Raw genomic sequence first — 576,716 nt, forward strand, 5'->3', positions numbered from 1 at the left:
AATTTCCATTTATATATGTCATTTGTATGTACATTGTTGTCCCCAAAATGATGTACAATAACTATAACAGAGACAAAAATATACCATATTCAACTGGATTCTCACTGAAATTAACCACCTTCATTGCAGAATTCAGGTAGTAATTGGTAATTGACCAAAAAAGCACTTGAAACTTGTATATGGGAATTTCTTGTCAATCACACTAAACTTGAATATGTTAAAACATCTTAGAATGATTTTTATTAGCCCACCCTCAATCCCCTAATACCTGCGTTTACGGTTACCATTTCGACCCAAATCTTTTTTTCTTATTTCCCAGGTTCTAAAAATCGGTCTTGGCATGGTTTTCTGCAGACAAATTCCAGCATTGAAATTTTTCAGTATTTAAAACAATTTCAACCAGCATTATTTTCAAAAAACCTTACTCAGTAATTAAATATTTACACTTTACAGTATTTAAAAAGACATGAAGGCATTAGAATGCAAGTATCTGTGTACCCCAAACTCCTAAATGAATTTTTGATCGACAGCTCCTATTATTCAGAGTCAAGTAACCATAAACACAGCAATTATTGTTTTGGCCTCAACACAAACCTCAGTTAATCACAGGGTTTATAAGATTTTGATCTGTTTAACTCAACCATTTGTGCTTGTCATGCAAAATATCACAAATTGTAGATATGCCTATTTTTAAATTCCACTTTTCTCCAAAATATTCAACCATTTCTTTTAATGTGGCTTTAGGTCTCTCTTTCTTATAAAAACATATATCCCTCTTTTGTTGGCCTGTCAGTCTTGTCCGAACTTTTGAACAGAACTTTAATAATTCAAAACTGCTATTATCCATGGAAAAATCTGCAAGAGACTGAGAAAAAATTCTTTTTAAATATACATGTATTTAAATGCTGATCTGCAGATCATACGAAGATTTTCTCGATTTCCTTCATTGTGTTCCTAACCATTTAAAATTCTTGGAGAAATTGGCTGAATTTTGAATTTGGATTTTTTCTATGGATTTTGCAAATATTAATGGAAAATTGATGTTTAGCAGATAAAAAGAATCATACAGAATACATACTTATGATCAGACCAAAGAAATGGACTTTAATGTTTTATTTTTCTGCACTGACTGGGCTTATGAAGACGAGCATACGCCATGCTGTGTGCTAGGAGGGTAATTTTCTAGATAGTATATATCCCCTTATCATTTGAGCATGACAGGTACAGTGTCTAGTCGTTCAGAGAGGACAAAAACTGAGGTCCCATGTACACTGTACATGTAAAAGAACCCTTGACAGTTGGATAATGCCACAGTCTGGACAAAATTTCCCTAATAGCACACTGCATGGTGTATGCCTGTCTTCATTAGCCCGGTTGGTGCTGAAAAGTAATTTAATGTGGGCCTATAAGAGAGACACTGGACAATTTAAAACTATAATTTTAATTAAGGTAGAAATCTGTTTATGGAAGTCAGAGTAATATGTTGTCAACCAAACTTAAAGTTAAATATGCATATCTATATTTATTTAGAATTTGTAAAAGTTTCATTTCACATTATTCCACATACATACTTCAGATCACAATGAACATACACAATGGGAAATAAATCAGTTTTTAATCCACTGTTTAAAGTCGCAATTCCTGAATAAATAAAAACTCATCAAACACTAAAAAATATTCCTCTTCTCTGTTTAAATCTAGATAACCATCCACTCGTAGGATTGAAATTAATAATGCCAAGTTCTTCGGCCAAATTTGTAGCTTTTTCTAATAACAGAGCTCCACTAACGTAAATCTTTTGTTTTCGCGCATATTCAACCCACTCGCACAAAGCATCTTCCAACTTGGGATGCTTGGCCAAACGGAATTTTTTTCTATTAAGAGAGAATGAATTTGATTCATAAACGTTAAAAAGTTTTTGTCGATTCTTTAATATAGTACTTAAAGTATTAGGTGGTATTCCATATCTAGCGGCAATACATGATTTGGGAGCCTGGCCTTCATCTACTTCCTTCAAGATTTGAATTTTGGTTTCTAAATCTAGAATCTTCAGTTTTCTTTTCGGTGGTTTGGGGTTGGGAGAAGAATTCTTCAGCTTATCTTTCAATGCATTCTGAAGTATAGTAACAGAAAACAGAATAAGAAATTAGAATTCAAAAGAAATGCCAAATTTTTAATTGTTGGAATTTTAAGGAAGTAGAGGGCTGACAGACAAAAAATCAAGATTTGTAACACTATGAAATCAATTTTTAGGCAAAACATAATAAATGGTCATTAAGGAGACTTATATTGTCATTTGCATTTTTTGGAACTGCTTAATCCACACTAAATTGTACTCAGATGGATTATTCATAGAATTAGTATCATAGAATTAGTATTTAACTAAGATATTTTAAGAAAGCAGCTGTTTCATTGGCTAAGAACTTGAACTTTGTACTAGGATTTTAACCTCAACCAATGAAAAGGTAGCTTTAAAATATTTTAATTTAGATTTCAAAGAAAATAAGGACCCAGGACTTTGGAATTAAGTTCCAATTTAATAGGATGAGTGTAGGGTTTTGTATTGATATAGTTTTTTTCTTCTGTCATGAAATAATTTCACTAAAGAATATAACAATAGTCATTAGAATGAAGTTCCCATTTAATAGGATAAGTGTGGGGTTTTGTCTTGATATGGTTTCTTTCTTCTGTCATGAAATAATTCCATTGAAGAAATGAAATGAAATGAAATGGAGTTTAACGTCCTACTGTTCTGCTCCTAACCTGGGCTAATGAAGACGGGCATACGCCATACAGTGTGCTATGAGGGAAATTTTGCCAGGACAGCGGCACTACGGCCTACTCTTATATCGAATTCCAACTGCCAAGGGATCTTTTACGTGCACGCCAATGTGTACACGGGACCTCGGTTTTTCGTCCCATCCGAACGACTAGACAGCTTTCCTTGTCAGCCCCTCCGTCCTGCATCACTGACAAGGGAGAACCACGCCGGAAAATCTGGATGAACTTTCTCGGCCAATGCAGGGATCGAACACCCGACCTCCAGACTAGCGAGCTAGCGCTTTACCCTCTTAGCCACGTGATCCCCATTCCATTGAAGACTATAACAGTAGTCATCAAAGACCTCATAGTATAGGGAAGTTTCGGAGTGTATAGCTACTGAACTATGGCTGGGTGGCCTGTTAATATCACAGGTGAACTGGTAGAGTGTAGGGTTTTGTATTAATTTTGTTTGTTTCTTCTGTCATGGAACAACCCCAGTAAACAGATGAGAAAGAAAATAAAAATATGACAGATTACTGTTGAGGATGTTGTTTAAATGATACCTTTCATGACAAATATATTTATACTTTGTTCCTAAAACACAGAAACAAAAGAAAATCGTTTTTGAACAGTTTTATTAATGAATTCTTTTGAAGAGAAACCATTATGACAGAATGCAGAACGTAAAACTTAAAACCCAGAAAATAATGATTAACAATATAATTTACAGATTGAAAAATATAAAACCCAGAAGATCAACATATATTATTTATAGTAGTTCAAAGAAGGATGTGACCAGGGCCCTTATTCATGAAAACTTAAACTAAGATACAATCGAAATTTTAAGAAATACTGCAATTCGATTGGCTGACCAGTAAAATCAATTTGCATATATCCAATTTGCATATTGGTCAGCCAATCGAATTGCAGTATTTCTTAAAATTTCGATTGTATCTTAGTTTAAATTTTCGTGAATAAGGGCCCAGGAATCTTAATTGACTGATTATAGTCCGCTGCCACCATTTGATGTTTGAAAAAGTGGATTGATAAAACAATGAATCGGCCACTATGGTATCATAAATCAATCTACTTTTGGCTGAAGTATATTATTACATGTGACCATTTAAAATCTATATTTTCAAAAGTCAATATATTATGGAATTTTGAATATTATTCATCACATCTTGATGTCCGATTGGGCATATTCCTGGTCAGATGGTTAGAAATTCGAATAGGACATGTCTGGAAAATACGGGCGAAGTAGCATCCCTGGTATCAGCTGAACAAAAGTAAATCACACTTCAGCCCTTTATCAAATACCAGTTTGCATCATTTTATGATCCGCTAGATATTCAGATCTAATTGATTTGTTCAGTCATTTTAACTCAATAAATGGAGTGTTGCTGATCCAGTGCGTTTACATTCTATATGCCATTAAGTTTTGCATATATGATTGGCCAATGATTTATCTAACATTGGCAGAGGATCAAATCTCAAGGTGAGTTTTCTTTTCTACATACATCTAGCAGAAAAAAACCCCAAAAAACTCTAAAGCACTGAAAACTGTTTTGATCGATTTTACCAATAAAGTTTCGTTTTCTCTTTAAATTATGTCTGAGTTGCATATACTATTACAGTTTGAGGATGAAGGATGACAAATCTTCTCCCGATGATCATCTTGATACTACATAGAAATGAAATTAGATTTAACGTCCTATTTTTCTGTACCAACCAGACCAATGGAGTTATTACAATAGTCACAATAGAAATTAAATTGATTTGGGTTTAACGTCCTACTATTCTGCTCCATTCTGGCTAACAAAGACAGCAGTCATAGTTACATATATCAATAAGGATCATGGTAGGATCTAAAACAGACAATGCACAAATTTACCAAACAAATGTCACACTGATAATATGATTCTGCACGTTTTCTGAATTTGGCACACTGTTTACATCTGGTTTTTTTGGTCACTTTCATTGGATAATGGCCACCTATAGGTGCATCAACTCCAGCTTTAACACATTTTCTTTGTCTTCCCTTTTTGTGGTTTCTGATCATTTGCTTAAATAAGAAATGAAATGGAGTTGAATGGCATGTCAGCACCAACCTGGCTATATTGCACAAAACATCCGGTTAACGAAACCCAGAGCAGCTAAGTCATCCAACCAGTCCATATGTATTCATTTGTATGTAATGGGGGAACAACCATGAAGTAATTAAAATTTGATTGTCTTCTAGATTATACAATACATGTACCAGTAACTGATCAGACCAGGTTAGCATTGTGTATTCCTTGATGGTGAAACAGCTTACTGTTTCAGCTGCAGGGCATTCAAGTTAACAATCCTTCTGTGATCTATGCATTATTCTATATTCCACACTTTGCCATTTGTTAATAACATCTTTAATGTTTTGGTTTCAGATCTTTTGGCTTTTTATTTTGGTTCATCCTTTATGTTTCCAGAGCCAGTACCGGTACACCCTTTTCCAAGCCCACTGACTAAGCATCAGTTGTTCTAGTATAAGGGTCGTCCTTTTATCACTTTCCAGAGCTTTACTAAAAGATGCGAATTTAATATATCAACTGGTAAAAATCTTTCAAACTGCAGCTTAGAAATGAAATGAAATGGGGTTTAACGTCCTAACGTTCTGCTCTGAATAGGATAATGAAGAAGGGCATACCGTATGCTTTGAGAGAAATATTGCTGGGACAGTGGCATTACAGCCTAATCTTATATTGAATTCCAACTGCCAAGGGATCTTTTAGGTGCACGCCAATGTGTACATGAGACCTCAGGTTTTTTTTTGTCCCATCAGAACGAATATAGGTTGTCCCTTGTCAGACCCTCTGTCCTGCACCACTGACAAGGTGCTCTGACTTAAAATCACTTTCCATAGTGAAGAAATTAACTGTAGAATTTTACTAATACAAAGTTCACAACCTTATAACCCTTGAACTCTTGTTGTGACGTCTACATTTTTGTGATCATTCATTAGCTAAATCCGTATTGTGTTTGGATAATTACTTTTGGTTAGCCAATCAGATTTTATTTATCTTTCTTCATAAAACAACACAAGAAATAGCAAACTGATCGGCAGTAAATATTCGCTTTGCTGCTACTATCACTGAGAGGGATGACATCGTTGCAAGTTAATTAGTCCTCAATATTAAAGGGGAATTAGGTAAGATTAGATAAAGAGCTGACAGTTCTCCCTATAATAGTTAAAAAGTAGATAATGAAAACAGAATATGCTGAAAATTTCAGTCAAATTGCTTCACCCTGAACAGAGATATTAGCGATTCAGTTTTAGACTTGACTGTCATTACTAACTTTGGTGCAATAATAAACGAAGTCTCGATTATCCATTTTTACATTAAATCATCCATCACAAAATGTATTCAGATCCACTAAATATCGTGGGTTAATGATGGCATCGAGAGTTGATTATGGTCTGGATAAGTTACTAATTAATAAATTAGATAACATTTCAGGCCTAAAGAAAGACCTACAATAGGCAGATTTAGTTCTTGCTTGATGCATGTTTATCTTTTTTTCTTCTGTAAATCAAATTCTAAAAAAATTTTGTAAATGTGTACATAAAATAGTATGCGAAGTAGTAAAATGAATAAAGGGCTATAATTCTGTTAGTCATCTTGTACAGAGTTAAAAAGCGTCAAAAATTCAGACAGAAGAGTTTTTATTATTCTACAATACTGAACTACTCGCCATTATTATGCATCTGATCAAATTATGCACTTTTACTCGACAAGAAACAGCTTTGTCTTTTATAAAATCTGAACTCTTTCTAGAGAGAGAGAGAAAAAGAATAATCAGCTTTAAGGTCCACTTAACACAAACTAGGTCATTTCGGGACTAACAATTTTATTTTAATAATATGCTTGTGCGTAGGGGTCTTTATAGCAATGGGAGGAAACCGGAGAACCCAGAGGAAACCCACGAGAGAAAAATCAGGTTTAAGGTCCACTTAACACAAACTAGGTCATTTCGGGACTAACAATTTTATTTTAATAATTCGCTTGCGCGTAGGGGTCTTTATAGCAATGGGAGAAAACCGGAGAACCCGGAGGCAACCCACGAGGTTGGACAGAAACTCTTTCAAGATATAACTTATATAATTCTAAGTGCAGGGGGACTGCACTACACGCAAAGCAAAACCGACAAGACAAACCTGTAGACAAAACAAACTACATAGAAATTGCAAGAAATATACTACAAATATCAAATCAAGTGAATGGATCCGAGGACAAGCGGTAAGTGTCCACTGCTCTGTACAACCACGGACCTGTAATCAACATCAAGTAGATTTGTCACACTTATTTTGAAATTCAACTAATTTTTAAATTCAGTACTTCATATCTAAGAGTAAAAGTATTGAGAAAATTTATCCAACAAAAGTGTATTTATTGCATTTTGTTGACCTATCCAACAAATGTATATTGATTGCATTTTGTTAATCTACCCAGAAAATGTGTATCGATTGCATTTCATTAAACCCAACAAATGTGTATCGATTGCATTTTGTTAAACCCAACAAATGTGTATCAATTGCATTTTGTTAATCTACCCAACAAATGTGTATCAATTGCATTTTATTAAACCCAACAAATGTTTATCAATTGCATTTTGTTAATCTACCCAACAAATGTGTTATCAATTGCATTTTGTAAAACCCAACAAATGTGTTAATCTACCCAACAAATTTGTATCAATTGCATTTTGTTAATCTACCCAACAAATGTGTATTTATTTTGCAGTTTGTTAACCTACCCAATGAATGTGTGTTTATTGCATTTTTGTTATCTAATCCAACAAAATTAATGTGTATTTATTTCAATTTGTTAATCTACCCAACAAATGTATATTTATTGTATATTGTTAACCTACCCAATGAAAGTGTATTTATTGCACATTATTGTTAACCTACCCAATGAATGTGTATTTATTGCATTCTGTTACTACCCAACAAAATTAATGTGTATTTATTGTATTTTATTAACCAACCCATTTTGTTAATATACCTTTCGAAATGTGTATTTGTTAACGAAGTTTTTAAATAAAAGTCTGAATATTAGTAAAACCCTTCAGTTTATCTGCTGAGCAATCTCCCATTGAGAACCCTTTTCTGTATTTAACTCACAACCTTTACTAACTTAGTCAAAATTTGAACATAAAGGTAACTCCCTAAAATAGGGCCCTTCCTGATACCCTAATGAACCATCTCACCAAGTCTTAAAATATTATATTATAAACATTGCCATGCATCAAGTTCATAAGTTTGATTGTATATCTGAAGACAACCCTGAAAATTGCGATCAAAACTGAATGGACAATCCATGTGAATCTGAAAAAAAATCTGACAAGAAGCTGTAGTATGTATAGCGTTCCCAAGAAAAGTTAGGACCAATGGACACTATTGACGACAATAAGAGTTCAGATAAAATGTGAGCATATAAGACATGGGTTACCACAGAATAAAACTGAAGATTCTAGCTATAATGTGGGTACAAAATATGTATGATCACAGAATAAAATTGAAGATTCTAGTTATAATAAGGGCATAAGAAATATGGATTATTGCAGAATGAAATTACAAGATTCTAGCTATGAGGGCATACAAGACGTGGACTATGGCAGAATAAAACTGAACATTCTAGCTATAATATGGGTGTGCAAAACATGGTTTATTGCAGAATAAAATTCAAGAATCTAGCTATGTGGGCATACAAAACATGGATTATCGCAGAATTAAATTCAAGATTCTAGCTATAATGTGGGCGTACAAAATAAGGATTATCGCAGTACAAATGTGACTGAAATGTGAAGATTTAACCATTATGTATAGAAGACTAAGTGTGTGACTGAGTTTGAGTACCTGACATGATTTCACCCAAACTAACTATAATTTCATAGTTTTATTTTTATGGGACATGTGAAATCTACCTATACCTCCTTGGGTATTAATTTTCTTCAAAGCTGCTGATCGTCATTTGAGGCATTTTAAAATGAAATAGGGTTTAATGTCCTACATATCTACACCAAACAGTCTGTTGAAGACAGGAGGCATTGTTTAATCCCCTAAAAGGGATGCAAGTCCAGCAATGGCTCAGTTCTGTTCAGTATATACAAAAATATAATGAATTGAAAAATAGGCAATATTCAGTATCCTATGCAGACAATGTGAACAAGCCAGTGTTGGGTACAATTTTTTTATCTGCTTCTGTTGAATCAGATAGAATCCAAGCAGGGAGATAATCTACTGTTAATATTTTGTCTTTCTTTTCTTAATTAAATGTTAAATAATTAATTTGAGTACCTTGACAATCCGATTAAAATACAGATCTATATTTCGTTTTGTTTTTTATACTTTCGATGGCCTCCACTACTTGAAGATCTGACAAGTTGTAGCGGGAGGTCGCGTCAGGAGTCATACAAGCAACTATTGACCCTATGACATCAGACATTTAATTAACTAATCAGCGTTGATGTTTCAAATGGGTAGAAAGCAAGTTAAACGAAATCTCGAACTATAAAAAACGAAAGGAAATAGGATTTGTATTTTAATCAGATTGAGTACCTTGAGTTTAGTGACAGATACAAATGACGATCACCAACTTTAATAGTATGTTTAAATATATAATATAAACTTACTGGTTGACTTCCAGCAGAGGAACTACTTGTACCAGCTACAAAAAAAAAAAAATACACGTTTACATTTTATTAAGGGAATGAACGGATAAATGAACTGAAATTAAATGGGGTTTAACATCTTATTTTTCTGAATCAAACAGGCTAATGAAGACAGGTATATGCCATGCAGTGTTCTATAAGGGAAATTTTTCATGGACAGTGGCATTTCTGGCTACCCTTTATTGAACTCCAATGGTCGAGGGTTCTTTTACGTACACGCCATCTACATTTTTTGATAGTATCCTGGTGAGCATCAGGCAGAGTTAACCCACAAGCCTGAGCCACAGTGTTCTATAAGGGAAATTTTTCATGGACAGTGGCATTTCTGTCAAGGGTTCTTTTACGTACACACCATCTATGGTACATTCTTTGATAGTGAGAGGATTCCCATGAACATCATGCAGTTAACCCACAAGGTTGAGCCAAACTTGTTGTTTACTACAATTTTAATGTCCAATACATTATTTATGATATTATTATCAAAGAAGGTGGGCCAAGAGATCTTTTACAGGCATGCCAATGTGTACATGGGACCTTGTTTTTTTTTTTTATCCCATCCAAATGACTAGACAGTTGTCCTTGCCCTCAATCCAGCACTAATGACAAGGGGAAACCACGCCAGAAAAGTGGGTTAATAATGGACATGAGCCTCTGTGGCTCATTGAGTAAGCTTGTAGCTCACTGACCAGAGGTCTCAGTTTCGATCCCGGTAATGACCAAGAAAATACACCTGGATATACATGAGATATGGAAATGTATTAAATGCAATACTACAAAATAGAATCAGCCTGTATCTATTTCTTCTCAAATTGTTACACAAAGCATAAAAAAAACTAATTTTAAACAATTTTTTATTTAAATGTAATACAGTTTAAATAATAAAGAACAAATAAAACACTGTAAAACATAGTAAATTAATTATAAAGATTGTCCAGCAAGGATAACAAACATAGTTCAACTTAAAAAAGTAGCTAAATGTCTTAACATCAATACTATTCAGAACGTAAATGTACCTGGGGAAAAGGTCTAACAAAAAGGCTCAAGATGCATTATGTAAGATTTAGATAAACAGCCGACAATTTCTGTCAAATTACTTTATTCTGAGCAAAGTTATGACTGTTTGAAGTTTTGACAATTGCTTATTGATAGTTCTTATATATGATTGTCAAGTACCATTGTCACTGTGACAAAGACTTGATTTTTGGTTATTTCTATCGGCAGTCTCCACGATTGGAAGCCATATCATTAACACAGATTTGGTGGACATTGTCTAACCCACTCAATATCTAAGCCATCATATGTTCTAGAGAGTTGATTATGGGCTTGCCATTTGAATAAATGTCGAAATAATCATTTATATAACATTTGAAGCTTAAAACAAGACATGCAATAAGTAGATTTAGCTCTTGCATAATTCCTCTTGCTGTATTATATTAGGGTGATGTCATTGTAAAACTAATGAATTTGACACTTCTTGTGTTTGTACAAAGAACTTTGATACTTATAGACGTTTCCACATTCACAATTAAATTTTCTTTTCAAATGCTGTGATTGTTTATGTCTGCGAAGAGAAGTGCTATCTTTAAATGATGTCAAACATTCGTCACATTGATTTCAAATCAATTAGGCCACTACAGACTTTCTCATGGTCATTCTTTCTGTAACGACTACCAAACTTTTTAGCACACAACTCACATGAATAGGACTCAGCGTGGATGTGGATATTTAAATGGTCCTGGTACTTAGCAAGACGTGTAAATTTTTGTTTACATTTTTCAAAAGGACACACATAAACTCCTGGCGTGTCCTTCCCGCTATGTAATTTCATGTGTACATTTAAATTATGCTTTCTGCTAAATGTCTTCCCACAGGATGTACAGAGAAATCTGTCTGAATGTTTGTCTTTTTTTATGTTTTTCAAGTTCATCCTCAGACTGAAAATACTGCGTGCATGATGAACAAACTAGGTTTATGGGAATACTATGCACCCTTAAGTGCCGTCTCAAGTTATGCTTATACTTGAATGTTTTCAGGCAAGTGTCACATTCAAAGGTCTCCGTTTTGTGAACTGTTTCTGGAAACACCATTTTATCTGCAAATTGTTAAATAAAATAAAAGTCAAAGAGATATATCTTCAATTTGAATATATACAGTTATCAGTCTATATCAACTATGTTTTTGAAAATGTCTATGCTTGATTATCAAAGCTGGTTAAGTGTGATTTAACAACTACAGTAACAATTAAAACATTTAATTTCAAATATTTCCTTCTTTTTTTTTTTTTTAAAAAAAGAGTCTTTTTTGGTATTAACCCTGCGACGACAATATATATATATATCTATTTCAGTTTGGTATGTAACAGACGTTTCTATTGACTGAACATCCAAGGTATATCAGCTTACACAGCAACATCCTGGTTATATATTTTCATGACAGTGGATGACATAAAGTTATTTGAGTCTCAGATGGGCAATATAAATCACAAACCGTGAATATCACACTATATACCTTGTCTAAAACCTGAATAACATAGCATGCACCCTAGATATAATATATAGTGAAGAAATTTTAAACTCATTATTTATGACCTATTATTTCAACTGTTAGCAATAGTGATGTTGTGAGAGTGCAATAGAGTTATATTTAATATAATTCAATGATGATATAAATCTATAACCATGTAATATTATCTTTTGATAATCAAATCTACATTTGCATTTATTAAACCCCATTTCATACATTCCAATTAATATATTGCTAGTTAGTTTCTCTGAACCATGGCTAGAAATACAAATCGAATAGTAATATAGTAGCAAACATGACATCAATTTAAATCCAAGCAATGATGCAAATGGGGGAAAAACAAACAAAATAAGTACCTACCTATCATATAGAGATAAATTTTGTGCAATCTGTGTTCCAAAATGCCTTTGATGGCTAGGTATGCAAATTATTCTGCATGAGTAATTGCTTGTACTTATCTCACTCGCCTAAATCTTTCTTTTGGTACAGTATATATTGAATTGTGGATTTGGTAACAAATAACCGTAGATTTACTAAAATGTTAAACCAACCATACAGAAAATATGGCTGATGAGAAGAAACGGCAACAAAATTTAATCATTGTTTGCTGTATTACTTTTATTATATACATTGACTTCAAATAAGACAGGAAGCAGCAGCAGCTCATGAGTGGGTAAGGCACTGGCCAAGATAGTTTCTTGGATTTTTCTGGCATGGTTCCAAGTTCCACTTGTCAGTGGTACAGGACAGAGAGTCTGGCAAGGAACAACATCAAGTTATTTGGATGAAAAACCCGAGATCCTGAGTACAAGTAGGTGTGCATATGAAAGAATCCTTTACAGTTGGAATTTGAAATGAGAGAAGGGTGTAGCGTTGCTGTGCTATGAGGGAAATTATACCTAGACATCAGCTTTTTTTTTCAGGGGTTGTCAATTGCAAGCCAAACAGTACACAGGTGGACCTTGTTTCTTCAATCCCAAAAATCTTTCAAAACCAAAACAAGGGCCCAGTTTCATAAAACCATATCAGACTTAAGAATTTACTCAAAATTGGTTGCCTTATTTTAACTAAAATATATCCCTTTATAAAACGTTTGTTGTTTTAATGTATCAAATACATCAATAAGAAACTATGTGCAAAGTTTTGTGTTTCTGGATCAAAGATATTTCTCATAAACAGTGATTGAAAGTTGAGTAAATTCTTAAGTCTGAGAATGCTTTGTGAAACCAGGGCCAGGATGAAACCAGCACCATACACATTCTGATCCACAGACTCCCAAGTAACAACAATATAAATATTTTCTAGAATGGTAGAATGAACATTAAGGATAGTACAGGGATGAAGTTGAATGTCTCTTCAATACAATACTCCATGGTAATTTGTGAATAGGTGATTCGAATGTATTGTGTGTTATTTTGTGCATGGAAAATGCAAGAAGTTGTGTAACATGTGCTACAGATATGTTCTTAATTGCAAAAGTTTAGAATTTTTGAATATTCATATGCCATTAATATAATATTTTAGGTTTTTGTCTTAATATCAATCTAAAAAATAAAGACAAAACATATTCTCCAACAGATAACTGATTTATGAGCATTATTCATGTTGGAGCGCATGTTACATTTGGACGGAAAATTTTTACAATGCAATAGAACATAACTTACTTTACATAGAATTATGTAAACTAAAACTAACATTTCAAAAGTAAAAGTAACAGTGACCACAACATAAAGTTTGCATATAGCCTATAACTATCCACTGTTTACTACTAATGGGGGGGGGGGGGATTGCCGAATGGTTAGCACGTGCACGATGTATCATAAGGCCCGTCATTGAGTCAACTGGCGTGGTTTCGAATCCCCGGTTGTACGTGACAAGGAGTAGGGTTGCCTGTCCAACCTCTTGGGTTTTCTCCGGGTCCTTCGGTTTCCTCCCACTGCTAAAAAGACCCCTATGCGCAAGCGAATTATTGAAATAAAATTAAACCATATGTTAGTCCCGAAATGACCTAGTTTGTGTCGAGTGGACGTTAAACCCTGATTCTCTCTCTCTCTCTTACTACTAATGAAACAGAGATATTTTTAAGGTCAGTCTGAATTCTATGAACTATATATATATAACTACCCACTGTTTACTACTGAGTGACATTTCGAATGGACATTGCTTGATAAAGACTACAGAAACATCCCTCAATAATAAACAGTAATTGTTTTCCGCACAATTGTGTACTGTGTATATATTTATACAATTAAAATATTCACCTGATAAATTTCTAGTCTGACGTAATGAAACACCTGGTAGGTTGGGAATACTAGTGTCTAAATTTGAATTCTGAATATTTGATTCATTAGCGTGTAAACCAAGGGGATAAATTCCTACTGCTTGTTCTTGTAAACGTTTGAAAAACTCATCGTCATCATTTGTTTCTATTCCTACACCAGAATAACTTGCTTCACCTATAAAATAACAAAAAAAAAACAATATTGACAGGCCTGGAAATATGGATTTTAGTCGTAACCGATATTCTAAGATGGACAAACACCATGCACTGACAAATGAAATAAAATGAAATGGGGTTTGACATCCTACTGCTCTACTCCAACTGGGCTAATAAAGACGGGCATACGCCATACAGTGTGCCTTGAGGGAAATTTTGGCTGGGCAGCGGCACTATGGCCCAGTCTTATATCAAATTGCAACTGCCAAGGGATATTTTACATGCTCGCCAATATATACAAGGGACTTCGGTTTTCTGTCCCATCCGAATGACTAGACTGTTGTCCTTGTCAGGCCCTCCATCCTGTACCATTGACAAGGGGAAACCACGTCGGAAAACCCTGATGAACTTTGTCGGCCAATGCAGAGATCGACCACCAGGCTGGTGAGCCTGCGTCCTACCCACTTAGCCATCATGGTTCCCTCATGCACTGACAGCAGCACTTTACCTACTCTTCATAGAATTCCAACAGCCAAGGGTTTTTTAACATACATGCCAGCATGTACACAGGAGAAGACTTTGGGTAGATGCATTTCCTTGCAAGGCCCTTTATAAGTGTTCAGAGAGTGGGAGAGTGTTTTGGTGACAAAAATAGACGTGCATAGACTATGGATCAAGTTTAAGGACTTTTCAAGGCAGTGGTAAGAATGACACTAAAATTCAAGGTGTTTTCAATGTCGTATACATGACCGCTACCACAGTCTACATTTAAATGACATTTATGAATTTTTGTTTGATGCAAAGCTATTTAAGTGATCATTATTTAAATGAATACTTTCAAAGAAAATCATTACCATGATTAACTGAAGAGTCAAACATTGAATTTGATTCAGAATCCCCAAAGTCTCTGAACTCTTCTTTCACTTTAGTTAAATCTATTTCTATGACTTCATGTTCATTGGATTTTGGGGGGCTTCTATTTGGTGTGATTAGTTCCATTTCTTCTGTTGAAAGAGTTTCTGGAGGAGGATCTGATGCAGGTTTATCAGAGTCACTAGTTTCACTATTTTTACTTTCACTGTCTTTGTCTTTTTCAGTTTCAGGCACAAATGATAAATCATGACTAGTCACAGATTCTATTCTAAGTTCTTTTTCTTCTCCTTCTTGTGTCACTTTGTTTTCAATTTTGATTGACTTGGGATCCAACATACCACCAACAGCACTGTCAATGGTTTCTGGTTTGTCTGTACCAGGTAAAGATTCAATTGGTGTAGCTGATGGCGTGGCGGTTGGACGGGACGCAGCATTATTTATTGTTTCAACAGACACTGAAGTTGACGGAATAGTGGATGATGACCTTGAGGACATTTTACGGGGTAACTGAAAATTAACAGACTTTTGCTCATTTGGTGACAATCGTTGTCTTTTGCCCAGTGGAGGATATTGCACATCATTTTGACTTTTACGCCTCTGTGGCCCAAGGGATTGATTCTGTGAAATTACATACGGCACAGATTGTCTTTTGTCTGTTGATGCAAACTCATTGGTTAAATCAACAGTAATATCATATCGAGTTTTTCCTAATACATTTGGAGTTATGAGAGGAAGAGGCCTGTCTACATTTTTCTTTGGTGTTTTTTGTTGAAGATCAGTGGCATAAAAACTTTTACTGATAAAAGTAGTTGAAGATTCGTCACTTTTGGACACTTTTTCATTAACGATATAATTAAATTCTGAGTTACTGTCAACAGTTAAATATAAATGGCCCACTACTTTCACATTTTTATCAAATTCAACATGGCCGTGACACACAGCTTGTAAATTCTTCACCAGGGCAGAAATAAACTGGTTAGCAGATTTCTTATTGGTAGATGCCATCTTTTCACATGTAAACTACTTGCTGTAAAAATGAAACATTGAATTAAAGATACATTGGCCTGAAAGTATTTATTTGGTAGTTATTTCCAATAAAAGTATGGCAAATTTGGTACACTTTGTATATATAGAAAGTACAATCTTACTAGAAAAATACTGGATTCCCTGAAAAACACCCACGAGGCAAGCACTGGGCAAAAATGTCAGGGTGTTAAGAACTGGCAACCTGACTGTTGTCTGCCGGTTTATTGTATGCTAGCTTCACTGAGGGAGCGGTTGTTATTTCTTGATCAAACGGTTAGATGGTTTTGGGAACATTGAGGAGTGTCAACTTACAATAGACTCCGGCGGAAAAGGAAGTTGACAAAAAATAATCAAGAATTTACTTAGACCTGAAAAATCGACCCTCCCTCAATAAATTGAGGTGACAGACAAGGCGTGTAGCAACAGCTTATTATTTACTAGAAGAATGCCCGGCTTCGCTCGGGGGTCATAACCCCGAAACCGGAAGTGGTAGACTAACGCCACCTGGCCTATGTTACTCCCTGGTCCGAGCTACCCCTATACCCCAAATTTCAGACTCGGGGCAGACCTAGTGTAGCCGCCAACCCCGAACAGACAGACAAACAGACAGACAAACGACAGTCACAAATATTAGTATAGATAGCTTGAGCTTGAGGTAACTCCCCATGAAAGCAATTTTTTAAGAGGGATTTGAAGTAAATTTTTGACAGATTAATTAGTTTGAATATGTTTTTAGTCCAAATATATCATCAAATCACACAGTTTGTACATGGGAAAGTATCTTTAATTCAAAGAATGGAAATATATTTACACAGGATATTGAAACTATGGAATACAAATTACAATAATTAATAGGCTTCTGTTTATTACTTAGCTACATTTTGATAAAGACTAAATTTGGAATCAATGTCCAAACATCACTCAGTAATACACAGTAATTGTATTCCATTGAATTGTGTTCTAGTGTATTTCCAGTTCAATTACTGGAAACAATATCACAATGGAAGATTTTAGAGTGATCTAGCTCCGTCAGCATAGTAGTAATAAATAATTGTTTATCTTTTCTAGTACTAGTACTAGCCTCATGTGCACTGTTCCATCGGCAAGATTTACTAAAGTAACTACTTTAAGAGGTAAAGTAAAGCCTGCATAATACTGTTAACCGATGGGGCTACAGCTTATTAATTAGGTGCTACCTGTCGTGCCAATAGTAATAAGAGCTAAATGATAGTTGGGGCCTATTAATAGTAACTCGGGTTGGCCGTGTTGTAACCGAAACATCTAGGCTAGCAGTGCATGGAACAGCAGTGGCTGAAGCGTAGACCACATTGCTACTATTGCTTTAGTGTTATAAATTATAGCTTATCAGCAATGCCATTAACTAACCTATATTTAATTGAGAAGGAAATCAGTCAAGATTTCATGACAATACCATAAATGAAACGATTGCCCTAAATTAAAGCTTTCAACAATGTTTGTTCGCGGATCGAGACCTCCATTTCCGCAATCAATTTTGCGGATAGGTTATGGATTACAGACAGGTCTGAAAAGATTGTCACCAACCCAACGACCCACCGAAGCAATTCAATTGAATTACAGACGCAATTTTGTCAATAATTCATGACAAAAAAATCCATTTTGTTTATAAACACAGGGCTACGCCGTTAATTTTCTTGAAACTTTTATTTAAGAATTATTTTAAACGTCGACGTTTCCAACTTCTGTCTGATGTAATTAGGCAGGGCTCTGATATTATATCGACATCTTGCTAACGTGTCGTTTGTTAACGGTCTGGGGGGTTGGATGGCTGAATGGTTAGCGTGCGCGCGCTGTATCATACAGTCTGCCATTGAGTCGACTGGCGTGGTTTCGAATCCCAGGTTGTACGTGGCAAGGAGTAGGGTCGCCTGTCCAACCTCGTGGGTTTTCTCCGGGTCCTCCGGTTCCCTCCCACTGCTAAAGACCCCTACGCGCAAGCGAATTATGTAAATAAAATTAAACCATATGTTAGTCCCGAAATGACCTAGTTTGTGTCGAGTGGACGTTAAACCCCATTTCTCTCTCTCTCTGTTAACGGTCCGTTAAATTTCTGTTGCTGGGAAGTTATTTCATTACCCGTCAGCTAACGGAGATTAAAGTTAATCCAAGAGAAGACTGGTCAATGGCTGAATTTTAAATGTTATATCAGTGTATATGTATAACAACTTTATAGAAGTTAGTACCGGTATTGACAAGAACTGAAGAAAGTGGGACAACGTGCAGTCTGTTCACAAAACTTGATTAAAGACAAAAAGATACCTGTTGAATATTACCTATAGGAAACACTATAAAATAATATATAGAATACTATTGTAGTATTTTCCTATAGAAATTTTAGCATAAATCTGTAGGAAAAATTACAGGATTTGCACCCCATGACGAAACTGTAAAATATTTAGGGCCGTTATTTCCGAAAATCCCCCCAAATTCTGTAGAATACTATATAATTTTATTCTATAGAAAATGGGATAGCCCCCATCACCATCCCTCTAGAATGTTCTATAAAACTACACTGGTAATCTATGACTTTTTGCTAAGGATACTTCGACTGACAGCGGACTAAAGCTATCATTAAACAGATAACGGAGCCCAACACCTTCATTAAATATAACGGGGCTTCCAGCAACAGAAATTTTTACCGTTAAAGATAACGATCAGTTAACGGAGCTTTGAACAACCGACCCCTGATACGTGCAAAGCATTTAATTCCTTTGGGTATCTAAAGCTGTAAAACAAAAATACACATGTGCAAAAAAATCACCTCGATACGTCCATTTTTCTTCTTTTGCAGGGAACCTCAAATGTGTTCATCCGCCACGGTCGGTCATACATATTTTTTTTAAGTCCTAATCTTCTATCTTCTTATATATATATTTGTGACTGTCGTTTGTCTGTCTGTCTGCCTGTCTGTCTGTTCGGGGTTGGCGGCTACACTAGGTCTGCCCCGAGTCTGAAATTTGGGGTATAGGGGTAGCTCGGACCGGGGAGTAACATAGGCCAGGTGGCGTTAGTCTAGCACTTCCGGGCATTCTTCTAGTTAGATAATATTATATTTCTGAATTTGTTCGCAGTCCTGCAAATCGCCCTACACGAGTCAAGGTAAACAGTCCTACTTTTAATTTTGAGACTGCGTTACATATGTATGATATATGCAACCTGGACACCTTTATACAGGAAAACGGGATACTCGACACAAACTAGGTCATTTTGGGACTAACGTATTGTTCAATTTTATTTCAATAATTCGCTTTCGCATAGAGGTCTTCAGCACTGGGAGAAAACCGGAGGACCCGGAGAAAAACCACGAGGTTGGACAGGCGACCCTACTCCTTGTGACGTACAACCGGGAAATCGAAACCACGTCACTTGACTCAATAACAGACCGTCTAATCCAACGCCGCCCCAACCCCCGGTGCTAAATATGATGTTCTGGATGGCGTGAGATATTAGCCAGTGAAACCATCTGTTACGGCGACTTCTTCTTGGTGTGCCATGCACGGAACTGTGGGTAAACCTCTAGAAACGTCAACGCTGATTGATTAATCAATGTCTGACGTCATAGGGTCAAAAGCCGCTCGTACGACCCCTGACGCGACCTTTGAGTAAAACTTGTCAGATCTTCATGTGTAATACTACAGATAACAGAAGATCAGCATAATTGATAAGACCTTTATTAAGAACATGAAATAGACATAATTCGTGAGGAGCTCTATTCCAAGTCTTACTTACTGTCAGTAAACGCCTGCTTACATAGCGTTCAACAATTAGGGAAGATGAACAAGAGTGATCATGGTATTGTTTATTTATCAAATTATGGTGTCTGTAATTACACTGCATATTTCCTTTGATGTCATTGTCAGGTCATAGTATGATACACTGTCCACTACTACATTCTCTTTGAAGTTCTGCCGAGTGTTATATACAGATCATGTGTAGCTTGTAAAGGACATATTGAATTAATTAGATGTTTAATAAGATCGTAGGCAGTCTGTGCCTTGACAGAAGTCGCTGGGATGGGACGAAAAACCAAGGTCCCGTGTACACATTATAGCGTGCAGGTAAAAGAACCCTTGACAGTTGGAGTTCGATAGAAGAGTGAGTGGGCAGTAGTGCCGCTGTCCCTCATATGTATGGAGTATGCGCGTCTTCATTAGCTTAGTCAGTTCAGAACAGTAGGACGTTAAAGGAGCTAAGTCTCTTACTCAATATTTTCCATAATATTCGAAATTAAAAACACAAATTAGAATTCAATATTGGCCCAATCCAATCCATATTGATGTTGTTTTGTTGCCGTGAAAACGTGGGATCCTAATCTCCAATATTTAAGACACAATGAACATTTTAAAATCCGTACACGAGTCGTGTACTCTATCGTTTCGGGAGCAAAAGCAATGAACAAACAAAAACATATTTTAAATTACAATGCGGCAGTAAATAGTAATGGTTGATTCACAAATGATAAAATAATAATAAAAAAAAATGTGAAGAATGGGCTAATTTGGCGTAAAAGATTGTCATCCAGCTTGGACTGTTCGCGTATTTCACAGAACATAATTGATTAGAAATTACAATTTTTTTTATTTATTTTTTTTAAAAAATTGAATATAAATCACTTTATATACACCCATATTACATTAATATGTGCCTTAGACCCATTTATAGTTCCAAAAAAATGAAGCCATACGCCCTTTAAACCCCCATTTCATATCCCGCATATTGCACACTGCATCGTGCAGAAAAACAAAGAAGACGATAAACAACATCTCATTTTACTGTGTGTTGTTTGTCGTATGTCCAGGGGCTTGTTTCACGAAATTTTAACTAAGATAAAATCCAAATTTTAGTAATTTGATTGGATAATATTAGATTGATTTTAGTACTTAGCCAATCAAAATTGAAGTATCTACTAAAATTTGGATTTTATCTTTATATTTAAAATTTCGAGAAACAGGGCCCTGGTAATGTGTTTACGAATATCTAGAGGTTCACATGGTGCAGAAATATAAGACGATAAAACTCATTTAATTTTACTGTGTGTCGTACGCTTATAGGTATAAATGGTTAACGAATATCTGTAGGTTCCTGGCATTTATCAAGTTCATACCAAAATGCAATACCGTCATACATTTTCACGTTTTTAGACCAAAATTCTGCCTTCAAACACATTTCACATACGTATTGTTTAGTTAAGTTATGCGAGTCTATCCGTGTGACGTCATAATTCCACTTTCTTTCCAAAATCTCTCTATAAGCCGTTTCGTTTTTATCCAGATATAGAAGATAACTCGCCAATTCTTTCGCCGACTTGAAATCGTTTGTGTCAATGTAATTCTTTTCTGGTGACAGCCTTAAATAATCCGCTCCGCCCCGGACCACAGTCACTACATCCAAGGCTTCACTACGGTAGAACGTTTCGGATACATAGTCTTTACAGAAGGCGCTTTCAAAAGAAAGATAAAACTTGTAGTTTTTTTCTACTAAATCAAAGCAATTTCTGTCACTATTAGCAACCATACTACACGTCATATCTCCACAGCTTCCATAAAAATCCACTGGTATATAGTTTTGTAGTAATTTTACATAGTCCATGCGTTTACTGGGCACTCCACAATTGTTTGAGAAAATGGCGGCCAATTTTGTTTTCTGATCCATAATAGCAGCGAAATTTTTCATTGGTGGCTGGGACCTTTTTTCAAAGGTTCCGTAAGGTGTATACACATCTGAATCTAATCGATAGGACATCGTCCTATTAAACTTTCTTCTCCATGCTGCTCGTCGCCATGTTTTCGCTTTGGTAGAAGTAGGAGGGTCCATTTCATAGAAAACCCAAATTTGATTGGGGTTTGTTTTAGTTCTTCTTTTAAAGGGTGGGTTGCCGGATAAGGAACTTCCCTCAAATATAAGAATGTCACTGTTTGTGGCGTTTTTCGTATATTGACAGAGGTTTGAGCATTGGGATAGCCAGCCTGGTAGACTTTTCAAATCCACATAGGTTGGGGCATTAAACCAGTGAAATGTAAAGATTTTTGGTTTTTTCTTTATTACAGTTGACACATTCTTATAATGAATATTAGTTTTATCACTTTCATTAGGATGCACGCCATTTTCATTAATCGACTGATTCTTATACGGGATGCTAGTTTTAACACTTTCCCCATCATGTACGTCATTTTTATCATTCAATTTATTCTCATACGGAATATCAGTTTTAACACTTTTCTTAGGATGTACGTCATGTTTACTATTCAGCTGATTAATCAATACATTTACACGGTCTTTATATTTATCTGTCTTTGTAAGAGCTATTAATTGGGTCAGGGAGTTCTTTGAAGCTTTCGAAAGTAGGTAATAATATATTATAATGGCTGCCACAAGCATAAAAACACATTTAAATCTAGGTCTTCGCATCATCTGAATTTAAGACAAAAGAGAATGTACAATTTACTAAATAACTATTCATAATCCGAGATGTATAACTCTTTAACTGTTGGCTATGGGCGAATGAAATGAGGTTTGCCGTTCTTTGTGCACCAAACCGTGGACCATGACCAAACCGACACGGGTAATGAAGACAAGCATGCGCCATTCAGTGTGATACGAGGGAAATTTTTCCCGGACAGCGGCGTTTCCACCTACTCTTCGTCGAACTCCAACTTTCAATGTTCTTTTGTGTTCACGCCAACGTGGATGTAGAGTACCGGAATCTGCCGAGGTTTGCCGAGTGCCTCACAAGGGGACTAGGGGAGACGGATTTTTAGAAGTCGATCCTACAGAGTATATTCCTGAAATGGTCGGGGATATATCTTTGAAAAAGTAGATTATTCAGTGTATAATATAAAGAATGCCACGTTCGGAATCTCTTCCAGAATTTTCAAAATTGACATAACTGGGACTTTATCTTTCTAAAAAAGGCTAGGGGAAAGAATTAGACAAAGCTAGGTCTTGATTTGTCAGGACATGAACTCAGATTAAAACCTACTGGAGGTGCAGTTGTGGGGTGTGGGCATGTTCCCTAAATGTTTCGGCAAGGATGTATAGGAGTGGGGCGACTAGTTACTGATAGTTACGTTAACTCGATTGTCCCACTTAAGTTAAACTCTATTGGAATGTCCGACGAACAAATATTAGCATAAAACACATATACCTGACCTTATACACTATTACTGGAACTGCTTCCTTCCTGATAGATGGGGATATTGTATTGCATTACAATACATGTACGGTACCATCGAAATGTCAGAAGGCAAGACTCCCAGAAAGACTGTTAAATAAGGGACAATTATTTTACCAGCAGTCCTCAAATCAGGTTCTTTCAACAGTATTTGGAGTCTCGGAAAAGAAATCACTTCGGTCATAAACGTTTATCTCCGTTGCTATTACTCGAACCTGGAGATGAAATATTGCCTGACGAAGAAGCTGAGGCCACACAGCCTATTAAAGCTGCATAATATGATAAGTATATAGGCATAAGTAGGCATTGATCCTTCCAGTAGTGTGAATAAAAATAACAACTGAAGCAAGAGCAGTCGTTAGTTTAAAATAGATCGTTGGAAACTAGACTGTTAAAGCTGAAACTACCAAGGGGGTGGTCTACCCATAACATTGGAAAGGTGTTTTTTATACGTCAACTGCGGAAAAGGCACTATCAGAACCATTTGCAACACCACTGCAGGCTAACGACTAACTGTCAATAGCCAATTGTTATATCTACTAGTTCACTCACCCCAGTCCTGGATTAATAAGGAACATAGACATTTGCACTGCGACTCTGTTTTGAATGGCGTTTTTTTTTTTTGTTGTTTTTTTTATTTTTTTTTATTTTCTTGGACTCCATTATGTATATTATTGGCTAACTAACTAGTCTTTTTGTTACTCCTGCGTTCACTTTAAATTTAAGTTTAATTTATTTTCGTGCATTATATATTGATCATTTAAATCTATCGATTTATTGGACGTGTGAGGCAGGTGTAATATTGATCAGGTGATTTTAATATTAGACAGGTTATCGATAGACGTTTATTGCATTTTGGAGCAGTGAACAGAAAAAGAAATGAAATGAAATGGGGTTGCAGAACTCGAAGAAGAGATAAAACAGTAGGGCGAAAAATTTCTCAGAAAAATCATAGTCCTAAACACAGGATTATATTATCCGGATCAAGTGCCGGAATTAATCTTTGTCTTTTAAATATCAGATCTATTCATGATAAGAGTGAAGTTTTAACAGAATATATCAGAGATACAGATACAGGGGGTGGAGTAGGAATTCTATACAGTTTATGTTAAGCTCCAGCATAAATACCCAACATTCGAATACATTGAATTCACATTAAATTATGTCAAGTTATATTTATAGCAAGGCTTTCATGAGTTGTAGGCCGAGATATTAAACCTGTTAACGAATAAAGTGTGCTATAAATGACTTGTAACATTGACACCTGCTCAACATGCTTGTTGTTATTGCACAGAAAACCCACCCCACTTCTCTATATGATTTCTACTAAAACAGTGTAAACCAGCAAAAAAGTGCAATAACATTGAACATGTCTAGTTATTGCACAGTTAATCTCCACCCAATCTACTAGAGGGAAAACAATCTGCTTATTCAATGAAAAGAACAAAGGAAGATTTCTATTTAACGAGTTGTTGTCGTGTACCGTGTACCAAACAACACAATCTCACCAGCAGATTTTCTAAAGGATTTTTCTGAATTTTTCGAAATTCTGAACATAAAATGCGGTCAATTAGTCATTTGCTGAGATTTCAACATACATGTGAACGACCAAAAATATAATTTTTCAAACAGATTTAAAAGCCTTGTGCCCTAACACACAACAAAGGACATACCCTCGACTTAATACTAACGCCGCGATCGGTTGAACCGAACATGATATATAATATTTTTGTTCTAGATCCATGTATTAGTGATTATTTTGCTGTTCATCTCACTTCAACTGCACAAGAACCAGAGTTGAATGAAAAGGCATCATTAGTGTGCAGAAATACGGCCGTGTATCTGTTTTCCCTCGTCGCTTCAGTCAGTTATATAGAGGGATAACTGATCGTGTTTTCCTTTGGCGTTCGTCACTTCCGATTCATGACACCTGTATTACTGATCTATCGTAACAATGATCTCTGTGGTAAAATTATTATTGGGAATGTGTTTAACCGGTTCTATCACACATGTGATAATGACTGACACCAATATTGTCCTTTAAAATCCTATTGATGACATACAAAGCACTGAAAAATAGAGCCCCATGTTATATTATAGATTTAGTTACTCCCACACGTCTCATCGATATCTTAGATCCTCCGATAAGAGTCAACTTAGTAATCTAAAGTTTAATTTAGGAAGATGTGCCTTTTCTTTTTCTGTTAAATCATTGTGGAACGAAACACTAAAATATATTAAGGATCTGCAATCCATAAGTTAACAGGAACATTTAAAATAAATCAAAACCCTGCTTTTTCACGAAGCTTATTCACATTAATTTCAAAGCCCAATAGAAACTATTAAAGTGGTTTTGAGCTATAAATATCAAGGAAACCATAACTATGCCCGACGAGTGATTATTTTAGCCATTTGTACTTAATTGCAACTATGCATTTTGCATGTGCAAGGCATACTTATGTCGTCCACTGCCTTTGAAACCGTAAAGTATGGTACACGCTTTCACTTTCTAACGTCCTACTTTTCTTAACCGAATAGGCTAATGAAGTCGGATAACGATGTGAGCCATGCGGTATGCTGTGAGACAAAAAGTAAATGTCTAATCCACCAATTACAGCGATAGCAAAGCGTAGTAATTGGTCGTTAATGATAATGATATCGTGAATGAGAAAATAGAGCCCACAAAATGTTTGATATGCGACTCGCACCGGTGATGATTACAATAGAGACTTTTGGCAAGTGGAATTTTTCACATCCGTATCGCGTATCCGTATCATCGCGTGATACGTTGCGTCAATGTAGTTTTAGAGTTTTGGCAGATTTTCGCGTCGCGTACGTGTACCTCGATCAGCTGAGCTTAGTTCTATTACAGCATGATGACAGATATCTACCAAGATCACCATCAGTACTTGTCGCTGAGCAATTAAGAAAATTTAATGTCAAATCTTATTAAAAATCTTCGACTTCGACTCGATTGCAATTTTTGGTTTCACTAAGGTATCATTTCAGAAAGTTTATACCCCTTTACCACAGAATAAAATCATTTACAGATTTGCAAGGTTCCGCCTCCCTAAATTTAGCACGTAGATCAACCATCATGGTTAAAATCACATCAAATATACACGTTCGTGTTCTAGAATACACAAAGATTCATAAAAACGCCATGATACAACATTTCAGAGAGAGAGAGAGAGAGAGAGAGAGAGAGCGAGAGATGGGGTTTAACGTCCACTCGAACAACATTTCAGCGTCTAAAAGAAGCAAAAAAGACGGTAAAAGGACACGGCAATGTTATACGGCCCTTTTCCGTATGAAAGCTGTTCGATACATGCTGCCGTATCCGTGTGCCGTATCACGTATGAGAAATACACACACATTGATGACGCCACACGCAAAATCCATACGGATACGCGATACGGACTAGGAATTTACGCTTGCCAAAAGTCTCTAATGTATATATAGTAATCCCCGGTTGTACGTGACAAGGAGTAGGGTTGCCTGTCCAACCTCGTGGGTTTTCTCCGGGTACTCCGGTTTCTCCCCACTGCTAAAGACCCCTACGCGCAAACGAATTATTGAAATAAAATTAAACCATATGTTAGTCCCGAAATGACCTAGTTTGTGTTGAGTGGACGTTAAACCCCATCTCTCTCTCTCTCTCTCTCTCTCTCTTATTGCATAGAAACGGTCTACATGAAAGCAGCTTGCAATATACAAAGGTGAACAATAAAAGAACAGAAATTATACCCATGAATATATTATTAATATCAATTTATTGAACCATCTTCAACATTTATTGCTCATCGATTATGTTACAACTGCAGCATAACATTACATATAACAGCTTTACATGGCGACATATTCAAACGCCGGCATCAATAATAGCCCCAAGATACATTTTGAAATAAGACGGAAGACGTTAGTTGTAGAACCATTTCTACCTCATGTCCTTAAACACCTCATACACGGCGACATGGTCTTAGAAGCCTACGGCCCGAAATGAAAACTGAAAGAAAACGCGAAATCCGGGTTCTGTCGAGTTGTCCCTGAATAGGAAAAAAGGACCCCTTTGACTCTTGTGTAAGGGCCCCCCTGTCTGTGTCTAGTCGTAATGTAGCAATTTTATGGAACGTGTTACCACATAATGGGGCTGAAACTTCTAGCTCAATCGAATTGTTTAAATGAGAAAGGTGGGGGGGGGGGGCTCCACGGGACTAGCGCATGGCTCAATTGTATTTCAATAATTCTCTTGCGAGTAGGGGTCTTTAGCTATGGTTGGACATGCGACCCTACTCCTTGTCACGTACAAGCGGAGAATCGAAAATATACCACTTGACTCAATGACAGGTGATTTCAAGCGCACGCGTTAAACCACTAGACCACCCAAACACCTCTTCGTTTAAAAGAAGTTAGGGAACCCATTCATCTAATTTTTAATATGTAAACGATCAAGTTACGAAGCTTGGCAAAGGTAATGACGATATAATATCTAATAAAACGTTTTGGCAATGATAGTCTTACGGCAACTATACTGATCCAAAACGTCTATCAGTTCCTCTGATTGAACGCTGTCAAAATCTGTGAGAGCCTTCTTTAAAATATCCCTTTCTAGTGGGTCCACAAATGCAAGGAAACTGTTCATTAGATCACTGAATGATCTACCGTATATGACGTCCTGGCGCAATTGCGATCGAAATATTATTAAATTCACGCCAGCCAGTCAGGTATACTCGAGCGCCAGCGCAACATTCTTCGGCACCTTCCTCCATATAATCCTTGAGTGGCATTTAATGATTGAGCACAATACAATTTATATGGAAAACAATCACTTGTTTATACACATTTAGCACGACGTTTCGAGAAGTATTCTCTGAAGTACATGACCGTGTTTCCATATTATAGATAACCCTTAGTCAAGGATAGAACTGTCTGAAAATACCTTCATTACGTCCTTCAAACAACACGACCATCGTATTGCAATACCCCGCGAGGGTCTATCATACAATGTTTGCAGATAGGCTCTAACTCGATTTATCGTCGGACCAGTCGCCATTTCCTGGACTAGATGGTGCAGCCGGGGTAAAATTCGATGGTATGTCTGCAGCTGATGTGACGGATACCGATACTTGAGAGGTCATGTCTGCATCTGAAACTCGAGTGGTAAATGCAAAGACAACGATACCGTCTTCATAATATGTCAAGTTATTTTCCTCGTTATCATCTTCATTGATCTGAAAGTCGGGTAAAATGTCATCATCCGAGTGCCCATCAGCTGTGTCGGAAAAAGTTGTATTTATTATGTCTTCATCGTCACATTTATCACCAGAGGAACCCTCTTTCTTGCGTGTGGAGAGGTAAAATCGCAAAATACGCATGTTGGTCAACTTGTACCTTTCTCCCAGTGTTAAATTATAGTCTATTTCGCATTCTTTAAAGTCCTTCAGTTCTAACGAGACATCCTCCAAATGGCCCCTAATAGTTATTTGGGAAAAATAGTCCTTTTGCCGATTGTAAAATGCTATCTTTTTTCACGAATTTACTGACTGAGCTATTACGCGTACCGCCACCTTTTTTTTAGATCTTACTTGTTTGAATATTCCAACTGAATTATCGTTGTCAATCTAACCAGTTATTATTACATCAGTGGATTTTTGTCTTCCATTGTTTGATGTGGAGTCTGTCTTTTCTCCGCCATCATCTTTTAATTTTTCTTTGAATTTCGTCCGGAGATTTTGCAACAGACCACTGTTTTACCGACTGTCCCTGTATAATCCCCGTTTTCTTTAATCAGGTTTTTACATAACTGAAAGGCATCAAGTCTGTCTCTGTGCTTCGGTATATATAACACATTAACTGTTCATCATTCATCAACAGTACAGTTGTCACATCGACCTGAAACAATATTGAAAACTTAAGTTTAAGGCTTGACATTGACTACAAACAAAATAATATGGACATTGTGTATATCATGTGGATCCCGAGTGTGATTGCAATGTAAAGTAGTTCCCTCAAAGTTCCCCAATCATTTTATTCCTAAGAGACTATTAAATTGCATTGATTTGGCATTAATAGAGCAGGAGCCCAAGGGGTCAACCTAGCTGAAAAGTGTGAGGGCTGCGATCATGGGTATGAATTCTTCAGCTAGATTAGCTCGAAAGTGTACCACATGAAAATGGTATAGCAGTGTACCTTACATCTTCAAGTATTACAAAAACACTCTGACAGACATTTCTAGTGGTGGGGTACCTCCGACAGAGTTAATTAATTGCCAGGCCACAGCTAGGCTAGATTAGTGGAAATCTGTACCACTCAAAACTGCTTGGAAGTTGTTCAGTACCACCACAGGAACCAAGAATGATCACTGCCAGACAATTTGTGCGGTGGGTTACCCTGACAGACACGACGAAAATACCACGCCCCCCCCCCCCCAACTAGGCTAGATTAGCTGAAGTCCGTACCACCTAAAAGTGCTTGGAAGTTGTTCAGCACCACCACAGGGATCATGAATTACCACTGCCAGACAGATATTGCGGTCGGGTACCCCTGAAAGAAACTCCCAAAATGCCCCGTCCCGCAACTAGGCTAGATTAGCTGAAATATGTACCACTTATAACTGCTTTGGTTTTGTTCAGCACCACCACAAGAATCATGAATGATCACTGCCAAACCGATTGTAATACTTGAAGATGTAAGTTACACTGCTATACCATTTTCATGTGGTACACTTTTGAGCTAATCTAGCTCAAGAATTCATACCCAGAATCGCAGCCCTCACAGCCACACTCACCACCAGATACTCGGCAGACTTACATTCTGATGATACCAGATATGAATGCTTTGATACCATATATGTGAAAATTGGTACACTTTTCATCTAGGCTAACCGCCTGGTTCTCCCGGTCTATAAGGCCTTTACTGCCCTCGTATGTAAAAGGTGATCAAGGCTATGAACTCTGGCAGTAGCCCAACTATAGGGCTTTAAGATATTTTCGTTCCATTAAATTTAAACTATTCAGCACCTACAAGGCTCTTTAAAATCAACTTAATCAAGGACGATAACTCTGGCAGTAATTATCGAAAATTTCCCTTAAACTTTTTTCATGTAGAATAAACATATTACTACGAAATACCCAAGGGTTATTCTCTATAGCATCGCCTACGACAACCAGCCTAGACACAGACAAGGAGCCAATAGCCCACCACACTCCCCTTCCGGTCCCTATCCATTGGAGAGAGGAAGTGAAAGCAGGCCTTGACAGAGACGTCAATCTAGGTGTTATTGAACCCGTTCCCGTTGGCACGCCAGTTACCCATTGTCACCGAATGGTCATCTGTGCCAAACCCCCCAAAAAAACGACACACCACGACGCACAGTAGACATGTAAGCCCTAAATGACAAGCTTGGAATGGCTACCACAGCGTACCCTTACACGAAAAAGACCGCCACCTTAGAACATTCATTACTCCTTGGGGGCGATACCGTTACAAAGAGTGTCCACAGGGGTACATCGCATCTGGTGACGCTTATACACGAAGTTTTGATGAGATTACCGTCGACATACCCAACAAAGCTAAATGTGTCACCGACACACTGTTATGGTCCAATTCGATTGAAGAAAGCTTCCACCAAACGACCAAGTGGCTTGAGACATGCGCAAACGCTGGTATCACGCTAAACCTTGAGAAATTCCACTTGGCAGCTAACATGGTGGAAGTTGCAGGCTTCGAGATCTCCGACACCAAAGTTCGACCGAGTCCCAAATATTTAAGGGCCGTCCACAACTTTCCAACACCTACTTCTGTTACCGATGTTTGATCATGGTTCGGTCTTGTGAATCAAGTATCCTACGCGTTTTCAATGGCAACGACAAGAAATCCTTTCTACTGGGACGAGATCAATTATTTAAATCATCGAACTGCACATTATAGACGAGATTTGTAAAGGTGTTCAGATTTTTGACAAAACGAAACCAACAAGCCTCATCACGGACTGGTCTAAAACCGGTATTGGATTCTGACTACTTCAAAAGCATGGCAACTGTCCGGCCGTTGACACGAAGACACTTTCTGTTGCCCAGATGGTTGGAAAATCACTTTAGTGGGCACTCGTTCCACTCATCCCACTGAGTGAGGCACTGGCAGTCGCACTCGATCGTGCCAGATACTTTGCCCTTGGTTGCACCAATCTGTACGTAGCCGTAGACCATAAGCCCTTGTTGGGTATCTTCGGATCGCGAGCCTTGGACGATATTAGCAACCCCCGCCTCCGCAATCTCAAAGAAAAGACTCTGCGCTATTGCTTTCAACTGATACACATACCTGGAGTAAAAAAAACAGGGCCTGCGATCACCCAACAAGTATCACCTCATCGATTACATATGGACATACCGGATGTGAATCGCTTTCTATGCTACGTATCCACTCCCCCACCACACACATAGAATCTGAAATTGAAGGAGCAGCCTCTTCCTCATTGGAGGATTTTAATTCTATCATATGGGATCAAGTACGAGAGACCACCAGTAGTGATCAAGACCGTGTGGACCTAATTAACATCATCGAAGAAGGTAATATGAGGATTGACCATTAGCCCTTCGCAATTATCATCGATTCCGGGATGACGAGTACAAGGATAGAAACATCATCTCCGAATCCCTACGTGACCAGTGCATTCGCGCCCTCCACTCAATGATGACCAGGGCACCTCAATGATGACAGGAAGAGCAGAATCATCCATTTTCTGGCCAGGCATCACTAATGACATCGCTCAGGCTAGATCACAGTGTTACCACTGTAACGGAATCGCACCATCACACCCCAGTGCTCCACCTACTGCTTTAGTCGAACCACAATATCCGTTTCAGTAAATATGTGCCGATTATTTCGATTATTGCTCCGAGGGGGCAAATGGTTTAGTTAATTGCCTTCGCCAAACTTTCGCAACTTATGGTATCGCCGACGAATTATCATCCCACGGGGGACCTGAATGTACCTCCGCCGCGACAAGAAGTCTACTCAAACAATGGGGCGTAAATCATTGTCTATCGTCCGTTGCCTTTCCACACAGTAATTGTCGCGCAGAAATAGGAGTGAAAACCATAAAGCGTCTCATCGCTAACAACACAGGCCCTAGTGGTATCTTTGATATTAATACATTCCTACGGGCAATCATCCTATAGTATCGAAACGCTCCGGACCCTACAGCAAAGTTATCACCATCCCAATGTGTATTTGGCTGACCTACAAAGGACTTCATCCCCATACGTCCTGGTCGCTATCTCCCGCACCCAACGTTGCGCTCTGCTTTGGCGGCCCGCGAGGTAGCTTTGAGTAACCGACACATGCGCGATGCCGAACGTGGTCAGCGTATACTCATCGCCTCTCACCACTGAAAGTAGGTGATACAGTTCGAATTCAAAACCAAACAGGTCCGTATCCAACAAAATGGATTATAGAGGTCCGACAATTCGACTAATATCGTAAGGTTGAATTCGAATTTCGGGAAAATCGAAATGAAACTGCCCGACAAAACAGCCACTTTTTGTACGCAAATTTTGTAAAAGTATGTAATACTAAGGTTGTGGACCCTCTCGAGGTCACAATTTTTATCCGATTTTGATGAAACTTAAAACATATCTTTATATCCCAAAGATCCCAGCCCCTTTTGATATTTGTGACAATCTGTGTGGTATTTTTTCATTGAACTCGAAATTACGACCATCATTTCTCAGCTAAGCCGCCTTAATAATACCCGTTATTCTTGGGATTATGATGGGCATTTCATTATCTAACAGTTCACTGCATATCTGACAAACAGGCCTCAATAGGCATGACCAGCTTTCGCAGAGAGCTGAGAGTAACCCTATTCGACATGCACGCTACGCTTCTACCGAAGTGATCTGGGAGTGGCCCCAATCGTTGGCCAGATAGTACTGTACAAATGAAATTTGAATTTCATCGTATTAGTTCTAAGTAGGAGTATAATTAATGCGCAATCCTTAATTGGAAACCTAATCCCTAATTGTTATTCCTCCTATTTTGCCACATGGTAATGGAAATGGTTTCGGCTACCCCTAACACATACATTTTGATACCAAACTCAATGGTATTATGTTAATTGGGTGGAAATTGGAATTTACAAGCCAAAACCAGAGGCCATTTTGGATTTTGGCCAATTTAACCCATGAGTATGAAAACGAAAAACGTCATCTATTCGTGTGTACTTGTGACGTCAGCCCATACGTGAGTGTTCGGCCAGTGAAGCAGTTACGCGTGTGGAGCTGGATTCACGTAAATACGCAAACGGAAATATTTCTTGTCCAATATTGAATTGAATTTTCCACAATTTTCAAGGCCTTGCGTATATTGTTGATTGTGTAGAATGTGCTCAAATGCAATATTTTGCTTGATTTGGTGTACGTCTGCCAAAAAATAGATTGAAAACTTCGAAGCAGAAATTAACGTCATCTGGCAGAATCACGTCGGGTAGTGAAACCGCATGTTAGAGGATACGAAAACGTAAACGAACATATGCTCGTTTTGGTGTTCGTTTTCGTACCGATGCGAAAAGTCCCTCATAGGTCTAGACCGACCATATTATCGTTTATATTGTTTGGATTTATAATACATTAGTATTGTATACATTGTATTTATATTGTTTAGTATTGTATATATTTTAATTTAATAATACACCATTTTTTTTAACTCATCGCAGTTGCATAAAGTTTTTCTTTCCATATTCACAGTTTTTATTTTTGTTATACATTATTACGTTTGTTAAACTATTTAACATACATGTAACAGAGATAGAAAAGTAGGGTTTAACGGCCACTCGACATGAGCTAGGTCATTTCGAACCAAACGCATGGTTCTATAATATTTCAGCAATTTGCTTTTCTTTTTTCAATGGTTCAGTGATATAGAAAAACAGCTGCAGCTTCGTCAAAGAATCAAATTCACTAACTCGCTTGCCCTTAGGTGGAAACTGAAGCAATCGGAGAAAGTCCGCCAGGTTGGACAGACGACCCCACTTCTTGTCACATGCTGCACGTACTGTTCACCGGGACAAGCCCTATAAAATGCACCCCCCCCCCCCATATCTGTTTGAATCATTCACACTACAACGTCAGCAGCATGCCACGACTCACGACAGCTCAGAGGAACCAGGTGCTTGGAAGACTCAACGCTGGCCACACTGTCCAAGCCGTTGCCAACCACTTCCAGGTCAGTGTTCACACAGGCATCTGAGACAGCACGTCAGACACTGGGAACACATGGAAGACCCATCAGAACCGATACAGTGCGCCGACGTCTCACCAGAGAGAACATCCATTGCTGTAGACCTTACCGTGGACCGGTTTTGTTTTTGGCTGGTTAGTATATTAGATTGGTACTAGAAACAAACTTGTCATTAAATAAAGAATATAAATACATCATATCTTATTTGTCTGGTATCGTATCTTTATTACCTTAATAAATATTGTTTACAATCAGACAGTATTTAATTTCTGCTAACGTTTAATGTTTTTAATTTGCTTTATATGAAATAAATGAAACAAGATTTCATATTAAAAGAGAAATTTAATATTAAATCGAAAGTAGTGGAAAGTTATTGCAGATACGCGGCCATTTTCTGTGCCATTTTAATCAGAATAAATTCGGGTAAGCCAACTCTCTACCACACACATATTCATATTTTCTCTAGAATTTAATTTAGAACGCCTAAACACATTAGAATAACCTTATGGGAGTTTATTTACATATTTATACCCGCATATCACACTTTATATACAGGTTCCACAAATCAATAATAAATAGTTTAAAATCTGATTCCAGTCTGTTAAGCAGTATATCATGATCCACGTTGTCAAATGCCGCAGACAGATCAAGAAGTCCTAATATAAAACAATCATGGTTGACAGAATGGTGTTTATGTCATTATGGACACGACCTAGGGCTAGCAAAGGTTTGCGGTCTGTAATTATTACATGTCTGTAGGGGACCCCCAAAACACAATTCTGAATATTTACTTTTGGGACAACCACCAGGGCACGCTTTTCACATTACTGCCAAAACTGGTTTCGTAGCACTTCTCGAGTACATCCACGAAACTTAGGCAAACTTGGGCAACATACTGTACGCTTTGAGGGAATTTTTGCCCAGACAGTGGCCTACTCTTATATCGAATTCCAGCTGCCAAGGGATCTTTGCAAGTGCACGCCAATGTGTACACGGGAACTGTTTTTCGTCCCATCCGAACAACTAGACAGCTGTCATTGTCAGGCCTTCTGTCCTGCAGCACTGACATGGGGTAACCACACCAGAAATGCCCGAGGAACTTTCTCGGCCAAAACCGGGATGGAACCCGGGACCTCTAGGATAGTGAGCAAGCGTATTACTCACTGGGCCACGGTGGCTCCACCATGGGTATTAAACTACAGAATCTAATTACGAGTAGTTTATTTTAATCTATGCTTGCATGCTCTAGAATTATATCCATGTGGATTTGTTTATTTTCTATATATTTAACCACCGTTGGGACAACATCTAATCTTTTTCTATTTAATCTGGGAGCTACCAGAGACTTGTATTACCCATCGGGTACAAAAGGTTTGAGAGGTACACTCATTAGATGGTGGGACCATTCTTAAGTTTTCAAATTGGTGCAAAGTACACCCCAAAGTCAGTTTAAATTACATTTTGAGTACATCGATCAAACTGGTGAAAAAAGCTTCATTCTGGCACTGTGATTACAGATGTGCCATTCTTAAGTGATGAATTTGGTGCGAAACGCATTTAAGAACGGTCCAATGGGGGCGCCTTTTCACATTTAAATCACATTTTGAGTACATTAAGGAAACTTTGTTTGCTTACTCTTTGGGCTTTCCTGATGAAGGATCAGTAGTTCTTAAGTGTCGAATTCGGGGCAAAACCGATTTAAGAACGGCCTAAAGAGGGTGCTATTTTAGCACATTTAAAATACATCTCAAGTACATCATTTAAACTTTGTAGAAATTTTATTTTGACCTTCCTAATAAAGGATCGATACTTCTTAAGTGACCTTTTTTGTGCAAAGCAGGGTGGTATTGTTTATGCTTATGAGCCACAGTAATTGCTTATGATTCTGTACGTGTGGCTTATAACTACGAAAAACGACTCCTCAACCGAGCAGCTCTAATCTTGTGGAAGCAGCCGTTAAATGCTCCGAAAAAAGATGTACCAGAGAATCCAACATTGAATGATTTCAGAGACGGAGACACAAGTGTACATCAGCCTGTGATGGACTTTTTCAAAGTTCTGTACACAGACAACATATCTGACCTATGTGGAAAGCGGATTAAACGTCGCATTGATTCCAGAAGTCAGGATGCATTATTTGCAGTCCAAAGAGGTCACACAAAACCACAAAACCAGCACTAGCATTCAGCAGTTGGATGACACTAGTTATGAAGACAATGACAGGAGCAAAGAAAGCTGCCCAGAAGAGAAGGTGTCTTACTCTAACGGTCACTCCTCTTGCGCCCTATTTTGTTGTCCCTAAAATGACAGTCTTCAGTTACAAAAACACATCCGTATTTAGCCTACCTGATGCGGAAATTAGGGCAAGACATCTTGACCTCGTATTGATGACGGGACACGCGTTTGAGACTGAGGTTCTTCCCATGTGGGTTGGATTTAATGCTACCTTCTACAAGGATGAGCTCCCCAAACAGGAAGTGAGATAATTGCCAAATCTTAACGAGTCCCTCACCAGCTTGTCGGTAGTGTGACAAACCCTTCAAACAACCCAGAAATGTGCTGAAGAATACAATCAAGATTATGACCTTAATGCAGCAAAACCAACTATGGAGATCCAGGCCAGAGAACCTCCAACATCTGACAACATATTCATTCAAGGCACTTGGAAAGTTCGTAGCAGAATCACGAGGATCGGACGACCTTACAGAGACTGTAGTCCTCGACCGGGTTCTTTGTATGAGTTCCTCACGGGCAAACACTTTAACCAATGCATGCGACTCCATCCTATACTTGCCTTTGCCTTTGAAAGTCTGCATTTCAAGGCATTTCTGCTGATATGTGAGTTCGAAGAAGAGCTTCAGATTGTGATAAATACTATTCTGAATTTACCGATACTATACTATCGGGAGCTCCCGGTTACACTGCCCAGTTCTGGAAAATGTATTTTGAGTATATAAACGTATTTCACCGACTTGAAAGAGCTATCTTCACACTAACACCAATCACTGACCTGCTCTTTGCCATAGCCCATATAAATGACTACTCCGCTTGTCTCAGATGGATGGTAACAAAGGTTATGTAACGGTCATTTAGGTGCTTAGAACTTAGTGACCTCCAGCCATGCTTCTTGATAATATATATAACATTGACCTTTTAACTCTGTATGCATTGTTCTTAAGTCACGATTGTCTGTGTTGTATTAAACATGTAATTAATTCAATATGTCATTTACGGGCTGCACATAATCTGTGTGCAACTCTCGGCAGGACTTCAAAGGAATATGCACTGGTCAGTAAGCATGCCATGACGAAATAAAAGAGACAATTGCATTTATGGCCATGAGCTTATCTATGATCAGAAGGTATATAACTGAAGTCGAACAGAGACAGAACATTGAGAGACCGAACAGAAGAGACGCAGAGATCGGCGAATGGACTCGTCCGAGTTCAGCCGCTGCCTTGGCAGAAGGGCAGAATGGCGGACTTAATGTTGTTAGATGTGTTCCTGTCGTAGTCTAGTACCTGTATATTAGTTTAGTTCCAGCATAGTCTAGTTTCTGTAGTATTGATGTAATTATGTAACCTCTGTTCCCGGCTTGGCAGAATGGTAGACTTAATATTGTTAGATGTGTTCCTGTCGTAGTAATAGTTTCAGTATAGTCTAGTCCTCGATGTAGTCTAGTTCCGGTGTAGTTTAGTTCATGTTGTATGTATGTAACTGTAGTTGTTATATATACCTGATGTAAATAAACCATATATTTACTAAACTGGTCAACTGTTATCACTAAGATAGTGTTACAGCTAACCGGGCACCGTTCATTAGTCTGCTGCAAGAGATGACAGCAAAGAAGATGTCACTGCAGAAATTAGGCCAAAACGAGTTCAACGTGTCACTGAGGATCTTCAGAAAATCACCAAACAAATCTTGGACACAAACATCCCATGTGTAACTACAATGCTTCAGAGGTTGTGTGCAATTATAAGCACAGGATAAGGGACCGATCAAGAAATCCGGGAAAAGCCTCCTCAGTGTACCAAACAAGGGAAAAGGTAGACACAGGAAATTCATAGTCATGCGAGAATGGTCCTAACCATATTCCTGAAGCAATGGCCCGAGAAATCCCTCTCTGGCCATTGCTGGATTGGCTTCTGATAATTGAGCTTTTGAGGGAGTGTGTCTGTTAGGCGCAATCTTCACCCCTCGCGCAGATGCTTTCATTCTGTGCAGATTGCACTCCGCGCCCGCAGATTGCAATCTGCGCTTATGAAGCTGGCGCGCAGATTGCCAACTTTGCGCTGATTACCCCACGATGTTTTTAGAGATATTGTAGTGTGTCAGACGCAACTATATATTATATTATATATGACCTGCCTCCCGTGGTCTTTGTAGTGAAATAATTTTCAAAATCACTGCATAATTAGCGTGTGTGCTTAGAAAATAAGATTTTTATTCTAGTCAGCAGTATCTCATAATCGGTGCTGACCACGTGACTGAATGTCAAAAATATTTGCTGTAGTGTAATAATAGTTTGACCGATCGTAGTTACTTTAGTAACGAAGTCTTAGAGACCCGTAAGTAGGTTCACAAAGTATGTCATGTAGACCTCTCGACGGAAACTGCTTTATAACTCAAAAGCCCTTCTACTACTTCCTCTTTTCTGGTAGTCAAATGCGGTGATACTTTTCTTTCCGTATCGATTTGCTCCGATTTGCTCGACCAATTAACTGACGGTCACAAAATTCATTAAAATGTAATCATTAAAGTGACTAATACTAACGCACTGATCCATAGTGAATACCGAGTAAGATTAGGCGGATTATCATCGCGGTAATCCATTTTAGTCCGGACAAAGTTCACTTTGCGCGCGCAGATTACTCATCGGAAATTAGACGGAGATTCGCGCATGCGCGGGAGTAATCTGTCCGAGGAGGGTAATCTGCGCTCAACATGTCTATTCTTCCCGTTCAATCAAATCTATCCCAAGTACAGCAACATGACAGCCCTTCGTCTAATCTGCGGCTTTCCCTAAAAGTTTGGACAGTGATTTAATGTATTAAAAACGGTGAAAGTATTGTTCGTCTCCAAACAGTATTGTTTACATTATAGCCGTTTGATAGCTTCGTTTGTCACGCAATTATTTTTCTGCAATATTATGCTATGCACTGGTTAATTGGACATAATAAAATCGTGAGTCATGACGTAACGTTATGTAAACATATTTGGTCCAATTTGGAGCTCTGTTTAAAGCGTAATGGTATTGTTACGCAGTTAGCTATTGGTTGTTAATCGGACTATTGACCAGTCATAATTTGGAACAGAAATTTACTTCCTTTACAGCAGTGTTACGTGGGATTAGCTCTAATCAAACGAAACACTGCGAGGAGTATTGGTCCTAACAAGTTTGAAAAGCCCACCACATGCTGAAAAACTTTGAAGATCGATTTGCAACCAATCATCCTACCAAGAAAACGAAATTGCTACCCTTAAAATTCATTTGCTCTGATGGGCCGTTTCCTTGTGCTGACCACCAAGATGAGACTTGACATGCAGCATATTCTCCTGAATTATTGGCGGACAAGTAGGAAGTTAAACCCCATTTCATTTCATTACATTTCTTAAAACTGATTTAGTAATTAACTTAGACCCATTCGACAATTACGTCTATCAGACAATTAGCATTCGTCGGGGTTGTGGGGGGAGGGGGGGGTACTAAACACGCTACTTATATCAACATTTTACCTTTTTTACTTTACAGAATCAGTATAAACACCCGCAATAGGCAGATGTAGCTCTTACGTAATGCATCTTTAATGAGCAACGTTTCGAGTAGGCTTTTCTAGTCTTTATCAAGCAGTGATAAAATACAATTAGTTTTCCTTAAAGATAATTAGAGGACTGTCTCTAGTTGGTCAGCATTAATCAGGTATTGTTTTGTGCATGTATGTATTGTTTCGTTATATTCTGTTTTTGGCCATTTAAGATAAAGACTGGCTTATATTTACAGCTGACTACAGATGTGATTATGAAAGAAATTTTCTATACTATACACAACCAAAAAGAAGAAAGATTATCAGCATGGTTCAGGACAGTGATGATAAAAAAACATATCGGATAAAGGTAAATGTAATATTATTCTAATTTTATTAAATTGAATTATATTGCACCTGAGTGCAACAAGAAAACGTGTACCTTTGTTTTTGTGCTTGATACCCTCGACTAGAATGCCCGAAGCTTATTAATCTAATAGGTGTAGGCCTCTAATAGGTGGAGATCGAACCCGGGTGGGCTAAGACCACGCTACAATGATCAAAGGTCGAACTCGGGCGGGTTAAGACCACACTACAATGATCAGAGATCGAACCCGCGTGGATTAAGACCAGCCCCGTAGCCACCCCGAAGAAATGATTTGCCCCCCCCCCCCGAAAAACATTGCCGACCATAGTTCTAAGAATACCTACTGCTTGTAATAGACAGCAGTCAGGGATCATCATGTGGAATACTGATTTGGGGATGTGGCACCTTGCACCCAATTTCTCGTGGGGAGGACCCCCGGGCCCCTTAAACCCCAAGAGGGGAGCCCCCTTAGGGTGCCATCTTGTCACTTTGGCCCGGCAGCTAGTCTGCCTTAGAGCCCGGCGTCTCATGATCCGTACCCTCCATTCGTACGGGGCGAGGGAAGACGCCTTCGTACGGGGGGAGAGACCCCCCCCCCCCCAAAGAAAAACAAAAAAAAAAAAACGAAAAAAAGGTCACTGCCCCGACGCAGCCAGCAGGCTCGCTACGGGCCTCTGGTTAAGACCACGCTGCAATGGTAAAGATCTAACTACAATGATCAAAGATCAAACCCGGGTGGATTAAGACCTCACTGCAATGATCAAAGATCGAACCAGTGTGGGATAAGACCACACTACAATGATCAAAAATCGAAATCCGTTTCTATCTAAAAAAAAATTGTTTCTTACAAGGACGGGTTTATTATTAATTCAAACTAAACACAAACGGGTACCGGTACGTTAATCGGTGTGGGTTGCTTTTCCAAGTCTCAGATGATTGGTTTATATCATATTCGATCTATTTAAAATATCAGAAGCAAAGGAACAAGGTCTCGCGTATCGATTTAACTGAGACACATACACATACACGTGATAGTGGAATGTTGCTACTAATAATCCGAACGTTGACAATCGGAGAGCCAAGTCACCAAAATTATCGTATAATTTAAAACAAAGTTTATGGCAATTGTCAAAATCGAGACGCAGGCCCGGGTAAGAAGCACGGACCAGTTAGTATCTTAGACTGCTCAACGCCCTTAAACATGAAAGTAGATACTATATTAGTAGATAAATAAAATCTATCAAATAGAATAACACATTTTATTAAATGATGATATCAAGTAAAATAAAAATGAATTTCAAATATTCAATAAATAAATAAAACATGAATATAATGATGTATGTTGAATAAAAAAAACTTTAGCAAGTTTAGTCTGTTAATTGAGGTACAGCACGAATGTTGTTTGTGTTTTTGTATCGCACAATTCTACGCACAATTGGTGATCAAAGAAGAATCACGGTGAAAAATAGACGGTAAGGATTCCAAAATAGCCTTAGAACCGAGATTTGGAAAAATCGTATTTTCATACTAATTGTCATTAGAGCTCCCCAGTAACAAAGAGAGCAGGTAGGGCTCTCATATTTTCGTTACTAAAGTAACTAATACTATATATGATTAGAACAGTTCAAATATCTTTCTATGAGGTGGTAATGGAAGATTTGGTTATTAAAATTTCTTCATTAAATGTCAATCTTATCGGACGTTAATTAATATGTGTTTGAATTTAATAATAAATATATCACAGATTGGCATTTGAGGTCTAGGGATGAAGTGGTTTCGACGTTTTCTGATTTTCTGTATATTTAATGCAATCTTAGTAACAGGTAGGCAAAACGTTATATTATATTTTTGTACTGAAAACAAATTTGAAGCCGAGTAATGCATCAGTCACTTACATTGCATTTATGTTCTTTTGCCAAGCAATTTACTAATAATCTTAAAATTAACCTTGGGCTAAGGTGTCCTGCCATTGGGGACTGACTATACATCAGAGAACTTATATAGGCCTTTGCCTGTTGTTCAATCCATTTCAGTTTATTGAATAAAATATTGTTTAAACTAACACAGTCCCACCCTTGTATCAAATTCAAGTAACTGCCACATCACGCCTATTTTGCTCATTTGTCCAATATTTGTTTTTATATCTGCATTGGTGTGTGCCATATAGGATGTAATAGCCTCCACTGGCAACACAACGTTGCATTTCAAGCACCCTGTTAATGCATTAGTCCCATGGGAAACTTATCAGCCATGTACCATAATAAATGTATAATTTAAGTGAAGCATACCTTCACTACTGAACTTTATTTATAAATATATCAAATCTTATTTAAATTAAAGAACATATCATCCACTGACTCTACCCAATCCCATCCCATATACATCATCTTATCCTAACTAACACCTTAATATCTAACTTCAGGAGAAGAACTGTTCCTGTTAACTGACAATGAGAATATCTATCGGTATAACACAAAGACCAAAGAGACAAAGAAAATTGCGAAGAAAGGTACACGTTAGTGATTCTTATTGTTCTTTTACTCTCTTTCGTTTAATTTGGGACAACAGATATTTGTCACATCACAGAATATTTCATGCAGTATAATAAATAGTTTTATTATTAAAGACGAAAACATTAATAAATAAATTAATATCAGATTCGCCAATGTCTGGAAATAAATTATTTAGACTCGATTGAAAAGAATAGCTGGACACACGAGACATAGAAAAAATTCTATATCTAGCGGCCGTTCCAGTCTATCTAAATCTCTGCCATCGGATGGTCTGGATATTTGCTTGTTCATTTTCATAAATGTCTAAATAATAATTTATACATTTGAAGTCAAAATAAAGACCTGCTCTTACATAATGCATCTTTAATGAGCGACGTTTCGACTAGGCTTTTCTATTTTATTCATGTATATATTGTTTCGTCATATTCTATATTTTATCATTTTTTGATAAAGACTAGAGAAGCTTAGTCGAAACGTTGCTCGAAAATAAGCAGCAATAGTATTCCATAGCACTGTAACGTATGTTTTAAAGTTCATTTACTAAATGCCATTGAAACAATTTTCGTCCACATGGATTCATAAAAAAAGGCCAAGGTGTCTGTGGTCCATTACAATAATGAGATAAAATGTAGAAATAAATGTGTCGTAATCAGATAAATTCACCCAATTGACAATGATTGTCTTACATTTAAAGCTCTATACATGGCATGTGATTATGAAAGAAATTTATTATACTACGTACAACGAAAAAGAAATGAAATGTCTACCGAGCTCATCCGCATGGTTCAGGGCAGTGATGATATAAAAACCATTTTGGGTAATGATAAAGGTAATGTTATTTGATTTTTATTGAATTATGTTATATTGCACCTGAGTGCAACAAGAAAACGTGTACCTTTGTTTTTGTGCTTGATACCCTCGACTAGAATGCCCGAAGATTATTAGTCTAATAGGTGTAGACCAAGCCGACACTAGCTAGAATCAATGGAGATCGAAACCGGTTGGGTTAAGACCACACTACAATGATCAAAGATCGAACCCGGGTGGGATAAGACCATGCCGCTACAATGGTCAGAGATCGAACCCGGGTAGGTTAAGGCCACATTACACTGATCAGAGATCAAACCGGGTGGGCTAAGACCACAGTACAATAATCAGAGATCGAATCCGGGTAGGTTAAGACCACACTAAAATGATCAGAGACCAAGACCAAGACGATACTAGAATTACGGGAGATTGAATTCTGTTTTTCTTTGGAAAATTGTTTCTTACAAGGACGGGTTTATTATTAATTCAAACTAAACACAAAAGGGCACATTAATCTGTGTGGATTTCTTGTCCAAGTCTCAGATGATTGGTTTATAGCACATTTGAAGTACACTTGTGATACATTACATACTCTTATTGATTAGAGGGATATTTTAATACTGGATAACATATTTACAGGTACAATTCTACATATGAACGTCATTTGATTGGATATAGTAACGTCTATCTATAGCTGCTCCCCTAGGCCTCACAGGACCTAACCTCTCCGGGCCGAATTCCCTCTAGGTCTCTACAGGTCCCTCCCGTCTCTCTCCAGGTCTGCATGGGGCTGATTCTCAACCAGGCTTTTTATAAGGTGCAGCAATCTGTCGCGTCAGATAGGCACGCCATAGTTAATAGCATTAGTAATCAGAGCAATGAAAACCAATTATTAAGAATCACACAAAAGGTGTCGATACGTGTTAAGCCTAAATCTGATATCATATAGACACTCCGAGTATACAAGTTTGACAAAACCATTACATCTTACATAATATTATGTCAACACCCCACACCTGATATAGATTCAATCTTACAATTAATCTGTCACGTAATATGTCCAAAATGAGTTACCAATAAAATATGAATTCAGAATACAATATTAAAATTAAGATCCCAAATGATATTGTATTACACACTTCATTGATTTTATTTCGAACATTAAAATTACTTTTGTTTTTGTCTTTCATATAAGTTGACCCCACAATTATGTCTATTAGTGTCGACCAAGAAACTGGAAACGTCTACTATAGTTCATCAAAAGGAATTGAATTTCTTTCTTACACACAGAATTATAGAAAGACGATTACTTTTACTTATAGGCAAACTGATAATGATCCTGTATTTTATATCGGATTCCATGGCAAAGGGTCCAGTAAAAGGTAATCCTTTGTTATAAATGAAATGAAATGGAGTTTAACGCTCTAATTTACATATCTCAATAGAAATATAATGAGAGGAAATAGGTGCTTACCACCCCCCACACACGCCCTACGCTTATTTGGTATGATTATTACTGCAACTTGTAAAAAGTCATAGTATGCTTATTTAACCGATACCGAATAAAACCTTTTAAATCTCAATGCATCATAAGGCTAATATAAAGATTGTAGTTGATAGAAATGAAATATTGTTCAAAAGTCGGCTAGAGGCTCGGGATCCATCAAGATAGTGACCGAGATAATATCTCTGGATATCCCAGACAATGAAAAGGCTTCCAATCGGGTATTGTGGTGTAGGGCGGATACTAGGCAAGACAAATGCTTCCAGTTGTATGTGGGGGTATAGGGCGAGGGTCTGGCAAGAAGGCCGTCCACTCTGACGTGGTTGTGTAGGGCGGGTGACTTGCGAGAAAAAAGCGTCCAGTCTGAAGTGGATCAAGGGTTTTTACAAGGAAGAGGCGTCCAGTCTTTGAAGGTATTACGTTAAACATTGGCTCGTACACGTACAAGAACGCTTGTTGTCAGTTCGGGGACGGCCGCTTACTGATTGAAGTTTCACCAATGGCACATTTATTACTAAATATTTGAAGGAATGGATGCCATTTCAACAATGGGAAATGTATAATAGATTAGAATAGTGTGATAGTAAATACAGCTTATATTTATAATAGCATTAATTAAACTATTACATTATCAGATCAAAGTTTGGTCGTTATCGTGGCATTTCTATGTGGGTAGGTATGTAGGTTTGAGTGATTTTCCTTCGCGCATATGAAACTATTATCAATATGTACTGAGTAATCTCATGAATGACCTACATATGAAACTATTATCAATATGTATTTAGTAATCTTGTGCATGGCCTACATATGAAACAGTTAGCAATATGAATCGAGTAATTATTTCGCCAATCTCAAACTATTATCTTGTGAATGATTTACCCCTGCCGAGTAAGATTTAACGGGGGTATTATCTGTGTTTGGGACTCGACTGTATCTGACATTCATATCCTTTAAATAACTATAAAATACATTTTCATTTTATAATTACAGAGTGTACTTGTCTACATTGTATAATTTGTATAGGTCAGAAATTAATACCACCGATCTTATAAATCTTAGAGGAGAGTGTCAATTTTTTAGTATTTTCGGTAAGTTGTGAGTCTTTTCGGTAATTTGTGAGTCTTTTAGATAAGTTTTGAGTATTTGGGAACGTTTAGAGTGTAAGACGTTGGCTCGCTAACCTGGAGTTCCCTTTAAGGAAATGGGATTCAACGTATTTCAGTTCTGCTCCGACAGGGCATATGTAGACGGACATTCGCCATACAATGTGCTTTGAGGGAAATTTTACTCGGACATCTTTATCCAGCAGTTAATGAAATGAAATGAAATGGGGTTTAACGTCCCACTGGGCTAATGAAGATGGTTATACGCCATGGTTATGAGAGAATATTTTTTCCCGGACACCGGCCCTACGCCCTACTCTTATATCGAATTCCAACTACTAAGGGTTCTTTTAGATGTACGCCAATGTATACACGGCACCTCGGCTGTTCTTCCCACCGAACGTTGTGCCTTGCCAATCACTGTGTCCTGCACGACTGACTTTCTTGGCCAACACCAGGATCGAACACCGGATCTCCTGGTTAGCAAGCCAACGTCTTACTGACCACTACGGCTCCTTAATAGCAATGAGTTATTTGTGGGCTCCTCTTGACGACTAATTTAAAGTTGATCCCGTGTTCGATCCCTGTGATGACCTAGTCAGTGGTAGAGGACGGAGTACCTGGCCAGGGACAACGCATGGTCGTTCGAATGGGACAACAAACCGAGGTCGCGTGTACACAATAGAGTACAGTAAATAACCCGTGACACATGTCCGTCTTAATTAGCATAGTCGGTGCAGAACTGTAGGACGTTAAAACCCATTTCGGTCCGTTTTATCTAGGAATATATTATATTATGAAACTGTAGAGGTGCTTAGAATTTTTCTAATTTATTGATTGTTTAACTGGTTTTAATAACAGATAATGGTATGGTGTGTGGTTCACTTAAGGGGCTGTATCTAGCAAATCTGGATGGCGTGGAAATTGAATCGCCGCCGAACAGTGCAATCACACCATCTATACTAGGAGATATTGAATCCACATGTGTTGTACAAGATCCTGTAATAGTTTATGGAAATTTGTATATTCTCTGTTATAAGCAGTTAGTAGTTAATACATTTTTCTAATAGGGTGGTGTTGGGTTGAAACATAGCTGCTATGTGGGTGTATTTCTACACTTTGTGTTACTATTTCTTAAATGTGTATAACCCCTAAACTAAGTCTTGGTGGTCAAATTCTTGTATCTGACCAAAACTAAACTGTGACGGTTAGGTTTTGAGAGAGAGAGAGAGAGAGAGAGAGAGCGGTGGGCGCGCGCGCGAGTGTGTGTGTTGGGGGGCGGGGGTCGGTAACGTCCACTCGCTCAAATTAGGTGAGTTCGGGTCTAACGTTTGGGCTATTTAGCTGGGGAGGGGCACGTGGCTGGACACAAGACTCCAATGTTTATCACGTACAAGCTGGCATTCGAAACCACGCCACTTTATTCAATGACATACCTGCGTGTGAAAACGAACAGGGTCGTAATATGTGTTGATTGGTGACATAAATAAGAACCCGGTCATTGCATATATTTTATATTGATGACGTCATATATAAAAAAATCAATTTACATTACAGGGTTTTAAAATTGGATTTAAAAACCGGTATCCTTTATCATTTGATTCCAACGACGCCAATAATTCTACCAGGGGAAAAATGCATTTCTGTGTGTCCATTGACCCACCAGGACGATGCACCGATAGGTAAGCCGTTCCTTTTCCGGTCTGAATACAAGACTGTGCAATGGATTGTGTTAAGCTTGAACGTACATCACCAAATACAAATTTCAGCTCAACCTGTTATGTCACGTGGGAGCCACGGTGGCTCAGTCACTAAGACGGTGGCTCGCTAACCTGGAGGTCACGTGTTCGATCTATGTGTTGGCCGAGAAAGTTAATCTGGATTTTCCGGCGTAGTTCCCCCTTATCAGTGATGAAGGACAGAGGGCTTGACAAGGGACCACCTATATTCGTTCGGATGGGAAATGAAATGAAATGAAATGAAATGGGGTTTAACGTCCTACTGTTCTGCTCCTAACCTGGGCTAATGAAGACGGGCATACGCCATACAGTGTGCTATGAGGGAAATTTTGCCCGGACAGCGGCACTACGGCCTACTCTTATATCGAATTCCAACTGCCAAGGGATCTTTTACGTGCACGCCAATGTGTACACGGGACCTCGGTTTTTCGTCCCATCCGAACGACTAGACAGCTTACCTTGTCAGCCCCTCCGTCCTGCATCACTGACAAGGGAGAACCACGCCGGAAAATCTGGATGAACTTTCTCGGCCAATGCAGGGATCGAACACCCGACCTCCAGGCTAGCGAGCTAGCGTCTTACCCACTTAGCCACGTGATCCCCCCGTTCGGATGGGACGGAAACCCGAGGCCCTCTGTACACATTGGCATGCACGGAACAGAAGCCTTGCTTGTTGGAATTCGATATAAGAGCAGACCAAAACTTCCCTCATAGCTCACTGTGTGGGGTATGCCGTCCTCATTAGCCCAGTCAGAGCTCAGTAGGGCGGCAAACCACATTTCATTTCGTTATTTCACGTACTGGTTAAAAGACACATGCGCATCAAATTTCAATTCTGTATATCACGACATATACTAATAGAGTTTGTATTCTATTTTTAGTAACAATACTTCCGGTTTCTACAATTTTGATGGTAGTTACAGCTGTAGTTCTTGGTATTGTCCTGATTGTAAGCCCAGCAGTCACCATTCTAAAATGTACGAAGAAACATGACAATATGCCAAAAAGATCTAACCACAATCAAGGTGAAGAATCGATATATTTCAGTAGCCTTCATAACAGAGAGACGCATGTCACACCGATGTATACAGAATTAAACGCACCGTCATCACCCGCCTATGTCGAAATTTTGTAACTCTTTTTATGTAATTAATAGTACTGATGGATTTGAACGATTTGGCTTGATTTATGACCACACATAATTAATATCTGTCTACTAGTATAGGCTGTATTATACACCGGTATTATAGTACATCTGCATTGTATACATTATTTAGTTTTAGTATACTGGTATTGCACCCGATTAGATTTTATTACATACTTCGAGAAGGTATTTGTTGAGTAATAAAACCTTCTAGTAGTTTATCGAGGGCTGGCCGTCCTTACCGCACGGTACAAATATTATCACCACTAGAAGCAACAAATTCCAGAACAAGCCAGAACGAATACCACAAGGCATTGACCTAATCAACACATACACCAAGTTTGAACATTCTAGCCCAATTAGGAAGAGAGTTATCGTGTCCCAAAGCATCAACCAATCAAATTGCTTATCTCTGCTTACCCTAAGCGGAAAATGCTCATCTTCGAACTCCATCAAGGCATTGACCTAATAAACACATACACCAAGTTTGAACATTCTAGCTCAATTAGGAAGAGAGTTATTGTGTCCCAAAAAGTGTGACGGACAGACAGACGGACAGACAGACAGACGGACGAACCCATTTTAATAGTCCCCTGCTTTCTTCGAAAGGCGGGGGACAAAAAAGTGTGACGGACAGACAGACGGACAGACAGACAGACGGACGAACCCATTTTAATAGTCCCCTGCTTTCTTCGAAAGGCGGGGGACAAAAATGGCCGCTTTATACAAATGAGTATTTAGGGGAATACTAACCCGAACCCTAACCCTAACCCTTTTAAGAGAAGTAAAAACTAAATTAGACCCAAGTTCAGTCTTTTAAAAAGGGTTAGGGTTCGGGTTAGTTATCCCCAAAATTCTCATTTATATAAAGCGGGCAATTTGGACTCCGGAAGCACCCGAACCTCGATAAACTACTAGAAGGTTTTATTTGTACCGTGCGGTAAGGACGGCCAGCCCTCGATAAACTACTAGAAGGTTTTATTACTCAACAAATACCTTCTCGATGTATGTAATAAAATCTAATCGGGTGGGTAGTGTCTAGTAGTGTAGTTTTAGTATACCTGTATATATTGTTTAGTTTTATTTCACTTGTATAAATTGTTAAGTTTTTAGTATACTTGTAATGTGAATTAAACACACTGTCATCACCTGAGTATGCAGACATTTTGTAACTTATCTTTATAATAGTTTTCTTGGAGTTAATATCTGCGCACTATTTATAATAGTTTTCTTGGAGTTAATATCTGCGCACTAGTATACCAACCATGAAATCTGAGCCTAGATAGCCAAACCTATTGAAACACACGGCCCATTTATTTTAAAAATTGATTCAAATGATGAAACAGAGATGGATTCCCATATAACGTGATCCATTTTTGATAATTAACTGCCCACCTTCATTCCGAAAATAACGGAAAGATAACGAGTATTGGAGGGCGTAATAAGGCGGCTAAACTGGAAAATAATGACCGTTTTCGAGCTCGGTGATGAATACCATATTGAATGTCGCAAAAAGCTGCCAGCGAAAAAATATTGAAAAAGGTTGTAAAACTATGGAAGTGGACGGGCCGAATTCTAGAAGGTCCGTCGTGCTAAAGTTCGTTTTTTCAAACCTTTTATTTTTATATTGTCTGAAAGGGAAGAGTAGCAGGCGGTGGTGGCTGTTACAACAAAATGAGCCCGCGACAACTATTTCTAAAAGTATTTACATTTGTAATTCTCTTTTTTTTTTACCCCGCCGTCCGCTCGCCTTTCACTTTACCTGTCTGGATGGTATGTTTGCCACACTTTTGGGGACACAATAACACCTATTCTAATTTAGCTTGAATGTTCGAAATTGGCCCAGTTCGATAATGAGCGGGGCTATATAATCAGAGATAAGGAATTCCAATGGCAGATATGATTCTTGGTGTATAGTTTCATTACATCCATAACTTGACCGAGTTATATCAGATTCGTCGGTTCGCCAGAAGAGCGACGACTTGGCATCTATCGTGATGGCTATCTTCATACTGATGAATTGTTATTCCGTGTAAGACAGAAATGAAATAAAATGGAGTTTAACGTCTTACTGTTCTGCTCCGAACTGGGCTAATGAAGACGTGCATATGCCATACAGTGTGCTATGAAGAAAAGTTTGCCCGGACAGCGGCACTACGGCCTACTCTTATACTGAATTCCAACTTCCAAGGATCTTTCACGTGCACGCCAATGTGTACACGGGACTTTGGTTTTTCGTCTAAAATGGGGTTTGCCCCGAATTCTACATTTAAGAACTACTTAAGGCGCCCCCTTTGGACCGTTCTTGAATGCGTTTCGCAACAAATTCATCACTTAAGAATGGCACATTTGTAATCACAGTGCCAGAATGAAGCTTTTGGCACCAGTTTGAACGATGTACTTAAAATGTAATTTAAACTGACTTGGGGGGTTGCGGGGGGGGGGGAATACTTTGCATCAATTTGAAAACTTAAGAATGGTCCCACCATCTAATGAGTTTACCTCTCAAACCTTTTGTACCCGACGGGTAATACAAATCTCTGGTAGCTCCCAGTCTAAATAGAAAAAGATTAGACGTTGTGCCTACGGTGGTTAAATATATAGAAAATCAACAAACACATGGATATAATTCTAGAGCAAGCATAGATTAAAATAAACTACTCGTAATTAGATTCTGTAGTTTAATACCCATGGTGGAGCCACCGTGGCTCAGTGAGTAATACGCTTGCTCACTATCCTGGAGGTCCTGGGTTCGATACCGGTTTTCGCCGAGAAAGTTCCTCGGGCATAGCTGTCTAGTTGTTCGGATGGGACGAAAAACAGTTCTCGTGTACACATTGGCGTGCACTTAAAAGATCCCTTAGCAGTTGGAATTCGATATAAGAGTAGGCCGCTGTCTGGGCAAAACTTCCCCCATAGCACATTGCATGGCGTATGCTCATCTTCATTATCCCAGTCGGAGCAGAGCAGTAGGGCGTTACACCCCATTTCATTTAATTTCATTTCAATACCCATTGTATGCTTGTATCGAATAAGCGTGGCCGGCCATTTGTGAACCTGGACCTGCTTAGAAGCGGGTTAATCCCAAAATAGACCATTCAGAAGGATTCATGTTGCCCAAGTTTGACTATGTTTCGTAGATGTACTCGAGATGTGCTGTGAAAAGCGTGCCCTGGTGGTGGTCCCAGAAGTAAATATTCAGAATTTTGTTTTTGAGGGATCCCGTACAGACATTTAATGATTACAGACCGCAAACATTTGCTAGCCCTAGGTCGTGTCGATAATGACATAAACACCATACTGCCAACCATGATTGTTTTATATTAGGACTTCTTGATCTGTCTGCGGCATTTGACACCGTTGATCATGATATACTGCTTAACAGACTGGAATCAGATTTTAAACTATTTCTTATTGATTGGTGGAACATGTATAGATAAAGTGTGATGTATAAAGATGTAAATAAATAAACTCTCAAAGGTTACTTATGTGTTTAGGCGTTCTAAATCACAATACGCCCACTGTGATTGGAAATTAAATTCTAGAGAAAATATGAATATGTGTGTGATAGAGAGTTGGCTTACCCGAATTTATTCAGATTAAAAAATGGCACGGAAAATGGCCGCTTATCTGTAATAACTTTCCACTACTTTCGATTTAATATTAAACTTCGCTTTTAATATGAGATCTTGCCTCACTTATTTCATATCAAGCAAATTAATAACATTATACATCTCTGTTTAATATGACAAGTTTGTTTCTAGTACCAAACTAACATGTTGTAGCTATATTCACCATATGATATGATGTGTTCATATTCTCTATCTATTTGACAAGTCTTTTACACATTTAGAGAGTGGGGTGGGTGTGAGTTGTTGCTTTAGCATACGAAATTTACACTGTCTGTTTATAATTTTGTCATCTTGACAACAGACACGAAGGCAATTGACCGACATTTTAAATCCTACCTGGAAGTACTCATTCTGTTTCCATGTAATAAAATCGTAAATATTTATATTTGTAGTCTTTGTATGGAGATTGGCTCTGCAGATCATAAAGTCGCTCACTGAGTCAAGTGACTTCGATTCCCTAGCTTGTATGTGACGAGAAGTGGGGTCGCCTGTCCAACCTGGCGGGCTTTCTCCGATTGCTCCAATTTCCACCTAAGGACAAGCGAGTTAGTGAATTTGATTCTTTGACGAAGGCGCTGCTGTTTTTCTATATCACTGAATCATTGAAAAAAGAAAAGCAAATAGTTGAAATATTATAGAACCATGCGTTTGGCTCGAAATGACCTAGCTCATGTCGCGTGGACGTTAAACCCCACTTTTCTATCTGTTACATTTATGTTAAATAGTTTAACAAAAGTAATAATGTTTAACAAATATGAAAACTTGGAATATGGAAAGAAAAACTGTATGCAACTTGTTGTGAAATATTTATGTCATGTTCATGTTAAATAACTGATCCCTGTTAGAAAACAAGGAATTCTCCCCCTTTTGTTTACCCGCCATATTTTTGTTTACTTTCTGGTGTTCAGAGAGTCAGCTCTGTTATTTGTAGACTAAGACATAATCTAAAGCCCGAATCATCTACTCTTCAGAATTTTGTTGAAGTTTCCCATCTTTAAAGATCGAAATAAACTCCTTAGAAGCATTTCATGCAGCTTGTTGATTAGATGCCATGCCACAACTGCGATGAGTTAAAACCCCCCAAAAACCTGGTGTATTATTGAATTAAAATATATACAATACTAAACAATATATACAACATTACGAATTAACAATGTATACAACACTAATGTATTGTAAATCCAAACAATATAAACGATAATATGGTCGGTCTAGACCCATTAGGGACTTTTCGCATCGGTACGAAAACGAACACCAAAACGAGCATATGTTCGTTTACGTTTTGGCATCCTCTAACATGCGGTTTCACAAACGACGTGATTTTGCCAGTTGACGTTGATTTCCACTCCGAAGTGTTCAATCTATTGTGTGGCAGACGGACATCAAATCAAGCAAAATATTGCATTTGAGCACATTCTACACAATCAAAAATATACGCAAGGCCTTAAAAAATTGTGGAAAATTCTATATGAGACAAGAAACATTTTCGTTTGCATATCTACGTGAATCAATCCAGCTCAACACGCGTAACGTTCTTCACTGGCCGAACACTCATGTATGTGCTGACGTCACAAGTAGACACGAATGGATGACGTTTTTGTTTTCATATTCATTTTCGTGTTTGAGGTACATGTATCTTTATAAGTTACAATGGTATATTCTACAAAATCAATACAGCAACTATTCCATAGGTATTTTAACGTTACACACGAGTAAAAACCTGTGATGTCAACCGTGGTTATTTCGCCCAACCGTCCCCCGGTGAAAACGCGCTAGTTTAATATAAATAAAAAAAGTTTAGTGTCGTCAACTATCAGAGTGGATACTTGACCATATTTGGGTAAGTGTTTCATTAGAGCGGGCCGTTTGTGACAAAGTACTCTAGAACTTTCATCAAACTGAACGATCATTTAGGTGCTTAGAACTTTATGACCTCAGCTGGTTTTTGATAATATATGATATTGACGTTCAACTCTGTATAAACTTCGGTTAAGGCACGAACTGGCTATGATCTAATTAAACATGTAATTAATCCCATGTGTCATTTAGAAACTACATTATGATCTATGTACAAGCTCCACATGACTTCAAAGGAATATGCACTGATCAGTAAGCATACCATGAAGTGATAAAGAGACAACTGCATGTATGATCATGGGTTTTATCTATTCTCCGGCGCTATATAATCAGGAGCTTACTGACAGTTAGAGAGGCGAGCGGAGAGGAGGAGAGACGCAGGGACCGGCGTATGGACTCATCCGAGTTTAGCCGTTGCCTTGGCAGAGGGCAGAATGGTGGATTTAATATAGTTATATGTGTTCCTGTCGTAGTCTAGTTCCTGTATAGTTTAAGTTCCCGTATTGTTGTTGTATGTATGTAACTGTAGCTGTTTTGTATAGCTGATGTAAATAAATCCTATATTTACTAAACTGATCTCTGTTATCACTACGTTACGTCAACCCTATTTTTATGAAATTGGGCTAATATGTACTGTACCAAAGGTGCGGAGACCCCTGACCTGATGTTTGATCATTAGCGTAATAGGATATCATTTTTAACGAACCATGACACAACAGTAGCCCATTTCCAGAAATAAATGGTGACAGGAACTGTGAGTCAGTCTAAGAAAGTTGAAGGAATCCTGCATTGGTAGCCTGCATAGTATCACAATCTTTCTCCAAGGTGTTTTCCTTTTCTACATTGACGAACTTTATTTTATTAGAACAAAGGAGCATTTGAACGAAGAAGGGAGAACACGACAAGTCCACTCTTTTCATGACAGCGTATTTTAATACCATGTTTTGAAGTTACATTTATAGATACAATAACTTTAATGGTTTAACCATTTTATGCCTGCTTCATGTGCAAATAGGTAATGTCGGGACTAACATATGATTCAATTTTATTTCAATAATTCGCTTTATCCGTGGGAGGAAACCGGAGGACCCGGAGAAAACTCACGTGGTTGTACAGGCAACCCTACTCCTTGCCATGTACAACCGGGAAAACGAAACCTGACGGACCTTATCATACAAAGCCCACGCGCTAACCATTCGGCCATCCAACCCCCACTATATATGTTCAATCTGTCAAAATGTCGAGAAAACTATTATTAAAACGGAGTAACCTGTTTCAAATAATTTAAATTTTGTTTTATGTAGCAAAATTCCAAAGACAAAAACGCCAACCGTGCCTACTTAAAAGCGTTCAGAGGTGTTCAAAACTCAAGATGCTAATGTACTTCCAGTTATTCGGTAGATGGCATTGCCGTATGCACATTGCAATCTTTTTGTCTGTTGTCATAGCTACATGAATATCCCGGTTCTTCACTCTGATGGTAGTTAGATCTTGAATGCATCGTGGTATACACATTACATTCACGTGAACTGGATGGTTGTTCGCTTTTCTTTTTATATTTTAGAATGGTGACTGTTAGGATTACACTCAGGACAATACCAATAACTACAGCTGCAACTACCATCTCAGCTGTAGAAACCGGAAGTATGGTTACTAAAAATTGAATACAGAGTCCATTAATATTATATTAAACTGTGGTTACTAAAAATTGAATACAGAGTCCATTAATATTATATTAAACTGTTGCATATATTCATTCACACGTTCTTCGTGATTTACGTGTTCGGCGTGCGATATTCAATACAGATTATATCTGAAACTGGGGAACACCCCTTTCCATTGATTGAAATTTCAAGCGTCCGTGTCTTTTAACTAATACGTGATAAAATGAAATGAAATATGGTTTAATGTCCTACTGTTAGCGAGCCACCGTCTCAGTCACCGAGCCACCGTGGCTCTCACCAGACATAACATGTTGAGATGAAATAGACCGGGAGCCCAGGGGGTTAACCTAGCTGAAAAGTGTACCAATTTTCTCCTATATGGTATCAATGCATGTATATCTGGTATCATCAGACTGTTAGTCTACCGGGTTTCTCGTTGTGGGTGTGGTATTCCACGCCCAAAATACCATGCCCCCCAACTAGGCTAGATTAGCTCAAAAGTGCACCACATGAAAATTGTACAACAGTGTACCGTACATCTTCAGGTGTTACAAAAACGCTCTGACAGACATTTCTAGTGGTGGGTTACCAATGACAGAGCTATGTAATTGCCAGAAATTTGCAGTGGTGGAGTATCCCTGACAAGAGTTTTCTAATTTCCAGACCACAGCTAGGCTAGATTAGCTGAAATCTGTACCACCTAAAACAGCTTTGGAGTTGTTCAGTACCACTACAGGAATCATGAATGATCACTGCCAGACAGTTTGTGCGGTGGGGGCATGGCATTTTGAGCGTAGAATACCACACCCACCACCAGAAACCCGGCAGACTTACATTCTGATGATACCAGATATACATGCATTGATACCATATAGGAGCAAATTGGTACACTTTTCAGCTTGGTTAACCCTCTGGGCTCCTGGTCTATAACACAATCCATTGCACAGTCTTGTATTCAGACCAGAAACGGAACGGCTTACCTGTCGGTGCATCGTTCTGGTGGGTCAATGGACACACAGAAATGCATTTTTGGCATCGTAGGAATTGGCATCGTAGGAATCAAATGATTAAGGATACCGGTTTTTAAATCCAATTTTAAAACCCTGTAATATAAATTGATTTTTTTTATATATATGACGTCATCAATATAAAATCTATGCAATGACGAGTTCTTATTTATGTCACCAATCAACACATATTACGACCCTGTTCGTTTTCATACGTAGGTATGTCATTGAATAAAGTGGCGTGGTTTCGAATGCCAGCTTGTACGTAAGGCTGGGAATCGATATGAAATTTCAATATCGATTATCGGCAAGAATTTGTCAGCGATTATCGATAATAATCGATTATCATTCTTCCGGAAAAACCGAACTTTACCGACCTGTTATTTGTGTTGATCGAGTCACAGTAGTGTTATTATCCTAGTCTAATACTGTGCCGATGTACGTAAAAAAATCAATTAATGTAAAATAATTAGTTGCTAAATGTAGAATTAACTTGAGTATTATTCTAAGTTTTGTTCTTGATTCATTTGAACCTTTTTTTTATTCCAATATCTCCGATAAATACAAAGACAATACATGGTTTCTCTTTGCAAGTTACTGGCGATCACACAGTGTTACTAATAATAGAATAAAATATAATAGAAGGCGTCTATTGATTGGACAATAAAAAAATAATTACCGGCTTTCAAAGTAGAATTTTTATGATTGGTTAATTTTGACGAAAACCAAAGTAGATTTTTCCAAGAAATTACGAGAGATATAGTTATTTTCCCGGGAAGTCAAAAAAGTGTTTTGTATGGGCTGTATCTGACATGATTTAGTAATAAAAGCTGAGTTGATTATTAATAATACAATTAGTTTTATCGTGAAAGCAGACAATTTCTCTACAAATCAATCAAGAGCAAAGAAGGGAGATAATTCTAATTTTACTATATCACGTGCGATCGTCATTGTTCACAAAGTGTGTGACCTATTTTAGTTTCAACTAGTAATAACAACAAAAACAACGAAAATATTAAAATAATGTATTTAATCTTAAAGTTGAGTTTTTTTTACAATAATATATATTTAAAATGTGCCAGTTTGTAAGCAGAGGTGTAAAATAGTTGTTGTGTTGACGTTGTGTATTCGTTCATTCGTCTGCATGCCAGACTACGGCAAGTTCAGTCATGTGAAAGTGACCGTAACTTGCCGTCAGAAGGTAAATATACCGATAATCGATATTTGGATTTCAATATCGATTATCGTATCGCTAAATAACTTCTACCGATTATCGATTATATCGATATTTTTGCACAGCCTTACTTGTACGTGATAAACATTGGAGTCGTGTGTACAGCCATGTGCTTAGCGCCCCCCCCCCCAAACACACAAACACACACACACCCACACCCACACACACACCCACACACACCCACACACACACACACAGCACCCCAGCGCTCTATATCTCTCTTTCAAAACCTAACCGTCAGAGCTTAGTTTAGGCCAGATACAAGAATCTGACCACCAAGACTTAGTTTAGGGGTTATACACATTTAAGAAATAGTAACACAAAGTGTAGAAATGCACCCACATAGCAGCTATGTTTCAACCCAACACAACCCTACTAGAAAAATGTATTAACTACTAACTGCTTATAACAGAGGATATACAAATTTCCATAAGCTATTACAGGATCTTGTACAACACACGTGGATTCAATATCTCCTAGTATAGATGGTGTGATTGCAATATTCGGCAGCGATTCAATCTTCACGCCATCCAGATTTGCTAGATACAACCCCTTAAGTGAATCACACACCATACCATTATCTGTTATTAAAACCAATTAAACAATCAATAAATTAGAAATATACTAAGCGACAAAACTTAAACCGCCTTACCTCTTCTTTTGAAATTGAGAGTTAGGGGATTAAAAGTAACAGTGTGATTATTTCATCTGAAAACAGTGAACCCTGTCAACTCATAATATATTATAACACGCAAAAATGCACCTCTTCAGTTTCATAATATAAAATATTCCTAGAAAAAATGAACCTAATTGGGTTTTAACGTCCTACAGTTCTGCACCGATTATGCTAATTAAGACGGATATGTATGATACTGTGTGCTATGAAGAATATTTTGCCTCAAAAGGGGCACTACGGCCCACTCTTATATTGAATTCCAACTGTCACGGGTTCTTTTACTGTACTCTATTGTGTATACGCGGCCTCGGTTTGTTGTCCCATTCGAACGACCATACCTTGTTCCTGGTCAGGTACTCCGTCCCCTGCCACTGACTCAGGCCCGTATTTTGCCCCCCCCCCACTCCTGCAAAATGTTTCGCACCCCCTGTGAAAAAAATTTCGACCATAAAATATTAGATATACATTGTCCGTCAATATTACAGCACCCCTGAGAAAACTTCCGGACTCCCTTGTTGCTCTGAGCTAGTTACGGCCCTGCACTGACTCGGTCATCACAGGGATCGAACACGGGATCCACTCCAAATCAGTCGTTAAGAGGAGACCACAAATAACTCACTGCTATTTAGGAGCCGTAGTGGTCAGTAAGACGTTGCCTTGCTAACCAGGAGATCCGGTGTTCGATTCTGGTGTTGGCCAAGAAAGTCAGTTGTGCAGGACAGAGTGGCGGGGTGGGACGAACAGCCGAGGTGCCGTGTACACATTGACGTGCGTCTAAAAGAACCCTTAGTAGTTGGTATTCGATATAAGAGTAAGACGTAGGGCCGGTGTCCGGGAAAAAATATTCACTCATAACACACTGTATGGCGTATAACCATCTTCATTAGCCCAGTCGGAGCTGAACAGTAGGACGTTAAACCCCATTTCATTTCATTTACTGCTAGATAAAGATGTCCGAGTAAAATTTCCCTCATAGCACACTGTATGGCGAATGTCCGTCTCCATATGCCCTGTCGGAGCAGAACTGAAATACGTTGAATCCCATTTCCATTAAGAGAACTCCAGTTTAGCGAGCCAACGTCTTACTGAGCCCAATATTTTCGTCCAAACACTCTAAACGTTCCCAAATACTCAAAACGTATCTAAAATACTCACAAATTACCGAAAATACACACAACTTACCAAAAATACTAAAATATTGACACTCCCCTCTAAGATTTATAAGATCGGTGGTATTAATTTCTGACCTATACAAATTATACAATGTAGACAAGTACACTCTGTAATTATAAAATGAAAATATATTTTATAGTTATTTAAAGAAAATGAATGTCAGATACAGCCAAGCACAGATAATACCTCCGTTAAACCTTACTCGGCAGGGGTAAATCATTCACAAGATAATAGTTTGAGATGGGCGAAATAATTACTCGATTCATATTGCTAATTGTTTCATATGTAGGCCATGCACAAGATTACTCGATACATAATGATAATAGTTTCATATGTAGGTCATTCATGAGATTACTCAGTACATATTGATAATAGTTTCATATGTGCGAAGGAAAATCACTCAAACCTTCCTACCTACCCACATAGAAATGCCACGATAACGACCAAACGTTGATCTGATAATGTAATAGTTTAATTAATGTTATTATACATATAAGCTGTATTCACTATCACACTATTCTAATCTATTATACATATGCCATTGTTGAAATAGCATCCATTCCTACAAATATTTAGTAATAAATGTGCCATTGGTGAAACTTCAATCAGTAAGCGGCCGTCCCCGAACTGACAACGAGGGTTCTTATACGTGCACGAGCCTCTGTTTAACATAATACCTTCGAAGACTGGACGCCTCTTCCTTGTAAAACCCTTGCCCCACTTCAGACTGGACGCCTTTTTCTTGCAAGACCCTCGCCCTACACCACCACATCAGACTGGGAAGCATTTTTCTTGCAAGACACCCGCTCTACACAGCCACGTCAGAGTGGACGGCCTTCTTGTCAGACCCTCGCCCTATACCCCATATACAACTGGAAGCATTTGTCTTGTCCTTGCCCTACACCACAATACCCGATTGGACGCCTTTTCATTGTCTGGGATATCTAGAGAAATTATATCTCAGTCACTATCTTGATCGATCCCGCGCCTCTAGCCGACTTTTGAACAATATTTCATTTCTATCAACTACAATCTTTATATTGGCCTTATGATGCAAGATTTCCCCCGTAGTGTAGGCCAGTCTTCATTAGCCCAGTCTGTGCAGAACAGTAGGACGTTAAACCCTATTTCATCTCACTGTATTTCTATTGAGAAATGTAAATTAGGGCGTTAAACTCCATTTCATTTCATTTATAATAAAAGATATCACCTTTTACTGGACCCTTTGCCATGGAATCCTATATAAAATACAGGATAATTATCAGTTTGCCTATAAGTAAAAGTAATGGTCTTTCTATAATTCTGTGTGTAAGAAAGAAATTCAATTCCTTTTGATGAACCATAGTAGACGTTTCCAGTTTCTTGGTCGACGCTAATAGATACAACTGTGGGGTCAACTAATATGAAAGACAAAAACAAAAGTAATTTTAATGTTCGAAATAAATTCAATGAAGTGTCTACAAATATGATATAAACCAATCATCTGAGACTTGGACAAGAAACCCACAAAGATTAACGTACCGGTACCCGTTTGTGTTTAGTTTCAATTAATAATAAACCTGTCCTTGTAAGAAACAATTTTTCAAAGAGAAACAGAAATCAATCTCCCGTTATTCTAGTATCGTCTTGGTCTTGGTCTCTGGTTCGATCTCTGATCATTGTAGTGTGGTCTTAACCTACCCGGGTTCGATCTCTGATCATTGTAGTGTGGCCTTAGCCCACTCGGGTTCGATCTCTGATCAGTGTAGTGTGGTCTTAACCTACCCGGGTTCGATCTCTAATCAGTGTAATGTGGCCTTAACCTACCCGGGTTCGATCTCTGACCATTGTAGCGGCGTGGTCTTATCTCACCCGGGTTCGATCTCTGATCATGACAGTGTGGTCTTAGGCCAAACCGGTTCGATCTCTGGTCAGTGTAATGTGGTTTTACCACACCCGGGTTCGATCTCTGACCATTGTAGCAGGGTCTTATCCCACCCGGATTCGATCTCTGATCATTGTAGTGTGGTGTTAACCCACCCGGTTTCGATCTCCATCGACTCTAGCTAGTGTCGGCTTGGTCTACAGCTATTAGACTAATAATCTTCGGGCATTCTAGTCGAGGGTATCAAGCACAAAAACAAAGGTACATGTTTTCTTGTTGAACTCAGATGCAATAAAACATAATTCAATAAAAATCAAATAACATTACCTTTATCATTACCCAATATGGTTTTTATATCATCACTGCCCTGAACCATGCGGATGAATTTGGTAGACATATCATTTTTTTTTTTGTTGTACGTAGTATAATAAATTTCTTTCATAATCACATGCCATGAATAAAGCTGTAAATATAAGACAGTCATTGTCAATTGGGTGAATTTATCTGATTACGACACATTTATTTCTATATTTTATCTCATTATTGTAATGGACCACAGACACCTTGGCCTTGTTTTATGAATCCATGTGAACGAAAATTGTTTCAATGGCATTTATTAAATGAACTTTAAAACACAGGTTTTATTATTGCTTATTATTGAGCAACGTTTCGACTAGGCTTCTCTTGTCTTTATCAAACCAGCGGCTGCCAGGCAGGATACGCCCACATTTTCGAGAGATGGATAGAAAACAAGCTAAAACGAAAGTGATTTTTTCCTACAATCAAGGGCCATAATTCAGGAAATTACAATTGGACACAGATCACTAAAGATTTCCCCATTGACTCCAATGTTAATTCTCGTATCTTAGACCGGCTCTAACTTTTTCCCAAATTTTCTTGGGTAGAACGCTTTCTACCACAGATGGAGCAACATGTGGCAACCACTTGCCCAAAAGCACGTATGAGGTTCCTTATGAAAAACTTGAGATACACAAGCTGGAAGTAGAGACAAGTAAACATGCAATTTCAGGCCCTACATTTCAACGTAACCAACCTCTCAACTCTTGTATCCTTCCGCATCAAAATTATGAATATTCACCAAAACCTGGCAGAAAATGTATTTTCAAACCCTTTTCCTCATTTCTACACCAAAAAGTCAACAAAAATCGCCATGCAAAAGGGGGAAAAAGGAAAAGGGAGAGGAAGACTAAAAATAGCTTTGGCCCTTGTTTCGTGGGTGACGGCGTAGGAATATTTGGTGATCTGTGTCCAATTCGATATGCGCAAATATCGAAAAGAACCAAGATCTTTGGGTTATAAACTTACATTTCAAGTTTCAACAAAATCAGATAAAAATTGTGTACTCTGTAGGGTCCACAACCTTGATATACCATATTTTTACGCAATTTGAGAACGAGGGGCGGCCATTTTGTCTGTCAGTTTTGGGCGGATTTTCACGAAATCCTAACTCAGCCGTCCTTAGGGTGTAACGGTGATATAATAATACGGTTTTTTAAATCATATAAAAATTATGACCTCTATAGGGTCCACAAGCTAAAAACGTGATTTTTCGTACAATCAGGGGCCATAATTCAGGAAGTTACGGTACGATATGCGCGATTTATCGAAAGGAACCGAGATCTTTGGGTTATAAACTTACATTTAAAGTTTCAACAAAATCGGATAAAAATTGTGACCTCTATAGGGTCCACAACCTTGATATACCATATTTTAACGCTATTTGAGAACGAACGGCGGCCATTTTGTCTGTCAGTTTTGGGCCGATTTTCACGAAATTCGAACTCGACCATCCTTAGGGTTTAACGGTGATATATTAAAACGTTTTTTTAAATCGGATAAAAATTATGACCTTTATAGGGTCCACAAGCTAAAAACGCGATTTGTCATACAATAAGGGGCCATAATTCATGAAGTTACGGTCCGATATGCGCGAATATCGAAAGAAACCGAGATCTTTGTGTTATAAACTTACATTTCAAGTTTCAACAAAATCGGATAAAAATTGTGACCTCTACAGTGTTCACAAGCCAAAAACGTGATTTTTCCTACAATCAGGGGCCATAATCCATGAAGTTACGGTCCGATAGATGCCAAAGGAACCGAGATCTTAGAGTGATAAACCTATATTTCAAGTTTCATTGAAATCGGATAAAAATTGTGACCTGTAGACTGTTCACAAACAATTGTGGACGGATTGACGTCCGGACGGACGGACGGACGGACAGGGGCGACGACAATATACGTCCCCATGAAAATGTGGGCGTATAAAAATGATAAAATATAGAATATGACGAAACAATATATACATGAATAAAATAGAAAAGTCTAGTCGAAACGTCGCTCATTAAAGATGCATTATATAAGAGCTACATCTGCCTTTTGCAGGTCTTTATTTTGACTTCAAATGTCGTATAAATTATTATTTAGACATTTATGAAAATGAAAAAGCAAATATCTAGACTATCCGATGGCAGAGATTTAGATAGACTAGAACGGCTGCTAGATATAGAATTTTTTCTAAGTCTCGTGTGTCCAGTACAGTTATTCTTTTCGATCGATTCTCAATAATTTATTTCCAGACATTGGCGAACCTGATATTAATTTATTTATTAATGTTTTCGTCTTTAATAATAGAACTATTTATTATACTGCATGAAATATTCTGTGATGTGACAAATATCTATTTTCCCAAATTAAACGAAAGAGAGTAAAAGAACAATAAGAATCACTAACGTGTACCTTGCTTCGCAATTTTCTTTGTCTCTTTGGTCTTTGTGTTATACCGATATATATTCTCATTGTTAGTTAACAGGAACACTTCTTCTCCTGAAGTGAGATATTAAGGTGTTAGTTAGGATAAGATGATGTATATGGGATGGGATGGGGTTGAGTCAGTGGATGATATGTTCTTTAATTTAAATAAGATTTGATATATTTATAAATAAAGTTCAGTAGTGAAGGTATTCTTCACTTAAATTATACATTTATTATGGTACATGGCTGATAAGTTTCCCATGGGACTAATGCATTAACAGGGTGCTTGAAATGCAACGATGTGTTGCCAGTGAAGGCTATTACATCCTATATGGCACACACCAATGCAGATATAAAAACAAATATTGGAAAAATGAGCAAAATAGGCGTGATGCAAAATTTTGTAGAAGACCTCGAGATTCTGCGATCCTGTGATACTTTCTCGAGAACTCAATTTAAAGTAGCTAAGTCTCTAACTCAATATCATCCAAAATCTTCCACATTGAAAACACGATTGTCGGTTTAAATCAACATTGATGTTTTGATCTTACCGGGAAAAGATGGCCTTCTGATATCCAATATTTAAGACAAAATAAACATTTTACAATTGGTACACGAATCGTGTACCATAATGCGTTTCACTGATTCAGCGCTATTTGTAATAAGGGACTCTAAAAACGAGGCTAGGCATATTCCACAAGTCAAGCCAAACGGTGATGCTATATTCTTATCTGAAGAGCAAGCCCAATAAATAATATCGGCGTAGACTGGAATAACCAGACGCTAGAGATTGATATTCGATTGAGAATACTGGCGTATTTCGCCGAACCTAACTGAATAAAAATTAGAGTAAAAACAGAAACGATTGAATATAAATCAATTTATATACATTCATATTACATAACTGTATGGGTTGCGACCCATTTGTCAAAATTTCTAGGTCCCAAATATTAGCGACTTAGCTCCTTTAATGTTCTCGAAATCCCCTAATAATTTTCTCGAGAAACTCCCATCCTGTGTTAAGGATGTCGAGAATTCGAGTTTATGTTCTCGGGATCTTGCCATCCTGTGTAAATTTTCTCGACATCTCGGGTATTCTTATGTGTGCGCGTAGTTTTAACGTATTCTCAGCGCCCCACAACCTGTCGTTTCGGAGTTTACCCCCCACCCCCCCACACACACACACTTTCCCGAAAACCTTAATAGCATGATAGAGCCCTTGTCGTTCTGGAGTTATCTCCCTTTTCCGAAAAACTTGTTAACGCAATAGAGGTTACAGTTTTTAACTGATTTTGTTTTTCAAATGTAGTGTGAAGCACTAGGACCTTTCGATTTTCAGTACTCCGCAAACTTTTGTCCGTATTTTTTTTTCAAATATTATGTGACGATGAGAGAAACGAACCCTATCGATATTCAGCATTCTGTGGCCTTCTGTTCCTTAATATACCACCCCCCCCCCCACCTCCGCCTGCTCCCTTAAAGCCTTGTTCACGTCATAGAGGCTTCAGTTTTACCATTTTGTGTGAAGCTTTGGGGTCATGAACTTTATTGATTTTCAATGGTTAGCGATCTTCCGCTCCGGAGTTATACTCTCCATTCTTTGAAAGCCTTTTTTTTAACGGGTTTTCGATATTCAGTGTTCCACGACAAGGATGGCCCCTGTTAATTTTCAGCAATATAAGATTTATGTCCCAGAGATATAACAAGCACGTGAACACGAGAGAGATTGGATTTCTTGATGAATGCTTGATCCTTATTCAATTTATCAAACAACCAAGTTTTCCTTTAGAATAATCTGCTGTTGAGGCATAAATGCTGCGTGGGCGTATATCCACACTTTGCGTGGCTATCGTTCAGATTTCTTTTGAATCATTAGTGTCACAAGCAGAGGAATCCTATTTATTTCCGGCGGAACAATGAACCTTATTGATTTGCAGCGGTCCCTGGGGTTTTGTTATGGCGGTATTCCTATTTTCCGGTAAACCCTGTGCACGCGTTAGAGCCCAGAGTTTTTCAATATTTTTTTCTCGAGATCTCAATTTAATGTTCTCGAAATCCCCTAAAAAATTTCTCGAGAATCTCCCATCCTGTGTTAACGAACTCGAGAATTTGAGTTAATGTTCTTGGGATCTTGCCCTCCTGTGTAAATTTTATCGAGATTTAATGTATTCTCAGTGCCCCACAACCTGTCGTTTTCGGAGTTTACAGCCACCCCCACCCCCCAACACACACACTTTCCCGAAAAACTTAATAGCACGATAGAGCCAAACAGTTTTTAACGGATTTGTTTCAAATTTAGTCTAAAGCATTGGGGCCATGAGAGGACGGCCCCTGTCGCTTCTAGCGCCCCTTACCCTCCTGGAGTTATGCCCCTTATTCGAAAAACTTGTTAACGTAATAGAGGCTACAGTTTTTAACTGATTTTGTTTTTCAAATGTGGTGTGAAGCACTACGACCTTTCGATTGTCAGTACTCCGCAAACTTCTGTTTGAGAGTTACCCTCTTTGTCCGTATTTCTTTTAAATATGTGACGATGAGAGGACGAACCCTATCGATATTCAGCATTCTGTGACCTTCTGTTCCTTAATATAGTCCCCTCCCCGCCCGTTCCCTGAAAGCCTTGTTCACACCATAGAGGCTTTACTTTTAAAATTTTGTGTGAAGCTTTGGGGTCATGAAATTTATTGCTATTCAATGGTTAGCGATCCTCCGATCCGGAGTTATACCCTCCATTCTTTGAAAACCTTGTTTTTAACGGATTTTCGAAATTCCATGTTCCGCGACAAGGATGACCCCTGTTAATTTTCAGCAATATAAGGTTTTCTCTCCCAGAGATATAACAAGCACGTGAACACGATAGAGATTAGATTTCTTGAAGAATGTTCGATCAATTTATTAAACAACCAAGTTTTCCTTTCGAATAATCTGTTCTTGAGGCATAGATGCTGCGTGAGCGTATCTCCACACTTTGAGTGGCAATCGTTCAAATTTCCTTTGAATCATAAGTGCCATAAGCAGAGGAACCCAATTTATTTTCGGCGGAACAATGAACCTATTTTCCGGTAAACCTTGTGAACGTGTTAGAACCCAGAGTTTTTCAAGATTTTTGATATAAAATCTGCTCCGAAGCATTTGTGCCACAAGACAATAAACCCTGTGTCTAGCTTTATTCTAAAACAAAATAATATGGTCTGAAAACCATGCAAAAATTGACATTTTCTATTAAACGTCGCCCAAACATTAAATTGAAATAATTGAACAAGCATGTTTGTAATTCAAAGCTTCACATATTAAAGCTAACGTGGTAGGGTTTTGAATTTCATATTTGGTGTGAGGTATTTAAGCCATAAGACGATGAACCCTATCGATTTTAATCAAATTTAGTGTAAATCATGGGTACCCTATCGAGTGTCCGTTTATTCTTTCGTTAGTTAGCAGTTTTCCTTTGTAACAAATGTTAGAGTATTTTTTTTTTATCAAATTTGGTGCGAAGTATTGGGACAATGGTTGCATCACAACGTGGAGACACTATCATATAAGGTTTCATATTAACTCGGGATCTCGACAAAATTTACACAGGATGTCAATATCTCGAGAACATTAACCCGAATTCTCGAGAAAATGCACACAGGGTATCGATGTCCCCGGAAAATTATCAGGGGATTTCGAGAACATTAAATTGAGATCTCGAGAAAATTACCAGGTAATCACGGGATTTCGAGAAAGTATCACAGGATCGCAGGATCTCGAGACCTTCTACAAAATTTTGCATGACCCCTATACGCTTCCGTAACCCTCAATTTAAAGTTACAGTTTCATATGTTTAAGTTATATTTTTAAAATGTATTAAAATAAAGCCCTAAAATAGATGGTATCTATAGAGAGTCCTACCTTGTTAAAGAATAATCCTATTAATCCTATAATTCACTATTGCCAGTTGAGAAATTGGCAAAAATATCATTTTCAACTTCAAATTCAAACGTTTGAAGATAGCTATTCCATGGTGGGGATTAGGAAAACAAGGGAGGTGATTGGGAGGTAATTGTGTTATTATTTCCGCTGTGATGATTTCTAAGTGTGAGAAAGATAACCTATGATCGTATATAATAGTGAGTTGACAACCTATTGAGCAAAAGACATAGAGATAATTATGTTTTGACTTTCTTAGAAAATATGAAATTGTAACTTTAAGATTCGATCAAATATCTCACGGCTAAATACTCGCTAAAAAACAACTCAAATTGATTAGTTTACATTAAATTAGGAAAATTGAACACAATAACTAATAATGCGACAATGGTGGAGTAGGTATATACGTGCGCGCTGTATCATACGGTCTGTCATTGAGTCAACTGGCGTGATTTCGATTCCCCGGTTGTACGTGACAAGGAGAAGGGGCACCTGTCCAACCTCGTGGGTTTTCTCCAGGTCCTCCCACTGCTAAAGACCCCTACGCGCAAGCGAATTATTAAAATAAAATTGAACCATATGTTAGTCCCGAAATGACATAGTTTGTGTCGAGTGGACGTTAAACCCCCCTCTCTCTCTCCCCCCCCCCCCCCTCTCTCTCTCTCTTTTACATGTTCGCTAATATGTACACGGAAACTCGGTATCTGTATTGATCAATATCTTTGGTCAGCTGGTCAAAATCTTAATTCTTCAAGATGTGGCAACCAAACACTGATGTATAGTCAGTCCCCAGTGACAGGACACCTTAGCCCAAGGTTAATTTTAAGATTATTAGTAAATTGCTTGGCAAAAAAACATAAATGGAATGTAAGTGACTGATACATTACTCAGCTTCAAATTTGTTTTCAGTACAAAAATATAATATAACGCTTTGCCTACCTGTTACTAAGATTGCATTAAATATACAGAAAATCAGAAAACGTCGAAACCACTTCATCTCTAGACATCAAATGACAATCTGTGATATATTTATTATTAATTTCAAACAAATATTTATGAACATTTGATAAAAGTTACATTAAATGATGAGATTTTAATAACCAAATCTTTCATTATCACCTAATACTACTGAATTCGAACCACTTTCCCTTAAAATATATTTGAACTGTTCTAATCATATATAGTATCTACTTTCATGTTTAAGGGCGTTGCCATGTCTACCTATGGTTAACTTCGCAATTAATTTTATATTATTTTTCAAACTCTGTTCCACATACCTTTGGTACGATCTTTAAATAGACATCTGAAGCTGCGATTCAATTCATAGTTTGGGCACAAATCTCTTGTGGTTTTAAAGATATTAAATTTTGAAATCAGCTTAAAAATGATCAATTTTCGTCATAAATCGTGCGTTTGTGATGTTTTTCACTACACAAGAGTTCCACAAGATATTGGACTTTGAAAAAAAAATCATTTTTTTCCAAAATTTCCTCTCATAACTCTCTATAAGCCTGTGTGCTACCACAGGCCTCCCTATATGCCCGTGTGCTACCACATTCCACAAATGTATTTTGGGTCTGTGGTGTTTTTCTTCTCAGACCTCCTTCTATGCCTGTGTGTTAAAGATCTTTTCTTGTGTTGATTTATTTCCTCTTGATAACCAGCGGATACCAGGCAGGAAACGCCCACATTTTGCAAGATATGGACAGTGAACAAGCTAAACAAAAAGTGATTTTTCGTAAATCAAGGGCCATAATTAAGGAAGTAACGGTCCTATCTGTAGGTTATAAAGATATATTTCAAGTTTCATCAAAATCGGATCAAAATTGTGACTTCTAGAGGGTCCACAACCTTGATATACCATATATTTACACTATTTGCGTACGAGGGGCGGCCATATTGTCCGGCAGTTTTGGTCCGATTTTCACGAAATTATTTTAAGTCGAAAATTTTGTGGAATGTAGTACCACACAAGCACATCGGGAGGTCTGAGAAGAAATTTTGTAAAAATGTATCTTGTGGAATTCTTGTGGTGAAAAACACCACAGACCCAAAAAACTCTATAAAAATTATGTAGAATGTGGTACCACACAGGCATATAAGGGGTCTGGGGAGAAATTTTTGAAAAATTGATATTTTTTTATGTCCAATATCTTGTGGAACTCTTGTGGTAAAAACACCACAGACCCAAACACTTTATCAGAATTATTCTAAGTCAAAAATCGCGTAGAATGTGGTACCACAAAGGCATATAGGGGGTCTGAGAAGAAATTTTTGAAAGAAAAAAACGTGGTTTTTTTTTTCTAAGTCCAACTTGTGGAACTCTTGTGGTAGAAAACACCACATAATAAAATTTTGTAGAATATATTTTCCCCACATCTTACAAGATGAGAGGATAAAGTATTATTGTTCCAGCAAAATAAAAAGAAAATGTTTCATAATTTTTTCATGGTCCACTTTTCCAAACGCCCCAATTCTTGCCAAGTCTAAAGCCAGCATAGGAGGCTTCTGGAATTTTGCGGTCTTGTAGTTATTCATCCCTTGATTCTGTGAAATAAAAAAACATTTTGTCACCAAAGCTGGTTTCGGTGGCCGTACCCCTTTACTGCGTGCTCAGTTAGCCTAGTGTGCGAGATTTTGAAATTTTGATGTGATTTTTGCTATCACGAAAGAAAAGCTGACCATGACTCACCACTCATGTTATCCATGACGAGAACAATGCCAGTTATAATTATTATAAATGTAGAATGGGACGAAATAACGAATTGTTTTTTTGGGTTTTTTTTTTTGCAGCCCCCCCCCCCCTGTTCCGCGGCCCCTGACATATAATGTCTTAAAATGTTATTTTCTAATATAAAGGTAACAATTTTTTTCGTGATAATTATATAGGTTTTTATTGTTTGCTAACTTCTTTTAATATACCGTGTATGTTCATCTAATCTTTACAAATATAATATATTATACAGTTTCGGTACTCTGAAATGCGCAGTTTCCATATAGACCTATATTTAAATTATCAAAACCTTTCATTAATTGATGAGGGGTTGGTTGGCCGAATGATTTAGCAGGTGCGCACTAAGCTGTGTCATAAGGTCTGTCATTGAGTCAACTGGCGTGGTTTCGATTCCCCGGTTGTACGTGACAGGGAGTATGGTCGCGGTAGTCGCGTGTCCAGCTTCGTGGGTTTTCTCCGGACCCTCTGGTTTCCTCGTGGGTTTTCTCCGGACCCCCCCCCCCCCCGGTTTCCTCACACGAATGGCTAAGACGCCCCCACGCGCAAGACAATTATTGAAACAAAATCGAACCATGTGTTAGTCCCGAAATAACCTGGTTTGTGTCGAGTGGACGTTAAACACCATTTCTTCCCCTCTCCATTAATTGATAATAATAGGTATAGTAAATTCGTAAAGTCAAAATCCATACACTATAAGTCATAATAACCCTATGGAAGAGACGCCCACATTATAAATAGCAACTGGCGATTATTAATAGATGCAGCCAGCCACTTGATGCGTACTCGTCTTATGCGCATTGTTTTTTGCAATGGGATGTAGTCATAATGGCCCTATACCATAATGGCCAAAAACCGGTTTGGTCAAAACGGCCCTACTTTAGTCATAACGGCCAAATATTTTTGTCATAATGGCCAAAAGATTTAGTCGTAACTGCCAAACAGTTTTAATTAATGAAAAACAATATATTTAAACAAAATGTGTTGCTACAGTTATACAAACCATGTGTCCTGAAGAATTTATCAGTGGAAAAATTGCCCATAATAACCCAAGCCAACCCGGAAATAAAAGAGGTGAGTACTAATTTTATTAATCAACTGATTGGATAAAATCAAATTAGTTCAGCTCTGAACGTAGGTCTCATTACACTTGCCCTGTACGTTCAGGAACTGTCCTATTGAATCCTTGTCGAAAATCTTCCAACCTCGTGGGTTTTCTCTGGGTCCTCCGGTTTCCTCCCACTGCTAAAGACCCCTACGCGCAAGCGAATTATTGAAATAAAATTAAACCATATGCTAGTCCCGAAATGACCTAGTTTGTGTCGAGTGAGACGTTAAAACCCATTTCTCTCTGTGTCTCTCGCTCTCTTGCCGAAAATCTAATTGTTTCCAAGTCAATTTTACTGGGCAACTTTTTACTACTAAACGGTCGCTTGTCAGTCCCTGTGAACGCCTGAACAATATAAATGAATGAATGAATGAAATATGGTTTTATGGCACGTCAGCTCCAACCGGGCTATATTGCGCCAAACATATGGTGAATCTGAGACAAATTAAAACAATATCACATAAATGAATTTATATATGTAAATAAAAACAAATATCACAGAAAATATATTAATTAAAAATAAATGTAACAAATCTTTTACATATATAAATATTTAAAACGATATACATGATTAAATATATACAATTAAAATTGATTATAAAAGTTTGTCTCTTTTAAAAATGTTAGCACTTTGTCATATAGCTCCGGTTGAGCAAATAGCTGACGTACTGACTGGCAACGGTAATATTTAGATCTAATGTTCTTGAGATGTTTGCACTCAATCAAGATGTGTTTCACTGTCAAAGGAACATGACAGTGAACACATTCCGGTTGAGGCTCTCGCTTCAAAATGAAAATATGAGTTAAAAAAGTATGACCAATGCGAGAGCGACACAAAACAACTTCATCCCTCCTGTTGGTTCTATAGGAGTTGGGCCAATATCCTAGGAGAGGCTTAATGTGATGAAGTTTATTTGTGCCTGCAAAATCCCAAGACCGTTGCCAGCGGTCATAAATAAAATGATTTATACACGAATTAAAATCTTTATATGGTATTAAAAAGGGTGATTGGGGAAGATCTAAAGCAGCTTTGGCAGCAAAATCTGCTTGATCATTCCCCCTTATATCTACGTGACTGGGGAGCCAGCAAAAGACGACGTCTTTACTGTTGAACTCGTATGATAATAGCAGATGATAAACATCTGCTACTAATGGGTGTTCAAGCTGTTTGTTCAATATAAATGAACATTAGAAAATTTCTAAGTTATTTGTACGGCCGTTACGACCAATTTATTTGGTCGTTATGACCAATTATTTTGGCCGTTATAGTTTAGGGTCGTTATGTCTTTCTAACTCGGCCATGTTTAGTACATTGTGTCTGTAATGGTTGTGGTCGTAAATTTTCTGAAATATTTGAGCTGTTGCAGTTATCACTGAGGTATTTCACCAACCTTGAATGCATTTATAAATCTGTTTAAAGTCTTAGAGCATTCTTTTGTTCTCGGACATATTTTCAACTGAGCAACTATGTCCAAACGGTGCATAAATTATAAAATTAATCTTGGGATTTATCTCACTTCCTGTGTGTTCACCTACAACAATAATACACGTAGGCTATGTAGTTCCTTACCGAACAGAAGAAGTGCTCTGGCCATTCCTGTCCGTCCATATTAATTTGCAATATGAACTTAATGGAAATACCACTCTCTTCCCACCGTTTTGAAGTCCTTACCTTGTATTTTTGGCGCTAATTAATGCACTTTCGTACACCTAGTAGCCTACTTGCCGTGGTCCTCCTAATTCTTGTTTGTTCGCCAAAAAGGAAGCATTTTTCGCCATATCAAAAACGTAAACAAAATACTGTCTGTACCGTTAGTTTGGCCCTCCTCATAGACACTGAAACAAGTCACTTGGTTAAGAGTAAGAGGCATTGTTGGCTGATCTGACTACCGTACTACCCTAACCCTAACCCAAACCCAATCCACATACAAACCTAAGTAAAAGTAGTCAGATCAACCAACAGCACCTAGTAAGACTATCATATAAGAGGCAGTAATTGATGATAATCCTTGGTGAGTTGGAAAGGCGAATCTCTAAAAAAAGAAAATCAAACCAAATTCCATGGCATTACAAATACAATATGTTGTATTTACATGTATGATGATTTAAAAATTTGTCAGCTTTTAGTTTAGCATCCTCTGCTGACTATATTTAAATTATACAAACGTATAATACATGTACTTACAACTAATGGTATTGTCTTTTTTAGGAATGTTGATGATAGCAGAATGGACCTCAATGAGAAATCAGCTAACCAGTTTATTTCTGCCCTGGTGAAGAATTTACAAGCTGTGTGCCACGGCCATGTTGATTTTGATAAAAATGTGAAAGTTGTGGGCCATTTGTATTTAACTGTTGACAGTAACTCAGAATTTAATTATATCGTTAATGAAAAAGTGTCCAAAAGTGATGAATCTTCAACAACATTTATCAGTAAAAGTTTTTATGCCACTGATCCCCAACAAAAAACACTAAAGAAAAATGTAGATAGACCTCTTCCTCCTCCCACTCCAAATGTGTTGGGAAAAACTCGATATGATATCAGTGTTGACTTAACAGATGACCATCCGCAGGGCTCCATGAGTGGGGGACGATATAATCCACAGATATCACCTCAACGAAATCAGTTTACCAGACCTCAGGGTGGATATCCGATTCATCATAGATCACCTCAGATGAGGAGGAGGCCATTTGATCAGAGAATGTCACCACAGCAAATGGCTAAAATGCCTCGTTTATCATCCCCTCAGCGTCATCCCACCATATCACCTTCGACATCGCCTCGTAGAATGCCAATCCCTTTATCTCAAAGATTACAATCATCACCAAGCATAATTTCAACATCCACAACAAATACTTTATCTCCGTCGTCCATTCCACCTGAATCAGTTTCCGCCACCCCAGCTCAATCTCTTCCTGGAGCTGATAAACCAGAAACAGAATCCGGATATGTGGAAAAGGTTGGAGAAAAAACTGCAGAAAAACCTGACATTAAATTTGAAGTGATAAAAGTAGAAAATGGTAGTGTTGTAGCTAGTAATAAAGATGCAACAAGTGAAGGAGAAGAAAAAGAACTTAGAATAGAGTCTGTGACTAGTCATGATTTATCATTTGTGCCTGAAACTGAAAAAGACAAAGAAAGTGAAAGTAAAAATAGTGAAACTAGTGACTCTGATAAACCGGCATCAGATCCTCCTCCAGAAACTCTTCCGACAGAAATAACGGAACTAAGTAAAAGTCCTGATGAACCAGAAGTGATAGAAATTGATATTGATTTGACGAAAGTGAAAGATGAACTTGAAGGAGTTTTAGAAAATAGTGGTAGTTGTATGTTTAATACTGGTACCCAGCAATATCAAACACAACATGGTGCTGTTACAGATGATATTTCTTACACAAGTAGGTTCATCTATATCTACATTAAACTTATATGTGTGACTATCATATGTTTACATGAAACTGTTTGGAGTTTGCTGTATCAATGTTATTGTTTATTCCTTGCAATGTTTCGACAAGGGTTCTCCCACAAAGATAAAGACAAGGGAACAATTGTCAAAACATTGCCAATCTTGTATTCCATATAAGGGCTATATTTTCACAAAAACGTACAAATAACGGAAAAAAAACGGTTTACCCAATATATGATATAAAATTTTCGCAACCGTCAAATAATCTTATATATTGTACATGGAAGTCCCTTCTTTGGGAAAATATTGACATGGTTATTATTCAAAATGAAATCAGTATATCAATGCAATGTATAGCTGAATAAAATGCCCTATTAGCTACATGTATTTAAAGAAGAAATAGAAATCAGCTGTATAAAATATTGTTTTTGTCCAAATTTTTAGAACAATTTACATTAACTGTATGTCACTTCTGTTGGTCTGTTCCAAGAGATGAAATACTGACTTATGGAGAGGTTTTCATTCAGTAAATCAGGAAATAAGGTTTTCAAGGCACTCTGTTAATATCATGCATAGTTTATGCAATGTGAATGAGTTCAGACAGTCAAAGCATATTATAAATAATGATAACGGAAAAGACTTCTTGAAATGTATTTTGTTAAAATTATAATCTGTTGTAATTGCTTTTTTTAATTCTTTCTAATGGTATACAAATATTTATTTAGACAACTGGAGTCAAATTAATGACTTTGAATTTTTGTCTTTTCTGTTATGTCTTTACTGTTTACATGGTCTTTTACATAGTAATAACTGGAAAGAAATTCTTACAAATTTGATTTTTTCACATTTTTAAGAGTCCTGCATGGCTGTTGCATATATACCTCCTCTTCAGTTATAAAAAGAATACAGTGAAAATTTTCATAAAAATTCATAATTACTTTTCAAAATTTGTCTTTACTGTTATTTGTATGTTTTTGTGAAAATAGCCCATAATCGTTTCGGGTTTATCCTGATTCAGTTACTAAAAATGCTGCTTTAACAATTTATGATATAATCGGTTTCTTTAAATCTTCACAGTTTTAAAGTTGGACAAGCTAACAAGGTAAAACACCTCTGGGAAAATAATCATAAAGTTGATCAAAATATAGTCTGAATAATTGAAAGGTCTAATCAGATTTATAATAAAAAGGAACAAATTTCAAGGGGTACATTTTAGAAATATATATCCCTGATATATTACAGGGTCATCATCAGTATAAACAATTGAAGTCTGTTTTCATCTTTCAGGTCAAGGTGATAATAGTCTTTCTAGTTTCGGAGGTGAATCAAATGATGATGAATTTTTCGCTAGTTTACGTGAACAAAGTTTAGGACTTTATCCTGTTGGTTTACATGCTAATGAAACTGGCAATAACTCTGCTCAAAATTTACTTGGTTCTGACATTCCTAATTTACCTAGTTCTCAACATGGTGCTGGCTATTTACCAGGTAAGATTCCTAGAACTAAATGAAGAACAGCAACTAGGCCTATTGGCCTATACATTGTGCCAATATCTTTTCTGCGATTTAATTGCAAAGTCTATTATATGTTTACACCCCTCAATGCTCCCAAAACTGCCAAACCATTCAATCAAAATATAACAACCACTCCATAAGTAAAGCTGGCAGACAATAAACTATCGAGTTGCCAGTTAGTGATCCCTGACATTTTTGCTCAGTGCTTGCCCCATGGGTGTTTATTGGGTAATCCAGTATTTTTCTATTAAGATTGGGTGTCTGTACTTACCATATCCATGTATACTATAAAATTTGTCATACTTTTATTGGAAATAACCACCCGACAAATAATTTTTTCATTTGTGAGAATGTATCTTTAAATTCTTTAGAGTTTTGATTCTATGGCAGGTTAGTTCTCCAATTGATCAATTTCACTACCAGTCAGTAAATACTTGCAAATAGGACAGAAATGGGAGCTCTGCTTTACAGTCACCATTTAAAGATGCATTATTCAAGATCTAAATCTGCCTATTTGCAGGTCATTCTTCAGGCCTCAAATGTTTTTTACATGTAAATTATTAACATGACAAGACCATAATCAACTCTCTATGTCATCAGATGGCTCCGATTTTAAGTAGATTAGAACAGTTTGGCCATTTAATAATTTGACTTAAAATGGATAAGCAAAGCTAAGTCTTGAATAACCAGAGAGAGAGAGAGAAATGACGTTTAATGTCCACTTGACCCAGACTAGGTCATTTCAGGACTAACGTATGGTTTACATTTATTTCAATAATTCAGTTGCGTGTAGGGGTCTTTAGCAGTGGGAGGACCCAGAGAAAACTCACGAGGTTGGACAGGCAACCCTAGTCCTTGTCATGTACAACCGGGGATTCGAAACCACGCCAGTTGACTCAATGACAAGCCTTATGATACAGGCTTGAATAACTAGTACCATGGTTAAGATAATAAACAATCAAGGCACACATCTTGTCAGAACTACAAACAATTATAACCACGCTCAGAATAAAGTAATTTGAATTAAATTTGCAATATATTCATTTTGCATTATCTATTTTTGAACTATTATACATGTAGCAAGAACGACCACGTCCTTATCTAAATCTTACCTAATGCATCTTTAAAGGCAATTGATTTGGATAAAATTTTGTGGTTTGTGATTATTACTTGCAGTTTGTGTAGTAGTTAAAGCTCTAACGAGGAAATAAATTTAATTCTGTGACAAAATTCTGGCACTACTAAACTAAGATTTAGTAACTGACAATTTAAACTTTGTACTGGACATGTATTAAAAAATTTCAACAAATACACAGCTGGCACTTGATTGATTGTTCCTAACAAAGTCTGAATTTATATCTGACATTGTCTGTGACTGCATGCTGCAGATGTCCTTTGGGGTTGAATGGCCAAATGGTTAGCAAGTGCCTGGTACGTGACAAGGAGTAGGGTCGTCTGTTCTACCTCGTGGGTTTTCTCCGAGTCCCCCCACTGCTAAAGACACCTACCCGCATGCAAATTATTGAAATAAAATTCAACCATGTGTTAGTTTCAAAATGACCTAGTTTGTGTCGAGTGGACGTTAAACCCCATCTCTCTCTCTATCTCTCTGTCTCCCTTAACAACTAATTTCTTATTTTTTAGGATTTTCAATTATTATACCGTACTTATATTTTCAGTTGCTGGTACCAGCACCACTTCTGGTCAAAATAATCAGCAGGTACGTTATATTTCGTTATTATATAGAAAGATAAACATTGTCTTAAATAAATCAGAATTTTATTTCTAGTAAAACGTTAAAAGATTGCAGTTATATTATATAAACATTGATTGAACTAATATATTAAATGGAATAGGGTTTAATGCCACGTCAGTACACTACTTCAATCCAGTTATTGTTGTAGCTTGGTTTTTCATTCTGATGGAAATAATAAATTTGTTGCCCAAAATAAGTAGTAGCCTATTTGACATGATCTGGGATATTTCCCTCATCACACGGACTCTGATTGGTAATGAAAATTGCAAGTCGCAAACTTCGATGTAAATTCTCATTTTTACTTTTACATGATGTCAATACTTGAATTACTGTATCTTTTTAATACTAGATGCACTTGACTACAAAATTTTTCACATTACTCATATATAATATTCATAATAATTTTAGTAACTTTAAGGACAATAGAAAATTGATACAGTTAATCAGGACACAAGTTGTGCTTCATTGAGTTTGGATTAGCTGAAAACGATCTTTTGATTCTTGAACGGTTTTTATTTAATTTGTAAATTTTTACATTCAATACATCAATAGTGTGTATCAAAACTCAATCCTTTAAGCATCAATAAATTTGATTTTTAAGAGCAGTGGGGTGAGATAATAAAAGCTAGTTTTGAATGGTGGTGCATTTTCTCGCTTGAATAATATGCAAAGGAGATTTTACTTTTAGTTTGTGTTTTATCAGAGAAATTTATGTGACCTCCAGAAATTAAATTCTACTAATTTAAGACAATGTTTATTTTATAATGATTTTCCGGTCCTCTTAAATACAACTTATCTTGGCAAAATATTCTCGTTGTTGTTGGGCATATATATTTAACTTGTCTTACAAATGAACAAAAAGAATTACTTTTTTTAAATGAAATGAGATTTAACGCCCTACTGTTCTGCACCAACTGGGTGTAATGAAGACGGGCATATGCCATACATTGTGCTGTGATAGAAATTTTGCCTACTCTTCATTAAATTAAAACAGCCAAGAGTCCTTTTACATGCACACCTCAGTTTTTCAACCCATCCAATTGACTATACACTGTTCTTTGCCAAACTCTGACAAGGGGGAAACGACACTGAAAAATCCAGAGAACCCAGGACCTCCTGGTTGTTGAGACTGCCTTACTTACTGAGCCACTGTGGCTCTGACTTACTTTCTCTTTGATATTTAAATCACTTGAATAAAGAAAATTTAGAAGAAATGAAACAGGTTTATCATCCAACCTTTCTGTACCAAAAGACTAAAGAAAATGAGCAGTATGCTACGAGTGAAATTTTATTCGGACAGTGGCATTTAGCCTACTGTGATTTCATTTTCCAGGGGATCTTTAAAATGCTACCAATGGTAGACATGAGATCTCAGTTTTTCATCCCATCAAAACAACTTTTAAAGTGAGAAAGTGAGAAAAATTAAGATAAACCAATATAACAACCCCTTTCAATGAAATCTGTTGTATTTAACTGGACTGAAATATCATACTGTAATGTTACTCTTATTCTTAAGCTTGTACATGTAGTAGAAAACTAGGCCTTCACGTTTCCAAATTCCAGAAGAGGTAAGAAATCTCACAACAACTTGAGTTCCTTGGCTCAAAATCAATATCCCAATAAAAGCTTACTTAATTGCTCCAGTAAAACCTTTCAAAAAGCTATTTTATGGTTGACACTGTATCAAACCTAAATATCTTGGTGCCTTCTAATTCAATTTAGAATGAATAAATCACTGAAGTTTTTACCTCTGTGTTTCGGTTGATCGATTAAAAGCTCACCTCGAAAGGATTCTGTACGTGAGTGAACAATTTGTTCTCCTCTACCGTGAAGGCCTGAAAAACAATAGAGAGGCTTTATTCATGGAAAGCTGAACTATTAGATTAGGATTTAAGTTTCTAGCCAATGAATGAAAAGGCAGCATCCTAAAATATACGAGTTTCAATTTTTCATGAATAAGACCTCAGAATTATATTTTATAGTGCTTATTATTTGTTGCTGGCGGAAATATTTTACATAATGCCCAATTGTCCCCCACTTAAGGTAGTTCACCAAACACATTCAAATTAATTTCCATTGTGCAGGCAAAGTACATTGTAGTTGCCATGATCAGAATTTGGATCCCCTGGTCACTATCATTTATGCAAAAATGGAATTACAATTCACATTGTCTATATATTCACAAATTATTTTATTTGTTCTCCGCCTTTCGAAGAAAGCAGGGCGACTATTAAAAGGGATCTGTCCGTCTGTCTGCCCTTCACATTGTTTGGGACACAATAACCCTCCTTCTCATTGAGCTAGAATGATCAAACTGGTTCCTGGCACCCCGCCCCCTCACCTCATAATTAGAATTCCTGGCATTATAACCATCCAAACAAACATAATGTTTGAGGTCTTAGTCCCATGACACCCCCATAAGAACTCGTAGTTAGGGAAGGCTTGCAGCATCCTCCAGACTCCCAGCTCTTGTGACCTACAAGTTGGCACTACATGTACCTGGCCAATATCATGAAGGTCACAAGATGTGTCAGAAGAAGCCCCATACAATTAACAAATAACTATAAAATTGAAACTTCTGGAAGCCTTTCAAAACATAAAACAGCTTGCCACCAGCTCTAGCTAATAAAATTGTATCTTATGTGTGTGTTATATATCGGGTTATACATGTGCAGGTAAGTTTTATGATAAGTTTATTATTGATACATATAGAAATATACCCAATATTTTACTGTATCTATACTATACTAATAATATAGTCTATCTAATAACTGAAATTTCTAGTCCTTCAAATGATTCGTTTGTCCTTCAAGCAGGCATAGTTTGCCTTTAAAGGCAGAAATGGTTTGTCCTTAAAGGAAGAAATGTTTTGTCCATAATGGCAGATATGGTCTGTCCTTAATGGAAGATATGTGCTTAATTTAAAGTCTTTCAACTATCATTAGACTGCAGTAGAAACATTATGAATAATAAAATTTCATAGACTGATAGATGACATTGTTTAATGAAGATGACTGTATCTAATTTTAAATTTGTTTTACCTGATTTTTCATGTGGAATTATACAGAACTATCATTATGTTTGTTTTCATTAGCCAAGAGACCGTGTAGAAAAGTAGAACATTAAATCATTATTTTATACTTGTTTTGTTCTGATGTTGATCTATTTTACTTACACTTTGGATAAGAAAATTGTGACTGCAGTTGGCATTATTCTACATTTTATGACTCTGGTAATACCTGTACTCAGTATTGATTCCGATATGCTGAGGCATTAATTTATTAGAATCTAGTAATGACCTTATAAGGCCAGTCTTATGAAATTATTATATTTATATCTTATGTCTTTGTCCCCTCGTGATCGATGAGGACACAATTTTTCAGAAGGAAAGATGACATCGTTATTAAAAATAACATTGTAAACGTACTTAATCTATGTAGGTAAACAGAGAATACTTGGTTCATTAAAAAAAGTAAAAAATTACCACTAAATGCACTAATACTAGGGCTGATTAAGTTGTGAACTTTTGAAAGGATTTAATTATTTACATTGCTGTGCCTTACTGATATGCTTACAGGTACATTCTAGTGCTTACTGATTGGTTTACAACATTGTGCATTACTGATTGGTTTACAACATTGTGCATTACTGATTGGTTTACATTGTTGTGTTTCAGTGATTGGTTTACATTGTTGTGTTTCAGTGATTGGTTTACATTGAAGTACATGTACTTTACTGATTGGTTGACAATATTTTACTTTACTGATGATTGATTGACAACATTGTACTTTACTGATTGGTTGACAATATTGTACTTTACCGATTAGTTGACAGTATTGTATTTTACTGATTGGTTGACAATATTGTGCTTTACTGATTGGTTTACATTGATATTCTTTACTGATAGTTGACATTGATGGTCTTTATTGATTGCTGATATTGTTGTTTTTTACTGATGATTGATATTGTTGTGTTTTTGTTTTTCTGTTGTAATTTACTGATTCATAGACATTGTTGTGTTTTAACGATTTTTTTACACTTTTGTATTTTATTGATTTGTTCACATTATGGTGATTTACCGATTTCGTTGACATTTTTGTGTTTTACAGATTGGTTTACATTCTTGTAATTTAGTGATTGGTTCACGTTGTTGTGCTTTACAGATTAGTTTACAGATTTGGTTACATTGTTCTTTTTTACCCATTGGTTGACATTGCTGTGTTAACTGATTGGTTGACATTGTTTTGTGTGCAGCAATCCTTTATGAACACATTTTGTATTATGTATAAGTTTGATGTGGTGTTAAAGAACTTGGTATATAGAGATTTAATTTTCTTTATTGTTGTTGAAATGTCCTGTTATTTGTATTGTAATGATTACAGAGGACCGCAATGTGAGAATAGCTGATGTTAATTAATTACCCAATTTGGCTACTTAAGTGTGAAAAAGATAATCCTGCAAACAAGAATAGCTGATGTTACTGTTAGATATTCTGTAATTTTCCTTTGTTATTTGTAGGCACAGGAAGCCAAGATGTGTTCATTTTGTGGGAAGACATTTAAATTTCAATCTCATCTTGACAGACATATTAATGGTAAACATTTAAAACAGCGAGTTCAGTGTCCAGTTTGTCCAAAGTCTTTTACTCAGAAGGATAATTTAAAAGAACATATTCGACAAAATCATTCACAGTGGATGACAGCTTACAGAGCAGATCACTTTATGAATTAAAGCAAATAGTTGGAAGTGTTGACTGTGATGTGTAGAATAATCTTAAGAGAAAATTGTGTTCTGCATTATTAGGAATAGATCAGAGTTTTAGCATATCCAGGCCTGGAAATAACTTGATTCTAGTTATATCGGGCTGATGAAGTTTTACCTGACATTTTTAACTTTGTGCCAGACATGTCAACAAAATTACAAAAAATAGTCAGATATGTGAATGGCAGGCACTAAAGGATTTTTGTCTGACAATGTCTGTGACAGGTGGCTTATATCCAGAGTTGAACATATCAGATTAGAATTTAACATGAAATAGAAATTGTACTATAATTAAAATCTCTGATTGTCATTTGGGGGAATTTTGAATCTCTTGGAAACTACCATATTGTAAATGTTGAATCAATGAAATGAATATCAGTCCAAAAATGGTTCAGTTCCACTTAGTATTTACAAAGATAAAATGAATTATAAATTTGACAACATTCAACATCCGCTGTAGACAGTATTCACAAGCCAGTGCCATCTGTATGTGTTTGGTAAAATATTATGATGGGTGAATTAAACCCAGAAGATGATCTACTGGAACTGTTGATAGTTGAGTTTGTTTTCCTTGATTTAATGAAAAACAATCAATTTGAGAACATTTTTGTGTAATTTAATTGTAACCTCTCTGGAAATTCTTATTTGTGATTCATTTCATTATCCTAATTGTTCTCTGATAATGCCATCTTGTCATTGGCTCAGTCGGAACAGAACAGTAGGTTGTTAAACCGTATTTCCCTTTAACTGTAATGAACTAGATCTCATGGCAGACAATTAATCTTCCAGATCTTGATCTGAGTGTAAATCTGGTTTTGTCTTTCACTGATGGAAGTTTATTGATTTTTTGGTTTCTCATTTTCATTGACTAACAATGTTTTTGAAGGTTTTATTTAGTTTTTGAGATTTGTAGAATTTCTGATGTTGGTACAGAAGATAACGTGGTTATTAAATGGTCTTCTTTTGTTTTTATTATTTTGAGGATTTATTTGGGCTTAAATTCCACAAAAGACATATCTTGACTACATTCGATGATGAGCATTTTCTACTTAGGCTAAGCAAAGATAAGCAGTTTGATTTGCCTAGGCTTAAGAACACAGTAACTCTGACTCTAATTAAGTGAGACTGATGAAAATTGATTTATATTTTCATTATATCGATACCATGACTAAGTTCGCTAATGAACATTTTCTGCTAAGGTGATGTTGAGTAATAAACAATTTGATTGCTAAATTCTTTATACGAAAGACAAATGTGCAACTACATGTAATTAATGAGAGGCATTTAATTATATTGGGATAGAGGCGGGAGACATAAGGCACACTGTTGACTTGTTATATCTGTGTTACTCGCTGTTGGCCCTGTGTTGCATGGGTAGAGCACTACGATGCATCCTTATAGGAGTTTCGTGAAACGGGAAGTATAGGTATAACTCTGGAATAAAAATAAAATAAAACCAAGTACGAACAATCCAAACCATAAGACAGAATTCGAAGTCCTAAAAAACGTTATAGGCAAAATAGTGTATTCAAGCAAAATAGTGTAATCAGCAAATGGACTGCTCCTCGTGTACAAAATACACGACAAACAGTGGTAACAGGTGTCCGGAAGAGTAAGATTACCCTGCCTGGCGCCACACCCGCCATAGCTGCATCGAAACTATTAGGCGAAATGTCGGTAAAATAGCGTGATTGGCCAATGAACTATCGGTATGCAAAATGCATGCGATGAACTGTGTTAACGATGTAGTAGACATTATCAGGGAGATAGTAATAGTATATGTGTCAATTAAATATATCTAGAATAATAGCCGAGAGAGACACGTTATATTTACCAATCAAATCAACATGACGACCAGGCCTATGACACTCTCCAGCTTGGGCTGCCCCTATATCCTAAATTTCTGCCTCCAAGAATGCTCTAGTGTAGCTTCAAACAACGAACAAACAAATGACATTCACAAATATATATGCTTTATAGTCGTTATAAAAATATAATTCTTTGAGTACAATAAAATAAAAAGTTTTATAGGAGTTTGTGAAACAGGAAGTACAGGTAGAACTCTAGAAGTGGTAGTGCAACACTACCTGGCTCCAGCTGCCCTAATACTCTAAATTTCAGACAAACGACAGTCAAAAATATATTTATAGATACATGTATCATAAACATAGAATTCTTCGAGTAACATGAAATGGATGGTCTTAGATGTTATTTGATTTTCCTTTGTAATTGTAGGCACAGGATGCTAACTTGTGTAAATTATGTGGAAAGACTTTTCGATATCCATCCCAACTCCAGAGACATATTAATGGTAAACATTTAAAACAGCGAGTTCAGTGTCCAGTTTGTCCAAAGTCTTTTACTCAGAAGGATAATTTAAAAGAACATATTCGACAAAATCATTCACAGTGGATGACAACATTTATACCAAATTAATACTTTTGAAAATTGTAAATATAATTTTTCAGTTGTGTCGATAAGGTAAATGTAGGAAAGGGTACTTACTACTCAGGGCTTTCACTTCAAAATTTTGTCAATTGATCAATTTTGGACGTATTTTGTTTATTGAGACTAGCAAGATATATTATTTTTCAGAGAATATGACAAATTGTATTATCACAATTTTGAAGTGTTTTTACACATAACCGCTATAAATTTAACCGTAAATGTGATTATTGTGTATTAATGTTAAATTATTTGAAATTCTAATTTTATGAAATTCAAATTGATTTGAAAATGTTTTGTTACATGTAGCTTAATGTTATTCCATGCATTTCCTTTCTGGTTACTTTTGAGCGAATTGACTAAGTCACACATTTTGAAATCAAGAGATTAAAATAAAACCTTTGTATTCCTTTATTGGATTTAGCAGGATGGTGGACCAAGCAAGGTACAGTGCCAAGTCATTCCGATCTGGAGAAAATTCGAAGTCCCATGTAAATGATGGTGTGCACATAAAAGTTCCTTTGACATTTGGAAATTGAAATAATTGCTCTTATAGCACACTGCATGGCATATGCACAATTAATTAGCCAGGTTGGTGCAGAGTGGAATGTTAAAACACCATTTCATTCATTTGCAAAACTCGCATAAATAATGGCAGTTGTGTACTCAATTGTACAGTAATGAAAACACAAAATATTGAAGTGTTTACAAAAGAATACTTCTGACAGACAAAAATTTATTGGCTTACAGTATTGAAGCTATTTTATTTTTGTTTTCCTTTTTAGGCCATGGATGACAGGACCTGTCATATTTGCAGGAAGAATTTTCAATATCCATATCATCTGGCAAGACACATGAAAGGAAAACATTACAAACAACGTGCTCAGTGTCCATGGTGTCCTAAATCTTTCAGTCAGACAGATAATTTAAAGATGCACATTCGACAAAAACATGAAATCGTGGACATCGACTGATGACATTGCTACAATGAATTATACATTTAAATTGTTTTTATGACCCTTAGTAATTGGCATGGAAATACACAGGACAGAGAACTTGTATCATAAACTTACGATGAACGTACATCATAAGTTTACAGTGAATGTGTATCATGAGTTTATAGTGAACTTGTGTCATAAATTTAGGGTGGACGTGCATCATAAGTTTACAGTGAATGTGTATCATAAGTTTACAATGAACTTGTGTCATAAATTTAGGGTGGACGTGCATCATAAGTTTACAGTGAATGTGTATCATAAGTTTACAATGAACTTGTGTCATAAATTTAGAATGGACGTGCATCATATGTTTACAGTGAACATTTGTCATAATATTATAGTGAATGTGTTTCATAAGTTTACAGTGAATGTGTATCATAAGTTTACAGTGAACTTTTGTCATAAATTTAGGGTGAATGTGCTTCATAAGTTTATAGTTAATGTGTATAAAGAAATTTACAGTAAAGAGTGAACATGTAGTCATGTATCATAAATTTAGGGTTATCATAAATCATAAGTTTATAGTGAATTTTATTTCCATAACTTTCGATTTCATGATCTTATTGTTTGGATATTAAGTTTTGTACGATTTTCTTCCTCTCGATAAATTAAATGTCTAAATAATACAGTGACTGTGATGACTCTTCTTATACCAAGAAATCTTAAAAACACCTTGGATTGTTGTTTGTAATGAATCTTGTGATTATGGTAAAGGAATGAAATGGGGGTTTAATGTCCCAACAATACAATAGTTTGATGATTTTGAGACAGACCTGTAGTATTTTTATTCTTGTGGTAATGTTAGAGAATTTCGGCCAAGCGTTGCTGCCTACTTTTCTTCGATTGCCAGCTGTCAAAGGTTCTATTTTGTTTTGGTTAGTTAAGCTGAAATCATAAAGCTACCAGTAGAAATTTAAATTGAATAATGTGTCCGAGGTAAGAAGTTCCCCATGCCATATAAGACATTGCATACTACCCGAAGACATGCCGTAATATTAAGGTTAAATTTTGTGTGAAAATTCCGTACTTGATAATATATGGAAATCTGCTATGCATCCGTTTACCCCGATGGTCTAATTTTTTAAACAGAAACCCTTGTCGGAATATCATTATGTTAGAAAACTTTGGTCACAGATAGGAAGAAGGGGTCTTCGGGCGTAGTCGCTGTAAGTACGATGCAGACTTATTAACTAGGATGTCCTGAGTTCTATCCTGGTGTTGGCTGAGAAAGTTACAAGCAAGTAAAAAACAAAAAAACCAAGGTTTTGGGTACATGTTAGCCTGTACGTAAAGCGCCTCTTTCCAGGAAAAAACTTCCTCATATCACACTGCATGTCATGACGTATGTCTGTCTTCATTATCCCACTTGGTGCAGAAATACAGGAGGTTAAACCCCATTTCATTCAGAAGGGGTATTTGCCTTGTATAAATTTACTGAGAGAATTCTTTTTTTTATTATTTGTAGGTTGATGAGAGAAAGTACCAGTGTAAATGGTGTAATAAATTATTCCGTACAAAATCTAATTTAACACAACATGAACAGGGCATGCATTTAAATTGTAGTAGAACTTGCCCTGTATGTGGACAGATATTCAAGTTTAAGAGTAATATGAATAAACATATGAGAACATTACACAGTGACGCTCTACACCAATACCAAAATATTTTCTCTTTAAACTAGATTCTTCTGTTATTGATAAGTTGAAATAGTTATTTTATCTTATTAAAAAAAAATTTCATTTAAAGATGCATTATGTAAGATTTAGATCAAGAGCTGACAGTTCTCACTATAATAGTTCAAAAATAGATAGGGAGGTTGGATGGCCGAATGGTTAGCACGCGCGCGCTGTATCATACGCTCTGTCATTGAGTCAACTGCGGGGTTTCGATTCCCCGGTTGTACGTGGCAAGGAGTAGGGTCACCTGTCCAACCTTGTGGGTTTTTTCCGGGTCCTCTGGTTTCCTCCCGCTGCTAAAGACCCCTACGCGGAAGCGAATTATTGAAATAAAATTGAACCATGTGTTAGTCCCGAAATGACCTAGTTTGTGTCGAGTGGACGTTAAACCCCATTACTCTCTCTCTCTCTGAAAAATAGATAACGAAAATTGAATAATATAATAAAAATTTCAGACAAATTACTTCATTCTGAGCTGAGTTATGGTCGTTTAAAGAGCAGTGCAACTCCTTTAAAACAAGTATTATTTAAAAGTTTCAATCTGATACCCACACAATAATTGCTACAGTGTTTGCGCAATTTGAAGTTTCTTTATCAGGTTCAATAGATACAGTAGTTGAGTCGAAAGGTATAATATGGCAAATTATAAAGATCAATGAGTGAAAATGGCAAATTATAAAGATCAATGAGTGAAAATGGCAAATTAGAAAGATCAATGAGTGAAAATGGCAAATTAGAAAGATCAATGAGTGATAATGGCAATTTAGAAAGATCAATGAGTGAATATATATATTTGACGATTTTTTGCCGATACTGGCAATATTTGAATTGTTTGAAAATTATCTTGGTCTTCCCCACTACTGGTTTCGAAAATACCACACATGGGAATAGTAAATATATTATTAGTCAAATGAATGTAATTATGTGGACTGAAAATTTGTACCTTCTACTCTGGTGCTGTATAAAACATTTTAGAGAGATTTTATACTTTTATATGCAACAGTGGCGGTGGCTGTCTCATCAGGAGGTCCTGGGATTGATTCTGGTAATGGCTGAGAAAGTTTCTAAGGATTTTCCAGAGAGGTGTCACTTTATCAGTGGTGCAGGACAGTGAGCTAGGCAAGCAAAGATGTCTAGCCATTGTCAAAGGAACCAGAAAATGAGTTCCTTTGTATACCAAGGGCAGCATACTAAAGATTCCCTGACAGTTTGAAATTGAAATAAGAGTACGTTATTTTGCCACTGCCAGGGCAAAATTTCACTCATCATAGAAACCAAATGTTGTATACGCGTCTTTATTATCCTGGTTAAGAAATATCTTCTTATGTTAAACCACTTTATTAGAATAAAGATTTGTTGCATTTTTCTGTGTTTTTCTTTTGAGAAGTTGACTGAGAAGTTATCCTGGTTAAAGCATAATAAATTTTTACGTTAAACCACTTTATTAGAATAAAGATTCATGGCATTTTTATGTGTTTTTCTCTTGAGAAGTTGAGTGAGACGATTTTTTTTTATTACTTGTAGGTTGATGAGAGAAAGTACCAATGTGAATGGTGTCCTAAATTATTCCGTACTAAATCTAATTTAAGACAACATGAACAAGGCATGCATTTAAATGGTGGCAAATGTTGTCCTCTGTGTGGAAAAAAATTCAAATTTAAAAACAATATAATTAAGCATTTAAAAACAGTTCATGCTGAAAGATTTAAAGAATTTCAAAATTATTTTGACGGACAATGAAATATTGTAAATTAACATTCCCTATTGCTATTGAATTTAAAAATTAGAAGCAGCCATAACTTTGATTTAAGAAAGAGTAAGGTTTTAATGTTCTTGTAAATCTGTATGAACTGTTATTATTATTAGATTGCTCTGTTCTGGAATCAGTAAGATTCTCACATAATAAATATCAGATATATACTTGTCAGTAACACCAATCAGGAGCTGACATGGCTACTGTTTGTGTGTACTATCATCCAGGGTTTAATAGACGTGCTTATATATGTCCAACCTTCGATGATAGGTTGAATCTAGTTGGGGGTGTGAGATTGAACATAAAATAATTGAACAGCTCACTTCTTCTGGAATAGTTCTATATATTGGTAAAACACTTATAATAATAATATATATATACACTAAAGACCAACAGCTGTCTAGTCCTTCGGATGACACGAAAAACCGAGGTCCCATGTATACATTAGAATGCACGTAAAAGATCCCTTGGCAGTTGGAATTCGATATAAGAGTAGGCGATAGTGCCGCTGACCGGGCAAAATTTCCCTCATAGCACACTGTAGGACGTTAAACCCCATTTCATTTCATTTCATTTCCTTCAATATGTCTTCCTGCCTACCTGTGGTCAACAACCGAATTTTTTTCAATATACAATTTTCAGGACTTTAATACCTTTAGCTTTGTTTCTTAGTAATCCTAAGTTTATAATCTTTAATACATTAATGCCTACTGGATTAACTGGGCAATAGATAATAGTTTATGAAATAAATGTCCCTCTAATATAATTACAGAGTTGACTTTGATTACCTTTCAGGCTAATAAGCTGTAACATTTGGCTAGGACCTCAACTTAACTATGCTCTAATTCTACCTGTTCATAGTACTATAGTTATGCCTGGGGGGTTGGAGAGCTGAATCGTTAAACACATGCACTTTAGATCATACGATCTATCATTTAGTCAAGTGACATGGTTTTGATCCCACATTTAATGTGGAAAGATGTAGGATCACTTGTCTATAACCTGTTGGATTTTCTCTAAATTGTCCTGTTTCCTTCTATTGCTAAAGTCCCCCATGGGAATTGAATTATTTAAATAAAATTGAACAATATGTTAGTCCAGAAATGACCTAGTTTTGTTGAGGAGACATTAAATCCTGTCTCGCCTCCCCCACTCGTTGTCATATTTGGAAAATGGGAATGGGGAAAATATGCTGGTTTTATGGCATGTAAAATAACTCGTTCATCAAATTTATTCCATATTAACAGATTACAATCTTTCTTTCTCATTTGAGTGGGGTTGGATGGCCAAATGGTTAGCACATGCGCACTGTATCATAAGGTCTGTCATTGAGTCAACTGGCGGGATTTTGATTCCCCGGTTGTACGTGACAAGGAGTAGGGTTGCCTGTCCAGCCTCGTGGATTTTTATGGGGTCCTCCGGTTTCCTCCCACTGCTAAAGAACCCTACGCGCAAGCGAATTATTGAAATAAAGTTGAACCATGTGTTAGTCCCAAAATGACCTAGTTTGTGTCGAGTGGACGTTAAACCCCATTTCTCATTTGAGGATCTTTTAAATTTCCCAGTCTGTATACGATTTCAATCCAAGTAGAAATGTGGAAGGTATCATGCAGCATTAGCTAGCGTTGCTCTAGCTAAGACATACATGAAGTTGGAACATGTGTTCTAGATGATTGGTTTATTTTCTGATATAATTATCAAGTTATATTTAGGTATACATGTTTCACTGGGAGCCATAGAAAGGTGTGTCTAAACCATAAGATTTCTATTTTTCCGGAAACACCTCTGTAAACTCAGCCTGCACCTAATCTAACAAAAAATATGGCACTGTAAATACATGTATTCAATTGCTGGGAATGTTCCTTTGATTCAGTTTGTGTGAAGGTTCTCTGATGGACAAATAACAGAAATTGAAAGAACTAGATCATTGACTCAAGTTGTGTTCAGTGGAAATGTTACTCCAATTTTATACAATGTTTCTCAAGTTATACATGTACTGTTCTGCCATAGAGCTTGGAAGTCTAACTCAAATTATGTGACTGTTCTACCATAGAGCTTGGAAGTCTTACTCAAATTGTGTGACTATGTATTTAATTGGCAGGATGTTAAAGATCCCCTGGCAGTTGCAAATTAAAATAAGAATGGTTTTAGTGCTGCTGTCTGTGGAAAAGTGGGAGCCACGGTTGCCAAGTGAGTAGGACGCTGGCTCGCTAAAGTAGAGGTTGCGTGTTTGATCCCTGCATTGGTCGAGAAAGTTCATCTGGATTTTCAGATGTGGTTTCCCCATGTGCAGGATCGAGGGCCTGACAAGGACAGCTGTCCAGCCGTTCGGATGGGATGAAAAACTGAGGTCCTGTGTACACATTGCCGTGCATGTAAAAGATCCCTTGGCTGTTGAAGAGTAGGCCATAGTGCCGCTGCCCGGGCAAAATTTCCCTCATAGCACACTATATGGCATATGCCCGTCTTCATTAGCCCAGTTGGAGCAGAAAAGTAGGACGTTAAACCCCATTTCATTTTTATTTGTGTGGAAAAGTTCACTCATAGCACATTGTATACCCATTTGTGCAGAAAAGATGTTAAACTCCATTTGATTTGATATCATTTCACGTATAACACATGCGTTTATTAACGAGCATGTCTCCATTGAAATTGTATTTGTCATAAAATAAGATAAATATTGATGACTAATTTATTAAATGTAACAGTAAATAAAAATGTTCTGAAACTCTTCTAATTTGTTTTCCTTTGTAGACTACCTCGAGCTACGCCTGTCCGTATTGCAGTATAACAGTGTCCCATCCTAACAGTTTGTCTCGCCATGTGAAAACGAAACATCATAATAGCAGAGTATCTTGTCCAGTTTGTTACAAAATCTTGACACGCAAGGAACATCTACGACGCCATCTTCTCTCTGTACATAAAATTTTAATGGACAACCCGTCTCAGAATTAACCCTTTCGCTGCTGTACACTATGGATATTGACACACATGGAAGGAACATCTACAACACCATATTCTCTGTGTACATAAAGTTTAAATGGACAATACTACTCAAAAATAACCCTTTCGCTACTGGTCACTATCGATCATGACAGGCTAGGAACGTCTATGACGCCAATTTCTCTGTGTACATAAAGTTTAAATGGACAATACTACTCAAAATTAACCCTTTCTCTACTGGTCACTATCGATCATAACACGCAAGGAACATCTACGATGCCATATTTTCTGTGTACATAAAGTTTAAATGGACAATCCTACTAAAAATTAACCCTTTAACTACAGCTCTGCTCATTTCTAAAAACAAACTACTGAACAAAATCGGGTTCAGAAAAGTTACCATGGGTAAATGGGACAAAAAAGGTTGGGAACCCCCTGATTAAACTCCTCATCAAAGAATAAAAGTTGGCTATGGTAAATACAATTTAATCAGCTTGCTATTTCAGTTTTACTTGTGACAAAATTTGTGCTCTGACATGCAATTGTGAAATTTAGGCCTTAGCAGTATGGTGCCTCAGTATTGGTCAAATTTTCTTTAGTGGCATTTATTGATTGAACTAGAAGTACAGTTGTTATATGGAATACAATTATTGTTTATTGTTGAATGACAGTATGACTTGATCAAAAAAAAAGCTTAGTTAAATGTCGTTCAGTAATTGTATTCTGTAGAAAAATAACAGGAATATTTGCTTGTACTTTTGATGGATTCTGAATTAGGGTATTAAGAATTAGGATCAGTCTGAAATGGTGCTGTGATCATCCTTAGTTTGTGCTGTAATGACAGGACAGTGTCGATAACATTTTGTTGAAGTGTATATCACGTTATTGAAATGGTGAGGGGAGGGGGCTTATGTAATAACAATAATAACGATGTAATCCATCATGTTCTTGTACAATTGAATGATGCCATCATTTATTTTAATTAGAGTTTTCTGTTGTAATCATAATATAGCTTTGATCCATAGACACAAGGCAGAATGTAAGGTTTGTCTGTAAAGAGGTACTTGCACAGATCTTGCCAAGTTTGTTGCTTATACTTTTTTTTACATTTTATTTTGATCCCCAACCGTATCACTGAGATCCAATCTTGCCTGCATTGTAAAGGAATTATAGAACCCATCAGCTGTACTTATAGTAAGGTGATAATTCGTCATGGTTTAGGAGTTTGTTAGAATAACTGTTTGAGCCAACCACTGCCAGAACATATATATAGGAGGCACAAATTATGTAACCACTCTGCATAAACTTATTTTGATGATGTAATTTTTGGTCATATTAGACATATTGGATTTGCACTATATTATTATTTCTTACTATTAAAACCACTGATCATCATTTAATAGATTTTGAATCATCCCTTGCAAATTACAATATTGTGAATGTTGAATCTCTTAAAGGAATATCAATCCAAAGCTGGTTTAATTCTGATTAGAAATTAACATTTACCAGCATTCAGCATTCTTTCTAGACAACATAAACCAGAGCGTGCCTTTTGACCAAAATCTTTTGATGGGTATCTGTTTAATCTGATTGAATCCAATCGAGATTATCTACCATTTGAAATTACATTGGATTAAAAACAGGCCCATCAATTAGTTTCACGGTCAATAATTGTGGTGGCAGGCTTGTTACATTGTAAATATTGAATGGAATCAAACCATTTGATATTCCTATTATTAATGACTCAACTTTCACAATGTAGACTGATGTCCAAAAGAAAGTATACACACTAAAAGTATGACTAAGTTTTGTTTAGATTAAAAACATTTGATAAAGCATTACTGAGTTTGTCTCTTGCGTCCAAACTCAAGATTTCTAAGCAAAATAAAAATGTGAAACAAATTGACATTCTACCCAAATACTGTATACCATGGAAAAACGACTTTGGTTGATGCAGCACAAAATGCACAGTGTATACTTTCTTTTGGACATCAGTATAGTTTACAATAGCTCTAAAATCACACCCAGAGTTTTTAGGCCGTGCAAAAATTAGATATTGTCTGAAAAAAGTAAATAATGTCAAACATCCTTAAGCTAACGGTCCTAAAATTATGATATGTTTGATTGGTGCTTAGTTTTTCTGCATCTTGTATTTTGTAGGTTACTGCTGGTGCTGGAAGTAAAAAAGGACCATTTTTCTGTTATTGGTGTGATAAGAAATTTAATTGGAAAAGTGCTTTAACCCGTCACGCTCGTGGTGCACATCTTAACTACCGTGTTACTTGTGACATTTGTAAAAAAACTTTTGTGAGAGCCGATTATTTATCAGAACATAAGAAAAACATGCATCCATTTCATAATACCAGCCCCAAAAAGTGAACAACATAAATTTTTTATTTTAAATGATGCATATTAGAGAAACTGTATATGTAACATTGACCATTGAAATAAGCATTTACATACATACATTTAACTTTCATCAATGCACCTAGCACACCACATACAATAAGCTTATACATGTAGACATGGTTATTTAGTCACTACTAGGAGTATGTTTGGAAATGTTAAAATCCATGTACATTGTACACTAATTAATTTGTACAATATGTGCAAAACATTGTACACACTAGTTCAATGAAACATCTTGTAACTACACAGTAGTTCACAGATTTCTCCTAATTGCATAGAGTATTAAAGGGCGTATGGCTCTATTTTTTTAACCTTGAAATAGACAAAAATGGTTCTAAAAGCACACATTAATGTAATATGAATGTATGTGAAGTGATTAATATTCAATTTTTGAAAAATTCTAATCAATTATGTTCGGTGAAATATGTGAACTGTCAAATTGAATGGCAGTTGTTTACACCTGCTTAGTGCTTTCTACACATTTTTTAAATTATTATTTTGTCGTTTGTGATTCAGCCTTTATTAATTACTTCAACATTATGTTGTAGGATATGGTTTTTTTGTTTGTTTATTACAAAATGGCACTCGAAACCATAGGGTACATGACTCATGTACTGATTATAAAATGTTAGTTGTCTTAATTATTGGATAGTATTATCCTATAGTTTAATGGCAAGATAACAACATCAATATTGATTGAAATTTATCAATATTGAATTCTAATGCATGTTTTTAATTTCGAATATTATGGAAAATATTGAGTTAGAGACTTAGCTCCTTTAAACTAGAGCACATTTTTACAGGAGAATAATTACTAATTTATCTGAAATAAATTAATGCTTCCATAAGAATGTGTTATAGTTTATGACCCTCACCATCACAAAAAGTAAATTGCTGTATCAATCAAACTATGTTCGTTTCTGGTTAGTTATTTATAAAATTTTACAGGATTTAAAGTGATATTTTAATATATGTTAGGTGATAAATGTTATATGTATAATTTTTAAGCTGATACACAGTTAATAAGAGTTAACTGGTTAGGGTCAGATTTTGGGTTTAAATCTCTGTGACCGAAAGTCATACATTCCAATTTCATTGGTTATGCATATAGTTTAAAAAAAATATTAATTTATTTAAAGTACGGAACTGTTGAGAGTTCTTCAGCTTGTAGTTTTTTATGTAAAGTGTTATTGTTGTAAATTGTTGTTTGTTAAGTAAATTATTGAATGTGCATATTATGTTTGTGAATGAATTTTAGATGGTTTTGACGATTTTTTTTATTAAAGCCACTAATTGTCATTTGAGGGATTTTGAATCCTTTGCATACTACAAGGAGTCGCTGTGGCTAAGTGGGTAAGACGGAGGCTAGCTAGCCTAGAGGTGGCAGGTTCTCTCCTGAGGATTTTTTGGCGTGCTTTTTTGGTGCAAGACGGAGGACCTGACAGAGAGAGCTGTCTAATTGTTAGAATGGAACGGAAAAAAAGAGGTCCCTTGTACACATTGGCGTGTCTTGATTAGCCCAGTCGGTGCAGAACAGTATGAGGTTAAACCCCATTTCATTTCATGCAAACTACAACATTGTGAACGATGAATCCCTTAAATAAATCAGTCCATAAATGATTCAGTTTCCTTTTATAATTAAAAGATATGAAGAAATTAAATCTGTCTACTGTTGATACTGTGGTTTTGTTTTCTTAATCAAATGTTAATCTGAATATATTTAAACATGAATTAAGTGTGAAAGTTTACATATTGTTCGCAAAATGCAAATTAGGACGATCAGTGGCTTAAAAGTAAAATAAAATGTTGTAAATGAATTGTTTTAATCGCATATTTATAAAATTTTTTTTAACAAAACTGTCTGGTTTGATTTATTTAGTTTATTACCATTATTTAATAAGTTTAAGTGGCTCGGTGTCGGTGAATAAGGCATAACTTGCTAGATACGTGTTCCCGGGCTCGATGTGTTGGCTGAGAAAGTACATCAGGATTTTCCGACTAGGTTTCACATTGTTATGAGAGCAGAACAAAGGGCCTGGGAAGGAACAGTATCTAGTTGTTCAGATGAGACAAAAAACCATGCCAGGCAAAATTACCCTAATACTTATACTAATATATAGCAGACTGTATGGTGTAATCCGGTCGGTATATAAAACTAAGATGTTAACCCATTTCATTTTCATACTATGTCATACCCATCATCATTAGCCCAGTTGGTAAAGAAATGTAGGATGTTAAAGTCATTCATTTAAAATAAGTTTTAGAAGTATTTATGAGTGTTTTATTTGTTTAAGGGATAGATTATACAGGTCTAGAAATAGTAATTTTATATGTACAGAACAACTTGTCAGACACTATTTGATCTAGTACCTAAGATAGTACCTAAGATTTTTAACTTTGTACTGGACATGTATTAAAGATACATTATGTAAGATTTAGATAAAGAGCTAGCCATTCTTACTATAATAGTTCGAAAATAGATAATGTAAAATGAATAATTTGGAAATTACTTTATTGCGATCGAAGATATTAGCCTTTGAAGGTTTGACAAAACGTGTGCAATAATTTCAACCACCGTACTGGTTGTTCGAAGCTAAGTCTTGCTCCTCCATTTTTAGCTTAAATCAAAATATGGCTGAACTGTTCTGATCTATTTAATATCAGAGAAAACTGATGCCATCGAGAGTTGATTATGGCCTGAATAAGTTAATTAATGTCTAATTAATAATTAAGATAACATTTCAGACCTAAAGAAAGACCTGCAATAGGCAGATTTAGCTCTTGCACAATGTATGTATTAATCAAAACCCTGAAAATAGAGAAATCTGTGTAGGACAAAAATGAAGAATAGTGTCTGACAAAGACTGAATTTGTGCCTGACAATGTATGTGACTGACAGGTGCCTTATTTCCAGGCTTGACTTACATAGCTGTATTATCCATTTTGTTATAATATAACGTAAATTATTAAAGTTGTTATATTAATATCAGTTTTTGTTTCCTTTTATTGTAGGGATCAAGGGTAGTGCAAAGTGGCTGTGTTTCGTGCCCAAACTGTGGCAAACAATTTGCAAAAACCGGAAATCTAAAGAGACATATACTAAGTAGTCATTTAAATGTTCGACATGACTGTAAGATTTGTAGGAAGCAGTTCTCTCAGAAAGTCACCCTGAAAATACATTATCGAAATTTACATAATGTTGATATGGATGACTTTTTACAATCTACATATAATGATAATGATGACTTTTCACAATGTACATAATGTTGAGAAAGATGACTTTTCACAATTAATGTTGAGAAAGATGACTTTTCACAATTTACATAATGTTGATATCTATAAATGACTTTTCACAATTAATGTTGAGAAAATTGACTTTTCACAGTTTATATAATGTTGATATAGATGACTTGACGACTTTTCACAGTTTATATAATGTTGATAAAGATGAATTTTCACAATTTTCATAGTGTTGATATAGATGACTTTTCATAATTAATGTTGAGAAAGATGACTTTTCAGTTTACGTAATGTTGATAAAAATGACTTTTCACAGTTTACATGATGTAGATGCCATGTCTCACTTTTCATATAGGATTATCTCGCTGGTGTCAATAACAAATTTCCTATGCTTTATAGTAGGAAAAGGGGTTGAAAATTAGAGGAAGTTTATATACATGTGTGATGCGTCACAGACTGGTGAAATAAAACATATAAACTCCACTGTCAATATAATGTTTTATAGTCCCACCACTACAGTAAACTAAAAATCTTTAAGCAATGTGGACTAATGTTGCTTCTAAGTCCCCTCCAGTATTTGCCACTTATGCCAGGGATACAGTATCCAAATTTTATTCGGCATGCGCATAAAAGATCCCTTGGAAGTTGAAATGCAATATAAGAGTCGGCTGAACAGTAAGACATTAAACCCTATTTTATTTCATTTCATTGCTTTTGGCCACATAATATAGACTTAAATTTGACATGGGGTTGGATGGCCAAATGGTTACCACGTGCACGCTGTTCGTAAGGTCTGTTATTGAGTCAACTGGCATGGTTTCAATTCCCCGGTTGTTCGTGACAAGGAGTAGTGTCACCTGTCCAACCTCGTGGGTTTTCTGCTGGACCTCCGGTTTCCTCCCACAGCTAAAATAAAATTGAACCATGTGTTAGTGCTGAAATGACCTAGTTTGTGTGTGTGTGTCTTTCCCTCTCTCTCTCTCTCTCTCTCTCTCTCTCTCTCTCTCTCTTAAAGTAGCATGTGCAGTGTTTATTTTTCATGGATGAGGTGTAGTCAGTATTTAGATGTACCAGCTGATCTAGGGTTAAATGAATCATTTGAATTTATTGGGCGCTAGTTGTGTGCAACGACAGGAAGCTAAATAAGTATCATAGCTGTCCAGAGTCCAGGATTTGCTAATCAAATTTGGATCAAAATATTTATGTAAAGCAAAAAAAAAATGATAATGAATAAAAAGATTGAAGTTGCTGTGGTGTAAATGAAGTTTTCTCATTATAAATGGTAGAAAGACCTGAAAATGCTAGGCAGGCGTCCATATTTCTCCGCAAATTTAAGCATGCAGTATTCTGCACCCTGCATACTGCAATAAGTCTGGAAACTGTAATGTGGTTCATAGAGGGTCAGATATTCATTCAGTAAAGCATGTTATCCAGAGACACCCTTTCACAGCTTTTCTGTGGGCGTTTTAGCCAGCGAAAAAGTTGGTCTAATGCAAATGTTATCAGTCCGTTTCCATACAACCAATAAAAACACTTGTGGAAACGCCACGAAGATGAGCGCATGGAAAACAGGCCTAAATGTGATCACCTCGACAAACTCCAAACCATACACCGCATCTAACAGAAGTCATTTCACCTTGTATGACAAGTGATGCATGATTTAATACTTCCTTATAAAACATGCCTTATCCTTTTGCCTGTGTTCTCTATTTCTAGGGACAATTAAAAGATGAAAGGATTGTATGTAGCATTTGTGGATCCAGTTTTACAAAAAAGGCAAATTTGAAGCGGCATGTTCGAAGTGTTCACTTAGATATTCGAACAGAGTGTCCATATTGTTCTAAGACTTTCAATCGAAAGGAAAACATGAAAACACATATAAATTCTTTCCATGCACACAATCTAAACTAACTTCGTAAGTATTGTTAACAAGCATTGGGTCAATAGTTTTTATAATTTAACCCTTTCAACATGAGGTTCATCGGAATTTTCCGGCACGGTTTCTCCTTGTTAGTGCTGCATGACAAAGGACCTGACAAGGACATGTGTCTTGTTGTTTGGATGGCACAAAAAAAAAACGAGGTCCCGTGTACACAATTGGCGTGCACGTGAAAGTTCCCTTGGCAGTTGGAATTTGATATATAAGAGTAGGCTGTAGCACCGCTGTCAATGCAAAATTTCCCTCATAGCACACTGTATGGCATATGCCCGTCTTCATTAGCCCAGTTGGATTAGAACAGTAGGACGTTAAACCCCATTTCATTTAAACACAAGTGGCTGGATTATTGTTGTACGTAAAATGCACTACAAATATTTACAACATTATTAAAAGCTTGAGTAAAATATACCATGTTATATTTAATATAGCACGGCTTTGATGAGTTAACAGGTTTAACCAGAGGTTGAAGGCCGAGGGGTTAAACCTGTTAACGAATGAAGCATGCTATAAATGACTTGTAACATTGACAACTGCTCAACATGCTTGTTGTTATTGCACAGAAAACCCACCCCACTTCTCCATATGATTTCTACTAAAACTAGTGTAAACCAGCAAAAGTGTGCAATAACATTGAACAATTGCACGGTTAAGCTCCACCCAATCTACTAGAGGGAAAACAATCTGCTTATTTAACCAAAAAAAAAAACAAAGGAAGATTTCCCATCTGTGTTACAAGAATATTTATTTACTGTCATTTTAAAACAAGCATCAGTAATAAATAATTAACAGAAAATAATATTTTAATAGTATAAACATCACTGGAATATACTGTGAATATTTAGTTATCATTATTTTAAGCATCAATAAAAAAAATTTTGTTAAACTATTTTCTAAATTTCTTTTTTTCGTACCATCACCCTATTTGTCTGCTAGTTTCTTGTCACCATATATATGTTGGGGGATGCCGGTGTTGACCGAAATAGTTCATCAGGATTTTCCTACATGGTTCCCCCTTGTGCAGGATGGAGGACCTGACAAGGACAGCTGTCCAGTCGTTCGGATGGGACGAAAAGCTGAGATCCTGTGTACACATTGCCGTGCATGTAAAAGATCCCTTGGCAGGTGGGATTCAATAAGAGTAGGCCATAGTGCCACTGCCCTGGCAAAATTTCCCTCATAGCACACTGTATGGCATATGCCCTTTTTCATTAGCCCAGTCGGAGTAGGACAAGAGGGCCTGACAAGGGACAATGTGTATTTGTTTGGATGGGACGAAAAATTGAGGACCCGTGTACACAATGACATGCACTTAAAAGAAGCCTTTTGGAATAGAATTGAGGCTGTAGCATTGCTGTCCCTTATAGCACACTGTATGGTGTATGACCATCTTCATGAGCCCAGCCGTTGCATAAAATTAGGGCATTAACCTATTTCATTTCAGACAGGGCTGGGGTTTGTGTTAACATTAGACTAACTAGGCAGAAAGGGGGGTTGGGTGGCTGAATAGTCTAATGATATGTGCACTTCAGATCATAAGGTCTGCCATTGAGTCAAGTGGTGTGGTTTCACTTGCAAGGTTTCCTCCCACTGCTGAAGACCTCTATGTGCAAGTAAATTATTGAAATAGGATTATACCATATGTTAGTCCCAAAATGATGTAGTTTGTGTTGAGTGGATGTTAGACCTCATTTCTCTCGTTTATGACCACAGTGCCATGTATTAAGATTGTCATATACTAAGTTTAGCTGAGGGTCTTTCACCAAGAAAATTTTTGAAAGTTGGTGCAGAAACGATGAAATCTGACATGTTCTGGCAGGCTACCAGTTAAAATCTATCAGATCAAAATACAACTTAGATCACTAGAATCTATAACCATTTTGGTTCACTTCAACGTAGCATATGAACAAAAATCTTGAATCCTGTTTTTATAATTAACCAAAGTATGATCATGCTCAGCTAGCTCAAAGATCAAAACACCTCCTGGCTCCATTCACGAGGAAACCTGTACCCTAGTCTCCACTCACTAAACAGACAAGCATGAGATGAGATTTCCCGCTTACCTAAGCAACCAATGCTCGAACACATGTCAATTGTTAAAATCGGTGAAGAGTTAAAGCAAGAAGGATGGTCAGACAATCTCATTGCTGGTGTACTAAAAACATTTTGAAGGACAGTCAGCAAAAAAGTAAGGTCATTGGGGCACGGGGGGAGGGTCAATTTGCACCCATAGCCCTTCTATTCCGGCGCCCCTGTGTGTAATATTTGCAACACAACACAATCACTGGTTTATACACATATAGCACGACTCTTCAACAAGTATCCTCTTGTCATTATCGAGCACAAATGATAATTAGTAAACTAAGTAACGTAAATATTGCCTTTTAGTTTACTAATTATCATATGTTACATTATTATATGTTAGTCTCAAAATGACAAAGTATTGTGTTGGCAAAACCTTTAACCCTATGCCAGTTTAACTCATATTCAGTTTTTCAAAAAACAACTACCAGATTTATGTTCCTTTTGCTTTTTTAAGAGGTAAAGTTTGTTTCTGTTTCTAGTTGTTCGGTTGGGATTGAAAACCAAGGTCCCATGTAGACATTGGCGTGCTCGTAAAAGAACCCTTGGCAGTTCGAATTCGATATAAGAGTAGGCCATAGTGCCGCTGTCCGGGTAAAATTTCCCTCACAGCACACTGTATGGCCCATTCAGAGCAGAACACTAGGACCTTAAACCCCATTTCATTTCATTTCATTTTGTGTTTCTGTTTTGTTTTAGGGCCAATCAGACGAGACAGGTTATTTGTGTAAATGGTGTCAAAAGATTTTTACCCAACATGGAAGCTTAAACAGACATATTCGAAGCGTTCATTTGAACATTAAACTGACTTGTCCCTTTTGTAAAAAAGGTTTTACTCAAAGAGGAAGTTTACGTGATCATATTCGCAATATTCATTCTGCTCACGATTTGAAACAGTGAAGTTACAGGTACATTCATCCTTATCACATATTTGTATATATAAATGAAATGGAATGAAATGAAATTAAATGGGGTTTAACGTCCTACTGTTCTGCTTTGACTGGGCTATTGAAGACGGATTGTATATATAAATGTCTTACAGTGTGCTATGATGGTAATGTTGCCTACTCTTCATAGAATTTCAAATGTCTAGGGTTCTTTAACAACAAGAACACAAATTTTTTGTCCCAGGTACCTGCATTCTCTTCCTTTCTGGACTAACATATTGTTCAAATTTATTTCAATAAGTCCCCTGCGCGTAGGCGTTTTTAGCAGTAGGAGGAAACCAGAGGAACCTGAGAAAAGCAACAAGGTTGGAAAGGCGACCCTACTCCTTGTCACGTTTAAGCAGGGAATTGAAACCATGCCACTTGACTCAAGGACAGACCTTGTGATTTCACGTGCACGCGTTAAACTACTTGACCATCCTACCTCCCCATATTCTTCTGACATTTATAGATATAAGAAATGGCGGTTTATTGTCTTACTATTCTGCACCCATCAGGCTAATAAAGATGGCATACTCTATACAGTTTGTTATGAGGGAAAATCTGAGCAGACAACTGTGCTGCAGACTACTCTCATTTCAATTTCCAACTGACAGGGATCTTTAACGTACTGACGAATGGCATACTAGGGACCTTTTAATAGTATTTCAACACCACCACCCCTTTATTAGATTATTAATTCGGTCTCTCGCTGGTTTAGTTACGAATATCCTTTGTTGGGTAGATAGATCAAATAGATTTAAAAAATCAATATGATAGACAATCTGATATCAAAATATGGCTTAAACCATATAATGGAGTTTTATGTCCTACTGTTCTGTACCAACTGGGATAATGAAAACAGGTAGACAATCAGTGGAATATCTCCTTGTAGATTTAAAAAAAAAAATTAATTTCCATTTTTTTTTTGTACTGTATGTTATGGTTTTGTATTTGTTTTAATACCTTGAGTCAAAGTACTACATATCTACAAGGCTCAACCTACATATAAGACACAGGGTGTGTCTAGCAATCCAAATCCAAATGAAAAAAACAACCAAATGCAACCAAGGTTATGAATATTTGTATAAATATACTGTATGTATGTACACTATACCCCCACATATATGACGCAAGATAAGTCTAACAATTGAAATTACCACAAGGGACTTGGTTTATAACTAAAAAAAGTATGCAACCAAGGTTATGAATATATGTATATTCATAAAGTCATGTCAGTTTATAATTCACATGAAAACAACGCAAAGATAATTTAGCATGTTTATGAATTTTATGATAAATTGACCCAGTCTAATGATTTTAAATTCACTGTTCCCCATAGAGTAGACAAACTCTGTCACTAGAAAATCAGTTGAAGTAGACACATGTAGTAGTTGGATTTATAACATAGTTGGTTAGTGAGTCAACTGGAATGGTTTCGATTCCCCGGTTGTAGGTGACAAGAAGTAATGAATTATTGAAATAAAATTGAACCATATTTTAGTCTGGAAATGACCTAGTTTGTGTCAAGTGAACATTAAACTCTCTCTCTCTCTCTCTCTCTCTCTCTCTCTCTCTCGCTCCCATAGTTGTCTCCCTGCCTTTTCAAGGAAAGCAAGGGGGCTGTTAGAGTGGGTCAGTCCACCTGTCTGTCCATCCCAGTTTGAGGTAGAATGTTCAAACTTGGTATAGATGTTTTTAAGGGAGCTAAATCGCTAATATTTGGGACCTAGAAATTGACACAAATGGGTCGCAATGCATATAATAATGTAAAATGAATGTATATAATCTGATTTACATTCAACCGTTTCTGTTTTTACTGTAATTTCGAATCAGTTATGTTCAGCGAAATACGCCAGAAATCTCAATCGTATTGCAATCTGTAGCGTCTGGTTATTCTAGTCTACACCAATAGAATTTATTGTGCATGCGCTTCAGATAAGAATTTGGCGTCACCGTTTGACATGATTTGTGGAATATGTCTAGTCTCGTTCTTCGAGTCCATTGTTACAAATGGCGCTGAAACGCATTATGGTACACGATTCGTGTAAAATGTTTATTTTGTCCTAAAATAGGATATCAGAAGCCCATCTTTTCCCGGTAAGATCACAACATCAATGTTGATTTAAATTGACAAATAATTTGTGTTTTCAATGTCAAAGACTTTGGATGATATTGAGTTAGAGACTTAGCTACTTTAAGGGGAATGCTGTGTTTGAAAAGCCAGGTCTTGTAGGCATCTGAATACAATATTTTTTAAGAGCTTGTAATGATTTTATTTGAGAGACATGTTTTTGTTTTTATTTTAGGGTAAATCCGACGACAAGAAATATTTATGTAAATGGTGTAGCAAGACCTTTACTCAACCTGGCAGTTTAAACAGACATATACGAGGCGTCCATTTAAACATACGATTAACTTGTCCTATATGTTCTAAATCTTATACACAGACAACATGTTTAAGAGATCATGTTAGAAGTGCCCATCGAGAGATGTTGTGATGTGTTGGCGAATGTTCACAACAATTGATGATAATTATGGCTGGTGATTGTCATTTACATTTTTATGACTATATCCAATTTTGTTTACAGTTTAATCAAGGCTAGGGTATGGACTAATTAAAGTGATTAAATGTTAAGCTTTTAATCTGTTTGATGTTAATCCTCCATTGATTGTGATTAGAGCAATATACACAAGGATATTTAATTGGCAGTGGTTTCCATTCGTGGATTACTTAACACTGTTAATTTTATTATACCGGATAGTTTACATCACAACACGCACAGGGATTTTATGATTTAGCACAAAATATGCTATTTTTCCGGCGTGCAAAATGACCTACGGGTCTGATCCAGTTTTGGTCATTTTCCAGAACCCTCGGTCCCGACCGGCATATACGGCCGACATGGATCCCATTCTATGGACCTCTCAACTAGGATGTCAAGGGTTCAGGATTTTTCAAGACTGTTTATATTTCATAGGACTAGCAGCCTCTTTTATTTAAAGTCATATTATGATTAAAATATGTTAAAATAAAGCTTACAACATGGCAAGTATTCATCCATCTTGACAGTTGTAGTAGTTTGCAAAAATTAGAGTGATTCAATGAGTAAGTCATTGGCTAAGGAGGTCCAGGGTTGGCAGAGAGAGAGAGAGAGAGCCAGGAAATTCCAGTGTTCTTTCACTTTGTCAGTTGTGCAGGACAAAAGGCCTGGCAAGGAATAGCCCTGTTAGTGCAGAAAAGTAGGACATTAAACCCTATTTCATTCATTGATTGATTGGAAAAATTGGTTTTCATTCATTGATTGATTGGAAAAATTGGTTTTTAATATTGTTATAAGGATTCATATTTCTGGTTATACCTGTACAATTATTAATAAAATTTATAAAGTGTGGCCTAAGTTGTTTTATTTCCAAAATTATAAATAACAAACCAGCTCCTGACATTGGATGAGAGAGCATCTAGTAAGATAAATCTTTTGACTGGTTGTTTTCTAGATCTGCCTACAGCTTATTACAGTAATCAGACAGGGTGTTTGCCATTAGACCTTTTAAATGGATGCAGAATCAGCAGATTAACAAATATAATTATAAGAAGAACTTAAGGGTTTAATACCTGTGTCGATTCAGAAAGTACCTCAATTTTTTTTCAACTTTGTTTTCCTTTATTTTCGTTGGATAGCACACAAACCTCTGTTGAATAGTGGGGCGGTAGGGGGGGGGTGGGGGGTGGATGGCCAAATGGTTAGCACGTGCGCGCTGTATCATAAGGCCTGTCATTGAGTCAACTGGTTGGTTTCAAATCCCCGGTAGCACGTGACAAGGAGTAGGGTCGCCTGTCCAACGTCGTGGGTTTTCTTTGGTTCCTCCGGTTTCCTCCCACTGCTAAAGACCAACACGTGCAAGCGGATTATTGAAATAAAATTGAGCCATATGTTAGTCCGGAAATGACCTAGTTTGTGTCGAGTGGATGTTAAACCCCATTCCTCTCTCCCCCTCTCTCTGAAGTACCTGTGTAAAGTGGGGACTAGAATATATTAGTAAGTGCAGGAGGACCGCACCACACATAAAGAATTACACTACACAATCTACGGACTGGACATAATATACAGACATGACAAACAATAAACAACAAACGTATATATCAGATCCGCAATATGGATCTAGCGGCTAGCCATAAGTGATACATACTTCACTCAAAATGGAAATAAACTAACAATAAGGGAAAAAGTTCAAGAAAAAAAAATGGAATATTTCTCAAACATTGTATCATACTAGTGTGGGTTCTGATCGGCTATGTACTAAAAGAAATCTCAGTATTGGCACAATGAAGAAAAAACCTTTTATAAATAACCATTTTCGTAAAAAGTCACAAAAAACCCATGTAAAACTAAATGGCTTTACGCTATGATACAAACGGTATGCAAATTTAATTGGTTTGCCAACTTCTTTGACTCATTAATAGTCTCTATCATCCAGAAAAATATTCTACCCATATGATGAAGACTAGGAGGTTCTGGGTGACCGAGACTAACTCATTAAAGGAAAGGATACAAACGCTATGCAAATTTAATTGGTTTGCCAAATTCTTTGACTCATTAATAGTCTTTATCATCCAGAAAAATATTCTACCCGTATGTTGAAGACTAGGAGGTTCTGGGTGACCGAGACTAACTCATTAAAGGAAGGGAGGGGGGGAGGGGGTTGCTGATCCCCACTAATTAATTGTATGTATTCCATATTACTGTGTCCCCTGTGTATTTCCAGTTTAATTACTAAATGCCATTGAAACAATTTAAACATACATTATACAAGAGCTAAATCTGCCTATTGCAGGTCTTTCTTTAGGCACGAAATGTTATATGAACTATTAATTAGACATTTATTAACAAAACAAGACCATAATCGACTCTCGGTGGCCTCTGATACTCAAGATTTTAACTAGATTAAAATGGTTTGCCATTTAAAAATTTAATTTAAAAATGGGAAAGCGAGGCTAAGCCCTGGTTACCACTGTGCACATATCTTGTCAAAACTATAAACAATGATAACTTGGCTGAGAATGAAGTAATTTGAATGAAATTTTCAATATTTTCTTTGTTTATCATCTATTTTTGATTTATTATAGCAAGAATGACCAACTCTTTATTAAACTCTTAACTAATGTATCTTTAAGAATATATATTTGTTTTTGTTTGTAGATACACGAGTATATCTGTGCTGATGGTAGAACCTGTAAATGTTGCGGTAAAATATTTTCACAGAAAAGTCACCTTACAAGACATATACAGAGCCATTTAAATGTTCGCTTTTATTGTCCTGTTTGTGGAAATTCCTACACTCAACAACCTAATTTGAAAATTCATTTTAAAAAATGTCATATGAAATGATGGTGATTTGTGAAGTGAGCGAAAGTTCGAACAGATCTCGAGTAAACTATTAACATAATTCATGATAATTTGGACAGCATCTGTGAAATGACGTCCTACTTTTCTACACTGTGCAGGCTAATGAAAACAAACTTATGCCAATACGTTGTGATTTCAAAATCTGAATCTGACAGTGATACATGAGACAGAATAATGCCTGTAGGGTTTTGATTTTTTTAAAATCTTGACCTAAAGTGAAAATTTGTTGCGAAATTGGTATGAGACCTATACTGTGGGTTTGCTCAATAGGACTAGACTAGTGAACATCGCAAGGCACAATTTTGTTTGATACAGAGGGATTGGTATTTATGGCAAGGTTTGACAGTATTTCCTGTATAAGGATGTAGTACAGAAATTCCACAACTATGAAGGAGATCAAATAGAGGTCGCAATTTGTTATTGAATTATTGAGTTGGATGTTTTTGTAGTGCATACAGTAAAACATGGCTGCATACAAATGGCCCTTTGAGTTCTGTTGTATGGGTTAAAACATGAAGAGTCCAGGGGAAGAATGATCTATGTCACATTTTTATCTTTTCGCATAAAAGGCAAAACAGACTTTTGGACGAGAAGGCTTGACGCAAACAGAACAACGAGTGGGTTTAATTACAACTTCAAAATGATGTTTAATAAGAATCATAATTACCACTTCCACTTTTCAGCCAAATTAAGGTCAATTAAAGGGTACGATGGACGTATTTGTCCGGGAGGCCGTTTCAAAAGGGCCTTGGTGCGATGTGACTCCGATCGTTTTTACCTGAAATTGATTGTTCCACAGAAAGCTTATACAATTTACTACCAGATGGCGTTCATTGAAAAAGTGACTTAGATCGTGCTTGCCCGGGGCTCTTCACATATCATTCTATGGGTTTAAAACCAACCAATTGTTGATCCGATGTTGCATATTCTGTCTGTTCTGTGTATTTGTATAAAAATATGGCAGCATAAAAAGGAGATATTGTGTTCTTTTGTATGTTGTTATACTGAATCTGCGTTTACGTACTCTGTATGTGTTCTGTGTAATTGTGGCTTAGTGAGTAAGACGTTCGCTTGATTACCTGGATGTCCAGTGTTCAATCAGGGTGTTGGCGGATCAAGTTCACCAGGATTTTTTCCAGTGCCTCCCCCCCCCCCCCAACCTTGTCAGTGGTGCAAGACTGAGGGTCTGGCAACAAATAGTCGTTTGTATGGGACGAGAATACAAGGTCCTGTGTACCCATTGGCACATGCACGTAAAAAAATGCTTGCCAGTTGGAATTTGGAATTCGAAATAACAGTAGTGCCACTGGCCGGGCAAACATTGCCTCATAGCACACTGTATGGAGTATGTCTGTTTTCATTAGCCCAGTCCGTGCAGTAGCCTGTTAAACCCCATTTCATTTCTGTATAATTGTTTTTGCATGCTTTTAAAATCAACCAGTTATTATATCCTGATGTTGCGTGTTCTGTGTAATTGTCATTGTGTTCTATGCTTGGAGTACTTTCTATACACCAACATTGAAATGTGATCATATATTGTCGTCGCCCCATCCGTCCGTCTGTCGGTCCAGCGTCCACAAGCAATTGTGGACACTCTAAAGGCTAAAGTTAATATCTGATTGACTTTAAATTTATACACATTGTTTCAGGTCATGAGATGAAGAAGCCTATTGATTTTCAATGATTTCCAATATATACTGCCAGAGTTATGGCCCTTTATCAATTTGAAAAATATTGTGGATGCTCGCGAGGCTAAAGTTAATATCCGATTGACTTTAAATTTACACACGGTGTTTAAGCCAGTTTAAGGTCATGGGACGAAAAAGTCTTTTGATTATCAACGATTTCCGATAATTACTGCCAGAGTTATGGCCCTTGATCAAATTGAAAAACCTTTTGGACACTCTAGAGGCTAAAGTTGATATCCGATTGACTTTAAATGTATATTGACTTAAGATTGATACACATAGTTTAAGGTCATGGGACTAAGAAGCCTATTGACTTTCAATGATTTTTGATAACTTGAACAGCTAAATCCATGATATTTAAAGTTTTGTATACTAAATGTTAGCATGGGCCAAACAAATTCTAATAATTTTCTGATAATTACTTAATGAGTTGTTACTCTTAATAAGATTTTAGTGTATTATAAATGTTTCATTATTGACAAAAGTAAAAATATGCAACAACTCTTGTTGACTGCCAAGATGATTTAGCTGCTGTGGGTGTATGTTTTGTTGCCTGGCAACCTATCTTTATTAAATTTAAGTTCAATTGTTTATCAAGGTGGGTTTACTCTCGACTTTCAGTTTTATTGAATAAATATTATGTACAAGGTGGGGTTCAGGGTTATTAAATAAATACTATGTACATGGTGGGGTTAGGCTGTACTTTCAGATTGATTGAATAAATATTAATCAGATTTATTAAATGGCTACTATGCACAAGGTGGGTTTAGGAGCCTATTCTGTACTTTCAGATTTATTAAATAAATGTGAATTTGGTAATAATTAATATTGGTTATTGACAGAACCTGTCTTGATGGAAGTCTTACATGTAATCCAAAGCTTTAGTGGATATCCTTATTGACCATTGGGGGCACAGTAGTCCTTAAGTCTGGGTTAACTCTGACGTGGGCCAAGCAGAATCTTAAATTGTGTGGGGTGGCGCTTGTGTGACTGACAAGTAAAGTGTGCTGGGTTGTTCAGAATAGAATGAAAACAACCGAAAACCTAGATTCATCCATTTTCATATTTGAGTACACTTAAAAGAATCTTTATCAGTTGAAAATGGAAGAAGACTAGGTGGAAACATCAAAACATCAAAAAAGGAAAATAAATATACCCGGTAATAGGGTTTAACGCCCTACTGATCTGCTCCAACTTGGCTAATACGCCATGCAGTGTGCTATGAAGGAAATTTTGCTTGGAAAGCGTCACTATGGCCTACTCTTGTATCAAATTCAAACTGCCAAGGGATCTTTCACGTGCATGCTAATGTGAACACAGGACCTCAGCTTTTCATACTATCCGAACGACAAGGGGGGAACCATGCTGGAAAATCCAGATGAACTTTCTTGGCCAAAGCAGGGATCAAATACGGGACCTCCAGGCTAGCGAGCCAACATCTTACTAACTGAGCCACTGTGTCTCCTCTAAATCAACAAAATTAAATGTAGACCATCCTGCACCAATCCAAGTCACTTGTTGTGTGTGATGTCTTGACTTCACTTCTTCAGTTGCATTGTCTCGATTTGAACAGAGTCTCAAAAATAAAAGTCTGAGTACATTTGAAATTTAAGCGCTAAAATGTATAGGAATGGTGTGTTTACCTTGTCTCAAAAATTCAGCTCATAATATTTAGTCGTTTGGACGTAAACATCATAAATGCTTATCTGGACACGTAACCCTTTTAAGATTTCTGGTCATTTTTTCATTGGGTAACCTGATAATCGATTCCCATTCCATTAGTGGTCTATATAGTGAATGACCCATGTGCTGTACTTGATAACGAAAGGTAAATTTCACCCACACATTATTTCTATAAAGTAAAATTCTGGTTTATCCATAAGCCGCATAATACAGTTTGGGACACTGGTCTCCATTTCCAGATGAAGACCGACAGGTTTAAGTTGTTTGAAAATGTATCACAAATATTGAGTTAGTTGCTCGGCCCTTTGGTAGAGGATTTTAAGGGATTTTAACACAAAATTAAGCAGTTTTATTCTCCAACATATTATCGGGATTGGTCCTTTAAGAATGCAATCTTTCAACATATACTATTCAAAAAAAGTAGGGGATATTTGATTTTTAAGTGTTATTAAAGTCACCTAATGAAACTGACGAAGAAACAAATGACAAAATGAAATGAAGTTCACATTCATCGATTTATTCCAAATGATAGTTAGACTAAGTAAGGCACAGACTGACCATTATAAGGGTAAAATGATACCCGGGGTCAAACAGCAAAGTTACCACAGCATCACAACCAAGTCAGTAACGGGTAAATCCTCCTCTGTTTGCCAAACAAGCATTGATCCGACGTGGCATACTCCTAATGACACGTCTAAGGTCATTTTGGTCCAGATTGTCTCATTCCTGTTGCAACGCAGCAGCAAGTTCTTGGACATTGGCAGGACGTTGTTGACGTTGACGTAACCTCTGTCCAAGCATGTCCCAGACATGCTCGATGGGGGAGAGGTCGGGACTCAGTGCTGGCCAAGGTAATGTGGTGATGTTCTGTTGTTGGAGGTAACCTGTAACGATCCTGGCCCTGTGACATCTTGCGTTGTCATCCTGGAAGATGAAACGGCGGCCATGACGTCGTGCGAACGGCACAACATGGACTGCCAAGATGTTGTCCCGGTAGTACTGGCCTGTAACACGCCCTGCAACAACATGTAAAGCCGTTCTTCCAGCAACAGTGATGCCTCCCCACACCATAACAGAACCACCCCCAAATCGATCATGTCTGATGACGTTAACGTCTTGGAAGCGCTCGTTTCGACGACGCCACACCCTCCTACGTCTGTCCAGTGAACCTTGACTCATCTGAAAACATCACATTGCTCCAGCGTCGATTATCCCAGTGTTGACGATCCCTACACCAACGACGTCTTGCCTGAATGTGATGATCTCTCAAACAAGGGATCACGCGAGGACGTCGGGCGCGAAGGTGACCCCTATGCAGTCGATTCCGAATCGTCTGGCCACTCACTCTCACACCAGTGTCTGTTTGAAGACGAGCGCTGATCTGATTTGCTGTGATGACACGATTTCTCAAGGCCAAGGTACGGATAAATCGATCCTGGGCTTGAGTTGTCGCCCTTGGTCGACCTGAGCGTGGTCTGTCCTGTACAGATTGTGTATCACGGTATCTGGACCATTGCCTGCTTATGACAGACTGAGAAACATTCATCGTCCGCGCCACAACCGCCTGTGTTGTGCCGATCTGTAGCATGCCAAGGGCACGTAACCTTTCATTTTGGGTAAGCCGACGCATATCAAAATTTGTTTTCTGGTCACTAAAACAATTAAACTGATGTTTCCACCCTGGAATTCAATGCCACAATGACTGTAACATTCAAAGTCAGAGTCGTGCAAATCTTGGGTTGGACCCCCATGATGATCCCAAGCATCACCTGCATTCCATGCGGTAGCTATTGGTGCGTTTGGGCGTCACATGTAACTGGAAATGTTTCTTCTGTTAGGTTCTATAGTGACTTTTTTCGTAGTCATTTACATATTTTAGTATTATGCCCCCAAAATCAAATATCCCCTACTTTTTTTGAATAGTATATATTATAAAATTGACTGGTCCTAGACACAGCAGTCTGATTGGAAACAGTGTTAGTTGACATCTAGAAAGACAAACGGTGCTAAAATTGTATCTGAGGATTGATTGTCTTACCATTGGTGTAAATCGGGGGATATATATATTATACCATTAATGCTATAATCTTAAACACTGATTGCATTGCACTACATGTGCATGGTCATCTGAAAATGCAGTGATATGCATAATTTAAGGAAAAAAAGACATTTTATGCCATACTAACCATCAATATTTTTTATAATTTTGTCTTATATTACAATCTGAAAATGTGTCCAGGAGAGATATTCTTATAGTCAATAAAATTGGAACAAATAGTAAGACGGAGACGAGTGCCAAAATGTAGTCGAAAGTTATTCTTACAGACAGTAAAATTAAGAATAATAAAATCAGACGACTATAATTTTGGAATCTTACATGGGTTATATAAAATATCTAGCAATCAAAATAGCTTATCACTCAGCATAACCCAAGCAGAAAATTTCCATTATCGAACTTATCAAGGTATTGATGTAATGAAACACAAAGTTCTCCCCACAATTAGAAACAGTTGTATTGTGTCCTAAAGTTACCACCAATGAATTTGCTTATCTGATTCTCTGCTTTGCATTCACATAAAGTGCTCATGATCGAACAGATGCAACTTAATGAACAACTACACCAAGTTTGAACATTCTAGCTCAGTTAGAAGTTAATGTCTTACAAAAGGTGTGACGACAGAGGGAAACTGCTCACCACCGAAAGACCTGAGGTGAAATTGGAATGTAAAGAAATATAAAAAATTCATGGTTTTAATGAATACTAACAAAATACTTTACATATTTTAAAACGAATACAGATTTGATCCAATTCTTTAATAAAAAGAGAATAACTTTATATTTGTAGATAGAAACTAGAGGAAGGTACCAATGTGTCATCTGTAACACAAGCTTCATATGGAAATCACATCTTAAACGCCACATACAAGCTCAACATTTACATTTTCGTTTTAAATGTGATATTTGTACGAAGGAATACTCTCGTAAAGATCTGTTAACAAGGCATATGAAATCACATATTTAAAACAAACAACGTAAGGATTTTATTTTAGATTGTCAATTCCTTTATTAAATTATCTGTAATCCTTGCGTGGCATTTAGCGATTACAAGCAGGTACAGTCTGGGCCTTGGACTGTTGGATGTGGTCCAAGGCCCAAAGGATTGAAGAAATAAATAGACATGTTTTTTCAAAAAATAAATAGATATATTTTTTCAAAAAATAAATAGACATATTTTTTCAAAAAATAAATAGATATATTTTTTAGACATATTTTTTCAAAAATATATAGGCATATTTTTTCAAAAAATATATAGATATATTTTTTCAAAAAATATATAGACATTTTTTTTTTTTTAATAAATAGACATTTTTTTTTTTTAATAAATAGACATATTTTCTTTTTAATAAATAGACATATTTTTTTTTTTTTTTAAATAAATAGACATTTTTTAAAAAATAAATAGACATATTTTTTTAAAAAATAAATAACCTTTTTTGCATCCACTGAAAAATATAATAGCCTAAATTCGAGGAAAAAATGAATTATGAGTGGGATGTTAGTTTCGTTGTCTGGTCTTGTCACATATTCTTCACCACAATGGGGCCCTAAGGAAACCAGTTGGCCCGAGGGCACATAGCTACCCAGTCCGCCCCTGATTGCAATTGTTATCTTATTGTGGTGCTTGAAAACAATAAGAGAACACTTGTTGAAACGTCAAGCATTGGGTATAATAACCAGTACGGTAATTGTATGCCATATTAAAAGGTCTTTGTGTTTTTAAAAATTAACTGATTACATTATGTGCGACTCCGAGAAATATGGGAGCTGCCGTGGCTCTGTGAGTAAGATGTTGGCTCACTAATCTGGAGGTCCTGTGTTCAATCTCGGTGTTGGCTGAGATAGTTAATTGTGATTTTTCGGCGTCGTCCCCCCTTGTTAGTGGTGCAGGACGGAGATGTTGGCAAGGGACAACGTATAGGCGTTCGGATGTCATGAAAACCCAAGGTCATTTCACACTGGCGTTCCGTCCACACGAACCCTTGACAGTCGGAATGGGAAATAAAATATGGTAGGCTTTGACAGTTGGTATTCGAAAAAAGATTAGCTCTAGCGTTGCTGTCTGTCCAAAATCTCCCCTTTGTCTTCATTAGCCCAGACGGTGCAGAAAAGTAGGACGTTAAACCCAATTTCAATTCATTTCCTAGAAATATGTATTCTATGATGTACTCTGCTACTATCTGCAACTCTTTAATTAATCAGCAGTCTTCGTTAGCCCAATTCTTAGCAGAAGAACGTTAAACCCCATTTCATTTCATTTCTTTAATAATTCGGCATTCCTAAATGATGTGGCTCCCACTGAAGATCCTATCACTATCCTTAAATAAAAGGGAGTCGGGTCAACCGGGGTTGCCAGTTATTAAGCAAAGAAATGAAATCCATCAATTATCTAGTGAAGTTGACCATGTTTCCAAACAGTAATGTCTGGTTAATGATATCTTTAAGCTTGTGGTGTAGTAGTTATCCATTACTTTATATTCAGAGCCCTCATTCAGAGTACTTAATACTAGGTTTGGAATTTTCAGAGCCCAGGTTCAGAGTACTTAATGCTAGGTTAGAAATTCCTGAGCAGTTTACATTCATTATAAAAACTGAATGCAAGATCTATATATACTAGTGTATATGCAAGTAACATCAAATAGCTTTTATTTACAGAAAGTTGTTAATCCATTGGACAAAATAATATTTTAATTACTGTTTTATTTATCTCTTTTCAGGTAGTTGGAGGAATTGAATGTCCATATTGTCTGAAAACATACACAACAAAGAATATATTAGGCCGCCATATTCGAGAGATTCACGGGCATACAAAGTTTAACTGTGCATTTTGTGATAGACAGTTCACCAGGCGCTTGTCATTAAAAAATCATATACTAAGAAGACATCGACTTCATTATCCCGAATTCATTGAAAACAGCCAGCTGAACTTCGATTCATAATGTAGCCAAGAATATGAAAATATTAGAAACGCGCATATTTGGAAATAATGGGATCTATCTTTTAAAAAAAGGCCACAGGCCTCTTCCATGAAACTTGGCATTTTTGGATAATTGCACCCGATTGACTAATTTTGATTGTGTGATATAAGGTCACTATTTAAAGATGGCTGGCTCCTGGTTCATAGAACAGTTTGCATGTGTTAAAAATATGCAAGCTAATTATTTGAAAAAATCTATTCGTTTTTGCTTTTTAAAAAAACAAACAACAAAAACATAACAGAGAGAGAGAGAGAGAGAGAGAGAGAGAGAGAGATGTGGTTTAACGTCCACTCGACACAAACTCTGTCATTTGGGTACTAACACTTGGCTCAATGTTTTTATTTTAATAAGTCGCTTGCGCATGGGAGGAAACCGGAGGACCTAGAGAAAACCCACGAGGTTGGACAGGAGAATCGAAACCCCGCCAGTTGACTCAATGACAAACCGTATGATACAACGCAGCGCGCAAGTGCTAACCATTCGCCCCCCCCCCCCCCCCCAAAAAAAAAACCATAACAGTATCTTTAAAGAAAATGTGGCTCTTTATGAGAATTTTATTACTGTTATTAAATTTTTGTAAAAAAAATATATACAAACATGTCTTTCTTCACACCGTGTGTAATTTTTCTTTTTGTCACATGATATGTTTTCTACAATGTAGAGCTAATAAACAGCATAACTAACATAGTCTGTTGTACAATTGCATTAATTGACGTTTAATTTAAAACCGCTGATGGTCGGTTCTTAATTCCTTGCGAACTACAATATTGTGAACGTTAAATCTGTAAAAGTTATACCAGTCCATCAATTCTGTTCAGTATTTACAAAGATATCATGAATTGAACATTTCCTAACATTCGGCAACCCCCTGCAGATGATATAAACAAACCAGCGCCACCTATAAATGTTATAACGGCCTCTAATTAAATGTGAATCCATGTCAGGAGATTGTCTACGTTAAGATTTTGCTTTTGTTTTCTTAATCTGAGTACATTTTAGCCTGGATTATACCGTGAAAATTTAGATTTTGTCCCAAAAGTGGATGATCATGATGGGCCTCTTTAATTTGTAAAACGTCACATATTCAGTTGATTGGCGTATTCCACGTGATATTTAGTCACGTGATTTAACAGGCGGCATTTCCTTGAGAAGCTTTTATTACAAATTGGACAGCTTGGTCCCCTTGATTGATTTTGGTGTGCTACTCGATAGTGTTCTCCAAAATTACTGGTCCCTGTGTACACCTTTCCACAAACATGACACGTTACCCGTCTTCTTGCTGCAGATGTTACCTGAAAATAGTGATTTGATAAGTTAATACAAGCATATTTGAAAATAGCAACAACAAAAAAATACATAAATACAAGCGCCGAACTTCGTCATCTGTTATCATGTCAGAATAAACCTATAATTTAACATGTCAGAACACTATAATTTATCATATCACAATAAACCTATATTTATCATGTCAAATGCTATCATTTGCCATGCCAAACAAACCTATAATTTATATCAAAATTAATAGTTTACGATCTCATAAAATGATTATTATCATATACAAGCGTTTATATGGCGCCATTTGCCAGATGTGCTCAATGAGACTTTAAAATAAACATAGTATGATTTAAAATAAACATATAAAACATTGAAAAGACAAGGGGTTCACACATGAACATAGGCGTACGGGCCAGAGGGGCAGCAGTCCCCCTAACTTTCGGGCAATCTGATTTTTTCGGGCAGACGGGTAAAATGAAAGAATTTTTTTATTTCATCTAGTTGGCAAAATAAAGTGTCCGAAATCTAATAAACACTATTTTCACTTTATTTTAATTGAATACCACGCATTTGTACTGCATTGACTATGGATTAAAACATTTTTTCTAGAGCCACTCTACTTTGAGCGACATTTTTCGGGTTTTCGGCCGTCAAATTTTCCAAATTTCTTTGGGGGGGGGGGGTAAGCTTCACTCCCGCCCTCGCAGAAGACTGGCGGCGCCGTCTGTAACCCAAATTGTTTTCGGGCACTTTGGGTTCTCTCCCCTTCCCCCCCAAATGTCATCGAGTCTGTCTATAATTTTTTTTTAATGATAAAAGGATTCTTCTATAATGTATCATGTAAACAGCTTATAATTTACCATGTCCGAATAAACCTATAATATACTAAATAATACGATACTTCTTTAAACGTCATGCTTATTAATAAACCGGCGATGTTTTCCCATAAGAACTGTTAATGCTATGACCATTTTAAGAGATTTCCCTATACCTACTGCAGAACGAAACGAACTGTTAGCAGAATAAATACCAAACAACCACAATGTATACAACGATTCCGTACCCACATATCTATACAAACTTATTCAAGAATATAGAACATACAAAACCCTTACATTCAAAATTCCAAAGAAAAGTTCTGAGATATCTTGTATTTTAATATGCAACCCCCAATCAAAACTGGTTCAAATTAAAAAAAACCTTTTATAACTTTACAAAAATCTGAAATGATGGCTTGTATATGATAGTTTATTGTGTGTTTATGCATATTTCTGAAGCAATGGCCTGAGAAATCCCTCTCTGGCCATTGCCGGATTGGCTTCTGATACTTTAGCTTTTGAGGGAGTGTGTCTATTCTCCCCGTCCTATCAAATCTATCCCAAGTACAGCAACATGACAGCCTTTCATTTAATCTGGGGTCTTCCCTAAAACTTTGGACAGTGATTTAAGCTATTAAAAACGTTGAAAGTATTGTTCGTCACCAAACAGTATTGTTTACATTGTATTCGTTTTGATAGCCTCCTTTGTCACGCAATTATTTTTTTTTTTAGCAATATTCTGCTATGCATTGGTTAATTGGGCATAATAAAATCGTGAGTCATGACGTAACGTTATGTAAAAATACATGTATTTGGTCCAATTTGAGGCTCTGTTTAAAGCGTAATGATATTGTTGCGCACTTAGCTATTGGTTGTTAATCGGACTATTGACCAGGCATTGTTAAGTGGGATTAGCTCTAATCAAACGGAACACTGCGAGGAGTATGGTGTTTATGTGGCTTTTGTATTATACAGCACATGTATAGGTTATCATTTACGTCTTGTGATGTTTCCATGTAGGGGACTCTTGTCGAGCAGTTTTCCAAACTAAAACTGAAATTCCAACTGTCTACAAACATGACAGTTTTTAATTTAAAGGTTATGACTTATGAATTTTGCTAGGACACTGGCGTTTGTCAATACTCATCTACGATTCCCAACTGCCAATGTATAATGGGCACATTTTCCTTTACGGCTCTGCAGTCGTCATCCCTAACAAGTGAGGGCCAGGATTGACAAACCTCGAGGTTATTCGCTGTCCAAACCCGTCGAAAGTCAAGTACCCCGATCGTTCGTTACCACGGCTCCCTATCAAAATAAAAAAGGTCAGCTTTTTGCTATAGGCGCATAATCAGACGAATGATGCCCACAGTGATTTGATGAAGGAACTAATAGGGCGTCATCTTCATACTTTGAACTTGGCGAAGAGGACATTTTTTTTTGTAGTCTTCTATTCATTCGGATTTGAAATGAAAATGTTTTTAAAACACAAATAAACTTTTCAACACCAACCGAGTTAATAAAGATGGGCATACACCATCATGCAATGGGCTATTTGCTCGGTCAGCAGCACTACAGTCCACAGTCTACTATTACTGTATCTCGATGTCCAACTCCCAGTGAATCTTTAACTTGCTGCCTATGGTAAACACAGGACCATGGTGTTTCCATCACACCATATGCGCATTTTTGTTGTCAGACCCCTCCATCATGCACAACGGACAAGGAAGAAACAAAACGGAAAAATCTTAGGGGTAGCCTATACTTCCTCGGCCAACACTTGGATCGTACCTAGCCCAGCTAGTGCGCCATGGTGACTCCCCTTAAAACAGAAAGAAAACAACCAAACAGAAAGAAGATCAAACAAGTTTTGGTATAATTAATTTATATGAACGTGAACTTTATTGTGTTTTACATAATATATTAAAGGGAAAAACTACAACATTGAAAGGATTTTGTATACATCTACACAAAATAATTGGGGAATGTCCTTTATGTAATCCATAAGGTGATTTTAATCTAATATGAAAGCATGTCATCCACACACTAAATATTTGTATGATCAACACACCACAACATAATAGAATAGTCCCACACACAACCCAAGTTTTGACAAAATCCAGTCAGATAAGAAACCATTTTTTGTGAGATATTTGATACGATCTCCCCCACTTTTGTTTACAAGAAATTCAACATCACGACTTATCAAAGAAAATTTGACGATGTTATATGACTATGACTACAAAAGCAAAAATACAAGCAAGCTGATTATGTTGACAGATATGAAGATTTCTTTCGAACTCAACTTGATTAAATTTTCAATATGTGAGTATGACTGAGCATGTAAAAGTATTAACAAATCCTAATTGGTTGTACAAACTCCAATTTAAAAAATAAATCTAAGTAATCAAAATTAAATGAAATGGGATTTAACGTCCTACTGTTCTGCTCCGACTGGGCATACGCCATACAGTAGGCGCTACGGCTTACTCTTATATCGAATTCCAACTGCCAAGGGGTCTTTAACGTGCACATCAATGTGTACACGGATGTGTCCCATCTGAACGACTATACAGTGTCCCTTGCCGTCTAAGTAATCAACACAGATATATGCAATTATCTGTACGGTTAGTTGTTATGAACTTTTTGGATGTGATTTTCAAGCCGACATGGTCTCGAGAACTTCTGACCACAAATCTGACACGTTGGTCCTCTGGGTAACAGCTGATGGATAGAGCGGAAATGTTCTCTCCAGGACCTTCTGTTAGCATAACTTTTACCACACACACAAAAAACTTTCTGTTCAGGCTGACCAATCTACAAAAATAAAAGTGAAATTCTTATCAAGACTCATTGATGTAAAAACACAAGGTGTTAAACCATAAATAAAGCATTTGGACTGTGTAATGTTACATATCACTTTTATAGACCCCATAAGGCCGGTGCGGTGTAATGTTTCAGTCTGTGTATATGTGGTGGGGTTTTTTTTGTCAAAAACAAGTTAGATACCGCTTCATTTCTCAAATAATAGTCAATGCTAATTGATGATATTGGGGAAGTGAAAGACCAAAACATATCACATACCCTGTGATAGATATTAAGTTCCACGAAGATACATTTAGATAAGGATATGCTTTTTAGAAAAAAAAACAAAAACAAAAAAAAAAATACAACACGTAAGTCCGCTCAGTCCATGACATTAAGTCTATCACAGTGTCATTTTCTTAGTAAACATAACTCTTCATGTAAATTATACGATATTGTGTATGTTCGATAAGCATCATTGTCTGGCTATGAGAGCTGTTTCTGTTGGTGTGGGTGATTATTAGAAACTCTTGAATATCACTAGGATTCTTTCTTTATCTGCATTCGAGAAACTAAGAAGTAATTCACGAACTTTTAATCATTCGTCAGTTAAGAGTTGTAGATTTCTGTAAGTGGGAATATTAATGGTACGACATGCCCCTAGCTCCTAACATTTGGATATGCCACTAAAAGGCAATATCTTTGAAGGTAATTGATTATTACAATTCTAGGATAAATTTTAAAAAGATTTCATAATTTTATCCTATATAGCTTTCACGGGGAATTGTGAACAAATTGATGAAACGGAACAACGTTAAAATACAATCATATCTCATTGAACAAAATAAAAAGATTCACGTTCTTACATATTACAACATGTGATGCGCAGTGCGAAGATGTCTCATTAAGGAACCATTTCTGGTAAATCGTCTTCCGCAAAATTGACATGGTGGAGATTCTTCCCTGATATGAACTTCTTTAATATGTATACGAAGCACACTAGCCTGAACAAAATATTTATAGCATACGGGACACTGGTGCTTGCCAGAAGTTGGTGGCTTCTTTGATACACATACCTATAAATTATAAAAAACAAAATGTTCAATTACTTATATAAATTATTTAAGAGAAAAAGTTACTATACAGTGCGTGATGCTGGAGCTGTACTTGACCACGAGCGCTAGATTTTACATGCGTGGATTCCGGGGATCTGAAATGGGGTGCGTGTAATACATACAAGTCTGTATAGTTCGTGATACACGTATTGTATTTGCAGACTAAGGGTAGTTTTACCTGCGTGTTTTACAGTTTGTGATTCATGTATTGTACTTAAAGACTAACGGTAATTTTTCCTGCGTGTTTTATAAATGGTGATTCACGTATTGTACTTAAAGAGGGTAATTTTACGTGCGTGTTTTACAGTTCGTGATTCACGTATTATACTTAAAGACTAACGGTAATTTTACCTGCGTGTTTTACAGTTCGTGATTCACGTATTGTACTGAAAGAGGGTAAATTTACCTGCATGTTTTATAGTTCGTGATTCACGTATTGTACTTAAACTGTAATTTTACCTGCGTATTTTATAAATGGTGATTCACGTATTGTACTTAAACTGTAATTTTACCTGCGTATTTTATAAATGGTGATTTACGTATTGTACTTAAACTGTAATTTTACCTGAGTATTTTATAGATGGTGATTCACGTATTGTACTTAAAGAGGGTAAATTTACCGACATGTTTTATAGTTCGTGATTCACGTATTATACTTAAAGACTAACGGTTAATGTTATTTGCTTATTAGAAAAATATACACTTTTCCTGGATTCTAGGGATCAAAAACAGGTCGCATGTTATAAATTGTAGGGTCTTATAAATGAGTTTTTATGGTATGTTTTAATGGTTCGTCGATGCTATTTTATTCTGACATGTTTCATTTGAACCTAATTGCTTATCACTTTGCACATTTGATCAGTTTTTGAGAAGACAGGTCAAATCTTGAATATATATGATCTTGTCATTGAAATCATACAAAACACAATTATGAAAACAATGATGGAATCAATTGTCTGACTCTTTTGGATTCGTCTCTCCTCCCCTAAGTTCCATGTCAGTGTTTGAGATGTTTCATTTTAACTGAATTGTTAGGAGGAAGAAATCGTAATAGATGTAGGTCATTAGAACAGTATAAACATTCTACCTGACCAAATATATGTTAAAAACCTTTTTTTGTAAATTGTGTAGGAAGCTTCAGCTATTCCATAATTGGATTCCTATTTGAATTGAATGGTTTCTATTATGTTTTGTTATGGCATCAAAATCCTGTGAAAACTGGCATACGCCATGCATTTTGCTATAAGGGAAATTTTGACCAGACAGCCCCTGAAGACCATCTCTTGTTTCATTTTCTAATTGTACACACAGGACCTCAGTTTTTCATCCCATCCAAACAACCCGATGCCATGTTTCCTTGACAGACCCGCTGCCACAATTAATACTAAATTACCATATTGGCTAAAATAAATTCCCCTGTGCCTAATCTTGCAAATGAACTATATTGGGCTAATGAAGAGTACGTACCAAGGGAAATTTTGTCCAAATAGCAGCATTAAGGCCTACTCTTCATAGAATTTTCAACTGTCAAGGTGTTTTTTACGTACACAGGGGGACATCAGCTTTTCGTCCCTTTGCCAGGACCTCTGTCCTGAACCACTGACAAGCAGAAATCAGACTAGTAAATTTTGAGGAGGAACTTTCTTGACTAACACCAGACTCAAACCTGGGATGCCCTGCTTGTTGAGTCAGTACAATACTCTCCAGTCTTGTAAAACTAGTCTATCCTTCACCACTAAATATTGCCTATGCCATTATATACCCACTTTGACCATTTCCAAAACTCAAATCCAAAATTTATAAACAAACACATATAGATCTACAAAGAAATGAAATCGATTTTTCTGCACCAACCCGGTTAATGAAAACGGGCAAAAACCACGAATTCTGATATGAGGGAAATTTTGCCTGGACAGCGGTATTTTCACCCACTCTTCGTCGAATTCCAGTTGTGGAAGTTTTCAAAATCTAGACCCCCAATTTATAAACAAACTCAACAATATCATACTATATAATTTATATATTTGTCTAGTTATTAAACAATATAATAATTTTAAAATGGTTAAAAATCTTCTGTAATAAGAGCAAACATACAAATTGGCATGAATGAAAATGTAAATACACAAATTTTAAACTCTACTGACCGATTGTTATACACACTCATGTGTAGATGAATTAAACAATTATATATCCTATGTACATGTTTATACTGGTTACAAGAATTACAAAATATAGAGTACACCAGTTACACATTTATATATACAAGAATACAAAATATAGAGCACATCAGTTACACACATATATATATATATATATATATATATATATATATACAAGAATTACAAAATATAGAGTACACCAGTTACACATATATATATATATACAAGAATTACAAGAATTTTTAAACAAAGATTTGATATTAAATGAATGTGAAAGAAATTAGTGTTAGATACACAAGATTAAATGATACCAGGGTTACACTGGTACCTGTTACACATATATATATATACAAGAATTACAAAATATAGAACAGGCAATAATGACTTCAATTAAGTATTTTATAAATGATCACCAATATCGGAAGCTGATTTACTGACACCTAACATAAAGTAGAAGACCTTGCCAATCTCATAAATTCAACAGCAACATTTACATCAATTAAAATATTTAGCTATATACTTTTAAGGATATCACCAATTATGGGAAATTGGTTGACACCTAACAAAAAACCCCTTGAGAACGCTTTCGTTACTGGTCACTATTTCTACTATAGCTCTTCTAATAATAAATTTGTATGGGTGATGACTACAAATGAGTGTTGACCCGGTAAGGGGGTGCCACCTAATGACAATTTGCTTTTAGTCATCTTGGTAACTATGGTCGTTGATAGTCTAGGCTAATCTAGGCATAGAATGGACCCGGCCACCAGGCCTGACGGGGACTTCAAGGTAACGAAAGGCTTAAACATATCTAAGTATAAAACAAAGTCTCCGATAGTTAGTTGAGGGTTGTGAAAGTTGGATCTCTAAATAAAATGGTTCAATTTCATTCAGTATTTACAAAGATACGATGAATTGCAAATTTGTCAACAATCAGCATGTACTGCAGACAAAATATAGGATATAGACAAAACAAGCCAGCGCCACCTATACATGTTAGATAAAATCTTTAGACATTTTTTTAATTCCATTGAATCCAAGCCAGGAAAGTATCTACTACCTTTCAGGGCCGTAACTAGCTCAGAGCAATGGGGGGGGGGGGGGGGGGGCGGGAAGTGTTCTCAGGGGTGCTGTAATATTGATGGACAATATACATGTATATCTGTTGTTTTTATGGTCGAAAATTATTCCACAGCGGGTGGGGGGCGGGGTAACCTTTTTGCAGGGAGTGGCTTTGCCCCCGCCTTGTACCCCCCCATCCTAGTTACGGGCCCGCTACCCTTGACAGGGCCGGCGGAAGCAATTCTTGATTGGGGGGGCTTCCATCCTAGGTCCTTATAGGCGTGGGTCCAGGGGTCGCAATAACCTGGAGAAAAGAGTACTTGTGGCCAAATTATTGGGGGGCTAGCCCCCCCCCCCCCACTCCGCCAGGCCTGCGTGATATTTTCTTAATTACATGTTAAATAATGTATTTGATTACATTTTACTGTGGATTGAGACTTATATTTCCAAAACTTTTCCAGAGACTTTTAAATAGAATGTACAGGGAACAATCAAATCATGACCGTTTGCTATGAACTTTCTGGATATGATTTTCAAGTCGGCATGGTCTGGAGAATCTCTGACCGCAGACTGGACATGTTGGTCCACGAGGAACATGTTGATGGACGGATCGAAAATGTTCTCTCCAGGATGTTTTGCTGACATAAATCTTTCCACACATACAGATAACTTTCTTTTCACGAATACCAATCTACAAAAATAAGATAAGGGAAGTCTTATTAAAAATAACACATATTCAGATATCATTGAAACCTGTTATTAATGTGGGTGTATTAGTTAGCCTAATCGGTGCAGAAAAGTAGGACGTTACAAAATTTCATTTTACTTGTCTTTACTACACTAGGATCTGGAAGAGTTGTTATATTACCGGCGTTTTGGCTGAAGTGAGGTTTAAGCCAATGAAACGGTCTGTAACGGCAACTTCTTGGCGTGCCATGCACGGAACTGTGGGTAAACCACTTGAAACGTCAACACTGATTGATTAATCAATGTCTGTCATAGAGTCAAAAGTCGCTGACACGACCTACCAGTGCAACTTGTCAGATCTTCATGTAGTGTAGGCCATCGAAAGTATATAAAAAAATCGAAGCGAAATATAGATCTGTATTTTAATCAGATTGACGTCTTGTCAAGTTTGTTGCTTGAAGAACACTACCTATGGATCAATGGGGAAGTTTGTTTTGGTCTGTAAATCAAATTCCAAAACATAAAGAAATAGAAACTTATTGTCTAGGTGAAATGAAATGAAATGGGGTTTAACGTCCTACTGTTTTGCTCCGAACTGGGCTAATGAAGACGGGCATACGCTATATAGTGTTCTATGAGGGAAATTTTGCCCGGACAGCGGCACTACGGCCTACTCTTATATCGAATTCCAACTGTCAAGGGATCTTTAACGTGCACGCCAATGTGTACACGGGACCTCGGGTTTTCGTCCCATCCGAACGACTAGACAGCTGTCCTTGTCAGCCCCTCCGTCCTGCATCACTGACAAGGGAGAACCACACCGGAAAATCTGGATGAACTTTCTCGGCCAATGCAGGGATCGAACACCCGACCTCCAGGCTAGCGGGCCAGCGCCTTACCCACTTAGCCACCGTGATCCCCTTGTTGTCTAGGAGTATCAGTTCATCAATATTCAGCTGTTAGAAGATGACCTTCAAAACAAGTGTTCAGGCCTTAGAGTTATTTGACTCTTTGTTTCTCAGTTGAGCGACCTGATAAACAAGACTATTTCAAACCTTCCTATACCGTAATTAAAATACAGGTCAAATTATATGACTCAGTGGAAAATGGGGGAAAAAGATATCCCTCACCCACCCAAGAATGGTTTAAACAATATTTATTTAGAATATGACATTAAATACAAAACTGATATAATGGATCATCGAAAGGTGTGATGAGCATGCATGTGAGCTACAGATAAGTTAGTCCAGAAACAAGATGACTGCTAGTCAGAATGTTCAACTCCAACTCCACCTGCCAAATGGACGCTGGTAACACTTTAAAAACATTTTGCTGAGCTTAGGATAGTTGTTAAGGGACCAGAATAAAGTGGGCTACTAGTAAGCAAGTGCCTTACATACAGAATTAAACAGTTTTATACCTTTAATTATATCTAAAGAAGTATATTTAAGTATTTGTAACAGTATTGTTTCGAGTAAAGACAATCAATTCAAGAAAGTGTGAAAGAAATGAAAAATGAAACAGAATTGACTGTCCTACTTTATTTGCACCAAGCATGCTAATGAAGACAAGGGAGTATAACAAAAGTTTTGCTCTGACAGCAGCGTTTCCACCTGTTCTTAGTCGAATTCTAACTGTGAAGGGTTCTTTAATCCAGGATCTCCTGGTTAGAGAGCCATCTCTTAATCACTGAGTCACAAACATCAATGATAGTGCAGCACAACATTGTCAAAATAATTGAAATGAAATAGGATTTAATGTCCTAATGTTCGCCTAATGAAGACGGGCATACGCCATACAGTGTGCTATGAGGGAAATTTTGCACAGACAGCGGCACTGCGGTCTATTCTTATATCAAATTCCAACTGTCAAGGCACGCCAATGTGTGCATGGGACCTCGGTTTTTCGTCCCATCTGAACGACTATACATTGTCCCTTGCCAGGCCCTCTGTCCTACATCACTGACAAAGGGGAACCATGCTGCATGGAAAATCCTGATGAACTTTATCTGCCAATGCAGGGAATAAAACTACGGGTTAGCAAGCAAACGTCTTACCCTTGTCAAAATAACTTAAGTGCAAAGAACAAAAGGAACAAATATCAAAAGATCGAAAATTATGTTATTAGATGTGCAGGGAGTTAATGCAGATTAAATTGGAAAAAAATCCTTACTTATATTACAGCTGGTTTTGATGCGTGGTTCGTAGATGACGTTTTAACGATCCATTTCTTGTAAATGTTTTGCCGCAAAATTGACATGGTCGAGATACACCACCCATATGAATTTCTCTCAGATGGTTATGAAGGCTATCGCGGTGGAAAAGTTTTTTACAAATGGGACATTGGTGTTTGCCAGAAGTTGACTGCTTCACTGATATTGGTACCTACAATGTATAGAAATAAAAAAAAGGTTCTCAATGTCTATTTTAACAATATTTTGGAGGCATTTATTAACTGGATGGAGCAATAAACTATTACACATACTTTTGGAACTTTAGCTTGTTGACATTTTGAAGCGTATTCTCTCAATGTTAAAAATTTGCCATACACCGAAGTGAAAATGTAAATAACAGAAGGAGGACATTTCAGTACAATGGGAAACAACTGCTTAAAATAGTTGAGAAAATATTCTCCCAAATCAATTACTAATTGTTCTTTCATAAGTATGTGTTATAGTTTATTCCTCGATTTCAATCAAATAAATTATTCACACAGATATTGTCGGATATTACACATCTTGGTTTAATGCCAACCAAAAACTGACATGAAATGGGGTTTAACGTCCAACTGTTCTGCTCCGACTGGGCTAATGAAGACGGGCATACTCCATACAGTGTGCTATGTGGGAAATTTTTCCCAGACATCAATGCTATGGCCTACTCTTATATTGAAATCCAACTGCCAAGGGATCTTTTACGTGCATGCCAATGTGTACACGGGACCTCGGTTTTCCTGTCCATTCAAACTACAAGACAGCTTTCCTTTGTTAGCCTTTGGATAATTGAGGTTACTTTACCCTTTTAGACCTTTAGTTTTAAAGAATTATTATATACCCTGGGTTATCTACTTTTTTAACCTGAGGCCCATTGGAACCATGGGGGGGGGGGAGTACTGAAGCCCCACCCAAATATTTTGCAACTGTATCTTTCTTAGTTAAGAATTTTGCGAGCGTATACCCCCATTTGTGAAATTAATAGTGACATATCTGCCAGTGTCCATTTAATTCAAGAGCTTGTCTTGATTATCAAATATAATATAAGCATTAATATCAAAATCATATAATTCCCTTACTTAGTTTTTAGTTCCTTGATGTGCCGTTCTTAGATGCCGAATTAAAGAACCATTCCTTGTAAACTGTCTTCCACAATACTGACATGGGCGAGATACAAATCCTCTATGAATTTCTCGCTTGTGATTATTAAGACTACTGATATGCACAAAAAGTTTAAAACAATCGGGACACTGATATTTACCAGATGATAGTTGGGTCATTGAAGCCGGCACACGCACCTATAATATACAGAAAAAAAATATACGTCAAAAACGTTCTCACATCCATCTTAAAGTAATCATCTCTTTCAAAAATCTAAAGGCCTAATGATTAAATTGTACTGGACATTTTGAACTTTGTGCTGGACATGTACTATAAAAATCTATAAATCTGCAGGCCTGGATATAACAAGCTTAAAATGTCAACCACTACTGAACTAGTATCTGACATTTTGAACTTTGCGCCAAACATGTATTGGTCCAAAAAATTATTTAAAACACAGACGAGAGACGAATTTGTGTCAGACAAAATGACAGACATGACAATCTATAATCCTTGAAACCAGTGATTGTTTTTCATATAAATTGTGTTGTGTTTTTTAAATTTATAATGTTTTATAAAACACATAGCAGTATCATTAATATATACACATATATATATATCCTTTACTATAATATCATCAAAGTTGATACTCTAAAAGAAATATCAATCCAAAAATGGTTAAATTCCATTGAGTATTTACAGAAATCTGATGAATTGAAAAATCCTCTACAGACAATTAAAACAAGTGTATTTTTTTTTTAAATTTTTGGATGGACCTCAGTTTTGTCTATCTGGGAGATCATATCGGCTGTGAAATATTACAAATTGTCCCAAAAATGTATGTTTGGGATTGGTGACTTGAAACTAAATATTAATATTAAGGAATGTCAGTCCAAAAAGAAAAGAAATGAAATGAAATGGGGTTTAACGTCCTACTCTACTGTTCTGCTCCGAACTGGGCTAAGAAAGATGGGCATATGCCATACAGTGTGCTATGAGGGAAATTTTGCCCGGACAGCGGCACTACAGCCTACTCTTATATCGAATTCCAACTGTCAAGGGATCTTTTTCATCCCATGTGAATGACTAGACAGCTATCCTTGTCAGTCCTTCCGTCCTGCATCACTGACAAGGGGGAACCACGTTAGAAAACAAGGATGAACTTTCTCAGCCAATGCAGGGATCGAACACCCGACCTCCAGGCTAGCGAGCCAGCGCCTTACCCACGTAACCACTGTGACCCCCGTCAGCCCAAAAATGGTTCATGTTCATTCAGCAGCTACAAAGATATGACGAATTGAAAATTAATACTAAATACAAGTCCCTTACTTAATCTAAAATTGTTGATGAGCTGTTCGCAGGTGTCGTACTAAAGAACTATTTCTAGTAAACCTCCGTCCACAATATTGGCATGGGCGTGAAACAACCCCTCTGTGGACTTCTCGATTATGATTATAAAGACTACGGACGTGACCAAAAAATCTAAAACAAACAGGACACTGGTGATTGCCTTGAGTTGAATGCTCCCTTGATACAGATACCTATAATGTACAGAAAAAAATCTAAATTTTAAAAAAAAACAAAACAACTGTCATCTGTATCAATGGCACGCTGTATGTATTAAAGTAGTACTAAGTCTAGGTAAGCTAGTATAATTGGTTGTCATTAATTAGCTTTAAACCATACTAAATGTTGAATATGTATATCAATTTTAAAATTCTAGTGGTTTAAGCTCCCATTCAGTCAGTATTTAAAAAAAACCCAAAGCAACTGTCATTTGTATCTATAGCAGGATGCATGTATTACAGAGGTAATAATATGTTTAGGTACGCTAGTATAATTGGTTTTGAATATGTATCTTAATTTGAAATATCTAGCGGTTTAAGCTCCCATTCAGTCAGTATTTAAAAAAAACAAAACAAAAGTCATCTGCATCAATGGCAATATGCATGTATTAAAGAGGTAATAATATGTTTAGGTAAACTAGTATAATTAGTTTTCATTAATTAGCTTTTAATCATACTAAGTGTTGAATATGTATATTATTAATTTTAGGTCCAGTGCTTGCAATATTCTTGAATAATGTCCATTATTTATCTCTCTATGAGGTCATTTACTGCTTGACAAGTTTTGAATACAGTATGTATATTAATTTAAAAATTCCAACAGCTTGCAATATTCCTGAATAATACCCATTGTTTATCACTCTATAATTTCACTTGCTGTAAACAAACGTTATTTTGGTAGCTTATTAAGCTAAGAATTGGAGATTTTCAAACATTGTAGTTGAGGAATGTAGAAGTTGTAAGAGAGACAGAGAGAGAAATGGGGTTAAATGTCCTCTCGAAACAAACTAAGTCATTTTGGGACTAACATATGGTTCAATTTTATTACAATAATTTGCTTGTGTGTAGGTCTTTAACAGTGTGAGAAAACTGGAGGACCCGGAGAAAACCCACGACGTTGGAAAGCAACCTACTCCTTGTCATGTACAAGCGTGGAATCAAAACCACGCCACATGACTCAATGACAGACCTTATAATGCAACGCGCACGTGTTAACCATTCGGCCACCCAACCCCCCTGTAGAGGTTTGTAAGAGTCTAGATGTTTGTAGATGACTAATATATAGTATGTTTACATGTAACTCCATGCAAAGACTGGGCATGGCTGATTTCTATAAATCAATAACCATATTGTTTCTTTACAAGGTGCCAAAAAGTATTTGAAAACCAACAACATTAATTTTTTTGTTATTAAAACGTCCTGGCCATACTATAACGTATCAATAAATAATATCAACTTATTAATAAATAATATGTTACTTAAACAGAAAAATATCGTAGCCTAATAATCGTAGTGATAAATAATATTATATTTAAACAGAAAAATATCCTGACCATGTTAACGTAGCAATAAATAATATCTTACTTAGGCAGAAAAATCATGATGAGCATTACGAAGATGCCGTAACAAGGAAGCATTTCTTGTAAATCTTCTTCCACAATGCCGGCATGGTTGAGATTCCTGTCTGATATGAATTTCTCTGACATGATTACGAACACTGCCGGACTTGGAAAAAAATTTAAAACAAATGGGACATTGGTATTTAGTAGAGTCTGATAATTCTCCATGTACCTACAAAGAATAAAAATAGATAGTAAAGTGTCTTCTTGTCTTTCAATAAAAAAGATATGGATTTAACTAGAAAATCATAAATGGGATAGTTTCATGAAATGTACAATGATTTGGCCAAAGAGGTTTTCAACCGAACACTAAAGTCCCCATCTCACTGGGCTGTGACTGTTGGCAATAAATTGCAAACAAGTGAGGTTCCAAAGTGAAATGAAATGAAATAAAATGGGGTTTGACGTCCTACTGTTTTGCTTCGAACTGGGCTAATGAAGACGGGCATACGCCATACAGTGTGCTATGAGGGAAATTTTGCCCAGACAGCGGCACTACGGCCTACTCTTATATCGAATTCCAACTGTCAAGGGATCTTTTACGGGCATGCTAATGTTTTTTTGTCTCATCCAAATGACTAGACAGCAGTCCTTGTCAGACCCTCCGTCCTGCATCACTGATAAGGGGGAACCATGCCGGAAAAGGTTCCAAAATGGCCTGAAAAGTTTTCAGATAATCTTAATAACCTTGTGCGTGTCGCAGTGTATTGCTCTCGTGTCACTGCAATTTTGAACAATATAGTCACAGAGTCACCGCTGGTGTCTCAAACCCAGAAAGTGTGAGATATCTTCAACAGCTTTATGAGCGGTTGGCGACCTATGTAACTAATGGGATGGAACGAAAAACGGGCTCCCATTGGCAGTAGGAATTCATGCAAAATTCTCGTTATATAGTAGCCTACACTGTATGGCAGTTGCTGGTCTTCATTAGCCAGGACAGAACAAAAAAGTAGGATGTTAAACCCCTTTCAATATATCTTGAAAAAGAAGGTTCAACACTTAAAATGATAGCTTAACAAAACTTTGAATTACACAAGGTGATGAATTTCTGATGATATTCACTGCTAGACACAAATTAACAGCACCAGGCCTCGAAAATATGATTTTAGTTGTCCTTGACAAAAAGTCACCCGGCCTGGAATTCACGGTTATACCCAACAAAATGTCAGCCAAATTAATGAGCTAGTACATAACATTTGGAGTTTAGTGTCAAACAAACATCAATGAAAAATGAAAACACAGATAAATCTATGTGGTACAAACACACAAGGCATTGTGTCTGACAAAGCCTGAAATTGTGTCTGACAATCAGGGACATTTGGCATATTTCCAGGCTTGAATAACAAAAAATAGAATCAAATAAACCCCCTTACTTAGTCTGACATGCTGCGATGAGCAGTTCTTAGATGGCGTAACAAAGAAGCATTTCTTGTAAATCTCCTCCCACAGAATTGGCACGGCTGAGATTGCTCCATGATATGAATTTCTTTAATGTGCAAACGCAGACTACCACCATGAGCAAATAATTTACGACAAATAGGACATTGTAGTCTTCCATTCACTGACAACGGCCTCAATTTCATTACCTATAAAGTATAAAAAAACACACAAAAAAATCAAGTCAGTGGCCAACAAATTTCTTTACATTTTAAAATGAATTATATATATTCGTTTTAGTTATTAAAATTCATATCTTGTTGTCTGTGCTTATGATAAAATACATTGACTCCAAAGTCCGAATATATGTTGATGCCTATTGTATTTTAGGGAAATGGGGAGAAAACTGGCATCAATTTCTTTTCATTTACTAATAACAACAATCATGTTGTCACCAGACAGTTGTAGGCCTTGCTAACACCCAACAGCTAAAACAAATGTAACGAGAGAGGTAACAATACGTGTCCACAGGATGGAAGGGGGTTTATATTAATGTCTTATCGATGCAAAACTTGGTTATTTTCATTGGTATAGTACAACTTTCAATGACAAGTGAGTCATTCTATAGTCAAGAGTCTACTGCCTTATCCCTCGACTACCCCAGTCCCTTGTTTAATTCATGATCTCGAAAAGCTGTCATTTAGAGAAATTTGTAGTTTTAAATGGATTGTGTGGCTGTCATTTAGAGAAATTTGTAGTTTCAAATGGATTGTATGTCTGAAACCCTTTAATGGTTTAATTTATACTTTAGTTTCAGTCCCAGTACGTTTCAAAGGATCATCAATAATTTTTGTAACCTTTACAAATCACCTACATTATCAAATCTCGACCGAATTTCTGTAACCTAATGCTTTACAATGTATATATTTTACAAACCATCAAATTACACCATAATGCATTCAGAAACAGCCTAATCAATACACTGTCCATGAAAATGAATCAAACTTACTTTAGAGAAATTTGTAGTTTTAAATGGATTGTGTGGCTGTCATTTAGAGAAATTTGTAGTTTCAAATGGATTGTATGTCTGAAACCCTTTAATGGTTTAATTTATACTTTAGTTCCAGTCCCAGTACGTTTCAAAGGATCATCAATAATTTTTGTAACCTTTACAAATCACCTACATTATCAAATCTCGACCGAATTTCTGTAACCTAGTGCTTTACAATGTATATATTTTACAAACCATCAAATTACACCATAATGCATTCAGAAACAGCCTAATCAATACACTGTACATGAAAATGAATCAAACTTACTTTAAATGAGAAATTGTACTTAGTACATCAGGAACTATAATATATTTTGAAATCAACAGTATATTTACTCCTGGGTATAAAATAACAACTGTACAATTTGCGCATACTATGTTCTGGTCATGGCTGGTACCAACAATTATTCTTACCAACAATACATGCTACCTTGTGTTTGTTATTGACAGAGAGTATATTATGAGAATCACAGAATGATTACTTTTATCACTTATACCCACCCTGTGAGACCGGGGTGGCGTACTTACTGCGCTGCTATGGCGACGGAAAATGGTCTCAGAGCGCATCAAGATTGTTTTAAGCGTGGTGGAAACGCCAGATGTCATGCTGTGGTCTGCAAAGTCACAGCATTTGTTTTGTGCATGTTCGAAATAAACGCTAAGGTTCTGTGATCTGACCTGGAAAGCTGTGAGAACGCAGCTTTTTTCCAGTTTGTAATTTTTCGGATATTTTCTCCCATTGTGTTCACATTTACGGGCGACTTTGTGCATTTCCTGGTCGCCGTACAGTCGCAGCAGTGCAGTAAGGACGCCACCCCAGTCTGACAGGGGCAATTGGAAAAATATTTCAGTAAATAGTTATACACTTTTAATGAATGGTTTAAGATAGTGTTATTTCCTTACTCCACCAAACATGGATGATTGCTGAATATTTAAGCCGATCACTACACATTTCAGACTGATCACTGCTCATATTGGCAAAACTACACGCTTATTTATTCACGAAGTGGGTGCTTTCAACTCAGACATGGAAAAGAATCAATTAAACACAAACTTTAAACAGATTTAGTTGAAAGTGTAAAGCAGGGTGTGAATCTTCTAGTCCAATCCCTTTATAAAACAGTTAGGATTTATCATTTTTACTCCAGTATTTATTAACATCCAACGTATGCAGGGCAGCAATATGTGTTTTTAAGGAGGTTTTACGAGTAAAGGATCGATCACATATGGGGCAGTGGAAGGTTTGAACAAGATCACTGTGGGCCTCTCTGATATGACGTTGAAGATTATTTCTGGACATATAACTTCTTGGACACGAATGACACACCAGCCTCGACTCTTCATTCATCTGAAAATAGGGAAATGATCTTGTAAGCAATTAATCTAAATATGCTAACCATCTTAGTTCCAAATAAGCTGTGAGACAAATGTGGGTGGATTGGGTAACAAAATTCTAAAATAATTTCAATAAAATTTTTAAAAAAATATTTGACACTTCTATAACACAACTGCTATGTCCGTGAAAACTTTCGCTGTAAAAGGAAGGTGGTTGAATAAATCTAAATAGTACTGTATTTCCTGGTGCTCAAGTGTTGGCACCAATCTGTTTCACAGAGAATTACGAGTCTCGTATAATATCTCTGTCATAGATGACTGCCTTAACACGTGCTGTCACAGCACGCGGTGTGAATCATTGGCTGAATGGCGCGTGCATTGTTTACATAAGACATAACAGCTTCGGAGAGAATGCTGCATTTTAGTCATTTTAATACCCATTTACACTAAATCGGAAATAATTTTTAACTACAAATACGTCAAACACCTTTATTTATTTTTCCAATATATACAAAAAATGTTTTAGAATTTAATTTGTCGCAGGAAAAAAGTTAATATTTCTAGCTCATTAAGCCGCATCAATGTCATCCTTATCAGTGATTGTCGCGGCCAAGCAAATATTCACTGCTGATCAGTGTGTGTTGGCACATGTAGCCTACATTGCATTTGTATTTCCATTATTAAATTTTACTAGGTCTACAACTGTTAGATTGTGTAATTTATTGTGCTCCACAGACAGTGGGATAAAATGGCACATTCTTGAACATTGACAGTCAGCATACTAGTCTGAATACATATATATTGCCAGAATCTTGTTAGTACGTGAGTCTAGTATGAGAGAGGCATTGGAACGTTTTCACATTTATCGAAATATTCAGTACTGATTTGATGCCAAACTGAAGTTCCCCAACGATGGCATGGCACCAATATTAAAATGTGGAATTTGGTTGTAAAATATTTCATCATTCAGTTGGTACAAAAGGTGCCCCTCTACTTACAATTGCCGAACCTGGTCTTGTTAAAGAAAAACATTTATTGCTGACATCCTTTCGCTAAGTAATGCTAAATTCAGTGGTTATTTAGTGTCCATCTACACAGAAGAGTTGAAGAATAAAGAAACTACCTATAGTGACAAGGCATCATACTACTTGGATAATTATGTTAGTCAATACTGACGAAAAGTGAAACTGAAGAGTAAAAGCTGGTTTCAGAAGGTTTCATCCCCATGGTTATAATCTGACTTACAGACAATAAGGAATACAGAAATAATAACCAAATAAGTGTTCAAATCATTCTTTAATTCAAATAAAACAAGAAAACTTTATATACATTATGTGAAAAATATGGAGATTTTTAAAACAGATGAATCAATATAGAGCAACATTGATGTACACCAGTAAGATATATACAATGACCCCAGTGTAATGAAATTTAAACAAGTATTTGTAATTACTAGCTTGTCCTTTATCCAATTTAAACAAGTAAATATAATTACTAGCTTGTCATCCAATTTAAACATGTTTATATAATTACTAGCTTGTCATCCAATTTAAACATGTTTATATAATTACTGACTTGTCCTTCATTCATTTTAAACATGTAAATATAATTACTAGCTTGTCCTTCATCAAATTAAAACATGCATATATACAATTGCTAGATTGTCCATCCAATTTATAAATACTAGCTTTTATCCAATTTAAACAAGTAAATATGATTACTAGTTTGTCATCCAATTTAAACATGTAAATGTAATTACTACATTATAGCTTGTCCTTTATCCAAGTTAAACATGTAAATATAATAACTATAAGATTGATATTTATCCAATTTAAAGTTGTAAAGATAATTCTTCTTCATCCAATTTAAAGATACATTATGGGAGATTAGATAAAGAGTTGGCAGTTCTCATTACAATAGTTAAAAGCTAGATAACGTAAAGGGAATTTGCTGAAAATTTCAGTCAAATTGATCCACTCTGAACCGAGAATTTAGCGATTGAATTTTCAGCCTAGCCTCAATCATCATTACTAGAGTCGGTATGATAAAACATAGTCTCGACTCTCGAATATCCATTTCATGATTAGATCATGAATGAAAGTTGAGCAGCAAATCGGATCCTAATCCAGTAAATATCACAGGCTAGCGATGACATCAAAAGTTGATTATGGTCTGGATAAGTTAATTAATGTCTAATTAATAATTTAGATGACATTTCACGCCTAAAGAAAGACTTGCAATAGGCAGATTTAGCTCTTGCATAATGTATGTTTAACCATGTAAGTATAAGTACTAGTTTGCCCTTTATCAAATTAATTAATTACTACCTTATTACTCATCAATGTTAAACAATAATAATCAGGAATTAAAACTTAGAAATGAAATGGGGTTTAACATCCTACTGTTCTGCTCCAACTGGGTTAATGAAGATGGGCATACGCCATGCAGTGTGCTATGAGGGAATTTTTGCCTGGACAGCTGTGCTACAGCCTACTCTATCAAATTCCAACTGCCAAGGGATCTTTTACACACACGCCAATGTGTACCATCCGAATGACTAGACAGCTGTGCTTGTGAGCCCTCTGTCCTTCACCACTGACAATGCGAAACCATGTCAGTAAATCATGATAACCTTTTCTCAGCCAACACCGGGAAGTAAAGCTGGAAATCTACACACAAATTAATGACAGGGAATTAGAATAAAATTCTATTGGACCGGAACCGATATTCTCTCTCGTAAATATTAACTGAAAATAGACTGATTTAGAAATTATGCAACAGACAACTCTGATAATCCCAAAAAACATTAATGATGGGGATTTGGATAAAATCTATTGGACTGGAAATGATAATCTCTCCTATACATATTAGCTGAATGTAGAACTAACATTTGGGTGAAAAATTTTAATGTGTTCGTTTAATGTATACGTTCTAGTGAAAAATTTAGAACAGAACTGACAAGCGACTTTCATTTTTAAATGTTGGGATCTGATATGTCTTCTAAGATCACTCATATAGCGATAAGTCCTCCCACAAATGTCACAGCTTAACCTCGGCACTCCATGCACCTACGAATAACAAAAGAAAAAAATTTCAAAAATTTATTTTTATTCTTATTTATCAATAATAAAAGCACAATGTCGATGGATGTAATGTAAGGTAATAAGTTCAGGATATATTATAATATATATATACACACAAGATTATTAATACTCTTTACATTCAATGAAATGAAATAGGGTTTCACATCCATCTTTTTGGCACCAATCGGGCTAATGAAGACAGGTATATGTCACGCAGTGTGCTAAGAGATAAATTTAGCCTGGAAATTGCCTGGTATACTGGTAGATCTACATTGTATAAAGTTTTGTAATTAGCATGTTTGCTATTAACCTTTGTAATTAGCATGTTTTGTATTAACCTTTGTAATGTAACATACTGGTATAATAACTGCAGTGCCAAATCAACCATGTAAGTACGATATCGATTCTGGGTGACATATTTTCATATGTCCCTTCAATGAATCTTTTCTGGAAAATTCTTTTTCACATAATGGACATTGAGCTCTCTCCTTTAGATGACTTGACCGTATATGGCGTCGCACATCAGCCACACGTCCAAAGCTTTTACCACAGAAAGAACAAATCTTATCCAGTTCAAACACCTACAATCAAAAAACATAGACGTAGTTAATTTGCTCTTATATTCTTTTGAATGTCCGTAAATGTACATGCAGTCAGCACAGAAAACTAGGAAGATTTGAGGGTGCAGGAGTAATAAAATGTTTACAACAAAAGTGATGATGGTGGTATTAATACTCATATGCTTCGATTGTATTTTGTCAGACATGTCTGTTGGATTTGGCAAAGTCCTGCCTCAAATTTTACAACAAGACATGGTGAATCAAACAAAAATGTTGACTGTATTGAGAGTATAACTATTACAAATCTTGATGATTGATCTATAACTATATATTGACTAAATAGATACGATACAGAACTCATTATGGTATAATTGGTCCTGAATACAATATAATTAATAAGATGACCAGTATGTTTCAATGATGGCAATTTTATTCCAATAACATGTTACTATGACGACTGTACTCAATATGCTATATACATGATGCATCACAGTGTAAATTAAGACAATAATGTTATAGTCAATGACTGTTTTAACATATAGACGCTTAAAGTAAACTACATTTTTACAATGTTTTCGTCCATCGTAGTGAGACTTGTCTTCAGCCCCTTTCTATGAAGTACTAGTTTTCTAATGGTACTGTAGATTTTAGCTTGTCAAAAAGGACTATTATCCTTCTAGCAATACATGCAGCAATGCCAGTGGCGGCTCTACTTCGGACAGTAATATAAAATTAACAAACCAAATAATTTCTACCAGATCTCTGCGGTAATAGCCATTAATATACAAAAGATATAGTCTTTATTGTGGGAAGATAACGTGAGAATTAAAAAAAGTCCAACATTGTAGTTTTTCTTTTTTTTTATGATTAATTGTAAATGAGCTGTAAATCATTTATAAAACAATTAAAGAGCATTCAACGCACATGAATCGTACATGTGCGTGAAATGAAACAAAATGAAATGGAGATTATGCAGTATTCTGAGGGAAATTTTGCCAAGACAGCAACTGTTTCATCAAATTCTAATAATTGCCTGGGGTTGTTTCATGTGCACGGAACCTCTTTTTTGGGGTACTTTTTGATTGAGTCGACGCTGTTCACTCTGAAAAATACTGAGCAACTTTCTCAGTCAACACTGGTATCTAACTCAGAACCTCTTGGTTGGTGAGTAAGTGACTTTCTTACTTTAGTCACTTTGGCTCCCGGAAAATAAAACAAGCCAACAGTGAGGCTGATGTCCCCCGCCGAAATAGGAAAATAATTAGAGGACACATATAAATTTATCACAAATTATCTTTTACAAAGTATTGAACAATCAAACAGTATATCTTTACTTATAGTCTAACAATCAAAGTAGGAGAGTTATTGTTTTCCAAAGTCTCGACCAATCAAATTGCGTATCGCTCTGCTTACCCTGAGCAGAAAATGCTCATTATCAAACTTAGTCAAGGTATTACTGTAATGAAACTATACACCAAGTTTCATCAATCTCACTTAATTAGAACTAAAGTTATCGTGTCCCAAAGCATCAACCAATCAAATTGCTTATCTCTGCTTACCCTAAGCGGAAAATGCTCATCTTCGAACTCCATCAAGGCATTGACCTAATCAACACATACACCAAGTTTGAACATTCTAGCTCAATTAGGAAGAGAGTTATCGTGCCCCAAAGTATCAACCAATCAAATTGCTTATCTCTGCTTACCCTAAGCGGAAAATGCTCATCTTCGAACTCCATCAAGGCATTGACCTAATAAACACATACACCAAGTTTGAACATTCTAGCTCAATTAAAAGTTATCGTGTCCCAAAGCATCAACCAATCAAATTGCTTATCTCTGCTTACCCTAAGCGGAAAATGCTCATCTTCGAACTCCATCAAGGCATTGACCTAATCAACACATACACCAAGTTTGAACATTCTAGCCCAATTAGGAAGAGAGTTATCGTGTCCCAAAGCATCAACCAATCAAATTGCTTATCTCTGCTTACCCTAAGCGGAAAATGCTCATCTTCGAACTCCATCAAGGCATTGACCTAATAAACACATACACCAAGTTTGAACATTCTAGCTCAATTAGGAAGAGAGTTATTGTGTCCCAAAAAGTGTGACGGACAGACAGACGGACAGACAGACGGACAGACAGACAGACGGACAGACAGACGGACGAACCCATTTTAATAGTCCCCTGCTTTCTTCGAAAGGCGGGGGACAAAAAAATACTGACCAAGACAATGATGTAAATAGGTAATTTCACGACTAACATATGGTTTAATTTTTATTTCAATAATTTCCTTGCACGAAGGGGGTCTTTAGCAGTGGGTGGACCCGGAGAAAACTCATGAGGTTGGACAGGCAATCCTTATCTCGTACAAGTGGGGATCGAAACCACAGCGATTGACTAAATGGCTGACCTTGTGATCCAATGCGCACGCAATAACTATTCAGCCACCCAGCCCCACACAATGGTCGTACAACAACAAAAGAAGAGTCAAACAATGTTAATCGTAATTAATAACTCAGCCATATCCATATAGCATGAATGATATCATTTCAAATATTACAACTTAATGGACCTAAGTCCGTAACTCAAAATCCTCCAAAATCTTCGACATCGAAAACACGAATTATTGGTCAATTTAAATCAACATTGATGATGTAAACTTACCGGGAAAAGATGAGCTTCTGATATCCGATATTTAAGATAAAATAATTTTTTTAACATTGGTACACGAATCGTGTACCATAATGCGCTTCAGCCCCAGTTGTATTGAGAGACTCGAGGGACGAGGCTAGACACATTGCACCAAATCAAATGGAGTTATGTAGACTAGAATAACTAGACGTTAGAAATTTGCACTCGATTGAGATTGCTGACTTATTTCGCCGAACATAACTGATTTGAAATTGGAGTAAAAACGGAAACCATTAAATGTAAATCAGTTTATATACATTCATATTACAGTATTATATGCGTTGCAACCCACTTTTGTGAATTTCTAGGTCCCAAATTTTAGCGATTTAGCTCCTTTAACAGTTAATATGAAACCATAAAAAGCTGCTATTGAAAGCTTAAAGGGACTATCCCGATTTTAACAGAGTGTCAAAAATAAAAGTCTGAGTATGTATGAAATTTAAGCTTCAAAATATAGAGGAATGATGTTTTTACCTTGTCTCAAAATATCAGCCCAAAATATTGAGTCGTTTGGACATGAACGTCAAAACTGCTTATCCGAACACGTAACCCTTTTAAGATTTCGGTTCAATTTCTTCGTTGGGTGACATGATAATCGATTCCTGTTCCTTTAGAGGTCTATACAGTGAATGACCCATCTGCTGTACTTGATAACGAAAGGTTAATTTCACCTGCACATTATTTTTATAAAATAAAAGTCTGGTTTTATCCAGAGACCGTATAATACAGCTTGGAACACAGGTCTCCATTTCCAGATTAAGACTGATGGGTTTAAGTTGTTTGAAAACGTATCACAAATATTGAGTTAGTTGCTCGGCCCTTAGGTAGGGGGTTTTAAAGGATTTTAACTCAAAATTAAGCAGTTTTAGTCCCTAAGATATTATCGGGATTGTCCATTTAAATCAACAGGTCACATGACCCATTGGAGATATCAATTATTATAGAAATGTACTCTGAAAACAGGATGAAATTAGTACAGTACCATGAGTAAACTGTATACAACACTACACATTAAACACCTGTTACATAACAAAAACAAGAACAATGGAACAATATTCATATCATTTTATTGATATTATATTATTCAATTCTAAATAACACGTAAATATATTACAACATCTACAACAGCTTGTTATGTTATTATGTAATTAAATGTAAATCTACCAAATATGAACATATTTGAATAAAAAAAATGAAATGAAATGTATTTGATTGTTGGGAAAACGAAATGAAATTGGGTTTATCGTTGGGTTCTACTTTTCTGCACCAACTTGGCTGCATACGCCATGCAGTGTGATTTGAGTGAAATTGTTGTCCTGACAGTGGCAGTCCAGTCTGCTCTTATTTCTTATTCCAACTGTCATCCCAAAAAAATTATGTAATGTTTTACATTGTAGCAGACATTTTATATTATACCATTATTATGACATGACATGATTCTAGATGTAACAGACAAAATTTCAGACACTAATGAACTTGCATCTGATATTTGTTAACTTTGTACCAAACATATATTAAAAATATCAATAAAAACACAGAAAAAAGACAAATCTGTGGCAGACAAAATATCAGGCACCAGACGTGTTCACATAGCAAACAGTTATATAGAAGTTTTCTCAAACGCAGGCAGAAAAACAAGTCAATAAAGATGATTATTCTACAATGGGATAAAGGGTAACAAGATGTCTATTCCACTAGTTTAGAAAGATGTTTACCAGTATTCCAGTATTAGGAATGAAGGGTAGCAAGATGTCTAGTCCACTATGGAATGAAGGGTAACAAGATGTCTAGTGCACAGAAAAACAAGTCAATAAAGATGATTATTCTACAATGGGATAAAGGGTAACAAGATGTCTATTCCACTAGTTTAGAAAGATGTTTACCAGTATTCCAGTATTAGGAATGAAGGGTAACAAGATGTCTAGTGTACAATGGAATGAAGGGTAACAAGATATCTATTGCACAATGGAATGAAGGGTAACAAGATGTCTTCTCCACTATGGAATGAAGGGTAACCAGATGTCTAGTCCACTATGGAATGAAGAGTAACAAGATGTCTATTCCACAATAGAATGAAGGCTATTGTACAATGGAATGAAGGGTAACAAAATATCTATTCCACTACAGAAAGTCAGTGAAGTCCATTGCACAATGGAATGAAGGATAACAAGTTGTCTATTCCAAAATCGAATGAAGAGTAGCCAGATGTCTCTTCATATTATCTGATCTCCCAAAAGCTCGGTTACAAATTGGACAAACAAATTTAGCTTCTAAATGACAGTCACGTATATGTCGTCGACAGCCTGCTACATCAGCAAAATATTTCCCACACCAGTTACAGCTTCGTTTATCCTTGATAAATTGTGTCTGAAACAAAAACAAAGTTCGTTATAATACATTCCGCAGGTGAACAACCACTTTGTTTAATTTATAAGACTTAACAGCCAAATAATCCTTATTGCAATGTTTTTTTAGAAGGGTTAATGATTGTTTGAATCCCAGAAACTAGAATAAGTATGCTGCTGTAATTTTACTCTTTCATTAAATGGGGTCCAGTCACAGGCAACCTTCTAGGCCTAGCATAGCCTACAATAGCAACAAACACAGTAAACAATAGACCTCAACGATTCAAAGCCAATTGCCATTACATAGGACCAGGTCACCTAGTCATCACACAGTACTACTACTTAAACTCTACATATAGGACTTGGTTACAGTGTACAATTTTATTATTATAAAGCAGAGAGAGAGAGAAATGGGGTTTAACATCCATTCAACACAAACTAGGTTATTTTGGGACTAACACATGGTTTAATTTTATTTCAATAATTCGCTTGCGCATAAGGGTCTATAGCAGCGGGAGGAAACCAGAGGACCCAGATAAAACCGAACCTACTCCTTGTCACGTAAAACCGGGGAATCCAAACCACGCCAGTTGACTCAATGACAGATTTTATGGCACAGTGCACACATGCTAACCATTCAGCCATCCACCCCCACCCCCACCCCCCCCTATTATAAAGCAGAAATATTCTCAGTAACCCAAGTAATCATAGTGACCAGTAACGAAAGGGTTAAGAATAAAACTAAGTTTTTAAGAGATAGATAAGATATGATATACTACACATATTCTACCTGCAAACAAATAAATTCCTAGCATCACGATTTATGATAACTTCCATAATGTTCATTTAAATTTTCTTTTCTTTTGAACTGACGTCCACAAATATGGCAAGCAAACTTAATTTCCAGATGTTCCTCTCTAACATGACGATTTAAATGGGAACTTTGCTTGAACTGTTTGCCACACCAGTTGCAAGTCTTTCTATTTAAACAAACCTAGAACGAGAAAAGTATAAGGTTATAAACTTTAAACTTGGAAACAGACCCCGTTAACCTTCTGCTTCATCAATTCACTATCTGATGAAAACAATCAATTCACCTCTAGCATAGTGGACAACAAATTCTTACTTGCCTAGAAGAGTTGTTTGGTTATGGAGATGATGACTTCTGCATGCTGATACCTGGTCCGTAAACAGGGGGGGGGGGGGGAGCAAATTCCCCCCCCCCTGCAAAAAGTTTAACCCCCCTCCCTCCCCTGTGAATAAGTTGTCGACCATATAAAAAATAGATATACATTGTCAATCTTTACAGCACCCCTGAGAACACTTCCCGCCCCCTCGTTGCTCTGAGCTAGTTACGGTCCTGGCTGATACATATATCACTTGCTGATTTTACTTAGTCACAGTAATACACAGGTCACAATTCTATGGAATACAATTACTGCTTATTACTGAGCGACACTTCGACACGGCTTCTCTGGTCATTATCAAGCAATGATAAGGGAAGGGAGATGGGGTTTAACATCCTACTGTTCTGCTCCTAAACTGGGCTAATGAAGACGGGCATATGCCATACAGTGTGCTATGAGGGAGATTTTGCCCGGGCAGCGGCACTACAGCCTACTCTTATATTGAATTCCAACTGCCAAGGGATCTTTTACGTGCACGCCAATATGTACACAGGACCTCGGTTTTTCGTCCCATCCGAATGACTAGACAGCTGTCCTTGTCAGGCCCATATGAAATATATTATATACATGTAAACAACAATACTTGGTTAATTAATGCTGACCATCCAGAGACACCCAAGTATTGTTGTTTACATTTATGTATATAATGTCTTGTTACATTTCATATTTTATCATTGCTTGATAATGACTAGAGAAGCCTCGTCGAAATGTCAGTAATTGTATTCCGTAGAATTGTGACCCTTATATTCCAGTTCAATTACTAAATGCCATTGGAACAATTTAAGTCACAGTAAGTGTCTATTTCCTGACTGACACAAAATCTAGCTGAGTAACACATCCTTATGAAAAGTGCAAGCTTTATTCAAACAATGGTTTATTAATGAATCTGTACTTAAAGTCTGTGTATCAATATATAGAGATGTCCAATTTTATCACTTATTCTATTTTACTTTGAGAATAGATCTCCGCCCTGAATGGCCGAAGTATTGAAAAATAAAGTGTACTATTTTGTTATGCAGTTCTAATCCATTTTATATTTTTCATACACACTAAGACCAAATGAACAGCTTCAAATCCATTAAATGTAAGCAGAGTAAATCCTTCTCAATTTTCTTAAAATATATTTAAGTGTTTTCAACAGAAATCGTGGATGTAAGAATTACAATGTCTGTCAACTAGCTTTGTGTCTGTGATTGAAGCGATTCTAATTGTAGACAGACAGCTCATCAGTTTCATATGTTATTTAATGGCACTACCATCTACACACTTTATGTCACACACAAGACAATATTATTTGCCTCTTGAAAAGGCAACAAACTAGGCACAGTGTAGACACACAGGCGTACGAGCTGGGGGGGGGGGGGGGGCGGCTGCCCCCTCATTTTGGGCACCAAATGCTGGGAAAATTTGGGCACACAATTGTACTTTGTAAAATTTGTATAAAATAATATTGTGTTCTTGAATGTGTCCAATTTAACATCGAATTTATTATTATCATGTAACATACTAAGAACCTAACTACATTTTTTGGGCACCAACCACCACCGCCCCCCTCCCCCCCAGTCAAAAATTTCCCTGTACGCCTATGTGTAGACAGCTGTATTTTGGATGCACTGAAGGCTGTCTTTTGAATACTTTGGTATACTGATGTGGGCTGCAGCTATGTCTTTAGTCCTGACAGCATGAATAAAGCCAATCATTATCTGGTAACATAATACTGAAGGTGAATTTGAGAACCCATTAATAAACTAAGCTTTTTAGTGACTGGAGAAAATAGAATGATAATATTGTTAAATATTTTGTTGCATTCTGATTGTGGGACTATATAATAAAATTAATGTGTGTGTCTTCTTCTCTTGTTTAAGTTCATCTATGATTGGATAATTTTATCTGCCTAATTAATGCCAGGAATAAATAAATCAAGAATGAATAGACAACAATTGGATCAATAGAAGTTGTTATTAACTGTAGGAAATAGGGTCAATGAGTTTCCATTTCATTTAACATAACCAGACTTTAACAAAAATAGTTCTTGATAATTTGTTATGTGGCATATCATTGGGTTCATGCCTAATGGAGCAGGATTGAGAAGTTGCTTTGGGTACATGGTAAATAGCAAGGGACCTAATACACAGCCTTGGGGTACTGCATTTATTACATTGTATTATTCAATTTTGTGTCTATTCCAGTAGAAGGTCTTTCAAAATCAAACAACTTGATGAGCAGAGAAAAAACCTCAAGAAGCTTGATTAATGTTAAATGTACTTTTTTTTTGGATACTGAACTGAAAGAGGCTGCATCCACCATATGTGGCTGATATCATAAAAGTAAGACTGTTATGTATTAACTGACAAGTTGATTGACTTCTGCATCATCAATCAATAATTAACTCATTTTAATAGAGTCAAAACTAGATGACTGATTTATGATACCGTAGTGGCTGGTTTATCAGCCTTTTCAAAGATCAAGCACCTATAGCAGACTATAATCAGTTAAGATCTCTGTTCTCATTACACATTTATGCAAATTAATAATCTACAAAAACACAAAAGTTCAATTGAATCTTTATTTCATAATAATTAGAAATAATACCAAACCACAAATTATGCATCAATCATGTCTGTCACATCAGTTTACACCCAACAAAATAATATCTGTGTTTAAGATTTGCCGATTTATCTATCAGAAGTAACAGAATTGATAAAATAATCTTTTAAATCTATGCCTTCAACACAGATGTGACAGGTAACATTAACACATGCATCTTTATCTGTTAGCGTTACATCAATGAACCAATTTCAGATACACATGTACAACAAAAATTTTTAACATTACTGTTCAAAGAAGTAAGGGAAAGCATTACAATTATTTATGAAAATTAAAACATCATTAATCACGTTTTATTTAACACTTATAAAATTACAATTAATGACAATATAATGATTTTTATAAAATAAAATCTAATAACATTATAAAGAAACAATGTGCTTAATGCTAAAAACACACTTCCTGGATAATAAAAAAAATGATAGTGAGCTGGCGCCTGACTTACTAAGGCATCATGGTTCTCAGTGCCTAAAGAAAATATGGCACTAATTTGACCCAAAGTTGGGATAAATGCAGTTATAATAGTTAATGTAAAATAATTACACATAAAAACATGAATTTCAATTTTAAATCTCTCTATGATTATGTATTGTCGGTTTATATGTTGTTCTTAGGTCTGTGTTTTCTTGTTACAGTCCTAAACAGAGTTTTCATTTCATTCGTATTTGCCAGTATTGCCAGGAATTGACTGGCTGGAGAAAATACATGCCATGAAACTTTGATTTTTAAGAATTTAATCTTAAAACACAGTTCAATTCATAGATTAAATGTAAAAACACACAAAAATTGTGATAACTTTAAAATTGCTAACCCCCAAAATATGTCCAAATTTGACCAGCTGGGAAACTTTTGAAGTGAAAGCCCTCGCACCAGTTTCCTAAAACATTCTCAGGCTTAAAGTTAAGAATTTGCTTAAATTGTTCCCTTTATATTAACTAAAATATAGCCCTTTATAAAACTTCTGTTGTTTTAATGTATCAAATACATTAATACGAAACTATGTACAACCTTTTTTGTGTTTCTCTATCAAAGATATTTCTCACAAACAGTGACTGATCCTAAGCATTACGTCGATTCTGGAGAAATGCCATGAATACTCTTTAAGTGTTTCTGGAGATGCACCTTTTGAGTACACGATTTACCACATATTGGACAGAATATACGAATATTAAGATGCTGACCTCGAACATGAGTTCTCAAGTTGGATCTATCACTAAAGACCTTGCCGCACCAAACACACATGGTTGGATTTCGACCCTAAAAACATAAAGATGAATACTTAGAAGTTATTTGGAACAAAAGTAGATTTTTAGTCCTGTAACATAAAAAGTCTTTAATCAGTTAACAAATAGAGGCCATAAATGTATCAAAATACAAAATCCACACACAAAACCGTTTACAAATTTATCTTCAATATGTACAGAAATGTGACAGAAACATTCTCTGTTTGGAATGGTTGACACCTAATGTTTATCATAACATTAAGAAATAAAGGTCATTTAAAATTACAAAACAGTCAATCTCACAAGTTTACCCATTCACAAAACATCTAAGGAAACTCATGATTCATCTGAAATATTTTGAGATACATCTGATATATTTTGAGATACATTTTGAGTCACATCTGATATATTTCGAGATATAACTGATATAACTCAAAATTTATCTGATATATTTTGAGATATATTTTGAGATATATTTTGAGATATATTTTGAGATATATATGATATACATGTACCATTAACTGCAAGTTTATCTGATATAACTCAAGATTTATCTGATAATACTTGAGACTTATGTGATAAAACTCGAGAGGCTGTATGTGATATAACACTATTCAATTGACATATATGTTCATCTGATGACAACAAATTATATCTACTATAGGTAAACTATAGTCTGTCTGATATCAAAGGATGACTCGTATCACTTGCATTAAATCTCACAGAATACAAATTCATTGATTATTACACATATCCATGTGAAGCTATACATTTCTTTGAAATTATGCAGACACATCTGCTATTTTACAGAGTCAGTCATCCATTTAGAACTACACAGATTTATCCAGAACTACACAGAAGATTTATCTGATATAAAAAATCCTTTATCTATATAAATAAAATCAAAAATGTCTGTGTGTATGTTTGCCCATCACATCTGCTATTTTACAGAGTCAGTCATCCATTTAGAACTACACAGATTTATCCAGAACTACACAGAAGATTTATCTGATATAAAAAATCCTTTATCTATATAAATAAAATCAAAAATGTCTGTGTGTATGTTTGCCCATCACGCTTCGTTGCCGCACTCCACCCCGACATATGTGGTATCAAATTAACCAGCATGACCTTAGAAATGTTTTAAGCCACTGATTTTGGGCCCCGAGCAAATTGGGCCACTGGCGAATATTGGCCCCGATGACGAAGTCGGGTATGCTGCTAGTCTTATATAACACGTATTCATCTTATAATATAGCATAAATTCAAGAATCATGTTAACTTAGTTTTATGAATTCTTTTAATATGATCAATCAGATGATATCTTTGGGTACATATCTTTCCACAAATAGGACAAGTAAACGACTGATTGAAGTGGGCACTACGAATATGTCTCCTTAGATTGCCCTGATGACTAAACGCCTTGCCACACATCTCACAGGCTGTCCCTTCAACCGCTATCTACAACAAACGAAAACACAAAATATAAAGATGGGATTTTAATGGCAAATAAAGAAAAGTTCACTGAAAATATAGACGGTATCATTCACATAAGATATGTTCAGTAGTGTATCTGAAGTTTGTACCACCCTCCCTGAGTAAAACCCAACACAACTCATCAATTATACTTAAACTTTTAAACAAAAAATGGCGATTTTCTAGTAAAATAAAATTGTGTGAGACGTCTTGTACCTCCCCGCAGAAAAACATGTTTTTTCAATGCGTAAAACAAAAGTGCATCCCCAACAAAGTCCCACCTTATCCCATTAAGTGATGAAATGAGATGAAATGAAGTTTAACATCCTACTGTTCTGCTCCGACTGGGCTAATGAAAGGAAATAAAATGGATTCAACATCTTACTCTCTGCACCAACCAGACTACTGAAAACAGGGCTATGTTGAATGCAGTAGATCAAAAGTGAATATGACAACAAAGTGCCATCGTAGACCCCAACTATTTCTCATTATAAGTTTAATTTTCTAAAATGTTCATTTCTTTTACAAAATTTGTAACATCTCCTCATATCTTACTATCAACATATTCAAAATACATTTTCACATTCTGATGAACCGATTGAGAACTGAAACGAATATAAACTGTCACCAAAATTTCACATATCACTCTTTATTCAACATTTTCTTCTCTTGCTTGAGGAGATCAATTCAGTAGCAATGAATGCAGACCTACAAATAAGAAGGCACATGTCATAGACATTGCGACTTTATCAGACACAGTTTTAATTGATATTAATAATACATGTCCAGTACAAAGTTCAAAATATCAAGTAGGTCTAATAGTTCATTATAGCCTGACATTTTGTCAGTTAAACCTAAAATCCGGTTTGTGAATGTTTGTTGGACTTATTATATTCACGCAAATAAAGATAATTCATTCTAAACTGGTTTTATGAATTCTCTTAATATGACCAATGAGATGATATCTTTGGGTACATATCTTTCCACAAATAGGACAAGTAAACGACTGATTGAAGTGGGCACTACGAATATGTCTCCTTAGATTGCCCTGATGACTAAATGCCTTGCCACACATCTCACAAGCTGTCCCTTCAGCCGCTATCTACAACAAACGAAAACACAAAATATAAATATACAGCAAACACAATAAGTTCCGATAAAATACACAGATATTAGAATAATGTTCTCTTTCTTTGGTCAAACAGGCAACATTCTGATAATATTTAAAATGCACAGAAACCAACATTGATCGTATTAAATCGACGGAGCCCCCAAGAAGAACAACAACACCAGGTAATATTTCCAGGTAATAAAAACTAACCTAACACCAGTTATCAAAGAGATATTATGTCACTAGAGATCATGATGTTTTCTCAGTACGTGGTTTTTAAGGTTACTCTTCTGTCCAAAAGCCTTGCCACAGAACTGACACTTAAAACGTTCATTCAAATGAGTTCCTCTGATGTGTCGTTTTAGGTTACCATGGTGACTAAAAGCCATTCCACACAATGGACATATAGGGGGGCCATTTACATCTATAATCTACAAAAAGAAGATGAAAAAAGTCAGAGTTAGAATTCTGATCTCAAAGAAAACCGAACAAAAAATTAAAACTATTTTTTTAATGATCATATTATTACCTTTTTACAGTATACAATACTGATCCAATAGAAAAATGAAAACATAAGTTCAACATTTTTGACACTGTATTTTCTTTGATTAGCTTCTGCTATTAAACTGTTCAAATTTCATGCAATGGGGTTATATCTGGGGGATAAAGCAAAAATAACCACTACTATAATGTCTTTGCAATGGCGCAGGAGGAATGAGTAGAGTTTTTAGTTACCGGTCATGTAAATATGAAAAAATGACCAAGACAAAAATCAGAGTCAGTAGAATTTTTTTTTTCAATTCCAATAAATTTCACTGTCCACTTCAATTGAAAAATGAGAAAAAGAAAACACTATCAAAGTCAATTTAAAAATCTTTTTATCAATTCACATAAATTTCAATGTACACTTGTACTGTCACTGTCTACGATGAAATATTTTCATATGAACTAAAAATAATTGACAAATAATAAAAAACAAAACAACCAAGGAACAAAACATCAGAATCAGTAGAAAAAATGTTCATCAATGCATATCTATATCCCTATACACTTGTATCTTCATTGTCTATGATCAAATTTGTTTATGTGTAACTTAAAAATACTTTACAAATGAAAAAAAACCACCCAAACCTACACCAAAAATAAGAAACTAAACTTAAACACACTATTAAATCCAGTAGAAAAACCTTTTGTTCTACAATATCAATTCACATAAATTTCACTGTATTTTGCAGAGGTTTAACGCTTGTATATCGTCACTATCCAGTATGAAACGTTTTCATATGTAACTTAAGATAATTGACACGAGAAAATGTGCGCTTGCAAATATAACATTGTGCGCGCTGTTTCAGATGTTTTTCTTTTAAATGCCGATTCAAATTTCCTTTCTGAGTGAATTCCATATCGCACATTGGACAAACCAACCCATAATCTGTACCAATTTCCTACAAAACACACAAACAGAACATAAATTAGACTTTTATACTGTAAAATTCCTTTTAAATTTCCACTATAATTCTACTGCATTGATTGCCTCAAGAGGGTATTACTAAACTAATTACATGTATAAATTAAAACCTATTGAAATATTTTAAAGGACAATGTTGGTGTCAGCTAATATTACATATGTGATAGAAATGGTTCAACACATTCCAAATATAATATTAACACAGAGATCATTGCTACGGTAGTTGCGTAACAAAGATTTGATCAAACCATAAGTGGCGCTAGCACAAGGAAAACACAAGTTATATTTATCCTTCTACAACTCACTGAAGTCGATTTCTTAAAAGCTACAATTGTCATCGCCACATGGATTACAAATCACAACGCAGCGAACTATCTACTGATGAATATTGTGCTACTAAAAATATCAATATATTTGTTTAAAACCAAAGACAAGCATATTATTCATAATAGTGTATTATTGCAAAGTCGTGTGAATTATACAGGCTACACCATGTTAATTACAAATAGCAATTCTGTGTGCTACTATATAAACAAGATCTTTATTCCTTTGCAGTCAACAACAAAATTAATTGCAAACTTGCAGCCTATTTTTCATAGAATTTAAACTTTCGAGGCTTCATTTACCTGCACTGCAATATGTACATGAGTGAACCGCCGGTTTTTCATCCTATCTGAGAGATTAGGCAACATTTTTCTTGTCAGGCCTCCGCATCCTGCCCCACTGACAAGGGGGAACCAGCACCAGATAATTCCTGGGATCATTTGATTTGTCAGTCAGCACCACACACTGAGTCACTGTGACTCGAAGAAACAATAAACAAATATATCTGAATACATCACAAATTAAAAGTTTTATTTGATAACTACTGAACTATATAGTATAAGTAATATTCTAATACAGCTTATAAATATACACTCAAGTTTTGTCATTTTGAGCCTTGCATTAGCCCTGTCAATCTGCCACTGTTCTTTTTTTTCTTTTTAACATGGTTTGGCAGCAACACTTTAGTCCAGTCATGAAGGGGATACTCGATTGAATGTTCTGGAATTGAATTATCCCAATCCCAAAAATAGTGACAATCGAGTGAAATCAGGAATTTGGGGCTTATCAATTTTAGTATATTTTGTGAGGATCAACCCATACAATATTAGATATCGTACCAAAAATGTAAATAACGTTCGTTGGCTTTAACACTTGAATCTAAACGCAAAAACTGTAATATCATCGGATAAAATTTTAAAACAGCTCTGGGTGATTTTGTTGCTGATGTGTCTTAAGATAATCATGGCGAGTAAATGATTTTAAACATACGCTACAAGTAAAACGTTCGTTTAAATGCTTCTCTTTAAAATGGCGTTTCAAGCTGGCTTTTTGAATGAATTTCTTTTGACAAACTGGGCATACATTTCCATCCAAACAACCCTACAAAATTCCACAAAAAAACAAAATTATTTTTTTATGAAATTGACAAAAACACAACCTGTAACATATGTATTTTACATTTTATTTTTATAAACCACAAACAATTTTACAAAATTAATGCTATACTCAATAAAAGATGGAGTTAAGGATTATGCTTTACTGAATTATAATGAAAATAATTTTCTTGTCTAGATCTCTCAGACAAAACCAAATTAATCTATTAGAAGAGACATTAGCCTGCTGTGATCAATAGATAAAGATACGTTTACTAAGATGGTTAAATGGAAATGAAATGCAGAGGGGGTCAAAGTCCAACTTTTCTGCTGTTTCGGTTTCAATTATAGTAGTGACTTTGTCATGTTATTCAACATCAATGGACTGTATTGTTAACATATGTAGCCAATCAATTACACAGTACTGAGATATCCTTCATATAGTTTTAGTAGGACATTTAAACCCATTTCATTTCATATGGCATTAAATGAAAAGGTGTTTATAGTCCCGGTGAGATATTAGTTTTGTCGTTTTAAGACAAATATATGGTTATGTGCAATTAGAGGGAGAGGATAATTTTGCCTAGGCATTTCCGCCTACTCTTTTTCATTTTCCAACTGCCAAGGGTTCTTTTATTTGTCGCCAATGTGTACACATGTGGATGCTGCATTTTTGTGCCATCCAAATAACTAGGCAAACGGTCCTTGTCATTCCACAGATGCCACTTCTGATGAAGAAGAGTATGCTTAAACCACGCTGCCCAGAGAAAGTTTTCCTCATAGCACGATGCAGAAAAGTAACACATTAAGCCTTGTTTTATTCAACCAGTTCTGGGTGGTATTGATGCAGGTGTAGCTTTAGGTTATCCTGTCGACTGAATGATCTGGAACACAAGTTACACTTAAAACGCTCATTCAGGTGCCTTTCTTTAAAATGGCGCTTCAAATTGCCTTTATGTGAGAATTCCTTGAGACATACAGGACAAACTACACCATTCATCAAACCACCCTACAAAATATACAGAAAATAAGTACAGCCAGTCAAATGAAATCTTAACCTTATAAAACGATTTGAATCAGAAATTTCATTATGTAAGATTTAGATAAAAATCTGGACTTTCTTGCTATAGTTCCAAAATAGATCGTTCAAAATTAATTATTAATATATTGAAAATTTCATTCAAATTACTTTATTATGAACGATGCTTTCACCGTTTGAAGTTGTTAATCCAGACTCGGCCTCGCTTCTCCATTTTTAAATTAAATGGCGATGATATTTAAATCCCTTTACATCTGCTTCATCCGATGCTCTAGAGAGTTGATATAGGCTTGTCATGAGAAAACTAATGTCTAAATAATAATTTATATAACATTTGAACTTGAAGCCAAAATAAAAACTGGTAATAGACAGATTTAGCTCTTACATACATGTAATGCATCTTTAAACTAACTTTTCCTTTCATTACATTTAACACTATGATTCTCAACATGGGGCAAATTTCAAAATGATGGAAATGAAGTAAAAAAAATTTTAACATCCTACTTTTCTGCACTTATTGGGCTAATGAAGCATGCTTTTCTGCCTATTCATCATTGAATTCCAATTGATAAGGGTTCTTTTACATGCATGCCTACGTGTTCACAGAACCATGCCCATCTTAATTACCCAGTTGGGCCAGAAAAGTTAAACCCCATTTCATTCCAGTCAATGATCAATAAATAGATGACACAATATAAACCATTTTGCTTACATAAACTATGGAATAAGCTCATTAGATAACACATCTAAATCAGTTCTGGATGAAACTGTTTTTGATGCAACTTAAGATAACCTGAACGACTAAAAGATTTAATGCATGCGGTACATGGAAAACGCTCTTTCAAATGACTTTGCCTGATGTGACGTTTTAGATTGCCTTTATGTGAGAATTCCTTTTGGCATACTGGGCAGATCACATCGTCCAGACTACCCTGCAAAATATACAGTTTCACATTATTACATGTTCTATGAAACAGAGAGTAACAAATCGAAATCATTTAATATAAATGTAATAAACAAAGCGATTTTGTAATAAATCAATGCTGTGCAACATCATATTTACATCCCAGGTGCTGATAAGATTAAACCAAAAAAATCTACAATTATTTATATAATAGCAATTGACACAAGGTACAAACGTACAAGTTATCACTGTCCCATTTGACTTATAATTATGACTCAGCTGTGACAGGTAATTTAAAACTATAGTTATTTGGATTTGACAACTGAAATCAGATACCAACATACACATTTATGCTCCAGTTGTCTTTATGACTAGGCACAGATCTTTACTTGTGTTTGACACACCCCAAATACAACCATACAAGTTACTGATGCTCGTTGAAGTGCTATCTCTGTTAATAGCACATTTACATATACAAGAGAAGGACACTTGGTAGGTCTTAATGTGTTTTGAAATGTGTTTTGGTAACAAATAAATTTTCTCAGAAGTCATTGACATTTTAGAGAGCCTATTTTACCTCACTGGTTGCCTAGTAACCTCGGTGTGCCTGCATTGATCGTCTAGCTACAAGTGAACTTCAAAGAGACAGCTAAGTTAAAATTAGTGAATTGTCAAAAAATTTTTTTCGCCTGATGTGTTTCGAAAGATGCTTTTGGTAACAAATATATTTTCACGATAGTCTGGAATGGAAATGATGATCCGTGACATCAAGTAGAAGAATTTTGTTTATGGTATGATATCAAATGCAAGCGTAGACTTTCAGTTCTACTGAAGGATTTGTTACAGAAATGACATGCTACGCGCTCATATCGATGCCTTTCCTTAATATGGCGTGTCAAACTTCCTTTGTAAGAAAACTCCTTGTTACAAACTTGACAGAACCATTCACTCACATTTTCCTACAAAATATACAAAGATAAAATAAAATGCTTAATCTCTAAAGTTAACAGAAAGCTTTAATTCAGAAAAACAATCAAACAGGCCTGTAAATATTAATCTTATTTGTACCAGACAAAATGTCTGACAACACAGAACTAGTACTTCGTAGCGGATCAAATATCAATAATATTAATAAATACACGAAAAAAAAAGAGATAATCAGTTATTAATATCAAAAATATTAATAAATACACGAAAAAAAAAGAGATAATCAGTGTTAGATTGTTCCTGACGAAGCCTGAATTTGAGCTAGACTTTGTGACAGATGCCCTTTTTCCAGTTTGCAAGGAAAATCAAATTGGATTTATCGTCCTAGTTTTCTGCTCCAACAGGACGAGTTTTGACAGGAAAAATAAACAACACCAGAAAAGAACAGATCAGTTTAAATTACAATCAGGTCTGGAAATACTGTAGGCACCATATGCATTCAAAATATCAAAAAATTTCTAAACTGTACATCAGTTTTAATTACAATCAGGCCTGGAAATACTGTAGGCATGACATGCATTCAAAATATCAAAAAATTTCTAAACTGTAGATATTCAGAAAATTGAAAGTGTATAAATTTGATACAATGTTTATATATTGTTACAGTGTTGAGGTTGTTATAATATCAAAATGTCAAATACTACAATGTTTAGATTGTTTTGTTGAAATTTGAACTACATTATTTCAATTATAATCCTATACAATTGCAATGTTTTAATTTTGACATATATTTATTTATATAATACAATCTATACTATGAATGAAATAGAGATGTTTTTATTCAATTGTGCTGGGATTTATTATACTATGCACCAACATACTGTCTGGATGAAAATTAATTATGAATTCTGATTAACCACATGATTTCATCACATGTGATCATAGATGTTCAGAATTTTCAGACTAACCAAGTGATTTGGGCCTACAACATAATTTCATATGTGATTGTAGACATTCAGATTAAACAAATGTTTGGGATATCACATAATTTCACATTCAAATTCAACAGATGATTTGGGCCTATGATATAATTTCATATGTAAACATACAAATTAATCTGATGATTTCTGCCTATCACATGTTATCCTGGATATTCAAATTAAACAGATGATTTGGGCCTATGATATAAATTCACATGTGATCGTAGATATTCAGTACGAGTGAAGGATTTGCCACAAAGATGACATTCCACACGTTTATTCCCATGTCTTTCTTTAATATGACGTGTCAGACTTCCTTTATGAGAAAACTCTTTTTGACAAATTTCACAGAACCATTTACTCACATGACCCTACAAAATATATAAATGAAATTAGTTAATTGTTTTTTTTAACATTGTCAAGTTGTATAGGGATGGGTAGATGTTTGTGTTCATACTGCCATTTTAAAACACCCTTTTGAACTAGTGGACCTTGATTCTTCGTCCTATATGAAAGACTTCGGTGCCATGACGCGAGATCTGAACCTAGGACAATTTGGTATAAAGGCCAATATACTACCACTCCATCAGTGTGTCCAACCACCCTCTTAATCTCATTAATTCCCCATAATGTCGATTTTTCATGTCCCACCGCCAACTCTAAAGCACTTGTTCCGCACTAATGCTTATTTTTCATGTCCCACTACCCTCTCCAAAGCTTTAATTCCGTATTAATGCTCACTTTTCATGTCCCACAACGCTCTCCACAGCTTTAATTCCCCATTAATGCCCATTCTTCACATCCCATCACCCTTTCCAAAGCTTTAATTCCCCATTTTTCATGTCCCACCACCCTCTCTATAGCATTAATTCCCCATTAATGCCCATTTTTCCTGTCAAATGAATACTGAAATGTACAACATTTTGGACATTTTGAAGATTTTAATTTTATATTCAACCTCTGTGGACTGATCCTTGGACTTCCCACCGAATACAGTCTCTCCTTCCAAATAATTCAAAAGTAAGAAATAAACATATATTTCGTTTAACAATAGTTTTAATTCTGAAGATAAAAAATACAAGACTTGTGGAGAATGGATAAAAGATTAAAAAGTAGATAATACAGTTTAACTGGTTCATAAAATATAAACAATATTAGAGAAATTGACAGATTCCCACATATATAATGATCAATTTGATTACAGTTAAGTTATTTCTCAATATGAAAAATTTCAGTTCTATAGATTGTTGACCTGAAGGGTTGTAAACATTTTGGTTTGTATAACCATATACTTTTATTTGTGATAACTTTCATTTTCATAGTCATATAGAAACCACTGCATTTCTTAGTCAAAACAGCCTAGCCTTCACACATACAATTAAAACCACTTAATCATTCTGACAATCACTATTAAAGGTCATTTCCTACATGACACCTCAAACTTCCACAAAATATAATGAATGATATTCAAATAAGCTAAGCTACATGAAGCCAGGAATTTCAAGCAGAATTGTTCTGTTGACAAAGATAGGTCGAAAAAGGCGCGATAGCCAGCTAATTTTTTTTTTATCTAATTTATTTGCCCCACCATTGCATTCAAATATCATAGCTAAACATACATTATGCAAGAGCTAAATCTGCCTATTGCAGGTCTTTCTTAAGGCCTGGAATGTTATATAAACTATTAGTTAGATTTATATTAACATGACAAGACCATCATCAACTCTCAATATCATTGGATATCTCCGATATTAAGTAGGTTATAACAGTTCAGCCATATTTTGATTTAATCTAAAAATGGTGAAGCGAGGCTAATCTACGAACAACCAGTGCGGTGGTTGCAATTAATGCACATATCTTGTCAAACATTCAAAAGCTAATACCTTCGCTCGCAATTGAGCAATTTGAATAAATTCATTTTGCATTATCTATTTTCGAATTATTATAGTAAGAATGGCCAGCTTTTTATCTAAATCTTACATAATGTATCTTTAATCTTTATGCTAGCCTAACCAGTTTGACTTCAGTGTTGGAACATTATGCACATGCTTAATGTGATCACGTAAAGTGGATATGCGAGAAAACGTTTTCGGACACACGGGACAAACATGACGACGTTTCAGATGAACTCCATGAACATGTCGAGTCAAACTGCCAGTCTGAGTAAAAGTTTTTCCACACCAGGAGCAAACCTGTTTCCCCTACAAATAAACATAGAAGATAAATCAATTATTGTACATAATTACTCATTTCTAATAAAAAGATTGTAATATGGCAGAAAATGGGCCCAATATTCTTTTTATTTCAAACAATCACTAAAATAAACAATCAGTAAGGATTTTTTCACAACTGACTAATTTCTAAAAAATAGGTTCTAAAGGGCGGAAAATGCGGCCAATATTCTGATGAATTTAAACAATCACTAAAATAAAAAATCAGAAATTTTTCACTTAAAACCATCAACTACAAAAGAATCAAGTCACCAAGACAACAGGCAATGATTAATAACAAAGATTTATACAATTCCAGATGATTAGACTGCAATAATGCTAATTACTATATGCAGGACTGTTACTTCAAAATCTCGCCAGTCAGTTAAAGCTGCATTATGGAAGATCAGATAATGAGTTGACTGTTCTCGCTATAATAGTTGAAGAATATAAAATGTAAAGGGTATATGTTGAAATTTCAGTAATTTTACTTCACTCTGAGATGAAATGAAATGAAATGGGGTACTTCACTCTGAGACGAGATATCCGCGATACAATTTAGTCTAGCCTCGATTATCATTGCAACTGTTGTTACATTAATAAACAAAGTCCTGATTATCCTTTTTTACGGTTAAAACCGTAAAAATGGATAATCAAGACTTTTTTTTTATCATCAACCTCCGTTGAACTGCAGATCAGATTTAAAACGGTTCAAAATCTAGACTGTACGATGGCATTGAGAGTTGATTATGTTCTCGGTAAGTTAATTAATGTCTAATTAATAATTTATATAACATTTAAGACATAAAGAAAGACCTGCAATAGGCAAATTTAGCTCTTGCATAATCTGCCTGTATAATTTTTGATATATGCTCGTACCAGTATTTTGATTACTTCAGATTAGTAAGTTTATAGACTTTTTGGCTTGATACAAATGTTTTACCAATATTATAATTGATTTTACGCATTTCTCTTCCAAAAGACTAAACACTTTCAGGGTATTTGATGTTTATGGTAACGTTTAATGTGATCGATCATATGCCCCTTTTGTGTGAACTTTTTATCGCATAATGGGCACTGTAAGCGAATATTAAGATGAACCCCCTGCATGTGACGTGTCAGACTTCCTCTCTGAGTAAATGATCTATGACACCAAGAACAAACAAAGTCTTTACCAATCGACCCTCCCTAAAAAAGAAACAAAACAACCTTAATATGATATTTATCAATCAACATTAATAATGCTTAATGAAGTTTATAAAATGTTCACAATTAAATGTTTTTGTGTTATTGAACTGCCCTGTTATTATCTTTTCTAGAAATTCTCCAAGAGAGAAATGGAGTTCAATGTTCACTCGAGAAACTGACCAAAATCCAAGACAAGTGCACAAATGATACGGTACCGACTACTTTTTAAACAAATAAAACAGTGCTGAACATTATCCAGATATCATCTTACTAGAAATCATCGAAAAGCCAGGGAAATGGAATTTTACGTTCACCCAAGAAACTCACCAATATTCCCCAAAACGTAAATAATATGCGCCGAAAACTACCAATACAACATAAATTCACATAAATTTATTCTATTCAAAAGTATTGTGGACTTTTATGAACAATCTACAAATTTATTCTATTCAAAAGTATTTTGGACTTTATGAACACCCCGCAAATGGCTAATCAGATTGCCTTTCTGTGAAAAAACTTTCGAGCACATGGGACAACTAAGGCGGATCATTTTATGTATTCCATTGACATGCCTAGTCAAACTTCCACTTTGTGTAAATGTCTTGCCACACCACTTGCACATCAAACCAACTCTTTGTTTTTCCTATAACAGAGACGAAATCAAATACAGTAAAAAATAATAACAATAGAATTCAATTATCCTGATTGCATAAAAGTGATTAAAAAATATATCTACCCTAAACCTCACTCAAAATCTATCATGAAGATTATGTGTGTGAAATCATCAAAAAAATAACCATCCTAACACTCATAAACAAGACTTCATTGTAATTTACAACAGAAATGTAAGATATAATTAGTGAGTGATTGAGAGAGAGAGAGAGAGAGTACTCCACACACACACTAGGTCTTTATTTCAATAATTCCTTTGTTAGTAGGGGGGAAACCTATACACCACAAGTCTGGGATCCAAACCACGACTCTCGACTAAATGCAAATTCAATTTGAATTAATATCCAGATTCAAATTATGTGGTATTACCTTAAAGAAAGTCGAATTATGTAGCATTACCTTAAAGAAAGTCGAATTATGTGGTATTATTTTAAAGACAGTTAAATTATGTTGTATGTAACATTGCCTTAAAATTAAGTTGTATTATGTGGTATTGCCTTAAAGAAAGTCAAATTATATGGTATTACCTTAAAGATAGTCGAAATATGGGGTATTACCTTAAAGAATGTCAAATTATGCATTATTTTCTTAAAAGAAACACTCTTATGTATTTAATATTACATCACAGTGTGGGACTATGTGGCATTGCATTAATACTATGTACAACTCCATAAATTACTGCCTCATCTTAAAGGAAACACTACATGTATTCAATATAAATTAACATCACTGAGTCAAATTTGTCCTAATTCCATGTACAACTTCAATATGTCTCTTTAAATTGCCTTTAAGTGTGAAGATTCTATGACAAACAGGACATTTTATTCGCATCTGAAGATGTGACACTTGAATATGACGATTTAAACTTCCTTTCTGTGTAAAATGCTTGCCACAACTTGGACAAAAAAAGCCTGTCTTTTCAGAACCATGTTCATCCTGAAAAACAGAGGTTTAGGTATTGTTAATGCCATTTACCAGAAAACTGCCAAAAGAGCCAAATGTTGAGGCAAGGATCTTACAACAGAAAACAAAACAAAGCAACAATTTTTATGTAAGGCTATACTAATTTAAATTATTAATATTTTGCTTCTTATTTCCTTGGGAAAATATAGTTTTGAAAACACAAAGTACTTGTATGTTCTTCTCGAAAGTTTATATGATTCTCAGTTTTCATTTCCTAAAAAACTGTTAATTGATCCTGACCCTGAAGAATGGAAAATTAATTTGATTTGTCCTAAGGAAAATGAATCATTTATATTAGGATAGGTTAAAGCATGTGGTGGAATAAATCCTTTTAATCAAAGAAACCTGTTGTTTAAAAAAATCACCGGTACTTAAGATGGTCATATTGCGTGCAGGAGCACTATTTTTCTTTAAAACACCCAATGTTTTTTTATGAGACAATAACATTAACACCAAGTTATTTAAAATAGTCCAAGTGATTTAACTTATTTAGAAACTTGTATCTATTTTTGATGAGCAGTACGATAGTGACGTCTTAGATTTCCCGTTTGTGCAAAATGTTTTTCACATCCATCGACTGGACACTTGATCCTGAGATTCTGATGAGTTCCCCTAATGTGTCTTTGACAGCTGCTTCTTCTAGTGAACTGACGCCCGCACCATGGACATATCAAATCCTAAAACACAGATTAAATATGTTGATCAATTTGACAGCCATTAAAGCTTATTTCCTTAAATAGAAGACGACAAATATTGGGTGATTACTTTGTATGTGTTAATCAGAGTTAATTTTGATGTATGTGATGTTTAAAGTAACGGGGAAGATGTGAAAGGGATGCAACGACACGCTTTGTGTCATGGGTTTAGGGTTCCTGGTTAACCTCTCAAATGGAAAAAACCCAACATGATTTCAATGCGGTTTTCAATGCTATAATCATATTCATAGTGTTCAACTAGTGTCAATCATAACTAAGATAGGCTATAAAACAGACACTAGCATGTTCCAAACAGCCCTAAATTTGACAAATGCATTATATAAGATTTAGAAAAAGAACTGCCGTTCTTGCTGCAATTGCATTCAATTTACTTTATCATAAACAAAGTTATGGGTGTTTGAAGTATTGACAAGAGAGTCTCGGTTGTCATCACCATTGCTGTGATAATAAACAAAGTCTTGATTATCTATTTTTAAGTTAAATTATTAAATGGTGTTAATGTTCCAATCCATTCAATACCACAGCCATCCAATGGTCTAGAGAGTTGATTATGGACTTTTCATGTGAATAAATGCCCAATAATAATCTATATAACATTTGAAGCCAAAAAAAGACTTGCTGTTGGCAGATTTAGCTCTTGCATAGTGCATCTTTAAACAAGATTTCAACTGTCAAAAGAAATATGTTCAATAATATATACATTGAGTTTTATTAACTTAAGATAAACAATTTGTTTTATTTTCGTTTGGAAAGGTGACACAAGTCCTTGCACATAATTATGAGATATGGTGGACTGTTCGAAGATGTCTTCTGAGATTAGATTTCTGAGCAAAAACACTTGGGCACGATTCCACTGGACAATTCAGTCGGACACACTGGTGACTTCCTTTGATATGGCGGTGGAGATTCCCCTTCGTAGCAAACTCAACTGCACATAACGGACATTTATATTCTCCTGTCAGGTTAATTACCTAAAACACAGATAGGAAGATTTGTGAGCCTTAAAATTGTAAGACTTTTGTAGATGACATAATAATCCACAACAAAAAAACACAAGGTATGGATAAAACTACTTCTTTGTTATTTAAAGAGGCATTGTGGGAGATTAGATAAAGAGTTGACTGTTCTCGCTATAATAGTTAAAAAATAGATATCATAAATAGAATATGTAGAAAATTTCAGTCAAATTGCTCCACTCTAAACCGAGATATTTAATTTTTGAATTCTAAGCCTCGCCTCGATCACCATTACTAAAAACAAAGTCTCGATTATCCATTTTTAGATTTAATCATCAATGAGCGTTGAGCAGTAGATCGGATTCAAATCCAGTAAAAATCCAACACATAAGATGGCATCGAGAGTTGATTATGGTCTTGGCAAGTTGATTAACATCTAATTAATAATTTAGGTTTTAGATAACATTTCAGGCCTAAAGAAAGACCTGCAATAGGCAGATTTGGCTCTTGCATAATGCATGTTTAAAAACAATGTTTCGTAACATATACAGGTCATACTTTTGTAGATGACATAATAATCGCAGGATATATAATTATGTCCAATACAGATTTCTCTATTTTTTATGTTTTTATTGACACTTTTAAAACATGTCCCGCACAAAATCCAGAATTCAGATACTACCTGACATTGTCTGTGACAGGTGTTTTATTTCCCGGTTCCTCACTGGTAATAGAACATTTTACTGGGAGCAAACTTGGATATTTTATTGTTAGTAGGCTCACTAGGTTAGACATTAGTGTCAACAACATACAGGGTTGTGTGTTAACCATCTTCCTTGTAATTTTTATTACAATAATGCTGACAGTTGTAATTAATTCTGTTCAGTTAATTCCCTGTTATTACTCTTAATAATTTTTGATGTTACATGTTTATGACCACCAACCTGCCATATATAGCACAGTACAGGGATCAATGATCATCCTCTTATAATCGTTTGTTATAAGCAAATAGTGTAAAAGTATGTAATACCAAGATTGTGGACACTGCAAGAGATCACAATTTGTATCTAATTTTGATGAAAGTTAAAATATATGTTTATATCCCAAAGAGCTGGATTCCTATCGATACTTGCGAGTATTGGACCGTAACTTCCTGGATTATGGCCCCCGATTGTACAAAAAATAGCTTTTTAAAAAGTTTGCTCTTTGTCCATATCTTGCATAATGTGGGCGTATCTATCAATGCAAGTACTAGGATGGCAACTGCTTGTGTAATCAAACTTTTGTTTAAACTGTTTGTAAATGTTGTATGCTGTCCAATGCAATAATAAAAAATCTTATCTGATCTTATAGATTGATCAACTTTTGTTTTAACTGTGGGTAAATGTCGTATGCTTTCCATGGTGTAATGGAACAATAACATTTTATCTGACCTATCAAGAAAAGCAATAACATGTGAGTTGACTGTGACATATAGTTCTCCCCTTCGAGAATAGTGTTGAGACAAATCATTTTTCCCTGTATCAGTAATCATAGATCATCCAGACCTTGGTTATGCTATAATGGGTAATAGACTTCTGAATACTTCTTGATAAATGAATACATGAGATCGCATTAATTTGAATTCTATGTTCATCAGATTGTTTCTGAAGAACAGTAGGACATTAAACCCATTTCATTACCAATCCTGCTTCCTTTAAACAAATCATAGTTCACCAGACTTTGAGTAGCTATTTGTCTTTAAAGACCCCAATGAATTAAAAATTATATTGATTTGACCAAAATCAAAAATGTTGTCGATCTCGAGAGTTAAGAATTATAAATCATGTAAAATTTGAAAATTATATTTATTTCATAGATAATTATAATCATCATTTGTAACAAAATATTAAACGATTTCCCTATATATATATTTTAATATTCATAAAGAAACGTGTGTAGTGGACATATATATCTCACCATATCCATTTTTTCATCATAACAAAATAGACTTTTTAAATTCACTAGGGGAAACATTAGATTAACTACTTTATAAATATTAAAAGATACGGATTAGTTATGGATTAGAATAACTGTAAAACAAAACAATATAGTAATAATTAAAATGTGATAAAAATTAAACTCTAATTCTCCACAAAAACAAACCTTCAACATACAAACATAAAACCTCAAAATACAACAGGAATCTAAACACAATATCTTAAAAGTTGGGAGCCACTATGGCTCTGTTAGTATGGCACTGGCTCACTAAGCAGGAGATCCAAGAACCAGTCTGGTCTTTCCTTGTCAGTGGTGCAGGAAAGGTAAAAAAACCCACCAAAGGTCTCGTTAATACCACTGGCAGCACATTAGACATTGCCCGACGGTTTGAAATCGAGCAGGCCATAGTTGCGCATTGCAAACCTTTGTGCAGAAACAACAGATGATAAATTCATTTCATTTGCTTCAAAATGATTTAATTTTCTATTTTCTGTTAAGATGATAATACTTAAGATGTTCCTTTAAGTTTCCTTTCTGTGTAAATGTTTTATTACATAATGGACACCTGATACGAATCTTTAAATGAGTTCCATCAATGTGACGTTTTAAGTTTCCTCTTTGACTAAACAGTCGGCCACAGTAGTCGCATGAATAATCAACATTACCCTACAATGAAATAAAATACAAATAAATTGACAAGTATTCCATAAGTGACGTTAAGTGTATGTAGAAAGATTCTGACCATTTTGCTTTTGGTCACCAGTTTACTGTATTTCTAGTATAGGCTTTTCAAAAATTACGGATGATTTAGGTGCATGTTATGACGATTTGCTATTAGTTATGGTAGTCTATTTACTGCGCTTGTTACTATTGGTTGACGATAAAATCCAGCAATAGTTAAGCGAGATTACACAAACATAAAGATATTTAATACTAATTCAAGAAAATGATTCAAAAGTTATGGACTTCACCGCATAAAGCTATCCAAACTTTTGTGTTAAATAACTAACCATTATAAAAAAATAATAAAGAATATTAAAAATCAGAAGCTTGAAATTTGCCTTAAATCATTCTTTTCTGCACCAACTGGGCTAATCAAAACAGGTATAATGCAGTTTGCTATGAGGGAAATTTTATGTGCATGCCAACATATACACAGGACCTCAAATACTTCATAGCCATCCAATAACCACACAATGTTCATTGTCTGGCCCTCTGTCTTGCACCACTAACAAGGGGGAAAACCATGCTGACAATTCCGAGGAACTTTCTTAGCCAACACCAGGATCTAACCCAGGATCATTATCAAATGTCTACATATTGTGGATATGAAACTGTAATAGATGTTCTTTCAAGTTGCTTTTACGAGTGAAACTTTTTTCACAATAAGGACATTTGTTTCGAATCTTGTAGTGAGTTCCTTCTACATGACGTTTTAAATTTCCTTTTTGACTAAATACTCGGCCACAGTAGTCACATGGAAAATTATCAACATGACCCTACAAAAAAATAAAATACAGTCTATAAATAAAATAAACAAAGAAAAGTTAAATAGCAGATTAAAATATAAAGTAAGAAATAAGTTTGGAATAATCGTGAATAGTCTATGAAAAGGAATTCCACCTAGATGTAAACTTAAACTGCATGCAATGTTCATAAAAAACACTATCTACTGGGAAAGAGAGAAATGGGGTTTAATGTCCATTCGACACAAACTAGGTCATTTTAGGACTAACATACAGTTCAAGTTTATTTCATTTGAATAATAAAGTCAGCATGCGATGTGATTAATGTAACGTACTGATGGCTTATGAATACCATTCCATTCCCTGTTTCATTGTTTTTTTCTTATTAATTTAATTCCCAGTTTCATTGTTTTTTTCTTGTTTTCATTGCTTTTTTTTAATTTTCAACCCCGGTTTCATCTATTTTCTAATTCATGTTATTTATTTACTTCCTCATACACTTTACTCCATGTGGTACATTTTGACATGATCTTTGAGGTGACCCTTTTGAGAAAATGTTCGAGTACAAAAAGGACAATCTATTCGGATTTTCAAATGCATTCCCCTGATGTGACGAGCTAAATTTCCTTTCTGAGTGAAAACTTTCCAGCAGTATTTACAAACAAGGCCATCATCAATTGCTGCCTAAAAAATAAACAAAACAATTTGTGAGTCTACGGAAATTTAAAACGACAAGTTACCAAGTATGTAACGATTATGTAATAAGGAAAGTGTGCCAAGTCAAACTGAGCTTCACTTGAGTACACATTGGCGGGCATGTAAAAGAATTGAAGAAGAGCAGGCCGAAATGCCTCTGTACAGTTAATATTATTTTAATCTTAACCAAAGATATAAAAACATTTATCGTAAAGTTTATAACATTAGTCCCAGTTATTTTATTCATTTTGCCTATATAATCCTGAACAGCTATAAAGATTGTAACAATGGTCCCGATATGTTATTCATTTTGACTAGAGCACTGAACAGTTATCGCAATGATCACAACAATAATCCTAAGTATATTATTCATTTTGACTAGAGCACTGAACAGTTATCATAACGATCACAACAATAATCCTAGGTATATTATTCATTTTGACTATTATAGATATCTGTCGGTAAAAATTTCCTCTATCACACTGCATAGGTCTTTATTTGCCTTTTTGGTGAAGAACACTAGGAGGCTAAACTCCATTTCATTTCCAAACAGGCTGAAAAGAATCTCTTAATTTGTTATATTATAATCGTGATAATATTGTGATTTGTTGGTATTTCCTTCTTTCAATATATCATTCGTTCATTATTCATTCTTTCATTTAAACATTTCTATTTTTCTTATGTTTCTATTAATCCTGCGTTGTTAATTAGACGTTAAGCTACTTATCTAATGACTGATCGTTGACAGCTGACACATTAATGAGTTTAATTACTATCTTATTGTTTATTTTATTGCAATGTCTTGTATAGTTTAATCCCTCCTCTTTAATTGTTATTGGTAACCTTGGTGTATATTGTTAATTCCTAAGATACCATTTTATTATAAATACTGATTTGTACATTGACAAAAGATTCTAGGTTTCATCCCGTTTCCAGGACAGTTACTCTGCTTGTCGGACGTGCTGTTCTCCGTATATGATGTTAAATGTTTTCCAGTAATAAATAGTTTCAAGGATAGTTCCAGTCTTTAGTTATTATTGAAGATTTACACTGTTACAATATTCAACAATGTGTTTTCTTTTGATATGATCTTTCAAATTATCCAATCGCGTAAAATCTTTTTTACAAAATGTGCAGGGGATTCGAACATTGAGATGAAGCCCTTTCACGTGTCTCTGTAACGCCGCTTTCCAGGTAAAAACTTGACCACACCAACAACAAGAATGAGGACCGCCATCACTGACCTAAAAGTATAAACAGATACAGGCAGATCAGTTTCTTGTTGCTAAGCAATGTGTGTGGATTTATGGGTTTTAATTCTATTTTGGGATCAATGAGCAGTACACTGAAACAACCAAATGTAGGACGCTTGACGTTAAGAGTAAGGAGACCATATTCCCTCAGCAACGTATAACATCAGAAACACAGATCAAGGCCCAATTTGCATATCCTATGGCCGACCAATGGCAAGTATTATTATAACCATCCATACCTGCTACTACATATTTGTGCATTACTGATGGAAATGTATATGCTAATTATCAAAGAAAACCATGTTTCTATTACTAATGGAAAGTGTATTATGATTACCACAGAAAATTATGTGTTTATTACTGATGGAATGTATATGCTAAGTACCACAGAAAACCGGGTGTCTTTTACTGATGGAAATTTGATTATGATTACTACACAAAACCATGTGTATATTACTAATGAAAAGTATATTATGATCACCACAGAAAATCATATTTCTATTAATTATGGAAAGCATATTATGATTACCACTCAAAACTATGTGTTTATTACTGATTGAAAGTGTATTGATTACCACACAAAACCATGTGCATTACTGATCATAAGTGTATTAAGATTAACACACAAAACGACATGTCTATTACTGATTGAAAGTGTATTATGACTACCACACAGAAACATGTGTTTATTACTGATTGAAAGTGTATTATGATTACCACACAAAATGACGCATTTATTACTGATGGAAAGTATATGCTAATTACCACAGAAAATGATTGTAGTGAGCAGGATGCGGCTTGCTAACCAGTGGCGCAGGATGGAGTGTCTAGTTGTTTGGATGGAGTGGAAAAACTGAGGTCCTATGTACACATTGGCAGGCATGTTAAAGAGCCCTTGACAGTTGGAATTTGAAATAGGAGTAGGATAGTGCTGCTGTCTGGGGCAACATTACCTCATAGCACACTGCATTGTGTATGCCCATCTTCATTAGCCCAGTCAGTGCACATTAGACCTGATTTCATTTCATTTCTTCCGATTGTACACGACAATGAAATATTTCACCCAATTATCAATTGAAAAATAAACAAATATTTCAGTAAGAAAGTAAACATTTTAATGATACTGGACAAAATGAGGATGAACAGGGTACATTTTGGGAACACTGCAAGTATATCTCATACACTGTCAATCACAATTCCTTCAGAACACTAACATATCTGGCAGAAATTATCGTTCATCTTTGTTTTTACTAATATTTTAAATACACATTTGCCACAAAGTTAAAACATGATAATGAAATTTAAATTGCTGTTTCCGAGCTAGTTATTTAACAAATAAGAATTCCTTCATCAATCAGGTCTGATATTCTTTTAAATGCATTCGCCGAATGTGGCTTTTCAGATTATCCAGTCTTCTGAAATCATGTTTACAAAACATGCAGGTGTGATGCATATTGAGATGGTGTCCTTTCACATGTCTTTGTAAGTCACCTTTCCAGTTAAAACAGTTACCACACCAAGAACAAGAATATGGACCACCATCATTGACCTACAATTATAAATAGATACAGATCAATGCTGGTGATAAATCTTCTTGTATCAGTAAAATTAATAAATAAATTTAGGAGAAATGAGGTTTAATGTTCTATTTTTCTGCGCCAACTGGGCTAATGTAGACAGCATTAGCCATACAGTGCGCAATAAAGACAATTTTGCCTACTCTTCACTGAATTGTCAAAGTGTAAATTGGGTTTCGTTTTTCATCATATCGAATGACCGGAGGCATTTCTTTGCCAGACCCTCCCGTCCTGCATCAATGACATGTAGAAACCAGTGGATCGAATCAATGGCCTCTTGGCTAATCAGATTGTGCTATATCCATCAAACTACTGTATACATTAATAATGAATGACTGGTTTTATTTTTTACAGTTACTAAATATATTTTGGATGTCTTTATGAACACTCTTAGGCAAATTTAGCCAACCACCCACTTCCCTTCAAAATGATAGTGTTTAGGGTAAAACTTGTAAATCATATGAACTGGTTATTACTTGAATCTTTTAATTCCTTAAAATGTATCCGTCTAATATGACTTTTTAAGTTATCAAGTCGTGTGAATTCCCTGTTACAAAATGTACAAGTGTGATGAACGTTAAGATGCAGTCCTTTCACATGTCTTTGTAAGGCCCCCTTCCAGCTAAAAACTTTACTGCACCACGAGCAAGAATAAGGACATTCATCGTAGACCTAAAATTATAAATAGACACAAAATCAGTTGGGTTTCAAAATTGGTTCTTATGAATTATTTCAATGGCATTTAGTAATCGAACTGGAAAATACACAAGACACAATACTTAGTGTTTATTACAAAGTAACATTTTGGCTATGAAACTCTTGTCTTTGAACTAAATAAAGTATCTTTTTATCACATATTATTAAAGTAAGCCTGTGCACTATTAAAGTGGAAGTAAGCCCATTTCAGTTGAAGTGTTTTGATTTCATTAACCAGCCTTTAAATATATGGTACTTGTTGGTAACTGTGCATATCAATTTAGATTTTTTAACACATTCAATAAAATAGTATCCCTCGTTCAGTCATCGATTATTTTGTTAAATGGAAACAGACACTATTTCAGTTGCCAACTAATTTAAATGCAGGAGTTACAAATCTTTTAGAAAATTAGAAACAGCCATAATATATATTCTGTTTTTATACAAGGATTGGACATGAGTTACACAAATTGGTAATCATATTTCTACTTCAACTGGACAGTTTTAGTAAATTTAATCAATAATGAATTACACATAGGACAGGTGTAAGTAATAGGAGTTATTCTATAACAGCTTGCAGTAAAGTAGGACTTAAACCCCATTTCATTTTATTTCTAAAACAGCCGATATTTACTTTGTAAAAAATTACTAGCATTTTCACACGTTTGTCTATCTCCTTCTACAATTCTGTTTATATGTTGAATCACTATAACACTTGATTTGATATATACCGTTGTCGTTTAATACTGGCAATGTCCATGTATTTGGTGTGTCTAATTTGTAGGTCTGTCTTTGTTTTTTTTATCTTTTGTGTACCAACAGGGTTTTTCCTACATGTACCTTTATACCTGTCATTGTCTTTATTCAATCCTGGAATCCTGAATCTATTGGTTTTAATCGGGCAAAATTAAACTAGTACATGACATTTTGAAGTTTGTGCTGGACATGCATTAAAGATATCAATACAAGATAAAAGAAAAATAAAATGACTGCCAAGAAAGGAGATGGGCTAGATTCTTTGGTTTGGCAATGTCTTTATGTTGGGCACCTTATTACCACAATGCCTTATATACCTCTGATAAGCTGCTGTTTTAATTTCAGTGCTTGATAGAATGACTAAAATCACAGAAATTGGGTCTGAATCTGCGTGGTGTCCCAGATGCCCCATTCACACGCTTGTCTTTATTGTAGATTAGACATGCCTGTGATAAACAGTTGTTTTAAATGACAAATTAGCACTTTATAACATGACAAGCATCCGAGGAATGGGGTCTGAATCTACACCTGAAAATGTCTGTAACAGGTGCCTTATTCCCAGGCTTGTCTTTATTGAAGATTAGACATGCCTCCCATAAACTGTTGTTTTAAATGTGTTTTTCTGATATGTGATCGCAGTGAGTCTTGTCTGCTGAAGAATTTATCACAGATTTGGCATTTCACTTTAAAATTAAGATGGGCTTCTCTTATGTGACGATTTAGTGCACTTTTCCACAAAAACTTTTTCTCACACTGATCACAACCAAAATATTCTGTTCCTGGGGGCACAAAATCCTAAAATAAAATAACATGAAAAAATTAAACTAATAATTTTCAAGAAAATTGGAACCCAGGTAAAGTAAGACACTGGAATCAATGGGGATTATCCCATGCACCAGACAACATATGATCATGAAAATGATTTAGGCCTAACCAAATTAATATCTCATTCTTCTGGGTTTTCATAAATAGATGTCTGTGTCAGTCATTCAGTCCTATGAACAATATTTTGTTTAAAATTTCTGAACATAAAAATGTAGAATTTAAACCTTTTGAGAAGTACAAACAAGTACGTTCTGTTTTTAATTACTATTATTACCCCAAGAAATAAGGAGCCGAATTATGAGTTCCCAAAGAACGAAAGTTCAAATTGGTGTGGTCTTAGCAATCAGGAGAGGAAAGAATAAAACAACAAAATCACTTGTTTATATTCTTTAATTGTAATTTTTACATGTTTATCAAAGCATTATTCATCAAAACAAATGTCTTGATCTCCTTCAATTGGGTTAAAGTGATTAGACAAAACAATTAGAACCAAATAACAATTAGATCATACAATTAAACAGGAGAAAAGAAAAAAACCCATAAATATTAAGAAAGTATAGTCCCTGCAGAACAGAGAGTACATCATAATTTCGGGAGAATAAGACCGAAGTTAATAAATTGCCAAAATCACGGTGTATAATGAACTCCTGTCTTTTTCTAATGTACTGTTTGGCAGGAAAAATCGTCTGTAATATCTATTAACACGCTAAAACTTGGTCTGAATTAAACATTCATGTTTTATAAAGAATGATAAACCCCATCTCTCTCTCTCTCAATCCTAATAGTAATTGCAGGAGGACCACACCACACATATGAAACTCATAATCCAGGTGTGTAGATAAAACGCTCAATACACACAGACATTTCAAGCAATAAAGAACAAATATATAGATCTATGGTCCAAGGTAAAAACACCATCTTGAATGTGAAAAATTAATAACCTTCACTTATAGTCTGGTTTTTGCAGATTCCTCGGAATTTTTTCCAAACAATGCATATTTTTATAATGTATATTCAAGGAACTTTTTCTAGTAAAAAGCGAAGAACACAATTCACATTTAAATCTATAATTATAATGTTGGGATTCAATATGCCTCTTGAGATCAATTTTCCACCTGTATTTCTTCTCACAGTCTGTACAATCCCATGTCCAAACCTAGAAATACAAGCAGAAAACAGCATTTCAATCTCGGCTCCTGAAGATAGTTGCTTTCAACCTGAACTCTATGTTGACGAAAATTAAGTAAAAATGAACAATACTAAAAAAATAGTGTGTTTGCTAAGGAATTATGCAAATGTTTTCTCAAAAGGTTGACATTTTTCATTATTTCTGTACAATGCCAGCTATCTTATGGCAAAAAAGTGTGGGTATCTTGTTACTTTGTGTCTGTGTTTTAAAGGCTTTATGGAGGGCTTCTGAAGTCCTGACCCGTGAATCCCTTCAAAAAGTCTGTCATTGAAAATATGATTTTTGTAAAGTTAAATGTTGAATATGATAACGCCAGTTTCCATCAAACTTTTGGGATAACACAACATAGTCAACTGTTATATGCAAGCCACAGTTTATCACATTCCCATCTAAATGACGAGTCAACTGTTATATGCAAGCCACAGTTTATCGCATTCCCATCTAAATGACGGAAGCTTTTTCTTGTCACATATTCTGGCACCACTGACAAAGAGAAACCAATCTGGAAAATCCCAAGGAACTTTCTCAGACAAAAACGAGATAGAAACTGGGACCTCCTGGTTAGTGAGATTGTGCCATACTCACCGAGCCACGATAGCTCTATAAGAATAACAGACTATTATCTCATTCTACATATAAGCATTTTCTGTAGATTTTCTCTGTGACGAAATCGCATGGATAGTTCTATAGTGTACGTTCAGATTTCCTGTCTGAGTGAATGTTGCTTCACACAAATCACATTTATATCGAAAATTTAGATGTTGAGCTTTCATATGTCTTATTAGGTAGGATTTCCACTGAAACCCCCTCGAGCACATAGTACACCGAAATCTTGTATCTTGTCCTTCCTGGAATAAAGGAAGAGGTTCAGAAATTTTAGTAAAGTCTATCAAAATGTCTTTTTAGATAGGCACAGGACACAATTCTATGGAATATAATTAATGTGTATTATTGAGCGATATTTCACTAGTTTTTATCATCATTTTCTCAATGAAGATAAGAGAATCATTGTCGAAAGGCGATCAGAAATGAACAGAATGTTTCCAGTTTAATTACTAAAAGCCATTGAAACCATTTTTTCAAATATCCAAAGAAGACGTCTGTCATTTTCTATGGTGCAGTTTTTGGTCAAGAATCTTTCTTTATGGTTAGTACTGATCAAAGTTACAATCAACAGTAGTCATAAGATTTATTCTCAACTGAAAACTACCTAACGAATCCAGGATCTACGGACAAATACTATTACATATACTTGTAAGTACTTGTAAAAGCAGGGTGTGTACATGTATGTAGTGTTTACATGTATGTAGTGTTTTAATGTAAAGAAATTCTATACCGCAGTCAAACCAATTTGGCTTTTTTGGGGGAAAGGTAAAGTTGCAATGTAACCTTGTTATACTAAATCTTAGGCCTCCCAGGTAATCTGTTAATGACAGGTACCACAGCAGATTCAAGGAAACTAAATCAAGGATACATATAAAACAATAACCAGAGCACAGGTTTAAGAACAACTTTATTTTGTAATAAAAAACCTAAATGGGCAAGTGATGAAAAGAGAACAATAATTACAAATTTCCCAATATTTTGCATTCTCTATAGAGAATATAAACAAGCCAGTGTTAATGCTGACTAAAATCTCTTGATGGGCCATTTTAGATCTGCAAGATTATCTGTTGATATTTTTAACTTAAAATATCTTCATTAAAATTTACTCATGAAATCACTCTCTGAAATATTATGCTTTGATAGTAAATGATTTTTCAAAGTAAAACTTCTCGTGAAACTTTTTCCACAGATTGAACAAGAAACTCTTTGATTCAGATGTTGTATGGTAATATGGCGCCTTAAATTACGCTGCTGTTTAAATGGTGTGCCACAAAGTTGACAAAAAAATTGGCCATCAGCCTACAATGTACAAAATAATATTCGTTTAAATAATTAAATTACGCTTTAAAATTCTCTTTTCACTACACGATAGCAATAACTTTATACTACAGAAAAACACTATTATCGTCAGATCTGGACATAAATTAAAGCCCTTGACTGTCATTTGAGGTATTCTGAATCCCTTGCAAACTAAAATATGGTGAAAGTTAAATGTCTAAAAGGAATATCCATCCAAAAATAGTTCAATTTCATTCCATATCTACAAAGATTTGACGAATTGAAAATTTCACATTTGGTAACTTATGCAGACGCTTTAAACAAGCCAACTGACACGTTGGGTAAAATATTTTGATGAATCTTTTTCAATCCGATTGAATCCGAGATGAATTACTGCTTGATATTTTGGTTTTGTTGTCTTTAAGGGGCATTAGGTAAGATTAGATATAAAGAGCTGACAGTTCTGGCTATAATGTTAAAAGAAATAGATAATGGAAACATAATATGCTGAAAATTTATGTCAAATTGCTTCACTCTGAATCAAGATATTAGCGGTTCAATTTTAGGCTTGCCTCGATCGTCATTACTAACGTTAGTACGATAATAAACAAAGTCTCGATTATCCATTTTTACGTTAAATCATCAATCACAAAATGTATTCAAATCCACTAAATATCACAGGTTAACAATGGCATCGAGAGTTGATTGTGGTCTGGATAAGTTAATTAATGCCTAATTAATAATTTAGATAACATTTCAGGCCTAAAGAAAGACCTGCAATAGGCAGATTTAGCTCTTGCATAATGCATGTTTACCTAAATTTGAAAAATCAGATACTGTGAGATCAGTGACGCTAATACAAAAAGGTGAACCCTTCAGGACAGTTTATGCACAGTTTGTAAATGTCTCTTCAGGTGTCCTTTTTGAGTAAATGTGGTGAAACAGATAGAACACTCGACACGATAATTCTGATGCTTAGATTTAAAATGGCGACTCAAATTGGATGCATTTCCAAACATACTTCCACAAATTGAACAGATCTTTCCTCTGTAATATATCTATAAGAAAGAAAAAGATCCATCAGATTACTTCAGTAATATACAAATTGTTTGGGAACAAATTCTAAGAATGCACTTTCATTGGTTGAGACTTCAATTCCTAGAACAAATCTCAGCTCATAGCCAATGAAAAAGCTGCTTTCTAACATATATATTAGTTAATGTTTTTATGAATAAGTCCTCTGGAAGGAGCACATAGTGCATGTCAAATTTTATATCCTACTGAGAGATGAAGACCTAAACTTTCAGTTTAAATGAATGGAAAGGTGTTTAACATAGTTTGGTCATTTTTGTGTAGTTAAAGCATTGAAAAATTAGATATTGTCACAAAGATGCAAATAATGATCAGCTGGTTTAATGAAGTTTACAAACAAATACTTCCTCAATTCAAAGTATTCCAAGAAAGATGTTTGGCTTCTTAGTAATTTTATCTTTGTAGTCAACTCAAATCCAGACTGTCTTTAAAACAACGATATTTACCATTCACCAGTCATGACTGTAATTTATATAGTAACAAGCCACTAGTTTTTATCTAGATCAATAAGTCTGGCTGGATCTAGATTTCATGCTGTCTGCCATCTACCACAATCTGGTGTTGTCTGCCCAACACCATAAATTGAGGCAGTTTAGAAGAACACTGAACACTAGTCCTTTTACTTAACATTCTTACATATATACAAATAATCTAAAAATGCTAATATTTGAAATGTTTTCTAGCTTCCATACAGAGTCAACTAGTATCAAGACCTGTGAAAATTTTGTGTCATATGTATAATAATAGGCCGTTGACTGTATATTATATATATATTGATCTTTGTGATTGTGGTCAATTGCTACATGGCTTAATATATACTAAATTTTGAGATGTACATTGGCACTTTTAGTCGTGAAACAGCCAGTGCTGTTTGCATCAATATAATTATTAATGTGTTCAATCGCTAACTATACCAGTAACTCAAAGATTAAACAAGATGTAAATCAGCACTCTTTGCCTTGAACAGCCAGTGATATATACATTTACATCAATATATCTTAACGTGTTCAATCGGTCTATACAACTCCTGGACTAAACAAGATGTAAATCGATACTATAAGTTTTAAATAGTCAGTGCTTTATCCATACATTTATTTTGATGTGTTCAATCACTAAATGCCGGTCAAGGATTAAACAAGGTGATGGATTTCATCTTTACACATAAAGACAATACTTCAACGGCACTTTTTGTCTTTAACAGCCAGTATGTATGCATCAATACATTTTGATTCTTTTTTACAATTTCACTGATCACAAATGAGAATGCGGTTGTACACCATGAATTTTAGCTCGGTGTCTTCTCTCGTCACCTCTCTGTGAAAAACCTCGGCCACATATTGGACACTTGACGGTCAATTTAAGATGAACTCCCTTTGCATGACGACGCAAGTTAGAAGAATTTTGGAATGTTTTCCCACATAAACGACAGCAGTTCAGACCAGCCTAAAAACAGAAATAGATAATCTTAGAATCTTATCTCATATTTTGTATATTAAAATCTGATTAACTCTTTCATTACGCAAGGTCTGGCTACCTGGTCATCACACTAATATTCTGTGGGACCTGGTAACCTGGCCTAGGCTATAAATGACCACAGCAAACAGGGAGACTAAAGGACAGAAAGGAGTGAAGTGAACATTACAGGAGGCCCTGGTGATCTGACAGGTTCTATGCCTAGAATATTAACGACTACGGCAAACAAGGAGACCTGCTCCCCCCTCACAAAAAAATCTCAGACTTAAGAATTTACTCAAAATTGTTCACATTATATTAACTAATATATAACCCTTTATAAAACCTTTGTTGTTTCAATGTATCAAATACATCAATAAGAAACTATGTGCAAAGTTTTGTGTTTCTGGAACCAAGATATTTCTTATAAGCAGCGATTGAAAGTTGAGTAAATTCTCAACTTAAGTCTGAGAATGCTTTGTGAACTGTTATAAAGTGCAGCCCGGTCATCACACACTACCAAGTGTATTTTTATTATAAAACTAGAGCTGCAAGTAGAAATAGGCTCAGTCCGGTGACCATAGTGACCATGCTCAGTAAGCTGGTAGCCATAGTGACTATGCTCAGTAAGCTTATAACCATTGTGACTTTGCTCATAAGCTGGTAACCATAGTTACCAGTAACAAGAGGGTTAAGCAGATTCATATTCTATGAGTGTGCTGTATTTTTTCTTTTGTTTGTCAACTTTGCTAATGTCGAGCACAATTTATTGTGGCCAATTCATGAATATATTTGTGTTTAATAAGTTCATAATTTTTAAATCTAAACTTTTACAAGGATCTATTTCAACTACATACAAAGAATGTATAATTTGTTTTTATTCTGGTTTCAAATGTAACAATAACATACAAATCTATGTGGAGTAAACATTACTAGCTTTTCTCGGAAATACAACATTGAAAGGTAAACATCAAAACTTCATCAGTTCTCATACTCATTGTTCAGCTATTTGTTTAAAAGCACAATGGTGGGGGTTGGGGTGGTACTCCAGGGCTCACAGCACAGGACTCTTTGACTCAGCCTTCACTTGTCAGGGGTTGGCTGAAAAACTTTAATGTTCTTCACACACGCACACACACATACAAGTTCTTTGAATTCAAACACAAAACTTTTGCCAAAATTTTAATACTAGTACATATATTTTATGTTTAAGCCCCTGATTATCATTTGATGGATTATGAAAATTGTATCTCTAAAAGGAATATTATTCTAAAAATGGTTCGATTTCTTTGTTTACAAGGGTATGATGGACTGAAATATTCTCAATATGGGTAAAATCTTTTGACAGTCCTCTTTTTAATCCGATAAAATTCATGCCTGGGTATTATCTACCATTTACATTTGGTTTTCTTATTTAAATGTTCAATAATCAATTTCAGCACATTTTTAGGGTATGGCAAGTCCTATGAAAGTTAGAGATTGTCCCAATGTCCCAAAAAAATGCAAATCACAACAGCAGCCTGTAAGCTCTTATTATAGATCTGAAAATATAAATGAACGGGTCAAAGTACTTAAAAGTCAGTAATTTTCATTGAGGTGGTACACCATGTACTCGGGCCTTGTGTCTTGTGACATCGCTTTTCTGTGAGAAACCTCGACCACATATTGAACACTGGACGGTCACCTTAAGATGAACTCCACGTATATGACGATACAAAACGAAAGATTTTTGGAAAGCTTTCCCACACAATGAACAGGTGAAGTTTGAATTCTCAGCCTAAAAACAGACAAAATAAACAAAAATAATGATCTTTTATTTTACACAAGTACCTTAAAATTACATTTTAACATCAACAACAACAGGTGGTTTATTGCAGATAAAAAGAAACGGCAATACTATATACCGGAAAACAACGGGAAAGCACCGGAAAACACCATTTTATACTGAATACCGGAAAACACACTAAATACTTGAAAATACCCTAAATAGGTAACCCGAAGACTAGCACCCTAAATAGGTAACTGGGAGCCTGGTCCTCTGTGTGCCTGGGTTAGGGTTAGTTTCCGGTTTATAGTATAGCCCTTCTCCGGGTAACCTATTTAGGGTGGTTTCCGGTATTTAGTGTGTTTTCCGGTATTTAGTGTTTTTCTGCTGTTTTCTGGTATTCAGTATCACATGGTGTTTTCTGGTTGTTTTCCTGTGTTTTCCGGTATATAGTATAGCCCAAAAGAAACAAGTATGTGTTGTGCAGAAATTATGCCCAAAAGCTGAGATTTTACATCAAAATTTTTTAGACCTAAAAACTATAAATATAACTGTATTGTGTTTTCAGGTTAATTTTGACATACAAAACTAAGTATAATTGTATTTCTTTTGGGATTTTACGGGTTAAATTCCTTAGAATCTTAATTTTATTACATGTAAATTGACTGACATGGACTAGTAAAATGACAGACAGGTAAGTTCTCCAACAGGTAAATTTCACTGCCAAGTAAAATTTTGACATATAAAAGCTATAAACTAACTGTATTTATTGTGTATTTAGGTTAAATTCTTATCTCATAGCTAGTAAATTAAATGACAGGTAGTTCTCCAGTCAAGTCAAGAATGACAATATAGCTACAATTGAAAGGAGAGCCTCGCCCTGTCGGTACTGAGTTCTTTCTTATTGTTTAGGATGCCTTTAAATTAAAATTGAACTGTGCTACTAGTATATAAATATCCCCTTTCTAAGATTTGTCTATTTCAAAATGGTGAATCCTTTTAAAATGTTCTTTTAGGTTTCCCTTCTGATTAAACTTGCGTCCACAGATTGGACAATCATAGCTGTAATTAAGATGAATTCCTCTAATATGACGATCTAAATTAGATTTGGAAGTAAAGAATTTTCCACAAACTGAGCACTTCATATTTCTTCCCATTACCTAGAAACAAACGAGAAAAGTTTTATTTTTATTTATTTTGTATTGCGATTTACCAGGGCCACTAAAAAAAACCCCGAAGCCCATGTATTATTAAATTGGGTGAATTTTTTTAAAATGCTTTCTCAGGTTGCCTTTTTGATTGAAGCTAGTTCCGCAAACAGGACAACTGTATCGGAAATTAAGATGAACTCCTTCAACATGGCGGTCCATGTTAAATTTAGTAGTAAAATATTTTCCACAATATGAGCACTTGAAATTCAAACTTCTCAGCACCTACAAACAATAAAAGAAATTTGTTGAGAATACACCAGTAGATAGTCAACGAACTAATTCGCAAATATTTATATCACATCGTTATTACGGAAGCCATGAATCCATACACTACAAAGTCTCAGATGTATTTGGATGGCATCTCCTTAAGTGTTCCCTCAGATATCCTTGCTGCCTAAAACTGTTTTTACAAACTGGACACTCATATCGTACAGAAAGATGAAGGGCTCTAACATGACGATTCAAATTAAACATTTTATTGAAAAATTTTCCACAGTATGGGCACGTCAATAACTTCATATTCAAACATGTCTTCCTTACCTAAAAACAAAAAACAAAAGCTTTCAGGAAATGTATAAAAATTTATTAGAAGTATTTAACTTAATCTTACATGATTGCAAATGAAAAATCAGTAACTGTGTGTAAAGAAATGAAATTGGGTTTAACATCCAACTTTTTTGCACCAATCGACTAATGAAGACGGCAAATGTTTTGAGAGAAATTCTGCATGGGCAGTGACATTTGCTGCCTACTGTTCAAATTCCATAAGGAAAGGGGTCTTTTACATATACGTCAACGTTACATGTATACAGGGCCTCGATTTTCCATCCCTTTACTAATTACAAGGGGAAACCATGCTAAAAAAAGAAATCCAGAGGAACTCGCCAAATATAAATAAAAGCACACTTGGGAATGGAATTCTAATCAATTTTATGACTTATTTTGAGATGATTTTTCAAATGCCCTTTCTGACAAAAACTATGGCCACAAATTGAACAATTGTAGCGTAACTGAAGATGTATTCCTTCAACATGACGATCCAAGTTAAACTTTGTAGTAAATATTTTCCCACAATCTAAGCACTGAAAACTTCTCTGTCTGACCTACAAACAAACAATAAAATGCTTTTGAGAAAATTGTTTCTAGACTAATATCAGTAGATTTTAAAACAAAACACAAGTAAAGATGAAGTGACAATTTCATACATTATATCAAGTCATTTGTTATCGCAAATTTTGACCAAAGATCACTTTATAAGATATGAGAAACTGAAAATTACACAAAATCTAAGTTAATATTGAAGTAGGAACCACATATAACTGTTGGGTAAAATTGTTGGACGAGTCTCTTTTTAATCTGATTGAATCCAAGGTTGTCTACTCAGAATATTTTGATTTGGGTTTCTTAATTAAATGTTAATAATCAATCCAAGTAAATTTTTAGAGTGGATGGTGCAATAAAAATATTGGATATTGTCCTCAAAATGTATCATCGAGATTGACAACTTGATAATCATTCTGGCTCAGTTGGGTGATATTTTTTAAGATGTTGTCTTAGATTGCCTTTCTGATTGAAACTTCCTCCACAAATATGACAATCGTATCGTAAGTTAAGATGAATTCCCCGAATATGCCGGACCAAGTTGGAGTTTGTTGCAAAACATTTACCGCAACACGAACACTTCAAACTTTTCTTCCTCTCCTAAAAGTAAACAAGAAAAAAACAGCTTTCGTTTGTATTTTGTATTATTGTTTTTATCACAAATCAGTTTGTGTCAGAGAAGGGTGCTGGATGGCACAATAGATTCATTCCTTATTTGTCTGTGATTGCAATAAGGGCAAATGGAATTTACGGAAATGATCTTTCAAATTCCCTTTCCAGTTAAAAACTTGTCCGCACACTGGGCATGTGACTCTTTCCTTCAGATGCATGCTTTTTACATGACGATCCAAGTTGGATGAAGTAGAGAATATTTTTCGGCACCATGAACATTGTAAACTTCTTTTGGTTGCCTAAAATATAAAATATGAAGTGATTACACGTCACATTTCTTGACAGCAATAGAGAGACAGAAATAGGGTTTAACGTCCATGACACAAACTAGGTCAATTTGGGACTAACATAAGGTTCCATTTTATTTCAATAATTCGCTTCCATGTAGGGGTCTTTAGCAGTGGGAGGAAACCAGAGGACCCACAGAAAAACCCACGACGTTGGACAGGAGACCCTACTCCTTGTCACGTGGACAGAAAAATAACAAAGGGATGAAATTGGGATTAACGTCTCGTCAACACAATACTGTGGTCGTTTTGAGACTGACGTAGAATGCTAGAAGGCATTTCCGCCCAAATTTCTTGAATTCCAACTGTCAAGGGTTCTTTTACGTGAACATCAATGTATACACGAGTGAAAGTCATTTTATTTTTGTCCAGTACAATCAACAAGGCAACACTACCCTGACAAGTGGGAACCGTGCTTGGAAATTTTGGAACTTCTGTTCAGCTCACGCTGTTATTCAAACCCAAAACAAAGAACTAAAAAAGATTTAGATATAATAGATAGTTTATTTTGGTAAGAAATCATTAATTATATGCATGTACCGGTAGATCTATATATAAATGACTTCAACATATTCTGGGGAAGCTCATAATATCAAACAGCATTTTGTTATAATTTTGTCAATCTACGATCGATTACCCGATTTTGTATTACACACAAATTTGAGAAATTTTGAAAATGAAACGAAATTTGGTTTAGCTGCCTATTTTTCCACACCAACAGGGTAATGAAGAAGGAGAAATTAATTTTTCTATTCTTTAAATGAACAATAATAAACCTAATTCCATAGATATTAAAACTTTTATCTTGGCGAAAATCAAAACTCTTACGAACAGTTCACTATCCCCATTATAATTTCATTTACATTAGGTACATGTATTATCAATGTTTCTGAAGTGATCTTTCGAGTTACAATGTGGACCTTTTATCTTAAAATTCAAATGCTGTACATCTTTGTGCTCTTTCAGCCTTGATTTTCTACACTAGTTATAACATAATAATTTCATTTTATGTTAGCTATTGTGAATTTTTCGCATATGATCTTTCAAATTACTTTTCCGAACAAATTCACCGTTACAAAGAGGGCATTTTATCTTAAAATTCAAATGTTTAATCTGTATGTGCTCTCTCAGGCTTGATTTTCTTGTACACCTTATATCACAAAACTCATACGGACATGGAAACTGTCTCTTCGTAGCAAGAGTACATTGCCTTTTATGTTGATTTAGTAGATGAATGCTTGGAGTTTGAAATCCACACCAACAAGAATAAGGTCCATAACCCTCCATTAGTTCCTACAATTAGAAGAATATTTTTCGACTTAAAAATTCTACTCGATAGGCCTCTTTAATTTCTATTCAAAGCAAAAAAAAACCCATCCCCAAAAACACCACCATCCTGCACAACTGTTTACCAAAGACATGTACACACAATACATGTATCTTGAAAGACTTATGAAATATACTCCAGAAATACAAAGGCATCTATCCCATTGCTTTTGCAATGAAATTCAATAAACACCAATAATAAACTCCAAAATCCATCCATATTACCAAATATTTCCTTGTTCATGAATGTGCTTTCCTCAAATGTTCTTTTAAGTTGCTTTTTCTAACAAACTCGTGATCACACAAGGGACATTTTATTTTATAATTTAAATGTTTAATATGAATGTGTTCTTTTAAGTTTCCCTTCCGCGTACAGCTAACATCACAATACGGACACTGAAAAGCCTTTTTATCAGAATGAGTTTCTAACTGATGATTATGTAAGGCCTGACCATTTGAGAAATTCATCCCACACCAACAAGGAAAATATCCACTTCTGTTATTGCCCTAAAATGAAAAGAAAGCCTTATTTTAACTTTGCTTGCTCTATTTTTAAAGGCAATGAAAAGGGTTTTATGTCCAAGCTAAACATGTATACACCATGCAAGTGCATTTCGGCTCACTCTTTCATCTAATTCCAACAGCCAAGGCTTTTTTTTACATGCACATCAACAGGTACACAGGAACTCTGGCTTTTTTTCCATCACATCCAAACTTTAAAAGGCAGGTTTAGATTTTCAGACCATACACATTCAAAATTAGTCCAACACCAAGAAGCATATTGTTCCAAATTTGTTTTAAATTGATGAATCCTAACTTGAGTTATGACCCTACAATGCACACATACAAGCCAGTGTAATAAAGGAGTGAAATATCTTTGATTAAATTGTTTATTCGACTGATTAGGCTGGTTTACATGTAATTTTGGCTATGTCAACAGTGCAACACAAAAACCGATATTACTCAACTGTATAGACATAAAAATTTCACTCAAGACAGATTGTCATTCCACAAAACAAACCAACAAATAAATCCATATTTTTTACGAGGTTTGATACCTTACTCTTCTGCATGAACAAGCATACACAATACTATGACAGAGAAATTTTCTTTTAACAGCAGTGTTTCTGCATACTCTTACAGATGCTTGTCCAGGCTTCTATCCTGCTTCCCTGACAAAGGAAACCACGCTGGAAAATTTGAAGGAACATTTTTCTCCGATACCGAAATCAAACTTGATATCTTGTCAGTGAGTCAGAGCAATACTCCCTGAGCCACTATGGCTTCCCTTGACTCAAATAAAAGAAGTCAAGTCATTCTGAGGTAAAAATATCTGAAAATCCAGTAATAAAATACAAACTAAGAGAATAATGGACGGTAATTACAATCCACTGGTCCACTGCGCAAAAAGGTACAGTACTTGGAAATGGAACATAAATATTTATAATCTACAAAATATATTGGTGTTTTTTTTCTTGTTTAAGTGACACTGACTGAGCAAGTGTTGGTTTACTTACACGATGATGAACTTCATGACAGAATGCATGTAAACTCTTATTAATTTATACAACCACATGTCGACTCTACATCGAGTTAAAACATAATATATTATGCAATAAACATTAAGCACTCTATAAACTCACATTTGTCAATATAACGTTGAAAACTATAATATTCTTACAGCAAATGTTGTCATAGAGAGTTAAACAATAGACAGTATTCTAGAATGTTGAATAAATGGGAGCTTAAACTGCTAGAATTTCTAAATTAATATACCCGGTACACACATGTATTCAACAGTTAGCATGAATAAAGGCTGATTAATGACAACCAATTATTCTAGCTTTTTAGAGACTCGTGGCTACTTTGAGCTAAAGCTATGCATTGAAAACAGTGTAATTAGGTTTTCAGGTTACATGTACTTTAATACTTTATATGATTTTTTTGTTTCAATTCCATTTTCTTCTATGTATTAAATTTAGCAAGATCCTTTATCATATTTTTCCATTTAATTTTAGCTAATGTTTCAATCTTCTCTCTGGATCATTATCTCATCATATTTGTTACTGTCTCTGCCATTTAGCAATTCGTATTTGAAAATACAGGAAAGATGACTAAATTTTTGATACATTTTATTATTATTACTCATTTATATTACATTCTGTTGTTCTTGTATACAAACTGTTTGATAATTCTAATCAAGTACAACAATTTTTTTTTTAAAAGATGCATTATGTGAGATTTAGATAAAGAACTTGTCATTCTTGCTATAACAGTTCAAAAATAGATATGGAAAATCGATATATTGAAAATTTCCTGTCAAAATTCCTTTATTCTGAAAGATTTGACAAGAAGGTCTCAACTGTCAAGTACAACTGCTACATGTACGATAATAAACAAAGTTTAAATTATCAATTTTATCGTTAAATGGTGAGGGTGTTCTAATCCATTAAATATCAATGCCATCTGATGACCTAGAGAGTTGATAATGCGCTTGTCATGTGTATAAAGAATTATTTATATAACATTGGAAGCTAGAAAAAAAATGCATGACAACTTTCAAATTCAATTCATATTTTATGTTTATATTTATGGTACAGCATCGTAAATTCACAGGTCATTGTGGTGTAAAGAAAAACTTCTATATTGAACCATGAAATAAAATTTTGGTATAATATTAATAATTATTTATTAATGAAATAATCCTTTTAAGTTATTCAATAACTTTTAATATCAATATTCCTTTTTTGGTTAGAGAAAAAAAAAGAACTGAAATAGCCATAGAAAGATCCTTCTGAAATCGCCTGCACATACATGTATGTATTACCACATGCTCATGAAAACACACAAACAATTAACACGGCTGGATTTGACCAAACCTGGGTTGCACTTAGAACTGTATATAAAGTTTTCTAATCCATACAAAGGTCTTTAGTGGATAGAAAATTTGTTAAGTTAAAATTGTAAGAGGTTATATAGAGATTACGGAAATCTTAAATACTATCTGACTCTACAAAATGTATTGTTGGATGTTCACGTTTTATATGTTCCATTAGATTATCTTTTTGCGTATATTTTTTGCCACAAATTTCACAGGAAATCTTATAATTAAGATGAACACCTTTTATATGTCGATTCACATGATATTTGGTCGTGAATATTTTGCCGCACCATGAACAGGCAATATTTCTTCCAGCCTAAAACAAACAAAGGGCTAAACTGAAGCACGGTATTCAAGACAAAATTGTAAGAAAATAATGCACACAACGAGAGAAAAATGACACAATATGACCCTACTTATCAATCAAGACCAAAAACACCAAAACATCCAAAGTATTATTATAACACGGCAATGATTTTGTACAAAATGAAATGATAGGATTGAATCTTATAATGGAGTTACACCAGAAGAATTTTGTTTATAGCAGATCTTTTTCCTCCATCCCAGATTTGTTTGGTTACCTAAAACTTTAATATATTCTCAGAACAAATAGTTTTAACAGATTTATATTATTGAAGATATAGCAGAAAAAATGATATCTATACACAGATTATCTTATGTTGCTATGGAAACGATATATAAGTCCAGTTCTTTAATCAGAAAACATACAAACTATGTAGTTATACTTATATTTGCTATGCTTTATTTGTAACTTGTTTGGTTTCAAATAAACAATTTCACGACAACCATTCTGATTTTATTTTGCGTTACTGATGCATGTATAATAATAATAATACAAGATACATTTTTAAGGACAGTTGCGTAGTAGAGGGGTAGGCTAGTCCTTCAATACCCAAATCTGGGTATGTTCAAGCATTACTATAGCACACATTCTGCCAAAAAAGAAAAATTAATCCCTTACATAGATCAAATGAAAGAACTAGATAGCTTTAAGATAAAAAATATATTTAGAAGTAATGGTAGTAGTCCAATTTAATGATTAACATCTTCTAAGGAAGAATGAATGCCATAGTATGTACTGCAAAAAATTGTCTTGCAGTATTCCGATCAATGTGAAAATACAGAAATGGGCATGATTTACAAAGTTCATGTACCTTCTAACATCCATTAAATATCAATTTATGATCAGAAACAGGTATGTTATTGAAAACTAAATATTTCCAAATAATGTCTGAATTTTGAAATTATTAGGGAGGAGACATGTTAATTTACTCAACATTTCTGAATAATTACACCTGATCTTTTAAATTAATTTTCATAATCCTTAATTACACAGGTGATCATATGTGAAATTAACAATCCATGATTGTATGTAAATTATCTTCCACATCATATATTCACATTAATCGGTGAATTAAATTGTAATAATATAACTATTATTGAGTAGAAAATGCATTTAAAGTAATATTAATGGAATATGTACATCAATTTATCAGTCAAAATGTTAGGCATCCGTGAACTACATTTGTAGTAACTGAAATTTTGATATCGAGCAAGGCACAAGTATTTACTTATATCAATAAAAACAAATCTGTTCGAGATAAAATGACAGTCATCAGAGGGATTGTGCTTTACCAAGTCTGAATTGTGGCCCACAATGTCTGTCGCAGACGCCCTATTTCCAGGCTTTGTATTAACAAATCTGACATTAAACTCCATTAACAACACTAAAATGCATGTTTCACACAATTCATGAATGCATTAAATATATACGTAGGAAGGTTCCACTAACATAACTGCTCTAAAAAGAATATTCTACAAAGAATATTATTTAACAAATTAAAAAATTCTAGTTCATGTTATCTTCCTTTAAATGAAGATATGAGATTTTTTTCATTTGTAAAATAATAAATATGGTGCATCAGTCCCCAACTTCGTGATTTTGTTTTAGTGAATATTGCTGGCATTATTCTGAGAATAGTTTATTCCAAATAAAATTGAACTAATACCCAAAATATTTATGAGCAATATTCACAACAAAACAGATTATGGAAATATGTCATTTACACTGATATTTGATGAAGATAACACTTGAATAAAAGCCCCCAACATTTTTCTAAATAGGCAAGAGGTTACATTCAGCGAATACCTATGTAAATAACATATCCTCCATGGGAAGGGATTGGGCCAAATTATGTCCTAAATGAGGGTTTTAAATGTAGTTTGTCTTTGTGTACATGTACTGGCAGTTAACATTCAAAGCTCTTCTGACCCATGGCTAAACAATTATCTTTCCAGAAATACACCAAGATGCATTTTCCAAATGAAGATTAGTTGGGATTTAAAATATAAGTTTTGTTTGTTACTCCAGTTGGGCCAAACCAATTCAATATTTAGTACTGTGAGGTCTTGATAAATAGATACATGTAGCCACTTGACTTTTGTTTAAAATTTATAAACTTAAAGTTTCGGAACTCATAGCCTTTTGCTTTTAAATTAGATTTTTTCAAAAAGAAAAATAACAATTTTTCTAACAGGTGTTCCAGAAGAATGAAAGTTCATATTGGTGTTGTAGGCGTCGTACACTTTGAATGATACCATCGGTACAATTTTGCAATTACTTTAAAGTAAATGCTTCATATTTGAAGGAGGGCTGAATATATTTTTTAAGGATCAATGTAATCCCATGTACATGTAATAATGAAGGGTCTTATTTACCAAAATTTAAACTAAAATACTCTTAAATTGCAGACTTTTGGTGGATAAAATTTAAACAAAGAAATGCTAAATACTTATAATATTTTAGTTTACATTTTAGTGAATAAGGCCCGGGTAGGAGAAATACAATATGTTGTGTGTTGCATGTATTTTGGTTAATGTGTATCCATCTCAGAAGTTCTATATTTCTATTCTGCACTAATGTGGTGTACAGCTGAAGAATGAAGTTAAAATATTTCAGTTTTTAGGTATTATTATTTTATATTTCTGTAATGTTTTGATGGTTTTATTGTTATGTTTTAAGTAAGTTACAACCCTCATATCACTTACCTGTTTTGAAAATAAGTTATTCTAGTCTCAGTTAATTTTAGAATATTAATCATAAGTTAGTTTCATTCACTGAACAAAATGTAACATAGTCATGTCAAATCATTCTGCTGATTTGTTCATTAGTTTTTGTCATATTTTGGGATAAATGAATAGACATTAATCGGAAAAGAAGCAACTGAGAAATTATAATTTATTTTCTGGAAAATTTTCAGGATTCTATTAATGAATAGCTGGCTTTGATCTCAATAATATGTTGGATAAATAGAAAACAATGAAAATATCAGTGATCTTATGTGTTTTAATTTATTCACATACATGTACCACGTATGCTTTTTCTCAAGTCATGTCATGTTATCGTATATGGATCAATACAGAACACATGTCACATGTATGTGTGTATATACATGTACATGCATTTAATCAATAACACCCCACACCGATTAAAGCTAATAATTTATGCACATCAACTTTAACATTTATGAAATCCAAGCCAACTAAACAATAGACTGCATTCAAGATGAATGGGGTTGGGAACAGTTAGGGACTGGAAAAATAAGATATTCTCAGTTATCCATTCTATCAGTTATCATTTTATAGACAGAAATTCCAATCCATCCTCACCGCAAATATATCAAAATCTTTCTTGAATTTTTCTTTTAAAGTAAACTGCTAAAATTGACAACTAAGAATATTCCCAATTTGTAGATTTATTCCTTTTAGAGCATAAAAGATTTGCCATGGCAACATAATCATTCATTTACTAGAATGAAGGTTAATGAAAGTTGTACACTACAAAATTAAACATATTTTAATCATCCCTCCCCCAAATCATAGAAGTTTTTAATTACACATACTGTATAGCTGAATGGAATGGACTACCTTCCAGTTAGTGGACCTTGTATTTTTTTGTTTATTTTCATTGTCTTAAATCAATTTCACACCATACATAATTAACTTGAGTTTGATAATCACTAAATTTAGCTTAAAGCCGCTGATCGTCATTTAAGAGATTTTTAACCCTTTGCAAACTACAATATTGTGAAAGTTGAATCTCTCAAAGCACATCAGTCAATATTATGACTTAAACTTTTGCAATATTTGACATCTTCTGTTTACAGTATAAACAAGCTAGTGCCACTAATAATCTACTGATAGGCCTTTTTCTATATCTTATTCCTCCCATGTGGATGATTATCTACTGCTAATTTTTTTTGGCTTTTTGTTTGTTTTTGTTTTCTTTAAATGTTAAATAATCAATTTGAGAACATCATAGCTCAGATTATGCCTAGAAAAATTAGATATTGTCCAAAAAGATGACAAATAACGATCAGTATTTTTAATGTGATCCTTAGCACTAATAATTTGTAAATTTTCAGATATACATGTACATTATGTGGGTATATCAACCATTTTACTTATCAAACTATTGAACTCGATAATATTGGTAGAATAATATAACTTGATAATTTAAGAATATGGTTCAGGAAACAAGTGCAATTAATCAGTCAAATTTAATTCAAGAAAGCATCATTAAAATTGAACACCAAATTTTGTTTACATTTATCCTAATGTTCAAAGTCAACATACATGTACATAAATATACCAGGGCTTTCACTTTTTCCAGTCCAGCAATTTTTGACATTTTATTTCCTCCCAATTAACAAGGCAATTTTTCCAAAGAATTTCACATTGATGAGCATTATCCAAATTTTAAAAATGTCTTGAAGTGTTTCTACACCTATAAATTTTAAAGTTAACTATATTTAATTCTTTAAAGATCATGAAATGAAAACTGAATGACAGGTAAGTCCTCCAGGGTGTCAATTTCACTGCCAGTCAAATGACAAATATGACTGAAATGAGAGTCCTGATTTATAGATGTATGGGTTTCAAAAGTAGGTTTGATTTTGATTTAAGACAATGAATAATTTATAAATAATTTAAAATTGAACGTACCTGTTGATTATTTTGAGATGAAGAGGCGCTTGTACCAGCAACTAAAATAAAATACCAAAGTTAATAATAAGGCTACATGTATAATGGAAGCTCAATCATATTGCACCAAAGAAATCGTGTTGAATGCCTCGTCAACAAAATACTAGGAGACTAACATACCCGTACAGTTATTATTTCTCTATTGCACTGACAGTGGTGTTTTCATGTACTTATCAAAGTTCAACTGTCAAGAGTTCTTACATGTGCAACCCATCCGATCAACTATGCAGCACTTTACTTGTCAGCCTTGCATGGTAACCAGACATGAAAACTCCCGAGATGCCTCGCTTTTCATGAACCAGCGACAGGAAAATTGACGGACAATTAGTCTTGTCTTATAAAGATAAAGATTTTTTATCCAGAATTTCTATATGATTCTTACCTGGTAAATAAGCGCCTTCAGAATGTGCACCGGGTAAGTTAGGAAGAGAACCGCTGTAATTTTGACTAGGATTATTAGTTTCGTTTGCATGTAAACCAACAGGATAAAGTCCTAAACTTTGTTCACGTAAACTAGCGAAAAATTCATCATCATTTGATTCACCGCCGTAACTAGAAAGACTGCTATCACCTTGTGCCCCTGAAAAAACAAAACAGAAGGATTTATGATCAGACAAAACCAACCCAAAAATATACAGGCATTATCTGTACTTATTATACATGGACAGTAAGTGAAAAGGCATTGTGGGTCATTCCAATGAATCTGAAATATTGTGTGTAATGTACAATGTACCAAGTTTGACTAATTCAAGAAGAGCTAGGTGGTTTACAGCGACCTTTGTCAATTTGCTACCCAGAAGAAAGAAAAAAGACAGAGGGAAATGGGGTTTAACAGCGCATACATGTAGGTTTTTTTAGTAATGGAATGGAAATGGAGTACCCTGTACACGGTTGGCCAGTTGACCTTACTCCTTGTCAAGTACAGTGTACAAGTTTCAACTCGGAGTATTTTCATTCTGAACTCTTATCAGGCTTATCATGTTAATCATTATACATGTATATGTACCTGAGAATGATTGTTGCCCTTGACTGGAATCAAACATGTACCCTGCATCTGATTCTAAAACGCTGTCAATTTCATCTTTTACTTTAGTTAAATCTATTTCTATGACTTCAGGTTCGTTTGATTTTGGAGGACTTTTATTTGGTGTACTTGGTTCCGCTGTTTCTGTTGTTTCTGTTGAAAGAGTTTCTGGAGGAGGATCTGATGCCGGTTTATCAGAGTCACTAGTTTCACTATTTTTACTTTCACTGTCTTTGTCTTTTTCAGTTTCAGGCACAAATGATAAATCATGACTAGTCACAGATTCTATTCTAAGTTCTTTTTCTTCTCCTTCACTTGTTGCATCTTTATTACTAGCTACAACACTACCATTTTCTACTTTTATCACTTCAAATTTAATGTCAGGTTTTTCCGCTGTTTTTTCTCCAACTTTTTCCTTATCACCGGATTCCCTTTCTGGTTTATCAGCACCAGGAAGAGATTGAGCTGGAGTAGCTGAAACTGATTCAGGTGGAATAGATGATGGAGATGAATTTGTTTCACTAGATATGGACGGTAAAGTGGATGATGGAGCATTTAGTCTATGAGATAAATTTGGGGGCATTTTTCGAGGTGATGTTGATGGGAAGTTCATTGGGTGACGCTGGGGGGATGATAAACGTGGCATTTTAGCCATTTGTTGGGGTGACATTCTTGGATCAAAAGGCCTACGCCTCATCTGTGGTGCTCTTACAGGAAAACCACCAGGCCTGGAAAATTGACCACGCTGCTGTCCCATTTGATAACGCCCTCCACCCATTGCACCAGGTGGATGGTCATCAGTTAAATCAACACTAATATCATATCGAGTTTTCCCCAACACATTTGGAGTGGGAGGAGGAAGAGGTCTATCTACATTTTTCTTTGGTGTTTTTTGTTGGGGATCAGTGGCATAAAAACTTTTACTGATAAATGTTGTTGAAGATTCATCACTTTTTGACACTTTTTCATTAACGATGTAATTAAATTCTGAGTTACTGTCAACAGTTAAATACAGATGGCCCACAACTTTCACATTTTTATCAAAATCAACATGGCCGTGGCACACAGCTTGTAAATTCTTCACCAGAGCAGAAATAAATTGGTTAGCTGATTTCTCTTCGGTTGTCATTTTGACTAAACTCTGAAATATAAAAAAATATAGTTCATTATTATAAGAGAAATACAAATCAACAATGCTAGTAGTCCAAGATGAGTGCAAATGACATCAAATAGGGGTAATGTCTTACTTTTAAATTCACTTACACCAGTGCCATACTCGATGTGCCACTACTATGGCTCAACGTGCAGAAGAACTAGATCAAAGTATTACTACACAATTCATTCAATTGTTTGTTCCTGGAGTTTTACGTCCACTTCCAACAAGGGTTATACCATAGACAAGTTAATACACAAAAACCGCTTTCCAAATTATACCTGAACACTTACATGTATTGGTAACTAGCCAATTGCGTTTAGGCCTACATGTACATGTACTTGAATTTTCACATAGTATGGGCAGGGTATGGCATGTAAAAATGATTTTTGTACTATTTTGCAAGGAGATGAATAATCTGTGTGGAATTCGTGGATTTGTATAAATGCAAGGATCAATAATTGTATCATCTTTATGCATTACATACAGCATTATTAGGGTGCCCTACAATACATGTAAATAAATATCTCCAAATATCTCGACAATTACACCACAATATTTATATATAGGCCTACATGTATACCAAGCCTTAAAACAGTTCTGCACATTTATAGTCACTAAATAAATGGTCATGTTGTACTTTTGAGTAAAAAAAATAGGTTACATGCCCGACCATTCTCCGTCTGATTGACTACTTTTTTACGAAACATAACAGAACGCTGGAAAAAGAAATTGACTTTAGGCACATGCACGGTATATTTAATGATAAAGCAATTTAAAAAATAAAACAATCGTAATTTCTAAAGCTGCTGTAATAACTAAAAAGCTAAATATTACAGCTATCCAGAATCATCAACAATGGATTTTTTACGGCTGTAATAGTTGACAGATGTGTAGAGGATTTCACGTACGATGGCCATTTATAGATTCATAGACTATTGTGCTGACTGTTATCGCACCACGTGACTAGCCAGAAATCACTTCAAGATAAGTCACTGAAGCATGCACATTCGCCGTGTCATGTTCAACTTTCAGTAGGGAAAATTTTGGTTGCATGGGGCACTCTACCCTAGCATTATACTACTGGGGTTCAACGTCCACTCGACACAAATTAGGTCATTTCTGGACTAACATCTGGTTCTTTTCTTATTTCAATAATTTGCTTGTGCGTAGGGGTCTTTAGCAGTGGTAGGAAACCGGAACACCCTGAGAAAACCTACGAGCTTGGACAGGCGACCCTACTCCTTGTCACGTACAACCAGGGAATCCAAACCACGCCAGTAGAATTAATGACAGATCTTACAATACAACGCGCACATGCTAACCATTCAGCCAACCACCTCCACCCTCGATATTGTACAAGGTCTGCCTGGAAGTAATGATTATATGTTTAATACACCAATTCTGTAAAGTCTATATTGTTCACATGACGTTTGCTAATGGAAATATCTTCCATAAACAGATCAAAGTCTTCATGTTACATGTACATATTCAGAATGTTTATTAGTCAGTTAAAATGGTTAATTATCAGACTGTAGTCATTAATTACGGCAGGTGTTATTTGACTAAAGTGTTATTTGACTAAGGTGTTATTTGACTAAGGTGTTACGAATGACTAATTAACAATGTATTATGTAAGATTTAGATATAGAGATGGCCATTCTTGCTATAATAGTTCAAAAATAGATAACACAAATTACTTTATTTTGATCTAAGATATTAGCCTTTGAAGGTTTGACAAGATGTGTTTACTGACTGTAACCACTGTACTGGTTGTTCGAGGCTAAGCCTCACTTCACCATTTTTACGGTAAATCTTTAAATGGCTGAACCTTTCCAATCTAATTAAAATTGGACCCATCTGATGGTATAGAGAGTTGATTATGATCTCTTCATGTTAATAAATGTCTAATTAATAGTTTATACTGTATTTATATATTAATGGGCAGGTTTAGGTCTTGCATAATACCTGTTTAATGACAGACATATACAACATATTGGTTTGCTTTGTCTATTCCATAGTGGTGGGTATTAGAAAGCCATGATTTCAAACTAGTAGTAGAAACTTTTATAGCTACACACCCGATTAATCACTACTGTATAGTTTCCAAACATTTTCTATACATACTAAGTAATAGTGAACCATATCAGTTTTACATTGTAATCAGGTTGTACATGTACATGTACTTATCTCATCATATTTTTAACTCTGTGCCGGGACATTTAATACATTTATCAAAAATACCAATAAAAATATTCAAAAAAGACAAATCTGCACTGACCATGCACGTAATGACAGGCTCCTGGCAGATTGTGCCTGACAATGATCAAATATTTAATATAAAGTGAAAGAAATCATAATCTGTGAATTGAGAATATATTCCAACGTATCAGTTATCAAGCATATCCGCATATGGTTTCTTTTGAGTAGAATGGGGTTTACAGTTCACTTAAAACAAACAAGGTACCGTAATTCTGGGACTAACATATGGTTCAATTTTATTTCACTTCTTCGCTTACAAGTTGGTCTTTAGCAGTGGGAGGAAACCAGAGGACCCGGAGAAAACCCTCGAGGTTGAACAATCATCCCTATTACTGTACTTGTCACAAGCTGGGATTGGAAATCATCCCACTTGACTTAATGACAAACCTTATGATATAAAGCATATGCGGTAAATGATTTGGCTACCTCAACCAAATAGGCCTTCTACAGTTGATATTAACAGTAAATCAGACAATTTTTATTAGTCAATTTTTGTGTAGTGTAAAGTTCTCACACATACCTGCACCCACAAAAAAAATAACCCTTTATAATAAAAACAGTTAAACACTCTTGACTAAAAAATCACAAAATTTTGGCTTAAAAATGAAACCAGAACATCAAAGGTAGTCGAACTAGTTTTGAAACCCATTTTTGTGGATACACATGGGTGCCAGTCAAGTCGTCCATAAGTAAAGTCGTCCACACCTGTTGGTTGAGTCATCCACAGGGCACTGGTGGAGTCGTCCGCAACTAAGAATAAGACTTGTACACAATTTAATCGCATGGAAGAAATAGCCAGTGTACTTGATGACAGTTCTTTTTATTTGATCTCAGATCTAATCACTGATGTTATTTGATTTCAGATCGAATCACCGATGTTTTTGTAATAAAGTTAATCGTATTGTTTGATTATTGTATGATCATTGTATTGTTTGTTAATTGGCGTTATCCCAAAATTAACCTAAGTCGTGTGGACGACTCCACCAACAAGTTTGGACGATTTAACAAGATTTTTCGTGTGGACGACTTTGCTTGTGGACAACTTGACTGGCATTCATGCACGCAATGACAAAGAAATTTAACAATGTTGCATTAATTAATAATTTACATATTTATTTTATGTTAAATAAAGGCAGTTATAGATGGTGGTTTTAGTTTGGCCGTTCTCCCCCTGCAGACCATGTGAGCTCTTCAGATGAGAAGTTGTATCCTGTTAGCCTGAATACATCTTAACTTTAAGTGAGCTCTTTTAATGATATCCTGTCACAGTGAGTGTTACTGTTAGCCTACATACTCTTACACAATTAACAAAGCTACTTTTTAAAACTAATTTTATGTAAATTTCAGCAGATGTAGTCGTCGTAGTACACTAGTACTAGGGACAGGGTAGTACTCGTAGTCTAAGCATAAAATAGTATGAAATCTATCTAAACCAGTGTCCTATTTGGCCCTGCTATGGAACTCCTAAGTGCAATTGTCCTGAACTGAGTATGCATTAGAAGCGACAAGAACAATGTCTTCTTGGCGTAAATAAATAGGTCATCCAGGACAAAACACGCTACCCTGGATGCGTATATTATTATAGAGCACGCGCAGCGTTGCGCCCCTAAATTTTACGAATCTTCCTTTATATTAATATAATATCTTGATAACATGTCATTGCCTTAGTATATGTATATTTGAAAGTTTCTGGAATCGAATACCTATGACAAAGTATAAAATACTTACACATTCAGCCACTTATAATAAAGCGTTATCATTATTTTTATCGTTATTTCGTTAGGAATTTTCCAGCCCCAGACCACGCAATAATGCAATTAATATCTTAGTTTCAAAGCGAGGCTAGTGTGCATTATTAATTTCCGTAATACGCAAACAGTATTGGTTTACGGATCAGCGTTGAACTATAAAACGATTATTGGATCTTTGAAATACCATTCAAATTGTTGTCATCTATACATGAATAATTATATTTACAAACAAGATTATAATACTCATGATATATATTCAAACGCATTTATGTTAATTGTTAGGATTGTTGAACAAACAAACCGTGCTAGATTCCTGTAGTCAATCCGCAAAATTAAATTATGCTCACGGAAAACACCGGAACATACCGAGTATTGTATTAAAGAAGAAGCGCCATGTTGGCTGAGATGAGTAAATGATGTGAAATATTTAAAAAGGGGTTCGCGGAATTCCAGTGCTCATTGACATAATAATTTTTATAACGGTAACTATTAATAGATTATTGTTAATCTTTGAAATTATTCCCGGAATGTTCGCATGCTGATTTTGTTGCGAATTTACTGTTTGAATGTGGGGCGTGATGCGTATCATATTGAAATAGGCCTAGCGCACCTGCTCAGAATCAAGCTAGACCATGAGCCACCATTCAGCTTGCTTGTTGCTAAATGCCACGGTGACCTCAATATGTGCGCCAATCTATGAATGAGCGCTCAGTCGTGTGCAGTTGCAGCCCGGGCCTTTGTCTTCCCATGCTTTTAATATTCAACGGTCTGCAAGTAGGGCAGTAGCTTTGGGGTTTTATTTCAAGTTCCATATTTACGTCATAGCTTAAATTTTAAATGCATTTGAATGTCAGGTAAGATAATATTAATATTTTGAAAGAGAAAATTGGCTTCTTTTTTTAATAAATTTAGTTTTTGATGTCACAACTTTGGATTTAGATATCCATGGATTGATGCAAAATTTCAACAAATTCAAGGGCAATTATATTTTTGATTTAGTAAGTCCAACAAAGTGAAGCATTTTAGAAGCTTACATTTCTTTTACGAAGTGTATATTTTGCCGTCCGACGGTTGTTTACTTTATTTACTATTTAGCCGTAGGTACTTAAGTTCGACATGCGCAGTTGTCGATTCCTGATATATTCCACCATTTTGGAACATTAAAAACAACTTGTCTTTCAAGTTTGGCGCAGAAGCACTATTTTACGGGAAAAACATAAACCATTGACAGTCTAAGTACTTAAATTAAAAAACAAAATCCGCAGAAATGCGCCCTCGACCAAAATAGAATAATATTCTAAATGCTTTTTTACAAATTACATTTATTATCTTATTTTCTTTTAAAAATAATTCTCCAGTTTCTACCATCAGAAATTCAAGTATGGCTATTTGCTTCCTTATACGAAACGGAGAAAGAAGCAATGTTAGACAAAGGACGAATAGAACTGTCTGGTCTGGTGGGGTAAAGTCAGACGGCATCATTGTCAAAGCGAAAACTGATAAGTCCAGAAATAAGACAACTGCGCATGTCAAACGGAAGTGACGGCTAAATAGTAATTAAAGTAAAGAACCGTCGGATGGCAAAATATACACTGCCCTTCTTTTATTCCATTTTAGTCCAAAAGTTGAGTTTTTATTGGGGGAATATTGATTTTAAAGGAGCCAAATCTCTATTCTTTGGCATCTAGAAATGGGACACAAACTAATTTTGGTCGTGATTGGTAATCAACAAAAATCGAGGACCAAAACTTATTTATTTCATACATATTGTTTATTTAACAATAAGCAAGTGTTTAGTAGTTTATTTAACAATAAGTACAACTCAGTTAATTGACTGCAATTATAATAACAAGGTTGATAAAACAGCCCGCATCCCATATAAAGTACCGGTTTGCAATGTCAAAGACAGTGGATGATATTGAGTTAAAAGACTTGGCTCCTTTAATAGTTGGGTTTTTTTTTTAATGGGTGTACTGGTAGATGTGTAATACACACAGACACATTAAATTGAATAAACTTACCTGTACATTAAGTGTAAATCAACAATGTTAGAAAGATTTTTGCTGAATCACTTCTGAAAATGTAATAAAAGCACTACTTCGTTCTTAATGTAAACATACAGGGGTCAAAATTCACTGCGGGAATTGCCGTAGTATTTAGCGAAATTGCCGTAGAAAATAAATAATAACTACAGCATATTTAGCCGTGGTAATTTATTTAAGAATATCACGACTGCAATTTGCCGATGTTGACAATAAAATCACCGTTGTATATGCGCGTAATCCACGGCATATTCGAAAGTAGGAATTTATTGTTTTGTTTCTTTCCTGAGTTCTTGTGGCTGTATTTTTCTATCTGACCTAATTCTACCGTAACATCGCTTGCTGGTGGCTAGAATGAAAATACACACGGCTCGTCTAGTGTATTTAATCATTTAAGAAGTTCAAAACAATTTCCAGATATAAAGGCTATGAATAATTTACTGGAAAATATGACCAAATAAAAATAATTATGTCGGGAAAATATTGCATATAATATAATTGTTAGCGTAAATAAAGACGGGTTGTGAGAAGAAAAAAAATCCAGAGGGCGTTACATGTCCGCTGCACGATGTGCATGTAATATTATAATGTCATGCACAGGTGTGAAGTCGTGTTTTGAGAATCAATTTACAGTATTATTATGGATATTTTACAATCAGAATTCAACACCTCAATGGCGAAGTATTCATTTAAAACGCAAGTTTGGTACCACGATACTTATATTTGGTGGAATTCACGTGGATACGGATTATAGAATTGCATGAATCTTCTTGTCGCTGAGCCAAAGCAGATTTGCAGACTTGCAAGAATTTTTAGGTCTTCTGATTTCGAAGAAATAAAACAGATTCATATTACGATATTCATATGGACTGCGGTGTACGTAAATTTAAGGGTGTTGTGGTGACCTAATTCTGGACAAATTCCGTAATAATATCGATATATATGTCAAAGTTTCCCAGTTCAAAAAAATGCCGTAGTGACGAAAGTAAATTAAAAGTTTTGCCTTAGTGCAAATAAAAACTGCCGTCGTGACATACATGTATATATTTCACTGTAACATAGAAATACGAAAAGGAAGCTTCAAATGGCTCTTATGCGCATCTGAAAATCAAATGACTTAAAGATGTTGACATAAATGAGATACAATGTAGTAGTAAATGCACTAATTGCTTTGATTGTCTTCATTTGCCATGTGGCTTATTTTCACAAAGGCAACTGAATAATCAGTTACATGATTATCAAATTTATCGTTGAACGGTTTTCCGGTAAACTGTGGCATGATACATTGTATTTCTAAGGCATTTTTTTTTTATTCATCCCCCCCCAGTAACAAACTAAGTTCCCATGGGCGTGTGGACGAGTCAACCAATGTCATGTGGACGACTCAACCAATTTATTTTGATATTTGTGGACGACTGGAATAACCTGGAATAGACTTTTCGTGTGGACGATTTTGCTCTTGGACGATTTAACTGGCATGCATTCTACATGTTTTAATTCACCTTATTAATTCATAATTGGCCCCAAACTGAACTTAAAGTAATGTGGTTTCCCCAATTATCAGTGTGTAAAGTGTTTTGAAAGTTTGTTTCCTAACTGTATCCATTCCATGGAAGCAGACATTAAACATTGAGAATAAGATTTGATTGTACATGTAACACTACATAAACAGCTATAAGATGCTACTTTTCAACATATTGAACTTGAAAGTTTAATAAAAAAAATTTTTTTTTTTTAGTATCATTAAATCACCAAAATGTCTACAATAGAGGAAAAATCAGCCAACCAATTTATTTCTGCCCTGGTGAAGAATTTACAAGCTGTGTGTCACGGCCATGTTGAATTTGATAAAAATGTGAAAGTTGTGGGCCATTTATATTTAACTGTTGACAGTAACTCAGAATTTAATTATATCGTCAATGAAAAAGTGTCAAAAAGTGATGAATCTTCAACAACATTTATCAGTAAAAGTTTTTATGCCACTGATCCCCAACAAAAAACACCAAAGAAAAATGTAGATAGACCTCTTCCTCCTCCCACTCCAAATGTGTTGGGAAAAACTCGATATGATATCAGTGTTGACTTAACAGATGACCATCCACCTGGTGCAATGGGTGGAGGGCGTTATCAAATGGGACAGCAGCGTGGTCAGTTTTCCAGACCAGGTGGTTTTCCTGTAAGGGCACCACAAATGAGACGTAGGCCTATTGATCAGAGAATGTCGCCTCAACAAATGGCTAAAATGCCTCGTTTATCGTCACCCCAGCGTCACCCAATGAACTTGCCAGCAACATCACCTCGCAGAATGCCCACAAATTTTTCACAAAGATTACCTACTCCATCTACAATACCGTCCATACCTAGTGAAACAAATTCATCTCCATCATCCATTCCACCCGAATCAGTTTCAGCCACCCCAGCTCAATCTCTTCCTGGTGCTGATAAACCAGAAACAGAATCCAGTGATGTGGAAAAGGTTGGAGAAAAAACAGCGGAAAAACCTGACATTAAATTTGAAGTGATAAAAGTAGAAAATGGTAGTGTTGTAGCTAGTAATAAAGATGCAACAAGCGAAGGAGAAGAAAAAGAACTTAGAATAGAATCTGTGACTAGTCATGATTTATCATTTGTGCCTGAAACTGAAAAAGACAAAGACAGTGAAAGTAAAAATAGTGAAACTAGTGACTCTGATAAACCTGCATCAGATCCTCCTCCAGAAACTCTTTCAACAGAAGCAACAGAAACGACAGAAACAGCGGAACCAAGTACACCAATTAAAAGTCCCCCAAAATCAAACGAACCTGAAGTCATAGAAATAGATTTAACTAAAGTAAAAGATGAAATTGATAGTTTATTTGAAACTGACGATTCCAACATGTACGATTCCTCAATGAGTAATCAAGGTCATCAAAGGCATTCCACAGGTAGTTTTGGAGGTAGGTGTCTTTAAGTTTAATCTACAATGTAATTTAGGCTAAGTGTACTGATCTTAAAACCCTGAACAGTGCTTGTGCCAGGATTTGCCAAAGTCCATTAGTTACTCCAAGCAACATAGAATAAGATCAAAACACTCTGTCTGTATTGTTTGTATTTTATAGTTTAGATAATCAGATTTTGCCAAAATTAATCATGCCCAGCTGTATTTGTATCCTAATTATTGTTGGAATTATATTTTATTCCTTGAATTTTTAAATATTAGCAAAACCGTTATTTTATCCTTATATCTACACATACATGTACCTTCCTCTATATTCCTAAATATCTTTGTTAATAATTCTTACTGTTTGTCTTTTCAGGGGCACAAGGTGATAATAGTCTTTCTAGTTATGGCGGTGAATCAAATGATGATGAATTTTTCGCTAGTTTACGTGAACAAAGTTTAGGACTTTATCCTGTTGGTTTACATGCTAACGAAACTAATAATCCTAGTCAAAATTACAGCGGTTCTCTTCCTAACTTACCCGGTGCACATTCTGAAGGCGCTTATTTACCAGGTAAGAATCATATAGAAATTCTGGATAAATAATCTTTATCTTAGAATAAGAGGAAAAGCAAACAAACTGTCCCAGAATTTGATCAATCTCCCTGTTGTGAGCTCTAATCCCTGTGTGGATGAAGAAAAATCTCGAGCATTGTTCAACCCTAGTTCCCACATGTCACGGGGAGCAGAAGAGTTATAAAACGACCCTAAGTCAGTCGCTGGATTATTGAGTAAACACAGTTAGATCCTGGTGTTCGCAGAGAAAGATCCTCAGGATTTACCAGCTTTGTTATTTGTTGTAAGTGGTACAGTATGAGGGCTTGGCAAAGAATGGCATTTTGATGGTACAAATGCAGAGTTGCCAGTAATGCACCTGTCTATACATAATTTGGTGAAGAAGAGTGGGACGATAAAACTCCATTTGATTTGACAATTATTAATTTGTTTAATTTTCATATTTTAGTTGCTGGTACAAGCGCCTCTTCATCTCAAAATAATCAACAGGTACGTTAAATTTACAATTTACTTTATTTCTAACACTTGTCTTAAATCCAACAGAATAAATGGGTCAAATAATTACAATTACATTTTAAGGAATTTAAGGTTTCAGAAATTGCATGTGAATCTGTAATAATCCTATTTCAATCATCAAAATTTTATTAGCATTAGTTTAAAGGGAGTTACTTCATAAATCAAAAACCAAAATGAGACAAAAAAAGCCTATTTACCATGTCAGAAACTTTCAAATTAAAATATTGAGCTATTCAGAAATGATAATCATAGTGGTTCAATTAGTTTTGTTCATGAAAATATTTCTGTGATTTCTCATTTTTTAAGTCAATTTTTTACTTGATAGAAAATTATTAAACAATGGTTTGATTTTTTCTTCTTTTTTTTTTTTCTTTTCAAAATTTAAAAAAAAAATTTGTACTGTGCTCGTGTTTTGTCAGAAAACAAATCATTAAATCTTAAAAAACCAAACATATCAAATTAAATAATTTACACGCATTTAGGTTCCTCTTTCCATATAATTATTACTTCAGTTTCTTAACGCTGCTGATCGCCATTTGCATTTTTTGGACAAATTCTAATTTTTCAGTTTAATGCACTCAAATTGATTGTTGGATAAAGAAAAAATCAAAATGTTAATGGTAGAAGATCTACCTGGTAGGGTTCAGTCAGATTAAAAAGATTTCACCAAACACTTAAACATGTGACGCTTGCTTGTTTATATTCTCTGCTGTTTTGAGAAATATTTTATTCGTCATACCTTTTTAAGTATTGAAAGGAAATGAACCAATTTTTGACTACTTATAGCAAATCAATTTTCACATTATTATACATGTAGTTTGAAAGGGTTTCTAGATCCCTCAAATGACGATTAGCAGCTTTAAAAAATATGAACAAGAATATTGTTACTACACATTCATTTGAAAAGTCATGTTTAACATTTGAACATCTTGGATGTGAAATATTGCACGTCGTATGGAAACATAAAAATTAAAAGGGAGATTGTCATCATTGAATGAATGTGCATACAGATTCAATATGTACAATGTAACTACAAAATTTTGACACCTGTATTTGATACCCACCCATATTCTGTTGATTCAAAGACAGTGTTAGTTGGCCTTGAAATGAATGACCACCAAACGAACGAAAGCATTTCTTCAACTTTGGAAACAAACAATCTGGACACTACGACCTAAGGCAACAATTTGAAGTTCTTATTAAATACCTATTTAAATTTGGGGGTTTGGAACAAAATAATTTTAAAACAAAAATCGTTGGTTGCTTTTAAGTTCACAAGGCACGCCTTATTTATCATTATCTAGAAGAAATAAAAGTTAAATTTGTTTGACCTGAACAACACTAGTCATATCTTTTAATTTAGCTAGTCATTAAGATGTTACATCTGTTTCCTATGTGGTTGTCATTTATTTCCTGGCTTTTATTTGATACAGATCTATTCTCAATAGGTTGTCCATTATAAATGTTGCTTTGAAAGGTTAGAAAGCGACTGCATATACATGTATTCTGAACTATTTGGATATTTTGCTTTTTCTATATGGAAAAAAAGGTGAAGAAATTAGTTACAAAAAAAAATCCTTTGGAATCAAAGGTTCTATTTACAATGTATGATAATGTGTTCACATCAACTTTTCTAATGGACAAACTTAGTTCTCAGTTGCTTCTTTTGTACATGCACATACATCTTCATGAAGGTACATTATTATTTATTTTTAGAAAGCCCATCCATGCATGCACTTACAACACATTTAAGACACAAGAAACAATACCTGTATAGCTGTCAATAACCTAAACATTGATCGAAAAGTTTTTCAAAATTTACTGCAATTAAATCCTATCTTTGTGTATGAATTATTCAATTCACAAATGTGTCAGAAAACAGATCAGTATTTGAATAAAGAATCTGGATTGTACAAATGTATAGATTCTTAACAGCTACACAGTGTATCAGTATCCAGATTGACACAGTAGGTTCCTTAGTGAACTTTGAATTTCCTATTCTATCAAGTTAATGAGATTTTTTTTTATTGGAATCTCTGAATTATGTCTGACAATAAAAAGTCAAATTGGCCCACAATTCAAAGAATCCTGTGGTAAAGATTTGTAAGCGTGTGACTCAGTAAAGTATGGTCAATTTTCCATTGTACAAGATTGAGATATTCCATAGTTACTTGAAAAACTAATTAATATCCAAATACATCGTATGCATGTAAAATTTTAAGGAATAAAAACAAACCCAAGAATTGGAAATTCAAAGCTCACTTAAAGCAGGTAAGTCGAAAGAAAAGTGTTGGAAACATGAGACAACAGTCCCGTAAATCCCATAATCAAACTGAACAAGTCCAATATATTGACTTTGATCTTGGAAAAGTCTCTCTTTTCGATAAACTTAGAGCACTCTGTTGTAATGTATATAGAATTGACCTTTTTAGATGGCAGTCAATTATTGAAAATTCTCTCTTGAGTCATTTTCGATTAACAAGTCTCTGCTGTGATGCATATTTTTATTCAATCTTGTGAAAATATACAATAAACGGTTTTGTTCACTTAAGGATATTAAGTTTGGTAATTGGATTTACATCCCCTTCCCTCGTTAGGTTGCGTCGGACCAAGGAAAAAAAAAACAAAGGCACTTTTAATTGCAAAAGCTCTTGGCCTACGCCTTAGGTTATAAGATTTTGGTCATTTTGTCTTATATAAAGTTTTATTTCAAGTGATAACTAAGACTGACAAAGTGGCTCAAGTTTTATAGACTTGAGTGCTCCATGTTGTCTGTCTTGTTTTGAGACGCTGTTTCTGTCCAAACCCCTTCTTTTCTTACAGATCATTATTACAGGCACTCCCAGTCGACAACAATTAGTCCTAAATTGATGTTGAAATTGTAAATGGTATTTTAATTGCAATATTTCAAGACTCTGCTACGTTGTAGTGAATTACTACAGGCACCAATAAAAACAAAATAGATCACAAAGCTTTAATAAAATGTCTAAACTCATTCAAAATTACCTAAATTTGAAAATTACCATAAGACTATGCAAGATTAAAAGATATAAGACTAGTTACTATTAAAAAGGTGGGCAATAAACATTTTATGTTCAGACATCAAACTTGATGTGTAAAATTAATATTGAGACAAGTTTGTTTGTTAATGCAGATAAGTTTGCTCTGTCCACGACCTAGGAAACGGAGGTCACTCGATGAAAAGCGGAAGATTGTTGAAAAGGTTGTGAGAGGTCGAGCCCCGACCTCTGTGGCTAGAGATTTTGGGATACCAGAATCAACTCTTCGAGGGTGGCTTAAAGATAGCAACGTCATTGTGAATATTAAGCAAGACATCAGTGTTGACTCTGATTCAGAGAATATCTATACACTCAAAGAGAAACTTAAAATTGTGGAATTCTTGAGAAATGGAGAAAGTCTGAAATCAGTATCTAAAAAATTTGACATTTCTGTCCCCTTATTGAAAGACTGGCTTGACGAACTTCAAAGTATTTCCATAGATGACGACGAGGAAACTGATCAGAACGAAATGCCTGTAGGCTCAAATACACGTTCGTCTGAAAAAAAGACTAGTAATTCGCGTATTAGCAGCTACAGATCTTATACTCGTGAACTGAAAGTAGAGTTAATCGATAAAGTTTTACAAGGAGAAAGTTTAACTAGCGTTGCCAGATCAATGAATGTTCCAGTATCTACTTTGAACACTTGGGTCTCGGAAGCAGCAAGAATTAAAAGTCAAAAGCCTGCTTTGATATCGACGCCTGACCTCAAGTCTCAAAGAAATAAGAGAAAGAGAAGACGTCCAGGAAAATATGGACTGGATCAATCAGTCTATATATAGTGGTTAATAAACTAAAACATTAAACCAATGAATGACAATTGTATTTTCTCGCAAACCAAAGAATTGGCTTCTGAAATGAATCTAGACAATTTCATCGCTGACCAAAATTCGCCAACCAAATTAAGATGCTTTTTGAAATATTGAATTTAAGCAGGGACGTGTTGGTTTTTTTTAGTAGTTGAGCAAATTAAAGATACATTTTGAAATATAAAAGTGTAAGGTAATAGAAAAGAAACATATTGATGCCTGTTTGCTGAGAAAGATTTTTCTCCGGTTTGATCAGATCAGAATTAGATATTGCAAATGAAATGCCATTTACACAGTAAACCCATCCCATTTTTATTGGTCAAAATAAAATATTCTCAGTGTGTCTTAAAATTTCAAGTATAATATATTAAAAATGCAACATTTTCTTTGGCTAAGATCTTAAATTTGTACTATAATTTTAACTTGCATCCAATGAAAATTTTGCATCCTTAAATTACTTTATGAATAAGACCTACCACCATGTCTTCTAGAAACATTAAGCAAAATATCAGTGCTGTAGTTATATGATGCATTATGAGAATATTTTGTATTGCATTTCTTTTCTTCTTTTTACAAACTGAGAAGGAATAGATCTGTAGTCTGCTGTATAGTGTAACAATTTACTGGGAATTCCTGGAATATTCATTACCTTTACAGCAGATCCATATTTAAATGTTTGTTTTAAATATTTTTACATTTTGTTTTGAAATTGTTAGACTGTTCCCGTAGCTGATAACAAAAAATTGTTATCCATTTATTTATTTTTTAAACTATAGTTAATTCTTTATCATTCTCGCATTCTCGATACCTTTCAATTTTTAAAAAGAAATTTCAGTATTAAGGCCGTAAAAAAAAAATATTCTGGTTCTCAGACAATCCTTAAAGCACAAATGTATTGGGGAGGGAGGCTTTTATTTTGTCAAAGCCTGAGGATGACTAATTGGCTAAATGACTTCTATAGGCACATCAAATTGTTGTTATAGGAATATATGATTACCCAGTTCTGTATGATTTGTGATTGTCATCAGGGTTGTGTACCATATTTTTCGGGTAAAAAAATTTACTTTAAAAATAAAAAGTTAACCAATCATAAAGTTCTACTTTACAAGCCCGAAATCATGTCTTTATTGTCAAATCATTTGACCCTTCTATTTTACTTTATTCTATTATGGTAACATTGTGTAATCGTAATATCACCATGTCCCATGTAAAGAGAAACAATATTTTCTTGTATTTATCGAAACTAAGAACAAAATGGGAATTAATAATCAAGTTAGTCATACATTTAGCAACTAATTATTTAAAACAACTGGAGTATGAATTGAATCGAATCGTCATCTTTTGCTGGATTTTTTTTATACATGAACTGTTACATGCGGTAATTTGAGTCTGGGGTCATGCGACTCATTTGAGAACCAGGGTGTTTTTTTTGTTTTTGTTATATAGCCTAAGAATATTGCATTAGAATTTGATTTCTTCAGAAGATTGGATCAGACTAACAATTTCAAATATTTTATCTTGGATATATATGTTAAATTTGATGAAAAGATAAACATATTGAAAGACTTTATAGTTTGATAAATCATACATAAACATATTAAAACCCTAATATTTGTTACAAATCATAATCGACATATGGCCTATACTTTGTGCTGAAGACAGACAATAATAGTTTTAGAAATGGAAACACTGATGCTGAACAAGTAAAGAGTAACTCATATCAGTTTTGTTAGTTTATGTGTATGCAAACTTCTATATATTTACCGAAATAATGTGTACAAAAGTTATACTAAAATTCTCCGAAGAATGTATCTGTAGTTGAATAGTTCAGTGTATTCATATAGAAATAATGTCAAGTGCGTGGTCATCAATAGACCTACTTGTACTATTGTGAACAAATTCCGTAACTTGTAATTTTAAATGATAACCATACAAAATACTGTATCATGCAAACACCCAAAACGTTATACATATGAAGTGGAAATGTGAATTTGTTTGTATTCTCAAACTATATACTCTAGATGTACAAAAAAAATTGTTTGTTTTTCAAATAGCAAGCTTAGGCCAAAGCAATTTAATTTTTAGTTCTTCATTGTCACTCAAGTCTTGTGAATAATATTATGTTTATAATTTCAAAGCTTAAACATTTGAACTAATTAGATTTCATAAACAAAATAAAGAATTTTTGTTGGTTTTAATTATTTTCTCTTCCCGAAGAAATGAATAAGAAACAAATATTTAAAAGGTGTTCCGGAAAAACAAAAATTCGACTTGGTGTGTCCTTATATTTAACGCCCTAATGTCCTCTAGTTGTCTCTTAAATCCATAGCCAGTTAAATTATGCCATCTGTAGAGTAGACATTGAAACAATTATTTCTTTGATTGTAGGTCATGCTGAATGCTCGGTATTGCCGATGGTGTGGAAAATTCTTTTCCCGTGCTTCTCAGTTGAAACGTCACATTAATGGAAAACATCTGAAGCGTAGAGTTACGTGCCCCTATTGTTATAAAAGCTATACGCAAACAGATAATCTTAAAGAACATGTTAAGAGAGTGCATCAAGATCAGGGGACAAATCTATTTTAGAGAAATTATTTTTAATATAAAAGTTCCTTCTGATACAATACAGATTAATCTTTATAGAATCTTTATTTCAAATTGATCGAACAACCTATTAGTACTTCATTACAATTATCACCATTATTGCTTGCTAACTTAGAGAACTTACTTAATACATATTCAACTTTATTTGATATGGTTGTACTTCATTAAACAAAATATTAAAATTAACACCATTATTATTTATTATTCATTTTTAGTGAGGGTCTATCCTGATGTGTTTAAAGTTGCGTGTATCTCTTATGGGGTGACTGATTTCTATATGACAAATTGCCTCAACAGGTGCTTTCTATATGACAAATTGCCTCAACAGGTGCTAACGAATGTCATCCCAAGAATGTGAGAATCGTGTTATGTGATAAGAAATTATTTGTTCTTAATTAATCCCTGGAGTAAGGTACAGATTATTTTTTTCATGGTCATTTAGGTATCTTTTCTTTCTATGGTCACTCTGTAAATCTTAAGAGTTGTGCCCCTTGAGAAACTCCATTAAATACTTCTAATAATAACAATAATTCATGATTTTCATTGATTGGAAAAGAAAACATTTATCAAATAACCAATTAATCATAAAGTTTTTATCAGATTTGTTGCAAGGAACTGGAGCTCAAATGAGCAAATTATTCTGGCATTAATATGTTTGCATTATCTTATTACTGGGTACAGGGTGTAGATTTGCTTGAAAATTGATGCCAACATTGACTTATTTGCTAAGGGAAAATATATTTTGTGTAATTGTAGATACAAGTGAAGCATTAATCATAGTCATACAGTTTCAGTAAACTAATTCAATATTAGCAAAACCATTCTACTATACTTGCTTCCGTGTTCTGCATGTAGTTTTTCTGCAGTTGATTTAAATTGCAAAGAGGTATTACTGAACATTTATTAATCCAATCGGAAAAATGACATTATATTTTGCCATCATCCTTAAAAAGATACCAATTAAAGTATGGTTTATACTTTATTTTGTAGGATATTGAGGTACATGGGTGGTTTGATCAGGAAAAGATGACATATGGTTGCAATCTTTGTGAGCATACCTGTACGACTAAGGGACACCTTAAAGAACATGTGATGATTAAACACATGAACTATAGAGCGCAGTGTCCATATTGTAGTAGTTCTTATACTAGAAATCGAGATTTAGTCAAACACATCAGAAAGATGCATAAGCATTTGACTTAATGGTTGTATGTTATTCACATCCAGCCTTGGGCTAGAAAAGTTGAGGATTTTATTGTATATGGATTTGACATAATTACGCTATGTTGTTAAGATCCCGTTTTGCACTGAAGTTTTCCTACATAGAAGGATTTGACATAGTGATTATATTAATAAATTTTCCTATTATATTATTATTTGACATAATAATTGAAACATGTGGTTATCTAGAAACCAAGATTTAATCATACTATGGGACATTAAAAAAATGTTACATAAGGATTTGATATAGTACTAGTGGTAATATTATACTTGGTATGGATATAATCACTGTTTATTAAACATCAAAAAGTTGCATATGGATTTTAAAATGATACAAGGATTTAACATCCAGTCTTGTACATCAAGCTTGTTGGGTACAAGGGATTGTGACATTAACTGGACAAACATCCAGTCTTATACTAGATCTTTACATGCACACCACATACTTTAACTCTCAGTCAGACTTTTAATCAAAATTCTAAAGGTTCTTCGGTGTCTGAACCCAGGAGATTCTAATCAAAAGGCCTGCACTTATTTTTCAACAACTGCAACACCCCAGATGGTGACAAGAGCTTAATTTGGGGGAAGTAAGCTCACATCATTTCATTGTTGAAGTAACGGTTATTTGATGAAGTTTTTCTGACATAATTCTGTTAATCAAATGAATTTTGAGAATTGATTGTTCTAAGGTGAAAGAAACGTGGTTTTGAATCAATAAAATTTACAAGTACTGCGAAAAAAGGAGAAAAAATGTATGGCTATTAGAATATTTGAAGTATATGTATCAAAAACAAAGTATGAGTGTTAGATTATTTGAAATACATGTAATAAACAGTACCAGTTACTGAAATTTTCATATATTCTTATATTGAAAAGTCACTGAGATTTTGAATGTTTTATTATAGGCTGATGATCTGATGAGATATATCAATCAAACCGAAGTCACAAGTGGGCGGAGTCAAACCAAATCTGATGGCAAATGTACTTGTCCGATTTGTGGCCAGACCTGCTCAAGGAAAGGCAATTTGAAGGAGCACATTCAGATAGTTCATCTTAAATTCAGAGCTAATTGTCATCTCTGTGATCGTTCGTACACTAGAAGAAATCAACTTCGTAACCACTTGTTGAAGGACCACCCCGATTCAGTTTGATTATTGATAACGCACAGTTAAAACATTTGAATAGATTTTTTGAGAATTTCGTAATGAAAACAAACTATTCACGATTGTTATTTGTTGATGTTCGTAACCATATGCCACTACTGGTTCATTTCAATTGTCGATACCTGCAATAGATATGTTAAAAATTTTGGTTGAAAAAAACTAATTAACAATTGTTATTTTGTAGGTCAGAAGTCGAAGCTTGACTTGTGCTTTGTGTGGTAAATCATTTACAAAACATGGTAATTTAGTGCAGCATGTGCGTGGAATTCATCTCAATATATCTGTACAATGTCCTGTGTGTAAAAAATCATTTAATAGGAAATCAAACTTTAGGATACATTATCGACGTGTTCATAACGTCTAAACCAACTAACCATTAATATCAGAATTATCCAAGATCCGATTACATTTAAGGGTGTGACGATTAGTCGGAGTCGGTTCGGTTTTACCTACAAACCGGTTCAAGTTTCGGGAAATCGATAGTCGTCCAAAAAATACAGCATGATATAAACCAGTCGCCCGAATATTATAACGTTTTTTTTTTTTAAAAAGATACATGTATTAACGATCGACAATTGTGGGGGCGAATAAGCAATAAGCTAAATCATTGATAAATGGTCGACAATAATAATAACGAGACAGTATATACTATATTCATTAATCAGTCGTGGATATTCTCGCGATTACAAGCGAGTGTGTTTTTGCATACCTAATGAAGTTATTTTAAGAATACGTTATTTGATTGGTCCGTCGCTAAGGTCAATGGTTGAAGTGCCCAATCAGAAACAAGCAATCCTCCAGGTTAGGTCAATAGGCATGCGCACTGAGTTGATGCCCAGATACGCTTTCTCGTCGGTTTATCACTAATATTGATCAATACGTCATTGTTTGAAGTTTTTTATATGTTGTATTTATTACTTTTATTAAAAAGGTTAAACTGGAGATTTGAACAAACTACATAGTACAAACAAAACCAAATTTTTTAATGTACTGGACACATAAAACATAGAACTGTATGTATGTCGCCATTACAGTTTTAAGCTCCGTATATAAACTAATAAAGGCCAGTATATTAGCGTATATTGTAGACTATGGAAGACTAATATTTTTCAGTTAGTTTTCATTACCGACTAAACCGAATCGGTTCGTTTTTTTAGCCGCCGACTAACCGGTTCAAGTTTTGCTTAGTCGTCACACCCTTAATTACATATCATAATCAATATTTTTTAAAAATTTGTTTATGTTTGCTGTGGAACATTATCAAACGGTTCATAATATCTCAAGCACTTAATGTCAAAATCTGAATTAACTGACATCTGGTTGTAACATATATTTTTTAAAATTTATATTAATAGTTTGTGATTACAGTTGGTGTAATAAAGGTATATTTGATTGTTTTTTTTAGTTCAAGCCTTTTCTGTAAGCTGTCAATGATTCTTAGGCTTTAATTGACTTCCAATATTGCTTCACCCTATTTGTGAATTGATTACGGTAACAAATAAAATTGATTGATCCAACTTGTTCATAAATGAAGTGTCAAGTTATCTTGTATAAGTTTTCACCACTTTTATGTTCAACAAAATCCCTTGCAAACTACACCATTATGAAAGTTGAATTTTTAAAAAGGAATATCAATTCAAAAATTGGGCAATTTCATGAGTATTTACATAGATATGAATAATTAAAAATGTTTCAACATTCAACTTTGCCTGCAGATGATAAGCATGTAGGGAGATCATGTGCCATTAGTAAAGGGTAAATAATTTTAGCATGGATAAGGTCATGAGATATAAGATATTGTACTCAAAATCCGAATGATGCTCAGTGGTTTTAAATGGGTTCTATGCATGCTTCTGAGACAGATGGAGACAGAAAGTCTATATTTATGTGTGTGTGTCAATATTTCAAACATAATATTTTGTCTTCTACCATAAAAGATGGGGAAAATGATCTTAAATTTGGGTACTAAATTACCTACTTGTGTATAAAAGCAAAAACTGACTATTTTGTTTATGTTTTTAGGTATCTGATGGTGGTGTAGTTTGTGATATATGCTACAAAAGTTTTTCCACACCTGGTAATCTGGGTCAACACATTAAAGGAGTTCACCTGAAAGTCCGTTCTCCATGCCCAATGTGCCATAAAAACTTTTATAGGAAGTCCAATCTCAGAAGTCATATGAAAATTTATCATTCATGCTGAGGGTTATAATGAGATCGTGTTTTTGAGAAGTTTTAAGATAATTGAAACAAGAATTTTAAGAAACTTTGAATAACGATCTGTTTTATCTGTTTTTAGGATGAAAATGGATTGATCTGTATGGTGTGTAACAAAGCATGTACTACTAAGTCTAATTTAAGAAAGCACATTCGTGAAGTGCATTTAAAGATTTATGTCACATGTTCAATTTGTCAACAACAGTTTAAAAGGAACACAACTTTGAGATCTCATATTCTGCGCTGCCATACGAACTGATATCCCTTACATTGAGCTTCCCATAAATCAACTGGGTTCTTAATTTAAAAAGTCAACCGGGGAGAACTTTGAAATACAAACATTTGTATACTGGTATAATGTTGTGCTGATACATGTGTTCAGGGATTTTTTTTAGTGAAATCAACTTAATCAAGGACTAGTTTCATTTTGTCAACAACAGTTTAAAAGGTACACAACTTTGATATCTCATATTCTATGCTGCCATACAAACTGATATTCCTTACATTGAGCTTCCCATAAATCAACTTGGTTTTTAATTTAAAAAGTCAATCAAGGAGAACTGTATACTGGTGTAATGTTGTGCTGATACGTTCAGGGATCTTTTTAGTGAAATCAAGGACTATTTTCATTTTGTCCACAACAATTTTAAAGGAACGCAACTTCAAGATCTCATGTTCAACACTGCCATACGAACTGCCATATTACATTGAGCTTCCCATTTACCAAATCAGACTATTAATTTAAAAACAATTTAATACTGGCTTAATGTACAAGGGATTTTGGAGTGAATTCAAGGAATATGTTAATATCTGTTTCTTGTAAGTAGAGGTTGTTTGATTATGGATACCCAATATATTTAACTTTCTGTTGGACATGTATTAAAAATATCGACAATAATACAAAAGGTAGATAAATGACAGTCACTTGAGGGATAGTGTCTGACAATGTCTTTGACATTACTTGTGATTGTCTAAAGGGTGTATGATTTGTTGTTGCCCAGCAAAACAGTAGAACGTTAAACCCCATTTCATTTCATTGTTGTTGCCCATGGACTGTTGCACTTGTAGTTGCTTATGAAGTAGGTGTATTACTTGTGGTTGTCAGTGGATTGTATTACTTGTAGTTGTCCATGGCGTGTATTACTTTCTGACAATAGTTATTGTTTCTATTTGTAGGATGATTGTCCATTTGTTTGTTCTCCTTGTGGAAAAAGTTTCAAATATCAAAGAAGTTTACGTCGTCATTTTACTATTCACCATTTAAAGACTAGATATCAATGTCCTGTTTGCTTCAAGTTTCTAACAAGACCGCTTATTCTGAAAGAACATATGGCCACTGTTCATGGAATATCAAAGCCTGTGTGAACTAAGTGATTTAGACAGTGAAAGGAAATACTGGGAACGATTTGAATATTTATTTCTAATACAATGCTTAAATTATGATTTTATTAAAGTATTCAAGAGACATTACATTCGTTTCATTTATTTGTTGTAGGTTGCCACTCAAGCAGAAACAAATTGTCCGGTTTGTGGAAAGCAATTCAGTCATAAGGGAAACCTCAAACGTCATGTAAAAGAAGCCCATTTAAATTTGCGTATCTACTGTCGAGTGTGTAACAGACCATTTACACAAAAGTCTGTGCTCAAATATCATTTAGAGCATGTTCATGGCATATTGAGTCACATGTAAATGGGAGACTGTGTTGTGTACGCAACAAGCAGGCTCTGTCAATAACCAACTATTCCTTCCTTACCATGGACAGTTTATGTGCAATGAGCAAGCTGGCACTGGCTCAAAGTCAACTATTTACTTAAAAGAAAAAAAAAAACGGGTAGTAAATTTAGATGATTGTTTAGCCGTTGTACACATTACTGATGAGTTACTGGCGTGATTAATGATTCTGTCTTATATATACTACTAGTAGGGATTATCTCTATTATTGTAACAACCATTATAATGCTCTTATCATATATTGTCAATTTCATCATTAATACTGCATCAAATACAAAATAAACAGCACCATTAAATTTCTTCTAATTCTAATACACACACACCCACACACACACACACACACACACACACACACACACCGAAAAACAGGTTATTAAGAAGTTATTTTAAAATTTATAAGTTGAACCATTTGGTTTCCTGTGGCAAATAAACATTCCCTTTAACACATGTAGAAGACTTTTATATTTGATTACCATAATGAATCACTTAATTACTGTAATTTTATTTTAATGGAATATAAACTGTTTCAACTTTCCATTGTAGGTTATTTTGGATACGGATAGTACAACTTGCTCCACATGTGGAAAAACTTTTCTTCATAAGGGAAATCTAAGACGGCACATAAAAGAAAGTCACCTTCATGAGCGATTTCATTGTCCAATGTGCAAAGGGGCATTTACACAGAAATCTTATTTGAGAGAACATTTTAGACGTAAACATAAAATAGATCTGGGAAAGTTACAATGAATCCCCTCTGTTGTTAAGACTTATTTTATTGATTCATAATATCTACACATGGTTAAGAAAAATGATAATTTAATTTTAAATTATTTCCAATTTGATTGTCAAATAATGTTATTGTTTTACGCAAGTGTTAGTGATTTTGTTTTGTTTTGTTAATAATAAAGAATATGCAAATAATCAAGGTTGTGATAGGTTGTGTGGCCAAGGGGGTCTAATGCCAGTGCTTTAATCATAAGTTCAGTTGTGGTTTTGACCCTAGACTTGTATGTTGCTAACTTTGTACATACAGGTTTCTTCAAATTTCCTCTCACTGCAAATTATTGATGTTGGTCTTGAAATGACATTGTTTATACAGAGTGCACATTAAATTCTATTTCTCTCTCTGTCCATGAAACATGCACTGCTAATGCTGACACAGAAACTAGGAGATCCAAACAAAAATTTCAACCAACAGTTTTTAGTAAACAATTTTATAAAAAATCATAATAGAGCCAAACAATTTTGTAAATTAAACTAAATAGACCTAAATTTGCTCCGTTTTGTTTTACATGAAACTCAAAGTAAATAAAAATGTCAATGTTTCTATTGTAGGTGGCTGTAAATGGTGAGAGAACAACTTGCTATACATGCCATAGAAAATTTGCAAATGTTGGAAATTTAAACAGACATATCAAGGAAGCACATTTAAATGAGCGTTTAAAATGTCCCGTCTGCAAAGCAATCATAACTCAAAAATCCTACTTAAAAGAACATCTCCGAAGGGTTCACAGTATTATAACAGGTCCCAAAGCGGTCACAAAAACTATAACCCAGTGGCGATTAATCTGAACATTTCTTTAAACCTACACACGGACATTGTTAATAATTGTTGATCAGCCTGTTTTAGATTTTAACACATTTAAGAGCTTGGTTTTTCTGCTGCTTTCGGCTAAATTGGTGTTATATTTTATGGTCTGTAATGAATGAGTGTAGAATTCTGCTGCAATACTTTTGATGAATTGATTTTAGGGAAAAATTGATTCTTATGGTCCGTACTTTATAATTGTCTCCAAATTTTCATTGTAGGTTTGTGTAGATGTGAGAACAACCTGTACAATATGTTATAGAACATTTTCTTGTCTTGGCAACCTAAAGAGACACATTAAGGAAGCTCATTTGAATCAACGTTTATCCTGTCCTATATGCAATGTTAAAATAACACAAAAATCATATATGAGAAGACATCTTAAACTCTTTCATAATATTGGAAAACAATAGTTTTATTGCTCATATTTGTGCATCAGTTAATCTTACACTTTCTTACATTATTGTCTTGATATTTTTAAAATACACACAATTACACCACCTGTCTAACCCCTAGATAAAAATTTATAATTAGTTAATGTTGATTAATACTTAAGATTGTCAATTTATCACTCATATTGTCGTCTTCATTAGCACAGATGGTGCAGAAAAATAGGAAAAAACTCATTTCCATTCATTCATATTTTGTAATCATCATTTGCATTTATCAAACTAACACTTTGAATAATAAATATTTTTAAAACAAGGTTGTTGATTTTGAATTTTTTTTTTTTTTACTCAGTTCGTAACACTTGTTTCCTTTATTGTAGATGGTCCATTCAGAAACCACCTGTTCGACTTGCAGAAAAACATTTTGTCACAGAGGAAATTTAAAACGGCATATAAAGGAAAAGCATCTAAAAGAGCGTGTACATTGTCCCGTCTGTAATAGACCATTTACACAGAACACCGCTTTACGAAATCACATTATACTGAAGCACAACATGCATCCAAAATAACTGTGCTGGACTTGACTAGTTCATATCATAATCAGTAACTGATCTTAGAATTAATAAAGTTGAACGTGGATTAACTTTGTAACAACAGCACAGGAACAAACTATGTAACTCGTACATAAGAATCTAGTTCAACAACTATACAAATAGGGTTGTAGGTCTATAGCCATAATGGTTTCAGCGCCCCATGTTACTTTTGTCTCTTACTCGGCCTCTTCAAGATATAACTCGACTTATCCAGAGTATTTATACTGATAAAAGCATTACCACCAGTGTTATTAGTATTGATTAATCACAAATAAGCAATACTTAACTTAAAAATATCACTCATCATTATGAGAAATTGTATACTCCTGATTCAACATTAGAAATGTTCATTGGTGAGAATGACTAATTAATTAACCAACAGATACATCTCCAAGTGACTTGATGCTATTGAAGCGAAACAACTCTTTATATAACTTTATATTTTGTTTTATATAACTTACAAAATGATTGGAATTGTGTATTTCTTCTTCAGACATTTTTCCCCTCTACCAAATAAATTGCACAAGCTACTGTATAAAAGTATCTTTTAACTATCGAACGAACATAGTAATGGTATTAATAAATTAAACAAGTTTAATGTACCACTACTAATCTTGTTTTAAAAAAACCAAACAGTATGAACAAATCTTAGTATCCAACACACATCTTATTGGTATTATTTTATATTTGTAGGCTTCTGATTCACGTCTATTATGTAAATGGTGTGGAAAGAACTTTAGCCAGAGTGGAAATCTGAAACGTCATATTAATGCAAAACACCTTCTGATTCGAAGTAAATGTCCTCTTTGTGAGAAATCTTTTACTCAGAAGGGAAATATGAAGGATCATATAAAAACTGTACATAGTGAATTCATGAAGTATTGTTGACATGAGTTTTTGTACAATCTGTTTTACTGATAACAGAAGACTATGTGTCAAGTTATTGATGCATTCCAATTTGTGATGGTTTTAATTAAACGCAGTTGATCATGTCTGTTGACTTTTAAACTAACCAGATTTTGTTTTAAAAATTATGATGAATAGTTATAAACAGTTTTCTTCAATACGCTTTCCTCGGGACTTCTTATGTTACACCACTGATCGTGATTCACACCATTGGACCATGACATTACAAAGAATACATATCCAGAATTCAAAATGTTCAGACTTGTTACTTCAAGATTGCCTATAGTCAATTAATAATTTCATTATGACAAAACACTTATAAGCTTACATTAACAATTCTTATGCTATATGAATAAGGATTATGATAATTACACATATTTTCCTCATTGGTGAAATGGTTCTTTAATAACAACTGAAAGGAGAGAATTTATGAAATGTAAGAACATAGTGCTTTGTAGTTCATCTTACTTTGGAACTGTCCTCCTTTATGAAATGGGTGGGCGAAGTGGCAGTCGAAGAGCACACGCACTCATGTTGAGTAGAGTGACATGTTTTCAAGTCTAGGATACGTGTCGAGGAGTAGGGTTGACTACTTAACCTGGTAGGTTTTTCTCTGGTTACCTCCCACTGCTACAGACTCGACGCGAAAGTAAATATTGAAATAAAAGTGGATGTGAAACCTGTTTTCTTTTATTGATTTGGGTAAAAAAAAAAACATATTTGTTTCAATCAATTTTAATGACTAACTTAAAGTTCATTATTCTGTGTATTGTAGGTGTATGTTGAATTGTCAAGAGGAGGACCATTTAAATGTCTGTTGTGCCAGAAGGTTTTCAATTTTAAAAGCAATTTAAACAAACATATAGCTGGTGTCCATCATAAAACAAAGTCTGAGTGTCCAATCTGTCATCAGTTGTTCACACAGAGAGGTAGCGTTAAAACACACCTCAAACAAGTCCACAAGATCATATAGTGTTAAGTCCTTACAAGACATTGTCAAATAAAGGAAACTGACTTATTTCTGTTTCTTATTGAATGAAATAATATTTGGGAATTTAAAAACACAGAAAATATGCACATTTTAAATAAGTTACAGCCACATCAGAATTAAGGCCACAATTTTGCAAGCCTATTGTTTTATCACATATTTGTTGAACAAAATTCAATCAGAATATTGGGGGTTTTTTTTTCTGTTTTAATGATAGATTTAATGATATGTTGGTTATCATACTTACATTTATTTGTTTATATTGACCATTTTTTTTTTATGTATCATTGTGTATGATAGTGTAAAATAAATAAATTAAAGCAAATACAAAGTCTAAAGTTCCTTATTCTATGTATTGTAGGTTTATGTAGAGTTGTCGAGAGGAGGACCATACAAATGTCTGTTGTGCCAGAAAGTTTTCAATTTCAAAAGCAATTTAACAAAACACATATCTGGGGTTCACAGTAAAACCAAAGTTGAATGTCCGATCTGCCATCAGCTGTTCACACAGAAGGGCAATGTCAAGACACATATGCGACAAATGCATGCCAACATTAAGCTGTGAACTGGAAGCCTTTAATCAACGTGTTTGTCAACCAGCGTGATGTAAAGTTAATGCAAAAACAACTAATAATTTATTAGGGTAACCCTTGGGGAAAGAGTATCCTCTCAATGTTACCAAACTCAGGAGCTGCACAATCATCAACTATTATTAAGTTATTGGTTATGCGCCAGCAATATTTCTTCATATATATTTGCATACTATCAAAATTAATGTATCTGAATGGTGGGATATAAAGGGTCATCTTTTCCCCTCAAACCTTACACAGTCAAGTTCTAATCTCTTGTTCCATTACAAAAAAAAAGGACATCTAATGGTTTATATGTTTTGTCAATGCACCGTTGTTTTAATGATTTCACACATACAGACACTATTTGTCGATGATATTTCTGTGTTCCGATGGATAAGTTTAATAAAATCTTGTATTCTGTGTATTGTAGGTTTATGTTGAATTATCAAGAGGAGGACCGTTTCAATGTCTGTTATGCCGGAAAATATTTAATTTTAAAGGGAATCTGAAAAAGCATTTCTTGGGCGTTCACAGCAAAGCCAAGACAGAATGTCCTATTTGTCATCAACTGTTCACACAGAAAGGGAATGTGAGAACGCACATGAAACAAGTTCACAAATTAGATGGTTAAAGAAAATCTATATTAATGTGTTGACTTATTTTGGATACAAATCCATCTGGACAAAAGATATTTTTCATCATTTCATGTGGAACATTTCCTTTCAATCCAACCGAGTTCAGAAAATATGAAATATTAACGGTACTTATTCTGTGTATTGTAGGTTTATGTTGAATTGTCAAGAGGAGGACCATTCCAATGTCAGTTGTGCCAGAAATTATTCAATTTTAAAGGGAATCTGAAAAAACATTTCTTGGGCGTTCACAGCAAAGCCAAGACAGAATGTCCGATTTGTCACCAACTGTTCACACAGAAAGGCTATGTTAAAACGCACATGAAACTAGTTCATAAATTTGATGGATAGTGGAGAATTACGAACATGTCAACTCCTCAGTGCCTGATTTATCTGTAGGCTTGGCAGGCTGAAGCCTGGGGCCTTAAGATCTAGGGGGCCTCTTTAGCCAAGGTGTATAATATTTTTAACATCGTCACAGGGCTTTCTTAAAAGCATTGTAAACATCGGTCATCATCCTCGGCTTTGCTCAATTTTGTTTAAAGTTTATTTGTGAGGGTGTGAGATTGGGAGGAGCCTCATAAGTGGAATGTCTCTCTTCATCTAAATCCAGCGCTGTAAACTTGTTTATAGAACTAAAAATTGAAAGTATAGACCTTTGTCCATGTTAATAAATCTCAGATTCACACGTTGGTCTTTTTTCTACTAATTTGACTTCAGCTGAAAAAATACTAAAGTCGCTTATTCCCTTATGTATTGTAGGTGTATGTAGAATTATCAAGAGGAGGACCGTATAAATGTTTGTTGTGCCAGAAAGTCATCAACAGTAAAAGTAATCTAACAAAACACATAACTGGTGTCCATGAAAAAATAAAAATTCAATGTCCACTTTGTCCTCAATTGTTCACCCAGAAAGGAAATATGAAAAAACATTTGAGATTAGTGCATAGGCCGGATTTCTCAGTCTAATTAATTTAGATAAAGTACTGACTGTTCTTGCTATAATAGTTTAAAAATAGATAATGACAACTGAATGTACTGAAAATTTCAATCAAGTTACTTTATTGTGATAGAAGTTACGATTGTTTCAATATAGTCTTTATTGCAATGGACCGATTTAGCTCTTATAAAATGCATCTTTAAGAACATATTTTGAGATACAAACCTGCACTCATAAAGGGGCGCAATTACTTTAAATGATAAAGAAATTCTAAATTTTAAAAAGAAAGTTATTATTTGTAACCACAGTTCATTTACATGTAGGTAGGGTTTACTTTTTTTCGGGTATGATAAAGTTCCTATAGTTTTTGTATTTAGTGAATTAAATTCCGAACTTAAACATTTGATGTTAATGATGCATTGTTTTTTCCTATGGTAGTGACTTAGTGTATGCTCTGTTTAATTGAGTCCTTAAGTTTAAATAAAATATGAAGTGATATGATTTGTATTTTATACAAATAGTACTAGATGTGTTATACGGCAAATGTGGATTACAGAAAATATAACTTTTTATACTTATGAGTGATTACGAATTAAAGATACTTATTCTACTTATTGTAGGTGTATGTTGAATTATCCAGAGGAGGACCCTACAAATGTCTATTGTGCCAGAAAGTCATCAATGATAAAAGCAATCTGAAAAAACATATTACTGGTGTCCATGAAAGAATAAAAATTCAATGTCCACTTTGTTCCCATTCATTCAGCCAGAAAGGATATGTCAAAATACATTTGAGAACTGTTCACAAGTTATAGATTAGATCTGGTCTCCTCCCAGTGAGCATTAATTATTGCAGATTTAAAAACAATTGCCTCCAACACTTGACATTTTGTAAAATAAAGACATGTCACATTAAAATTCATATAACCGTGAAACCTCTTTAGGCATTGAGCCTTTAACTTTTAATAAAGTTGATTCTTAGCATATCTGAGCCACAGAAAATATTTGACACGAGTTAACAATTATGATTTATGAAATAATGAAGATTAAAATCTACCGATAACAATGTAACCTAATGTTGTTTGGTGGTTTTTTTTGCTTTCAACAGGGGCATTAAAACCTCAAGCTCAAAGCTCTGCATGACATCACTATTGTAGGGGACGATCTGTTAACCCAAGCTATTATTAGTAACTTATTCTATGTATATTGTAGGGGTTTGTTAAACTAGCAAGTGGTGGACTATACAAATGTTTGTATTGCCAGAAAACCACAAGTGATGGCAGTAATATGAGAAGACATGTTTCTGGTGTTCATGAAAAAAAGAAAGTTAAATGCCCACTCTGCCCAAGAGAATTTACCCTAAAGGGAAATTTGAAAGTGCATCTGAGAAATATTCACAAAATCGAAATTTAAGTTTTGTTCGTTTCTCATGATGTCTCCGTTAATGTTATCCTTACTTATGAATTATGAAAGAATTAAAGTTTCTTATTCTGTGTATTGTAGGTCTATGTTGAATTATCCAGAGGAGGACCTTATAAGTGTCTGTTGTGCCAGAAAGTTATTAATGATAAAAGTAATATGAAAAAACATGTAACTTCTGTCCACGAAAAGATAAAAGTCAAGTGCCCACTTTGTTCTCAGTCATTTTGCCGAATAGGCTACGTCCGAAAACATCTGAAAACTTTTCATAACGTTTAAATAGATTAAATTGTGACGTGAACATGCGCGACTAGATTTTGAATCCGGTACCACAAGGTGGAATAGCTGAGGTTTATAAACAAAGAAAGCAAAATTGGGGTACCCAAAATAAAAGCGGCCGGTTCTCATCACTTGTTGGATTCCAGATGTTGGATGTCTGAGCAACAACTGTCACAGGAAAACAATGTGTCGGATGCGAAACATTCTGGGAATTGGTGATTAAAGGGTTAATATTTTTGGTGTTTTATCTTGTCATCCATTGTTATATCAGTCTCCTAACTAGGTGTTGGATTAAAATATTATACATTAAAATTCCTTATTCTGTGTATTGTAGGTGTATGTTGAATTAGCCAGAGGAGGACCCTATAAATGTTTGTTGTGCCAGAAAATTATTGAAAGAAAAAGCAATCTTAATCAACACATATCTGGTGTCCATGAAAAAATCAAAATTCAATGTCCTCTTTGTTCGCAATCATTTTCCCGGAAAGGATATGTCCGAAAACATCTGAAAATAGTTCACAATTTATATTAACTTTAATATCTGTCTATTCACTGCAGTCCTGAGTCTAAAATTTATTACAGTCTGACATTTGTATTGTCAAGGCCTGGAAATGAGACTTTTTCTGCATCAACTTGGATAATGAAGATAGGCATAACGCCATACACTGTGCTATGAGGGAAATTTTGCTTGGAGATTAGAGTTTCGACTGACTTAAAAAGTCATTTTCCCGGAAAGGATATGTCCGAAAACATCTGAAAATAGTTCACAATTTATATTAACTTTAATATCTTTCTATTCACTGCAGTCCTGAGTCTCAAATTTATTACAGTCTGACATTTGTATTGTCAAGGCCTGGAAATGAGACTTTTTCTGCATCAACTTGGATAATGAAGATAGGCATAACGCCATACACTGTGCTATGGGGGAAATTTTGCTTGGAGATTAGAGTTTCGACTGACTTAAAAAGTCTTTTATTTTGAATTCCTACTGTCAAATGATCTTTTACATGCACACCTAGATGCTGTTTCTTATCAGTGGATGGAGTTTGGGGGTGGGAACATTACTGGAAAATTCTGAGGAACCTTCTTGGTTTTGATATCTTACATTTTAACTTTTGTGCTGGACATGTTTTAAATAAGATATCAATAAGATAATGAATGAAAGATGAAATCACAGACATAGTTAATGACACATCCGTTATTTCAAGACTTTTGTATTTTGGATTTATATCTTATCTTTTAACTAAAAAATATATTATGTATGGATATTGTGAGTGTTGTGCTGTGGTTTTTTTTTGTTAATAAATTAATGATGACTTTCATGAGAATTAAAGTGACTTATTCTGTGTATTTTAGGTCTACTATGTTGAGTTATCAAGAGGAGGACCTTATAAATGTCTCTTGTGCCAGATTGTCATTAACGATAGGAGTAATATGAACCGTCACATATCGAGCATTCATGAAAAAAAGAGAGTAAAATGCCCTGTTTGTTGGCAGTTATTTTGTCGGAAAGAATATGTGAAAAAACATTTGAGAACTGTGCACAAGTTTGATATTTAACCCATGCAACATATTGTGTCAAATTCTGAGCAAGAGAGAATATAACTTGACATCTACATATGCTTTTGATTCCAGAAGTTCGTAATGATATTGTGGCCTGAATTTCTGATCTGAAGCATTATTTGATGATTCAGCCATAAAGTTAAAATTGTAGTACAATTCTTAGCTCACTGAAAGGCCTGAAGTCGGAAAATATACCCCATCTTGAGTAAAGTACTGTCTAGATTGTCAGATTCGGAATGGATGCCGTTTGATGTCTTTGAGCAACTCTTTCCATCTGTCAGGGGATCTTTAATGTGTTGCCAGTAGTATACACAGTACCTTTCTTTTTGTCCCATCTGAATGACTAGACTGTGTCAATTTCCAGGTCTTTCATCATGTATAATTAGTAGGGTGACTTTCTTGGCATCGAACATCGGTCTCTTTGATAAGTGAACCAGCGGTGTGACTCCCTGGTTCGGTGGCCTTACCATGTATGCTCTAGGTCATAGTGTCCGTCGACATCGTTGATTGAAGTATCATGGTTTCTATTGTGTTTTCTGGTTTTCCTCCTTGGCTTTAGACCCCTGAAATTGATCTGTCTCTCCCTCCCTCCATTCCTTCCTTCTCCTATCCACCCCTCCCGTCTAAATCCATACTACATCAGTAGCAATTGTTTTTTAAGCAATTTTTTTTAGGTATTCCAACAATTAATGTTTGTTTCATATGTATGTTCTGTCTTTTGAAAAATGCTTTACCCCCTCCTTGAAATTGAACATGAAGAAAAATATAAGCCGTTTCTTCTGTGTATTGTAGGTCTTTGTTGAATTATCCAGAGGAGGACCCTACAAATGTCTGTTGTGCCAGAAAACCTTTAATGATCGAAGCAATATGAGAAGACACATAACCAGTGTTCATGAAAAATTAAGAGTCAACTGCCCAATTTGTCATCAAACGTTCACTCAGAAAGGAAGTGTTGTCAAACATTTGAAGCAAGTTCATAAAATAACATGATTACACAAGAACTAACAAGAATTGTTCAGTTGTTAGGCATAAAGAAAAACCAACCCAGAAAAAGATTAATTTATGAAATTGTATAGAAATTCACAAACTTGTTGCCAAAAAGTCAACTTCCAACCTGGTTCTCACTTGCCAAGTTCAGAGGATGATATAATGACACAAGAATTAGCGAGAATAGTTCAATTTTCAGACACCAAAACAATCATTTTATTTTTAATATATTATTATTCAGACTGAAATTCAAATACTTCAAACAGGGTTCTTATTTTTCAGGGGTGGTGCTTGCATGGCTGACAAGGAAAATGGGTCCAGTCATTCAGTTTGGTCCAAAAATCAATGTCCACCCGTGGACGAAAGTGCCTAGTCATTCACTCTAAAGTGAAACATAATGAAATACCTGGACAACGTTGGTCCTTTTCCTACTTTCAAAAACATAGATGTCGAGGAAATTTTTACGAAAATTGTATGAAAATTATAAATGTTGTTGGGTAGTTCTTACAAACTGTTTTATTATATCCAAATGTACAATGAATATTAAATTATTATTTGTTCTGTTAAGTAAGCTTATTAGTTTTATACAAATAAAGATTTAATATACAAAAATAAGTTTTCAGTTATTGAGCGTTGTTTCAAAATGTCATACGTTTTCAAGTTCCGTATTGTCACTCTCACACCATAAAAGGGGTATATTACATGTTAATATTTTAATTTAAAAAACTGCAAAGAGAAGACAATATTATATCTTAAATACACAATATGGACAGAGCAGGGAGTTATGGGTTTTGAAAGTTCATCACATATTACCTAAAAGCATGCGGCATATCACAGATTCGCCATCACAGATATAAATGAAGCGCTATATAAATCGAACAATAATAATAATAATAACTGCATACGGTACTTGAATAGATCGCAACAAAATATTACACCAATTAATGTCTAAAGCAAGCCAGCCACTCAAAAGCGAAGTATTACTAATATACATTAATAAACAGGAGCCAGTTTTTACTTCTGCTATTCCTTGTCTGTGATATCACTACAGATCAGCCTTGTCAGATCATAACATATTATTTAATATACTGTTTTACAACAAGCACTTGTTAAATGTGGAATACAAGAAACAATAACTTTTTATACTTATGAGTTATTACGAATTAAAGATACTTATTCTACTTATTGTAGGTGTATGTTGAATTATCCAGAGGAGGACCCTACAAATGTCTGTTGTGCCAGAAAGTCATCAATGATAAAAGCAATCTGAAAAAACATATTACTGGTGTCCATGAAAAAGCTAAAGTTGCATGCCCTCTGTGCTCGCGAACATTTACCCAGAGAGGGAATGTGAAAACGCATTTAAGACAAGTTCATAAATATTCTTAAACCAGTGTTAAAACCAGTTTGTGTGTCGGCGGACCCTTATCTTTCATTGTTAACCCTGAAACAAATTTGTGCAGCTTTACGATTGTGCTAATATTTTTGAATATATATTCATTGTTATAGTTAGTGATGAATTCCGTCTGAAAGAATAGTTTCGGTTTTTATTATTTACTGTTTTGTCTTTTGATAAACATTTACTAATTTAAAGTATTCTAAGCCTAAAGTTCATTATTCTGTGTATTGTAGGTGTACGTTGCATTATCAAGAGGAGGACCATACAAATGTCTGTTGTGCCAGAAAGTCATCAATGCTAAATCAAATCTGTTAAAACATATTACTGGTGTCCATGAAAAAGTTAAATTTCAATGTCCTCTTTGTTACCGTTCTTTCACTCAGAAAGGAAGTGTAAAACTGCACCTGAGAACTATTCATAAGATAAAACACTAGTTGAAACCCTAAAATACTTGTGAAGAGAAGTTTATAATTGTAAGGACTTCGAATTGTGACATGATACTTCTTGGTTTGCAAAATAATTCATATGTAATAAAGAGATTAGCAAATAAAATGTTCAGCAATGAAATGGGGTTTAATTTCCTACTTTTCTGCACCAATCCGATATATGCTATGAGGGAAATTTTGTCCTACTCTTATATCAGTTTCCAATTGCTCAGTAATCTTTAAGTTGCCACAAGTGGTATTCACAGGGCCTTGGTTTTTATACCATCCAAATGATTAGACACCTTTCCTCGCAAAGGCCCTCTAACCCACAGCACTTAGGAAGTATTTTCTCAGCTAACACATGCAATGAACACAGGCCCTCTTAGTTAGCCAGCACCATGACACACAGTGATAAATCAAGTTACTGGTATGTACAATACACTTACCTACATACATCTGTAGCTGATTTTCAAATTTAATATATTAATGCTTTTGCGTGTGGGAAATCAAGATAATATAAATAATCTTAATCCTTCTTGGATGTGTATTATTTTAAAATCAGATTCATAAAGCCGTTACAAATTCATCAAAAGATCTTTACTTTTTTGTAGGTTGAAGAAGAGAAAACATCCTGCTCTTGGTGCGGAAAAAAATTCTCTAGTGCAGGAAATCTAAAACGACATGTAAAGGAAGCACATCTAAATGAGCGTTTACACTGTCCCTTATGTAATCGGCCGTTCACTCAAAAAACACGTTTAATAGGACATCTGAGAAATGTGCATAAAATCACACGTTCCAACATTGATGAATAAAGTATTTTTGTTTAATGGACAGGACTGAGCATAGTGAGTGCAGGACGTGTATTAGAAGTAATCAGTAGACATTGACAAATGACAAATATGTACCAGACTTTCTGGACAAGCGTGGAAAAAGCGTTTATAGAAGTACCTGAAAAATTGAACTACAGGGTATTAAAGAATCAGTTAAGAAAACTGGGGGGGGGGGGTATATTCTCTTTTTTGACAGATAAAGTGGGCTTGTACATACCATGTTGGTTGACAGTCTTGGAAATAAAGGATTTAGTTATATCTGACAAAATTAAATAGTACTCGACATCTATTAGAAATATCAATAAGAACATTGAAAACTCAGACATGTTACCAAGTTACCAAATGGATTGTTTGTATCTAACGAAAGTTTGAATCTGTGCCTGGCATTGTCTATAACAAATTGCCAAATTTCAAGGTTTTAAAATTGAATAAACTTAAACAATACAATATAAGATGGAAATTTGTCGACAATTGATACCAACTTTTCTTTGCTTTGTTGTAGATTAAAGATGATAGGAAGATGACCTGTTCATGGTGTGGAAAAAACTTTGCTAATTCAGGAAACTTAAAACGCCATGTCAAAGAAGCCCATCTCAATGAGCGTATTCATTGTCCGTTGTGTAATAGACCATTCACACAAAAAACATGGCTGTTAAATCATCTAAAGACCGTTCATAAAATCACAAGTGCAGGCACATAGGATTGTAACAGTCTGAATTTTCAAATCTTAACTCTGAGATTTTGTTCAGTTTAAGATGGGTTCTAATTTTTTCATGGGTTTTTGTTCAGTTTATTAAGAGGGTTCCACTTTTTCATGACATACTAAATTCATTGCATATTGTACAGTTTTAAGAAAGATTCCATTTATCTATATATTAATTCCATTGATACAGTTGAATTAATTTCAGTTATTTGTATGTTTTTTAGGAATCTGGTGTTAGTTATGGAAGTTACACCTGCCCAGTCTGCCACAAATTCTTTAATTTTAAAGGAAATCTTAAAAAGCATGTAAATAGGAAACATTTGAAACTGAGAGATGAGTGTCCATATTGCCAGAAAACCTTTAGTATTGGGAACTTAAGATGTCACATCAAAAAGGCTCACCCAATTGAAAGTCTAAATATGTAACTTTTTAGCCAGAAAAACCTTGTCTTCATTAGGCTGGTTGGTTCAGAAAAGTAGGATGTTAAAGTTGATTTAACTAAAAAAAATCAAAAAAAAAATCAGAACAATGTTTTTTTAACTATAAATTTTAACAATCGAGGAGAATTCAAAGTAGCGCCCTTTGAAATATGTTTGTAAATAGAAAATATAATTTTAATAATATTCTGGTGTATGAAAAGAACAATGTATTTTCAATATAAATTGTAACAGTTCCTGAGAAATTAAAGTAGCTCTCAATGAAATATGCTTCGTAAATTTTAAAAAATTGAATAAACAATTGAAAAAATGTTTAAATCCATGAATTACCTTATTTTTATATGTAGTAAAAAAAAAAAACTTTTATAAAAGTGGTGCTCATATTTTCTCAATTTTCTGAAATTGGTACTAATTCCGCCATTTTCTATGTTTTAGGAAAGAGATGGTAGACTTGATCCTTATACTTGCCCAGTCTGTCAGAAGATATTTAATTTCAAAGGAAACCTGAAAAAACATTATATGAGAAAACACTTGAAAATGAGAGATAATTGTCCATTTTGTCAGAAAACTTTTAGCACTGGAAATTTAAGACGTCATATTACAGAAGCTCACCCATGTGAAAGTCTTAATATATAAAACTTCTTAGAGAAAGAACTATATACTAGATATCAAAATAGTGAAAAAATAACCCTTTTGTTCAATGATTTATGGCTTTTGACGCAAAGTTTTGCTGTTACCTTAAATATTCTGTTCAGAAATTCTCTGTTTCAAATAAGGTTTTTTTTTGGGTTTTTTTTAATTCCCATGTTTTCAGCTTTTGACAAAAAGTTCTACGATATGTTCAGGAAGTTTTATATTGTTTCAAATAATTTGTAATTGTTGAGGTTGGTGTTTGTAAGCACTTTGGATCGGGTTCTCATACAGTTAAACATGCATTAAGTACTCCATACTAATTGCGAACTTTTCTGTTTTAGGATGGAAACAGTAGCAATGGACCATATACCTGTCCAGTGTGTCAGAAGATCTTTACATTAAAAGGGAACTTGAAAAAACATTTTGAGGGAAAACATTTGAACATGCCTTCTTTTTGTCCACATTGTCAAAAGCGCTTTAGCTTCAGAGGAAATATGAAAAAACATATGAAGAGAGTTCACAATGATTTTAGTAATTGAATTTAGGTTGTTGTTAGGTTTGTGGCTCTTGCAATTTAGAAATGTCTCCGGTTTCATAATTGTGTTTCCATGGAAACAAATTTTGCATAGCCCATATCAGCTTCTGTAATAACCTATGAAATTTTATTGTGTCAATAGAACGTTGCTGAATATAAAATTTTTAAAGAACTTGGCAGAATTTGTCGATCAGTTTGTTTGCGTACTAATTCAAACATTTTATATGTTTTAGGAGACAGATTCCTGTTATGCACCGTTTATCTGTTCAGTCTGTCAGAAGAGTTTCAGTTGGAGAGGAAATTTGAAAAAACATTATGATCGAAAGCATTTGAATCGGCGGTTTATTTGTCTTTATTGCCACCAACCATTTACCTCCAATGAGAATATGAAAAAACACATGAAAAGAGCACACAATGATGACTCGTACACATAGTTTTCGTAGTCTCTTTTGGTTTTCTGTTGTTGCTGGAGCCACCGTCCCATTTCATTTACTTTTTGTTGCCATTTCTGTTGTTGCCTATGCAAGAAGTAACTAAATGCATATTCATGACTTGCATATTTTTTTGTGAAATGTTTTGAAGAATTAAACTCTCGTAATTTTCGAAGTAGAAGTAAAGAAACCAATTGGCATACAGTAATAAGTTGATATCGTACTAATTCCAACATTTTGTATGTTGTAGGAGAGGGATGCAAGTTATGAGTATGCAGAGTCTACCTGTCCCATATGTGTCAAGAGTTTTAGTTCGAGAGGAAATTTGAAAAAACATTACACGGCAAAACATTTGAATATGCACTTTTTTTGTCCAAAATGTCAGAAGCCGTTCACCTCAAATCAGAATATGAAAAGGCATATGCAGAAGGCCCACAGCATTAATATTTGAATTGAGTTCATATAAGTGAATACTAATAAGATGGATTTTGTTGTTCGGGTTTCAGTTTTCATTATTATAGGTTGCTTGTGTGACAGGATATGGATTTCCGCCTTTGCTTTTAATTTTCGAGTTTGTATGGAAAACGACCAGTGTTCACAATTGAAAGTTTTTTCATTTAACTGATCAAATCGTTGATACTGTATTGGCTACGTTACATAGAAACAACCTTTTGACTTTCAAGCCAGCACACATTTACATTTTGAGCAATCTGGGCGTGCTGTGCAGGGTTTTTTTTTTCTTCAAAAAAATGTGTCGGATTAAAGTCTTGACAAGAATAGAATATTGTTTGTTATTGGTTTGAAAGACGAGGGTTTCTTTTCACCATCACCATTTATAAGAGAACCTTTTATATGTGGTTTTCATCACTCAGATTTATAAGAGGAGATACAGGTATTTTTTTTCCATGACTCAGATTTATAAAAAGACATAGATGCTTTTTTTTCCATGACTAAGAGGGCTAGCTGACGATATTGTGTGGTGTATTATTGTAACTGACAATCATATAGGAGGAGAATAAGTTATTGAAAAAGAAATTTAATTTCCATAATCATAACATAACAGTTGAAAAATGTTGCAAACATCTTATTCCCTACTAATTTAGACATTTTATATGTTTTAGGAGGAAAGAGATGGTGGCAATGAACCATTTACCTGTCCAGTTTGTCTGAAGATCTTTAATTTTAAAGGGAATTTAAAAAAACATGTGGAGGGAAAACATTTGAAACTACGCTTTATTTGTCCAATCTGTCAAAAAACATTTACTCAGAAAGGAAATATGAAAAAGCATATGAAATGTGTACACAAGAAATAATGATTGTAGAGAATTGTTTAACTAGTAAAATAAAACATCTGTTACATATTACAACCCACTAAACAAAGTATAACAACCCACTGAACGGGGTGTAATGATCAATAATGCAAAGTATAACTACCCATTAAAAAGGGTATAACGACCGGCTAAACAAAATATAATGACATACTAAACAAAGTAAAAGGACCAGCTGAACATAGTAGAACAACCACCTTAACAAAATATACTCACCCACTAAACATAGTAGAATGATCCACTAAACAAAATAACCAGGAACTTTTTACATACATTGGTAATTTTGTTCTTAAGGCGACACTTTTCAAATAAAGCTTAAGGCTCCGCTCCACCGATTAGAGTATGATGACAATGTCTTTCACGTAATGCTTGGTTCCTGGCTCATATTATACTCATGGATTTCATTTCACACATCTCAATGTATAATCTTTTTCTAATTTTAGGGTATGGATGAACCCAAGTCTGAGCCTTGTTCCTGGTGTGGCAAATGTTTCTATAACAAGAGCACCTTAAATCGTCATGTCCAATCTAGACACTTACTCATTCGTGAACAGTGTCCATTTTGTTCAAAAACATTCTCTCAAAAACATTCTTTAAAACTACACATAAAATCAGCACACACTAATAAAACTTACTAACCTTCAGATCTGGAAGTAAATTGGTTATTGTCCGTATAGTTAACAAGATCACTGTTTTCAAAATATTTACTATTTCTAGTGTTATCGTAAATTTCTGTCAAATTGAAGATTCTTGAACTGGAAATGAATGGGTTATCATGTAGTTAAATGCCTTTTTTTTTTTTTGAAAAAAAAAATTCTTTTAAGTTTATCTTTATTTTTTGTTTGTTTTAGGCTACTGATGAGCTAAGATCTGAACCGTGTTCCTGGTGCGGCAAATATTTCTATAACAAGAGCACCTTAACACGTCACATCAGAAATAGACATCTATATATTCGGGAACAGTGTCCGTATTGTGATAAAACCTTTTCCCAGAAACATTCATTGAAATCACACATAAAATCAATACATTTAAAACATAATGGTTAAGCAGATGTTTAAGTAAAAATCTGGGGAAATGAGATACACTTTCCATTGGAGAAGTTAATTGAAATGCATTGAAAAACGGTGCAGCTGTTGCAATACATTTAAAATATTTGTACATTTATTTTTTGTTACTCCAAATCTGCTTCCTGGTGTAGCAAATGTCTATATTGAACTCATTTAAACACATTGTTCAAACACATTGTTAAAAACTGGAAGCTGAAAAACCTCAAATTGAAACCCATCTTACGATGTAAAAATAAATTGAAGTTTTATTATTTGTAAACATCATCTAGGCATTTAAATGGCGTTCTGTTGATTTTCTTATTTTTTCTAATTATAGGCAATGGATGAGTCCAAGTTGGAAACTTGTTCCTGGTGTGGCAAAACTTTCTATAACAAATTCTCCTTGAAACGTCATGTCCAAGCGCGACATTTAAATATTCGGGAACACTGTCCTTACTGTGAAAAAACGTTCACTCAGAAACCGCCATTGAAAGTGCATATTAGAACAGTACATAACGTGCTAAGTACTGATCTGAAGGAGGGAAATTACCAAAACCTTTAGTAATAGAAATCCAAATTCAGTACAAACAGTTTGCATATAAATGTTTTGTGTACATCGTCTTGCATAAACATTTTGAATACATCATCTTGTACTTTTATAATAAGAAAAGCATACCATTTATTTTGTTTTTTTCTAATTATAGGCCGTTGATGAGCTAAGATCCGAGCCCTGTTCCTGGTGTGGCAAATGTTTCTATGACAGGAGCACCCTAAAACGTCACGTCCATACAAAACACCTTAATATTCGTGAACAGTGTCTATTTTGTACAAAGACTTTCTCACAGAAAAATTATTTGAAATTACACATGAAGTCTGTCCATTCAGAATATTACACCTAGGTACAGATCAGGCCTGGAAATAATGGTTTTAGTTGTACAAAATGTTGGGTACTACTAGTACTAAGTTAATACCTGCCGATATTTTCTTTGTGCTAGACATATATTAATAATATTTAAAAATAGAGATAAAAGATAAAATGACAAAGACCAGATTATGCCTGGCAAAGTCTGAATTTGCGATTGGCAATGTCTGTGTCCTTTTTCCAGGAATTTTACAGATGAAAATACATCTCTAAGACATGACAATCAATGCCTCAAGATTATTTTTTTAACCGCTGATCATCATTTGCATTTTTCGGAAAACTTCTCATTTTTCATGGGTTAATTAATCTGAACTGAAATATACTCAAATTGATTATATAGATAGAGGGAGGGGGAGAGTCTCTCCACTCGACACAGACTAGGTCATTTCGGGACTAAAATGGTTTAATTTTATTTCAATAATTCGTTTGGGCGTAGGGTTTATTAGCATTGGGATGACCCGGAGAAAACCCACCAGGTTGGAGTAGTCAAATGATATAATTACTCATTATATAAGTGGCACTGGGTTGTTTATATAGTCTACAGTGGATGCCAAATCTTGCCAAAATTTCAATTCATTTCTTTGTAAATACTGACTGGAATTGAACTATTAGCGGACTGATATCCCATTCAGTGAGCCAGCTATAGTGGCCTCTTGTTTGAAATAGTATATTGTTTGTAGTCTACTTGTAATTTGTTGAACCTTTAATACACACACTGTTTACTTGGAACTGTGTTCCGAAGACATAATACATTTCTTAGTTTTGCATGTTATTGATAATAGAAAGATCTTGGGTCATGTAGTTAATTGACATTAAATGTCAGATGATTTTGTTTTTTAAATTCTATTCGATTTATTTTCTCAATCTAAAAGATTATCTTTGTCTATTTTAGGCAGGTGGCTGCAAGTCGAATTGTCCATGGTGTGGGAAATCGTATTATGATAAAAGTAACATGAATAGGCATATCAAAAGTGTTCATTTAAAAATGAAATTTCAGTGCAAAAAGTGTGGAAAACTCTTTACTCAAACTTCAAGTCTGTCGCTTCATGTGAAAACTGTTTGTTATGATAGATAATCTTGGCATAGTTTTCTGTGTCCAAAAGGCTTTTACATTCTGAAGTGACTTTAGATACTGGACAAGAGTATTGTTGTGTTGTTATAATTAGTCAAATCCCTGCATTATTTTTTTAACAAGACTTTTATCATTGGATATTGGTAAAATTAGAAATTTATACTAATTTTATGCAAGAGTGATGTATTATTGTTATAATTGGTCAAATGTGTGTTGTTTGTTCATTTCTAAAAGAAAGATTAAACTTAACATTGTGGTGTTCTATTCTGATTTGATTATTGTATGTGCTAAGACTCTTGCTTCAGTTATATCGGCTGTCTTCACCGACTGTCAGTTAATTTACATGCCATAACCTTTAACTGTCAAATAATGTCATATTAAAACACAACAAATAACAAATATAGATAAATTTATATGTAGTTTATAAAATACATATTTAAAAAAAAAAATGAAATAATACTTAAAATTACACTGGCTGGCAAATTTTTTTTTTTTATATAAGTCCAATGTTTATATCAGTATACCTACAGGATATCTGATTTGTAAATACATCAAAATTATTCATTTTTCCGAAAAACTGATACATTAATGCATTGCGTAACGGACGAACATGATCAGTTAATTCATTTGAGGGACTTTTTAATATATCTCTTTTATATTATTTGTAGGGAAATAGAGGGCGGAAAATGTATAATTGTTCTTGGTGTGACAGACTTTTTAATGATGGAAGTAATTTTAGAAGACATGTGGAAAGTGCTCATCTCCATATAAAGATTAATTGTCCTGTATGTGACAAATCGTTTACTAGGAAAGCTACCATGCAGAACCATTTTAGGCGATATCATTCAGATCAATATGATATTATTAAGGATATTAACACAACTTTTTAATGTCTTTTGTAGGCAGGTAAACTCCGAAGAATGTATAATTGTTCATGGTGTGCAAAGGCTTTTAATGATGGCAGTAATTTGAGAAGACACATACAAAGCATGCATCTTCAAATCAAGATAAATTGTCCAATGTGTCATAGAAATTTTAATCAGAGGTCTAATATGCTGACACATTTGAGGAAAGTGCATAATCAGTCAATGAATTGAGATGCCTAATGATGAAGTATTGCTATCCCAACTTGGAAGTTATTTTTTTTATGACGAAAAGGGACAATTTGAATTCTAGTTCAAAAATGAATCTATGGGCATACGTAAAGTTATTAAATTGATTGTTTCTGGAAAATTATGGCCTTATTGCTAGTCCAGTTTCAATTTGGCAATTGGAGGATGAAGGTAATGGTTTCCTAGAAGATTGTGGCCTTAGTTGTTGAATGTTATAGAATGTACGATTGTATGATGATATAAAAGTTACTTTCAGGACTAGGAATTGAGGTGTTATTGAAATTACACAGGGCTAATATTTATTGCTTCTATAATTGTATTAGTTTGGTTAGAGGTATTTATTACTATCTCTTTGTATTGCATAATAAAGAACAGAAGATTTGTGGAGTTTTGAACTTTTAAAATGTCAGGAAATATTGTGTTATACAGGCTTTTATTTGTTGATTATGGTATTTTTGGGTGGAAGGAGACTCTGAAATATATTTCTTTGAAATACAAACACTTAAGACATACGAATGTATATAGCTAACAAACGTTTACCACAGCAGGACACTCCATTTTATAAATGTTTTTAGATAAATATCCATTGCATTGTTTTGGTACGAATGTATTTTTAACAGCTATTTATTTTTGTTGTAGGCTACTAGTAGTGTCAATAGAAGACGATCAGAGTGTAACTGGTGTGGTAAAGCTTTTGACAGGGGAACATTAAATAGGCACATTCGTAATATTCACCTCAATATAAGATACCCTTGCCCGGTCTGTCGTAAAGTTTTCACACAAAAAAATAACATGAAATCACACGCTAAACATGCTCATGCCGATGTCTATGAGAGCTTAACTATTTAATTTCAGCTGTGGGTGGTTGGGGAGAAAGTGTGGGTGGATTGAGTTTTTGATGAGTGATTTTGATGCCATACTTGCACGTGACAAGAAGTAAGTCACCTCCATAATCTCATGAGTTTTCTCCAGGTCCTCTTAACTTCCTCCCACTAGTAATGTTCCTTAAGATCGAAAGGTTGAAATCTTTTTATATTCCTTTTGACGCTATTAGACTAACATAAAGTCACACACCAAACATGTTCACGGAGAGCTTAACTATTTAACTTGAGTTGAGATTGGTTTGTTGTGTGGTTGGTTTTGGCAGAGTAAAATTTCTTCAGACAATAACCTTTTTGGAAATCTTTTTGGAAATTTGAAACTTTAATATGTTTCTCCCAGACAATGAAACAAATCATATGCAAACATGAAAAATGGTTGTATTTTGTGCATTTCTATCTAAAGAAATAAGAAACATTGTTTAGCTGAACTGTAGAATTTGATTTTACATATGTTTATTTTTGTTTATAGTTATTCAGTTGTGGAATCATATTTTAAAAACAGAAAATGCTTAAAAGTGCTTTGTTAAAATGTAGTATGCATTCTGTCATTGATTAGTCAACCAAATTTTTAAGTCCTGAAACATATATTGTAAACTGGGTATTGAGTTACAGAATCATATTTTATAAACATCAGAAAATGTTCTATAGTATTTTATTAACATGTTTTTAAGGGTACATGTATATATCTCATTCCTTCATTTATCAGTCAATTGTAAGAAAAAACTTGTTTCCATACACTGTTTTACATGATATTGTTATTTGTAAAGTGTTAAAATAATTGGTAGGGTATTGTGTTTTCACTGGATATTTTAACAAAGATTTGTCATTACCGATGCATTCAGACCTGGAAATAAACTTGCTGAAATCAAAGTTTAGACATGTTTTCATTGTGTAGGTCTGGAAGAAATGTCTAAAGCACTAATAGAAAAGTACTAATGTATTATAAATATCAATAAAAACACTGAAAAAAAAAAATCTGTGCCAGAAAAAGTGATGCACCAGAGAGGTAACACCTGAATTTGTATCTGTGATAGGTGCGTTATTTATAGGCTGGTGCATTGAACTATGCATATGCATCATTACTTATGGATCTATTTTAAAATGGAAACAATCACAATAAGTTCACTCATCAAAATGTGGTTCACTTTTTTTTTGTTTTTACATGTCATTAAATGAAATGTGTTTGTATTGTAAATCTTGTATAAGATGTAAAATAAATGTCTATTTTTCAAGATTTTTTGTTTTTCTTGTAGGATAGTCAACATGGAAGACTTACCACATGTCAGTGGTGTGGAAAAACTTTCAATGACAGGAGTAATTATAAAAAACATGTTCAAGGCAAACATTTGAATGTCCGATTCAGTTGTCCCTTTTGTGGTAGATCCTACACGTTAAGATATAATTTGAAAAAGCACATGATGGCACAGCATCGTGATTGTTTACATGATTGATCTAATTTTAAAAAGCACACGATGGCACAGTATTCGGATTATTTACTTGATTTAATGTTTCGTTGATTGCTTTCCTTCCTAGTGACACCCAAATAGTATTTCCAGTATCTTAATTGGGATCCTTTGCAAATTGTTATTTATATATCCCATCCTAATAACTACTATCAAACAGGTCATCTAACTGTTAAATAAATATAAATGTAGTTAAAATCATGGATAAAGATAAACACATGTCCATGAATTTTCAAGAACAATAAAATATGAAATAATTGTTGGTGTCAATAATCTGCCCAAAATTTGCAAGAGATCCATCTGGGGTAACATCACAGTCCAGGGTCTCTGGCTGAACAGTAAAATTCCTTCACTTGCACACAATGGCCACATGAATTTAGCAAATGGTTAAGTGTGATCTGATGAATATATTTATAAATTCAGAATTAATAGTGAATAAAATGTATTACCGAGAATATTAAATGTACCAGCATGTGAATAGCAAGGGGCTAGTTTTAAAACTATTGTCACATGCCAGCAAAGTACTGACGGGGCTGATATTTCTTCTTCCGGAAGATGGTGGAGCTGTCCTGCTCTCTGACAATTGTTTTAGCTGGAAGATTGTTTCGAAGGGGTTGATGTACCAGCGTTTGAAAAGCAAGCTACCTTATGTTAAAAAAAATGGCTTTGTTCAAACTTTGCTGGTATATATAGATTAAAGTTTTAAGAAAATACAGGTTGGGATATAGTGTAGCTGAAATGATGTAAATTGAATTATTTGATACCTACATTATATTATGGAATAGAATAGTTTCGCCCCAAAACAAACTTTATAAACAGTAGCAGATTTAGAAATAAGAGGGTGTACACTCATCTAATGAATTTATGTCTCAACCATATCCCTGTCCATGGATGTTATATGATTCACAAATATTATTAATTTTGCTTATGATAATGAATACAGCCTGTATTTCATCTCCATTAAACACTATTGAGCATGGTAGCTTTTGATACAGTACATAACTAACATGCATCAAGGCCCAAAAATAATAAAACCTGAATTTGTGCCGGACAGTGTCTGTGACAGAATGATGTTAAACATAAAAAGATTAAAGGAAAAGTGAAATTGATAATGCCCTGAATTGTAGCTTGTGATAATAATTCAATATTAGTTATTAGGCTCTCATTTCAGTCTGACTGGCTGGAGAACCTACATTTCAGGCAATTTATATACTATAATTGGATAATGGTAAAACTGCATATTATTTTGATAAGAATCTTGCAAATCTAAGGTAAACAAAATATGTCAAAAATTGAGCAGCTGACAAAATTATGATTTCAAACACAGTAAATTAGAGCATCATTAGGTAAGATTAGATAAAGAGCTGACAGTTCTCGCCATAATAGTTATATAAAAAATAAATGTAAATGGAATGCTGAAAATTTCAGTTAAATTACTTCACTCTGAGCCAAAAAATCCTCATTTAAATAACACTGTAGCCATGATTGTCATTGTTACTGTTGTTACGGTAATAAACAAAGTTTCGTTTATCCATTTTTACGGTCAATTATCAACGCTGTTCAACTGAAGATTGTATTCATATCTCTTGAAAATCAGACCCATCAAGAGTTAATTATGGCCTTGTTAATAAATGTCTAATTAATAGTTTATATAACATTTAATTAAGATCTAAACAAGGACCTGAAAAAGGCAGATTACAGAATGTACAGAAAACGCAACACAAATTATAAGCATTAAATTAATTAATAATAAAACAAATAGAAACCATGACTATTTTCTCTTCCAAAAAAGAAAGAATTCAATCAAACAAAACTCCAAATTTAAAACATATTTTCTTTGTTGTATATTGTAGGATATTGATGTCTTTCCCTGTGAATTTTGTGGCAGAAAATTTAACCATAAAGGCAACTTGAAGAAGCACATAAATGGTCTTCATTTAAATATAAGATTTCAATGTTGTGTTTGTGATAAAAGCTTTACAGAGAAGGGAAATTTAACAAAACATGTTAGAACAGCTCACCTAATGCAATGATCACATTAAAATATTATAAAATAGATTACATTAGGGGAACCATATTGTTATTAATTCATATAACTCCAATCGTGTCCAACATTAGCGGTGTATAAATACATAATAATGTTATTTGTTAGAACAGCTCACCTAGTGTAATAATCACATTAAAATTTTATAAAATAGATTACATTAAGGGAACCATATTGTTATTAATTCATATAACTCCAGTCGTGTCCAACATTAGCATAATATTTACTATTTACAGCTTTCTGTAGCCTTAGGCTGTCACACTTTTCTCAAATAAGTATTTGAAAACAGCACTTGTTGAATTAATTGTCAATGAAAATAGGTGTAAAAATGATAGAATATACATGTAATGTGAATTTTAGGTGTCCAGAACTTACATTAGGATTGAATAATTATTTTATAATTTTTGGACCAAAATGCTTTTTTGTAAGACTAATTTTTTTTATTGAGTTTGGCCTACAGGTCTGTATTTGACATTGATTCCAGTCTCATTTCCAGATGTCAGTTATGCTGGACTGAGGGGGAAAAAAGCATGTAGTCATTTGGAATGTATGGAAAACTAAGGTTCACCTGTGTGCACGCAATAGAACCTTTGAGAGTAGGAATTCAATGAAGAATAGACGGAAACACCACTATCCAGGCAAAGTTTCCCTTATAGTACACTGACTGTCTTCCTTTACCCAGATGGTGTAGAAACGATCATGTCTAGTCTAGATTGAATACTGTTGTTGTTGTTCCAGGGACTCCAAGCTGATGACCTGACAAAATCAACACATTGATTTATGAATAGAAAATTACATTTATCATTTATATTGAAATTAAAAAAAAAAGAAAAACACAAATGTGATATTCTCAAAATCAAATTTAATCTGATTTGGGTAATATCTGCAGACCCAGAAGTGCTGTGGGCTAAGAAATTAATATGGAAGAAAAAAATCGAAAAACCATAATACTTATACCCATTTATCATTGTGAAAATAAACTGAATATTTTACTTATCAAGATTCTGTTGATTTTTTTTTATTACTATTTTGTGGCATGTTTCTTGGTTATTAGGAAAGGAAATGTATCGTACAACTGATTAACTTAATTGTGGAGAAGCTATCTAGATCGGTCTAGCACATATGACATAATATGTGGAGATGGGGTAAGAGCTAGGGCTGCAGATTTTGTCAATGTCTCGAAATGTTCCCTCTTGCCCTAACCCTTACCTACAATCCAAATATGACGTCATTTGTGCTAGACTGTCTTTGATCAAGCATTCTCCCTTAATTGTTGTGTTTAATTAGGGATCAATGAGTGATGAGAGAACTGTACATTTTTTAATTATCTATTTTAGGGTCAGTTGTCTAGTGGAGAAGGGTATCGCTGCTCATATTGTGGACGTGTGTTCAGCCAGAAGGGAAATCTTAACACGCATGTCAGAGGGAAACATTTGAAAATTAAACATAAATGCCCTGTTTGTCATAAGGAATTTACATTCAGAAGTAACATGGGCACCCACCTCAGAAGCGCCCACAGAGAGATAGTTGAACAACATTTAAAGTTTTCAAAATTTGGAAACTAACTGTATATTAGAAATAGGTACACAAGCTCATTTAAGGAAATGTAGACATATAAGCGATTTCTGATAACTATCTTTTTTAGGGTCAGTTGTCTAGTGGAGAAGGGTATCGCTGCTCATATTGTGGACGTGTGTTCAGCCAGAAGGGAAATCTTAACACGCATGTCAGAGGGAAACATTTGAAAATTAAACATAAATGCCCGTTTGTCATAAGGAATTTACATTCAGAAGTAACATGGGCACCCACCTCAGAAGCGCCCACAGAGAGATAGTTGAACAACATTTAAAGTTTTCAAAATTTGGAAACTAACTGTATATTAGAAATAGGTACACAAGCTCATTTAAGGAAATGTAGACATATAAGCAATTTCTGATAACTTTCAGAGTCATTGTCCTTGCTCACTTTGTAGAAACATGTAAACGCTGTAACAACAGAAGGTATCATCTAAAGTCCTAGGTAATTTATATGCGTTATTTAGACCGGTGAGTCAAAGAAGCTTGTTGATTTTAAACAATTTCTGTTAGCGCCATTTATAGAGTTGTGGCCCTTTGTGGAGTCTTCATTAGCTGGTTAGTGCAGAAATTTAGAACATTCAATCCCATTAATTCATTTGCTTTGTGAAATCTTGGGAGGGTTTTAACAGTACAGCTATCATCTGATCTACTCGATTATTGTGACGAGTTTATCAAATTACAACTATTGCTGATAATTACATCTAGGAGTTATTTGCCCTTGTCAATGGTCAAATAAACAGTAGGCCTATATAGAATTTACGTTTTATTTCCTAAAGAATTCATAACCATTATGAACTGTTAGGACTTCTAAGCTAAAATTTGATACAAAAGTAGGATGTTAGACCTGATTTCATTTCATTTATATTTTGATACGTTTTCATTTGTACTTCGTCTATTCAAATAATTTTGATTTGCTGTTCATATAAGCATTTGTTAAAAGAATTACTCACCATTCCGGTCTTCCATAGTTGTAACTAACAGACCATAATATGTAACATGTTTGTTTTGTGCTTTATTACTTGAATTATAAGCTTTACAAAATGTCAACCACTGACTTAATTTTATCTATATTGTAGGGTCATGGCCATTTCTTTGGTTTCCCCTGCACCATCTGCGGCCATGTGTTTAGCCAGAAAGGAAATCTGAAGAAACACATGGATGGAAAACACTTGAATGTTCGCTTTACTTGTCCAATCTGTGGAAGAAACTTTACGGAGAAGGGAAATATGAAAAAACATGTCAAGCATTCACATAGAGATTTGATGAATAGGATTTGATTCTATGACCGACCACAGAGTAGTGTTTGAGTTACCTTCATTAATGTTAAATACATTTCATGATAGGAACAGTGTCGTAATACACTTTATGAACGGTCACATGTCTAGATACATATTTCATGATAGGGCTTGTTTCTAAGTACATTTCATAATAGGGGGCAGGTCATAGTGCACATGTCTAAATATACTTCTTAATAGGACACATGTCTAAATACTTTTCATCATAGGACACATGTCAGAGTACATTTCATGATAGGACATGTCTAAATACTTTTTATCATAGGACACGTCAGAGTACATTTCATGATCATGATAGGACACATGTCTACATACTTCTTAAGGACTAAAGTTTAAACTAAACTGTAAAATAACTGAAATTTACACCCAGCCCAGCATCAATTCTTATTGTTGATTATACTTTACCATCATACAATTCCTTTTATTATATTCATTTTATTTTGTCTATATTGTAGGCTAGTGGAGAATTTCTGGGATTTCCTTGCCAAATATGTGGACATGTATTTAGTCAAAACAGCAACTTAAAGAAGCATTTTGAGGGAAAACATCTAAAAATAAAACATAAATGTCCTCTTTGTAACAAATCGTTCACAGAAAAGGGAACAGTTAAAAAACATATAAAATTAGTTCATAAACCCTTGTTTGAGCAACATATGTTATAATTGTTTTAGTATGAATTTAAATATAAGAATATTGTTTGGATACAATTGTTGAAAAATATATTACTATTAAAATTATTATTTCAAATATTGGATTTAGATTTGTATAAGCTTGCAGTTGAGGAAGAATGGTTCAAAAAGATTTTGTTATTATTACTTAGTACAGATATAAGTTTATATAAACTTACAGTTCATGAAAATTGTTTAAAACTAATAAACAGTTATTCACTTCGTTGTAAAATTGATCCTGCCTTTTGATACTGTTCCTTGTATTTTATTTTGGACATATTCCTGATTGAAATATTTTTATTATTATTAAAGGGAAATATCTTTTGATATTAAATTGTTCTTTTTGTCTGTATATTGTAGGAGCAATGGGCTAATGAAGAATTTCTGGGATTTCCTTGCCAAATCTGTGGACATGTATTTAGTCAAAAGGGAAATTTAAAGAAACACATGGAAGGCAAACATTTAAAGATAAAACATAAATGCCCCCTCTGTGAAAAATCATTTAGTGAAAAGGGAACAGTGAAAAAGCATTTTGATATAGCCCATAGAGATCATAGATATATTAAATAAATCATATAGCAAACTTTATGTTTACATATTTTTGAAAGTTAATAAACATTATGCATGCTCGATTTCAATATTATGTCTACATGTAGGTTTTGTAACAAATTATTGTTCTTCCATATATAAAAGAATGGAGATTCTAAGGATGGGGTGAGGCAGGCCTGGCAAGGAGATATACAATTTGCACAACATCAAAGATCCACTGACAGTTGTAAATTGAAATTCGAGTAGGCATTAGATCTACTTTTTGGGGGCAAACTTCCCTCACATCTTCATTAGCCCATTTTGTGCCAAAAAGTAGGATGTTAAACCCCATTTCATCCGTCAAGGATCTATCTCGTCTTTGTCTTGTTCTTCGTGTGTATAATTGTAAATTTTTATTGTGTTCAGTCAATAACAACTTACTTGACCATTATACAATCCTTTTAATATTAAAGCTAAGTTGGTATAATGTTTGTGGTCATTTGTAAATATTGTATACTTTGACATTGTAGTCAGTAGTAAATTTTGATAGAATAAAATCATATTTTTTAAGAAAATAGCTTGTGTTCTTCTGTTACTGATTTATGAAATGTGGAAACTAGTAAACTCGGACGAAAGGGGGAATCATAGCCTAGAACTAAATAGTTGTTTTTGTGTGTTGTAGGCATTGGTTGAAAAGGTAGCTGATGGATTTCGCTGTTTGGTCTGTGGAAAACTGTTTAATTTTAAAGGCAACTTGACCAAGCATGTGAAAGCAAAACATCTCAAACTGCGAGCGAAATGTCCACTTTGTGAAAAAACATTTAGTGAGAAGGGTACTATAAAGAAACATATACGGGCAGCTCATAAAGATTACTATGGACAATTTATGTCACCGTCTGCTTCTTAAAGTAATGAAGCAGGATTTGCATTTTTCAGAAAATATCAAATTTCTCACAGCTTAATCCACGCTAATATGTATTCAGATTGATATTTAACATTTAATTAAGAAAATAAAATCAAAATACCAATGATAGAATCTTATGGCTTGGATTCAATTGGAATTAAAACAGGCCCATCAATTTGGTTCGCTGCAAATAAAGATTACGCAAGCATTGTTACATACGGAGCAGCATAGATCAATGGAATTGAACCATTTTTGAACTGATAATTATTTTAACCATTCATCTTTCACAATAGTGTAGTTTGCAAGGGATTCTATAGTGCTAAAATAATCATAGATAGAATCTTTAAAAGATACACGTAACCCAACTGTTATGAGAAATCCTACTAAATACAATAACATTATTGGTTTCTTTCTCGGGGAATTAATAGATATGTTTTTGTGTTTTAGGAAATGGTAGAAAAGTATGCAGAGGGATTTCGTTGTTTAGTTTGTGGAAAAACTTTTAATTTTAGTGGCAATGTGTACAAGCATGTGAAATCAAAGCACCTTAAGTTAAGAGCAAAATGTCCACTTTGTGAAAAAACTTTTAGTGAGAAAGGCTCTGTCAAGAAACATATTCGTATGGCGCATGCAAAAGCATATTTAAACTTTTAAAAATCTTGATTAAAAATTGTTCTTTTAATTTATCTGATTATTTAACAATAATTTAAAATCTTAATTGTATATTTGTAGGTTCCTACAGGGGATGCTTATGGATGTTCAATTTGTGGCAAATCATTCTCTTTCCACAGTAATTTATCGAGACATGTTCGAGTGTCCCATCTCAATATTCGATTTAAATGCCCGGCCTGTGATCAGAGTTATACAGATAAAAGAAATTTGATGAAACATATTAGGAGAAATCATGGAAATTTATTAATGTAAAAAAGAAAAATTTTATTATCACATCTCACTTCAGAATTTCAAGACAACTGTATGAATTCTATACAAAGAAGATACATTTTGGAATAAAATATGAACTGGAGGAATCAAGAAACAAACCAAATTCATTTAATTAAAGTTGCATTAATTCTATGAAAGTCAGAACTAAATGATTTGTCATCAACAGTCCTGTAAATAATGATTTAGTTGTACCATACAAAATGTCAGACACTATTGAAGTAGTCTTTACTTGATTGAAGGGGGTGGGGTGGCGAATGGTTAATGCGTGTGTTTGTTGCATCATTAAGTCTGTCATTGAGTCAAGTGAAGTTTCAATTCCACACTTGTACATGACAAGGAGTAGGGTCGCCTCCCACTGCTAAAGACCTCTACGCGCAAGTGAATTATTGAAATAAAATTGAGCCACATGACCTAGTTTGTGTCAGTGGACATCTCTCTCTCTCTCTCTCTCTCTCTCTCTCTCTCTCTCTCTCTTTCTCTGATATTTTGAACTTTGTGTCTGACATATATTAATAATAATACCATAAAAACACTAGACACCGGGACCACCACCAGAGGGATTGTGCCTGACAAGGCCTGAATTTATACCAGACAATGTCTGTGACAGATGCCTTATTTCCAGAATAGGTTTTTTATCATATTTTCATATGAAATGTTAAGCACACGAATTGGTTTAGAAATTCTATCAATTTAAAAGCACAATACGATAGTTCTTAGATTTTGATATATGATTTTAATATCAGGATAATCCTGAATATTTTGTTGACACATGATTCTTAATTGTGGTTTGAAAACGCCTGCTTAAATAACGATAAGAGTTATGTCCCTTTATTTTCGGGAAGAAAATGTCCGACAACTAAAATTTTGAAATCCCAACACTGATCAGGATGATTTTAATATTTGAACTGCAACCATGATATGATATTCATATATATTTTAAACTACAGGGAGGTCGTTCATTGTTTGATGTGTGCAAGCATTATGTTACAGTACTTGTGTTTGCCTGCTAGATTTTTGAAGAGTTTTCTTATTTAAATCAAGTATTTACCTTACTAGGCCTTTCTTAGGATTACTAAACCAGTACCATATTGCTGATATCAGATTAGATTTACTCATGTAAAGAATTACTTTATTCTAGGGGTAAAAGGAAGACATTTAAAATGGGTAAAAATTTACTTATTTTCAAAAGCCTCACTTTGTCTGATTACTATATAGTCTCTCTATAATGAAACCTTTGTATCTCATATTCACATATGAACTTAAGAATTTAATGCAAGTCTTGATTATAAATTGTCCTTTTAATTGATCTAATTATTTAACAATAATATTAAATCTAAATTGTATATTTGTAGGTTACTGAAGGGGATGCTTTTGGATGTTCAATTTGTGGCAAATCGTTCGCTTTCCATCGTAATTTGATTAGACATGTCCGAGTGGCCCATCTAAATATTCGGTTTAATTGTCCGTCCTGTGATCAGAGTTATACAGATAAAAGAAATTTGGTGAAACATATTAGGAAGAATCATGGAAATTTATTAATGTAAAAAAGACAAATTTGATTATCACATCTCACTTTAGAATAATTTCAAGAAACAACTGTATGGATTCTATACAAAGGAACTAAATAGTGATGGGTCTAGAAATAACTATTTGAGTTGTACATGGGAAAATGTTAGCTATAGTTTAAATTTTTAGCTCAGTTTCTTAACCTGTGTAACACAACTGATTTTCTTTGTGTCCTCACTAAGCAAATGATTGACATAAAACTTAAATTTGGTCCAGAATAGACCTTGTTTGTATTGTGGACATTGAGATCTCTCTCTCTCTCTCTCTCTCTCTCTCTCTGAGAGCCACAGTGGCAGTCACATATACATGTACACTACATAAAAGAACCCTTTACAGTTGGAATTTGATGAAGTAGGCATAAACATTGATTCGGCATATGCAGCAAAGAAGAAGCTTAAACCAATTTGTCTTACTCTCAGATATTTGTTGTACTATTATTTTATCCAGTATGATTTTACTTCTATTCTCTGTGCCTACATATACATGTACACTACATAAAAGAACCCTTTACAGTTGGAATTGGATGAAGTAGGCATAAACATTGATTCGGCATATGCAGCAAACCAATTTGTCTTACTCTCAGATATTTCGTTGTACTATTATTTTATCCAGTATGATTTTACTTCTATTCTCTGTGCCTACATTTATATACAAATAACCTAAAAGATATATTTTTCTTATTCTAAACTATATTTTGTAGGTTGGATTCTATGCAGAAACATTTGCCTGTCCAACCTGTGGAAAAGTATTCACGTTTAAGTCTAATTTAACTAGACATGTCCGAGGAGCACATCTTCATGTCAGATTTAGCTGTCCTGGTTGTGATCAGACCTACACAGATAAATGTTATTTGAGGAAACATGTTAAACGTGCCCATCCACATTTATTGCATAAATAAATAAATAAATAAATACAGATGACACTGGCCAATAGTAGAACCCAATTATTCTTGGTCCTTTATTATTAGGATTAATAATTTGTAGTTCGTGACTCTTATCGTGTGTGTCAGTTCACAAGGAGAAGGTTGTTGGCTTCATGTGACATATTTCTATGTTTTATTTTCAAACAAATTATACTTGGTCGTTTTATTAATATGATGAATAATAATGTGATGTTTGCAGTTCTAGCTGTCTCATTAATTTGCAGTTCATGATTCTTAATTTGGTGTATTGTCTGTTGATTGGGGAAAGTTGATTTCTATGTTTTATTTTCACACAATTATACTTGGCCCGTTTATTAATAGAATGAATCATTTAATTAATATGATATTTGTTTTATTGATGTTTGCATTTGTACTTGTACTTAATAATATTTGTAATTCATGATATGTCTGTCATTTGTAGTTCATTATTCATATTGTGTGTCTGTTGAATGGGGGAAGGGGACCAGTATTTATGATTAAAGAATGTCCCAGCCACAGGTTCCTACTTGTCAGGAGTAAGCATTCAGCTGAACCCTATTACTTCCCCCATAAAATTACATGACAAATAAAAGACTTTGATTTGTTTATATTTTTCTGCAAAAAAAAAAGAAGATTTTGGCTCATTTATATTTCTTAGTTAGCCATTTAGTTTTACTAAAATCCTAATTGTATAATTCAGAATAAGTATGCACTTTAAATCTTTTTTTTCTTACTCATATTTGTCAAATGATAATCAGTTCGCTTGATTTTAGAATATATATGCATGTCATTTAATCTTGAAATAAATCTGCTTTTATTAAATATTTGATTAATTGTTTGAATTATTAATTAAGTGTTTGAAACATACTGTCTAATGGAGTTTAATCAGACACAGTTTCTTATAACTTTTGTGCATTTGGGCAGTGATCTGCAGAATCTGTACATTAAAACATAGTATAGTACAGAATTTAACAAAATAAATCCCAACACAGAATTTGACAAAATAAACCCCAGCACCAAGTTTGACTAGCCTATAGAAAATCCCAGCACAGAATTTAATAAAATAAAACCCAGTACAGCATTTGACAACAAAAAAACCTGGCACAGAATAGTCAAATTTAAAACTGCGTAGCATGTAAGCACATGGAGACAAAAAAATTACTAGGAATCACAGGCCTATTAAACTCGTAGTAATCATTGAACTAGCAGTAATCAACAGCCTATCAAACTAGCAGAATTCAATTCAAAGGCCTAACGACATACATGTAGCAGGAATTAAAGACCTATCGAACTAGCAGGAATCAAAGACCTATCGAACTAGCAATAATTAAATAATGCAAAGGTGCTGCTGTAGACAGCCAAAGACTCATGGGCCAACTCAAACCATTTGAAATGGAATCCAGTAAAAATAACATTAGTTTTTGCAATAGGATGAGCTAAGATTTTAGAGTTATATACATATGCTAATGAAGACAGGCATATGCCATGTGCAATGACTCAGTAAAGGAAATTTTACCCCGACAGCAGAGCTCTGGCATACTTCCATTTTAATTTCCAGTTCAAATATGCCATGTGCAATGACTCAATGAAGGAAATTTTTCCTGACAGCAGAGCTCTGGCATACTCCTATTTCAATTTCCAGTTGGAATTTGACAAGGAGTAGGTAGTAAAGCTGCTGTCAAAGCAAAATTTCCATTATAGCACGCTGTATGACATATGCTCATCTTCATCAACCCAGTTAGTGCAGAAAATTAGGGTGTTGATTTCATTTCATTCCCATTTAATTCCAATCTTATTTCTTGTAGGATCATCAGAGAGCTGATTACTTTCCTTGTCCTGAATGTAACAAGGTCTACGAAATTAAGTCCAGTCTGTCGAGGCATTATCAATCACGTCATTTAAACTTGAGAGTCAAGTGTCCTTATTGCCAGCGTGAATTTACAGAAAGAGGCAATTTACTCAAACATGTGCGAAAATTCCACGATGGTCAGTTAAGGGTGGCAAAACGTTAGATAAACAATTGCTTTTGGTAAACAGACTTTTGAGTATCTTTGTGGAATTAATAAAGGACTTTTTTGGTGTGCAGTTGTTGTAGTTGTGAAATAATTTATTACTAATATCATTGTTTTTTCATTATCTCCTTTGTTTATGTGTTACGATAATTCTAATGGTAATGGTGATTCTCATGTTTAAACTATTGGCTGGTTGTTGCTGATATGTGTTATCTGCATGATGCACCTTTGCCAGCTAGCTCTTTATTTGACAGTAAATATAAGCCTATTGCACCATAGTTAACCCAATAAAGACAGGGAATTCGATGGATTTGATGATGCCAAAATAGTTGTATTGTCACTTATACCGAGAAAGTAATTAATTTAAAAGAACGTGTTTAAAACAACTGTACTGTCATTAAAATAAAAGAATCCAAGTACTAACTCCTTGCAAATCATTAAAATATTCTGATGGATACAATATAGTATTAAAAATGTAAAGGGGTTTAACATCTTAATTTTTTGTGCAATGATATCCCCAGGAACCATAGATACAATAAACCCTGCCAAGTAAATTAGATGAGAGAGAAATGGGGTTTAACGTCCACTCGACACAAACTAGGTCATTTCGGGACTAACATATGGTTTAAAATTAGATGAAGTTTTGGACTGTTTAATATAATATTAAGTGTAAGAAGTTTAATATAATATGAAATAAATACTGATTAAAGTAGATTTTATCAATGTTCTTTTGTGAGTTGACTATTGAATTATTGAAAGAACTACTTTTTTTGTTAAAGATCTCTGATGTGTATTACTGTTTTTTGTAGGTACAACCCAATAACGAAGGTCTTTATGGCTGCACAATTTGTGGAAGAACGTTCAGTTTTAAATCAAATATGATACGCCATAGGGAAAGCACACATCTAAAAATTCGACATTTTTGTCCATGCTGCAAGCATTCGAGTACAGATAAAGGAAATTTGAAACGCCATATTAGAAGCGTTCATCATATTTTGTGAAAGTAGTTCAGTGTTAGAAAGATAGTATATTATGTAGTGTTGTATTATAAAAGTAATTCAAAGATAGTTGTTAAGAATAAAAAGAAATGGTTTCCTCTAAAGCTTGAAGTGTTTACATAATTTTATCTTAATAATTAATATTTATATGATGATGAGTTGTTTAATGTATAAGGCTTTGGTTCACTAACAAGGAGGTACCCTTGTTCGAACTTAGTGTTGCCAGAGAAAGGACCTCAAGATTTTCAAGTGTGGTTTCCCCTTGTCAGTGTAGCAGTATGGAGGGCCTGGCAAGGAACAGTGACTAGTAGTTCATATGGGATAAAAAAATCAATGTCCTGTGTACACATTAACATATGTAATTGAACTCTTGACAGTTGGATTTCGAAATGAGGTTAGGCTGTAGCACCGCTGTCTCTGGGCATGGCGTATGCAATGCCTGTCTTCATAATCCTAGTTTGAAGTTTTAGTTGAAAGTTCAGTTGTTCTTAACTTTAAAACTTTGTCCTTTTTTCAGTGAACATATATTTAAAATGATGTATTGACCCTTAAGCACTTGGTATATGTAAATACTGACCACCCGAGTTCTTGAAGAAAATTAGAAAAACATATATATTTGATACTGGCATAATCCAAAACCACCTGAAACTACCGTTCCTTAGATCGCCTCAAACAGCTCAATATATATAAATAGCATATATTGTAGGACTGTATACCACATGTACCGGTAGTTGTGGACACAACAGATATAGGGGGTAGTCTAATAAGCGCTAGTTTCTGACGGTTTAGGGCTGTCCAAGGGTTAAATATTTTGATGGTATATTAAGCTATGGTATAATAAATTATTAAAGCGTTAAACTGTTGATGTCTTTTTTAGGTTGCTTCCGGTCAAAGAGGATCCTATGGGTGTCCGGCCTGTGAAAAGATCTTCACATTTAAATCAAGCTTAAGACGACATTTTCATGGCTCTCATCTGAATATTCGATTTAAGTGCCCTCATTGCGAACATACATGTACAGACAAAGGAAATTTAAAGAAACATATTCGAAATTTACACAACGAACAGTGTTGAAATGTTTTGTCCTTTTAATCCTTGTTGCTATGGTTACCAGCTTACTGAGCCTATTTCTATTTGAGCTAATTTAAATAACGGAATTGGACCTGGTTTCCGAGTGAAAAATTTAGATAGTGAGTGATTACCCGGTGATAAGGCCCAAGATAATAGCAATTTGCTGTTGGTCATTGTAGTGTCTGATATATTAGGCCCAAAAAGGACCAGGTCACCAGGTCCAAAGAAAATATTGTGTTATGACCCGGTGACCGGGCCCAACGAAATAAAAGGGTTAAAAGAAACCCCAAACATCGATATAAATTAACTTAAGTCGAATTGATTTGATATACATTATGATGAATTTTCCTTGTACTTGTAGGTGGATTCAATGACACGAGGGCCCTTTGGTTGCCCAATATGTGGTAGAGCATTCAGTCTTAAAGGCAACCTAAAGAAGCACATCAACGGGAAACACTTAAATGTCAAGAGTCAATGTTCGATATGTTTTAAAACCTTCGCCTATAGAGCTAATCTGATTAACCATGTTAAAACTGTACATCAATCTATTCATCAGTAGTTCTCTCTATTAATTCTCTTAATTTTATTGTAGAATGTTTTGACGACAGACGATGGTGGTTATCTGTGCTCGTTGTGTGGGAAAAATTTTCGAATTAAAGGCAACTTGAAAAAACATGTCGAAGATCAGCATTTGAATATTCGAATCAAGTGTCCATATTGTGACCGTAGATTTTCACGTGAATATGTTAAAAAACACATCAAGAATGTTCATAAATGTAAATAATACTCGTATGTAAAGGGATGGGTTCAACAGATATTGTTGTGTGTGTGTGTGAGTGAGTTACTCTTGTGCAATGTCCATGCTGTGACCGCATGTTTTGAAGAAAATGTTTAAAATATACATCAAGAATGTAAATAAGTGGTGGGTTCAGCATATTTTATCGTGTTTGTATGTGCAATGTCCATATCGTGAGATTTTCCAGAGAATGTTTTTAAAAAAACCACATCAAGAATGTTCATAAATGTAAATAATGTGTGTTCAGCAGATTTTATTGTGTGTATGTGTGTTTCTCTTGTTCAATGTCCATATTGTGACGTTAGATTTTCAAAAGAACATCAGGAACGTTCATAAATATAGATAATATATGTAAAAGGGATAGCTGAGCAGATTTTATCATTTGTGTGAGTGTTACTCTTGTGCGGTATCCATATTGGGATATTTTCAAGAGAATATGATAAAGAATGTTGATCAATGTAAAAAGGGTATGTTCAACAGATTTTATTGTATGGGTGTTACTCTTGTGCAGTGTTCCCTCTAATTGTTAGTAGTCATTGTGCTTATAAAATCTTTATTTGGACAAATGTAAATTTGAAAGTTAATTTTGGCACCACCTATCTCTCATGCTGAATAAACTGTATTGGCAATGGGCATGTTTTTATATATAACAAGTAAGATTCTTCTTTTGTGATTTAGACATTTTGTTTCTCTTGAATATGCATTTTCTCAGTAAAACTCAACCAGAAAAGTTGAGGTGAAGATAGCAGGAAAGATAACACAAATTGATGATGTCACGGAGTGATGTGCAAATTAATTGACACAAATTGATGATATCACTGAAAACATGATGAACTAATTCATAAAAGAAACAGCTAAAATATTTTTTGACATAAATTACTGCATTTTTGGCTGATAATTATTAGAAAACATTTCCATATATTGATTTCTTTGTGTATTCGTTGCAAACCTCACTTTTGTGTGCTGTTTGCATGCACATGCTTACAGCTTGGAGGGAACAATGGTCTGGTGTATGATATTTTGTGTTCAATTTACTGTGTTGAATTAATGATATTAAAAATAAAGTTTAGAAGTTTGATTTTTGTCTCTTGGTATGAAATAATTTATTTATTGATACAAGGTACATGTAGCTCTATGACGGTTTGAAAGTAAAGGTTATTGATGTACAAGATGCAATGCATGACGTTAATGAACTAGTACTTGATATTTTAAACTTTTTTCTAGGGTGTTTCCTTAGACTGAAAATTTGATTCTTCAAGACAAATGGAATGAAATGGGTTTTAACTTTAACTTTTCTGCACCAACTGGGCTTGACTTTCATACACCATACAGTATGATATGAGGATAATTTTGCCCATACAGCAGTGCTACTGGCCTGCCTAATCTTATATCAAATTTTAACTGTCAAGGGTTCTTTTACATACACAGGACCTCAGTTTTTATGTCCTATCTACAGAGACCCCATCCTGTGCTACTTACCGGAAATTCTTAGCTTTCTCAGCCAACCCCATGCTGAAATCAAAGATACTTTTTGTGCCACCTAACGACTCTTGGTGAAATTGAAAGGCTAAAAAAAGATATCCTTGAGTCAATTTGCATACCATCAAATTAGAATTTCAAAGAATTTAACCTTTAAACACATTTAATATATAGTCTTCATGTGTAAAAAACACTTAAAAAATCAAATATTTGTTCCTTTTTCAAAGAATATCTGAGGACAAGTGCCCATAACCCTACTTAAGCTCATGACAAATAATGATCCTTGTATACAGTTGTGTCATGGCAGCTCCCTTCACAGATGCATACTCAAGACGTCAACTCTATACACTACTATTAGTAAATGAAGGAGGATGGCACATAAACAATTACACAAGACCAACCTGTGAACAAGACTTACATACAGATATTTCATACAACAATCGTGTACAGATATGTACAGCACTTACATGTGTACAAAATAAAATAGATGAGTTTTTAAATTAACTTTTAAACGATTTTAACATGTGGTAAGCCATTCCATAAAAGTTCACATTACATTATGTAATGCAATAAAAAGTTCATTATACTTTATGTAATGCAATTACCGGTAGTCCTCAAATTTGCTTCGATTTAAAATTATTTTTTTTCTTTTTTAGGGCAATAAATTACCATTCAATAAACCAAAATGTTCTTACTGTGGGAAAGATTTCTACTGTAAAAGTAATTTAACAAAACACATCAACAGCCAACATTTAAATCTTAAATTTAATTGCCCAATTTGTGGTAAATACTTTACACAAAAGGGTTATCTTAAAGAACATCTCAAGGATCAACATTTGGATGTTAAGAAGGTCCAGTGCCCATGCTGCTGTGAATTGTTTACAGAAAAATATCTGCGGCGTCATATTCAACGGATGCATCCCGATTCGAACAAAAATGCTGATGAACTGTAAATACATGTATCAAAAGTTTCGCATAACATCAAGATGAAGGAAAAATTGGTCGTTTTATAAAGAGCAACCATATTGACCAGGAAACATTTTGGCAAGGTGTGACCTAATAAAGTGGCATAAGCCATTTGATAGGAGCTCAGATTCCTTAATCAGTGCTACTCTTAACAGTGAGGCCTTGAAATACTGGTTTTAGTTCTATGTGACAAATTGACAGGCCCGAATAAACTGATATCTGTTGTTGTTAATAGTGGTGTTTCTGATTGTGCGCTAATAATTCTTGTTGCCTTTCAGTGGTTCAGATTTTAACCAGTCTAGTTTAAAGGGACAATAACACTCTTGCTGGCTTGACAGCTCCATAAAATAAAAAATAGCCTTATTCTAAGTACTAGATGTGTTAGTGTCCTACCTGTTGTGTAAATTATCCATTAAATCCTATTTTACTTGTCCAGAGGGTTCAAAAATTTTTTAAATCCAAGTCACATTTGAAAAGCTTGACGTCAGGCTTTTCAAATCATTTAGTTGAATTTCCAATTTTTTAAATTAGGTATGTTAAGATGAAATTTATATCATCAATTAATTGGAATATTGTAAAATAGTACAATTTGTTGACCAGAATAAAGATTGGGACATATTATTCAGTTACAACAAGAGTGGTATTGAGCCTTTAAAGATGCATATGTAAGAGCTGAATCTGTCTATTGCTGGCTCAAAAATGTTAAATTATTAATTAGGCATTTATTCACGTAACAAGCCCAAAATCAACTCTCTAAACGTTGGATGACTGTGATATTGAATAGATTGAAACACACTCACCAGTCACCATTTTATATTCTTTGTTTATTATCTTAGCTATTGTACTTGACAGTCAACACTATTAAAGTGCAAGCTGCTAACTGGAGAAAAACTGTTGAAGAATTCTGCATAAAATATATTTTTTTGAGAATCTTAAGATGTTTTGGGGAATCGGGGGGGGGGGGGAAGAGTAGAACATAGAAAACCGGAACTCCTGTTGGTAAGAGGTATTCAATGGTATAACGTTTCAGTCATCAGATATATGATGGTCAATGAGATGAAAGTGCTATGCCATTAGATACTCTTACCAACAGTTCGGTCTTTTGTCAACCTTTACATATGATGATCAATCAGACTGAAATGTTATACCTTTTAGGTATTATTATCTACAAACCGGGGATCTTAATTGGCTGATTATAATCAGATACAGCTGCTTGAGTTCATTATTACTTGTTGATTAAGAAGTCAATCACCTATAATCGATAACTGTCATATCTTAGTGAAAATCAGCAACGTGGTTCTTTAACTTAATATTTAGTACAGTTAACGCTAATTTTGATAATACTGTAAATAACTGGTGATATATTAGTACAAAGAATTCAAATATCAAAAGTTATTTTACTACACCTAGCTTACACTGTAATAAGACTTTTCATTTTTACAACATTTTAAAGTGCACATGAACAACCTTTGCTGAAACTACTGATCACAATCCAACTTTTGTGGAAATTGGTCAAGGACTCAAACCTATGATAGTTTGAAGCGGCAGCCCCTATGGATAAAAAAATAAGGCGCTGACTCACAAACCAGGAAGGTTGAATAGTTGCATTGGATTTTCCAGCCTGATTTTTCCCTTGTCAGATCAGGTGATGACCCCAGCACACCTCATTGATTTTATACTCCCAACACTCAAGTACATGTATAGGACCTAGCACACAGAAATATGATAAATAAAAACATTTTAGATATGTAAAAACAGATGAAATAAACTTTTTATTCAAAAGAAGTCAGGCAGTCTGTACAACAAAGTTAACAGCAATAATTTCAAATAACTTAATCCTAAGTGCTCTTTTGTATATATAACTTGGTCATAATTTATTGTTTCTCTCAAAATGACTCTTGATTATAGTGACTTTTGTATATATAACTTGGTCATAATTTATTGTTTCTCTCAAAATGACTCTTGATTATAGTGTATATAACTTGGTCATGATTTATTATTTCTCTGAAAATGACTTGTGAATATGGTGTCTTTTTAATTGAAGAAAACCTTATTTTTTACTTAAAATCTTTTTCTAATTTAAATCCAATTTTCTATTGTAGGCACGTATTGCAAGCAAACTGAAATGTCCATACTGTGATAAGGAATTTAATTATAAAAGTAATCTTACGAAGCATATTCAAGGCCAGCATATGAAACTTCGAACTTCTTGCCCTGTCTGTGGAAAAACATTTTTACAAAAAGGATACCTTAAAACTCACTTTCGAACTGTTCACAAAGAATTATTGCATGAGCACATGTTCAACCAGATGTAGTGTTAGTTCAGATTGGTATGTGTTGATAGAGAATAAACAATTCTACTAAAATATTAAATTCTTTGAATTTTTAAAATGAAACAAGTTTTACATATAATGATTGGAGACATGGTGGCTCAGTGATTAAGGTGTTGACTTGCTCACCAGGAAGTCCTGGGTTCCATCTCTGTGTTTGTTTAAAAAATGTGATTTCTCTTGGTCAGCGGTGCTGGACAAAGAACCTGGCAAGGAACACTGTCTAGTTGTTCTGAAGAAACAAGAAATTGAGGTCCTTTGTACACATTGACAGTTGAAATTTGAAATAAAAGTAGACTTGAGCTCTGTTGATCAGGCTAGATTTCGCTCAAAGCATACTGTGTGGTGTATGCCCATCTTCATTAGCTCAGTTGTTTCAGAAAAATAGGACTTTAAACAGCATTTCATTTCATTTCACCTTTGGTAATTTATTAGTAATTAGTCTGGAATGCATGTAATAATTCCACTTTAAAGGTTGATTAATTCATATAATTTTCTTTGCTTGGCAATGTATTTTTATTAAATGTCATTTGGCACTATAGGAGTAATTCAAAAATTGGTTTATTTATGTAAATGCTAAATGAGTTTTTCTATATCTGTTGTAGGTCGGAATTCGTGCGGGTAAATTTGTCTGCCCAATATGTAACAAGACTTACACCAATAAAGGAACGCTAAAACAGCATGTGGAAGGAATTCATCTCAGTGTGAAATTTGATTGTCCAATTTGCGGAAAGTCCTTCAATATACGATCTAACATGAAGCGTCATGGTCGACTATGCCATAAAATATGACCTGTGTGTGATTTGGAGTAAAGTGGCATTGTTTGTCATTTTAACTATCATGTTAAAGATGTTGAAATTTGATTGTCCAATTTGAGGACGATCTTTTAATATTTAAAATAATATGAATCGGCATTCTGTGTGATTTGGAGTAAAGTGACATCCTCTGACATTTAGAGTATACAATCTAGTATGAATCGACATCCTCAGCTATGCCATAAAATATGACCCAGTGTGATTTGGAGTAAAGTGGTGTCCTTTGACATTTAGAGTACATATAATCTTATATAAAGTGACATGCTCTACTATGCCATAAAATATGACCCAGTGTGATTTGGATTAAAGTGGTGTCCTTTGACATTTAGAGTACATATAATCTAATATAAAGTGACATGCTCTACTATGCCATAAAGTATGACCCTGGGTGATTTGGAGTAAAGCGGTGTCCTTTGACATTTAGAGTACATAATATTTACTCTAATGCTTGACAATGCCATAAAATATGACCCTGTGTGATTTGGAGTAATGTGACGTTTTAGAGTATCGGTGTTATATTTGTTGTGACATATTGAAATAACATAGTTTTGATTTTCTCTAATCGATATATTTCTCTATGTTGTAGGGTGGTGGATATAGAGAAAAACAATACCAGTGTCCCATCTGCACAAAATTGTTCACGTCCAAAGGAAATTTGAGACAGCATATAGAAGGAAAACATATGAACGTTCGATTTAATTGTTCTTTGTGTAAACGAACTTTTACTCAGAAGAGTTCTTTGAAGTTGCATGTGAGAACTATTCATAAAGACAGTTTTCAGGAATAGTTGCCCAGTGGCTAAATAGTGGTTGTGTGATCTTAGGTGGTTTTTTTGTGCGATCGAAATGAAATTGGGTTTCATATCCCACTTTTCTGCATTGTGAGATCGAATTTGAATCTCAAAAGACTTCTTTGACGTTACATAAGAACTCTCCAGAGAGACTGTTTTCAGGAATAGTGATTGCGTGGCATTTTATGTTATATATCCCCAGTGTTAATCAGTATGATGTATAAATATGACGTAAAACAATCAGATTATGTCGTCCTTATTGCATCTTAAAAAGTGTAACCATTTTGACTGACAATCTAAAAACTTTTCTTTAGAATAAAAAAGACGGCAATAATGTTTACAGTTCAGGCAGATGAAAATGTTAACAGACTTTAGTTAAAAGTTGCAATGTTCATTGACCTGGGAGAAGTTTCAACAGACCTCATGCATACAGATGTATACTCCATCACTGTCAAGGGGGCGTTACTATATAGATTCAGGTTTTTTTTTGTGAGTTTAAATTTCTACATATGAGAACTATTCATTAACAGTTTCTACGAATCATCAAGTCTAAACAGTGATTTTGTGTGTTATCTTAGGTTTTTATGTCGACATCTCTACTTTTATTTTCTAGGCCTTTGGGAGCAGACGACCATATCCATGTGTAATATGTGGTAAACATTTCTCCTTAAAAGGAAATTTGAAGAAACACATTGAAGCTAAACACCTGAATAAACGATTTGACTGTCCAGTGTGCGGAAAACAATTCACTCAGAAAGGCTCCATGAAAATACATCTTCAAACTTTACATAATATTGATGATTGTAGTTGATCAAGTGCCAAGGCAAATGTGACACTGACATTTTTTTCTCTTCTGTATTTTGTAGGAAAGGAGAGTAGGTGGAGGATGGTTTTGTTGCACCCTGTGCGAAAAGTCATTTACGCTAAAAGGAAATCTGAAGAAGCATATGCAACAGATACATTTCAACGCCCGAGTTGCATGTCCAATATGTGGTCGTTATTTCACACAGCGGGGTAACATGAAATCTCATATAAAAGCCATACATTCAAAAGAATTGGAACAACTTTCTAATATGTGAACGATCAAATATATACTTTAGTGTTTCCCTGTCATGCAAGAGTTGCTGGTGTCTTCAGTGTTTTTAATGATGAATTGTGAAGTACGAATCATTAGTTCTAAAAAGTTATGTTAGGTACAACTAAACTCATTATTTCCAGACCTGCATTCTGGTGATTTTTGTTATCACTCTCTATAAGAAATAATATAAGCGTCATCAAAGTACAAGAAACATGAAGGCACAGACATATATTGAAAAATAATCCAGAGAGTTGTTGTTTTGTATTCTCCTGATGGTCACCTTGTGTATAATGCATATTTGTATTCAGTGGATACACTGTAAAATTGTTTTTGTTTTTTGATTATGGGAGTTATAGTGCCACGAGTAGCAAGAATTGTAATGATAGTGTTTCATAATGTTATATTTTTCAAATGTCATATGCTATACCGTCATATTTTTTCTCTTTGAGAAAATTCCCTTTTCATAGTTTTTCATTGTCATATTTTTCCACTGTCATATTTTTTCAAGTTGTGCAGTATGTCAATTATAACCAAGTGATTGAGTGTCTTGTTAATACCTGTATCTATAATTTTAGATTTAATATTCACTTTGTATATAATGCACCTAGTTTTCCTCTTCTCGTATTTTAGTTCAGCGTAAAGTTTATTGAACTATTGACCGAATGGGTCTATACCGTAACTTCTGTAGGTTACCTGCTGGCATAAATCATAATAATAGTCAATGCAGGAGAACTATACTACACATAAACAAACAAACCCGCAGACAAGACACATTACACATGGACATTGTAATAAACAAATGAATGGATTCAGAATCTCTAAAAAGTAGCTCATTTGGCAGATATTATGGGGTTTTTATTTAGAAGACCCAGAAACTGAATTGAAAGTATACTTATACCTGTATAACTGATTTTTAAAAAGTGAATGGGTTCAAAGGGTTAAATGATGTTTATAAGTCCCTTGGGCCATTTGATTGTTCCAGTATTATAAACCTGCACAAACTAATCGTTTCAACAGTAACTGTATTTGTTATATGACGTATTTGACCAGATCCTTATTATTTCTCTAATTATGTGTTTGATATTATATGAAACCTGTCTGGTATGAAAATAAATATTATAATTTTAAGAGTCAAGAATTAAAATTTTTGTTAAATGAATGGGTTAACCATTGGATGGTTAAGTAAGACCCTGGGCCATTTAGTTGTATTATAAACCTGAACAAACTGTAAGTTTGTAACTGTATTTGTTATATGAATTGTTGACAGGATCCTTCATTGTTTCTGTATTTCGTATAGTATGACAAATAAATTTTACCATTTTAAGAATTCATAAATTAAATTTTTTGTTCTTTTATTTTCTTGTAGGGTTTGCTTGACAGCGAAAACAAATATCCCTGTTTAATTTGCCATAAGACGTTTACGTTGCGCGGCAATCTGAAGAAACACATCAAACAGCAACATTTTAATGAAAGAGTTTTATGTCCAATCTGTAATCGAGCCTTTACTCGTAAGGGGAACATGGAAAGTCATATGTATAAAGTCCATAAAATAACAGATAGCTGATTGAGCTTTAACCATTTGGAGCCACAGTGACTCATGAGTAAGATTCTGGCTCAAGTTAGCCAGAAGGTCCCTAGTTCAATCATGGTGTATTGGGAAAGAACGATTCTAGTTATTTTCCATTGTGTTTTTTCCCCCTGTCGGTATTGCAAGATGGAGGCAAAAAGGATATTTTCCTTGCTGTTATTGCACACGTGATTACAAAAAGAATTGTGGCCAAAGTATGGTACTGACAAGATATTAAACTCCATTTGTACCCAGTCTTATGAAAAACAGTATTTGAAAAGATTGGCAGATATTTCTGCTAAAGCAAATAATTCATAGCAAAAACATTGGGGATTAGTCAGTGAAATAAAGTTGAAAATGCTCGAAAAAATAAGAGAACACTTTGCAGCACCTTTTTTGTGGAATTCTCTACCCTTAGACATCAATGAATCAAAAACTCTAGACAACTTCAATCTTCAAGTCACGCTTGAAAACACATCTATTTGACGAAAATAAGCACTAAAAGAATCCACATAAACTTTTAAGCCCATTAGAAACTTTATCGAAGTATTGTTTGTGCTATGCAAATTCTGTGTTGATTGATTGTTGTTGAGCTTAGCTTCTTCTTCCACTAAGATTGATATAGTATAGAGAACACTTGTTGAAACATCATACCATAAATATATATTCTTATTGAATAAAATACAGTTTTAAAAAAAAAAAAAAAATAATAAACCAATGATTGTATTCCATATGAACGGTCTTTGTGTTTTTAATGGCATCATTGACTAAATGTCATTCAAGCATTATGTTTTTATCATTCTACAGTCCCAGGCCTGTGGTAATGCCGACTTCATCAAAATGAAAAAAAAAACACAACAAGGGGGACAATACACAACAAAAAGAGAAAGATTTCCCTAACATGTCATGATCAGCTGTGTGTTTACAAGAATCTCCAATGTCAGCACACTGATTACTTAAGAAAACATACAAATTTACGTGTAACGTGTATTAAATACAGAGTTTGGGCATAACTCCTTTTTCATAAAACAGAAAATGATGCGACTGGTCTTGATGGTGATAGTTTGCCAAATGACATCATTAAGTTATAACATCAAAATACTAACAACAGAAACAGTAATAATCTGTGTTCCATCCTTAGCAATGCATTTAAAATAAAGAGATCATATTCATGAACGAAATAGGGGCAGACTTGACCTCGGATCGTCGAATGTGGTCCTTGGACCCAGAGGGGACAGGTACCCATTGGCTCCTATTGGAAAAAAAAAGGAAACAAATTTCATCTCACAATCTACTGAAATATATAATGGCCTAAATCCGGGGAGAAAAATGATCTGGGAGTGGAGTGCGTAAAAGGTGAATCCTGTTTGTTTTCTCATCATATCACATATTCTTCACTGCGATAGGGGTACAAGTAAACCAGTTGCTCCAAGGGCCCAGGGCTACCCAGTCTGCCCTTTATTAAAAATACCATACCTCGTTAAATAATTTAACTATAATTCTGTGAGTCTATATTTTATAGAACATAATTATATTGTTGGCAAATCTTATTTCTTTTTTTTTCTTTTTTTTTTTAGAAAAGCCATAAAATCAAATTGGAAATACCCTACTTGAAATTGTGTAATTTTAAAAGTTTTAAATGAAAGTAATTCTCTATCATTTGTATATTGTAGGCCTCAAAATGTGATTTATGTGGCAAGGTGTTTAGTAATATTCATAATATGAGAAGACATGTCCGAGGTTTTCATATGAATGAGTCGTTTCATTGTCCGTACTGTAGTAAAATATGTACTTATAAAACCAATTTACAGAAACATATTAGACGACTACATACTCAATACTTCTAGATAAATTGCAGGTAACTTCATAAACTTATAAGAAATAAAATGGGTGTAACGCTATATTTATACAAAAAATGATCAGATTGAACGTCTTACCTTTCTGTACCTGTATCACACTCTAATCACTGAAAACAGTGGGTGGATTAAGGGCTTATGTTGGGTTAGATACAAACTGGAACCGATGATTTCGTTGCCCAAATCTGACATTGCCCACCTGGACTACGAAGCTGCAGTGGCTTAGTGAAAAAGACGGTTCGCTAACCTGGAGGTCCCGTGTTCGATCCTGATGTTGGCCGAGAAAGTTCCTCAGGATTTTCCAGCATGGTATTGTCAATTGTGCAGGATGGAGGGCCTAGCAAGGAATAGTATCCAATCATTCCCATAGGACGAAAACCTGATGTCCCCTCTACACGTTGGCGTGCACATAAAAGAACTCTTGACAATTGGAAATAGCCAAAGGGGCCCTTTTCTCTGATTTGGGTGCCTTCTTCTTAGACTGGGGGTGGGGATGGGGGGCCTCCACAGGACTCGGATAGGGAGACTGTCTTAGGGGCCCTACATCAAGTTTTCTCCCAGATTTGGTGCCTCTAACTGAAAAGATTATGGTTAAATTAATTAGTTACTATACACGATGTTAGTTTAGTGTTACTGCTAGTAACTGTACAGGATTTGAGTTGAGTGTTATTTTAGTTTAGTGTTACTGCTAGTAATTATACAGGAATTACATTACTGCTATTGACTAACTGTTCAAGATTTGAGTTTAGTGTAACTGCTATAACAGTACGTGATTTTAAATTAGTGTTACTGCTAGTAACAGTACAGGATTTGAGTTTAGTGTAACTGCTTGTCTGAACCGGATTTGGGTTAAGTGTAACTGTTTGTAACTGAACAGGTTTTCCCTGACAGTGGCAGACACTGTTTCTTCCTGCTCTTTGTTGAATTCAAACTGTCATGGGTCTTTTTACACAGGCTCAAAAAACCTTATCTTTCAACACCAGGGGATCGAGCCATGGTGGCTAAGTGGGTAAGACAGTTCATTGAGATTTGCCAGTGTGGTTTCCCAATTTCAGTGGTGCAGGACGGACGGCCTGAAATGGACAGCTGTCTAGTCGTTCGAATGGTACGGAAAACTGAGGTCCCGTGTACACATTTGAGTGCACATAATTATCCCTAGGCAGTTGGAATTAAATATAATTCCATTCTGTAATATGATATCCACAATATCTAATGAAGTTGATATATTTTTAAACACTTTTGTCACCTTAGAATTTTGGCTAATTCATCCGTTTTTTTGTCATTGTAGGTGGCTGCGTCGAGGTTCTCGTGTTCTCCGTGTGGAAAGACGTTTGATTATTTATCCAGTTTAAAGAGACATATAAAATCTACTCATCTAAATCAAAGCTTTTCGTGTCCCTTCTGTTCTAAAATGTGTAGTCAAAAATACCACTTAAGGGATCATATTAAACGTCTCCATCCTCAACAAGCTCAGGAATATCCCCATCTTCAATAAAGACGTACTGACTGTCAGGTCTGGGAATTATGATATTAGTGGTTCCTGACGATATATAGCACTACCGAATGTTGAACATTGTGTGGAAATGAAATGTGGTTTAACATCTGTTTTTCTGCACCTACCAACCTTGTGTAGGGAGATTATATTCATAGAATTAATCAAATGTAAAATAAACAGAAAAAAGACAAATTCGTGCCAGACAAAATGACAGGCAGCGGAGAGATTGTGCCAGATAAAGTCTGAATTTGTGCCTTTTTTCACGGTTTACTGACAGTACATGGTGAACTATAAGGTCCCTTGGTTACTTAAGGGAAAAAAAAGCCTGTATTAATGATGGACTTATCTATATCATAATTAAGATACTAACTATTTGCCAATCTGTGCCTAATAAAAACAACAACTTTTTAGATTGTATAAATGATAGACTTAACGGCTTCTTTTTCATTTTAGGACATTCAAGGCAGAATTTGTAAATGGTGTGGGAAAGTGTTTAAACAAACCGGACATTTAAATCGTCATATCAAGGGCCAGCATTTGAATATACGACAAACGTGTCATATTTGTGGAAAATCATTCGCTTACAAAGATTCACTGCGAGATCACATTAGATCTGCACACATATAAGATGACAAGCTTAGTTACCAGCGTTGCATGGGTGAAAAATCTCCATACCACAACAAATACAAAATAAATAGCACTATTAAATTCCAGTTATAACTTCAGCCATTTGGTTTCCTTCAGCCAACAACCAAACTAACAAACAGAATGTTTATCTTTTATATAGATTTCTTGATTTCGAGGGAACATTGTTCATGTGTTTTGTGTTATATTATTTATCATTTGGAACTGATCGAAAACTGTTTACAGTGATTATAGAAAGGCGTTGGCTAGACACTTTCAGGAATTACCTGCCATATGATGTGACTAATAGAAGTATATTGGAACTATTATCTAAGATGCATTAGTGTGTTGTGCTTTACCTATATAACTTACAGCATATGTTTTGATATTTTATTAGCTTTTAGAAATATAAACTTTTCCATGTAATTCATGCTGTTAATTCTCTGTTTTAGGTTCATGATGAGAAAATGTGTCCAGTTTGTGGGAAACATTTTTCGCGGGCCAGAAGTGTCAAGAGACATATGAGATCAGTTCATTTCAATGTGGGTTTTCAATGTCCCTATTGTGATAAACAATTTGATCAAAGGTATCGTCTGAAAAAACATCTTCTGGATAAACACCAGGACGAAACCACAGACTTTCTGTTTTGACCCTTGTCCCGATATTGGTGTGTACGAAAATTCTATAGGGTTTGTAAATCTAATGTATGTAAAGGGGTTTAATGTCTCGTGAATGCAATACTTTGGTCATTTTGAGAATAACAAGTGGTGACTTTCATTACGCTGGTTACGTATGCAATGTGGGGTGGAGCATTTGGCTTGTTCTTTAACATGCACGCCAATATATACACGTTTGGGTGGAATTTGGTTTTTTGTTCTATCCACGTGATTAGGCACACTTTCCACTTCAGTCCTGCAAGCATCATGTTTACTCTGAACCATGTTTAAAGATTTCTGAAGATACGTCTCAGGATTCAAACCCAGGAATGTCTAGCCATGAGGCCAGTGCCCAACACAACCCCGGTATATATTAAAGGAATACAGAGTATAATATAATATGCATGTTTGTTTTTTTATTTCTCTACTGAAACCTGAAATAAGGTAGATTTATTGTACATTTGTAAATAAGAATGGTGAATTATCTCTGGATTATCATCACAATAGCGAATTATAACTTGATTGAGATGAAATGGGGTTTAAGTTAATGTGCAGGACAGATATGGGATGAAATGAAATTGGGGTTTAATGTGATACTGGACTATTGGTGTTTGGAATGATGACTGATAACAAATAGTTAAAATATTGTATTAAGAATAGTTGTTCTGGAGTGACGATAAATAATTTCTTTTTGTGTCCTCTTTTACATACATATTTTGTCAGTAATAAAACTTTGATACTAATATCAGTGTAACTTTTTTTGAGCAACTTTATAATTTGCAACATCTGTCATTAGCACTGACATGTCTGTTGTTTTGCACTGGGGAATCTTTCTGGACAACGACCAAATAAGCTTAGCGTCTTTGGAGAGAATGTTTACAGTGCCAGATTTAGATGAAGAGAAGCCCAAGGCTATTCCAATTATTAGGCCCCGCCCAATCCACCACCCTCACGACTAGAGGAAGATGAAATGTGTTTTAAACACAATTGAGCAATGCTGAGGATGATGTTTAAAGCGATAATTTCATATTTTCTAAGAAAGTCAAAACATAATTATTTCTATGTCTTTTGCTCAATAGGTTGTCAACTCACTATTATACGATCATAGGTATTATTCTCCCACTTAAAACTCCTTTGACCCCGGAAATAATAACACAATTACCTCCCTTGTTTTTCTATTCCCCCCATGGAATAGCTATCTTCAAACGTTTGAATTTGAAGTTGAAAATGATATTTTTGCCAATTTCTCAACTGGCAATAGTGAATTATAGGATTAATAGGATTATTCTTTAACAAGGTAGTACTGTTTATAGATACCATCCATTGTAAGGCTTTATTTTAATAAATTTTAAAAATATGAAATTGCAACTTTAAGACTACAATGCGTGTAAGAAAGGCTTATAACAGTGTCAAAAATATTATACACCTAGATCATGAGGCCCTAGGTGACACTGCTCTCGTACCTTCTAGTCTGTCTGTTGTAAAAAAACGGTCATATAATCTCATGGTTCTGACAGGATGTTCAGCTCTACTTGACTGTATTTATGAATAGTATTTCTAGTTTCACAGGATAAATTACATAATCTGCAATCAGTTTAAATTGGTTTATATAACCAAAACCAACTCTATAGATCCTTGCATTTATGTTTTTCAGACTGATTATTCATACCAGAATTACAATTTACAAAGTCTCACACAACCGACAGATCCTTATAGTTAAACTTTCTCGGACTTTACTCTTGCGTTGACTGATTATCCATGCTAGAATTATCTCACATACAAGTCAGATTATGTTAGTACAATTTGTAGAACTGAGAACATCAAGACTTCAGTATAGGCTGTGACAACTTGAAGACTGATGGAAGACAGACAACTTTGGACTGCAAAGCCAATTTTTCGGACAATATTTAATTTTTCACACCTTAATCCATATTAAAATGTGCTCAGCTTGATACTTCAACATTTTATTAACCCTTTCAATACCATATACGTGGAACGTCGCGCAACAAATCACACACTTCATACGACCAATCACTGTCCTGACTACTGTCATTATCAACTAACTGGAAAGGAATTGTGTGTATCACCCGCCTCGAAATTGTCCACACTGTCTAGGTCAGGGAAGATGTCATCCATGACTTCGTCGAGAGTGCATCTTCTACGTTGTCAGTGTCCACTCCCCCATTTTACGGTTTTCCGCTTTGAAACATGTGGAAATATGTTCTAGTATATAGAAAATACAATGGATGGTACTTGCAGTTACGGTGCTAATTTAGTGAGAGCTGTACTAATAACCCGGTAATACCGGGTACGCACATTTTAACAACATTTTATAATACCCGATACTACCGGGTAAACGCAATAAAAGGGTTAAGATACCAAAACCAAAGTATCAACAGTAGATTCAGTCGCATAAAGGATATTGAATGTTAGGAAATTTATATTCATCATATCTTTATAAACACTAAATATAAATGAAAAATGTTTGGACTGAAATTCCTTTTAGAGATTCAAATTTCACAATATTATAGTTTACAAGGGATTCAAAGGTCGATCAGAGGCTTTATGAACTAACTTACTTTAAATACGGTATGTCATATTGCAATCTGATTAAAATACAGATCTATATTTCATTTCATTTTTTTTATACTTTCGATGGCCTACACTACATGGAGATCTGACCAGTTGTACTGGGAGATCGTGTCGGAGATCATATGAGCGATTTTTTACCCTATGATGTCAGATATTGATTAATCAATCAGCATTGATGTTTCTAGGGGTTTAAGCACAGTTCCGTGAAGAGCACGCCAAGAACTCGTCGCAACAGACTGTTTCTTTGGCTAATTCCTCACATCAACTAGAATGCCTGTTGTATAACAACTCTTCCAGATCCTAGTGTAAAAAAAAATTTTGAACTATAAAAAACAAAACGAAATAGGATCTGTGTTTTAATCAGATTGGTCATATTGGAACATTAATTGACACAAATAAGGTTGGTTGTTTTTGTTTCAGTATGAAAACAAAATATTTAATTGTAGTTGCTATTCGTTTCATACGTTCAACATAATTCATAGTATATGACATGTTTTGAGGTGGGCTCTGTCAACTTCCAATCTGGGAAAATCCAATCAGTGTCTCTATAATGATCTGTTTTGTTGCAGTTTTGATTTGGTCATTTGTGTTATAGGTAGTCTATATCGGGGAAAGATTATGATAAATCCATACCCAATGGAGGTATAAAATAAATATTTGTTAACAAACCATATTGAAAGGAGAGAGAGAAAAATTGTGTTTGACATTGACTTGCCACAAACTAGGTCATTTTTGGGACTAACACATGGTTCAATTTTATTTCCATAATTCACTTCTGCATAGGGGTCTTTAAAGGTGGGAGGAAACCAGAGGGCCTGAAGAAAACCCACCAGGTTGGACAGGCGACCCTACTCCTTGTCACATACAAGCGGGGAATCGAAACCATGCCACTTGAATCAATGACAGACCATCTGATCCAATGCACACGTTACCCATTCGGCCACCCAACCTCCCTGGGAATGAAAGGAGGTTTAATGTCTAACTTTTCTGCACTAACCGAGCTAATAAAGATGAAAATAATCTACTTATTATATCATATTCCAACTGTCAGAGGATCTTGAACATGTTACTAATGGTATAAAACAGGACCTTGGTTTTTTGTCCCATCCAGACAACTATACACTTTTACTTGTCAATTTTGTGTCTATTTAGGAGCCTACTGTCATGACCTATTTAGTAAAAATTTCTCATCAAACAAATTGTGATTTACTTATTATGCTTCATAGATAGATGTGTTATTTTTTGTTTTCTCTGTTATAGGTGCATGGTGGGAAAGCCTGTCCAATATGTAGAAAACAGTTTACCCAAGCGTGCAGTGTTAAGAGACATTTAAAAGCCGTTCATTTGAATATGGGATTCCCGTGTCCGTATTGCAATGTATCATGTGATCAGAAATACCGTTTGAAAAATCATATTCTACTAAGACATCCAGATCAACTGCCACAACAACATAGAGAACAGCAACAGAAATAGTTATTCTTAATAATAACTCATTTGATTGCTGTAATAATGACTCATTTGATTGCTATAATAATGACTCATTTGATTCCTATAATAATGACTCATTTGATTGCTATAATAATGACTCATTTGATTCCTATAATAATGACTCATTTGATTCCTATAATAATGACTCATTTGGTTCATATACCGGTAATAATGACTCATTTGATTCCTATAATAATGACTCATTTGGTTATAATAATGACTCATTTGATTCCAATAATAATGACTCTGATGTTTCTATATTTAGACAGAATGTAATTGTTTATTATTCTCTTTAATTGTAGGTTAATGATCAACCATCGTGTCCGGTGTGCGGAAGACAGTTTAGTTTTATGAAAAACTTGAGACGTCACATTAAAGCACTCCATATGAATGTTGTGTTCTCATGTCCATATTGTGATAAAACAAGTCATCAAAAATATCATCTAAAGAGACACATAGAACGTGTGCACCCTGATATGCTATATGAAGCAGATCCTGGATTTGAGAATATTTTGGGGCTGCGGTAGTATAGCAGTCATTGAACTAACTGGACTTGTGTCTAGTATGTCCCAGGGTCGAATCCTGGCATGGGCAAATGCGACCCTTCAGATTTGCTCAATCTAGGGTGTCACTTGTCGGGTATGAAACCTACAGTGTGGACAACGAAAGTGTGCCTTGTCGTTCCGAGGTTCACCCGTGTACACATGGGTTTATAAAAGAACCCATGACAGTTTGATATAAAAGAAGAGTATGCGGAAAGTCCCCGCTGTCTGGGCAAAAGTTGTGTGACTTGCATTGCACACATATCCATATCCATTTAGCATATATTTGTCTCAAAAGGGCGAAAGTGTTGTGTTTATGAGACATTCAACCCCAATTCCTTTGCATTTCCTTGATAATGTTTTGGTATTTAGTAGAGGCTAACCTAGATTTAATCAGATTAATGTTTCGGTAAACATGACCAAATCGTAGATTCTATTGCTTTCCCTTATATAGTTCAAAACAATAGTACATATTATTAAAGATGCATTATGTAAGAACTACATCTGCCTATTGCAGCTCTCTCTTTAGGCCTCAAATTTTATAGAAATTATTAATTAGACATTTATTAACATGACAAGATCATAATCAACTCTCTAGAACATCGGATGCTTGCGATTTTCAATGGATTGAAAGAAGATCGTCATTTAATATACTTTAAAAATGGATAATCAAGACTAGTTTACTATCGTAACAACGGTAGCAATGACAATCGAGACTCCGTTATTCTCCAAACAGCCATAACTTTGCTCAGAATTCAAATTTTCAATATCTTCATTTTTCATTACCTATTTTTAAACTTTTAAAGCTTTTATATCCTTAACTGTCAGCTCTTTATCTTAATCTTACATAATGCATCTTAAAAAGAGTATCTGTTTAGATGCAATTTTATAAGGGTAGACCACACAATTATTAAGGTTTCATAGGTGTTTATTTGTGGTAATAGAGGGGCCAAATGGGTAAGAGAGGGGTTAGGCTTAAGAACCTCTGTGGACTCCAAACATTAAAGGAACCTTCCTAGATATGATTTTGTGAATAAAACAGGGTTAAATCTGTTGATTAGTCAAAGAACATAAACATTCAATTCTTGCTATAAGACATATAGCTGGCACTGTTATAATTTGTTGAGTCTGAAATGTCTAAAACTTTGCTCTACTGTAATACAGTTCCTCATTTTATTTGAACTGAAACTATCAGACACGACCTTAAACCTACATGTAGCAGAACTTCAAAACTCTTACTGAAAATATACTGTGTAGTACCTGAAATGTGAATAGTTTAACACTGAATGCCCTAATAAGAGGGTGCCACGGTAGTTCAGTGTGTAAGCCTCTGGCTCACTAATAGAAGGTCCTGGTGTTGATCAAAACCCTTATTTTGTTGATACTAATATGTATAATGTGTATATTATAGTTAAACAAGATTGTAATTCTGTCGATCATTCTTGATGATGATTTGATGTTTTTCAAGGCTGCTTTACTATCGTTTAATTTGAAATATATGTATGGTTAATTTTGTAGACTATGATGTATATGTATACTGGTGTGTTTTGGGTATTTTTTAGTATCAATTCTGATTATTGATGGTTTTTTTATTGAAATAAAACCTTTTGATTTTATCTACGTCACTGTGGACATGTTTATTTTTGGATTGTGTTTGAACTTGTGTGTCTTTTACCGTGGTCCGTTTCTTTGGAAAAGAACAAAAGCTCTTACACCATGTTAAGATTCATGACTAGAATTATGTGCCTTGAGTCATGTTCTGGAGATAACTCTTCCCATCCTGGGAACCATGTTAGTCGAGTGAGTAAGTTCCTTGACAAAATTCCTCGAAATTTTCTGGCATGGTTCCCAGTTGTAATTGGTGTAGCGTCTAGACGTTCAGATGGGACAAACCCCCCAATTTCGCCTACTCTTCACAGCATTCCACGTGCATGCCAGGTGTGTACATGGGTGGAGCCCGATCTTTTGTCCCATCCAAATAACTAGGCAACACTTTACTTGTCTGTCCTTTAGGTGCTACCCCCCTTGTCATATGGGAACCAGGCTTGATAAATCTGGAGGTTCTTCCGCCGAGGTATAAATGGAAGCAACACTAGAATATATATCTCACAAACAACAGATAGTGATGAATAGTGATAGCACATGGTCAGATACTTGTTTCACTATTAATACGTCTTACGTTCAATGCTTTTGATATTCATGGTAGTTCACAAACGAGAAGGTCACTGGTTAAATCCTGGTATTGGCCGAGAAAATCCTCGGATTTATCAGCCTGGTTTCCCTTGTTAGCGGTGCAGTACAGGAGGATTAGCAAAGGATAACGAATCAAGGTTGTGTGTATACCATTGACAGCATGTCAAAAATCTCCATGACAGTTGTAAATCGAAAAAAAGTAGGTCGTAGCAAGTGGAATTTGACGAAGCGTGAACTTCAGGGTGCATGCCGTCTTCATTAGCTGATTTGGTGCAGAAAAGTATGACATTGAACCCCATATCATTCACGATATTTCGTATTACCATAGTCAACTTTGATTCAATGAGAAGTACAATTTTGTGACTTGTTTCAAAGCTTCTCAATGGATAAAATAGGGTTTTTTGTCTGTTTGCTTATACTCTATTTATCTGTTTTGGTAGCACATATCAACGTCCATATCAGACCAAAATCTTGGCAAGATTGAATTTTGTTTGCTGTAGGGCAATAACCTTATCTTTTTTTGTCTGTTGTAGGTTCCTGATAAACCATCATGCCAGATTTGTGGAAGACAATTCAGTCATGTAAATAGCGTAAAAAGACATATCAAATCGGATCATTTAAATGTGAGTTTTCAGTGTCCATTTTGTGACATATCGATGAAATACAAACATAATTTGAGAACTCATATTAAACGTATGCATCTAAATCAGAAAGTTAGTTCCTGCTCTGATACCCAACCCTTCATCTAAATCAGAAAGCTAGTTCCTGCTCTGATACCTAACCCTTCATCTAAATCAGCAAGCTAGTTCCTGCTCTGATACCCAACCCTTCATCTAAATCAGCAAGCTAGTTCCTGCTCTGATACCTAACCCTTCATCTAAATCAGCCAGCTAGATCCTGCTCAGATACCCAACCCTTCATCAAAATCAGCCAGCTAGTTCCTGCTCTGGCATGTATTAGTCTGACCAACAAATAGGAATGGAACAAGTGTTTGAATCTCTGCAAAATTTTATATACAAGTCAGAAGGACTTACAACGTAAGTCATACATTCGTCCTCCCAGTAAACATACAGATCCTACAAAAATTAAATTGGATGGCAAAAGAAATATTAATCATTTAAAGGCGGCCTATATCCAGAAAGGGATGTAAATTTTTGTGAAAAATAGAATTTATCAGCCACTATTTATGTTGCTTGGATGGTTAGAAGATAGATCTAACTTGATCTGTAGTATGGTTGTCATTCTGCACTCATGGTGATCATTTAGGAAGAAGCGACACTTATTTCCAACCTGGTGTCTTCCCATGGTGCACAACAGTTAAATATGGTTGGCCAAGAAAAATAGATAATGGTACGTTTAGGGGTGATGGTGGTACCGGAACAGCCTTTTTGGGTGGATTTTTCAGTGATTGCGTAGCAGTAAATCTTTTTGGTGGTTAAGGGTGTACAGTACAGTTCTTTAGTTAGTGTGTAATATTATCAATAATGAATAACATCTAGGTTGGACAGTTGCAGTTTTTTATTGTGTTCCATTGACGTTTCTACATAAATTCCAAATGCTACAGAACTATGAAATGAAATGGGGTTTAACGTCGTACTGTTCTGCTCCGACTGGGCTAACGAAGACGAGCATACGCTACACAGAAGTGTGCAGCTATGGCCTACTCTTGTATCGAATTCCAACTGCCAAGGAATCTCTTATGTGCACACCAATGGATACACGGGACCTCGGTTTTTCGTACCATCCGAACGACTATCCAGGGCCTTTTCAGGCCCTTCGTCCTGCACCACTGACAAGGGGAATCAACGCTGGAAAATCCCGATGAACTTTCTCGGCCAATGCAGTGATAGTACATGCGGCCAAAGAACTATGAAGCTTGATTGATAATTGGTTCAACTATATATACATGTCACAAAATGTTATTGTTATTTGACCGGCACTGGTTGATCTAGCACCCGCACATCTTTCAGATTTACTATGTCAAATCCAGTTCAGCGGGTTTTATACTTGTTGGGAGTAATGGTAGCCCTTTCTGTAAGGACTCAATAAACTTTGAAATAAACACCGTTATCTAACTCCAAGTCAAAACTTCATCTGCTTCAACAAGCCTTTCATTAATGATGTTTAATGGTTACTTTCGGTAGGCCATCTTGCCATGTTTTACGTATTGTATGTGTGCTTGTAGCTAGTGGCAGTGTTGTATTATTTTTCTGTAAAGTGGTCTGGGCACATTGTTAGGTGCAGGTTGTGCTATAATGATAAACATGTTCTCGTTATCCTTAGTAAACTAACTTATTGTGAAAGTTGAATCTTTAAAAGGAATATCACTCCAAACATGGTTCAATTCCATTCAGTATTTACAAAGACATTCGGGATCCGCTGCGCATATATGATATAAACGGAATATCGGACAGAAGCCAGCACCACCAGCAATCTTAACAACGATCTTTTGATGGGCTGGGAGATTATTTACTATTGACAAAAAAATGATTTAGTATTTAAAAATCATTCATTTGGGTACATTTTAGCGTAGATTAATTCTCCGAAAATTGGATATTTTCCGAAAAATGCAAGTGATGCACAAAGACTTTAACAAAGCCATGTGAGAGTATCATTATGTTCGTGAACTATAAAAAATCAGCTCAAAATGAATTGTTCGGACGTTATGACTCACATTCTGATAGTTTATTCTTGACTGTTCTATTAACATTCTGATTGGTATTTTCTACACTATAAAGATGTTTAACCGAATGATCTCTCTCTCTCTTAGTTTATTTCATAAAAAAAAATTATCCCTAAAATTACATCTTTGTGTGTTAGAATTATATTTTGATAAACAAGGAGTTGCGGAAGATGTAATATCTGTATTCGCCAATGTCATGTTCACTCGTGGTCAAACCTCTGTACTTGAAATACAAATAAAAGGAAATTCGGTTTAACATTCTACTTTTGTGCACCAACAATTCTTATGAAAATGGGTGTATATTTCTATGGGGTATAAGCCAATCAGTATGCCATGAGGGAAAGCTTGCCGGGACAGCGTCGTTTCTGCCTACTCTTCAATCAGAAAAAAATTGTCGGCCATTTTGATTATTTCGATTAATTTTTACAAGGCGACACGAAACATTAAATAATCACCGCTTGGATTAATTATTGGGAGTAAATAATGACTTGTTGTTGTTTATTAAAGATTTAACGTCCAGTACATTAAATACAATATTATGGACAGGTTGATTTAATTAAGTTAAATAAGACTTTATGGGTTGAAAATAAAAAGTCATTGTATATTAAAAAGTCAATTTAAAGCACACTTATAAATTCGCTGTCGTGAGAAGAGAGGGCGGGTCATTTTCTCCCTTTGTCATAATAAAAAGAGGTTAAAACAGGAGGTCCAGCTGACTGATGTTTTGTGTCATCACGTAGTTTTCTGCCACGTGATTGACCTCAATGTAATGGTCAATCTAGGATATATATAATTAGAATTTTAAGAGTTTTTCCCGCCAGTTCTAAAAAAGAATCGCCAGTACCCCAAAACATTATCGCCAAAATTATTTCCACATTCAAATTTTAATCGCAAATTGCGACTTTGGAGACCGACAGCGTGAGCCCTGGTCAATTCCAAGCGTTCTTTTATGTACACGCCAACTTTACATGGAACCTACGTTTTTTCGCAACATCTGAGCCACTGGGGCTAGTTTTGCGTAAGCCTACCAGTATCCCGCATCAGTTTGCATAACCCCTCTCAAAACGAAACGAAATATAGATCTGTTTTTTAACCAGATTGTTCTACAATATATCCGAAGATCGTGATACTTGTTCTTCCTCTCATTTGCTTTGGAACATCTCGTCTTGGTTAGTGGATCGTGTCTCCAAACACACCCGGTTTGTATCGTTTCCGTTATCAGATTCATTAGCTGGTGATGGATGGTTGTCCTTTAAACATTTCCAACAAAGATTTTGAATTGCTGTGGTAAGTTATTTTCACAGTTTTTACACACCTTCAATATTTACTACAGTATCCCACGTTGCCCATGTTACAGGGCCAGCAATGTAAAAAAAAATAGTGATTATGCCCTTCCTTTTTCGAAACTTTTGCACTGACTTCCCCCTGGAGCTGTCTAATTGATGTTACACTGACGCAAAGATTGAAATATGTCGTTAATAAGGCCACCGCAATTTGATTTGTGTTCTTCGGGAACAATTCTAAACATTTCGCTTCTTATTTCTCGAAAGAAATGCAAAAAAAGCCCATGTTGTATCTTCCAATAATTCTTTGCGTTAAATTTTACAAGTTTTAATATTTCAGAACAAAACAAAAACAAACATCGCCCACGGTCTACTGCTAATTACACTTATCAAGATCAGTTATGTATTTGCTATTGCAAATTGTAATTTTGGTTTAGTGTCCAACGTTTCTGCACCGAGCTAATAATGAGGGAATTCTGCACCGGCGCACTCTTATTTCCAATTCCAACTGTCAAGGGTTCCTTGGCGTTCACGCCAACGTGTAGACGAGACATCGGTTTCTCGTTACATCCGAATGACACTGGCCCCCCCCCCATCCTGTAGCACCGACAAGGAGAAACCACGCAGGAGAATCACGAGAAACTTTCTGGGGCAACACCGGAAGCGAACCTGAAACCTGGTTAGCTAGGCAGCGTCTAACTCACTGAGCCACCGTGGCTCCTGTAGTTATAACAGAGATAATTCTACGCAATCGTTTAAGGTTCGGATTAAGACTTTTAAAGGTACTAAGCACTGAAAAGATTGGTCTTCCCCATCTCACCCTACACAGAATTCAAACTAATAAGGATATACTAAACTGAAAAATAAACTTGTATATTTCGATTGAATCAACACTTACAACCCAGGCTGGAAAATGCCAAGGAATTTCCTTGGAAAATACCACTGATTATGCTACAGAACCGTGTCAACACTCCGGGGATATCATAGGCCTACAGTTTGCTTTTTATTTACTTAAAGATTAAAAATATGTGACAACCTTTTGGAACTCGTACAACGATTTAACTGCTGTGGGAGTCTAGCTTGTTGCCGGGCAACTGTCTTATTTGTTATATTATGTACATAATTTTGGACAATTATTGTAACTACTATTTTTTTGTCTATTGTAGGTTGCTGGGAGACCATCTTGTCCGATTTGTGGAAGACAATTCAGTCACCCATTTAGCGTAAAACGACATATCAGATCAGATCATTTAAATGTCTGTTTTAAGTGTCCATTTTGTGAAACATCCATGAAGCATAAACATCATTTGAAGACTCATATACGACGTCGACATGCTAATGAGCAGTTTGATGGGGACCATAAACAATTAAAATAGATGTATACATTATGATAATCAGTTATTATGTAAGAGCTGAATCTGCCTATTGCAGGTCTTTCTTTGGACCATAAATGTTATATAAATTATAAATTAGACATTTATTAACATAGCAAGACCATAATCAACTCTCGATGCCATCGCAAGGCTCCGATTTTATAATTTAATTTAAAAATGGAGAAGCGAACATAAGACTCGAATGGCCAGAACGGTGGTTACGATCAATGCACACATCTTACCATTGACATTATTCTTTAGCAACGCATCCTTTATTAGGTGGTGTTGGCTGCTGTCATATTGCTTATTAAACCAACCGTAATTTATATTTAAAAAAAAACATACGACGACCAGTCGTTGCATGTAGTTAAAACAATCTTACGAATATTCACGTCTCCAAAACAACGTATGGAAGTTTTAAATTGTTTATAGTAAGGATATAGAATGTAATGAAGATGAAACTGGTGGGATTTCTAAATTAATATACACACTTAACATTTAGTATGATGAAAGACTTATTGCTTGTAACATAATATTTTACCAATTTGCTACTTTATTATTGACATACCATTAAAAATTTATCTTAATAAAAAAGAGGTAGTAAGTTTGTTTGTTTGTTTGTTGTAGGACTAAAATAACTTTTCTAGTAGCCATTTTAGACGGAGCAGAAGAGTAGGACATTAAACCCCATTTGATGTTATTTCAGTACCCATTTTTTAAACAAGAAAATTAACGGCGGTACTTAATTTGCATTTGCAGTTTTTAATGACAAGTAATGATTATTGCATGATATGGAGATAAACTCTACCCATCATTTAACTCATGCACCACAGGTCCTAGTGTAATTTCTCCATAAGAAAATCTGGTCCCCCGCGTTGTTAACTCTGGACTACGCAAAGTCTAATCGAATTAAGCTTTATAACAATAATATTTTTGTAGCCCGCTTTACTCTGTCACAACATAGCCTAAAACAACCAGTTTTTTTATAATTAAATGATTCACACCATCTGAAATATTTAGACATAGCATAAAACAAATAGTTTTTTTATAATTAAATGATTCACACCATCTGAAACGTTTAAACATTTCTTCTTTTCTTTTTTTCTAGATGCCAGGTAAACCTGTACCCACATGTCCTCTATGTGGAAAACAGTTCAGTCATGAAAAGAGTGTCAAACGACACATTAAATCAGACCATTTACACGAGTGTTACCAGTGTCCATTCTGTGCACAAATAATCAAACACAAGCATCACTTGAAGATTCACGTCCAACGTCGACACCCAGATGAAATGAATCTAGCGTATCCTACTCAAAGCCATGTACCCAGGTGAAATGAAACTAGATATATCCTACAAAGAGTCACACATAGGCCAAACAAAACTAGAATATTCTACTCAGAGTCATATATATAGAGAGAGTCAGTACCCAGGTGAAATGAAACTAGATATATCCTACTTAGTCATACACGGCAAGCGCCCACACGCAGAACAAATTAATCTAGCATATCCTACTCAGAACCATAAATAGAGTTTACACCGAGACCAAATGAATCTGACATATCCTACCCGGAACCATATATTGGGAGCGAGTCGGCGCCCAGATCAAATTGAACCTAACATATCCTACTCAGAACAATATATCGAGAGACAGTGTATGCCAAGGTCAAATGATCCTAGCATATTTTACTCCGAACAATATATCGAGATACAGTGAACGCCCTGATCAAATGATTCTAGCATATCCTGCTCGGAACCATATATAGGCCAAATGATACTAGCATATCCTACTCAGAGCCATATATAGAGAGAGTCGAATTCCAGACTAAACGATCTAGCATAACCTACTCAGAGCCATATATCGAGAGAGTCGACGTCCGCCCCAAATGAATCTAGTCTACCTAACTTGGAAATATATAAAGAAAGGAGGTAAATCAACGCCCAGACCAAATGAATCTAGCATAACCTACTCAGAGCCATATATCGAGAGAGTCGACGTCCGCCCCAAATGAATCTAGTCTACCTAACTTGGAAATATATAAAGAAAGGAGGTAAATCAACGCCCAGACCAAATGAATCTAGCATATCCTACTCAGAGTCATATAGAATGTTTACACCCAGGCCAAACGAATCTTGCATATCCTACTCAGAGTCATATAGAATGTTTACACCCAGACCAAATGAATCTAGCATATCCTACTCAGAGTCATATAGAATGTTTACACCCAGGCCAAATGAATCTAGCATATCCTACTCAGAGTCATATAGAATGTTTACACCCAGGCCAAATGAATCTAGCATATCCTACTCAGAGTCATATAGAATGTTTACACCCAGGCCAAATGAATCTAGCATATCCTACTCAGAGTCATATAGAATGTTTACACCCAGGCCAAACGAATCTGACATTTTCTACTTAGAGCCATATCTACACCAACATCAAATGCAACTAACATACCCTACCCAGAGTCATATAGAGTGTTGACACTCAGATCAAACGAATCTGGCATATTCTACTAATAGCCATATATATAGAGAGAGTCGACACCAACACCAAAAGAATCAACCATAGTCAGAGCCATATAGAATATTGCCCCCCCCCCCCCGCCACCCCACTTAATTCGCGTCTGATTTTCTTACACAATAACTATTGAGACAATAGTTTGCTAGCTCAAAACATGATCGTCATATTCTCTTAGGCAACTCATTTAAGGAATTTCATTCTTCAAAATTATGAGGTCCCGGGTTCGCGCTCGGTATTGGCCGAGAAAGTTCCTCAGGCTTTTCCGCCGTGGATTTCCCTTGTTAGATCTTTAAAGGTTTTTTTTTTATTTCCATATTTAAATCTACTATTTGGGGGTAGGAATGTAAGAAACTCGTTCAAGAGGAGGCAGTTGTTTATATTTTCCCAGGCTATCATGATAAGAGAATGACTCTTCTATTTGTGAATAAGTATTAATCTTATATTTCTCAATAAACGTTGATGCACCTTTGATGCGTCTTTGGGTTTTTTTTTAGAATAATCGATCATCTCAATTTCAACTTAGATTCTTTCAACAGATTTGACGAGCAGAGGCTTGGGGTTAAGATGATGTTCCAGATCGACATACATGTAATGACGACTTTCGCTTCCTCCATTGGATGGCCGAATGGTTAGCACGTGTGCGCTATATCATAAGGTCTGTCATTAAGTCAACTGGTGTGGTTTCGATTCCCCGGTTGTACGTGACAAGGAGTAGGGTCGACTGTCCAACCTTCTGGGTTTTCCCCGGGGCCTCCGGTCTCCTCCCACCGCTAAAGACTGCTACACGCAAGCGAATTATTGAAATAAAAAATTGAACCATGTGTTAGTCCCGAAATGACCTAGTTTGTGTCGAGTGGACGTTAAACCCCCCTCTCTTTGCTGTCTCCGGTTTTGCATATGCCACTCTTTCCCAAGATTCTAACCCTATAGTTCATCTGGACTGGATCATGTGATTGGTTCGAGTCGTTCATCCACTAGGGCTTTTACAAACGGATCAACAACGGATAACACCATCCCCTCCCTTATACTTCGAACAGCTTCCTCTAGAAGTCCGCTTCTTGTCTGATCTTTATACGCTGTCTTGCAGAATGATAACTCTGTTCATGCAATCATCGTGGTCGGAATGTAGATTGTTTATGAGAAAGTATATAAAGAAAGGACTTTATTCAAGTGTTTCACTTAAATCTTGTTACAACCATATTATGACACATCAGTAATATTTCAACTGTTTGGAATTATTTTAGTATTGTTTTAAGAAAAAGAAAAAATTGTTTTCTTGTTAAGATCTTGAACTTTCATCTGTAAATTGGCAATAGATGATTTAAGATGATGTAGTTTATGTTATCATCTTTCAAACCCACTAAAGATGGTCCTGAAGTATTAAATATCAAAATGTGTATGTATAACATACAGAGCTGCCTGACTGCAGACTAATTATAAGCAATATTTGCCATTAGATCAGGCTATCGAGCACAATATGTTTTGTAACCATGGAGACTTGGTCGGATCCAGATTCTTCATCAGAAATGGTTCCTCTGTAATTGGTTCAGGAAGTCCTACAGACTCAGAAATGAAATATGACATAATTTGTTTCTAGTAAATTTTAAAATTAATTTAATCCGGAGAGAGAGAGAGAGAGGGGGGGGGGGAGGTAAGTTGGGGACAGAAATGAACCCAGAGAACCAGCGAGGTAAGGAAGATAGACCTACTCTTTGCATGATATAATCGTGGGATGGAAACCACGACATACAGTTATTTTGACAGAATGAAAATCTCCAGTCTCATTATGCCCCAATACTTGAGTAAGAAACGTAAGAGGTGAATATGGAACATCTTCATTATCTTCTCCTAGAGATACCATAGTTCGATGTCCTTCTAATCCATTCTTCTTACAGCCACGTGCCCAATCCATTCTGTAATAACACACAAATATAAAGTTCTTCTTAAAGTCATAAAACTCCATTCCCAGTTCCTCTAATAGCACCGAGCCGCCGTGGCTCATAAGCTACGAATAACGCTGTTAAATCATTAGGATATAGAAATTGTCTTTTTAAATAATGTCTCTTTATTATTATAAATATCAATGGCTATCGGTATAATTGTTTTCCTGAACCACAATGGACAATCAATATGAATTGCGGGAATGAAATATATATTGGGTGCCATTACCATGATTTTGATACACAGTAATCGTTTGGTTAAGCCTCCTTACTGTGTATCTGTTTCTCTGGTGGTGTAGTTTGTGCAGAACGTTTGTTTTCCTACTTTTATTCCTATGAATGAACATTTGAAACGTGTACGAAGAAAAAAAATCATATTAATTATTATAATGCGGGCCGAATTAAGGTTTTTATTTTGGCTTCAACTGTTATAGGCCTATAAACTATTATTTAGACTTTTTTTCACATGACAAGTCTATAATCAACTCTGGCGTCGTATGGCCGAGATTTAAATGGATTAGAACATTTTAAAATTTAACGATAAACTGGCTAATAGAATCTCGATTGCCGAGTACCGTTGCTACAATAATAAACAATAAACAATAATAAATAACTAGTCGCTCAGAATAAAGTTATCTGAATGAAATATATTCATTTTTTTTTTCATTGTCTGTTTTTGAATGATTATAGTAAGAACGGTCAGCTTTTATCTAAATCTTACATAATGCATATATGAAAAAAATATGACAGAATTTACATTCTGTTGTGGTTTTTTTTTTAGGTTATGGGGCAGTCGTCTTACGCGTCCACGTTAGATTATAAGATCTGCCATTGCGTGTTTGTTTCGATCTAAGTAGGACGTTAATCGATCTCAGACTTGTACACAATGAATAAGGTCGTCAGCCAAACCTCTACTAGAGAGAGAGAGAGAGAGATGGGGTTTAATGTCCACTCAAAACAAACTAGGTCATTTCGGGACTAACATATGGTCTATTTTTATTTACATAATTCGCTTGCGCGTAGGGTTCTTTAGCATTGGGAGGAAACCGGAGGACCCGGAGAAAACCCATGAGGTTGGACAGACGACCCTACTCCTTGCCACGTACAACCGGGGATTCGAAACCACGCCAGTCGACTCAATGACAGACTTTATGATACAGCGCGCGCACGCTAACCATTCAGCCATCCACCCCCCCCCCCCCCTCTACTAGAGACCTTAACGAATTATTCAAATAAAGATATACCATCGTAGTCCCGAAACGCCCTGGTTAATGTCTCTCTTTTTTCGATTATTTTGCAATGGAAACCCAGTTAAAATGTATGTGCAGTTTCCAGATTAGTGTGACGCAGATGTTTATGGGTTTTAAACAATTTGTGAGATAATTACTTTTAGAGTTATTGCCCTTTGCTCAGTTTCATTTCTTGTGTAATTTGGGTCTATAGTGTTATTACATCGACGTAAATTAGTTCCTGCAATTAGGTGTTACAAATAAGGATTATATACCTTTATCTGATATTTATTACTGGTCCGCATTCGCAGGCCCGTAGCTAACCCCAGAATGTTGTGTGTGTGTGTGTGGGGGGGGGGGGGAGACAGTGCTTATGGGGCGCCAATGGTGATTCTGGGGACGTCGATGTACCTACAGCTGATGGCCCACCGCCAACGGCGAGGGCGCCCAACCAATGTCACTCGGCTTTATGGGGCGCCCACACTGATATGGGCATGTTGGTCGTTGGCTTCGTATTGCGTGCAATGGAAAGGGCACCCCCCCCCCCCCCGGCTAGCTACGGGCCTGATTCTTCAGGTAGTTTTGGTATGAAAGAGACCTGGTAGGACAAGGAAAACGTTGTTGAGAATTTTTATTTTTTTTACGTGTGGGTTAACGTTGATCTCATGCTTTACTTTATCGATATTGTTGTATTAACGATGCTACTGAACGGCATATAAACTGTTCGCTAAAGTTTTATGTTTATTCCTAATTAATGTGACAATGTTTTCTACTGTTTTATTTACACACCGCGAAGTCTGTGGAAAAATTAAAAGACGTTCAGAAAGTGAAGCCCAAAATTTCTAATTTAATTTGTAAGTGTGGGTTAACTTTTAGTGGTTGTACTTTGTGAAATGAAATGAAATGAAATGGAGTTTAACGTCCTACTGTTCTGCTCCGACCTGGGCTAATAAAGACGGGCATACGCCATACAGTGTTCTATGAGGAAAATGTTGCCCGGACAGCGGCACTACGGCCTACTCTTATATCGAATTCCAACTCACAAGGGATCTTTTACGTGCACGCCAATGTATACGGGACCTCGGTTTTTCGTACCATCCGAATGACTAGACAGCTGTCCTTGTCAGGCTCTCCGTCCTGCATCACTGACAAGGGGGAACCACGCCGGAAATAGATCTTTTATGTGCACGCCAATGTGTACGCGGGACCTCGGTTTTTCGTACCATCCGAATGACTAGACAGGCCCTCCGCTCTGCATCATTGACAAGGGGGAACCGTACTCCGGGCTCGCGAGCCAGCGTGACCCCCGGTTGTACTTTGTAGTTAATGCATGTATTAACGATGCCACACAACGATATATATAATATATAACAATATACAGAGTTTTATATTCCTAAATAATGCAACAAAGATGGTTGCTTATTTTATTTACAAAACGCCAAACGAGAAGACAAAATACGTCCTGAAAGTGAACCACCGTACTCCTAATCAATCTGCAGAATAGTCAAATTATGGGGCCCCGAAGTGTTTCATTGTCGATTTGATTGTCGTGACACAGGATCACAGTGTTTTGTGAAAGGTTTAGCGACAAAGAATATAATGAGATCTGCTTAAAATGGACTTTAACTCATATAAGTGAGATAAATCCCACTAATTTATGGTTTTTATCAGTAGAGTGTTTTTTGGGGGGTTTTATCTACAGAATTAGAAAACGCAGGGTATGTTTCGTTGCCTGGCAGCCTCATTTGTGTATTCAATTAACCCTGAACAGTATATTGTTGTTTGTAGCTGTTCATTGCATATTAATCTTATTATCTTATTTTATTTTTCAGGCATGGAATAAAATGCACCCCTGCCATATATGTGGAAAAACGTTTAAATATAGTAGTGGAGTTAGCAGACATATCAAAGCCAACCATTTAAATGTATCATTCCAATGTCCGACATGTGGGAACATATTTAAGCATAAATATCATTTAACAGCACATATACGAGCTAAACATCCGGAAAACGATGTTAAATAAATGAAATGCGGATTAACTTCCTGTTTCCGGGCCAATGATGACGGGCATGCACCATGCGTTGTGGTATGTGGAGAAACTTTGCCAGGACAAGGGTGCTACGGAAATGAAATCAAATGGGTTTAAAGGAGCTAAACCTCTAACTAAATACTTTTCATAAAATTCGAAATTAAAAGAAAGAGAGAGAAATGAAATGAAATGGGGTTTAACGTCCACTCGACACAAACTAGGTCATGTCGGTACTAACATATGGTTTTAATTTTATTTCAATAATTCGCTTGCGCGTAGGGGTCTTTAGCAGTGGGAGGAAACCGGAGGACCCGGAGAAAACCCACGAGGTTGGACAGGCGACCCTACTCCTTGTCACGTACAATCGGGGATTCGAAACCACGCCAGTTAACTCAATGACAGGCCTTATGATACAGCGTGCATGTGCTAACCATTCGGCCATCCCCCCCCCCCCTCCCCTGTTTCTATGTATTTTGGGTTCCATTTGTAATGAACAAAGAGAAACATATTCTACAAGACAATGCGGAAGTAATCAGTAATAGCCAATTCACAAAGGACACAATAATAATAAAAACGTGTAGAATGGACTAAGCAGGCGTAAACGACTATCGTTCGATTTGGAATGTTCACGAATTTTTTGCAGGGCTGGGGTAATGGGTAATGGTAATGGAATGTAATCATTACATTTATAAGTAATGGTAATGTAATGAGTACTAGAATAATTGAAAAGTAATGAGTAATAGAAATGTAATTAATTACATTCCAAAAATCATGTAATGGTCAATTACATTTCAATTACATTTTATGGCAAATACAAATATTTCCAATATGACAATTATGATAATTGATTATTAGAAATTACAACAATGTTTTAAAAATTGAATAAATCGCTTTATATACATTCATATTACACTATATGCTTTTAAAAACAGTTTTGTCATTTTAGGGTTCCAAAGAATACAGCCGTACGCCCTACTGTTCTGCTCGGACTGGGCTAATGAAAATGGGCATGCGCCATACATTAAAATTTTATCTGGACAGCCTACTCTTATTTCAAATTCCAACTGTAAAGGGATCTTTTACTTGCACGCCAATGTGTACACAGGACCATGGTTTTCCGATCAGTCCGAACGACTATACGTTGTCCTTTGTCAGGCTCTCTGCCCTACACCACTGAAAAGGGGGAACCACGTCGGAAAAATCCGATGAACTTTCTCGGACAACGATGGGATCGGACACGGGACCTCCAAGTTAGCGAGTCAACGTATTACTCACTGGGCCACCGTGGCTCCCGCAGTGCCACGGCCTACTCCTTTTTCGAATTCAACTGTCATTGGTTCTTTTACGAGCATTCAACCTGTACACGGGATCTCGTGGTGTTTGTTGTTGTTCCATCCGAACGACTAGGCTCTCTTCCTTGCAAGGCCTTCCGTCCTTCACCACTGAGAAGGGGAAACTATTCTGGAAAATCTTTTTAAAGAAATGAAACACTTCTGAATATGTGACAATTTTGAACGAAGGATTTTTTTGTTGTCTTTCTTATAGTATGTTATTAAAATTTTAATTTATTCAAAATAGTGTCAGATGACTAAAGATAATAACTTTAGCCATAATGAGCTATCAATTCCATGGCGTAATCCATGGACCTCCCAGTCTTGAACTCAAATACAAAATGCTATAAGCTGTTTTCCTAATTTTTAGCATGGAGTGTTAATACGTGTCGTTTTAAACTGTCTTTTCTGCTGAAATATTTTCCACAATCTCGGCAAACGTTGTCTTCAGCAATGTTTTTAAGATGAACTGTTTTATTATGACGTTCTAGATTACCAGACGTTCCGAAAACTTTATAACAGATTCTACAGTAATATACGCCGCCCTGAAAATATAAATAAAACACTTATAGATCAATTAATCTCAAATACTAGCAAAGGATACACGCTTTTGGTGGGTCCTTATAGGGGTTCTGTCAAACCGGAAGTAGTATAAATATGGATCTGGAAGTGGTAGTGCAACCGGATTATTCCCCGGCTCGAGCTGTCTCAAATTCAAGCCCCAATACAACCCTCGTGTAGTCGCCAACTCCGAAGAGACAAACGAGTCACGAAAATCTATACAGAATATTGCATGTAAATAAACCGCTGGAACCTATGTGCAGTTATAGCCTTTAAAGGTACCGATATCAGAGCCCTTTATTTCTACATTATCTAAATTAACGTAGAATGATGAATTTCTGTCTAAAAAAAGACAACAGTCAATGGGAATGGGATTAAATAGGGTTTAATGTCTCGCCAACACAATACTTCGATCATTTTCAGGCAACCATATAGCAGCCTACTGTGATATCTAAGATCACGAAGTAGGAGACTTTTACATGTATTATAGATCAAGAATTCAAATTGGGCCCCAAGCGCTACTAATCTTGCTGTTGTTATTCTTCTTGGGGTGGGGGGTGACTCCCATTCAAGTACGATCGACGTGAAACTTGGGATGCTTGTTCCTTGGACAACTGCGCATCGATTGAAAGACTTAGATTTTGTATGGTCATTTCCTGGTTCATAGTACGCTCGTGCGTGTTTTGTTTTTTTTTTGTTTGTTTCAATATTCTTGAAAAGAGCCATATTTTGTAGGTACCTTTTATATGTTAAACACTCGTAAGTATGTCTTCATGGAGAGTTAAAACATGTCTTCTTAAACTATCCATGCGACTAAATGTTCGATTACATATTTTACAGTTGAAAACCGCAGAGGTATGGCTGCTTATCCGATGACGACGTAAGGAAGACCGATCAGTGTAGCCTTTATTGCAGTCTGGACACATGAATTTTTGGTGACTCAATGTGTCGCCTATCTGAAATGAGATGGAATAAACAATATCTTTAAGAACTGCAGTTTGAATTAAAGGCATTGCCTTGAAGATAAATAGGGACAAGATCGGTTTGAAGTTCTTTCACATAAATTCATTTCCAGTCAGGTAAAAATTGCTCACTTCTAGAATGTCCAGTGATGTAGTGCATCGGCGGGGGTGGGGGCAGCTTTTCAGAAAGGTCATACAAAAGAGGGGTAATGACAAAAAAACAACATAGAATAGGAGCAACCAACTAGGGCGGGAGTGGGCATTTTAAAGGGGTCCGCTAAATTGCTTTGTGTTTGGTCAGTATTGGGGCTAGAGATGCTTAAAATTAGATCCAATTTGGTAAAGCAGTCCTTAAATTGCAAAAAAAAAATATATATATAAATAGATTCTATCAAAAGGGGAAGCTAATATAATGAACATAGAGATTATGTTTCATGCGGTAAACGAGGTTTTCAGAGAGAGTCCATCTGTTTATTCTTGCTTGATGAATTTAATACAGCACCAGAAAATTAAAAGACTGGAATTGAACCCCAATAATATTTACTGTTACTGCAGGGCTGATAAACTTCAGTAAAAGGGCGTATGACTCTATTCTTTCGAATGAAAGCAAAAAAAACAACAAACCCTATTCATATTCAAAAGCTTTTATTGGACTTGTATTGTCCATTTAATGGTGATTTAATGTTCTTATATGTACGAAACTTGCGATGTCTATGTACAATTAGCTCAGCTTGAGATCAGACACGAAGCTAGTTGACACATTTCCACGATATTAGTCGCAAACACTAAGTAATTTTGAGAAGTATTTTTCCCGCTTCCATTTTCATATTTATTGAAAATGTTTATTTAGTCTTTGTGTGTATGAAACGGAATAGAGCCCCATAATCATCAGTGCACTATTTTTTTCAATATGGCGGCCATTTAGGACAGAAATCTATTCTGAAAGTAGATAGTGCTCTGTGTGCAGAATGGTTGTTATATATAATTTGGATGCTGCGTTTTTATGTGTTTATTGAGTAAACTGTTCCGGGTAAAGGCTCTGTCACAATAATGACACGTCACTCGGTAATTTTCATGGTTTGCGCGAATATGTTGACGCAGATGATCTCTTCGAGTGTAAGTTTTGGAACACATCGGACAGGGTAACTTGAAGTCAATGGTCTGAAAGACAAAACGAAAATAAAGCTAAATTCCCCATCCAATTAAATACCCAAAAGAAGAAAGTCAAGCAAGAAATAAAATAAAATAAATCAAAAATGAAATAATGTATTTGTGATACTTGAATTGACCGAGAAGGTAATATAATATGTCACCAGTGGCGTGCAGGGCATTGTTTTAGTACAGTGAATAGTGGGACAAATGCCTACTGCTGAAAATATTTGCCCCGCTGCTTTGTAAAAAAAATAATAAATAAGCAGTGGGGCAATACCGATGATGTCAACTGAAAATCATGAGCTTTTGCTTCTACTTGAGAGATGAAAACTAGCATAACTAAGTATCCATCACACTTGTAACACAAAGCACGGGGCTTTCACGTCCAAAGCTAAGGTTTGCCCAAAAAAATGTTTTCGTGCCCCGGGGGAGACAATTTCCCCAAAATCTCAATGCTTCAGATTGGCGTGAAGAGGTTTGGTAATGCATCGAGCCAGCTCCTGGTTATATACTCCGGAACTCAAATACAGAGGGTTGCCTAATATTGAGAAACGTGAGAACTCAAGACATTTTAAACATTTTTATTCATAATATAAATCAGCCACATAAATTAAGTTTGGTTACCAAATTGGATTCCCTCTGAAATGCATGTAGCCTACCATCATAGCGCCAGCTCCCCGCCCTCGGTACATTTTTTATAAGTAACCCGTTGTGTTAAAACTCATTGTCGATGCTCGATTGTCAGTCCTGAACGTCCCGAATTGACAGAATTGCAATCAAGTGACACGGAATTCAGCAATGTCACAGTTCTGCCAGTCCCGACAGCTGAGGTGGTGTGGGTAGAATCGTGACGTATTTTAAGTAACAAATATGTTTCAGCTTGCATGATTGGTTGAGATATTTTGTATGCAATGGGGACATCCGTTGTACTTCGATATTCTTCTTTTCACTCGATTGACACTATTTTTGGAATTGACAGAATTTAATTTCAGAACGTTCAATCGAGTATCCCCATTCGGTACGCGCCTTTTGTATGTACCCACGCTTAGCAGTGAGGTGTGGGAAAAATTACACTTTTCAACTATTTATGTTTATGGTGGCTGGTCTTCATGTATATGTACATATTGCCTTGAAGCCTATGGCTATCGCCTATAACAAAATCCCTCTGTGAAACAAAGCAGTAGTATTTTACTCAGATTTAAGTAAATTCAAATGGATTTTTTTAATATGAGCATTCAGTAAAGTTTGTCTAGTGAAATGTCTGCCACAATACTGACAACCAACTCGATAATTCTGGTGATTAGCGCGGACATGCTGACGCAAGTGATGTTTCTGGGTGTATTTTCTTTCACACAATGGACACTGAAACTTCGACATGGAGGTCTGAAAGAAAAATAACAGCAACTTACAAAAGTAGGACAAGAAAATAATGCATAGGTAGCGTGATTTTGCATGTCTATGAAATGAGATCAAGTTAATATCCTACTCCAAAAATAAATTCACCGCCAACAAGATAATTCAGATGTTGGATTTTTTAATTGATAATATCTTTGTTGAATTTGGAGGGGAAATTTATCAGCAAGTGGTAGGTATCCCGATGAGCACCAACTGTGCACCTCTGCTTGCTGATTTGTTTCTCTATTCCTACGAAGCCGATTACATACAGGCACTTGTAAAATCAAATAAACGATTAGTCAGACATTTTATTTTCACTTATCGATATATCGATGATGTTCTATCACTGAATAATCCAAAATTTAGTGATTATGTAGAATTCATATATCCTGATGAGCTCGAAATTAAAAACACTACTGACGGTGACAATTACGCTTCCTACTTGGATTTGCGTCTCGATTTTGACAATTGCCATAAACATAGTGTTAAATTGTACGATAAACGTGATGACTTTGACTTTCCGATTGTTAACTTTCCATTTATTAGTAGTAACATTCCGATATCACCAGCTTATGGAGTGTTTGTGTCTCAACTAATTCGTTACGCGAGAGCTTGTTCATTTTATTCTGATTTTTTAAAGGGACAATAACACTCTTGCTGGCTTTAAAGCTCCAGAAAATGAATAATATCTCTATCTAAGTACTAGATGTTTAAGTGTCCTACCTGTTGTGTAAATTATCCATTACATCCTATTTTACTTGTCCAGAGGTTTCGAAAATATTTTTAAATCGAAGTTTCATTTGAAAAGGTTTACGTTAGACGTTTCAAACCATTATGTTGAATTTTTCAAAATTTTTAAATAAGGTGTGTTAAGATGAAATTTGTATCATCAATTAATTGAAATATTCTAAAATAGTACAATTAGTTGACCAGAATAAAGATTGGGACATATTATTCAGTTACAACAAGAGTGGTATTGAGCCTTTAAGTAGATCGAGGCATTTGTCGTCTAAGCTTTAACTACAGGGATACTTGCGAACTAAACTTATTAAAACCTTTAAAATGTTTTATGGCCGTCATATTGACGTGGTTGGTAAATATAACATGTCTCTCTCGGCTATTATTCTAGATATATTTAATTGACGCGTATACTATCTCCCTGATAATGTCTGTCTACTACATCGTTAACACTGTTCATCACGTGCATTTTGCATACCGATAGTCCATTGGCCAATAACGCTATTTTACCGAGATTTCGCCTAATAGTTTGGATGCAGCTATGGCGGGTGTGGCGCCAGGCAGGGTAAGCTTACTCTTTCGGACACCTGTTACCACTGTTTGTCGTGTATTTTGTACACGGTGAACAGTCCATATGCTGATTACACTATTTTGCTTTATTACACTATTTTGCCTATACAGTTTTTTTAGGACTTCGAATTTTGTCTAATGGTTTGGATTGTTCGTACTTGGTTTTATTTTATTTGCACCAACTGGGCTAATAAAGACGAGCATACGCCATGCATTGTGCTACGAGTAAACTTTGACCGGAACAGTAACACTATGACCTCCTCGTTTTTCGATTCCAACTGTGAGGGGATCTTTAACATACTGCCAATGGTATACAGCTAGAGAACTCCCATTTTTAAACCCATTCAAACCATGTACACATCAAATTCTAAGTGCATAATCTTTGTCAAATGATGACAGAGCATAAACTGATGTATATTTCTAGTAAACTTATTTTTTTCTCAGCGTAAAAAGGTTTATTCACTGAGAATTGGAGACTTTTGTTTTTTTCCAAATACTCAAAAATTTCAAATATTGTAAAGATTAAAGCTTTTTCTGTTATGTCAGTTGCCGTCTCAAATTTTGTGAAATGAATTGAAACTAGGGACTTTAGTATTGACCCTTTCTTGTTCCTGATTTTAGCTATCGTTGATTATACTCTTTCTGTAATATTAAAATACATAATATGTGATATCATCCGTTGACGTTGGCGAACCATTATTTCAAATAATGGTACTGGCAATGTGCCAATCTTACATTATTTATGCTAGATGGAATTTTGACCCATTGAAATGTACATGCGGGATAGTGTCTATAATTTAAGTTGTTTAATGGTCTGGAGCAAGACATTCCGTAACATACTGATACATCACTCGGACTAACGAATAACGTCTTCGTGCAGTATAAATATATTATTACTTAAGGTCTCGCCCTCGACCATTAATCCACGTGTAATTCAACCCTTTACATAATATCATGTCTATATCATTTATCTGGTTTTTGAGGAAGCCGAATAATATAAGCCATTAGCTTGTTTCGGTATTCCGTGAATAAAATATTGTTCACATCAACCACAAGCTTGCCCTGTCAGAGAAATCGTCAGTTTAAATGCACCATGCTTGAAAGTTAAATGAACAACTAACACAATTCGCAAAACATAATATATCAGCGTGTCGGAAATATCGCAAGAAATAACCACCAACCCCAGCTGTGTGTGATTGAACTACATTAGCTAGCTAGTTACAAGACACGAAATGGCAGTGTGTGATTGAACTTCATTAGCTAGCTAGTAACAAGAAACGAAATGGCAGTGTGTGATTGAACTAAATTAGCTAGCTAGTTACAAGACACGAAATGGCAGTGCGTGACTGAACTTCATTAGCTAGCTAGTTACAAGACACGAAATGACATGAGTGTGTGAGTGAACTACATTAGCTAGCTAGTTACGCTAATTGAACAAAGGAGAGCGGCAATATTATTTTCGTCCCAACCTGGGAATGCATTGATAGGTACAGACAAGACTGGAGCCAGACTAGGAACTAAAGCCAGACCAGATTATTTTGCATCCAAGGCAAGACCAAATATTTCCGAATTCAATTTTCAAAATTTTACAGAAAAAAAATAGAACAAAACATAAAACTGCTACATTTATTTCAAATTGCAAGCAATACACCAACCTGTACAAAACTATATAAACTATGACCTTCAACGGTCTGCGCTAATGGCGGCACCGGGTACCATGCAAATGGAATCGGTAAACTATACTATAAGGCTGCACACTATTATAATTGTCATTTCACAACATCTTTCTGTTAATTCATTTTGGAAAATCATTTGGTCTTAGATCTTCAAATGTTTCCAGTGTGTAATTAAGAGATCTAGTTGAATTTTGTTTCTTTGGAATGTCTCAGCGGATAACAGAATTACTAATACTCTCAACTCAAGACGTTATCCTGAACTGCGCTAGGGTGCATCTTATCTATATGTTCTAGTAAACGAAATTTCCTGGAATAGAATTTCTCACAGATATGGCACTTAAAACGATATTCCAGGTGCTGAATTTTAATATGGCGATTTAAGCTTCCTTTCTGTGTAAAAACCTTCTCGCAATACTGACAACGGCGACCTCTACCACCAACCTATAATACAAATGTAAAAAGAACTTCAGTATATACAATGTATATGTATTTATAGGAAGGGGTTATTCATAACCGCAGTGTTTACAGATAACGATATATTACCTCGTAAATACTGTCTCTTTGAATTATGATTACCTCCTAAATACTTTAGAAGCATTCGTGACCTAACCTTAATCCTAGCTTATTGAAGCTACCCAAAATTCGTTGGGCTTGTTTATCATACAGAGTGCCCTTACCATAACCCGCTAATAAGACTGTGTTTAGGGATAACATCTTCCTTATTTATAAACAGAAGCATTAAACTTGGTTATTAAAATATATTTATTTTTACAATTATGAAGGTTAAGGTCCCCCACTCGCTCGTTTCTACCTTGCTACGCAATGCAAGCCCAGGTTAGTTTTTAGTAAAGATCTTAGCTGATCTAACCAAATGTCTGCTGATCTATCAAACACATTGTTAGCTGAATATGACAGCCAGTCAAAATGTAAGGGCAGTTCTGGCACCCCTGCTCTATAAACAGTTTTAAGATATACGCTTACAGCACGTAATTCTCTGTGCAGTCCACAAATGTTGTCCATACTGTGATCCTTGTATTGATACCTATTCACAACATAGTATAAATTGATCAAGGAAAACAATTCATGACGTAATTGTCGAAAATCATCAAAATTCAATAGGATTCTTTTTAAAGGTGATCAAACTAAAGGATTGTTCGTTTTTATAATATAATTTCAAGTTAACTGAATAACTTTGGCCTCTAGAGTGACCACAAGGAATTATGTACAACAGACTGACATGGGTGATGGCAAAAGTCACTAACAAAAATTGAAGACTGACAATTTGAGTAAATTGTACATGTAAGCAATCCAGGAAATAAGGTACCTGTCACAGACAATGTCAGTCACAAATTTAGGCTTTGTCAGGGACAATTCCTCTGGCGTCTATCATGCACAGTTCCTCTAGTGCTGTCATTCTGTAAGGCACAGGTTGGTCTATATTCTGTGTTATGTTGATGTTTTTAACAAGTTAGTGTCTGACAATTATTTTAAAGCTCTGACAATTTGTTAGGTACAACTAAACCCCTTTTTCCATAACGGCATTTAAAGCCTCTTATAGTCATTTTTAGGGATTGTTAATTCCTTGCTTGAATCTCTAAAAGGAATATCAATCCAAAAATGGTTCAATTTCTGATTTTCATTCAAACGTTACAAAGATATGATGAATGGACACTGTGTAAAACACTGGACATCCACTACAGACAATATATAGGATAAAGTCAACACAAGCTGAAATCTTTTGTTGGGCCTCTTTGGAATCTACCTGAATCCATGACAGGGATTATCTATGGTTGTTATTTTTACTTCTTAATTAAATGTTAAATAAGTATATTTTAGTGTGAATTAAGCCATTAAAAATTAGATATTGTTTGAAAGATTGAAATGATAATCAGTGACTTGAAGCTTATTTGCTATAAATCAGGTTTCAATAAAGAAGAAATCACAATTGGTGTATCATTTTATATCATACATGTTGTTACACTCATAAAAAGCTCAAACATAATCACACGATATTTGAATATTTAACAACTGTGCATCTTTTGTATATGTTCCTTTAGATGGTCACTCCTAGAATAACATTTTTCACAAACATTACATTTAAAACGACATTTCAGATGCTTGGAATGAAAGTGTCGGTTTAGGCTTCCTCTTTGGGTAAAAGTCACATGACACACTAAACACCGAAAACCTCCCAGATGTCGAGCAGTCTACAAGAGAACAAAGAGAAGCAATGATGAGAATTCAGAACACAAGTTAACAATCATGCACAAAATTTCTTAATTATATGGCGTACAGAGAGCGGACGCATTCCCCAGGCATCCATTACAGGTGGCATCCAATCAAAGAGTAATATTAAAGACACATTATGGAAGATTAGCTGGCAGTTCTCACTATAGTAGTTAAATACTAGATAATGTAAAATGAATATGCTGAAAATTTCAGTCAAATTTCTTCACTATAAGCCGAGAAAACCTTATTTTAAAATCACTGTAGTCTCGAATATTATTGGTACCGCTGTCACGATAATGAACAAAGTGTCGATTATCCACTTTTGTGGTTAATCATCAATCGGCGTTCAACAGCAGATCGGATTCAATCAATGAAAATCGGACACATAAAAAGATGGCATCGAGAGTTGATTATGGTCTTTTCATGTTAATAAATGTCTAATGAATAGATTATATAACATTTCAGGCCTAAAGAAAGACCAGCAATAGACAGATTTATCTCTTGCATAATGCATGTTTAAGTTTTTGGGGTGATCACTGTTAACTTTGTTGTACAAGCACTTTGATTAAAATAGAGATCTATATTTAATTTCAATTTTTTATACTTCCGATGGCCTCCACTAGTGTAGTAAAGATAAGTAAAACGAAATTTTGAACTATAAAAAACGAAAGGAAATAGTATCTATGTTTTAATCAGATTGATGTATAAGCTGCCCAAATTTATTTGAATTAAAAAGTTCATTGTCTTCCTCTCTCTGTGAGTATATTCCAAGCCTTAGGGGCATACAATGAAGGGATTGACCTGGGAATCACCACACCTGTGCATGCTACTGACAAGTCTAGTCGCAGCTACACTCTTCCCCTAAAATAGGAAAGGGGGGTGGGGGAGGCTTGGGCTGCCAATATAGTTTCAAACGAACGGCTACACTTTTGAAGATTCTAACAAAAATATTACAATACATGAAAGGATGTATTTAAATTAGTAATCAAATTAATATTTAAAATAGTCATTGGATTTTCTGGCAAAATTAGAATATATTACATTTGTATGTCTTGAACATTCCAAATTGACAGAATTGCAATCAAGTTCAACGAAATTGAGTTCTGCCAATCCTGAAACCGTGTAAGCAGAATCGTAAATCAAATCTAACATTTCAACTATTGTAATGTTTTGAGATCATGTTGTATTCCTTTGATCTAAAATTCTTGTAGATACTTGTCACTGTTCAAGGGAATTAAATTCTGGAATGTACAATTGAGTATTCTCACAATACCTATGTCATGCCTTCACAGTAGAATTCATACTGTAATTGCTGTCTGGAATCCGTTGTACATGTATGCCATACAAAACACTCCTGATTCGTTCAAATGTTTAGCATTTGGTATATTGGATATGGGCACTATTACAAACATATATTATGACCTGTGGTTTAATTTCTCCAAATCAGCTTTTGGAATTCATTGTTTACCTAATTATCATCTTAGGAATAATTTTAACGGATCCATCCACCGAAAATAAATCCTGAATAAAATTGACATTTACTTGTAGACTGTTTATGATAGAAAATATATAGTACATGGTTTGTTTGTACATGTATTATTAAAGAACAGAAGTCAGAAAATATATAGTACATGGTTTGTTTGTACATGTATTATTAAAGAACAGAAGTCAGAAAATATATAGTACATGGTTTGTTTGTACATGTATTATTAAAGAACAGAAGTCAGAATTATCTTATTTCCATCAAGGGAATAGTTTGAAGAAAAAAACCCCAAACCAGTTGTATTTATATAATTCTTTTCAAATGTCACCAGTCCTTTGGGCAAAGAATAAAAAGCCCATTTGAATGTAAATAATCCCTTTCAAATGTCATCAATCTTTTAGGGCAGATTTCATGCTAAAACAAAGAATGGATTTTTTTCATGTGTTCATTGAGTTTATCCTTTCTTGAAAGATGACGTCCACAAACAGGGCATTCCGCAGTTAATTTAAAGTGGGTTGCTCGAATATGTCGAGATAAGCTTCCCCTCTGGGTAAAGCCTTGGTCACAGTGAGGGCATGCGAAGTTAGGGCTTCCTTCAACTTGAACCTAAAATAAGAATAAAAGCATTGTTCAGTTTCCTTATAAGTTTGACTGAAGTGTTTAATAGAACTATAAAAAAAAGGTTGTTTCCAAATAGTTTTAACAGCTAGAAGTCTGCATTATCAATTAAATGTAAGAAATTAAGACATAAAATAGCATGAAATGAAGTGGGGTTTATCATCCTACTGTTCTGCTCCAACTGGGCTAATGAAGACAGGCAGTGTGCTATAAGGGGAAATTTTGCCAGGACAGCCACACTACGGCCTACTCTTGTATCAAATTCAAACTGCCAAGGGATCTTTTATGTGCACGCAGGACCTTGGTTTTATGTCCCATCTGGTCCCTTGTCAGGCCCTCTGTCCTGCACCACTGACAAGGGGGAACCATGCCGGAAAATGCCAGCGTAGGGATCGAACACGAGACCTCCAGGTTAGCGAGCCAATGTCTGGCTGCCTAATGAATCACACGCCTACAGCAATTAATTCATCCAGGTTGAGTCCATAAAGGTCGTCAAATTTTTAGGTAAATAAAAAGCATAATCTTTATTTTGTAAAATAGCAATGGTGTGTTGATAAGAAACTATGACATAAAATGGAAATTGTAGAAATACAGTGAGCTTCTTCGTTTCACTGATCTGAACAATGAATATAAATTACAAGCTGATCGGGTGATACTTTTGGCTTCTAGAGCATTCACAAGATTCTCAAAAGTGAACAAGGGCCATAACTCTAAAAGCAATTCATATAATTTTTTAAAATTCAATAGGATTCTTCCTTCAGAACCATGCATATCCATCAGATTGGATCCTAACTTTTGAGCATTCAAAAGATTATACAAAATGATCAAGGGCAATAACTCTGGAAAGTATTATCAGATATTGCTTAAATTCAACAGACTTCTGTGCCTCTTCAATACTGACAAAAATTATAAATTTTAAATGATAAATTTGTGGATAGACAAACAGAAACAACAATAATACATGATCACATTTCAATGTTGGTGTATAAAACAAATGCTGGCATGTACTATGTAGTCAAAATCAGATCAAGATGAATCAACATATAAGGAGACTAATTATAGTATTCAGAGAAAAGTCAGTATCTACTGATTTGCGCCAACTGGGATAATGAAGAAAAGCATATGACTTGAAGTGTACTATGAGTGAAGTTTTGAATAGATGGCTGTGTTCACGCCTACTTTTAATCGAATTCTAACTGTTCTTTTATATACACAACATGTGCACAGGACCTGGATTTTCTGACCCATCCTGCGGCACTTACAAGGGGAAACCTGGTTAGTCAGCTATCACCCTACCCATTGAGCCACAGTGGCTCCTAGTTCCTATGAATGTGCAGTCATAATTATCCATCCACTATATGGAAGAGAACACATAAACTAAAAAATAAATAACTTTTATTATAATAGGTAATATATAATTGTAACATATAATCGTAGCAAAGCATATTTACAATTAAGGTACATTTTCAGTTTTTTTTATAAAAAGTAAAAGACAATATGAAGATGATTTCTGAACCTACATTTAACATGACAAAGAACCATTGCTACACCTGGAAATAAGGGATCTGTCACAGACATTGTCAGACACAAAATCAGGCTCTCGGGCAAAATATTACAGGTGCCTGCCAATTTGGCCAGCAGTGATTTTTCAGGTACAATCACTACGGTACAAGCCATTTTGTCCAGCAGAGAATTGTCAGGCACAATCCTACTAGTGCCTGCCATTTTGTCCAGTAGAGATTTGTTGGGAACAATCGCTCTGGTACCAGCCATTTTGTCCAGCAGAGAATTGTCAGGTACAATCCTACTGCCTGCCATTTTGTCTAGCACAGATATGTCAGGCACAATCCTACTGTTGCTTGTCATTTTGTCCAGCAGTGATTTGTCAGGTATAATCACTCTGGTAACAGTCATTTTGTCCAGCAAAGATTTCTCTGGTACAATCGCTCTGGTACCAGACATTTTGTCCAGCAAAGATTTGTCAGGTACAATCGCTCTGGTACCAGTCATTTTGTCCAGCAGAGATGTCCGGTACAATCACTCTGGTACCAGCCATTTTGTCCAGCAGAGAATTGTCAGGCACAATCCTACTAGTGCCTGCCATTTTGTCCAGCAAAGAAATGTCAGGTACAATCGTTCTGCTACCAGTCATTTTGTCCAGCAAAGATCTTTCAGGTACAATCGCTCTGGTACCAGCCATTTTGTCCAGCAAAGATTTGTCAGGTACAATCACTCTGGTACCATTTTGTCCAGCAGAGATTTGTCAGGCACAATCGCTCTGGTACCAGCCATTTTGTCCAGCAGAGATGTCAGGTACAATCACTCTGGTACCATTTTGTCCAGCAGAGATTTGTCAGGCACAATCTTACTAGTGCCTGCCATTTTGTCCAGCACAGATTTCTCAAGTACAATCGCTCTGGTACCAGCCATTTTGTCCAGCAAAGATTTGTCAGGTACAATTGCTCTGGTACCAGCCGTTTTGTACAGATTGGTCAGATACATTCACTCTTGTGCCCACCATTTTGTCTGGCACAGATTTGCCTATTTTTCTGTGGTTTTATGATATCAATGTCTGAAACAAAGTTCAAAATGTCAGGTACTTGTTCGTTAGCTCCTGATGTTTTGTCAGGTATAACTATATAACCATTATTTCCCAAGCCTGTTTAATACAATTGGGGAGGTGACATCTACCTGTCGTATCACATCATTTTGCTTTTTTCAAAATGAAATCAAGATGATATTTTCTGTAATGATCTTTTAATTTATCTTTTCTTGAAAGACTTTGTCCACAAACGGAGCATTGCAAACGTTGCTTCAAATGGGTAGATTGAATATGACGAGATAGATTTCCCCTCTGTGTAAAAACCTTCCCACAATACTGACAACGTGGACATAATTCACTTCTAGTTCTATCAACCTCAACCTACAATAGATGAAAAATTTGCTTCAGTTATCTCTTATGTGTAATATTGCTATACACAAGGGATGAAATAACATAATAATACAAGTTAAGATTTGAGCGATACAGTTCGTAAACTTTCCCGCAAGTGATAAAATAACATAATACCGGTAGAGATTGTGAGAAGGCGAATCGCAATACATCGATTATAAGATATATCATGCCAGCGCTGATGTAGCTGGGCCCCAGGCAGTGTGTTCAGACAATGGTGTTTCCACCTACTCTTCATTGAAATTCATTAACCCCACACGTCCCATCTGAATGAATAGACGATGTGAGCCAGTGCCTTACCCACTAAGCAACCGTGGCTTCCCTTGGATAGTGAGCCAGTGTCATACCCACTGAGCCACCATGGTTTCCCTTGGTTAGTGAGCCAGTGTCATACCCACTAAGCCACAATGGTTTCCCTTGGTTATTGAGCCAGTATCATACCCACTGAGCCACCATAGCTTCCCTTGGTTATTGAGCCTGTGTCATACCCAATGAGCCACCATGGCTTCCTTAGGTTATTGAGCCAGTGTCATACCCAATGAGCCACCATGGTTTCCCTTGGTTAGTGAGCCAGTGTCATACCCACTGAGCCACCATAGCTTCCCTTGGTTATTGAGCCTGTGTCATACCCACTGAACCACCATGGCTTCCCTTGGTTATTGAGCCAGTGACATACCCACTAAGCAACCACAAAATTCTGTGTAATAAATTTTGACTGTTATTGGTGGATGGTACTGTGAGTACAAGTAACACAATGACCAAATCATCAGAGAAGACCAAACAATAAATTTTGATGTCAATTAAATAAAGTAAATAGTATACAAGTGACAATTTAGCACTGAGACCGCCCCAAACTGCTGTAACTAGGGCTCCTTAGACCACCCTGTGTAGCTGTGGGACTTACATGAACTAGAAATGGTCCTACTCCTATAATATGGAAAGCTATTCAGGTATATCTTGGGAAGTTTGAGGCACAGCTTCATACTGTTTTGATCTCTCCAGGGATATACCAGTTTTAATACATCACTTTTCTCTTATTTCTTCAAGGGACTATAGGTAGTCATTATTTACATCATGTACCAAGTGCTGTAGGGTTCAACATTCATCAAGACCAGAACTATACAATATTTCAATAAGTAGTAAAAATACAAGTCAAAATAGTTTATGAAAAAGAAATATTAAAAAAACCCCGACAAATATCCATTGTCTATTTAAAATAACCAACTATACATCCTTTTAGTAAAATGGGCAGTCAAATTAGTTTTTAAGAATTGATATAAATAATCCATTGTCCATTTCAATAAACCAATCACACATTATTCAATTATAACCACTGGTGTTAAATACCGCTCACAATAATCACAAGACTGACCAATAACTAATGACTTATAACTATCTGTGGTATCGATCTACATGCCGCACACAATAATCCCATTACTGACCAATAATTAATGACTTATAAATATTTGTGGTATCGATCTACATGCCGCACACAATAATCACATGACTGACCAATAATTAATGACTTATAACTATCTTTGGTATCAATCTACATGCCGCACACAATAATCACATGACTGACCAATAACTAATGACTAATAACTATCTGTGGTATCGATCCATGTGAGTCTTCAAATGATCACTTCGTTTAAAAGATTCTGAGCACACGGGACAATAGCGACGAATATTAAGATGAACACTATCGACATGTCTTTTTAAATCCTGTTTCCATTTGAAAACCTTTAGGCACCAAGTACAAGTTAATTTCCAATTGCTTACGTTATTCCGTCCGATCTATAAAATAAAAACAAACACAAAATTAGAAAGATCAACTTCACCTCTTCACAAATATTTAGTAGAATCAATTAGTTTCAGTCATGCAACAAAAGTTCACAGATTCAAACAGATTATCAAGTCAATAATCTTTCTTGATGGTGGGCGGGTTATTTTAAATGATGCATTAAGTTATTATAATACTTAAAGTCCTGATCATGCATTGTTTTGGACTAGATTAAATATTTCCTGGCTTAATCCATGCTAAAATGTATTCGAATTAAGACAACAAAACCAAAATATCAATGGTTGATAATCTCCTGGCTATGATTCAAGATCCCTCCCCCAATCAAAAGCTATTACATAACAGTAAAATGTAGCGCTGGCAGAGACTTCACAAAGCAGAGACTTCGTTCAACACTTTTTTTACCGTTAGCTTTTGATTATATAAAATCCACAGAATTATTTTTGTTGAAGTCTGGTTATATGAAAGCTTAATTACACCATTTCCTACCGGGTCCTCTTTTTACCCAATTCTGTCTGCTTTGTTTCAAAATGGATTAATCACCCTGCCACACAGGATGTTGTTTTCTACCCATGACAATTTGTTCTCATACTCATAGTACTGATTTTTCAATGTGCAAAATAATTTATGAGTTTCTGGTGTCTTATGGGTGGTTGATTTCTTGGGGAATGATCAGTGGTTGAGTGACCTAATATGTGTGCCTTAGATCATAATGTCTTCTCATTGAGTAAAGTGCCTTGGTTTCGATTTCCGACCTTGTGCATGACCAGGGAAAGGTTCGCCTACCAATCCTTTTGTGTTTTCTACATGTTCTTTCCACTGCGCTAAAAACTCCTATGCACATGCGAATTATTGAAATAAAATTGTACCATGTTAATCCCGAAATGACCTAATTTGTGTATCTCTCTTTCCTGGTGTCTTTTCTAAGCTGATCATTCAATTCATAGTAGTGATTTTTCCATTTACAAACCTACTTATAAGTTTCTGGTAACTAAACACAATATTTCTCTATCAGATGTTATTACACGTTTAAAAAATAGTGTCTTTTTTGTGCTGATCACAAATATCATAGTAGTGATATTTACATGTGCAAACAAATTATATCAGTTCCTGTTAACGACAATGAATTTCTGTTAATAGTGTTATTGAATGATTTAGAAAAAGGGTCTGTTCTTGGCTGATCACCAATTTCACAGTGATATGTCCTTGTATTCACAACCAAATCAATTGCTGATTTTAAAACGTCTAAAGCGCATGTATCTTCTTTAGATGGGCTTTAAGTTTATCATTCCTGGAAAAGACTTGGCCACAGTAGCCGCATATTATTTGTATCTTGCGGTGCACTACATCAACATGACGTCCCATATCCCATTTTCTGGCAAATCTTAAACCGCACTCAGGACAACAAAATTTATTTTCCTAAAAAAAAATAAAACAATACTCTAAGATAATAATAAACTTTTATTTTCATTTTTATACTTTTTCAAGTAAAATTCCATAATATTATATTTTTAAAGGTAATAATAAGCTTTACATAATTTATCTGTAAATCTTGTACATATACATGTACATAATGACTACTGTACATAAAACAAGACCATAATAATTCAAACCATAAATCTATCTTTTGATTGTAACATGTGAGATGTTAGCTTTATATCACTGTTCATTAAAATATACATGATTGTTTTCTACAAAAAATCCAACAAATTTGTACAAAATCTTTTTAAGTGTAATTTACCGATTCTAGAATACATTAAATAGAATACAATTTTTATGGGAAATCAATCACTGGTTTTATTGTAAAAGCACGTTTCCACAAGTATCCTCTTATCCATATCAAGCACAATTTATACAATACAATCATATTTACCGTAAACCAAAAATCTAGTCTAAAGCATTTGATCACATCTAGGACACTACATGTACAGTCATACACATGACAAAACCAATGAATTTGTACAATATATTTTTGTTTTCATGAGTAAGATGCCAACACTGCGAAATAAAATTAGCCGTTTTAGCAAAATTGATCATTAGATTCAAAACTTGATCGGCAGTTATTCAATTTTCAGTACCGAACACCAAAATCAAAAGGTTTTTAGTTGATTTGTCGTCAGTCGTAACAATGCGATCCTGATTATGGGCAGCCCTCTAACAAGAATCATATATTTTATCACTAGGATGATGTTTGTGTATATGTGTTTTTAGATAATCGTTTCTACTCGCTGTATATTCACAATAAGGGCATTTAGCTCGCATCTTGAGATGTATCCCGTTAATATGGCGTCTCAGATTCCTCACTCTTGAAAACGTTATGCCGCACTCTGGACAACGAATGTCTCTACCCTACAAAAGTAAACAAAACACTGTTTCAAATATTTTCTTTTTAAACATTATTTAGTATCTAAGTTGATAAAAAGTCTTCTCACAGATGGAAACACCATAGGATATAAAATTAAACTTGTGTGTTTTTTTTTCTGGAGAAATCCTAGTATTACAACAATCATTCACCAAAAACACATCATGCATCAGTTTTAGGGGTTTTTTTTACAACAAATTTTTGTTTTTGCTTTAACTATAGCAATGCAAAGACATGACCAAAACTCAAATCTTCCAAACACTATTCTGTGAGTAGGTACAGTCATGGACCTGATAATACAATCAAATCGGCGGTCTTCATTAACTCAGTTGATGCAGAAAAGTAAGTGCAGAAAAGTAGGACGTAAAACCCCCCTTTCATTTCAAACATAACATATCCAAACAAAATGTATTACCACAGAATCTCAGCCTGCATAGTGAGCCAAAATGTAGTTCCCAAGAAATTTTTAAAATAAGAAACAAATTATTGGAAGAGCTGCACCAATGGGTCTGTTTAGAACGTCAGGTACATGTAGTAACAGTATTTCCAGCTTATTTGCCACTTCTCTTGAATATATGAAGAACTGAATACAAAATATTTAGGTCCACCTTTCCTAATACATACAAATTTTATTGTGGACTGTAAATAATATAGCCATGACAGGGAATGTACTAAAATTATGCAGTTATGTTTTAAATCTTAAAGCAGTTATACTACAGTAAATTATGAAAGTTTTACTTTTAAAGGAATATCAGTCCAAAAATGGTACAATTCTGTAGAGTGCTTACAAAGGTATGATAATTGTTAAAATATTTTGATGGGCCTCTTTTTAATTCTATTGAATCCAAATCAGGACATTATCTGGATGACTTTGTTTTCTTATTTAAATGTTAAATCAGTGATTCTCAATCAGTGTGCCGCAAGATCTTCTTAAGTGTGCCGCAAAATTTTCAACGGTACACTAAGAAAATATAAAAAACCATGTGATCCCAATTGAGTATTCACTGGTGTCTACTTATGAGTTCATAGCTGTTTTCTTTTTTATTTAGTTTGAGTCATTCTATGTACATGTACATGTAGCTCACAATTAATAAAAGAAAGAAATCCTCTCCTGTCAACCAGGAGATTCGACAAGCAATGCTGGAACGGTCATGATTTATAGATTATAATTACCATAAGAAGTGGCCATCACCCAATTAAATGATATGTTAGCCATATAGGGAGGTGTTTTTAGATATATGCAAATCCTATCTCGTCAACCATTAAATTCAACAAGGAATGCTAAAAGCTAATGCTTCAGCAGTCGCTTAGCATTGTGCAGAATTGTCCTTCACCCAATCAAATATCTGTCAACGTTAGCCATATATAAAGGTGTTTTTAGATTTACAAATTGAAGATCACGTGGCTAAGTTGATGGGTCGCTAGTCTGGAGGTCGGGTGTTCGATCCCTGCATTGGCCGAGAAAGTTCATTCAGTTTTTCCGGCGTGGTTTCCCCTTGTCAGAGTTGCAGGATGGAGAGTCTGACAAGGACAGCTGTCTAGTCGTTCGGTTGAGACGGAAAACCGAGGTCCTGTGTACACATTGACGTGGCAGTTGCAATTCGATATAAGAGTAGGCCGTAGCGCCACTGCCTGGGCAAAATTTCCCTCATAGCACACTGTATGGCGTATGCCCGTCTTCATTAGCCCAGGTTAGGAGGACGTTAAACCCCATTTCATTTCGATTTACAAATTATGCAATTGAGAAGATAATTTGTTTTGACCAGCAAACCCTTTCCTGGTAATGTTGATACCCTCTAATCAATGGTTATTTTAATCAGGGACTAACAACCAGGAGGTCTCGGTTCCGATCCCAGTATTGGCAAAGAAAGTTCCCCTGGTGTCTTCTGCTTGGTTTTCTCTTGTCAGTACTGAGTATACATGTAGTAGGAATAGCATTTGGATGGGACGAAAATTGTTGGCATGCACATGAAAAAACCCTTGGCAGATGGAATTTGACAAGGAGAAAGCAGAAAAGCTGCTGTGTGGGTAAAATTTCCCTCATAGTACACTCACACTGCAAGGGGTATACTCGTCTTCATTAGTTCGTTTGGTAAAGAAACGCCCCATTTCATTTATTTAAATCAAAACCACAGACATCGGAGAAATATACAGATATATGTTTAATGCATGTATAACTTTACACCAACTATATGTATATGATATATCTATAATAACATTACATGTAAATAAAATAATATCAATTGGTATTTGTACATTTATAAATTATAATAATATTTGTAGCCTACTACTTTTAGGTACTCAAGGATTTATAAATTATCAGCTTAACACACAGACTCTACACAAATCAAGGTTTCAGTTATAATGAATTTTAATCATTTGGTATTTTTAAATAATGTGACTGAAGATACATGTAATCATTTCTGGCAGCTGTACAGTCAAAAAAGGTCATTTTTCTCAGTGTTTGAACATGGTATTTTTCAATAATGTGACTGAAGATAATCATTTCTCGCAGCTGTACAGTTAAAAAAGGTCATTTTACTCGACGTTTTTTGATAAACCAATTTAATCAACCCTCCATGATCCATGAAACAACACTGTGAACACCTATTTTTTGTGCACTACGAAAATAAATATTAAAACAGTGTTTTTTTGGTTCTTTCAACAAATCAATGCCCCAGTGAATGGACAAGTACATGTAACATTATCTCTTCAAGTTATCTATGGCCTTGGATAAACTTTAATAATATTTATGTACTTTTAGGTTATCAACCCTCCATGATCCATGAAACAACACTGTGAACAGCTATTTTTTGTGCACTACGAAAATAAATATTAAAACAGTGTTTTTTTGGTTCTTTCAACAAATCAATGCCCCAGTGAATGGACAAGTACATGTAACTAGCGGGTACATTAGCAAATAAGTCTCAACATTATCTCTTCAAGTTATCTATGGCCTTGGATAAACTTTAATAATATTTATGTACTTTTAGGTTATCACTTCTACAAACTGATTACTGTGGACAAAACTTTAATAATGCCTACTTTTAGGTTATCACTGCTACAAAACATTCTCTGCGAATGCACTTTATTAATGTGCATAACATAACATAATTTTGACATAACAATCACTGCGGATAAACTTTATTAATGTGCAGTATAAGGTTATCATTTTGACATAACATCACTGCGGATGAACTTTATTAATGTGCAGTATAAGGTTATCATTTTGACATAACAATCACTGCGAATGCACTTTATTAATGTGCATAACATAACATAATTTTGACATAACAATCACTGCGGATAAACTTTATTAATGTGCAGTATAAGGTTATCATTTTGACATAACATCACTGCGGATGAACTTTATTAATGTGCAGTATAAGGTTATCATTTTGACATAACAATCACTGCGGATGAACTTTATCAATGTGCAGTATAAGGTTATCATTTTGACATAACAATCACTGCGGATGAACTTTATCAATGTGCAGTATAAGGTTATCATTTTGACATAACAATCACTGTTGATGAACTTTATTAATGTGTACTATAAGGTTATCATTTTGACATAACAATCACTGCGGATGAACTTTATTAATGTGTACTACTACTAAAAAGTTATCATTTTGACATAACAATCACTGCTGATGAACTTTATTAATGTGCAGTATAAGGTAATCACTTTGACATAACAATCACTGCGGATGAACTTTATTAATGTGTACTTTAAGGTTATCACTTCTACAAAATGTTAGATCACAAAAGGAGCATTTTACTCGAATCTTTAGATGTACCACTTCAATATGACGTCTAACATTTCTTTTGCTTGAAAACGTAACGCCACACGCTGGACAACAATTTATTCTTCCCTACAAATATAAATAAAACAGTCTTCAGATATTTTCACTAAGCAATAAAACAAAAGAACAGCTTAAGACTGTTTTAAAAACTTTATCTTGAACACTACATAAAGTTATTATTATGATAACGAACATCTACATGCATTGAACGTTTGTTTAAATTAAAAATAGGGCAAACACGTCAAATACAGGAAAACACAATTTTACTGTGAAATATTTATCAGGTTACAAGTTGAATTGTTGAATTTTTAAATTTTTCAGAACTTTATCTGTAGATGACTGAATTGATAAAACACTTGACAACTTGGACCAACCACAGTTTTTTGTGTTTTTTTTTTTAATGAACTGAATGTTACAGAAATGGTCATTACATAAATTATTTGAATTTTTAAATGTGGGACATACTTTTGTAATATTCCATAGACAGGTACACTTGAAGCATTTTTTATCTCAAAATGTTGTATACATGTAGTAACATTCCTTCAAAAATAGCATCTTCGCTAGCCCAGTTGGCACAGGAATTGTAGGATGTTAATTAAACCCCATTTCCATTCATTTCATTTAAAAATATGACAATCACATCCACTTTTAAAGAACACAATTAAACTGTACCAATCAGAAATGTATATCTCTGTAGAACTTGTCTGATCAAGTATGGTAAAAGTAAATAACAGGTAAGACATTTATGACACTTTCAAGATTGAATTATTAACAGTCCTTTAACAATATTACAATCACATCCACTTTACAAGAACACAAACTGTACCAGTCAAAAATATGTGTATGATGCTTGTCTGATGGGATTACAACTTTGACATTCTGTTATCAATAATGTTCGGAACTGTTCTGTATAATTGTATAACTCAATTTTTCAGATAATTCAAGAGGGTGAGCTTTGTTCTTGTGTGCTGTTAGTTTATCTTTTCTATAAAAAGTTTCGTTGCAGAAAGGGCATTTCACTCGCAATTTTAGATGAACCGCTTCGACATGCCGTTTTACATTTCTTTTAGATGACAAAGTCAATCCGCACACTGGACAATCTAGTGCTCTGCCCTAAAAATATAAACAAAACAGTGTTCACATATTTTTCACTATAAGACGTTCTGTGAACAGTCTATAACATAGGGTCAATCAAAGTAAATACATTAATTTCAGAAATGTCACTGATAATATAATAACAGTCATATTCTTAAACCATATTGAACTGATTACATGTATGTTTTTTTGTTTATTTTTAAAATCTTCAAAAATGCACTACCGAAATGAATCTCTATTCCTGCACTATGTGAGCTTTGTTCATGTGTGCTTTTAGAGTATCGCCTCTACCAAAACTCTGATTACATAGGGGGCATTGATATCTAATCTTTTGATGTACCACTTCAATATGTCGTTTAATATCCCATTTTCTTGATAACGTAATCCCGCACTCTGGACAACGAGATTTACTGCCCTACAAAAATAAACAAAACACTGTTCTAAGCCATGTACAAGGTTAAAGAAAAAAGAATTGTAATTGCTTGTTCATAAAAAACCCCAAAAAAACACAGGTCACTCTTGTTCATAAAAAAACGTGAAACATGAGTCTTCATAAAAAAAAATCCTGCGACACTATTGTAAAAAGTTCATTTTGTTTTCTTTGTTCAAAGACAATTGTTCATAAAAGACAAAGGACACAACTGTTCATCCAAAACAAAAACTGGTACACAATTGTTTATAAAAAAAACCTAAGAGATTATTTTTTTTAATAAAAAGAATTAATTTTGTTTTCTTTCTTCAACTTCAAGGACAATTGCTCATAAGACACAACTATTTATTAACAAAGAGAACTGGGATACAATTGTTTGTAAAAATTCCTGGGACACTATTGTTCATAAACAAAATCAATTTGTTTTCTTTGTTCACAGACAATTGTTCATAAAAAAACCAAAGGACATAACTGTGCACTTGAACAATCTGGGACACAATTGTTCATGACACAATTTTTCACTGAAAAAGCATGTGACACAACAGAGTATCACATATGTTTGAAAGTACTACTTATTATTTAAAAAGCATTCTATCATACATCAGTTATCTCTGTTGATGAGCTCGTTCCATGTGCTCTTTCAGATGATCGCTTCTACAAAATGTATGGTAACAGAATGAACATTTAACTCTCAACTTGTGATGCACCACTTCAATGTGACGTCTTATGTTCCATTTTCTTGACAGAGTTAAGCCACATTCTGGACAAGAATATTTATTTTCCTACAAAAATAAATAAAAACTTTTCTTATCTTGAATGGTTTTTTTTCTCCATTTTCTTATCTTGAATGGTTTTTTTTCTCCAGACTATCCTATTACATGTAATTTTGATTAAACACATGTACAAGTATGGTAGTTTAACATCACTTTTTGTCTTATTTTCATGGATATGGACAGTGGGAGGAAACTTTAAATCTTCAACAGAATTTTCCACGTCTCTTGAAATCTCTAACATTGGATTGTTCTACCCATTCAATAGAACATTTACCTGAGCAACAACTTTCAAAAGAAACAATGGCTCATTTTCTGTCAATAATATAAAATCAAAATAGAATTTAGTAATTATTTATACCAGATGTCAACAGTAAAACCTGCCACAGCACACAGTACATAAATTTTTTCAACATTCACAACCTCTCAAGTAGCGGCTTTGACCGTGTTGGACCCCCTTACGGAAATCCTTCAGTAAACAGTTTTAACGCTCTTTACAGGAGCCGCAGTAACTCAGTAAGTATGATACTGGCTCCCCAACCAGGAGGTCCAGGGTTCAATCTGTATGTTGGCCGAGAAATGCTCCTTGGGATTTTCCAGCCAATCTAGAAGGGCAGAGGGCCTGACAAGGAAAAGGTGTCTAGCCATTCTTAAGTAAAGAATAACGGAGATACACTTGCATATTCCTTGAAGTTCATGTAAAACAACTTGACTGTTGGAATTTGATAAAGTGTAGGCAGAAATGCTGCTGTTTGGACAAAATCTCCCTAAGAGCACAATGCATGGTGTATGCCCATCTACATTAACCCAGTTGGCACAGAAAAGTAAGATGCGTTAAACCCCATTTCATTAAATGCTCTTTATACTAACCACAAATGCACTTTCTTTGATAAAGAGATAAATTATTAGCCAAGCTACATGTAGCTGTCATTGAAAACATACAAGAACCCGTTTTGTAAGTTTAAATATATATATTATTTTATAAGTTTAAGTAACAGCTACATCTGGTTTAAAACCCCTACAACATTAACATAGGTTTTGTGACAGTTTTCATAAAAATTGTTTTGTTTGTGAAGTAAGTTATACATGTAGAGTAGTCTGTCTATGCTATTCAAACCAATTTCAAAGTGTCATTATTCAGTGTCAATCAAAATTAATTGAATTTCCTCTCGTTTTTGTCTATGATGAAACATTAATATTAATAATTCATTGAAATATTGATAAACAAATATAAGAAAATATTTTGATTTGGAAGATATAACAGTTCTCATAAATCTAACAATGCACTAAATCCAATTCAAAAATTGATCATTTCATGTGCTTGATAAAACCAGCATTCGATGTGACCACTAATAAACTGTTTGTTTTGTTGGGTTTTTTTTTAAAAAACAAAACACATACATTTCTGAAAGTGTTCATATTTCTATTTGAGGCAAGTGTCTCACCAATTTTGAAAGAACCATTTATTGTACGTTGTGGATCTGATTTATATTTAAATAATATCCTCCATATTTTACACAATTTATATCATCATTGATGAGCTTTTCGGATATGTTTTTTAAGATTATCAATTCTAGAAAATGTATTTTTACAAAAAGAACACGCAAATCTGGACTTTTGATGAACCACTTGTGTATGCCGTTGTAAATCCCATTTTCTTGATAACGTAATCCCGCACTCTGGACAACGAAATTTACTGCCCTACAAAAATAAATAAAACTCTTTCAAATTCTTTCGGAGAAGGTAGGTTTTGTAATTGATCTCAATACTCTGTGGGCATAAATATAAATAAGAAAATAATCCATAAAAATATAGAGATTAAATGTTGTGCTAGAAAACAAAAAGAATATTGACACAAATAAAAAACAAGGGGTGATTATTTTCAGGAGCCATGAGAATTTCACCCGGACAGCAGTGTTTTTGCGATTGCCATCTCTTCATTGAATTTTTTCAGTGCCGTTTGAACGACTAGGCAGCCCCACGCACACTACCCATAATAAATTAGAACCCTGAGGGCAGGATTTGATCTGGGGACTTTCTAGTGCCCTGATCAATCGATTATTACAGTGTATAATAGATAGAGGGACAAAACACAATATAGCTGACTGTTAGATCATATTTTACAAATCTGTTGCAGGGTTTGAAATTAACATTTCTGTGGGCTAATTATCTGTGAATAATTTACCCCTAGTTTACCTGTATGGCCTTAACCTCTGTATGGTATATTATTTTGTATCTCATTTCTCATTATGGTATTGTTCCGAAATTTACGTAACTATCTGGAAACCAGAATTAGCAATATTTCGGGGATGGGCATAAATTTTGCTGTATGGCTGGCAAATGTCACAATATACACGTAATATTAATAATGAGTGACAGGACAGTCCTTTACATGTACATGTAGCTTGTTTGAGCAAGTGATGTCAACTGCAACTTCACCTTTTGTTTCATGCATAGACACAGCCCAAGTTACTTGTGAAATAATCCATTAAAATTAACCACTCAGTCGCTAAAGACGGTTGTATTGGAGTATTGAACTATATAATTATTTAATAATTTTTTACCAAAACATGTATTTACATGTATCTGACCAGAAGCGAATCTACTAATGCAATGTATGATTATGGTTAAGACTTTATAGGGAGCTGAACAAGAATAACTTTTCTAGCAAGCTTCTTGTGTTCATGATTCTGCTTATGAGCGGCAGAGAAACAGCTATTAAAAAAAAAAGAAAAAAAAGTGGACAGCTGAAATAAGTCAAATTCAAAATATTTTCACAGTTAATACGTGTACCTTAGAAATATCTCAAACAATGTTTGTATCAAATTTCACACACTTTGTTCAAAAAGACATTATTTGAACTGTCCACAAAAAGATCAGAGAACACGAGCACCGCACTGAATCCTTACTTATCAAATCACTTATGATTGGGACTAGGAGAAGTCAGTTATGAATGTTAAATTTATTTGATACTTTTATTTCAATATACAGTCAACAACAAAAAGTTATCATTAAAAAAACCCCAAATAAAGTTGTATTTAAGTCTCATTTGTTTGATTTAAAAGTAAAAAATAAATAAGAATCATCAACCCCAACCTTCCACACAACTTTCTATATTCATGGCTTTGCCTGTTCTACCCCTTTGTTTTTACAATTACTATTTGTATGTTCATAGAGTTTATCTTTCCGAGAGAAAGTCATTTCACAAAACGGACAAGGATGTCGTATTCCAAGATGAACTCCTCTGAAATGACGAATCAAGCTGTATTTCTTAGTGTACATTTGTCCACACTCTTGACAAGGATATCCCTACAAATAAATAGAAACAGATTCTTTAACTTTTAAATCTTTCGGTGACCAAGTTTTTTTTTTTTAAAAAAAAACCCAGTTTATTGCTAAAATGATGGGTTTTTTTTCATATCTGTAATAAATTGAATGAACAAATCACACTCATAAAACTGGTTTTATTTTGATCCTTCACATGTTCTTGACAGTTTCTGTTTTTAGTCAACAATATAGTTAATCTTTCAAAAACATGTAGGTATTTTTTGATTCAATTGCATTAACAACAAAAACAAATGATGGGCAAAGTATGCCATGTAAATTTTCCACACTATATACAGTTAGTTAATTTAAAATGACGTTCACACACAATATGTTCATAGGTTCACTGAATTCTTTGATTTTCTTTAAAGGCAATACCTTTGAGTAAGCTTACACATTTTTGATATTTCTTACACTGTAACAAAATATATTCACAATTTGATTTTCTTTACACAAATCACACCCTGTATTCATGAGCTCAGAAGGTTCAGACATTCCACAAATCATACTATTACAGCTAGTTCAGTTTAGTATCAAACGATCTTATTCAAATCCTGTTTTAATTCTCCCCTTAAAAACTTAATAACAGTTGCTTCTGATATGCCGGAATAATATTGACTTATGTACTTGTACAACTTTTTAGACCCACAACTACCCTCCATTTTCTGATAAACTTGTTGTATTACTGTTTCATGCAAATAATCCACAATCACTTCTTTGTTTCTAAAAAATAACCGTCCATCAATGCACCTTAACTCGTGCCTGTGTCGATAATAGCGCATGTAGGCAGCAGTTGCCCCCTGGCTTTTTTTACTTTTATTCTGGATGATATCAAGAATTTCATTATACAGTCTCTCGTCCAGTTTACCCAAGTCCCTCTGTTTGCATCTTCCTACCTGCGCCTAAAAATGGAAAAGAAGATTTGTGTCAATAACATAAATCTGTATTTAGAAACTGAACAACAATGTTTCCTATCCTACAAAATCACCCAAATTTGAAGTCTGAAGGAGAAAGCAAAAAACGATCAAGTACAAAGGTCTGTGTTCAGAATCTGAACTACTATGTCTCACATCCTATGAAATCACCCAAATTTGAAGGACAAAGGACAAAGACCTGTATTTGGAAACTCAAGAAGGATGCCTCACATCCTATGAAAAAAAAAGTCCAAAGGAGAAAGCAACAAAGGATAAATATTCATATTCAGAAACTCAACGTCTCACATCCTACGAAATCACGAAAATTAAGTTCAGAGGAGAAAGCAACAAAGATCTGTATTTAGAAATTCAACAATGTCTCACATCCGATGCAATCACCAAAGTTTAAGATCAGGACAAAGCACAAAGTAAAAGAAATGTGTGAACAGTCAAGTCAATGATAGATAACAACTGGTATTTAAATTTGTATGATAACACTAGACAATACTTGCGATATGTAACCTTTGATGATATGCTAAATGATTGATAAAAACAACAACCAATAAAATCTGGTACATGTATGGTACATAAATCTCCAATATAAGTTTGGAAATCTTCAGCTCATTTAATACCGGTTGAATCCTTTTGACATATTGGACTAATCAACTTCAGAGCTTGTCTTTATCAAAAGAAACCTTGACCATGTTTAGTTGAGAGGCATGTAGAAGAAGGTAATCACAGACTGACCAAAAAATTAAGCTGATTGAATGAATTACATGTAACTGTGTGAGATGCAAAAATTCCACCAGATATCAAATTTGATAATCAAAAGCCAATAAATAAATGTGCCATTTACATAGGCAGCAGAACAATCACTCAAAGACAAGCCCTTGGAAAATCAACACCCCCCCCCCCTTCCCCTTGACAGTTGCAGTACTACATACACATGTATCGATTTTGAACTGTCAGGGGATCTTTTACTTGCTGCCAATGGTACATTGTACAGACAGAACATCGATTTTTCTTCCCATCCAAAGGAACATTTAAAAGTAATTAGAACAATCAAGATGAATAATGACATAAATAAAAAAAATATCCCAAGAATGAATGAGGTACCCACCAAGATTTTAGATCATCAACTAAACATTGTAACATGGACAGGAAATCTTCCATTGTTCTTTTCATTAAATAAGCAGATTGTTTTCCCCTCTAGTAGACTGGCTGGAGCTTAACCATGCAATAACTAGACAGTTTCAATGTTATTGCACACTTCTGCTGGTTTACGCCAGTTTTAGTAGAAATCATATAGAGAAGTGGGGTGGGTTTTCTGTGCAATAACAACGAACATGTTGAGCAAGTGTCAATATTATACATGTAAGTCATTTACAGCACACTTCATTCCTTAACAGGTTTAACACCTCGGTCTACGCCCTCTGTGGTTAAACCTGTTAAATCATGTAAGCTGTGCTACAAATATAACTTAATGAACGGTCAAGATGTTTTAGCAGAAGTGGTGGTTTCTTGTCCTTTTTTGCTTTTATCTATTGGCCTTCTCAATGTTTCGTTTATAGCCTGCACAACACTGTTTTTATAGATCAGCTTGTTAGACATTTCTGGATAAATATACACAATATATCTTCTTAAATATGCTTTCCTGGCCACATCTAGCTCTGATTTATTAAATCGACCGCCGCCATGGTAAGAATATTTCTGTCGCAATGCACCATGACCATATATTTCTGGGAACAGTTGTCGCACGAGTTTTATAGCAAATGCAGTTGCTGAATTGCAAGTTGCTCTAATATTCAAAAGTTCTTTGTATGAAAATCTATAAGGTTCTGGGATGTCCTCAAACAGATCATCATTGTTACATGTATCTTCATTGGCTTCATTTTGATCTTTTGATGATTCAGGCTCTGGAGAAGATGGTCTACATGTATCTTCTAATTCTGTTGATATTGAATTCTCTGTTTTTTTATTCTCAGATTTTTTATTCTTTGGTTTCTGTTTTCCAGTAATGAGGAGGATTACATGGGACATCATACCCTTTAGTTCCTGTTGTTCTTTATGAACTGCTGTGAGTTTCTTGGTTATTGTACTAAGCTCTATATCAGTGTCAGATCCAGCTTGTTCATTTGTTCTTGGGACATTGTCTGGTTCAGATGGGGTATTTAGGTACTCTGATGGTGTACCTAGATACTCCTCGGGTGTTGTGACAGCTGTTAGAGATACCAATGATTCATGATGCTGGGATTTGCTAATCACCAACTCAGACTCTGAAACCAATTGCCCAATTCTACTCAGAGACACGTTGTTGGATTGCGAATCTTGAGGCTTTTCAGCTCTACCAGTAAGCTGGGACTGTCTGTCAGATGACACTAGTGGTGTGACCTGGGAATCGGAAGATCTATCAAAAAGATGAAACTGTGCACCACGAAGTAGAGTCGATCTATCCGGCAGATCTGAAGAAACATGTATCTCGGATTGGGTGTCAGGTGGCCTAGGTGGTGTAACAAGAGATTCTGGTGCAGAATTTTTATCGGACTGTGGTTGTGCACAAGAAGATTGCGTTGAGTTAGTAAGAATTTCTGAAACTCTACCAAGGGACTCCCGTGATACGGCCAAAGATTCAGATGATAACTCTGGTGTACCAAGAGGATGTGTTGCTACATGTAGAGCCGGAGTAGATGGCACTGTTTTACGAACAATAGTAGCAGAAACAACTTGACTGCAGGTTTTTTTAGAGGTGGACTTATCTCCAGACGTCCTCTACAAAATAAAATAAACTTCTTTAAGACTTCTAAAATGCATTTGGGAGCAGTTCAGAGTCCATGCAAATATTGCTAATTTGGTCTACAATTTTACTTTTTTCTTTCTTGTACAAGAAGATCTAAACTTAAACCATGGCTATGAAATTCATATTTGATTGCAATGTTAAAGTAGCTAAGTCTCTAACTCAATATCATCCAAAGTCTTGGACATTGAAAACACAAATTATTTGTCAATTTAAATCAACATTGGTGTTGTTATCCTATCGTGAAAAGATGGGCTTCTGATATCCAATATTTAAGACAAAATAAAGATTTTACCATTGGTACACATTTGTAATAAGGGACTCGAAGAATGAGGCTAGACATATTCCACATGTCATGTCAAACGGTGAGGCCATATTCTTACATGTATCTGGAGAGCATGCGCAATAAATACTATCGGTGTAGACTGGAATATTTCGCCGTACATAACTAATTTGAAATTAGAGTAAAAACGGAAACAATTGAATTTAAATCAGTTACCGGTATATACATTCATATTACATTATTATATGCGTTGCGACCCATTTGTGTCAATTTCTAGGTCCCAAATATTAGCGATGTAGCTCCTTTAAATAGATCCTCATGTACTAATAACATATGATATACCATCTAAAATACTGACACCAGTACACTGAACAGAAATTAATTTTTTCATAACACCTTTCTAAAAAAAGAAGGAAAAAACAAGAGAAAAAAACCTTTTAACCTAACAACTTTCTCATAAAACAAAGAAAAACCCCTTTTCACCAAAAATAAAATCATATCATAAAACAAAGGACCCCCACCCACCCACACCCCCTTTCACCAAAACATCTAAAAAAAATCTAGGCTCATCAATTCATGTACAATCGACATGTAACTTCACAGACTTGTTCCTTGGTCAATTTTGCATCACTTCTTTGTAGGCGGCAGGCTGATGGACTGACGTGAATCTTAAACACTTCAGTGAGATAAAAGATTTTAAAAGACAGTTGCACAAATATTTATTCTTTAATTTCTGCATCAAGAAACATGCAATAAATATATCATGCAACAAACATGAATAAATCAATAGGGCATGAATCAATCAAACCAATCAAATAAATATGATGTATAATAGTAATAATAATACATTTCTATACTGCATAATATCCACATTAATTTGCTCATTGGTGCTTTGTCACTCTGTCAAACCTAGATATTACAAGTCATGAAGAATGTTTTCAGATTAGATTTGAATAATGAAGTTTGCATATTATTTACATGCAGTTGTTTTCCATACAAGTTTTCGTTTATTTGTGTCTGGACTAAATGTCACTTGATTTTTTTCTTTAAAACAAAAACAAACAATAGAAATCCACTCTTTGATGTCATTTGCACACTCTTTTAAAACTGTCTATACATGTGGGAATGCAGTTTTTCAAATCACAATTTACATGTACTCAAAACTACCCTAGATTCATTTGACTGTGTATAAAGAGTATCAAAAAGATCCCTTACCAAGCCAGCCACTATGTTAGACTCTAGTGTATCAGTATTTTAGCAATTGGCAATAAAAGCCCTTGTGTTTTTTATCACTTATATCACAGCTCAAACTAGTGGGCGAAGCGATGTATGTAGTAATATTGTTATAAGTTAATAAAAACCAACCACATCCACTCTTTGTGCATGGAATCAAAATATGGTACAGTACAGTATACATGTACATGTAGTGTTGATCTACAAATTTATTGATCTTACAAACCTCAATCAATATCCTAAAATACATGTACGTTTGAAAATGTTCCTAAAATAACATCTATTTGCAGTAAGTGACATTATAGAGAGATAAACAGTGGCCAGGATTCAAGAATATTCCAAGTACTGGAGCTTAATCTTATGGCAGCTTTGTCAGGATGTTTGATACCCATTCCTCTATTTTTGTTAATAAGAACTTCAACTTTGTGACTTTATCAAAGAAAGTCTGACCATATAAGTATGGTTACATTAGCAGAGTGTGTTATTAGCAATCTGATCACATTGACAGATAAAGAGATCTTTCTGAAACTGAACATTTCCAACAGTAGAACTGCATGCATTAGTTGCTTCTGTTATTTGGAAATAATGACCAAAATTTAGCAAAACCAAGGCCTGGTATATTTTGATGTAAATGTTTCTAACCATCTTCCCAAGCGGAAAGATAATGCCACCCCCCTCATTATCTTATAAATAAACTAATCACAGTTCCACTTTATCTTACTTAATTAAAGGCCTGATGCGTCATTCACATTTTCGCTAAAATATCAAATCTCCCGGCTTGGATTCAATCGGATTTAAACTAGACCCATCAGGTTTCTCTGCTACCAATAAAATATAGCAGAGTCTTGTTAAACTTCAGCAGTAATATATCAATGAAATTTCAATGTATCATAACTTTGTTAATACTGAACAGAATTGAACCAGAAATTAAACTTTATTATCAAAATTGTAATTTGCGAGGGATTTCTACAGGGCTAAAAGACGCATCGAACCTTTAATCATAACCGTTATATGAATGTTTATCTGAATACAAATTTTACTATTTTAATGGTCACGATAAATTCATAATTGTTTCAATATCATGCAGTTACACAATTGAAATAATTCCCAGCTGTATAGTACATGTAATGTAAATGTAAATGAATGTGATTTATATACTTATGTACACATGTTCGCTTAGATAAATCCCTGGTTGATTCCTAGCTAGACATTTTTCTATAATGCATGCATGTTCTGTCTATTTTCTTCTTGTACATTCGTTCTACTTTAAGTTTGACAAGTACATTTCACTATGATGGGTCTTTCAGTTTTAAATTGTCAGACAATTGAACAGATAAAGTACCAAACTCAGCATACTAGTGTCTGGCTATGAATAACACAGACTAATCTTTGGATATCTAAACTTTTACCAAAGTTTTCTATATTAAACAATGTAAACTTGACATTTTTTCAACACAAACACTTATTATCTGGTTCATTATGCAAGAGGACATTTATAGAATTTTGATATACAGGCTCTTCTCTTCTTAAATCCTTCTGATCATTAAAGAAATGACAAATTCTGTCTATCAGAATAGATTGTTAGATAAAGGGGAGGGAAAGATCACATTTCATGAAATTTTGTATTCTTTTGTTTCGTAAGAAAATGTAATATCAACATTGTTCACAAAGTTTCATGAATGAAGCTTGAAATGATATGGGCCACATGAAAATGTCTAAAATGTACACAGATTCAATTATCTTCCATTACATTTCCTGGAAATCGATTATTTATTAAGAAATCGAAAATAAAATAGAATTATACAAATTTCCAGTTCTTTTTTTTTTTGCTAACCCAGACAATCCATCATTTGGTTGGTGATAAAAAAAAGGCAGGTTGCCAGGCAATAAAACATACACCCACTGCAGTTCAGTCGTCTAAGCAGCAGTCTACAAAGGTTGACAGATTGTGAATCTGTAGGTAGATAATTATAGGTTGCCAAGCAACGAAACATACGCCCACAACAGCTAAGTCGTCTGGGCAGTCAACAAGGGATAGTCGCATATTTGTTCTTTTATAAGTAATGAAAACATTTACAACACACTAAAATCTGATTAACAACCTCTATGTACAGCATTCACAAGATTTTTCAAAGTGATCAATGGCCATAACTCTGGCAGTAATTATCGGAATTCATTGAAAATCAATACGCTTCTTCATCTCATGATCGTAACACTACATGTGTATCAATATAAAGTGATCGAGGAACATAACTCTGGCAGTCATTATCGGAAATTGTTGAAAATCAACAGGCTTCTTCATCTCATGACCTTAAACATGGTGTATAAATTTTTAAGTCAATCGGATATTAACTTTAGAATCTAGAGTGTCCACATGATATTTCAAAGTGATCAAGGTACTGTACATAACTCTGGCAGTAATTATTGGAATTCGCTGAAAATCAATAGGATTCTTCGTCTTATCACATTAAACACTAAAGCCTCCATAAGATATTTCAAAGGGATCAAGGGCAGAAACTCTTGCAGTAATTATCAGAAGTCGTTGAAAATCTATAAGCTTCTTCGACTCATGACATCAAATACTGTGTCCACAAGATATTTCAAAGTGATCAAGGGCCAGTTCACTGTCCGTAATTATTGGAAATTGTTGAAAATCAATAGGCTTCTTTGTCTCATGACCTTAAACACTGTGTATAAATTATAATTTCAAAGTGATCAAGGGCCAGAACACTGGCCGTAATTATTGGAAATTGTTGAAAATCAATAGGCTTCTTTGTCTCATGACCTTAAACACTGTGTATAAATTATAAATCTAAAGTCAATCGGATATTAACTTTAGCCTTCTTCTTTGTAGAGTGTCCACAAGAGTTTTTTAGAGTGATCAAGGGCCATAACTCTGGCAGTAATTGCTGGAAATTTTTGAAAATCAATAGGCTTCATCGTCTTATGATCTTAAACATTGAGATAAATTTAAAGTCTATCAGATATTATTATTACATGTAACTTTAGCCCATATAGCATCCACAAGCTATCGTGGACACCAGACCAACGGACTGGGGCGATGGCAATATACGACCACATTTCAATGTGGGTTCTTTCTGTATAACATCATTGGAGATTTCACATGATTCTATGACATAATCAAGGCCAAAAACTTGATAATTATCAGAAATTGTTCAATAGAATTCTTCATTTCAATGTCAGGTCTAAATAATGCATTTTCATTCACAGGATTGAGTTACATGTAAATATAAATAACTCAAGGAGTAACAAGAAATTGAACGACAAATGTAGTTTGTGCACAAGAAATTGTGGACGGACGGATGAGGATGACGCTAAAATATATAACCACATTCTAGAATCTAATGTACTGGTAGGCATATGAAAAATATTAAATAAATCCATCTTGGCCTTGTTCCACAGTATGATTTGAAATATATATGTACATGTACATGTACTAAGAGGAAATGAACCTGTGTACCTTTAAGAACAATCCTTCTTTCCTTGTTTCATAAGATTGATGTTCTTCCCACAAACAAAATCTAATATTTTTTATTCAAATGTTTTAAAATCAACATATGGCTATGAGCCGTATAGAACATTTAAAAAGGACAAAATAAAGTGGAATCTTCTGCTAACTATGTCTATTAGAATTTCTGTTGTGGGAGATAATCAAGATTTTGAAATAAAGGAAAATAAAATTCAAGCATAACAATAAAAAAAAAGATTGTGTGAATATCAGTAGACATAAATTTTTAAATTCAACAAAAATAATCTTTAATTAGAACAACTATAAAGTCTATTTTAATTCTCATCTTCATTATCATTAACCTGGTTGGTGAACAACTGTACATGTTCATTTAATTTCCATTTTAATTTGTAGTACCAGTACATGTAGTGTATAGTGTACATGTACACTGATAATGATAATCAAAAACCACATCAAAATTTCACTGATCATCATGTGCATTTTTCGGACAATATCTAATTTTTTATGGCTTAATCCATGCTAAAATATTCTCAAATTGATTATTTAACATTTAATTTAGAAAACAATATCCACAATACCAACGATAGATAATCTCCAGGCTTGGATTTAACTGAATTCAAAAGACTATTGCAAAAATTTTACGTGTACATGTAGGTGGCACTGACTTGGTTTGATCATATTCTGTTTTAATATCGTCTGCACAGGATGCCAAAAGTTTTGAATTTTCAATTCATCATATCTTTGTACATACTGAATGGAATTACTGTAAACCATTTTAGGGCCTACATGTATATACCTTTTCGAGATTCAACTTGCCTAATACTGTAGCTTACAAGGAATTCAAAATTCCTCAAACGATAATTAGAGATTTAATTTCAAGCACTAATGAACTAGTAACAGAAATTCTTATTTTTGTTCCAGCCATTTATTCTTAATATAATAATATCAATAGAACACAGAGGGTTTGTGCTTGAATTTGTGCTGGACATTGTCTGTGAAGACAGGTGCCTTGTTTCCAGGCTAGAATGTAGGATTGATTCATTATTACTGAGACTTTATTTAACAAATCAAATTTAAGTTTATACCTACTGATATTCATGGAATTTAAGTATAAAACCAAGAAGAAATGTCACCGGCTTCCACATACAAAAGTGTTGGATGTACTGTAAACATTTGTAATGCAATACTTTATTCATATCTTATGTCTTTGATCCTTTGGTGCTTAAAGATGCATTATGCAAGATTTAGATAAAGAGCTGACAGTTCTTGTTGTTACAATAATAGTATAAAACTAGATAATGAAAAAGGAATAACGACATTGTTACGATAACGGATAATCCATTTCTAAATAAAATTTTCAAATGGTGATCGTGTTTAATTCCATTAAAAATCACAAACATCTGATAATCCAGAGAGTTCATTATGGGCTTGTCATGTGAATAAATGTCTAAATACTAAGTTATATAACATTTGATTGAGGCCAAAAAAAAAACTGGAATAGGCAGATTTACATGTAACTCTTACATGTACATGTACATAATGCATCTTTAAATTGTATTTATAACTGTATTAATTAAATACATGTGTACATGTATATCTTTTCGATCATTTGCATTTTAAAGCCATTCAAATTCTTGAATTTGACAGGAAAAGAACTATGCAGTCAAGGTGGATTTTTCCATTTTTCTCTTAAGTCTCATTGTAACCAGTTACTGTAGGATTATGGTGCCCTTTTTGTTATTTTTTTTAAATAATAAGCATGTCGAGTTTGATGTTCCCATGTCATTTCTCATTATGGGAATTCACATACATTTAGGCAAAAAATTATTGTTGAGCCTTTCGTATTACGGAACTGGGAGAATCGAAATTGCTTGTTTCTGAACTGGGAAAATTGATATTGATTTTTGCAGCGTATGGAGAATCGATACTGATTTTTGCAGAATTGGGAGTACTTGTTTTGCAGAATTGTAAGAACTGATTTTTGCAGAATTGGTAGTATTGATATAGATTTTTTTCTGAATTGGGGGAAATTATATTGACTTTTGCAGAATTGGGGGAACTGATATTGATTTTTTTGCAGAACACCGAGATACTTCAATATCGCAATTTGCTTACCTGGGTAGTGTAACCCCAAAGAAAAGCATTAATGTCATTGTCTTTGATAGATATCTTGTAACTGAATTTTACTTATTAAAACCAAAACCCTTATTTCTGTCTGCAGTATCATCGACTGTAATTTCTTTTTAAAATCATATCTGAGAATATGTATCTATATGTATGTAATTTGTATTGCCTGTGCTGTATACTTGTTTTGCTCTGTGTTAAGTTTAACAGTGTCAATTCGTCTTAAATTAATATGGAAGCTGGTGAAATTTATTGTTGGTTTTATACAGTAGATAAACAAATCATTACTTACCATTGCTGTGTTATTTAAACCATCACTGCTTGTGCCGGCCACTGTAAATAAATACATCAGCATGTTAATGTTATATACAATACAAACATGTACACATGTACATTATGGAACCTGTACCGGTATGTACAATTACATACTGGAACGTACTATAATCAAACAACTTAAAGGTGCTATAGGAATCCCTTACAACTAAAATATTGTTAACGTTTGATCTCTAATAAGAATATCAGTCTAAAAATGGTTTAATTCCGTTCAGTATTTTAAATGTTATGATAATTTGAAATTTCATCCATGTAAGTTGCTCGGGCGTAACAAGACGCCACCATCTTTTATCAATAGATTACTGTATCTAGTGTTGTTATTTTGATGTCACTGATCTATGCTGTTCAAGCCTAACAGTAATGGAGAAACCTGATGGGACATGCTCGTTTTTCTAATTCAAATGTGTCTTTTTGAAAATGAATTTTACATTTAGAATACAAGAATACTGAATTAAACTATACTCTTCAAAAAAAAAATAGGGGATATTCAGAAACAATACAAAACTGCAGAAATGCACTGTGGAGGTAACCAGTGTATGTTAATCACAAGCCTACACATGAACATAAACAGTTCATAAGGGCAGCTTATCTGATGGCCCCATTTCACTCGCAAAGAGATACACCGTCAAAAGTGAAAATGGATGTTTTTGATTTTTGTCTTAATAATGAGTAATTGCTCCACCAATCCTCAGACATTCAGCAATTCGTCATGGCATGCTCCTAATCAACTGTCCAATTACGATTTGGGGCAATCTGACCCACTCCTCTTGCAGTGCCACGGCCAATTGTTGCAGTGTTGTCGATTGACGTTGACGAACACATCTCTCGGTCAAATTAAACATAACACACTAAAGCAATGATACGCTAAACAGTAAATCTTATGCAAGAACCGATAGGAAAGCAAACATGGATAAACCAGCACGCGGCAGTTTTCATTAACTATTCCTTGAGGTGTCAAATTTGACAATGAACCCCTCCCACGTGTATGCCGCTATTGCGCATGGCATGTGCAGCTCAGTCACCAGTGGTTCTGTTTGGGCGATAAGTTCTTCATCTGTGAACATACTCTCAAAGCATGTCAAATGTCCATGACTATTTATCATATCGCAACCTGCATACGTATTTGCATTTCTATATCCCCTACTTTTTTTAAGAGTATTTAAAATATCAGTGTTGTCAGAGTATTTTTTGATGATTTTCCTTTCTGTGGAGGTTTTATTTCGAAAATCAAAATATTTCGGCCAGCTCTAGCTGTACACTTTTAATGACATGCTATAAACAAATTATAAATTTCTATTTCTGTATGTGGGCTATTTTCACAAAAAAGTACAAATAACGGTAAGACAAATTTTGAAAAGTAATTATTAATTTTTAAGGAAATTTTCACTGTATTCTTTTCTTTAGGTTTATACAGTAACTCAAGAGGAAGTACATGTATATGCAATAGCCATGCAGGACTCTCAAAAATTACAGAAATGTAACAAAATCAAATTTGTAAGAATGTCTTTTCAGTTATTACTATGTAAAAGACCATATTAACAGTAAAGACATAACGAAAAAGACAAAATGACAGATCAGAGGAATATTGTCTTACAAAGCCTGAATTACTACCTGACAATTTCTGCCTTATTTCCATGCTTGGTTTTATAGTATACATGTAGCTTTCTGACAAAAAATGGACACAAATCCTACCTGGCACATAAGCAGAAACTTGACCACTGACACCAGATAAATTAGGAATGTCTAAACTATAACTTTGATTAGAATTATTTGATTCATTTATATGTACACCTCCCACAGGATAGAGTCCGACAGTTTGTTCACGTAAACTAGCAAAGAACTCATCATCATTTGATTCACCGGTTATACTATCATCACCAGTACGCTGCGATTGACCTGCAAATATACAAATAATACAATAATTCACACCATTTACGATAACATGATATACATGTATGCTAATGTTGTCGATAGCGATAGGGTTGAGTTTCTAGTCACTCATGATGGCATAGGATTCAAAAGCCAGGTAGAGTAAGGAACATTTATTCGCCTTTTTTAAAGGGAAATATTCTGCGGAGTTACCCACCGCCCCTGCAATGAACGAACCCTGTTGATTCTAGAACAAGGAATTGGTCCCCAAGTGGTACTCATCTTGTTCTTCAGCGAGACGCCCATTGAAAAAAAAACTATGGCTTTGCCAATTCATGAAACTTGGCATGGTTATTCCTTGGCATGGAATAAAAGTAATTTTCCAGTGTGATTTGTATGCAGGACGAGTCGATCAGATGGCACTAAAAACTAATGTCGCATGTACACGACGGCGTGCAGTGACCATCACATAATAGACCCTGTGACGGTTGGAAATCGAATTAAGAGTAGGTCATAGTGCTGCTGTTCGGTCAAAATTTCCATCATAGCCCAGTCAGTGCAGAAAAGTAGGATGTTAAACCCCATTTCATTTCATTTATTCACGAAAACTTTAACTAAAATATTTTAAGAATGCAGCCTTTCTATTGGCTAAGAAGAGCAAATATTTGTACTTTGAGATTTTAAACCACAGTCAATGAAAAGGCTGCATCCATAAACTAAATGTATTACAGTTTAAGTTTTCATGAATAAGAACCCTGGTACATGTATAAATAAAACTCACTAGAAGCACCATATAGACTTTCATCACCCTCAGAGTTTTTAATTTCATGTTTGACTCTTGATAAATCGACATTATGTATATCTTTTGATGGTGATGTTTCTGTGTTCTTCTGTGTATCATTTTCTTCTTCCGTTTCTTCTAAAGATTCGTTAACACTATTATTAGCACTCTCTCCTTCCTCGTAACCATCTGCTTTAAAAACTTCAAAATCGTCAAATTTTTCAACCGCAGTCTGACCTGTTGGGTCAATGGGCGGCACACGATTTTCAATGTTGGATTCACCAGATGGTGATTTTTCAGGCGTGGCAAATGTCACTGTTATATCAGAGTCAATATCTATTGGACTAGAGGGGGTGGTGCTAATATTTACTGGATTATCAACAAGTCTCTGAACTTTGGAATTTGGTGAATAATGTCTTTGGGATGGAAGTCGCCTTTTAGCAACAGGTTTGTGAAATGGAGAAAACTGAGCACCTTGACGGTGTACACCTTGTTTATATGGACTCCCACCCATCATTGATGCACGTAAGTTTTCCTCTGTTAAGTCAACACTGATATCATATCGAGTTTTTCCCAACACATTTGGAGTGGGAGGAGGAAGAGGTCTATCTACATTTTTCTTTGGTGTTTTTTGTTGGGGATCAGTGGCATAAAAACTTTTACTGATAAATGTTGTTGAAGATTCATCACTTTTGGACACTTTTTCATTGACGATATAATTAAATTCTGAGTTACTGTCCACAGTTAAATATAAATGGCCCACAACTTTCACATTTTTATCAAAATCAACATGGCCATGACACACAGCTTGTAAGTTCTTCACCAGGGCAGAAATAAACTGGTTAGCAGATCTTTCGCTTGACATTTTTTCCTCCAATAAACTTTAAAAGCTTACAGTTAACAATTCTCTCTTATGCATGTACCTTTAGCTTTCAACAAACCTACAAAAAAAGATCAAACAAGTTTCATTAATAATACAAAATATTATTGGAAAGGACAGTACATGTACACGCTACATGTATCCATCATTATCAAAACTACATTTTCTTCCATTTCTGAGATTTGGAAAATCTTACTTCAAATAATTTTAGTGAACCAACTGAACAAAAGAAATGTTGTTTTTTTTATATTCTAATAATACTTAGTACCCATGTAACTATTTCTTAACCATCTAAAAGCATTCTATATGGATAATGAATAATTATATGATTTAAAGAGAATCTGAAGGGTATGCTACATGTACATCAGGTTGGAAATAATCAAATATACATATGAAATCATTTACAGAAATTTTAAAACATTGTTTAAAATTATAAATAACAATCTAATTGTAAATTAAAAGGTTTAATTTACATTGAAAATAGTGGAGACAAATTCTGTTAAAGGGACAGTATGGCAATTAGATAAAGAATGGCAGTTCTCACTATAATAGTTAACCAGCGGCTGCCAGGCAGGATACGCCCACATTTTCGAGAGATGGATAGAGAACAAGCTAACAAGAAAGTGATTTTTCCTACAATCAAGGGCCATAATTCAGGAAATTACAATTCGATATGCACATATATCGAAAGGAACTGAGATCTTTGTGTTATAAACTTACATTTCAAGTTTCAACAAAATCGGATAAAAATTGTGACCTCTATAGGGTCCACAACCTTGATATACCATATTTTTACGCTATTTGAGAACGAACGGCAGCCATTTTGTCTGTCAATTTTGGGGCGATTTTCGCAAAATTCAAACTCAACTGTCCTTAGGGTGGAAGGGTAATATAATAATACGGTTTTTTAAATCGGATAAAAATTATGACCTCTAATGGGTCCACAAGCTAAAAACATGATTTTTCGTACAATCCGGGGCCATAATTCAGAAAGTTACAGTCCGATATGGGCAAATATAGAAATGAACCGAGATCTTTGGTTTATAAACTTATATTTCAAGTTTCAACAAAATCGGATAAAAATTGTGACCTCTATAGGGTCCACAACCTTGATATACCATATTTTTACGCTATTTGAGAATGAACGGCGGCCATTTTGTCTGTCAATTTTGGGCCGATTTTCATGAAATTCAAACTCAGTCATCCTTAGGGTGTAACGGTGATATAATAATACGTTTTTTTAAATCGGATAAAAATTATGACCTCTATAGGGTCCACAAGCTAAAAACGCGATTTTTCGTACAATCAGGGGCCATAATTCAGGAAATTACGGTCCGATATGCGTGAATATTAAAAGTAACCGTGATCTTTGGGTTATAGACTTACATCTCAAGTTTCAACAAAATCGGATAAAAATTGTGACCTCTATAGGGTCCACAACCTTGATATACCATTTTCTTACGCTATTTGAGAACGAACGGCGGCCATTTTGTCTGTCAATTTTGGGTCGATTTCCACGAAATTCGAATTCAGTCGTCCCTAGGGTGTAACGGTGATATAATAATCCGTTTTTTTAAATCGGGTAAAAATTATGACTTCTATAGGGTCCACAAGCTAAAAACGTGATTTTTCGTACAATCAGGGGTCATAATTCAGGAAGTTACGGTCCGATATGCACGAATATCGAAAGGAACCGAGATCTTTGGGTTATAAACTTACATTTCAAGTTTCAACAAAATCGGATAAAAATTGTGACCCCTATAGGGTCCACAACCTTGATATACCATATTCTTACGCTATTTAGGAACGAATGGCGGCCATTTTGTCTGTCAATTTTGGGCCGATTTTCACGAAATTCGAACTCAGTCATCCTTAGGGTGTAACGGTGATATAATAGAACGTTTTTTTAAATCGGATAAAAATTATGACTTCTATAGGGTCCACAATCTAAAAACGTGATTTTTCGTACAATCAGGGGCCATAATTCAGGAAGTTACTGTCCGATATGCGCAAATATCGAAAGGAACTGAGATCTTTGGGTTATAAACTTACATTTCAAGTTTCAACAAAATCGGATAAAAATTGTGACCTCTATAGGGTCCACAAGCTAAAAACGTGATTTTTCGTACAAACAGGGGCGACGGCATAATACGTCCACATGAAAATGTGGGCGTATAAAAATTAGATAATGTAAAGGGAATATGCTGAAAATTTCAGTCAAATTTCTCCACTCTGAACCAAAAGATTCCTTGGCAGTTGGATTTCGATATAAGAGTAGGCCAAAAATAGTGCTGCTGCCCGGGCAAAATTTCGCTCATAGCACACTGTATGGCATACATGTATGCCCGTCTTCATTAGCCCAGTAGGAGCAGAACAGTAGGACGTTAAACCCCATTTTATTTCATATAAAGGATGTCTTTTCATTTCACCGAAGTTAATTGTAGACATTGCTAATGCTATGTAAATTACCGGTATAAATAGCATTGGATTGATAATTGAACAACAAATATTTCATTCTCTGTTACCGCAATAAATTATGGTAGCACAATGTTTCGGTTCTGCGTCCTTTCAGACTCCATACATGTACAATTGACTGTTCAGACTTCATAATGACAAGGTATCGCACCCTTTTTCGGACAATAATAAACGATGAATAAATAAAACATCGTTCAAAGATTTGTGTTATTTAGTGATACATGGAGTTCTTTTATCAAATTGGTAGTAAACTAGCTTGATTGACCTATCACGGCCGAGGTTTTTATAATTGTACATGCCTAAAGTCTTTTATCAAACAGAATAATTGCCATCAACACGATACGGCAGTGATTATCAAAGAGTGACAACTCACGTTTTTCCTCATCCAACAAAGATTTCTTTGCACATACATGTACTGTAATGACATGGGATTATCCGCTAATTGGCTTTAATCATCCCGCTTTTATCATTGCCATTTCTAATATTTTCGGAAAAGACTTTTCTTTGCATGTACTAATTTGTCAATTGATACTGCCTTCTATTGTTCGCTTATCCAGGTTTGCATGTCAAAGTGCAGCTTTGTAGGGACTTGTAATAACCGTGCCTGTCATGTAAATATTTTTGTGTGTGTTTGAGTAGATCATTTTCAAATAAATTCATCAGTACATTATTCTTTTCTTTTAAACTATATTACCTTTACTGGAAAAGATGTTTATCACAGAACCATAAGTGCAATAAATGTTTTATCGTTTAATAGAGCCTTTTAATAACCACATAATTATTTCATGGCAATATTTTTTTTTCATGTTTTGGGTTTGCTTAATTCAAATAAATTCCTCTGCTATTCTTATTTATACAAAGAAACATATACAAAGAAACATTCAACAATGGAAATATTGCTGTTCCTTTAATTTACACAGGATTACAGATCTATAAAAGATTTAAGAAATAAAAACACTGCTGATTGACAACTCGCGTGTTTTCTCATCCACCAAAGAACATTATTTTTGCAAACATTATAAGCACTTGAAATATTTCCTTAATTAAGACTACAGAGTACAGGTCTATACTGTGCGTGCAGCATGATGATGAACGGTAAATTTTACCTGCATGTTATTTTTGTAAAATTGTTTTTGGTTCATCATGAACTTGTTTGAACCTTTTAAGTCCGAAACGTCACCAACCCGAGCCCCAGATATCACCTTCCCAAGTCTAATAACTCGAGATCACATTTGTTTAGTCCAAAAGAGGTTCTAAGTCAGAAATATCGTGGGACCAAAATGTCATGTAATCGGTAAATTGTGTAAATAAAAAAAAATAATAGGCTCCTATAGACCTAAAAAAGATAATTTCAATTTGATTCAATTTGATATAGGCTACTAGCCTGTAGGCTACTACTGTACTGGTCTGGGTCAACGATAAAATCAGTTTCTTCTTCATTTCTTGTAATAAAAAAAAAACCGAAAGAAAAGAATTAAAAAGATTAATAATTCGATTTGATTTATGGTACCAACTTCTGACATATAAGGTCTTCTGAAAGGGATTTGCTTTTAGGTACCGGTAGGCTAAAGGTAACCGGCTCATGATTTGCATTACAAAGGTTTGACCTACTCAGCACAAGTTGCAACACCGTTGAACAAATATGGCTGCTCGTGTGTTTGAGGCACAAAAACTTACCGTTAACTTATAACGGATTCTGTAATTCATTAGCATACATTTGATACACTATTTGGATATTGCTGTGCGCGACAGTTATAAGTTTACATAAAATTTGATTACGTATGCATAAGAGGTCTTTATATTCTGAATAACAAAGAAATTCCTGGCGCAAATATTCCCTTCTTTCTCATGGCCTTCTTTCGGTCGTTTCCGGTTTATTACGCCGAGGCATTCTATAAGGATTGAAGATGGACTACGGAAGGTGTCTCCTTATTTTAGACGTAATTTATATTTTCATTGCAAAAAATGTTTTCCTTTTCCCTTCTCTTTAAACAGATGTAATCAAATGGAATCAAACAAGAGTGAATGGTTTTGTGTTGTCAATGAAGGGGAAACGCAATTTTGTCAAATCCAATGCGTAGTCAATCCGTAAATTTTAATGAACAGGCGGAAAGAACCGAGCGATTGTTCAGCAAAATACAGGAAACGTTGCTTGTGGACGTAAATGTTTCCAAGATCTGCAACCGTTTGTATTTGAAGCTTTTCATACATGTATTGCACTAGGCTACTTAATAGTAGTTTGAGTATGGGCATCTACATGTAGGCTAAAGGTAATAATGATAATGCACACCGGTAAATTTCCGCCACCGGTACAAAACAAACTGAAACTGGTACTAGCGCCCTAAGAAAAATAAACAACAAAGCAATTAAAATTGCTTTAGATATACACATCTACTAGATATCTAACAAAACATAAATTTTATGAATTCAGAATACTTATCACATAAACATTAGAATAAAATGCAAGTAGTAATAAAACTAGATCTACCCAATTTAGCTGCTGGTAGATAGTCATAGACTAGAGAGTAGCTAGTATCTACATGTAAAAGAAGAAACATAGTAGACTACAAACAAGCTTAATCTTTGTTATTATTATCATTCATTGTTATTTTGTAGATTAAAAACTGCATGATTAGGACTGCATGCTAAGTAGGTAGTATGTTGAATAGGTACCATACAAAAAAATAGAAATTGACATTATTTGTATGGCACTGGATATAAGACCGAACAGGCTTTCCCAAAGAACTGGACGTGATTCCTGATTGGTTGGTGGTACCATGCCCTCTTGTTTCCTCCCACTGCTAAAGACCCCTATGCACAAGCAAATTATTGGAATAAATTTATGGAACCATATGTTAATACAAAAATTTGTGTTGAGTGGATGTTAAACCCCATTTCTCTCTTTCTCTCTGCTTGGTTGAAATGGGGTTTACTACTGTTCTGCAGGTTGATTTTGTGATCTGGATCCCATCAACTGAAATCTGGCAAACCAGCGAACTGTTGTTGTTTTTAGCTAAAAATGAAAGTAGACGAAACCCTAACCATGCCATAGACAGTACCGGTAGGCCTGTTGTCAATTTACTGACAAGATAGTATTACATGACACAGCCGTCAAGAATCACTACCTCTGTAACTGATTAAATTGGCTCAAAACAATGATATCCATTGGTTGTTAGAATTTACAAAATGCTTATTATTTCGTCTTGAATCATGAGGCTTACCATAGCTTTTTTCTTCTTATATTAATTGAAGCTTTTCATTATGTTTCATGAGTACTACACAGGTTGTTCAATTCAAATTAAATGTTATTAATTTCATTTCAGACAATTGTTTGTTTTTACCAAAACTATAAAAAATGGCAGATATAAAAGCCACCCAGTTTATTTCTGCACTGGTGAAGAATTTACAAGCTGTGTGTCATGGCCATGTTGAATTTGATGAAAACATTAAAGTTGTTGGCCATCTTTTTCTGACTGTGGACAGCGGCACAGAATTTAATTATATTCTAAATGAAAAAGTTTCCAAAACTGATCATTCGAGTATAACCTTCAAAAGCAGAAGTTTTTATGCTACAGATCCTCATCCGAAACCGGGAGTTAACCAACCAGGGGGCAATGAGAGACCACTTAAGCCACCCATAAATGATCCGCGCTATTGGTCGAATCAATATGGTGCTATGGACAAGAAGCCCCAAATCATTTCGCCTCACCCTGCATTACCAATGCGAGATACTCATTTAAGTGGACATGGTGGTCAAATTCCTCAAAATAGAACTGTTCAGAAACGATCACCACAAAGAAATCCATCACCTCAAAGATTTTCTAAGGTGCAAAGACTGTCTGAAGAATCTTCGTCAAAAAGTATTGTTAAACGCCCAGGGACCTATGATCAAAACCGAATTACAGACTATGAACAAAGTCGTGAATCTTGTCTGTCAATGCCTAAAAGTGGGAAGTCTGCATCACCGCTAATGGGTGAGGATTCAGGAGATGAAAGAGACTATGATTCCGAAATCCATTATACGGAAGTGCAGAAAAAATTAATAAAGCAAGAAAAAATGAAAATGACACTCGAAAATAAAATTAAATCCGAACCAAATTCCATTAAAGATCCCATAGCTAGTATTAAACCTAAAGTTAGTCATTCTCATCTAGTAATTAACCCTCCTTCCTCTGTATCCAAACCAGTAGCTCAACCATCATCCAGTACATGTACATCCAAGTCCTCCATTGATAATCAGATTATTGACGTTGATTTAACTAAAGTGAAGGAGGAACCCCAAGACGAGGGCTATAATAATGCTGAAAAAGCAGCTGCCTATGCCAAAGTTCAGGATCGGGGCCAGCATTGGCAACATGGAATTGGATCACAACCACAAGGTAATGCATTCTTAAGGCCCCTACCAACCTCCATTCAATTTATTCATGCTCATTCATTTGTTAGAACATCCTCATTCATGCAGTTCTTTATTTGGTGTGCTTATGACTTTGACATGTCACATAGACCAGTTGTAGTCATGTTGTTAAAAACAAAAGTTTGCTTAATACATCACCAGATGAAATATTAACATTAAAATTTGAAAGCATATTTTGGATTTTTAAAAACGAAATAGATGTGATTAGACAATGATTAATATGTTGTCTTTTTCATAAAGAATCCATCTGTCACTTTGAGATTTATATGGTAATTTTCCACCTACTCTTTTGTCAGATTCTAATTACCAAGGGATCTTTAATGTGTGTGATACAAATTTGTACACAGGACGTTATTTTTTTGTCCCAACCAAATGACTAGATACCCTTTCCTTGTGAGTCCGCAGCACCACCATTCACAAGTGGAAACCAAGCTTGAGAAATTCTAAAGAATCTTCTTGGTCAATGTCAGTATTCATTCAAACCCGATACATTCTGGTTGTGTGTCCTGTGTCCTTCCCCCCCCCCCTACCACCGCTTTTAGGATTTGTCTACATGTAGCTAGTACCAAGCAAGGAAAAATGACTATTGGGATGGGATGGAAACCAATGTCCATAGAGCAATTTTAATTCGATGAAGAGTGGGTTGAAATCCGGCTGCCCATGCAGATTGCAGAATGCCCATCATAGTCTTCATTTGCCCGGTTGGTGCACAATAGTAAGACATTTAACCACATTTTATTTCATTTCTGTTAGCTGAATCTTATACTGTGTTGACGTTTTGTAGAAAAAGAAATACATGGATTGATTACCGGTATAAGGACAGTCCCAGTAATTGACTAAGAAGACACAGGGAAGGTTTCAGGTCTACATTTTTCAAGATCAGATTAAGGGGAAGGCTGACTGAGCTACAGCCAGACGACCCCAAATTTTATAATTATTTGTTATGCTGTATATGTTTGTGCCAAATAAACCTGTCTACCATACTGATATACAAATTGCATTTGTGAGAGTATGACGGACAATGACCAGAGTATGCCCCATTTTCACACTGTTGATGCATGGGCGTCAGTTACATTTTCAGCCAGATGCCCAATACAAGCTTAATCCAACTCTGTGTGATTTGAATATTTTGTATTGCAGGACAAGGAGATTATGGGGAAGAGGGTTATGATGAAGAAGGGTATGAGGAAGGGTATGAAGGTGATGGTTATGAAGAAGGGTACGAAGTTGAAGGATATGAGGGAGATGAATACGAAGGAGATGAATATTTTAGCACATCACAAGATGGGTCTATTGGTTTATATCCCATTGGTTTTGCTCAAAGAAACGAAGGTCAGTCATCTGGTCAGGGTGGTCAGATGATAAAAACAAGTGTCAATCAACAAATGATGTCTAATCAGATGATGCAGTCTGGTCAGATGTCACAGGGTATGTACATTTATGAGTTCAGTTTGCAGGGCTCCTGTTTTGAAGTCATTTTTGCGAACCTTGATTTAATGACAATGAAATTGACTTGCTGAAGAACTTGCCTGTCAGTCAATTTATATGCCATAAAATTATAATTGCAAAGAATTTAACCTTGAACACGATATGGTGGTTGGCCGAATGGTTAATGCATGTGCATTGCATCATAAGGTCTGTCATTGAGTTAAGTGGTGTGGTTTTGATTCCCCGCTTGTACGTGACCACGTGTAGGGTCACCTATCTAACCTTGTGGTTTTTCTCTGGGTCCTCTGGTTGACTCCCATGTTGAATTAGTGAAATAAAATTGAACCATATTTTTGTCCTGAAATGACATAGTTTGTGCCAGGGGTTAAACCATCTCTATCTCTCTCTCTCTCTCTCTCTCTCTCTATTTCTCTTTTTAAACACAATAAATACAGATATATTTTTAGCTTTTATGTGTAGTGTATGCGATAATACTAAAATTGTCATATTCTCTGAAATCATAAATAAACAAAATATGTTAAAAAGATCGACTGACAAACGTTTGAAGTTGAATTCCTGCTATATATACTATTGACTTTAGAATTATATTCGGGTGTCACTGTGGCTTATTTAAAAAGACACCAACTCATTGATCTGGGGTTGATCCTGGTCTTTATAAATGTTGAATGGAACTGGGCCATTTTTGGACTGATGCCTTTTAGAAATCAGTGATTCATCTTTCACAATATCATACTTTGCAAGTTATTAGACATCCCTGAAATGAAAGTCATAGATATTAGGTTGAATTTTACCCACTCCGCAAATCATTGAAACACTATTTACTTTTCATGTCACGCATAAGGGAGTCATGTCATGGGATTCAAAAGCATTGGCAGAGTAAAAAACATGTAGCCTGGGGACATTTGCAAACTGAAGTCTCCTTCAGGGATGCTGTTTGAAAATTTTGCTTGGCAGACATTTTTATTTGTTGTTGTTTTTTAAATCAAGTGTGCAATTGATATCACTGTTAGGCAAGATTGGTACTCTACAGTTGAAACAACATAATGTTTTGTATTTTTGTCTTTCTGTTTTAGGTCCAGGAAGAGTAGGAAGTACGCTAACTCAGGTAAGATATTTCTCTTTTCGACAACGCATGAATGAATAGAATCCTTAGTTTGAATGAATTATCTTCAGTATGTATGACATATGGATGTTTTCATTGTATGGTAATGGATGGGAATTTCAATGCATAAAAAACAAAAATGTTCAGGATGGTGGACAACCTTCAGAACTTCTGGCATAAATTAAACAATCTTGTCGTTCAAGTGTGCAGAAATATGGTGTCCATCTGTCTGTGCCATCAGCAGATTTACAGCTTTAGAATTAAGGTAATATCTCAGAAGTTTAACAAATTTATCCAAACAGCAGTTGTTATGAAATTCCTTTTCTGTTGGGTTTTTTTTTTTTAGCTTTTTTCCCCATCTAGACAACATGTATTGTTATAAAGTTTTCAAAGATGGTCATTGGTGAGAACTGAATTTGAATATTGCTTGTGTTTTCTTCTGACAGGTCTTTTATTCTGTCACTATTTTTTCTTGTCAGTATTCTGCTTAATTGGTTATTTATTAGGGTTATATTAAAGATACATTATGTAAGATTTAGATAAAGAACTGGCCATTCTTGCTATAATAGTTCGAAAGTAGATGATGTAAAATGAATAATTTGAAAATTTCATTCGAATTACTCTATTGCAAGCGAAGATATTAGCCTTTGAAGGTTTGACAGATGTGTGCAATAATTTCAACCACCGTACTGGTTGATCGAAGCCAAGCCTCAGTCCTCCATATTTGATTAAATCAAAGTATCACTGAACCATTCTAATCTATTTAATATCGGAGAAATCTGATGCCATCAAGAGTTAATTAAGGCCTGGATCAGTTAATTAATGTCTAATTAATAGTTTATATAACATTTCAGTCCTAAAGAAAGACCTGCAATAGGCAGATTTAGCTCTTGCATAATGCATGTTTAAATAACTAGGGGCGGTGAAAAAAATAGATACATAGATAAACATGTACTGTGAAACAGGCCTTCCATGTATGTTACAATATATTGATTTGAGTTTAGTGAATTGATATTTTAGCTCTACTTTTATTTTGTTTCAAAATGGACTGTCACACTGATCAGCGGTGAATATTCGCTAGGCCACGACAATCACTGATAAGGATGACATCAATGCGACTTAATGAGTCTCCAATATTAACTTTTTTACACCGAAAAATTAAATTCTAAAACATTTTTTTGATGTATTAGAAAAATAAATAAAAACGTTTGATGTATTTGTAGGTAAAAATTATTTCCTATTTAGTGTAAATGGGTATTAAAATGACTAAAAAGCAGCATTCTGCCCGAAGCAATAACGTCTTATGTAAACAACACATGCGCCATTCAGCCAATGATTGACGTCGCGTGCTGTGACGGCACATATTAAAGGCAGTCATCTTTTACAGAGCATTACGAGTCCTCTAATATCTCTGTAAAAGAGATTGATGGACTTTAACAAACTGCATGGCTTATGCCTGTTTTCATTAGCTCGGTTGGTGCAGAAAAGTAAGATATTTTAACCACTTTTCATTTCGGTATAATTGGTCACATACAGAGTCTGTTTTTCTTGACTTTGTTGGATCACATACATAATTCTAAATCTTTTACTGGACATCTGACTAATAATTGATTACTACAAATTTTAAAGTCTACTTGTTTATGTTTTTGTAGGTAGTCGACAAGCCAGATTTACAATGTAAAATTTGTGGTCATGCGTTTACTCAGAAAGGACATCTTAAAAGACACATACAAAGTAGACATTTAAAACTCTCCTTTTATTGTCAAATTTGCGGAAAATCGTTTTCAAGGAAAGACACACTAAAATATCATATGTGGAAGTGTGGTGATAAACGTAGTTGATAGGACGTTGACTGAATGACTTTTATGTCTCTGATGAGAAATCTGTTAAGAAATCTGTTCTGTATTGTAGTGACAAGATTACAGAAAAGATAATTTGTGATCGTAGGGAATAGGAAGAATTCGTTTGTTGAAAACAGTGGAAATAAAAACAGACTTTCTTGTGACATTTTAATTTGTGTTTAGGTTGGAATGCCTGCTCTGTACTGTAATAAGTAATTAAGTGATTATTAATATTACTGCCGTCCAAAGTGTTAAAATGAATATAATTGTTGTTGATTTGTGTTTTTTGATATAAATATATTGGTCCTTGTTCATTTAATGAACTGAAAACGTGAATTGACAAAATGGTTTGGAATTGTTCAAAGTTAGTTTGGTTTTTTTTACCTGTGCTTTTCTAGTGTTTTAAAGCAAAGGTGCTTGTAAATCAGCAAATGTCTTTCAACTATAACATTAGGCCAAGGTATATTTATTGCACGGCTATAAAGCGTGCTATAAATGACTTGTAACATTGACAACTGCTCAACATGCTTATCGTATTTCACAGAAAACCCACCCCACTTCTCTATATGATTTCTACTAAAACTAGTGTAAACCAGCAAAAGGGTGCAAAAACATTGAACATGTCTAGTTATTGCATGGTTAAGCTCCACCCAATCTACTAGAGAGAAAACAATCTGCCAATTCAACAAAAAAAACAATGGAAGATTTCCCATCCATGTTACAAGGATAGATATTGTGCCGTCGATCTATAGTGGGTTCAGATTGAAGGGTAAATAACTCATCTCACTCGGTGATAAATATTAAAGGCACGAAATTAACATTTTATACCATGCCTGTTTCTTTTTCATTTTCTCCAATATAAACAATCATTACTAATTGAGAAAGTTTTGTTATAAAATTTACAAAAGTGACCGAGAAGAGATGGAAATTTTGCTTTCACATTAAAAATTTTTTGACTTATATGATAGGCTGTAGATAAGATAGATAAGATAAGATTTTATTACATTGAAACATCCAGCATATAATATATATAAACATGTACATAATAATGATTATAATTCAAAAATGTTCCATTTTGTTTTCTATTATTTTTATTGTAAACCCCAACATTTTGACAACTGGTTATCAAAATAGGTTGATTTCCTGACGTGAAGATTTGTTGATCTTCACTGATCAGGATAAAAATTAGGAAATTGGCAATTTGTTTTATTAAGCAGGTTATAATAAATTGAGATTTACTTGTGAAGAAAAGTCTCAAAAGAAAAAAAAAATCAAATGCATAATCTTCTAATTTAGATATGTTTGTCATTCGTGACAAATTATTGAACTTTTTTTTCTGAGTCCCTCCCTTTTTCTTTTCTCGTTATAGGATCCACCTTTGCGAAAGAAGTACACCTGTACTATTTGTGATCAAAAATTCAACTTTAATTCACATCTTAAACGTCATATTGATGGAAAACATTTAAATAAACGACACAAGTGTCTTATTTGCGGACACTTTTATTCAAGAAAGGATTATCTTAAAGAACATAAAGCGAAATATCACCCTGATATGAACAAGAGCATAGATTAATGAACGTATTCGTATGGTACAATAAGGAAATATGTACGAATGCGAAACAAAATTATGGCTATTCCGTCAATCTTTGATTCATGGACTTCTGTGGTGCAACAAAAAAAAAATGAATGACCATAACTTTACAGGAGTAAAATGTAGAGAATTTGCAATTTTAGAATACATTCAATTTTCCTAGGTTAATTTCAAAGTATTTAATACATGTCTGGCACAAAAGTTCACAATACCCAGGTCCTGTCACACTTTATGAGACTGACGTTTGAACACTTAGAATGCACCTCAAATTATTTTGGCACATTCTGGGTGTATTAGCTCTTGAATGTAGTTGTAACAAAGTAGGACTATTTAGAATGCACCTTGAATGCTGTAGGAGTATGGGTCAATTGCTGCCCAAATACCGCCCGGAGTCTGTTTGGAAGGTGCCTCGAATGCAGTCAGAACGCTCTGGAATGCCCTTTGAATATGGTTCGGATGTCTAAGAATTCAAACAGAATGCAGCTCAATTACTCATTCAAAGTGCATTTGGAAGATTCTGGCAGGATTTGCCATTTCTATTATCCTTTGTATTGCTATCAGAATGTTTTGAATGACATAATACTATATAGAATGCAGTCAGAGTGCATTTAGAATACATTTCAAAGGCTTTTTGATATTTCTTCATTTCGAATACGCATCAAAAATTTTGAATAGTTTTGATTATGAGCAAAACATTTGCCTGGCAACAAGAATGGGCCAGAATATTGGGAATACACTCTAGATTGCAGTCTAAATTTTTAGAATGCACTTCGAATATCCAGGATTATACAACGAATTTTCATTGCAACGGCATTGTGACTCATTCCTTCTCTAGTATAGCTAGGGTTTCAGGTACTGGTACCGGTACAAATAAAACTGTTTCCGCCCCACCCCACCTGCAGAAAAGTCATAATTTTGTTTCGCATGTAATTATGTTCCCGTTTGGTGGTATTTATTAAACTTTTGATGAGATGGTCATTTAATTGTTTTGTTATTGGTTTTTTTTTGTTCAACATTAAAACAAGTGTGTTATATTTGCAGTTATTGATTTTTTTAGGAATGAATGTATTAATATCTAAAATTGTTCAGTTGCATGATAAAATACAGTATGTGAGTGTAATAGAATGATTTGAGCTGAATTTTGAATTATTTCGTTCAACTATGAGACAAGTTTGTTTTATTAGCAGTTCTTAATTTTAGGAATGAAAGAATTATCTTAAAATGTTCAATAGCATGATCACAGACAGACAGGAATGGGGTTTAATGTGCACTCGACACAAACTGGGTCATTTCGGGACCAACAATTTTATTTCAATAATTCGCTTGCATGTAGAGGTCTTTAGCAGTGGGAGGAAACCGGAGGACCCGGAGAAAACCCACAACGTTGGACAGACGACCCTACTCCTTGTCATGTACAACCAGGAAATCATAACCACGCCAGTCGACTCGATGACAGACCTACTGATACAACGCGCACTCGCTAACCATTCGACCATCCAACCCCCTTAGCATGATCACACATATGAAAGTGTCATAATTTGATGAATTGAACTGAATTTTCCAAATTTTAATAAATCAGAATATTTTTGAAAGATCAGTTATTATTCTTGTTGCACCATGATATATTTTAGTGAATTTACACCAGTTAAAATATTTTCAAAGTGTGACAAAAATGGACACATTCAACTACAGAGTTATGACCCTTGATAGTTTAGAAAAATGTTGTGGTCACTCTAGTAAAGTAGGGGAGAGACAGGAGAAGGATTGACGTTGGCTTGTTCCTTAATATCTGTTTAATAAGAAATGCTTAAAACTAATGTACATGTATTTGAAACTGATAAGATATAAAATCTTTTCGATTTGGCAAAAACAAAACAGTTAGATTTCTGTTGCAATATTCCTGCAAGCCTAGCATACTTAGCCACAAACAATGAAAATTACATTATTAGCAAGCCTGGAATAAGCCACCTGTCACAGACAATGTCAGGCACTAATTCAGGCTTAGCAGGCATAAATCTCTGATGTGTGTCAAAATGTCAGGTACTAGTTCAATAGTGCCTGACAGTTCATCAGTATTTCCAGGCCTAGGTACATGTATATATGACAGAACGCAAGCAGCCTAGGTATTGGGTCAAAAAACGCTAAAAGTCATTCATAATGTTCTGTTTTTCCGTTGCGATCAGGTAGGTTTATCAAACGAAACGAAATGAAATGAAATGAAATGGGGTTTAACGTCCAACTGTTCCGCTCCTATGCTGGGCTAATGAAGACGGGCATACGCCATACAGTGTGCTATGAGGGAGATTTTGCCCGGGCAGCGGCACTATCGCCTACTCTTATATCGAATTCCAACTGCCAAGGAATCTTTTACGTGCATTTCAATGTATACATGGGACCTCGGTTTTCGTCCCATCCAAACGACTAGACAGCTGTCCTTGTCAGGCCGTCCGTCCTGCATCACTGACAAGAGGAAACCACTCCGGAAAATCTGGATGAACTTTCTCGGCCAATGCAGGGATCGAACAGCCGACCTCCAGGCTAGCGAGCCAGCGTCTTAGCCATGTGATCCCCAGGTTCATCAAACATTTTCTGATTTGTCATCAAACCTTGATCTTAATGTTCACACTGGGTTTTTTTCCTATTAAAAGGAAAGGATATTCGTATGGCGTCCGTCTTATCACCAAGACATTGTTTCCAAGGCATAAACCGCTCAAGATATCTTTTTGAATCTTTGTTCAAATCAACATATTACAGTAGTTGTGACGTTTGTTTATTATAGATATTTCTAAGATTTAATAATTTTGTGTTTTCGATGTGCTTTTGTATGCAGTTGTTCGGGATGTTAATGACTAAATCTTTTTTTGTTGTATTTTTAATAAATAACTATATTTTTTTATTATTATTTCAGGTTGGTAAGAAACAAGTCAATAAAATCCCATGCAAGTATTGTAGAAAAGAATTTACGAGTGAAGCCAACCTTTCTCGTCACATACAGTCTCAGCATTTACAAGTTCGTGTAAAATGTCCCATTTGTCATGATACATTCGCCCGTAAAGAAACACTTAAGAAACACATGTTAAAAAAACACACCGATGACGGTAATTTGATGGGTAGTGCTTGGGTAGCGTGTCCTATCTGTGAAGAAGAGTTTAGTAATAAGGATCTAGTTAATAAACATGTGTTTGAATTGCATCGTGTTAATCCGCCGTTTCCTTAGAAACAAAAATAGTTCTGGCATTTCTAATTTATTGCATAGGATGAAAGTTGTGTTAATCCACCATTACCTTAGCCACAAAAAATAGTTCTGGTATTTCTAGTCTATTGTATAGGAAGACAGTTTCCTTAGCAACAAAAAATAGTTCTGGTAATTCTAATCTATTGTATAAGATGAAAGTTGTGTTAATCCACGGCTTCCTTGGCAGCAAAAAAAAAAGTTATGGTATTGCTAATCTATTGTATAGGATGGAAGTTGTGTTAATCCACGGTTTCCTTGGCAAAAAAAAAAGAAGTTCTGGTTTTCCTAATTGATTGTATTATATTTGATGAAACTTGTGTTTTGACCAAATACAATCAAACCCAGTATTACATCATGTAAATCTGCTGTTTCCATAGCAACAAAACATAGTTCTGGTAGTTCTAATCTGTTATATTATGTTGGGTGAAAGTTCTGTTTTGACTAAATTCACAAACCACTATTCATTGAATTATATCTTGGATGAAAGATGTGTGCGAGATGTTGGATTTTTAATATACCAGTATTGTAAAATTTGATAAAAGGCATAAAGGGTGCAAATATGGACATTTCTTAATTTTGGTATTTCGTGAAGAGGTTGGTGAAATCCTATATAGAAAGACTAAGCCAACAGGAAAAATACCAAAGGGTCCCAAGTTGGCATTATTAATGTTATAAAACTTGAAAATTGATAAAATGCATGCCTGCTGCAAATCTAGACATTATTTTGTTAATTTTGATATTTCCTGAAAAGATTGGTGAAATTCTATATAGAAAGACATTTATAAAAGATTTGATATCAAAGGGTTGTAATAAACTGCCGTTTTATTCTACCAAAGTCTGATGTACCTTCGTTTAGCATGGGATTATACTATCTTCACATATTTAAACAGGAATATATGCAGAGCAAACAATTTTAAATAACGAGATGTTTAACCAAAAACTGTTTATTTCCGCCGGAAGAGTGATGTACTTAAGTTGTGGGGGGTGTGGGCTGTGAAATCTTTACTTTCAGTACAGCATTTTTAGTTACAAACCAATTTATCAATATAATACAAATGCTCGGAATAAAACTTGAGATTTCATTGATGTGTATTATATGTGCAATTGCATCTTATTTCATTTCATTTCGCTACATCAAGAGCCTGTGAGTATAGTGCTGGTTCGCTAACCAGGGTGATCTCCCTTCGTCAGTGATACAGGACATGGCCTAGCATAGAAGAGCGTCTAGTCGTTCAAATTGGACAGAATATACTGTTCGTTGCATGTTTTGCATGTTAAAGATCTCTTAACAGTTGGAGTAGAGAATAGCTCTACAGCACAAAACGTATCGCATAGCACACTGTATGGCTTATGCTGTCTTCATTAGCCCAGTTAATGCAGAAAACTAAGACTCTTTGTAACCGGATTTCATCTCAGTTCTATAAATTAATTTGAATTAAATTTGACTGATTCTGTTAAATATAGTATTAGAATATAGAACAAATTGAAAGAAACATCTTATTTGATTTGACTCCGGTCAAATATAATATAGTTGGAATAGATAATATATAGATAGAAATCAATTATCATTAAAGTATTCCACCAGCGATAGCGAGTGAAATGCGGCAGGATATACTCGAGTGAACCATTGAATAACCCCAGCGGTATTCAATGGTCATTGAGTTCTGTTTTAATTCTATAACTACATGCAAATCTCAAAATACACTGTACTATCCAGATTATCAACAAACAAAAAAATCACCAATAACCTTAAAATTCATTATAGGTTTCACCCTTTTTTTTCCTTTTTACAAAAATTGTGTTTGCCTAGTGGTGACCCCATTACAGTTTGATGTAATTCTGAAAGTGAGGTCATTCCAGACAAAAGTAGTACTTGTCCAAGCCATTGAATACAACCATAGGTTATTCATTGGCAGTATTCAATGATATTTGCGTGTATTTGCATTTAGTTAAAGAATAAAGAAAAATATACATGTATATCTGATTTTTTATCAGTAATGTTTTACAGGTGAATGTGTGACAATATAATTTATTTAATTGGTGTGGTATTACTCGATATCATGAATGGTGTACATATTATTATTATTATATTGTATATTATGAAATATATGCATACGTAATGGTTTATTTTGTGAGTAGTCCTTGGACGGTGGGGTTGCGGGGGAAGGAATGGTATTAAATGTCTATCTCTAAGTGTCAAATTGTGAGCTTTCAGTCCCGGATGTGACAAGGTGTTGGGTCACCTTCCCGACCTGGGTAAGAAAAGAAAAAAGCGATGGAAGTATCATGGAAGAACTAATTAACAGTTCTTAATTAAATTAAATATTTTAAATTTGTCATCTAACAAAGCAATCTCGGCTCCCAGAGATAAGTTTACTCGCCTGGGAAAACTCGCTGGCCATTAATCAGTCTTAAATTAGTTGCTCATGGTTGGCTAGATTTGTTTGAATGAAATGCTGCAGATTTTTCGACGATTAGGCATCGGTTCGTTGCATGGGTTACATATAAATGATCCTTGGAACATTTTCCACATCTTGAAATCAAAAGTTCCATTGAAAACAGCCGTTATGATGATTTACTGGGAACTATTTTTAACGCTCAACATAAGAGTGATTTAGTTAAGTACGCAAAATTTCTGAGCCGCCATCTCCGGTCTTTGTGAACCGACCCACGGAAGAATACATCACGTGACATTTAAAATGACCCGCGAGTTTTCCCACCTATAAACAAAGGGTAAACTTATCTCTGGGAACCGAGATTGCTAACAAATCAGAAATTCTATGGTACCTCCCTTCCCATGATGTCACAAGCACGTGCATGTTTTACTTAATTGTTAATCTAGCCCCGAAAACGTGACCTGTGTGTGTTTTCTGTTGAAATATATTTTTTTTGTAAGATTATGGATCTCCTCATTAATTATTCACCCGTTCTTTCATTCCTTGTATTTTATATCTACTTGTGTTTGTAAATTTTATAAAATCACCATATTTTTTTGTAAATTGAAACAATATTATTGTATAATTTATTTGAAAGTTGAGAAAAAAGTTTTATTAACACATACTGTAACTCAAATGAAATTAATGCTGACAATCTTGTGCAAAATAATTTCAAAACCTGAACTGAAAATTAAGATCGGGCATTATTTACCAATACACAACTCTCTGTTCTATTTATGGGCGGCTGGCGGCAGACTAAGTGTCATTGAGTCCAAGCACAGGCACTTGAAGGGATTAAAATAAAACTTCTTACTACTGCTTGACTATATACTATAATATATAGTCGAGCAGTAGTAAGAATTTGTATTTTAATCCTTTCAAGTGCCTGTGAGTCCAAGTGGCATCATTTTGACTCAAAGGAGTAGGGTCCTCTCTCTCTCTCTCTCTCTCTCTCTCTCTCTCTTAGCCAATCTACTGGGCATCAATAAGAATAACAACCCACAGAACAAAAGAAACGTAACTTTACAGAGATGTTGCTACTATATTATTAATGATGTAATTTTGAACTTATGGCACAAATCGCTGTAACAAGATGTATATGGGTGTGAATAAAACCTTTATTAAAAAAAACTAGATTGTCCATGTTTGTAATTGTTTGTGGATATAGCTAAACACCCCTGTACCCGTAACCAGAAGCAGAGGGGGCAGCTTCCGACCCAAATTTTTTAGAAGATCGCCAAAAAGAAAACTTCAACAAAAATTGACACGAACCCCCTTAGGCAGGGCCGCCGAGTCCTGATGAGGGGCCCCCGAATCGGAAATGGGGCCCATTGACGGTGTTGAGTCGAAATGCACACTTCAAACAAATTTATCCAAAAAATACTTTAATTCAGCATTTACAATTGAAATAACTTTGCACCCAATCTCTGGAGGCCCTCCAGCTGGCGAAAGCCATTTTTCTTTTGTCAACTTTGTTTCCAGGGTTAAATGGTTATAGGCTCAATACCACTCTTCTTGTAACTGAATAATATGTCCCAATCTTTATTCTGGTCAACAAATTGTACTATTTTACAATATTCCAATTAATTGATGATACAAATTTCATCTTAACACACTTAATTTAAAAAATTGGAAAAATTCAACTAAATGATTTGAAAAGCCTAACGTAAAGCTTTTCAAATGTGACTTGGATTTCAAAATATTTTCGAACCCTCTGGACAAGTAAAATAGGATTTAATGGATAATTTACACAACAGGTAGGATACTTAAACATCTAATACTTAGAATAAGGCTATTATTTTTTTTCTGGAGCTGTCAAGCCAGCAAGAGTGTTATTGCCCCTTTAACAGTTACAGAAACACTGTCCAATTACAATCCTCCCTATATGTCGAAATCACTGTTTATGCGTAAAAAATACCTATTGCTTCAACATCTTAAGGAGTTCAGTAAAACCCCGCCAAAGAAACCCTGGGATTTAAACAAGCTTCTCATAGTCTAATTATCATTGAAAGAAAATATTAAAAACCCTAACGGTGACACCATTCTTCAAACGTCATCTTATCACACTAGTAAATTATTTCACCTTGGCCTATATTTCAATCTAAATAATGTGAGTTATTCTTACAGTCAATGAAATTGAGTAAAGCTGCTTTCTTCTGTGATTTATCATTAATTTGAGTTGATAGTATATTTCGATTAAAATATAATCAAATTAATCTATATCAAACCTTTGCTTCAAATCCCCATTAAAACATTTTATTCTAAAGAAAACTACCCCATGCCATAAGAATCTATTTTAAGTAGCATTGTTTGTCACGTTACTTGATTGAGGGAGAACCCAATTTCCATAAATATCGAAGCCTAAGTTAAATCTTGAATTAGCCTCCGTCTACTGGACGTTAAGTCTCTCAATGTTCTCACAACTTCTAGCCATTCGATCAACGCATAGTAGGCATTACGTCACTCGACCAAACATTCTTCCAGTTAGTGACACCAACAATCTTGCATTTTCGTCCAGTGGGCGCCCAATAATGGGTATTTTTCAAGGGAGTCCTGTATTTTTCTAGTAAGATTATTGGTTGTCTCTACTTTCCACAAATAATAAAATATACTATACTTTTATTGGAAGTAACTACCTTATAAATATTTTCGTGAGAATCAATCTTTAAGCCATATGAAAATCTTAATCATAATATGGTTTGTTTGTTTGTTTTTTGTTTTGGTTTTTTTTTTTCATTTTCATTTGAGTGACCCTAAAGGTCTTGGGTACTGATAAGACAGTTAAAGTGTGGGAATTTCTGAAGCTGCCAACAACAAGATACTATGATATATTTAAAGCTGGTTTTCTATGAGTAAAAACGAAATACTCACTGGTTAATTCTCACCAGTGTTATTATTGTACACGTTAATTGTTTCATTTGTCATTTAATCGCCTGTCTAACCTGGTGAGTTTTGTCCGAACCCCTTATTTCATCCAGCTTCTGAATACGCCTACTGTAAGCGAATTGTTGAAATAAGACTGTGCAATATACAAGTCCCGGAATTACCTAGTTAAAGTGCACATAAGATGGGTCTGGAAACTTTGAGATACGTGTAGCCAATGGTTACTATATCCACTTTACGGCAAGTTCACACCAATCTGATTGAAATTAATTCAGCTATCTTCACTCAAAGTCGCAAAAATAGACCTCCCGTAAAAACGACTTTGCCAATTATCGAAAACACTCTTAATCCAATCAGACGCCAGTGACGTCACAGTGACCGAATGCATATTCATAATGTTTATTCCTTAATTACCTATATACAGCTGGCGTGTGTATTCATTAACGGTTGTCTGACTCCTTAATCCCCTAATTAAATAAAACAACCGACTGCGGAATAATTTGTTTTGTAATTTATTTTAATTTAAGATCCTATTTAGAATTTGTTTTATAATGTCCTGCCCTCTCTTCTAACGACAGCGATTTTAAAACTGTGTTTTAAAGTGACTTTTTGATAAGAGCCACTCTACCATCGTGTCCAGTCCAAACGATTTGAAATATATTTCCGTCAGAAGAGTATTGTGGTTCTAATTTCCCCGAGTAAAAGAGTACAGAAGTAAAAGATGTGGTCATGCAAAATGAATCATTAAAGTCAAACATGACTGAAACGTGATTTTTTAATGACGATCTGTAGCTCGATTTCCTGTTGTCATCGTACGGCGTCTTTCTTTCTTCATGTGGATTTGACTTATTACTCTGAAATCGACCGTAAAAATGAAATACGAACAAATATCTCAATATTATACGTTAGAATTAAGAGATTGAGAACGGTCATCTAACTATCTTTGTGTATTGATAAAGTGTACTGTCGTTAATATCTATCATTAATCAATCCGACCAAAATTGCAGATATGGGGCCATTAATTAATTTACATGTCGATGTAGATAATGATTAGCGTTGCACACACATTGGGTTATAAATTAATTTACAAGTAAAGATGTTGGATTAAGAATGCTGATTAGGTTATTATTAGCCCGCCAGATCAAAGACATCACTCTAGGTGAACGTGTTAAAACTCCACGAACGAACGACACAAGTTACGGGGGAACTTTGCTGCAAACATTTCTCCACACCACAACTAATCGTTGAATCAATCGTACATTGCTCATCAGTTGTTTATAATTATTTTTTACCCAATAATCAATTAGATTTGTTCACCGATGTTTTTGTAATAAAGTATCCTCGTATTATTTGTTGATTGGCGTTTAGACAATATTTAATGGACTTGATACGAAATCTGAATATAAATTATTCGATGCAATTGTCGCTCCAAAATTTAACGTCAGTTACTACGGACGTAGTATGCATGGTACCGTACACCGTAATAAGATTCCCAGCGTTGATTGGCTGAAATGAAATGAAATGAAATGAAATGGGGTTTAACGTCCTACTGTTTTGCTCCGAACTGGGCTAATGAAGACGGGCATACGCCATACAGTGTGCTATGAGGGTAATTTTGCCCGGACAGCGGCACTACGGCCTACTCTTATATCGAATTCCAACTGTCAAGGGATCTTTTACGTGCACGCCAATGTGTACACGGGACCTCGGTTTTTCGTCTCATCCGAATGACTAGACAGCTGTCCTTGTCAGGCCCTCCGTCCTGCATCACTGACAAGGGGAAACCACTTTCTCGGCCAATGCAGGGATCGAACACCCGACCTCCAGGCTAGCGAGCCAGCGCCTTACCCACCTAGCCACCGTGGCCCCCGTTGATTGGCTGAGAAATGAGGGCGATCTATTGTTATGCATAGTCATTGAACAATTAAATATTCGCGGTGAATTTCAAATGGAGTTACGATATAAATTGTTTGTGTATAGAAATGGTTATTATAATTATATATAGCCAATAATGAATATAATGACAAATTACTGGCACTATTTGTATTTCTGTGCTTATATAGAGATAGTTTGGGAAATCAAATATTATCCAAATTACCGGTAAATGGGCTAATTGCTTGGGTCGTCTTCATCTGTCACGTGACCTTTTTAAACAAAGTACGCTTAAATTGATCTACGGCATTATAAAGCATTTTAAATTCACTCTAAAATACTCCAATCACAAAAAGTCTAATCTATGACAGTACAAGACGATAATTCGGATATTATGATTAGGCCAGTCAAGTGTTAATTGGACCGTAATGTATATATCAGAGATATACTGTACAGGTAGTGATATATTGTGTATAGATAATGTATATACTATGTGTAGTGCCTGTGACGTCACCAGCCAATCAACCGGATTAACGTCGTAATTGAAAAATTTAAAAGCGTTTTTGCGTGTCGGATACTCAAACGTTAATAGCCTAATTAATTTTAATCAGATTGGCGTGAGCATGCCGTAAAGTGGATATAGTAACTATTGGCTACACGTAGCGAAAAAAAAATTGGCCATCTTATGTGGTCTTTAATCGTTAAACCCCATCTCTTTAGACTTCTACCACATGTAAGTCCCGGAATGTACTAGTTTGTGTTGAGTAAACTATAAACCCCATCTCTATGTTGGCCGCGAAATGATCTAGTTTGTGTTGAGTAAACTATAAACCCCATCTCTGTTGGCCGCGAAATGACCTAGTTTGTGTTGAGTAAACTATAAACCCCAAATCTGTGTTGGCCGGGAAATGACCTAGTTTGTGTTGAGTAAACCATAAACCTCATCTCTATGTTGGTCCCGAAATGACCTAGTTTGTGTTGAGTATGCCATACCCCCCCCCCCCCCCATCGCTATGTTGGTCCCGAAATGACATAGTTTGTGTTGAGTGAATCGTAAACCCTATTTCTTTATGCTTCTACTATAGGCCTACGTTTGTCCCTCAATGACTTAGTTAGCGTTAAGTACACATCAAGTCCCATGTGATCTCTCTCTCTCTCTCTGTACTCTTGTGTTGTCGTTCGGTTCGGGTTTTTTTGTGGACAGGATGACAAGACAATAGATAAAGAAGTACCAATAAGGAACCTTTATACTTATCTTGTCCTCTATCTAATCTTTACATTCTTAAAATATAAAGCCAACTCATCGTCGTCTTTTTATCTTACACAGAAGACCTTGGTTCTTGTGTTGGCCATGATGGAAGGGAATATGCTCTCACTGTTTTACTTTGTCTGTTTATGTTATATGGGTGTTGGTTATCCTACGTATCCTGTTGATAATTCCGTGGGATATGAAAGAACATTTACTGGAATTGGAGCGATAAGTGGAGGAGGGGTAAGTTAATTCTGCCAAGACAATGTTAACCTCACTAGACGGAGCTATCTAGAGCAAAACAACTGTTTGTCGGTCCCAGATTTCGGAATGGGAGATTTCCGTTCTAGTGGCAAAGGCAGCTGGGAGTCTTTTGGGTGGTTGTCGCAGGTCAGGACGAAATGTTTTAGTTTCTTTGATGCTAAAGGTAGCGAGAAGGCAGTTTTACGAATGTAGTTATTAATATGAAATAATCATCATCATCGACTCCCCTACTTCTCAAAGCTAATTCAATCAATGGTTTGAGAAAGCGACTTAGTAGAATTACATACGATGCAATGACCATCAACCAATTAGGAACGGTCTTTACTTCCGAAAATTCCGGTTAGTTTAAGAAAACTTTATCGACTTAGCATCTGGTCACACAAGTACGTGTATTTAGATTTCTCAGTTACAATTTCTGTTGGCCAATCGTGTATGATGTCATATTTTACTTTTATTAGGCCACATCAAAACTGTTACGGAACTATCCTCTACAACAAAGATCAGAGATCCTAGACTATTTATTTAAGGTGAGTAAAAACTGTGATATCCTCAACATGTAGCCTGTCAGAATACCCTCTGATTATAAAAATGGATGCGATTTAACATAGTACTTCTCTTCACAAAGCTAATGGAGATGGGCATACGTGCACACCAATAAGTAAACGCCCCACCCGAAGGACTAGACGCATTTCCTCGCTAGACAGGAAAATCCCGAGGCACATTCTCAGAAAACCTCGAGATTGAACACCATTCGACTATAAACTAAACAACCAACCACTTTAAGTTTGGATAAAATTTTAAAATTAAAGCCACCGATAGTCGTTTGAGAGATTTCGAAACCCCTTCAAACTACAAGATATGATGAATTGAAAATCTGTCAACAATCGGCACTTTTTACTGGCGATATCAAGGGCACGTTGTCAATCGGCACTAAAATCTTTTGATAGGCCTCGTTTAAATCCAATTTAATCCTGACGGGAGATTATCTGCAGTTGATATTCTGGTTTTCTTTTCTTAATTACTTGTTATATCTGAGTGAATTTTAGCGTGAATTAACCCGTTATAAATTCGACAATGACCGAAATATGCAATTGGCAAACATCGGATTTAATGTTCTATATACAGCTTTATCGTTTTCCATAAATTATATTACAGCCGAACTTTGGTGCATCTCTCCACATCTTCAAGGTTGAAATAGGCGGAGACGTGCAAAGTACAGGTAATGATGGTATATTTCTGTATCCCATGTGTCAATGTCAGAATATTGATTAAACAAAACTGAAACCTTGAACCAAGGGCCTTGTTAGGGGCTCTTTGTGACCCTGGAACCATAGCTTGAAGACGGCAGCCAAAAATGTATGTGCCACTAATGTCCTGGTAACCAATCCCCCATTAAACGATAAGACCACTCTAGTTGTTTGAATTTCACTTTCATGAACTGCCATATTTTGACTTCACGTTGTGTTTTTAACTAATAACACCCTGGAACTGTTTTGTTCGTAATCCGAGTTTATACATCTTTGTGATATCACTAATATATAATCCAGTCAAAAATATTACAGTTACGATGTAAGTATTAATCTATAGTTTGAGTTCCACGAGCCCACTTTCCAGACATAATAACTGTTCGGGCACTCTTACAGGCTGACAGGAGCCAAAGCTACTTCCCAAGGATCTACAGTTTGTCTTGTTCAAATGATGTCTAAGTACTATACGTAAACATTAAACTTTAAACTCCGTGGAACTCAGACGTGCCTTATGAAGCACTACATGATGTGTGTTCAAACGATTTCCGGAGAATCCAAGCCCACTATTATACTTTCTTTTAAAGACTGGGAAAGTGCCATAAAAGAGAAAACTTGACGGAATAACACGTGGGTTTAGAGAGATACCATACCGTACATTTAATTTTACCTGAACAATGTGCCAATGTAGAAACTCTACCAAACCAGTTTGCTACGTCAAACTTAATTTCGAGGACACCTAATTAACTCAAAATCTCCAATCCAGACGGACCTCCCATATGTCTTATATCATCGTACTATTATTAATCCTAAATCTAACCCCGATACACTAAGCAGAACAGTGTATTCTAAGATTCGATAACTTTATACTGAATATGTATTATAAGATTTTTTTACTGTATCTTTTTTAGAGGGAACAGAAGCATCTCACATGCACAATAGTTGGGATGAGAATTATAATCGTGGTTATGAATGGTGGATGATGAAAGAAGCTAAAATGGTTTGTTTATTTTTGAAATCATTCCTAAATACAGTACACAGAATTCGCATTACTGATTAAGAAATTGCTACAAGCTCTGCATTCTTTCAAGGTGCATCTTGAAATATACGGAACAACAAAACCGCCACACAATACGGATAAACAAATAATATCTATTTTTATACGCTCACATCGAAATGTGGTCGTTTATTGTCGTCACCTCGTCAGGCTGTCGTATTGTTCGCGGACGGTCTAGAGTCGAGAGACAAAAGTTGTTATTCGATTGAATTTAAATTAATACACGATGTTTATGGTCATAACTATCAAAGTTATGGGCCTTAATCACTTTGAAAAATCTTGCGGACGCTGTAGATGCTTAATTCATCATCCAACCGACTTTAAATCCATACACAGTGTGTATGGCAATGAGACAAAGATTGGCTTGAAATTTATATACATTGTTCGAAATCACGAGATTAAGAATCTTATTTTCAGGGATTTCCCAAAATTATCATTCAATTAAAGGACAATATTGGTGTCAGTCATTATCACATATGTGATAGAACTGGTTAAACACGTTCCAAATATAATTTTAACACAGAGATCATTACTACGATAAATGCGATTTTAAGAAAGGGAAGTGACGAGCGCAAAAGGAAAACACGAGTTATCCTTCTATATAACTGACTGACACCAATATTGTCCTTTAACATTAAATGTATACATAGTGTTAATAGTCATGAAGCAAGAATGCTATTCCTTTTCAGAGATTTCCGTTACTACCAAAGTTATGGCCTTTCATCACTTTGGATAATGTTATGGATACTCTAAGGGATTTTTGTTTCATTGCATTCCGTCTTTTATTTAAAGATACATTATGTAAGATTTAGATAAAGAACTAGCCATTCGTGCTAGTATAGTTCGAAGGTAGATGATGTAAAATGAATAATTTGAAAATTTCATTCAAATTACTCTATTGCAAGCGAAGATATTAGCCTTTGAAGGTTTGACAGACGTGTGCAATAATTTCAACCACCGTACTGGTTGATCGAAGCTAAGTCTCGGTCCTTCATATTTGATTAAATCAAAGTAGCGCTGAACCATTCTAATCTATTTAATATCGGAGAAATTTGATGCCATCGAGAGTTGATTAAGGCCTGGATAAGTTAATTAATGTCTAATTAATACCTTAGAAAACATTTCAGGCCTAAAGAAAGACCTGCATTAGGCAGATTTAGCCTCTTGCATGTTTAATTAGAAAGAAACCACTCCGAATGCCTCCCCTATCTCCATCTCCCCTCAAAAGTAGGGTGACCCACCATAAATAAATATCTCCAAATATCTCGACAATTACGCCACAATATTTATATATATGCAAAGCCTCAAACCAGTTTCACACAATTATTGTCACTAAATAAACGATCATGTTGTACTTAATAAGCTATGACCATTAATCATCTATAAATAATAGACTGAAAACTGGTTCCAAGTGTCGTCCATAACATCCAGACACTTTTGAGTAAAAGATAGGTTACGTGCCCTTGTTTTGAAATTAGTCTCGCTTAACCAGTCTATCGACCATTCTACGTCTGATTGACAGGTCGGGATAATCAAGACTACTTTTTTACGAAATATAACAGAAAGCTAGAACAAGAAATTGAATTTAGAAATAAGCACTTTAGCCAACTCAACAATTGTTTTAAGAAACTTGTAAAAGTAAAATGAAACTACTGCTAGTATCATGTTCCCGCTAACGAAAGTGATTCAGAGATATTATTTGTACTAAACCAAAAGATGCCGCTCTTAATGGTACAGTTAATGATAAAGCAATTTAAAAAATAAAACAAACGTAATTTCTCAAGCTGCTGTAATAACCAAGAAGCTAAATTTTACTGCTATTCAAAATCGTCAACAATAGATTTTTTACGGCTGTAATAGTTGATATATTTGTAGAGAATTGCACGTGCCATGGCTATAGCTCGACTCAAAGAGAGTGCGGGGTAGTCAGAAATCAGTTCGAGACACGCAACTGAAGCGTGCACATTTAGCCGTGTCGAGACCAACTTTCTGTAGAGTGCACGGGTCACCCTATCAAAAGGAGGAGAGGAGCGGTCATCAATGTTTAGAGAACTCATCTGAGCTGACAATTTCATCCAACCCGCTTCACGCTCAGAAGGGGAGGTTTTGTATCATCCTCGTGGTTTACGATCCAGTCAAGTTTGACTGACGTCCAAGCGAAGCATACTTTAGAAATGATCCCTAACAGTATGATCTTAATGAAATAATTCGCATGAATGACCAGTATAAAATCAAGGTCAAAATCTAAAATGGCTGAAGACTTTTAGGAAGATTAACATTATTTTATCTATATATATATTTGTGACTGTCGTTTGTCTGTCTGTCGGTCGGTCTGTCTGTCTGTCTGTCTGTTCGGGGTTGGCGGCTACACTAGGTCTGCCCCGAGTCTGAAATTTGGGGTAAAGGGGTAGCTCGGACCGGGGAGTAACATAGGCCAGGTGGCGTTAGTCTTCCACTTCCGGTTTCAGAGTTATGACCCCCGAGCGAAGCCGGTCTGTTCGGGGTTGGCGGCTCGCTAGGTCTGCCCCGAGTCTGAAATTTGGGGTATAGGGGTAGCTCCGACCGGGGAGTAACATAGACCAGGTGGTGTTAGTCTACCACTTCCGGTTTCGGAGTTATGACCCCCCGAGCGAAGTCTGTCTGCTCGGGGATGGCGGCTACATCTGCCCCGAGTCTGAAATTTGGGGTATAGGGGAAGCTCGGACCGGGAAGTAACATAGGCCAGGTGGCGCTAGTCTACCACTTCCGGTTTCGGAGTTATGCCCCCCCCCCCCGCGAAGCCGGTCTGTTCGGGGTTGGCGGCTACAGAAAGACAGAAAGACAGACAGACAAACGACAGTCACAAATATATATATAGATTAATTTTCGTAAAAACATAAAATAGTTCCGAAGTTTATAAAAGAGTTGAACGTCTTGTCAACACAATACTATGGTCGGTCATGTTGAGGCTAACATACAGTTAAATATTTATTACGATTACATATTCCATGTACCCCTTTTTTTGTTTCTATCATCCGAAGGACTAGGCAATGCCTGACAAGTGGAAAAGAAAATGAAATGGGGTTTAACATCTTAATGTTCTGTACTAACCAGACAAATAAAGATGGGCAAACGCAATTCATTGTGCCACGAGGGACAATTTACACAGCAATGGCAAATCCGACTAATCTACATTATCAAGTGTCATTTAAAGAAGCTAATATTTGGGACCTAGAAATTGACACAAATGGTTAGAGACTTTTCAACGTTAGATTGCAATCAATTTCACATTATGTTTTGTTTTAAAAAGAAAGAAACCACTCTGAATGCCTCCCCTACCTCCATCTCCCCAAAAAGGAGGAGAGAGGAACGGTCATCAATGGTTAGAGAAATCATCTGAGCTGAAAATTTCATCCAACCCGCTTCACGCTCAGAAGGGGAGGCTTTGTATCATCCTCGTGGTTTACGATCCAGTCAAATTTGACTGACGTCCAAGCGAAGCATACTTTAGAAATGATCCCTAACAGTATGATCTTAATGTAACGCTGCGATCAAATGACCAGTATGAAATCAAGGTCAAAATCTAAAATGGCTGAAGACTTTTAAGAAGATTGACATTATTTTATCCATAATAAACCAGGGAATTAAATTTCAGTTTATTTCAAAAATAGATATTATAGAAGACCTAATCCTGTATATTTTGATAAACTTTGTTGAATTCAATTGAGAATATCTTGTCTATAATTAAAAGAAATACCTGTATGTAAAATATGTAAACACAATTACTTAGTTTTATTTTCGGTTGGACATATTGTTTATATTTTGCCATTTAAAAAAAAACTGTTATTAATTTTAGCAAAAACATAAAAATAGTTCCGAAGTTTATAAAAGAGTTGAACGTTGAAGACATAATTTTGATAAACGTTGTTTAATTTAATTAAGAATACTTTTTCTATAATTTAGAGAAATAATTAATTAATTATATTTTCGGGTAAGAAATATTGTTTATAGATTTGCCATTTGAATAACTGTTATTAATTTTCGCAAAAACATTAAATAGTTCCGAAGTTTATAAAAGAGTTGAACGTCTTGTCAACCCAATACTTTGGTCAGTCATGTTGAGGCTAACATACAGTTAAATATTGGGTATCACGTGGCTAATTGGGTAAGACGCTGGCTCGCTAGCCTGGAGGTCGGGTGTTCGATCCCTGCATTGGCCGAGAAAGTTCATCCAGATTTTCCAGCGTGGTTCCCCCTTGTCAGTGATGGAGAGACGAAAAACCGAGGTCCCGTGTATACATTGGAATGCACGTAAAAGATCCCTTGGCAGTTGGAATTCTATAAAAGAGTAGGCGATAGTGCCGCTGCCCGGGCAAAATTTCCCTCATACTGTATGACGTATGCCCGTCTTCATTAGCCCAGCATATGAGCAGAACAGTAGGACGTTAAACCCCATTTCATTTCATTTCATTTATATTTTGCCATTTAAAAACTGTTATTAATTTTAGTAAAAGCATAAAAATAGTTCCAAAGTTTATAAAAGAGTTGAACGTCAACACACTACTTTGGTCGGTCATGTTGAGGCTGACGTACAGTTGAATATTTTTTATGTCGTGCTAAGGAAATGAAATGAAATGGGGTTTAACGTACTATGCTCCGTCAGCAATGCTAGGCAAATGAAATGAAATGGGTGGTTTAACGACCTACTGTTTTGCTCCTAAACTGTTCTAATGAAGACGGGCATACGCCATACAGTGTGCTATGAGGGACGAATTTTCTCGGCCAATGCAGGGATCGAACACCCGACCTCCAGACTAGCGAGCCAGCGTCTTACCCACTTAGCCACGTGATCCCCGCAATGCTAGGGATTACACTTGTGAATCTGTTGGTTTTTGTTTTGTTTTTATCATCCGAAAGACTAGGCAACGCTATCAATGACTGACAAGTGGAAAAGGAAATGAAATGGCGTGTAATATCTTAATTTTCTGTACTAACGAGGAAAAAATGAAGATGGGCAAACACAATTTATTGTGCTATGAGGGAAATGGCAAATCTACATTGGATTCTACACTGTCACCTAAAGTGCGAACATAATATCTAGGTTCAATTCCTTGTTTTGTTTTTAAAAGAAAGAAACCACTCTGAATGCCTCCCCTACCTCCATCTCCCTAAAAAAGGAGGAGAGAGGAACGGTCATCAATGGTTAGAGAAATCATCTGAGCTGATAATTTCATCCAACCCGCTTCACGCTCAGAAGGGGAGGCTTTGTATCATCCTCGTGGTTTACGATCCAATCAAGTTTGACTGACGTCCAAGCGAAGCATACTTTAGAAATGATCCCTAACAGTATGATCTTAATGTAACGCTGCGATCAAATGACCAGTATGAAATCAAGGTCAAAATCTAAAATGGCTGAAGACTTTTAAGAAGATTGACATTATTTTATCCATAATAAACCAGGGAATTAAATTTCGGTTTATTTCAAAAATAGATATTATAGAAGACCTAATCCTGTATATTTTGATAAACTTTGTTGAATTCAATTGAGAATAACTTGTCTATAATTAAAAGAAATACCTGTATGTAAAATATGTAAACACAATTACTTAGTTTTATTTTCGGTTGGACATATTGTTTATATTTTGCCATTTAAAAAAAAAACTGTTATTAATTTTAGCAAAAACATAAAAATAGTTCCGAAGTTTATAAAAGAGTTGAACGTTGAAGACATAATTTTGGTCGGTCATGTTGAGGCTAACGTACAGTTGAATATTTTTTATGTCATGCTAAGGAAATGAAATAATAATGGGGTTTAACGTACTATGCTCCGTCAGCAATGCTAGGGAAATGAAATGAAATGGGTGGTTTAACGACCTACTGTTTTGCTCCTAAACTGTTCTAATGAAGACGGGCATACGCCATACAGTGTGCTATGAGGGAAATTTTGACGCGCAGCGGCGCTACGGCCTACTCTTATATCGAATTCCAACTGCCAGGGGATCTTTTACGTGCACGCCAATTTGTACACGGGACCTCGGTTTTTCATCCCATCCGAACGACTAGACAGCTGTCCTTGTCAAGCCTCCCGTCCTGCACCACTGACAAGGGGAAACCACGCCGGAAAATCTGGACGAATTTTCTCGGCCAATGCAGGGATCGAACACCCGACCTCCAGACTAGCGAGCCAGCGTCTTACCCACTTAGCCACGTGATCCCCGCAATGCTAGGGATTACACTTGTGAATCTGTTGGTTTTTGTTTTGTTTTTATCATCCGAAAGACTAGGCAACGCTATCAATGCCTGACAAGTGGAAAAGGAAATGAAATGGCGTGTAATATCTTAATTTTCTGTACTAACGAGGAAAAAATGAAGATGGGCAAACACAATTTATTTTGCTATGAGGGAAAACGCAAATCTACATTGGATTCTACACTGTCACTTAAAGTGCGAACATAATCTAGGTTCAATGATGATGAGTTAGTTGTATTTTACGTCCGCTTCCACCGAGGTGATATCGCAGTTCAATTCCTTGTTTTGTTTTTAAAATAAAGAAACCACTCTGAATGCCTCCCCTACCTCCATCTCCCCAAAAAAGGAGGAGAGAGGAACGGTCATCAATGGTTAGAGAAATCATCTGAGCTGATAATTTCATCCAACCCGCTTCACGCTCAGAAGGGGAGGCTTTGTATCATCCTCGTGGTTTACGATCCAGTCAAATTTGACTGACGTCCAAGCGAAGCATACTTTAGAAATGATCCCTAACAGTATGATCTTAATGTAACGCTGCGATCAAATGACCAGTATGAAATCAAGGTCAAAATCTAAAATGGCTGAAGACTTTTAAGAAGATTGACATTATTTTATCCATAATAAACCAGGGAATTAAATTTCAGTTTATTTCAAAAATAGATATTATAGAAGACCTAATCCTGTATATTTTGATAAACTTTGTTTAATTCAATTGAGAATATCTTGTCTATAATTAAAAGAAATACCTGTATGTAAAATATGTAAACACAATTACTTAGTTTTATTTTCGGTTGGACATATTGTTTATATTTTGCCATTTAAAAAAAACTGATATTAATTTTAGCAAAAACATAAAAATAGTTCCGAAGTTTATAAAAGAGTTGAACGTTGAAGACATAATTTTGATAAACGTTGTTTAATTTAATTAAGAATACTTTTTCTATAATTTAGAGAAATAATTAATTAATTATATTTTCGGGTAAGAAATATTGTTTATAGATTTGTTGAGGCTAACATACAGTTAAATATTGGGGATCACGTGGCTAAGTGGGTAAGACGCTGGCTCGCTAGCCTGGAGGTCGGGTGTTCGATCCCTGCATTGGCCGAGAAAGTTCATCCAGATTTTCCGGCGTGGTTCCCCCTTGTCAGTGATGCAGAGACGAAAAACCGAGGTCCCGTGTATACATTGGAATGCACGTAAAAGATCCCTTGGCAGTTGGAATTCTATAAAAGAGTAGGCGATAGTGCCGCTGCCCGGGCAAAATTTCCCTCATAGCACACTGTATGACGTATGCCCGTCTTCATTAGCCCAGCATATGAGCAGAACAGTAGGACGTTAAACCCCATTTCATTTCATTTCATTTATATTTTGCCATTTAAAAACTGTTATTAATTTTAGTAAAAGCATAAAAATAGTTCCAAAGTTTATAAAAGAGTTGAACGTCAACACACTACTTTGGTCGGTCATGTTGAGGCTAACGTACAGTTGAATATTTTTTATGTCATGCTAAGGAAATGAAATGAAATGGGGTTTAACGTACTATGCTCCGTCAGCAATGCTAGGGAAATGAAATGAAATGAAATGGGTGGTTTAACGACCTACTGTTTTGCTCCTAAACTGTTCTAATGAAGACGGGCATACGCCATACAGTGTGCTATGAGGGAAATTTTGACGGGCAGCGGCGCTACGGCCTACTCTTATATCGAATTCCAACTGCCAGGGGATCTTTTACGTGCACGCCAATTTGTACACGGGACCTCGGTTTTTCATCCCATCCGAACGACTAGACAGCTGTCCTTGTCAAGCCTCCCGTCCTGCACCACTGACAAGGGGAAACCACGCCGGAAAATCTGGACGAATTTTCTCGGCCAATGCAGGGATCGAACACCCGACCTCCAGACTAGCGAGCCAGCGTCTTACCCACTTAGCCACGTGATCCCCGCAATGCTAGGGATTACACTTGTGAATCTGTTGGTTTTTGTTTTGTTTTTATCATCCGAAAGACTAGGCAACGCTATCAATGCCTGACAAGTGGAAAAGGAAATGAAATGGCGTGTAATATCTTAATTTTCTGTACTAACGAGGAAAAAATGAAGATGGGCAAACACAATTTATTGTGCTATGAGGGAAATGGCAAATCTACATTGGATTCTACACTGTCACTTAAAGTGCGAACATAATCTAGGTTCAATTCCTTGTTTTGTTTTTAAAATAAAGAAACCACTCTGAATGCCTCCCCTACCTCCATCTCCCCAAAAAAGGAGGAGAGAGGAACGGTCATCAATGGTTAGAGAAATCATCTGAGCTAATAATTTCATCCAACCCGCTTCACGCTCAGAAGGGGAGGCTTTGTATCATCCTCGTGGTTTACGATCCAGTCAAATTTGACTGACGTCCAAGCGAAGCATACTTTAGAAATGATCCCTAACAGTATGATCTTAAGAAACAATGTGCGTGAATGACTAGTATGAAATCAAGGTCAAAATCTAAAATGGCTGAAGACTTTTAAGAAGATTGACATTATTTTATCAATAATAAACCAGGGAATTAAATGTCGGTTTATTTCAAAAATAGATATTATAGAAGACCTAATCCTGTATATTTTGATAAACTTTGTTGAATTCAATTGAGAATACCTTGTCTATAATTAAGAGAAATACCTGTATGTAAAATATGTAAACACAATTACTTAGTTTTATTTTCGGTTGGACATATTGTTTATATTTTGCCATTTAAAAAAAACTGTTATTAATTTTAGCAAAAACATAAAAATAGTTCCGAAGTTTATAAAAGAGTTGAACGTTGAAGACATAATTTTGATAAACGTTGTTTAATTTAATTAAGAATACTTTTTCTATAATTTAGAGAAATAATTAATTAATTATATTTTCGGGTAAGAAATATTGTTTATAGATTTGCCATTTGAATAACTGTTATTAATTTTCGCAAAAACATTAAATAGTTCCGAAGTTTATAAAAGAGTTGAACGTCTTGTCAACACAATACTTTGGTCAGTCATGTTGAGGCTAACATACAGTTAAATATTGGGGATCACGTGGCTAAGTGGGTAAGACGCTGGCTCGCTAGCCTGGAGGTCGGGTGTTCGATCCCTGCATTGGCCGAGAAAGTTCATCCAGATTTTCCGGCGTGGTTCCCCCTTGTCAGTGATGCAGAGACGAAAACCGAGGTCCCGTGTATACATTGGAATGCACGTAAAAGATCCCTTGGCAGTTGGAATTCTATAAAAGAGTAGGCGATAGTGCCGCTGCCCGGGCAAAATTTCCCAAATACTGTATGACGTATGCCCGTCTTCATTAGCCCAGCATATGAGCAGAACAGTAGGACGTTAAACCCCATTTCATTTCATTTCATTTATATTTTGCCATTTAAAAACTGTTATTAATTTTAGTAAAAGCATAAAAATAGTTCCAAAGTTTATAAAAGAGTTGAACGTCAACACACTACTTTGGTCGGTCATGTTGAGGCTAACGTACAGTTGAATATTTTTTATGTCATGCTAAGGAAATGAAATGAAATGGGGTTTAACGTACTATGCTCCGTCAGCAATGCTAGGGAAATGAAATGAAATGGGTGGTTTAACGACCTACTGTTTTGCTCCAAAACTGTTCTAATGAAGACGGGCATACGCCATACAGTGTGCTATGTGGGAAATTTTGACGGGCAGCGGCGCTACGGCCTACTCTTATATCGAATTCCAACTGCCAGGGGATCTTTTACGTGCACGCCAATTTGTACACGGGACCTCGGTTTTTCATCCCATCCGAACGACTAGACAGCTGTCCTTGTCAAGCCTCCCGTCCTGCACCACTGACAAGGGGAAACCACGCCGGAAAATCTGGACGAATTTTCTCGGCCAATGCAGGGATCGAACACCCGACCTCCAGACTAGCGAGCTAGCGTCTTACCCACTTAGCCACGTGATCCCCGCAATGCTAGGGATTAAACTTGTGAATCTGTTGGTTTTTGTTTTGTTTTTATCATCCGAAAGACTAGGCAACGCTATCAATGCCTGACAAGTGGAAAAGGAAATGAAATGGCGTGTAAATATCTTAATTTTCTGTACTAACGAGGAAAAAATGAAGATGGGCAAACGCAATTTATTGTGCTATGAGGGAAATGGCAAATCTACATTGGATTCTACACTGTCACTTAAAGTGCGAACATAATCTAGGTTCAATTCCTTGTTTTGTTTTTAAAAGAAAGAAACCACTCTGAATGCCTCCCCTACCTCCATCTCCCCAAAAAAGGAGGAGAGAGGAACGGTCATCAATGGTTAGAGAAATCATCTGAGCTGATAATTTCATCCAACCCGCTTCACGCTCAGAAGGGGAGGCTTTGTATCATCCTCGTGGTTTACGATCCAGTCAAATTTGACTGACGTCCAAGCGAAGCATACTTTAGAAATGACCCCTAACAGTACGATCTTAATGTAACGCTGCGATCAAATGACCAGTATGAAATCAAGGTCAAAATCTAAAATGGCTGAAGACTTTTAAGAAGATTGACATTATTTTATCCATAATAAACCAGGGAATTAAATTTCGGTTTATTTAAAAAATAGATATTATCGAAAACATAATCCTGTATATTTTGATAAACTTTGTTGAATTCAATTAAGGATATCTTTTCTATAATTAAGAGAAATACCTGTGTGTTAAATATGTAAACACAACTACTTAGCTTTATTTTCTGGTTGGAAATATCGCATATATTTTTGGAATTTAAATGTCGGAAATAAATTCTAATAATCCTGGAGTTTAACATCTTTCTAAGACGAACAGTTAATCTTTTACTGTAATTTCCAATAATAACTTCCAGAGTACGTCAACATGTAACTTCACAAAATCAAATACACACACTGTGGTGCCAAAGGGTATAGAAAAGGAGGCAAAAAACGGCCATGTTTTATTCGACGTTTTTGTCTTAGGCCTTTCCGTACATGAGAATACCATTAGGCATTATAGACCATGACCATCACATCAAAACCACCAGCGTACAAGGGGGATCACGGTGGCTAAGTGGGTAAGAAGCTGGCTCGCTAGCCTGGAGGTCGGGTTCGATCCCTGCATTGGCCGAGAAAGTTCATCCAGATTTTCCGGCGTGGTTTCCCCTTGTCAGTGATGAAGGACGGAGGGCCTGATAAGGAGAGCTGTCTAGTCGTTCGGATGGGACGAAAAACCGAGGTCCCGTGTACACATTGGCGTGCACTTAAAATATCCCTTGGCAGTTGGAATTCGATATAAGAGTAGGCCGTATGGCGTATACCCGTCTTCATTAGCCTAGTTCACCAGCGTACAATGCAGATTCCTGTCCGTTTAAAGACAAATCATTTATCAATGGATGATTAGCGCATCACAAGATATTATATGTATGCATTTCAAGTGACACACGAAGGCGGCGAATGTTTTGTTGTTATTCCATTCATAATAACATGTCTGAAGTTAAGGAGCTCCATACAGCGACTGCAAAATATTCGATTTATAAAGTTTTTTTCATGCTCTCCAATTTTTCTAAACAGAGGAATCCAGATATTCAGCTGTATGCATTACCATGGGGATTTCCAGGATTTTTAAAAGACGCTTACGACAGACCGTGGGGTAATATACAGTCAACAGCTGATTATATAGTTAAATGGATCAATGGAGCACATGTTTATCATAATCTCACTATGGATTATATAGGAGTAAGTGTTTTTATTCAAAGTCAGATATCTTTTTTATAAGTTTGAACTCCCAAATTCCATCCTACCAGTCCCTTTAGCACCCAAGCACATTTAATGTATAGTTATTATATTTTGTTTAATATTACTACAAAATTTCTATTTTTGATTGAAGCCCCCCCCCCTCCCCTCTTTCACGTCAGTTTAAATAAAAACATTGAAAATATTTATCACACCTGACTTTTATTAAAGCTTGTGAACGTCTACCGGTCATATATCTGGAGGTAAATTTATAAAACCCATGCAGTTTGATTGTTTTAGCATATAAACATCGGGAACTTTTGACATCTAGCGCGGACGACTTTGCTGCTGATGGATATAATATGGGGCTTAATCCGGCTTATACACCCAGCTTGATTGCTAATTGATATTGATTTTCTTTCTTAGATCTGGAATGAAAGTCCATACAATATTACTTATATTAAGGTAAGTATTGACTCCATTTAGACCCCCCCCCCCCAAAAAAAAAAGGTCAAAAGACAGTCGCCATATCTAGTAAATGAATTTGAGTTTTTAAAATGTCTAACGTTTCTGCACCAACCGGGATATTAAAGTTGCAATTTCATATTTTTAAGTTATATTTTTAAGATTTATTAAAATAAAGCCTTAAAATAGATGGTATCTATAAACAGCCCTACCTTGTTAAATATCATTTTTATCTTCAAATTCAAACGTTTGAAGATAACTTCTCCATAGTGGAGAATAGAAAACAATGGTGGGAATTGTGTTATTATTTCCGGTGTAAATGAGTTTTAAGTGTGAGAATGACACCTATGATCGTATAATAGTGAGTCGACAACCTATGGAGCAAAAGACATAGAAATAATTATGTTTTGACTTTCTTAGAAAATATGAAATTGTAACTTTAAAGATGGGCATACACGATGCGGTGTTCGGAAAGGGAAATTTTGTCCGGACAGCGGCGATTCTGCTTACTTTTAAAAGTTTTAATCGATTCCAATTGTCAAGGTTTCTTTTACGTGTACGCCTATGTGTACAAAGGACCCCCGTTTTCGTCCCATCCTATTGCTATCCGTCCTGCCCCATTGCTAATGAAAAATGACGCTGAAATTTCCCGAGGGTGGAATTATCTCGGCCAAAACCGGGATCGAACCCGGGAACCCCTGGTGTTCGTGTTTACTCTCTTTAAGGCCTTGTAGCTTATTGATTATCGCTGTGGTCTTGATCCACAAATTATCCACAGTTTATCTCCCTTTTAGTATTACAACTTCCGGTGCTTTTCTAGAAAACTTCCTCGTGTAAAAATTATAAACAAACTGAACTAAACAGTAATGGTGAACTTTCCTACATGAATTCACCGAGAAAAACAAATTAAACAAGGACAATTATGATGTGAAGGACACAGTATTTATTTATGCCAGTGACAATACCTGCATTATATTATGTTCAGTGAATTTCATATCCATAATTACTTTTTTAGTGTATTTCTCTAAATGTGTAAACTGTGTTGTGTACTTACTAGTGTAGAACTAATTTGAACAAAATTAAACTATACGTCTTGAAATCTCGCTTTTCTCTCACGAATAGAAAGTTTTTCTCGACTTACAGACACAGTAGGGATACTCGCTTTTACTGTTTACGTTTACTGTTTACGTTTACTGTTTACGTTTACTATTTACATGTATTACCCTTTTTTACACATACGAACGTACTAAAATGTCAGATCATAACTCAAACCGTCACTTGATATCGCCGTCAATATTATCAACTCAAGGTAGTAATAAGACACAAAGTAGGCCTACTGTCTGATTCATCGTAAATTTTAAACGGATTTCTTCGATTATGAACAAACTACTTAACTTTGGTTATTATAAACTTACCAGTGTGTTTGTAATGAACTCCCGTTCGATAAAATCCATTGCACAACTAATTATCACAACGATGAGAACAATTTCTCTCTTGAAAAATTTGAAAATTTACTTGTAATTTCGACAGAGTCGATGTCAACAATGTCTTCGTGACGTATTGGTCGAATCCAATATACCTGTTGCAGGGGTTGGTTAACATTGAAAGATAGTTTGACAGCGCGATCATTTTGATCGTATATGGGTTTGGGCGACGAAAAATATCAATTGAAGGCAATTACATAGGAGATTTATATGGAAACCATTGATCGCCAGTCTATCAAATTTTCTTCACAATTAAAATATCACTGATTGCACGGATACTCGTAAAAATAAAGTCATTAATAAACTATAAATATCCTATCTTCTTTATGTTATAAATAATTTAACAAGGATCATGAAGCTTACCTCCGAATTCTCTGAGTGTATTTTTAATTTTATACGCATTCTTTCGATCGAATAATAACCGCTTCAGTAACATCTTTAAGCGTGTTGCGGCAGCCCTCAGCGTGTCTATTGCCGTATTGGGTGCCCGGGTGGGTATATAATGCTACTAAGCCCGTATGACCCCGTAAGAAGCGGAACATTAATTCTCGATTCGACAGTTTTGACCGAAGTGTGATAAAGCCCGTAAAACGAATGTATAGTTGTGTTTGTGCGGCATGCGTGTTCAAAAGTAAATAATCCCATCCGAGTCGCTAATCAAATAATTAGAACAAAATATTTCAAAAAGTAAAGCTATAAAATTTGCAGAGATTTTACTAGAATGTAAAAGACGGTAACTAAATACAGGAATGCGGGTAGTTATGTGTGCGAACGCTCAAACTCAATGCCAATTGTCGTAGGTATCCAGACCACTCGGACCAAAGACTACTCGGACTAAGACCAGTCGGACCAAAACAAGACCAGTCGGACCAATTAAATTATATTATAAGGCTAGACAATATGCTATTTATTTATTATTAAATCACAATACAAAGAAGCAAATAATTCTTATACGGAATTCTTATATTTAGAGTTGTTTGGTTCAATTTTGTGTACGTAAATGAATCAACGATTAGTTTTAAAATTAATTAATAATGGTGCCAAAAAAAAATATCAATCTAATTTTTCTTTACTCTTGCAATGAGACTCGGTATGTCCAGACTTTTGACAGTTTCTACATATACGGGTATACTGTTCTTGTCTGATAGCCTAATTTTACTTTTTCCACATTCGCGGTATCCCCAGTGGTTTCATTCCGTTCTACCCCACTAACCCCTGGGTTACTATATATGGGGGGGGGGGGGGTGGAGACACGTTTTCAAGTTATCCGCCCTTGATGCGTTAATATAGACAGCACATAATAATACGAAGACCGGACGTTTATATGCCCCTTTTTAAACGTGACTACAAGTGTGGTTCTCGATATTTTGCGATTTGGAATACAATTATCAATTTATTCAAACAACACGTTATTATTAGTTCGAGTAGTCATATTAAAACACACACAATTATCAATTTATTCAAATAACACTTTATTATTGGTTCGAGTAGTCATATTAAAATAAACACAATTATCAATTTATTAAAATAACACTTTATTATTGGTTCGAGTAATTATATTAAAACAAACGCAATTATCAATTTATTAAAACAACATTTTATTATTGGTCCGAGTCGTCTTTCTGTTGGGTCCGAATAGTCTTTTTGTATGGTCCGAGTAGTCTATTTGTTTGGGCTGAGTGGTCTATCACTTGGTCCGACTGGTCTTGAACCGAGTGATCTTTGGTCCGAGTGGTCATGGATTCTTGTCGTAATTGTACTTGAATTTCCTATGCTGTCACCCCTAATACGAAATGATATCTTCCGCAGAGTGACGTAACCATCTTCCATATTGGTATTTTTCTCTGGGAAAAGTTTGTGATATTTCAATTTTTCAAGAGAGAACTTGTTTTCATCGTTGTGATAATTAGTTGTGCAATGGATTTTATCGAACGGGAGTTCATTACAAACACACAGGTAAGTTTATAATAACCAACGTTAAGTAGTTTGTTCATAATCGAAGAAATCCGTTTAAAATTTACGATGAATCAGACAGTAGTACTCCTTCATACCATACACGTAGTGAAAGCCACAGTAGCCACTCTCTGAAAGTTAAAGCCGAGATGGCACGATTAAAGGCACAACATACTCTCAAGAATGCTGAATTAGCCAGAAAGGCAGCAGACCTTGAGGCTGACCGTGCAAAGGAAAGGGCTTGGCAGGCTGTGGAAATTGCTAATCTAGAAGCTGACATCTATCAAGATATTCTTAACAAAGAACAATGTTTACGTGATTACCACAAACCACCGTCAGTACCTGAAAACCGTCATACCTCAGATGTACATGTAGGCCAGTGGGTTATTAATCAGGATTTCAACTCCAACCAAACAACAACATTGGAAACACATAATGTTAAATCTCAAGATGGTCAGCATCACATGGAAACACAGCTCAGCCTCAATCCGTTTATAAGTAGTACTCCACTGAGACAGCCACCAAGAAATACAGAGTTTTCGACAAATCCATTTTTGCAAAACATAAACAATAACAATGTGCAAGAACCACCACGATTTGAAATGAATCCTTTTGCAGCACCTTATGAACCTATTACATGTCACAATAATAGTGATTATGCCACACCACAGGGCTATATACAGAACCATGAATCTACTAGTAGGCCTATAGATGCGTGGATAGACCAACTTGTACCCGGTCAAGAAACTGTCATACCACATAACACATTGACAAATACTACTGATCAATTAACACAAACACTTATTAAACTTGAAAGTGAGCGTGATCTACCTAAAGTAGACTTACCAATATTTTCTGGTTCACCTATGTCATGGCCTAAGTTCATAGAACAAGTACACTCGCAAATCCATTGTAGACCCGGAATAAATGATACTCGCAGGATGGACCTATTACTTTCACATCTTAAAGGCGAGGCTAAGTCACACATCCAGGGACTTGGTTACAGTGGTAGGAATTATGCATTAGCCTTACAAGAATTAAAGTCTGCTTTTGGACATCGTGTTAAAGTAGCCAGAGCCGTATTAGACAAAATTATAAGCGGACCGCAGATAGCACGGAACGACCCAGCTGCGTTACGACATTTTTACGTTTCTGTAAGAGACAGCATAACTACACTTCGTCAGATGAACTACATGTCGGACATAATGAGTAGTGAAATATTATTAAAGTGTATCAAAAGACTTCCAACTGATAAAATTAATAGCTGGAACGAATTCTCAAAACGAATTGTGAAATTACGTGATCCCACACTAATTGACATGCAGGATTGGCTATATGAGCGCGTTAATGCGGATATGAATCCATACGCAGCCACGTACACAAAACAAGAATCTAATCAAAATAAACACAGATCATATTCACATGATCATTCAGTTAAATACAAAACTTTGAACAACATGGCTAAGAAACCTGCCCCAGTTACGACCAGTACTACTAGTAAGCAAAATTCTACAAGCCAAAGTCTATCATCGTCTGATAACCGTGTGTCAGCACCAAACGCTACAAGTACCAATGTTATTCCCAGAAATAAATGTGTATTATGTGCAGAGTTACATTACCTATACAGATGTCCAGTTTACATCAATAAGTCTGTACTAGAGAGACGCAAACTTGTTGAAGATAATAAGTTATGTGAAAACTGCTTAAAGGGAACTCACAAACCGGATACATGTTTTTCTGAAATCTTATGTCGTGAGCCCAATTGTCAACAAAAGCATCACACTACATTACATTTAAACAAATCTAGTGGTCATACTACGCCAAAATCACAGATTATGTATAAGATGCAATCAAAGTCATCACGAGTCTGTTTCCAAATAGTCAGAGTACTAATATACGGCCCAAATGGACAATGTGTCAAAACGTACGCCCTTCAAGACACAGCTAGCGAAATAACGATCATACGAGAGTAACTGGGTCAAGAATTAGGACTTAAAGGTAAACGCAAGTTGCTAACTATTCAGACTATCAATGGTGAAACATCACAACAATCATCTACGGTATCATTCTCGCTCAAATCAGCTGATGATGCGCTTGGTAGTCTAATTAAGGTAAATGAGGCCTGGATGGTTTCAACTGATATATTTAAATGCTCACCACAGATAATTAATCCGGAGTGGAAACATCTCACCGGACTTGGACTTTTGAATGTCATGCAAGAAGAGGTAAAACTACTAATAGGAGCCAATATCCCAGAAGCTCATCTTCAACTCGAATCTAGATCCGGGGACACTGATCAACCCATAGCCATTTGCACTACCTTGGGATGGTCTCTCATGGGGGTGGCCGGAAATAATCCTACAGATCCAACAGTGAACGTTAACCTCATAACTCGCAGTTGCAGTCTGGACGAGCAGATGACTCACTTCTGGAGAACAGAGTCCTTTGGTATTTCCCACAATGATAAAATTGCTTTATCGTCTGAAGATCGGAAGGAATCTCTTTTGATGGATCAGAATACACGTATAGTCAACGGTCATTATGAAGTTCCCATGCTATGGAAAAACCCTAAAACTAAACTTCCGAACAACTACCCAATGGCAGAAAGACGTTTTCAGTTATTAGCAAAGCGTCTAGCTCGTGATGATAACCTAAACAATTTGTACAGCAAGACCTTAAACAGTTATGTAGAAAATGGATACGCACAGAAGCTTACCAATGAAGATGTATCTATTACCTCTCCTCTCACTTGGTATATACCTCATCACGGTGTCATCAACCCAAATAAACCAGGCAAAGTACGCCCAGTCTTCGATGCATCTGCTACTTACAACGGGACATCACTTAATGATAACCTCATGTCCGGACCGGATCTCCTTAACAACCTCTTTGGAGTTCTACAAAGGTTCCGGTTATATAGTGTCGCCATCGTTGGTGACGTTGAGTCGATGTTCTATCAAGTTCCTGACAAAGATGCCCAATCTCTTCGGTTCCTGTGGAAGACTGATATATCAAAACTTGGTCCACCTGATGCTTACAAAATGAATGTGCATATATTCGGAGCAGCCGATTCACCAGCCTGTGCGAATTATGCTATGAGACGAACTGCTACTGATAATAAACATAAATTTAGTAAGCAAGCTATTGACACTACTCTTCAAGACTTCTATGTAGACGACCTACTAAAGTCAGTAGAAACGACCAAAGAAGCTATTCGCATCTACCAGGAAGTAACTGAGCTACTGAAACTTGGCGGATTCCACCTCCACAAGTGGATGTCTAGTTCGACCGATGTACTCGACTCCATTCCTGAATCGGAACGAGCAATCACTACCCTTAATCTTGATTTAGATGACATACCCTTACAACGAGCCCTTGGCCTAAAATGGGATGTGTCACAAGACATCTTCATCTTTAATCCACAACCAAAGGTTACACCCACTACCAAAAGAGGGATTGTTAGCATCGTTAGCTCAATCTTTGACCCATGTGGATATCTCTCCCCATTCACATTAAGAGCTAAAATCATCATACAAGATATTTGGAGATCTAATAATGACTGGGATGATCCACTTCCTCCAGATATTGATGACAAATGGAGTTCGTGGGTACGTGAACTGCAACATCTTTCATCATTCAAGTTAAACCGTCACCATCTTAATTTCTCTTCAGACGTCCGCTTGGTTGAAATGCACATATATGCAGATGCCTCAGAAAAGGCCTTCGGAAGTGTGGCATATTTACGATACTCAAATATGTCCGGAGACATAATCTGCTCATTCCTGGCATCTAAAACTAGAGTAGCACCAATCAAGCCTGCATTATCAATTCCAAGACTCGAACTTCAAGCGGCAGTTCTTGCAGTGCGACTTTGGTGTTTGCTGAAGGATGTATTGTTTTTACCACTTACAAAGGTCATATTCTGGACTGATTCCTCAACAGTACTTCAATACCTCAACAACCATACGAGGCGTTTCAAACCATTTATCTCAAATAGGATAGCAACTGAAAATTACCAATGGCGTTTTGTACCCTCAAAGGATAATCCTGCAGATTTCTGTTCTCGTGGGTTACCTGCATCGAAATTACGGTTGGACCATCCTTGGTTCAACGGACCAGATTATCTTCATCGTCGTGAAAAGTTTTGGCCAAGTCAACAAACACAACATGATGAAATCCCAGTTAATGATCCTGAGATCAAAGGATCTTCAGTCATGTTTACAACCACCAAAGAGAATAATCTTCCAAAGGACACCCTTCCTATAGTTCAAGTTGGAAATATATTAGAAGCTAAAAATTTCTCAACGTGGATAAAACTCACTCGAAGAACAGCATGGCTACTTCGAGCTATCCGGAATTTTCTTGTTCCCATCAAACGATTGAATCTTATTCCCATAAGAAACGACAATCTACTACCAAAGGAATATGAACACGCTTCACGATGCTGGATTCGACAAGCTCAAGAAGACGAATTTCCTAAAGAGATCGCATGTCTTGACGATCATCAAGAACTTCCACACAATAGTTCTTTACTACCATTAACACCTCTCTATGATGGAACTCATCTACGAGTTGGTGGTAGATTATCCAGATCGAAAGAACCACTCGAAACAAAGCATCAGCTAATTTTACCTCATGGACACAAGGTCACCAATCTACTGCTCCATGACGCTCATATCAAAACTGCCCATGGTGGAGTAGAACACATAATATCTCATACGAGACAGCAATATTGGCCTATATCTGCTCGACGTGCTACCAAAACTGTAATCAACAACTGTTTCTACTGCAAGCGTCGACGCAGCTCACCGATGGTACCAAGAATGGCTGATCTTCCCAGCTGCAGAATCGATTGTATGACTGGTCCATTCCATCATACTGGTATTGATTATTTTGGTCCGATGCTCGTTAAAGTTCGTCGCAGTAATGTCAAACGCTGGGGATGCATCTTTACATGTATGACCTACCGAGCAGTTCATCTTGAAGTTGCAGACTCCCTTGAAACAGATGATTTCATCTTAGTTCTACGTAATTTCATTGGTCGCCGTGGACACCCTAAACATATTTACAGTGACAATGGCACAAACTTTGTCGGGGCGAACAATGAACTGAAGTTAGCCTTAAACGAATTGAACAAACAACAAGTCACCAATTTTCTAGCACCAATAGGGATCGAATGGCATTTCAACCCTCCATTAAGTCCACATTTTGGAGGTGCCTGGGAAAGACTTGTACGCTCAACCAAAACAGCTCTCCAAGCAGTTATTGGTAACCTCAATGTTTCTGAGTCTGTACTTCGAACATCACTTATCGAAGTAGAAGCTGTGCTGAATAGCCGTCCTTTGACGCATAACAGTTCCGATTCTAATGACTTTACAGCTCTCACGCCAAATCATTTCTTGATCGGAAGAGCAGAAACAACCTTCTCACCAGCTGTTGTACACGACAAAGAAATCAACAGCAGAAAACGCTGGAAACAAGTACAGGTGCTTGCTAACCATGTATCAAAGCGTTTCCTTAAGGAATACCTACCAAATCTTACCTTACGCCATCGATGGACAAAGGAAAAACCAAACCTACATGTTAATGATTTGGTTCTTATGGTCGAAGACAACCAACCTCGTGGTAGTTGGCCACTTGGTCGTATCACCGCTGTTTACCCAGGAGAGGATGGTCGTATACGAACTGTGAAAGTCGGAACAGCCCACGGAATTTACATCCGTCCCGCTGCAAAGATCTGTTTGTTAGAAGAAAACATCTAAAGACTCGAATTCTCTGATACTTCAAAGAACATTTGAATATCAAATATTTCCTTAATCTTAATTAATCTTTATAGTCCTATTTCAGTTTAACTACTTGTTTGACTCTGTCAGGGGGGTGGCGATGTTCGTGTTTACTCTCTTTAAGGCCTTGTAGCTTATTGATTATCGCTGTGGTCTTGATCCACAAATTATCCACAGTTTATCTCCCTTTTAGTATTACAACTTCCGGTGCTTTTCTAGAAAACTTCCTCGTGTAAAAATCATAAACAAACTGAACTAAACAGTAACGGTGAACTTTCCTACATGAATTCACCGAGAAAAACAAATTAAACAAGGACAATTATGATGTGAAGGACACAGTATTTATTTATGCCAGTGACAATACCTGCATTATTATGTTCAGTGAATTTCATATCCATAATTACTTTTTTAGTGTATTTCTCTAAATGTGTAAACTGTGTTGTGTACTTACTAGTGTAGAACTAATTTGAACAAAATTAAACTATACGTCTTGAAATCTCGCTTTTCTCTCACGAATACCTGGTTAGTGAACCAACGCCATGCTCACTGACCCACCGCCGGTCGCGAAGAAAAATCTTTTAGATTAATAGAACAAAATTAAGTGATTGTAAGTGGACCTATCAAGAGCACCCCCCCCCCCCCCCCCCCAAAAAAAAAATAAACCCCCAAAATCAAAACACTATTCAATTTTAAAAATAAAATGTATTAACTAAAGGAATTTTTTTTATATCTGTCGACATTATTATTGTGATGACCATATCGTTTTTAAAAATGTAGCGCTGTCTTTTATGTCCAAAGTCACACCCACTTACAAGACATTCAGCATAAAATGAAAAAGCTCTAACTTCGCAATAGCTTGGAGCTTCATCTAAGGTCTTATTACTAACAAATGTCGCTTAGAAATTGACGTTTGAGATGCCCGTATAACTTAAAATTAGGTTTTAAGAAGATGTTAGAATACCAATTGATTTCAAACTAACATTTTAATACTCTCCTTTTTTGACAGACATTAAGAAAAACTCTGGATAATGCAGGCTTTAATAAAACTAAGATTATTGCTAGTGATCAAATGAATTGGGAAATTGCAGGCGATATGAACAAAGATGCTGACTTAAAAGATGCTATTTTTGGTCTTGGGTTAGTAGCCAAATATTGATTTCAAACTAACATTTTGTGCTTTTATTTTTTGACAGACACTAAGGAAAACGCTAGATAATGCTGGCTTTAATAAAACTAAAATTATTGCTAGTGATCAAAATGGATGGGATATTGCCGGCGATATGAACAAAGATGCTGAATTAAAAAATGCCATTTATGGTCTTGGGTTAGTAGCCAAATATTGAAAACGTCACTCCTGTGCCTACCGCTTAGTCTACGTAGTCAACATTTTAACTTCAAGCAGATAAAAAAATAAACAAACCAAAAAAAAACCAACCCCAAATCGTTTCATGCTATTTAAGAAAGATGATTTCATCATTTCCCGATTGCAGGTCGCATTATCCAGGAACAAATTCTACCCCAGAAGCTGCTTCTTTGAATAAACCATTGTGGGCATCTGAAGATTGGGGATGTCCTGATGAAATTACAGGTCCAGGTTGCCTGGCACGAGTGAGTTAATAGGACAATACGACAGAACTTGCTAGCAATGTGAACATTTTTCATCGGAACACAATCGTGAGCATTAAGAACCGGGAGTAGTATCAAATTTAATATTTTCATTTCAGATCTCACTACCCCGGTACGAACTCCACGCCAGAAGCTGTTGCCTTAAATAAATCGTTATGGGCATCCGAAGATTGGTCTTGCGTCGACCCTATCACTGGTCCCGGTTGTCTGGCACGGGTAAGAATATAAATCATTGCCGAAAGAATTATGTTCTGGTGTGTTTTAAAGGTCGAGAGCTTAGTACTACCGGATAGCGTCAGCCCAAGTGTTGTATCAAACGTAACGCCTTGCTGGTGGGGCAAGAAAATAAGTCCTAGCCAAAAGAATTATGTTCACATGGCTAGAAGTTTTCGTATGGTTTAAAGGTCGGGAATGGACATTAATATTACACAAAGTATTGCTCGGGACATTTTAGCAACTTAAAATACAGATACGCTATCCCGCACGTGCATTTCTATGAAATCATTGCGCAACTCCAATATTTGTATAAATGATGTACGACTGTACGTTGTATGACAAGGGAACATTGCACGTCCTATTTGAATATTTTATATCCGTGGAACATTGAATGTTTTATATCCGTGGAACATTGAACGTCTCATATTGTTTTTCAGACTTTGAATCAAAATTACGTTAATGGTTATATGTCAACGTAAGTTACTATTTTCTTATATCCTTTACAGTTTTACTGGAACCATTTCCAGAAATACATTTAAATTTAAACGATAATTTATTATAGATTACCATTTCTATTTTTCGGACAATGTTCTTGGTTATTTAACATTTAATTAATAAAAAACCAACAAATTATCAAAAGTAAGAAAATCCGATCCGATTAAAAAGAGGCCCATCAAAAGATGTTTCCCAACACTTATAGGTGACACCGGTTTCTTGGTTTCTTACGATGCCTAACGGTGCGAAATTTTCAATTCATCATCGCTATATAAATACTAAACGAAATTAAACCATTTTCAAATCATATTCCTATTACAGATTCAGCTAGCCAAATACTGTATTCCAAATTCATTTTATGACAAACAGCGGCTTTAAGTGTTTTCTGAAAAGGGTTAGAGACAGGTTCATCTCATATAAAATCCCGTTCAATCAAATTTATTTATATTGATTCACTTTCTAGTACAGTGATATGGAATTTAATATCAAGTTATTATTATGGATTACCATGGTATAATTCTGGTATTATGACGGCATCTGAACCCTGGTCTGGTCATTATGTAGTACCCGCCAACGTATGGGTGACAGGTAAGAAAAGTAGTAAAAGACAAACACCAACATCCTAGATAATTGAGACGTGTTAACGCCCCACTGTTAGGCGCGACCCTGAATTAATGAAGACAGGCATATGCCATGCAGTGTGCTAGGGTGTGGGCGGTGGGTGGGTGTTGCTGGGGCAGCGGCGTTTCTATCTACGCTTCATGGAATTTTAACTGTCGGGGGCTCTTTTACGTGCACACGAACGAGCACACGCTGGACTTTGTTTTTTTGTTTTGACTAAATGCTTATTCCTGGAAATAATGCACTTGTCACAGACTTTGTCAGACACTAATTTTTCTTGTGCCTGTCATTATGTTCGTCACATATTTGCCTTTTTTCTGTGTTTGTATTGATGTTATAAATTAATGTCCTACACTATGTTAAAAACCATACATACTAGTTCAGTATTGCCTGATCTCATTATTTCTCAATCTGATTAAAATTCGTTTCGTGTTTCTGTACTTTCGATGGCCTCCACAACACGAAGATCTGACCGGTTGTAGTGGAAGAATGACGTCAGACATGTGATTAAGCGATCAGCGTGTTCCGTACATCACACACCAAGTACTCGAAGTAACAGACCGTTTCATTGGCTAATCCCTGACACCAACCAGAACGACTGTTATATAACAACTCTTCCAGATCATAGTGTATTAAAGACAAGTAAAACGAAATTTTGAATTATAAAAAAACGAAACGAAATAGGATCTGTGCTTTTATCACTATCAGATTGATTATTGAAGCATTATGTTATTTTCGCAGCTCACACCACCCAGTTTACTGCTATCGGATGGAAATATTTAAGTCATGGAAATGGTGTTGGTAAATTAACCTCGGGAGGTAGCTATGTTGCATTAATGAGTCCCGATGAGCAAGATATCACAATTATTATAGAGACTTTGGTAAATGTTTAGATATATCGAACTATTTATTGTTTCAATGTCTCTTAGTAACTGGACTGGAAATACAGTGTTCACAATTCTATGGAATACAATTATACTGTTTTTTACTGTGCAACGTTTCAATTAGAAATCCCTATCTGTATCAAACAAATGATCCAATTATAAAAAAAACTTGTTGTTTACATAGTGTCTCATCAGTTTTTATTTAGCTGTGCATCATTTGTTTGGCAAATACGCTGGGTAATTAAGATCAATTGTATTCCATTCCATACAATTGTGTCCTCTAGAGAATAACTAGGTCATTGCAACCTCAAAAATGAACAAATAGAATAAATCTACCAGTTTCATTTTTCTTCCTACAAAACAAGTGTTTTGAAAACCGAGGATGACAATTTTTGTCCGAGGGGGAGGAAATGCTGCTAGTTGGCCTTGCTTAGAGCGCAGAATAGTCTGGCGCTGGCTCTGGTTACAGCCCACAATTTCCCCGTGCAGAAATATTGCTTGGACGCCTTTGCAAATAACAGAAATGGTGTGTTAGGAAAGAAAATTCCATAAATTGACCACGCATTTTATTTTATATTTGTCTTGTTATTTGGATATATATCTTCTTTTCCATTATTATAACCCTGGGTGTTAAACTTTCTTTTAAAAAAACCTGTTTTAGAGTACAAAATATTTTAAAATACCGATCCTATATTGTGCTTTTAATTTTCAGGAGCACGACTTCTCGATATGCACCCGTCCACCACTTGCTCCATTTGATGTGAATGACCAGTCAGCTTTGTTTGAACTAAAGGGTGTGCTGGTAATTGAACCTAATTAATATTAATCATTGTTTTTTCTTGGGGAAACGCCCTTAAGATAAAAGCACAAGGCTCCGCCAATTCCAGTGCGGTAGATATGAAACTTGGCATGCTTGTTCTTTGGGACACATCGATTGACGGACATGGATTTTTTTTATATGACTTCACAATTCCAAGATGGCTGGGATGACGTCATGGTCAATTCCTGGTTCATCATATTGTTAAAAACGATCGTTTATCGCTTATTAGCTAACATGCATTTTTGTATTTTTGTAACATTCATGAAGAAATATTGATTTTAATTTTCATTTCTATTTCAGCAAATTTTTCTTATTGGACGTCTGATAATATTTTGTAATTTTAGGGTCAAAAATTCAAGTCTTTGAACACGTGGTATAGTCGAATGGCAGCTAATGGAATGCCCCCTACTCTGTTCCAGCAGAGAAACCCAACCCAGGTATAAATCTAAGATATAAATAAACATATTATATACCGTGCGTTTACTTTTGATAATGCAGCAATTTGAAATTTAAAAAGTTACAAATATAACTCAAATGAAATGAATTAAAAAGTGTTTTAACGTTTAACATCCTACTTTTCTGCACCAACCGGGATATTGAAGACCTCTATAAGCCATGCATTGTGATATAAGAAAATGTTGCTCAGACATTAACGCTACGGCCTACTCTTTTTTCGAATTCCAATTGTCAATTGTACCATCCGAACGACTAGGCGCTGTTCTATGCCAGACTCCCGATCTACACCCCTGACAAGGGGAGACCAAGCCGGACTAACTCATCCAATAACAAATTGTAACCGGAAGTTGTAATCATCCCCTTTCAGGTAAACAATGGATCAGTTTATCTTTATCTGGGAAGAGATGAAGTGTGGACACTAACAACTCTTCAGACTGGTTTTAAGGGAAGCTACCCAAATATACCGTATTCCAGACCATTTCCTCTTCCATATATAGAAGATTTTGAAGGTTTGTCAAGACATGTTGAAATTTTTGAAATGTCAATTTAAATTTGGTTTAGATGATCTTACAAAATATGAATTTCCAGGAATTCTTTCAACGGAATTTCCCAAATAAGTAAAATCCATGGTTTAAATATGCGGACTTTAGCTCATATAGTGGTTCTCAGATTGCCAGAAAGTATAGAAAAGGCTATAAATCTCGTTAACACAGTGTTCATATCATTTGTGAGACTAACAAATCGTTATTTTACTATGACCACATGTGCAATGCGATGGAGGCGAATTTTGCCCTGGCAGGGGCGGTTTCGCCCATTCTTCATCGGATTGCATCTATCACGGTTAATTTACGTACACACCAACGTAAGTTTGAAAAAATAACGAAATTCTTCTCAGAGCACGCCGGGATTCGAACTCGGGGGGTTCTAGTTGATTTTCCAGTAGTCTCAATGCTCGACCAGCACGCCCCTCCTCCATCCCCAAATTGCTTGAAATACTTGACATATCTTTTATTTTAAGTTTGCCATATGTGGTGTGGACGTAAATCCATTGGGCATCCTCGCTGAAGGAATTCCCACCAGGCGTCGCTAATAAAAACACGGTTCTGCGTGACCCTATCGATGGTAAGAGAACCGTATTTCGACGTGTCAGGGTTAAGTTCCATATTAACGACAAAAACCAACAGTAGTCAACACACCAGTTCGTAATGAATGTACAGGAAAACAATGTTGTAAGGTGAACAAAGAGGTCATGTGGGACCGTCTCCGCCGTATGGTGTCATCAATAAATTATGCCCCTTTATCCCTAGCGAGGACGCCCGTTATAGTAGTTTTATTGTAAATATTTTTATTCACAATCTATTGATTCGTTTACAGATTATGAAGTTGGGGCGGAACCATTTAATTTAGCTCAACAAGTTGGATCGTTTGAAGTAGACGAAGTTAACAATATAAAGTTTATGAAACAAGTTGTTTTAGAGGAGCCCGTCCATTGGTTCTGGTGTAAAATAGATACGTACAATACGACGCTAAGTGTTATTGGAGATTATAACTGGTAAGAAACTATATAAGTATATCAGTACCGGCCTTAAGAGGTGTGTCAACCGTGCACTTAAACATAGCTAGCAACTTTTGGGCGAATATTTAACAGAACATATAGAGGGCTACGGTGGTTCAGTTGGCTCGCCAAACTGGAGGTCCCGTGTTCAATCCCTGCGTTGGCGGAATAAGTTTATCGGGATTTTCCGGCGTGGTTCCCCATTGTTGGTGCAAGTGAAAGGTCCCTTGGTAGTTGAAATTCGATATAAGCGTAGGTCCCTCAAAGCACACTGTATGGCGTATCTCCGTCTTCATTAGCACAGTCGGAGCAGAACAGTAGGACACTAACCCCTATTTCATATCTTTTTTAACAGAAAATTATTATCGACGGCCTAATCGAAGATTTTTATTTTTCCTTTTGGCCTTTCACTGCCCATTTTTCTGTTTTGGGTATAAATGTTACTGTCTTTATTTTTAAGGCAAGATATCCGTGCTGACGTTGCTGTAAAATTAGAAGGAGAAAACACAACTGATTCGGTTTTCCTTTCAGTAAGAACAACAGCTAGTGGTTGTCAAGCAGACACAGAATCCGGACTTTTCTTGTTTTTCTTTCCTAAAGAGCGACTCTATGTCTTGTCATCAGACTTTTGTAAGTTGATTTGAATCGATTAACCTATGATTTGAATCGATTAATCTATGATTTTAATCGATTAATCTATTATTCATCTACGATTTATGTTCGTATACATTAACTCAAAATACTCGTAAATTATACTCTTTGAGGATACTTGAGGGGTTAATTCAGCATCTGAACTGAAGTAAATCAGGGGACCAAACTGTCTAAACACGCTAATTATAAATGATAGATAAAGACACTAACATAGTTACACTGGCCAACATTCAGACGTGTTTATTATGTCTTTATTAAACACACGGCTACCCATGGAGATGAAGGGTTCGATGTCCTGTATAATCGTTGGACTTCACTGGCATGATAAAATGACACGAGGAATAATATGAACATTTATAAAAACATTATGTGCTTGATATGTTAAATTAGAGATTGTAATTAAATGTTTAAATGTCAACCCAGTCAGCTTGATAACAGGAATGGACCTTTCCGTTTAAATTATGTTATGTGAGATCCGGAACCGAGGAGATTTTTCAAACAACTAGTGATATTGGTTTCAACTGTATCTAATTGTGTCCCGTATATTTTAATATCTAATTATGTACCGTGTATCTATGTATCTAATTATGTCCCGTGTATCTATGTATCTAACTATGCCCCGTGTATCTATATATTTAATTATGTCCCGTGTACCTATACATCTAATTATGTCCAGTGTATCTATATATTTAATTATGTCCAGTGTATCTATATATTTAATTATGTCCAGTGTATCTATATATTTAATTATGTCCCGTGTATCTATTTATTTAATTATGTCCCGTGTATATTAATATTTTAATTTTAGTGAGGAAAACTGTACTGGTATCTGGAAACGTTACTACTGTTACAAATAATTGGGATGTTATATCACTGGAAGCAAGGGTAGGTCTGAATTTATCAATTTATCAATTGAAACATATTATACACACAACACTCTGAGATTTCTTATTTTATTCCAGTATAATTAATATTATACCTATATTTCGAAATTGTTTTCGGTTGTTTATTTGTTCCACTGCATTTAGTCTTTCTACACTGATGAAACCAAAACCTTGTCAATGCGGTAAAAGATTGCAACTGCAGTCCTTGACGACTTATGTCTAGTATTGCAGCTAAGACAGAGGTGCCTATCATTGAGACAGTGGTGAGCAGCGGCTTTGTGATGCCCTAGGCCAACTCTCTGCACGCTACGACAATGCGGAATAAATGCCACTGTTGTGCACCACGCCCTGTTTTATTCTCAGATTGCTCATATCTCGGTTATTTTTCAACGGATTGTCTTCGGGTTTTCATTTTTGGATTCTTTGGACGAATCCCATATGGGCTCTAACTGACGGTCTTTCGAAATTCGGAAGTTTGCTCGAATAGATTTGGCATCAAAGATTTGCTAAAGTACCCTTCCTCATATTTTCCGACATTCAAGATGACGTATCTTCATCACTATTTGAGGTATCAAGTTGGTAGGAATACGGAACACATCGACGCCTTCAAAATGGCATTCAAAAATTTTGCGTCCGCTTCCGGAAACTTCCGGAAATTACCGAGCCCTTCCGATTTTTTCCGAACATGAATAGTTGTCTACATTTTAAAAATAGATAAAAAATGACATATGGTGGTGTTAGCCCCAGATATTATCTTTCATTTTCAGAGATCTTGTTCCATAACATTTTCAACCGTTTGGCCGCCATATTGGATTTTACAAAAAATCTACAAATCAGTATTCAGCCACCATTTTGATTCCGATTTTCGAAAACTTTTATTTGTTTCGAACCTACTCCAAATGGCAAAAATCCTTAGGGAGCCGAATTTTGAATTTTGATTTCTATCTGGTGACCTAATCTTTTAATGATGACCCTCATGTCTACTAACAATTAATATCAAAAAGTTTGTTCTTGAAGTATAACTTCCGGTTTTATTAAGAATTCAAAATGACAGTTTTTTCAACTTTAATAGGTATTGGATCTTACTATACTCAATAATGCATGGTGAAACTTGATTGTTGACGTAACAGGGCGTGAACTGACGTACCGAAACACGTCAATACTCTTTGGAGTTCTATTTTATTGCTGTATTTTATTTTGCAGGGAGATCATGTATGGGGAGCAATTAATCAAAATATGCTATTCAACATTACAACACCCATATCTATAACAAATGGTTGGGTTGGCTTGGGATCCTATCCCTATGGAACGGCTTACTTTGATGATTTGCACATAAATAAAGTTTAATTTACCGTGGAAATAATAAAAAGATATTTGGTTGAAATATTGTGTTTATTTGTTTTTAAGATGGTGGGCTGTGTTTAACATCTATCCGACAGAAACTAGGTTATATCTGGACAAACATTTTGTACCTTTTTATTTCGCGTGATTTCCCCTTGTCAGTTGTGTAGGGTGGAGGAGGACCTGGCAGCTATCTAGTCGTTCGAATGAGACGAAAACCCGATGTCCTGTGTACAATTGGCATGCACGTAAAATATCCCTTGGCAGTTGGAATTCGATATAAGAGTAGCCAGTAGCGCCGCTGTAAGGGCACAATTGTCCTCATAGCACACTACATGGCGTGTGCGCGTCTTCTTTAACCCAGTCGGAGCAGAATAGCAGGACGTTAAACCCCTTTTTATTTCATTCCACACTTTTATTTCAATAATTCGTTTGCGCGTAAGGGTTTTTAGTAGTGGGATAAACCCGGAGAAACCCATGAGGTTGGGCAGCAGGACTCAATAGCAGACCTTATGATTTAAGTGTCAGACCATTCGGCTACCCCACCACCCAAAAATACTAGAAAAGTATTGACCCCAACTAGATGTTACATAACAACCCCATAATATCTACTGTTTGAGCGACACTTATTGTTTTAGTAGTTTAGGTGCTGTGGGTGGAAAACCGAGTCCTTTAAAGGAACAAACATTCGAAAGGCAAAATGTATCAAATTTCAATTTTTATCTGGGGCATTCACAATAAATAATCTAGAACATCCCACTAGCATCCATATGGCTTTTCTTATCTAATCTCCCTTACAGTACTGAGTACACTAGAACGTAATTTTGGTAATATTATACTAGTTCCATAAAAGAGATAGCATGTTTGACTGCGTGTAGAACAAACCCGTGCAATTCCCGAGAGTCCAACAAATTCCGACTGATTCCGATCTAGATTGATTCCTGTTGCAAATGAACCCGAAGGTTTAAATATTCTAGCAGAGACGATACCATCATCATTCAGTCAGTAACTGGAGCACCTACAGACAAGATATTAAGACAGAATTGCGTTATATACCAAAACAAATCCCTTCTGTATGAGACTATCATACGCTTGTGCGTAGGGTTTATTTGGCAGTGGAAGGAAACCGGGAGACCCGGAGAAAAGCCACGAGGTTCGACAGGCGACCTTACTCCTTATAGGGGAATCGAAACCGGTTAGAAAAGAATAGCGCGACTATAAACCTTATTTCGTTTTATTTCATTGTGAAACTGAGACGACAATGACAGCGTATGCAATAAATCCAATGCCAGATTTGTCTACAAGTGGATCCTAGGCCAAACGCACCCAATTTACCCGGTGTACACTTCGAACAAAGTTATACGCTGGCACGCTGTGCGACAAGTTAGTTTCAGTAGGCCCCCAGATACCCGCACTATCTTTAATATTTCTAACTGTCGTGTGTCTGTTTGTCTGCTCAGGGATGGCGGCTTCATTAGGGCTTCCGGTTTCGGAGTTACAGGCACAACTGGAGGCAGACCACCATTAATTTCCCCATTGACTTCAATGTTAATTCTGACCTCTTTGCCCAACTCCAATTTTTCCCAAAATTTTCGTTGGGCTGAATGCTTTTCACTACAGACAGAGGAACAAATGGTCATGTCTTTGCACTAAAATTTGTATGAGGTTGACCACCAAAATTTTGAGATACACAAACTTGAAGAAGCATACTAAAAACATGTAACTAGTTGCCTTACATATCGCCGTAGCCAACCTGATAACCCTGTTATCCTTCCGCCTCAAAATCATTAATATTTACCAAAACCTGGCAGAAAATGTTAATTCAAACCCTCTTCGTCTATTCTAGACCAAAAAATCAACAAAAATGGGCATGCAAAAGGGGAGAAGAGAGAGAGAGAGAGAGAGAGAGAGAGAGAATTGCTATAAATAGGTGGTACCGAGATGGTGAAATTTAATGGTGGTCTGCCTCCAACTCGGGCAGCACAGGGTTATCCACTAATCTTTAACATTTGACCTTCATTGCACTATTCACTAAACATAGATCTTTAACATTTGACCCTCATTGCACCAATCACTAAACAGATCTTTAAAGCGATAGTCACATATTTTCTAAGAAAATTAAAACATATTGCTTAAAGTTACAATTTCATATTTTCTAAGAAAGTCAAAACATAATTATTTCTATGTCTTTTGCTCAATAGGTTGTCAACTCACTATTATACGATCATAGGTGTCATTCTCACACTTAAAACTCATTTACACCGGAAATAATACCACAATTACCTCCTAATTACCTCCCTTGTTTTCTATTCTCCACCATGGAGTAGCTATCCTCAAACGTTTGAATTTGAAAAGGAAAATGATATTTTTGCCAATTTCTCAACTGGCAATAGTGAATTATAGGATTAATAGGATTATTCTTTAACAAGGTAGGACTGTTTATAGATACCATCTATTTTAAGGCTTTATTTTAATAAATTTTAAAAATATAACTTAACAATATGAAATTGCAACTTTAATAGGTTGTCAAATCACTATTATACAATCATAGGAACCATTTTAACACTTAAAGTAATAATAACACCGGGAATGTAGCATATCGACCACCCAGGTTTTCTATACGCTCCATGGAATTGGTAAAGCTCAACGTTGATGTTTCAACTTGAAAATGAAACTTGAAGGTGCTAATTTCTCATCTGAAAATCGTGAATTACAATGTATAGAAATAGGTGTGTGCATGGATTCCGTGTATTCCTAGGCTTTATTTTAACATATTGTAGCACATGAATTTAAAAAATACAACTATTTCTTTAATATTTGACCTTCATTGCACTGATCACCAAGATAGATCTTTAAGATTTGACCTTCATTGTACTGATCACCAAGACAGATCTCTAACATTTGACCTTCATTGCAATGATCATCAAAGATAGACTCCTTTTTCTTTATTCGTATCTAATCTATAAGTAAAGACTGATAAAATATTTTCTTGTTCTATTTTAATAGTCCTGTATCAATGAAGTAGTGTGTTTGGGTGTGAAATGGAAGTATTAATAAAATTACTTGTTTTAGATCTATGTTGTATATACGGGATCAATGGTGCAAGTTATAAAATTGATAATAGCGTTGGATATGGCAGAACATTTGATGGTATTGGCGCCATTAGTGGTGGAGGGGTAAGGCGTACTTTTAAGTGTAAATTGTTGACATTCATCCATTGTATATGTAGGTAAAGATTGGTTAGCCGCGGTAAGTCAGTGAGTAAGGGGCTAGCTCCATCCCGGTATTCATTATCAGTGGTGCAGGACGGAAAGCGGATTGGAAGAAAACCGATATCCCGTTTATTCGTTAGCGTGCACGTAAAAGAACCTATAAAACTTTGAAGACGTGAACTTTTTATTGATCAATCCTTAGTTTGAATGTTTCAATAATACGACATTTTTATTTTAATACAGGCAACATCTAAATTGTTGATTAACTACCCAACAGAGCAGAGATCACAGATACTAGATTATCTATTTAAGGTAAAATATAAAAGTTTGTTCTTCTGATTTCAAATTGCATAATGCAATTGCTGTAATTCCTAAACAAACACATCATATTGTCATGGATTTCACTTTGTAAAAATACAATAAAGAATACGAGTAAACACCTAGATATGCTTAACGAATTTTGTCGTGTTATATTTATTAAAAATTATCCTCGTGATCATCCTTTCTTTCCTAGAGTCGCATCTTCCGGGCGTGCAAACTCTTTCTAGCTTCCCCTGTCATATAGGCTTTGTTTTTGGAGATCGTCGACGGAGACGAACCGCTCTCGCACCCATCTCGTCATGCCGCACCCAACTACTAAAGCAATATACGTTGCAATCAATATATTCTGATAACGGGGTTGACTTTGGTCCCGTGTTGAAAGCAGCGTCACTGGGGAAACTTTGATTAAATGAGTGGACGACCAGAGCCTGATTACCTGTGACATTTACCTGTAATTTTCCCCAGTAACGCTGCTTTCCACACGGTACCCTAGTTTGCGGGGGTCAATGCTCTAAATTCTATTGCAATGATTATTTTTTTATATGTATATTGTAGCCAAATTTTGGTGCCTCTTTACAAATATTCAAGGTGGAAATAGGTGGTGATATACAAAGTACAGGTATGTTTATTATCATAATGTTCAGGTGTGTTTATTATCATAAACTATAGGTATATTTAGTATCGCACCATAAAGTACATGTGTGTTTATTATCATACCATACACTACAGGTATGTTTAGTACATTAAAGTACAGGTATGTTTAGTACCGTGACGGAATTAAATACTAAAAGTACAGGTATGTTTAGTACCGTAACGGAATTAAATACTAAAAGTACAGGTATGTTTAGTACCGTAACGGAATTAAATACTAAAAGTACAGGTATGTTTAGTACCGTAACGGAATTAAATACTATTTTTAGAAGTATAAAGGATAGGTATGTTTAGTAACCTAAGGGAATTAAATATTTTACATATCAATTAGTTCATCGGGTTTTTTTTATAGTATAAAGTACCCGTATGTTTTGTATCTTAAGTACAGGTATGTTTAGTACCTTAAAGTACACGTATGTTTAGAACCTTAAAGTACACGTATGTTTAGTACTGTAAAATAATTAAATATTATTTACATATTAATTAGTTAATCGGATTTACTTTTCATTTTTATTTTGATTTTGTTTATTGTTTTGAAAAATGAAATGACAACCGTCATTGATCACTTTATGTCTATACAAAAAATTATTTTACGTGTAGATGGAACAGAAGCATCTCACATGCACAATAGTTGGGATGAGAATTATAATCGTGGTTATGAATGGTGGATGATGAAAGAAGCTAAAAAGGTTGGTAATTTTTCGTATCAATCCATCATCAAAGCCCCTGTCCCGCCGGCCACAATTTAGTCACGATTGACCCTGAATGGCCAGCGATATCCACTAACGTAAACCATTGTTAAACCATCTGAGAAACGGCGGACTACAACCTAGGATAACGTTTGAGAGAACAACAGAGAAGCTTTGGGTATTATGTTCTATCGGGCAGCTCTCTATACTATATTGTTGTAGTGTCACACTACAAACCTCAGAATGCCTCGTTCGGCATTTTTGTCCAAACGTGGCAAAAACGTATTAAAATTTTTGCCATAATTTTGTTTTTGTTTTTACCACGTTACAACGTGGCAAAATTGTGGCAAAAATTTTATTAGCACGTTTTTGCCACGTTTGGACAAAAATGCCGTACGAGGCGTTCTGAGGTTTATAGTGTCAGTGTCGTTTTATTTTTTTGACAATTTTTATAATTTGACCGCTTAAGCATAGACTTTATTTTTATTATTAACTGGTCGCCTTTTCTTTATAGAGGAATCCAGATATTAAACTGTATGGATTACCATGGGGATTTCCAGGATTTTTAAAGGACGCTTACGACAGACCGTGGGGTAATATACAGTCAACAGCTGATTATATAGTTAAATGGGTTAATGGAGCACATGTGTATCATAATCTCACTATGGATTATATAGGAGTAAGTATAATTCAATTCAAGGATACTGTGAGCATAGCAACTATGAAATAGGTAACAATACAAAGGATCATAACACCATTTTTCGAAATTGCCAGAAAAACCTTTCAAATGAAAATGTCCACATGTCTGATCATTAACTACATTTTTATTTGAAGATTTGGAACGAAAGCCCCTACAATATAACTTATATAAAGGTAAGCAATAATATTTTATTTCTTTGTGATTACCAAATTAATGTAAACAACGACCATAACTTGTCTTTATTTCTATCAAGAGAACTGGCCGTCGCCCTTATGAGTTCGTTTCGTGTAGGATGCTTTCAGAATGTAGGGGGTTCTAGTGTTTAGACCCCCTCGCCTCATTCTTAACCCTAACCTCACACCGTTAGCTTATCAAACTATCACAGGATTGCCCTTTTTAACGTCTGTAACCGAAACGTTTATGACTGAAAACAAATTTTGAGCTAAATAGGAAACAAACCGACAGTCACATTGACTGCAGAATGAATTGTACTTTCTGAAAGTAATTCTTGAAATTTTGTTTATACAGACACTAAGGAAAACTCTAGACAATGCAGGTTTTAATAAAACTAAGATTATAGCTAGCGACAATAACTGGGATATTGTTGGCGATATGACCAAAGATGCTGAATTAAACAATGCTATATTTGGCGTCGGGTTAGTATGTTGAATTATAGAAGCTTAAAATCTGTTGACAGACACTAAGGAAGTCTCTTGATAATGCTGGTTTTGGTAAAACTATGATCATAGCCAGTGATCAAAATGGTTGGCATATAGCAGGTGATATGGACAAAGATGCTGAATTAAAAGATGCGATTTTTGGCCTCGGGTTAGTATGTTGTAATCTAGAAAAAAAAAAGCAGATAGAAGTTTAACTGGCTGTAAAATTGTGATATATTTACATGACTGACGAAGCATACCCAATACAATCATGAGATGTAACAAACAAACATGTTACACACTAACTCAGACTGGGTGTACAAATATCTGACTAATGTCATCACTTCCATTGTTTCGTAGTTAATTTTCCATCTCGGGCAATATACCACATCCCCAGTTTAGTACCCGTTTCTCATATGGCACGTTATGCTAAAGCACAATCTGATTAAAATACAGATCCTATTTCGTTTCGTTTTTTTTAGTTCAAAATTTCGTTTTACTTGTCTATACTACACAAGGATATGGAAGAGTTGTTATATATAACTCGCGTTCTGGAAGAGAGAGATTAGCAAATGAAACGGTCTGGTACGGAGAGTTCTGGATGAGAGAGATTAGCAAATCTCGTATGCCGCTCGTATGACCCCTGACACGACCTCCCACTACACCTGGTCAGATCTTCATGTAGTAGAGGCCGTCGAACGTATAAAAAACGAAACGAAATATAGATCATTTGACCATGGTGTTCTGGAATGCGAAAAGCTATTAACATAGAACTTATACAATTGCAAATTGTTGACATCTGCACTATTTTTCGAATATTTTTTTTATTTGATATAATAGACCATACCAATTTGATTTTCTGTTCTTCGAGAACACATATAAAAATCTACCGTCTTGTTTCTTCGGGAAAAATACCTATTTAAAAAAACAAAAGTACTTGGTTGCACCGTTCAAAAGCTTTTAGTTTGACATTTTTAAGTTTTGAAATTGTAAACAAAACATCTTTCACATGATTCAAGTAGCTATATATTTATCAAGATCCCAAAGAACAGAAAACCAAAGTGGTGTGGCTGCCTTTTAAATGTTTCATATAAGTTTATTTTGTACCATATTCCACCTTCAGATCCCATTATCCAGGTACCTACTCAACCCAGACAGCTTTCACTCTAAATAAACCATTGTGGGCATCTGAAGATTGGGGGTGTCCTGATGAATTGACAGGTCCAGGGTGTTTGGCCAGAGTGAGTTTAGTAACATTCTAATTTATTCCAGGTCTCATTATCCAGGAACAAGTTCAACCCCAGAAGCTGTAAATATGAATAAACCACTGTGGGCATCCGAAGATTGGTCTTGTGTAGATCCGCTAGTGGGCCCTGGTTGTCTTGCAAGGGTAAGGTCGCGTAAATGTAAAGCGAATGTTCTGTCTTAAGATTGAAACTTTGCAAATGTTCAATAGCGAACAACAAATATATTGAGTGAAATTGATTAAATTGGTTATACAGGTGAAGCTTAAGTAATAATAAATGATGCTGTATAAGTTCCCATAGCTAATGGTTATGATTTTATTTTTGTATTTTCAGACTCTGAATCAAAATTATGTGAATGGCTATATGACATCGTAAGTTATTTTTGTCATAGGTTTTATTTTTTATAGCAGAACTGGCTAATGTACACTGCAATTTGTGAAAGTTAACACATTTATTGCTTCAAAATCATAAAGTGAAATTTTAGTCGATACCTCCCTTGGATGAGTTTTCAACCCAGGTGGAAGCGTGCGTAGTAGTAGTAGTAGTAGTAGTCGCCTTTGAAAATAGAAGTTGTGTCAGAGAGTCCTATTTACTTAAGATTTTGATTTTTTTTCTAGTACAATAATTTGGAATATAATATCAAGTTATTATTATGGATTACCGTGGTATAATTCTGGTATTATGACGGCATCTGAGCCCTGGTCTGGTCATTATATTGTTCCCCAAAATATATGGGTGACAGGTAAGTCCGTTTTACCCATTTCATCCTAAAATTAATAACATAGTATAAACTTATTCTCAAATGACATTTTTCTGCTAGGTTTTATTTGTCTTTTGGCATTACCACTGCCCCGAATGCGTTTCAATGCTTAATGTAAGAACTGAGTGTTGCGTAACTAGTGTAGCAAATATGGGTAGAATCAAATGGCACGAATATTGACATAAATCGGTCTATTTTCAATTTCATCTGGTCAAAAAGCTATTCACTGAAAGGTATCTGCTACGAAAACTGAAATTCACAGTTTCTATCATAGTTCATATACAGCCACAAATATTTACAATAACCAACGTGCCAGTTCACCAAATTACCAAACTCTCGTGAACAGAAACCTAATCTTTGAAAAGTATATACTCATAAAACTAAGACCGACATGAATATTATCTTTCTCAGCTCATACGACCCAATTCACATCTATTGGTTGGAAATATTTAAAACATGGATATGGTGTTGGTAAATTAAATGAAGGAGGTAGTTACGTTGTATTAATCAGTCCAGATGAACAAGATTTAACTATCATAATAGAGACATTGGTAATAAATATATTTGTATTGATTCCCCCTCTACCCATTTCTAAAACGTAATGTCACTCTTCTTTCTTTTTTTTACCTTTTATTGATTACAAAATTTAATTAATTGGAAATTTGGAACGTTCAGTCTGTGTCTGTAAACATCTTTTTATATGAATGTATTTTCTTTTTTAGAGCCACGATTCTTCGATCTGCACACGCCCACCACTGGCACCTTATAATGTAGTTGCTGGACAAACAGCAACTTTTAAACTGGCAGGAATCCTGGTGAGTAATAGAGAATTAAATAGCTAGTGTTCCAAATAAATTAAAATTGGTTTTACCGGCCTGTTTTTCAACACGAGTAAATCTAATGAAGATGGAAATAGGTTATTTGCTCTGAAAGCCGCGCCATGACCTTTTCTTCTTTTGATTTCCATCTGTTGGGATCTTTAACCTGATGTCGATGGTATACAATGAACAAAAGGGTGGACCCTAGGTTATCGTCCCATTCGAACGACTAGACGCCTTTCCTTGCAAGGTCCTCCGTTCTGCATCGCTGAAAAATGAAATCCAGACTGGGCAATCCCAGTATGTATTTTTTATTTAATGAAATTCCATTCGTTCATTTTCAGAAACAAAGATTTACGTCATTGAATACATGGTATAGTAAAATAGGTTATTACAAATTTCCTTCTGTTTCATTTGAAAACAGAGGACCTTCAACGGTAAGAAAATCATTAATTTTATTATTATTTAGAGATCCTTTCTCTCTCTGGCTTGTTTTAACCTTATCCCATTTCTAATTCGTCATATATTTGTAAATACTAAACGGAATCGAGCCATATTTGATCTAATATTATTTCTGGAGATTCAACTTTCTGAGTATTGTAGTTTGTAAGAGATTTATTCTTGGTATTAAGAAGAGCAACGGCAAATATTTATTACTAGTTATTCTCTGATATCAAGAGTCCAGTTTATGACTGAATATAGCATTTGGCCAGATACTATCCAGACATATTTACATTTTTGACCGCTGTAAACGAGATAAATAAATTATTTTATAGATACAAAATGGCTCTTTATCTGTATACCTTGGAAAGGACGAAGTTTGGACTTTGTCAACTCTTAAGTCAGGTTTTAAGGGCAGTTTTCCATCAATACCGGGTTCCAAACGGTTTCCACTTCCATATATTGAAGATTTCGAAGGTAATCTTTGCATATAGATTTATAATGCCAACTCGGCCAACAGATTGAGTTTGGTTACTGGGTAGTTTCTATTTATGTACATACAATTATCATTATTGTTTACTATTGCTTCCTGGGAAACGTGCTAGGAGAGCCAGGTGTGTTTGAGAGGCTAGTCCAGTACATGGTGGAAATGAGGGGGGGGGGGGTTAGGATTCGAGACCTCCATTCCCACCTGTTAGAGACACGTCAATTTACGTTCTTACGCTTTCGACACAAAAGGCGATTGCATACACCCACACCAGACTGAACATGTACCTGCTACCATTGAATTAATTAGTGGTCTAATGCCTGGGACCAAACGTGGTTTGTATTCGTTTCCCTTTACATTTAAAATTATCACTCGTGGTCACACCAATTTTATTGCCTGATCTTCCGGAACACGTGTTCAAATTTTGCTGACTAATTTATTTAATAATAAGACTAATTTATTCAATAATAAGACTAATTTAAAAACCAAAGGTGTTTGGATGTACTTTTCAAAAGCTTTTAATACCAGATTTTTTAGTTTTGAAATTTTAAACGCCTTTCATATAATCCGAGTGGCTATTTATTTATTAAGACCAGGAAGAACTGAATATTAAATTAGTTGAGCCTAATCCGTGGCAGGTTCCCAAGCTTCTCGTACAACTTTGAAGTTTATACATGCTTTTAGAATTATATCTTTGAAAGTATTGTATTTTGATATATATATTCAGGCTATGAAGTTGGAGAGGAACCATTTAATTTAGCTCAACAGGTTGGATCGTTTGAAGTAGACCAGGTCAATAATGTAAAGTTTATGAAACAAGCTGTATTAGAGACACCCGTTCATTGGTTCTATTGTCTAATAGGCACTTACAATACATCTTTAAATGTTATTGGAGATTACACATGGTAAAGAATACTAACACCTTTTTTAATGTTATAATGTGCTAAGAACATATCGGGCATATATGAGCTTTTTGACCAGAGGTGGCATTAAATTAATGAGGGCGGGGGGGATCAAACTTTGGATAGGGTTTATTCCTAATGATAAGCCGAACAACCCCAGGATAAATCCCCCATATATATTGTTTTGACACAAGGTTTCATTGACAGAGGATGCAGATTGTTAAGTGGTCGTACACCAATTATTGTGTTACTGTATTTATGTTTAATATAGTCCTTTTATGTAATATAGATGATGTTACTGTATTTATATTTAATACTGTCTTTATATTTAATACTGTCTTTATATTTAATACTGTCTTTATATCTGTATTTATATTTAATACTGTATTTATGTTTTATACTGTATTTATGTTTTATAATGTATTTATGTTTAATACTGTATTTATGTTTAATGCTGTATTTATATTTAATACAATATTGTATTTGTATTAAATACTGTATTTGTATTAAATGCTGTATTTGTATTAAATGCTGTATTTGTATTAGATACTGTATTTGTATTAGATACTGTAATTGTATTAAATACTGTATTTGTATTAAATACTGTATTTGTATTAAATACTGTATTTGTATTAAATACTGTATTTATATCAAATACTGTATTTACATTTAATATAGATGATGTTACTGTCAAATATTTAATACTGTAATTATATAAATACAGTATTATTTAATACTGCATTTATAATTAAAACTGTATTTATAATTAAAACTGTATTTATAATTAATACTGTATTGATATTTAATACTGTATTTTTAATTAATGCTGTATTCATAATTAATACTGTATTCATATTTAATATAGATGGTGTTAGTGTATTTGTATTTAATACTGTTTTTATATTTAATACGGGTGTTACTGTATTAATATTTAATAATGCTGATACTATATTTTTATTCCTAAGGCAAGATATCCGTACTGATGTTTCTGTAAAATTAGATGGAGAAAACACAACTGATTCGGTTTATCTTTCTGTAAGAACAACAGCTTGTGGTTGTCAAGCAGACATCGAATCTGGACTTTTCTTGTTTTTCTTTCCAAGAGAGCAACGCTATCTCCTATCATCGGATTTGTGTATGTTGAAAATAATTTATTTTTTGAATTTTTAAATGTTACTATCATATTCCTTGAATATCAGACATGAATTGATAGATTTTAATTTAAATGATATCACCCCACCCAACCTTAAAGGGTTAGGTTTAGAATTTTGATGTCATAATTTTCAATAATCAGTTGCTCTGTATAATAATCCCGATGCAATGACCGGTAGTAGTCTCTTTAATCCTCAAATATTTATGGGAGCCACTGTAGCTCGGTGAGTTCGGACAGAAACACCGCTGTCCGCGCAGCATTTCCATCATAGCACACTGCATGGCGTGTGTCCGTCTTCATTAATCCAGTTAAGTCGAACGTAAAACCCCATTTCATTTCATATTTTCATTCCACAAACAACTGATTGTTTAAATTGACAACAAAAGATATTTTTTTTTGTTTTATTTTACTTTCTTGGAAATAATAGCTAACCATTTTTGATTTTTATTGGGTGAGTATAAGACACAATTTAAAATCATATTATTTGTTCATATATAGTGAGAAAGAACGTACTGGCTTCGGGAAAAGTACCAACTGTCACCAATGATTGGGATGTTATTAAACTACAAGCTAAGGTAATTTATTCTATTGTTATTGTGAAGAAGCGGTGGCCCAGTGAATAAGACGTTACAAGTGCAATTATTATTTTTTTATATCTCAATTATTCCAATGCATTTATCCTAATTTTTTTATGAAAGGTCCATGATTATTTTTTGTGAAAGTTTGTAAGCTGGAAAATATAAGTGACACACGTTTTTTTTCCATGTGTGGTTAGCGACTAGTTTTCTCACTGTACGACGTGTTTATGTAGAATGTACACGAAACCATGTTCTAGTATCGTTTTCTTGTGAATAATGGGATTTCGAAAACATATCATCAGGCTCGTCTTTTTAAGAACATTCGCTTGACAAAGCTAGATAAGAAACCTTACAATCAAAACATGTTGTTAATAATTAATTCCGCGAGGGACCCAATGTTATGGAATACAAGTTTCAGAGAATATTCAGTGGCTTATTGAATGAGGCGCTAGCTAACTACCCAGAAGGTCTAGGGTTCGATCCCGTGTTCGCCGAGAAAAAAGTTTCCTGTTTTTTTTCCGGCCTGCCCGCCCCCCCCCCCATCTCCTGTCTGTGGTGCAGGCAGTGGCGGCGCCAGGGGGGGGCGAGGCAAATTGCCATCTGGTCTGTCCTCTGTTTGCCCCCCCCCCAAATAATTTTAGAAAATAAAAAAAAGTATTTGTGATACGTTTCGGTAATCAATACCTTCTACGGTGAATAAATCCCACATCCCCACTCAGTCATAAACTTGCACGTTGTAGAGCATTTCCGACAGTCTATTTTTCAAAATTGTCTTGGCGAGGTCCCCAATGGACTCGCTACTTTGGCGCTCGCAAGGGGAATTCGTTGAGGTTCGCAAGTCCGTTCATTTGACATTTTGTTCTCTAGTCGGATAAACTAGTGATCAGGCGACGGACGGTATCTGGTCAGACCTATTTATCTCGACGATCGGTGCCTGACAGAATAATGTAAGACAGCATTTCAGGCAGTCTATTTTTCAAAACTTTCTGGGGGAGGACTCCCTACTTTGACGCTCCTGAGTGGGCTTCGTCGTGATTCGCAAGTCCGTTCGTTTGACACTTTACCTCATGGATAAGCGCCTGAAATACTGCCAGGCTGCATTTCCCGCAACCTGTTTTTCAAAATTTTCTGGGGGAGGCCCCTACCCCTAGTTGAAGCTCGTGCCTTTGCCCCCTTAACCTTGGACTTTGCCCCAGCTTTGCCCCTCCAATCACCGACGGCTGGCGCCGCCACTGGGTGCAGGACGGACAACGTCTAGTCGTTTGGATGAGAAGACCACAGGTAAATTTGAATTCGACGAAAGTAGGTATAAACACCGCTCTCCGGGAAAAATTTTCCTCACGTTACACTGCATGGCATTATATGGAAGTCTTCATTAGACCTGAAAAGTAAGACGTTAAGCCTCAATTCATGTTTCATTTATATCTTTTGGATCTTTGTTGTATTTTGCAGGGAGATCATGTATGGGGAGCAGTTAATAATAATATGCTGTTCAACATAAGTATTCCAATATCTATCTCTCATGGCTGGGTGGCTGTGGGAACATATCCCTTTGGAACGGCCTACTTTGATGATTTGCATATTAATCCCGTGTAAAATGTGTAATATTTAATAATAAACCATTTAGAATATGCAATCATGAGAAGCTGTTGTCGTGTAATATTAAATTGACACAGTTTTGATGTTTTCATAAAGCAAGCGCAATAACATTATTTTTTAAAACAAAATCTGTATAATAGTGACTATTCATAATATTATATTGAGAAACAAGGAACTTCGAAGTAAACAGAATTAATGAATCATCTACAAAATGACGTCACTGCCTGTAGATTCTTAAACCGGGCGTAATAAAAATCGAAAAAGTACCCCCCCCCCCCCCCACCTTCAATTTTTTTTTTTAACATGACATGTTGGGCTATTTGTGGTTATAAATTTTAAAATCACTGGCATCTTCACTGAATGTTCTAGACCAAAACATGCCCTAGATATTTAACATCGAAGTCAAAAGGACGAGAACTACAAGTCTGGCTCCTCATAGAAGGGTCGAATTAAAACGGTGGAGGGGGGGGGCTGACTGGGATGCAGTCAGGGGCACCGATATTAAAGGCGGCCCCCAATTAGTGCTTTTCGCAGCTCTGGTGAGGCTACCAGGGGGTTTGTGCCGGAATATGCTCCCTTTGCACTGTTGATGTAAGGGCCCAATGAAAGAAATGTCGTGGATTTATTAGTGAAGTCAGCAGGACGAGAATTACTTGTCTTAGTCCAGATAATGCAGATATCCGGAGCGATTTTAATGGAGGCCAGAGGCCGTATATAGCGAACATCTACTTCTACACGTTAGATCGATCTACCTCAAATAGAAGCAAAATTACTGTGTTCCAAAACAAGTCCCCGAACAACAGAAATATGGACAGCTGTTTATCCTAAGTATGAAATGCTCATCGTGGAATTCATTCAAGATATTTAGCTAATAAATATCTACGCCAAGTTTGAACATTTTACCTCAATCAAAAATTATCAAGGTCCAAAAGGTATGGCGGATGGACGGACAGGCAGACCAACGGACGAACCCATCTCAATAGTCCACAATCTTCTCCGAAAAAAGAAATCATTGTCTACTTTTAAAATAATTTATTTGTGCATAGATATGAGAAAATGAAATTAATATATTCATTTCTACTCATAAAAACAATCAACAGGTGCAATAAAACCAATACAAACACATATTCCATAACAAAAGATAAAATATTTATAACATTACCCCCAAATGCACTAGACTGATGCCATTGCTATTAAGTATTGTTTAATGGTCGAGAGCGAGACATTAAGTAATATATGGTAACAACAAGAGGACCGTCAGGTCCGAGTGTTTTTACAATATATTACGCAATGTCTCAGCTCGAGACCATTAAACATCTTAAAATACAGACACTCCGCACGTGCGTTTACAGTGAAATACGTCACTCGAGTCTAATATTTGACAAGGTACGATTGGCAAGTTGCCCGTACGATTATTTGAAATAATGGTACGCCAACATCAAAGGGTGACGTCACATCTGTATTTTAATACCATATATGGACATTCTGGTAAATCCTAGTTGATAAACTTTATGGACGACTTTTCAGCTCTTTATTAAGAATATTATTTATTAATCCTTAATTTAAAGTGTTTGGTTCTAATTTAGACGTTCTTAAACCATAGTTAAAAATTACGAGGATTAAAACACTTTTTTTTTTGTAATTGTCGAATTTACGAAATCAATTTGTAGACTTTAATGCATGAAAGTCGATTTCGGATCAGTTTGAACTAAACACTGAACCAATAAAGTATCTCGATAAAGGCCATGGGCATTAGTTCGGTTGTACGTAAAAGGGGGACTTTAAACCCATTTAATCTAATTACTTAATGCAGTGCTGAATTGTCTTCCATAATCAAGGAGCTCAATAATCATAACATTAGTCTGTCTTATTGCAATAAAATTGTCTGACATTAATTTTATAAATGGTACAAAAAGAAATCAAATATAACATGGTACCAGTATGATTAGGGACTATTTATGTATAAGGATTTGACAACCGTATGATACATAAAAAAAGTAATAATCCAATATTTGAGGAATATAATAGCGCATCGACAAACAAACACATAAAAGCATAGATATCTTGATGATACAAATAAAACTTGCAGTAATTTAAAGTGATTACTCATAATTTTATACAAATAAGTACGACAGTACTAAATGACCCAAGAACTGAACATGACGTCATCGCAGCCATCTTGGAATTGTGACGCCAATCGATAAAGAATAAGCATGCCAAATTCCATGTCGATCGTACTGGAATTGACAGAGAAGAACAATGTGGATGCATCCAGTTCTTAGTTTAAAAAATCATCCATAAATGAACGTAACTAGATATATGAATAAATAACCTCGACTTTTTAATTAAATAACTTGATATATATCTATATGCTTAGACTATGTATATGGATAACAATAATACTATATATTTACAAAGCAGAACATATACACCAACAATATACATATACCGAAAATCTGCCGACTACTGGACAAGTTAGCCATTTAGTATTAGCATTTATTGCACAAGTCCCATCTACAAGCAAAACTAACATCCTAAACTTTCGGTTTAATTTTTTTACTTTTCTTCAGCCGAATGTGATGGAAATGTCAGATAGTTTAAACAAAAAAGGTGGATCAAAGTTGGTTTAAGAACAACAAGTACAGGAGTGCTACATGAACCGTCCGCCCGTCGATCGATGCACAACTGTCCAAATAATACGCATGCCGAGTTTCGTGTCGATAATACTCGATCGTGCTTAGATTATAAGTTTAGTTTCCTCCAAAGTAGATGAGTTTACCTTGCTAATCGTTTAAAAATGAAAACAACATTATTTTAATGATCGTTTAAAAAATTCCAAAACAAATTATTTTAATGATAACAAGACATAGATATTTTAAAATCAAGAATAAGTGGGACTCAAGAAAATATGTAAGATGGATCACAAGGTGACGGGAATATTGTAGAAAAATAGATAGTACAAACTATACACTCATTTAAATATTGGTTGACGTTACCCCCCCCCCCCCCAACCCTATGAATGAATAAGTAACAGTAACAATATATATATATATATATACATGTATATATAGTTACTGTTACTTATATTTATATGATGTACAAATTGTAAAAATAAATTAGGAAACTAAAATCATAAGGAATATCTTGCGACAACAGTCAGGAAAGCTAGTAGATAAAACGTAAAAGTTATTCTGTCAGAACCTGAAAGAAAAATTAATAACAATGTCAAACATACATTATGCAAGAGATAAATCTGCCAATTGCAGGTCTTTCTTTAGGCCTGAAATGTTATCTAAATTATTAATTAGACATTAATTAACTTATCCAGACCATAATCAACTCTCGATGGCATCGCTAGCCTGCGATATTTACTGGATTATGATCCCATTTGCTGCTCGACTTCCATTCATATTTAATCATGAAATGGATAATCGAGACTATGTTTTTTTTATCGTAAAGACTTTATTAATGATGATCGAGGCTAGGCCGAAATTTCAATCGCTTAATTCTCGGTTCATAGTGGATCAATTTGACTGAAATTTTCAGCAAATTGCCTTTACATTATCTAGTTTTAACTATTATGGTGAGAACTGACAGCTCTTTATCTAATCTCCTAAACGGGTGTTTATGTATGACGTACATGTACTTCCGGTGACTATTTTTAACCCACGATAAATCACACTAATAAAAAAAACTAAATGATTACAAACAACTTCATCCTATGGCATTTTAAATAGATCTTGAAGGTGGTCTGATTTGATTTTCCATAGCTGCAGTTTTTGTGTCCATGATTAATAATGTAATGTCCGAGTTGTGTAAAATAATGTTCATGTGCTATGTAGTTAAGGCGGCTAATTTTATGAAATAAAAATATATTTCTTTTCAAATGAGCATTATTTATTACCTATTTCTAAAACATCAGCAACAAACAGTATGGCTGAATATGTTTTTTTTTGCCCCAGAAATGGCTAATTATCATTCGAATCTTATCAAATGTTCACGATTTGATGCATGATTTCACTTTTTAAAAAAAATATTTTATTGTAAATTTATCTATAGAGATAAATAAAATACAGGATGAACGATGCGTTAGTATTGTAAAAAAATCAAATTAGTGTAGCTATCTTATTATTAAAATGCTATATACTCATATCAGTTAATATGCCTTGCTCCATTAGATATAAAAAAATTACTATCTGTATAACTTTAAATTTAAATTAAATTTAGTTCTAGACACAAATAACACATATGATGTATGACTGTTTATCAACCTAAAAATACTGATAAAAAATTATATTATTTAATAAAAACGATCAAATAAAAGTAGCATGTGTAGTGAGAGAGAGAGAGAAATGGGGTTTAACGTCCACTCGACACAAACTAGGTCATTTCGGGACTAGCATATGGTTTAATTTTATTTCAATAATTCGCTTGCGCGTAGGGGTCTTTTGCAGTGGGAGGAAACCGGAGGACCCGGAGAAAACCCACGAGGTTGGACAGGCGACCCTACTCCTTGTCACGTACAACCGGGGATTCGAAACCACGCCAGTCGACTCAATGACAGTCTTTATGATAAAGCGCGCACGCTAACCATTCAGCCCCCCGCATGTGTAGTGTAGCTGTCTTATTATTAAAATGCTATATACTCGTATCAGTTAATATACCTTGCTCCATTAGATATAAAAAATTAATATCTGTATAACTTTAAATTAAGATTAAATTTAGTTCTAGACACAAATAACACACATGATATATGACTGTTTATCATCCTAAAAATACTGAGAAATAATTCAATACATATTTAATAAAAATGATCAAATAAAAGTAGCATGTGTATTGAAATATTTAGTTGGTCCCGTCTCGGTGTTGGTTGAGAAGTACCTCACAATGAACAATATTCAGTCATTTGTAATGGACAAAAAATGAAATGAAATGGGGTTTAACGTATACTGATGTTCTGCTCCGACTTGTCTAATGAAGACGGGCATACGCCATACAATGTGCTATAAGGGAAATTTTGCGTACTCTTATAATTATCGAATTCCAACTGCCGAAAAGGTCTTTTGTGTGCACGGGACCGTGATTTTTCGTCCCATCCTAACGACTATATAGACCCTCTGTACACGTAAAGGAGCCGTTGACAGGCTGGTATTCGATCAAGAGAAGCCGGAAATGCCACGGCCCGGCCAAAATTTTCGTCACATTGCCCGGTTATGGGCATAACGCTATGGGCATTGTAAAATTTGTATTGTGTGGCGAGAACAAAATTACAACAGTTTGTGCACTGTACAGTGGTTTGGTAAAAAGTAAGTAACCGGTATTAATAAAATTCTAACAGTAAAACACACACCGCTATATAGTGACATTTTCATATACAAATGTTTCAAGTGAAAAATCCAAATGAACAAAAACTTGAGAGTAAGACTGGGGAGTTTTTGATTCAGTGATAAAATTAAATATAAACTCAGATGAGATAGAAAATAAAAGTGTTGTTTAAAATCATAGTAAAAAAACAAACATAGATATTACTTAATGTAACAAGGGTGGCGCCAGAGGAATGATGTGTAAACTAAACAATAGAACAAATAACCAGAGAAAATATTTAATGTAACAGTAGCGGCGCCAGATAAGTGACGTGGGTCCCTGGCTCCCTGCTTCCCATTGGACGATATTTTCCGTAGTAATTTTCTCACTTTCTGATCGCGGCTAAGATGGAATTACTTCTATTAATAGTGTTTTTCATCAAGGTCGTACTCCAAATTGTAGGTTTCCCTTGGAATTTTTAAAAATGGTTATGGCAGAGGCTCACCCCCCTTAACCCCCACCCCTTACGCTAAAGGAAAATACTGGCACCGCCATTTTCAAAATCATAACCTTCTCCAAATGCTAGACCAAACCTATATAGATATTACTTTATAACTCACCGTTATCCCATAATATTATAATAGGACTATTTACTCGCCATTACAATCTACAGAAGATTGTAATTATTGCTTGGTTATTGCGGGGTTTTAAAACAAACTATGGGTATACAATATTAATATCTGAAGACGCCCATAGAAGGCAGACAGCTAGCTTATATGATTTAATGAATGTCAGAATGAAGTAAAGTGGAATTTTTTTTTTACCTTGATGTATTTTTTTTATTTATTTATGCATTTATCTACCGTAAACAAAGAAGTACTTGTACTTCATCTACTTTAATATATATAAATATGGCACAAATTATGTAGTTTCATTTCGCCAACATAAATTTTACTTATATATATGTTGGCAAAATATATATAATCATTTTCATCCACAAACTTGAATCTTACAAATCTCCACTTTTCTCATATATACGTTTGTAAAATCTAATTTATACCAAAATAACGTCTGTTTACAGTAAGTGACGTTATAGAGAGATAAACAATGGCCAGGATTCAAGAATATTCGAAACAGAATTTCTAAATTAATATAAACATCTAGAAATTGGTTTAATTGATTCTGGCTTCTATAGGTTTATTGCTTATTTAATTGTTTTATCATAATCAAGTTGTTATTCTGACCGCGGTGGAAATGTTCGGAAAACGTTTCTTGAACCATTGGAAATCATCCATTTAATTAATGCTGAGCTGCTTGAGAGGGGCGTCCTTGGTCTAACACATGGGCATTAAATTGCAAGTTCTCCGATTTCGTCACACTGCTAAACAAGCCTTGTGGAAGCGATTTATTAAATGCCAGAGTTGTGATATTTATTAAATGCCAGAGTTGTGATATTTTTTAAATGCCAGAGTTGTGATAAATAAGTTTAATCTACACCTGTTTTGAACATTGAGTCTTACCTCCCGTCAAGGAACATTTGCTGGGTTTTGCTATTGAAAAGTCTCCAGACGCCGCCATAGTCATAGATTTACTTTTATATTTTTGAGCATCCATCCCTGAAAAAAATAACAAATTTTTGTCATGAAATATGGAGTATAGGTTAGTAAGTTGTAATTCTTTGAACATTAGAAAAAAGCTGTCCCTTTCATTACTCATGACTAATGTGATGTCTGATAGCGACAAAGTAGACGGAAAGATCATGTTTTGGTCTTGTCAGCTTTTCCAAGCCTTCCGGGGCTTAATGGAATTTTATGAATTTTGGCACGAAACAAAATGGAGTTTAACGTCCTACTTTTCTGTTCCACCAAGGCTAATGAAGGGAAATTTTGCCTGAACAGTAACTCTATGGGCTACTCTTATTTCGAATTACAATTCGCACGGGTTATCCACACGACTAGACGCTGTTCTTTTATAGGCCGTCCGTTCTGCACCATTAACAATGGAAGTCACGCCGGAAAACCCCGATGAACTGTCTTGGCCCTCAACCCAATCGAAGTCGGACCTCCATATTAGCGAGACAATGCCTTACTCGCTGAGCCACCGTAGCACTAAATTTTGACACACATAGATGACCTTTAACCCTTATTGATGTTTTCAAATATACTTCGCGGATCTTTCAACAACTTATTTATCGACAGGTTTAAAACCAAACCAAACCCACCTGTACCGTTAGTATTTCAGGAATATTCTCTTACTTTGTCATCGGGGAAAGCCCCTTTTTTAATTAAAAAATAATTATACTCACCCAGAAAATAAACTTGTAAATCTGTGCATCCCTCTTTCGTGGATGTGAGAGCCATTATCATGACATTCCACTCACTGATTTGCATTTCTTGGGCAATTGTTCGACTAATCTGGGCTCTGTGTATAAATATATTAAAGTTATTGAAGATTGGCGAAACATAAAATTTATTACACATTCGGGTCATTTCAAGTTTGGGGATAAGCAAAGTGATAGACGGCCATATGGGCAATATATGAAATGAAATGTAATTTTATCGCATAAAATAAAGGGTTGTTGAAAAGAAGCAACTTTTGAAAAATGTGCCCAGGTGGTTGTCGGAGGCCCCGTCGGTCCTATTCATCTGTTTTTTCTTGTTGTTATTCTTGGGTGACAGTCAATTCATGTACGATTGACATGACACTTGGCAGGCTTGTTCCTTGGACAATTTCACATTCATTAACGTACTTCAATTTCTGATACGACTAAACAATCCCAATATAGGTGTAATGACGTCATATTCAGTTCATGGTCCATTGTATAGGGTTATAATAGTTATGAGCTAGCAGGTTAGGATTTGAAACCTTTGCTGCCGAAAAGTCGGTAGTCGAAACGTTGTATAGTCAAGGATTATTACCTGTCAATATTTGCAGGAGTGACAATAGATAACTTCAAAGGTGTTGGTGTTCCTACAGGCATTAAAGTAGCACACGCTATTCTACCAGCTCCTTTGTTCTTTTCGTGAAACACAACAGCTTTACCAATAACTGCAAAAATACACATTGATTAAAGCACTGAACATCGACGCGAAGTTCTTGTATCACTTCAAGCAATCGGATTATTTCGTTTCGGTTTTTTTTGATACTTTCGATGGCCTACACTACATGAAGATCTGACAAGTTGTACTCGACCCTAAAACGTCAGACATTGATTAATCAATCAGCGTTGGCGTTTCTAGTGGTTTACCCACAGTTCTGTGCATGGCACGCCAAGAAGTCGCCGTAATAAACTGTTTCATTGACTTAGCCCTCACTTCAACAAAACACCGGTAATATAACAACTCTTCCAGATCCTAGTGTAGTAAAGACAAATAAAACGAAATTTTGAACTATAAAAAAACGAAACGAAATAGGGTCTGTGTTTTAATCAGATTGCACTTCAAGCTTTAGTTAATTGTCACTGATATTATCATTGGTTAAAGTATAGAACTGATTAGAGCATTGAACATCATGAAACTAGAAATATTCACATATTATCATTGATTAAAGTATTGAACGCGAGTGTACATATTACCAGTCGTACGTCATAGGAGTCCAAGAGAAATTTAGATGTTACTCGATGCATGTCATCGTATTAGGTCTAAGGCAGGAGGAGTATTATTAATCCCCAGTCCCTAATCGGAAAATTACCACAGGGGAGCCGCTTAATCACCAAAATATGTACAAAAATGGATTCAGCTACCTCGAAAACATAATCATAATATTTTTACGCCAAACTTGATCAGGGAGTAAAATTCAAATTTCCAGCCCAAATATGCCGCCATCTTGAATGCCTCTGTGGTATCACAAATCAAAACAATTTGTATGGACATGGATTTAGCTATCTCAAAAACGTATATTTTGACACCGAACTCGATCGTATTATGATAAACGGGTGACAATTGGAATTTTAAAGCCAAAATCAATTGCCATTTTGGATTGCAGCCAGTTTGACCTATTTGAACATGGATTTCGGACTGGGAGGCTATTATGGTGATTTATAACATGCGTCTAGACCGACCATAAACCGTGGTCCGCATTTCTATTACAGCAACTGCCCGCACTGATATTATCTTGCCTGGACTACAAATGTCGATTCTTGTATAACCCCAGGCTTAATTATAGCGAATCTCTAAAACTTGTCCTTATTAATTAATTATGGAGAATCCCTATGTGTCAGTGAATCTAATATATAAAAATGTTTAGATTTTAACTTGTGACAAAACAAATCGATTACTAAAAACTATGAATTCATTCTAAAAATTACAATATATGACACTGTTGAAGCCCTTTGTAAATTGAAAATATTTGCCATACCTCCCCCCTCCCGCACTGTGGATGGTATGCGGTTGATAATGAGGAGGCTATTTGTCCCTGTCACCTCTCTTGATTTTCTCCAGGTCCTCCTCTACTTTCCTTCCAGTGTTAAACAGCCCTACCCAATATTTGAACCAAAGCAAGCGCCTGCATATACTTACCTGAATACATTCCGCTTAGCGGTAGATACACGTCTGTAGTGAACATCCTACCCGAGCCTATGGTATAGGTACCTAGTTTATTACTCTGATCACCCACTTCACATCGTAAAGGATTCGTGGCACCACATTCAGAATAACCAGTCTGAAATATTCAAAATAATACTCTTAGTCTGTAATCCAGGCCCGTAACTCGGGGGGGGGGGGGGGCTTCAAAAAGTTTCGCCCCCTGTGAAAAAATTGTCGACCATAAAAAAAAATAGATATACATTGTACGTCAAATTTAAAGCACCCTTGAGAACAGTTCTCGCCCCCTCGTTGCTCTGAGCTAGTTACGCCCCTGCTGTAGTCTGTACTGTTGGTAACGGGTTGATGCAACAAACTTTAGATAAAGCTTTATTAACGTTATGGAAGCTATATAAACTGATCAAGAACTTAAAAGGTTTTAAACTACGGGTTTTTTACTACAAAAACAAGTTCGAGCTTACTATATTATAGACTGGAAATCGTGCATGACTTAATCGCAACCATCTTATCATACTAAACTTGAGCTGTCTGTCTACAGTTAGCCCCGCTTGAGAACAGACATTGAGCTATTTTACGATTTTAGTTGAAATACTAAGTATACTTCGGGAATTTTGAGTAGTATGTATTCTGGTTACATTTAATGGAATTAAAAAGTTTTATTTAATCTTTGTGTGTATGCCTGAGTAGAGCCGCATTACAAAACAATATACTAATTAATGGATATGGCAGCCATTCGGGACAGAGATCTATTCTCGAAGTATGAAGTAGATGGATCTCTGTGTGCAGAATAGAATCGAGCATGACAAAATCTCAGCCATCTTATATCAAAATTTAAAGTTCGTCAATCGATGCGCAATTTTATTTTAATCGTAATCGCGGAGTTATTATACAATCGGTAACATGTCCATAATCTTGTTGTTTATTTATGTTATATGAAAGGGCGCACTATAAATATGCTGTAATAATATAAGATAAACTTAGTTTGCCGTATTATTGTAAATGATATCGTGATCAGTCTTACCTGTAAATTGACTTTAAATGGGTTAAAATGGCCGCCAGTGCTTTGACATCGACCGGTTGTAGCCTGATCATCCCCATCTACACCTTTAACATGGACATGCCAATTATGGTCTGGTGTCTAAAAAAACCCGAAAAAACAACCAAATGGTAATTGTATATCTGAATAGATAAAATGGGGTATAATGTCCTATTTTTATGCATCGACTGGGATAAAAAAGATCGATAAAAATCATGCAGTGAGCGATGAAGGTAACTGTGCCCTGCCAGCGAAGTTAAGGCCTACTCTTAGATATGTGAATGTCCCAAAGCAATAAGAAAAGGTACCGGACATGTGAATGTCCCAAAGCAATAAGAAAAGGTACCAGTTGTTCTAGAAAGAAACAAATTAATTTGTCTCCCAGCACAAAATTTAATAATAATAAATACTTTGCTTAACAAATGTCGAATATTTGGCCCATGGGCCCGTCTGACAATTTGACTAGAGGTAAACACATCTACAGAAGTAAATAAAACACAATAATAACTACTAATTTATTCAACAAAGGTGGAAATTAGGCCCGGGGTCCTGTCTGACATTTGTGACTTTCGGTAAACATACACAGATGCAATTAAATAAAAACCAAAACATTAATCATAAACAATATAACTGGGATTTCCTTTAAACAATCTTGCCTGCGGGACAAGTCAGATATTTTTGCCAAACAAATCCCAATTTATATATTATTTCTTAAGAAAACTATTTTATAAAGATAACAATATTTATTGTATTTTAACTTTCAATTCTTTGAAATTCTAATCTCGTGGCATGTAAATTGACCGACGGATAGGTTCTCCAGTCGGTCAACGTCACTGTCTGTCATTCAAGACAGGAAAATATGACTGAAAAGAAAGGCTGACCGACTATATTCAATCCTAATTACATCCCACAGTGCCCGCCAGTTGCTTAATTACGCCAATACAAAAGATACTCACAGATGCTGATCCATCAGAATAAACTAAATCCACTTCAACACTGGTATCACTCATACTATTATCTGGATAAACATACTGACTCTAGATAAATACAAAATACAATTATAATCTCCCATTATCTGGATATACATACTGAATTTAAATAAATACAAAATACAATTATTTTAATTTCTCATACAGATTGACTCGAGATAAACAGAAACTACAACCATTTTAATCTCCTATAGATACTGATTCCAGATAAATAAAAAATACAACTATTTTAATCTCTCATAATCTAGATAAAAATAATAACACAGATAAATAGACAATGCAATTGTAATCTCTCATAATCTAGATAAAAATAATAGCTCTATTTAGAAAATACAATCTGATTTTAAAAAAGAAGAAATTAGAGTTGGAGTAAATGATACAAAATACGATTTAACATCCCAACTTTTCTGCACCAACTTGGATATCTAAGCAGGACATGCTATGAGGGAAATTACACCCCAACAGTAGGGCTACGTCCTACTCTTAATTCTTTGACATGCATGCCATGTGTACACGGATCTATTTCAATTTTTCGTCCCATCAGAACGACTAGGCACACCTTCCATGTCAGCACCGTGGAGAAGCATAGGCCAGGACTGAATATTCATATAGAACAAAGATATGTATTGCGTACTAGTTGTTCAAAAACAAAAGATCCTAACTGTAATTATGGATACTGAAACTTACCAGAGTAACATAGCCTCGAACATTTGTATCAAATTCAGCTTTAGCTTGAAACAGAGTACCACCCGTGAGACTTATATCTTCTACAATGTTACCACAAGACCAGCGAGATCCATCAGAAGCTTTGTGTAAAACAACAGATCGCCCAATAATACTTTGCGGACCAAAAAGATTCATGTTTGTATCAAAATGTTCATCATTGCTTGATACACCACTTAATTTACCAAACTTTCCGCTGATATCACCAACTTCATACTGGTCGACGGTGCCTACTGTTGGTTCCGGGTCCGTGGCCGTATCAATATCAAAAGGATTAAAGTGTCCTGCTACACTCGCAGCAGAACAGCTGGAAGAAGCTCCCGGCAAGATACCAAAGGTGTGAACGTGGTACTTGGCAGCTGTATTTGCCAAATTCTGTAAATCATTTTTAATGGTGGTCTTCCCTTCTACAACACCAGATGATTGAGAGAACTTTATTGAACCTGTTACGCCTTTAGACCAGGAGTTTACAACTGCGACCCGTTCACGGACTTCATAAATAGTGGCACAGGCCATTATGCCATTGTCGCCAAAAATAACTATTGAGCGCCCAATTATACCCATGGATCCATACAGCGGCAGATATTGGTCGCTAATACTGTGTTCGGCTGCCGTATTGTCTGCAGAGCGCACACTTATTTGCCCATGTTTTTTGGTCAAATCTCCTTTTACGCAGCGAACTGGGTCATTCATTTGGCATTGTGCGTCATACTGCGTTCCAGTTACAGTAGAATTATCAGGATTGAAGATGTTACCAGTGGAAGCGCATCGCGATGTATCGGCATTCCAGTCGGCACCAGCCATGTTTTTATTAATTTGCCACTTGTAACTAGAAGACGTTGTTGTGCCATCTGCTGTATTGAGTTCAATAAAAATGGATGTTTCTTGTCTGGATGACTTTAAAGGTTGTTTTAAGATCGCGTAACCTATATATAAAAAATATATAATTTTCTTAAAACCCGTTTAGCGAGAGATCGAGCACTCTATAACAGATATAAACAAGGTGCAGTCTATGTTTTGGGGATTTTTGTTTGTTTTATTTTTAAAATAGATGTTTGAAAAGTTTTAATTCTAATTTATGTCTAGACGAATTCAAAGGTTGTTTTAAGACAGAAAAACCTACAAGAAAATACCGTTTTATCTAAAAACCTTTATAGCTAGAAAATACTTATAATCCAGAAAATAATCCATCAGCACAGATAATAAGATCATAACGATAAGTTTCTGGAACACCAAAATACAACAATGCCTAGCGTAACTATTTGTTTGACGGGGAAGGAACGAAATACTTACCAATAAACGGATAAGTGAATGTGGCCATAGCTGTTTTAACTGCATCCACATCTTCAATATTAGCACAGATCCACCTCGAACCATCACCTTTGTGTATTACCAATGATCTGAAGGCAATGCTGTTTTTTCCAAACAATGGCATATTCCAGTCGTTATAAGTCATCGTAACGTTATCTTTACCGGCTAATGTCCCGAATTTACCACTTACATCACCTATTTCATATTTGTCATTCGTTCCTGTGCCGGATGGCGGACTGCCAGATATATCTATACTATATGGATTGAAATGCCCGCTTACTAATGCGCCACTACACATCCCTGAAACACCAAATTATAAAAATAAATTCAATCAATTATATCCAAGCGGAAAGCCGGTCGATTTGGAAGAGCATTGAGCAAATTGGGTTTACAATACCACTCAGTGCTGCTCGACCATTTGGGGACTCATATGTTTAATTTTCTTCAGCGCATAGACCTCAAGCAGTGTGTGTGGGTGTGTGGTGTTTGTACAAAAATATCTATTTGGAAATTCATTCTCTCGATTTGGGAGTGCATTGAGTAAATTGGGTTTCAATTCCACTCAGTGCTACTAGGCTATTTTAATTTTTAATGCGAGAGAGTTGAGCCGGGTGGGAATGAGTGTTTGGGGGAAAGAAGAAAGCAAAAGTAGCGCTTATTTAAAGGTTTCTCGATTTAGGAGTACATACAGTAAATTGGGTTAAAATTTCACCACTAAACCATTTGGAGACTCGCATATTTAACTGGCTTAAGCTTGGACTCTTTAGCAACTCATATCCAAAATAAACTTATGAGAGAGAGAGAAATGGGGTTTAACGTCCACTCGACACAAACTATGTCATTTCGGGACTAACACATGGTTCAATTTTATTTCAATAATTCGCTTGCGCGTAGGGGTCTTTAGTAGTGGGAGGAAACCGGAGGACCCGGAGAAAACCCACGAAGCTGGACAGGCAAACCTACTCCTTGTCACGTACAACCGGGGAATCGAAACCCCACCAGTTGACTCAATGACAGACCGTATGATACAGCGCAGCGCGCACGTGCTAACCATTCGGCTATCCAATCCCCCAAACTTATAAGGAAATCTGTATTAATTTAAAAGATTCACAATTTGTAAAAACTGAAAATGCTTTCATTTCCCATCGGTTAAAAGTTTGTGTACATTACAAATTTCGCTTCACCTGTTTCGCCCAATTAACTTCATTTGAACAAATCCTGACAAGCATCATGTACCTACTAAATGTTTTTGAGATACATCAAGAGGTATAGGAAAAGACATTAAAAAATTCAAGGCGCCCTTCGTCACCCCTATTCTGTCAAGTAACTTTAAACAAATTTGAATAACCAACACTCTGGCAACATATCTAGGACATGTAATCCAACGATAAATGTGTCCGCTGAAAGTGCAATATTGGCCTGCCCCTTTGGTGTCAGGTAACCTGAACTTACCAAAGAATCACCCAATTAGTGAGCAGAAATTCGCCCATGTATCCGTTATCACCCGTCACTTCAGTCAGTTATATAATGGGATAACTCGTGTTTTCCTTTTGCGTTCGTCACTTCCGATTGTCGAAACATTGATTGCGCATCTATCGTAGCAATGATCCCTGTGATAAAATTATATTTGGAACGTGTTTAACCAGTTCTATCACATATATGATAATGAATGGCACCATATTGTCCTTTAAATCGCATCTGCCTCATTTACAAGGAGTCAAACAACTATATATAATCCAAAGCGAATAAATGCAACGTAAGCAGCTTTATCCAAATCCGCAAAGCACTAATTTTGGGAAGAAGTCACGTTTTCCATTGAAGCTGCTCCTGGACAACTCCTACGGGGACCAGCAACCTTATTTAAATCTAGATAAGCAACATACTGGCAACATACTTTAAAAAACCCATTGAAATCCATCTAGTAGTTTTGGAAAAAGCCGAAAATGACTAGTTGCTGGCCGAGAACGGATTGAAGTGACGAGAAGAGCCCTTTGGGACAACGACCCGATGAACTAACAACAAATTCAAAGTATACTAATATTTATGAAACAAACAACCCCTACCTTGATCTTTGTTAACTCGCTGAGGAACTGGGAATTTATGTACATGGTATCCACTAGCTTTACTTTGTAGATTCATTAACGACACTTCTATTCTGGTGCGGTCAAACATAGAGGACTGTTGGAAGGAAATGTGCCCCTTAACGCCATCTCGGCTGAATGCCGCCACCAGAGATCGAGCAGGAACTGACGTTATAGTGGTACAATAAAAGACATCATTATTATCATCCAACAAAACTAGATGAGAGCCAACAACACTATTTGCTGATAGTAATGGAAGGTTGGCATCCAGGTATCTTTTATTCGCAGAAGCCTTTACACTGCCCACATTAACTGTACCCAATTTTGATGTCAAATCACCAATGATACATTTAGTATGATCGGTGTTGCTACAGCCGGATCCCAAACTTGAATTAGGGTTAAACAACGACCCCCCCTTTAAACAATCTTGCTGTATCCTCCATTTATACCCAGTCTTTGTTTTCGTGCTGTCGCCAAAATATAAATCCGAATAAATTATTGTGTTTCCAGAATCAACTGCTTTCCTAAAGTAGACATTTCCATATACTTTATCCTCGAATGTAGCCACGGCTGTTTCGTATTTAGTAGTTGACATGAGAGTTGCACATGCCTTAAAACTAGGGTCTGTACTGCTTGTTACCTGTAGAGTGGCACCTGGACATCAAAATAAATAAGTACGTTACATTAAAATCATTCGCGTTGATATGAATCTAAACTTTGTTGAAAATTGCATCAAATGATTTACACTATAAACTGTGGTTAACAAGATGTTAATTTCACAATGAACTGTATCTAACATCAATTGAATTGTACTATAAACTGTGTTTAGCATCAAGTGAATTTCACTATAAACTGTAGTTAGCATCAACTAAATTACACTCTGAGCTGTATCTAACATCAAGTGAATTGCACTATAAACTATATTTAGCATCAAATGAATTACGTTATGAACTGTATCTAGCATCAAGTTAATTACACTGTGAACTGTACCTAGCATCAAGTGAATTACACTATGAACTGTACCTAGCATCAAGTTAATTACACTGTGAACTGTACCTATCATAAGGTGAATTACACTATGAACTACGCTAGCATCACGTGAATTACACTTTAAACTGTAAGTAGCATCAAGTGAATTGTGCTATGAACTTCGGTTAGCATCAAGTGAATTGTGCTATGAACTTCAGTTAGCATCAAGTGAATTTCACAGGCAGCCGCATCTAGCACCAAGTGAATTACCCTATGAACTACAAATCAAGTGTTGAATCATCGTCGACACGTTGTTTTAAATAAATCTGGTATCCTTGAACACTTGTCTTGTAAAAATTTCAGACAAAATCAAACAAATACAAAATACCAACACAAATATAACAAAATAAAAACAAAGTAGAAAAAAACTCAAATAAGTTTCGTAATGCATATATTGCTTTGATGAATAATTTCAAGATACATTACCTTCTACGGAATTTAAACCAGATAACGCGACAGGTATTTGTTCTGTCTGAACTACACCAGATCCACCATTAGTACCAGATCCACCTTTACCTGTCCTGTTAATGGAGACAGAAAAATTTTTAAAAAACCCCCCAAAAAACCCCCCAAAAAAACCCAAACACAACAACACATCTATAACACAATCCATGGGGCTAAATCATTTTGTTTGACAAAGGCTTTCACTTCATAAATTGGGCAACCGAAGTATTTTTGACGTAATTTGATTAGAACATGTTTTTTCTCTCTCCTAAGATAAGGGCAATTTTGTGTTTTTATACATTTAAACGACAGACCGATTCCTAATCTAAAACGAAAAACAAATTCCCATTCTATAAAATATGAACATAAGTACAGGACATTTTAAAAATTATTTTTCTTCTTTTCGTTTATATTTGGATTGCCGAACCGTGAATATTTAAAAGCATACGTTGAATTTAAATTGCCGAACCTTGTGTAACCAGGCATCACATTACATCATTTCAAAATTAAAACGACAAAATACATGAAACCACGGACAGTCAATGGATGATAACAATGTTGGTTAAATTGTGTGGATGTTAAAAAATCTCATACCCTTCTCCGGACGATGCACATTTATCTGTGGTGTCATAATTCATAAAGTATTTGTTGAACTGGTAATTGTAAATTCCTTGGTTTAGATTAAATTTAGCTATTGCGTCGCTAGAACTTGGGTCCTTGGTGAGTTCCACCTCTCCCTGAACACCCGCCATATTGAAATAGGCTTTCAGGACTGTCTGGCCACAACATGACTGCAGTGTTAAAGCTGTAATAGAAATAGGATGATAATGCAAATGCTTTTCATACTATTAAAGAGGGCATTAGGTAAGATTAGATGAAGAGATGACAGTTCTCGCTATAATAGTTAAAATATAGATAATGAAAACAGAATATGTTGAAAATTTCAGTCAAATTCTTTCACCCTGAAGCGAGATATTAGCGGTTAAATTTTAGGCTAGCCTCGATCGTCATTACTACCTTTGGTACGGTAATAAACAGAGTCTCGATTATATATTTTTAAGGTTATCTCATCTACCACAAAACTTATTCAAATCCACTAAATATCGCAAGATAACGATGTCATCGAGAGTTGATTATGGTCTTGATCACTTAATTAATGTCTATTTAATAATTTAGATAACATTTCCGGCTTAACGAAAGACTTAATAGGCAGATTTAGCTCTTGCATAATGCATGTTTAAAGAACAAAAAATAAACTGTGATTCAATGTTCCACTTTGCTTTACCAATCGTGGTAATGAATACGGGCATACGCCATGCAATGTGCTATGGGTATAATTTTGCCAGGACATCAATGTTTCCGTGGAGGTATATAATATGCTTCTGCCAATATGTGTATATTACATTTCTGTGATCAACTTCATACCAGTTTTAGAGCAAGAAATTGTCAGTTATTTCTCTGTCTGGGTAGAGAGCGTTCAGCCCATTAAAAAGCTAGAGACAATTTAAAGTCGAGCAAAGAGACAAATCATTGGTGGTCTGTATCCATGCGTATCGTCATCAAGAACATTTGCCCTCTTTTCTATTATTAGAGCCTACTTTTTTTTAACCCCAGTCTTGTTTATTGTATCACTGCTCCCCGTGTGAACTGTGTATTTATCTGTTTTTAGATCCAACTTTACAGAGCTATACAGTCTATTAAAGCACCATAGAATTACCTACATAATAGGTGAGGGGTTATCCTTTATACATAAATTATTGTAAAGAACGACCTCGTCTCTTCTCAATAGCAGCTCCAATATAATTTGATAAAAGCCCGTCTCAAAATGGACTTGCAACCACATATAATCCTTGTTTAAAAAGATATGCGTGATTGAATACAGTTTTGACAAGTAATATATACTTGTAAATACTATAGATATGAATCTAATAGTAGCCAAACTATTATAAAAAGCTGGATCACGCTATAATGATTACACTCCTGGTCACTAGCGTATCGTAGAGCATTGACTTGACTTAAAAGGGTCAAGGATTGTAATTTTAAGCGTAACACTCTATTTTCTAAACCGACGGGGCAAATGAAATGGGGCTTAACGTTTGTTCACCGACTGGGCTCATTAAGACGGACGTACGCCATACAGTGTCCTATGAACATTTGACGGAAAGCAGCACTGTGCCTACTTTTATTTCGAATTCCACCTTTCCAGGGATAATTTACATGCACGCCTCCGGCCAAGGTTATACTGGTTGTGACGAACATCGAGCCCGATGTAAGGCATGCTTCATCTTTAGACCCATGTTCCTGAAAAAACGACCGCGAGTTTTACAACATCTAGATGTTGCTAGACTGGTCTGCGATTCTCGAACTTAAAGCTACGTTTTTTTCACAAATCAAATATCGCGACCTCTACAGAAACCTTGGCATTGAAGGAACCATGAACTTTGCAACTCGATTATCACAGGTAGAAACTTTAGCTGGAAAGCGAGTGACTTGGTATTCGCAAAGATCGAGGAGTCTGATAGGCTCCCCAGCTGGGTCAGTAGCCATTCGAATTTAGTGCCGAAATATGCAGTATATTACGTGAAGGCAGGCCCGGCGGAGTGGGGAGGGGGGCTTTAGCCCCCCCTGCCCCCAATAATTTGGCCGCAAGTACTCTTTTCTCCAGGTTATTGCGGCCCCTGGACCCACGCCTATAAGGAACTTGGATGGAAGCCCCCCAATCAAGAATTGCTTCCGCCGGCCCTACGTGAAGGGCTTGATGAGATGTACGGAGTTAAAGCGAGATCAAGCCTTCTATTGAAGATGCATGCTTTAGACAAAGAGCAGGTATCGAAAGTAAGTTCTAAAGTAAACGTAATATTGAAACGTAAGCTCTAGAATAACGGTTGAACACGGAGAGTTTGATCACAGTACATAATATAATACAAAACAAAAACACGGTGAAAAAATTGAAAATGGCCCTTTATTAATATATCTTCTTAATAACTGACAGGGTACGAAAATATATAAAGATGATTGTAATAAAATTTGGAATACAATAAAAATATTGATCAAAGATGGGGTTAAAAAACTGTCACACTATTGCTGTAACTGTGCTAAAACAATCAAATTAAAATTATAGATAGAGAAATTAATATTGTTATGTTGTTATGTAGTAGTTTTCGTTGTCTTTCAAACTCTGGGCATATTCGAAACGCAACGGCATTGTCAGTATCATATACGTATAAATAAACCATCATTAGTGCAATTTGGTACCCAGTGGAATATCTAGGAAATTGAACGAATAGGTTGTCAATTAAGAAACTTGGCATTCTATCAACATCGTGTGTGAATGTATTTGGTAGCAGGTGGATTCTGGATGAAACATGTACTAATTATTAATTACACGTGTTTCTATTAACGACAATTACCATGTTCTAAACAATTGCCTATAAAAGGCAGAATATGTCACACTAAAAGGGGAATAAAGACCCTGAGAGACAAAATAGCATTACCCGAAAGCAATGTGCTATGGTGGGGACATTTTACCACGAAACTGGCGCTACCCGTTTTCTTTCCAGGCTCACTGTCCTGCATCAGACTGAAAAGTCCCGAGATACCTTCTCGGACAACACCGGGAATGAACCCGGGGACCCCAGATTAGTGAGCGAGTGTTCCCGCGTGGAATTGATATGAGTAGATGAAATGTGACAGCGTATTTGACTTTGGTTCTTGGTTCAACAAACTAGAAGTATTATGGAGAGAGAGAGAGAGAGAGAGAGAGAGAGAGATGGGGTTTAAAATCCACCCGACACAAACCAGGTTATTTCGGGACTAATACATGGTTCAATTTTATTTTCATAATTCGCATGTGCGTAGGGGTCTTTAGCAGTGGGGGGAAACCGGACGACCCGGAGAAAAACCCACGAGGTTGGACAGACGACCGTACTCCTTGCCACGTACAACAAGTGAATCGAAACCACGCCAGTTGACTCAATGACAGACTTTATGATACAGCGCGCACGTGCTAACCATTCAGCCATCCCACCCCGGAAGTATTATGGAGAAAGGGACAGTTTTGACGTTTATCCACTTATGGGGTATCTCACTATTCTTAAACAACCCCCTTGAACAATCTTAGTCAAAATGTCTTCATGTTCTGTCAACACCAGCAGAAGAAATCATTCAAGGGTTGGTCACGTATCTCGTTAACAAGTCTTCGGTCATAAACGTGTTTATAAATAACTAAGGGCGTGTTTACACAACTGGACGATAGCTTTAAAACACGACCGGAATTAGTACAGAGACTTAAAAGTCAATAGTTATGGTGACTCCAGATCAAATGAAGTGACCATTCGGTAAGATGTTAATCTTTACCGGCTTGTCGAGGAATAGCTTTTAGTCTTCTTTACAATTATCTTTTGTTTCCGAAGGAATTCCAGAAATCAATCGTTATACTTCATTTTCCAAAGCGAACTAATGCGAGTCAAAAAAGGTTTTTAAAAATAAAAAAAAAAACACAAAAAAATTACCCCCCCCCCCCCCCAAACCCCCCCAAAAAACAAAAAAACATAGGCGTACGAGCCAGGAGGCGGTGAGGGGGATTTGTCTGCCCCCTAACTATCGGGCAATCTGAATTTTCGGCCAGACGAGTAAAGTGAAAAGAAAAAAAAGTAGTTGGCAAGATAAATGTCCGAAATCTAATAAAACACTAATTTTAATTTTCTTTTAATTGAGTACCAGGAATTTGGACTGAATTGACTATGGTTTAAAACATTTTGTTTGGAGCCACTCTACTTTGTGCGACATTTTTCGGGCATCGCTTTTTATTTGTGAATGCAGCTGCAACAGTCTGATTGGATGGTTGGAATTCAGGTTGGCATACAAAACCATTGGACAACTTTGAAGCTGCTTCAGTCACGGGCTAGAAAAGCAGAAAAACGAATTTGCGGAGGTTAAATTTTCAAAATTTTCTCCGGGAGAGCGAGACTTCCATACACCGCGACGATTGGTTGGTTGTTTGGGATTCCGGTTAACCACCTACGGTAGACTATATTGGACCACATTGAAGTTGCTGTATTTACGGGCTGGAATAGCAGTAGCACCCAGAGGCGTTTGCGGCAGTTAAATTTTCTCCCGTATACGGTCCCGACTCCGTGGACTGTAAACGATTGATTCGTTGATTGAAATTCGAGTCAGCAATATTAGACCACTTTGAAGTTGCTGTATTCATGGGCTGGAATAGCATGAAAACGCGTTGGCGGCCGTCAAATTTTTCCAATTTAGGGATCCCTACACGGTAAGCTCCGGTCCACTCCTTCACCTCGCGCGAAAGACTGACGCCGCCCTCTGTAACCAGACATTTTTTCGGGCATTTCGGGTTCTGCCCCCTCCCCCTTAGCAGTCATCGACCCCGTACGCCTATTCCCAAAACAAAACAAATCCAAACATATAAACAAAACAGCAGCACCCATGAGTGTTGTCATAAAATCTTGATAATCTGTTGTTTTGTTTTCTTAATTAAACAGAGAGAGAGAGAGAGAGAGAGAGAGAGAGAGAGAGAGAGAGAGAGAAATGGAGTTTAACGTCCACTCGATACAAACTAGGTCATTTCGGGACTAACATATGGTTTTTAATTTTATTTCAATAATTCGCTTGCGCGTAGGGGTCTTTAGCAGTGGGAGGAAACCGGAGGACCCGGAGAAAACCCACGAGGTTTGACAGGCGACCCTACTCCTTGTCACGTACAGCCAGTTGACTCAATGACAGACTTTATGATACAGCGTGCACACGCTAACCATTCAGCCATCCAACCCCCCACTTAATTAAACAGGAAATATGTAAGAGCTAAATCTGCCTAGTGTAGGTCTTCTGTCTTTATAAATACATTATTACCTAGACATTTATCTAGATCGTACATAATACCTTTTTTACTAAATGTTAATTTCGGTACAGTTGATCATGGATTAAGAAATTAGATGTTGTTCGAAAAATGCAAATTATGATTAGTGGCTTTTATTATTTTATCTTCGCGCTTCTCAGCTCAAAAATCGAAAGGAACTATTTATTAGGTGTGTCAAAAGCTGAATTATTTCAAATGACCAAATTCTAAAGTTATCTTTAGATGTACCAAGAGGTGTATGAGGACACTTCTTTGTCACCCTATACAAACTTCTATTCAGAATCTAAGATTTATCACCCTATACAAATTTCTATTCAGCATCTACGATTTCAATTTATATGCCCTTTAATTCGATTGACGCGCGAATAATTCTATAATCCTGTGAAAGGGGTTATAACCGCATATTCTATTTTATACATCTACCATAAAGTTTCAAGTTACACAGCAGATTTCTATTAGAAATATATGAAAGGCAGGAATTTCAATAAAGACCAATAAATGATGCTTTAAATAGTATTTTTATGTCTATGATTTTTGTGATCTAATTATAACTTAAAATCAAAAATTATTTTTATAAAGAATATAGACAACGTTAATGTTCAAATAATTATCCTAAAAAAATATATGGGGACTTGGTTTAGTAGTTATTCAATAGTCCGTGAAAACATTTATTTCTTTTAAAATTAAAGGAAATCTAAATACTTTCATGACCTTGCAAAGTGCTGCTCTTTTTTTTTTTTTTTGGTAAAAGTGTGTGTGTGTGCGTGTGTGTGTGTGTGTGTGTGGGGTTGTTGAACTATATTCGTCAAATTCAAATGAAAGATTAAATGGTTTTAAACCTCGTGTGCATGTTTTCTTATTGTTTATTATAAAGCGATGCTAAAACAGTTTTTATTATAGTCCTAAATTATGTTTAGGTCAAATCCTTTTTTTTTATTATGTTAAAGTTGCAATTGCAAATTTTCAAGTTATATTTTTAAAATGTATTAAAATAAAGCCTTAAAATAAATGGTATCCATAAACAGTCCTACCTTGTTAAAGAATAATCCTATTAATCCTATATTTCGCTATTGCCAGCTGAGAAATTGGCAAAAATATCATTTTTAACTTCAAATTCCAACGTTGGGAAATGGTTGCCCCATGTTGTCAATAGCAAAACAGGGGAGGTAATTGTGTTGTTATTTCCTGTGTCATAGATTTTTAAGGGTGGGAAATAATGCCCATGATCGTATAATAGTGATTTGATAACCTATTGAGCAAAAGACATAGAAATAATTATGTTTTGACTTTCTTAGAAAATTTGAAATTCTCGCTTTAAGATCAAATCGTATCTTTATAAATACATATATCCATAGAAAATCAAATGGAATGCGGTCTAGCGTCCCATTGTACTGCTCCGGCAGGGCTAATAAAAGACAGGCATACACGAATCTTTGCTTACATTAACGGTCCAATAATTCTTTATAATTATAAACGACCCTGTTTGTTCCATAATTTTTAGTTATTATACAATATAGTCTATGAAAGAAAATTCATATCATTGGCTACAGTTGATAAGAAAGAAAACAGTTTCTCAAAGATTCCACGTACATCCATGACATAGCAAAACGCGCTTCGAATTAACTTTATTCGTCAAGTTCAAAGATAGGCGTTCCATGAAAGACTACACGATTTCAAAAGATTTCTTTATTAATAATATATCAATCCATGCATCAATAATTCTTTTAAAGTGCGTATAGCTTCAGTATTATTTATAATATTCGCCATTTACACATACGAACAAGAATTGGTCCATTTTCAAAAAATATTGATTTTGTTGTCATAATGCAACAATATTTGTTCCTGATATCCAACATTTGGGACAAATTCTGTGCTGCGTGTAAGAAAGGCTTGTGTCAGTGTTAGAAATAGTATACATTTACACCTTGACCGGAAGTACTCCAGGCTACCAAAGCATAGGTTTTGAGGCCCCAGACTACCAAAGCCTAGATTTTGCGGCCCTAGGCTTCAGCCTTGATCTTGAGACCCCGGGCTTCAGCTTGTCAAAGGTTATGGGTAAATCCGACACTGGACACATTGGACATTATAAAATAAGGTCCCGACGTCTCAAGCACCACGTGTAATGAGAAGACTTGATGAACAAAGCAAAACAATGCGGCAGTAGTTATAAAATGGCTGATCCACAAACGACTTCGACTACCATTCAATTGAGATTACTCATGTATTTCACATGCTTAAAGATCCTTTTCCGATCCATTTAAAGGTTTTAAGGCATAGCGTTATACACTATTTAACATGTGAAATGTTCTATTGGTTATGTTATAGTGTATCTTGTATATTATTTTATTATTACTTAGTTTTAGTTTTAAAAGCAGCAATTGTACCAATTGATATCCCACTAATCTTTCAATTCAGGTCTTTTATATTACGTAATTATATTTAACACGCGTTCTTGCTATGCCAATATCATCTTCTGTATTTAAACATCTGTTTCTTATGTGCAATTTAACATATCTTATTCAAATATAATTATTGTAATCATAAGCTTGTATATAAGTTCTATATTCGTCTGTAACTTTAGTCTGGTGACCGATAGCGACTAGCCCTAGAGATACCAGTCGTTATTATTGTGACCGTTATCCAGTTTTGGACACTCGTTTATTAAAAGTCCAATTTTAACTATACGTCTGAGTTATCGTCGTTGGTGTTGAAATGGCAACAACCACTAGAAAACAGCACTACGACATTTACAAAAAATTAGAAGATTTGGGTTTAGTTATTATTTAATATCATATGAACGATTCTCTTAATATTATTTCAGTTGATTCTACGCACTTCCATGATTTTGTAAAACACTTTTCTTTCAAAAAATGTAAAATCTTTATTCACCAAAACCAAAGGCAGGCGTTGTATCAAAGATTAAATTATGTGAATCTAGATGTATATTTGGTGGGGGTGTCAATATTGTTTTTTTTTTATCTACATTGTATCAATACTAAATTATCTGGAGGTCAAATCATTTTGTCATTAGTTCTAAATTATGTTAAGATCAAATCATTTCTTTGTATATAATCATATATCAATGATAGGGAACCTTTAAGTAGCTTAATGACCCGATAATTCTTTTTATATGTTATAAACTCTGTGTATTCCAAAATCTACTGTCGTTTGGTGTAGTTATATTCAATAGTCTATGAAAAAAAATGTCATATCATCGATTTCATTCTATATAAGAAAGAAAACAGTTTGTAAAAGATTCCACGTACAACCATGACATAGCAGAACACGCTTTGAGTTAGCTTTATTCGTCAAATTCAAAGGCAGACGTTGCATGAAAATCTTGTTTTGTATCTCCATTGTATTAGTCCTAAGTTAAGATCAAATCATTTCTTAAATCATAATGTCAACATCATGTAGAGCAATGTTCCAACATTTATTTTAAAGGGGGAGTTCCGACAATTTCAGATCAAATATAGAGGTTAACTCCTTGATTGTATGTATACAAGACTCAAGTGAGAAAGGAGGACATTTTAAATATGTAAAAAAAAATATGAAATTTAATTTCACTCTTTGATTTGACGGTCTACCCACTGTAATGGATGTCCTGGGCAACTTGGAAATTAGCGGTAGACTTGGATAAAGGTTTGTAAGAATCTTGGATCGCAAATAAATCAGTTTTAGTCAATAAAGTGTCTGTGACTACCCCTTTTACATGGGTATTTGGTATACTTATAATAGTCTATGGAATTATTCATTTCGACTCATGGGAAAGAAAACATAATATTATCGGCCTACATACGTCCATAACTTTGTAATACGTTTTTCATTTGATCAATTTTATTTCACTTCCAATCCCAGACCCCACCCCTTCTACAAACTATAAGTCCAGAGAAAGAATTTATGTACGTACACATTTCAAGAGTCCAGGATTCTGAAACATAGGGCGTCATGAAAAGGAACCTACCTCCATGCATAATATGGCTCTCGAAAGCACGCAAATGCAGGATAACCGAGTGTTAATAAGGTTTCCCAAATCAAGGGGAGTAACTCAATTCAAAATTACAATACACTGAATAAATCATTAAAATTTCAAAAAGGACCCCATGATATACAGTTTTAACAAATTGTGGAATGACTGGCGGACAAGGTGACAACAATAAACGATAACATGAACAGAATGTTTGTTTGAAATGTCAGTTTACATCGATGACTTTTTTGTGTCATGTGTGTTAATAACAGATATAAAGGAGAAGTTATGCCGTTGCAGTAATTCTATATTTTATTCGTCACCCACCACGCAAAACCCAAAGTAGAATCCATTTGGAGTTTAGTTTAATATACTAAAAAAGTCTAATATAGCGCTTGCTTATAACATTTGTGCTGATATTTACGTACTTAACGTAGGAGCTGGCTATTTCACACACACACACACACACACACACACTCGCTAACCCGGGGGTCCATTAAGTTCCTAGGGATTTCCCCCTGTCAGCGGTGCTGGGTGGGGGGGACTGGTCATGAACAATGTTTAGTTTTTCGGATGTATATTATTGACAGTTTCGAAATAAAAGTAGACCATAAAGCCGCTGTCGGGGCAGAATGTCCCTTATAGCACAATGCATGGAGTATGCTATTCTTCGTTATCCCGGTTGGTGCCGAGCACGGTAAACCCCATTTCATTTCATTTCAATTAATCTTAATAATTTACTACATACAATGAAAAATTCTCCTTTAAATTAATTTTTAAAAGAACGCCGGAATGGGTGTTGAACAAGAATTCGCCCAAAAGCTAGTCAATCCCCTGTTTCTCAGACATCAGGTAAAATGTCAAAATGTCAATAATCTCATTTATCACACATATCAAGTTACACTCACAGAGTACATTTATATAGCCTATAAAGGAACAACCGTAAGCCGGATCTTAAAATGTTTTACATCATTATGGTGATTAGAAAAGCCTAGAGCTATCCTTCGTTGAAGAAAAAAACACAGTAGCTAATATTTCACAGAAAGCAAAACACCCCCAATATTTTTAAAAAATGCCATTGTTTTGTTTTTTTTAAAAAATAAAAAAAATATTGTGTTTATTATAGGGTAGGCCTTCAGGCGTGGGATGAAAACCACGTGACTTGACTTAATGACGGATCTTATCATGTAAAGCGCACGTGTTAGGCCACTCCGTGTTAAAATAAAGTGTTGATTTAGCTTGATGTATATGGATGGATTCCAAATTCCAGCCTAAACGGAGGTGGGTCCCTGGGCCAGACTAGAATCTCGGGGCCTCTACCCCTACGAAAAGATTATTTTATACTCCGCTGATAATTAGCATACGAGCAATCCTCTACGTCACGGGTTTCGACCAATCACAGAGAAGGTTGAGGGATTGCGACTCATCCAGTCTCCTAGAGACTACCAGTCTCTCCCCCTCACCCACTAGACCGATGAGAGGAACTTTCATCTGGAATTTAATAGTTTTTTTTCTCATTTTGCCATGAACCACGGGTCCCTGGGTCTGGGCCTATTTGACAAATACCAAGGCTGGGCTTTGTGGTTTCGATTAGTGATTTGAAATAAAAAGGTGTTTCTGCCCCAACCGGCATAATGGTGGATTATATAGTTAGTGATTGGACAAGCTCCATACGATTAAATTTTACTTTCGCTTTATTTTACTTTCGATATGTTAAAGCGAGAATTGCATTTTTTTTAAAGTCATATGCTGAAAATATGCTAAAATAAAGCCTTAAAATACATGGCATCTAGTCCTACCTTGTAAAATACTAACCCTAAATCCTATAATTCACTTGTGTCAGTTGAGAAATTATCAAATACCGTCGGCGAGTAGAATTTTACGAAAATGATTTTTTTAAGTGCTATGACTGTATAGTCGAGATTTGACAATCTATTATGTAGGCCTATTATGAATTATGATATATCCGAGATAATTGTGATTAATTATGTTTAACGGAGGGAGACATGGAGTTCAATATCCACTCGACACAAACTAGGTCATATATTCAATTTTATTTCAATAATTCGCTTGCGCGTTGGGGTCTTAGCAGCGGGAGGAAGCTGGAGTAAACCCTCGAGATTGGGCAGGCGACGGGACTCTTTGTCACGTACAAGTTTAGAATCAAAACCACGCCACTCAGTGACAACTCCTGTGATCTAAAACGCATCATTAGCCCACCCAACCTGCCGGCAACATTGAGAATCCCAAACCTTATACAATTCAAATATTTACTGAACAAATAGTCTTGTACAAGGGACGATATGTAGACAGATATAGACTTTACAAAACAAATTTTACAAATATATAAAGAAATTGGTTAAACATGCATTATGCAAGAGCTAAATCTGCCTATTGCAGGTCTTTCTTTAGGCCTGAAATGTTTCTAAAGTATTAATTAGACATTAATTAACTGATCCAGGCCTTAATCAACTCTCGATGGCATCAGATTTCTCCGATATTAAATAGTTTAGAATGGTTCAGCGATACTTTGATTTAATCAAATATGGAGGACCGAGACTTAGCTTCGATCAACCAGTACGGTGGTTGAAATTATTGCACACGTCTGTCAAACCTTCAAAGGCTAATATCTTCGCTTGCAATAGAGTAAGTTGAATGAAATTTTCAAATTATTCATTTTACATCATCGCTACTTTCGAACTATTATAGCAAGAATGGCTAGTTCTTTATCTAAATCTTACATAATGTATCTTTAATTCTAAACCAGATTGGGAATATCTGTGGCATAAATCCATTTCACATAATATACAACTTAATTCGAGTAGGATATGAAATGAGGTGTAACGCCCTACTTTTCTGCACCAACTGGGATAATGTAAACCGTCATGTGCCACGCAGTTTGCTATGGGGGGAAATTTTTCGGGACAGCGGCGCTACGGCTTATACTCTTATTTCCAATTAACCGTCAAAGGTTCTTTTACCTATACGCCAACGTGTACGCGGGATTTTGGTTTTTCGTCCCATCCGAACGACATGCACAAAACGCTGTTCCTTCACAAGCCCCTCGTCATACACACCTGACAAGGAAAACACCAAGGAACACGGGATCTCCTGATAAACTTCACCCACTGAGTCACCACGACTCCCGTAAGTAGTAGACTGATTTTAAAAAAAGTAGGACTATCTTTCTTCTTACTTTTAAAGAGAAATAATGTAAAATTCAGATACAGAGCTGGCGATTTAAATATTCAAATTACTTTATTCTGAGCGACATTATCACTGTTTTGGCACTGGTTATTTAATATCGTAGCTTCTGTTCACCCTTTTTAAATTCAAATATCTTTAAATACAGATCGTGTTTCAATCCGTTTTAATCTCCGCCTAAAGAAAGACCTGCAAAAGGCAGACTGAGTCTTACATAATATATCCTTAAACATGCATTATGCAAGAGCTAAATCTGCCTATTACAGGTTTTTCTTTAGGCCTGAAATGTAATCTAAATTAATTTATAAATTAATTATAATCAATTCTCGATGCCATCGTAAGCCTGCGATTTTTAGTGGATTTGTAAAATTTTTGATGGATAATTTAACGTAAAGATGGATAATGGAGACGTTAATAATGACGATCGAGCCTAAAATTGAATCGCTAATATCTCGGTTCAGAGTGAAGCAATTTTGTAATTATTACAGCGAGAACTATCAGCTCTTTATCTAATCTTAACTAATACCACTTTAACCATCTAAGCCTATTTCGATTTTGTGCGGAGGCTGGTGAATCGCTTTTGTTCAAATAAAACTACATCATTAAAATTTAAACAAAAACTAATAGTATGTTAGAACTCGTCGGTACATGTACACAGGAATAATACATTCGTATATATACGCCTATTGTTACACCACTGTGTATTATTTAGCCTGCAGCGATTGCACAAATACGTTTCATGCCAGCGTGAAGGTTTTTTTCCCCCGTGCACCATGTTTACACGTAGACCCTCGACAAACAACCCGTGACGGTATGAATTGAAATGAAATAAAATGGGGTTTAACGTTCTACTGTTCTGCTCCTATACTGGGCTAATGAAGACGGGCATACGCCATACAGTGTGCTATGAGGGATTTTGCCCGGGCAGCGGCACTATCGCCTACTCTTATATCGAATTCCAACTGCCAGGGGATCTTTTACGTGCATTCCAATATATACACGGGACCTCGGTTTTTCGTCCCATCCGAACGACTAGACAGCTGTCCATCCTGTATCACTGACAAGGGGGAACCACGCCGGAAAATCTGGATGAACTTTCTCGGCCAATGCAGGGATCGAACACCCGACCTCCAGTCTAGCGAGCCAGCGTCTTACCCACTTAGCCACGTGATCCCCCCGTGACGGTGTGTTGTTTTATATGCGTTATAGAAATGAAATGGAGCTTAACGGTTGGCCATAGGCCAATGACCTACTATTCCTCATTGGGACATTGGTAAGCCCGACGCTGGTGCTATGAGGGACCCCCCTCATCCCTTATTCTCCCACCCCCTACCTGCAAGATTGACAAAGGAAATCCAGGCAGGAAAATCTCACTGAACTTTCTCGACCAACACCGGATTGAGCTCGGGAAATCCTAGCTGGTTAGTTGACCAATACCATACTCGTGGATCCACTGTTGCCCCTAGTAGCCATTAAACTATTAGCTAGGTGCAGGAAGAAGGGCTTGTCAAACACAGTGTCTAGTTCCGGTGGGACGAAAAACCGAGGTTCCGTGTACACAAGAGTAAGTCGTAGCACCGCTATCCGGGCAAAATTCAACTTATAGCACACTTTATGGTGTAAGCCCGTCATGATTAGTAGAAGGTCGTTAAACCCCCATCTCATTTCATTATTATTGTAGTATAAAAGTTAGGTATATAAATATATGTTTAAGGGGTGGTGTAAATATTTGCATAATACTGTTCTCAATTGTACACATAATAACAAACGTGAACACTATACATTTGACATTCATTGTAAAATATTGAAAAAGATTAAAGGCACTTCCCAAGGCACAGTAATATAACGATTAGGATGTTTTTATTCTGCATTGCTGCCTCCATTTAAGTCTCGTATTAATCAATTTAGCAGGTGTGTTAAGGAGAGGAGTTCTTAATCATTTTGTTGGCGCAGAACAGCAAGACATTAACCCTCATTTTGTTTTCATTTCTCAACCATTTCCGCTTCGTTCTTTCCTGACAACTTTTAAAAAGCTCTTTTTCATTAAAACCGCTGATCGTAATTTGGGGACATTTTATTTCCTACATCGACGATTTTAGACGATAACACTTAGTATACGCGGGCTAGCTGAAAAGTTCTAAGCCTATCTTTGAAAGATCTGTACGAAGTCGATGGTTTCCTTTTATTTTCTACATAATCTCCTTCGAGGCGTACACACTTTTGCCAACGATGTTGCGAGGCCTTGAAGCAGGTCAGTAAGAAATTTTCTTCAGCAACCCTAAAAACATAAGTCGTTCAAAGCTGACAATTATTTGAGAATTATTTATTCCGCATCCATTTAATAAAATTTGAAAAGGTTTATTTAATCTTGGTGTGCTTGACAATATATGAAACGGATTAGAACCGTATTACAGATTAGTATTACATATTTTGGATATGGCGACCATTCAACACAGAGATCTATTCTCGACGTAGATAATTTTCTCTGTGTGCAGAATGTTCTTTGCTAAATATTGTAAAAATTGAATTATTACAGGAAAAGTCGGTTCAAAAATGGTTCGATTGATCGTTTATTAGTTACACGCAGTGTGTGTGTGTGTGTGTGTGGGAGGGGGGACAATATCATAAGGTCTATCATTGAGTCAACAGGCGTGGTTTTGATTCCCCGGTTGTACGTGGCAAGGAGTAGGGTCGCCGGACCAACGTTTGTGAGTTTTCTCCGGGTTCCCGGTTACCTCCCGAAGTGACCTAGTTTGTATCGAGTGGACGTTAAACCCCATCTCTCTCTCTCTCTACAGGGTATTTGACATCCTCTACAGATGATAAAACGTTAAATAATTAAGACATGTAAGGACGTGTAGTGACCCTCCCACAGGCACAGATAACTAACATAAAAATATTTTATGTTCTATATCAACGTTGGGGAATCACGGTGGCCAAGTGGGTGAGACGCTGGCTCGCTAGCATGGAGGTCGGGTGTTCGATCCATGAGGGCCTGACAAGGACAGCTGTCTAGACGTTCGGATGGGACGAAAATCCGAAGACCCGTGTACACATTGGCATGTACGTAAAAGATCATTTGACAGTTGGAATTCGATATAAGAGTAGGCCGTAGTGCCGCTGTCCGGGCAAATTTTCCCTCATAGCACACTGTATGGCGTATGCCCGTCTTCATTAGCTCAGTTTGGAGCAGAACAGTAGGACGTTAAACCCCATTTCATTTCATTTCTATATGAATCTATTCTGCCATGCAAGTCGCATTATCCAGCATTGAGACAACTCTGCTTTATGACACCAATCTATTTAGTAGGTGGGTTCAAAGGAGTCAAGTCTGTAACTCAATATTATCCACGGCCCTCGACATTGCAAACACGACTTATTGGTCAATTTAAATCAACATTGATGTTGTTATCTTACCGTGAAAAGATGGGCTTCTTATATCCAATATTTAAGACAACATGAAATTTTAAAATTGGCACACGAATCGCTTGCCAGAATGCTTTCGGGCGCAATTTGTAATGAAGCGACTATCGGTGTAGACTGGAATAACCAGGCGCCAAAGACTGCCATTCAATTCGGACTCTTCATATATTTCGTCGAACATAAGTGATTGGAAATTACAGTAAAACAGAAAGATTGTCAAATGTCTTAAGTGACCTGATTTGTCGCCCCACCCATCCCACAAAAACAGACCATCAATTAGAAGCTTTTGTTTGCCAAGGGGAGTGGGTGGTGGGGGGAGCAGTCTGAAAAATCTGTTATAAGGTATCGATCACCAACGTGTTTTTTTATCATTAACGCCCAAGGTTTTGCAAAAAGTGACCAACAATGAAAGATATGTTACAGATATGCATATTCTACACATTACATCCAAAATTTAAATGAAAAACTTGGCAAAAGAAACGCTCTCCTCTCTCCTCGGTAGGACCCTTACGCGATCGTACGTAACTAACGTTCAAAAACTAAATGATGGGCTAGCTTTTTTTCCTTCTCCGCATCTAGCGTGATTGATGTTCAGAATGCTAGGTGATACGCTCTAAATCCGATTACACCAGCGAGATTTTACTAGTTTTAATCACGGTATTTGTTAAATTATAAAAACAGCTGGTTTAGAGATTAATTACACGTAACACAATGTGCTATAAGTCAGTTTCGTATGCTATGGCACGTAATATATGACAATATACCGTTTTATCTATATATGATAATGATGTAAATTATATAAGTTAAATTATCACTTTATATAATCCTCACAAATAAAGCAGCTTTTTGTTTCCAATGAAACATTATCCAAGCCGACTCATCATTATTTCTTAATCAAGGACGAGGCGGATCTGATATAAAATAAAGCTAAAGCCTCGGGGCTCATATCGCCGGAGGGTCCTCAGAAGCGACATCTGTCCATATTGATGAAAACTTATCGGACCCTTACTAATAAAGTTAGCTTTATGAAGATTAAAATCATGCACAATAAAATCTGATCTTACCCCCCCCCCCCAGCCGCCCATGACATCCAGGGAGTTGGAGACCATACAAAATATCTATTTAAAAAAAAAAAAAAAAAAAAAAATCCTTAAAATAATTCTTGTCGATTTCACGCCACCATGTATATGCATATTTGAAGTGAAATTGTAGTGCGGTAGTGCTGGTACTGGGACTCGAGTGGGAACGGGGTTCCTTTATTTCGTTGTGCGGGTGGGTGGGGGCAATTACCCCCTCTCTCTGTGTTGAGTGGACGTTAAATCCATCTCTCTCCCTCACATACACACACACACACACACAACTGAATAAATTTTATTTGTATATTCACTAACACGATTTACTAGTCTCCAACTGTTTATATTAATCAACTCAATAGCATATTTCTCATTCATTTCTTACGTTATGTACACAGTATCGGCCACACAGTATGAATGTTACATGACTTGTAATAGTTCTATATATATTCTCTTTAGTGGTTCTTATATGCACTGAAATAACCTAGACAACCACTTAAAGATAGCCTGTTTGGCCAAGCTATGTTTAACGTGTATATTGACATTATAAAACGAGAACTTACATGTATATAGATAACACATTTTACATAATATATAGTATATAGGTTGTATTATAAATGTAGCCCTTTTAGCGATGTCCCGAGAAATCCCTCTCGTTGGTCTAGGTCTAATCAAACGTAGCACTGCAGTTGGAATTCGAGGAATAGTATGTGGAAATGCCGCTGCCAGGGCAAAATCACCCTACGAATGCCTTTACTAACTACGCTGGTTGGTGCAGTAAAGTAGGACGTTAAACCCCATTTCATGTTATTTCATCATTGTGTCATAGTGTATAATGGGTACCACGCTGACTCAAACTACTATATCTCATTCCCGTCACATAGAGCACAGGAGTCTGACCTTCTATCCGTATATATATATGCATAGTAGCATACACCATGTCCAACCAGACAATATATAATAAAAAAGAGCATAGAGACACGTATATACAGCCTAAAGGTAATTAGTGAGGTAAAAACTATATCCTTTAAATATCGATTATGCACAGTATGTAGTGCATGTATAACACATAACAACATAGAGATATAAATTGTTGAAATGGCAGAGATTGTGTCATTCATAAACTGATAACAATGACTCGATTATATTATTAAATAGATGTCATTACGTTCAAACATTATTGTTTCCTCTATAGTAGAGCATGGAAATAATTTTCTAATGTTATTAAACTGACTAAATATTTTATATGGGTTTGTTTATATTATACGACATAAAATGAATGAGGTTTAACGTCCTACTTTTTAGCACCAGCCGAGATAATGAAGACGGTTATACCCCATGCATTGTGCAATGATGGACATTTTGCCCGAACACCGGCGGAACGGTCTATACTCTTATTTATAAACCTAACCGTCAAGGGTTCGTATCGCGGGACCTCAGTTTTCGATCAGACTAGACACGGTTCCTTCCCATGCCCTTTATTCCCCCCCCCCCACACACTCACTAACAAAGATCCGTTCTTTCGTTCCTGAATTTTTACGCCCACTTCCACAAGGGTGCTATCGTAGATAAAACATACAAAGGATAACCGCACTGGATATTATTATAGCATCTGACAGGTATAGACTTCTTTTTTTACGCGCTGGAGTTATATTATTTATAACTCTTGTTGTAACTGAATAATATATCCCAATCTTTATTCTGGTCAACAAATTGTACTATTTTAGAATATTTCAATTAATTGATGATACAAATTTCATCTTAACACACCTTATTTAAAAATTTTGAAAAATTCAACATAATGGTTTAAAACGTCTAACGTAAACCTTTTCAAATAAAACTTCGATTTAAACATATTTTCGAACCCTCTGGACAAGTAAAATAGGATGAAATGGATAATTTACACAACAGGTAGGACACTTCAACATCTAGTACTTAGATAGAGATATTATTTATTTTCTGGGGCTTTCAAGTCAGCAAGAGTGTTATTGTCCCTTTAACAGATAATAAATTGTGTCAGCTACTAGAAATATTCATTTTACGTTCAATAAAAACTAGATACCGTAAAACATAATGGGACCTCATACAATGAAATTCGTTTTAACTAGCTATATATGTTGCAAATAAGCCTGCAATGTTTAATCACTTTCAGTAGGACTAGATAATTATTTAAGAATCTTATATAACATTCGGCTTACCTGAAGCTAAAACTGTCACAACAAAAGTCAACGAATTACACACCATTATTACACTAGTTATATGTTTGACGTTAAAACCGACTATCCTTGCCGATCTACGAGTTACTTTAGTGGCTAAACAGTGTACACTGTATACTGTGACTCTTCGCAATCTGTCAAGTTCCTCGCCTTAGGTAACTAACTGAATGACTTCATTCACAGTGGGTCTAGTCCAATCCCCGTGAGTGTTGACTTGACGAGGACATGAGTTTTTAATCAATCATTAAGCCACGTGTGTAGGTAGGATGTTATACAAGCTTGATTTAGGTTGGTTAATAAATTCCACTCAAAATAGGATTCTGTTACACTGACTAAACTTCGGGTTTTGTTTTTGCTAAGTCATAATTATTGTGGTCTGATATCGATATCGTTTTATTGTAACCTTCTATATCGCTATATTTATTGTAACTGTCTATCTCGCTATAGTTGACAGTTGACCCTGCGGTTGACCCTGCTCTAAGTGACAATACATTTTACAAATAGCCGGCCCAACTACTACTAGAACGATTTCTAAGTTATATCAAGGGTATAGAATTAATGCTCTTGTTAAAGGGGCACGAGAGAGAGAGAGAGAGAGAGAGAGAGATGGGGGGGGGGGGTATTATAGAACAATATAAAGGTCTTAAGGGGTGTACTACTTCACTTCTATCCATGTTACAATGGCATTATTAGAATTTATTTACAGCTCGCATGGATCTTCTATATGTAGTCCCTACGTCTGTCACTGAATTAACGCATTTTATGCGAGAGGGGCGGGGGGGGGGGCGGCGTAACGTCCTACTTGTCTGCACCAACCGGGATAATTAAAACCAAGGTGTGGTATATATGAAAGGGATTTTTCCAGGATAGCGATGCTACCGCCTACTCTTATATATAAATCCATCTGCCAAGGGTTCTTTTATGTGCACTCAACTTAAACTATTTTATTTCGGGACTAACACGGTAAATCTTCATTACTTGCGTGGGAGGTAATCGGAGAAGCCTAGCATGGGACCAAAACCACAACACCACACCCAATTATCTAAAGTACATGTAGATGCATGATAGGCAGTAGTATGCAATGAACCGTCTCAGAAGTTTATCTTAACTTATGTTTGTAATTCCATAGTGCATTCATCATTTTGTATCTTATCTCAAGATCATCAAGACTGATTATACTGTTAATATTATCATATTTCGACATTACTTTTCAAATATTTATGCCCCCTGAGGATATAAACATATTTCGACATTACTGTTGAACTAGTGAATATACATATATAATCATATTTCTACTAGGATAGCTATTCAAATATTTACTGTTATCTGTGAATATGACTTCACGTGGATAACGGAATCTATTTAGCTGTGTTAGGCCTATATAATAGACGGTGATAAGTAAGTAAATGTATTGCATAAAAACGCCCACGAGGAGCAGCATACAATTACAAAAATGACATTAATACAATACAACAAATACACATGTAACATGCGATAAGTTAGACTATATATAATGCTGTTGATACTGCCTTTTCTGCTTTTGTCATTTAATGAGAGAGAGAGAGAGAGAGAGAGAGAGAGAGATTTGGTAAAAACGGCCGTGTTTGGACTGATATTTCTGTTAGGGATTCCGCTTTCATCACAATATTTTAGTTTCTTCAGGGTTTCCAAATCTCTCAAATGACGATTAACGGCTTTAAATACGCCAAAAACTACATTAAAATAGAACAAATGTTTGATCACTTTACCATAGCATTGCCTGTCTGGATAATCTAAAATAGAACAAATGTAAATGTTTGATCACTTTACCATAGCATTGCCTGTCTGGATAATCATTGATTAAATATGCATTATGCAAGAGCTAAATCAGCATATTTTAAGTCTTTATTTAGGCTTCAGATGTCATGGAAATTGTAGATGGCTTGGATTCGGCTTGGATTTAAACAGGATTTCATTGATTGAATAAATTTTTAAATGGCGTCGTAAGCGGAGATTAACCGTTACGTTGACGTCATACTCCCGGAAATTTTCCTTAAAAGGCAGCGATGATCGAGGCTAAATGATAGAGCGTACGAAGCGAGGGCGCTGTTGAGCGAGACCGCATGTCAGTCAATTTGATTGAAAGTTCGATATATACGGCCTTGATATTATGTTTAGTTGTGGTTAAAATGCGAGTTTGGATGTTGGTATTATACGCTCTTTTGTCTCTTGCGTTTTCAGAAAAATTATGGAAATTGATAAACATCGCAGCTAACATCACCCCAGTTGAATTGCAGTCCCATTGGATCACTGTTTCCTATTTGTCTGCTTCGGGAGTCACGTAGGCCTACCAGTTACAGTACAAGAGTACACGCAGGCTAACAAGAAGTCGGCTATAATTATATACAATGCTGCCCCATTGATTTGGTCCATTCCTTTCAAACTTTTGCTTCTTATCTATATATTAAAAGTCTTATTTTTAATTTGTAGTAAAAATAAATGTGATACGAATTGAACTGCAACCCCGCCTCAAACCGAATAGGCTAACGATACCACAGCCATTGAAAACGTTACTTGATAATCGAGATTATGTATAATAATGCCTGTCAATCAAACGATCGGCCATTCTCGGGGACGGTGAAGATAGAGTTGACTCCTATTTCTAGTCAAAAATTACAATAGTGATAACTTTGTTCAGAATAAAGTAATTTGACTGAAATTTTCAATATATTCTTCTTTCGTCATCTATTTTTGAACTGTTATAGCAAGAATGGCCAACTCTCTATTACAATCTCCCATAATGTATCTTTAAAAAAAATTATAGACAAAATAATCTGGTCTCTTATCAGAGATTTTAACCAAAGCATATATGAGATAGTAAAGATAGGCCCAAAGATAAAATTTTTTGTTCGAAAACACCCACAGGGTACAGCATACACGCAATTACATAAACCACATTATTATAGCAAACATACCTTCACTGTATGTGTGAGTGAGACGCTGGCTCGCCAACCAGGAGATTCTGGTCTAGTCCTTCAGGTGGGACGAAAAATCGAGTCCGGTGTGCACATTGGTGTGTACGAAAAAGAACCCTTGTCAGTTGGATTTCTACAAAGAGTAGGCGAAAACGTCACAGTCCGGGCAAGATTTCCCTCATAGCACGCTTGATGATGTATGTCCACCCGTCTTTATTACATCATGGTGTTTGTTGAAAAGTCCGTACATTACTATGTTTTTATTAAGTATAGAATGAATAAAAACAAGGGAATGTACGGACTGTCTCTATTTGTCTCACCGTCAGGGGTTCTTGTCGCGGGACCTAGGTTTTTCGATCAGACTAGACACTGTTCCTTCCTAGGTCCTTTATCCACCCACCCACTGACAAAGGTTCGTCCGTTAGTTCGCGGCGTTTTACGCCCAATTTTACCAAGGGTGATATCGTAGGCAAGACTGACGAAGAGAAACCGCACTGGATATTATTATAGCATCTTTCTTTAAGCGCTGGAGTTATATTATTTATAACTTGCAACAATGTATGTGGTTAACAGATAATGAATTGTGTGTCAGCTACTAGAAATATTCATTTTACGTTCAATAAAAACTAGATAACATAAAACATAATGGGACCTCATACAATGAAAGTCGTTTTAACTGGCGATATATTTTGAAAATAAGCCTGCAATGTTTAATCAGTTCCAGTAGGACAAGATAATAATTCTCGAATCTTATAACATTCGGCTTACCTGAAGCTAAAACTGTCACTAAAGTCAACGAATTACACACCATTATTACACTAGTTATATGTTTGACGTTAAAACGGATTATCCTTGCCGATCTACGAGTTACTCCTTTTTGTAGCTAAACAGTGTACACTGTATACTGCGACTCTTCGCAATCTGTCAATTTTCGCCTTATATAGGTAACTAACTGAGTGACTCCATGCACAGTGGGTCTAGTCCAATCCCCGTGAGTGTTGACTTGACGAGGACATGCGTTTTGAATCAATCATTAAACCACGTGTTTAGTAGGTTGTTATACAAGCTTGATTTAGGTTGGTTAATAAATTCCACTCAAACAAGGATTCTGTTACACTTACTAAACCTCGGGTTTTGTTTTTGCTAAGTCATAATTATTGTGGTCTGATATCGATATAGTCTATCGTTTTATTGTAACTTTCTATATCGCTATGTTTATTGTAACTATCTATGTCGCTATAGTTGACAGTTGACCCTGCTGTAAGTGACAATACATTTTACAAATAGCCTCTACTACAGTACTACTACTAAAAAGATATCCTAAATTATGTCAAGGGTAAAGAATAATACTCTTGTTAAAAGGGCACGAGAGAGGGAGAGAGATTCATTATGGAACAATCTAAAGCATGTACTACTTCAATTCTATCCAGATTACAATGGCATTATTAGAATTTATTTACAGCTCGCATGGATCTTCTATATGTAGTCCCTACGTCTGTCACTAAATTAACGCATTTTATGCGAGAGGGGCGGGGGGGGGGGGGGGTAACGTGCTACTTGTCTGCACCAACCGGGATAATTAAGATTAACGTGTGCTATATATGAAAGGGATTTTTCCAGGATAGCGGCATATATAATTCCATCTGCCAATGGTTTTTTTACGTGCACTCAACTTAAATTGTTTTATTTCGGGACTAACATATGGTAAATATCCATTACTTGCGCGCAGCGATCTTTATCTATGGGAAGTAATCGGAGAAGAATGCAAGAGAGGGAGAGAGAGAGAGAGAGAGAGAGAGAGAGGGGGGGGGGGTAATGTCAATGGTTTTTACGTGCACTCAACTTAAACTGTTTTATTTCAGGACTAACATACGGTAAATCTTCATTACTTGCGTGGGAGGTAATCGGAGAAGCCGTCAAGAACGTACGGCGTTAGGTAGACGACCTTGTCATATATCTGACATGGGACCAAAACCACAACACCACACCCAATTATCTAAAGTAGATGCATGATACGCAGTAGTATGCAGTGAGCCGTCTCTAAAGCATATTTTAACTTATGTTTGTAATTCTATAGTTTGCATTTATCATTTTGTATCTTATCTCAAGATGATCAATACTGTTAATATTATCATATTTCGACATTACTTTTCAAATATTTAATGCCCTCTGAGGATATAAACATAATTCGACATTAATGTTGAACTAGTGAATATACATATATAATCATATTTCTACTAGCATAGCTTTTCAAATATTTACTGTTCTCTGTGAATATGACTTCACGTGGATAACGGAATCTATTTAGCTGTGTTATATAATAGACGGCGATAAGTAAGTAAATGTATTGCATAAAAACGCCCACGAGGAGCAGCATACAATTACAAAAATGACATTTATACAATACAACAAATACACATGTAACATGCGATAAGTTAGACTATATATAATGCTGTTGATACTGCCTTTTCTGCTTTTGTCATTTAATGAGAGAGAGAGAGAGAGAGAGAGAGAGAGGGATATTTGGTAAAAACGGCCGTGTTTGGACTGATATTCCTGTTAGGGATTCCACTTTCATCACAATATTTTAGTTTGTTAAGGGTTTCCAAATCTCTCAAATGACGATTAACGGCTTTAAATACGCCAAAAACTACATTAAAATAGAACAAATGTAAATGTTTGATCACTTTACCATAACATTGCCTGTCTGGATAATCATTGATTAAACATGTATCATGCAAGAGTTAAATCGGCATATTTTAAGTCTTTATTTAGGCTTCAGATGTCATAGAAATTGTAGATGGCTTGGATTCGGCTTGGATTTAAACAGGATTTCATTGATTGACTAAAGATTTAAATGGCGTCGTTAGCGAAGATTAACCGTTACGTTGACGTCATACTCCCGGAAATTTTCCATAAAAGGCAGTGATGATCGGGGCTAAATGATAGAGTGTACGAAGCGAGGGCGCTGTTGAGCGAGACCGCATGTCAGTCAATTTGATTGAAAGTTCGATATATACGGCCTTGATATTATGTTTAATTGTGGTTAAAATGAGAGTTTGGATGTCGGTATTATACGCTCTTTTGTCACTTGCGTTTTCAGAAAAATTATGGAAATTGATAAACATCGCAGCTAACATCACCCCAGTTGAATTGCAGTCCCATTGGATCACTGTTTCCTATTTGACTGCTTCGGGAGTCACGTAGGCCTACCAGTTACAGTACAAGAGTACACGTAGGCTAACAAGAAGTCGGCTATAATTATGTACAATGCTGCCTCATTGATTTGGTCCATTCCTTTCAAACTTTTGCTTCTTATCTATATATTAAAAGTCTTATTTTTAATTTGTAGTAAAAATAAATGTAATACGAATTGAACTGCAACCCCGCCTCAAACCGAATAGGCTAACGATACCACAGCCATTGAAAACGTTACTTGATAATCGAGATTATGTATAATAATGCCTGTCAATCAAACGATCGGCCATTCTCGGGGACGGTGAAGATAGAGTTGACTCCTATTTCTAGTCAAAAATTACAATAGTGATAACTTTGTTCAGAATAAAGTAATTTGACTGAAATTTTCAATTTATTCTTCTTTCGTCATCTATTTTTGAACTGTTATAGCAAGAATGGCCAACTCTCTATTACAATCTCCCATAATGTATCTTTAAAAAAATTATAGACAAAATAATCTGGTCTCTTATCAGAGATTTTAACCAAAGTATATATGAGATAGTAAAGATAGGCCCAAAGATAAAATTTATTGTACGAAAACACCCACAGGGTACAGCATACACGCAATTACATAAACCACATTATTATAGCAAACATACCTTCACTGTATGTGTGAGTGAGACGCTGGCTCGCCAACCAGGAGATTCTGGTCTAGTCCTTCAGGTGGGACGAAAAATCGAGTCCGGTGTGCACATTGGTGTGTACGAAAAAGAACCCGTGTCAGTTGGATTTCTACAAAGAGTTAGCGAAAATGTCACAGTCCGGGCAAGATTTGCCTCACAACACACCAGGGCCTATTTTAACGTGCCTACAGGCACGGACGTGCTTCGGGATGAAAAATCCGTGCTTTGAAAATCTAAAATCCGTGCTCTGAAAAACGGTGTGTATATCGTTGTGAATCTGAGTGTGTACTTGTAAAATGTGCGATCATGCAATGAGCAAGTGCGCCATCAGCAGTCATTGTGATCATCGATCACGTCATTTGACTTGGTATCCAGTCTCATTATGTTTCTTCACTTTCGCTTTCTGTTTCAGAAGTTTCGTGTTTTGCATGAAAAATGTCCGAAAACAAGGCAGCTGATGCACCATGTGACGCACCACCACCGCCCAAAGCACGAAAATTGACTGATTTCTTCGGTGTGCAAGGGAGAAAGACGTCAGGTGCAGGTGATAGTGAAGGTCTGGCTGCATCATCGTCCTCGATTGATGAGGCTGGTACTGAAAACAATGAAAGTGAAGTTGATGAAACAGGAAACCAGGCCAAATCCAAACCGAAACCTACCCTAAAAAAGCCAGACCCAGATTAGCTGAAAAGCTGGAGTGATAAAAGGGGTGGCAAGGACAAGCGTCGGATCGTTTCGTGTAAAATTTGTACTAAATTTCCCAGCATTGTAAATATCCATGCCAAGCGTATGCCAGCTATATGCACAAAGTCTGGGGCTATTTTTCATCAACAGATGATCGATGATCATGAGACAGCCGACGAACACATCGCTTGCAAAAAGAGAGAATGCCAGCTTAAAGCTGCAGCTCAGAAAAATATGCTGCAAGCGGAAACATCTCTGGAAAAGTCATTTCGGTGGAAAAATTCAGAACAGGAGAGAAAGATTGCAAGATTGATGCTTCAAGTTTACAATGATGCCAAACGTGGCACTTTATCCGCTTGGTCATTTCCTTCTCGATGCGTTGCAGTGATGATGGGTGAACGTATTGATCTAGAAAAACCTCATACTGAATTTGAATCTACTGGTACTGACCTGTCGTATATCTCACCAGCTGCTCACAGAGATTTTCTTCTAACCATTTCTAATACAGCTAAACAGAAAGTGGCATTAATGGCTGAACCGTTGGCCGTGTCAATTAGAGTAGACGGAGCTGTTGATAACAAGCATGTAATGGCAAAATTTGTCCTTGCTGACGGTACAGAACAGACTTATTTCCGAGGATTTGATCAGTCGTCTGAACGCGGCGCCAGCGGTCTACACCAAGCGGTCAAGCAAGCGGTGGATAAATCTGGACTTCACTGGGAGCAGTTGTTCGCTAAAACGTCTTCTATTGTAACGGATGGAGAAAACACCAACACTGGGAATCGAACGTCCTTGTGGGTCAGTTCCTATAATATGGTCAAAGATGACGACAGATGCAGTCTAAACAGCGAAACTGTAGATGCATATTTGAATGTACGTGTAAACATGCCAGTTCTTACAAATGTTGATGTTCGACCGGCTGTGCGAGCGTGGATGAATGCAAAGGACCGCCGCGAAAGACCCACAGGTAAAGCTACTAACCAAGCATGGTTCACTGGTTGTTTCAAGGACTCAAGCTAGGTTACCGCCCATTTCCATTATGCGATATAACAGTGTGGTTTATCCCTATCAGAAGAGAAGTTACAGACCCTTATTTCTCGAAAATCGCATCGAAAATACGGGCCCAAGGCTGATTCTTTGAATCGACTTTGGACTTTTCTTTGAACATCCGATGCCCTGACAAGCGGTCGGATATACATAAATCTGTCAGTCAATTCTTTGGTATTAAAAGTGTAAGTAGTGTGATAATAATTCTGGAAGTTCTAAGTTTACTTCTGGTGAGTTTTATCCGATTGTTTTGTTCATAGTTCATGGTCTGTTTGGTCACAATTTCTGAAAGCTAAGGAGCTACATTGAACTGATCACTTTCTACTCGGAAATGGTGTTTCCGGCGTTCTCTGGCTGTCGAATTTTGAAAATTTTCTCGGAGCCGGGGGAAGCGAACCCAACCGGACCCCCCCCCCCCCAAAAAAAAAAATAAGCATTGACACGGAGACCGTGCTTCGTCAAATAATCCTTAAAATAGGCCCTGCAACACACTTGATGATTGTACATGTATGTCCGTTCGTCTTTATTACATCATGGTGTTTGTTGAAAAATCCGTACATTACTATGTTTTTATTAAGTATAGAATGAATAAAAACAATCGAATGTAAGGACTATTTCTATTTTTCTCGTTTTCCCTTATCTAGTGACATTCAATTACTTTTTTGAATTATCTAATATCCTCTCACAGTCTCATATAACAACTTTTGGTCTTCGAAAGAATTATTAGTTAGCATAAATTCGCCCGTGTATCTGTTATCACTCTTCACTTCATTCAGTTATATTGAAAGTTAACTTCCTTTTCTTGAAATCTTCATAACGCATCTATCGTAACAATGATCTCTGTGTTAAAATTATATTTGGAACGTGTTTAACCAGTTTTATCACACATGTGATAATGACTGACACCAATATTGTTCTCTCTCTCTCTCTCTCTCTCTCTCTCTCTCTCGTTATATATAACGACAGGTGGGGCCCAGGTGTTTATTTTGTGGTTCACTGACCATCATGCACATTAAAATCTATAATATCTCCCCCACCGCACACCTCCCTCCCTCCTTCCCCATTAACTCCGTGACTAATGTTTACGTTCCTACATCTCAAAAACGCTAAAAATGTTTAATTTTCCCTTTTAATGGCTTATATAACGGTTTGATAGCGGTTTTACAGATTATGGATTTATCATAACCTAATGTGTATCAATCATCTTCACGCCCCAGGACACAATTCAATAGCAATAAATTATCGTCACCCCACAAAAGGCTTAATTCGTCTTTGATTAAGCTATGTATTTGATAAATTTGACTTTGGTTGATGTGGGATAATGGCTCTCGCAGATGACTGCACACCGTTTGCTACTCGATTAGAATCTGTGGGGATTACATTGCATTGTCTCTTAAATGTCCCGGATAAAACTGATTCAATACATTAGTATAATAGGCATACATAAAGTAAATATACTGAATTAATGTAGGACAACAAATCAAAATGTCATCGGTGATGATTTACATTTCATTTATAGAACATTCTAAAGGTCTTAATCCGTGCAGTTGTTTACATGTACTATTCCCTGATAGAATATGTTTATGTTTGACACGCTTAAAACGGAGAGAGAGAGAGAGAGAGAGAGAGAGAGAGAGAGAGAGAGATGGGGTTTAACGTCCACTCGACACAAACTAGGTCATTTCGGGACTAACCTATGGTTTAATTTTATTCCAATAATTCGCTTGCGCATAGGGGTCTTTAGCAGTGGGAGGAAACCGGAGGACCCGGAGAAAACCCACGAGGTTGGACAGGCGACCCTACTCCTTGTCACGTACAACCGGGGATTCGAAACCACGCCAGTCGACTCAATGACAGACTTTATGATACAGCGCGCGCATGCTAACCATTCAGCCATCCACCCCCCCCCCCCCCCCGCTTCAAAACGGAGAGATAGGGAAAGATTCATTATAGAACAGTGTAAAGGCCTTAATTCGTGTATTACGTCACTTCTATTCATGTTACATTGACAATTTTCGAATTTATTTATCACTCGCACGTATCTTCTATGAAAGTTTTGAAGTTTAATATTCCTCTCCCCTAATCCCAGTGAAGAGGCCCCAAAAGCGATTTTTATGCAACATAGTTTGGATTGTTCTTTGGTTTTCTGGACTGGCTGGACCGTTACTCCGCAGAATATAGATGTTTAGGTTTGCTGGACTAGCGCGGACCGCTACTATGTAGAATATGGATTTTTAGGTTTGCTGGACTAAAGCGAGACCGTTACTACGTAGAATATGGGTGATTAGGTTTGCTGGACTTGTGCGGAACCGTTACTATGTAGAATATGGATGTTTAGGTTTGCTGGACTAGCGCGGGGCCGTTACTATGTAGAATATGGATGTTTTGGTTTGCTGGACCAGCGCGGGACCGTTACTACGTAGAATACGGATGTTTAGGTTTGCTGGACTAGCGCGGGGCCGTTACTATGTAGAATATGGATGTTTTGGTTTGCTGGACTAGCGCGGGACCGTTACTATGTAAATTTGTGGTAATCTGTTACAGAAAAAAACCCTTGATAAAGATCGAATTGGGGCCGTCTAGAACAATCGGTACGAAAATAAACGGGGGTGGGGGCGTTGCAAAATCAACATATTAAGAAACACATATTTGGCAAAAAGACTTCCTCTCGCCCCAGTTCCTACGGCCATGTTGACCCCATAATAGATAGGGGGATGGGGTTTATCATCCACTTTACACAACTAGGTCATATCGGATCTAACGTAAGGTTCAATTTTAATTCAATAATTGGCTTGCTCGCACGGGTCTTTGCAGTGGGAGGAAACCAGAGGACCAGGGGTAATCCCACAAGCTTGGGATCGGACCTACACCGCTTGACACAATGACAGATCTCAATGACCTGGCGCGCATGCGTTAGACCACCCCCTCTCTGGATATTTTACAAATGTTGGTTAACAAGTAGTATAAATAATTTGTTAGAGAGGGGGTGGTCTAACGCATGCGCGTCAGGTCATTGACGTCATATAAAACATCGAAGTCCGTCAATCGATTCGCAGTTGCCCCAAAACAGCCATGTCCACTTCCATGTCGATGGTAATAAAAGGGATCTATTATGAACAGCAACTGAGATCTTTTTAGTTGTGACTAGGCTATATATATATGGCGACTAATAGAGGTTATGTGAAATTCACACCCTTTTCATAAGGTCAGCAGACGAAACGAAATGATGATATCATCATCTCTTCGGCCTGTTTTTGTTGTTTCAAAGGTCAACTACGTTACAATAGGACAAATTTTCGTGACAACAATTATGCCCTTTGCCATGGAAGCTAAATTGCTAAATATAATTATGGAGCACAGTGTTCATTAACTTAAGAAACCAACATCTTCGCTGATATGTGTTTATTATTGTAAAAATTATCCCGAGGACAAGACTCCGGGGAACCCTATTTCGCTACGCTAACATCACCCCACTCTCTCTCTCTCCCGATAGGAATTTTTTGATGAGTGTGTGTCACTGTAACCGAGAGCTTGGCTAACAAAACTGCAAGGGTGCAATCAAAAATAAATTCTTAATTGCGTCTTTTAAGAGGCCGTCCATTAATGGTAACTTTAGCATACCCTGCTCCGAACACGACACTAGAGTTGACTTTCGGGTCTCATCAATTGGGTTTTGATTTCCCGATTATTGTAAACAATCGGGGCAAAGTATACAGACACAGATAAAAATGTTAGCTCTTAAAGGCTCAATACCACTCTTGCTGTAACTGAATAATATGTCCCAATCTTTATTCTGGTCAACAAATTGCACTATTTTACAATATTCCAATTAACTGATGATACAAATTTCATCTTAACACAAAAAATTGGAAAAATTCAACTAAATGATTTGAAAAGCCTGACGTAAAGCTTTTCAAATGTGACTTGGATTTAAAAATATTTTTGAACCCTCTGGACAAGTAAAATAGGATTTAATGGATAATTTACACAACAGGTAGCACACTAACACATCTAGTACTTAGAATAAGGCTATTTTTTTTATTTTTTGGAGCTGTCAAGCCATCAAGAGTGTTATTGTCCCTTTAATGAAGTCCTCTGTGGAAGAATAACTTTGCCATTATTATTTCAATGTTCACGTTCCAAAATACTCTTTTTTAGTTTAACATTTTGCAATTTCCATTGCTCTGCAATACCAATGTCGCAGTGTTAAAATACAGAATACATTTTACAATAATACAAAATAAAGTATAAGAGAGTCATATATTAGTTATTTTGCACATTACACTCCTCCCTTCTGCATTTTGCGTTATAGTTAAAGTTACAATTTCATATTTTCTAAGAAAGTCATAACATAATTATTTCTATGTCTTTTGCTCAATATGTTGTTAACTCACTATTATACGATCATAGGTGTCATTCTCACAATTAAAACTCATTTACACCGGAAATAATAACACAATTACCTCCCTTGTTTTCTATTCTCCACCATGGAGTAGCTAACTTCAAACGTTTGAATTTGAAGATGAAAATGATATTTTTGCCAATTTCTCAACTGGCAATAGTGAATTATAGGATTAATAGGATTATTTTTAACAAGGTAGGACTGTTTATAGATACCATCTATTTTAAGGCTTTATTTTAATAAATTTTAAAAATATAACTTAAAAATATGAAATTGCAACTTTAAAGTAGCTAAGTCTCTAACTCCATATCATCCAAAATCTTCGACATTGAAAACACGATTTATTTGTCGGTTTAAATCAACATTGATGTTGTGATCTTACCGGGAAAAGATGGGCTTCTGATATCCAATATTCAAGACAAAATAAACATTTTACCATTGGTTATTAAAATTATACCAATTTATAGGGTAAGATCATGTAAAACAAATCAAAACAATCTTGTCAAACGAATCAAAACATGATCACCTGTTGCCAGCATTATATTCAAACATACTTTTTTTCTTTTTACGCTTAAAAAAACCTTATGAAATTGATAATAATTTAGCGAAAAACGAGCAACAACAAAGTTCATTTAAAACTATGCACAAATCATGGTCATTTAAAGTTTACATTAGTATACTCCATAGTCCTCTTAGATCTGTGTACTCTTTAGCGTGTATATTAGTTTCTATTTAGAATACTCCATAGTCCCGAGAGAGAGAGAGAGAGAGAGGGAGAGAGAGGGGGGGGGGTAACGTCCACTCGACACAAACTAGGTCATTTCGGGACTAACAAATTAATGGTTCAATTATATTTCTATAATTCGCTTGCGCGTAGAGGTCTTTAGCAGTGGGAGGAAACCGGAGAAAAACCACGAAGTAGGACAGGCGATCATACTCCTTGTCACGTACAGACCTTATGATACAGCACGCACGTGCTAACCATTCGGCCATCGAAACCACCACTCCATGCTCCTTAGATCTGTGTACTCTTTAGCGTGTACATTATTTTCTATTTAGTATACTCCATAGTCCTTAGATCTGTGTACTCTTTAGCGTGTACATTATTTTCTATTTAGTATACTCCATAGTCTTAATATCTGTGTACTCTTTAGCGTGTACATTAGTTTCTATTTAGTATACTCCATAGTCCTTAGATCTGTGTACTCTTTAGCGTGTACATTAGTTTCTATTTAGTATACTCCATAGTCCTTAGATCTGTGTACTCTTTAGCGTGTACATTAGTTTCTATTTAGTATACTCGGTTCTTCGTCCCATACGAACGGCTATGCGTTGTCTCTTCCAAGGCCCTCGGTCTTGCACCACTGGCAAGGAGGAATTACGCCGGAAAATCCCGATGAACTTTCTCGGCCAACGCAGGGATCGAACACTGGACCTCCAGGTTAGCAAGTCAACGCCTTACTCACTGAGACACCGTGGCTCCCGCAAAAAGAGCCCCATAGAACACTGCATGTGTTCATCTTCATTAGTCCGGTTGGTGCAGAGAAATGGGACGTTAAACTATAATAACAGTAGTTTTGTTTAACTTAAATAGTGTTAGTGTTTTCAAACGGTGCCCCTGTATAACTGTACAGGATAATAGTGGACTTTTTTTTTACAATAATACCTATAAATAATTCGGCCAATATCGTGAAAGGATGAATAACAAGCGGTTGCCATGCAAGATACGCCCACATTTTGCAAGAGATGGACAGAGAACGAGCTAAAAAATAATGTGATCTTTTGTACAATCATGGGCCATAATCCAGTAAGTTACAGTCCGATATGCGCGAATATCAAAACGAGCCGAGATCTTTGGGTTATAAACATACATCTCAAGTTTTATTAAAATCGGAGAAAAATTGTGACTTCTAGAGGGTCCACAACCAAGGTATTATAACTTTTACACTATTTGCGTACAATAAGCGGCCATTTAGTAGGGCAGTTTCGGTCGGATTTTTACGAAATTCGAACTCAACCATCATTATAGTGTAAATCGTGATATCTAGGGGGCCACAAGCTAAAAACGTGGATTTTCGTACAATCTAGGGCCATAATCCATGATGTTACGGTCCGAAGCATGCCATTTTAGAAAGGAACCGAGATCGGTAGGAGATCTATATTTCAAGTTTCGTCAAAATTGGATAAAAACTGTAAACTGTTGACTGTCGGACAGGGGCGACGACAATATACGTCTACATGAAAATGAGGGCGTATAAAAATTATTGACGAACATGTTTCATTTTTTCAATTTACCCTAAATGTTTCAATATTATACGTTTTCTAAAGATTATTTTACAGTTTAAAAAAATCGACATATAAAACTGGGTGTGCAATCTGTTAGAAATCGGACCATCAGATGGCATCGACAGTTGATTATGGTCTTGTCTTTTATATAAATGCCCACATCTTTCAATGGAAATTGGAAAACTTTTAAATTGGGTCTGTCCACCCTTCCGGCATTCTTAAAAACTACGAAATTTAATTTATTTTATTTTTTACAGTGAATATATTTTGATAAAACTTGGAATGTGGACATATAAAAATGAATGGCTTTATTTTGAATTATGTTATTATAATATATTATGTGGCTTAAAGAATATAATATATTAGCATGGCGTAAAATATTTGATAATAGTGTCGGCTGCAATTACTGAGTCTAAGTTATTATGCTTTATTAGACGGCGTAAAATTACGAAACAGCAAATACAGGTGCCATGCAGGTGTTGATTGAACTTACTCGGGGATATTCGCATTCCGTTCATTTGGTTGGTTGAACGGCTTTTAGCATTTCTTGGGAAGGGGTGGGGTGGTCTAACACGTGCACAATATCCAAAGTACAAGCGTGCAAATTGACGGAGCCTTAGGCAATTTTGACGAGCATTGCCCCAAGTACAGGGAGAAAAGGTATGGAAGACCAAATGGGACAATATTCATGATTCTTGTTTCTACATTCCAGTTTGAATATTTTAGACATGAACGCAACATTCTAAACTAATGATTCTTGTTTCTACATTCTAATGTCAACATTTCATGCACAAAATCAACATTTTAAACAAAAAATTGACTTTATGTTTCATTTTCGGCGTTTTATCTGTAACTTTTATATATCATTAAATATTAAAATTCAAAAAAATAATTTCTTAATTTTACACGACAAAGAAATCAATTCATTGGTTTCTGAAAGTATCTAAGTATATGCAAACAGTACTTGGTTCAGAAACATTCCTTCGACGTGGAAATTTGAAAAAAAGGGCGATCACCTGACCGAATGGTGAATCAGAGCATGACGATCAGATTGGATAATCATCTTTCTATCGCTATCAACCTTGAAGTTTCTTATAACACTAACTCACTGGTGTTCTAGCAAGGAAATAAGATATGGAAGATCCGAATACCGAGCCCCCTATCGAATCAAATGAATGAAGACCAAAGTATATATTTCAACATTTTATTATTTTGAGATCCGTTATTTTTGCACGGTAGACTGATATCTTTGCACTGTTTGACGACGATGGCATTATATTGTAAAGTCTTCTAGATGGATGGGCACCACGTTAACTCCTTCTGTAATTAGCTGAGGATAGGAATATATAACTACGATAATATTGAGTGTAGCGATACGGCGATCACTTCCCAAATTAGTTAAACACAGTCGCTCGATGGCCTTTAAATATGATATACAAGCGACAGATGTAAAAACCACTCGTGCGCTGTCCATGGTGTGTAACCATCATTGTGATGGCCATCCACCTGAAATGAGATGAGGTTTAACGTCCTATTGTTCTGCTCCATCTAGGCTAACGAAAATGACATGCGACATGCAGTGGGCTATGAGGAAAATTTTGCCCGTACAGCGGCACTACGACTTAGTCTTATTTCGAATTCAAACTACCACTGCCAATGGTTACTTTTCGTACATGCCAATGTGTAGATGGGAAATAGATTTTCGTCCCATCCGAACGACTACATGCTGTCCCTTGCCAGCCCCTCCGTCCTGCATCACTGACAAGAGGAAACTAGGAGTGAAAATACCATCGAACAGGCAAGTTCAGTACGATTTCGTACTGTCTACGTGTTTCTCTGAGACGTCATTGCGAATTGTAAAATACATAGTAACATTAACAAATAAACAGAAAAGAGTTTACGTGGCTCAGCTAGGGTGTCCCGCTTTCGATGCCGGTGTTGGCGGAAAAAGTTCCTCACGCACTAGAATGGCGCGAAAAACTGAGATTCAATGTATACAAGGACGAAATAAGAGTAAGTCATGGGGGAAACAACGTTGGAATTAAATATGTTCTCGCTTTATTTGAAATGTTATTTTATTATTTCAAATTGTTTCCAAATATTATTGCACATAATGGGCTTCGTGCCTGTATAAATGAAATGAAATGAAATGGGGTTTAACATCCAAATTGTCTGCACCAACCAGGCTAATCAAGTCGGAAATACGCCATAAAATGGGCGCTTTCGGATTTCCGTCCCATCCGAGTGACTAAACGCTGTTCCTTACCCGGCCCCCCGTCTTACATCACTGACAATTGAATGAAGGGGAAACCACGCTGATCGTATCTTTGAATATCTCTAATGAAGCTGCTGTATCAATGGAAAAGTGCTTGACAATATAATAGAAATATACTATTCAAAAAAAGTAGGGGATATTTGATTTTTAAGTGTTATTAAAGTCACCAATGAAACTGACGAAGAAACAAATGACAAAATGAAATGAAGTTCACATTCATCGATTTATTCCAAATGATCGTTAGACTAAGTAAGGCACAGACTGACCATTATAAGGGTAAAATGATACCCGGGGTCAAACAGCAAAGTTACCACAGCATCACAACCAAGTCAGTAACGGGTAAATCCTCCTCTGTTTGCCAAACAAGCATTGATCCGACGTGGCATACTCCTAATGAGACGTCTAAGGTCATTTTGGTCCAGATTGTCCCATTCCTGTTGCAACGCAGCAGCAAGTTCTTGGACATTGGCAGGACGTTGTTGACGTTGACGTAACCTCTGTCCAAGCATGTCCCAGACATGCTCGATGGGGGAGAGGTCGGGACTCAGTGCTGGCCAAGGTAATGTGGTGATGTTCTGTTGTTGGAGGTAACCTGTAACGATCCTGGCCCTGTGACATCTTGCGTTGTCATCCTGGAAGATGAAACGGCGGCCATGACGTCGTGCGAACGGCACAACATGGACTGCCAAGATGTTGTCCCGGTAGTACTGGCCCGTAACACGCCCTGCAACAACATGTAAAGCCGTTCTTCCAGCAACAGTGATGCCTCCCCACACCATAACAGAACCACCCCCAAATCGATCATGTCTGATGACGTTAACGTCTTGGAAGCGCTCGTTTCGACGACGCCACACCCTCCTACGTCTGTCCAAAAAATCAACAGTGAACCTTGACTCATCTGAAAACATCACATTGCTCCAGCGTCGATTATCCCAGTGTTGACGATCCCTACACCAACGACGTCTTGCCTGAATGTGATGATCTCTCAAACAAGGGATCACGCGAGGACGTCGAGCGCGAAGGTGACCCCTATGCAGTCGATTCCGAATCGTCTGGCCACTCACTCTCACACCAGTGTCTGTTTGAAGACGAGCGCTGATCTGATTTGCTGTGATGACACGATTTCTCAAGGCCAAGGTACGGATAAATCGATCCTGGGCTTGAGTTGTCGCCCTTGGTCGACCTGAGCGTGGTCTGTCCTGTACAGATTGTGTATCACGGTATCTGGACCATAGCCTGCTTATGACAGACTGAGAAACATTCATCGTCCGCGCCACAACCGCCTGTGTTGTGCCGATCTGTAGCATGCCAAGGGCACGTAACCTTTCATTTTGGGTAAGCCGACGCATATCAAAATTTGTTTTCTGGTCACTAAAACAATTAAACTGATGTTTCCACCCTGGAATTCAATGCCACAATGACTGTAACATTCAAAGTCAGAGTCGTGCAAATCTTGGGTTGGACCCCCATGATGATCCCAAGCATCACCTGCATTCCATGCGGTAGCTATTGGTGCGTTTGGGCGTCACATGTAACTGGAAATGTTTCTTCTGTTAGGTTCTATAGTGACTTTTTTCGTAGTTATTTGCATATTTTAGTATTATGCCCCCAAAATCAAATATCCCCTACTTTTTTTGAATAGTATATATAGGCCTATAGTAAATGAGCTGAAAACCAGTTATAAATTATTTGTAATGATTAGTGTGTCCTTATTTGGATAGACAAACAGATGAATCAAAGCCAAGTAGGGGAATGCCCACTAGTCCGCGGATATCTATTATTGCCATTTTTACGATTGATGATCACATGTAAATGCACACCCGTAACGAACTGTGACAATAATAACCTAACCCATCCCAACCGACAATGAAATGTAATACACCAACCCTGACAACGGTATGTACGCAAAACCACCCACACTGGTATGTAACCATTTTTCCAAGAATTGATTGAAGAGCGACACCACATCACGACATGATACCAATCAGCCATCGAACTTTGTCACCCTATCTCAATTGGGAGAGAGAGAAATGGGGTTTAACGTCCACTCGACACAAACTAGGTCATTTCGAGACTAACATATGGTTTAATTTTATTTCAATAATTCGCTAGCGCATAGGGGTCTTTAGCAGTGGGAGGAAACCGGAGGACCCGGAGAAAACCCACGAGGTTGGACAGGCGACCCTACTCCTTGTCACGTACAACCGGGGATTCGAAACCACGCTTGTCGACTCAATGACAGACTTTATGATACCGTGCGCGCACGCTAACCATTCAGCCATCCAACCCCCCTATCTCAACTGGAAGCCGGATTTTTTGTTATAAAATCTCGGCCAATCAAATTGCTTATCTCTTCTTATTCCAAATAAGACATACATGTATACATCATCGAACTCCAAGAAGTGCACCTAACGAACAACTACACAAATTTTAAACATTTTGGGTCAACACCTACATCAAGCTTGAAATGAAATGAAATGAAATGGGGTTTAACGTCCTACTGTTTTGCTCCGAATTGGGCTAATGAAGACGGGCATACGCCATACAGTGTGCTATGAGGGAAATTTTGCCCGGACAGCGGCATTACGGCCTACTCTTATATCGAATTCCAACTATCAATGTGTACACGGGACCTCGGTTTTTCGTCTCATCCGAATGACTAGACAGCTGTTCTTGTCAGGCCCTCCGTCCTGCATCACTGACAAGGGGGAACCACGCCGGAAAATCTGGATGAACTTTCTCGGCCAATACATCAAGCTTGAACATTCCACCTTAATTAGAAGCAGATGTATTCTAGGCTAACGAAATTGCTTTTCTCTGCTTAGCCTACGCAGAAAATGTCCAAAAGAAGTCGAAAAGGCGGGGCAACAAAATCGTGTGTTGTTCTATTTCGCTATATTAAATTACATGTTGTCGTGTATGGTTTCAGATTTGTATTGCTGTAGAAGTATTATAAGCGTGATGAAGTTGTAAGAATACACTTTGATACGTCGCCTAAAAATAACAGTAGCTATTTTAGTATGTGTTATAGTTTTTTTTACTAAACAATTACAATTCCTTTGATATGTAAATTGCATTGTTAACCAATTGTTACACAAGTGTCATGTTAGGTCGAATCTGTCATAAAAAATACTAGTTCCTCCAGAAACGGCTTCTCATCGGATCCTGTAAATTAAAAAACCTATATACAAATATTTATTAAAGTGACGATGTGTGATTTGCATTTTTCGGAAAATATCAACTTTCTAACGGCTTAATCCACGCTAATACGTAATCCGATTGATTATATAGTATTTAACAGAGCTGAATCGCTTTGGCACCAAGAAATGGGCACAAATGGGTCACAATGCATATAATAATGTAACGTGAATGATGAACTGATTTACATTCAATCGTTTCTGTTTTTACTGTAGTTTCCAATCAGTTATGTTAGGCGAAATACACGAAGAGTCGAACTTGAATGGCAGTCTTTGGTGTCTAGTTATTCCAGTCTACATCGGTAGTATACTCCTATTGGGTACATGTATGTTTAGCCTCATTCATTGAGTCGCTTCCTTACAAATGGCACTGGAAAGCATTCTGACAAACGATTCGTGTAACAATGGTAAAATATTTATTTTGTCTTAAATACTGGATATCAGAAGCCCATCTAAGATAACATCAATGTTGATTTAAATTGACCAGTAAGTCGTGTTTGCAGTGTCGAAGACTGTGGGTGGTATTGAGTTAGAGACTTTCCTACTTTAATTAAGAAAACAAAATCAAAATATCAATGCTGGATAATATCCTAGTTGGGATTCAGTTGGATTAAAACAGCCCCAAAATTTTGGTTTACGGCAAATAGAGATGGCGCCGGGTTCGTTATATAGGGAACAGCACAGATCCATGGAAATTTCAATTTCTTTGTAAATACTGAACGGAATTGAACAGTTTTTGGACTGGTAATTATATTAGAGTTTTAACTTTCACAATATTGTAGATTACATGGGATTGTATACAGCTAATATCATGCATACAGTCTTTAATGTTGCAATGTCTGATTGACCAGGGGTTAAGTGAAGGGGACGCAATGTATTGCTTTGTATCCTGGGTTTCAAAGTTTCAACGCCCCTGAGGTGGGACAGATCCAGAAATTTTTGCAGGAGGGGGTTTGCCAGGCTCCTGTTAAGGAAATTTGACAGCTGACAATGCATGATGCCATCATCGTCTCTAAATTAAAGGACAATATTGGTGCCAGTCATTATCACATATGTGATAGAACTGGTTAAACACATTCCAAATATCATTTTATCACAGAGATCATTGCTACGATAGAGGCGTAATCAATGCTTCAACGATCGGAAATGACGAACGCAAAAGGAAAACACAGGTTATCTCTCTATATAACTGATTGAACTGACGGGTGATAACAGGTACATGGGCGAATTTCTGCCCACTAATAATTCCTTCGAAGACCAAAAGTTGTTATCTGAGACTGTAAGAGTATATCTGACAATTCCAAAAAGTAATTGAATGTCATTAGATAAGAGAACAAGAATAAAATAGAAACAGTCCGTACATTCACGCGTGTTTATTCATTCTATCCTTATAAAAACATGGTAATGCACGGACTTTTTCTATTTTTCTTTCATGTTCTCTTATCTAGTAACAGTCAATTTTTTTATGAATTGTCAGATATCCTTTCATGGTCTCTCACAACAACTTTTGGTCTTCGAAAGAATTATTAGTGGGCAAAAATTCGCCCATGTACCTGTTATCACCCGTCACTTCAATCAGTCATATAGAGGGATAACTTGTGTTTTCCTTTTGCGTTCGTCACTTCCGATTTCTGAAACATTGATTCCACAGCTATCGTAGCAATGATCACTGTGATAAAATAATATTTGGAATGTGTTTAACCAGTTCTTTCACATATATGATAATGACTGACACCAATATTGTCCTTTAAGTAGGCATACATACACATTGAGCTTTTTAAAGAGAGAAATCCAACACCTGGTTTGATGTCAATTTTTATTATGAATTAATAAGATCACATTGTAATTCAATTTCATTGATGCAAAGTATTAATTGTGATATCACACATGTCTATGTCATTATTTCGTGCTGTGAATGCCAATCCCATCCCATCATCTGATGATAAAGTATAAAGCACACGACAGTTACAATTTTCTCATAAAGTTGTGTTTTACAATTTTTTGTATGTAGCTGAGCAGGGTGGGGTTTATTTAAAGAAATAAAAAATTAAAACATTCTCAATGATTAACGCCCATCATATTTACACTGTTACTCTATGATTATTATTTTATTGTGAAAAACAGATGTCTTCCTGGGTTTCCACTGCTTACCGCAATAACACCGCGGAATGTTATCTGTACTGTTGTTGTCCCACTTCGTCTCACATTTCCAGAATTCTTTTTGAATAATGTTTTTGAATAATGCTCTTTACGTTTTTGAACAATGTTACACTAATACGTTCTACCGGTCTTAATTGTATTAGGGACAGGGAACTTTAATTTCCATTTCCAAAAATTGTCTTTATGAAGTCTGCAGCCACAACCATGCCTTAAATTATCACACATCAAATCACTGGTTCTTTTCATTTTTCATATGTAAACCGATACAGTGAAATCTGGCTATAGAGACCAATTGTAGGGCTGAGATAAATTGGATACAAATTTCATACTTTCTTTAAAGATGCTTTATGTAAGAGCTAGATCTGCCTATTGTAGATTTTTCTTTTGCCTACAAATGTTATATAAATTATTATTTAAACATTTATTAACATGACAAGCCTATAATCAGCTTTCTAGAACATCCGAAGGCTGAGATTTTACTGGATCTAAACATCCGCGAGATTAAAAAAAAATAACAATAAACGAGCCCCTGGCATTAAATACCATTGCTTACGCTATATCTTCTAACAAACATAACTTGATTTGAGTGAAAATTTCAAGACATTCATTATTCATCATCTATTATAGCAAGAACACCAAGCTCTTTATCTAAATCTTACATAATGCATCTTTAAAATATGGTCGAATAAGTCAGCCGCCAGTAATATTGAGGCAGATGTTGAGCAGGATTTCACTGTACAAGTTCTCACCAATTGTCAGATCACAGTGTCTTTATTTTGGAAATCGTCGTAATTCACTGGCTAGCCAGACGGCAAAACTTAGGAGAACCAAAGATCCTGATTGATGAGTTGCAGCCAGTGATGTTGGTACGTAGGTTAACAATGTAGAAATACCAAGAGTTGCCTGAAATAAAAAAGAGAGAAAGAAATGAGGTGTAACGTCCACTCGACACAAACAAGGTCATGTTAAACCACTAGATCCCCCACCCCACCCCCATTGGAAATAAGGTCAATTTAAGTTTTATCTTAAATACTGAACTGAATCGAACCATTATTCAACAGTTATTCCTATGATAGATTCATCTATCACGATATTGTTGTTTGCAAGAGATTCCTGTGACTTAAAATGACCCAAGGAGACTTAAATCTGAAAAAATTATTTATATATGTTCTGGACAAAAATGTTATATATCAGAAATGAAATGAGGTTAAACATCCTACTGTTTTGCACTGACTGGGCTAATGAAGGTGGGTGGTAGATCAACCTATAGCAAGAATATCATCATACGTATTAATTGTGACTCTGATATAAGCTACTGAAATTCATTGTTGGAATACCAACAATTGAGTACTTTATTTATTCGAGGATCCCCTTTTTTCTGCAGACCCCTTTGATTCTGTGCACCTCCTAAGTTTTTGGGAAATAATTACATGTATTTTGATGGACCTACTTGTACTAGCGACATTCCTAACAAACAGTTAACAGCTAATCTAGCACGAGGATGTAAGGGAGCTTTACGACAAATCCACCAAAAACCAGCTATTACCGCTACTGTAGATTCAGCCTGTTAAAAAAAAAAGAGAAATAAAAACTTTATAGATTTTAGCACAAGTAACAGCAACAATAACAATGTTACTTGTCTTACAAAATAAGGACTTGATTGACAAGAAGAAATAACATTACTAATAACAATTATACACTTCCTTGACAATAACAAATATACTCTCAGAGAAAAACAATTATTATCTTTCACAATAACAATTATAACCTCTGAACTTACTAAGTGTTTACCAACATGAACTTAATAAATGCTTAGTCAGTTGAACTTATTAAATGCTTAGTCAGCTGAACTTACTAAATGTTTAGTCTGATGAAGTCAGGAAATGTTTAGTCCGATGAAGTTAGGAAATTTTTAGTCAGATGAATCTATGAAATGTTATGTCAGATGTCGTTACAAATTGTTATGTCTGATGTAGTTACAAAATGTTTAGTCAGATGTAGTTAATATGTTTAGTCAAAGTCAGATATAGTAAATTCGTTTAGTCAGATGTAGTTAATATGTTTAGTCTGAGTCAGATGAAGTTACTAAATGTTTAGTCAGATGAACTTACCAAATGTCTGTGATTAAATTGGACAGTTGTTGGATTTTCAAAGATATTCTTCCATTTTGGATCAAAAGCACCAATGTCATCTGGAATCCATTTGTCAGCCATTTTTGGCCAGGAATTATAAACAAGACCAGCGTCTAATCCAGCAACAAATGCACCTGGAAAATTGGATCATGAAAAACTTATGAAACATTTTCTATTCATTTTGTTGAACATCAGTAGTTTATCCTAGCATGTATCTTAAAATAACCAAAGTATTCCATGTTTACCATATACCCAGAAACATAATCCTTCTAGATAACTTAATACTTTTTTTTCTTTTCTATCTATGCCCATCTACAGAAAATAACAGGAGAAGGATGTAATTTATACTAATAAAAACAACCTTCTTACATAAAATTCTGGTATCTAATCCAAGATTTTTTTTGGTATTCTAGTCTGTACAGTCTTGGTTGAAACTCTAGTGCAATATCTTGTGGAATGCGGTACTACACAAGGATACAATTTTATTTTCTTCTAAGTCAAATAATATGTGGAATTCTTGTGGTAAAATACAGCGCAGACCAAGAACACTATCAAAATTGGTCAAAAGTCTTTTTTTAATGTACTACCACACAGGGAGATAAGAAAGTCTGAGAATAAATTTTGGAAACAATCTTGTGGAACTGGTGTGGTGCAAAATTCCATACAAAAGCCCTTAAAACTTGCATACGGAGATCCCTCGTTTCCTGTTGTTTTTTGTTTTTTTTTAAAAAGTACATCTTTATTGAAATACCTGATAATGCTGTGACAAATACTAAAGTCATAACACCATGTGTTAAAACACGTAACCGCTTTATCTGTGGTGTGTTTGGTAACTGTAATAAAAAAACCCAAGAAACATGTTTAATATCATGGTGGTAAAAATAAATACAAGTCTATATATAAAAGTTTAAATATTTCAAGATATCCAATGTTTACAAAAACTAAAATATGAGGGAGAAGAGGGTGAAAGAGAGAGAGAGAGAGAGAGAGAGAGAGAGAGAGAGAGAGATGGGGTCTAACATCTACTAGACACAAACTAAGTCATTTCGGGACTAACATATGGTTCAATTTTATTTCACTAATTTCGCTTGTGCGTAGGGGTCTTTAGCAGTGGGAGGAAACTGGAGGACCTGGAGAAAACCGAGGTTGGACAGGCGACCCTACTCCTTGTCACATACAACTGGGGAGAGAAGAGGGTGAAGAGGGAGAAAAGGGGTTTAACAACAACTCATGACAAACAAGGACTGAAAGACTCAAAAATTGTCATGTACAACCTTGGGATCAAAACCATGTGGTTTCCTCTTGTCAGTGGTGCAAGACAGAGGGTTTGGCAAGAAACAACATCTAGTCATTCAGATGGGATGAAAAAACTGAGTTCATGGGAACAAGTTGGCATACATGTAAAAGAACCCTTGACAGTTGGAACTGAGCAAAATGTCCCCCATAGCACACTATATGACATACCCCTGTCTTCATTAGCTGTATAGTGCATAAAAGTGGGACGTTTTGCAATTTAACTCATAATATATATTAGATATACTGGTACCTGTACTGGTTTGATTAGGTGACCAAGTCCACCATATAGAAACAAAGTATAGAGGAAGAGTGCTGAACCCAGATGTGCAGCTAGACGATACTGACTAACTCGAGGTATATCTGTAGATTCAGGTTTCTCAACTAATCCACTCTTTACCATATACCAGCCCAGAAAACCCTAATAAAATATAAACATATACATCATCTTTACCATACACCAGCCCAAAAAACCCTAATAATATACGAGCCCATACCGGAAAACTCTAATAAAATATAAACATATTTACTATACACTAGTCCAGATAAACATAATTTTTTATAAACATATATACTATCTTTTAACCATATACTGAATCAGAATTTTGAGAAAGAAATATTTCATCCTTATCACTGACCAACAGGGTTTATCCAATAACTGGTCATCAATCCTCAAAATTTCATAATACCAGCGGCTGCCAGGCAGGATACGCCCACATTTTCGAGAGATGGATAGAGAACAAGCTAACAAGAAAGTGATTTTTCCTACTATCAAGGGCCATAATTCAGGAAATTACAATTCAATAAGCGCGAATATCGAAAGGAACTGAGATCTTTGTGTTATAAACTTACATTTCAAGTTTCAACAAAATCAGATAAAAATTGTGACCTCTATAGGGTCCACAACCTTGATATACCATATTTTTACGCTATTTGAGAACGAACGACGGCCATTTTGTCTGTCAATTTTGGGCTGATTTTCACGAAATTCGAATTCAGTCGTCCTTAGGGTGTAACAGTGATATAATAATACAGTTTTTTAAATCGGATAAAAATTATGACCTCTATAGGGTCCACAAGCTAAAAATGCGATTTTTCGTACAATCAGGGGCCATAATTCAGGAAGTTACGGTCCGATATGCGCGAATATCCAAAGGAACCGAGATCTTTGGGTTGTAAACTTACATTTCAAGTTTCAACAAAATCGGATAACCAGCGGCTGCCAGGCAGGATACGCCCACATTTTCGAGAGATGGATAGATAACAAGCTAACAAGAAAGTGATTTTTCCTACTATCAAGGGCCATAATTCAGGAAATTACAATTCAATATGCGCGAATATCGAAAGGAACTGAGATCTTTGTGTTATAAACTTACATTTCAAGTTTCAACAAAATCAGATAAAAATTGTGACCTCTATAGGGTCCACAACCTTGATATACCATATTTTTACGCTATTTGAGAACGAACGGCGGCCATTTTGTCTGTCAATTTTTGGCTGATTTTCACGAAATTCGAATTCAGTCGTCCTTAGAGTAAACAGTGATATAATAATACAGTTTTTTAAATTGGATAAAAATTATGACTTCTATAGGGTCCACAAGCTAAAAACGCGATTTTTCGTACAATCAGGGGCCATAATTCAGTAAGTTACGGTCCGATATGCGCGAATATCGAAAGGAACCGAGATCTTGGGGTTATAAACTTACATTTCAAGTTTCAACAAAATCGGATAACCAGCGGCTGCCAGGCAGGATACGCCCACATTTTCGAGAGATGGATAGAGAACAAGCTAATAAAATATAAAAATATACATCATCTTTACCATATACGAGCCATAATTCAGGAAATTACAATTCGATATGCGCAAATATCGAAAGGAACCAAGATCTTTGTGTTATAAACATACATTTCAAGTTTCAACAAAATCGGATAAAAATTGTGACCTCTATAGGGTCCACAACCTTGATATACCATATTTTAAAGCTATTTGAGAACGAAGGGCGGCCATTTTGTCTGTCAATTTTGGGCCAATTTTCACAAAATTCGAACTCAGTCATCCTTAGAGTGTAACGGTGATATAATAATATAATAAAATCGGATAAAAATTATGACTTCTATAGGGTCCACAAGCTAAAAACGCGATTTTTCGTACAATCGGGGGCCATAATTCAGGCAGTTACGGTCCGATATGCGCGAATATCGAAAGGAACCGAGATCCTTGGGTTATAAACTTACATTTCAAGTTTCAACAAAATTGGATAAAAATTGTGACCTCTATAGGGTCCACAACCTTGATATACCATATTTTTACGCTATTTGAGAACGAACGGCGGCCATTTTGTCTGTCAATTTTAGGCCGATTTTCACGAAATTCGAACTCAGTCGTCCTTATGGTGTAACGGTGATATAATAATACGTTTTTTTAAATCGGATAAAAATTATGACCTCTATAGGGTCTACAAGCTAAAACTGCGATTTTTCGTACAATCAGGGGCCATAATTCAGGAAGTTACAGTCCGATATGCGCGAATATCGAAAGGAACCGAGATCTTTGGGTTATAAACTTACATTTCAAGATTCAACAAAATCGAATAAAAATTGTGACCTCTATAGGGTCCACAAGCCAAAAACGAGATTTTTCGTACAAACAGGGGCCATAATCCATGAAGTTTCGATCCGATACATGCCAATATCGAAAGCAGCCGAGATCTTTTGGAGATACACCTATATTTCAAGTTTCGTTAAAATCGGATAAGAATTGTGACCTGTAGAGTGTCCACAAACAAATTGTGGATGTCCGGACGGACAGGGGCGACGGCATAATACGGCATAATTCGATCCGATACATGCCAATATCGAAAGCAGCCGAGATCTTTTGGAGATAAACCTACATTTCAAGTTTCGTCAAAATCGAATAAGAATTGTGATCTCTAGAGTGTCCACAAACATAATACGTCCACATGAAAATGTGGGCGTGTAAAAAATCTCGTTCATGAGGTTTCAATGACAAGGGCCATAACTAAGTAAATAATTGATGTGCAATTCTAATTTTCCATAGGGTTCATATCTAACAGCAGAGACTAATGTTCCCCACCTTAATCCCAAAATATATAGATGACTTCCATTTATTATTTCTACAATTAAGTTTTCATAATGTGTCAAGCAATTAAATTGATTATCTCCCACCCCCTGCTCATTATTGAACTTAGTCAAGGTACATATACAAAATTTGAGAAACGTTATTGAACTAAAATCTGAGTTATTGAGTTCCAAAGCATAGTCTGAGATGTTGTGTTCCAAAAAGCATGACAGACAAACAGATGGACAGACAAATGGAAGAACCCATTTTGATAGTTCCTTGCTCTTTTATAAAGGTGGGGGACAACAAGCACAGCAAGTGTGAAAGTCTGGAAATAACTGATGCAAACCATTGAATTTGTCTAGGGTTCATGTACTTGTATGTAGGTCATTTCGGGACTAACATATGTTTCAATTTCATTTCAATAATTTGCTTGTGGTAGGGGTCTTTAGCAGTGTGAGGAAACCGAAGAACCCAGAGAAAACCCATGAGGTTGGACAGGCGACCCTGCTCCTTGTGACGTTAAACCGGGGAATCGAAACCAGTTGACACAATGAAAGACCTTATAATACAGCGTGCACATGCTAACCATTCGGCCATCCAACCCCGCATTTACTAAAGAAAGTCAACCATAAAAAGTAGGAGGTCTATGTGAATTTCAAGGGCCTACCTATTCTATTTACGGCAGCTTAGATCAATCAATGAGATCAAATACTTTTGTGACTATAAATAAATTTTAATGCATTTCATTAAATCTGTCACCATTCAGTAACAGATATTTAGATAAATCCACAAAGACGATTCAAAATTGAACAAAGGGCAAGTTATCATCAGTATATCAAATATCTTTCAAGGATGATGAAACATACTCTTTCCTCATTAATACGCCCTCAGTACACCCACCATTCTTCAGATTTATACATTTTTAGCTCAATATTTATATAGTAACAATCCCATACTCTATTTAAGAAACACCTTTAATACAATTGGTTACAATTTTTTAAAAAAACAATATGCTGGTTAAATAAACTGTATATCCTGCTGCAGGATATTAAATTTCATTGAGTCATGCAAAAAATTAACTTGATATTCTTTCTCATTACCTGGAATCCAATCAGTGATGCATAAATAGCTAATCTAGGTTTCATAGCCTTAGATATCCAGCCCTTCCTGAGGAAATACAAAGCTGGTAAAGCAAAGACTAAACCAACTGCTCTTCCCCACATTCTATGTGAATATTCCATATACCAAATAAATTTAAAATGGTTTAATGTCATCTCCTTTTCCTTTGACACACTGAAAATATACAGAGAAAATGATTCAAGAATTGACAGACCAATAATATACCATACACTTGGTAATCTTCTTGGGCCGTTTCTCTTTAAAAATAAAAAAGCCTAAGATTCTGTCAATTCAAGTAGGATTGATATAAAACTTGACTTTCTTGTTCTTTGGACAATTGTGCTTTGATTAATGGATTTTGATTTTTAATATGTCACAACTTCAAGATGGCTGCAATGATGTCATGGTGGGTTTCCGGTTTATACAGTATGCTTGTATATTTTAGTATATTAAATGGAAAGTGAATTAAGAACATTTTAGATAAATAAAGATTAGTTTGTAGTTTTAGAGTGAAAGTCAAATTTGTAACACATGTGAGGGCAGTAATAATTTACTATTTATATTCAGGAAATTCTTTATATCTTTCAAATTCATTTTGCCATTCTTCTTGAGAACTTGGTGGTTTCATATCTTTCAATAATCGCCAATCCACCATTGATAATCCAGATTCTGTTAATCTGAAAAAGAAAGAAATAACACCATTTTTGTTGTTGATGACCTTACCTCATTCTCAAAGTAAATAGAGGGTATTCTCATTAATTATTTGTGTATTTAACTTTTTATATAAAGTACCAAATTGAGCAGAAATGCCCATTATCAAACTTTGATCAAAGTATTAATGTAATGAAACTATACTCCATGTTTCATCCCTCCTCTCCAAAGCATCTACAAATCAAATGGTTTATGACCGAGTTCTGTCAAAACATCTACCTACATGTACACCAAGTGTGAACATTCTAACTTGAACAGAAGCATAGAGATATTGTGTCTCAAAAAGAGGGACAATTAAATGAATAATACAAAATATTCTAGATTATGAATGCTGCATTAACAGAACCGAATAACCTCTTATATAACCTGCTATTGTGATTTGAGCGTAGGAATCTGAGAAATATTTGGACAAGAGCTGCGGTGGCTCAGTGAATAAGACACATCTAGTCCTGCAGGAAAGTAGAACATCAAACCACATTTCATTTCATTTCATTTTGAATATTTGGAGACAATTATTATCTTCGGGTAGGATATATTGGCAACATATCTCTGTCTTGTTTCCACTTAAATATTCACCTAGTAACACCTCCCAATATGACAGCTCCAAATACCATACCAGCACATCCTATCAACCAGCCACCTACTATTTTCTGACCTCGAAGGGGTATTTGAGGGGAGGAAACTCCATTTACTGTAGCTGAACCAGCAGCATAACGAACAGACTGTACAAATTTCTGAATGGAACTTGATGACTTAAATAAAGAATGAATTGAACAGTATGAATATTTTTTTAATAAATTAACTGTGTTATAATTATGTCTTCCGATTGAATATATTTTTGAAAGTAATACATGTAAATTGATCTGACAAGTTAAAATTCTTATTTTCAAGATGGGGGAGGGGTACGTGGTCAAATGGTTTAACCCATGGGGTTTAGATCGTAAGGTCTGTGATTGAGTCAAGCAGTGTGGTTTCGATTCCTTGCTTGTACGTGAGAAGGAGTAGGGTCGGCTGCTAAAGACCCCTATGCATAAGTGACCTATAAAAATAATATTGAAGCATATGTTACTCCTGAAATGACCTAGTTTGTGTCAAAAGCTCCTTACCCACCTCTCTCTCTATTTTCATGGTGAGTTCTTTCTATTAAAGTTGCTGATTGTTTTTGGACAATATCTAATTTTTCATGGATTATCCACGTTAAAATGCACCCAAATTCATCGTTCAACATTTAATTAAACAGGCATTGTGCAAGAGCTAAATCTGCTTATTGCAGGTATTTCTTTAGGCCCTAAATGTTATATAAACTATAAATTAGTTAGTAACATGAAAAGACAATAATCAAGTCTCGATGCCATCTGATAAGTCTGATTTTAAGCAGATTACAACGGTTCAGCCATTTCAGGGTTCCCGCGGCTTCGTCAAACATTTTTTCAAGGATATTCAAGGATAAATATACGTCAAATTCAAGGATTTTCAAGGACATTTTTTAGCCTAAAGTTACAATTTTTCATCTTAAAAATAAATAAAACATTACCAACTATCGTTATAATCTCATATTTAAAAGGAATTGAAGACATATGAAACAAAATTAAGGATCTCAACTGAAATTCAAGGATATTTTCCTATTTCCGCGAAATTCAAGGATATTCAAGACCTTGAAAATGAAATTTTAAATTTAAGGATATTCAAGGATTTTCAAGGACCGTGGGAACCCTGCATTTAATGATTTAATTTAAAAACGGTGAAGCAAGACTAAGCTTTGAACAACCAGTACGGAGGTTACAATCAGTGCATACATCTTGTCAAACCTTTAAAGGCTAATATCTTCGCTCAGAATAAAGTAATTTGAATGAAATTTTCAATATATTCATTTTGCATTATCTATTATTGAAGTATTGTAGCAAGAATGGTGAGATCTTCATCTAAATCTTACAGAATGTATCTTTAAGAAAACAAATATGAATGGTATGTGTAGATAAAAGATAATTTCTTCGCATGGATTCAATCGGATTAAAAGGGGAGATGACAACAATATATATGTACCCATTAAATATATATTGTCGTATAAAAATAAACATCAAATTAAATTAACTTACATATTTTGTTGTGAATAGATTTTTCACATAATTACTGTAAATTCTACTTGGATGGATTAATCTGACTGTCTTTTGGCAGTTTGAGCAGACATTCTAGAAAAGAAAAATGTTATATAATAACGTTGTGGGTGGTGAGACGATCGAGTTGCGCACAGTGCCTCCCATTCAAGCAAGTCAGTCACTGAAATTTGGTCATATGCACTTCTATCTATTCAACTGAACACTTTTTGGAAATTACTATGGTCAAAGAATCTTCAAGATTAATATTCCAATCCGAGAATCTAACTAATATTATCAATAGGGCAGGTGCCTTATCAATATTTATATATTCTTCAAAAGTCACTTTCAGCAAAACCATGGATCTTATGTATTATAAGGTCCATGGCCAAAATGAGTTGAACATTGGCAAAAAAAGCAATTTGCTTCATTGCATCATCTGAATAACTTTTCAGACTACTATCAGAATCTGAGACAAAGTCTACAAGCGGGCAGCTATAATGTGGCTCGTTAAATTGCTGTGGATCACCCAGGATGTGTGTACCAGGTTTGATTCTAGTGTTAACCCATAAGAAATCCTCAGCATTTTTCAGAGTGGTTTCCCATTGTCAGTGGTGCAAGAAGGCTGCCTAGCCAGGAACAATGTCAAGTTGCTTGGAGTGGGTGACAAACCGAGTTCCTATAGGCACGTAAATGAACCCTTGGAATTCGAAAGGCGGAAACACAATAGGTGAGAAAAGTCTTTTACCACATTAATGTTATATCCTTTTTCATTTATCATAGGGTCTATAGAATATCTATCGACACCAAACATTATTAAAGATCTTTCAGTTGTTTTGCCTTATTATTATTTACCTGTGGCTGTGCAATGTTTTTAGATGTAAAATGACGAAATCCTCGGTTGACAGTCAATAATGCAGATTTAAACGAGTTTTTATGAAAGTTCTGGCGGATGAAAGATGTTGTTAAATACATGCCGTATGCTCTTTAGTTTTGTACGTGATGACAATCAGATTTGCTCTCAGAAACTAAGGCTACTTTATGCAACACTCGAAGTAACCCTAATCTTAAAATAGTAACTCGTAATCTGCGCATGCTTAGTTATATAACCCGGGGACGGAGTTCCCAACTTCCTGTTTTAAAACCGGCGCGTTTTTGTTTACATTCTGTCAAGCCGAACCGCGTTGAAATGGAAGTTTGTATTGATTCTGTTGCTTCTGCGAAAGGCGCAGAGATTGGAGGTATATAGCCTATACAGCTATAACTTATCATAATAACATTATGCATATTTTGACTTCATAACAAATTTTAATAACACGCTCAAGGCATATTAGTAAAGTGAAAGTAGCTTGATTGTATTATTTTGTATATTATTATTATACATGACCATATTCTTGGCTAGTGGTGAATTAAGGGGCACAAAAGTTTTAAATGGTTTCAATTATTATTACAAAGAGAAGGGAGCAAAGAGTTTTTTCGGAGTTAATTATCTCAAAATATTGGCAAAAGAGTTGAGCCCCAGGCCCAGACCACCTGGTTAGCAATTAGCCAGCATGTTACTTACTGAGCCACCGCGGCCCCCGCCCCCACCCCCTTAAAAAAAAATCATGTAAGTGACCAAATAAATCTGTAAAGAGTCGGGCACCTCCATTGTAGTTTAAGGGGAGGCACTGCTCGACAAATATGAATTTTAAAATAACTGGCTTCTAATAATGCTATCAACTTGAAATTTTCAGGAATTGTTCACATCGACAAAATAGGCTAATCGGCAGTTTTGGGGGAATCTGCTTTACTGGTTACCATGGAAACAAAAAAAATCATTTTTACTGCTTAAAAAAAATCGTTCTCTGAAAGTATCAAAGGTAGAAGCCTGGAACTTTTTTTAAAATGTTCCTAGGACATTTCTCTGTGCAATTATCAATATAGTGTTGTTATTGTGTCCTTACATGTCATTCTATGTCAACAAAACAAAAATTATGAAAAATGTTGTTTTCAATGAGAGATTTCAAATGCCAATTTACTACACTAAAAATTCATTTAGAGTACTGAAAATCCTTATTTGCATGGAACTAACATTACTTAAGTATGTGTGTAAGTTTCAGACATATCTGTTGTAAACTTTTCAAGAACGATTTTTTGTAAGGTTGTCAACTGTTGATATTTTACTTTTTGAGAAATTAAGACATAAAGAGGTAAAACAGCAAAATTTGAATTGCAAGAGTGTTGAAAAGTGCATTTTTTCTATCATAAACCACTTTATATGTATTTTCTTTAATTACAAGTGAAATAAAAATGAATGAACATCACAAATATGCAAATATAAAAAATCGATAATTTGAGTCAAAATTGACATTTGTCGATCCTTGCCTCCCCTTAAGCTAGAGCATGAGCAAAATGTGAGAAAATAATTAATTGATTCATTTACCTCTTGAAAATTTAATGTATAGGCCTTAAGGCCCGTTTTCCTTGTACATGTATTTTTGGTGTTTTCCTGGTAGCGAAGAAGTTTCTCTAATGCAGGTGTAATAGTACCGTTTCCACGTAATTGGCGAAAACACATATATAGAAACCTGGCTTAAGAATATAAAATTGTGTTTATAATTATAATAGCAAACAATTTAAATATTAATATAACTCTAATTTACTTTTGGTATAGGAGCTATAAGATTAGAGCTGTGTGCTAATTTAATGGAAGGAGGAACAACTCCGACGGTTGGTAAGTATAATTTAAAAAAAATACAGGTTGTAGGGCGATATATATTTAACATACGGCTTCTTTATTAAGTTCATATAATTGTAGGCAACTGTCAGGTAGCCAAATCGTTTTTTGATTTTTGATTTTTCTTTTCATTTTATTTATTATTTTAGGTATGCTGAAAGTAATTAAACAATATGTAAGGATTCCAGTATTTGTTATGATACGACCAAGAGGTGGGGATTTTTTATATGATGAAGAAGAATTAGAAGTTATGAAACAAGATATACTGGAATTAAAAGCTGCTCAAGCTGATGGATTTGTCTTTGGAATACTGAAAATGTAAGTATATAAAATGGGAAAGAACAAAAACTCCAATACTGATGTTTCACAATTACAGAGGCGAATGCTGCTAAGGTTAAATAGGAGCTTTCTGGTAAAAATAGGAGCTACCCGGTAGTAACTGGGGCTACCTGGATATAATAGGGGCTACCTGGTGCTAATACATGTAGGAGCTAACTAACGTTAAAAACTTTAGTTGCTGAAAACGTCTGTTACCAGTTTCTTTATTAGTCAGTCACTTTCAGGGTCTGTTGTCAAGGTCCACTAGAGGGTGTTGGTGCTAATAGGAGCTAACTGTTTAGGCTTAGGTAAGAGTTATAGGTAGGGTCTGTCATACTTTCAAAATGTTAACTCTAATACAATTTCGCTTGGTCAGGACAGTCAGTCACTTGCCATGATAACAATTGAAATTTGTGTTTTCAGTGATGGTAGTGTTGATGTTGAAAGCTGTACAGAATTACTAAGTAAAGAAATTTTTGAATATTTCTGTATATAAGCCATGGAGTAGGTTACTACTTTATATGGTAACTTACAAAATAAATTCTAAAAAAAAACCCAACATAGTATACCTGATTACCTGAGGGGTTCGGAAGTGGGGGTGGGGGAGGGGGAGGGGGGTGTAGGCTATCTGCTGAACTAATACAGGCCAATAGAGATACATGTATAGATTGTGTTATTGAATAGACCTTAATGTAACCACAGAGTTTTTATGTATAAATGGCCAGATTTAGACACCTCAACATAGACATTAAATAAAAGAGAGAGAGAGAAATGGGTTTTATTTAACGCCCACTCAACACAAACTAGATAGATTTGGGACTAACATATGGTTCAATTTTATTTCATTAATTCGCTTGCATGTAGGGATCTTTACCAATAGGAGGGAACTGAAGAACCCGAACAAAACCCATGAGGTTAGACAGGCTACTCTACTTCTTGTCACGTAGACATTAACAAGAAAATTCACCCTGATTGACAAAAGAAATCTTATGGCAGCAGCACTCTTAGGTCAGACAATAATGCACATGCAGTGCAATCAGTCTTGTTACACTTACAGATGACAAATACCAAATTTAATCTTCAAAATTCTCATAGTTCCTATATATACATGAATGGTAAGACAGCCAAACCTCACATGCAATTTTGGCACCTCTTGTCTTTCTGACACAGAATACTTCCATAGTTAGCTCCTTTAATCTAACCCTGACAATAAGTATCGTTTACTGAACATGTTGCTGATAATATATCGCTTTTATATTCTTTATTTGTAGGTCTTGTCAGACCATTCCCAGCAACATTTCACAGAGGTAAATTTAAAACTCTCATTTAGATAATAATTATTGTGACAAACCTTCTGCCAATGCTTCAGGGGCCACTGTGGCTTGTTGTGGATGGCACCAGCTCACTAACCAATAGGTCCGGATTTCAATCCCAGGATTTTCCCAACAGGTTTCTGCTTGTCTGTGTGCAGGACAGAGTGTCTGTTATGGAAAAGTGTCTAGTCATTTGGATCGAATGATAAACTAAGGTCCTTACCCTGAAAGTTGGAAATCGAAAGAAGAGAAAGCTGTAAAGACATCAGGGCAAAAATTCACTCATAACACACTCCATGTTGTATGCCCGTCTTTCTTAGTCTTGTTGATGCAGAAAAGTATTACCCTACACCCCATTCAATTTCATTTTACTCAGTAGTACAACACCCCCACAAAAACAACCCAAATACCATGGAGATTTGTTGATTTCTAAAAGATTAAATAAGTGTGTCCTTTTAACTATCACAGTAATTCAATCCATATGGAAGAAGATTGTCAAAAACGAATTCAGAAGAGATTACAGATAGATTGACAAATGAAATTTGTTATGAACAAATTTAACAAGCCTGGAAATAAGGCACCTGTCAAAGACAATGTCAGGAACAAATTTAGACTTTGTCAGCCACAATCCCTCTGGTGCCTGTCATGTTGTTAGTCACCAATTTGTCATTTTTTCTATTGATACTGGTATTATTAACCCTTTCATTGTGTCTACCCGGTAGTACCGGGTATTATAGAATGTCGGTAAAATACGCATACCCGGTATTACCGTGTACTCAGTAAAGCCTTCGCTAAAATTAGTCACCAATTTGTCATTTTTTCTATTGATACTGGTATTATTAACACGTCTGGCACGAAGATAAAAATGACAGGTACTAATTTAATGGTGCCTGTCATATTGTCAGTTTATATAAAATCATTATTTCCAGGTCCGAAAATAAAAGTCAGTTAATATTTTGATAATTTTCAGCAATAGATATGTGTATGAATCCATTGAAAGAATTAGAGAAGATAATAAGAATAGGTTTTACTCGTGTTCTGACCAGTGGTGGAGCTAATACAGCTTTAGATGGAGCACCTGTTATAGAACAAATGATCTCACAGGTAATTTATATACAATATTATACAACAGCTTTAGATGAAGCACCTGTTATAGAACAAATGGTATCACACGTAATTTATATACAATATTATACAACAGCTTTAGGTGGAGCACCTGTTATAGAACAAATGATCTCACAGGTAATTAGTATACAATATTATACAACAGCTTTAGATGGTGAACCTGTTATAAAAGGAGTGGGTGGGGGATTGCAGCGTGGTCCGAGAAGAAGCTGTAAGATATTTCAAGCCAGTTGTTGTAGCGGGACGAAAAACCAAGGTGCATGTAAAAGGAACCATAGCAGATTTGATACAAAGAATTGCTACTATCAAGTCTTAGGCTTGCTTCTCCATTTTTAAATTAAATCATTAAATGGCTGAACTGTTCTAGTCTACTTAAAATCAGAGCCATCTGATGGCATCTAGAGTTGATTATTGTCTTGTTATGTTAATAAATGTCTAATTGATAATTTCAATAACAGTTAAAGGGCCAATCCCGCTAATATTCCAGAGAATAAAACTGGATACTTTTGTGTTAAAATCCCTTAAAATCCTCTACCTTAGGACCGAGCAACTAACTCAATATATTTGATACGTTTTCAAACAACTTAAACCCGTCGGTCTTAATCTAGAAGTTGGGACCGGTGCCCCAAGCTGTATTCTGCGGTGTCTAGATAAAACTAGACTTTTATTTTATAAGAATAATGTGTAGGTGAAATTTACCTTTCGTTATCAAGTACAGCACTTAGGTCATTCACTGTATAAACCTCTAAAGGAACGGGAATCGATTATCAGGTCAACCAACGAAAGAATTGACCCAAAATCTTAAAAAGGTTACGTGTCCGGATAAGCAGTTTTGAGGTTCACGTCCAAATGCCTCAATATTTCGAGCTGAAATACACCATTCCTTTATATTTTGGCGCTTAAATTTCATACGTACTCGAACTTTTTGAGACTCTGTTCAATTCGGGATAGTCCCTTTAAGTCCCAAAGAAAGACTTGCAATAGGCAGATTTAGCTCTTACATAATGTCTGTTTTAGTTACATTTCATGTATTTATTATTTTAGGCAAATGAAAGAATAAATGTCATGCCAGGTAAATGTCTCTATAAATTAACTTTATTGAAATTAAATAGTAGGCCTATTCAAAAAGGGTCGTTATAATGTTAAGGTCAGTAAAATGAAATCAAATGGGGTTTAAAGTCCTACACATTTTCTGGCATTCATCTTTCAGGTTGCTGTCAGAGAAATTCTGTACAGATGGCAGCATTTCCACCCACACTTCATCAAATTCCAGCTGCCACGGGTTCTTTTACATGAACGCCAATCTGTAAATGGGATCTCACATTTTAGTTCCATTTGAACGACTAGATTCTGTTCCATACCAGGATGAAAATTCAAAGGAACTTTCTCACCCAACATCGAATGATCAGGGGAATTCCTGGTTCATAAGCCAGCACCTAACAATGATTGTTATCTAATGTAAATAAATTATTTATTGACATGACCTTCCAATTGAAGCCAGTGAAAAAAGTCTATTTTCCTTGCCAACAATTTGCAATAATACGTAATTAACAATAAATCTTGACAGTAAAATCCCACCACTGAGTAAATGGTAGAGTCTTCATTGGTATGATAAAATGGAACAAATTGTTATTAATATATGTAGGCATTGTATACAGTCTAGTTTATAACTAATGTTTTGATATGTTTCCTTCACTTTACAAGTGCATGGGGCGGGGGGTGGCTGAATGGTTAGCATGTGCGCGCTGTATCATAAGGCCTGTCATTTAGTCAACTGGCATGGTTTCGAATCCCTGGTTGTACGTGACAAGGAGTAGGGTCGCCTGTCCAACCTCGTGGGTTTTCTCTAGTTTCCTCCCACTGCTAAAGACCCCTACGCCCATGCAAACCCAATTTCTCTTTCTCTCTCTCTCTCTCTCTCTTACAAGTGCATGTTTTTTGGTTTTTTGTTTGACCTTTTCATTGATCTTTCATCCAGGTGGTGGAATCAGTTCCAGGAACTTAGAAAGAATTCTAAGAGACACAGGTGCCAAAGAATTCCATTGTTCTGCTCGATCTAGTCAGAATTCCCAGATGAACTTTAGAAAAGATGGCATCAGTATGGGTGCAGCATTATCTCCCCCTGAATTCTCCATTAAAACTACAGATAGTTCAAAAGTTCAACAGTTAGTTGAAATGGCAACTGCAATATGGGACTTGTGAAAATAGTCAACTTCATTTTCGGACCAGGAACTCATCTTCTTGTTCTTTTTCTTCTTGGGAGTGATACTTTTCAAATAATGCTAAGGCACTGCCAATTCAAGTACAATCGATATGAAACTTGGCTCACTTGTTCCTTGGACAATTGCGCATCAGTTCGAAGATAGCAGCGATAACGTCATGCTTGGTTTCTGGTCCCTATTTTACTTGTTTCATTTATATTATTGGCAATCTGGTTAAAACACAGATCCTATTTCGTTTTGTTTTTATAGTTCATTTTACTTGTCTTTACTACACTAGGATCTGGAAGAGGTGTTATATAACAGGCGTTCTACTTGATGTGAGGAATTAGCCAATAATACAGTTTGTTACGGCGAGTTCTTGGCCTTTTTATGCACTAAACTCTGGGTAAACCACTAGAAATGACAACGCTGATTGATTAATCAATGTCTGACATCATAGGGTCAAAAGTCACTCGTTTGACCCCCGACGTGAACTCCCATAATAACTTGTCAGATCTTCATGTATTATAGGCCATCGAAAGTATAAAAAACGAAACGGAATATAGATCTGTATTTTAATCAGATTGTATTATGGGCAGTTATCCATAACCACATTGATCATGTTTATTCATGAAAACTTAAAATATTTTAAGGATGCTGGGTTTTCATTGGGTTGGTGGTTAAAATCCCAGTACTTATTTTAAGCCTTTAGCCAATGAAAAGGCTGCATTATTGAAATATTTTAGTTTGAGTTTTCTGTGAATAAGGCCCTTGGAATACAGCATTCTTTCTAAATTTTGAATATTCATTTAAAGTAATGGAAAACTTACTTCAATAAAATTGTTGATTGTTTTGAGATTGTTTAGTTTTGGAAGGGAATTTGATAAATTTGATTTGTTTCAATAGTTTGGAGAGAGAAGGAAAGGGTGTTTAACTTCCACTCAAAACAAACAAGCTAGCTTTGTGACTACCATATATTACATCTTTATTTTAATTAATTGCTTGCATATAGCGTTCCTAATGCCACCCTGACACTTGCACATATTTTGTCACTGCAATGCTGAGCAATGCATCTTGGCAAGGCGTGCCATTTCATGTGAAGTTGTATTTGCACCCTGTTCGCGCATTATACACCCATAAGATATGCACTCTCGGTGCAATGCGCAGCCAAAAATGGGCCGGATTGAGACATAATGGCACTACATGTTTACGCATAGGTTAAGTATTGTTCTCGCACTGAAATGTATTTATACGCACTGTCGGCAGTGCTCGCGCCAATTTTGCACAGTGTTGACGTAAGTGGCATGCACATTGAACGAACGTTAATGCATGCCAAATTTTTGAAAATTTCAAAATTCTCTCTAAGGCATGGCTTCTTACCGAAGACTTTAATCATTGACATGCCGAAGTGTGCAACATTGCGGGAACAAAAATTGTGCAAGTGTTAGGGTGGTTTTAGCAGTGTAAGGAAAAAGAGGTTAGGCAGGCAACCCCACTCCTTGTAATATACAGGCCTGGGATTGAAACCACACCATTTGAGACATATACCTGGTAATTTCAGGGATAAAAGGTTACACTTTCATGTTAATAATTCAGTTGTGCATTGGGAAGTGACCTTTCAAAACCCATAAAGTAAAGTAAACGACCCTACGCCTTGTCACACACAAAGCTGGGATCGAAACAAGAGTAATTTGACTCAGGGGGGGGTACTCAGTTGAACGTTCCTGAATTCTCTCAATCCCCAAAATAGTGACAATCGAGTGAAAAGGAGTATTTTGGGCTACAATGCATATGTCGACAGAATAAGAAAATATCTCAACCAACCAGACAGCCGAAAAATATTTGTTGTGTTTAATTACGTCACGATTCTACTCACACCACCTTCATTGTTGGGACTGACAGAACTGAATTCCGCGTCACTCGATTGCAATTCTGTCAATTCGGGACGTTCTGGGCTGACAATCGAGCATCCCCTCAATGAAATGAAATTGGGTTTAACGTCCTACTGTTCTGCTCCGAACTGGGCTAATGAAGACGGGCATACACCATACTGTGTGCTACGAGGGAAATTTTGCCCGGACAGCGGCACTACGGCCTACTCTTATATCGAATTCCAACTGTCAAGGGATCTTTTACGTGCACGCCAATGTGTACATGGGACCTCGGTTTTCCGTCCCATCTGAACAACTAGACAGCTGTCCTTGTCTGGCCCTCCGTCCTGTATCACTGACAAGTGAGAACCACGCCAGTAAATCTGGGATCGAACACCCAACCTCCAGGCTAGCAAGCCAGCGTCTTACCCACTTAGCCACCGTGATCCCCCCCTCAATGACAGGCCTTATGATCTAACATACACATGCAGACTCTCCCCGATTCAACAAAGTTACCAGTCAAAATAACTTTTAATGTCTATAGAAAAATGTATCAACAACAAATGGATAAATACATAAATAATTTATTTTTGGCTTTAAATTATTCCATTAAATTGAAGAATTAGGACTAAATAAGACATGAACATAACAGATTTATATAATATTAGACACTGAATCATCACAGAAATAATATATTGTTACTATACATAAAAATACAAAATAAAAAAAACCCCACTGACACTGGATTTTATTTCACAAACCAGTTCTGAAAATATTCAGAAAAAAATTCAGCTGTCAGGAGGCTAGTTGCCTGAGACCCTTATTTAAGTACATTAGGATTTTATTACAAAGCATTAGTTAGAGTTGAAATGAAATGAAGTTCAGCATCCTACCTTCGGCACCTGCCAGGCTATAGGCATGCAGTGTGCTATGAGGGACATTTTGCCTGGACAGCATTGATACAGCCTATTCTTATTTCGAAATTTCACCTTTCAAAGGTTCTTTTACATGCAGGTCAAAATGTTCCTCAGCCACCTCACGCATTGAGTCACAGCATCTCCCTTACACTAAAACGCTGCCCTATACTGATTGTGACCAAGAGCATAGCAAGGTCCTAATTCAAATCTTTCGTTTTATATCCTATATATTATCAGACTAAATATTAGTAACTGGTTTTATAATTATTTATTTTGTGTCCTTACATGTGTAAACAGCCCATGAAAACCCAGCTCTACCAACAGCAGACGTCGGTCATCTTAATAGCAGCCATTTTGAATATATGTCCAATCTTATGTAATGAAAATCACACAGGGGACAGGGTGTATATATGTTCTTTTTATTGGATGCTAGCTGTATGCAAGCACGATGAGTCAATCTTCCCCCTATCTGATCGAAGCTAAATTGAAATTACTTTATGTTGTGTTCCTTATTCAGGTTATACTCCTAATGGTGTATTTTGCTGGCCCCTGGAGCTGCCATGGCTATATTATCTGTATTGGCAGATCAAAACTATAGATTTATCACTGACATGATTCAGTGAATAACCTTGATATGTAAATAAAAGTTCCTTCAAATCTAAACACAAACAATAAGACGTTGTGCATATTTAGATTTTCACACAAGGGTCCATTTCCATCTGATATCAATGCATAGGTTATCGAACAGCCTGGGCCATGTGTAATGGATTTAACATCAGCTCGAACGCAGCATCTTTAAGATTAGCTCCTCTAAGATTTGCTTCTTGTAGATCACACCCAGAAAGGTTACAGTTCTGCAAATAAAAGCATTTTCAGTGTTAAAGTGAGAATTTCATATTTTCTAAGAAAGTCAAAACATAATTATTTCAATGTCTTTTGCTCAATAGGTTGTCAACTCACTATTATATGATCATAGGTATCATCCTCACGCTTAAAAATCATTCACCCCGGAAATAATAACACAATTACCTCCCTTGTTTTTCTATTTCCCCCCCCCCCCCCCCCCCCCCCCGGAATAGCTATCTTCAAATGTTTGAATTTGAAGTTGAAAATGATATTTTTGACAATTTCTCAACTGGCAATAGTGAATTAATAGGATTATTCTTTAACAAGGTAGGACTGTTTATACATAGCATCGATTTTAAGGCTTTATTTTAATACATTTTAAAAATAACTTAAAAATATGAAATTATCGCTTTAAGTCCAATACAATCTAAATATATAACACAACAAAAATGAAAAGGGGATTAACATCTTACTAATTTGCAACGATTGAAAATGCACACATGCTATGGCGTTTAATTAACGTACTTTTGAGCACCATACAGTGTGCTACAAGGGAAATTTTGTTCTACTCTTCATCGAATTTCAATTGTCAAGGGTTCTTTTCCGTACACACCACCGAGTCCACGAGAACTGTTATGGCCAAATATATAGTCCACTGCTTTCTTCGAAAGGCACGGAACAATAAATATTGTAAAATATACTCCAACAAACCTCTAAATCAGCTCCTGCCAGAACTGCTCCCCGTAAATCACAGTTTTGTAAATTTGCATTTTTTAAAGTTGCCACTCGGAGATTGACCCCTGCCATATGACTTCCTTCCAAATTAACACTTTTCATGTGTGCCCCTGTAATATAGAGCATGAACAATTCATACAGTAACAAGTTAAGACATTTCATAGAGCCAGTTTTGATTTAAACAATATTCTATTCATAGGATAGCAAATCAAGGGAGTTTAAGGTGCCCCTTTTAATTTTATAAAACATTCTTTTCATTAAAGATGCATTATGTAAGATTAAGATAAAGTGCTAGACATTCTTGCTATAATAGTTCAAATGTAGATAATGCAAAATGAATATTTTGAAAATTTCATTCAAATTACTTTATTCTGGGTGAAATTATGACTGAAGATGTAGTGAATTATTGTATCAACTGTACTTGACAACCGAGACTAAGCCTTGACTATCCATTTTATCGCTAAATTTTTAAATCTCACAGATGTTCAGATTGATTTAAATCTCGGCCATCCAATGGTCTAGAGAGTTGATTTTAGGCTTGTTTTGTGAATTAAAGCCAGAAAAACAACGGGTAATAGGCAGATTTAGCTCTTACATAACACATCTTTAAAGTCTGGTCCTCATTTGAGGGATTGTGAATCCCAGGTTAACAATAAAATCTTGAAAGCCAAATTTCTAAGAGGGAGATCACTCCAAACATGGTTCAATTCTGTTCAATATTTACAAAGATATGATGAATTGAAAACCTGTCAACATTCAGTATCCACTGCAGACGATACAAACAAACCAGCGCCACCTATAAGCGTTAAGTAAAATTGTTTGATGGCCTTCTTTTTAATCAGACTGAACCCAAACTAGGAAATTATCTACTGTTGATATTTGAGAACATTTTAGCCTGGATAAGTCCTGATAAATTAGACATTGTCCAAAAAACATTAGCTAAATACATATTTTGTTAATAAAGATGGGGTAAATTATTCATCACCTAATAATTTACTATAATTTAAAATATTAAAATACTGCAAAGAAAACAATAATTCACAATAGTTCAAAAGTATTATTAATTGAACAAGTTACTGATGACAAATAATAATATACTTTAGTTTGAAACAAGATGCCGATACCGGCATAGCCGTGGAAGGTGCAAAAACAAACGCAAAAGTAAGCATAATTGGAAAATATCACCTCTCAATAATTATTGCACACTGACATGTGTTACTACCACCCAGCAATGAAATGAAGCGGCCTCTGATACATGAGAGTTAGCTCCCTTCTGTCAATCACCGTAAACGCTATTTACCCCTTTGGATAAATATTACTTTTCATTGGGATCACTTGTATTTAACCAGCGGCTGCCAGGCAGGATACGCCCACATTTTCGAGAGATGGATAGAGAACAAGCTAAGAAGAAAGTGATTTTTCCTACAATCAATGGCCATAATTCAGGAAATTACAATTCGATATGCGCAAATATCGAAAGGAACCGAGATCTTTGTGTTATAAACTTACATTTCAAGTTTGAACAAAATCGGAGAAAAATTGTGACTTCTATAGGGTCCACAACCTTGATATACCATATTTTTACGCTATTTGATAACGAACGGCGGCCATTTTGTCTGTCAATTTTGGGCTGATTTTCATGAAATTCGAACTCATTCATCCTTAGGGTGTAACGGTGACATAATAATATGTTTTTTTAAATCGGATAAAAATTATGACCTCTATAGGGTCCACAAGCTAAAAACGCGATTTTTCGTACAATCAGGGGCCATAATTCAGGAAGTTACGGTCTGATATGAGCGAATATCAAAAGGAACCGAGATATTTGGGTTATAAACTTAAATTTCAAGTTTCAACAAAATCGGATAAAAATTGTGACCTCTATAGGGTCCACAACCGTGATATACCATATTTTTACGCTAATTGAGAACGAACGGCGGCCATTTTGTCTGTCAATTTTGGGGCGATTTTCACAAATTTCAAATAATATAATAATACGTTTTTTTAAATTGGATAAAAATTATGACCTCTAATGGGTCCACAAGCTAAAAACATGATTTTTCGTACAATCAGGGGCCATAATTCAGGAAGTTACGGTCCGATATGGGCAAATATTGAAAGGAACCGAGATCTTTGTGTTATAAACTTACATTTCAAGTTTGAACAAAATCGGATAAAAATTGTGACCTCAAAAAGGTCCACAACCTTGATATACCATATTTCTACGCTATTTGAGAACGAACGGCGGCCATTTTGTCTGTCAATTTTGGGCCGATTTTCACGAAATTCGAAATCGGCCATCCTTAGGGTGTAACGGTGATATAATAAAACGGTTTTTTAAATCGGATAAAAATTATGACCTCTATAGGGTCCACAAGCTAAAAACGTGATTTTTTGTACAATCAGGGGCCATAATTCAGGAAGTTACAGTCCCATATGCGCGAATATCGAAAGGAACCAAGATCTTTGGGTTATCAACTTACATTTCAAGTTTCAACAAAATCGGATAAAAATTGTGACCTCTATAGTGTCCACAAGCTAAAAACTTGATTTTTCGTACAAACAGGGGCCATAATCCATGAAGTGTCGATCCGATACATGCCAATATCGAAAGCAGCCGAGATATTTTGGAGATAAACCTATATTTCAAGTTTCGTCAAAATCGGATAAGAATTGTGACCTGTAGAGTGTCCACAAACAATTGCGGACGGACGGACTACTTATTCTTTCGATAACACCAAATCTATTTGAAAAGTTTGCATAACTAATAATTTTCGTAACATTTTTTAATTGGCATCACTAATTGTATTTTGTAATCAAATTGATATTCATATGGAATCTAATTCCTTAAAATAATAAATTCACAATAATTACCTTCCATATTAGCTCTACTTCCTGCTGGGTCTTCAAAATTACATCCCTTTAATGACGAACCTTCTAAATTAGCACACAACATTTTAACACCTAGTAAATTAGCTGACTAAAATATAAAATAAAAATATAATAATGTGGGTACCAATCATTTTCATTATTTAATCTGTAATTTAGATTGTAAAATGAACTCTAATCAGAGCATTTTTTTTTTTTAAGAATAAAAGGTGCATTAAGTAGACAAAATGAATTTTTAGCATTAGAATGTCAACAAGGTGATAATTGATAAAATGTAATTTTTAGACATTTTTCAAATACTTACTTTTGAATATCATAGAGCAGTTTATTTAAATGTAACATAATAATGCCTAGTCACAGTATATATTAAAACGCCTAGTGAAATGAAATGGGGTTTATGAGGGGAATTCTGCCCAGACTCTGTATCAAATTACAACTGTGAAGGGATTTATTACATACACACCAACAAGAACACAGGACCTTGGTCTTCTATCCCATTTGACTGTCTAGACACTATTCCTGCACCACTGACAAGGGAAAGTCCTGAGAAACTTTCTAGTCAACACCAAGATCTTACCCAGGATCTCCAGATTAGTGAGCTAGGTCATTTTGGGACTAACATATGGTTTAATTTTATTTCAATAATTCACTAGCATGTAGGGGTCTTTAGCACTGGGAGGAAACCGGAGGACCCGGAGAAAACCCGAGGTTGGACAGGCGGCCCTACTGCTTGTCACGTACAACCGGGGATCCAAAACCACGCCAGTTGACTCAATGACAGGCCTTATGATACAGAGCATATGCCAACCATTTGGCTACCCAACCCCCTGTTTCAATGGGATTTAGTAATAGAACCGGAATACGCAGGTCACAGTTCAGTGGAATACTGGGTAATGTTTCCACTGCATGTATTGTCTAGTTACATTTCATATTTTATCACTGCATGATAAAGACTAGAGAAACCTAGTCGAAACATTGCTCAGTAATAAGCAGTAATTGTATTCCATAAAATTGTGACCAGTGTATGCAAGCTAATGTGGCTAATTGTAATACCTAGTGTTTACTAGAATAAGTTACATTACTGAATATTTAAAGGACAATGTTGGTGTCAGCGAATGCGTAACAAAGATTTGAAGAAAGGAGATGTGACGCAAACAAAAGGAAAACTTTGAATTATCGTTACGCATCTACCGTAGCAATGATCTCTGAGTTAATACTATATTTGGAATGTATTTAACCAGTTCTATCACATTTGTAATACTGGCTGACACCAACATTGTCCTTTAAAGAACCATTAGATCATTGTTAAGATGTGTGGAGTATAGTATCTTATACTTACATCAAATACAGCTTTAGATAAATCAGCTCTTTCAAAATTACAACAAGCTAAATTAGCACCTGATAAGTTAGCTTTATGTAAAACTGCATATTTAAAATTGATATTTCTCAAATCAAGTTTTGATAAATTTGCACCCGTAAAATTCATACCCTAAATAAAAGAAAGAAAGATCACTTGTAAATTATGTGGTTTCACATATTAAACATCAGTCACTTAAGATATGAAAACGAATTAATTTCAAGGGCAAGAGAAGTGGCTCTCAGAGACAAGGCTCACATCTCTCTTCTTGTGAGCCCGGATTTGTGGGACCCGGTCATCACACATTTCATAAATTGACTATGGGACCCGGTCTGTAAATATCAGTTACTTAAGATTTGAGACTGAATTAATTTGAGGGGCAAGAGAACTGGTTCTCAGAGACCAAGGTCACTTCTCTCCTTGTGAGCCCAGGTAGTGGGACCCGGTGACTGGGCTCATTTTACGTCTAGAATAACAACAACCACATGGACACCACACAGTGCTTAAACTATCCTCATTCATTTCATTATAAGAATTGTCTGTACAAAAAATGGTTACTGTAGACTAGGAACATGGTATGTATATATATACATTCAGAACACCTGGGAAAGCTCCCTAAGGAACCAAATATCTATTATTCCATGGCCAATAAATTTTTTGACCCTTTGGCTGAAAAATAAACCAAACAAAGTTTTGATGCCCCCCTAAAAAGCTGCCAACTGGACCTCCCTCCGTCACTACTGTACAGTAGAATCTGTATGAGCAGCCACTCCTATTCAGCGACATCTCCTTGTAAGCGGTCACGATAAATTCCCCCCGTAAAAATTCTTCTGTTGTTTCATCTCTTTATTCAACGGTCACTCCCCTAACGCGGTCACTATTTTACTAATAAATTCAACAAAACATCGCCCATTGTTGAATGATACCATCTTGTTGTTCTTTGTAACACCCCCGCTAATTCTGTTAGTAGTAGTTAATTAACTGGACCCCCACTGATCAGGTAAAAAGAAATGTAAAAATAACAATCAACCCGGGATTATCTGTTAATTAATCTTTTGTTTTATTAAACGACTATAACTTGATCATTGTTTTCACGTGTAACGTCACATTATTTGATACTGATTGAATAAATTAAAGTACCGAGTTTTGTCAGGAACATCTAGTATCTCTTTTCCATTTCCACTTTATTGTTAAGTGCCAATCCACGAGAAAACCATGCAGAAATTGGGAAGGTGAGGGGTTGGCCGATTCCATTCATATTCACAGGGTTTGGTCATGCTCATGAGACTACTTGATAGCCAAAACCGCCGATCTCAGAAATTGACCATAGCTGAGATAGGTCAAAAAGGTGTTTTTTGGGGCTTTTTGCTCATTTTTTCGTCAATTTTAGGCAATGTTAGCTGCTGTTTTTCCGGTTGTAAATGAGTACTTATGAAACAAATGATGATTCGATATATTAGGCTAGGTAGTAATGTTTCAAAAAAATGAAAAAAGAAAAATCTATCTTTCCACTGAGGGGTGCCATTTGGTTATTCCTGAAGGGTATAAATCGAACCCTATAAAATATCCAACTTTATGCCCCGATATCTCCACTGTCGCGGGGTCCCATGAATTTTTTTTGTGGTTGTTAGTAAATGGGTACAAGGTCTCTCGATTAAAAAAATAAAATTTCATGTATCTTCATACGCATGCGCGATAACATTGTCTAAGTTTTGACAATTTTGATATTGGATCATCTGATATTTATATGTTCTAATCAATATAGTGACAAAATATGGATGCTAAACGACTCGATACCATCGGCAATTGACAGACTAGCGTTTCGAACCCGCTTAAGCAGTCGTAGAACCCGCTCTGTCAAAACTACCAGTTCTGGTATCCAGCCATCCAAGATCGTGGCTGCTGTATGTGGTTTTTCGCAGTTTTCTACTTCAAAATGTGGCGTTTTCACTGTGTATCCTAAAGAGACTGAGCATGTTTTATTGAAAGAGTGTACTAAAGACATCAGAGGGTATCTATCATTGGTAGCAGTGGATTTATTATGCGGACGCTAAATACTAAGAGTGATTACTGGTGATATCTGAGGGAGCGTTTCATTGATATTTACTATTTGTCAATGATAGTAACATCGCCCTGCTCATATTTACTATTTTTCAATGATAGTAACATCGTCCCGCTGATATTTACTATTTTTCAATGATAGTAACACCGTTTTACTGATATTTACTATTTGTCAATGATTGTAACACGTCCTGATGGTATTTACTATTTTTCAATAACACCGTCCTGCTCATATTTACTATTTTTCAATGATAGTAACATTGTCCTGATGATATTTACTATTTGTCAATGATAGTAACACCGTCCTGCTGATAGATCCTGATATACACTGAGGAAATTAGATTCATGAGGTACTTCCACTATTTTATCCTTCTGATATTTTGTAAAAATTTATGAATGTAAATTTTATATGATATTTTGCGAGGGTTCATGAATGTAAATTTTGTATAATACTGTATTTGATATTTTGTAAGGAAAGGATTCATTGAATGTCTCTGATATATTGTGAAAAATTATGAACGTAGTTTTTGTATATATTACATTTGATATTTTGTGAGGGTTCATGAATGTAATTAGATGTGATATTTTGTAAAGATTAGTATTCCCTCTCGAAAGTAAATTTTGTATATATTTGATATTTTGTGAGGATTAAGGATTGACTCACGAGGTCAATTACGGGCATTGCCCAATTTAGTATTTAATCTGTGATTGTATATTCTTACCTCAGAGAGCAATCTGCGCTTTCTGCTTTACGTACAACAAGTTAAAAAAATGTTACGAGTTAGACCAACATGTATAAAACTACTCTACTACTAGTACCAATAGTTGCTGTTCGATATTCTGATATATACGTACACCTAATGCTACATTAAGCCAATTGAAAAAAAAAAAGTTTTTTGTTTATTTTTGGGGCTTTTTGTGAAGATGATGATCACCATACTTTAAGAGTGTAGGACTACTACTTGTAGGAAGGGTATAGTCTAAATATAGATGATTAACTCGTTGGTCGCAGGTAAAGGTAAAGATAACATCGGTCCTGAAAATTGAAAGAAAAGACAAAATCTTGCCTTTTTAGTCGTGCTGACCTGGTCTTTTTTAGAGTGTAGAATTTATTTTCCAATCTTGAGGATTTAGGCCTACATTTTACTATTCAATGACTACTGTGAGCTATGACAGTTCTCTCAACTGCAGCTTATAATGAGATCTGTACATATCAAGAGATTTAAGAGTGAAATAATGCGAATTTTAGCAAATTTTCACTTCCAGTTGCAGTAAGAGTTGTCATACGAATATTATGTTGCGAAAACATAGCAGCTATGAAGGCGTCTGTATTATACTACATTTGTTTGAATATCAGTTTGATAATATTGGGGATAAAGTTTCGTAAAATTGTTGAATTTATCCGATTTTTGTCAAAATTACCCACTATTTTTGAGAGTGTAGTTATAGACATATATGAAATTTTATTTTTTTAATCGAGAGACCTGATACCCAGTTACTAACAACCACAAAAAGAATTCATGGGAACCCGCGGCAGTGGAGATATCGCGGCATAAAGTTAGGGTACTTTATAAGGTTTGATTTATACACTTCAGGAATAACCAAATGGCACCCCTCAGTGGAAAGATAGATTTTTCTTTCTTCATTTTTTTGAAACATTACTACCTAGCCTAATATATCGAATCATCATTTGTTTCATAAGTACTCATTTACAACCTGAAAAACAGCAGCTAACATTGCCTAAAATTGACGAAAAAATGAGAAAAAAGTCCCCAAAACACCTGTTTGCCGTATCTCGGATAGGGTCAATTTCTGAGATCGGCGGTTTTGGCTATCGAGTAGTCTCATGGGCATGACCAAACCCTATGAATATGAATGGAATCGGCCGACCCACGACCTTCCCGATTTTGCATGGTTTTCTCATGGATAAGCACTTAAACAGACGTTTTAGCGTCTCCTATAATATTACATACAGAGTTACTCCCCCTGTAAATAGGTGATAAAATCAGCGATGTTTATTTGTTCATGTGCTTTTTTGATAAAATAAAATTAATTCATCGATTTTCTTCACAAAAATGGATAAATATTATCGAATGCATCACAATGGTAGACAGTAGTATCGATGGTTGGTACAAAATGACACGTTTACAGAAGTTATGTCCGAGATTTGAGTAAAGAATTTCGTTTGGCGCAAGATTCAGCGACGGTCAAATTTACCGCTTCCAATGCATTCAAGAGTAATATTTAATTTATGTCAGCACAAAAAGCACCAAGATTTTATTAAGAGGCCACTCCCGTTAAGTTATGTCCGAGATTTGAGTAAAGACTTTTCGTTCGGCGCAAGATTCAGCGACAGTCAAATTTACTGCTTCCAATGCATCCAAGCGTAATATTTAATTGATGTCAGCACAAAAAGCAAAAGATTTTATTAAGAGGACACTCCCGTTAAGCGGTCAGTTGTGAAAATTCCCTTGGGTGGCTGCTTAATGCAGATTCTACTGTATATGCAAATCTGTAATATTGTATTACACACCTGACATCTAAGCTCTGTATTTGTTGATGTACATAGTAACTTTAATACAAATTCTCGTCTATTTATTGGTGTCTCGTCATTTGGTGGTTGACTCATCTACAATTAAAAAATATCTAACATTTATTTTTGTTTTATTTTCTTACAACTGACTTTACATGTAGACTTCGTCATTAAAATCACAATCAAAAGTACTGATGACTTTGTTGAAACATACGGCTATATCACTTCGGTGGAAGTGGAAGTTATATAAAGTTTATCACATTTGTTTCATCAAAAACACATTTCACTCTTAAATCAATAAAAGTTATATATCGGGAGCCACCGTAGCTCAGTGAGTAGGACACTGGCTCGCTAACCAGGAGGTCCTGTTTTGCGATCCCTGTGTTGGCCGAGATAGTTCATCAGGATTTTCTTGCATGATTCCCCCATGTCAGTAGTGTAGGATGGGATGAAAAACCGAAGTCCTGTGTACACACTGGCCTGCATGTAATTAAACCCTTGACAGTTGGAATTTGAAATAAGTGTAGGCCATAATGCTGCAGTCCGGGCAAAATTTGCCTCATTGCACACTGCATGGGGTATGCCCGTCTTCATTAGCCCAATAGGATGTTAAACCCTATTTCATTTCTTTTAAGTTAGATAAATTGCAAGTGTAAAACTTTGCCACAATAACTTTTCCTAATAAAATAAAATGGACGAGTTTATCGCAGATTCTAATACAATCAACAGCGAAAATATTTGCGTCTCTCCCTTGTCATTTTTAAGTTCTTTTACGGCATGCTGTCCATATAAAAAATACATTTGGGTTCTCAGATGCCACAGTTACTTAAAAAGGGCCACATGAGCTGTTTTTATGCATAAAAATAAAAACAAAAATAAAAACATCCTAAAGATTATCACACATACTTGCCACATTAAATTGGTGTAACTCTATTAATCATTTCAAATGAATTTGAACAATTAAGTATCTGCTTGATAAGTCCTTTAGCCACGCGATCCTTCCTCTGACAAAACAGATAACCCCCTCCCTTTTTGAAGAATTGTCTGAGAATCAAAATGTATTTTTAGCATGGCTTAAAAGTTTCTACATAATGCCCATTAACAAACCTCTATGATCTCTTCCAACTGATCTATTAAAGATGTCAACCCAAAAAACTGTGCTTCTTCCAGAACACCTGTCAAAAATATATTACAGTATATTACAAATATATATCCAGAACACCTGTCAAAATATCCAGAATATACCCAGAATACCTAAATATTAGTAAAATTCCCCTTTAATATCCAGTAAATTTACTTTAAATGAACTATTTGCTTGGCCGCGACAATCACTGATAAGGATGACATTGATGCGGCTTAATGAGCTAGAAATATTAACTTTTTTTGTATATATTGGAAAAATAAATAAAGGCGTTTGACGTATTTGTAGGTAAAAATTATTTCCTATTTAGTGTAAATGGGTATTAAAATGACTAAAATGCAGCATTCTCTCCGAAGCAGTTATGTCTTATGTAAACAATGTACGCGTCATTCAGCCAATGATTCACACCGCGTGCTGTGACAGCACGTGTTAAGGCAGTCATGTATGACAGAGGTATTATACGAGACTCGTAATTCTCTGTGAAACAGATTGGGCAATTAGTCCTCCATTGAGGAAAAATAATATATTAGGACTTGATTGAACACATGACAATTTTAGCACGATTTTCATCCTTTTTTAATCAAAACTCCAACTGTTTTTTTCAGCGCACACCATCCATGATGAGTGGGGACTGGGCTTTAAAAATTCTAAAGATTTTTCTCATTTCATGTTTGGATTCAAACCCAGGGGATATTCTGGTCAACTGCGCAGTGCACTGACCACTCTCTACCATCCACAAATTAAACATAAATAAACTCACCATATGGATTTATATTTTTATCTAATACTAGAATGTTATGACGTAGATAATTAATTATAGGTTCAAAATAAATAGCACTTCTATCAATTAAATACGCTCCATTTTCATCTACACTACTCTTCCAACCAACACCTGAAACATTAAAATATTGAATATTACTAAATGAGTTGTTTAAAATGGATTAATCTTAATTTATGCTAGGTTCCCACTATCACGATTCGTGCTACGATTGAAAGCGTGATTATATTCGTGGACTAATTGTGGTCATCCTATCAGGTATTAAATATTGAGTTCAGTCGTAGCAATCCGAAGGTATCTGAACGTAGCAGATAATGAACTCAATAGGGATTAACCTTAATTTATGGTAGGTTCCCACTATCACGATTCGTGCTACGATTGAAATCGTGATTTTAATCGTGGAGTAATTGTGGTGATCCTATCAGGTCTTACTTTGAGGTCAGTTGTAACAATCGTGTTGAGTGTATCATATGTATCCAAAGGTATCTGCATGTAGCAGATCGTGGAATCAATAAGGATCCTATCATAACGCATCACACGACATAAACAACTACAAGAGAAACAGTATGTTATGTGTGAGAAAACTGAAACTAAGAGAAATCACTGGCTCAGGTAGGAACAATTCTCTAGTGGTGTCTTGTTACTTGATATATTCATATTATGAATGACTTTTCGGCTTGAAAAAAACAAAACATGTCATATATAAGTCAAACTGTGCCTAATAATTTTTTCGGGCCTCAAGATTTGATACTGTGACTTGGGTTCTGAAATTCCCTTATTTGGTTACTTTTGTGATTAAATTGATATGGCTACACTAAGAATTTACAAGATTTCTATAATTAATTGTTAACCTAGGTGCGTCACCATGTCAATTACATGTACAGGGGTAGATCCAGTAGGGGGGGGGGGGGAGAGAGAGGGGGAACCTGCTCAGCTACATAAAATGAAATTGAATCACAATTAATTGATCCTATTAATTAATAATAAAAATTGACGTTCAGTGTGTATGTATGCCTACATAATTTGAAGACGATGGGTGTTGGATTTCTCTCTTTCAAAAGCTCAATGTGTATGCCTACGTTATTTGGAGAAGATGATAGCATCATGTTTTGTGAACTGTCAAATTTCCTTTAAAGGAACCTGGCAAACACCCTTCTGCAAAATTTCCTTGATCCCCCCCTGATGTATGTGAATCTCCTATCAGAATGTCTTAGTCATGTGACCTGCTGTGAAAAAAGTCTAGCTTAGCTGTATAGAGAGAGGTGGGCTTTAACGTTCACTCAAGACAATCTAAGTCATTTTGGGACTATCATATGGTTCAATATTTTTTCAATAAGTCGCTTGCTCATAGCCGGCTTTATTATTGGGAGGAAAGCAGAGGACGCAGAGAAAACCCACGAGATTGGACAGTCTACCCTATTCCTTGTATGACAGACCTTATAATCCAATGTGCATGCAACCCACCTCGCTGCTAAATTGTTAAAGTCCTTGGTGTAGTATAATTTTATGTGTATAAACAGTCTACTAAAAACCTTGCTGAGAGAAATTTTACCTTTATCGTTTGTAAACATTCTAGCTAACATACTACCAGGATTCTGTCCTGTTAAAGTACTCCTAAAATAATATAAAAATAACCTCATTCATGGGGTTTAACGTCCACTCGACACAAACTAGGTCATTTCGAGACTAATATATGGTTCAAGTTTATTTCATTAATTTGCTTACATGTATGGGTCCTTAACAGAGGGAGGAAACTGGAGAACCCGGAGAAGACCCACAAGGTTGGACAGGCGACCCTACTCCTTGTCCAGTACAAGTGGAGAATTGAAACCACGCCACCCACCCCCATCAGCTTATGGTATGAAGTATAACAATAAACTACTTATAAACAAACATGAGTTATCTTCCCCAAAAAGTAATCCTAAAACCGTGAAAAAATTTTCTTCTAATAACCAAACAAAACAATTATTGTACGAAGGATAACAATAAGCTACTTATGCATAAGAGTTTTTTGCCATTAAAAAAGTAAATTTCATTCTGATAATAAAATATCATTTTACAGTATGCAGGACAACAATATACAGCTAATTGTCAAGGGGAGGGCCTATTTTAATAATAATAATAATAATTCATTTATTCGTGCGTAAAAAAGTACACTTACAAAGATTTAAAGAAGAATATATAAATCTACAAATAATATGTACAGTGAACAGTAATCATATAATAACTATTCTGTACACAGAAAGTTTATTATTTCATTAAGTTTAAAGCCACTTAGGAAGGTTGGAAATTTTCACTTAATGAGTTCGACACCAAAAGGGTTAGGCAAAGAATCCCCAATAGGTGGATTTCCTGAATGCTAATTAACTCCCCAACCTGTCTTATCATAACATGAAATGTAACAAACCTAGTGGTAGTGAACATTTTCCCACCAACATTTAATGTCAGCCATTCATCTTTACTACAAGCTTTCTTAACACAAATATCAGGTTTATTTTCACCACTATTTACAGATGGACATGCTAAAAAAAAAAGAAAAAAGAAAAATAAAAGAAATATTAACATTATTTTAAAATTTATGAGAGTGCCAGTTGTAACTACACTGTACAGCAGATCCATAATTAAACAAATGCTGCTCTCTAAAACTTTCACATTTAAAAAGATAGGTTGCCAGTTGAAGAACCATAAGCCCACAGTAGCTAAATCTTTCATGGAGGTTGTTGTAGTAAAAAGCATTTGGACAACTTTAGTCTCTTGACTAGTCTAGAGCATCCACTTGATATTTCAGTAGGTTCAGGGAAATTACTCTGTAAGCGATTTAATTATTAAACAAGGCTTCTTTGTCTCATGAACAAGTAAAGGCAACAACAATGTTTCCCCAACCAAAGGAAAGGCAACAACAATGTTTCATCAACCAAAGTAGCAACAACAATGTTTCGGCTACCAAAGTAAAGGCAACAACAATGTTTCACCAACAACAATGTTCCACCAACTAAAGAAAAGGTTTTTACACTTACAATAGTTACGAATAAATTTCTCCCCTTCAGATACATAAATAACTTCGTCATCTCTGTAATAAAAGAAATTTAGCCATTTAATACACCTTCAGTCATCAACATGTGAAAATATCTGTTAACAGTGTCTTAATGCCACTGATTATATTTTGAAAGTGGAATCTCTATATAAGGAATATATACAGAGGTACATTAGTCCAAATTCCATTCAATACTTTCAAAGAAATGATGAATTAAAAATTTGTCCAACATTCGGCATTCACTGTATATAGACGTCAACACAAGCCAGTGCCACCTGAAATCTTTTGATGGGCTTGTTGATTTGTGACATAAATGGTATGACTCATATTTCAGCGAGAGCCGTAAAAACCATGTGCTTAATTAAACCATGAGGTTTTTATATTTCCTGGAACATTTCTGACAAATTCAGCCCAATATTTCCAGACCTATTGATACTAACCTAATCAGATCTATATCGTCAATCAAACCACCTTTTGCTGTAAACAATTTCTTTGCGTTACATTTTAGCTTTGTGCTGGCGATTTCCAGAATTTGATTGACAGTCTCAGGCAATATGATAACCTTCAAAATAAATAAAATCTGTAAAGCAATTCACAAGAAATCTTGCCAATATGATCAAGGTCGTACTTAAAGGATAATGTTGCAGTCTACCTTTACATATGTGATAGAAATGGTTAAAGATATGTAAAATATGTAATTTTAACATTGGGAGAGAGAGAGAGAAGAGAGAGAGAGAGACGGATTTAATATCCACTCACACAAAGTAGGTTGATCATTTTGAGGACCAACAGGTACATTGTTCAATTTTATTTTAATAATTTGCTTGTGCATAGGGGCCTTTAAGGGAGGATGACGGAGGACCCGGAGAAAACCCATGATGAGGTTGGATTTGACAATACATGTAGGTGTAATAGTTAGGGCTGGTGGTTGGAGGGGCAAAGCTCGGGAAAAGTCCAAGGTTAAGGGGGCAAAGACACAAGCTCCCGCCTTTGGGTGGTGGGTGGTGGGTGGTGGGTGGGCCTCCCCCAGAAATTTTTCAAAAACAGGTTGCCGGAAATGCATTCTGGCAGTATTTCGGGCACATATCGTTGAGATAAAGTGTCAAACGAATGGACTTGCGAACCTCAGCGAAGCCACTGGTTAGGGCAGCAGTGATTCACAATGGCTTTGACAGGTCTTCTAATTGCCTCATTCCATTAAACTGTCTGTGAAATGGCAACAAGGTAGGGTACATTGTTTTGTCCCTGGTCGAAATAATATTCATATCATTAATCCGGGCCTCAATAAATTACTTGCGGTGGGCCTCAATTATTCATAAGGAGACTTTCCTGATAGTTACTCTTTATTATCGGAATCAATAGAAATGGTTTCATGAAAAGCATTGGTCTGTGTAAATGAAAAGAAGAGAGCTGGACAGATGATGATTTCTGACTAAAAATTATTTACTTCATTTCAAGTTATGCCCAAACTAAAAATACCTTTCCATCTTCTAAGGAGCCATTCTTAAAAATGACAATTCTTTTCATCTTTATTGACAAGATCCGCTGTCATACTGCATAAATTCATACAAATATAATAACCATCTAAAACACGCATATGTTTGAACTCCAAATGAACGTAAATGACTCAGTTTTTCTAACTCTGAACTGAATATAAATACCTGCAACGATTTCTAAAAATAGATTAGTATTTATAACGGTATTATTCTGCTACAGAATAAAAAGTAAAAATAGCGTTATATTTCTTTGCGGAAAATACAAAGCATGGAAACGAGGATTCAATTGAAATTTTGCAAACTATTGTTTTATGATTCCAATTCTTTTTTTCCACCCCTAATTATTAATGAACATTGTATCAACGGTTGATAATCTTTCCCTTTGCAGCAAATTAAAAGCAAAATGGCGACCTCCATGAAGTCGATCAGAAAGGTTATTTTATGGAACTTGTCGAAAAAATCAAGGTATTTGTAATGCATTTAACAACGTTTGTGTATATTTATGCGTCCTTTAATTTAAGTTTTTAAAATCCTGTTAACTGCATTCAGAAACTTGAATATGCATTAATCGTGGACATGTTAATGGGTATGATAACAGGCTGATCACTGGTTAAATTCAAGGGAGATAATAACTCTGACTTTTTATTTTATTATTTTATATTTTTTTACTGATTTTCTTCATTTTCTGTCATTCCAAAATGTCGAACTCATTACCTAGTAATTTTTGATGATAATTACATCCACAGTATGATCACTGATCTATTTGATAATTGGTCCTAGTATTAGTAGGCCTAATTCGTTAGTTCAGTTTGTTTCTGGACTGGAGTTTTACGTCCACTTCCACCTAGGGCCTACTTTGTCTACGATATCGTAGACAAAGTAGGCCTAAGGTAGGGGAAGGGCTATAAATCATCTCTTCAGTCTTGACCTGAAAATTTTGTCTGGACAGAGGCATTTACAGGGCAAGTTTTTTGTTGCATTGGAACAATTAGATAGTGTTACTTGCCAGGCCTCCGTCCTGCACCACTGACAGGCTGATACCACACTGAAAAATACCTAGGAACTTTCTTGACCAACACTGTGGTATCAACCGCTTGATCTCACTGAGCCATAGTGGCTCAGTTCATGAATAAGAGATAGGCCGAAGATTAAACTAGATTGGTTATTTATTTATTTCTTTTGTCCATATGCAGTGTTTAGGAAAACGCAAATATTGGCAGTTTAGCTTTCCCAAATCCTGCATTCTTCTATCACAATTTATTATAATTAAAAACAGTACTTTATAATGTGGTATTCTACTATAATGCAAAATGAAGAGATAATATCTTTTTTTTTTTGTTTTATTATTCAGGCATTTTTCTAGTTGTCAAAATCACTGTAACAGGCATGAAACAGAACAATTGAAACAGGAACCTGCAAAATTGTCAGGTTTGTTTTGTTTTATAACTACTGGATGAGAGTCATATATTTTATAAGTCAGAAATTACCTCTAAACTGGGAATTAAACAAGTTTAAAAACCTAACCACTAAACTTGGGTGTTATTTTATCTGGTTTCTTGAGATGGGACATGGGTTGGGTGGCCAAATGGTCTAACAGTGTCTAACACATGCACTTTAGATCATAAGATCTGTGGTTCTGATTCCCAGCTTTTATGTGACAAGGAGAAGGGTCCCTTCTAAACTTGTGTTTTCTCCTGGTCCTCTGATTTCCTGCAACTGCTAAAGACTCCCTACGCACAAGCAAGTTATTGAAATAAAATTGAACCATATGATAGTCCCAAATTGACCTAGTTTGTGTCGAGTGGACATTATACCCTATTTTTAGCCTCTTGCTTGAGGTCAATTTCACACTAAAATATTCCACCCCCAAAATATGGTAGCTAGTTGTAGCATCCCTAATATTCTTAATAAACTGATCTTATTTAATGCAAACATCTCAATCTTATTTTCAGTAGGGGTATGGATAAATTGTTTTAGCTATCCGAATTTCATGAATTTTTTCACCCACTAGTCTCCAAATAGGCCATAGGTAGACATGCCTTCGGTCTACACAATCCACAGATTTTGACTTCTTTCAGCTTATGGACAATCACCCTAAACAAAGATTTCCTATAAATTTAAATTTTATAGGGCCCCATGAACTTTTTCTACTGTTTTTTTTTAAAATATCATGACAACAGAATTCACCTCTGTATCACGATTGATGATGACAGAATTCACCTCTGTATCACTATTGATGATGACAGAAGACTGGAGGTGGTGGGTTCGATCCCGGTGTGGGCAGAGTAAGTTCATCAGGATTTTCTGGCATGGTTTTCCCTTGTCAGTGGTGCAGGAGGGGAGGGCCTGATAAGGACAGCTGTCTAGTCGTTTCGATGGAACAAACAACAAAGATCCTGTGTACACATTGGCATGCTTGTAAAAGATCCCTTGGCATTTGGAATTTGATATAAGAGTAGGCTGTAGCGCTGCTGTCCGGGCAAAATTTGCCTCGTAGCACACCACGTGGCATATGCCCGTCTTCATCAGCCCATTAGGATGTTAAACCCCATTCCATTTCATTTTATTTCATTTTGTATTACAGGTAGCACATCAGAAATAGTCATACCCAACAGAATACCAAGGTATTAATTGTTTGTATACTGTTTAAATAGCATTTAGTAATTGAAACATTAAAATAAACACAAAATTTCCTTGGAAAACAATTACTGTATATTAATGAGAGCTTGAAAATAATAAGAGAGTCATTGTGGAAAATTCCGGCGTGGTTTCCCCTTGTCAGTTGTGCAGAACGGAGGTTCTGACAAGGACAGCTGTCTAGTCGTTCGGATGGATACATAAAAACAAGGTCCCGTGTACACATTGGCGTGCGCGTTAAAGATCCCTTGGCAGTTGGAATTCGATAAACCATAGTGCCCATGCCCAGGCAAAATTTCCATCATAGCATTCTGTATGGCGTATAACAGTCTTCATTAGCCCAATCGGAGCAGAACAGTAGGACGTTAAACACCATTTCATTTCATTGTGGAAAAATAGCTCTGATTAACATATACTTATTATTTTCCGTAGAACTATTGTGTTTATATTAATTATCTGCTCATGTTATTTTTTTTTTTTTTTTTAAAGCTCTGGTCAGCTGTGCCTCATTATTAGTGTAGATTTATTGAATGGACAATATTTCGGTCTTTGAGGTTTTTAATTTTAACCAGTTAGCTCTTATTACCAAGCCTGGACATAAGGCTTCTGTCACAGAATTTGTCAAGTACTTATTATCACACAACATACATATAAGGCTGGACATAAGGCACCTGCCACAGACTTGTCATATCACAAAACGTATATATCATAATGAAAATGCTATGTGATAATTTGTTTCTGACAAAGTTTATGACAGGTGCCTTCTGTCCAGCCTTGTTTATTAGCACTAGTTAACACCTATTACTGTGGTTGGTCATTAGTTTATTATTAGAATGTAGGAGGGTCAACTGTAAGATGATTGGGTTTCATCATGAGTTAGACCTACAGCTACTAATACACTTCAAAGGACTTTCATGGAGGTTTTTTTTAACAATTAGTAGGATTTTGATTTATTCTATTTGTTATTTTCTTTTTAACAGAGGACCAACATCCATTTTGAAGGCCTTGGCATCAACTGTTGAAAGGGTAAGTTTTGCTATAATAATTACTTTTTTTAAAATTCTGTCCAATTTATCACACATATGTTACAAATCAGTATTTTCAATTACTATTAATTAAAAGAGAACTAATCTCGTTTTATTTTATTTATTTCAATTTAATAGCCGATTTCTAATGAATTTTAATTCAGTTCAGTAGTTAAAAATAGAAAAGGGAAAAACCCATCAGCTTTGAGTTTTAAGAATATAAGCATGTCCCTTTATTATATACTGTAGAAGTGGTAACATTTTAATGAATGTACAATGTGTTGGCAAAGGTGCTTTTGACCCTAACCCTCAACAGTTAGCACATTTTTAACGACTTTGGTCTACCCATTAATTGGTTGAGAAAGTTCATCAGGATTTTCCGTCATGGTGTAGGACAGAGGGCCTGGAAAGGGACAATGTATAGTTGTTCCGATTGGATGAAAAACACATTGGCGTGTCATAAAAGTGCCCTCTACAGTTAGAATTCAAAATTAGAGTAGGCTGTTGCACAGCGTATGCCCGTCGTCATTAGTCCAACCAGTGCAGAAAAGAAGGACGTTAAACTCCATTTCATTTCTTTAATTGGCTGGTATACAACAACCAACTTTACCGAATATTAAATATAACGAATATTAAAACATTTCAAATTTTGTTTTATTTATAGGATCCAAATGCACCAGCTTATTATTTGATAGATGATCCATATTTATATCCGACTGGATTTATTCAAAAGGTAAGCTATTACTATATTTTGTGTTTTTGGCTTGCCTTTCTTGTGAGTTTATTTTCATTTTAATGAATCGTGTATCACTACAGACCTGGGACTCTACAGCCCTGGGATCCATTCATTTGATTTGTTTGTATTTTTATTGTTGATGATGCTTACGGATATCCCCAGTATCCATTCACTTGATCTTATATATACGTTTGGGGTTCGAGGTGTCTGTGTCCTGTCCGTATGTTTGTCTTGTGTAACTGTTTTTGTGTTGTGCTATCCCCCTGCGCTTGCTATTACAATGACTGTGTGTGATATGTCTTGTCTGTGAGTTTGTCTGGTTTTTATGTGGGGCACAGTTCTCCTACAGTGACTATTAATGAGTTTTTCGCATAAATATAAATACCACTATCAAGTTTTTGGCTACCTGCTGTGAATAGCATGCTACACTCTAGATCATGGCAGAGCATACAGAATAATAACATTTTTAGTTGTCATTGTCTCAGTATTTTTTAATAATAATGATCTATGATTTAATAATAATTAAATACATTTGTAAAGCACACACACTCTAGTTAGTGGCATATTGTTGTGTTGGGATCACTACCTTCGATATGCCTTCTATACGTGGATGGACGGTCATATTCATATCTCAACCCCCCCTTATACTATATATTAAAACAAGACATTCTCGTGGTACGACCACACTTGAAGTATGTGCGTCTTTTATTAACTTCAATATATATTACAGAGAAGAGTGGGCAGGGGCAGATAACTTCCGTCTCATGTGACTTATATTACAATAATGATCATCCAGTAAAGGATCAACACGACAATATTTATGCAAGTAAAAGATAAAAATTATTAGGTCACATCCGCATAAAATGTACCATAATATAATTGCAAATTATTATATTAATGTCTTTTTTTAAAAGAGAAACTATGCCCTGTCCAAGGCAGCAGGAAAAAGGGCCGCTAAACATATAGTTGAACAGCATCCAGAGTTTTTTCAGAATGATACTTCTCAACCAAAAGTAGAAGTAAGTACACAATTAAAATACATATCTTTTGTAAATAATTTTTTTTTGGTGGTGTGTGGGGATGATCTTACACATGTATTTTAGGTCATAAGGTCTGTCATTGTGTCAGGTGGCGGGGTTTTAATCCTACAGAACCTTAGAGTCACTCACAGTTTTAAGCATGTTTATTGCCTGTGAACCAAAATAGCATGAATATCAATTACCACATCTTCTATTTTTTTGTTTTGTCTCCTTGCAGGCATTTATGCCCCCCAAAACTGAATATCAAACGACAGGTGCCAATGAAGAAGCTTTAATAGAAAGAATCCAAATGAAGAATGTAAAAGATGCTATTGCCCTTTACAAAGAAATTCAACTGGAAGGTATATATAGTTTACTATGTTAACCTGAAGCACTGTTTTTCATAATCTCTAATATATTTTAAAGCTTGCGGATCAGGGTTTTTTTTTTGGGTTGACTATAATGAAATTTATATTTCTTGTCACTATGTGTTTGAATGTGAATAAGAGCCAAGAAGAACTATTGAGGACTTTCCAAGCTCAGTTCTCACTTGTTAGGAATGGTGCTTGCACAGTTGACAAGAAAGTGTACCCAGTCGTTCTGATGGGATGAAAAAATGAGGTCAGCTTGTGTACACTGAAATGAAATGAAATGAGGTTTTTAAAATGTCCTACTGTTCTGCTCTGACTGAGCTAATGGCATATGCCATACGGTGTACGTGCATACCAATGTATACACGGGTACTCGTTTTTTTGTCTATCCAAACAACTAGACAGCTGTCCTTGTCAGTCCCTCTCTCCTGCACCACTGACAAGGGGAAACCAGGCTGGAAAATCCCAATAAACTTTCTTGATCAATGCAGGGATCAAACACGCAACCTCCAGACTAGCGAGCCAGTGTATTACCCACTTAGCCACCGTGTGTACACACTGATGTGCATGTAAAAGAACCTCATAAGTTTTCTCTGTGTAATCTGCTATCTCCATCGACGTCCCAGACTCTTTGTTTATCTCCGGGAAAACTCGCTGGCCATACGTCAGCCATTTTGAATGTCATGTAATGTATCCTTCCGTCAGTCGCTTCACAAAGATCCAAATTTTCATTTCTTCAAAAATTTCACTCACATTGTGCGCTAAAAATAGTTCATGGTAAATCTAAAAATATTTCACGGTAAATCATCAAATTGGCTGTTTTCGAATTAACTTTTAATGTCAATATGTGGAAAATGTTCCAAGGATCATTAATATGTAATTCATGCAATGAACTGATGCCTAATTGTCGAGAAATTGGCAGCAATTTATTCTAACAAATCAGTAGCTACTGGGGGCAGTGCTAAGGAACCAATTTCACACTGATTAATGGCCGACAAGTTTTACTAGAGGTAAATGAAGGATAAAGTTATCTCTGGGATCGAGATTGTGTCATCCGTTGTCCTCCCCCTATGTGCAAGCTAATTATTGAAATAAAATTGCACCATATGTTATTTATTCCCAAAATGACCTGGTTTGTGTCAACTGGATTTAAACCCCATTTCTCTCTCGGTCTACTTTGGTTGCCAACTAATTGAGGAATATGGAAGTTTGTCAGATTCAGTAAGCTTGTCAGATTCAATAAGTTTGTCAGATTCAATAAGTTTGTAGATTTTTGTTTATATATGTATACTAATGTATATGTTTAATATATTTTAGAGATGGAAATATCTGAAGAGACCCTTTTAGATCTCTTAGATTTATTGTGCGTTTATAACAATAAAGATCCACCAGAAGAATTATATGGTGAAGAATTCATTTATCTTTCAAAACACGATAGAAAACCAGCCAAAACTTGGGAGTAAGTATTTCTTTTGCATTCTGTATGCCTGGGAGCAGCACTGATCCAGGTGTTGGCCGAAAAAGTTAATCAGGATTTTCTGGCGTGGTTCTCACCTGTCAGTGGTTCAGCGGGTAAGACTAACCTGAAGGTCTCATGTTTGATCAAGGTGTTGGCCGAGAAACTTAATCAGAATTTTCCTGCATGGTTCTCCCCTGTTAATGGTGCAGGACAGTTGGCCCTGGCAACGGACAATGTATAGTCATTTGGATGGGACAAAAAACCAAGGTCCTGTGTACACATTTGCGTGCCTGAAATGGAATTTGATATAAGAGTAGCTTGCAGCATCACTATCCGGGCAAAATTTCAATTATCAGGTTAAGTGAATTAATAGGAACTATCTTTATCAGGTACCGCAGAATGAATTGATAGCTCTGGCTGAGTTTTTGCGAGTGCTTTTTTTCACGCACACAATTTTTATACACATGAATCCCTGAATATTGTAGTTTGCAACAGATTAATAATAGGCTACCTCAATTGACAATCTGAGGCTTTAGATTTCATACAAGTTTTTGTTTTATTTTATAGAATATTTTGTTTATTTAGAAAACGTTTGTATTTGTAGAGATTTTACTGCAGCAGAGAAACTGTTTGAAGATTTACCCAGAAAATCAGCTCGAGCTTATAATACCATAGTAACTGGAATGGCCAAGGTAAGATATCATGTGAATACCCGATAACACAGTTTACTTCATTTCTCATTTCTACCAGACGGCTTGGCGAGTAAGGTTGTGGCTAGTTAACCAGTATGTCTAAGGTTTAAAATGGTTGTCAGTCGAGACAGTTACTCAGGATTTTCAAGCCTGGTTTCCCCTTGTCAGTGGTGCAGGACGAAGCTGTCTGGACGAATTCTGTTTCACAGCACACTGAATGGTGTATTCCTGTCTTCATTAGCACAGTCCATTTCATTTCTGCCAAACTTGGGGTTTAATGTCCATTTGACACAAACTGGCTCATTTTGGGAATCGAAAACAAGCCAATGTGAGTAAGACATTGATTGGTTCAATAACCTGGAGGTTTTGTGTTCCATGTTCGAGGTCCATTCGGATGGGATGAAAAGAGTATGCCGTAGCACCATTGTTCAGGCAAAATTTCCCTCATAGCACTGCATGACGTATGTCTGTCTTCATTAGCCCATTCAGAGCAGAACAGTAGGACGTTAAATCCCATTTCATTTAATTTTTCTCAATGTTAGTTTGTGTTATCGATAAGTATTTTATTTTCAGGGCCTGGCATCAGAAAATGCAATGAATAGATATAATGAAATGTTAGAAAACATGATTCCAGGTAGGTCAAATAGATGGAATTAGCCATATTTGGTTGAAACGTTTGCTTGCTTGGGTAGAATTGTTCAAAACAAATTAATCAGCCTCAGAGGGGCATGACAGAGATTCCTCAAAGGGACAGATTTAGTCATTTTTACATATTTTCACCTTTTTCTTCGGCCAAGATAAAACTTCTTTTAAGAATAGCCTTCTCGAAGACAGAGAGCTAGGGTTTTTAAACTGGTTTATTTGCCCCACCTTTGTGTTCAGATGACAAAGTTCAAAGTTAAAGATACATTATGTAAGATTTAGATAAAGAGCTAGCCACTCTTGCATTTCTTCAAATTACTCTATTGTGAGCGAAGATATTAGCCTTTGAAGGTTTGACAAGACGTGTGCAATAATTTCAACTACCGTACTGGTTGTTCAAAGCTAAGTCTCGCTCCTCCATTTTTAGCTTAAATTAAAATATGGCTGAACTGTTCTAATCTATTTAAAATGGCCTGGATAGGTTAATTAATGTCTAATTAATAGTTTTTATAACATTTCAGGCCTAAAGAAAGATCTGCAATAGGCAGATTTAGCTCTTGCATTTAGTATGTTTAATCTGGTTTAACGATCGCTAGGGTTTTTAAACCAGTTGAACTTAAGAATCTGAATGGGCTACAGGTGGTGCTTATTCAGATTTGTGGTAAATTTTTGTAGTGCAATTAAACTATTAGAATCTGATCTGTTTTTTGTCTCCTATTAAAATATTCAAACAAAAACAGTACACTAGTTGGTAATATAAGTGGAATATAATAATATTCAAATACATGTAATGATTTAAAATATTAATATTAAATAATGATTTAAAATATTAATATTCAAATAATGATTTAAAATATTAATATTCAAATAATGATTTAAGATATTAATATTCAAATAATGATTTAAAATATTAATATTCAAATAATGATTTAAAATAATGGTTTACAATATAAGTATTGAATTAGTTTTTGAATTTAAATAATGATTTAGAAAATTTGAATAATGATTTAGAATATTTGAATAGTATTTGAATAATGATTTAGAATATTTGAATAGTATTTGAATAATGATTTAGAATATTAAAATAGCATTTGAATAATTATTTAGAATATTTGAATAGTAAAATCAACAATCTACTATATTATTCTAAAAGTAATATGTCATTATAGAAGTTTTTAATGATTAAGAATATTTTGGTTGTTCTAGAATCATTTTGGACATAAAAGTCAGATGTATAAGTTATTTTTTTATTGTAGTGGATTTGGAAACATTTAATCATCTGATAGAATATGGTACAATGACAACAGACAGTCATAAAGAAAAATGGTCTCTAGTTACAGTAAGTTATCACTCATGTTTCACTCCCATCATATTGAATGTGTAATCATAGAAATAAAAATTACTATTTGTTGGTTTTTAAATGACAAAAGTATTGTGTTGATGAGACATTAATCCCATTCCATCTAGTAAGGGAGATATATCAAATCATTCAAACGGAATGAAAACTGGAGATTCATCTTCTCATTGTTGTGCACTTAAAAGATCCCTTCACTGTTGATATTTAATGAAAACATTGCTGTCAAGGAAAAAATTCCATCATTCTGGTTGGAGTGAAATAATAAATAAATATTATAATTTCAGAGAATGAATGAATTATTGAATAGATATTGAAATATTATAATTCAGAATGATTGAATTAATATTAAATGTTATATATTAAATGAAATGAAATTGGGTTTAACATCCTACTTTTCTGCTTTGATTGGGCATACACCACGCAGTGTTCTATGAGGGAAATTTGCTTGGTCAGCGGTACTACGGTCTACTCTTTATTTTGAATTCCGACTGTCAAGGGTTTCTTTTACGTGCACGGCAATGTGTACATAGGACCTTGTTGTTTTTTTTGTCCAATCCAAATAACTATACATTGTCCTAGCCAGGCCCTCCATTCTAAACCGGGGAATCACGGTGGCTAAGTGGGTACGACGCTGGCTCACTAGCCTGGAGGTCTCGTGTTAGATCCCTGCATTGGCCGAGAAAGTTCATCCAGATTTTCGGGCGTGAATGCCCCTTGTCAGTGTTGCAGGATGGAGGGTCTGACAAGGACAGCTGTCCAGTCGTTTGGATAGGATGAAAAACTGAGGTCCCGTGTACACATTGGCGTGCAGGTAAAAGATCTCTTGACAGTTGGAATTCGATATAAGAATAGGCCGTATTGCCGCGTTCAGGCAAAATTTCCCTCATATCACACTGTATGGCATATGCCCGTCTTCATTAGCCCAGTTCGGAGCAGAACAGTAGGACGTTAAACCCCATTTCATTTCATTTCCGTTCTAAACCACTGATAAGGGGAACCACGCCCGAAAATCACAATGAACTTTCTAGGCTAACACCGGAATCGAACACCGCGTAAGTATAATATAATTTCAGGGAATGAATTAACTGATAAATATGATATTATAATTTCAGGGAATGTTACAAGAGCTGAAGAATCAAGGATTACAACCAACACTGGAAACATTTAGATGTGTTCTTAGTGCATTAGCTACCATGGCTTCACACCAAAACTCACCTCATTATGTCATGAAAACACTTGCTGAAATGAAGAAATTAGGAATAGGTAGCACTTTTTTTTTCTCTTTTGTCTTGTGATTGGTAACAATTGCTAAAGATCAGAGCTCCATGACTCTTCTGTTTGTCGTGGGGAGGTCCTTGGTTCTATCTCAATGATGGTCAGGAAAGTTTTTCTGGATATTGTTCCTGCATGATTTCTCCTTATCAGTGGGGCAGGACAGAGAACCTGACAATGAATAGCATCTAGTTATTTGGATAGTACAAAAAACTCACAACCGACGTAAACATTTTTGGAAACATTACTGTCAAGACAAAATTACCCTCATAGCACACTGCATGACATATGCCTTTCTTCATTAGCCAAATTGTTGCAGAAAAATAGGATTTTAAACCCTATTATCTTAAAACATTTCAACTTCTTTTGAGTTGGTGGAGGGAGTGGTTTAGTATTTTATAGCTAGCATGTATGAGTTTGTTGGTGATGGTCCCTATTAATAAATGTAATTTCTTATTTTTTGATATTATCTTTCTAGAACCAAGTTTAAGCTGTTTTGCGAATGTACTGGATGTATTTTACAACAAGTCAAGTAAGTAATATCTGAGTAAAATGGCATCATCCTTTGATGCTGGCGTACCATTATTAAAATTGTTTAAAATACAGATGTGACGTCACCCTTTGATGTTGGCATACCATTATTTCAAATAATCATACGGGCAACTTGCCAATCGTACATTCTTTATACTAGTGAAATATTGGACTCGTAAATGTACATTATCACTGTAAAAGCATGTGCGGAGTGACTGTATTTTAAGTTGTTTAATGGTCTCGAGCTAAAGACATTGCGTAATATATTGAAACAACATTCGGCTAACGCCTCGTGCAGTATCAATATATTACTTAATGTCTCGCTCTCGACCATAAAACAATACTTAATGGTCTCTAGCAAGACATTGCGTAGTATATTGAAACAACACTCAGATTAACGACCTTGTCCAGTATCAGAATATTACTTAATATTTCGTCTTCTAAAGTTAAAATTTAATATTATACCAGCAAAGTACATTTTATCAGTGGTGAGTTAAATTGTGTCGGATCTGTAAACATTGGCTCAGTGAGTGAGTAAGGTGTTGGCTCACTAATCAGGAGGTCTTGGTTTCGAATCTGGTCAAGAAAGTACTCTAGGTTTTTATAAGTGATACTGGCTGGTGGGTCTGGCAAGGAGCTGCATCTATTCGTTTGGTCCTGTGTACACATTGGGGTACATGTAAAAAAAACCCAGACAGTGGGAATTCCATAAAGAGTAGGCAGATAAGCTGCTCTCCAGGCAAAATTTCCCTCATGACAAACTGCATGATGTATGCCCATCTTCTTTAATATATTTTACAAGCATGTTAAAAAAATTGGTCTATTTTAAATATACATGTATGTTAATATTGGTTTATTTTAAATTATACATGTATGATAATATTGGTTTATTTTAGATGACCGATCAGACATGCTAAAGAAAATTGTAGAATATATATGGGAGAAAAAAATACCCATTAATGGCAGTGATGATTGTAAGTAAAATTAATAGTTACGTCCACTAAACCTATCATACAACTGACTTGAAGAATGAGATGAAGAAGTGAATTGATTTTCAAAGATTAATTTGAAAAATGTTGATGTTTATAATATGCAGAAGTCTATTCCAATGATATTTAAGAACTTGAACAGCCAGTGTTATTATCTGATTGGATGTTTTTTTATAACAAAAGTTAGCACTATGAAGAACTAGAAGCCAATCGAATGTTAATTATTTCTGATAATTGCTTATTGGGTTGTTTCTCTCATTGAGGTTTTCAGTCTTGCTAATGCTTCCACTACATATAAAGAAATAAAAATGTGTCAACCTTTGTGGACTGCTCAGACGACTTAGCTGCTGTGTGGTCATGCATTTCATTACGTGACAATTATCTTTGATATAATGATGTGTATTGTTTATTTGAATTACATTAATGTTACTTCCATGATAATTGGGTTTCGAAATTCCCACCCTAAAAAGTATGGTTGATTTTACATTTGCAAATTCCAATAATAAAAAATTATTTTTCTTCTTGCTTTTTCAGTGCATTTTTTCTTTTTAGCAATGATGAAGGTACATATCAAAATATTTCATTATACTAGTTTACAATTAGTTGTTTTTAATTGATACAAAAATAAGATTTATTAGCAACTAGCTGTTTGCCTAGTGTTACCATCAGAGAGCTGTGATGCTTCCATATTTGAGTTTTGTGAAACTGGAATTAGAATAATTATGCCACTAGGCCTATGTCACTTTTTGGCTCAAGCTGCCCTTATGTGCCAAACTTTGGCTTAGGGTAAGCCCTAGTGCAGCAGCCAATCCCAAAAAGACAAATACATTGACAAATTTCAAATGGCGGTATTGAGTTGTGGCATTATTACTTTGTGACAAACAGATTTGAATAATTTTTGGACTTATACATATTTGGGTGTATGATTGTAAACTCTATATATTAAAACCTTGTGGGTTTTGTCTGTGTCCTTTGGTTTCCTACCACTGCTAAAGACCCCTATGCACAAGCAAATTATTGGAATGACCTAGTTTGTATCGAGTGGGCATTAAACCCCATTTCTCTCTCTCTCTCTCTTCCTTCACAGCACATGGGCAGTCAATAGTTTCAAACAGTTTTAATCTGTTGAGGGATATATTAGTATGAACTATATCACTTTTCTTAATTCAAATGTTCTTCACAGCACATGGGCAGTCAATAGTTTCAAACAGTTTTGATCTCTCCAGGGATATATTGGTATGAACTATATCACTTTTCTCAAATGTTCTTCACAGAACTGGAGGTGTCGATATTTACATGAACAAAGTGCTAAAGTGTTAATTAAATAATAGAATCAACTTTGTTTTTAATTCTAGAATAGTAGAACACTGAAAGATGTAGAAATAGCTACTAAGCTTGAAATTCTAGCTAGAAAATATGATGTAATATCTGGACCTGTGAAATATGTGTCAGTTTTCTAGTAAGTATAATCTTGATTATATAATTACTTCTATTTAGAGGGGAGTTGGCTGGACGAACGATTTAACCCTTAACCGTTCGACGTCATTTTGACGTTATGACGTCAAGTGGTCAGGCTAAATAATGGCTGACGTCAAATATTTTGTATGCCTATTTCAATCGACTACTGTCGAATAATTATAAGTGATAGACTCTTGACACCAATAAAAAAGTTGAAGGGGATAAGTTGATCTATAAATTGCAAATCAGTTTTAAGTCCTTTTCATCAGAAATATCGTCTATGCATCGCCATATCAATTAATACGAAACTAAATACTCAAATGCAGCTTATCAAGAAAGGTTCTTGCTTGACCACTTAGCTGTATAACGTTGTGGTGACTATAGTCGACAATGACCGGTTAAGGGTTAACGCATGCACATTAGATCATAATGTCTGTCGTTGAGTCAAGTGGCATGGTTTTGATTCCTATAACTTGTACATGACAAGGAGTCTAACCTCATGGGTTTGCTCAGGGTCCTCCCTCTGCTGAAAACCCCTTTGTGCAAGCGAATTATTAAGATGAAATTGAACCATGTATTCTGTTTATTTTTTTCAGTTCCCTCTACTTTAAACTGCTGTGTATGTATGATACAATAGAACATGTTATTGAAGTATATAATCGAATTGTACCACATGTAAGTTATACTGGTTCAAACAAGTTTGCTTTATATTTGCATTTAACATCTCTGATTGGCATTAGAGCGAATGGGATCAAAACTGGTTCAGTTCTGTTCAGTATCTGGGGTCACGGTGGGTAAGTTGCTGGCTCGTTAGCCTGGAGGTTGGGTGTTTGATCCCTGCATTGGCCGAGAAAGTTCATCCAGATTATCCGGCGTGATTCCCCCTTGTCAGTGATGCAGGACAGAGGGCCTGACAAGGACAGTTGTCTGGTCGTTTGGATGGGATGAAAAACCAAGGTCCCATTACAAATTGGCGTGCACGTAAAAAATCCCTGGACAGTTGGAATTCGATATAAGAGTAGGCCGTAGTGCCACTGTCCAGGCAAAATTTCACTCATAGCACACTGTATGACGTATGCCCGTCTTCATTAGCCCAGATTAGAAGCAGATTGAGTGTGGTTCACTAGCCAGTAGATTACGAGTTCGATCATGCTGTTTGCCAGGAAAGAGTAACACAGGATTTTCCAGCATGGTTTACCTTTGTCAGTGGTGCAGGATGGGGAGCCTGGCAAGGAATAATGTCTAGTTGTTTGGATGGAAGAAAAATCAAGAACTTGTGTACATGTTGGTGTGCTCGTAAAAGAACCCTTGAAAGATGGAATTGAAATTGGGTTGTAACTGGTGCAGAAAACCCAATACAACTAAAGTTAGTATTTCTGGGCCTGTATTAGTAATTCATTGATGTTATTTTAGATCTGGATGCTGAATACAGAAGAATATGATGAATTATTTAAAGCTATAGAATTATATGAAGGTTATCAGTATATACCACAGATCTGGTCAGGTAATCTGCTAAAACATTCAAATACAAAATTATATTCATCAAAATGTTTCCCATATTTCTGAGAACAATACCCAATAATGAGTGGGGTGGCCAACCTTTTACGATCCGTGTATCGCACCTGTATCATACTGAATTAACAAAACAAAATGTCAACAGAGTTAGAAACTTTATTAACCTCTGTGGCTGTAACTTCCGTGACTTGAACATCAGTCTATTGAAATATTTGGTGAAACTACCTTGTTTAGTTATAGACAATTACTGACAATTAAAGAAAGTCACATTGATCTTATTTTTATTGTCGACACTCTGGCTCGTTGATTATGGTGCTGATGATGCTGATGGTGCTAGCTCTGTAGCCTGGAGTTTGATTTTTGAGTACATTTATTCACATGACAAGCCTATAATCAACTCTCTAGACCATCGGATGGCAGAGATTTAAATGGATAAAAAAAGTCTGTGAGATAATAAAATGGATAATTGAGACTTAGTCCTGTTTGTCCAGTACTTTTGCTACAATAATAAACAATCTAACCAGCACTCATAACTTGGCTCAGAATAAAATAATTTGAATTAAATTTTCATTATATTCATTTTTCATTATCTATTTTGCAACGATTATAGCTGGAACGGTCAGCTCTTTATCTAAATCTTACATAATTCATCTTCAATATATATTTCAGATATGCAGTTTGATTTAATGAAACTTAACGATGTAGTTAATCTGGTTGTTTCTTCAATGGCTAAAGTAAAACATAAGGAACAGGTATCTATCTTTTTAAAACAAGTACCAGTGTGCTATGAACCAGGAACTAAGTATTGTGTAATTACAGCCATCTTACAATTGTGACGTCATGTCAAAATTGAAGCCCATCAAGGAACAAGCATGCCAGGTTTCTTGCTGATCGTACATGAATTGTCGAAGCCTTAGACTTTCTTCGAAGAGCTTCACCCCCAAGAACAACAAGATGAGTAGCAATTAGCTGTTCCAGCTCCTAATTGAAATGTGATTTATGCTGACTTTACTCTTTATTTTTAGAATAGAAAGGATTCGTCTTTGCAGATAATCCTTTAGAGGCATTTGATAATTGGGCAATAACACATACATATAAATTATGGAAATACAATTACTATTGTCTCAATATTATCAAGCAAGTAAAGTTTGAACATCGAGGCCGTTGGCAGAGATGTTAAACCTGTTAACGAATGAAGCGTGCTATAACTGACTTGTAACACCTGCTCAACATGCATGTTGTTATTGCACAGAAAACCCACCTCACTTCTCTAAATGATTTCTACTAAAACTAGTGTAAACCAGCAAAAGAGTGCAATAACGTTTTGCACGGTTAAGCTCCACCCAATCTACTAAAGGGAAAAAAAGAACAAAGGAAGATTTCCCGTCCATGTTACAAATCTATATGGACTAGCAATAACAACAAATCTATATAGACAAGCAATGACTACAAATCTATATGGACTAGCACTAACAACAAATCTATATGGACAAGTAATAACTACAAATCTATATAGACAAGCAACGTGTTCTCAGATAATCCTGTGCAAAGTTTTGTGTTTCTGCATTAAAGATATTTCTCATAAACAGTGATTGAAAGTTCAGTAAATTCTTAACTGAAGTCGGAGAAAGCTTTGTGAACTCGGAGCCTGATGTTTGTTATGTTAGCAAAATGGTGCTTTGCCAAAATAAAAACACCAAAAAAAACCCACGGCTCCATCGCATTTTTTGAAGGATTATCTGAGAACTGAATATATAACTGTCACAGTAAAATTTGGATTACAATAATAACAGTTTTATATTACAGAATGCTTTAATTTATTAATTAATATGATTTCTAGTTACAGAATCAGTTTTGTGAAATAGCAGAATCGTTGATATCTAGATGGATAAGTGATCAACAATTCATCAGTACTATGAGACCGCCTCGTCGTTACCTCGGGTAATTAACATATCATTTCATATTCCCCACACCGCATAATAAAAGGCCTGCATTTATTAATGTTGTACAGTTGTAAGGTCAACTAGAACTGCGAAATAAACATCTTTATTTCTCGATTTGCAAATAGAGTTGTTTTTCGTAAGCAAGGGGTACTGTGTGCTAGCTCATGGGTTCAAAGGAGCCTTAGAAATTTACTGAAATCTCAGAAATTGAAGACTAGCATTCCACATGTTATATCAAATACCGTGTTCCATGCTTATATTGGTTATAAATGCTTGGAAGAAAAAGAAAGGTTTGCCTTTGAGTATCAAGTCAAAAATACTTTACTTAACACGCGATCAGCGGATATGTGGCCACTCTTCAGGCCTATCACACACTGTGTCATAGGTCAAAACGTCTCATCGGAAGGCGTCTGCCCAATAACTCATGGTGGTCAGGATTTAGTCATGCTAAGTATTGAATCAAAAGTTGCCAGAACAATTAATGTTTATGCTGTCATTCAAACATTTTCACCAAAATCAACAGAGCACTCCATTCCACCCTTCTGTCATCTTTGCTGGCCTTATAATGAATGTTTGGGCTAATGAAGATGGGCATACGCCATGCAGTGTGCTGTGAGGAAAACTTTGCCCGGACAGAGGCACTATGGCTAACTCTTCTATCGAATTCCATTTGTCATAGGTTCTTTTTTATGCACGCCAATGTGTACCTGTGACCTTGGTTTATAGTCCCATCTGAACGACTATATGCTGATAAGCAGAAACCACGTAGGAAAATCCATGATTAACTTTCTCGTCAACACCGGTATCACATACGGGACCTCCAGGTTAGCGAGCCTGGAACACGGGACCTCCAGGATATTGAACCACTGTCTTACTCACTGAGGCACTGCGGCTTCCTCCTGGTCTTATAATCCATGGAATAAAACAGTAGATAATATAAACAGAACGAGACTTTATAACCCTGATGAAAATACATTTATAAGACCACAGTACAAGCAATTTCGCCTTTTTATATTTAAGTCTGACGCTGACTGCTACAGGAATGGGAGATTTGATCACAATATCGTGTAATGGAAACAGATTTGATCAAGCTTGGTAAGTTTTACATTTAAATCAGTTAGTATAGGGTGGGAATCATGTCATGCATGCAAAGTTGTAATTTTGATCCTGAGGAATGCCAATCTAACCTCTTGAGTTTTCTCCATGTTGTCCAGATTTCTTCCACGAAACAGAACCCTGTGATATTGTAATGAAAATACACAATGTTAGTCCCAAAATGACCTAGTGTTTTTTTATGATGGATGTTAAAGAAGCTAAGTCTCTAACTCAATATCATCAAAAATCTATGACATTGAAAACACGAATTATTTGCCAATTCAAATCAACATTGGTCTTGTGATCTTAAAAGGGAAAAGATGAGCTTCTGATATCCAATATTTAAGACAAAATAAACATTTTACCATTGGTACACGAATCGTGTACCATAATGCGTTTCAGCGCCATTTGGAACAAGGGACTCATAAAACGGGCTAGACATATTCCACAAGTCATGTCAAATGGTGACGCTATATTCTTATCTGGAGAACATGCGCAATAAATATCATCGGTGTAGACTGGAATAACCAGACGCTAAAGATTGTCATTTAATTGAGACTTTGGCGCATTTCGCCGAACATAACTGATTAGAAATTACAGTAAAAACAGAAACAATTGAATGTAAATCAGTTAATATACATTCATATTACATTATTATATGCGTTGAGACCCATTTGTGTCAATTTTTAGGTCCCAAATATTAGCGATTTAGCTCCTTTAACCAATTCTTTTTGTCTCTTATTACTCCCTTCCATACACTGGCAGTTTAACAGATGTTTTACGATTATCCTTCATAATGAATTAACTTCCTGTGATAAATAGCAAAATCATCACAACTGACTATACACTTCATTCTTGGACACAGTGCTTGTGTACATGAAAGAAAACTTGTGTTTACAAACAGTGGAGATCGAACTTGAGATTGTCTAGAAATTCATCATGTGTGTTTCAAAATATAATACACGCATAGGGCATACATCCAGAATTATCTGTTAATACACAATCAGGGCAAAAGGGAATTTTAATGGGTTAAAGACAACATTGAACTCTCATCTTTTTAGAAATGACTTTTGAACATAAACCAATCAATTATTTATTGGTTGAAATTCTTCAGTTGAAAACAAAACCAAAATATCAAGGATAGAAAATCTTCCAGCTTTGATTCATCTGGATTAAAAAGAGGCCCATCAAAGATAATCACAAAGATTATAGCTTCCACAGACGATGCCAAATGTTGATATAATTTCAATCCATCATACCTTTGTAATTACTGAACAGAACTGAACCTTTTTGGACGGATATTTCTTTTAGAGATCCAACATTCAAAATATTGTAGTTTGCAAATAATGTCAGAGATTTAAAAGCTCATCAAATACAGTAAATTCATGTTTTACAATATTTCATATGATTTACAGGTTAATATTTTCAACTATAAAAGATAACCCAAATTCATTTGAAGGTGTCCCGAGGTAAGTTTTTTAGCATTTTTATATACCAATCTCGGTCGGTCGTTTCATTTGTTTCTGAAGTTTTACATCAACTTCCACCAATGTTGATATTGTAGACAAAAATCTCGGTCTAAAGACATTTCTTTATAGGGCTTTGATCAGTTATGCTCAGATTTTGATTGGTTCAGTAATGCACAGAATATGGATATGATTGGTCAACAACTCCTGAACAATCTACCAATCAAAATCTGCCATATGGAACATTTCCGAAAAATCTTTTTAAAAAACTTTATCTAAATATTGCTCGCATAAACTTGAAAGCCTCCCTTCAAAATGCTTTAGAGTAACTAACTGAATACACCAAATGAAAATAATAAATGATTTAGATTAAATGGATATTCTTCCATCTTTCAAGGAGGGGGGCGTGGTAGGTAGATAGATCAAGAGGGGTTGGGCAAACAAAAGTGTGCTTAGTTGTTTGGATGGTACAGAAATATGAGTTTTGTCTTTATACAGGTGGGCTTGGTTAAGGTGAATTGGGACTATTAATCACTAATGAAGTTCCAGTACTAGGTTCACCCAACCCCTTTTACAGATTCGTACAACCCTGTTAAGTCATTTTTTCTATCAAAATTGCTTATATACTTTTAACTTTACATATTTCAGTGGTCCTGCATTTACAAATCTAGTTGAATTATGTATTCAAAATAATAAACCAGAACAAGCTATTGTAAGTATTTTACTGTTATTAAACTTTTATTTCTTTGTTGAAGAAGATCATCATGATATATTTGATTATAATAACAACGGTTTGACAATAATCAGTGGTCGAGTGGTCTATCACGTACGCTATGGATCAAAAGTCTCTGATTGAGTCAAGTGGCATGGTTTCCATTCCAGGCCTGTATGTGACAAGGAGTAGGGTCGCCTCCTTAATCTTAGTGGTTTTTCTCCCACTGCTAAAGGCTGGGTAACGAAATGGCTAGTAGACTCTATACAGTAGAATCTGTATGAGCAGCCACTCCTATTCAGCGACAACTCCTTGTAAGCGGTCACAATAAATTCCCCCCGTAGAAATTCTGTTGTTTTATCTCTTTATTTAACGGTCACTCCTCTAACGCGGCCAGCGGTCACTATTTTACTAATAAATTCAACAAAACATCGCCCATTCAACGGCCATTGTTGAATGATACCATCTTGTCGTTCTTTGTAACACCCCCGCTAATCCCGTGAGTAGTAGTTAATTAACTGGACCCCCACTGATCAGGTAAAAAGAAATGTAAACATAACAATCAACCCGGGATTATCTGTTAATTAATCTTTTGTTTTATTAAACGACTAACCTGATCATTGTTTTCACGCGTAACGACACATTATTTGATACTGATTGAATAAAATAAAAGTACCGAGTTTTGTCACGATCATCTAGTATCTCTCTTGGCGCCTCCTATAATATTACATACAGAGTTACACCCCCTGTAAATAGGTGATAAAATAAGAGATGTTTTTTGTTCATGTGCTTTTTTGATAAAATAAAATGAATTCATCGATTTTCTTCACAAAAATGGATAAATATTATCGAATGCATCACAATGGCAGACAGTAGTATCGAAGGTTGGTACAAAATGACAAGTTTACAGAAGTTATGTCCGAGATTTGAGTAAAGAATTTTCGTCCGGCGCAAGATTCAGCGACGGCCAAATTTACCGCTTCCAATGCATCCAAGCGTAATATTTAATTTATGTCGGCACAAAAAGCAACGAGATTTTATTAAGAGGCCACTCCCGTTAAGTTATGTCCCAGATTTGAGTAAAGAATTTTCGTTCGGCGCAAGATTCAGCGAAGGCCAAATTTACCGCTTCCAATGCATCCAAGCGTAATATTTAATTTATGTCGGCACAAAAAGCAACGAGATTTTATTAAGAGGCCACTCCCGTTAAGCGGTCAGTTGTGAAAATTCCCTTGGGTGGCTGCTTAATGCAGATTCTACTGTATATATATATATATGACTGGTTGTATTTAATGATTGATGTTTGTATATTATAGGATGTTGTTGTATATTATGATTGATGTTTGTATACTATACGATGTAGGATGTAGTTGTATATTATAGGATGTTGAATATAATGATTGATGTTTGTATATTATAGGATGTTGTTGTATATAATGATTGATGTCTGTATATTATAGGATGTTATTGTGTAATGATTGATGTTTGTATATTGTAGGATGTAGTGGTGTACATGTGTGATCATGGATTATCTGATGCCAAGGCATCGATAGAAAAAATACAGACACAGATGTCACTTACAGATAGTCAGAAGTAGGTTAATTTACCCTTCGCAATTCTTTGATACAAAAGACAAAGAAATCCCACAGATTCTTTCTTATGCCTCAATGAATACTGGTAATCCAATTAAGTTGCTGCAAAGTTCCATCAAGAAATCTGTCCTGCATCACATTAAAAAATGTAAACGATGGACTGATTTGTGATGAAAATAAAAAAGTGAATTTCGATGGAATCCCACTGAACACCCCCTGCAAAAAAGTCCCATCATTAAAATGTTCACAAGAAACTGTGGATGGGGAGAATACAGATGATGACAGTATGAGACGTGTGTCCACCGATTGTGTGTATGGGGGTGAGGGGTGTCTGAGATTTAACCTGGAGTATGTATTATCATACGATAGTATACATCCACATTAATTGTGAATATGTATAAAAATTACCTTGTTAGTTAATCTGAAAATGACCTAATGTAATGTGTCAATAAACTAAAAAAAAAAAAATAGATTTAACCTGGAGTATGTATTGTCATTTCAATTGTGGACGGACAGAAGAGGAGCACAGGCAGGTGACGATAATATACATCCACATTGATACCTACTTAGTTAATCACCAAATGACCTCCCGTAAATTGTCAATGGATTAAAACATTTTAGACTTATCCCGGAGTACGTATTATCTTATCGTTTAAATTTTTTAAAGTAATAATTAATTTGCAATTTTATTTTGTCTTTCAGAGAAGGTTTGGGTAGACTGGTAAATTGATTGAACAATTCAGAAACTCTGTCAAAATCAAAGTGAAAAAGCTTGTGTTTGTTGTTGTAAATATTATATTACTAAAAACATACAATAGTGCTATTATAGAAATGTGTGGAATTATTAGTGAGAGGAACAGAGTGCTTTACTGTTAGACATCATCAGTAGTGTATGGACAAATTAAAAACTATTTTATATTACATATTCTGAGTTTTATTCCTGTATAGAATCTGGGAACCAATGGTGGCTGACAGAGTAATGTGTTGACTCACTCACCAAGGGATCCTGGTTTCGATCTTGGTGTTTGCTGTTCCCCTTCAGTAGTGCCTGGCAACTAACAGTGGGATGGAACCCACTTAGTGAGCTACTGCCTTACTCCCTGAGCCACGGTGGCTATATGACAAAGACTGGGTTCACTTTCTTTTCTCTTACAAGTGAATTAATAAATTGAGAGTGTCTATTAGTAACAACATTACAGTTGGATCTGACTCTGACTCTAGCTCCAGCTAAATTTCACTTTTCCCAAAAAATAATTTAATCATCAAAATATCTATTTTATTTAAAATAATCATCCAAATTATACATTCTTTATACAAGTGATTGATTAAAATATTTAAAACATTTACAACATTATTTAAAACATTTACGACAAAAATATGTGCAGCAAGATAATTAGGTAAGGTATGGTTATAAAAATTACTTAAAAAAGGAATCATATTGGAATAAATTATTAGTTATCACATATTCCTCTGCTTTGCAGATGAACAATATTTTATAATTATTCCTTATAAAAAAGTATGCAAGTAATGTAATAGACCTGATTGAAATTTGAATTTTTCTGACAATATCTAATTTTTCCATGCTTAATCCATGCTAAAATATTCTTAAATTGATTATTTAATATTTAATTGAGAAAACATCAAAATACCAATCAATAGATTATCTTCAGACTTGAATTTAATCAGATTACAAACATTTTAGGTGACATTGGTTTGCTTATAATATCATGTGCAGAGGATACTGAATGCTGCGAAATATTCAATTCATCAGAGAGGGAGAGAGAAAAATGGGGTTTAAGTTCCGCTCGACACAAACTTAGGTCATTTCGGGACTAACATATGGTTCAATTTTATTTCTGTAATTCACTTGCACGTAGGGATCTTTAGCAGTGGGAGAAAACTAGAGGACCCGGAGAAAAACCCAGGAGGTTGGACAAGTGACCCTATTCCTTACATACAACCGGGGAATCAAAACCACGCCAGTTGATTCAATGACAGACTTTATGATACAGCGCACACATGCTAACCATTCAACCATCCAACCTCCCTCCCCTCAATTCATCAGATCTTTGTACATCTTTGTATAGAATGAATAGTAGGACATTAAAACCCATCTCATTTCATTTATAGAATGGAATGGAACCATTTTTGTACTGATATTCATTTTAGAGATTCAATTTTGACAATACTGTAGTTTACAAGGGATTCAGAATCACTCAAATGACGATCAGTGGCTTTAATAGTAAGTATATAAAGACCAAACTCCACACAAAACAAAACCAACAAGACAAACTATACAAATATCGAAAGAAATAAACAACAAACATCAAATCAAGTGAATGCTTTCGGGGGCCAGCCGTAAACATCCACTCCACTGTACAGTCCCGGGCCTGTAATGATACAGGCTTCACTCAAAATGAAAAATAAAACAATGATTTACAAGTAAGACATAATGTGACTGGTCTTGACTGTTGTCATCTTCTGAATGGCTTCAAGTTAAAGGAGCTAAATCGCTAATATTTTGGACCTAGGCCTACGTCATGAGCTTAATAAAAGGAGCTAAGTCGCTAATATTTGGGACCTAGAAATTGACACAAATGGGTCGCAACGCATACAATAATGTAATATGAATGTATATAAATTGATTTACATTCAATCGTTTCTGTTTTTGCTGTAATTTCTAATCAGTTAGATTGGGCGACATACGTCAGTTTTCTCAATCGAATTTCAATCTCTAGCTTCTGGTTATTCAAGTCTGCGCCGACGGTATTTATTGGGCATGCTCTCCAGAAAAGATTATAGCGTCACCGTTTGACATGACTTGTGGAATATGCCTAGCCTCGTTTTTCGAGTCCCTTATTACACATAGCGCTGAAACGCATTATGGTACACGATTTGTGTACCAATTGTAAAATGTTTATTTTGTCTTAATAAATATTGGATATCAGAAGGCCATCTTTTCCCGGTAAGATCACAACATCAATGTTGATTTAAACCCACAAATAATTCGTGTTTTCAATGTCGAAGATTTTGGATGATACTGAGTTAGAGACTTAGCTACTTTAAATATAAACAAAGAAGGACAGTAAGTTTTTATTTGGACTTTGACACAAGTTCTTCTAATTGATTAGCATATTGTATAGCATCCGTCACACCCTCACAACATGTCTGCCATGATTTTGGTATAGCTTCTATCCCATAATAAGCTCCAGCAATGGCTCCAGCCATGGTAGCAATTGTATCTGTATCACCATTTAAACTTATAGCATATATTATGGTTTTCTCAAAACTATTTCTGTCCTGTAATAAATAATTTCATGATATTAAATTAATCATATGCATGTATTTATGACTGTAACTCACAGAGTAGCCTACATCCATGAAATTGATCATTTTAGTTTAACCTGCGAGTTAATTATCTCAATCCCATAAATAGTTGCAGTCGAGTGAAAAAGGGTATTTTGGGCTACAATGCATGCTCCAATTACATAAGAATATACCTAAACCAGTTATGAGAGCTGAAACTTATTCATTGTGTTTAATTACATCACGATTCTACTCACACTACCTCAGTTGTTGGGACGGACCGGATTAAATTCTGTGTCAATCATTGCAATTCTGTCAATTCGGAACATTCCGGACTAACAATCGAGTGTCCGCAAAATGGACTAAGTAGTACCTGATATTTAAATTTTGTGTCCAGCATATAATAATAAATGACAAAAGACAAATGTGTCAGAAAAACTTTGGATTTGTACATAATGTCTTTGGGGGTGCCTTATTTCCAGGCTTGAGAGTAGAACCCTTACAGAACTTGTTTTGAAGCCAGCTGGTTGCGATAATGCGTTAGAACATGCCATACTCTGCTCCCTTAAGGGATATCGGACCACAGGAACGACTTTCTACACACAAATAATTAACATGGTCCCCACTGGGACATAAGAATTATGTTACCGGTAATTACTATACCTTTAATTCCCCTGTCATTGGTTTAGAAGATCTTAAGAATGAAAAAACAGCAGCAGGAACAGAACCAAGAGCTGATATATCATTTCCTATAATAAGAATGAGGGGTTGATATATAATTAACCAAGAAAGGAACCAAGGGCTAACATTAACTATAATAAGAACCTAGGGTTGACATATTAACTATACCAAGAATCAAGAGTTTATATATCATTAACCATAATAAATGAAATGAAATGAAATGGGGTTTAACGTCCTACTGTTCTGCTCCTAAACTGGGCTAATGAAGACGGGCATACGCCATACAGTGTGCTATGAGGGAAATTTTGCTCGGGCAGCGGCACTATGGCTTTCCCTTATATCGAATTCCAACAGCCAAGGGATCTTTTACATGCACGCCAATGTGTACACGGGACCTCGGTTTTTCGTCCCATCCGAACGACTAGACAGCTGTCCTTGTCAGGCCTAACCATAATAATAACAAAGGGTTGGCATATTATAATAAGAATCAAGGGCTGATACCATTTTCTATAATAAGGATATAAAAATCCAAATAAGGCCACGTTGCACCGACTTGAAATATTGTTCTTTGGGAACACTGATTAAAAATTTTGTTTCCTTTTTGATCACTTTCAGAATGGAATGGAACCAGGTTTAATATTTTTGTCAACACGATACTTCATTTATTTTGAGACAAATATATGCTAATTTTTATTCCTCTATTTAAGTGTGCAATGCTAGGGAGACAACAGCATTTTTTTTTCAACTCTTCTGCCTTTGATTTTCAACCTTCAACCGGTCTTGAACCTGTACACCAATATTTCATTCCATCTGCAGAAATGATGGTTAAGACGGAAATAATCAGAAACTTTTCAAAAAACATTCATCCAGACTAAAAATAACATTTTATTTGGCAAAATCTAGTTACCTAAGACATCAATTAATTCTTGTACTGTCACTTCCTTCTCTTGATTTAAATATTCCTTTATTTTGTCTAATTTATAACAGTATGGTTTATCACGTTTCTCAGATGCTCTGAAATAAATATGCAAATTGAACTTCTGTGTGATTTTTCTCCTCCCTATATTGTTAGCAAGAATTTTATGGCACCAGTCACTCTGTTTCAAGAAGCATTAGTGCTCTGAAGAAGGAAGAGTCTTTGAAAGTGGTGGTGGTGGGGGGGGGAGAGTCTTGGTAACAACATTTTGCCTGATTTAACTAAAGTCACACTTGATTAACAATTTAGCCCCCAAAACCAAGGATGCCAAGCTCTAGCGTTGTCTAGTCTTGTTAAGTGTGTTTTTATTAAGAAGTCAAGACTCAGTCTATCATCAACATGTCACACTATTGTATAGCAAAGACTAAGTTAATTTTGTTTCCATGGGAACATAAAATGTATTAATTTGGAGAATCTTCTTATTAGCAAAAGGGTCAATTGGGGCAACTACTATAATAGGTTGATCAATTTAGGACGTTTGGAAAATAGCATCGGACATGTCCCGAATATACGGGCGAAATCCCATCTCTGGATTGATGAGCGTACAAAGTTTCATAAAGATACCTTGAACAGTTTATGAGATATTTGGAAACAAAACTGGGACAGACAGAGACTATTTCAATACCTTTTCCTTAAATTTGATCGGCATATGATAATAAAATGTAAATTTATATAAATCAAGCAGCATACCTTGTAGGACGTTTCTGTTTCTTAGTAGGAGTCGGTACTTTAGTTTTTTTTAACTCTTCCTCTTCCAGTTTATCCATGTAAGATTTGAGATTATCTACAAACAAGTCTGTATCTAATGGTGTTGTATTATCTGTATGTAGTGCTAGATGTACAGCCATACATTGTAATATGGCACCTTGAATAGCTTGTTCATGAGAATGGGTAATTTCTGTTATTTGCCTTGTGAGAGTCTGAAAAAAAAAATCAGTAAGATAGGTAACATGTCAACAGAAGGTAAGTTGTTTGAGCAGTCAAAAAAGGTTTGGTAATGGGAGCATTCACGTGATTCGAGTGGTTTGGGGCGGTCTAAGGAGCACTAATCACAGGCGGTTTCTGGAGGTTAAAGTGGTGAAAGGTTAATAAAAGCAAATTCTCTATGTTGAACAAGTTTCACTTAGGTAGGGTACCCCACATAGTCATGATAAAAATTATTGATTCATTATTTTGAATTTAATACCTGTACATAAGAAGGTTCTTTATTATAAGAAAATAAAGCAGCAGGAACTATTCTCATTGAGCCACCATTACCAAAAGAACCCTGACCATCAAACTGTTTTCTGGCTGGTTCGTACAGGTCTTCTAATTCAGGATTATCCAGTAATTGAAAAACTGTTGTAACATTTCCACCATATCCTCTGTCAGGTTCACTTTTATATTCTGATGTAAATCTGTAACAATAAGAGATTGATTTAACATTCTACACCAGTGGTTCCCAACTTTTGTTCATTTCAGAACCCTGTGGGAAAATTAAATAAAACAAAATAGGGTTTCACATTTTACTTTTCTGCACCAATGGGCTAATAAAGACAGCTGGTCAGGTCTAAATATTAAGGCCAACTGCAGATTGCGTAAAGGTCGCGAGATGTAAATATGAAATCTGCAGGTGGCCTTTATATTTAGACCAAACCCATTTAACACCCAGACTGCGGTGCTACAGCCTACCCTGCACCACTGTGTCAAAACCACACTGGAAAATCATGAGACGCTTTTCAGAATTGAACTCAGGACCTTCTGGTTAGTGAGCTAGGGCCTTAGTAACTGAAATACTGTGGCTCTCAGTGACAAAAAAACAACAACCTAAAACGCCTCATAATAAGATATTAAATTCTCTATAACCCTACCTTTTTACCATGTCCTTTAGTTGAAAACCTTTGTATTTTATTAATGAACCCGCAACACTTCTGGCCATAGCTGTATCATCAGTGTAACCATACAGTATCTCTTCTTGTTTACCTTTTTTACCTGAAGAAAATCAATATTGTTGGAGAAATGGGGTTTAACCTCCACTCGACACAAACATATGGTCATTACGGGACTAACATATGGTTCAACTTTATTTCAATCAGTTGCTTGCACGTTGGGGTCTTTAGCTGTGGGAGGAAACTGGGGGAACCAGAAAAAACACACAAAGATGAACAGACACCCCTAAGTACTCCTTGTCACGTACAAGCAGGAAATCGAAACCACGCTACTTGACTGAATGACAGACATTATAATCTAAAGTGCACGTTAGACAATTCGGCAACCCAACCCCCTTTGTTGTATCAGACGTGTTTAATCACAACCATAGAGTGCAGGCCAGTCTTTAACCCTTTAGCACTTGGACGACTCCATAACACCTGTAATTAGGGCTCCTTTACTAGACCGTCCCAAACCACCAGAGTCTTATGAATGGCTGCAGCGCCTTCAAGAACTAGTATATGTTTCTACTTCTACAACACAGATATTTAAACATCTAAGGAATAGAAGTTTTGTGTGGTTTCGACAGGCCGTAGTACATGCACCAAATGCTAAAGGCAAAGGGACAAAGGGTTAAAAATGGGGAGACTTAGGAATTTTATATTTGCACACTGAATCTCATGCAACTATATGGCGTTAATTGCATTTTCGCACCAACTATACTACGGGTGTTCGAAGGCGATATGCGAATTGATTAGATCATAGATGGTACAACGGTATAGTTACTTAAAGGCTCAATACCACTCTTGTTGTAACTGAATAATATGTCCCAATCTTTATTCTGGTCAACAAATTGTACTATTTTAGAATATTTCAATTAATTGATGATACAAATTTCATCTTAACACACCTTATTTAAAAATTTTGAAAAATTCAACATAATGGTTTGAAACGTCTAACGTAAACCTTTTCAAATGAAACTTCGATTTAAAATTATTTTCGAACCCTCTGGACATGTAAAATAGGATGTAATGGATAATTTACACAACAGGTAGGACACTTAAACATCTAGTACTTAGATAGAGATATTATTTATTTTCTGGAGCTTTCAAGCCAGCAAGAGTGTTATTGTCCCATTAAAGGAGCTAAATCGCTAATATTTGGAACCTACAAATTGACACAAATGGGTCGCAATGTATATAATAATGTAATATGAATGTAAATAAACTGATTTACATTCAATCGTTTTCGTTTTTATTCTTAATTTCAAAGCAGTTATGTTCGGCGAAATACGCCAGAAGTCTCAATTCAATGGCAATCTCTGGTGTCTGGTTATTCCAGTCTACACCGATAGTATTATTGCGCATGTTCTCCAGATAAAAATATGGGTCACCGTTTGACATGACTTGTGGAATTTGTCTAACCTCGTTCTTCGAGTCGCTTGTTACAAATTGCGCTGAAACGCGTTATGGTACATAATTCGTGTACCAATCGTAAAATGTTTATTTTGTCTTAAATATTGGATATCAGAAGCTCATCTTTTTCCAGTAAGATCACAACAACAATGTTGATTAAAATTGACAAATAATTCGTGTTTTCATTGTCGAAGGTTTTGGATGATATTGAGTTAGTGACATAGCTACTTTAAGTAACTACTACTACTAGTACACCGGCGGTTTGATAAAGTTAAATAATTGACAGCATACCGCCAGAAGCTTCTATGGAATATATAGTGTTTAAAATCTCAGACAGGCTAATTTCTCCCCCAAGCTCATAAACTGCACCAATACAATCACCAAGGACTGCACCAACAAGGCTTCCTTGAAATCTAGAGAGAAATTTCGACATTGTTGTTATTCTTTACTTTTACTTCTAAGTTCTACTTTCACTTTCAGTAGTAAAATATTGGATAGAGTTATCTTCTCTAATACTCGATTATCCAAAAATAGGTTGGGCGATAGTAGGGAAATGAGTAAATACGAGCGGAGAGTACGAATAATGACACTAGAGGAGTAATTTAATTAATATCCACAAAGTATATTTTGTTTTATTGAAAAAGATACTAGACTAAGGGCATTTATAACCTAAAAATTTATTTTGTTCTAGGCTTAAAATTTAAAAAGAAAACAAAAAGTAAATTTATTAGTTATGTGAACACTATAAAATAAAAGAGGTATCAAAATCCAAAACTGACCATGACACATATAGCTAATATTAAACCCCACAATTGGATTAAACTTTAAATAATTTTTAAGGCGATGATAAATTTTCTCACGATACCATCCTTTAATCAGCACTCAATGACTGTCATTAAAAATTTAACTATTTTCATTTAAATATGTTCTCTTATAAATTTAAAACAAGAATGACAACTCGAAACTTGATCATTGTCATTAAAATGCTTGTGACTTTTAAGGGACATAATTAATAATATTTCCTTGGAATAAATGACTTTAAATTCGACGCCGTCACCCCAACGCAAGTCTTAATGAGTGCAAATTTTATGTGGAGTCCTTTGTGAAATAAATACTTTACATAATTAGACACTGTGATACCACAGAGACGAAAACTGGGAATCCAGTTAAGCTCTCTTTTATTTCTAACTATAAAAACTTTTATGTATTTAGCGAAGTGAAAATGTAATAAACATCTGATTGCGTTATTTGACCAGAAGTAATAAATTGAAGTGAACTTTGTTCTATTCGTCATTTAGAGAAGATCTTCGCGACAAGAATGGTAAGTTGGAGTGTTTGGTTTATTTTCTTTGGTTGTTTTTGTTTCATTTCCTTTCAATTTTTTAAAGAAAAAATTCTCAAAAATTGTAGCCAAAATGATATTTTGTATCAATCCATAACATTTATAAGATCCCATCTATTGCAGTCCCAGTGGAGGAAGGCTATAAGATTATTATTAGAAACCAAAATTAATATTAAAGTTCACCCACCCCCTCCGTTTCCATGGTTGTTTGTGTGGTATATACGATATTAATTTCAAAAGATGATATTTTGGAACACATACGATATTAATTACCGTACAAAAGTTGGCGTGTTTACGATGGATTAGATATTTCGTTGGTTAAGGATGCAGTATGTAAGAGCTAAATATGTCTATTGCAGGTCTTTTTTTTCTAGTTTTAAGTTACATAAATTATTATTTAGACATTTATAAGCCTATAATCAACATCGGATGACTTAGATACTGAATGGATTAGATTAGAACAGTTTCGCCATTTAAATATCTAACAATAGAATGAATAATCGATAGTTTGTTTATTATCGTAGTAATGGTGCTTGACAATCGAGACTGTATTGTCAAAACTTTAAACTCTTATAAATTCGCTCAGAATAAAATAATTTGACCTAAATTTTCAATATATTATTCATTTTACATTATCTATTTTTGAACTAGTATAGCAAGAACGACCAACTCTTCATCTAAATCTTACAAAATGTATCTTTCAGATTTACTGTTTTCTTATCTTTACAGATTTTATCCAGTTGTGTTTTAATTCCTGTGTTTATAGCTGTATTTGTATCTGGGCAGGATCCCCATGGTGTTCCAGAACCTTCGCCTTCACACGTGTTACACCAAACTAATAACAAACGAATAGGAAAATTAAATCTCGCAGACCAGTTTGCAGGGAGTAAAAACCAATATCACCTCCAAAACCAAAAGGCGCACGGAAATCTTCTTCAACATGGCGCGAAAAAATACAAAGGTGGAGATGCTGGAGGACGAAAGTTTTCCGCTGCTGGTGCCTTCGGTGATCAGCACGAAAACAAAAAAATTAAAGACAACGAACAATTTCATAGTATAAGTGGCAAAAACGGTAAAAAAGCAGCTAACAAATCATCAAGTAGTCAGGAGGGGGGTTCGATCTCAGCAAGCAAAGGTATGGGAACAAAGTCCGGAATGTCTGACATTTCATCTCAAAATAAAACGCACAAAAAAGATTACATGCTTACAGATACGATCCATTATGGCTTCGATAAAAAGTTCAACCAGGACGAAGAACAAGACGGCATGTATAAGGCAAATAAACATAGCGATTCCCACAGTCTTGACGATTTACATGATAAACACAAAGACTTTAAGAGTCAGCGCGGTTCTTCAGCTAAAGCTTCCAGTATGATTGGTTCGCAGCGGGGTATAAAAGAAAGTTCTGAACAGGCTCATTCTGGTGCCCGTTCTATGAAAATGGGGGATTTCTTTGAAAAAGAGAATAACAGAAAGCGACAAGGAGCCCACAGTGATCTTTATGGTTCCAAGTTAGACTACAATGCAGGCGGCCATGGTTTTTCTAGTGAAAAGGGGGGTAGTTTAAGTAAGAGCGGTAATTCTTACGACGTGAAAAATAAAAAATCGAGCAATGAGGTTGAAAAAACACAACTTGGACGACAAGGAGGGGAATTCAACCAAGCCGCAAAGAATAAAAACTATGGTCTTAAACTATCCGGAAAACACAGTCAAAATCTGCGCGCTGGAGCAACTATGGTTGGACAGTCCACAAAAGCAGTTGCGGGTATTGGAATCGGGACCGGGAAATCTCTATCGAGTGAGGAAAAGAACTTTAATGCCGGTTCGGGAAAGGGTTTCTCAACCAAAAACAACGAAAGAAATGACAGCAAAGGCAACTACAAAGATGGTGAATCGCACGCAGATCATGTTAAGAACAACAGAAGTAAACAGGATTCTTCTCAACAGAAAGCAGCACATGATCGACAATATGCTGATGCTTCTAAATTCTACAGAAATAACGATTCCGCTAATTCTAAGTCCGGAAACCTTCGTGGAAGCGAAAATTCAAAAAGAAATCTGGTGGATCGAGTAAAAAATGAAAACGAATCAAAAACGTTTCACACTTCAAAGAAAGTTAAAGGTAAGAAATGTTTATCTGTTATTGTTATATAGCAGAAACCACACAAGATAAACTGGTATATATTTACTTACTAACTAATTTCAAATTGTATAAAGAGCCAGGATGACTCAATGTGAGTGACTGGCTCAGTACTAATTCACTCAGCGGTTCGATCCCAGTGTTGGTCGAGAAAGTTCCTTGTGGTTTTTCAGCGTGCCCCCTCTCCCCCCCCCCCCCGGACCTTCGTCAGTGGTGCAGGACAGGGGGTGTATACCTTGGCATGCAAGTAAAGGAACCCTTGAAAGTTGGAATTCTAGGAAGAATAGGCGGGAATGCCGCCGTCAGGTGCAAACTTTCCTTTATTATTCCGTTAACAGATTATGTTCATTAACCCGGTTGGTGCAGCAAAGTAGTACGTTAAACCCCATTTCATTTCATATTGTCTAATTATATATTTTTTAAGTCCGCACGATTTTCATAAAGGAACAATATCATAGACTAAAAAAGATACATCGAATTTCAAACCATACACAATAAAACATATTGGTCCAAAAATTATTTCGATTAATCAAAACGGGTGTTATTGTAATCTATCTTTCATTTTTGTGAAAATCCCTTATTCATTTCAGGAAACAATTATGAACGACTGGATTTTGATAGGAAGAAGCTTGAAAAGGATCGCGCTAAAGATGCTCAGTTTAAATCATCGGATGGAAAGAAATACAATTCAAAGTATCGTAAAGTCGATAATAAAGGCAATCATTATACCGGTGCTAAAACCGCGGCTCAGCAAGGTTATAATACAAAAGACTTAAACAAAAAGGCGCACGCTGCTTCTGCATTACAGAAAAGCGCTGCAGGCGACAGACAATACAGGGCTAAAGATAACGGTCAATTAGCGTTTAATAGATTTGGAGAGGGACTCGATGGTTTCGGCTTCAAAGCCGCTAAAGCGAAAGAGGAAGCCGCAAAGAGAAACCAAGACCACGGGATTCACAGCACTGGTTTGAGAGACCGACATTCTAAAAACTTTGACTTTAGTCGAAATAAACCATCGTACGCTGCTCCTCAAAAACATATAATAAATCCTACACCCCATCCATTTATTAGGAATGATAATCAAGAGTTTACTTTCGGTTTTGGCCAGTCGAATTTCGACATTCCGAGTCACAATTTGGGCAATGCATTTTCAAGTTTCCATAATCCGTTCGGGTCAGCTAGTTATGACACTTTTGGGAATTACAATGGGAATTCTGGTTCTTCAGGACAAAATGATGCGAAACATCGTTTGCCAAAGACGCAGCAGTTAGAAACGTATCAAAGGCGCCCAGCACGTAATTACAGGGGGCGTGTCAATTCAAATACAAAGGCTAAACGTTATAATCATATTCGCGGCACAAATAAACCACAGGCGCGCACGGAGAATGGAATTTTTGGAAATTTTGAAAGTCTATCAATGTCCAAATTGTTCTCGGGAAGTGTTTTTGGGCCGAGTGAAAGTTTATCAACTTTTGATGGTTTTCGAAAATAAATATAATATTGTTAGAATGTCAACCCTTTTAAAGATATACATGTACAAATCTATACAATATTATCTGTAACATAAATGTACTTCTATGAAGATTTCATTTTAATCTCAGATGTTTTAAGATTTTAAAAAGAAATAATAAGTTTTATAAGGCATTGCGATCACGGTTTTAGAATGCTATAGTTTGTGAATAGGGTTCCGCTGAATTGTGATAAAATGTCAAATAATGTGTTATGTCGGGCATGTCATCGTGAAACAAGCACTATAATTTGAAGAGATTTGCATATCAAAACGTCCGATTTAAGCGTAATGTAAAGCGTTTGTTGGACAATATCTAATTTTTCACCGATAATTCACTCTCTCTGAAATGTATTCAGATTGATTATTATTATTAAAAAAATGGAACCAAAATATCAACGGTTGATAAACTCCCGTTTAATATTCAATCGGTTTAAAATGATGCCCATCATTTATATTACCCAACAGTTATAGTTGATTTCATCGTCTGCATATGATGCCGAATTTGCAAGATTTTCAGTTCTTCGTATCTTTGTAAATACTGAAGAGAATTGAACTGTGTTTAGAGTGACAATCCCTTTAAAGATTTATATTTCACAATATTGTATATTTAATTTAACGACCATCTGCTTTAATCTTACTTCTGCATTGTGAAATGGGGAAACTGTTAGATGATAAAACGCACGCAGCGTTAAATTCGTAATGAATTGATTTATTGTATACCTATTAAAATGCCAAACTATTTTATATATTCAAAATATTTTATATTTCATACATTCAAAATATTTTATATTTCATACTTTCAAAATATTTTATATTTCATCCAGTCAAAATATTTTATATTTCATCCAGTAAAAATATTTTATTTTTCATAATATTTGTCCATATCCATGATATGAACATTCATCTGTTTTGTCTCTTTCTGTTAATTTTTGTCAAGAATTACAACGTCACTTTATATGTTTGTAATGCCATACAATTAACAATTTCTACGTTTCGTTTGTTTTTGAGGGAGTCACAGTGAATAAGGCGTTGGCTCACTAACCTGGAGTTCCCGGTTTTGACAGTCGACCGAGATAATTTCTCGTGATTTTCCCGCGCCGTTTCCCCTGGTCAGTGGTGTATAGGACGGTGTTCCTATCAAGGGACAGCGTCTAGTCGTTGGAATGGTGGCGGGGTGTGGGTGGGGTGGGGTGCTGTGGAGTTTAGCTTTAAAATAGCATGTCATATCGTCTTGTGAAATAGTTTGTTATATAACTTGCTGTGCCAAGTCTTAATTCAGCAACCAATGAAATCCAAACAATAATTTATTATCATGATGTACACACCAGCATGATTTAGGGCTAAACTATGATGGAACCACAGTGTATATTTGTTTATTAAAAAAAACATAGACCTTATAATATAAATAGAACATTTATTTAGTTATCAGATCATTAATTTGTAAAGTTAAGTTGTAATATGTTAAATAAATTTAAATGAAACAATGTATGAGTGTGTTTTAGTAATGAATGCAATGGGGTTTAACGTCCTACCTTTCAGCACCAACCGTACGCGTTAATGCAGACGGGCATATATAGTATGCTATGGGGGAAATTTTGCACGAACATCGAAGCTACGTACGGTCTACTCTAATTATTTCGAATTCCAACTGTCGGGGGTTCTTTTACATGTAAGCCAATGTGTACTCCGGTTTTTAATCTAGACCACCTCTGCATTCGGGACATTTGTATGTGGAAAAGCTTCCGAGTGGATATATATTAAGAGGTCCAGGCGCGGGGGGTGGGTGGGGGCATTTTTAAGGGGATTTGTTCGGCATGGAGAAAAACAACTTCGGAATTCCGGTGATCAGGTTCAAATTGCTACATGTCACTGCTCTTCCTCTCCACGTAAAAAATACCAACGTTTTAGTAGATACGGTCCATGGTATTAGCTACCGGTACATTCTTGTTTCGGTGCATAACACATATTTAATAGAACTGAATGCAACAAGTCTCTGCGATATAATATAGGAGGAAAATTGGTCAAAAATTTGTCTTTTTCTGTTAGTACTGGTAAATTTATGGTCATGCGTAATGTAATCCCCCCAACCCACACCCCACGACCAGATATATCCCCCCACCCTTAGTATTTGTAAGTTTTACTATCTGACTAAAATATTTAAAGGGGTTTTACAGAATGAAAATATAACAGAATATTCGGGTTTTCATTTCTCATTTTATATCTTGGTTTGGTTTTTTTGCTTCTTGTGTGAATATTCTATTTGGTCGCATATCGTTTGTAGTGAGTAATTATATGGGTGGTATAAAAGAAAGGAACAAAATGTTATATTAGGTTTGTATGCCAAGTCTGAATAAAATTAGACAGGTTGAAAGAAGACGGGTTAATCCCGTTTTCTTGTAATTTTGAAATAGATTTGTCTCCCATTGACCAGAATTATCAATGTTTGCAAATTATTCCCCTTTAATATTCACCTTTGTAGCTATAGGTGGCGCTCGACAAATACATCGCTTATATCAAAAACAATATTAGTAAACAGTGAAAATACATTAATTGAAGATATAATAACAACCGCATATCCATTTTCAGGATATTATATGATATATTTGATAAGCAATAGTGACAAATAGTAAGCATTAACATCAATTAATATGTTTGTTTATTTAGGATACACAAGCGACCCGCTGACAATTTGCCGCCATTTGTGATTTAGGATATCAAGATTTCCTTTTGTTTTCCAATTATCAAAATAATTGATGAGAAACATCATTAAACATCCACCATGTATATCAAACAGGTAGGCTACGCCACCGACCGGTATTTATACAGGGAATGCATACCATATCGTTTCGGAATCATACGAAATTGGGTGCCAATTTCTGCAAAAAAGTGAACTTGAAATCAAAACAAATCAGCAGACCTGGAAATGAAAAGAGTTATTCTATTCATTTCCAGATCAATCGTTTAGAGAATCTAAAAATGATTGATAGAATAGATTGAAATGATAGACAGATGCGCGTAAATACTTTGATATGAAGAAAAAGTATGATATTATAAGTATAAGGTGGTGTTGCAGGTTAGTGTCGACGATTTGGTTTGCGTCAATTTTGGCACAGCCTTGCTGGACAATGTCGCTGTCTCACAATGTCTCAGCTGCATGCTGTTGCTCTCCCATATCATTATCCAAAAATGTTTCTATACCAGCTATTTTTTGTATAATATTTGTAGCATACATTGTACGGTATGTGCAGTTCAATGCCCAACTATACTGTTTTACTTCTATAGCATCTGCACCTGTGCTTTGGAGCCTACAAGATTACATGTGTTACTGATCGGCCTGCTTAATATATACATAATTAGAACATATATTTTAATTACTAGTTTTCTATATTTCAGATGATTATTCAAGGGTTTCGAAGTTACAGAGATCAGACGATTATAGAACCCTTCAGCTCCAAGCACAATGTCATCGGTAATTAGGGCCTATTATATGTAATAAAATTCATTAAAACACTGAAATGAAACGTAAAATCTATGTTTGCTCAGAAAGTTATCACAAGTATTATTTAATGTGGAAAAATTTGAATTGTTAGGACATCACAATTAAACATGCATTTTGCAAGAGCTAAATCTGTCTATTGCAGGTCTTTCTTTAGGCCTGAAATGTTATCTAGATTATTAATTAGACATTAATTAACTTATCCAGACCATAATCAACTCTAGATGGCATCGCTAGCCTGCGATCTTAAGTGGATTGTGATCCGATTTACTGCATAACTTTCCTTCTCGATTAAACGATTAAATGGATAATCGAGACTATGCTGTCTAACGTACTGACTTTAGTAATGATGACCGAGGCTAAGCAGAAATTTCATTAGCTTAGTTCTCGGTTCATAGTGGATCAATTTGAATGAAATTTTCAGCAAATTTCCTTTACGTTATCTAGTTTTTAATTATTATAGTGAGAACTGCCAACTTGTTATCAAATCTCCCATAATGTATCTTTAAATGAAGGTTAATATGATAATTACCGGTACATGTCTTTAATTTAACTCTTTGATTCAATGTTTTAATACAATTGTAATCTAATATCTTGTTTTTTTCTTCATTCTATTATTCAGTTGGTAGAAATGGATCTGGAAAGAGTAATTTCTTCTATGGTATGATATACCCTTTTAGATTTATGTTTAAAGATTATTGTGATTTAGATAACATAGCTAATATTTCTGCCTTTTGCATTTAATTAGCTGTGCTGTGGATTATTTCTAGTTCCAGCTATCACCTAGCTCTGGTTATGTTATTTGACAGATTATTTTGGCACTATGTAGCCCATTTAATGCTTACATGTCATAAAACTTCATTTGACTGATCAGTTATTGAAATGTCAACCACTTGTAATAAATTAAATGTTCTTTGACACACATTTACTGAAATGATTCTAGAAAAAAGAATAAAATGGTGAAGAGTAAATCTTTAAAATATTGAATTGAATATTAATTATATTATTAAACATATCTTTTGATAATTATAATTTTTTTTTTTTTTTTTTTAGCTATTCAGTTTGTATTGTCAGATGAATTCAGTCACATGAGACCCGAACAACGTCAAGCTTTACTTCATGAAGGAACTGGACCAAGAGTTATATCAGCTTTTGTTGAAATAATATTTGACAATTCTGATAACCGAATACCAGTAAGTGCATTATATCCTTCCTTGTTTTTCTTATTTGGTAACCTAAAAAGAAATATTTTTTATCAAATTTCGGGTTACTCACATGTTTAGATCTGTTCGTCAGTCTTGTAACTGACATTACCAGAAACTTTAGCCATATTCATTGACTTCGGATCAGCTGTTTTTTATTCTCATTCATCAATGTTTTATCATCACAAAGTATGAAAAAAATAGAATGACTGCAACTCATACTCATTCATCAAACCAGTTAAATTGTGCACTTAAAAGTAGATCGTATTTTAAATGTAAGCCTGTCTTGATTTATTTTTAAGAAATGTATAACCTAATTTATTATATTGCATAGATTGATAAAGATGAAGTTGTCCTAAGAAGAGTCATTGGTTCAAAGAAGGATCAATATTTTTTGGATAAAAAAATGGTCACGTAAGTAAATTCGCTAATTAATATGGCTCCATCCCTTTGGTTTAGGTAATAGAAAACGATCAAATTGATTAGATTTGTTTTGTGGGGTGCGATGACAATGAAAATTTGTAATGGTGGAGAATTTGATGTCTATTGATAAAGCCAATGTAGCTATAAAATTGATTTTGTGTTCCGCTGTATACACAGTAAACCATAATTGAAACTAAAATTGGTAAGCAAGTTGATTTCTGGAAAATCATTCGTAAACAAACATTTAATTGTATAAATGCCCCATGAGTATTGACATAACACATTAAATCAATCTTATTCAATATTATGACCTAAATCAAAGACATTTAATCTGTTCAAATTGTCATAGATTACAAATAGTGCTATCATCGCTCACATAAATAAGAACTACAATTACACACTGAAACTGAAGATTGGAATAAGTCAAGTCTCGATCTGCAATTGGAGAGAAATACTGTTTCCCTTTGTGTCCGAGATCTGATCAATATATTAAATTGTAAATAAACAGTACCCTTCTTGATCTCCTAATTCAAGAGATTATTGAGTTGAAATGGGGTTTAACGTCCTGCTGTTCTGCGCCGTTAGGGCTAATGAAGATGGACAAGAGTTTGTTAATCACCCCAGTATGAAGTTGATATCAGCTTATTGAATATTTATGTATGATTTTCTATTTACAGTAAAACTGATGTCATGAATTTACTAGAAAGTGCTGGTTTCTCTAGAAGTAATCCATACTACATTGTAAAACAGGGAAAAGTAAGAATTTAAGTTGGTATCTTATTTTGTTCTAGTGAGGAGAAAATGAACATATTGATGGTGTTTGAAAAAAAAAAAAAGCACTCATTCGAATTGAAAGAATTGCAGTCAAGTCTTATAACAGTTCTGTCATTCTCGAAGACAGATGTGGTGCGAGCAGAATCGTCATGTGTCAGCTTTTGTTATTGGTAGTAATAGTTTAATATTCAGTTTGCACATTTCTTGTCGCCTGAAATTCTCCTGATTACTCGACTGATGCAATTCTGGAATGTTTAATCGAGCACCTCCTGTGTTTTAGGCTGTATATAGTAATTGTAGGTGGTATATTTCTGTTGTATAAAGTAATAGTTAATATTTATCATGTATTTTTGATGTATTAAATAATAATTAATATTCATCATGTATTTTAGATTAATCAAATGGCTACAGCCCCAGATTCACAAAGATTGAAGTTATTAAGGGAAGTAGCTGGGACAAAAGTTTATGATGAAAGGAAAGAGGAAAGTAAATCAATTCTAGTAGAAACAGGTAAATATGTCTTCATATTTCATTTCATTAGTATTCGGCAAACTATCTTATAAAAGTATTATGAGAAGGAAATATAAAATCATAGGCCCAATAAATACTTTATTCTTATGGACTGAGCACATTTTGCAGATGTGCTTTGCATTTCAACCATGGCTGTTACTTAAAATCTTGGGTGTTTTGGGTGGCCGAATGTTTAGCACGTGCGCGCTGTATCATAAGGCCAGTCATTGAGTCAACTGGCGTAGTTTCGAATCCTCGGTTGTACATGACAAGGAGTAGGGTCGCCTGTCAAACCTCGTGGGTTTTCTCTTGGTCCTCCGGTTTCCTACCACTGCTAAAGACCCCTTTGCGCAAGCAAATTATTGAAATCAAATTAAACCATATGTTAGTCCCGACCTAGTTTGTATCGAGTGGACGTTAAACCCCATTCTCTCTCTCTCTCTCTCTCTCTCTCTCTCTCTCTGGTCCCTGGGCATGCCTTTATGCGTTGAGTTCATTTGTAAATGGCTACCAGTTGGATGAGGTATACAATTAAACAAAAACATATTATTTTTGAGTTGGGTGGTCGAATGATCCAATGCGTAGACTTTTGATCCTAAGGTCTGTTATTGAAGCAAGAAGTGATGTTTCAATCTCACACTGGTACGCGATGGGTGAGGTATGGGGGGTTGTTATCTTTGTTGTGCCTATACCTGGTGGGCTTTCTGAATCCTCCGGTTTCATCTCACTGCTAAAGACCCCTACTCGCAATCAAATTATTGAAATAAATTATATCTTGTATGCCTTCCTGAGTCCCCCGGATTTCTCTCACTGCTAAAGACCCCTACATGCAATCAAATTATTGAAATAAGATATATATTTTGTTAGTCCCAAAATGACCTAATTTCTCTTATTATTTGTAATGACAATGCAAAAGATTTGGACAACGAAACTGAAAGTAAAATCTGATGTAACACTTGTTTTATTTGACAGAGGGTAAGAGAGAAAAGATTAATGATTTATTAAAGTATATTGAAGAAAGACTTGATACATTAGAAGGTGAAAAAGAAGAATTAAAAGAATATCAGAAGTGGGATAGAATGAGAAGGTAAACTATGTTGTTAATCACCACTTTAAAGGACAATATTGCTGTCAGTTATTATCACACATGTCATACATGCCAACTATTCCGATTTTGTCGGAATCATTCCGAATTTCTGAGTCTAATTCTGAATTCCGATTTTACTCTTTATAATTTCGTTTTTTAAAATTTATTGGAAGAAATTTATTATATTTCATTCCTGACCTTTTTGATTGATAAAATCCCTCTCGTTTTATTTTCACATTGACGACTGTCTCGGCATTCTCGCTGTTTGTTGTGAATCTGATGGCGATACTGTTTATCGTAGTACGAGTCGGTAAAACAACGAAAATAGTCGAGAACATGTGTCATGTTTTCCTTATTATTATTAATATAAAATGGAATAAGCTATTATGTCTGTCATTTGCCGTGTCTAATTTGCATAATTTGCGGTAAAACGACGGAAATAGCCGAAAACATGTCTCCAGTTTTCTCGATTATTATTGATATAAAATGGAATAAGCTAATATGTCTGGACTAATCGAGATTAAAATGTCATGTGGTTATTTCGTCATAGGCCGTGCCTAATTTGCATACTTCGCGGATATTATTTGCTACGCGGAGCCATTCTTGTATACACTTGTACAGTACACGACGGGTTTACCGTTAGTTGCCAGTAACGTTGTTGCTTCTTCCTTAGCCATATTTCCTTCTGACTTGATAAAAAATGTTTTCAAGCTGTTTTCCATGTGTGAAAAAAAAAGATTACAATTATAAATAAAACCCAGTATAAATAATTTACGACTTCTACTTCTGTGTCGGTCGTCAAGACAAACAGAATGGCCTCCAAAACAAATGTCAGACAGAAATACCGGGAAACTTACGGCAAAGAATTTCCAGGAACCATTACGTCCTCGCGTAGAGGCGACGAATTCGCATTTAGTTTAGTCTGTAGGAGTGATTGATGTGTTGCTTATGGTGGTATTACGAACATTTTGAAACTAAAAAACACTTGAACTGCTCAAACCTAAAAGCCTCTTACGAAAAATCTTCACTTAACAACAAATTTAGGTCATGCCTACGTGTAAATGACCAAAAGCATATATGCATACTTTCGTATATAAATAGGTAAAAAAAAACTCGGATGCATGGACCTAAATCACCAGCTGTTTTTATCCAATAATACAAGGTACTGCTTTAAAGAGCTGCTAATTTCTCAAAATTTTCTTGGGGCCCTTAGGTGGGCCCCAAACCCCACGCCCTTCAAGCCTGCGGCGCCTCCAGTGCTCACTTGGATCTGCGGTCCTCGCTCCAGCCTCAATACAAGGCATTCTGATTTTCAATCTCCTCAGGTTGACATGTATGCATATGTGATAATAATGAACACAAAAGGAAAACAAGAGTTATCCTTCGATATAACTGACTGAAATGACGAGTGATAACAGATACACGGACAAATTTCTGCTTACTGACAATTCCTTCGGAGACCAAAAGTTATGTGAGACTGTGAGATGATATTTGACAATTCAAAAAAGTAATTGAATGTCACTAGAAAAGTTATTCTTTTAAACCAATAAGAAATATCATCCCTAAATAAATACGACACATTGATCTTCTTTTATGATGAAATACCAGACATACATTATTTAAAATAACTACGTTAATATTTGTAGGTCACTTGATTATACTATACATGATAATGAATTACGAGACACCAGACGAAAGTTAGAAGAGGTAAGTACAGACATTAACTACAAATGCTCAAAGAGATAACATTAGAAATTTGAATGTTAATAAAACAGTATGTAAAGTTATCGATCTACATTAGAAATTTGAATATTAATAAAACAGTTTGTCAAATTGGATCTCTACATTAGAAATTTGAATATATGATAAAACAGTATCTGAAGTTATTGATCTCCATTAGAAATTTGAATATTGATAAAACAGTTTGTGAAGTTATCCATGTACATATCAAGAATATTATAGTTATCTTTGCAATTTGTTGATTTTTTGATATGTAAAATATATTGTTGAATTATAATATACATGTTTTCTATGTTTAGCTTCAAGAAAAACGTGACAACAGTGGAGCAACTACAACTAAATTAAGAGATTCCCAACAAGAAGCCAATGATAAAGTCAAGGTGAGGGACATAAAAGATATTAATTGCTAAAACAATGAAAAAAATAGAGATATGCATTATCTCACCGCCAATAATTAATTGTAATGTCTCTGATAGTCCTTAGAGGGATTTTATATCACTTACAATATTGTGAATGTTGAATCTATAAGAGAAATAGCAGTCCAAAAATGGATCAATTTCGTTCACTATTCCAATGCAGATGATCTATAGGCTCAAATCTTTCCGTGGGCTTCTTTTTAATCCGATTGTATCCAATTAATTCAATGTTGAAAAATCAATTTGAGTACATTTTAGCATGGGTTTAGCCGTGAAAATTTTTACATTGTCCAAAAAATGCAAATGACTTATATATACTGGTTTGTAACATCATATAGCATCCTGCTTGTAGAAAATTCTCTATATAGAAAGTTTTATTTATTCTCTAGAGTATCAACAAAGATTTAAAAGAATTAAAGGCTAGAATGCAGGCTATGTTAGAAGAAAAAGATGGTTTGAGTGGAGAGAATCAAGATTTAACAAAACGTAAAGCGAAACTAGAATTAAATATGAAGGATATACAAGATGAAATGGAAGGAAATCAAAATACCAGGGTACGATCAATATGTTAAATATAGAAACTGAACCAGAAATACACAGGTCACAATTCTTTGGAATAAGTTTAAGTTTATAAAATTTGGGTTCGATCTGGTTCGATCGAACTTTTGTATAGTGCTTGTTAGTAAATGGAACATGAAGGAGATCAATTACTGTTTATTACTGAGTCATGTTTTGCCCAGGGTTTTCTTGTCTTTGTCGTACAAATGATACAATTAATTGTTTCATACTTAAAACTGAATTTATGTACACAGAACAGATCACCCATAATCTTTCATTGTTTTAATGCCATTTAATAATTGCACTAGTAATTCACAGGACACAATTCTATGAAATACATTTACCTTACTGTTTATTACTGAGTGACGTTTCGAATGATTATTTAAATCTTGTATTTATTTTGTAGAAAAAAGCCGAATTAGAACTTCAGAAAGTTAATGATAAAATAAATAAAACTCAGGAACAGTTAGAAGCTATTGTACCTCTATATGAAAGTCAGAGAGATAAAGAAGAAAGTGCTGCACAACAGTAAGTACTTTTTTATTTACAATACAGAAACTTACACCAAACTTAGTAACTGGGGACAATACCAATGGCTTATCGGCGAGTATGGTGCTCACACTAACCTGGTCAGATGAGACAGATACTGTGGTTCACTCATATAGGTATTGGCATGCACAGAAAAGAACCCTTCACAATAGAGGCATTATTCAAGAGCTAAATCTGTCTATTACAGATCTTTCTTTAAGCCTTAAATGTTATATAAAGTATTAATTAGACATTAATTAACATGACAAGACCATAATCAACTAACGATGTCATCGGATGGCTCCGATTTTAAGTAGATTTTGCATTATCTATTTTTGAACTATTATAGCAAAACTTACCAGTTCTTTTCTCTAAATCTTACATACTGTATCTTTAAAAAAAATAGTTGTTAACACTTCAGCAGTCCATATGTTTGTCTCAAAATGACTTAAGGTATTGTGTTAACGTAAAGATAGTTGATGATAGATCTGTTTTATGTTTACAGATTAGGATTAGCTGAACAGAGACGTAAAGAATTATATGCTAAACAAGGTCGAGGAAATCAGTTTCAATCTACTAATGATCGGGATAACTGGATTAAAAAAGAATTAAAATCCTTGAATAAAGCTATTAAAGATAAAGAAGAACAGGTAACTTGTAATGCTTGCACAATTCTTCGAATTAGAATAATTTTGCATGGCTATTTGACATAATTTTGGGGTATTCTTTATGCGCTGTCAGGTAAAACTAATGGAATTTAATTATTTTTTGACTCTGAAAGGTGAAAGGGAAATATGTCATATTTCAAAAATATCAACTATTATGGAAAATTGTTGTTGATTTTGAAAGGTTCACAAATTGTAGAAATCTGAAATTGTCCCCCAAAAAATAAAAAAATTGATGATATGGATGTATAATCAAGTATTAAAATAGTGATATTTTAGAGGCATTTAGTAACTGGATAGAGCAATAAACTATAACACATACTTATGGCAGAACAATTACTGATTTATTTACGTTTTGGAGAGTATTCTCTCAACGTTTTCAAGCAAACATATTCTACATTTTTAGTGCATTGTTATTACTAAAATGTATTTTTTTGTGAAATATTAGTGTCTATTTTCTATCTTGCATTTAATTCTAATTGGTGTTTTGAATTTATCAATAAAACTTTGTGTTTATGACTTTCAGATCAACAGATTAACGGAAGATACAACAAGTTCAGAACAGAAAGTAGAAATGTTAAATACACAAATAGCTGTAAGTATTACTTATATTCTTGAACTGCCCTTTTACTGCTTTGAATCTCTCAATTTCCAACAGTCCAATTAGCAAAATTCTCAAAAGCCACAACTACTATAACTACTATGTGTGTAAAAAGTTTCATAAAGATATCTTGATTTGTTTGCCGTGACTGGCAAGGAGCAGCGTTTAGTCATTCATTTGGATCTGTGTACATGCTGGATATGTCAACGAGGCTTGACATATCCCACACGTGTCAAACAGTGACGTCTTATTCTATACTACCGATGTAGACTGGCATAACCAGACAGCTAGAGATTACCATTCATTTCGCCGAACATAACTGATTAGAAATTACAGTAAAAACAGGAATGATTGAATGTAAATCTGTTTATATACATTCATATTACATTATTATATGCGTTCCAACCCATTTGTGTCAATTTCAAGGTCCCAAATATTAGCGATTTAGCTCCTTTAACCCCGATGCATTTAATTGATAGATTTACGAGATGTGCTCCGGAAAGGATGGACAGATGAATGGAGTCCATTTCAATATGATTATAACATGTTGATTTCTTTGTATTTTACAGGATATTACAGACAAAATAGAACAACACAAAACCATAATAGATCAAAATAATAAAAACTTTAATGAAATGAAAACACAGAAAGACTCATTACAGAATGAACGAAGGTAGGATTGGTTGTAAAAAAAGTGATCTGATAGATGTTACATGAAAAATATGATAAAATTTATTACCTATAAAAGAAATGATCTAATAGATGTTACATGAAAATATGATAAAATTTATTACCTATAAAAGAAATGATCTAATAGATGTTACATGAAAATATGATAAAATGTAATACCTCTAAAAGAAAAGATGATCTAATTGATATTACATGAAAATATGATAAAATCTCATACTTCTAAAAGATATGATTTAATAGATGTTATGTGGAAAATATGATAAAATTTAATACCTCTAGAAGAAATGATGATCTGATTGATATTACATGAAAAATATCAGAATCAGTCTGCTATATATGTAGTGTATTTCTCTATCCCAGTAGGATTTAAGATTCAAAGCAGTGCATTCATCATTTAGGCTGGTCATCAATGCATTTGTTTGCTCAATCCTAAACTTTCTTTTACCCATGATTAGCGTTGCCTACCTAAATTCATGTTGTTTTTTTTAAAGATTGTCACGTTTCGTGGGATTATGGACTTTCATGTCCCAAATATCCCCTTTGTGTTCATTCAAAGCCCTCTCCTATTATTCCAAATCCCACATCCTTTAATGTAAAAGTCCCAATTTCTTTAAATCAAATCCCACATCATTTACATCTATCATACTAACAAGTGCTTGTCTATCAATTAGAGACTCACAAGACATTTTGATTTAATTTTGTATTTCAGTTCTTTATGGCGTCAAGAAAATGCTCTTCAACAGACCTTACAAGCAACACGCGAAGAATTGAGTAAAAAGGAACAAGGGTTACGATCCCTTACAGGAAAGGTAATTATTTCTACATGAGTGATTTAGGGGGCCGCGGTGGCTAAGTATGTAAGGTGCTGGTTCTCTAACCAGGAAATCCCTGATTCGATCAATATGTTGGCTGTGAAAGTTCCTCTGGATTTTTTGTCATGGTTCCCTTATGTCAGTGATGCAGGAACTACATTTAGTCATTCAGATGGTCCCAAAAAACGAGGTCCTTTGTACATGTTGGCGATCACTTAAAAGAATCTTTTACTGTTGGAATTTGAATTAAAAGTAGGCCATATGACTTCTGCCCGGGCAAAATTTCCCTCATTGCACACTGCCTAGTGGGTGCAGAAAGATAGAATGTTAAACCCCATTTGATTTCATTTATTGCATGGATTTCTAATCAAAATTAGTCCGTACGTCTGTCTGTCATGGTGTGATACCATAACATTGTCTGTGATATGACTTCTGTGATAGCAGATGTTCAATCTCCATCTTTTACTACTACTACTACTCTTTGTTTCTATTTCAGTCTTTATTAAATGGTATTGACAGTGTAAATAAAGTTCTACAAGAATTAAAAGAACAAGGTAGAATGGATGTTGTCAATGGTTACCATGGTATTCTTATAGAAACATTTGATTGTGAAAAAACCTTTTTTACCTGTGTTGAAGTAACAGCAGGAACCAGGTATAATATCAGTTTGTTTATGGGATGGCTTTTTTTTCTGGAAAATTTCCATGGTTAATCCACGCTAAAATGTACTCGGATTCATTATTTAACATTATTTCAATTAAGAAAACAAAATCAAAATATCAGGAGATCATCAGGATTTTCCGGCATTGATGGTGCAGGACTAGAAGGGCCTGACATGGACAGCTGTCTAGTCGTTAGGATGGGACACAAAAAAAAAGAGGTACACATTGGTATGCACATAAAAGATCCCCTGGCAGTCGGAATTCGATATAAGAGTAGGCTATAGTGCCACTGTCCAGGCAAAATTTCCCTCATATCACAGGGTATGGTGTACACTCGTCTCCATTAGCCCAGTCGGAGAAGAATAGTAGGTAGGATGTTAAACCCCATTTTATTTCAATTTTACCCAACAAAATTGTAGACACTAATGAACTTCGTGCCAGACATTTTATTATAGATATCATTAAGACACTGATAAAGAACAATTCTGTGCCAGACATAATGTTAAGAGGGATTGTGTCTGACAATGTCTGTGATTAGTACCTTATTTCAAACTTGAAATATCAACGGTAGGTAATCCCCTGAATAAAAAGAGGCAGATCAAAAGATTTAAGCCAATACATATAGGTGGCACTGGATTGCAGAGGATGCTGAATCTTGACAAATCTTCAATTCATTATATCTGAGTAAATACTGAACAGATTCGAACATTGAGATTCAACTTTCACAATATTATACGCCCACATTTTCATGTGGACGTATATTGTCGTCGCCCCTGTCCGTCCACAATTGATTGTGAACAGTCTACAGGTCACAATTTTTATCCGATTTCAATGAAACTTGAAATATAGGTTTATCACCCTAAGATCTTGGTTCCTTTCGATATTGGCATGTATCGGACTGTAACTTCATGGATTATGGCCCCTGATTGTACGAAAAATCACTTTTTTAGCTTGTGAACACTGTAGAGGTCACAATTTTTATCCGATTTATTTTAAACTTGAAATGTATATCGGTTCCTTTCAATATTTGCGCATATCGGACCGTAACTTTGTGAATTATGGCCCCTGATTGTACAAGAAATTGCATTTTTAGCTTGTGGACCCTATAGAGGTCATAATTTTTATCCGATTTAAAAAAGCGTATTATTATATCACCGTTACACTCAAAAGATGACTGAGTTCGAATTTCGTGAAAATCGGCCCAAAACTGACAGACAAAATGGCCGCCCCTCGTTCTCAAATAGCGTAAAAATATGGTATATCAAGGTTGTGGACCCTATAGAGGTCACAATTTTTATCTGATTTTTTTGAAACTTGAAATGTAAGTTTATAACCCAGTCATCGTGGTTCCTTTTGATATTCGCGCATATCGGACTGTAACTTCCTGAATTATGGCCCCTGATTGTACGAAAAATCACGTTTTTAGCTTGTTGACCCTATAGAGGTCATAATTTTTATCCGATTTAAAACAACGTATTATTATAACACCGTTACACCCTAAGGACGGTTGAGTTCGAATTTCGTGAGAATCGGCCCAAAACGGACAGACAAAATGGCCGCCCTTCGTTCTCAAATAGCTTAAAAATATGGTATATCAAGGTTGTGGACCCTATAGAGGTCACAATTTTAATCCTATTTTGATGAAACTTGAAATGTAAGTTTATAACCCAAAGATCTCGGTTCATTTCGATATTCGCGCATATCGGAACATAACTTCCTGAATTACGGCCCGTGATTGTACGAAAAATCGCGATTTTAGCATGTGGACCCCGTAGACGTCATAATTTTTATCCGATTGAAAAAAACGTATTATTATATCACCGTTACACCCTAAGGACGACTGAGTTCGAATTTCGTGCAAATCGGCCCAAAACTGACAGACAAAATGTCCGTACTTCGTTCTCAAATAGCATAAAAAATATGGTATATCAAGGTTGTGGACCCTATAGAGGTCACAATTTTTATCCGATTTTGTTGAAACTTGAAATATAAGTTTATAACCCAAAGATCTCGGTTCCTTTCGATATTCGCGCATATCGGACATTAACTTTGTGAATTATGGCCCCTGAATGTACGAAAAATCACTTTCTTTTTAGCTTGTTCTCTATCCATCTCTCGAAAATGTGGGCGTATCCTGCCTGGCAGCCGCTGGTTATTGTTTACAAGGGACTCTAGTGACGATGAGAGTCTTTAATTATCATTTTTTGCCATTTTGTAGATTATTTCATCATGTAGTTGATACTGATAAAACTGGTACAAAGATTCTACAAGAGATGAACAGAATGAAATTACCAGGAGAAGTTACCTTTATGCCTCTAAACAGACTTGATGCTCGTGATACAACATATCCTCAATCAGCTGTAAGTTAGTTTAATGCTTCAGCAGCAGTGGCTCAGTGACTAAGGCACTGGCTTGCTAACCTGGAGGTCCCGTGTTTACTTCTGGTATTTGCTAAGAAAGTTGCTGACGAGTGCCAGAGATGCAGGACATCTACTAGTAGTTGTGGAGATTAACGTAAAAACCAATGTCCCTTGTACACGTTGATGTGCACATAAGAGAAAAAGAACCCTCGACAGATGGAATTTTAATTTTAAAAAAATGTAGAAACGGGCAAAATTTGCCCCACACCCCACCCCCCAAGGAAAAAAAAAAATCGACCATAAAAGGAAGATGTATAGATTAATAATTTCTAGAAATATTTAAAGGCAACCAAATTGTGAACATTTCAGTTGATTCAAACGAATAGCATAACAATAATGATCTTTAGAATAAATGACCACTAAAAAGCAGTTGATGTCAGTGTAGGACTCTACCATCTCAAAAACCATTTCAATATATATCGTTGATGTTTGATTTTGTTGACAAATTCTAACAACCTCCCTCCGTGCTCTAATATATTTGTGTTTTTATGTTGACAGGATGCCTTACCTATTAAATATTTCTTTTATGTTTTCAGGATGCCATACCTATGATAAAAAAATTAACTTATTCTGATACCTATAGTGCTGCCATTAAACATGTGTTTGGTAAAACATTGATATGTAGAAGTATGGAAGTAGCTACACAGATAGCTCGAACACAAAACTTAGATTGTATTACATTAGATGGTAAGTCTTTAAAATAACCTGAAGATAGTATTACATTAGATGGTGGGAAGTCTTTACAATAACCTAAAGATTGTATTACATTAGGGGGGTGGGTTGGATGGCTGAATGGTGAGCACATGCTCGCTGTATCATAAAGTCTGTCATTGTGTCAACTGGCATGGTTTCAATTCCCCGGTTGTACGTGACAAGGAGTAAGGTCACCTGTCCAACCTCGTGGGTTTTCTCCGGGTCCTACCACTGCTAAAGACCTCTACGCCCAAGCGAATTATGGAAATAAAAATGAACCATGTGTTAGTCCCGAAATGACCTAGTTTGTGTCGAGTGGACGTTAAACCCCATTTCTCTCTCTCTCTCTCTCTGTATTACATTAGATGGTAAGGCTTGACAATAACCAAACAAAACGACAAAATACTCTACATAATGTACGTATATGTTAAAACAAACTTGCTAGTTGGAATTAGTTCAAAAGTGGAAATGCACCTCTCCGGGCAAAATGCCATCTTCATTAGCCAGGTTGGTGCAGAAAAGGAATATGTTAAACCCCATCTCATTTCTGTTAGAAAAACTTCCCAGTCGGAATAAGATGAAGAGAAGGCTGAAACGCCGCTCTCCATGGCAAGATTTCCGTAATAGGTCACTGTCTTACCTCTGTCTCCATTAGTTCATTTGGCACAGTAAATTATGTTAAACCCCACTTCATTTCCTTTCTATTATGTTACTTTAAATTGCTGTTAATACATGTTTTTTGTGATTGACAGGTGACCAAGTTAGCAGACGAGGTGCGTTAACAGGTGGTTTCTACGATACACGAAGATCTCGTTTAGATTTACAGAAGGGTAAAATAGAACTGACAGGCGAGTTAACCAAACAGGAAGCTGAATATCAGGAACATAGAACCAAATTAGAAGAACTTGAAGGGCAAATAAATAATTTAGTCAGTGAAATGCAAAAATTAGAAACAAAAAATAGTAAAAACAGGTACGTATGATGATTTGTTAAATTTAAATTTGCTTTGAATGTTCATGTCCTAAGGAGAATCTGTTTAACTTGAAATTTCATGTATCAATACTCCAAGATATTGTTTTACAGTTATTCTTGAAAATATTTCAATGATCTCTTTTTCTTTTTTAAAGGGTTATTTATGATAAAATGCAAGCTGATTTAAGACTTGCAAATGAAGAATTAAAAGAAATTTCAAAAATTCAACCTGGAAAGGTAAGAGAACCTGGATTTTGAAGTTTTATTGAAAATAGTATTTTTCTTGACTAATCAGACACCTCATAATAGTTTAACCACAGAGAAACTAATTTGTACATATATGCTTTATTCTAAATGGAAAATTTTACCACTGCAGTGTCATTTTTGATTCGACCGAACGATTCAGGTTCAAATACACAGCTGCATCTAACTATCAGTGGTGTAGGGTGCCATCACACAAAAAATCTTGGATGATTCAGAAAAGTAGGAAGCTAAACCCCATGTCATTTCCAACTTAGTATTTTAACATCACAGGTCATATAAATGTTGCCACTTTTGACAGTGTTAAGGGTTGAGGGATTAAAACTGATGTATTATTTACAGGGTAAGAGTATAGTAAGTTTACAGAGTAGTTTAGAAGCTATGAAAGGATCAGCTATATCATTAAAAGAAGAATTAGGAACTGATTTAATGTCTCAACTTAGTGTTGATGATCAGAGAGAAGTGGATTATCTTAATGATCAAATTAAACAACTGAATATACAGAATAAAAATGCATGGCAAGAACGGATCAGAGTAAGTACTGATAAATAATTATTCAAAACAAATATGGGGCATGCCCTGTATTTAAAGCAGCAGGGTGTCTTAGGGTGAAGACATTGTCAAGTTTGGCTTGAGGTCTGGTGGATTACCGATTAATTTAATAAAATCAGATTACTGAGACAATATTTCTGCTCATTTAGGTGGATACATGCATAGGATTAGAGTTGATTGAGGCTAACAAAGCGGCAATGCTTCGAAATTACATTTCACAGTATACCTGTACATTTTTTGAAATAATGGTACACCAACTTTAAAGGATGATGTCACATCTGAATTTTAATGTCAATTAATCAAGGACTTTTATTTAGCCACAGCAGTGGCAAACTAGCATGTTAATAATAAATTGATATATAACATATTGTCATTTGTTTTACAGTTGGAGGGGGATAAAAATAAATTAGAGAATTTATTAAATAATAATTTAATGAAAAAGAGAGATAGAATAATGACTGATCTACAAGAAGTATCTGTTGAAGATAGAACACAGAGATTAGATACGTACAATGCTGAGATGCAAACAGTAGATGCAAGAGTTGCAGAATTAAAAAAACAATCGAAAGGTAACAGACCTAACAATAAAACAAATTTATTAAGTCATATTCATTTATTGATTCATTATCTTGTGCCGAAGGTTTTTTTTTTTCTGGAGCGTAGGCTTATCTGATATCGGTTCAAAATATCAATCTGTTTTATGATTTTTGTGTTTCCATGGAAAAAATTTGCCTTTTTTTTTTCTTTTTTTGGGGGTATTCAAGGGTGCTGGATGTTGATGAGTGTTCTTGTTATTATTTTGATCTAGGTGACCAATTAATGTCATAATCTTAAAGATACATTATGGGAGATTAGATACATAGTTGGCAGTTCTTACTATAATAGTTAAAAACTAAATACTGTGAAGGGAATTTGCTGAAAATTTCAGTCAAATTGATGCCCTGTGTACCGTAGAATTTAGCGATTGAAAATTGGGCCTAGCCTCGATCATTGTTACTAAAGTCGGTACGATAAAAAGCAGTCTCGATTATCCATTTCTTGATTTTATCATGATTGACCGCTGAGCAGCAGATCGGATCCTAATCCAATAAATATCGCAGGCTAGCGATGACATCGAGAGTTGATTATGGTCTTAATAATGTCTAATTAATAATTTAGATAACATCTCAGGCCTCAAGAAAGACGACAATATGCAGATTTAGCTCTTGCACAATGCATGTTTAAGGGGCTGCCAGTACATATACAGGTGTTTTGTTCCTGGAGTATATTTCATAAACCATTCAAAATATCTTAATGAAACTTTGTACACAATCAAATCTATTATAGTACTTGTGACTTTTTTTTAGCTAATTCAAAAAATCGCAGATTTAATAGTTTTTGTGCTTCCGTGGATAATTATCTCATTTGGATTTTTGGAATCCAATTTTTATTCTGGAACATATCTCATAAACCGTTCAAAATATCTTGATGAAACTTTGTACACAAATCAAACTGTTGAGTTTAAATATTTTATATATTTTATATTTGTATAGATATTGATGAACAAGTAGATAAATTAAATAAAGAACAAAGAGAATTACAGAATAATATGGAATATTGGAAGGTATGTACATAATATATCAGTACATCAAATAAATTAATGTTGTCAATCAGGATCCATGCATCTTTTGACAATACTAAATTTTTAATGCCCTAATCTACACTAAAATATCCATTGTAGATAATATCCCCGCTTGGATTCAATTTCGCCATATCCTTGGATTCTATTTCACCATATCTAAATTAAACTATTTTTGCGATGTTGTAGTTTCAGAATCCCTCAAATGATGATCCATGGGTTTAACAAAGTGACAGAAAAAATTGTTACAAATAAACCAATGATTGATTTGATAAGACTAAAAGAACTGCAATGTATTAAAGTTCCAGAAATCTGACTGGAAAATTTGAGCTGTTGTAGTGTAATTTTCATTGTGAATTTAGTTATTATTTTGTTTGATAATTATTATAGGGACAAGAAAGAGAAGCACAAGAAAAATTGAATGATGATGCAAAAGATTTAGAAAAGATGACCAACAAACAGAGTTTATTAATTAAAAAGGTAAATATTGCACAATCAGTTCTTTTATTCCTCTTGGAACCACACGAGCTCAGTGAATAAGGTGCTAGTTCACTAACCAAGAGGTCCTGAGATTGATGATACTGTTGGACGAGTAAGTTCCTCAAGATCTGTTGTGTAGATTTCTCTTATCACTGGTAGAGGACCGCAAGCCTGGCTAGGAAGAGCATCTGGTCGTTGAGATAAGACGGTTAATCGAAGTCCTGTGTACATGTTTGTGTATACATATAAGAAAACATGATAGTTTGAATTAGTTTAAAAGTAGGTTTTCCCAGCTAAATCACCCTCTTATCAAACTGCTTGATGTAAGCCTGTCTTCATATTTCATTTCATTACTATTTGGCAAACAATCTTATAAAAGTATCATAGTTATTATGACATGGAAATATTAAATCATAGACACAAATTGCATTGTAAGCCCACAATAAATTTAATAACATATTCTTATGGACTCAGCACATTTTGCAGATTTGCTTTGATTTTCAACCATGACTTTCTCTTCAAATAATGTGCCAGCTGGTTTATCTATCCTGTGCCAGCTATCTGTGTTATACTATATTTTATAATGTTTTTTATAGAAAGATGATTGTATGAGAAAGATTAGAGAACTTGGTTCACTACCAAGTGATGCATTTGAAAAATATCAAGATCTGTCCGTAAAAGCAGTAAGTTTTATTTTATTGGTAGATATAAAGGACAAAAATAACAATGATCATTAATTGTCAGTCACAAGACATTGATAGTTTTGGCACAGCTTTTGATGTCTAAATTTCAACTTCCATAGCTCTTATTTCAGCTGCTCATCGTCATTTTCACTTTTTGGACAATATCCAAGTTAAATTTTACTCAAATGAAATATTTAACATTCAATTTAGAAAACAAAACAAGATAATCTTCCTCGCTAGCCTGGAAGACGCGGGTATCTCACCCAGTGTTGGCTGAGAAAGTTCATCAGGATATCCTGGTGTGATTTTCTTCATGTCAGTGGTGCAGGACAGAGGGTCTGACAAGGACAGCTGTCTAGTTGTTTGGATGGGACAAACAACCGAGGTCCCTTATACACATTGGTGTGCACGTAAAAAATCCAGTTTCAGTTGGAATTCGATACATTTGGATGCTATATAAAATTGTGAACTTAAAAAATAATTGTTTTATTATGTAAATTAAAAGAGGTAATTATATTAATGACATGATGTAATTTTCATAATTATTATTTTTTCTTTCAGTTATTTAAACAATTAGAGAAATGTAACCATGAATTAAAGAAATACAGTCATGTCAATAAAAAAGCTTTGGATCAGTTTGTTAATTTCTCAGATCAGAAAGAAAAGTTAATGAAACGAAAAGAAGAAATAGATCGAGCTCATGAGGTGAGACATTGTCACAAAATCCTCCATAAACATAAATATTTTATGAATTCTGTCCTTTCATTAGCCAAGAGCATGAGACCTCATTTAAATTTATTGACTGAATAATTTTCTGTGCATCTCTGCTTAATACTAAAAATAACCATTCAGACATGTGCTTCTAGACTATTTGCAAGCGAATTTCCTTTGTCAAGTCTGGGTTGAAAAGTTTATTTTGGTTACTATAGAAACGCTTTTTACAGCCATCTTTTCTGCATAGTGTTCACATTTAGTTTCCAATTTAGGTTATAATTATTCTGTGTACCTGACAAGTTAAACTTTGTGTCTAGACATTAGAATCACTGATGACCAGACATTAAATATTAGCCAGACAAAACGACAGGCACCAGCAGTGTGAATTTGTTACACACAGTGTCTGCGACAGGTGCCTTATTTCAAGACTTATCAGTCACATGACATATTCAAATACTAGGACCAATAAGATCATGATTATACCTCTATTCATATATCTTTTTATTACAGTCTATCCTAGATTTAATGAGTGCATTAGATCAGCGAAAATACGAAGCTATTCAATTAACATTTAAACAGGTATGTTGATTGGCTTGTCCAGTATATCTTTTACCATAGATGAAGCCCATTGTATTTCATGTTAGGTGATAGAAAACAATATGAATTCAAATTACAATTAAAATGTTCTTTATTGTGCGACACGAACTAGATGATTTCAAGTCTTAACACATGGTACAATTTTATTTGAGTAATAAGCTTGCCTGTATATGGGTGGATACAGAAGAACCAAAGAGGTCAGGAAGGCGACCCTGCTCTTTGTCTCATATCTCTTTTGAGGATTGGGGGGTTGGATGGCTGAATGGTTAGCGTGCGCGCGCTGTATCATAAAGTCTGTCATTGAGTTGACTGTCGTGGTTTCGAATCCCCGGTTGTACGTGGCAAGGAGTAGGGTCGCCTGTCCAACCTCGTGGGTTTTCTCCAGGACCTCCGGTTTCCTCCCACTGCTAAAGACCCCTACGCGCAAGCGAATTATGTAAATAAAATTAAACCATATGTTAGTCCCGAAATGACCTTGTTTGTGTCGAGTGGACGTTAAACCCCATTTCTCTCTCTCTCTCTCTCTCTTTTGAGCATTAGAAATTGCCTAATATACCTTTACTTTGTAAGCTTGAATACATTTGATATAAAATATGTGCTATTGTGTATTGATTAAAAATATCTTGTTTTGTTTCACTAGGTGTCAAAGTATTTCACAGAAATCTTTAAAAAGTTAGTCCCACAAGGTCATGCTGTATTAGTTATTAAAAAGGGAGAAAGAGATATGGATGATGTAAGTAACTTATTTCTTCATGTATGAAGATTTTGATGTCCAACTCTTATTGTTTCTTATAGTGGCTCAGTGATCCAAGCGGTGGACACACTAGCCGAATCATTCGGCCGATTCAATCGGGGCAGAATGAGTGGACACACTTCCCCGATTCACCAGTTAATACATCACCATATCTTCATACAATCACATGGCTTCTCGATATCAGTGGTGATTGTCTCATGAATTTTACAATTGGGCGAATGCATGGGTGAAGTGCACACACAAGACAAATATATTTCGGTCGAATATATCAAACTTGTTTGATTCGGCTGGTGTGTCCACCGCTTAAGGCCCTCCCTCTTTAACCAGGTGGAGCCAAGGGTGGCTAAGTCACGAACCAGGAGGTCCCTTATTCCTTTTATTAGCTGGGAAAGTTTCTTAGGATTTTGCATCACAGTTTCCTTTTGTCAGTGATGATTCTCTTGTCATTTTAAAGCACAGTAAGGATTTAGTCAAAAAGAACGAACTATAAACTATATACAATCATTATTTGTATATAATTATATTTTCTAACTCTGGGCTTGCCACCAGACGTGAACTATTACTCGCTCCCACGCTAATCTCACACAAACTATGTACAATCATTACTTGTATATATTTATATCCTAAATCTGGGCTTGCCACCAGACGCGAACTATTACTCGCTCCCACAATCATTACTTGTATATATTTACATTCTAACTTACTGATTGGATGGATATAAAATTACTGTACATGCGCTATAAAAAAGGGCTGACAGCCCTAGGCCTAGTGTAAATGAACATGTTTTTATAGATATTTATATTCTGCTCTGGTTATATATACCAGGTTCAAATTGTTTTTATAGATGGTTATATAATATGTTATAATTACAGGCTGATGAAGGTGGTTCGTCACAAGATATACCTCTAGTTGAACAGTTTACGGGTGTCTGTATTAAGGTACATTTCTTACATATTTACTCTGTTTTGATTCATTGATTTGTTCATTAAAGATACATTATGGGAGATAAGATAATAGTTAAAAACTAGATAGTGTAAAGGTAATTTGCTGAAAATTTCAGTCAAATTGATCCACTATGAGCCGAGAAAGAAGCGGGTGAAATTTTTGCATAGTCTCGGTCATCATTACTAAAATCATTAATATAAACAGCAGAGTCTTGATTATCCACTTTTTTTGATTTAATTGAATCAAGTAAAATCATAGAGAGCTAAGAAAAGCTGCACCTGAGATTGCAAGTATATGAAATGAAATGACTCCTAAAAATCTTCTACCCAAATTTTCCAGGAAAGCTATTATCATATTACAGGTATCATTTACTGGTATTAAACTGAGTTGTTATTGTATTACAGGTATCATTTAATGGTAATGAACTGTGTTGTTATATTACAGGTATCATTTACTGGTAATAAGGCTGAGATGAGAGACATGCAACAGTTATCAGGAGGACAGAAATCACTAGTAGCTTTAACACTTATATTTGCCATCCAGAAATGTGACCCCGCCCCCTTCTATTTGTTTGATGAAATTGATCAAGCTTTAGATTCAAGTCACAGAAAGGCAGTTGCTGGTCAGTATATATTTATACCTCTATTTATACTACAGAATCATATTTGCTTAACCTGTTCCATCAACAGATCATCAGGTCTGTGGGACCCCTCGCCCCGTTCTATTATGAGAATAGCAATGACACAGTAAACTAGCAACCATATCGATCAATACTGAATTGTCATTGAGTTGGGTCCCGTCAATGGGTTGTTGCACACTACATAAACTTTCTTTGGGACGAAGTTGCAAGGCTCCATTATATTACTAGAATAGCCTAGAATAGTAATGGCACAGTAGTAAGTTGGTGATCATATCGATCAATACCAAATTGTCATTACGTTGGGTCTGGTCATAAAACATAAACTTTCTGTGGGACACAGTTGCTGAGTTCCATATCAACCAATACCGAATTGTCATTACATGGGACTCTTGGTCATCACACACTACATAGACTTTCTAGTTGACAGGGTCCATTTTATTATTGGAATAGCCTAGAGTGCCCTGTGTACAACCATGCATTTGAATTTGAAGAAAGTAGAAAGTAGTTGGGAATACTAGAAAAAAATTACCATGCTTGTCTCAAAATAACCAAAACATTGTATGGCTGGCACATATAGATGAAATTTAGAATAAATTAATATTATGTTTATTATATTTATAGATATGATCCATGAATTATGTCAAGATGCTCAATTTATTACAACCACATTTAGACCTGAATTATTACAACATGCTGATAAATTCTATGGTGTTAAATTCCGAAACAAGGTAAGATATGTAATGTCAGAATTACCAGACCAGACATGGCAGTGGTTAGAACATGTAACTAGGATGTCCAGCATTGTCAGCACAAAATTCATATTGGGTGGGGTGGGGGTGCTGTCTGCTAAGCTAAAAAAAAACCCAACATGTTTGCAAATTATTGGGGAGGTTGAAGCTCCCCCCAGCCCCCAGAGAAGAACCTTCAGGGTTTTAAAATCCACTCGTCGGTGCTGTTGGGTCAAGCTTGAATGTGTCTAGTTGTTTATATTGGACGAGAATAACTAATGTCCTGTGTACAAATTGTATAGTGCATGTAATTAGAATTCAAAGATAGAAAATTCATGCGTGGGTTTTAAAATTATTTACCATGTCAACAATAATGAGGTCTGAAGTTTGGCATTTACGAATGTTGAGAATTGAATATCAGTCTAAAAATAATTCAATTCCCTCAAATATTTACAAAGATTTAATGAATTGAAAATTTGTCAACATTTGGCATTTTCTGCAAACATAAATAAACGGGATATGATGAAACAAGCCAGTGTCACCTATAATCTTTGCTAATATCTTCCACACTTGTTATTATTATTGGGGGTTGGGCGAATGGTTAGCACATGCACGCTATATCATAAGGTCTTTCATTGAGTCAACTGGCGTGGTTTCGATTCCCCAGATGTACGTGACAAGGAGTAGGGTTGCCTGTCCAACCTCGTTGATTTTCTCCGAGTCGTTTCCTCCCATTGCTAAAGACTCCTATGTGTAAGCAAATTATTGAAATAAAATTGAACCATGTGTTAGTCCCGAAATGACCTAGTTTGAGTCAAGTGGACGTTAAACACCATTTCTCTCTCTCTGTTATTATTATTTTTGTGTGTATTTTGTAGGTTAGTCATGTAGAGTGTGTATCTCGTGAAGAAGCTGAAGACTTTGTTGAAGATGATGCGACCCATGGTTGATTATCAACAACCATTAGTTCTATATTTCATGTTTGTAAATTTGGTCATTGTTGTGAATTCATTGTCAGTTGTTGCTTTTAACTCAATTTCATTTTTATATGGCCTCTATTTAAAGTCTCTGATTGTCATTTGTGGGATTTATCGTCCCTTGCAAACAATGTTATTGTGAAAGTTTTATCACTACAGGGAATATCAGTCCAAAAATGATGTAATTATGTTCAGTAATTACAAAGATATGCTAAATTTAAAATTTGTGCAACTGGCATCCTCTGCGGACGATATGGTCAAAACAAGGCTGTAACACCTGTAATTTTCGCTAAAATCTTTTGAAAGGTTGTTTTTAATTTGATTGAATCCATGCCAGAAGATTATCTACTCTTGATATTTTAATTTTGTCTTCTTAATTGAAAGTTTAATGATTAATTGGAGAAAATTTTAGCATGGATTTTCATATTGTCCGCAAAATGCAAATGGCGATTGGTGACTTTATTTAACCATTATTGTTATCACATGTTTTAGGTAATAAACAAAAGAATCAAATGTTCAGATTCTGTTGAAAGGGTGCTAGAGTGTCTCACGTGTCATTTATTCTCAGCAAATCATCAAATATCCTCGAGACATCAAACCAGATGGAAATACTATATTGGGTTTAAAAACAGATCTCGTTAAAAGTATTGTTGAAGTAGATGGTCTTTCAGGCTAGATGTGTTAAAGCTGGATATGAATTCCGAGCCGAACGAAGTTAAGGGATGGGTTTTGAAATGTGTTCTCTCAATGCTTCTGTCCTGTTTTCTTTCCGTAGCATCTCTCATTAACCGTTAAAGATATATTTATGAAACGTACACACATCTTCCTATTATAGTAGTTGTGTCTTTTGCTAATTAAATATTTTGAGATTGAATAATTCTGTGTTTCCGTGGAGACTAGTTTTGGTAGACCCATGATATTTCTGATTGAGCCTTCTTGTTCTTCTATTTTTGTTCTTCACCATTAATTTCTGAATTCAGAATATATCCATTTGAAATAAAATTGTAACATTAAATTTCATGCCTGCAACTATCTTTGATCTTTAATAAAAAAAAAAGGGGGGGAAAAACAAAAAAAATGATATTACTTCAACAAGAATATATGTTGTTTTTACGAAAGGAATTAGTATAGTAGACATAATATTTTACTATTAGGCCAAAAGCCAAAATAAATTTATTTTTAGTTCTTTGGGGTCTTGATGAATTTTTGGGTTAAAAATTTAAAAACTTAAAAATGTCCAACTGAATAGCGAATATGAGTACATTTTTGTTTTTAAATTTCCACCCCCCAAGAACTAAAAGAAAAAACCCCAGATTTTTAATAGTTGTTCCCGAAGAACGAATGTTAAAATTGGTGTAGCCTTGATCCTCTCATTATTTTATTAACTCACCTCATGTCGTAAAGATATTAAAGAAATCTTTGTACATAGCATCATTGTGTATATTTTCATTCATATGTACATTATTATAGATTTATCATATTGTCTTGATTCTATTATTATTTGTTATTTTGTTTTATATATATTCTAACATTACATGAATAGCTTAGTTTTCATATTCAGTTGCAATATTCATTATATTTAACATAAAACTGTTTATCGTGACCTGTTTGTTTTCATGTTAGCTATTATTATATTAGGATTAAAAATTCATAGCTATTTCTATGTCAGCACTTGATGATGCCTCATGCTTAATAATCCTAACCTTTTTACTTCTGTTGACTTATTGCTAGTACACGAGTTAAGAATTATATGTACTGCTATGCGGCATCATTGAGTGCCGACACTATTTCTATTGAATCGGGTTATAAATTTTTTAAAGGCAACTAATTAAGAAATATATATTTATGTCACCATATCATTCATTTCATGATTTCTATAATTACCATAATAAATCCAGGATGGGACAAAAGGTTTAAGGGGGCAGTCCCAGATATATGCACAAGGCTAGGATGTAGAACTGCAAGAGTCTTTGACCCCAAATTAATCAGTTTTATTGACTAAAATATATCTGGGATTTATCTCTTTTCAATTACAGACAAATTAAAAGCTAAAATGTATTGATATTTATTAAAAAATAGGTGGATGTAAATATATCCTCATTCCTAACACAATCGCAGAAATGTCACCTGATGAACTTACACCCAAGCCATGATATTCTAGAAAGTGGTCTAAGTGCTGTCCTAACTGTAACGGATAGTCAAGAATTAAGCTTTTGAAAACAGTATAACTATGTTTTGAGTAAATGAAACATTTTAAGGATAAAGCCTTTTCATTGGTTGAGGTTTAAATTTTAAAATCTTAGCACAAATTTCAGTTTTAGACCAATGAAGGGGTTGCATTCCTATAATATTTTAGTGGTTTTTTTTGTGATTAAGGCTTGAGAAATAGAAATTGTTTGGATACATTAATGTTTTGGTTTAGAATAATATCTTCAGGTCAGGGACCTTATTCAAGAAAACTAATTAAAAATATTGAAAGAAAGCAGCCTTTTTATTGCCCAAGAGCTAAAATCTGTACTGTGATTTTAATGTTAAATCAATGAGCCATTTGAAATATTTTAGTTTAAATTTTCATGAACAGTTTGAAGTAATAATTTATCTTATTGTCTATTTAATTATAGTCACATTGATCATACATAGCTAAAACATTAAAGTGTATTAAAAAAATTAATGAATTTATCATCTATCCATATTTTCTCCAAAACAAATTTTATCAAGAGGAAATAGATTATCATGTCATTTAATTGTACAAGTGCTAGAAATTCTTAGGTGTAAAATATATATATAAAAAAAAAACAAAAAAACCTCATGAAAATAGTTTTGATTAAAGTTGTCAACCAAACATCTGTGTTAATTCTGTTTTTCACCATACAGCATACAGGGTCTTATTGTCGCTCACGTTCTCTTCTTGTGGGTTGTTTGTGACTGGAAGCAGACGTTCAATAAAAAAAGACATCAACTTGACAAAGATCGTCCGGTTGTTACAGATGTAATCGAACATGTTATCATTGATGCTGGTACATATTAGTTTGCATGTGTTTTTTTTTTTTCAAGTGTATAAAATGAAAATGCATTGTTTGGGCTTCTGATTCGCAAGTGGGATTTATATTTGTATAGCAGAGTGGCTAGCCGAAATTGATCAGGAGTTGTATCAGGGTTCCTCCCTGAAACTTATCCCTTTGTACATTAAATATTGATTACAACAGTTCTCTGATAAAATTAGAGACAATTGAAACGACCACTCTCAAGGCCACCTCAAAACGGCTAGTGTATGTGTGTGAAATCGCTTAATTAACGTCCGCTTCCAAGGAAGTGATATCACAGACAAACTAGGCCATACGGTCCTTAAATAGTTCACAGATTTTCATGTGACTCAAGCAGTTTGAGACGATATAAGGAGCAGTAGTTTCGGGTGGTAAATATTATTTTAAAACTAATCAGTTTATTCTCAGACCCTGATAGAAATTGGTATCAGTATTATCACGATGATTAGAAGTTGTAACATAATTCTGATGTCCAGAAGAGTAAGGGAGGTAACTCTGTGTTTGGGGTCTTTTCAAGTTAACCTTTATTAATTTTTACCAGTGACAAGTAAAGCACCTATATTTGTTACTAGA

General features: G+C 35.4%; 16 protein-coding genes, 2 long non-coding RNA genes, 5 other non-coding genes and 1 pseudogene across 169 annotated transcripts in view; 9 read left to right on the forward strand and 15 right to left on the reverse strand.

Annotated features, from left to right (window-relative positions):
• Window positions 1-17,859, reverse strand: part of LOC126815659 (uncharacterized) — a 23,545-nt gene extending 5,686 nt beyond the window's left edge. For 2 of the 8 annotated variants that reach the window (XR_008787524.1, XR_007678023.2), the window contains exons 1-5: window positions 17,723-17,859; window positions 15,292-16,337; window positions 14,262-14,456; window positions 9,439-9,473; window positions 1-865 (exon numbers count right to left, since the gene is read on the reverse strand). The exon at window positions 1-865 is cut by the window's left edge. Coding sequence is in view for 6 of the 8 variants with exons in the window: in XM_050541455.2 (XP_050397412.1) it covers window positions 1,661-2,113; window positions 9,439-9,473; window positions 14,262-14,456; window positions 15,292-16,315 (1,707 nt within the window). In the remaining 2 variants the exon portion in view is untranslated. Of the gene's footprint in view, window positions 866-1,486; window positions 2,114-3,713; window positions 4,829-9,438; window positions 9,474-14,261; window positions 14,457-15,291; window positions 16,338-17,722 lie in introns of those variants that run through there. The other 6 variants (XM_050541458.2, XM_050541457.2, XM_050541459.2 and 3 more) reach the window with 4 other exon arrangements.
• Window positions 17,860-20,064: 2,205 nt separating this feature from the next.
• Window positions 20,065-23,879, reverse strand: LOC126815666 (alpha-(1,3)-fucosyltransferase C). Of its 2 annotated transcripts, none has more exons than XM_050541527.2 (2): window positions 23,525-23,879; window positions 20,065-22,786 (listed from the first exon to the last, which is right to left on the reverse strand). In XM_050541527.2, the coding sequence occupies exon 2, from the start codon at window positions 22,784-22,786 to the stop codon at window positions 21,437-21,439; it is 1,350 nt and encodes a 449-aa protein (XP_050397484.1). In that variant the 5' UTR covers window positions 23,525-23,879; the 3' UTR covers window positions 20,065-21,436. The 2 variants fall into 2 exon arrangements, with proteins under 2 accessions (XP_050397484.1, XP_050397485.1); XM_050541528.2 differs by having other exon boundaries at window positions 23,520-23,879.
• Window positions 23,880-56,193: 32,314 nt separating this feature from the next.
• Window positions 56,194-65,664, reverse strand: LOC126815668 (uncharacterized). The gene is made up of 7 exons (XR_007678033.1): window positions 65,576-65,664; window positions 63,143-63,278; window positions 62,162-62,348; window positions 60,961-61,058; window positions 59,503-59,683; window positions 57,842-57,964; window positions 56,194-56,850 (listed from the first exon to the last, which is right to left on the reverse strand). It is a non-coding gene; the product is annotated as an uncharacterized LOC126815668 (long non-coding RNA).
• Window positions 65,665-74,631: 8,967 nt separating this feature from the next.
• Window positions 74,632-119,632, forward strand: LOC126815664 (zinc finger protein ztf-6). 17 transcript variants are annotated; one of them, XR_008787467.1, is made up of 7 exons: window positions 74,632-74,716; window positions 75,548-76,737; window positions 78,033-78,233; window positions 79,940-79,980; window positions 104,959-105,167; window positions 107,495-107,729; window positions 110,387-113,049. XR_008787467.1 is itself a non-coding variant. In XM_050541525.2 (6 exons), the coding sequence occupies exons 2-5, from the start codon at window positions 75,567-75,569 to the stop codon at window positions 116,984-116,986; spliced, it is 1,590 nt and encodes a 529-aa protein (XP_050397482.1). In that variant the 5' UTR covers window positions 74,632-74,716; window positions 75,548-75,566; the 3' UTR covers window positions 116,987-116,996; window positions 118,740-119,632. The 17 variants fall into 17 exon arrangements, 15 of the variants coding, with proteins under 15 accessions (XP_050397482.1, XP_050397479.1, XP_050397476.1 ...); XR_007678030.2 differs by lacking the exons at window positions 104,959-105,167; window positions 107,495-107,729; window positions 110,387-113,049 and adding exons at window positions 89,686-91,122; window positions 91,421-92,803; XM_050541525.2 differs by lacking the exons at window positions 104,959-105,167; window positions 107,495-107,729; window positions 110,387-113,049 and adding exons at window positions 116,810-116,996; window positions 118,740-119,632.
• Window positions 119,633-119,865: 233 nt separating this feature from the next.
• LOC126815661 (zinc finger and BTB domain-containing protein 17) lies at window positions 119,866-204,155 on the reverse strand. Of its 50 annotated transcripts, XR_007678025.2 has the most exons (10): window positions 204,032-204,155; window positions 198,871-200,029; window positions 198,247-198,444; window positions 197,826-197,866; window positions 136,573-136,785; window positions 135,165-135,371; window positions 133,564-133,775; window positions 132,213-132,431; window positions 131,094-131,305; window positions 127,033-128,925 (listed from the first exon to the last, which is right to left on the reverse strand). XR_007678025.2 is itself a non-coding variant. In XM_050541474.2 (6 exons), the coding sequence occupies exons 2-5, from the start codon at window positions 200,015-200,017 to the stop codon at window positions 124,768-124,770; spliced, it is 1,593 nt and encodes a 530-aa protein (XP_050397431.1). In that variant the 5' UTR covers window positions 200,018-200,029; window positions 204,032-204,155; the 3' UTR covers window positions 123,008-123,910; window positions 124,765-124,767. The 50 variants fall into 50 exon arrangements, 42 of the variants coding, with proteins under 42 accessions (XP_050397426.1, XP_050397431.1, XP_050397455.1 ...); XR_007678026.2 differs by lacking the exon at window positions 136,573-136,785 and having other exon boundaries at window positions 127,047-128,925; XR_007678027.2 differs by lacking the exons at window positions 135,165-135,371; window positions 136,573-136,785 and having other exon boundaries at window positions 127,048-128,925.
• Window positions 204,156-204,426: 271 nt separating this feature from the next.
• LOC126816305 (transcription factor hamlet) lies at window positions 204,427-296,610 on the forward strand. 50 transcript variants are annotated; one of them, XR_008787700.1, is made up of 6 exons: window positions 204,772-204,908; window positions 207,835-209,032; window positions 209,393-209,590; window positions 210,041-210,081; window positions 268,462-269,154; window positions 269,279-269,520. XR_008787700.1 is itself a non-coding variant. In XM_050542650.2 (5 exons), the coding sequence occupies exons 2-5, from the start codon at window positions 207,853-207,855 to the stop codon at window positions 213,947-213,949; spliced, it is 2,106 nt and encodes a 701-aa protein (XP_050398607.1). In that variant the 5' UTR covers window positions 204,427-204,536; window positions 207,835-207,852; the 3' UTR covers window positions 213,950-214,087. The 50 variants fall into 50 exon arrangements, 49 of the variants coding, with proteins under 49 accessions (XP_050398607.1, XP_050398608.1, XP_055955791.1 ...); XM_050542650.2 differs by lacking the exons at window positions 204,772-204,908; window positions 268,462-269,154; window positions 269,279-269,520 and adding exons at window positions 204,427-204,536; window positions 213,263-214,087; XM_050542651.2 differs by lacking the exons at window positions 268,462-269,154; window positions 269,279-269,520 and adding an exon at window positions 213,263-214,087 and having other exon boundaries at window positions 204,705-204,908.
• Window positions 296,611-296,685: 75 nt separating this feature from the next.
• LOC126816302 (zinc finger and BTB domain-containing protein 44) lies at window positions 296,686-344,131 on the reverse strand. Of its 22 annotated transcripts, XM_050542644.2 has the most exons (8): window positions 343,920-344,129; window positions 338,888-339,828; window positions 337,930-338,133; window positions 336,197-336,237; window positions 321,573-321,754; window positions 320,766-320,957; window positions 319,913-320,560; window positions 317,789-319,516 (listed from the first exon to the last, which is right to left on the reverse strand). In XM_050542644.2, exons 2-5 carry the CDS (start codon window positions 339,750-339,752, stop codon window positions 321,578-321,580), a joined length of 1,287 nt encoding a protein of 428 aa, XP_050398601.1. In that variant the 5' UTR covers window positions 339,753-339,828; window positions 343,920-344,129; the 3' UTR covers window positions 317,789-319,516; window positions 319,913-320,560; window positions 320,766-320,957; window positions 321,573-321,577. The 22 variants fall into 22 exon arrangements, with proteins under 22 accessions (XP_050398588.1, XP_050398599.1, XP_050398598.1 ...); XM_050542630.2 differs by lacking the exons at window positions 317,789-319,516; window positions 319,913-320,560; window positions 320,766-320,957; window positions 321,573-321,754 and adding exons at window positions 306,146-306,408; window positions 307,704-308,519; window positions 311,223-311,454; XM_050542647.2 differs by lacking the exons at window positions 317,789-319,516; window positions 319,913-320,560; window positions 320,766-320,957; window positions 321,573-321,754 and adding exons at window positions 309,910-311,454; window positions 312,386-313,275; window positions 314,254-314,698.
• A 236-nt stretch (window positions 344,132-344,367) lies between these two features.
• LOC126816301 (uncharacterized) lies at window positions 344,368-359,443 on the forward strand. 2 transcript variants are annotated; one of them, XM_050542621.2, is made up of 5 exons: window positions 344,368-344,512; window positions 345,566-346,621; window positions 347,797-348,084; window positions 349,179-349,210; window positions 355,548-359,443. In XM_050542621.2, the coding sequence occupies exons 2-5, from the start codon at window positions 345,598-345,600 to the stop codon at window positions 355,854-355,856; spliced, it is 1,653 nt and encodes a 550-aa protein (XP_050398578.1). In that variant the 5' UTR covers window positions 344,368-344,512; window positions 345,566-345,597; the 3' UTR covers window positions 355,857-359,443. The 2 variants fall into 2 exon arrangements, with proteins under 2 accessions (XP_050398578.1, XP_050398579.1); XM_050542622.2 differs by lacking the exon at window positions 355,548-359,443 and adding an exon at window positions 352,418-355,528.
• Window positions 359,444-364,424: 4,981 nt separating this feature from the next.
• LOC126815298 (galactocerebrosidase) lies at window positions 364,425-398,052 on the forward strand. The gene is made up of 18 exons (XM_056099948.1): window positions 364,425-364,556; window positions 365,036-365,104; window positions 365,733-365,796; window positions 366,733-366,821; window positions 378,647-378,811; window positions 379,235-379,273; window positions 389,500-389,630; window positions 390,218-390,335; window positions 390,773-390,810; window positions 391,294-391,418; window positions 392,193-392,332; window positions 393,048-393,137; window positions 393,500-393,592; window positions 393,979-394,120; window positions 394,986-395,163; window positions 395,627-395,796; window positions 396,626-396,702; window positions 397,905-398,052. The coding sequence occupies exons 1-18, from the start codon at window positions 364,431-364,433 to the stop codon at window positions 398,046-398,048; spliced, it is 1,998 nt and encodes a 665-aa protein (XP_055955923.1). The 5' UTR covers window positions 364,425-364,430; the 3' UTR covers window positions 398,049-398,052.
• Window positions 368,876-369,075, reverse strand: LOC126817046 (small nucleolar RNA U3; annotated as a pseudogene).
• Window positions 370,174-370,393, reverse strand: LOC126817045 (small nucleolar RNA U3). Its single transcript, XR_007678738.1, has one exon. It is a non-coding gene; the product is annotated as a small nucleolar RNA U3 (small nucleolar RNA).
• LOC126817035 (small nucleolar RNA U3) lies at window positions 371,993-372,213 on the reverse strand. The gene has a single exon (XR_007678728.1). It is a non-coding gene; the product is annotated as a small nucleolar RNA U3 (small nucleolar RNA).
• LOC126817034 (small nucleolar RNA U3) lies at window positions 373,411-373,631 on the reverse strand. Its single transcript, XR_007678727.1, has one exon. It is a non-coding gene; the product is annotated as a small nucleolar RNA U3 (small nucleolar RNA).
• Window positions 375,327-375,547, reverse strand: LOC126817051 (small nucleolar RNA U3). The gene has a single exon (XR_007678743.1). It is a non-coding gene; the product is annotated as a small nucleolar RNA U3 (small nucleolar RNA).
• LOC126817052 (small nucleolar RNA U3) lies at window positions 377,334-377,554 on the reverse strand. The gene has a single exon (XR_007678744.1). It is a non-coding gene; the product is annotated as a small nucleolar RNA U3 (small nucleolar RNA).
• Window positions 398,053-401,083: 3,031 nt separating the features above from the next.
• On the forward strand, window positions 401,084-407,795 carry LOC126815295 (galactocerebrosidase-like). Its single transcript, XM_050540862.1, has 14 exons — window positions 401,084-401,218; window positions 401,498-401,566; window positions 402,131-402,194; window positions 402,827-402,915; window positions 403,430-403,594; window positions 403,750-403,788; window positions 404,313-404,443; window positions 405,398-405,515; window positions 405,855-405,892; window positions 406,139-406,263; window positions 406,693-406,832; window positions 407,004-407,096; window positions 407,444-407,536; window positions 407,760-407,795. The coding sequence occupies exons 1-14, from the start codon at window positions 401,084-401,086 to the stop codon at window positions 407,793-407,795; spliced, it is 1,335 nt and encodes a 444-aa protein (XP_050396819.1).
• A 2,119-nt stretch (window positions 407,796-409,914) lies between these two features.
• LOC130012269 (uncharacterized) lies at window positions 409,915-412,247 on the forward strand. Its single transcript, XR_008787659.1, has 3 exons — window positions 409,915-410,064; window positions 410,581-410,657; window positions 412,113-412,247. It is a non-coding gene; the product is annotated as an uncharacterized LOC130012269 (long non-coding RNA).
• Window positions 412,248-413,277: 1,030 nt separating this feature from the next.
• LOC126815248 (uncharacterized) lies at window positions 413,278-453,364 on the reverse strand. Of its 2 annotated transcripts, none has more exons than XM_050540810.2 (13): window positions 453,204-453,364; window positions 430,312-430,522; window positions 429,700-429,794; window positions 428,227-428,898; window positions 426,146-426,463; window positions 424,817-425,778; window positions 424,097-424,177; window positions 423,126-423,242; window positions 422,081-422,222; window positions 420,482-420,611; window positions 419,869-419,984; window positions 419,084-419,179; window positions 413,278-415,460 (listed from the first exon to the last, which is right to left on the reverse strand). In XM_050540810.2, exons 1-13 carry the CDS (start codon window positions 453,244-453,246, stop codon window positions 415,390-415,392), a joined length of 3,054 nt encoding a protein of 1,017 aa, XP_050396767.1. In that variant the 5' UTR covers window positions 453,247-453,364; the 3' UTR covers window positions 413,278-415,389. The 2 variants fall into 2 exon arrangements, with proteins under 2 accessions (XP_050396767.1, XP_050396766.1); XM_050540809.2 differs by lacking the exon at window positions 453,204-453,364 and adding an exon at window positions 449,464-449,757.
• Window positions 453,365-471,988: 18,624 nt separating this feature from the next.
• LOC126815294 (cytochrome c oxidase assembly protein COX15 homolog) lies at window positions 471,989-483,845 on the reverse strand. The gene is made up of 10 exons (XM_056099669.1): window positions 483,634-483,845; window positions 482,782-482,874; window positions 481,262-481,437; window positions 480,529-480,651; window positions 479,956-480,148; window positions 476,025-476,192; window positions 475,230-475,311; window positions 474,458-474,612; window positions 473,797-473,910; window positions 471,989-473,249 (listed from the first exon to the last, which is right to left on the reverse strand). Exons 1-10 carry the CDS (start codon window positions 483,751-483,753, stop codon window positions 473,118-473,120), a joined length of 1,356 nt encoding a protein of 451 aa, XP_055955644.1. The 5' UTR covers window positions 483,754-483,845; the 3' UTR covers window positions 471,989-473,117.
• A 56-nt stretch (window positions 483,846-483,901) lies between these two features.
• LOC126815259 (copper homeostasis protein cutC homolog) lies at window positions 483,902-491,306 on the forward strand. Of its 2 annotated transcripts, none has more exons than XM_050540824.1 (8): window positions 483,902-484,019; window positions 485,435-485,494; window positions 485,647-485,815; window positions 486,239-486,279; window positions 487,087-487,122; window positions 488,099-488,232; window positions 489,298-489,325; window positions 490,232-491,306. In XM_050540824.1, exons 1-8 carry the CDS (start codon window positions 483,968-483,970, stop codon window positions 490,453-490,455), a joined length of 744 nt encoding a protein of 247 aa, XP_050396781.1. In that variant the 5' UTR covers window positions 483,902-483,967; the 3' UTR covers window positions 490,456-491,306. The 2 variants fall into 2 exon arrangements, with proteins under 2 accessions (XP_050396781.1, XP_050396782.1); XM_050540825.2 differs by lacking the exon at window positions 490,232-491,306 and adding an exon at window positions 489,464-490,169.
• Window positions 491,307-492,891: 1,585 nt separating this feature from the next.
• Window positions 492,892-510,289, reverse strand: LOC126815580 (BTB/POZ domain-containing protein KCTD9). The gene is made up of 12 exons (XM_050541293.2): window positions 510,096-510,289; window positions 509,057-509,178; window positions 508,600-508,652; window positions 507,990-508,104; window positions 507,135-507,196; window positions 505,565-505,696; window positions 504,771-504,838; window positions 503,664-503,759; window positions 499,052-499,201; window positions 497,698-497,803; window positions 494,800-494,933; window positions 492,892-494,096 (listed from the first exon to the last, which is right to left on the reverse strand). The coding sequence occupies exons 1-12, from the start codon at window positions 510,141-510,143 to the stop codon at window positions 493,980-493,982; spliced, it is 1,203 nt and encodes a 400-aa protein (XP_050397250.1). The 5' UTR covers window positions 510,144-510,289; the 3' UTR covers window positions 492,892-493,979.
• A 214-nt stretch (window positions 510,290-510,503) lies between these two features.
• On the forward strand, window positions 510,504-533,544 carry LOC126815714 (protein PTCD3 homolog, mitochondrial). The gene is made up of 25 exons (XM_050541597.2): window positions 510,504-510,577; window positions 511,464-511,540; window positions 512,697-512,736; window positions 513,730-513,775; window positions 514,439-514,507; window positions 515,425-515,529; window positions 515,768-515,891; window positions 517,218-517,359; window positions 517,964-518,051; window positions 518,625-518,685; window positions 519,950-520,032; window positions 521,163-521,313; window positions 521,801-521,854; window positions 522,750-522,827; window positions 523,377-523,405; window positions 524,198-524,301; window positions 524,897-524,975; window positions 525,714-525,804; window positions 526,485-526,567; window positions 527,656-527,756; window positions 528,779-528,853; window positions 530,269-530,322; window positions 530,968-531,031; window positions 532,530-532,624; window positions 533,326-533,544. Exons 1-25 carry the CDS (start codon window positions 510,516-510,518, stop codon window positions 533,351-533,353), a joined length of 1,983 nt encoding a protein of 660 aa, XP_050397554.1. The 5' UTR covers window positions 510,504-510,515; the 3' UTR covers window positions 533,354-533,544.
• A 400-nt stretch (window positions 533,545-533,944) lies between these two features.
• On the reverse strand, window positions 533,945-541,383 carry LOC126815838 (ADP-ribosylhydrolase ARH3). The gene is made up of 7 exons (XM_050541818.2): window positions 541,201-541,383; window positions 539,437-539,557; window positions 538,773-538,983; window positions 538,277-538,506; window positions 537,518-537,624; window positions 536,593-536,678; window positions 533,945-535,923 (listed from the first exon to the last, which is right to left on the reverse strand). The coding sequence occupies exons 1-7, from the start codon at window positions 541,340-541,342 to the stop codon at window positions 535,717-535,719; spliced, it is 1,104 nt and encodes a 367-aa protein (XP_050397775.1). The 5' UTR covers window positions 541,343-541,383; the 3' UTR covers window positions 533,945-535,716.
• A 7,188-nt stretch (window positions 541,384-548,571) lies between these two features.
• On the forward strand, window positions 548,572-574,114 carry LOC126814662 (structural maintenance of chromosomes protein 3). The gene is made up of 33 exons (XM_050539966.2): window positions 548,572-548,695; window positions 549,295-549,370; window positions 550,020-550,058; window positions 550,451-550,590; window positions 550,934-551,013; window positions 551,700-551,778; window positions 552,189-552,306; window positions 553,279-553,393; window positions 555,040-555,100; window positions 555,433-555,513; window positions 555,939-556,103; window positions 556,514-556,635; window positions 557,141-557,285; window positions 557,827-557,895; window positions 558,471-558,574; window positions 559,301-559,400; window positions 559,900-560,057; window positions 562,284-562,425; window positions 563,022-563,172; window positions 563,931-564,150; window positions 564,306-564,387; window positions 564,754-564,945; window positions 565,349-565,532; window positions 566,496-566,566; window positions 566,972-567,061; window positions 567,658-567,744; window positions 568,306-568,449; window positions 568,969-569,037; window positions 569,696-569,788; window positions 570,682-570,747; window positions 571,199-571,376; window positions 572,016-572,122; window positions 573,001-574,114. The coding sequence occupies exons 1-33, from the start codon at window positions 548,681-548,683 to the stop codon at window positions 573,070-573,072; spliced, it is 3,615 nt and encodes a 1,204-aa protein (XP_050395923.1). The 5' UTR covers window positions 548,572-548,680; the 3' UTR covers window positions 573,073-574,114.
• The last annotated feature ends 2,602 nt before the right edge of the window (window positions 574,115-576,716 follow it).

The sequence above is a fragment of the Patella vulgata genome, chromosome 3 (assembly GCF_932274485.2).
Source record: "Patella vulgata chromosome 3, xgPatVulg1.2, whole genome shotgun sequence".
Taxonomy (NCBI): domain Eukaryota; kingdom Metazoa; phylum Mollusca; class Gastropoda; family Patellidae; genus Patella; species Patella vulgata.

Excerpts from the sequence above, each read along its gene's own strand:
- LOC126815666 (XM_050541527.2), bottom strand. The coding sequence starts at position 22,786 with ATGATGCGAAGACCTAGATTTAAATGTGTTTTTATGCTTGTGGCAGCC.
- LOC126815664 (XM_050541510.2), top strand. The coding sequence starts at position 75,567 with ATGGACCTCAATGAGAAATCAGCTAACCAGTTTATTTCTGCCCTGGTG. Across the intron at positions 76,738-78,032 it reads AGATGATATTTCTTACACAA|GTCAAGGTGATAATAGTCTT; the intron begins GTAGGTTCATCT and ends TTCATCTTTCAG. Across the intron at positions 78,234-79,939 it reads TGGTGCTGGCTATTTACCAG|TTGCTGGTACCAGCACCACT; the intron begins GTAAGATTCCTA and ends TTATATTTTCAG.
- LOC126815661 (XM_050541461.1), bottom strand. The coding sequence starts at position 200,017 with ATGACAACCGAAGAGAAATCAGCTAACCAATTTATTTCTGCTCTGGTG. Across the intron at positions 198,445-198,870 it reads AGGGCAACAATCATTCTCAG|GGGCACAAGGTGATAGCAGT; the intron begins GTACATATACAT and ends TTGTTTTTTCAG. Across the intron at positions 189,887-197,825 it reads CATCTCAAAATAATCAACAG|GAACTAATGGAGGGTTATGG; the intron begins GTACGTTCAATT and ends TTCTAATTGTAG.
- LOC126816305 (XM_050542650.2), top strand. The coding sequence starts at position 207,853 with ATGTCTACAATAGAGGAAAAATCAGCCAACCAATTTATTTCTGCCCTG. Across the intron at positions 209,591-210,040 it reads TGAAGGCGCTTATTTACCAG|TTGCTGGTACAAGCGCCTCT; the intron begins GTAAGAATCATA and ends TTCATATTTTAG. Across the intron at positions 210,082-213,262 it reads CATCTCAAAATAATCAACAG|ATAAGTTTGCTCTGTCCACG; the intron begins GTACGTTAAATT and ends TTGTTAATGCAG.
- LOC126816302 (XM_050542623.2), bottom strand. The coding sequence starts at position 339,752 with ATGTCAAGCGAAAGATCTGCTAACCAGTTTATTTCTGCCCTGGTGAAG. Across the intron at positions 338,134-338,887 it reads AAGTCTATATGGTGCTTCTA|GTCAATCGCAGCGTACTGGT; the intron begins GTGAGTTTTATT and ends GTATATTTGCAG. Across the intron at positions 336,238-337,929 it reads AGTTTCTGCTTATGTGCCAG|TGGCCGGCACAAGCAGTGAT; the intron begins GTAGGATTTGTG and ends ATTTATTTACAG.
- LOC126816301 (XM_050542621.2), top strand. The coding sequence starts at position 345,598 with ATGGCAGATATAAAAGCCACCCAGTTTATTTCTGCACTGGTGAAGAAT. Across the intron at positions 346,622-347,796 it reads AATTGGATCACAACCACAAG|GACAAGGAGATTATGGGGAA; the intron begins GTAATGCATTCT and ends TTTGTATTGCAG. Across the intron at positions 348,085-349,178 it reads GTCTGGTCAGATGTCACAGG|GTCCAGGAAGAGTAGGAAGT; the intron begins GTATGTACATTT and ends TTTCTGTTTTAG.
- LOC126815298 (XM_056099948.1), top strand. The coding sequence starts at position 364,431 with ATGCTCTCACTGTTTTACTTTGTCTGTTTATGTTATATGGGTGTTGGT. Across the intron at positions 390,336-390,772 it reads GTCCCGGTTGTCTGGCACGG|ACTTTGAATCAAAATTACGT; the intron begins GTAAGAATATAA and ends ATTGTTTTTCAG. Across the intron at positions 395,164-395,626 it reads GTTATTGGAGATTATAACTG|GCAAGATATCCGTGCTGACG; the intron begins GTAAGAAACTAT and ends TTTATTTTTAAG.
- LOC126815295 (XM_050540862.1), top strand. The coding sequence starts at position 401,084 with ATGGAAGTATTAATAAAATTACTTGTTTTAGATCTATGTTGTATATAC. Across the intron at positions 402,195-402,826 it reads TGGTGATATACAAAGTACAG|ATGGAACAGAAGCATCTCAC; the intron begins GTATGTTTATTA and ends TTTTACGTGTAG. Across the intron at positions 404,444-405,397 it reads GATGCGATTTTTGGCCTCGG|ATCCCATTATCCAGGTACCT; the intron begins GTTAGTATGTTG and ends TTCCACCTTCAG.
- LOC126815248 (XM_050540809.2), bottom strand. The coding sequence starts at position 449,509 with ATGGTGTGTAATTCGTTGACTTTTGTTGTGACAGTTTTAGCTTCAG. Across the intron at positions 428,899-429,699 it reads TGGTTTAAATTCCGTAGAAG|GTGCCACTCTACAGGTAACA; the intron begins GTAATGTATCTT and ends TTTGATGTCCAG. Across the intron at positions 425,779-426,145 it reads ATTCACTTATCCGTTTATTG|GTTACGCGATCTTAAAACAA; the intron begins GTAAGTATTTCG and ends TTTTATATATAG.
- LOC126815294 (XM_056099669.1), bottom strand. The coding sequence starts at position 483,753 with ATGTATTTAACAACATCTTTCATCCGCCAGAACTTTCATAAAAACTCG. Across the intron at positions 474,613-475,229 it reads ATTTGTCACAGCATTATCAG|GTGCATTTGTTGCTGGATTA; the intron begins GTATTTCAATAA and ends CCAATTTTCCAG. Across the intron at positions 473,911-474,457 it reads AATTTAATCACAGACATTTG|GCTGAATCTACAGTAGCGGT; the intron begins GTAAGTTCATCT and ends TTTTTTTAACAG.
- LOC126815259 (XM_050540824.1), top strand. The coding sequence starts at position 483,968 with ATGGAAGTTTGTATTGATTCTGTTGCTTCTGCGAAAGGCGCAGAGATT. Across the intron at positions 485,816-486,238 it reads GTCTTTGGAATACTGAAAAT|TGATGGTAGTGTTGATGTTG; the intron begins GTAAGTATATAA and ends TTGTGTTTTCAG. Across the intron at positions 489,326-490,231 it reads AAGAATAAATGTCATGCCAG|GTGGTGGAATCAGTTCCAGG; the intron begins GTAAATGTCTCT and ends TCTTTCATCCAG.
- LOC126815580 (XM_050541293.2), bottom strand. The coding sequence starts at position 510,143 with ATGAAAAGAATTGTCATTTTTAAGAATGGCTCCTTAGAAGATGGAAAG. Across the intron at positions 509,179-510,095 it reads GCTCCTTAGAAGATGGAAAG|GTTATCATATTGCCTGAGAC; the intron begins GTATTTTTAGTT and ends TTTATTTTGAAG. Across the intron at positions 505,697-507,134 it reads AATGTTTACAAACGATAAAG|GTGTTGGTTGGAAGAGTAGT; the intron begins GTAAAATTTCTC and ends TTAATGTTTCAG.
- LOC126815714 (XM_050541597.2), top strand. The coding sequence starts at position 510,516 with ATGGCGACCTCCATGAAGTCGATCAGAAAGGTTATTTTATGGAACTTG. Across the intron at positions 523,406-524,197 it reads TCTTTTTAGCAATGATGAAG|AATAGTAGAACACTGAAAGA; the intron begins GTACATATCAAA and ends TTTTAATTCTAG. Across the intron at positions 530,323-530,967 it reads TCATTTGAAGGTGTCCCGAG|TGGTCCTGCATTTACAAATC; the intron begins GTAAGTTTTTTA and ends TACATATTTCAG.
- LOC126815838 (XM_050541818.2), bottom strand. The coding sequence starts at position 541,342 with ATGTCGAAATTTCTCTCTAGATTTCAAGGAAGCCTTGTTGGTGCAGTC. Across the intron at positions 538,507-538,772 it reads AAGAACCTTCTTATGTACAG|ACTCTCACAAGGCAAATAAC; the intron begins GTATTAAATTCA and ends TTTTTTTTTCAG. Across the intron at positions 537,625-538,276 it reads AAACAGAAACGTCCTACAAG|AGCATCTGAGAAACGTGATA; the intron begins GTATGCTGCTTG and ends TATTTATTTCAG.
- LOC126814662 (XM_050539966.2), top strand. Across the intron at positions 567,745-568,305 it reads AAGATCTGTCCGTAAAAGCA|TTATTTAAACAATTAGAGAA; the intron begins GTAAGTTTTATT and ends TTTTTCTTTCAG. Across the intron at positions 570,748-571,198 it reads TTACGGGTGTCTGTATTAAG|GTATCATTTACTGGTAATAA; the intron begins GTACATTTCTTA and ends GTTATATTACAG.